The following is a 576716-nucleotide window of genomic DNA, read 5'->3' as shown; positions in this document are numbered from 1 at the left end:
CCTCCAACACTTAAAAAAAGTGTTCTCCACTCTAGCGAGAGCAGGCCTTACCGCCAATCCTACAAAGTATGTCCTAGGGCAAACCCAAATAGCATATCTCGGGTATGTTATTGGTATGGGTGTTTTGCGTCCCCAGAAAGATAAAGTAGACGCCATTAGACGGATACCCCTCCCCAGAACCAAAAAGGAACTTCGTTCTTTTCTGGGGTTGGTGGGCTATTATCGTAGATTCATTCCGCAATATTCCACCATTACTGCCCCCCTCAAGGATTTATTAAAGAAGCAATATCCTGCCACCCTTCCTTCCTTTTCTCCCTCGCAGCTTCAAGGCTTCCAATGTCTCAAGGAGGCTCTCTCAACCGAGCCAGTATTAAGATGTCCTGATTTTTTCAGACCCTTCCACCTTTACACCAATGCTTCCAACGTCGGCCTGGGAGCTGTCCTAGCACAGCCCGACGATCAGGGGCATGACCATCCCATCGTATATATTAGTCGTAAGCTGTTACTGAGAGAAGCTCACTATCCCACTATTGAGAAAGAATGCCTTGCCATAAAATGGGTGATTGAATGTCTCCAATATTACCTTTTGGGTCGGCCTTTTGTCCTTTATACTGATCATGCCCCATTGACCTGGTTAGTCTCCCATAAGGACACTAATTCCAGGGTGTTGCGCTGGTTCCTTGAACTCCAGCCCTTTACTTTTCAGGTCCGTCACATCCCTGGGTCCAGACAGTGCCCCGCTGACTTTCTCTCCCGCTGCCCGGATTCTACGGTCCTATACCAGTCCCGTTCCTGGGATGGGGTGTGTAGGCGTGTGTTATCCACCTCGCCTACCGAAGCACTAGAATGGCGCCGAAAGCGCACCTTCTCCAGCCCCGTTCAGCATCACCAAGGAGACGCGTGGGGGCGGAGCGCCCTGCCGGCACCGGATTTCCGGGTTGCCGCAGGACAGAAGGAGGAGAACGCCGGACGGGAAAAGGTAGCCGAACGCGGTACCGAGGACGCAAAAGCCGAACGCAGTACTGAGGAGGCGAGAGCCGAAGAGGAGGACGCCGAGGAGAGAAACAAAGAGAAGACCAGCGGAACGGGCGACGAGGTGTGGAAGCCCAGCCCAAATAGTGAAGCAGGAGAAAAGGCTCGAGGAGGAGAGGAGCCCTGCCACGACCCAGGAGGGTCGTGGCTGAACAAGGTACAGGCTATATTTAACAAAAACCAACGGAAGGGGAAAAAGGGAGGGGTAGGGGGGAGAAAGAACACCGGGGAGGGCACAGAGGAAACGGGGCAGGTTGTTTTGGACACCGGGGATAGGGGAAGCACGGAGCACTCTCCCACCCTGTCACCAACCTAATTTAGGCACTATAATAATCTGCTCCCTCCTTGATTGCGAGCCTCTGTTAATGCACTGCCTCCTCTAGTTCCTCCCCTCGCCCTCCCACACCTACACTAACACATCACAGAGATATCCAAACTCATCCCACTTACCTGGAGATATCTTCTTATTTTTCTGAGAGCCCACAGGAACCAAGAGGAAGCAGCCCGGGATACGCCGCCTACAAAGAGGAAAAGAAAGAAAGAACAGTAAAGACTGATAAAGCCAATCAAGTTTTCACAAGAAATCCTCAAAAGATAAACTGGGAAGACTTACAGTTACTATAACTATATTACTCCTTACTATAACAAATAAATTGTGCTTACGCCCTTATAGGGCCCCCTGAAACCCGAGCCCGAGTCCTCTGTACCCCCAAGCCCGTCACAGGTTGTTTATTTTGTATTGTAATCCTTCAGATGCTGAATAGAAGTTATAACTCATCTTCCACAGGGGAGTGTATAGCGAGGAAGCTTCACAAAGTTATTCAAATCTTAGGGAGATGTGTTAAGGTTTATATACATATTTTGAGATACTCATTTGTTGTACGTATTTATTCACAATTACAGGTTATCTTGGAACACTTACTGACAAGTTACTTAACCTTTTATCTTGCAGAGATTCAGTATATTCTGCAGCCCTCCTTGACCAACATAAGTGAGGAAGCACAGTGGTGGAGTCCTCTATCTCTTTCTGTTTTCTCTGTTATCCCACCCCTCCTTCTACCACTAGCCCTCCTATTCCCCTGTATGTGGTCACTAAAGGGGGGGTGGTGAAAGTAAGAAAAGATCAGCGCTCTAGTTCATGGTTCTGTAAAGTCGGTTCTGGAGAGTCGGGCCCATGCCAGCTTTTTAGTATATCCACATTTCGAAAAATTTAGATTTCTGAAACATCTTTTTTTGTGGATATGCTAAAAACCTGGCATGGACCCTGCTCTCCAGGACCGACTTTGCAGAACCCTGCTCTAGTTGGAACCTGCACATACTATGTGCAACCTGGAAGTTGACAGATACATATTAGCAAGTCAGAAAGCCAGCAAGTCCCCATATTTTCCTTGTAATTGTGCTGGCATTCTATCTGTCCTGGGGATTTGCATGTGGCCAACTCAAAGAGAGAACCTTTTACTCAAAGATAACTTCCAAGATAACTTCCAGTTCATCTCCTTTCCCAGATATTGCTGTTTATTGACCCTCAGTCTTATCCAATTCTCTTTAGACTTTCTCATAGTCATCATGAAACTCTTGGTTTATCTCTCACTGATTGTATACCAAGTGTTCTCTTCCATTTGAAATGCTCATTCTTGGAACATCCCTATCATTTGATTTTATCAACAAGGCTAACAGACAGTTTCCATTATCACATTCTACACATTTATAAGCCATATATTCATGCAGTTCAGCCATCTCAACTCTATGACTTGAATGCTTCTCCTCTCCTAGTTTAACTATTTTTTTGTGCTTTTCTATTACCAGGCACCTCTTTTTCTAGCCCTTTCACTCTTGTCTAAGGGCTTCCAATTTCTTGATACAGTTATTTCCACATTCTGTTCATGATCCTAGTACAGTAGTCCCTAATAACCAACTTGAAGGATTCTTGTTCTCCAGCATTTATGAACACAATGGTTCACTACAGGCTCATTTAGTGTTACATTAGTAATAGCTGGCTTAATCAGTTATCAAATTTGCAATCAGTGTAATGCAGAAATTAAGCTTAACCACAACCATCAATTTACAGCGGTGCTCCTGCTCCTCACTTTAAATGATCCCCCTCAATTTCCTCAGATGAATGCTAGGAATTATTAACTTTACCACTCCCCAACTCTTTGTGTCAAAAAGCATAGTGGTTGCCAAACACTTGTATACTCTTAGATAAGATGGCACGCAGGTGAGGCACAGAATAGCAGATTATTTTATTTCACCACTCAAGAGGTTCTGAAAATATTTTGATCACAGAGGACTGGTCACTTTTTTGTAGTCCTCTTAGTCAAACCCACACTCTTGTGGTGTTAATTTGTAGGGTCACAAGCTCTCTGGGCTTCCGCCTTTTTCAGTAAGGAGAGCTCCTACATGTGAAATCATGAGATTCACTGGAGCCTCTGCTTTAGACAGGTAGTCCTATATAAAAACGTGAATATGAAGGAATCAAACATGGGGTTGCGTGGTTAAGTGGTTCAATAAAGGATGGGTGATAAAGGGTGAGGTAATGAAAGCAGAAGGAAGTCCCAGAGTTGGCAATCCTGTATGAGACAAAGGAGCCTGGGGTAGTGATCTGTATAGGTAGCCATGTCATTAAAGTCCATTATGTCCCATATACATTGTCACCCAACTGTCAGGCTTCTTAAATCTATTTCCAACTCTTTTACTTAACTATGTTTATCTCTCTTACATCAATGTTTCATTAGACTTCTTAAATCATTTCAACTCATTAGGTTCTTCTGATCTTTCAACAGGCACAGACAGAAGATCTGAAGGGGCTATGGACACAGGCTGATGTTCTCACTTTCCCCTTAAACGATCTCCCACATTGTTAAAATTCATGAAGGGCTCAAAAGCCATTTCTTTAAAATCTTATTAGCGTCAGGATTAAGGGGCCAGGCAGTTATTACCCACACTGACAAAACACCAAATATGACTAGGACTTGAAAGATTAGGAAAAAACGAACAACAGTCTAGTGTTTCTTGAGGTTTTCAGAGCCGTCACTTTTAAGAAGTCCGGCTGAACATATCAGGCAGAAGTGGCAGAGGCGATACGTAGGCTTGAGTAGTATGTGGTAACTTTGCTGAGCAGTAATTTCCTATAGGTACCCACAGCTAAGTTAACTTTGCATCTGGCGTTTTGTGTACTCATCCCAGTTTTGTTATCTTCTTCCTTTGCTGCCTCATAGTAGGCTATATTTTCTCCAATCTTTGTTTAACTTGTCCCTACTGTGTGTCAACTGGCTTACTGAATGGCTGTTGATGACTTCTCTTGGGTTTCTGGACATTGGGCACTGTTAAGGCTCTGGAGATCTTTATCAATCTTTTGGGTGAATTTCCATTCTTGTACTTTATTAGCCCCTGTTGTTTATTACCCTCTTTTCATTCCTTCTTACCCCTCTCTTGTGACATACTGAAACGTCCTTAAGGGAGGTTGTATAGAGTGTTGGTGTCATGACTGTTGAGGCTGGAGACACATCTATTAATCTTATAATAAATCTGAAGATTTACCTCAACTTGGTTCATCTATATTGTTCTACCCCAGGAAAAAACCCATCATCTGTTACGAAACATTAGCATGTTTTCCTTTATCAGCTGATATTTACATGCATACTTATTCAGTGTATTTTCTGTTGTTTAGGTCCCAGCCTACCAGACCTTGCAGCTGTTTAGTTTGCTAGAGACACCCTGGGGACTTTCAGAAAGTTGACCTAGGAATGCATTCCGCTTGTTGGTTACCATTGGCTTGTGGTTTCTAGCTCACACTTTCTGGCTTTCCATTTGCTTGCTGGCTCCCTTAGTTCAGTTTGTCCCTCTGGTTACCTAAACAATGTTTACTGAACACTTCCACAAACTCGCTTTGTGTTAACAGACCTTTAAATCTTGTTCTTATCTTGTCACATTTGCTATTCATTGAAAAACTATGTCAAATGTCAGGTGCTGTCTTCCAAGGGCCCTTGTTTATGTTTCTTTCTCTGACGGCAAAGTGAGAGGATTTATCTGACAATCTTGTTGGATACTGGGGATAGGAAAGGGTTTTCTTCTAGCACATGACAACCTTTAAATGAACTGTGTAATTATTTAGAATATAGCAGAATTATAAATGCACAAATTAAGCACACTTTTTTAGTACTTCTTATGTGTGTTGGTATCAAATACTTTAATATGATCAAAATGAATTATTAAACTAGGTTATGCAATTTTCATACATTTGTGTCTGTGCACAGCATAGTTTTATTAGGAAAACTGTATGTCTGTGCAAATGTAAAGGTCATTTCAATTGACAATGTGTTGTCTGTAATGGCAGTGTGCTACCACACCATGGATACCCCACTCTACTCTGCAACACTCAACTTTACACCACTCCACACCACTGCACTCTGCACCACTCCACTCCACAGCACTTCACTCTACGCCTGTCTGCTCTACCCTGTACCACTCTATGCCAATGTACTCTTTGCCACTCTACTCTACACCGCTGTACTCTTCGCTGATGCACTTTACACCAATCCAGTCTAGGCCACACAAATCTACTTTGCACAACTCCGCTCTGCAACACTGCACTCTGCCAAAAGACTCTACACCAATGCACTTTACTCTGTAACACTCAACCCTACACTCTACGCCAATCCACTGTGGCCACTCTAATCTATTCTGCACCACAGCACACTACACCACTTTACTCTATGGTATTATACTCTATGCCACTCTACACAACTGCACTCTACCCTTTACCACTCCACCACTATGCCACTTCACTCTACTGTGAAACAATCTACTCTATGCAGGGCACTCTACACTACTCTACTCTTAACCTCTGCACTCTGCACCAATGTCTACACACCTGCACTCTATGTCACTGTACTGAACGGCACAGAAGAACGAGTTACTTACCTTCGGTAACGACTTTTCTGGTGGATACATTAGCTACCTGTGGATTCCTCACCTGATGAATACTCCCATGGCGCCAGCATTCGACGGAAATCTTCTTACTAGTCTCTGCACGTCGACGAGGACGTCACTCTAGCCCACGCGACGCCGTCTGACGTCATACAGGCAATAAGAGGTCCTCGCCGACGTGCCGATGACAGTACCAACATTTTTTTACGTGCATGAGAATAATAATAACCCAATGCAATGAAAGAGCAAAGCAACATCTCTTAATATTGTAAATCACACAACATTGCAATAAAATAGCTGTAGATTTAATATAACCTTTTTTTTTTTTTTTTTTTAAACAAATAAATATATTTATACATACGAATCATGTATATACCCAATATATATATAGATTTATATATAAATATACACATATATACAAATATCATACATGCAAAATGTATTGCAACTTTGAAGACCAAAAGGAGCACACTCAAGGATTGCTTGGAGACTAAAAAGGCAACGGGGAGGCGGGTGGGACCGTGAGGAATCCACAGGTAGCTAATGTATCCACCAGAAAAGTCGTTACCGAAGGTAAGTAACCCGTTCTTCTGATGGATACAACTACCTGTGGATTCCTCACCTGATGAATAGAGTCCCAAAGCAGTACCACGCCCGGCGGTGGGTGCCTAAATGGTCAAACCAAGAAATCCTGCAGCACTGACCGTGCAAAATGACCGTCCCTTCTGACCTCAGAGTCCAAACAGTAATGTTTCACAAAAGTGTGAAGGGACGACCAAGTTGCGGCCTTGCAGATGTCGACCACAGGAACACCCCTGGCCAAGGCCGAAGAGGCCGACTTAGCTCTGGTGGAGTGAGCTCTAATGCCCTCAGGCGGATCCTTCTTTGCCAAAGAGTAACAGATTTTAATGCAAAGAACAACCCACCTGGAGAGTGTTCTCTTGTGGACTGCCTTTCCTCTCCTCTTGCCCACGTATCCGACAAACAGCTGATCCTCCAGCCTGATATCCTTCATTCTGTCGATATAGAAGCTCAACGCCCTTTTTGGGTCCAGGCGATGTAGTCTTTCTTCCTCCTTTGAAGGATGAGGCGGAGGATAAAACGTGGACAAAGTGATTGTCTGAGCCAAATGGAAGGGTGAAACAACCTTCGGAAGGAAAGCAGCCTTGGTCCTCAACACCACCTTATCCCCATAAAACGTTATATAAGGGGGTTTAACCGATAAGGCCTGCAACTCACTCACTCTCCTTGCAGATGTTATAGCTACCAGGAATACTGTTTTAATAACCAAATACCTTAAGGGGCAAGAATGCATAGGCTCAAAAGGGGACCCCATAAGGAAAGTCAGGACCAAGGACAAATCCCATTGAGGCATAACGAATGGTTTTGGAGGATATTGATTCAGAAGACCTTTCAAGAATCTGAGAACAATAGGGGATTTAAATAACGATGGTTGGTCTGGAAGACAAATGAAGGCTGACAAGGCCGACAAATAACCCTTAATGGTAGCTACTGCACAACCTTTCTGCGCTAGAGACAGTGCAAAAGACAAAACATGTGACAGATGAGCATGTAAGGGATCAATCTGTCTCTCTCCACACCACATAACAAATTTAGACCACCTATTAGCGTAGATAGATTTAGTGGAGTGTCGCCTGGCCGCTAAGATAACATCCACTACATCAGGCGGGAGAGAGAAGGAACTCAGGTTGCCTCGTTCAATCTCCAAGCATGTAGGTGCAGACTCTGGAGGTTGGGGTGTAAAACCTGCCCCTGCGACTGCGAGAGGAGGTCTGCCCTGAGAGGGAGACGGAGCGGAGGGCACAGTGAGAGTTGGAGAAGGTCGGAGTACCATACCCTCCTTGGCCAATCCGGAGCTATTAAGATGACTTGGGCCCGGTCTTGGCGAATTTTCCTCAACACTCGAGGAATCAAGGGTATGGGGGGAAACGCGTAAAGCAACTGGTCGCACCAGGTTATCTGAAACGCGTCCCCCAACGCTCCCTGCATCGGATACTGGAGGCTGCAGAATAACGGGCAATGCGCGTTCTCCCGAGTGGCAAACAGATCTATCCGAGGAAACCCCCACATCTGGAAGATTAAACAGACTTGATCTGGATGGAGACGCCACTCGTGGTCTGCCGAGAATTGGCGACTGAGACTGTCCGCACGTACATTCAAGACCCCGGCCAGATGATTTGCCACCAAGCAAATCTGATGGTCCTTTGCCCAGGACCATAGCCGAAGAGCTTCTCTGCAGAGAAGGTACGACCCTACTCCTCCCTGTTTGTTTATGTACCACATCGTGGTAGTATTGTCCGTCAGGACCTGTACCGACTGACCACGAAGGGATGGGAGGAAGGCCTTGAGAGCCAAACGTACAGCCCGTAACTCCAACAGATTGATATGAAACACCTGTTCCTCTGGAGACCAAAGCCCTTTGATCTCCAGATCCCCCAGATGAGCTCCCCATCCTAGGGTGGAGGCATCCGTTATTACCGTGGCCACTGGTGGCGACTGCGCGAATGGCTTTCCCTGTGAAAGATTGTTGCCCGCAATCCACCACTTCAATTCCACAGCAGCATCTCTGGAGATCTTGACAGTACCTTCTAAATCTCCCTTGTGTTGAGACCACTGCCTTCGGAGGCACCACTGAAGAGCCCTCATGTGCCAGCGAGCATGCGTGACCAACAGAATGCAGGAGGCGAACAGACCGAGCAGACGAAGGACCTTGAGGACTGGAACTACCGCTCCATTTCGAAACATTGGAACCAATTCCTGAATATCTTGAATCCGCTGAGGCGGAGGAAAGGCTCGACTCAATGTTGTATCCAGTACTGCCCCTATGAACAGGAGGCGCTGAGAGGGCTCCAGGTGAGATTTGGGCACGTTCACCGAAAAGCCCAGGTCGAACAACAACTGGGTTGTTGACAGCAGATGATGCGACACAAGCTCCGGGGACTTGGCTTTGATCAACCAGTCGTCCAAGTAAGGAAATACTGCTATCCCCTTCCTTCTGAGCTCCGCCGCAACCACTGACATCACCTTTGTGAAGACTCGAGGTGCTGAAGTAAGACCAAACGGGAGGACCGCAAACTGATAGTGCTGCGACCCTACCACAAACCGGAGATACTTCCTGTGCGACTTGCGTATCGGGATATGAAAGTAAGCATCCTGCAAGTCGACAGACACCATCCAATCTTCCTTGTTCAACGCCAAAAGCACCTGTGCTAGGGTCAGCATCTTGAACTTTTCCTGTTTGAGGAACCAATTCAAGATCCTCAGATCCAGGATTGGTCTCAACTGACCATCCTTTTTGGGAATCAGGAAGTATCTTGAGTAACAACCTCGACCCTTTTCCTGCTCTGGGACCAACTCTACTGCGCCCTTTGAAAGGAGGACTTGAACCTCCTGTTCTAGCAACAGGAGGTGTTCTTCTGAACAATAAGATGGGCGGGGCGGGATGAGGGGCGGGAACTCCCGAAAGGGAATGGCGTAGCCTTTTCCCACAATGCCGAGAACCCAAGTGTCCGTTGTGATAGACTTCCACTTGTGGAGAAAATGCTGTAATCTTCCCCCTACAGGAGAGGAGTGAGTGGGAAACGGTGGAAGCCTAAGGCTGCTTCCCCTGCTGCACCCCTCCAGAGGACGAGGAAGAGGCAGAGTGCTGTTGAGAGGCTCCTCTGGTACGGACCCCACCCCTCCCCCTCCCTCTAAATGACCTATAGGGGAGGGAAGAGGCGGGTTGCTGGAACCTCCCCCGAAAGGAAGAGGAATAAGAGCCACGCCCAAATCCCCGAAACCTCCTGAAAATTCTAGAAGAGGCAGTGGAAGAAGGAGCTTGCAGTCCTAACGATTTGGCTGTGGCTCTGCTCTCCTTAAATCGTTCCAAGGCTGAATCTGCCTTGGCTCCAAACAGTCTGTCCCCATCAAACGGGAGGTCCAGCAGGGTCGACTGCACATCCGCAGAGAACCCTGAGTTTCGGAGCCAGGCCTGTCTTCTTGCCACCACAGCCGTGCCCATCGCCCTGGCCACCGAGTCGGTCGTGTCCAGCCCAGACTGGATAATCTGGGTCGCGGCAGCCTGGGCGTCCGAGACCACATCCAAGAGACCCTGGGGAAGCTCCGTAAATGAAGACGAAATATCATCCATCAGCGCATGGATGTACCTCCCCAGAATGCACGTTGCGTTGGTGGCCTTCAACGCCAAACTGCATGACGAAAATATTTTCTTGGACTGCGCATCCAGTTTCTTGGAGTCTCTGTCTCCAGGCACCGTCGGGAAGGAACCAGGCGCTGACTTTGAGGAACAGGAGGCTTGCACCACCAAGCTCTCCGGCGTAGGGTGTCTAGAGAGAAAGCCAGGGTCAGATGGTGCAGCTCGATACCTCCTGGCCACAGCCCTATGAACGGCCGAGGAAGACACCGGCTTCTTCCACACCTCCAACACCGGATCCAGCAAAGCCTCATTAAATGGCAAGAGAGGCTCAGCTGCAGCAGAGGCCGGATGCAATACTTCTGTCAGCAAATTCTGCTTTGCCTCTGCCACCGGCAAAGGCAGGTCCAAAAAGCTTGCTGCCTTCCTCACCACAGCATGAAAGGAAGCAGCCTCCTCCGTATATTCCCCTGGAGATGAAAGGTCCCACTCAGGGGAAGTGTCCAGCCCACTGGCTGTATCCAGACCATGCAGTCCGTCTCCAGAGTCCTCAATCTCTCCCTCCTCTAGGACTCGCTGGTACTCTTGCTCTTCTAAAAGACGGAGAGCACGCCTCCTCGAATGAAGTCTCTCCTCGATACGCGGAGTCGACATGGCCTCCGCCGACGTCGAAGAACGGCGCCGATCTCCAGAAGCATCTGACGCCGCGTCCGGCGCCACAGGCAGCTTCGGCGCCGAGGCAGGAGCCGGAGGACGAGGTCTTGGAGCCGATGGACCAACCGGAGTCACAGGGCAAAATCCTGACTTCGACGGAGGGGCAACCTCCGGGGCCGAAACATCCGAAGCCACCGGAGCGGCCACCGACGCCGGCACCGGCGCCGAGCCCACATTCCCAAAAGGGAGAAAGGGCATAAAGGGTGCCGGCCGAAGAGGCGCAGGATCACCCAACGAAAAGGCCAAGGGCCCCGAAGGACCAGCCGGAGCAGCTCCTGGAGCCATCTGCTGAAAGATGGTATACATCGCATTAAGAAACGCGGTACTATCGGCTCCAGGAGTGGGAAAAGCCGGATAATGGGGTGCCTGGATCGAGGGCGACCCCGACGCCGGCCTCGACGTCTGCGACGCCGGAGAAAACACAAGAGGCTGCACCACCTCAATCACTGACGCCTGACCAGGCGAAGTCGGTGACGCCGGAGAGGGCAACGGCGTCGATGGATGCGGCGTGACCGTGGGGCTGACCTCCCAAGTCCTCTGACGCCGAGCCGAAGGTGACCTCGAACGAGACTCCTTGCTGGAGTGACGTCGTGAGTCTCTACGGCGCCGGGAGTCTCGATGACGCCGGTGAGACCTTGGCGAAGAAGACTTCTTATGATGTTTCTCCTTCTTCTTTGACTTTGCCATGAATAACTTGGCCTCACGCTCTTTGAGGGCCTTCGGATTCATGTGTTGACATGAATCGCAAGTCGAGACGTCGTGGTCGGAGCTCAAACACCATAGACAGTCGGAGTGAGGATCTGTAACTGACATCTTGCCCCCACACTCTCGACAGGGCTTGAAACCCGACTTCCTCTGAGACATTGTTACCGCAGAGAAGACTACGCAGCAGACAATACACTGTAACCACGAAGGTAACAGTAGCTCCCTCGAAGATAACCGTTTCGAATGCACGGAAAAAAGGGAACTGTCATCGGCACGTCGGCGAGGACCTCTTATTGCCTGTATGACGTCAGACGGCGTCGCGTGGGCTAGAGTGACGTCCTCGTCGACGTGCAGAGACTAGTAAGAAGATTTCCGTCGAATGCTGGCGCCATGGGAGTATTCATCAGGTGAGGAATCCACAGGTAGTTGTATCCATCAGAACTCTACTTTTCATCACCAAGGCTGGGCTGGCTATAACAGACATTGGGCGTATCCCTAGGATGCTCGAAGGGGTGAAGACCAGCTTTTGTTACTGGGGGGCCGTTTTGTAGCAGTGTAGCAGTTTTAAAAGCACTGCAGAGTTCCTTGTATATCCAACAGTTTTCATGCAATAATAAAAGTGCCAAGATAACTCTGGTGATTAATGTTTCTGCTGGAGAGAGATTCGAGTTTTGTTTAGTGGCATTTTTGACTTATGTAAGGTAGCGCAGAGGGTTAATATGCCTGATGCAAAGACCATGTACTATTCCGATCACATAACAGTATTTTATGTTTAATGTTCAGTGGATTACTGCTTCTGCCACAGAGGTCATTTTGTTACTGTGCAGTTCATAAGTTCCAATTAAAATCCAGCACTGTGAGCTAAGAGCTGCATGCAAACTGCATGGTACAGGTTAGAAAGTTATGTTTTCTCCCAGTCTTTGATTATCCTAATTTTACTAAAAAGGGTTTGTTTGGGTAGAAATAAATTGTTATTAGTAAAGTCAACCCCAACCAATGACCTATACAAAGTAGTGTCAAAATCCAAGGAAATTTCCTCAGCGATGGAATGTGCATTTACTAATGAGAGAAAACAGCTGAAATCGCCCTTATAAGCGCAACTGAATTAGTAGCACTTATATGCAACATTGAAAATTACCTCACATGACTTCACAAATGGCTGCCAAAAACATCACGTGATGACATAAGAAGTCGGACGTATTCCTGGGCGCACTGAACGTCAAACAGGAATCTTGTTCAAGTGAAAGAGCTCTGCATTGTTGCGTCTAGACTGTCACGTAGCACCCAGCACATCTCCAGGAAACTGAGGGCATGCAGGGTTCACAAGATCGGTCGGCGATGAATCTGTTGCTGCAGCACAAGTGGAGAGCAGCTACGTTCCTGTTGTTGCCAAGGGTACCTGCAATCGTTCTACTCCAGGTTGTTAAATTTGTGGAAATGTATTGTAAGGAAGGAAAACACTCTTGAATCCTCCGACACAGCAGGCCAGGTTTAGACAGTCCCCTCAACCACTAAATGAAGATAGGGTATCCGCCAGTATACTCCACAGCGAAAAACTATTCCACAACGGTGTCGGTGAGTCCTGGGTGTGGTGCACTACCCAACTCCTGGTACCAAAATGTAGCCTGGGTTGTCCAGGAAAAATGGCAAGCTAAAAATAGGATCCAAGGCAAATTCGGAGTTGAAGAACAAATCCTTTATTAGGTAAAAGACCCACAACCGCATCAACCACAGACAGGGCCTGAGAGCCACAGGCAACTGACACCAGCCTGAAGTTCCAGAACCAGCTCCGCAGTTAACACCATCACAGTTCCATAACAGAATGTTTATGACATGGCTGGCAAGACCATAACAGAAAGCAGATAAGTAATGTGTAAACTATAATAATACATGTAAAATACCTATACTACATTGACTATTTAATACATTTATCAGTAATTGGATTTAAAGATTGGAATAGAAAATAATACAATATTTTGCAGCTTTGGTTCACGAATAGCACTAGCTAGACCAACACATTCAAAAGAAAGCACGATGCTCCTGTGTTTCCCCAACAAACCAGCAAATCTGTTTGCATTTTGTAAAGACAACAAAAAAAATGAGTTAAACAATTAATTCAGAAAGCCGAGGAGAAAGTTGAAAAAGGCAATAGATCGCCTTATCGCGGAAAAGGATATTGCTAAATTGGTTAACTGGTGTGATCCTTAACATTGCTGCCAAGTACTGTAGATGCCCATATAAGATATCAGGTGACTGAGGGAAGGTAATATAAAAACTCAAGTTTTACGGGTCACATTTTCTACTTTAACACAGAGCTCACACTCTTGCAAGCCATTCAGGCCCTAATTACGACCCTGGCGGTGAGTGATAAAGTGGCCGTAATACCGCCAACTGGCTGGCGGTAACTACCGCTAAATTATGACCTTGGCGGTGATAACTCCCATAGACAGACAATGTACCAGACCAACCCCCAGGGTGGAAACCACACTCACCACGGCGGTAGCCGGCAACAGCCAGGCGGGAGACGAAAGTACTGCTGACCATATTATGACACTGCAAACCGCCATCATTTCCGGAGGGAGTACCAACGCCATCAAAAGCCTGGCAGAAACACATTACTGAAGAGAACTGACTCACCATCGGAGAAACAGGGAAGAAGAACGCCTCCATGGAACCCAAACTGCAGGTTTTCCCGATGATCTTCTACGATATGCTCCACCTGGAACACCAACACCGACGAAGACGATGATGGTGAGAACAGCAGCCTAGCACACAAGGGAGGGGGGGAGTAAAACGAAAGTGACACACCCACACACCATACACACAACCAGCTGCACACGAAAAACAATTTGCACCCGATACACGGCACAATAATGCAAGGACAACAGGAATGCATGAAAGTGAATGTATTCATATCAACAGCTAAAAAAATATTGAATTGTCAATGAAACAGAAATAGACACATGTTCACAAAGGGACACTGCCCAGTCCCATGTTCAAAGGGCCCACATGGCCACAGGGCACAGTCTAAGGCCCAACTCGAATCATGACTTCGTCCGGATAGAACTCTGCAGGGGCATTAGTTTGCAAGTGGGCAGGCACCTCAGGGGAGGGGCACCTCAGCCGGTTTCAGGAACATGCCCACTGGTTCTGGATGGGGCTCCATGCCCATTGCTCTGTCCTGGAGGGTGCAAGGCCACAGTCTCTCAGGTGGGTGACTTGCCCACTGTTTCTGGATGGGGCAACATGCCCATTACTCTGTCCTGGGAAGTGCAAGGCCACAGTCTATCAGGTGGGTGACTTTCCCACTGGTTCTGGAGGGGGCCCCTCATACAGCAGCCCCTGGAGGGTAGCCTACATGGTGTCCACTGGTGGTGATGGCTGCACGTTAGTGGCAGATAGAGGTGACTCCTGGGCAGCCTCTGCAGTTGGTGATGGCTGGAGAGCGGTGGCGGGTGGAGGTGCCTCCTGGGCAGCCTCTGCAGGTGGTGATGGCTGCAGTGTGGTGGCAGATGGAGGTGCCTCATGGGCAGCCTCTGCAGTTGGTGATGGCTGCACTCTGGTGGCAGAAAAAGGTGTCTCCTAGACAGCCTCTGCAGGTGGTGGTGGCTGCACTTCCTCAGCTGGCGGTGGGGGCCCGTGACTGCTGGTGGTGGAGGTGTCACCCTGACAGCCTCCGCTGGAGTAGAGGGCTTCGTCCTCTCCATGACATGGGGTGTGGATTCCTTACCCTTTCTGGCAGGGGTGGATGGCTTCTTCCCCTTCTTGGATGGATGGGCGGGCTCCTTCCCCTTCTTGACTGGAGGTGCAGGCTCCTTCCCCTTCCTGTCTGGAAGTGTAGGCTCCCTTTCCTTCTTGCCTGGAGGTGCAGGCTCCTTCCCCTTCTTGCCTGGTGGTGTGGTATCCTTACCACCACGAGTAGGTGGTGCCACCACTGTCCCAGTAGACTGATTGGCTGAGGTGCTGGGCTGGGTCTTTGGTACCCTGCTGTTATGGGCAGGGTGGTGGGGGAGGGAGGGAAGAGGTCAAGTTGGGCAAGGAAAAGCTTTTTAGAGACGGTGGGCGGGAGGAGGGAGGAGTGATGGGAGTGGAGTTAGAGGGAGTGGTTGTAAGAGGTGTATGTCTGCTGGATTTGGGTGCAAGTGCATGGGCTGCTTGCTGATGTGAGGTGGATGGCTGTTGGGTGTGTGAGTGCTTGCATTTGTGTCCTTTGGGGGGGACAGACAGGGTGGGAGAGGACAGAGGGGACGCGTGCATGGATGTTGTGGAGGTGTCTGCTAGTGAGCTGTGTGTGCTTCTTGGTGTGGTGATGCTGGTGGTGGATGTTGATTTAGTGCATGCAGGTGTGAGTGTAGACGTGACTGGGAGGGAGGTGGTGGAGGAGGAGGGGGAGACAGTGGAGGCAGTGGATGTTGGCGTGTCTGCAACTGTATGGTGTTTGTGTGGGTGCTTGTGGTATGATGTGTGGTGCTTGTGTTTGCCTGTGCCACTCTTGGGTATTGCCTTGGGTGCATGCTCATCTGTATGTGTGCCTGGGGTGGGTTGGGGTTGAGGAGAATGGGACTGGGAAGTGGTAGTTGGAGGGGGGACGGTAGAAACAGGGACAATGGCTGCCATCATAGAAGAGGCCAGACCCTGAATCGATCTCTGTTGGGCCGCCAATCCACCACGAATGCCCTCCAGGAATGCATTGCATTGCTGCATCTGGGATGCCAGCCCCTAGATGGCATTCACAATGGTTGATCGCTCTACAGAGATGGATCTCAGGAGGTCAAAAGCCTCCTCACTCAGGGCAGCAGGGCTCACTGGGGCAGGGCCTGAGGTGCCTTGGGCGAAGGAGATGCCCACCATCCAGGCTGAGCGGGCACGGACAACTCGCTTAGGGGCTACTGGGTGGGCAGGCGGTGCTGGTACGGCGGTGGCAACTGCACCTGCAGCTGGTGTGGTCACAGAGGTGTCCACCACCAGGGAGCTTCCATCGGACGAGGTATCTGAGTCTGTGTTGTCACCTTCTGTCTCCGCCGTGGTTCTCCCCTCGCCCTCCATCCCACTTGTTCCCTCGATGTCAGTGGACTCTGCCTCCTGGGTCCTGTGGGATGCAGCTCCCTCTGTCGCCGGTGCCCCTGCTCCTCCGCCAGATGATGCTAATGCACACAAGGACAGGATGATAGAACAAAAAAGGGGGAGAGAGAGACAAAGGACACACTGGGTCAATGACTGCAGCAACACCACAGTTGGCATACACAGCATCGTCACACACAGGGAACAGGCTTAAGCACTATGTACTGCACTACTAGTGATACAGTTAGATGCTAAGGCAAGATTAGGGCCACACACCGCCAACTACAGCACTCCTGGGACCCACGATGCCCTACCTGAAATGGACTGCTAACAAGCTAGGTTACCTGTATTTGCCATACACCCATTACCCTAGAGATGACCCAAACTGCCTTTAAGGGCACCCACCAGGGGCACCCACTAACACACATCCACCACCCGGATCCCACCCACCTGCAAAAATATGTAATGATACTCACTGTACTCACCCCCTTGTGGCTGCTGTGATTTCCTCAAGCGCCCATCCAGCTCAGGGTAGGCCACCGCCAGTATGCTGGCCATCAGGGGTGACCGTTTCCGATGGGCACCCCTTCCTTGTTGAAAGGCCTTCGTGGTCTTCCGTGCCCAGCATCTGAGGTCCTACTACCGTTTCCGACAGTGGGTGCTCCGTCTGCCATAGACCCCCAGAGTCTTCACGTCCTTGGCGATGGCACGCCATATTCCCTTCTTTTGATGGGTGCTGACCTGCAGGGACAACACAGATAGAAGAACACCATTAAACAAACAGTCCAGCCTGTCACACAAATGGCCAACCATACCTGTTTCCATCACCATTGGCAGACACATCGCCCAACGCACACCATGTACACCGCCATAAGACATTGGCCCCCCCACACGATGCTTGCAAACACATCTCCATGCATCCTTCCCACATGCATTGTGCCCAAAGTTTACTCACCTGGTGGTCTGGAGGCCCATACAGCAGTACGTACTGCGGTAGGACCCGATCCACCAGTCGCTCCAACTCCTCCGAAGTGAAAGCAGGGGCCCTTTCCCCAGTCACACAGGCCATGGCAGGTTCCAGACACAGGTCACAGCAGCACACGCAGTGTAGTTGTTCTCCTGTTGAAGGTCAGGAAACAAGTGAGGAATCAGATAGAAAATGGCAGTTGCGTCCGCGGCGGTGTACACCGTCACCGCCGGTGCAGATTCCCATTGGCCACTGTACTCCATAGAGCCCCATATTGTCCAAGGAGGAATTGCACGGGGTGCACGACCGCCTTCCGCCATGACGCCCAACATCGGCGGAATTACCGCACTTCCACCTGCCCCTACATACAGGCCCGCCGGTCGCCATTTAAGGGGGGGGAACAATCATATCAACATAAACTGCGTCACAGATTAGACTGGCACAAGCCTCGCCATTGACACTGTCCCATTACATAAATGCACCATGTAGACTGCAGTTACGGTTACATTGTTCCTCTTGTGACAGCCTACTCACTCTTGTGTCCCTTAGATACCTACCGCTGTGGATGAACAGGAGGTGGAGACATACCCGTGTACAGACCCCTGGTGGACTTAGCTACACTGGAGCACAGGCACATTATCCTCACCTATAGACTGGACAGGGCCACAATCACAGAGCTGTGTGCCCACTTGGACCCAGACCTGATCTCATCTATCCGTCATCCAAATAGGATCCCCCTCTTGTGCAAGTGCTATCAGTGCTCCATTTCTTGGCAACTGGTTCCTTCCAAGTGACAGAGGGCTTGGTGGCAGGAATGTCACAGCCAGTGTTCTCAATCGTGCTGGCAAGAGTGTTGTCTGCCCTGGTAAAACACATGTGCAGCTTTCTTTCCCCCAGGTGGAAGAACTGGCCACTGTGAAGGCCGGATTCTATGCAATGGGACATATCACCAATATTATTGGGGTGATTGACGGTACACATATTACGTCTGTTCCCCCCTCCCCGCCAGAATAAACAGGTGTTCAGGAATCGTAAGAGTTTCCACTCACTGAATGTGCAGATGGTGTGCATGAAGGACCAGTACATCTCCCACGTCAATGCTAAGTATCCTGGGTCGGTGCATGATGCCTTTGTTCTGAGGAATAGCAGAATCCCAAATGTGGTGGCCCAACTACAGAGGCACAGGGTGTGGCTAATAGGTGAGCCTTGGTCCCCACCCACTGTATGTTAGTGTATGCCTTCTGGTGTTAACCCCATAGGATTGTGTGTGGCTAAATGTACTCAATACTTGTAGGTGACTCTGGCTACCCAAACCTATCGGGGCTGCTAACTCCTGTGAGGAATGCCAGGACAGGGGCTGAGGAACGTTATAATAAGGCACATGGGCAAAACAGGTGGATCATCGAGAGGACCTTCGGCCTCCTGAAGGCCAGGTTAAGGTGCCAGCCATCGGACAGGTGGATCCCTGTACTACTCACCCGAGAAGGTCTGCCAGATAGTAGTGGAATGCTGCATGTTGCATAACCTGGCCCTCAGACGCCATGTACTTTTTCTGCAGGAGGAGGAGACTGGAGATGCCCCTGTGGCAGCGGTAGACCCTGATGACAGTGAGGATGCAATGCTGAGGATGAGGACAACAGAACATCAGTTATCCGTCAGTACTTCGAATGACACACAGGTGAGACAGTGCAACAGCACATTTCTATGACTATTGGTGTATTCTGTGTGGCTGTAGCATGACGACATTAACTTCCTTTTTATCTCAACTTACTATCACCTATGGTTTGTCATTTTACAGATTTTAGTGATATAACAACTGTGTACTGATGTGCTGGCTACAGCCAGCTACAAGTCATTATTTCTATGCTCTCACAGTGTACAGTTCATTTGCAATGGATGTGACTGTTTCCATAAATACACATTTTCAATACATAAAATACTAGTAGTGAAGTTGTGTTCAAGGGTGTTTATTGTAGTGCTAAGAAATTGAGGGGAAAGTGCAATGGAAAGGGGTGATGATGGAGGAAAGTCCAGGTTATTGTTCCAGTCTGTTTGTAGCACAGGTGCAGGGTCCAAGGGGCCATAGGAAGGGGAGCAATGGCAGTTCAAAGTGGACAAGGTGACTGAGTGGGACACAAGGGGGACAATCAGGAGAGTCTCATTTCCTAGCTGGGGTTTTGGCAAGGGTCTCTGGCTTCTGTCTGGGTCGCAGGGAACGATTGCGGGGTGGTTCACCTTCTGCAGGGGGAGGGGTGCTGGTGGCCTGTGGGTCCTCTGGCAGGGCCTCCTGCCCACTAGCTGCAGTATTAATGGCCTGCAAGTCCACCCTGATCCCCTGATACTGTCCCTCCTGCAGCCGCCTGTTCTCCTGCACGTTGTCAAGGATCTGGCCCATCGTGTCCTGGGAATGTTGGTAGGCTCCAAGGATCTCGGAAAGTGCCTCCTGAAGAGTAATTTCCCTGGTCCTGTCCTCCCCCTGGCTCACAGCAGTCCTCCCAGTGTCCCTTATGGCCTGTGCTTCTGTCCCCTGAACGGTGTGCCCACTGACACCAGGTCCCCGATTGTCTTGGGGGCAAGGTGTGACCTGGGGTCCCTGTACAGATGGGCACACTGCTGATTGACGTGTCCTGGGGACAGAGGTGTGGGTACGCTGGGTGGGTGCTGTGGTGTTGGATACTGAAGGGGAAGGCTCTGTGGTGGACAGTGAGTGGGCTTGGGTGACCGGCTGTCCAGTGGTCCCTGATGGGCCAGGTAGGTCATCCAGATCCAGAAGTCCAGAGTTACTGTCATCACTGGGGGCATCTTCTGTTGAGGGACTGGATAGTCGTAGCACCTCCTCTCATTGGCTGGGGTACCTGTGGGGATGTAAGTGATGTATTATGCTTCATGTGTGTGACATATTGTACATCCCTGGCTTCCCCTCTATTGCTGGTGTTGCCCTGCCACCTTTTGTTTGTGTATGGTGATGTATTGTGGGATTGTTAGCCCTATGCTGTGCATGCTTTGGTGATGGGTGTCCATGCAGGGCTGGGAAGGCTGTCCATGCATTGATATAGCAGGCAGGGCTTGGCATTGGGGTTAGTCATCTGCGTTGGTGCAGTATGTGGGATGGAGTGGAGTAATGGAAGTGAGGGTGAGGGTGTGAGATAGAATGCAGGTATGGGAGGCGATAAATGGTAAATGTTGACTTACCAGTTTCTAGTCCTCTGGCAACTCCAGTGAGTCCCCAGGATGCAGTATTGCCAATACTTGCTCCTCCCATGCTGTGAGCTGTGAGGGAGGAGGTGGGTGTCCACCACCAGTCCTCTGTATGGCGAGCTGGTGCCTTGCTGCAATGGAACATATCTTCCCCCGTAGGTTGTTCTACCTCTTCCTGATGTCGTCCCTTGTTCTTGGGTGCTGTCCCACAGCATTCACCCTGTCCACGATTCTTCGCCATAGCTCCATCTTCCTCGTAATGGATATCTGCTGTAACTGTGATCCAAAGAGCTGTGGCTCTACCCTGACAATTTCCTCCACCATGACCCTTAACTCCTCATCAGTGAAATGGGGGTGCCTTTGTGGGGACATGGGTGTTGTGTAGTGTGTGTTGGTAAGACAGTATTGAGTAATGTGGCGTGGTGTGTGATGTGGGGCGGGTGAGGGATGTATGGGTGTAAGTGGTGTATGTGTATTTGTTGCAGTGGTCTTGGTGTCAGTCTGGTGGCAATGATTTGTATTTGTAAAGGGTTGTGGGTCATGTGGGTGTGTTTTATAGAGGTGTGGGTGTGTGGGTGCAGTGTGTGTATGAGTGTCAGGTGTGTGTTTTTCGTATTGGCCAATGTAGCGTTGTTTTGTATGTGGGTGTCCATTCTGAGCGCGGCGGTATGTACCACCAATGGTTTACCACCGTTGAATGTCTGCCGTGGTGATTCGTGGGTCATAATATGATGGGCTTTGTTTTGTTGGCATAACGGTATGGGTGTTCGGACTGCCACTTTTCCACTGACCTTTGGGCTAGTGGATTTGTGTATGTGGCTGTATTCTCTCGGATTGGTGTGTGTGTGTCATAATATGGCGAACAGATATTCGCCACTGCGGCGGTATGTTGGTTGCCATCACCGTGGCAGTAAGCGGCATTTACCGCCAATGTCATAATGAGGGCCTCAGTGCTTTGCAAGGTAATACTCAGAAGAGTATTTGTACTGCCTTTAACCTGCACCATTCTTCTTGAGAACAAGATACATTTGTCAAACCTACAATATAATTCCATATAATGAATTCTGTAAACTTGTCTTTGTGCCCCTGCGGAGTAATAGATAGAGACCTCATTCCAAGGTAATGAGAGTTGGGGGCTCCTCTCATGGACAAGGCATTGGCAGATGAGGTTTAACAAACCCAGCTCTCCTTTAGGTAGGAGGATAGGCCTCTGACATTAGGGTATTAGGGAATATTACATCTTGTATGTCTTTCTTATGCATTGCAAGATGGTGGGGGTCTTTGTAAAAATGACTCTCGTCTTCACAGTTCTGTTTCTTGCATTATTCATTATCCTAATCATTGCAGCCCATGCAACTTATCGCAAATTGCAGTTATGTTAAATAAAAACTATTGAATCTTTACTGCATCTTTGTCATTGCCTGTGTTTGTATCAGACATGGTATATCTGTGAGAAAGGGGTAATCTCCGTTTAACCACAACACTCCCTGAGATGTCTTATTCTCGAGTCCATGCGTAAAGGCTGCTACAAATCACCTTTTACTATTGTGTTTCTGGTGAGGTGCTGCTAGTGAGCCGGTAAGGTTGGGACAACAGTTGCGACTTGTTGTAGGATAGGCATAGTCGCCTACAAACAAAAGTACTGTTGTCCTTTAACCAGCAGTCTTGCCTAGAGGAAGAGTCAAAACTACGACATGGCGCCACCAACTATGGTGTTTAGGCACTAATTTACAGATACCCCGACTATCACTGTCTCACAGACAACAGGTACCCTAAGTACCATTATACGGAGACGGCCGTGGTCTTTGGGAAAATCCTCCTCAGCTGAACAGGTAACACCTGATTAAGCTGTAGGTTGTTCGCGCTCGAACTCATAAAAGGACTTATACTCCCCATTCTGGTGTTCCGTTTTTCTAAACAAAAATGGCTGCTGCCATAGACATTCCTGAAAATGCTAGTCAAGCACTAACACAACATTTATTAATGCATGGCCATACTGATGAGGGCGGGGATGTTACTCTTATAATAGAAGCTAGCGAGGCATACCAAACAGAAACATTTTACTGTTGGGTCACCTTTCCTGAGGTAGACCAAAGAACACATACATTCCACACATATGAAATTGCAAACGTACTTTTACGGTACCGAGCATACCAGTATCATGAAATATCACTCACATACCAACAGTATCAGAACTGGTTTGAAGGCGCCCTACCACATGTACTAAAAAGAGTGAGGTTAGGTCCCTTATTTAATGACGGACCTACGTGGCCTATGTTTGCCGTATACACACCTCACCCAGGCATACAGAATATGCCAATAGCAAATCTGCGAGATTTATATAATGAATTGGTGACATTATATAGACGATTAGTTCAGTTCGTAATGCGAACATTGGATACAACACCAGCGCGTCCAGCACCGTCAGCACCTGGTGGTTATCAATTGGTTACTGGGATTAATCCACAAACAGTGCATAGGTAAAGTGCCTGCGGAACGGGAAAAAATACCATTCTGGATTGCCCAGAAAACTAATCAGCTGGAAGCTGTGTTTCCCCATACGGGACCACAGGAAAAACATAGACTGCTCACTATGTGCTTGCCGTTTGGAATGGTTCCCTCTGTGGATGACTGTGCCACATGGGGTACAGTCTTCGTTGCCATATATATTACCACACATGGTACCCCGACACTAGCCAATTTACCGGAAGTGTTAAAACAAATACTGAAAGAGCACGGGGCTGCACCAGCCTTAGATTTGGGGATGAAGTTAATGCATAACTTTGACGCAGTTTCCTCAATAATACTCAGTAACATTAAAGGGGAAGCGGTAGGACTGGCTATACGCCAGCGTCTCCGAGAAACTCCACAATTGGAACAGCAGAGACAGCTACCGAAAATAATTTCTGACACCTATACTAGTATAGGGCAGGATAGTTTGGGAGCCAAACCAAAGAAGTTGGAATTACAAAGTACCACACTTAAGGAAGGTACAAAGCAGGCACAAGAGGGCTCTAAAAAGCGCTGGGAAAAACAAAAAGAATTTAAGGATAGACGAAATAAGAGAGCTGATTCTCCACACCCGGAGAACTCCGAAAGGAGATACGATCTCAGAAATAGGGAAAATATAAAAACTCCTGACAGATATACTGATTCACGTCCCTCTCGTTGTGTTCAGGTCGCACCGGATAGATGTAGCGAGAGAAGGGGCCGTCCTGATGGACGTCCTGAATACGTGAAACAAAAGAAGGACTTAACACAGCCTACAGCCAAAAAAGAAGAAAAGACTCCTCAGCAAAAGCCACAGTTTAAAAAGAAAAAGGTGGCAGCACTGTCAGCTAAAAATGCCAATACAATTAAGAACATTGTTGAGGAACAAGACGTGTGCAGTGACACTGTTAGACAGCGCAGCAGAGGTCATGATATGTCGCCAGAGTCTGAAAGATCATCTGGATGCAACAGCAACTAGCGATTTTATTGCAGTTGAGACTGCGGATGGCCGCGTTTTCCCACCCGACTGGATTTATGATTTAAAAATTCAGATAGAGGGATACGTGGAGCGCACCAATGGTGTGAATTTCTGGGGTGAACTTACTAGTGATATCCTATTGGCCGAAAGAGATTGGCCACCTGAGCACGTCCGTAAGCTCCCACATGGGGAAGATGTCATTTTGCCTTCTTTCTCTGATCTTGTTCCAGAAGCAGAAAAACAAGCCTATGCTGTTGAATGGACTTTAGCGCAGGCACCTTAATTATACAGCAATCATGTAGGTTGGGACAAGGACTCTCCTTCTCATGTCACTCCTGTTAGGTCTACACCCTAACATCAGCTACAATATCCTGTTAAACATGAAGCAAAACCTCACTCAGCTCGAGTATCAGGGAGTAATTGAGCCCTGTACATCTGCAATGAATAACCTGTTATTCCCTGTTGCAAAGCCAGACCATTGCTACAGAATAGTCATAGATTACAGACATTTGAATAGTCATACACCTACATATGCTATACAAAACTCACATAGCACAGCACTGATAAAAAATATAGGGCCAGATGTAGGAAACACTTTGCGAGTCGCAAACGGCAAAATCAGCCGTTTGCGACTCGCAAATGCGTGTTTCCTATGCAGAAATGCATTTTGCGAGTCGTTACCGACTCGCAAAATGCATTTCCGAATCGCAAATAGGAAGGGGTGTTCCCTTCCTATTTGCGAGTCGCAGTGGTATGCAACTCCATTTGCGACCGCGTACACGGTCGCAAATGGAGTCGCAGTTACCATCCACTTCAAGTGGATGGTAACCCACTCGCAAATTGGAAGGGGTCCCCATGGGACCCCTTCCAGTTTGAGACTGGACCCCAAAACATTTTTTCAGGGCAGGGAGTGGTCCATTTGGACCACTCCCTCCCCTGAAAAAAACGAAACAAAAGGTTTCGGATTTATTTGAAATGCAGCTCGTTTTCCCTTAGGGAAAACGGGCTACATTTAAAAAAAAAAAAACTGCTTTATTTAAAAGCAGGTCGCTAACATGGAGGTCTGCTGACGTCAGCAGGCCTCCATGTTAGCGAGTGCCTATACTCGCAATGGGGCCGCAATTTGCGACCCACCTCATGAATATTCATGAGGTGGGTCATTGCGACCCCATTGCGAGTTGCAGTCGGTGTCTGAGACACCGTACTGCATAGCAATTTGCGACTTGCAAATTGCGAGTCGCAGGGACTCGCAATTTGCAAGTCGCAAATTGCTTTTTTGCTACATCTGGCCCATAGTGCGTAAAAAATATAAAACAATGTTAGATATATCTAATGGGTTTTTCTGCCAGAACTTAGCACATGAAAGTCGGAACCTGAGCGCATTCTCATATAGCTCACAAAAACGCTTTTGTCGTTTACCCCAAGGCTATAAGAATAGCCCATGGCTATTTTCAGCCCATGTAACATCAATATTACATGATATTGATCCTGAGGCGTTATCCTACGTGGATGACATATATCTCACGGCCGACGACCTCAACATTCATCTTGTAAGGGTCGATCGATTCAACTTTAAGAAAAGTAAGATTGCCTTTCTCAATGTATTGTTTCTGGGATACGAGCTATCGAACGAGGGGAAGAGCCTGGCCCACACTTTCTAGAGAAATGTGCACAATTGCACCCTCCCAACACTCTTCAACTTTGGCAGAACATATATTCCAGACTATGCACAGCATATCAAGCCACTTTATGACTTGGTACAGCCAAACTTTTCTAGCAGACACTGGACAGTTGAACATACACGCATCCTTAGGGAATTGCAACAGGATATGCTAGAAGCTAAACACTTGCACACACGTGACGATAAAACTAATTTGGTCATCAGAATAATTGCTGGTGCAATGAGATTTACTTATGTCACCTTCAATGAAGGCGACACAGTGCCCATAGCATATAAATCACATTTATACTCAAGTGCAGAACAACGTTTTGCACCTACAGAAAACATTCTGGTTGCAGTTCAGATGGCTGTCATTAAGGAGAGGCCACTTGCCCAAGGGAAACGCATTATTGTCGTTACCCCGGTTCTGGCCTTAGAGGCTGTCACCAAAGCAAGCGTACCTAGTGCTAAAGCATTACATCCACGTTGGATTCAGTGGGCAACGTCTCTGACCGCCACTGATGTTGACTACATCTTTGATCAAAAACTTCAGACACAAGAGTTTCTCCAATACGAACAGGAGCACCCCGCTCCTCTAAATATATTGCCACTTGGCAGATACCACACTGTAATTTACACTGATGGTTCAGTACAACCAGCTGTGGGTACTAAACATCAATACTCAGCCGCTTGCGCAGCCGTGAGCGGAGTGATGGAGGATGGAGTTTTCCACCCTCACAAAACCTATACGCAGACCCGAGGGGACTGCACGGCTCAGATGGCTGAACTTAAAGCTCTTATATTAGTGCTAGAACACACAGAGCCAGGATGCCTAACTTTAATAGTTCGTGACTCATACTACTGCGTCCAGTCATACAATGATTATCTTAATCATTGGAAGCTAAACGGGTTTAGAGATTCTAAAGGGAACACCATAAAACACAAGACATTGTGGGGGAGGGTGGCTGATCTTAAGGTTAAGCTACTGTGTGTCCATGTAGTACATACATTGGGCCATCAACGTGTAGGAGTACACGTTACAGGCAACACTTTGGCTGATGAAGCAGCCAAATCTGCAGTAGCTACGGCTTCTGTGGCTGCAGTGGCTCGTTCACAGACGAGATTGGATAATGAAATACTGACTGCTGTGAAAGCTTTGGCTGAAGGCAAGCCCCTCCCGAAAGGATACCCTACAAATTATTCTTACCACATCAGTGCACAGAATATTGCCTACGCAGCAATTCCTGAGGTTGGAGATTGAGTGATCCCCAACGAAGACCAGAGATTAGATCTAGTAAAAGTAGCGCATGAGGGTGTCGCTTCTGCACATGCTGGTATTTCGGCCACAATAACAGTCTTACAGAAACGCTTCTGGTGGCCTGGTCTATGAAGTACGTCCTTTGTTGTGACATTTGCCAGCAAATAAAAGGCTTCAATAACAAACGCCCACCACAGACATCCCTCTTAGTGCCCAGCAGGCCACTACAATATGTGTACCTGGACCATTGCGGTCCACTTCAACCTGATGGTGCATACAAATACATCTTAATTGCTGTAGATTCTTGTTCTAGATTCCTGTGGGTATGGCCGGAGCGGTCAGCTGACGCTCGAACTGTTATAAAAGACTTGCTGATCTTTATCTGTACATATGCGGTTGCAGCATTCTATTCGGACCAGGGCCCTGCATTTGCCTTTAAAGCATTCAGGGACACCATGGAGACGATGGGTGTTGAACTCCATTACTCCTCACCATACCATCCCGAGGGAAATTCGGTCGTGGAGAGGCAGAACTGTGATCTAAAGCAGTCCCTAACAACTTGAGTATTAGGTTCAGGCCGCAGTTGGCTTCATCACCGATATGGGGTCCAGAGAGCACTGAATAATCTGCCAAGACAGTCCTTGGGGGGACGCACGCCTTATGAGGTTCTCTTTGGGATACCTATGTATGTCCCAGATCTTGATGGCTCTGGTTTGGTGGCAGTAGAAACACCATTTGACATAAATGAACGTCTCACTGTCTTACAGGAGCTTCAGCAATTTTGCGATGATAAATCATCTACCAGTGCTGCCACCTTAGGAATAAGGGATTTAGCAAAAACTTTGACTGGCTGGATTCCTAAAGTTGGGGATCTGGTTCGTGAGAATATCACTGTGAAGAAGGAATTCGGTCCATCATACAGAGCACCTGTCCCGGTCCTGGGAATTCAAGGTACCACAACTGTCATCTTACCACCACTGCCTGGTTCCAGAACGAACAGATTCATTTCCATTGATGACATCAAACTACACCATGTGGCCGATCCTTCACAGTAGAACAAGAGGTCCCTTGGGTAGTTCCCGATCCCCTCTCACTACCCAACAGGACATACCTCTACATAGTAGAATGAACAACACTAATACGGACTATGCAACAATGTCCAACGCTGTTACAGATACCTCCTCGACCATGGGGAGGGCGGAAAACGACAAGTGATACACCGGCTCCAGAATTTGCAGAGACTGCCTCTGGCTATTTCGTAGACATTGGTGATTTTTCCTCAGACTCATCCACTATTGTGATTGAAAATGTTTCGAAAACACGTAAGCTGTATCAATGGCTTAAAAATAACTATTTAATCTACCCATGGAACTATTTATGGTTCTGTTTGACATTTACTACATTATTTTTTGGGGTTGGTTTTGTGACTGTTTCCTTTTTGCTTATAAATGGTCATTACATTCCTGAACGCTCCTCAGTCGAGCCTGTGGATGAAGTATTAATTCCATATCATTCCTCACATAAAGTCCGAAGAGACTTGTCCCTTGTGAACATTTCAGCAATACCGATTCCTGATGGGACTGTGTAGGACAACGTTCCCTTTGATAGACACGGGCCTACTGAGGTCATTCAAATTCCATATGTGTTCAAAATATCTATGACAGGTGTAATTACACCTGATGTTGTATCTGATGATTGGGATGTCCAAACAGTTGATTCCATGCTAACTGAAATGAAGGACTATTCCGTATTTGAAAGTGAAGATGTATATGAACATACAATGAATTATGGGGAAATGTTCTGTTACAACAATTGGGGACATTACTACTTACACTGTGCCACTAGACACAGGCCAGTATTGAACTACACACAGTGGGAACACTGTTCAACACCACCAGTGGGGAACCCAAAGCACTATTCAGATAAATTTACATATTTTACTGGGCATGATACAAAAAATGTGGAGTCATATTATTTCAAGTTACCTCCATCACGAATTAGGAAAATTTTGCTAACTAACACGAAACTGGTTTATACAGATCCCTTTGTTTCCCGGCTCGCAGTTGAAGGTTACGAATACTGGAAGAGCACTATTGACTTGAAAAGTGTATGGGGAACACAAGATTGGCAAATACAGGGTAGGGAAGCTTTGTTTAGAGCATGCCTAATTCCTTTGCAAATGATCTTTTTAAATGACACGATTCAACAGACATCCTGTCTGGGGTTAGCAAAAATGAAAGACATGAGCACACCCAGCATCCCCACACCGGCGAAGTTTGATGATTGGCAATATTTCCTTAATATCACCGAGGGAACGCTAGATGCAATGGTTCAGGCTGGTACCTATAATTCTTCACTTTCCAGTCCCGGCGGGAGGTTAATATGGCCAACGGACACCAATAGGAGTCAAGCACGTTTTTTTAACTCTTCAAGGGGGTTTACAATTAACAGGCCAGACCCTCGCTTTGTATTGGGTCAACATACAGGTATAATTACAACATACAGTGTGGGTAAACTGTGCCAACAGTGGGTACAGACTAACAAATAAGACAAAACAAAAATTGGTGGTCGATGCTTAATGTTCGCACATCCGCATTCATATGTATGACAAGTAGATTCAAGTTCAATGAAGTTATTGTGGGTGCCAACCTGGTAGAACACTCAACCACCCGGGTGACGATGCACTGATCAAAAACAATTGATCTGTGCTAGAGAAACATCAAAGAATGCCAGGGCACACCATAAGCAGTCCGAAAACCAGTTCCAAAGTGGAAAGAAGAGTCCAAAGTCCAAGCACAATGTAGAGGTTGATGAGATTTTATTCTTCGTCAATAAAGTACATTCTGCAAACAATCGACACGTGTTTCGTCACAAGGACTTTTTCAAGGCAGGATTCTAAATGTGGGCAGTTCTCATGGAGAAAACTAGATAGTTTCCAAGATTCCCAAAAAATTCATGTAGTAAATCTGGTAATGGATGTACCATGTACTGATGTAGTTGTGACAATTAATTTCCGAGCAAGGAGTCTCTACTACTTCTATTCGTACTTTCCTGTCGCGTGGACCGACACATTTGAGCTCATCTTTGGCTTATCACAGCCCTTTTCTCTACTTGATTTAACATCCATGATCTCAGAGACTTCTTGCTCGGAAATTAATTAGTTGGTTTTCGGACTGCTTATGGGGTGCCCTGGCATTCTTTGAAGGTACAGACTAACACGTTAGCCGCAGTTAAAAAACATCTTAACACTCTTTCTGAAGATGTAGACTTGCAGGATTTTCTGCTAGGTCCTAGGAAACAGCGCTCTAAAAGGTTCCTATATGCTATGTTTAATGAGATCTGGAAACTTTCACAGATAGAAGCTGCTGCACGTTTGAGGCAATTAGATAAGGAAAGGCTTTAGCAGTTGTCGACAACGGCATGAACACTCTGTCCAGCAGGATTTATTCACTATCCAACATTGTGTTGTCTACTATTGATATTACTCAGACAGACTTGTCCCCGTTATATCATGGACAAACTCAGCTACATTCCATCATGCAGCTAGTTTGGACATTACAGACACTGAAAAATGGCCGCATTCCATGGAAGTATATTAACGGTGGTGAATTGTTCACTGCGTTTAATCTTTCCATGGAACAGCAGACAATGGCTAAAAGGGAAGCTAGTTTCACCATGCTTCACATTGAAAAGTTAGATATGTTGCCCTTCACAGTAGCAGAGAGTCCTTCAACAATTTGGCTCTTACATGGCATAATTAATTTGCCCATTTTGACCTTTTGTTTCTCGAATTGCTTGAAACATCTTGCAGTGGGCAGGTTCGAGCAACTAGGCGATAGCTATATTAAGGAAGAGTGGGAGCTACCCTTTGACTATAAATGTTTGAACGGCAGAACAGAGGTTTTTCTAAGCGGAAGCAAATGTGAGACTACTGTTAGTCATTCAATGATATGTAAGCAGGTGTCCCTTCACGACCTTTACAATGCGGGGGTCGCGAACTTGGCCTGTTTTCTGAAGGGTACTCCCGTCCCTTTGATTCGACCGGTATTTCATGTACTTTCCAATGCAAGTTATGTGGTACTGAGCGATCTAAGTTGTTGCGGCATTCAACCAGGAATTGCCTATGCAATCTCAGTTTTGAAGGTCGTTACGTGTTGCGGACATGTTTTATTCCCCCCCACGAGAGATAAAAGTATCTGACATGTGACCCCACATAGATACTATTAATGTAAATTATGACAAGCTGAGCAGACTAAAGGCGCTATTGTTTCAAAAACAGGTCGCGTTGACATCAGCTAGAGAGACGTATGAGCTCCAGATAGCGAGATCATCAGCAGAGATACAATCCCTATTAAATACCACCTTCCCCAAGCACTTTGGAGAGCTGGTATCCAGAATTTTCAATGCTTCGAGCACTGCTGGGATTGTCCATTTCTTTAAGGCTGTCGGGTCTGGATTTATGTCCACCTTCAAGACTGTTTTCAGAGTCATCCCATCAGCCATCCATTCACTCTTTTCAAGCGTGTTTTGACAGTTTTCCGATTATTTTGGCATTGATTGGCGGACTACTACTGCTATTTCTTCTGATTCGCAGTGTTTTTTCTTTCCAGCTATGCAGAACAATGGAGCCGCTCCCACCAACTCAACTGTGCCGCGAACGCATGTTTCGGATCTTCGATGCCTCCTTCCTGGTGGAACTGGAGCGTGATTGGTCGTTGTCATTTCAGCCACTTCTCTGGTGCGTACAACCAGTTCTCCGCTGCGTGTGGTGCCTCTTTGAACACCTGCCTATGGTGTGTCTTGCTGTTGCACCGGCATCTACTGTGGACCAAGAACTGCTGATGTCCCCGATGAGGGTTCATTCACGGAAATGCCCCTTGAGACTAAGGCTGCTCCGCGAGGCCACTTATGAGCCTTCAGTTCTAATATCTACTATGGACAATGGCACTGCTGCAGGTGGACCTGCACAAGAGACAGACATGCACTACTGCTCTGTGGATCCGTTTGCCCGCCCGGTGAACGATCTAACATCTGATGATGTGGACTCATTTTCGAGGTCCTTGGTTGGTGACTTTGATGACACTCTTAGAGATCATGACTATAGCAAATAATTTGATGAATTGGCTTGCCATTCCCAATTAAAGATATGCATTCAAATTGCCTTTAATTAGGCCTGCTGTGCTTGTCATTGTTGACATTAAACATTCTCTGTATGTATTTTTAACTGATATTTTTACTATCTTTTAACAAATTTTTTTTTCACGTTTTTAGCTAGTTTTTATGCTTTTAGTTTTTAGTCCAGAGCAATTTTAGCGTTTTGGATTCATTCACCTTCGGTGGAGACCAGTTATGGCGTCATACTTGTTACGGCAATAGTTTGTTTTAATGGGATAACAGGAGTTAGCTTAGCCTTTGGCTTACAGACTCGTGCCCCTGTCACCTAGTGACTTTTAACCTACTTAGCTTGCTCTGTCTTGGCCCATTTAATTATTTAATTCTTCTAAGATGGCTGCCTTGTTTATAGTTAGGCCACTTGTTATGATTTGCATTATCAGTGCCACCGCGTTAAGGCGTCAAGATCAAGTGACAAAGACAAACAAACAGTAGGTGTTCACACTTAGGGGCTTTCCCTCTCCATGCTTTCGAGGGAATTGTTTATCTTAATTGCCGATATACGCCTTGTGGAAAATCCCTAGTGTTATCGGGTTGGGCAAGCCACGCTGCCTCACAAGTGAGACCCTTGTTAAAATCTTCCCTACTCCCACAAGGGCAAGTGTACGAATCATCTATAGGCTTGCCTGAGGGCCGATTTCCATCACTTCTGCTTAACTCCTTGCGTCCTTAGTGTACTTGGGTTTGCCCCCCCACCGCTCTGATCCTGGTGCTCAACACTCCACCCACGCCTTAAATCACATTATATGGCACACACAGTGACAGAACACCGAGATTCTAAGGGTGAGCTCTATAATCCTACAAAGGAGGACAAAAACCTCTGCCTTGCGGTCAACCATGTGGAGGCTTTGGACGCCTCGCCCACGCAATCGTTCCAGAGTGTCCCTGCATCAGCCCAAAAGCCTATTACACGCTGCAGGCAACGGTTTGATCTCAGTTCTTTCCATCCTGTTCTGCTCCCTGACAGTAGTGTGTCCCAGTCAGACCATTTGCCCTCTGGCCACGCACTCCACGCATTCTCTGCAGGTGCCATTTTCCCAGCCAAGCCCTACCAACATGTTACCCTGTGACACGTACGATAAAGACATGATCTACATTGGACGCACATGTACAGCCCACACCAAGACTCAGATGTCCTTTTTCGACATATCCCATCAATGTCTTTTGTTGGACCCGTCCATTTTGGAAGGCAACCAATCGGCCACCCTTGCATGTGAGGCCCCCACTCATCTAATCTAAAAGCAGGGGCTAGTACTCCCATTCCTGGGTCAGACATTACCCCACCAATGCACAAAGAAACATCTGCCACTTCAGGAGAGGTTCCTGACGATTCCAGGACAAATATTACACAGGAGTAATTTTCTAAGGTGTTTTAAGAAATAGGACTCAACATTTACATTCCGACGGGTTGTTCTTCGATTTCAAGTCACGAAGTCCGAATACTGGTGACTGGATATATGGCAGACCTTACCAATGGAGGTTTATTTTCCCTCTCTGAAATCAATGGGAGTATGCCTCAAATCAAGGGATGCCAACTTCTCTGTTATGGAACAGACTCCATCCAAATTCAGAGTACTCAGTCTTGGCCCCTGTTTCCTGGTATTGTATCCTAATAACACAATTCTGTGCAGTCATGACTCAGCCCAGCTCCTTGAGGTCCTGAACATACAGCCTCCATGTCACAAGAATATATTCACTTTTTCTCTAACTGCATGCGGTTCCTTGAGTTTCCGTTTGACACTGTGCTAGCCCAGTCTTTCCCCAGTTTACATGAGCTACGCACTGTCCAGTTGGAAGTTTGTTTCTGCAGTGTACTCATGAATATTGGCCAGTCTGGCATTCGCTCAGGCCATCTTCCTGGCTCTCTTCTTATGGAGTGTTCCAATGTTTCAACGCCTGGAGTTCATTTTATTCAAGAGTGAGCAGTTTCCTCGCGTTGATCGATGCAATGCCAATGTGGCTGGCCACGGCGCACGTAGGCGACTATAGGGTGGACAGCTTCCTAGCGTCGCTCCCCTGCCTGGTAGGAAATGGTCTGGAGGGGCCTCCATACTTGTTGAGGGTGGTCCACCTCTCATTTATGGCACCCAAAGGTGTGAGGAGTGAGGCCAGAAGGCCTCTTAAGTGGTGACCTTACAGGGCTGGGAAGCGGCCACCAAGGGCCACGGCGGGGAACAAACTCAAAGTGGCCAAGAAGGACATAACGGACAGCGTTTTATCCCTCAACCTCGCAGAAGGACATCGGACTGAGGAGAAATAAGAGAGACATGTTGGAACAGGAGGGGGCTGGGTCAAGTGGGGCGCTCCTCACGGCTGGGACTCCGATCGCTGGGGCGAACATGCGAAGGGAGCAGGGGAAAACTGGACAGCCCACAGACAATGGGTCCTGCGCCCCCACCCCAGGACCAGCTGGGCAGGGGTTTCAGGCGGGTCTGGGTAAGATGATGGAGGCGATGCATAGCTTCATGGATTCAGCAAAAGTGCTTGCGGGCGGGAGTGCGGATGAACAGGGTGCGTGTAGCAGACGGGCATGCGCAGGGCAGGTGTGGGGCAAGGGCGAGAGCTATCCTCGGAAGAGTCAGGGCGTGGCCCCTGTGCATGGGGCCGAGGTGCCAGAGGGGCCCGCGACAGACACTCTAGCAGGTGCGAACGACAAAAGGACTGTGGTTAGGCCCTATCCCCCCTTGTTATCTGGGAGGTCATCCCTGGCTTGGAGGGTCCCGTTAGAAGCTAGAGAAAGAATATGGAACAGGGAATTCATTTATATTTTCTCTCTGCTCACATTTGCTAAAGAGGGCGTAGACATAACGGTACCCAGCAAGGAGGTCGAGAAGCATAAATGGAAGAGGAAGGTCAAGCCTGAGGAATCAATGGACAATTGGCTAGAGGCATTCACCATGCTGTCTACAGTGATCATGGAGAAGTTCCCAGAACAGGGACCAGCTCTGTGCAAGTACAATAGGGTCATATACGAGGAATATACCCGTAATGGGGGTACAGGGTGACTGAACTACGACAGAGAATTCAGGCAAAAAATGGAACAGGCACCTGAGATGGCGTGGGACTGCCGCGAAATTGAGCTCTGGGTGCAGTACATGGGCAGTGGCAGCAGACCCGCAACCAGCAACCCCCGTTTCGCTAGACACAAACAAGCAAGGCCTTACTATTTCAAACAACAGCTTAGGTCCTCCTTTCGAGGGAATGCCCCGCAGAGAGGGAGAGGGGGTTATCAGTATAGGTTCAACAATAACTCATGCAGGCTATACAACGCCGGGACATGCTCTTGGGGTCCCGCCTGCAAATTCACTCACAATTGCTCCAAGTGCGCCGGCTGGCACCCTGCAGCCGAGTGCAACAAAGGGAGCAAGACTGATAAGCCAATGGGTACCTATGCTGGTACCAAGCAGCCCTAACTGTCCACAGTCACACCACACTACATTAGCACCTTCGCCCATAGATTTTAACAAATTGGCCCAGATCCTTAAAAGTTACCCTAGAACGGCGGAACGCAAGCTTCTGTTTAGGGGTTTCAGTGAGGGTTTTAGGATCCCGTATTCCGGCCCGTCAGTCTCAAGGGGAGCGAATAACTTACGCTCTGCCATGGAGGCCCAGGGAGTGGTGCAGGAGAAACTGGAGAAGGAGCGTCAATTGGGGAGGGTGGCTGGCCCCTTCACCCAGCCACCCCTTCCAAATTTCATTGTGTCATCGCTGGTGATTGTGCCAAAGGAGGAGCAGGGCAAGTATAGGTTGATCCACCATCTCTCTTTCCCCAAAGGATCATCCGTAAGCGACCACCTCGAGGAGGGCACATGCTCGTTTTGCTATGCTTCATTGACCTGGTTCGCGCGGCGGGGAGAGGTGCCCTCATGGCAAAGGCGGACATTGAGTCCGCTTTTTGCCTCCTCCGGGTCCACCCGAGCAGCTTTCACCTCCTAGGGATGCAGTGGGCTGGGCAATACTTTTACGACAAGTGCATGCCCATGGGTTGCGCGCTGTGTCATGTTCATTGTTTGAGACCTGTGCATGCTTTTTGGAATGGGCCCTGAGGGAGGGCACACCCCTGGGGAGTTCACTGCACTACCTTGACGACTTCCTCTTTATCGGCAGGGCGGGTTCCGGCGAATGCAATGCAACCCTCAGTGCATTTGAGCACCTCAGTCGGACGCTAGGGGTGCCATTGACTCCGGGAAAGACTCAGGGGCCTACAGCGTGCTTGACTTTCCTGGGAATCGAAATTGATTCAACGGAAGGGTTGTGCCGATTGCCGGAGGACAAGGTCACGGCTCTGCAGGCCAACATCCGGCTGGTCCTGAGCAGGGATAAGGCAACGCTGGCCACAATTCAGAGCCTCCTAGGCAGGCTCAACTTTGCAGCGAGGATCATACCATCGGGCAGAATATTCGCCAGGCGGCTAGCAAGGGCGACAGCAAAGGAAAGGAAACCCCGACACATGGTGCGTCTCGGATCTGGTCTGAAGGAAGACCTGCGCACGTGGCTGTCATTTCTGGAGGAATTCAACGGTTCCCTATTGTGGCGCACCGCATGGTGCACCAGTCAGCAGCTCCAGCTCGCCACCGATGCGTCAGGAAGAGAGGGGTTTGGGGTCATACTAGACCGTCAGTGGTGTGCGGCTAAATGGCCCAATGCATGGGCGAGGCATGGACTCACAAAGAACATTACCGTGCTGGAAATGTTCCCAATTGTCCTCTCTCTCTAACTGTGGCCACAGGTGTTAGCCAACAAGAGGATTACATTCTGGTCTGACAACATGGCAGTAGTGCAGGCCATCAATTGCCAGTCCGGGAACTGCCCAGTATTGGTAGGGCTGTTGAGGGAGCTAGTCAGAGGTTGCCTGTTGAGGAATGTGGAATTTCACGCGCGGCATGTGCAGGGGGTGAAGAATGTGGCCGCTGATGCTCTTTCTTGTTTTCAGTGGACGAAATTCAGGGCAGCGTGCCCTCAGTCAATGGCGGAGATGACACTGTTCAAGGCGTAGTGATGGCGCTTGGTACAGTGGAGCAAAGGATAGGGGCGCTAGGAGAGCTATCACTGGCCCCCGCGACCCGAGCCAAGTACAAGGCTTGTTTCAACAGGTTCACGGCAGTAACACAGGCATGGGGAGCCGGGGACCCACCGGCAACAGGGGTGCATCGCTTCGTACTATGGGCAAAGGACAATGGGAAATCGCACGAATTGGTCTCTAGGCACTTGGTGGCTGTGGCAGTGGGTGTGGCGATAATAAGGACTAGGAGGCTCGAGTGTATTAGAATTAGTGAATTTATTTAAAGTTCTTTAACGTTGTGAAAAAGTCTTTAATATTCTATGGGCAGTGGACTCTCCATAATAGAATGTCTCTTCTCTCCTTTCCAGGTCTCCTCTTGACTGGCGAAGATATTCCTCGTGGACTCCCAGACGCACCGGAAATAAGAGGAATGGAGATACGGGGAAGTCGTGATGTTGTATACGTACTGTTAGTATTAATAGTACAAGAAGGAAAGGAGGGAAAGGAGAGAGAGAGAGAAAGAGAGAGCTCCGTCCCTTGGGAATGGTGTCGAATGTGCAAATCAGAGTACAGGAAACGGTCACCTCTTAGTGTCTTCCCAGTGATAGGTTTACAACCCCTTGGTGCTTTTTAATTCCTTCCTTGTAGTGCTCTAAATAATTTCCAAATTTCTACTCTTTCCCCTATGTGGTTCCTGTTTGTCTTGTCCTTCTTTCACTTTATTAACCTCCCTTTCTTCCCCCTCTCCCTCCAAAGTCCCCCTCCCCTCTCCTTGTATTATCTCTTCCCTCCACTCTCCTGATTTCCCTTTCCCCTTTAGCCCGAGGTTGTCCTTTATAAAGGACCGTACCTGGTGCAGCCACGTCCCTCCTGGGACGTGGTGGATTTCTCGTCCTTCGGGTCTTCTCTGGACCTCAAATCGGCCTTGGTCGGTGGCTTCCCGGGTTTCTCCGCTATTCCGTCTTCTTACTGGGTCCTCCGGTCGTTCGTCTCCTCTTCCGGCTTCTCTGTCGGCGTTTTCATTTCTCCTTGCGTCCCTCGCGCGAAGCCGGTTCTCTCTTTCTATTCCTTCGGGAACCCGGATATCCGGGTTCCCAGTGATGTTGCCGGCGTCTCTGTTGCCATAACGCCCGGGCGGGGCGTCGTCTGCAAGGGAGAATCGGGACGCCGTTCCTGATTCAGCGCCGCCAGTAGCCGGAATATCCGACAGCCGGCTACAGCGGCTATCGCCCATTTCTCAAAATTGAGGAGAGAAGGAGACCCGACGGCGGGTTTCCCGTTGAGGTCTGCACTGAAGGGATGGGCTAGACGGGAAGAAAAGACACCCGACCAGAGGGCACCCATCGATCTAGACATGCTCAGGGCGTTGGTGGGGGCACTCACAGCCATTTGTAACATGCAGTACGAGGAGCTGTTATTTGGTGTCACATTTTCCCTAGCCTTCTTCGGAGCATTCAGGACCTCAGAGTTAGTAGCGGGGTCGAGGAGCGACACGTCCAACAGGGCACTAAGATGGGGTGATCTCAACATGGGTCAGGACATGGCTGAACTGAAGGTGCTGCACTCAAAAGCGGACCAGAAAGGGATAGGTGTAGTGGTGCGTTTGAGAGTACTAAGGGACCCCAGATGCTGCCCGATCGAACTCCTCAGGAGGTACATTGCATGCCGCTCCTCACTACCAGGATACCTATTGCTCCACCAAGATGGCCAGCCTTTAACACAGTTCCAATACAGAAGGGTATTGCGGTGGGCAATCGGAAAGGCGGGGTACCAGGGGCATAAATGGTCAACGCATTCCTTTAGAATCGGTGCTGCCACCACGGCCTTTGAGGAGGGTCTGCATGCGGAGGCTATTCAGCAGATCGGAAGGTGGCAGTCCGGTCGATACAAGCTGTACATACGGTCTGGAGGCGTGAAGAGCTGTACACACAAAGCCCCCCCCCGAGGTGCAGTGCGTGTAGCGCACCAGGCCAGAAGGTTGGGGGGGGGGGTCTGGGTTTGAGAGAATGGCGTTGCTAGGGTGCAAGCGCGTTGAATATACTGTAAACGTTGTGGAGCCTAACATATGCGATCAAGGATGTCAATAAATTGTGTGGTAATGCTTACCTTCTTGTCCATCTAGGGGCTAAGACAGTATGGGTGATGGGCCACTCCCTGGTGGACAGAGCAGAACACCGGGCCAGAGAGAGTAGCTGGACGCATGGTTTCAGCAACACCGAACTCGCCTGGATGGGAACCCCGGGAATGAGATGGGCCATGCTGGAACCTAGAGTTCGCCAGCTGGTGGGGAAGAAAGGGCTTAAACCGGACATTCTTGTAATCCACCTGGGCGGGAATGACCTAACTACTTGGGGGAGTGCCCTCTGTTGTAGGCCATGACGGATGGCCTGGCCAGAATTGCCGCCCTGATGGAGGGCGGGGAAATAATTTGGTCTGAGATTATCCCAAGGGAGGTGTGGCAGGGAGCCAGGTCTCCTGCCGCACTTGAAATGTCCAGGTGGAGAATCAACAGGTCGCTACAAAAATTTGCAAAGCGGCACGGATTTGGTTTCATCAGACATACCCTGCTGAGTAGATGCCTGAGCGGTAACTTTGCGGCAAACGGGGTTCACCTGTCTGACGCGGGCACGGATATTTTCTAATTAATATAAGGGACGCTCTTGAGATAGCAGGCTGTAATTAGCAGTAAAGGGTGAGCACAGGTGGGGGGCCTCGGGTATCACGAGATGCCATCCCTGAGGCTTGGCGGAGTTCCAGGGTGATCCTCAAGCTTTAATGTTGATTAAAAAGCCTCCAGATGGTGATTCCTAGAGCCAAAGCTATTCCTCAGGCCACTAGGAGCCTTTACGTCAGGGCCCGGGATGAAGCGATGGCGCTCCTTAATCCAGCAAGGGACAGTTGGAATCCTGAGCAACTGTGGAGACTGGCCGGGGTCTCGCTCTGACTTGTCAGGAGCATGACTAAAATGAATAAAGTGGTAAACCACGATAAAGGAATGAGCTGTAAGATGCTAAAGCACGTTGGTGCAGAGAACACCAGACGGAACAGCTCTAGCTTTCTCAGGATGGGTGTCGGCCAATTTTAATAAACTCATCTAGACACCGGGATCGCCTGTAAGCTAACCCTACCTGTGTAATCAATAAACTTGCGACATATTATACCCACAAATATTGTCCTGGCATTTATTATGTTGCATGCATGATACTGTGATAAACGCCAATTGTACACATGCTAAAGGGCTGGGGGTAGCAGCGCTCTGGCTAGGCCAAACCTCTGCTGGGTACAAAAGTTTTTCGGTTTTCAATCGGCCATCTTTGTCCAATTTCTTGCCAAGGTATGCAAAAGGAATGAGCTATCGCTCATAGGTATGGTCTTCGGTGACTCAAGCTCTCTACTTCAGGGTTCAAATTAGTCCTGTGGCCTGGAAGGCTCAGTGGGTCTTCTTAAGGTCTAAAAATCTCGAGCATTTGAAATGAGGAATGGGAAGTTCTCTTAGAGGACGGTGGGTCTCGCAAAACGACCTCTCAGGCTAAACTGCTCGGAGATGTTCATCTCATGTACAATAAATCACTGGTCTTTATCTCTAAGTGGCAAGTTTGGCGGAAGACTGCCATCATCTGGCTTTAGAGGCGTTCACTTCATATCTCAAAGGTTCCAACAGGGGAAGCTTTTTCATGGTTCTTGAATCTCTTGTGGTAGCTCGAATCAGTGCGAATCAGATGACTGGGCTCCTTCCTGCCCATCCAGGTGAAGGTCTCTTCTTCTGGGAGACAGGGCCAATTAGTACTCTCCTCAAGAGCCTTCCTGCGAATGTGGAAAGTTTTCCTGCATTATATTTTCACACAGTTTCAAGTGTTCCTGTAAATATTAGTGTATACTTTCCATTGCTAACAAAGAACTGTTAAAGTTGCTCCATTAAGGTACATTCACTCGGTTCCCGATGCTTTTTGAGGTCCTACAATGACCCAGTTCACCTCCTCTCGAATCCTTTCAGGTCTGGAAGGTCGCCGTCACCTGTTTCCTGTACGTCCTTTCACATCTCATGGCCTAGCATATCCCAATAAACAAGATATATCTGAAACAAATCCTACTCCAGATAAAAGGGTTCCTACCTCGAGGAATCCATAGGATACTGAGTCTGAGATAATCAAAAGAAACAAAGAGAAAAAGAAAAAGAAAAAGAGAAAGGAAAAAAAGGAAAAACAGAGAACAAAGAACAAAACAGACAAACACCAACACAAAACAAAAGTAAACAAAACAAAAGACAAACATCCAACAAACCAAGCCCGTAGACACCCTCCAATGACCCCTTTGCTGCCAGGCCTTTTCCCCCTACTGTGACGAGCCTTTTTTTGGCTATCTGTGGCAGTTCGCGCTTAGGCCCTCATAACTTTTTGTTCACATAAGCTACCCATGCCAAATTAGCGTCCTTTTTTCCCAACATCCTAGGGATTCTAGAGGTACCCAGACTTTGTGGGTTCCCCTGAAGGAGACCAAGAAACCTGAAGGCAGCTCGTGGTTTTTCCCCTGAAAATGGCACCAACAAAGGGTTTGTGGTGGCAAGATCACCATCTTCCCAGCTTTCAGGAACAGGCAGACTTGAATTGGAAAACCCAATTTTTCAATACAATTTTGACAATTTACTGGGACATACCCCATTTTTACTATTTTTTGTGCTTTCAGCCTCCTTCCAGTTAGTGACCAAAATGGGTGAGAAACCAATGCTGGATCACAGAAAGCTAAACATTTCTGAAAAGTAGACAAAATTCTGAATTCAGCAAGGGGTCATTTGTGTAGATCCTACATGTGTTTCCTACAGAAAATAACGTCTGAAATAAAACAATATAGAAATTGAGGTGAAAAAAACTGCAATTTTTCTCCACATTTTACTCTGTAACTTTTTCCTGCGATGTCAGATTAAATATACCAGCAATATACCATTACGTCAGCTGGACTCTTCTGGTTGCGGGGATATATAGGGCTTGTAGGAACTCTAGGTACCCAGAGCCAATAAATGAGCTGCACCTTGTAATGGGTTTTTATTCTATATCGGGTATACAGCAATTCATTTGCTGAAATATAAAAGGTGAAAAATAAGGTGTTGAGAAGCAGTGGTTATTTGCACATCTCTGAATTCCGGGGTGCCCATACTAGCATGTGAATTACAGGGCATTTCTCAAATAGACGTCTATTTTACATACTGCCTTACATTTGGAAGGAAAAAATGTAGAGAAAGACAAGGGGCAATAACACTTGTTTTGCTATTCTGTGTTACCCCAAGTCTCCCGATAAAAATGGTACCTCACTTGTGTGGGTAGGCCTAGCGCCCACGAAAGGAAATGGCTCAAAACACAACGTGGACACATCAAATTTTTTCACAGAAAACAGAGGTGTTTTTTGCAAAGTGCCTAGCTGTGGATTTTGGCCTCTAGCTCAGTCGGCACCTGGGGAAACCTAGCAAACCAGCGCATTTTTTAAAACTAGACACCTAGGGGAATCCAAGATGGGGTGACCTGTAGGGATCTGAGCAGGTTCTGTTACCCAGAATCCTTTGCAAACCTCAACATTTGAACCACAAAACACCTTTTCCTCTCATTTCGGTGACAGAAAGTTCTGGAATCTGTGAGGAACCACAAATGTCCTTCCACCCAGCGTTCCCCCAAGTCTCCCGATAAAAATGGTACCTCACTTGTGTGGGTAGGCCTAGCGCCCACGAAAGGAAATCGCCCAAAACACAACGTGGACACATCAATTTTTGTTTCACGGAAAACAGCTGTTTTTTACCAAGTGCCTACCTGTGGATTTTGGCCCCTAGCTCAGCCGGCACCTGGCGAAACCTAGCAAACCAGCGCATTTTTTAAAACTGGACACCTAGGGGAATCCAAGATGGGGTGACTTGTGGGGATATGACCAGGTTCTGTTACCCAGAATCCTTTGCAAACCTCAAACTTTGGCCAAAAAAACACTTTTTCCTCTCATTTCGGTGCAGAAAGTTCTGGAATCTGAGAGGAGCCACAAATTTCCTTCCACCCAGCGTTCCCCCAAGTCTCCTGATAAAAATGGTACCTCACTTTTGTGGGTAGGCCTAGCGCCCACGAAAGGAAATGGCCCAAAACACAACGTGGACACATCACATTTTTTCACAGAAAACAGAGGTGTTTTTTGCAAAGTGCCTACCTGTGGATTTTGGCCTCTAGATCAGCTGGCCCCAGGGGGGGAAGAAATGGCCTAAAATAAATTCGAGCCCTCCCCCGGGGAGCGACCCTTGCTTACGGGGTCGCTCCCCTTTCGGGACATTGGCGCAAAAAAAAAAAAAATCCCTGGTGCCTAGTTGTTTCTGCCCCCCTTGGGGGCAGATTGACCTAAAATCCACCGATCTACCCCCAAGGGGGGCAGAAATGGTCTAAATACAATTTGCCCCGCAGGGGAGCGACCCTTGCCTAATGGGTCGCTCCCCATCTCTAAAAAACAAACAAACAAAAAACAAAACCACAATTTTTTTTTTAGCCCTGGCGCCCGGAGGTTTCTGCCCCCCAAGGGGGCAGATCGGCCTAATAACAAGAGGCCGATCTGCCCCCGGGGGGGCAGAAATGGCCTAAAATAAATTTGCCCCCCCACCTTCCCGGGGAGCGACCCTTGCCTACGGGATCGCTCTCCTTGCGTGACGGCGCAAAAAAAAAGATCCCTGGTGCCTAGTGGTTTCTGCCCCCCTTGGGGGCAGATTGACCTAAAATCGGCCAATCTGCCCCCAAAGCGGGCAGAAATGGCCTAAGTACTATTTGCCCCTCCAGGGGAGCGACCATTGTCTAAGGGGTCGCTCCCCATCTGTAAAAAACAACAACAACAAAAATCCCCGGTGCCTAGTGGTTTCTGACCCCCTTGGGGGCAGATCGGCCAAATTAAAATAAGCTGATCTGCCCCCCAAGAGGGCAGAAATGGCCTAAAATAAATTTGCCCCCCAGGGGAACGACCATTGCCTATGGGGTCGCTCCCCTTGTGTGAAATTCACAAAAAAAAAAAAAAAAAAAGAACTCCCTGGTGCCTAGTCGTTTCTTTGCCCTTGGGGGCAGATTGGCCTCATAAAAATAGGCCAATCTGCCCCCCGGGGGGGGGTGCAGAAATGGCCTAAATATAATTTGCCCCCTATGGGAGTGACCCTTGCCTAAGGGGTCGCGCCCCACCTCTAAAATCAAAAACAAAACAAAACAAAATATTATCCCTGGTGCCTAGAGGTTTCTGACCCCCTTGGGGGCCGTTCGGCCTAATAATAAGCCTATCTGTCCCCAGGGGGGCAGAAAAGGCCTTAAAAAAAAATGCCCCCCCTGGGAGCAACCCTTGCCCAAGGGGTCGCTCCCTCATGCCAGTTTCATTTACAAAAAGAAATCCCTGGTGTCTAGTGGGCGTTTCAAAAGCCGGATTGCTTTACAATCTGGCTTTTGAAACGCTGAGAGAGACTTCAAAGGGAAGGAAATTCCTTTCCTTCCCTTTGAAGCCTCTCTTGCCTCCTCCACGTGATCGGAAGAGAAATGCGATCGCGCTGGAAGCTGAGCTTACAGCGTGATGGAGGAGGCCCTCTGTGACAATCAGCGTGCGATCGCGCGCTGATGGCACGGGGGCTGGGGTCGGGGGTGGAAGGGGAAGGTCTTACCCTTCCATCCCTGCCTTGGGTGGGTGGGGGGAAACCCCACAGAGGGAGCGCTAGCATTGTGCCTCAGGACGTAACCATTACGTCCTGAGGCACAGAAGGGGATAATATATAATATATACATTTATATATTTTTATTCTCAAAAAAACAAAAACTGCAATGATATATAAAAATACAATATAGTGAATAGAGTTGATATAACAATAATAAAATATGAATCCTGGGAACAAGACATAAAAATATATATGTCACTCACACTCCACAATCACACATAAAACCACAATAATATTACCCAGACAATGTGATATACAGCAAAGACAAAGGACAAAGAAAATACTAAATGGCCTAAATAACAGATCAAACCCTATGTAAACGTTCTATAGCAATACAAAACAACAATGAGGATCTGGAAAATGATGTCCATATAGTAACCTGATTAATATCTCTAGGCACCAAATTAATTTAATAGTGTCTAGAAAATAAATTCCTTTACTTTTTCCATCAATTAGTTATAATGATCTAAACCTCATTGTATCCGGATGATTGGCTAGAGAAGCCATAATGTCTTAATTGCCAACTTGTCCAAATAAAGTTATGTCGTGGTCCGGGTCGACACATATCCCAATAAACGCTCATTTGCCTTAGACCATCAAGCCTATCTATATTTTCTAGCCACAACATAATCAGACTCTGTTAACAGATGGTACTCCTTACCATGAAAGCAGTGGTTAAGCGGGCATGACACACTAGTTTATAGACCCTCTGGTTCAGGTCACCCATACCCAGGTAAAACTGTTGTACCATCGGACTACGTACCTTTTTTCTGTGATGGCTTATCGGTCAGCAATTTCAATATATCATTCTCTTAAACACAGAGAGAGTGTAATATCTAGTGTAATCCTGATACATGCAGAGCAGTTTGTGTATTTTATAACATATAGTGAGCTTCCAGTTTACATTGTATAGGCATCTATGTGCTATGTGTTTATGGTCAGGATTCTAGATCAGTGGTTCCCAACCTGTGGTCCGCGGACCCCCAGGGGTCCGTGAAACATTCCCTGGGGGTCCGCAAACCTGGGCTGGGAAGAAGGCCCTTCTCCAGCTGGGGCCTCTGACAAACACGTGCGTGCGTGTTTTCATATTTATTACTTCCTTTGTTGAGTAGTTTTAAAGGCACTGCAAAGCTCATGGTACTGCAAAAATAAAAGCGTCAAGCTAACTCAAGGGATTAATGTATCTGCTGGAGAGAGGAGGGAGTTTTGTGCAGTGGCAGTTTTGACTCGAAGGTAGCGCAGACGGTTAATATGCCTTCTGCAAAGAATGTGTATCATGCAAAGAACAGTATTTTATGTGCATGGCACAGTGGGTTACTGCTTTTGTCACAGAGATTCTTTTGTTACTATGCAGGTCATAATCTTAATCTAGCACAGTGAGCTGTGAACTGCCATTAAAGAGGTGCATGCAAACTGCATGGCACAAATTAGAAAGTTGATTTTTTCCTAGTCTTTCATTTTCCTTATGCTGCTAAAAAAGGTTTGCTTCTGTAGGAAATACATTCTTATTGCTAACGCAGTGCTTAATTTGTGCTTGTTGTTTCCGGTGCTGAGCACCAGCATTTATTTTTGAGGGCCTGGGCTTATTCTTCTGCCTGAACCATTTGCTGCGAGCAAAAGACACATATGGGAAAGATGGAGGAAGGGAAAAACGAAAAAGCGTCACAAAGGGAGAAAGTAGAAAGCTGCAAGAGTGAGCTGAAGTGGCAGGGAGTGGCTTTATATGGATTGAAGAGTCCCGAGATTGCTTCAGGATTATGTTGCCTCAGTATTCTGTGTACCCCAATTTAATTGCAGCAGCCACGTGTTTAAGAGGAGGGCTTTGGGCACCGGCACCTTTTTATTTACAAATTAAGCACTGTACTAACATCATCCCTAATCACTGTGCTGTGTTCTGAATCTTAAGTTTGTGCTTCTCCGGACCAAGCACTCTTAGAAAATGCCTACCAGTGTGGATGACATGTGAATCCTACACCTTGTAGTCCCCTGTAAAGTGCCCTGACACCCTACAGTGGTATGAGAGGTGCTATAAAACAAATGAAGTACATGTGACAGAGAGGCTAGGGAGAGATGAGAGGCCCTTATGGTTTACTTCCTTTCCCCTTCAATTATTTATGTGAAAAAGCTTTCTCAGATCTTGCATACCTAAAAAATAAAAACAGAAATCACTCCGGAAATCTAGAATCTGACCTGAGGATTCACCTTTCCTAAATAAAACCAAACATTGAAAAGGTAGTTGCCGAGATGCAGCGCCAACCTTCCCAATAAAATGTTTCGATTTTTTGCATATTTTTTCAATATAAAAGAATTTTATCTTTAGTAATTTGAGTATTTGTTTGGTGTGTAATTGTTATATTTTTTGCGAATTACTGTTTTAATGTTTGAAAATTACATCGTACAAATTGCTGGGGGTCCCCGACTTTCAGTAATGAGTCATTGGGGGTCCTCAGGAGTCAAAAGGTTGGGAATCACTGTTCTAGATACAATGTAGAATCCACTAGGCTCTTTACAACAGGAAAACCAGAAAGGGAGCACCCTGCCTTACACTCCTGCATGCGTTCAGCCCCAATGCATCATGGTAAATGCAGTCAAAGTTTGTTTTATATCCATAAAGTAAACTGTAGTATTTCACTTTAGTAGGTGCAGCAAGTGCTGTGAATCTCTGGACACTTCTTTCTGGGTTCAGCTCTTCATCAGCAGAGAGCAGCTTTGTCTGTGGGGTTGTTGGAAATGCTGTCAAAAGTCCACTCAGGTTTATGTACCACTCACTGACACGCAGGTGCTCAACCAGAGCTCGTCACCTCATTGGCTCAAGGGAGCCTTCTTAAACAGGAAAACCAGAAAGGGAGCACCATGACTCACACTCCAGCATGCAGTCAGATCCAATGCATCATGGTAAGAGCAGTCAAAGTTTGTTTTATACCCATAAAGTAAACTGTAGTTTTTCACCTTAATAGGTGTAGCAAGTGCTGTAAATCTCTGGAAACGTGTTTCTGGGTTCAGCCCTTCATCAGGTTCTTTATAACATTGGGGTCAGAGAAGTTTTTGTCAGTTGGAAACTGTGTCTTGTCTGTAGCCATTTGGGGGTGATTTACAGCATTGGAATTTTACAAAAAAATTACTTTCTTGCATCAACTGGTGTTGCCACTTACTATATGTGGCGACGAACAGGCGGCAATCAACCCACACTTCAATTAAGCATTTTTTTCAAGAAACCAGAGCTTCATGGAAATAAGTGATTTACCTCAAAAGCATCAAAGCAAGTATATGCATCCAGAAAGCTACTGATGTATACTCAATGCTGGTAGGTGGTGAGCATGTATAATGACTGCAAAGCTTTGTAGAAAGCTGAGTGACTCTGCACAGTAGTGTGAACAGGCTGCATAGTTGCGCGCATAAACAAGTCTAACGCCCTCAGAAATGGAAACAAATACCGGTTGACATCTTAGCTCTGTGTGAAAGTTATTGAGACAACATGTGCGCATAAACAACTAGTCCAACACCCCTACAAACAGAAAAAATACATGTGGCCATTTTAGCTCTTTGGGAAAGGTATTGAAACAACGTGCTCAAATACCTCTAGAAACAAGTAAACCGCTGATAGCTATCTGAAGTCTTTGGGATCATAACATTAATAACATTATTTCTCAGGCAATCTTGGCCCTGCAGTGCGCTCCAGACGTCAAAGAAAAGTTTTTTAAAATGCTTTGTAATTATGACATTGGATTTAAAACAATGCAAGTTTTGTAAGCAAAGAAATTTAAGTAATAGAGGAAATTCAAATAAAGTGAGGATTATAAATGTATTAAGAGTAGTGTCTCACTAAGGGTATCCAAGAACTGTAAAGCTTATTTGTCCATGCTACACTGTGACAAGCACACCGCTTCTGGCCTGTACACTCTCCAGGAATTTTAATGATAAGCACACCACTTTTGGCCTGTTCCAAGCTGTACACTGTTCGAATCCGGTTCCAAAGGAGCAGAGTTTGCCTGTTCTGTTTCCATTTTTGGACTACACTGTGACAGACACACCACTTCAGCATTAGTTGTAACCAGAGACATCATTATTCACCAGGTTCTCAACGGTTTCATTTTCATCCTTGTTCCAGTCTGCATTTGTTGAGTGGTGTTTTGCGATGTTATACCACTAAAGTGCTTAGCTTGGTGACTGGCACACCTGCATTCACCTCGGTGTGTAAATTCATCCATAAGGGTATAATATTGATTCTGTATTGCTGAGTTACCCTGTTATCACCTGCTATCTAAACTTGTGTGGTGGTCGTTATGAAGTCAGTAAACCCTCCACCCTTTTTTTTTTTGAAACCGCAGGAGATCCACCAATACCTTGGAAACAGTGGTATGATGCCTTTGAGACATACTTAGGAGCTATTGGTGCCTCTAGATGTAGGCCTGAGAAAATAATGTTTCTGTTACTGCGCTCCTTAGGATTGGAAGGGAGATCTGCATTTAAGCATATGCCTAATGTTCAAATTGTGGCTGAGGAAGAGCTTGATGTTTACCAGAAGGCTATTAAAATATTGGTGTAAAGGTTTGATGTTCCACCTAGCTTTGTGGTGTGGAGTCACAGGTTCTTCAAAAGAGAACAAAAGATGGGTGAAGATGTTGATGCATACATTTCAGCTCTACGTAAGTTTGCTGCATAATGTCAATTTGAACATTTTGGAGAGCAGCTTATTCAAGACCAATTTATTTGTCGCTGTGTAGATAAAACCATCAAACAAAAATTACTATTGTTGGGTAATGGTTCATTGACAGATACCATCAGGATTGCAGAGTACTGAGACATCAATTAAGTCTGCAAAAGAACATGAAGACAATACAGCATACCAAGTAAATGAGTTATGTTCAACGGATGAGAAAGGAAAAATAAACAAAGCCGTGTCTCCTATGATTGTGTCAACTAAACTTGGTCAACAAAGATTATTTTTTTCAAAATCTAATATTTGAAGTGTGGAAATTCAGCACATCAAAAAGGAGAGTCTGTCCAGCAAACAATGTACAATGCAGACTTTGTTCTAAAATGGGGCATTTTATGAAGGTATGCCCGAGAGTGATACGCAAAAGTACCAACGTATCTGCTGTCTGTGATGAAGTGAAAAATCGTGTTTATGACCTGAAGGGTGAAGTCCAAGACATGGTATTAGTAGTAGGTGATGGTAAGGTGGTGAGTGTGGATGCAGAACAGTGTTGGTGATAAGCAAGTACATCTATTAGTTGATTCTGGGGCAAGAATCACTATGATCACTCAGGAACTTCATCAACAGAATTGGGGTGATTGCATATGGTCTCCATCCAATAAGTCACCTGTCTCTTATGAAGGCAGCAAGATTGAACTGTACTGTGTTTTCAGGAAATCATGATGTTTAAAGGAAGATGCATCTTTGGAAAGATTTACATGGCCATTAAGGGGTTGAACATATTGGGATGTTCTACCAGCGATTGTTCGGAATGTTTCTATGCCCAGGTACAAAATAACAAGCAACTGTTATAAGAGACACCAGTGATATTGAATGACTGTTAATGATTTTCCTGCTGTCAGGTGATCCAGAGAAGACTGTTGGATTCAAACATAAGATCAGAACAAAGGAGACTGTCATGCCTGTTAAGCACAAGTTGAGAGGTTTTCCTTTCAGTGTTTGTGACGAATTGAAGAAAGAACTGGAACGGTTTCACATTAAAAGTATCATAGAACCTGTTGAATCCTCGCACTGTGCCTTTCCCCGTTAGTGGTAGCTAGGAAGAAGAATGGAGAACTGAGGGTATGTGTCGATCTGAGGGCTCTCAATAAAGAAATTTAGGTGGACTCACACCCACTCCCTGAAATTAGTGAAATGTCTACCATATCCACAAAAAAGTTTTTAAAAAAATTGACATAGCTGTGCCTTTTCATCAAGTAGAATTAGCACCTGTGGCACAATTTTAAACAGCATTTGTGTCTCTTTAGGGGACGTATCAGTATTATTAAATGCTGTTTGGACTTGAATCGGTGGTGTCGGTGTTTCAGAGGCTGATGACCACCCTACTCAAAGGTATAGAGAATGTTTCTATCTTCCAAGATGATGTGTTCATGCAAGTGACCATAGTGAACGTGACAACGTTCTTAGGCAAGTAGTCAAAGCCTTTGATAAAACTGATGTTGTTGTCCTTAAGAGAGAGAAATGTCAGTTTATAAAGCCTTCAGTGAAATATCTGGGATATATTTCAGAGGAGGGTTTGCATCCCAAATCAGGATTGGCAGATGCAATTTTGGAAGCACCTCCTCCAGGAGATAAAGTAGGAGGTCAACTCTTTCATTGGTCTCTGCAAATTCTACTCAAGGTTTATACCAGAATTTGCTTCAAGAGTCAGACCCATCTCTAACTTGTTGAAGGTCAAAATGAATTCAAGTGGGATTCAGAGTGAGCTGCTGCATTTGCAGATATCAAACAGCAGTTGACCAATGTAAGTGCTACTAAACCTTATGACGTGTTGTTTGACAGTAGATGCAAGCAAATGTGGTGTATGTGCTGCTTTGACACAGGAATCAGGAGTACATAATTGGCTTTGATTTTAAAGTTCGCAGGGAGGCTGAAATTAATTATTCAGTCATTGAACAAGAGCTTCTAGCCTGCTGGAGGCTACTGAAAAGTTATCTCTGGGGCAGACATTTTCTTTTACAAACTGATCATAAACCATTAGTTGTTATCTTAAATAGAACTAATGTCAAAAGCAGTACTCCCAGGATTGCAAGGTCTGCAGCTAGATTTCTCCAATTTGACTTTTCAGCAGGGAAGCATATAAAAGCTGATTATTTGTCAATGGGAAATGATGATCAGGGTGACAATCATGAAGATGAATGTTGTTTAATTGAGACAACTGAAGTAGAAATTCCATGTCCATTCTCTGAAGTAGAGTGGAAAAATTCTACAGCGAATGATGTGGTAGTGTATGCGGTGATGAAATCTGACAGGGAAGGTTTGACGTGTGAGAGAGAGAGAGTTGGTGGGTCTTAATATTCACCCTCTCTTCAAAATTCCAGATAAATTGACCATTGAAGATGGTTTGCTTATGAGAGCTGAAAAATTAATACATCCATTGAACCTTAGACACTTAGGGGGTCATTCCAACTCTGGCGGTCATCGACCGAAAGGGTGGATGACCGCGGAAGCACCGCCAACAGGCTGGCGGTGCTTCCCTGCCCATTCTGACCGCGGCGGTAAAGCTGCGGTCAGAAAAGGGGATCCGGCGGTTTCCCGCCGGATTTACCCTGTCTGGGCTGAATCTCCATGGCGGCGCTGCAAGCAGCGCCGCCATGGAGATTCCGACCCCCTTCCCGCCACCCTGTTTCTGGCGGTTTTTACCGCCAGGAACAGGATGGTGGGAACGGGTGTCGTGCGGCCCCCTAACAGGGCCCCAGCATGATTTTCACTGTCTGCTTAGCAGACAGTGAAAATCGCGACGGGTGCAACTGCACCCGTCGCACCCCTGCAACACCGCCGGTTCCATTCGGAGCCGGCTTCTGGGTTGCAGGGCCTTTCCCGCTGAGCCGGCGGGTGGTCCCTTGGCGGGCGCCCGCCGGCCCAGCGGGAAAGCCAGAATGGCCTCCACGGTCTTTTGACCGCGGAGCGGCCAATTGGCGGTTTCCGCTTGGCGGGCAGCGCCCGCCAATCTCGGAATGACCCCCTTAATTCTAAAACAAAGCTCATGCCTGTCATTTAGGTGCAACATTAACAAAACGCAGAGAACACATATTGGTGGCCAAAAATGGATAGTGAAATTGATCTACTAGTTAGTGTCCACTGTGTGCCACATGTGATAAAACACGTCAAACATCTACATCACCTTTGTTACCAACAGAATGTCCACACAGCCACAGTCAAAGTGTTTCGTCCACAAATGGACTTCATCAGGGCCTTGAGTTCAATGTAAGGTAAGCATACATATTCATGACGCGAACTGAGCATCCAGTGTATTGCACATCACCACCGCTCAACTGTACAATAAATCACTTAGCTGCACACGTGATGACAGCCGGAGATAAGATCAGCATGTCTCTCAGTCAAAGGAACACCGGAATGGAAACAGAACGCAGGAGCACGTCTCTCAGGATCAAAAGCCGCAGCTCTGCGTTGGCTGTGGCTGTGTTTTTTTCTGTGATGTCTGGGCTACTATTAAGAAAAATAAAGAAGAATAAAAAGAAGATCTAAAATGGACTTATATTGGACTCTATTAATTTTGTTGAGGGTGGTGCACTGTCAATAATTGATTTGTACAATTAACATCTAGTTTACTTTGTATGTATATTTGCCCTACAAAGCTAATGTGAATGTTGCTTGATCAGGAGTTTATTCAATCCAAGGGATTAGGACTTCGGCCACAAAAGTTTGGGTTTCATCCCCCTGGTAGAGCAATGAGTTGGTTATTGATTCAGCTGTCAGAATCCTTTACTACACAGTTTTGGTTGGGTTCTCCATTGTGTTACTGCAGTTTTGAACAAGCATAATACGAAGCCTCCAGTCCCGACATAGAATAAAAAAAATTCTATCTAACGCATTATGAATTTTCAGTTCTATCAAGGACTCAGAGGCGAGGATTATCCACCCTCACTTGTTGCATAACAATTGGCTTGTCACACTGTAATTTAAAATTTGTTTTGTTACTCACCCTCGTGTAATATTGTTTTCATATGTAGTGTTCTTTAACGTACAGGACTTGAATATTACTTACATTGGTACTCCTATGTGATGTTTTTACCCCACAAGATATTGGGTATTGCGGTAGTGTTTTTGTCTCTTTCGCCTCAGATTCTGAACAAACGCCTCAATGGACAGGGGAAGTGAAGTTCCGGTTTACAGTTCCACAAGACCCAGTTGGTCTCATGGGTGCCTGAAATTCCTGAAGTTTATTTTGTCGATCGTTATGATATTGGCGCACCAATCATATTCAGTTATCGAAGAATGGTTTTCCGAAGTGCACTCAATCGACGGGGCAAAGAGAGAGGATGTCAATATCAGTGGTGGCTGGTGACATTTGAAAGTGGTAGAGTGTAAAAGTTGGGTATGACATTTATGTAGTGAGTGAAGCAAACAAGCCTTATGGGCAAACGTGGGATCCAGGATAGATCCTCTTCCCCACAAAAAAACTGAAAAACAAATGGACAAATGGTGCATTTGAAAGCAAATGAATTTAGTGAGAAAGCAAGGTTTATAAAGCAGTGCTAATGTATAGCCTTGAAATATTAACACATTAAAAACTCCCAATATCTTACTGCAACAAAAAGTTCAACAGTTATTTTAATGTGCAAAGTGTACAGCGTGACAACTTCAGGCCCTTTAAACTGTGTGCTTTTGCAGTGTCATATACGGCATATGGCATCAACTTTGGGAGAAAATGTTCTAACCAGGCATCGGGAAGCACCCACAGCTGCTAGCTGCAAAAGTCATACAGAAATATGTACAGACAGGTCTTTAAGTGAGATGAAATAAAGTGGGAGCTCTGTAAAAGGGACATGTAAAATACATTTCTGTGATTCCCTTAGTGTGCCACCCAACCTGCATTTTGGTTTCTCTCTGAGATGTTACTGCATCCAAAATATAACACAACAACTGGCATACACCTGAAACTTGTTAGTCCTATTGGCTTTGTCAGTGGTTATCTGTTTAAGATAAATGAATAACAACAAAGATTTTTTTACAAATAATTAACACTGGAAATGTTTCAATTCTGAAATTGGGTTTCTATGAATTAAATATTATTGAGGCAGGTGGAAGGAGTATGCCCTTAAGTTCTGTGTGCTTTATGTTAGAAATGAATGCCCGTTTTCTCTGCACATTTCATCCAGCTGCATGTTTATTTTCAATCTCCTCTCTTTCCTCTTTAGCATCCGCTTTTCACTGTCACCAGAACGCACTTCCTTGCATCTCCCTCACTTTACCATCTCAAACATACACTGCACTCATACACATTTGAGCATTTTCCTTTTGCTTTCTAAATATTTTGACCTCTGCACAACCTTCGCACACATTTACACTGAATTTCAATTGTGGTTGGAATACATGACCATTGTTCTGGGTGCTCTGCAGAGGAGCCAACACACTCTTTGCCTTCAGCCTCAGCACCAAGGCTCTCAATCAAACCCCTCATAGACACCTGGCACAAGTCAAAGTATGCCCAATGCAAGAGTAATAAAATGCACAAAAAGAAATACAGAACCAGCTAACTCTCTTGGCGAATGCAATATTAAATAATATGTGAAAAAAAAGAGAGAAAAAAAATCACTGACGCACATTACCTTTACGTTTTTAACATTCATTGTTCACAAATCAATCCATGTTTTGGCATTAATGTTAAGGGCATGAAGATAGGTCAGATTTAACCCATAGAGCAGATAACTGACTTTCCAGTAAGCACATACTTCTTGCTTTGAGCTTGACTAAGATATATGGATAAACTTTGCAAGGGAAATCAGAACCCTGCTCGTCTTTTGGAACAATTTAGCGGAGGAACAAATACAGCAGCTCCACTTCTGAAGGCGCCAGCGATCTGCAGCCAGGGCCTGGGGTGTCAAAGTGGGATCTGGTGGGAGGGGTTAAGGTGACAAGAGGTCTCAGCACAATATAAATAACCCAAGATTAGCATTATAACACTTACCATTACCACGGACAACACACTAAACCAGACGTGCTTGCATTCACTGCTACTGTGTAACAAATTGGAAAGGGTGAGATCGATGCCTGTGAATGACAGATGCCTGCCCTCATGCAGGGAGTAAGTCTCTAACACCCGAAACCATAACACTAAAAGCATCAGTGGCCTGTAGTGGATACCCTCGTACACCACAATGGAAATGCAGGGCTTTAAAAAGCTAAGCTCTGCATCATGTGTCACACTGCAGAAAAGTAGATTTACTGCCTGTCTTCCGTCTTCTACTTCAAAGCAAGGCAGGGCAGGTAGTCCTGGAGAGACAGCCCAGAGTTAAATACATCGATTTGTTTAGACATACGATCATATCTCTAAACAAATGGATCTATTTAATATTATTTTAATGTTAATGTGCCCGAATTTCAGAGGGGGGCAGCCCCTTAGCCCTAAAGTAGAAACCGATCCTGATCAATATGGCGATATTACATTTTATACGCGCAGAGACAAGGCCATTGGTGCAAGTGATATGATGTCATGCTATGATTAATGGGAAATGCAGTTTATTTTTTAAAAGTATGTTTTGATTGGCTGCTGTTGATGTTGGTATTAATAAACAGCAAATAAGGAGAAGCATAAACCTTTCCTCCGAGTCCTTAACAGAACTGAAAATTCTTGACATTTTTTGTGTGCTGTCACTTCCCTGCACTAAACTCTGCAGCACGGCTGCCCACAACCCTGGTATTGGCACCAGTCACTGATCCTCACCAGGGCAGTCTCATCACGCTTGTGCCACTCTCACCTCCACAGTTAGGCTCTCCCCAGGGGACCTCTATATCTCCAGTATTGTTGCTTACATGTCAACATTTCAGAGCAGGCAAGTGGGATATTTTGAAAATAAAATCGGGTAAATTATTTGTTCTACTGACTGGTGAAACAGAGGCAATTTTAGCCGGAAGAAAGATAAAAAGACCATTTTTTGCCTTAAACATCGTGAGTCTCCCACCTGAATCAGGTCTGTTGGCATGTATGGCGTTGCAGGGTGGCAGCGCCCTGCAGGATTAGTTAGGATGATGGAAGGGCTGATACGGATTGCACCCGTCATGTTGGCTGCCTAGCCACACACCCCAGAACTTGTAATCTTGGTTATCCAATAATAACATCAGAATGGAAAAAAATCCCTTGCACGAAGACATACAATTAGAGGTCTCCTACTCTCCTCTGTGAAACAAGGATGTCATTGTATACTCTTCAGAGAAGAGTCATACACTCAGCGTTCACTCACACTGTACTGAAACAATTTTTAAGGCAGTGACATGCCAAATCAGTGGACACGTACTGTTAGAGCGCTCTACACTGCAGTGTGAGATAGTGGTCTTGGACATGGCACAAGATGGTACACTGCAGCAGGGAAGAGATGACGTCCTCTTTGTTACTTTAGTGCTGGGGAAGGTGCAGATCCTCTGGGATCTGATGGTCAGGAAAGAGGATGGCACTCAGTGGTCCCGTCTCTGCCATTTAGGACAGACCAAAAAACCCAGCCGTTGGGAGGTCGGGCTGTAAGCGGCAAACAGGCAGAAGTGGCAGTGGTGCAGTGTGCACACTTGTCGAGGTCCCCAGCGCGTCTATCGCACAGGTGTGAGCAGAAGGACCTTACAGAGTCAAAGAATGTAAATGTTCTGCAGAAGCAACTTCTGATACCTCTTCGCTAGATCAACATCTGGAGGGAATGGCAGGAGGGTGTACCTACCAGCTCTGAGACAGCCACAAAATGTAACAAAAGACTTTTGGTTGAGAGTGTGGAACAATATCAGGCAACATTGCAAGCTGTAAATGAGAACACAATTTACTCCCTCAGGGCGTCTGCACAAAGCACAGCTTGTGGTATGCAACAATTCAATTCAGATTCACACATCGTATTACCAAAATATTGGGTGTTGGCATCAAATATTTATGCTGGATAGCAACAGACCGAGGGTGGGTTCTGTCTATTCATAACAGCATTGTCAGATCGAGATTTTAGTGAGGCACGGGAGTCTTGCAGAGAGCACTGGTAAGCACCTGGAAATATGAAAGACACAGCTTATGACTGCTAGTAACTTTGTGCATATCTGGCCAGTTTTACCAATCCCAAAAACGACTAGACCAGCTCAGAGACTGCCGGCTTACAACAAACAGGGTCCTGCCAATATCAGAAGAAGCACACAGTGCTTGTGTCCAAACTTTGGTGTTCTGCACCAGGAGCTGAGAATCCCAAGAATCAGTGCTGGAATTGGAAATAACTTTACTCCCAGAACCCATAAATTGGGGGTTAAGGTTTGGCAACAAAAAGGGGGGTGAAGTCACAAGGTGCAGATTTTTGAAAAACAGTCTTACAGTCAAGGTATACATTTATTTTTTTTAAACTCTGCAACATAAAAATGTAATCGAGAAATATGACAGTAAATCTGGTCTGGCTTAATGGTGTGCAAAGGCTGCATTTAAAAATAGCTTGTTTGGTTAAGACACCTTCTGCAGAAAGCTTTTTGTGCTCCGTAAAATCTCCGGGGATAATAATGGTAAGATAACTCTGACAGTTAATGCACTTGCTGGACAGATCTGTGCTGTGTCTAGTCACAGCTTTGACTCATAATTTAGAACAGAGACGTGATGCATATCCAGCAAAGTATAGTGGGTAATATGTAGCTGACAGGTTTTATTTTTATGTAGAGAGGTAAGTGGGTTACTGCTTTTGACACCAAGATCCTTTTATTACTCATGGTTCATAAATTACAATACTACTGATATAGCACAGTGGGCTATGAATTGACTAACAAGCTCTGTGTCTCTAGTTCCCTCCAATGTATTGGTGTCTAGCTGTTAGGCTGTAGATAGCTCCTATAAGGAAGTCCCCTTGTCATCTTCGTGTTGTTGCTCTGAACAAAAGGCATACAACATGGGGGGCCCTGCTGAACTGTGTTGGAAAATTACACCAGGATAAATTTAGCATATTTCACTGGGGTCGGACAGATCCTCGCTTCAGCACAATAATAGTTGTGGAATCCAGAACCCAAGTGGATCCCCTTCTTTCCAGCACCGCCTTAGTGGGGACATGCAGCTACATATGCGCTGCTCTCATCTTCGACACACTCAGGGCAATAATTCTGACAAACACACTGTGTGCCTCCTACTGGGCTCTCAGACCCCAGTGCTAGCAAAATGAGATGGAGTCAACAAATGTGCCACCAATCATTCAAAATGCCAACGTGCACAATCAATCAATCAATCAATCAGTGAATTTATAAAGCGCGCTATGTACCCAACAGGGTTTCGAGGCGCTGGGGGGGGGGGTGCTGCTAGCGTTCGAAGAGCCATGTCTTGAGGAGTCTCCTGAAGGTGAGGAGGTCCTGGGTCTCTGGCGTAGTGAGGTGGGGAGAGAGTTCCAGGTCTTGGCGGCGAGGAAGGAGAAGGATCTGCCGCCAGAGGTCTTGCGCTGGATTCGGGGGACGATGGCGAGGGCGAGGTTGGCAGAGCGGAGTTGACGTGTGGGGACGTAGAAGTTGAGTCTGGTGTTCAGGTAGGTGGGTCCGGTGTTGTGTAGTGCCTTGTGTGCGTGGGTGAGGAGTTTGAAGGTGATCCTTTTATCCACAGGGAGCCAGTGGAGGTCCTTCAGGTGGGGGGAGATGTGACATCGGCGGGGTATGTCGAGGATCAGGCGGGCGGATGCGTTCTGGATGCGTTGGAGTCGTTTGATGTCTTTCGTTGGGATGCCTGTGTAGAGTGCGTTGCCGTAGTCAAGTCTGCTACTGACGAGGGCTTGAGTCACCGTCTTCCTGGTTCCTGTTGGAATCCACTTGAAGATCCTGCGGAGCATGCGGAGGGTGTTGAAACAAGAAGAGGAGACGGCGTTGATCTGTTTGGACATGGTGAGAGCAGAGTCGAGGACGAAGCCGAGGTTTCGTGCGTGGCTGGCTGGGGTGGGTGGGGGTCCGAGGGCGGTGGGCCACCAGGAGTCGTTCCAGGCCGAGGGGGTGCGTCCGAGGATGAGGACTTCCGTCTTGTCGGAGTTGAGCTTCAGGCGGCTGTTGCTCATCCACTCGCCGATGGATTTTAGTCCCTCGTGGAGGTTGGTTTTGGCGGTGAGCGGATCTTTGGTCAGGGAGAGGACGAGCTGGGTGTCGTCGGCTTAGGAGATGATGCTGAGGTTGTGATGACGGGCCAGTTGTGCGAGGGGGGCCATGTAGACGTTGAACAACGTTGGGCTAAGAGAGGAGCCTTGGGGGACGCCGCAGATGAGGTTGGTGGCTTTGGAGCGGAAGGGTGAGAGTCGGACTCTCTGGGTTCTGTCGGAGAGGAAGGATGAGATCCAGTTGAGGGCTTTGTCTTGGATGCCGGCTTCGTGGAGACGGGTTAGCAGGGTGCGGTGGCAGACTGTGTCGAAAGCGGCTGATAGGTCGAGGAGGATGAGGGCTGAGGTTTCGCCGTTGTCTGATGTCATCTGTGGCGGTGAGGAGTGCGGTCTCAGTGCTGTGGTTTGGTCTGAATCCAGATTGTGAGGGGTCTAGGATGGAGTTGTCTTCTAGGAAGTGGGCGAGTTGTGCGTTGACGATCTTCTCGATTACCTTTGCTGGAAAAGGGAGGAGAGAGATCGGTCGGAAGTTTTTGAGATCGTTGGGGTCAGCCTTGGGTTTCTTGAGGAGGGGTTGGATTTCTGCGTGCTTCCAGCTGTCCGGGAAGGTGGCGGTGTTGAAGGAGAGGTTGATGATCTTGCGGAGTTTGGGGGCGATGGTGGCGTCGGCTTTGTTGAATACGTGATGTGGGCACGGGTCCGTGGGAGAGCCTGAGTGGATGGAATTCATGGTTGTTAGGGTTTCGGCGTCGTCTACTTGGGTCCAGGTGGTGAGGCGGCAGGCGTGGGAGGAGTCGTCGGGGGTGGGGTCTGGCGGAGGTGCGGTGTTGAAGCTGTCGTGGATGGCTGCGATTTTCTGGTGGAAGAAGGTGGAGAGATCGTCGCAGAGTTTCTGGGAGGGAGGGACGTCGTTGACGTTGGCGTTAGGGTTGGAGAGTTCCTTCACGATGCAGAAGAGTTCTTTGCAGTCGTGGGCGTTGTTGTTGAGGCGTTCTGTGAAGTGGGCGCGCTTGGCGAGTCGGATCCGTTGGTGGTGTTCACGGTTGGCGTCCTTGAGGGTAGCAAGGTTGTCGGGTGTGCGCTCGAGGATCCATTTCTTCTTGAGTTTCTGGCAGGTGCGTTTGGAGGTGGTCAGTTCGTCTGTGAACCAGGCTGTTTTTTTCTTTTCTTGGTTGGCGGTGGGTTTCTTGAGTGGGGCTAAGGTGTTGGCGCAGTTGAGGATCCATTGATGGAGGTTGATGGCGGCGGTGCTCGGGTCGGTGGGTTCGGGTGGTGGGTATTTGGCGAGTGTGCTGGTTAGTTGGTCTTCGGTGACTTTTCCCCAGCGGCGGTGAGGCGGTAGAGGGATGCGGTGGTGTTCGGTGTTTTTCTTGAAGGTGAAGTGGACGCAGTGATGGTCGGTCCAGTGGAGTTCGGAGGTGTGGCTGAAAGAGATGTGGTTGCTTGAGGTGAAGAGTGGGTCAAGCATGTGTCTGGCGATGTGGGTGGGGGTGTTGACCAGTTGACGGAGTCCGAGGTTGAGGAGGTTGGTGGTCAGTGATGCGGTGTTGGCGTCGTTGTTGTTTTCCAGGTGGAAGTTTAGATCTCCCAGGAGGATGTAGTCTGGAGAGGCGAGGGCGTGGGTGCTTGCGAGGTCGGAGACGGTGTCGCTGAAGGGGGCTCTTGGTCCTGGAGGGCGGTATATGAGGGTTCCTCTGAGGGTAGTGTCGGGGTCCGTGTGAATCTGGAAGTGGAGGTGTTCGCCTGTCTTGAGGGTGTCGTCCGTGTGGGTGTGGATCTTGAGGGTAGATTTGTGGGCGATGGCTATCCCTCCGCCGATTCCGTTGGTGCGGTCTCTTCTGGTGATCTTGTATCCGTCAGGTATGGCAATGGCGATGTCAGGGGCCGAAGAGTCGTTCCACCAGGTTTCGGTCAGGAAGGCCACGTCTGGGGCGGTGGTGTCGAGCAAGTCCCAGAGCTCGATGGCGTGTTTTCGTGCGGAGCGTGTGTTGAGGAGGATGCAGTGCAGGTGGTTTGTGTTGGTTGTTGCTGGCTTCGTTGTTCTGTTGCAGGAGAAGTTGCAGGTGCGGCAGGAAAAAGGTCCTTTGGTGTTCTTCGGGGTGGCCAGGAAGCACTCTGTGGAGGGGCCAGGGTTGAGGGCGAGGAGTTCGCGGGCCGAGTATCGGAGGCAGGAGTTGCGGGGGACGTGAGGACCAGGGGGGACGGGCGCAGACGGGCTTGCCTCTGGCGCGCCCGCTGCGCGGCTGCGCAGCGCCAGCCATTAAGAAGGGAGGGGGGAGGGAGGAGCAGCTGGGAGGCGGGAGGGAGCGGCGAATGGGGGCGCGAGGGGGGCGGGGCCGCAGGGAGGCAGCTGGGTCAGATGTTGGCATCAGCACAATGTGCAGGATGAGACCTGCAGTTCCTACAGTGCTTGTGGTGGAAGTGCGATGTGTGTTTAATACGATTTTAAAAAGTATGTTCCGGTAGAAAGATGAACTAGGGCAAATAATGCTGTGTTACGCTGGCTATATTGTTACTGCCTCAAGCAGCAGGGTGAAGAAGATGAAACTGTCTCTTCAGCAAACAGAATTAAAGCATCATGATCGGTTGGCCACATCAACTGGTTTTAACAGCAGTCATATAAAGTGTGGGGAAACCCTCCATGAGACAAAAGACCCATACAAGCACTCTTTCTCGGAATCTACTTATGCTCACTCAAATGCTGTGCTCACAGCAATCAACATGTGGGTGAAGCCAACGCCCCTGTCTCAGTATTGCTTCCTAGAGTTCTTTTTATGCTGATCCCATAGGATCTAGGACAGATACGCTGTCAAGCCATGCCTAAAATTAAGGATAAGCACAAAACACACGTGGACTTCTTTACAACAGAGCTTCTTAATCTCAAGACTTCTGTGAATCCCCCCTGAATCACTACTGTAAGCCGTGGACTCCTGTCTAAGTCATCTTTACCATTTTAACCTAAAACAAAACAAAAAATATTGAACAAGTATACATTACACAAATTATTAAATATTGTATTGACATCGCAAACAAAATATACAAAAATCTAAATTTCAACTGGAGGGCTGGATCTTTTCAAAATGTTCTATTTCTCAAAGACTAAGTGATATATTGGGCAATAGCACATCACTTTGCTTTTTTTGCTTCTAATGCATGCTCTTTTTTTGTAAACACATCCTAGTTGTTCACTTGTGACCAACAACTCTCCATATTAGATTATGTTCTCTGTACTTGTGATGCTCCCATGTATTAAAATAAGGATGCCAACTTAACTTTTAGCCTCCATTATCAAAGCCCTTCACATTTAGAGAGCATTTTAAATTTTGCAGTTTTCAAGTTTGATTTTCAAAGTATATATGGTTTATATATCTGTTAAATGCATTTAATTTCAAAACGAATCCCCTGAATAGGCGAAGCGTAGCCCCAGGTGTCCAGGGACCCCATGTTAAGAACTGCTGCTTTACACTGACAAGCAATATTGTTTTTCCTCTTTTCCTCTTCTATCCATAATTATTTGTACTTGTTTGAGAGATTTTTATACTCTGACCCAAACCTCGGAGATCATCGTGGTGCCTTTTTCTGCTCTTTTGGTAGTTCTGAGCTACAGAGGAACAATATTCTCATATGGGAGCGTGTTTTGTTGTAAGTGTTTCCTGAGAGGTTTGCCAGCCATCAAGCACCCTTACATTTTGGAATAATAGAATGCCACATTTGTCTACTTTCGATCTGTGGAATGTATGGATGCCCTAGGGAGAAGTGTGGACTTCTGAGAAAGTAAGGCTGACTAGAGAGGGAGGAGAAACATATATACGAAGACAGAATCTAGTCACTGTTAAATTCTAAATTTACATCCCAATAGACGTTGCATTGGTACCCTGCAAACATGGCTACTAGTAAAACGTGATTATGTAACCACAGAGTTTCCGGAGTAAATATAAATTTACCCCACAGGCCACAAAATCCCTCCACTGCTTCATAATATTTCATTTTAACAAACAAAAACACGTTTATCTAGCTTAAACGGATCATTGGTTATTCAAATTGCCGCCTAAAGGGTGATGTTTGACCAGGCACTTGTGCAGATAATATAAACATATCCATTAGATGGGCATGTGAACAGATTTTGTCTACAACGGGAAACAAAAATCATCACTACTTACAAATATGTTGCATACCTTTTTAAGGTCCTATGTCTTAAATAGCGAAGTATCTCTTATGGGGAGACACATACACTATAAACATGAAAACGTAGTACACTGTTCAGCGGAGCTGTCTTATAATGGAAGGAGGTGCGACACAATTTTCCATATCTTGCTGTGTAATTCAATCTGCCACACCATATGATTGCCTTGCCAGGCCAACCATACACTGCATCCCGACCCCCGCTACATAATTCCAGCAGCCCCGTACAGAAAGTTAATTAGCAACTTATTGTCATACAAACCAATTCAAATGTGTATCTTGCATATTAAGCAGTTATTAGTGCTTGTTCCCTCTGAATAATAAAGTCGTTCACGAATCTGGGTGTGGCTCTTGGGCACTGCTGCAGCCGAGGGGACGCTGACTCTCTGCAAGAGCCTCCCCTTGGGTAGCCCAACCTACAAACAGACAAAGAGCCCATATGAAGTGAGCAATAATGCACTTAGCCGTCTCCATAAAACCCCACCTTCGGTGCAACGGTGGGCCAGCCTTCCAAGAAAGAACTGCAAATAAACCGTCAAACGTAGCAGTACGTGCTCGCTAGGTGACTATACCTTCATTCTTCTCTTAGATCATCTCTTCCTACAGGATCAGAACTCTGACACACCTAGAATAATTTGCAATGAAAGTGACTGTTTCTTGTTAGTCCACCATTCATATCCCAGTTGTAATCGAGGCTCCCCAAAGCGGAACAGTACAGCAGCGCCCTGCTTCCTCCAGCCCTCTTTACTTGTTGGAGTTTATCGGGAGCTCGATTTAGTGTGCTTCACAGGGCTGCAACCTGACAGCATTTCAACATTCAACAGACCGTCTGCCACATGTCGACGAGACCGCCTGGACTGTTTGCCACATGTCGACGAGATTGGCTGGCCTGAAAGTCACATTTTAACGACACTTCCCGGTCTGTGTGTCATATTTTGAAGAGACTGCCAGGTCTGTGTGTCATAGTTTGACGAGATTACCAGAACTGTGTGTCATATTTTGACACATAGGTCTATGTGGCACATCCTAAGGTAACGCCCATTCTTTAGGTCTTCTCAGGGTCACATCTTGAAGATAATGCCTAGTCTGCGTGTCCTATGTTGACCACTCTTTGTGTCCCCTCGAGGATGCACAGTCTTGACGGGAACATCTTTTCAGCCTGTTTTGGGGATTTGTGAGGGTCAGTCAAGTCGTTCCTGTGGTTCGCAGGAGTTAGTTACCCGGTTGAATCCCGGGCTGCATACTCGGTGCCTCTGTGACACTGCATTCATTTTGGCTGATGCCTGAAGGACAGCAGACCCCGCAATCCACACGGTGCCACCGCCTGACCCACGATATTGACTCCCCTCTCACCGTGAGGAGCCAATATCACACGGTGGCAGGGAAAACGAGCTGAAAACCATTGTGAACTGTGATTTTAAACTTGTTTTCGGAGGCTTTTAACTGCCGATGTTCATTAATGGGTTTGAAAAACACACAAGGACATAAGGGCATAAGGCAGCAGCCCCAGGAAGCCTTTTTTTTTTTTTTTAAGAGGAGGGGGGTTGGGGGCAAAAGTGGCTTTTAGGTGCTTTTGAGCACAAGGCCAGGCCTCCTTCAAGGCCCCACCCCCCTCCTCACACTGAGATTTTTGGTGAAGTTAGCAGGTCTGGGAAAGTCCCCTCTCTCACTTCAATAAGAAGAGACACACATATGCCTTTTGGATCTTTCACCCTATTTTCAGAGCACCTCAAATCGTCTTGGATCTTTCACCCTTTTTTCAGCGCACCTCAAATTGTATTTTTTGACAATTTGATCTTACTGGTAATTAAACATTATTCTAAGTAGAACATTCAAAGAAACACAGGGGTAAATGTTTCATAGATGTCACTCCTGGTCCTTGCGCGTGCGCATTAAACACACGCGCGCACTTACACACCCAGCGCGCCCACTGGGAACCGCACGCCCATTTAAGCTAGTTTTTCTAAGCACAGCCAACTGTAACCAATTATTATATTTATATACACATGCTAGTACACCTACAACCCAGTAAGCAGTGGGGACATCGTGTTGGACTCAACCGGACCTGCATGTTTATCTGTCACAAATCCAACATAAATCAAAACATCGGTGGACAGTGTAAAGCGCCGACACCCACCATGAAATCTGTACTGCGTGAACACACTTCCTTCCACAATTAATAACCCATACACAGCCACAGTCCTGCCCCGACGTAGCGGCTTTTATTGAAAAATGGGACACTAGTCGAAATACGCCATTTCCCAAATACATTCCTTAAATTACATAGCGGATTTAATTATAATCGAAATGTGGCTCGCATCCGGAGCAAAATGTGCCAAAAATGCCCGAAACAAATAAGCTAGTAGGAAGGTGTCATAAGTATCCTAAAAAAAACGGAAAAGGAGACCAAAGAACCTAAAACAAAACAACAATGTCCCAGATAAATCAGTTCTGAAAATAATGTGGGATTTGACAATAATGTAAACTGGAGAACAATGGAATTCAACATAAAATAGACTGGTGAGTAGGGTCACTGTATAAGCAGTTTTCATTTTGTAAAGAGGGCGTCTCTGTCTGGGGCAACGTTGCTTTTACTTTTCACTTGTAGGTGGAACATTGGTTTACCAACCCAGGCCACGGTGAACTGCTGCCGCTAAAATAAGGACACAAAGTAAAAATAAGTAAATACATCAATTATATGTAACGTATACCTTGAAAATTGCATGATCGTGCGTACTGGGAGAATGTTAGTGTTGTCGCAATTAATACAGGGCATAAAGGGCACGCAGGCGAGATCTCTCTTTATAGCTTAGGTTTCCTTTCCCTGGTCCTATAAGGTGCAGAATAGTAACATGTCGGGACCGAAAAATGGTCTCGGAGATTAGTGCAGTGCCCAGGGAACAGCCCGTGTTGCAGCTGTGGGTTTGCCCTCTGTCACCGTCTTGAAAAAGAAAACAGGCAGGTTGGAAAAGCTTCCCGAGATGTGTCTGGGATGAAAAAGGGGTTGGAATTAAGAGGCGTTCTGACATCAGCACTGCGGCAAAGAGTGCAGAGGCAGCACCTCCCCTCGAGCCCCCACACAGCAGCACAAAAAGCGCTTGCAAGGGCTGGGCAGAGCCGGAGATTGTAGCTGCAGACACCTGGTGGGGAAGAGTGGCTGCGTAACCCGGGCTGGGAAACACTGAGAGCAGAGACCTGACAAGGAAGGTGTGGCCGCAGAGTCCTACCCTGGAGAGAGTGGATGCAGACCTGTCTTGAAGAGACTAATCACAGAGACCTGCCCTGAAAAAGGGTCTGGCTGCAGAGACCTATCATAAAAAGGAGTGACTGCAGAGACCTTCCTAGTAGAGAGTGGTTGTAGACACCTGCCTTGAAGAAGAGAGCTGCATAGACTTGTGTCGAACAGAGTTGCTGCAGATCCCTCTTTGGAGAGACCAGCTTTAGAGATCTGCCTAGAAGAGAGTGGCTGCAGACATCTGACTGTGAAAGAGGAGCTGCCGGTCCATTCCTGGAAGAGACTAGCTGAAGACCCAATCTTGGAAGAGTGGACGCAGTTAAGGAGATTACCGTAGGCACCTAGCATAGAGGGTAGTAACAGGGACCTACCTCGAAGAGAGTGACTGAAGACATTACCTTGGGAGAGTGGCTGCAGATACCTCACCTCGACAAGTGGCTGTAGACATCTCCTGACAGTGTCCTACAGACCCCCGGCTACCCCTCCACTGAATTGACCTACTTATCTCCTCGCCCAGTGTACAAGAGGCAGGTGCAGGCTGCTGTGGCCCCCACTTCTATCTCCACAATGAGTTTCAGCTCCGACCACTACCTCTCCTCCTCCTACAGGAAGGTCTTCGGGGACTCCTCCCGCATCTCAGCCCCACGCTACGGGGGCAGCGCCGTCCGGACCCCCACCATCTCCTCGGGTAGCTTCCGACCCGCCCAGTCTCGCAGCAATGTCTCCTCGCTGGCCTCCTACCGGCGCTCGGGCTCCAGCCGGGGCCTGGGCGGCGGCGCAGACACCGTGGACCTCTCGCAGGCCTCAACGGCCAGCAGCGAGCTCAAGATCATCCGCACCAACGAGAAGGAGCAGCTGCAGGGCCTGAACGACCGCTTCGCCATGTTCATCGAGAAGGTGCACAGCCTGGAGCAGCAGAACCGGCTGCTGGAAGCCGAGCTGGGCGCCCTGCGCCAGCGGCAGGCCGAGCCCTCGCGGCTGGGCCAGCTGTACGCCCAGGAGCTGAAGGAGCTGCGGGCCCAGCTCGAGGAGCTCTCCTCGGACAAGGCCCGCGCGCTGCTGGAGCGCGACAACATGGAGGACGAGCTGCTGCGGCTGCGCGAGAAGTGCGACGACGAGGCCCGCGCGCGCGAGGAGACCGAGCAGGCCCTGAAGGCCCACCGCAAGGACGTGGACGACGCCACCCTGGCCCGCCTGGACCTGGAGAAGAGGGTGGAGTCGCTGCTCGACGAGATCTCCTTCCTGCGGCGGGCGCACGAGGAGGAGGTGGCCGAGCTGCTGGTCGCGCTGCAGGCCGCGCAGGTGTCGGTGGAGATGGAGGTGGCCAAGCCCGACCTGACCTCGGCGCTCAAGGACATCCGCTGCCAGTACGAGTCGCTGGCCGCCAAGAACCTGCAGTCGGCCGAGGAGTGGTACAAGTCCAAGTACGTCAACCTGAGCGAGCAGGCCTCCCGCAGCAGCGAGGCCATCCGCGCCAGCCGCGAGGAGCTCAACGAGTACCGACGCCAGCTGCAGGCCCGCACCATCGAGATCGAGAGCCTGCGGGGCACCAACGAGTCCCTGGAGAGGCAGATGCGGGAGATGGAGGAGCGGCACGGCGCCGACGTGGCCGGGCTGCAGGTACATGGGCCCTGGGAGTCAGGTGTGCCTGTAGTGGGGAATAAGTGTGCCCCCTTTTATGTTTGTTCAACCACTGAAACATTAATCTTTCAGGCCAACCATCCCACTAGTCCCTAGTGTCTTCGGACACAGGGATAGAGTGATATTGGTGGACTGAGTGGTTTAGCCTCATTAACATCATTTGAGTTTTCGTTCCATTGAATCTCTGAGGTAGGGATTCCACTAATGGGTTACAAGTTGATCGGTCCCTTTTATGCTTGCCTGTTCAACTCCTCATGATCCGTCTATCGTATTTCAGTATTTTTGCATAACAACCGATTTTCGGGAGCAAGCAAACAACTGATTATCAGGCAAGTCAGTGACACAGTAAGTGAGAAAGTTCGTATCGGTAGGGGCTATGGTTCCGAGTGGATCATAATTAGGGATGCTGACGGAAAGGTACTAGAACTAGGGGTGTTCTGGTGTGTACAGGGGTGAGTCCCTCCCTAGAGGCATCCCTGGGAAACAGGAGTGGCACAGTGCTAGCGTCCCTGCTTACTGTAAAGTGATTTTTACGCCACTGGTGAACCATGATGCAGTTTAGACAGGCGTGCTACCTTTTTTTTGGTAACCTTCCCTTCCCTTGTTACAATAAATCTGTAGCTTAGTTCTTGTGTATTGTGGAAATCTGCTTGTGCAGCTGTTGTACCAGAGGGGTAAATGTGATTCATACTTTGCACAACTTCATATTATTTTATATGGACCAGTTGGTGGTACCAACAATGTATGTTTTGTCGCTGGCAATGAGGGTGCTCCAAATATGGGTGCTTCAAGTTTTGTATTTGGATAGGTGGGGCCATAGGGATGACTGCAATGAAGAGTATGAAGGTAGTCTATAGTTCAGAATAAGGGTACTAGAGGGACCACTGTTTAGGAGAAGGTGGTGAGTAGTGTTGAGAGTGATAGCGTTAGGGGTTTAGGTGACTATACTCAGTTCTGAGGGCTGCCTTAGAGGTGCTCTTTCCAAGTTGTAGGAACTAGAATGGCTTTTGTGGAGTCGGTAGTTGCAGCAGCTGCTAGCTGAAGAATTGGAACCAGGGCATGTTGATGATCTGTTTCACAGGATTTGAGTATATTCTGTTGGCTGTAGTCCAGCATAATTAAAAATGAGGAATGTGGAGGCTTGAGGGAGCTGACACGCCTCCAATTCCGTTTGAGGTACCCCTGGGCACCCTTTCGTGCTTGAAATGCGTCCTTCCTCCCAAGGGTCTACGCCGTGTTTGGAGAGCGAAGTAGGAGCTAAAACACCAAGTTGTGGCATATACAATACCTTCAGAAGATAAGCCAACCCATCTTTGTTCATTATCCAATCTAACCCACATCTTTTACTTGGAGTTTGATGCTGTCTAAATGACAAAGCCTCTCTTACAATAATATTCATTAATTGTAACACAAACCCGAAGCATTTTACACAGAACATCATAACATATAAGTTACTACGCAACCACACTCAGAGGGATCAAAAACACATCCGAGTCAGTATATCTAAACTATTAAACAGACCCTTACAATTGTGCCCCTAGAGTTTTGGCACTGGCTGAAGGCTGCTGCAGCGGCTTCCCAGCCATACCTGCCTGTGCTGCTGCGGTGTGTATGCGTGTGGTACACCCAGTCTCCTATCTGGTCCGCCCAGTGCCTTTTTTTTAAGCTTCATGTGCCGCTGATTTGCCTGCTGTCATCAGTGTGGATCTATTGCCCCCTTCCCGCCCTCCTTCACACTGCGGCATCACTTATTATTTAAAGGAAGTCAGAACACGCCCTTGGCGACTCTGGTGCCCTCCTGACAAAGGAATGAATACTAATACGAATGGCGAGTTGGCGACGCCACTTTGCGCTGATGCACGGGAGCTCAGTCGCTGTCCAAGGTGCTGAATATCAGCTCGCGACAGAGACGATCTGTCTGAAAATGATGAATTTCCGCGCAGCGGCTGGCGAGGCATAAAATGTAAAAAAAAAAACCACAATTTTAAGCAGTTAGAAATGGTTCATATTATAGGTTCCATGTTTATAGTCTGAAAAGAAGACAGCCCTTTGTCGTAGAGTCAGAGGAAATGGAGTATAGTGGCGGAATTACTGACGTTGGAACCCGGTTTCAGTACTTAACCAAAATAGCGTTTGGTTCTGTGGTAATCACTATATGTCCAAATCCATCAACATTGTAAAATGTGTAAGGTCACAGACATAATTGTGCATACCGCTGCCCCAGTTATATGTCTTTTCCCGTTGTATTCTGTTCTTAGTCTGATCTCAACTAGACCCTTAGACCCCCGACACTCAGGATCAACGCGCTCTCCACAGAGCCTCTGCTCCTCGGTGCCTGGCTCAGGCTCCATCAGAAGAAGTGCAGATTTCGGCACATGACGACCCGATTACAAACCCCGACTCCAGGTGTCATTCTTGCCAGATTACTTTATTTACCTGAACCCGAGTCCCCATAAGTGCTTGTATCGGAAGCACGGTGCGTGCTACGGACGCACTTTCATTCCAGTTATCCATAAGTTGTTTTGTTCTGGAACTAGATTAAGCTTTTACTAATATAAAGAATTTAGGCTTGATCTGTGTAAAAAAGATAAACGCCTGAAATATCCGGATTAAACCCCCCAAACTGATGAACCTAGATCGTGTGCCTGAGCCCCTTCCCTGGGCCAGGAGGCACACACACGGGCCTGCCACCCCGATGCAGAGACGTGACAGCGCCTGATCCCTGTTCAAGAAGACTCGCAGCATTATTATTCCCTGTAATCTTCTTACTCGCCGCCCCAGTAATGCCCTGCAAGGAGAGGCGGTGGCATCCACTAAGGGGTATTTAAGTATTACAGGACCCGCAGATCGACGGGTGCATCATAGGAATTCAAACTCTTCCAGATGTACTCGGGACCGCGTAATCTAACGTGGATTTGTGCTTGTAATATGATTAGCACAGCGCTGATTTAATGCCTGAAATCCACGAGTAAAAAAGCAATCTTCTCACCAGACCTTATCTGAAATCTTCTGTAAAGCCTTGTAGGTGTGTTTCTTACAGATAACCACTCGCAGCTTTCTTTCTGTTCTGTGTGAATCGCGGAAAACCATTATCAATTTATTTTAGTTTGATTTTATCACATACATGTTTTCACGAAATATTACCAAAAATCAGGCTCCAGATACATTGCATAATGTACCTTTCTGGGATCCAACCGAGCCCGGTCTCTGTCCAAAAGCAATTTAAGGTAAGATGTCACTAAACAGAGGTTGTGGTATTTCGTCTGCAGCAACGAGAGTGAACGATATAATAAAGAGACAGTAGGTTGTGTGAGTGAAACGTTTATTTGAGGAGTAAACATGAAATCCCGTTTGATGTTCGTAGAACTTTGTTTATTGGGACAGTGGGTGAGTAAGCACAATTCCTCAGGGGCAGAATACTAAACACATGCAGTATCTCCGGTTTACACCAGCGATTCCCACCTTATTTACAAGGTTTGTCACTGGGTCAGATCGGGAGGCGCAGAGAGCATGGCTCAGACCGAGTCAAGGAATTCTGGAAGACTCTGGAATGATCTGCAGACGCACCAGTGCATGTCTTTTCCAAAACTGTTGGACGTCTGGTGCAAATATTTAAAAAACCCACAGGGATCTCTAAAGGTAAAATGTATGCATCTGTCCCCACCTAGAAAGAGAACAGGTATGTTGGAAGAAATTTGGGGCCATATGTATCCATTTTCCCAATAGCGATTACCTAATTGCGATTTTTTGCTAATCACAATTGGGTAATCGCTATTTGAATGTATGAAACTCCAAGTGTTTCATTTTGCGATTCCCAACAGCTCGCAAATCAACCTACCTCATTAAGGGCCACATGTAAGAAACTCCGAGATTGCGACTCGGAAATTGCGAGTCAGTCCGACTCGCAATTTCCAAGTCGCAATCCCGTCTGCAGAACGGTGTCTCAGACACCGTCTGCGACTCGCTATGGGGTCGCAAAGATATTCATGAGGTGGGTCGCATTTTGCGACCCCATAGCGAGTCCCTGCACTCACAGGGATGGTGGCCTGCTGAAGTCAGCAGACCTCCATGTCTGTGACTGCTTTTTAAATATAGCAGTTTTTTTTTTCATTTTGCAGCCCGTTTTCCTTAAAGGAAAACGAGTTGCAAAATGAAAAAAATACCTAAACCATTTGGTTTCGTTTTTTCAGAGTAGGCAGTGGTCCATAGGACCACTGCCTGCTCTGAAAAAATATTTTTGTCGACATTCACAAAGGGGAAGGGGTCCCCTGGGGACCCCTTCCCTTTTGCGAATGAGTTACCACTAGTGTGACACTGGTGGTAACTGCGAGTTGCTTTGCGACCGCATTCGCGGTCACAAAGCAATTCTGAATTGTGATGCGAGTCGCAAATAGGAAGGGGGCACCCCTTCCTATTTGCGAGTCCCATTCCCAAATTGCGAGTCGGTACCGACTCGCAATTTGGGAATGAGAATCGCGTTAGGCTGTTTGCATGGCGCAAACTGCGATTTTGGGGTGCCCTTGACACGCCCCTTCCTAATACCAAATCGGTATGTAGTCACAATTTGCGATTCGGTAACAAGATACTGAATCGCAAATTGGCATTCATACATACCAAAATGCATTTTTGCAGTTGTAAACGATTGAAAAAAAGCATGCTACATCTGGCCCTTGGAGTGGTTAAGTGGGCTCTTGGTAGAAGCCCACTTCCAAAGACATATGCTTGACACCAATGTTGTACATTATTTATATATTCTTAATAATGATATTGAGGGTGTATATTGATTGTATTTACACTTGCAATCATCTCTTTGTGAGCTCCTTTAGGAAGCTTTCATTCAGTGGGAATCATGGGTTGTGGTCTCATACATGCCATGTTCACCCAAAGCAGAAAATGAAAGAAGCATTTGGTTATATTTGAATACAGTAGCAGAGTTGCAGTAACACGTCTGCCCATCTAGTGGTAGACTTGCATTATGGGTAATCTGGCACTGTCAGAAAGGCTGCTTGAAAGGACCATTGAGTGGTCTTTTTTAGGTCTCATCTACTAGACAGCGCATCACTCTGTTGCAAGATTTGTTAGATTACGGTGAGGTCATAGAGCCTACCCTTTGCTAACCACTGGTTGGTGTTAGTGTCACTCTCGTCTGCTTGCTTATTTGTCAGATTATGTGAGCTTTTCTTTTTCTTTTGTTTGTCCTTCTCTTGGAGCATGGACACATTACTTGGTTCCTTCGACTGCTCGTTTTTCAAGCACTATTTTCTTTTTGTTTAAGCACATCACAAGAGTGCATGTGTTTTCAGCTGTCTGCCTCTTATACTTCTCTTCCCCTTTTCATACACTTCATGTTCCTTTCTCCACGTTGCTCTCTGTCACCCATTTTCTTTTCTCCCACCTGCACACTCCATGTTGCTGCCACCCCCACCCTTGCCCTCCATGTTGCTTTTGCCCCCCGATCTCCCGTTTTGCATCTGTCTGTCATCCCCTGTGCTGCTTTCCCCACCCGATCCCTGTGTTGCTTCCACACCAGTGTTGCTTCTGCCCTCCCAAGTTGTTTCTCCAAACCACTTTAAAAGCACAAAAAAGTTCTAGTGCGTCTTTTTTTTCTTTTTAGTCAAAGATTCAGCTTGGATCGATAACTAAGTAAAAGCGACTGCGTCACTTTCTAGGTGCAGATATGAGTGATACACGCTTCTGCAATATTACACAGGTGGCCGCGTTTTATACTCTTTAGCCATGCTGGGCACCATCGGGGATGCTGTGCAGCTTGGCTATAAACACTGGCAAAGCTAGAGTTTCGAAGGTGAGAACTATAGGCTTTGCCAATGCTTGTTTTTGATGCCACCAGGGCCCACGGAACCAAGAAAGAAAGCCCACGCATTGGTACCTTCAATCTGGCATATGTGGCAGTGCCAGACTGCGTAAAAGGCCCGTCCAACACTATACCCATCAGTCTGCGTGCCTATTTACGGCGTAGTCTCTATGTCTCAGTTTTCATACTACTGCCTGTGTCGGCCTCTCTTTCTGTTTATTGAGCAGTCTGTGTCACATTTTCCATGCCACTGCCTGCCTCTGTCTTTCTGCCGTTCTGTCTATTGAACAATCTTTGTATCTCAGTTTCTATGTCCTTGCCTGTCCCAGGCTCACTTTTTGTTTATTGAGCACACACTGTCTGCCAGTTTCCATGCCACTGTCTTTCTGTCTATTGAGCCGTCTGTATGTCTCCGTTTCCATGCTACTGCCTTTTTTGACCTGTCTATTGATAAGTTCCTCACTCTTGGATTTCACACTGTCTGTCTCAGTCTCTGTCTTTGCCTTAATGTAGTATTTCCTTTTTCATATAACCGGCCTGTTCTTTGAGCAGTTTCGTCTCCATCGCTCCCTATTGCTGTTATTCTCATTCTCTTTTTCAACGCCTCAATGTAACATTAACCAACTTTTTCTATACTGCAATTGTCTGTCAGGACGTATCTATGCCTCGGTCATTTTCATATCGCTGTCCCACAACCCTATATCTTCATTTGGAACCTGTCCGTTCATCAAGCCTCGCTTTCTCAGTTACTCAGCAGATTGCTGTCTGTCTCGGTCTCTCTCTGCCTCAACCTACTACGTACTTGTCTTTTTATATTTTGTTTGTTGATAGCAAGTGTCTATTCCGTTCACGTTTCAGGTATCTCTCTGTCTCTGCCAGTTTATTTTGACTCGATGCAGAATCCAGCCCAGTTTATATCGTCTATTTGTAAATCAACCAATCCACATATTTCTGTCCCGCTATCCGTCTACGTCTCTTTCTGTGCCTTAACGCCTCGCTACCCCCCCCAGCCCCCCCTCCCCACCCTCCTATACGTTTTCCGCGCCTCCAAGCCGTCTATGTTTGGACTCACGGGCTAGTGCTAAAACGGTGCAAATTGCTTTGGCAGGATAAATAACATTAATAGTTGAATGCAAATGGAACTCCCGTTTTCAGCCGGGCCGTCACCGCTGTGTTCTACTTGTCGGAGACTATCCTGGCAAACAAACCCACGTGCAAGAGGTACGTCATGTGCAGAGGGGCACAGATACCACTTGTGTGTGTTATCTCGCATTATTTTTCACCCAGATTTATATCGGGTTCAGACAAAACTGCTATCCAAATGCAGGTGTTATATTCGCACCTAATTGTAAATAATTATCTGCATGCCCGTACTTCGGCCACACCTTCATTTCTCTTTGTAAGGCGGTTTTGCACTTCTGTATGTTTAGCACTTCAGACACTACACAAATGTTGTTCGGAATACGTGGAATAAACTAATACTTCAGCCCCCCCAAACTCCAAGCTGTCTATATACACATAGTAATCGATTGAAGAGGAGAAATCCTGCCAGGCTCGTCAGACGTTTTTATGTGGCCTTGGTCAAGAAAGTCGTGAAGCGGGGGCCAAATGGACACTCTTCGTTCATGCCAAGAGCCACAAGCGTCAGACTTTAAAGATGAAAAAATGTCTTGAGGGAAACGGAAACGGAAGTTGTCAGCTTCCGCACCTGTCTCCATCCAGTAGTACGCCCGCGTTAGCTGCCCCCTCATTAACAGAAGGGGCGGGGGGGAGGGGGGTCTAATCCTATAAATCATTCTGCAGCAAGACTGCAAGCCTTCGGAACAACCCCCTGTTCCTTCACGGTGAAACGCCCCTGGATGTTGCCCCTTGCTCACATCACTTAGCGAGGCACAGGAGAGCTCTTGTGTGCGCCACTCTCCCTCAGTCCATATCGGGAGCAGTGGGGCGTGAAAAACAGCATTGGATAAATTCCAAGGTGTTCCAGCAAAGCAGTCAGTCAAGGCCTCCCTTCTCTCCCCCCATGCACACTGTACACACGGTTGTAATTTCGTGCCTTTGGCGCTTTTCACGGCTGTGAGACAGCCTTATGGAAATCCATCTGTTAGTTTTCTGATGGGTGCTGCAATGTCTTCTAGACTTATCTACTAACAGCCAGGTGGTGTTTAGGACTATGCGTATGCATGTATATTCACAGAAGGGTTTTAATACATGCCAATGTCTATTATTGATATTTTGCACACTGCTGCTCTGGATATTTCCACTTCTAACATACGCCCGCTTTGACAAATATGATGACTCAGAGACGAGATGTCATTTGCGAAGGTTCATACAGTGTGTTCGAGAAGGCAGCTGGAGTGCCCTACTCGACCACAACGAGGATATAACCTGGGAGTTGTGGTTCTGCAGTTGAAAATTCAGCAACTAGACTCCAGCCTTACTCGTCATAAGATTTACTTCCAAAAGTAACATCCAAACTATGAAAGAAAAAGGGACCCTTTTCATAATAGTTATGATATATCCCCCCACACTTGTCACGGCCAGCCTTGACAATTTTCTTGAATTATCTTTACATCTACAAACTGGCAAGATTATACTGGTAATAGGCAAATTCAACATGTGGGTGGAAGGATCCCTACATAAGGCAGTGGATGAATTAGGGGATTACGTCAGTGCTGTATACGTCATGGTCCTGTACATGTAGATGGCTGTACACTAAACCTGATGTACTGTTTATAATCTAACTTGTACTGCTTCGTCTGAGGTTAGACCACTAACTGGGTTATTTAATCTCTGTACGTGAAATGCAATCCAAACAGCAAGCCACCAGTTTTCTGAAAAATCAGACTGCTCAAGGGAGAAGACAAGACAGAGTTTCAAACCTCATGGCAGAAAAAAAACATATAATGTAACACAAATGCGAGGAGAACTTGGATATCCTTTATTGCAAGACATCTATACACTCAACTGTGCTGCTTCTTTTAAGAGAAATGAAGTGAAAGCCTAGAATCCGGGATCTAACAAGTGGTACAACACTCGCAGATCTAATGAGGTTTTAGGAAGGTAGAGCACAATGTTAATTATCAGTGTCTAAGGAAGATTTGGCCTGATGCAAAATACACAGAAAATACAAAGCTGTCAAGAGAGTAAAAAGATTCCACGTTTGGAATATGTGGGTAGGGCTACTAGTCTTGCAAGAGAAGTCTCCAGTATCTTTTTCAAACTGACCAATCTGCAGTACAGTAAGAAGTATGAGGCCAGAGAACTGTGTTTCAGAAATTACAACCTCGTTGACAAAACTAAAAGACTGACCACCAATGTCCGACCTATGGCTTTGCCAATGCTTCTTTATTTTCATGTTTCCCATAATCTTGTTGAAACAGGTTACACTGATTTTCCGTTATTAATATTTTCTGGAAATACTAGCTTGCATCAACACACTGTACTAAATGGTTCTTCAAAGAAATGGTACCTAAAATTTCACAATAGTTTAGCAACGCATTTTTTTCATAATTACATTTTTTGTGAACATTTGATTTTGAAAGCAAAATAAAGCTTCTGCAAATATTTGCATCCAATCAGAAAGCATTCTGGGGGTTTTATACATAGCCTCATATTCTTAAACTTTACAAACATGTGTACACATTTTTTTTTTTACTGGAACCACTGCCAGTAGTGCAGTCCAAGCTTACAACATTTATTTAGAGCGCTCACCCTAGTAATAAAGGCTTTGTGTTAATGAACCATCAATACAAATTGGAAGAGCATTAACATGTAGACACAAATAACATATAGACACAAATAATACCTCAACTGCAGATAGTTCCACTTCTTGCTTCACAATGTGACACAGTAAACTGGCAGCCAAAAGGTTTTTACTATAGCGGATTGGGCCTTCTAGTCCCAAGGACAAAACTAACTTGAAATTTTTTCGTCCTTGACCCCAAACAATATGTCCTGGGCCTCAGGCTATAGGAATTCTACATCCCTGGAAAAAAGAGTGGCCAGGAAGGAGGAAATTGGAGGGGCGGAGCGACACAAGGTTAAGCTACCCTGTAGTGTTTCATCACCCATCCCATTGCCAGCAGCCAGTTCCTGGACATTAAAGTGGTAATGCCTGCCAGAGAGAGCTACAAGCGTAATGGATTAAAATCCACTAAAAAAACAAAACATTAACATTTTTCAATACATCACAATACTGTAACCATTTTGGAGTCATACCAGTGAGTACCCCCTTCACTGCATTTTGCAATATGGGGGACACATTCACATCCTATGAGTGTGATGCTGATACTTCAGCCCTTCCAAGGTTGGGGACCACTATGCCACTTCATACAGACCAGCCTTCAAGGGAGCCCTATACCTGTCCCTGTATTATGCAGACTTTCTGTGTCAGACCTCCAACTTTTTCTACCAATGGTGGCTGGAAGCCATAAGCCCAGTTACGCAAATAGTCCTGGGTCCCAATTGTTGCATCCAGGGACATCTCCATTGTTGTGGATTCAAAGGCATCCAAAAATCTGACTCCATGTTCCTTTCTTCTGCCTATGTTATGGTATCCTTCGCATGGCACAGGAATGGCGCCCATGTTCATGATAATATATAATTATTTATTTCCATTTAGATTTATTACACAAAAAATAAAAGTATGTGGCTGTTTTGGAAACAAAATATGTATTGCCCCTTCTTGCCCCACATTGAATGCCCCTGTTCAGAGCTCTAAAGTTACCCACGCCCATATTTGGGTAGCTCTTCCAGATCAGGAATGTTCGGTGAATGCCGAGACTTGTAGTTCTGGTTTATAATGAGTCTATAAATCCTAGATTGCAGTGGGAAGAAACCTGCACTACACAAGGTACTGAAGTCTGAAACTGGTGATCCTAGAGCTGTACTTATTGTCCATTTGTATACAAACTGTGGCATTGCTAGAGGACAGAAAATAAAGACTGTAATGCCATTCACATAGAATATCCCAAGAGGCCTAGGTGGGTGTTGTAGAGCTGAGAAAAAAATTAGGCATAGACCACTTTAAGCTGAAATATGTTAATATGCGACAAATATATCTTCCACATTATCAGACAACATACAAAGGACGAGCATGCCTGACAATGCTGTAAGTTTTTGGAAAACATATTTATAATTCCATGCTTTACCATCACAAGGGGAAGAGGACAACAAGAGATTGCTAGATAACACAACTTAACAGAACAAATAAACTATTATGTTGCTAATCACCTGTAAGGGTATCCAGGTGCTGAGAACAATGCTGATGTAAGGGGCAAAGTTAAACAGCCAGGTCTTAAGGCCTTTCCTGAATTCAGGAGAGAGAATTCTTCTGTAGTTGAAGGGGGAGGTCGTTTCAGAATTTTGCCTGCATATTGCCTCCTGTGCCTCCTCCCACAATAAACAAAAATAAAAGGTCTGATGTGGCAATTACTGGCTGCGTGTAGTGAAGCAAAGGAGTCAGGAAAACTGTGCACTTCTCTTTATTAAGCAACTTCCCTGGATACCAGCATACAGAAACGTATCACTGTAACTTACAGTGCTATATCTCATTCTGCATCAGAACATTCTATGTGTCACATAAATACTCAGAACACACTATCCTTCCAATTCTACATTCTCTATGACATATACAGATTCTACTTACTAAAAAAATCAGTACACATCTTTCCCCTTTAATAAATAATATAGCTTAAGATAAAATCTTAACCATGAAATAATATATTTGTAAAAACTAAAAGTATATTATTTATATAGTTTATAAAAAGAAAACAATTCTAAAAATAAAAAGTTCAAAAAATTCTAAAAATTAACTGTAATAACTCTAAAATAACAAGAAGCACAAAGCTTTAAAACATCGTGTTCAAAATTAACCTTATGTGTCACATATGTAAACTACTAGAATCTTAGGTTTCTTAATTATTCTTCCAAAAGTCTCTATTATTTTTTCCCTTTATGACATTTGTGGTTTATATTTTCAGTGACATTTTCAATTTCACTTACTTCCCAATATGTGTCTTCATTCATCTCATTACTGTTGTTATGTTGGGAAACTTCCAGGCGTGTCTTTATTCACCACATTCTTCTTCTTGTCATTCAGTGAATCTTCACATGCTATATTTCTTTGCACACAATAATGATTAGCGTGTATCCATCAGTATGTGTTTTTCAAGTCATTTCTGCTATTTGTTATATTATTTCTCTCTTTCTCTACACTGTCATTATCACTTCTTACAATGGCTAAATGGCTCATGTGGCAAATACTACCATCATCCAGTTCTACAGTGTTTTTCATTACTCTTACAATTTTTTTGAATACTGAAATTGCTTTTCCCTTTAGCAACCCTTATAAATGACTTCATACATACCCATTGTCCCACTTTCAGTTTCACTTCTTATACCCCATGCTTGATGTCAAAATAGGTCTTTTTTTATTCTGTGCTGCCAGGAGTAATTTCTTTACTTCTTTTTCGTCCCATATTACTTTCATTCCTCTATTCATCCAACCTGGATTAACCTTAAAGTGAGGTACATATCCTCTCATAAACCCAAATGGGCTCTCACCTACTGAATCATGAATGAACCCCGTATATCCAAACCATTTTTTAAATTCCATAATTAAATCCTCCCTTCCCTGATTAGCCTACTGCAAAATGCCTTTTATTAATCTTTTCGCTCTCTCTACAACACTATTTCCTCTAAGGTGACATACTGCAGTCAATTTATGGGCTATACCTGCACATTTTCTGTAATCCCTAATTTCTTCAGACTTGAATTTAACACCATTGTCTGTAAGTAAAGATGTTGGAAAACCTTCCCTAACAAATATATCATCTAAGAATCTAATTACAGTCTTTGTATCCTCTTTCCATTTGGAAAACAAGTCCATCAATACTAGAATGTATTTATTCAACCCATCACTCCATACAATAGGCCCCATAATGTCCAGAGCCACCTCTTCCCATGGTAAATTTGGACATTGTAAAGAATTTGCAGGGGACTCAATGTTTTTGAGATTTGTCAGCTCTTTTACAGTCTATACTGGACCTCACATATCTTTATGTTTCCACATCTAATTTAGGCCCCCAATACATTATTTTAATATTATGTATAGTGTGTGCAATCCCAGGATGTCCTTTGTGGCAAAGTGATATTTTACTTCTTATGTTGTAGGGCGGTATCACTTTATCACCTCTTACTACAAATATGTTCTTAACACCCAGTTCATCTCTTCCCTTCCAGTACTTTCATTTCCCCAAAAAGTTCTGCTTTCACACACTTTCCCCAGCCACTCGCAACCTTATCTTTCACAGTTTTCAAAATTTCATCTTCTTCGTATGCCTTCAACAACTTTTTTTTGTAAGATTTTGCTTTCATTAATCATGACTATTCCTGCTACAGATACGTCATTCCAGGGTTTGTCATTCCAACTCAATGAGGGGTATTGATAACCGGCTCAAAAATCAGCTGTGGAACATACTGTACCTCATATATGAAACCTTGCAATGCATTCATAATCTCGCAATTTTTGCAGAGGTCCTTGATAATCCTTCATTGGTCAAGAGTTTTGTCAAAGGTTTATGATCAGATCTGATTATAAATTTTCTTCCCCATAAGAACTTATGAAAATGCTCTAATGCCCAAACACACACCAGGGTTTCTCTTTCTATCACAGAGTACTTCTCCTCTGTAGGAGATAAAGATCGAGATGCAAAAGCTGTGACTACTTCATTGCCTAGTTCATTCCTCTGTGTGAGTACACTTCCTAAACCCTTACCACTAGCATCTGTGGTGACATATGTTTCACCTGACGGGTCAAAACCTTGTAAAGTGGGTGCTTTACTAATTGCCTGTTTAATCTAAAAAAATGACCTTTGTCAATCTCATGACCATTCAAATTTGCTTTTGTTTTTTAGCATGGGTTTTTTCAGAAAAATGTCCAACAATTTTAGAATAAAACTCTGCCAATCCCAAAAATCAACAAAGTTCATCCTTGTTTTTAGGAGACAGAGCTCTATTGATAGCCTCTACTAATTTTTCGTAGATTTAATTCCTTTTCACTAATTTAATGTCCCAGATTTGTGACTTTTCTTTCAGCAGACTTACATTTGTTAATTTCAGCGGTTAAACCTTTTTCACTGAGAATGTTCAACACATTTCTCAATAAGTCACCATGTTGTTTTCTGTTTTTTTTCTCATAATTAAAATGTCATCCTGGAAGAATGGCACATTAGTCATCTCTTCAAAGAGTTGTGCCATAAGTCTCTGAAAGCAGCTTCTGCTGACACTAAGCTAAACTGCATTTGTCGGAATTGGTAGCAGCCAAAAGGTGTGCAAAAAGTGGTACGATGTCTACTCTCTGGACGTAAAGCACTTTGGTGGTATGCAGAAGAGAGATCTAATGTAGAAAAACATTTTGCATTCCTGGTCAGTGACAGCATCTCATCAATGTGCGGCAACAGAAATTGGTTCACAATGATGCTGCTACTAAGTCCTCTCAAATCAACACATAATCTCACCTTGCCATTGGCTCATCTGGCTATTACCAGTGGAGAAACCATTCAGATGCCTCAGCTGATTTAATAATAATAATACAAGCCTCTCTACGTTTATCCAATTCCAACTTTACTTCATCCCTGACTATGAAAGGGACATTACATGTCTTATGAATTTTAGGGTTTGTAATATATAATTTAATCTGATTTGATGGGTAAAAGACAGATGTAACTCATTCAAAACCTATTTTCTAGTGTCTTCACTTTCGCAGGCAACCAGATCTTGATTATAAATATTAGGATCTAAAGTTATGTTTAGTTTCCTTTGATCCTTCCAATCCAACACTGATGGCCCACCTTTGGCAATGTGCAAATAACGCATGTCTGTTCTTGAACCTAAAAATCAGTTGCCTGAAACCAATCATATCAATTTGTTTCCTGTATAAATTTCAGGACTAATGTCTGACAATTCCAGATGATCTCCAGTTGCTGCAACAAAATGCTTCACCCATACGCTCTCAGCAGTATTTGTGTAAGGTGAACTCAAGCCAGCTGCTACTTGCAATGATATGCCACCAAACAAAACCTAACAAAGTGGTTTGTTTTCACCCTCATCAGAAATGTTCAACAGTTTTGTTTTGTAAACACATTTAAAACTAACAGCACGCACACTCTCATCTGACAATGTTTCTTCTTCATCACTCTCCTTCACACATGAAACTTTGTTCAAATACTTTTTCTTTTCTTTGCCTTTGCGTACCTTTGGAAAGTGACCCACTAAACCACATTCTAAGCATTTAGCTGATTTAGCTGGACACTTGTCAAATTTTACAGAATGTGCTTCCACACTAGCAATGAGTACATTTTGAGTTGTTAGTAGATGTAGTACGATCATCAGAAATTTTGTTTTATTATCTGTCTTGTCTTCTGCCAAAGCAACTTTGGTGCAATGTTCTAATAACTTATCCTTTTTATGATTACTATGATGTCTTTACGACTAGAATCCCCTTCAATCCATAACCTTATTCTTTGCATACATGAGAACTTAGTCTCTAATCAGTTCATCGTGTAGATTGCAAAATATACAAGTAATAGCCAGTTTCTTTAAGGCTGATATATAATCCTCAAAAGCCTCCTGTTTTTCTTGTTTCTTCTGTGAAAATCTTTGTCTCATTACTGCTACGCAAACTGTGGGTGACAAATGTTCATCTAATCTAAAATGGCCTGTTTAAATACGTCCACATCTCCACTATCTGCACTTCTTTCCTATTTTAGAAGTTGATTGTATATTCGTAAACCTTCTGGACTCAAACAGTACATCAGTATTCTTTTCTTCCTTTCCGGTGAAACAAATTCCACTACAGTCCTCTAAATTAGCTATGTAATTATAAAGTACTCCTTCCACTTACATCATTGCATTGCAGGTTTACCGCTATAGATAAAAATTTATTAGGCAAGCTCAGATGTAATCATGAACTAATAATTGCAGGAGCAGTAGGGGTAGTTTCCATTGTAGACAGTTTTTAAATGCAATAGTGAGAGTTAGAGTTATTCACGTTGTAAATGACAATGTCATTTAGCTATGTGTTTTGGTTTGGAGTGTAGTGGATAAATGGCAGGTGCCAAACCAGGCCTCATAAAATCATGAAAATGTCACTAGTCCTGCAGGTCAAGTAACTTAAATAATCTACACGACCTAACTAATTAACATACTTGACTCGTAAACATGTCTCAAATTGTGCGCTCGTGGAAAAATAATTTACAGAGTCCCCTTTATCTTCATTCTCACATACGATTGCACCTTCAAATATGTGAGCTCAGCATTTCTCCAGTACATAAAAACCACTTGTTTGATTGAGTAGACTAAAGTTTGCTGCATGTATCACAAGAATAGAGCCCACATATAGAGGACACGTGACTTTCTTTTAGTTTACTAACAGCATTGCCATCAGGGCAGGGGTGTTTCTCAGTTTGTTTAAACACTCACTTTTACTAAGTATACTGCTAAACCATGATGTAGTAGCATATTGTCATTTATATGCAGTAAATTTCCAAGAAATGTCAAAAAAACTCCCCACTAGCTTGCAGCTTTACTGATAAAACTATGTAGTGTATTAACAATCTGTGAAAATTGGGTTTCAGAAAACATATCCTTTGCACATCAACACGTAAAGTATTCTGATTTGTTTTCATCCTATTAAAATATTTTTTCCATCACACAGAAATTCAAAAAGTGAGCTTCCACAACTACTGAAATATATTTTGAAATGTTTGTACAGCTGACTTAGTCATTTAAATGTTGTGTGACACCTATATTTATTATCTATTTTACACTCTAAACAGGTCACGTAGTTCACCTTACAAAGTCCTGGAACTCTGCAGTCAGAAGGAAAATGAATTGTAAGACAAACTGACCTTTGACCTCTGTCTGTGAATAGAGAGTGAATTTGACATAAGAACAAGATTTAAAGGCATCTTTTATTGCCCTTCCACTTTCTGACTGAATAGACCACCTGGTCTTTGTCAACTTGACAGAAGGGGCGAGTAATCCTAAAAATAGCTTGACCTGATCAAATATGACTCTCCATAGCGAGTGGTCAAGTAGATTTTTCTAGCCCTGCACAGAAACCCTCCCAGGCCTGTCACTGCAGGAGAGGACACACAAGGCCGCCATCTTGAGAGTGTTTTTGCCTCATTCCTACAGACTTGTTGTGATACCCTAGAGATACAACCCTTTCTAGTGTGTTTACCTAAACTTTTATAGCACCAAACAAGCCACAAAGAGCAGCTTTGTGCATGTAGCCCAGAGAATGAGGGGGTCAAAAGAGTTCGGAGCAAAGAAAAGGGGGCAGCCATATATGTGTCTGTGTTAAACTTTTGAAGGAATTATTCTTATCCATTGGCAATACCAGCCTAACTTCTAAAAACAGTGACAGTATACAAAGAGAATAACAGAAGAGGCAGCTTAACTGAACAGGAAGCCTCAAATGTGTGCAGGTTGGTGAAACAGAGCTTCACTGGTAGATGGGCCGACAGGATAGATTCCAGAGGTGCAACATCTGTGACCTTGGGTCAGTGATTTAAATAGAAATACATAAGGAGGGGTACTATGTATTCATTTGAAGCACTGCCGTGGGTTAATAATCTTATGACAACCCTTGGCTCAGGACTGTTACCTGAATCTCCTGGGCATTGACAGTGCCTTTTCGGTGCATACATTTGTAGACTGGCTGATGGTTTTGAAGTCAGAATTATGTCTGATGGGGTGGCTACTCAAAAGTTGAAGTCTTGGCCTTGCTATCTAGATCACTCAGAGTAGAGTGTGAAGCCTGGGTTTGGACAAGAGAGTGTTTTTTTGCCTAGACCACCAGTGCCCCATAAGGCTCCTTCAGGGCTTGTTCATTGTCATTTTTTCAGGCTATGAAAAGGATTTAAATGTATGTTTTTTGGGGAGATTCCAAGGTAGGCCCAAAACCATGTCAGAGTTTCTTGATACCCACATAAGATAACTTACCTAAAAATAATTTATATGGAACTTATTTACTAAGTGGTTACCCTGCAAGCCTGGCATGGATCCTGCCTGTTTGTTGTCTTATACAAAAAAAGACTTCAGTCACAATGACACATTTGGGTTACATAAGTACAAGCAATGGCTGGTCCTGGTGGCCACAATTTGTGAAACAACAGTTATTCTGTTTAAAACATCTCCTGCCCATGGAGACTTTACTGTTACTGTCCAGGATTGACTTTGAGATGTAGATCTTGGGGTTTGTGTACTCATATAAACAAACAAATGTATATTCCTACAGACACAGGAAGGCGTGGTGAAGCACTGGGGGGAGCCCAAGTAGAAACAGGAGTGAGAAAAGAGCCACTTGATAGAGTCAGAAAGATATTTTCTTGTCATTGATTTTCCATGTAATTGGTAACCACGGCAATCAGAAATAATGCACAGAGTTTACATCAAATTATGCATGGGAACTTACTGGAGTGGTTACATGAAGCCTGGGGTTGGAAGAGAGGAGAGAAGGTTAAACATTGCTAGTCTGTGACAGACGAAGCGTGGATCATTATACACATGAGTCCAGAGGGTGATAGGGAAGCGCTCTGCACCTCTGACAGCGACTGTGGAGGGTATTCGAGGTGGTGCAGTGCTATTTGAGCGCTGTTTTAGACAATGTTTCAGAAAGTCGCATCTGCAAGGTCGCAATACCTGTGAGGGGACTGTCATCAAAGCCATGACACCAGTGAATTCTGAGAGGAGGAAGTGATGGAGTTTGCGCCAATTTTGTGTCCTGTGATACGCTGCTCCTCTCACTGTGGCACCCTTGTGTTAGCTTCTTTGTGCTACGAGCTTAGGAAAATGGCTGCCTCTACTAACTGAACTCTATTTGAAGAGACCCAATTTACATCCAAAACCTAGATGTTTTTTGCTATCAAGCTTGATACCATGAAGTGCTTGGGTCTGGAGTCAAGACTCCTTTTCTACCCATTTTGGAGACTACACCTTTCGCCATATTCTTGCCTAGAACTAACCTATGTGCTTGGTTGGTGGCCCTCCGGAGGTTACCAAGAGCATGTGCTCTTGCCTAGTGTTAAGCTCTACTCAAGTCATTTGGTTGATGCACCCACTGCAGAGGTCTTGACATAACAAGAATGTCACAGTTTACAATCCTGACATAGCTTTTTCACTTCTTCATCTCTGCAAGGTTGATGCAAATTAATTATAGCGATTTTGTTAAGAATGGCACCTCTTTTGCAGCAATATGAAATGGCGGAACCTGTATTACCAAGCGCTATATGAGAAAAATGAGTTATTCGCAGACTGCCCCAACACTCACCAGATAAAGAATCTTAGGGGAGAGGATGTGGCGGAAGGGCCAGAGCTGCCGACTTTCGAGCTGAGGAACACAGTTTGAGTCTCGGCACCGGCTCAGCATCCTATGATTCTGGGCAAATCACTTAATCTTGCCTTGCTACCAAAAATGAATGTGTTCTTGTGTAATGTAACCGGTGCTTACGTAAATCGCTGTAATACCTTTGTATCGAGTTCACGATACATAAAACAGGGAAAAAAATAAAAATAAAAAAGACCCCGCAGACTTCTCAAAGAAACAGCAAGATGCCCGAAAACAAGGTAGAAGAAAAAACATACCATCATGAGCGTGAAGTGGCGAGGCAAAAGAAAGAAAACAAGGGGATACAGAGCAAGTGGCCACTGCGGCACCAGAGTTAACAGGCAACAGTGGGAGGAGGATGATTGAGTGGCGGGTCAAGCAAGAATACGACATTGGGGAGTGCAATTTAAGCACTGTGGATGAAGCAGTAGGGTGCCCTCGAGCTCAGCATTGTAAGCACATTGACTCACAGGAGCAGGAAACCAAGAAAAAAAGTCCTTCGAAGAACAGATAAACACGACAAAGCATAATTATACAATAGTTAGTCCCTGCTACAAAAGAGAAAAAGAGGGGACAAAGAGACATGACTAACCACTAGCAAGCAAGGAATTTTAAATAACACTGTAACAAACACATAACAGGGTTCTAAGCCTACAGAAGTAGGTATACTGAAAGTATACAAGAGGCCGTACGCTTATGCTCAACCTAAAAAGGGCAACAATATGTAATTCAGTGTTCAGGACCCTAGTTTATTATGGTAGTTTATTGGCTGTTTAAGTATGACTAATCTTTAAGAAATATACATGGGTCGAGTGGAAAAAGATGTGTCCGATCAGGGGAGGGAGAGCTGCAAAGGATAACTTCAAACATTTCCATTTTCAATAAAAACCTTTGGACAATTACAGATTTCCTGAACATCTGACACTCCTGGACCCTCCTGGACCCTCCTGGATAAAAATTTACATTTCTGCATAATTTAGTTAACTGTACCTCATCATTTGGTCCTTCTTTGTTGCATAATTCCAGTGACCATAAATATACTCTATTATGTCACTCTAATGCCATCATTAATTCATAAATCCCAATTATCCCTTTCATTACTGGACCATAACCCATTTCACACTTACCTTGCGTGTGTATGTGCCTTTGTGTGATGGTCAGACAACGCAAAAGGTAGTACTGATTTAACCTTAACTCCACCCCAGCTTTGAAGTGTAAATGTTGAGTGTAAATGTCCATAAGAGTGTGCGTCATTACCTGTGTGGTTGAGTGTCTAAATGGATGAGTGAGTCTCTTTATACTACATTAAGTGGTTTTTATGTGACCATGTATGATTTTAGATTTGGTATTGAATGGGTTTGTTCCACTTATTTTTCCTTTTAAAGTGTGAGTCCAGCCATTTGGCAACATTAACATTGTCCTTGCTGGTTTCACTGATGTAATTTGGCAGGTTATCTGTAATAATGTGTAAGGTCATAAGCAGTGCATGGCGGTGATAGGAGTTGTGTTGTTCCTTAAATGGTGAATTTTTATATGATTTTGTTTTTGCCGCTGTCGCTGCAATTGCTACCCTGTTAACTTTACTTAAGTCATATAAAGAGACAGAATTTATGCTGTAGCTTTTTCGCACCTGCTGCAGAAAGCCATGTTTAGCCAGCAAGTCCAATGGTGTACTATAAGAAACACTGAGGTTAATGCACTTGCTAGGTACATGGCTACGTTTCGTCAAAGGTTTGAAGCATCTTAAAGCAAATTGTAGGGTTAATGCCCCTGTTGTGTTAGGTGATTGCTTTGGTGCCTCCCTGGTTTCAATAACTCCCTGGGCTTACCTAATTGCTGGGTGTCCCCACTCCTGCTCCAGTAGACTGCGGTCAACTGCTTCAGTCCTAGTGTCTCTATCAAATTTGTAGAACGAACACTGGGGCCACTGTCAGCTGTCTGCCCAGACTCATAGGGGGTATTTCAGCATCTTGACATTACTGGCAGTGGAAATATTTATATGTCAAAACAGATAGAGGGTAGCATCAGTATTCGGCTCCATGGAATAACCTACAGATTTCAAATCAACAAGTATTGGCAAACCCAATAAGTCTCACCTTTGTGACCTATTGACTTTGCTAATGGTTTTTAGCCATGCTGTACAGCAAAGTAAAAAATACCCTTCGACGTGGCAGTCTGCATCATTTTGTAGGCATGCATACCACACATGAGCAAAACTACAAAGTGACGCAGGTGCCTTTTTCCCTTCTTTAGTTACGGATCTGAGTTGGATCAGTAACTAAAAAACTAAATCATGCAAAAGTTTTTTTTTTTTTTTTTTGTAAGCCAGCAGCCAGGTGTAGCCGAAGCAACAAGGGGGATGGTGGGAAAGAACAGCGAAACAACACAGGGGAGGCTGGAGGTGAAGAGTAAAGCAACATGGAGAGGGGAGGGAGGAATACCGAAGCAACACAGGAGGGGTTGGAAAAGCAAAGGGGAAGGTAGGATAAAAGCATCAGAGTTTGGGGGAAAGCAACAAGGTGGGAAGCAGGGGTGGAGAACCACACAGGTGACCGCAAGAGGGAGAAGCAATCTGGCAACAGAGAGAAACCTGGAGAGCAGGGGAAGAGACAAACAAAAGGGAGACAGCTCTAAAACACACAGGGGGTTATTACAACTTTGGAGGAGGTGTTAATCCGTCCCAAAAGTGACGGTAAAGTGACGGATATACCACCAGCCGTATTACGAGTACATTATATCCTATGAAACTTGTAATACGTCTGGTGGTATATCCCTCACTTTACCGTCACTTTTGGGACGGATTAACACCTCCTCCAAAGTTGTAATAACCCCCACAACAGATTCTAATAGAGAGTTTCACACTAAAGAAAAAAGTAGCTTAGTGGAATCAGCAATGCCAGCCAGTCAGAGAGATTGTAACAAGGCAAAATGCTCAATGGGCGGGACAAATACAAGGTTGAGAACCTGGGTCATGAATAGGAAGCAGGGAAATTAAAGTGGCAAGGAAAACCAGTCAATGGTCAGCAATGGGCGTGCTCCAAGCCCCCTCTGTGTGCTTGGTAAGCTATAATTTGCCTCACAGCAAACAGAACATGCGCTGTCTAGTAAGCTTGTCTTATAAAGTAATTGCTCTGTTTATACTGTGGGAGACGCAATTCACTACCCTGGAGCCGATTAAGTCCTAGACTGCGCAATTTCAGCTCTGGCATACACTTTCCACTAAATAGGGCTTGGCGTACATGTTATTCAATTCACTCATTCGGTCTCGGGGTAAAGGACACTTTCTTCATTAGTTTCCAGAGACCATTCAAAAATGTTTCTTTTAAATTGCAAACCGATTATCCATAATTCTGTTTTTTAAATCGCCATTTAAACTCCACAGCCAGATAAAACGTTGTTACATTTTGTTCTGCCAATTCTCTGTCATTAATTAGGCTGTGGTGACTCTTGTGTTGTGTTGCAGGACACGATCAACCAATTGGACAGTGACCTAAGGACCACAAAGAGTGAAATGGCTCGCCATCTGAGAGAATACCAAGACTTACTCAATGTCAAGATGGCTCTGGATATTGAAATAGCTGCTTACAGGTAATGCTAATGCAACATGCCTTTTCATTGTATAAACAAAATTAGTTTTACATAGTTTGACGCAAACCAGTTAAATGTCATTAGAAAATAATATGGACATATCAGTAGCTCAGGAAATTTTATTCTGCGCAGTGATTTATATTCTGTATAACTGTGTAAATGCAAATTCCGAATTGGTACACTGGTCTGGCCTATAAGAAAACAGGCAGATTGTTGAAGGCGGATCTAATCCTCTGTGAAGATAGTACAGCCAGCTAGAATCCCATCACAACTCGGATGAGCTGGGCACGACTCTATTTTTATAATCCGTTTTACATCCCAGGTGTGAAGTGATATATGTCTAAAACAAGATATATCGGTCTAAATGCCATGTTGGCAGTACAAAATGTTCACCTTCATCCTGCTCTTGCCACAGGTAGCATGTACTGGGTGTAGGTTGAGCGTACACAGTAAGAATATAGGGTCTAGTTTTTAAACACACTTTTAATTTCTTATGCAATTTAATTTTTTTGTCTAAACATGTGTATTCAAAAATAAAGTGTGTGATTTTTCCAAATTTACACCATGAAATGACGATGTTAGAGTTTCATTATAAAACTCAACTTAGAAATGACTTTTTGCCCTTTTTACGGTAAGAGCTGTTACAGTAGTCAAGAAGGGCCATGGCGAGAGCGCTAGTCACGGTGACCCTGTGTTTGGTTTTAAGTAGAGGTAGGATTTTACAGAGCGAGGCAGAGCAGCAGATTTACTCACTGGACCACTATGTTGACTTGGGGAGTTAACATGAGTTTAGAATTGAGGACACCTGGTTTCTTTCAGTGAAGTTAACAGAGGAGTTCCAAAGCCTGGGACACAGTCGAAGGGTAGTGAATTGTTCATTATTCCTCTTATTATCGGAAAGAGGCTCCATTTATGCAGACAAGTCTGTCCTTTGTGGAATTGAACACATGGTCCAAGCAAAAAGTGATGGTAAATTCGTTCTGTGGTCTCTTTTCCATTTGCAAGTGAATTTGGGTATCAACATTATACATTTAAAGATCACCTGACACTGCTGGAAAAGCTATGATTCGTGTATATGTTGAACAGTAGGCAAAAGAGAGAGAGATAATTGCTAAAGTTATTCCACATGACACGAGATGTGTAGATGACTTCAATGTGATTCGGCTGTGCTTGGTGAGAAATTATTGAATTCGAGTTTTCTGTAGCAGAAAGATCAAGGAATGTGAGAGCTGTATTTTGATTTGTCAATGGGAAGCAGGCGCTCTATTCGAAGGAGCTCTTTTCTAATGTTGGTTAAGGCGAATTCCGTGCCCCGTGCAGGCATCCTGGTTGATTATCGTAGAGAAGTGTGTCTAGATCCATATATTTCTGCAACTGCACCACAACCTTACTTTTCTCAATTTTAACAGTTTCTTAAAATTTGGATATTGGTCTGTAGCTGGCCAAGATCATCTGGTCTAGGAATGATTTTTCAAGAGAGGGATAATGATAGATTATTTGAGTGGGCTTGTGATGAGTCCAGATACAATAATATAGCCAGCTCTCTAGAATAGCATAGTGAACAAAGAAACGATGGACTGGAATGCAAACAGAATAATCACCAGTGGCTGAATGTAATTCAAAGATTCCACCCACTGGCTTTTTGTTTCCTTGGTGCTACTGGTGTACCCAAACATCACTGATGATTTATAAATAGACCGAAACAGGTCTAGAGTTGTTTGTGTTCTTATCTTGAGGGGAGAGGGGGTGCTCGCTTTGCAGTTCGGGCTGGGCTGTTCCTTTTGGAGCAGGACCAAGACTGATTTGCATTTGACTGGTCTCTGTGTAGAGTGGCACTGTGGGCAGAGAAACGATGAACTGGGAAGTGGTTTAGAGTAATTACCAGTTGCTGAGTTTAGTTCAAGCATCCCACCATACTCTCTTATTTCCTTTTTGTCTTTATTGAGATACAAGGAAGGCATTTATTATGTTTGTTATATCTGTCGGAAGAGAAGGGAATAATTGTTTCAAACACGCGGCTAAGCAAAAAATCAATGCATCAAGTTTGACGCTTTGTTTTTGAGGCCAGTCTTCGCACTTGTTCAGTCTCCAAGAGTCTGAATATTGAGAAAAGGTATTGTGACAGGTGGAAAGGTGAGAGGATAGTTAAGAGTGATATTTGTTTTGACAAAATATACATCTGAGAGTTCAATACCCTGACAAATTTAGCTTGAACCCTTCAGAGAAGGTAAACATTCATCTGTCGTTCCATGCTTAAGGGCCCTCTCTAGAATCGATTGCAAGAATTGCATTGCTGACAGATGGAATTGTATTGGTGATGGCTTAATTGTCAATAGAATTAGGAGTGTGTTTCAGTAATGGAAGTTTGTTTGCTGCTTCTAATCTAATATCTATTTTTATGTACTTCCAGGAAATTGCTAGAAGGCGAAGAAACCCGATTCAGCACTGGAGGAATTGGCATTTCAACCCAGAATCCATATACAAGTTCCAGTTATTCATTTCAATCTAAGGTGTATGGTTCCCCAGCCTCAAAATTATCTCCCACTGTTGCATCTAGTAAAAAGGAAGAGCGGGACGAGACGTCCAAACTGGTGTCTAAAACGTCTACTCATATAGGGGAAACATTTGAGGAAATTATTGAGGAAACTGTAGTCTCTACCAAGAAAGCTGAAAAGCCAGAGCAGTAAGATATAGACATCCCAATTAGAAATAACAAACCTTAGAGAAAGGTAGTATCAAGCTTTTACAGTACCACTACAGGGGGGTGGGGGCGGGGGGCATACACAAGCCATTTTAACTACATTCTTAAGCTGTCACGTGACTTTGTCACAGGAAGATGTTGATGTCGCTCTAAATGATGACAAAATTACAAATTAATTCGAGCTTCTGCTCACTTCCCTTTCAGTCTGAGTTAAAGGTTCGGCTGTTAGTCAGTGTAAGCATTAGTAGCACAGTTCCAGTTTTCATTTCCGTCCTCAGGGTTTTTGTGGGTGAGCCCAGATATGTAGGGTTCCTTCTTTTATTCTTTTGTGGGCTATTGCCCCATATATTCTCAAAGTTAGTAAGTTAGAAAATGCCATTTCTCATACATTTCATTTCGCACATGAGTTCACAAGGTGTATCCTGAAAGAATACCTCTGCAATCAGGCATGAAGTATAAAACATTATACCAGTTTAAGGTCACTCTACTGTTATCCATAGAACATGTACAAGGAGAGTAATGGCACAGTGAAGTATGAGATCATTTGAAGTAACCATTAGAGCTTAAGGAAACACTTTCAAATGGAACATCAAATGTGAAGGATCAAACCCAAATGGCAGTTCTCCCCCATCTCATCCCAGTGAAATGTTTTGAATGTTTGGGTTTACCAGTGAAAATCATAAAACATTACAACAATTTATTTCCTCTGTAATTTCTTTCTCTCTGACAAGTTCATTATGGTTACATTTCGCAGCAGCTCTTCTTAGAATATTTCACAGATTTATTCACCAGAAAGTATTTTGTGTAATTCATCATAGACGAGGCCACTGGAATTATGTGGCAGAGGAGCACCACATTATGCAGCAAGTTTGAAAAAATTATGCAGCAAGAAAAAGCAAATTATATGGCATAATGTGGCACATTTTGTGATAGTATTGATTCATTATTTTGACATTTACACACCTAGTAACAGTGTCTGGGAAAAGAGTTCACCTTATTAGTATCAATTTAACACCCAAATACAGCAATAAACAACTTGAATATGACTAGTTAACGTTTGGAACAAGCCTTCTAGTGCGCAGGAACTCGAGTCGCCATATTTTTTGTAACTTTTGATCCGTTTGCGCTAGAAAAACATATTTTGTTAAAATCTGCAGATTATGCAGCAACTGATGGATTGTGTGGCAAATAAGGCAAATTCATAATTGTGCGGAAATTGCTGCAGCCGCAATATTGCATAATTCCAGTGGCCCTGATTATAGACTAGTAAGAAGCACATAGATTCAAAATTACGTAGGTGTAGCCGCTCACATGCAATACAAAAGCACAGCATGAGCAATATTGCTCTTATCACACAGGCCTCCATTCTTGTGAGAGATGGACCGGATCAGAATCCCAGTCTGGCAGTCAAAGTCCCTCACTTATGTCCTATGCATGTTTACTCCTGGTCAGATGATCACATCTCGGCAGCAGTGGAGGCCTTTGGGCACCAATGAACGCGTTATTAATGCACATATCCGATGAGGAGCACATGCGGTATTAGGCATTTATTCGTAGCTTTTCTTAACTAGGGGATATTGTGTCCACTGAGCATGTAGAATATAAGGAGTCTTTGAGTGTTTGTGTATGATTTTCACGTAGAGTGTGAATCTTACTGTATTTAAAAGCACACAAGTCTTTCGGTGCATCTGGAAATTTAATGGAAGATAGTGGTGTCACAGTCAAATAATTCACAAGTAAAATATTAATTGCACCTAAATTTACATTTACGTACGAGTAAACAGATAAAAACGAATGTGGCTCTTTTTCCACGAAGAATAGTAATCTGAAAAGCATTGTACAGTGTGACAGTTGTCTTGAAAAGCCAATACTTTCCATGAGAGAGAATAGCATTGACTACATGCCTGGCGCCACCACTTTGAATATGTTGCTAACACCAGGCCGGGACATGGTAAGAACCATAGCACCCCATGTGGATAGTTGCGCCAAGGATACTGAAGAAGTCAGCAAGATGTCAAGTCAGATAAGTTTTTCCTCTAAGTTCTCATGACCATTGGCCATTGCCGATCCCATCCATAAGATTGCTCTGCTGGTCTTATCCTGTGGCTACAGAGCAGGGCTTGGGTTACACTGCAAGGCTTAGGAACTCACTTTCCTTCAGGATCACACTCAGGAGCTTCTTCAAGGCAGCACTCTCAAGCAAGGCTATACATACAATAGGTTTAAGATGCCTTATCGAGAGTGACGGATTTGCAGGATCTGAGAACAGAAGATTGGTGTCTGGTGCATTAAAGTGAGAGCACTGTGCTTTGAGATGATGTTCTCAAGGGATCTTTTGCCTGATTTCACTGTTTACAGTATTAGTCACAAAAGAAAGTCACTGTTTACCTTATCACCCAAAGCACAAATTAATAAAGTGAATAATTCCAAACATCTCTATGTTCCTTCTTTTTTGCTTCGACTCAATTGTTCTCCTGAGTTTGAAAAATGGATGGAAGGCCAATGTGTAACCTATTTGGTGTTTGTATTTTTTCCTACAAATCAAAGAGACTTCAAACACTTCAAATGAAAGTGGACTGGTCCGTCTAGTGTAGAAAAAACATCGTTACCTAGCCCTGTATTGCTAACAATCACCAACAACAGGCATTCTAGACTGTTCCTATGCTTTTAGTGTCTGTGTGGGTTGTGGTACCAGTTCTGACATAATTCACCCAGTGATCTCTCATGTTTCTCAGGAGGGCTGGCCAATGGTGTTCTTATGTATTTGTTTAGTTTTGCATGTAGCACTTGTTCAAGGAGTTCAATCAGTGTGGTACTAGAATATCATTGTCGATATATTGTCTGCCATAAATATGGTGTCCCAACTATAGTCTCCATAACTATCACCCCATCGGAGTTAATATTATAAAATATTAATCCACAGGGATTATATTTATGAAAACTATAGGGCCTAATTTTTATGTCAGGCGTTATGTCTGTATAAGATATCATATGTAGGAATTGTGAGTTATAAAACTGAAAGGGTAAGGAATTTGTGGTGTGAAAGAAAACATCCTTATTGCCACTTCTGGATAAGGCGTAAAATAGATACTAAGGGGGAACAGTTCTCCATTTTGGATTGGAAGAGATGGAATGAAGAACTGAAACCCAGTGCAGCAGCCGGCACTAATGCCCCTATAAAGTACCGTTATACCAAACAATGAATAACAAATCATACTACATTTTGTCAATTTGTCCAACGTCATATTGTTATGTGTGGAGCAAGCATTGGCAAAGCCGGTAGGTCTCGCCTATGCAACGGCTATTGGCTTAGCCAATGTGTTTTAGCCATGTTGTAGACCAGCGTGGCTGCTGTTCAGTATGGCTAAAAGTTAGTGGCATATAGGAGAGTGGCATGGACTATCATAGAGTGGAATGGAGTAGAGTGGAGTGGCAGAGAGTGTTGTGTATTGGAATGGGAGTCGCAAAGAGTGGCATACACTGGAGTGGCATAGAGTAGAGTTGGCTGGTGTAGAGTGCACTGGTGTAGAATGTCGCAGGGTATAGTGGCAAAGAGTGCAGTGACATTGACTTCAGTGGCATATAATGCAGCGTTATAGAGTGCAGTGCAGTAGATTAGGGTAGTGCAAAGTAGAGTGGAGTGATGCATGTTGGAGTAGTGTAGAGTAGCACAATGTTATGACGTAGAGTGGTGCAGTATGGAGTGGCATAGAATTGAGTGTTGGAGATGGCAGTGGTGTACAGTAGAGTCAAGTGGCATAGAGTGCAGAGTAGAATTGAGTGGCATAGAGTGCAATGGCGTAGAGTGGTGCACAGTTGATTAGCATATAGTGGTGCAGAGTAGAGTATAGTACTATAGAGTGCAGTGGCACAGAAAGGGGGAGAGCAGAGAAGAGTGTCTGAGAGTTCAGTGGCAGAAAGCTCAGTGTTTCACAGTAGAGTGTCCGAGTGCAGTGGTGTAGAGTGGTGTTGAGAGCAGTGGCTTAGAATACAGTAATGCAGAGTAGAGTGTGGTGGTTAAGAGTAGAGTGAAGTAGAGTAGATTGTTTCAGAGTAGAGTGAAGTGGTGTAGGGTAGAGTGCAGTTGTGTAGAGTGGAATAGAGTAACAGCGTAAAGTGGTGAAGAGTGCAGTGGGGCAGAATGGATTAGAGTGTCATACAGTGGATTGGCGTAGAGTGTAGGGACAGAGAGTTGACTGTTACAGAGTAAGGTGCATTTGTGCAGTGTGCTGGCATAGAGTGCATAGTGGCATAGAGTAGATTGGTGTGGCCTAGACTGGTGGTGTGGAGTGCAGTAGTGAAAAGTGGTAAAGAGTGCATTGGCATAGAATAGAGTGGTACAGGGTAGAGTAGAGAGGCATGGTGTAGAGTGCAGTGGCATTGGGTGTAGTGGTACAGAGTGCAATGGCATGGAGTGCTGTAAAGTAGAGTGGTGCACATCATAGTGCAGTGGTGTGGAGTGGTGCAGAGAAGAGTGGAGTGGAGTATACATGGTGTGGTATCACACTGCCATTGCAGACAAAAGTTTTCAATTGAGATGACCATTACATTTGCACAGACATACAGTTTTCCTTAAAAAACTATACAGTGCACAGACAAAAATGTGTGGAATTTGCATCACCTAGTATAATGATTTGTTATGATCATATTAAGGTCTTTGTTTCCAACACACTTCAGAAGTAAACAGAAAAGGTGCTTCATTTGTGTTCATAATTCTAATATATTCTGAAATACTTACACAGTTCATTTAAATGTTGTTATGTGCAAGACAAAAATTCTTCCTTCAGTATCCAGCAAGATTGTCACATAAATCCTCTCACTTTTAAGTCGTAGAACAAAAAGTAAACAAGTGCTCTTGGAAGTGAGCGCCTGACATTTGACCTCAGTCTTTGAATGCACAGAAAATGTGATGGGATAAGAACTAGATTTATAGGCCAGTTTACAGAATAGGAGCACTTTGAAGGATTCTGTAAAAAAGGTTTGGGAAAGGGAAGGTTCAGACTCAAGCTGGGTTGCCTAAAACAAATAAAGCCAGCAAATGGAAAGTGAGAAAATGTGAGTTTAAAACCACAAAGCCAATGGCAAGCAATGGGCAAAATGAATTCCTAGGTCAGGTTTCTGAATGTCCACAGGATGTCTTTAGCAAACTAGACAGCTTAGGCTGCCGTCTAAAAAGGAGGATACATTCTACTGCCAGCAAAGTTTTTTTTTTTATAGGGATTGTGCGGGTGCTCATGGGGTGCTGCACAATGTTTATTTTAAAATGGTTATTAAATTGACACAATGTTTTGCATCACCTGGTAACACAAGAGTGCTTACACAAAACCTTAGTAAATAACCCCATGGGTGTCCCAGTCAGGCGCATGCAGTTTTTGGATGACAGCGGCAATGTTGGAGGCATATCACATCAGGATTTTGTGATGTAGTGAGCAGAGGTTATTGTCAGTACAGAGCAGAGCATGATGCTGAACTGGAAACATCTTAATCAGATATCGGTCACTTTGTCCAGCCTAGTTTCAAAACAGTCCGTGCCAGAATCAGAAAAGCTTTATTCCGAGACTAACTCATAATTTGGGGGGTCAAGGTGTGGCAATAAAAAGAGAATTAAGTCACGGGGGTGGAAGAGAGAGTGTCAAAAGCAGTCTGACAGCATATATATATATATATATATATATATATATATACATATGTATAACTCTGCCTTTAAATTAGAAGAAACTGAAAGTAAATCTGTGTTGGCATAATTGGTTTCAAAGGCTACTTTTTAAATAACTTATGGTATTAAAGGCACCTGCTTCAGAGAGTTTCTATTACCTAGTAGATCTTAGTGAATAATAGTAATGGTGAGATAAATCTGGTGGTTAATACACTGTGATCTGTGTTTTGTCTAGTCACAGTTTTGACTCAAAAAGAAACATAGAGGGTCAATGTGTCTCCTGCAAAGCACATGGTTAAAAATGAAAATGATAGATTTTTATTTTAAGTAAATAGGTAATTGGGTTACCTAATAAACTGCAATCCTTCTAATTTAGCACAATGACAAATTAACTGACATAAAGGAGGTTCATGCAAACTGAAAAGCAGGGGTTTAGGACATTATTGTATTTTTCTCGGTCTGTTTTTATTATAAGGCTGCTAAAACGGGTATCTTTCTGAACGAGGTCAGGATGGAAGAAACGAGAGCAGGCCACAAGGGCGGGAGGGACGGGGAGGATTATAGAGGCCTGCAAACTTGCACTCTAATCAAGTGTTAGATTAACATTAAAAACAAGTTTTGGCCTCTGATGAAATCAAGTGTATCCCTGCTTTGGCCGGGGAGACTGGTTGGTGTGTGTTGCAATCTAAACAAGCGCACACCTCTGATGCACTCAAGTGGGGCCCTGCCTTGGCCCTGGGGGGACTGGTAGGTGGTGTTGCAATCTAAACATGTGTCACGCTCTGATGCACTCGAGTGGGTCCCTGCTGAATGTGCCCATGTGTAAGTAACTGAGGCTCATGTTGAGTCTGAGTTTGGGATCACAAGGTCTCCAAAACGGATTGTTGGAAAGTGGATGATTGGTAAGGGCAGGTAAGTACCTACACTTAGCAATAGGCCACTAACCTTCACTTAGGTCTCAATAAATTAAACCCAGCTCACCCCTTGGTAGCCTAGCAACGAGCGACAAGGCTTAACTTAGGAGACAAATGTGTAAAGCATTTAAAAATCACAAAACAGTGAATAAGTAAAACACAAAACACTATAAAAATCCAACACCAATTTATAAAAATTGATTATATCTCTATCTTTAAAATGACACCAAAATGAATAAAATCATAGAAAGGGGAACCAGAGATATGATTTTTTAAAGAATTACTGTTTTCTAGCGCACAGAAATGAAAAGCGCCAATCTGGTCATCTGGTTGCACCTTGGCTTGGGCAAAGTCAAAGTTTAAGGCCGACAGACATGGAGCTCTGCTCGGCTACAGTGAGCGGGAGGCCTCAGTCATAAGTTTACCTTTGGACTTAGTCGTTTTCTTGAAGATTTTCTTCAGCGGGACGAAGTTGGCAGTCCGATCCGACCTCCCTGCAGCCCTTCTTCGGATACAAGTCACAGGAGACCTCGTTAAAGATTTTTACGTTCTGACTTAAACGATTTTTCGAGATGAAAAACCTTCGACCGGGCTGAACCTGAATCTTGATCCGATGTCCATGGAGCTCTCTTTGGATACACTATGCGGGAGATCCCGGTCAACTTTCTGGACTCTGGTTAGCAATATTTCACCTGTAGCAAACAGGGAGTCCCTCCTTGAACCAGTTGAAGCCAGGCAAAGTCCTTCTTGTGGTGAAGCCCAAGTGTGTAGGTGTGGGTGCAGTTCTGCCATATTTATCCTCACTTCTGGGTGAAAAACACGGGGGTCTTGGTTCTCCAATCAGAGGCAGGGTCCTTCCCCATGTGATGACCACTTCCTGGGAAGTGTGGCAAAAATCAATCCCAGGGAGCAACATTCTTCAGAAATCTATCATGGCTGAAAATTATTTTTGGGGGTTAGATGTGGCAGAATCCACCCACTGGTGTAGCAAAAAATCCTAAACACACCCTTCTCCTAATCTTATCTAAGAGGGCATCTAATTGTCTGGGGTTGCAGGATGTGAGGGAGGTGCTAGGTTGCTCCAAATGTCCTTTCCTGCCTTTGAAGACAGGTTTGGGAGCCCTCCCCCTTCCAGCTTTCCTATCAGCTGAGGCAGATCTCCTCCCCCAGGCACATCCTTTGTGTTCAGCCCAGGCCACTTCACATCTCATTAAGGCAGCCTGGCTGCCAGAGGCTGGCCGATCAGAGAAGGGCAATACAGAGCTGAAATTGGCAACTTTCCTGGTAGAGCTTAAAACTCTTTACCTGAACTAGTTATATTAAATCCAACAATTGTAAGTTGTGGGATTTATTATAACAATTATTTGATACCAAACTCGAGGTATCTGACACTGAAGGGGACTTTTCTAATTAAAATAAAGTCTTCCCATTTTAGCCTCTGGAGGCCATTCACTACAGTGAGGGGGAAATACATTTTGCTATTTTAGCTCACCAGGGGTTATAAAACTATTTTTATAAAGTCCCTGCTTATAGTTACATGGCACCCAACTGTAGGCGCTCATAGGACACACCTCAGGAGTGACATATGTAAAAAAAAGGTAGTTTAAGACTTTGGAAGTACTTTTAATTCCAAAGTCGAATTTGCATATAACTTTAGTTTAAAAACAGCCAGCAAGGCAGGCCTGCAATGCAACTGGGCACCTCAGCAGTGCACCTATGGGTGCACTACCTATGCTGGGGTCCCTAAGCCTACATGCCCTACCACATACTAGGAACTTATAGGTAAGTTGACTTCGCCAATTATTATTAGCCTAATTTGCATACTTATTTTTTACAAAGCACAGGCCCTGGGACTGGTTAGCAGTACCCAGGGCACCATCAGAGTCAGAAAAACACCAACAAAAAGTGACAAATGGGGGCAAAAAGTACTCTGCCTTACATCCTCCTGTCATGGCCACTCCCTCTGGGTAGTGAACCCATCTCAACAGTGAAAGGACCCTCTTTAAACTGTAACTTCCATCTAGTGGGGTCTTCCTCCTCTCTCTCTGCCAACTTGGGTAGTGAGGTGCCCACCTCCCCTATCCCTAACTTTGCTAGGGCAACACCTAGCTTACCCAAAGAGGTCACCCAAAGCTTGAGCAACCCCACCATGACCAACAGGATCAGGGGGCCTACTTTGCTTTTGGCCCTGGGGCTGCATCCCAGGCCAAGTACAGTGCTGCCATGAAGGCCAGCACCCAGCAGTGGCTACTGACAGCTGTCAGCACCCAGAACCACACCCTAAGCTCTCCACTTTAGGGGCAACTGTGGGGTCCCAGCACCCCTCTTGCTGTTTAAAGTGGAGGCTACCACCTCCTGTGGTAGAAACCCTCCTTTCACTCTTCCGTCACTGCAGGGGCAGGAACCTGCACCTGGACAGCTGCCTGACTACTGAGGACTTTCTTGGGGTCAGGTGAGGCCTCACCAGTGCTAATTTTGGGCTCCACCCCTACTGGGGCAGACAGCCTTTGGCTCCCTGGAACTCTCTTTAAGAGTGGCCAGCCTTTCCTTTTCTTCTTCCCTTTTCTTGGGGACCCCTGTGTCCTAAATGTAGGGACTAGCTCCCCAGGACTTTGGGTTGGGGGCGCCCTGGGCGACAGCCCATCTGGGACCAGACTCACCAAGTTAGGGGGCCTCTGCAATCAGCCCTGTTTTCTCACACGGATGAAAACAGTACCTGGGCCTCTAGAAACTGATCAGAGAAAGACACAAGGAACAACCGGAAATAGTATGCAACAGCCAATAGACACAGAGAAAAAGTAAGCAGCAAGCACAGAAACCAATGAAATGCAAGGGGCGGGATGTAAGCCCCTTTTAAGATTTATATTGACAATAGATTTCACAAGCACAGCACAAGTTCTGTGCAGGCGAAACCTAAAAAGTATATTCAACTTCTATTTCTCTTTATCCCTCATCTCTCCAAAAATGTCTCTCCAAAGACATGTAAGAGACAGAAGAGAAAGTTGTTTAAGTTTTTTTTATAAAGGGTCATGCCCCTACCATACCAAGAAATGAGACCATCCTGTCCCACAAACGTACAACCTGATCAGTAAGTCACCTTTGAAAGAACACATAGCTACTAAGAGAATGAATATGGAGGAAACAAGCTGCATACGTGCCATTAAAACTTTGTGCCCAGCGGGGCTGACCCAAACCAACGACAACAGTTTTATAAGAGTACTGAGGAACTGCATTACAGAGTTTCAGAGTACCACAATGGTTTCCAACTTTCCAGGCAAACAGATGGTCTGAGTGGGTCATTGCAGAGTACAGTCCAACCACTGAGAACTTGAGAAACTCCTTTAAAGTGGGCTGCTTATGGTTCTCATCACACAAGATAAGTTCTCTTCTTACTAAAAAGGGGCACTTTTGCTGATGTAAACCCACAGATTTGAAAGATGAAACCTCTGGGGTTCGAACAACATCACAACTCGAGCTTTGCTCCCATTTTCTATTTAATGTCATTTCAGAATCCTTCCGTGAAAAATCTCCCCATTGATCACAGTTAACAACTGTTGCTACATCATAAAGAAATTACAGGCTGCTTTCTGAGAGCCTGTCAGAGCAGAGTTGGAAGGAAAGGAAGAGGAAGGGAAGGCACAGAGAGTGGTGGGGATGGGTGACAGTCATATATTTTTTACTTTGGGTGAGGGAGGAGAGGCCATTTTATATTCCACCCCCCTTTACTCCTCTGCCCCTGCATAGCTGTTGTTTTTTTGGGGCCATACATAACATAAAATTATAGATGGGTAAAAAGAGAATTGCTGGGATGTTTTTCACCTCAGGGTTCTGAGTGATATAGCCAACGCAAGCTTCGCACTTGTCTATTTGATGTCATTCAGAACCCCTCCGCGAAAAGCATCCCTGTAATTCACTGTCACCCATTTTATGTATGAATACTGGATTCGAAATCCAATTATTCAATACTACTATATCACAAGAATGTAAAATACTTTGTAGACAGAGATGCTATAGGGAGTGGAGGTTATGAAGCAGCACTATACAAGCAGTCGGGTGAGGAGGCCCTGCCACCTCCCACCTGGACAGTTGTCCGAGTGTGGATGGAGGCAATGAGATACTTGGGTTGGGGGGATTGACTGCCCAGACCCCATTGTGACACAGCGACCGCCTGCGGGAGGTTAGAGCCCTAAGCAAGTTCAAAAATTGGGTGTTGCTTGGCATTGAGCACCTGGGTGCAGTATGGAGAGGAGTGGCATTTGACACCTTGCGCCAAGAATATGAGATGATAGCGACAGAGCTCTACAGATACCTGCAACTAGAGCATGCCATATAGTGGAGAGGGCCCAGCTCTGGGAGGCAGCCTTTCTGGAGGACTGCCTCCTTTCGGCCCCTCTGGAGAGTAAGGCTGTCTCCATGAAATATAGGAATTTGATGAACAATTCCCCTGATTCACTGATAGCTCTGAGAGGCACTGGAGGGAGATGTGGGTGCACTTGAGGATGAAGATTGGACAGAAGCTGTTCAAAGCCCCTGGGAAGTTTCAATACGGACCTGGTTCAGGTTGATCCAGTTACGGATACTCCATAGGGCATACTACTCCAGGGCACTGGATTGGTTGTGGGTACTCGTTGCTCTGTCTGAGGGAATGTGGACTAGTAAGTGCTTTCTTTCACACTTGGTCCTGTCCAGTGATACAGCCCTACTTAGAAGGTGTTTTGCAGATTATGACCAAAATACTTGGACAGACAGTCTCCCTAGATGCCACGGTACTCCTCTTAAATATTTCTGGAGAAGAGATCTGACCGAGATATCAAGGGATTTGGCTGACGACAGCAACGATATTGACTAAGTGCCATATAGCGCCTGTCTGGGGCACGGGCTCTCCTCCCTTGTGTGAAGGATCGGAAGACTGACCTAGATTGTTGTCAGAAGGTAGAACGAGTAGTCTACGAGAGTAGAGGCTGCCCTAAGAAATGGGACAAGGTGTGGGGCGATTGGTGTGCCTATCGTGGGGAATAAATGAGGGGGGATGCAGAGGAGGGCGAGTGACAGGGATGTAACAGTCCGAAACCCAATTGATCGACAAGCGCTCTCTCCAGTAGGAGATGCTTCATGCTTGTTGTGCTAATGACCCTGTTGTTGTCTGCTCCCTTTCAATGAATGCTGTGAAAATAATTGATCGCTGCGCCTTTTGTATACTGAGCCCTGGTTATCTTTCTTGCTTCTCACTAAAAATATATATTTTTTAAATATAAAACATATGTTGTTTTTCACTGTACTGATACCGAAAACTAATCACTTAAGAGGTGGAATGGCAAATTACAGTCCTCTTTTTTAGGTCTATCTATGATCTATGCAGACCCAAAAGAGGTAGGGGTCTGAGGGTTGATCTTTTCATCACTAAATGCTGTTTCTTGTGTAATTTCAGGGGGTCGTAGAAGAGGGTGGCATTATTAGGGCTTCAAAATAGTCTTAGGGCGGTAGAGGTGATTACCAAAGGTAGTGGGAGAATATTTACAAGATAGCAAGAACGTTTTTTTTAATTATCTAGGTGAGGGATGGTGGCAGTACACCAGGTAATTGTATTTTTACCACTTGAGTGTGGAGTGTGTTTTTCAGTGTGTGTTAAATGAGTGTGTCAGAATGTAAGGTATCGTCATTTTTAGGGGTGAGCGCAAAGCGTTCCCTCCCTCTTCTAACCCCTCTTTAAGGGGATTTCAACCATACCCATGTTACGTCAGTCACGTTCATTGGTTCGTGGGCTTGCCTTTTAAAATCTATTTGTTTTCATTTGTGAAAGGCATGCATACGTCATGCCTTTTCTCGTGTTTAGCCCTCTTCGAGAGCACCGGTAAACTACTGTAAACATACGAGGGTCCATGTTTTTCGTATGGTTCCTGGACTACTTTTTATTTCGTTTTACACAGCGCGATCGCGCTCGTTTTTTTTTCTCCATTTAATGTGGCAAGAAAAGTCCAGTTAGGAGTTCTCAACGCTAATAGCTCTAACAAATGCGAGACCCGTTGCATTGCAAATGCTTGTGTAGTTGTTCAGTGAGGGGCTGAGGTGGGTAGGAAAGAGGTGAGAGGAGAGAGCCTGAAGGAAGTGGGCTTGTGGTGAGAAAACATGTTCCTGTGTTGTTTGTTCTTCATGACTCCTTCCTTCTTGCTCCTTAATATTAGTTTGCAAGTGACTCTAACATGGGGGTCAAACCCAACTTAACTTTGTAGATAGGATACTAATCAATAACAAAACGTTTTCCACCTCAGGTTTTCAGAAGCCATCTTCGACAAATAAGCTTTTTCTTGTCTGTTTGATGTCACTTAGAGCTCCTTGGCGGACAACAAAACCATTGTGGATATTCACCCGTCTAAAATTTGCCATCACATACCAGGGGTATAGACAAGATGTTTTGTAAAGCACAAGAAGAAACTAAAATTAAGAAACTGTTGACAAATACGTAATGCAACTATATTCTGTTATCAGAGTAACTATACAGGAACGCCTACAAATTAGGTTGAGTGGCATTTAGGAAAGAGAGAGGCAGCTGCTGTTCCAGAGCATGGTCTGCAGAGAATATTTTCCAGATTATTCTCTCATATTTCCTTTACGGCCCACTATGGACGAAATGTGATTTGTAAGGATACAACGAGTTATTGCTTGCTGAAGCAGTTCGATAATGGCATCTGCGATTTTGTTCGCCGCGGAGAAACGGTTCATCATAACTGCAGTAAAAAAAAAAGAGTTTTCCGTCCAACATATGTTTGCTATGTGCCTCCTATGCTCCAGGATGCTGGTGTTACCTTGCTCCAGTCAGCTATTATTTTTTCACGCGTCGTCTTGTAATGAAGCGGCGGCTTGCCGCAGCTGTTGCCCTGTGCTTTGGGTGGAACGTCGTGATTTGGAATTCCAGTCAGGCAATCCGGGAGGACGGTGCTGTGTCTGGCGGCGGCGGTCTGACACGTTTACAGCTTCTTGTCTAAACCTAAACGGGAAGCTCGACGGTGTCATCAAGTCTGCTCTCCTAGAAGGTAGTCAGGTCTCGTATGTTAGTCACCTTAAGCCGCAAAATATCTCATCAATTTACACTCATATAGTGTTTTAAGAGGGATGGGGGATCGAAAAAGGACGTGACCGAAGAAACATAATTATCATTTGCAAGAAGCGTGTCATGTGCAATGAAGGTCATTGCCGAAAACATGTAAATTAAAATCATGTGCTTTACACACCTGGCCAAAATGTGGGTGCCTCTGTGAGTTTGTTGATATTTCATCGACATGTCACACAACAACTAACACATATACTTAAAGCTAGTCAGACCTACTGGCTTTACCAATGCTTGTTAGAAGTTTTAGGTACATGAGCACCCACAATGATTTTGTTGTGAATAATTAGAACTGAAAATGTTTCACTTCTGAAAATACGAGACTGAATTAAACATTACTAAGGGATGTCTCGGCCACCCTTTCCCACCAATTTCCTCTGCAGTCTCTTACTCTGCACATCACTAAGACAGCATTTTCTCCCCAGTTATTTCCAAAACCCTGAATTATTTTTCATTTGCTTTGAAAGGTGTTTTTTTGGTTGTATCTAGGAGTTTATATATTCTATATGCTGTGGGACAAAGCTTCCGGAATTTATGTAATAGGCAGGGAAATTCAGGGGGTAGTTCTCACCAGAGTGCACATTTGAGTTTGAGGAAGTTGTAGAATTCCATGTCATGTAGTAGTTAAGCACTGTAAAATGTCATGTCATGTAGTTAGATCTTAAAGTCGAGAAGGGTGTGGGATCTTCTTGTGAGCGTAGGTCCTGAATAAGGGTGATGCCTTTTTTGGTCCATTTCCCCAGTAATTAGTGTTGCTATTGGTCTTTAGTTTTTATTATGCCAAATAGGTTAGAACACGACATCTGGATATTCATTTTTTGTCAAGTTGCTTTAGTGCATTAAAAGTACTTAGGATTATGTGCTATGAATGGTCAACTTTGAGATGGGATATGTGATTTATTGATATGGTGGCAAACAAAGGAAGAAGGTACATTAATTGAGATTCTATCTGTAGCCAGAGAGTAGAGTTCTGGCTGTTTTGTGAGAGCCACCATGCTACCTGAGCAGCTAAGATGGCTAGTTGATATCTTTGAAAATCTAGGAGGTGTAGGCCTCCTTTGGATTTATTCATTCCGATTTTTTTCTAAGGCTATCTTTGCTTTTTCACTTTTCCAAATAAATTCTATGATATATTTGTTCACTATTTTGAAAAAGGAGGCAGAGAGGGTGGTGCGGAATGTGCTCACTAGGAAGTTGACTGGAAGCGGTCATCATTATAATGGCCTCTGTTGTACCCTCTGTTTTACCCCATCATGTGATGTATTTGGTGGACCATGTGGTCTGTAGGTCTTTAATTTTTGCTAGCATCTTGCTTCTTTTAAGGTTATGAAATCTTTTAAATCACTTTTGAACCAGATACCTAAGTATTTAAGAGAGTGCTATTGTCACTTCAATCCAGAGCGGCCTAATATTGCAGAGGTACAATGAATATTCAATGAGAATACTTCCATTTTTTCACTGTTCAGGGAATAACCTGACACCGCAGAATACCTATTTGTTTCTTACATAATGATTGGAATAGCCTTGTCCACATCTTTTGTAAAGATTAATACATATTCTGCATAGGCAGCGACCAGATGTTTACTCAACAGGAATATCATCCCTTTGATTTTAGTGATAGAGCTTAATGGAGTAGCAATGGTTCAATGGCCAGTTGAAAGAGAAGTGAGGATGGGGCCACCCTTGTTGTGTGCCCTGCGCCAGTCAAAATGGAAGGGAAAAGTACCTATTGGTTGCATACTTTTTGGAGGACTGCCTGCAAGAAGGTCCCGGAAATTTGATTGAAGGTTTTCTCTGTATCAAATGCCAGGGCTGCTCTGGGGGAGTTAAAGGTTCTTACCTTTTCAATTACATGGCAGAACATCCTGATGTTATCAGCAGCCAGTCTACCTTTTATGAATCCTGTCTAGGTTGAATGGATATTTTTGTGTATGACTTTCTCCTGTCTAAAGAATAGGATCTTCACATATATCTAGCAGTCAGCGTTTATTAGTGAGGTGGGCCAAAAGTTGGTCTTTCCCTTCTTTCAGGATAATAACCATACTTGTAATGGTTGTTGTATGCTGTATACATGCTGTCTCAACAAAGTGATGAAACATTGTTACAATGAGATCCATTAGTGTATCTGTAAATGTTTTGTAGAGTTTCCTGGACAAGCCACCCAGGCTGGGGGCTTATCCTAATTTGATTAATGCTGCAGAAGGTTCTAAATATTTCAATTCTTTCAATTGGTTTATTGAGAAATGAACGGTCTTCTTGGTCTACAGCTGGTAAGAGAATGGAGTCAAAGTGCCTCATGCATTCAGTAGCTGTGTCTGGGATAGTAAAGGTTTGAGTAGAAATCTTGTAGGATTTAAGGATATCTCGTGTGGAGGTAAGTGTGTTGTCTTCTTTATTCCCAATTGCATGAACTGTTGATTTCCCTTTAGTATATTTTAGGTAATTTGTTTGTGATTTGTCAGCACTGTTTCTTTTGCAGGTTTTCTCTACTTTGTTTATATCTATCCATTTCATTCAGGATTTAACTGTTCTCGTATTTGAGTGTTCTCAATTGCACTATGGTTGATGATCCTCTTGTATGGCATAGTTGTATTTCTATTTTTTTATTTCTCATTTTTGTTGACATATTTATTTTTGGCTGCCATAAGTTTTATCAATATGGCTATCATGGTGGCATTAAAAGTGTCCTATCTTGTAACAAGAGAATAGCTAGAAGCGTTAGTTTCTGTTTAGAAAGTGGCTGATTGCCTCAATGAGTTTATACTTGTTGTCTGTGTTTTCTAGATGGGAGTCACTAAGTCTAATTGTTTGGATGGTAGTGTAATATCTTCCATTTTTATCTCCATGGAGATATAGGCATGGTCAGAAACAATAATTGGTTTGATCCTGAGATTTGAGGTTAAGAGAAATCAAGCTTTTATCCATCAGTAGGCAAGTCCTTGAGAAATCTGGATATGAATAAAAGAGTAGTCACTGCCGACTGGATTGTGTAACTGGCAGACACCTATCAAGTTTCGGTTCTTGCAAAGTTTATAAATGTATTCTTATAGATTCTATCCAGGATACTGTTCATGGGCAGTAGGAAGTTCTCTCCCAGTATTATGCCCATTGGGTAAATTTGTCATACTTTTATCTAGGCATTGCCAGCACTCAACAGAATTATTAATGTGTGTATAAATATTTAAAATGTAGAATGTCTAATTGTTTTTCTTACCTTTATCAATAGGCCATCTTTGTGAAAATGTGGTTGTACTTTATGATATAGCTGTGAGGCCTTATTGTGCAGTACACTTACAAATAACATCTTTGGTCTAGTTAGGTTCATTTACTTAACCTTAAGCTCAACCGTGGGTAGCTGTGGCTTCAAGCAGTAAGGCTCGGCAAAGGTACTATATAACAGCACCAAACAAGGAGGTAAGAAAGTCACACAACAAGAAAGAAACACAACACCAATTTATTATTTAAGAATTTTTAGACTTGTTGGTCATCAAACTCCACTAGAGGGTTCCAGAGATATCTTTTTTAAAATATTAAATTCCTTTTTAATTCAGCCACAAACAAGCATTGGTCAACAGAAAGTTTGTAAACATTTTAAAGTTTGAAAGAGTTTGTTTGCCAACTCTGACCCACGTTTGGCAACCAATTCCAACAGGACAGAGGTCTAGGAGGCCAGTAAGGATACAGTTACAAGACATTAGAGCCTTTTTTTAGTCTAGTTCCAGCTTTTAGGAGACAACCACCATAGGCAATGTGGAGGTTTGAGGAGGAAAAGATGCTCAAAGGTCAACAGGGGTAAGTTATGGGTGATCCTTTGGTCCATGGATGAGATGGGGGGACTTTGACCACTGAACTTGGGGTCCCACAAAGTCCTCTTTGCGATGGTAGATGGGCAGCTGCAGCAGACCTTCACTTCTCACAGTACAGCGGTCAGGCTACAATGGTTTGGTGCGAATCCAATAACAGACAATACCCACAGGTCCAGCAGACATGGGTTCTATGTCGAATAAGTCTCTTGAAGTGCCCGGCAGCAGGCAGTGGCAAAATTTCTGCAGTGGCTACCAACTTTGCTAATTTGGCTTTTCTAGCTTTAATGTCCCTGGTTCTCTTCTAGGGGGGCAGCCAACTAAACCATGAAGACACCGCTTCTATCTGGGGCCAGGAATCAACTTTTTTCCTGAGCCAAGAACACAGGACAGGGTACAAACTCTACTAGCCCAAAGGGTAACAGGTGCAGTCATGCTGATGTTGCAGCCTCTCTTTGCATGCTTCCAATAGCTGTAAAATGGTATTCCCTTCGTCCTGTATCCAGATCCATGGTGCACTGAGGGGCAGGGTTCCAGGGGTGCCACATTTATCAATGGGCTAGTACGTCCCCTCCTCTTGGTTGACAAAGATCCTGCCCTGTGTGGCATCTGGCTTTCCCACAGTGCAACATTCATACCATTCCAAGAGGCCAAGATCATTCCTTGGTCAGGAGCTCAGTAGCCCACCCTAGAGTGTAGCTACCTAGGGGCTACACCCCCAAAGGAAAACCATTTCTGGCAATGGTCTTCCCTCTCTATCCCAGACTCCAACTTGCCTACAGGAACCAAAGGCAGCCTGCTCAGGAGTATTATCACCATGTCCCCTTCAAATGCAGCTTCCTCTCTGAAGCTCTCCTTTTGGGCTAACAGCAGGAGTGACCATCCTGTGAGAGGAGGTCACACCTCACTCTGCAGCAACTGCCTTTTTTCCTGAACCTGGGAGCCGTTCACATGTCTCTCCAGGCAGGCAGAAAGCTGTCTGTGTGCTAGGGCCTGTGTGAGGCCACTGGACCAGCTAGGGAACAGAGTAGGTAACTTTCTAAAAGTCGCTTAACTTTAAAGTAACATAAATGTAGACTAGACCATCAGTTTGCATTTAATGCCACAATAAATTTGATACCTTACAGTAACCAATTAGGTAGTCCATTCAGACGTTAGCCAGGCTGGGATGCCAGTCAGTAACTCTGTTTTAGCCAATGGGGCTACTACCTTTCCTCAGCAAAACAACACTTTTTTAGGGTTTTGCTGCTAAGACATGTATGACACTATGGGCAATATTTACAAGAAAGTAGTGCATCATCCCTGATGCGCCACTCTTCTTGTGTCGCCCTGCGCCCCCCTAACATCAACATGGTAGCGCTGTATTTACTATACAGTGCACCATGACACATGTTAGCACAAAAGCGCCATAATTTATAACGCTATTGTGGCACTTAGCTGGATTAGCGACATAAATTATGGTGCTTGCCAGCAAAGCACAGGGAGGCCCATAGGTTATTATGGGAGCATCATTTTCAAACCTGCCTTGAGCAGGCATTAAAAATGATGGGAAAAATGGCACAGTGAAATCTTTAAGTTACAGTGCGCCATTTTTTGGGCCTCCCTGCATGTGAACACCCCCAATGCATACAGTATACCTGGAGCAGGTATAATGTGGTGCAGGGGATTACAAAGTGGCGCAAAGCAAGCATTTCCCCACTTTGTAAATATGGCGCACAGTGGTGGCCTCCTTAAAGCCTCCTTGTTGGAAAACAAATTATGCTAGGGCAGCGCAAGAAGGCGCAAGCGGCTTGTAAATATGCCCCTATATGTCTTGCTTAATAATATACAGCTCATGGCAACAGGGCTTGCTAGGCCTTCCTTAGAGGGGGGGACTTACATACATTAACACAGAACTTGGGGACTCTGTCATTAATGGCAATGGCAAAGTCGAACGTACAGTGTGACACTGCCTTTCCAGTCTGCAGTGGCAGGCTGGGAGCCATGTTTTCACTCTGGCACGCATAGAGGGGCACCGCCAGTACTGCAGCCTTGTGTGTACACTCTGTCTCACATGGCCTGGGTACCATGTACTAGGGACTTATAATTAAGTCAGTACTTAACAACTGGGGACAGCCAATTTAACATAACTTTTGTACAGGAACTGAACGCTGTTACTGAGGCCTGAACAACAGGCTTAAGTGCAGTCTCAGAATGTGTGTATGTGTGTGTTTTTTTTTTAAATATAAGATTTATTACATAATTTCTGTTTTGATGTGCTGGGTAGCTAAGGGATTCTGCAAACCATGTGGCATTGAATTTGATGTTGTCTCACTTTTCAGTCTATTGCAATAGTCAGCAATCTTCCTCCTTCTAATAGGGTGGTTTAGACCTTTAGCTTTTAAACAGAGTAGTTTGAGGGTGCAGTCCTTCATCTGGAAGGTATAGAGAGTATGTTGAATAGGTGTACAGGATTACATTGAGAAATATTTAGATCAGATTGCATCAAACCAGCGATAGATCTTGAGTAGGAATATAAGTATTGAATCGGTATAGTAAATCCCTGTCATGTTTCGATCTGAGCCAGCAGGATGAGAGTGATGTAGTAAGCAATGTTGTTATGTCATTATTGGTAGGCACCCCAGTATGGTGTCTTGATACAGAAAGAGCATTAGCGTCAAGGTGAGATTATGGCCAGCTAGAAAGGAGAGGGTGACAATGGATCAATAGGAAGGGGGTAAAGCAAAGAAATACCAAACAAACAACACGAAATATACCCAGAAACAACCACACCACAACCTCCCACCCTGAGGTGACAAAAGCAGCCACCCCCCAATCTTTCATTCATCTAGAATGTGAAGAGTCATGGACTGCTTCGCAGAAAGACCACTTTCATCCTGAGCTGCCATCTGGTTGTGATACATTGACTTGCACTGCCAGACATGTCCCAATCAGGGACATAAAATAGGCTGAAAGAGCTTAAGGTAACCATAAACATACTAAAATGAGTCACATCAATCTCAAGCAGATAAATAGTAGGTTTAATATAGTATGTATGACCTCAAGCATGTTTAATATAGTATGTATGACCCGAGGTTACAATTTCTAGTAGGCATGAGTGATGAGACACAGACCAGGTAGGCTGAGCCTTCAGTCTGTGGTGCTTGTGAGTTAGTGTATTTGCTATCATTATGATATGAGAATGTATGTAGAAGCATGTTGTACAACGGTTGGTGTGTTAATATTAGCTACTGTTGGTTGCTGGTTACCCAAGTGGGAATTAATAGTGCACTGCTACAGGGCTTGAAAGGGAGCTTGTGACGTTTTTGCTGTATTACCTTTTGGTGTTCCAGCCATATAAGAGGAGGTCCCACATCCCAGCATTGCACGTTGATGAATAACTAATTGATGTGGGATCTGATTTGAATAGGTTGCATATAGACACATGCTCTCTATACTACCATTTTCTATAGAGTGCACGTTTCAGACAAACCATTATGTATGTGGGTTGACAAGGTCATTTTGAGAGATCATATGTAGGATTAATAAAGGACAAATGTAAAGTGTCCATCTCGGTTTGGATTGAGATAGAGATGTAGGTTTGCAGGTCCATTGGCTTGATGAAGAACAGAGTTTTCCTTTTATGAGTTATTCTGAATATTGCAGCTCCAGTAAATGGGAACACTGAGGGCCAAGAAGCATTTCTGTTGGGAAACTGTTTCTCTGGAATAGTCTTGTGCAATACTTATGCTGGCTCCATTACATTGTATTTGTTGAACTTTCTTCATATGCAACTGGATGGCTTCCATGTGACGGGGACATAGGAATCTAAAGATCATTATTCTTGAGTGCCTTACCAAGTTGGTTAAGGTGTTGATCTGTCTGCCATGTGCTATTCTGTGTACTCTTCCGGTTTCATATTCAATTTGAAGGTAATACCCAGAGCTATGGAGATCTATGTTTCAAGGAATTCTGCGCAGGAGTTAACATCTCTTTCTACATCCTCTGGTAGGCCATAAATGCTGTTCGGATCTTCCAATTCAGTAACCTCTTTTGTTAGAGCTGCAAATTTGGTTGACATAGTGCTGGTTTGCTTTTCTGAAGATATGATGCCATCCTCCAATTTACTTATTATAGATTTGGTTTCACAATCTTTTCAGCAAGATTTTTTAAATCTTTCCTGAGAGCATGAATGCAGTTTTGAGCGGGTCGCTATTTTGTGTTGCAGTAAGTCAGTGAATATGTCATGCAAGAGAAGAATAACAACATTCTGCACAGAGGAACAACTGATAAAATAGTGTAAACATCCCCACTAAACGAAGCCTTTGCTAAAATAATAAAATGAGTAAAATGCCATGTATCTAGATGAAAGGGCACAAGCTGCAGGCCTAAGCTAAAAAAAAAAGGCTAAAATAATGTGCTTGTATCCTAACTAAAGCAACCTTACAACAAACTAGGTTTGCATCGAGAGGTGTGAAGACGGATGGTGACTGATTCTCCAGTGGTGAGTTCATACTAGCCTCGGTGCGGTGGTGCTGGAGAGGGCTGATGCCAACACCTTAGATTCATTTTGTTTATCTGTAAACCCCAGAACACGTAAAGAATACTACTCTGAGTTTCTGCAAGCACCTTCTGAATGCCAAGTCCGGACTGTCTTGCTCACTGCGGACTCCTGTCGACATATGGTCACTTGTACATACAAGCCACGGCCCAATCACTACACCGGAAACCAGAGCTGCTTGGGAAATGGATTTAGGTAACACCATTACCTCTAAGAAATGGTCCTACTGTGACATGCAGACTGGTGCTCCAACCCCGAATGACCGTCTGCACTTAATTCATTTTAAGTTCTTCCATCCTGTTTATCACATCCCACTCCAGCTATACATATGGGGACTATGCTTGACCTCGGACTGTATCTGCTGCAGCATCTCAGGGGCTGACTTTATACAGAGTGCTTGGTGCTGCCCCTCAGGGCTGCACACTGGCATCGAGTATTTCAGGCCTTATCCAAAACGATTCATACGTCCCTACCACCATCACCTAAAATGGCCCTACTGGCTTGCACTCAAAACATAACACAAAAAGGGTACAAACATGTGTCTATTGCCTTATTGTTGGCAAAGCAGCGAGTGCCTAGCCACTGGGGAAGGGTGACTCCCCTGGGGCTGGCTGACTGGGTGTTAATATATTGTCAGCTGGATATGTACCCTCTTTTGATCCTTCCTAGGAGCAAACCAAATAATGATATTTGGGACCCCTTTCCCTTGGTGGACAGTCTGAATAAAGAGCAGGCACGGCTATCCCATCCTCCTGCCAAGGACACACAACCCCCACTGCAGCAGCCCTCCCCTCAGATCCTCCCCTCAGACTTTTTCACCCAGCTAAATAACTCTTTTGGTTGTGTGGAATAACATTTGTCTGCTCTCTCAGTTTGCTGCACTCAGAAGTTGAGACACTTGGGACCGGCTGCCTTTAGGTTTGGGTATATTGTGGTGGAGAACACTCGTAAGTGGGAGCACTTAACATTAGGTTCCTTTAGGGTATGTGCTGTTGTACTAGGGTGCACCTGGCGTCGGGTGCCTTTGGAACTGGGTGTACTTCCGGTGGGATATAGGTGGGTTTGTGGGTGTTTGGGGCTGGCTTTACTTGGGTTGTATACTCTTGGTGCTTTGTGCGCTAATGGTTGAGTGGTTTTGAGGCTGGAAGCGCTTGAGTCAGGTGCATTTGGGTTGAGTACAGTTGGGGTTTAAGCAATTTGAACTGAGTGCCATTGGGTTATGCATGTTTGATGATGTACACTTTCCATAGTGTGCAATCCTGGTTGTCTGCTTTTGTGACTGGGGACTTGAGATAGGTGAACTTGGGGTTAGGTGTATTTATATTGGGAAAAGATTGGTTTGTGGGTGTTTGCAACAGGGACGACTTAGAGTTGTATTTTGTTAGCACTTGGAGCAGGTCATGTTGGTGCTACTATACTTTTTAGTCAATTTCAAGTGCTTACTTCTTACTCAATTACTTTCCTTTTTATTGGGTTTTCATCCAAAAGGTCAGTAATGGCACATACAGCATCGAGCACAGTACAGTTTCAACCAGCATGTAATAATCAAACAGCAATACAGTTGATTCTTTGGACTCATAGCTCCAGAGAGTGCTCATGGGATCTGTCCCAGCCAATTTCCTCACACTCGATCATGCTTATGAGGACAGCCCTAGGCCCAATACATTGGCCGCTCCTGCCTCGCACACCAATCCACCCCTATGCGCCATTTAGAGAGGGTGGGAGGTGTAGGAGTTTTCCAGCGTGCTACAAAGTCTGTTTTGGCCACCATGAAGGCCATGCCCAGAAAAGTACGCTCTGCTCGTGTGCCTCCAACAGCATCCAAAACTCCCAGCAGAACCACCAAAGGGGACAATGGGATTTCCCAACCCAGTGTCTCGGTGAGTTCACTCAACACCAGAGAACAAAACCTCTGAACCGGAGGGCATATCCAGATCATATGGTAGAAACCTGCTGGGATGCCCTCACAACAAGGACAACGGGATCTGGGAGGAGCCCCGCCCGGTGCATCCTAGCCAGTGAGAAATATGCTCCATAGAGATAGTACGTTTGTACCAGTCACAAGCGGGAGGATATAGTTATAGTTCTGGGCACCATCAGGGCATCACAACAGTCACCATCCTCGATGGGACCCCTCCCAGTGTTCCCAGCGGCCTCTAAGGTGGTCCAGGTCACTGGGGGCATTTTATATATTAAAGAGATACCCCGTTACTCCGTGCTCCCAAAATGAGCTTGGCTTCAAGGGGACTGACCTCTGGGAGTGAATCTGGGTGAGAGGTGTGAATGAAGGGCATGGTGAAGTTGAAGATATTTGAAAAACTGGGTATGGGAGAGCTGATTTATGGTTAAAAAGAAGTGCATGTGTGATTCTGCCTAGACAGCCCCAAGGTGGGATATACCTATTAGGTCTCATCTGTCAAACCTTTTCAGTGTTGTCACCTCACGTAACCAGGTGCCATGCCAAAGGGGTGTATGTTGGGTAAGGGTGTTGGCCCATAGGGCATGTCGCAAGGCCACTCTCCAGGCCAGAAAAACAATTCTGGTCTCCAAAGCAGTGTTGTTGGGGACCGGGGAGAAATAAAGCAGAGCCAGAACCCAGGGGAAAGTGAGCTGGGCGACCTCAAGCCGTGTCTCACCATCCCCCATTAAACCAACCACAGATGACAAGAAGTTGGGAGGCCAGATAATAAAGGTAGAGATTAGTCATGCCCAGTCCTTCATCATATGGGCCACTCTGGCAAAGCTTGAACGCAGTGGAATGCCGGACTCCATGCCAGAGGAATGACAATGCTGCTCTGTCCCAATCAAGGAGCCAAAATGTGGCAGAAGGAGTGGTATGTTTTGGAAAATGCATTAAAAAAAACATAGTAGGATCATCTTTTGTATAAGGCTATGCGACCCAGAGCATTCAACGGAAGGGTCTGCCACCTTGCCAGGTCAGCATTGGCCTTCTGAGGCAGTGACATGTGATTCAAGGACCAAGCAAGTTCTGGGAAAAGCGACACCCAGATGCCTAAGTATTTAAAGCTCAAGCGACGAATGGGCATCACGTCCTGCCAAGCAAAGTAGTCCAGAGATGGTGCAAGAGGCACCAAAACCAACGTGGAGGGTTCAGTTAGAGGCCAGATGCATCCTCAAAACATCGGAGGAGCTAAAAACAACAGGGGCCATTGGTAGCTGGGTCTGCCATGCAGAAGAGGACATCATCCGCATATAGGGCTAGGTGGTCCTTGTACCCCCGCCCCAACACCACCCACAAAAGAGAGGATCACTTCTGATCAATTGTGCTAGTGGCTCAATTGCCAGAGCAAAAAAGGATGGGGATAGGGGCAGCCCTGACGGTACCCCTGCAAATGGGGAATGCATGCGAGAGACTTCAATTAATTTGGACACAGGCTGTGGGATCAGTATACAAGGCATGGACCAGTCTACAGAAACAGAGTCCCAAACACTGCAAGACAAAATCCAGATACCCCCAGTCAAATGTGACAAACACCTTCTCGAAGTCAATAAAAAAACAATGCTAAGTTGAAAGGCAGTCGATAATGGTGGGCCATGTGAGAACTACGAATACAATGTCTTGTGCCGCAATTCGGCATAAACCTGCACTGTTCCGGGTGAATCAAGGTATGTAGTACTCTCTTCAGGCGAGTTGCTGGCATTGTAGCATAAATCTTCACTTACCCATTAAAGAGAGAGACTGGGTGGTAGGCGGAACCTGATGGAGAAGGGGGGTGGGTTTTTGGAATAACCACTATGGTTGTCATATCTACCTCAGGTGGAAAGGTGCCCAAACGATTGATCTCACTGTAAGGGGCCAGAAGATTCTAAAAGGCCACGTAGTACTAGGTAGGAATGACATCCGGGCCAGGAGTCTTCCTGGAGTCCATTGCGGAAATCACCAAAGCTATTTCCATGGTTGTGAAGGGCTCATCCAGCATCTGTATCTCAGTCCGGGATAGCCGAGGAGGGGGGTATACCATTGAGGAATTGAGTGGAATGAACGGAATCGGCCACAGAGCAGGCCGCATAGAGTGGTACTAGTGAGCGAATGCCCCCGCCACCTCTGAGAGTGTAGTCAACTTAGGCCCTCATTCCGACCTAGGTGGGCGGCGGGCGCCGCCCGCCGGTCGGTAACCGCCGAAAGGCCGCACCGCGGTCATAAGACCGCGGGGGTCATTTTGACTTTCCCACTGGGCCGGCGGGCGACCGCCAGAAGATCGCCCGCCGGCCCAGCGGGAAAGCCCCTGCAACAATGAAGCCGGCTCCGAATGGAGCCGGCGGAGCTGCAGGGGTGCGACGGGTGCAGTAGCACCCGTCGCGATTTTCACTGTCTGCAAAGCAGACAGTGAAAATCTTTGTGGGGCCCTGTTAGGGGGCCCATGCTGCAAGGGCCCCCAGGGGCCCCACGACACCCGTTCCCGCCATCCTGTTCCTGGCGGTAAAAACCGCCAGGAACAGGCTGGCGGGAAGGGGGTCGGAATCCCCAAGGCGGCGCTGCAAGCAGGGCCGCCATGGAGGATTCCCTGGGCCAGGGGAAAACCGGCGGGAAACCGCTGGTTCCCCTTTTCTGACCGCGGCGGTAAGAATAGCCCTGGAAGCACCGCCAGCCTGTTGGCGGTGCTTCCGCTGCCCTCCACCCTGGCGGTCAGAGACCGCCAGGGTTGGAATGAGGGCCTTAGTACTGTCTTCATCAATAATCTCATGTACAATTCTGGAGAGCTGCTGATGCGAAATCAGCCAATAAAATAGTTTCCCATTTTATTGCCCCATCCGTAAACTCTGGCCGTGGAGGCCTGCCATAAGTGTTTAGCCGCTTCCAGAGATTGGAGACGTATTTCCTCCCTTATCAGTGAGGTCGATGGAAACTTCCTCACCCGGGTTCAGGGACAAAGGAACCTTCAAGACGGAGGGCCTTGGCCTTGTGCTGAGTAATGTGTGAGCTCACTCTTGAGACTGTAGATATCCTGTATTAAGACTCAGTATCGTAACTTTACTGGCCGCCCATAGGGCACCCACTGAGGGGACCGAGCCATTGTTAATACCAAAGTAAGCCTGAAGCTCCATCTTTAAGAACTGAATATAAGATTTATCTTGAAGATACCAAGTATTTAGGCACCACATGGTTTCCATACCCAACCCACAGGAGCCAAGGTGAAGGAGAAATGGGCAGTGGTTTGAAATGCCCCTTGGCAGAATCTCAACATAGGTAATCGCACAACAGTCCCAGGCGAGCATGAAGAGAAGATTGATGCAGGACTGCATGAAGTGTGGTGCCAAGGGGTGTGTAAACTGCTGGCACCTTGGGTGCCAAGTAATCACACAACCCCAGGGAGGCAAGCCTTTCAGAGAGGTCATGAGTCTTGGTGTGTCTGGAGGTGGAAGGGGGCCAGGATGTTTCAGTCTCAGGAAAGGGAACCACGTTGAAGTCTCCGTCTATCAGTGTTACACTGTGCAGAAGATCCAATGTGATTTTGGAGATGTCTCCTAGGAAGGTGTGAAGGGCCGCTGGGGGAGCATACACGCTCACTAAGTTATTTGTGCACCCCACAAGCATACCAGTAAAGGCCAAAAAACAACTGTGTTCATCTTTCACTACACGGAAGGCAGTCATAAGAAAGGAGCAGCAGAGGAGTATGGCTACCCCTCTAGACCCTTGGGTAAAACCTGCATGGTAGACTCTATCGTACCCCTTGTGTGCTAGGAAGGGCAACAATCACCCATGAGATGAGTCTCCTGGAGCAGGAAGACCTGTGGAAGATATAGTTGAGCAAAGGTGAGCACCACCATGCATTTCACTCTGTACAGGAGACCATTAACATTCCAGGACAAGGCGTGTATAGATGTTATCATGGGCCCCGATAGGTGCAATCAGGCATTATGAGGAGAGACTGTCCCCCCTCCCCGCCCATCAGTTCAACGTCTGTTTGATGATAATTGTCAAAATATGTGGATAGGAAACAAGGCATGTGTGCCCCATTGAGGGTGTGTATCCATACCTGTAAAAGACGTAAAGAAAAAAGGGAAAACATATATCCAAATCAACAATAGAATAAACTTTAAAAACATACAACATCCCACTCCTCCCCATACTTCCTCCCAAGAAGCATCTGTCACTCTGTGCCAGGCATAGGCCTTGCAAAAGTGTGCATAGGTCCACGTTTCTTAGAGTGGCCACAGCCTATGTCGCACAACCCCCCAACGGAGGGGGTAGGGTCCATAGAAGTGCAAGCCCAGGCCTCCTATCCCTCTGGGCACAGGGCGAGACAGGACACAGACAGGCCTCTGTGAGTCTCAGGACTCGTCAGTCACAACCAGCCACCCGTTATAGGCACACTGCCAAGCCAGCCAAGCGCCCTCCAGGCTGGCTGCAGGCTGCCCTGCTCCCAGCCCACCGGGGTCAAGGAGGCGGAAGGGTGCAAGCAGGCTGTGAGGGGCCAGCCTACCCCCCAGACATAAGCCGTCCCTGTCAGCACGGGCACTTCGGTCTTCCGGGAGGCAGCAGTGGGCCTTCTCCAACATCTCTGGGCCATCATGTTTGTTCATCTCGGGGTGGATGGCTGCGGCCTCCCTGGGCCTCACCAGCCACACAGTCGCAATATTGCAGGTCAGCAGGGCTGCACTGAAAAGCACCATTACCAGGGCATCTTTGACCCTGCAGCCCCAGCAGCCACTCAGATGGGGTCCTAGGCCTGAGACAATGCTTGACAATGCTTCCCTGCACGGAGGGAGTAGCAGCGATGGGCTCGGATTAAGGCATATGACGGAGGGGTCCAGAGCACTCCTAGAGTGTGACCGCCATCTTGAAGCCTCTAGCCACGCCCTCTTTCCTTCCTTTTTTTAAGTCTTGCCAAGTAGACAGCACTTGCGTTGCCTGTTGCGAGAGTGTACTTAGAGCCCGTCTATTGCTTACAGTTGATTGGCGTCATCATCATTTTCATTTCCTTGCTTCTTATGCATTAACTTCTGTGGGCTTTCCTTCCTCTTCTTTTGTTTGCCCATCCCCTGGAGTGTAGACAAATTACTTACTTATGTCTTTCCACTGCTCATTTTCCAGGTGCTATTTTTTCTTTTTGTTTAAGCACTTCATGACATGTGTTTTCCAGCTCTCCCACTATTGTGCTTCTCTTTCCTCCTTTGCACTGTGTTGAGCTCTCTCTTGTCCCTGTGCTTCTAATCTGCCTGCTCCATATTGTTTTTTCACCTGTTTAATTTTCCTCCCCACAAGCCACACATTGCTCTCTCTATCTGACAGTTTGCTTCCCTCCATGCACCCTCTGTGTTGCTTTTCCCACACATGTACACCTGTGTTGCTTTCATGCCGCCCCTCTGTGTTGCTTCCCCCGTCTGACTGTTGCTTTCCCCCACCCTAGTCCTCTTTGATTCCACTTCCATAATGTTTCTGTACCCTGAACTTCACATTGACGCCTCTTGCCTGGCTTTCTCCTTTTGCACACATTCTCTCCTTCATGTTGCTTCACCTCCACGACCAACAGCGAGAAATTCCTAGTCCAGCCTTCAAACACATGCAGACTTGCTATAGAACATGTTGTGTTCACATTCTGCGAAATTCATGCATTATTTATTTGTTTTACTTTAAGGATGTTCTTTGAGAGAATGAACTTAGTGCAGAGCAGGCAGCATGTTGGCAGAGTTCATGCTTAGTATTTTCTTTCTGTTATCCCCGGAATTTGGCTCCCAGAGATGCCGGAGAGACTTGGATCTGCTTCACCAGGGAGCAAATGACCGGCATTACAATTGGATGAACTTTGTCAGGGAACAAATACTGCAGCTCCACTTCTAAAAGGGTGCGGTGGTCCAGGACCTGCAATCACAGTGGAGGAGATCAGGCTCTCTGCTTTCTTTCACTGAAGTGCACGACTCCTCCTTCTGACATGTAACACCAGCTGGGCTCCTGCGCTCCCAGAGACGCTGTAGAGTGGGTGATGCAGAGGAGCAAAGCAGTCAGTCTTTCTTTCTGCTCCACAAGCCTTAGATTTTACTTCAGGAAAATAAGGGTTTTACAACATTGCAATTCCTAGGTCTCACCTAGAAGACAGGTTTTAGCCGTTTGTAGACAGAAAACTATTGTGGACCACAGTGCATTAATCGGAATTAAAAAGGTGAATTGGGGGGTCTGTAAAAGGGGCATGGCCTAAATCATTAAGGGCATGGATTAAAACATGTGAGCTATAATTAGAATTGGTAATTACAAATGGTACATATGTTGACCATACACACTGCAGAGAGGCCAAAGATTGGACGGATGTGTAATCTGAATATTGCTACAGCTCAATGACTCGCACTGCCTTAAACTTCAGTAGCCGAGCTCTCAATCATGCTTCATTGTGAGCATCCTCCCTCAACCAGAACTTGTCTGGATTTCTAAATGTAAATACTTAGTCAAGTCAATTCTTAATACAGTACAAAATTGCTCTAAAGCAAAGAGAGTTTGCAAGAGGTAATATATCCAAAGGCTTTATTTATGTAAAATATTTCACGTATATACTGTAACATATTGCTAACGTTATTGGCAAAGCCAGTAGGTCCCAAAGGCAAGACTTGCTTGTTATGTTTGTTCTTCCCTGGAGCACGGCTTCTTTACCATTAATTTGATTGGACGACTCATATCCTTCCAGTGCTTACATTCAAGGAACTACATTTCCTTTGTTTTCAACACTACATAGAAGTGTATGTGTTTACTTGCTCTCACATTAATGTGTTGCTTCCCTTCTCAAATGCTTAAAACACTGCAGTTCCGTGTTGCTCTTTCCTTTCCCTCCCCGGCTCATCCGTTGCTCCACGCCACTCCCTGCGAGGCTTTATTTTTTATTCCTCACCTGAAGGGCCTCTATTGCTCCTCCCCTTCCCCACTCCCTGTTGCCCCATATGTTTATTTCTCCCCCAACTCGCTCCTCCGTTGTGCATCACATGCTTCTTAAAAAAATAAAATCTTATTTTTCGAGGGTCTAGCACCTGCAGTTTTCTGCTGGGCTGCTCCTTTTAAAAATGATCTTTTGTGCACATTTAAATTGCGTTTTTTATTTACAGCTCCAAAATAGGTATCCGCCATCTTAGTACAATAAGAAACAATAAAATGGTGCATGATTCGTCACGCTGCGCCGCTGTTGTACCATGACACACGCATGTGCATGATGATGCATGCACGCACACATGATTGTGCCTTTTCTTTTAATTTGTTTTGTGTTGATGCAACATCAGCTCAGATCTTTGCGAAAGCAAATAGGTGAAAGGATTAGATAAACCTGCTCCTTGCAGCCGATCTGGTGTGCAAGGTTTACCAGAGCTTCCTCTGCCTTTGCACGCGTGAGCGTGTGTGGTAGCCCCTAAGCACCCAGCATAGACACGGCCAGATAAAGCCCTTTACCAGTTGCGTAAAATCCTTTTTGATCAATTATGCACTTCGCTCCATCGCTTCTTGATTAAATTCGGTGGTGATCGCCTGTCATCTGTCACACGTGAGGGATGCGGCGGTGGGCGAGAGGGGGAAGAAAGAGGCCACGCTGGCAGCTCAGCAATGTAGAAAGCCGCATTTAAGCTCCGATCTGAATAAAGCATGAACGCATTTTGTTCAGGACAACCCTCAAAAGGCTCGTTCCAGCGTTAACATGTAAAAACAAAAGATCCTTATCATCTGCTGCTTGAAGGAAGCCACTTAAACGCGTTTGTAGAGTCCCTGCACTCGCACAGGATTCTGTGGAAGTCAGCGTTAATGAGCACATACTGGAGATGTCTGTCTGCTAATCATGCTCTTTTTTAAAAATAAAAATAAAAAAATAGGCACCCTTAGGTAAGTTAAAGGTAGCTTCGCTATGTTTCAGATAAGAAATGTCCTGGGGTCCTTACTTTTTCCATATTGAAGTACCCAAGATGAGTCTGCAGGCGGTCGTCAATATTTCTGATTGAAATCCATGAAGATGTTGTACACTATTGATCGGAAGATTTATTTCTTCCAGTGCCCCCTCGCGTGTCAGCTCATCATTCTCCCCTCCGCACTGATAGACCAGCATGATGGATAATGCTATTCCGTTGTCTCGGCAAGGCCCAAAGCCTTTAACCATTCACAGCTCTTTTATCTTATCTCTCATTCTGGTTCTCTGTTGGATCCGGGGGTTTAAATATGGATGAGATCTTCCGCCTGAGTTCCTTGTTTCCACTCCCAAAATAGCACCAGCTACAGGGAGAGAGAGGCAGTTCCCATCGCATGTTAGCCTGTGAAAGGAAGACAATGAGCCCGGTTCACAAAGGTTTCCCTTTAAAGCTATTTAGTCAAATCTACGAAGCATCTCTGATCCCTTCCACCTCGCCTTCCATCTCACCAGCTGCCTTAGACCATATTCAAAGGCTTGCACCGGAAGAAGTCCGGAGATGCTTGATGCACCTTTGAGATGCTCAGATGCCAAGGGAAGTCACAATGGTTTGCTAAAGTGCATCTTGAATGTGCTCCAGGCATCTCCGGATTCGCTATAAGTAGCGTAGGATACATGACATGAATCTACATATACAACGAAACTGAATAGATCTGATTGTATAGTTAGAGGTTATCCTAATTCTGGCATGGATCCGGTCTGTAGAGCTCACATGGGCCTCCCCAGTTTTAAGCTGGAAAAATACGGCATAAGAATGGTTGATGTGAATCTAGATGCTCACGTGCATCTCCAGAGGAACCTTTTATGAATAGTGTCTAAGCAGTAATTTTGTTCACAAACAATTTGCTAACCAGACCGCTTATTTTTAATTAAGTACACCATTGCCATAGACAGCTGATGTTAATACTGTGAACCATCGCTGCTCTTTGACTTCCACTGAATATGAAACAATTCTGAACGTTACCATCCACAAACATAAATGCGGCTCCCTTTCTCAAATGCAAACCCATATTGGCCCCAAAGATCCTGGTAGTAGAACTTGCAGCTCCTCTGAATTGCCAATATCGAATGAGACAAACAAGCCATTCATACAGCATGTGCTTGTCTGATTTTATATTTTAAGTCTGAGGACATGACCCTTCACCTTCCATACACACAGGGGTGGCCCCTCCACCAGAGGGGAGGAGTGTGGGCCCACTAAAAGAATGCCCCCAAAAATGCCCCCAGAACTGAAAAATAAAATAGTATTAAAGTTTATTTATAACCGTTTTGTTTTTCAGCACCTTGTCCTGAATCGGGTATCAGGACGAGGCCACTGCTGTTGAGTGACAGCAGGAGGGAGCTGTGCACTTTAAAGTGCGCATGTCCCTTTGGCCAGCCGTCTTGCGACAGCCAGTCTGACATGCGCATTTTAAACTTCTCTAACCCAACTGGCTTGAGACAACTGGGTTACAGAAAGCACAGGCCTTCAGCGCTCCTAAGAGCGCTGACAGAGGCCGCTCCCACCAATCCTGACGCTGATTTCATGCTGGTCACCAGCATGAAAGCAGCGCCAGGATTTGCTCGTGCTGTTTCCTGGTCCCCACGGCTGCGTTGGAGCCACGACGAGAGGTGGACATCATGAGGAAAGAAAGACACGTCACTGTCAGGTAAGTGCCTTTTCTTTAAAAAAAATAATATAATTAGTGCCCCCCCACCCCCCACCGTAAATACAAGCCAGCTGCCACTGCATACACACTAGACACAGAAGGTTTCTAAGTTATGCCAAACACATGCAAAGTCATGAAATATAAGATGAAAACTTTCGACCAATCTAATTTCATTCTTTTTCAAAAATATATTTATTAAAAAAAGGATAGGTAGGGTGTGAGTAGCGTGGCTAATTGGATACTGGATCATAATAAAACAGCATCTGTTCTAGTAAAATAAGAACCAGCTAATTATTCAGATTGTACCTACTTTGTCTTTTATGGAAGGCCACAGAGATGCATAGTTTCCCTGTCCCCACCATCATAGTACCGTCTGATATTTAAACATGAGTGGAAAGTGTGTGTTTGTCAACAAAGCATTGCTGTTGTACTGTACCATACTCTACACCAAGCCAACAAATTACCTGCACCTGGTGTTCTACCAGTCTGTAAGCTGGGTGACAACAGTTCCCAAAGATACAGGATCCAAACCAAAACATTTTATTTGGCATAGGAGATGTAATATGTGGGTGCCGGCTGCACTCCCACCTATAGTAAAACAAAAAATAACTATATCAGGAAGTTTAAGCACACTCCAACATTCCAAAAAATCATTGTGGCGTACACCAACCTCACATGGGACATATAGCATAACCAGTCAGGTGGCACAAGTGGCTATAACACACGAGGCACATGGTGGGAGGGCCAGTATACAACTCTCAAGGATATCCAAACCCTTAGATGCCTAGGGAAAGTGGGCAACAGTATTGTAGGAGAGGTAGTGAAGATTTCTGGAGAAGTGTTTGCCCTTCTCCAGTAAGCAACCTGGAGGTAGTAACCTGCAAATCTAATTTTACAAAGCATTATTGGCATGTGGAGGCTAAAGTATTAAGTATGACTGTTATTTTCATAGTGTTTGCACCGAAGTCAAAGGCATTTCTAGATTCCTTGCTCTCATGCTACATCACTAGATATTAGCTTTTATCAAGTTTCCATTATAAATAAAAGGTAAGCTTACCAAGCACGGGGCTCACTACACTGAAGAACTTGCATTAAGAAAGATCTCATTCGGTTGGAAGATGTACGTGGGATGCCAAGGAAAGATATCCGGAGTCTGAGCACCTCGATCTGGTCCAGTGTGAAGCACCAGTTCATTTAGTAACTGCACCTTCTCAAAATATGAGTTAAAAAACATCCTTGGAGTTGTTGTTTCTTGACACTATTTATACCTTACTCATCGACGCACTCTTGTGGTACATCCTGGGGTGACAAGAGGGAGGCACACACCATCCCCTTTATTTTCCAAGATGATGGGACCATCCACACACCTAACCAAGACAACCGTACACATCATTACCCTTAATATCCAGGCCCATAATACTAAATCTTGAGCAATGACAAATTGGTTATGTCAGAATGAGGTAGATGTTGCACTACTACAAGTGACACTAAGTACCTGTGCTATCTTTGGTATCCTACCCAGTCCAACTCATCTTACACCCGCAAAACTCGGGGAGTGGTAATACTTCTCTCTGACGTGAACTCGTATTTAAACTAGAAAGTGCATATAGAGACCAGAAGGGCCACCAGGTGAGTATAGGGGGCCTGCTGGGGATCACTCCCATAGCTTTTTTTTCCATTTATGAGCCTAATAATGAGAGAGAGGACTTTTACTCTGACCCCTTCCTGAGGATTTCCTTCTTCGCAAGATGAGATATACTCCTCGACGGAGATCTTAACGCCTCTCTTGATCCGGGGTGCAACCGTTCAAATCCCCCGCAAGCTGAATCCCTGGCTCCTCTGGCCTTTCCTTTTGGCGCCACAACCACGAAAGCGAACGGAACTACATATTCTACTCTAACGTTCACAAAATGTATTTGCATATCGATTATTTTCTAGTCTCTCTCGGATTCTCTGCCTATTCAACACCAAGATGGATGTCAAGGTCCTCTTGGATCTTGTCCCATCTGAGGTTGGACATTGGCCCTGCTAAACTCAACCCCCCATTCTGTGAACCTGGATTATGAACGACATAGCATTCCGCGATCTGACTCTCTGAGATAGCATTAAAGATACAATCGAACACTACTTCGTTGAGAATGACACTAGTGATGTGTCCCCAGCGACCGTATGGGACGCAGCAAACACGTTTTTTAGGGGCAACTTCTCTCACATACAGCAGAAATAGAGGGGGTGGCCAAACTCTGCAAACACAAGCTTAAAACCCAGCTACAACAAGCCGAGGCTAGACATAAAGCAAGGGGTTCGCATAAGGCTTTCAGAGATCTTCGTCGCCTCTGGAGTAAACTAGAAAACTTATTAATGAAGGAGGTTGCCAAGAAACTCTTATATGTAGGGTAAACCTACTACAAACATGGAGACATGGCTGACTGGCTCCTGGCCCACAAAATACACATATTCTCAACATGTAACCACATTTAGGAAATTCAGGATGGGGACGGTGGACACCACCAAGAGACAGCAGATATTTTCTCTGTCTTCCATGACAACGGACATCATCAAGATGGTTACCTCCAAGACTATAACCCCCTGATAGGGAGGAGGAGTTAGGCCTGCTAGTAAACCATATCAGCCTGGATGAAGTTAGGGCAGCGATTAGTAATCTCCCTGCCCACAAAACACCAGGTCCTGATGGGTTTACAGACACTTTTTATAAAGCCTACAATTCCCTGCTGGTTGATACCCTAGTGAAGGTGTTAAACTATTTCTTAACGTCAGGAGTAGTTTCCAACACAATGTTATAATCCCATTTTATGTTGCTTTCGAAACCCAACATGCTGTTCCTGTTACCGCCCAATTGTGCTCCTGAATTGCGATGTGAAACTTTTCACGCCCATACTAGTGGCACGGCTTCACCATGTTTGGCCAACTCTTATAGCACCCCAGCAACCAGGCTTTATTTGTAACAGACGGACTACCAACAAGTCCTGCTTAGCTGTGGCACTTATGGAGGCTGCGGAGTGGCACCATCAACGACTGGCCCTCCTCTCACTCAACGCTGACAGGGTAGATTGGGAAAACCTGTCGAAGGTCTTGGACAAAACCTGTTTAGGCTACAAGACAAAAACTTCTTACAAGCCAGTTTTAAAAAGCTTGCTACCAATCTGAAGATCAACAGCTTTTTTGCAAACTATAACCCTTACCAGGGGGACATGCCAGGGATGCCCCTCCCACCCTGATTTTTGTTTTATCCATGGAGCCCTTGGCAGCAAAAGTCCAGCTCAACCTTGTGATTCATGGTATGTTGATCGATGGAAGAGAGCATAAATTTGCTCTATTCGCAGACAGTATGAGGGAACTCGATCTGTTTGCACAGGCATCCAGATTCAAGATGAACTTTTCTAAATCATGAGGTATGGGGGTGGCAGGCCCGCAGAATAGCTCCAGGAGCTCATTGGGGGGGTTCCAATGAGCTATATCAGAGATTACATATCTCAGGGACCGGCTCCAGCCACATATGAATGCTCTGCAGGACTGTAATATCCGTCCTTTGCTCACTGCTCTTTTCAAGGGCTGGCTCAACGTCTAAAAATTAACTTCATGCCCCGGATGCTCTATGTCCTCCAGACCCTTCCCCTTACCATCCCTAGATTGACACAAACACAGATAAGCAACAGGATGCTTAGTTTTGTCGGGGAGGAAAGTCACCACGGGTGCCATAGGTGACTGTTCCAGCCCAGAGCAGAAGGTGGACTGGGATTCCCAGATGTTACTGCTTGCATCCTGGCTGTGCAGCTGCGTCCCTCACTAGATTCGAGCCATGATCCCGAGAGTAAACTCTGGGTACAGGTTGAACAAGCCTTTTCTTGTCCCCTCCAGATGCCCTCTTGTGGCTCCCTATGTCAGCTTGGGCTCATGACCTCCCCCCCCACACTTCTCTCACTGACATCCCCACTTCTAACTTACTGACGGGAAGTCCATGGGTGATGTAAGTTTCCATTTTATCCCTTCCCTCTTTCCCCTGTAGCTCAGGATCCAGACTTTCGTCCAGACACCGTCCACCCCGGGTTCTTTGACTAGACTGGAGGTTTATAAGATTGGGAAAGCATTGCACTGGGACAGACAACCCCCTGCCTGTTTCGCCATTCCAAGGGAGGAGACACCCATAGAATCTTCGTACATTAATAATGTTAGGAATATTGTGGCTATACCGCTACACACTCAGCCTCACCCCACCAAAGAAGCATGCCTACGTGAACAATGGGAAAGGGAAGTAACCACATATATCGCAGTCAAAACTTGGGGAGCAATATAGCAGAGGGCTTCTAAGTCCTCTATCTGTCTCTACTACAAAGAGAACTCTTACAAACTTCTCGTGCTGGGGTATTTGACACCAGTGACATTGCGTAAAATGTCTGGAAGCTTGGAGCTATGGTGGCAGGGATGTGGGGAACAGAACACTTTCTTACACACATGCTGGGCATGGCAGAGTGTGCAATCATTTTGGGATGAGGAGCTACGTATGGTACCCTCCATCACTAGCGTTTCATTGCCTCGCACCCCACTGTTGGGCCTCCTGCGCAATCCTGGGGCAGATGGGCTTTTCCTCATGTTGACTCCGCAACGGTACCTTTTTCCCCGCCTATTCTTAGCAACCTGACTGTGCAGAGCACAGATGTGGAAGCAGCTTCAAGCATCCTCACTAAATATGTGGTGGGGAAAAGTATTAAATCTCTACATTATGGGAAAGCTCACAGCCATCATTAGGCACAGAGTGGACAAATTTGATACACTGTGGCATCCGTTTACTACTTACATAGGACGACAACATAGAACGGGAGGATTACACCTAACGATGTCTAAAACACTGAAGGCTTCAGACCTGTCGTGATGTCCCCCTCAGACACAGAGGGTAACCCACCCAGACAATTACAAAACCTATCATCAAGACACATTCTTGCTCCATTGGTGTTTTCTATTGCTATACATTTTCGCACGATATGTAATGTTTCAATCAGGATGGGTGGGGGACATGGCAGATACCGTAAGTTGAGGAACAGTGTTGGACTTTACTTGATCCACACTTTTGTACAAGGCAGTGGTATGGATGTGTGCCAAATTCCTGCAGATGCTTGTCTTCACCGATACTTATGACTCTGAAATGCGTGTTATGTTTCTTATATCAAAATGCTAAAAAAAAAGATATTAGCCTCCATTTACATTTGCTTTCAGAAGCCAAGGGTCTGATGCAATGACATCTTTGTCACGAGGCACAAAAGACAAGGTGTGCCACTTTGGGACTGGTGATTTCCTCCACTCTAGTAATGCAGTGGCATACACAAAATCTGCCACTGCAATGAACTGGCTTCGGATAGGTTATGAGATGACAGGAGCCCTTCAATTACCTCGCCTATGAAAACAGCATATGCCACAATAGCATAGCACAGCTAAACTCTATGCATTATGGGTGACACTTCTGTACCTCTCCATAGCAAAACATATGATTCTACAATGTAAAAACAAGTCCTTTGTCTTGTATCTTCAAAACAGGCTGCATGGATGCTGCGAATATAATTTATTATGTCACAACTAAATGATGTACAGCAACCCAGGCCTACAGATAACTTCTCTCTGTAGTCAATAAAAACAGCAAGAGTGAACATTTGGGATCCAAGGAAATGAACTGTTAACAATCTCTTTCCTTTCTCAAAGCCTTCCTACCCACCACTCATTAATTCAGCGTTTGTGTCAATCAGACACTAATTGCATAGACATAATTAGACACAGGTCATTAATGTTTAATAACCATTCCTCCCATCATGACACATCCTCATCTTTAACTCAGCATGCTTGTGACTCGGTGCGCGGAAGGTTATCCTAAATTAATGAACATTCTAGAGTTTATCAACAAATTAATGTACCTCTGAAATCTGCAGAGATGAATTATACAGGGTGGCATCGGGTGGATCCCTGTATGTAAAGGAGGTGTAAACCTGGAGATACTTCGGAGTAATCAAGAGAAAAGAAGCTTAAACCATAGGGGTGAGGATGAAGGCAGCGTGGGAACAGCCAGGGGCGTAACAAAGGCTCTCGCAGCCAGTGAGGGTGGAGTGGGGTGGGGGGGTCGCTGAGCTTGGGGGGGGGGGCGGGAGGCCTCAGCACAGCACCTGCCCTGAGTCCAGAGGTGGGGGGGGGCTTCCCGTTCTTTGCAGGGCCCCCTTCAGTTTTGTTACGCCACTGACAGCGGCATGCACCATTTAAACGAATGAGCAAATATTTTCTGCCGGCGATAAGGTCTTATAGGTCATAGAATGTGAAACCCAGATTTTGCTTGGACATAAAGGGAGCTTGTTTAATATCCCCCTAGATAAATGAATATGACGGAGGGGGGGGGGGGGGGGGGGGGGATAGAGCGAACGGGTCTTGCAATGATATGCGGGGCATAATATAGGGTGAAATAAAAAGAGGTGTATAAAAGATACGCTTATAAATCACCAATTTGCAGGAAATAAGGCCATATTTCGCATCCGAGCTGCTCGCACTTACTGCAGCGCTCCGGCTCCTCTGCCTGCCTGTGACCAATTAAAGATGGCTCCCTCCAGAGACTGGCGCTCTTCATGAATTATTCCTTGCTCGACTGCTCGCTAGACTGTGAAGTAATTGTTCTTCGGCCTCTGGAGACATCGGAGCACGGGCTGATAAAAACTCGCAGTGTACAAACACGAACCGAAAGGTGACTTACTGGGGCAGTGGCAAAAGACAGTGTAATCACATCATCGGAGCCAGTCAGTAGCGCGAAGTCACCTTCACGTGACCTCTGCAAGGCGCCCTGTGTGCCAAATTAGGCAAGCAATGCCCAAGATTGAATACTCATTTCATCCTGTGAAGTCGAGCGCTATTGCACTGTAGTGTTGTGATTTCAATGTAGATCAGCACCTTAAAGAAGAGGACAGACGAGTAGTATTGTTACACCGGCTTCCCGTGATGTCAGTTTGCTGCACCAGCCATAGCCATATCTTGGTTGCTGGAGATTCTTTTCCACAGCCTCACACCTCCTTAGTTCGTGCACACGTTCCTTCCCTGGCGCGCTGCTCAGCATTACAAGGCAGGGTCCATAGTGATTGTCTGCAGGCCACAGGTGCCTGTATCATGCTGTCCCACCCAGGCGGATCATACACCCTGCTGTCATGACTTGACATGGAGAAGGTGCTGCACGTGCGCAGCTCACGTCACAAAATAACTGAACATTCCCTTTCGACATCAACAACAGGTGCTTCTCTCTGAGGAGGGCGAGCCATTTTGTGGGACTACAGAATGAACAGTTCATTTATTTTGTGACAGATGACTGTATCAATCTACCATTGCTCATAATTTTGTAACCTACTTGAAAATGAATGGCCAGTCTGATGATCAATTTGGCAAGGATCATGTTTTATACAGCACTTCTCGACAAGCTCTTGTAATAGCCAAATGAGGCCTCACCTACAACAGCACATGCACTGTCAGTTGTGAGACATGTTGTTTACATACAGAAGGCTTAAAGGCCGCCCATTGCATACCAAAGGTTGGATACATTGTTACTTTTATTTGCTTGTTTTTCATAAATTGGCGTGTGCAGCATTCATTTCCACTTCTTGTGTTTGTCCCAACCCTGGAGCATGGCCCAAGTACTTGTGTCCTCCCACTGCCCCCTTTTTTTCTTTTCGTCTACGCACTCAACTAGAGTATGTCTTTTCCAGCAGTCCCCTGTGTATTCGTCCACTGTTGCTTTAGGCTGCCACCTCCGCACTCCATGTTACTCGCCCTCCACTGTATTGTTGCTCGTCAGCCTTCCGCTGGCTGTGTTGTTGCTTGCCTCCGCGCTACCGTGTTGTTGTTTGCCAACCGCTGCTGTCCGTGTTGTTGTTCTCCTTCCCCCTCGACCTCTCTTTGTTGCCTCACACCCCACAATAAACAAAAACAAGTCTTTGTCAATATTTTAGGCATGTTATACCACAGCGCTGTGCAGCAAGACTAGAGTACAATTTAAAAAAAAGCACTGTGACCAGCGCTGGCTAACTCATAACGTTTTATTGTATTACTTTCAGCCCAGCTGCATACCAGCCGCACAGCTGTACATGGCTAAACACTGACAACGCTAATAGCTCTCTTGTAGGCCAGATCTATGGGCTTTGCCAATACTTTTTTTCAAAATGCACTGCAGCGTGGGAAGGACAAGTGAATGAGTTAGTAATGCTTCCAGCCTGAGGCAAACACAAAGTTTCAGTTAACGCTCCTTAGACCTTTCAGAAAATGAGGCAATTGTTAGGGTGGTGTTCTCCTTGCTTGGTGGCTTTTTTAGCACTGTTTTAGTCTCTGATATGGGGTAGCATCTCAGTAGCTTGCTACATAAATGAGAAAGGTTCTAGACTTTATATAAAACAGAAACACCAAAGTCGGGATCTGGAAACTGCAACATTGTCATGCCTAAATCAGGGATATCAGTTACTCTCAACAATAAGAGGAGCAGTAATGAGCTTACATACATGTGGCTCACAAACATCACAGGTTTTAAAATCGAGTAACCTCTGACAATTAACACATAAGTCTTATACAAGTTATATCACTGAACCAAAAAAAAGACAATAAGTGAAACATTTAAAAAAGACCAAAAAAGTTACTGACTCCGAAGAAAGTCTCTTTTAGGTAATCCATCTATTGATTAGGGTTCTGGTGTCAGGAATCCTGGAGTTTGTGATCTCTGGGGATCATGTCCAGTATTACTGGGATCTGTTTACATTTCTCGGATTCCTTGATGCAAGCTTGCCAAGGGCTGGCCTTGGAAACAATGGTAAACCGCTCAGTGGTGGTGAAGGAAGGTGAAGTCACATGGTAACACAGGTCAGTATTTCTGGGACAAGCTGGAAAGAGCCAGAACATTCCGCAATAGTTGGATCATACCAGAAAAGCTGGAACATTCTGGAAGGAGCTAGAAGGTTCCTGATCTTTCTGAGTCAGTAAGGGCTGGGAAGGTTTAAGCACCTATCACAGCATTACACTTTGCCTAAAAACAGCAGTTGATGGGTTCTCAACTTGGTTGCATGGTTTGCACAGTTCCCTACAGTTTTGATTTCACTTCCTTTGGTTCCTTCAGGTGATTACGGCAGCTAATGTTAACCCTGCCTTCCACAAATACTTATCGCTGCTTGCCGCCAGTCCGGAATTCATGCTCCAATGTCAAACACCCCAAAACATCCTGGTATCTCTGTTATTGGAAGCAGACCTTTGTATTTGGTTCATGGACTATATCCCGGTTGTCTGGGGTCTAGTTACGACCTCTCCAACTCTATACCCTGGTAAGCTGTTCTAATGATACTCATAAGACACTCTATCCTGTTGTACACAAGCATATGTTGATTAATGATATATTGTTTTATAGAATTACTTGGGTTACCAGTCATTCCATTGCAGAACGAGGGTCCTTGCTGTATTCTTTCCACCAGCCTGTGCTCCTGAGGCCAGCTGTCTGGGACGCTTACGGAGTTTTTTGTGTTCTCTGTATTGACCTTCCCTTCCTCCCCCGTGCAGTAATTTCAGATTCTGGAGTTCATTACAGAACAGTTGCAGCTCCTCCATGAGGGCAGAGGACCGTTGTCCCCCCCCGAGAAGCAGCCACTGCAAAACCTTTAACAAACAAAACAATAATAAACCATGTTTATTATCATTTCGTTTGTTAAAAGAGGCGGGCATAGCGGATGACAAGATGAAGGGATTGCCCTGTGCACTCCCCTCACTGCACATGTATGTTTGGACGGCCATCTCGGGCTGGCCAAACATACATGCGTAGTAGGCTCTCTTCAGCCCAGCAGCACAGTTGCGGGGCTGCAGAGAGCATGCACAGGCTCCCAGTCTGCCTGGGAGCGCCCTGGCTGGGCGCTCCCAGCCAATCCTGGCCACAGGGCAGCCTGGGAGTCTCTGCCTCCCTGCAGCGATGGGAGAGGATGGCGCAGCAGCGGCGAAGCAGGTAAGTGATTTTTTAATTAATTTGTTCCCCGGACCCCTTGCCCCGCCCTGCCCCAACAAAGCCCCGCATGCCGTTCCTGTTACAGAACCTATTTGACTGAAAGGGGAAGGAATGGGGTAGGAGTGCAATACTGACGTGGCACATTGTGCCACGGGCTCTAATTTAAAAAATGGGGAAAACCCTGCACTTCCTGTGGAACTTAGGTAAAATAAATTCACTAGGGGTTTCAGGGCTACCGTTAATTATAAGATGATTTTCATTTATTTTGGGGTGGTGCAACTGGGATACAATTGTGGGATCACATAAAAGTTAATAGTACAAATATAGCTTGAGTAGTTTACAGAAAAAAAAATATTCGTTTTTTTAAAGGTTCAAAGAGCAGACTTAGCAACGTGCACATGCAATCCAGTGCAAGAGCAGAAAAGGGAATTAAAAAAACTACCTGCAGGGAACAGATAAGCACATGAACAACTGTTTTTTTTGTTGAGCAGTATATATTATAGTTCTGCATTCAACAGCAGTATTCTATCTGTAGGCAGTCAGAAAATGTATTGCTGTTCAATGCAGGTGGTTTCAAGCGAAATGTTAACTCGTGGAAATCCTTCTTCAGGACAATATTATATGATACTCTTCCTATATCTTAGGGTTGTTAAATTTGCTAGTATTAAAGAATGTAAACATATACAAAGAAAACATTATTTTTGCACAACAATCACAGTACATCAACAGATTGGGCATAAAACATTGTGTACTTGATAATCACACTGCGATTATGGGATGAGTCAAATCTCAAACTGATCAATTGACAATCAGGAAAGATCGCACTAGCACCGTGCCCTTGCCCAGGCATGCTGGGTTTAGAATCTCATTAAAATGCAGAAGAGGTCAAGCTCGGCGAGAGTGGAGGATGGAAACATGGAACCTAGGCAAGTCCTCACTTCTGGGACTGTGGGCGGGGCGTACAGGGCCTTGTGGCTCAGTGACCATACAAGGCCAACGCAGGCACTGGCTCGGCGCGTGGCAGTGTCTTTTAGTTACGTTGGCTGACTTTGCTTTCCGCAGTTTGTCACTCGTCATTTGTGATCCCTCATTGTTTGATATAGTTACCCCTCAATCTTCCCCACCCTTGCTGGTGTTCGGAACCCCTAGTTTCCTGTTCTGTTTACCTTTTAGTGCCTGCCAGGTCGTGTTCTCCTTACCCCGTGTGCTGGTTACCCCGAAGAGTAGTACTGATCCCCATCTCTGCACCATTGGTTTCAGCTCCTGCAGCAACCTGTGCAATCCTCCTGCTGCGCCTGCACGCTTCCCCGCTCCAGCCCCAGCTCTTCTCCTGGGCATTTGCCTTCACGCCTGATTCCAAGCAGGGCTGGGTTATGTGTTCGTCACCAAGAGAGAGGTAAGCTATACATTACAACTGGGCAAAATGCTTTAGGCCGGCATAGCTAGCATACTTTCTGGAATTGTGTATTATGTTTGCTGTGTGAAATTCTCAAAATGATGCAATTTAATGTAGTTGTGCGCCACTTGTAGTAAAAATATAAGTAAAAATATACTGCAAATGCACAGGAGTGACAGAATGAGAGTGGTTCATAGCTTTTGTTTTTTGCACTCGTTTTTTAGCACGAAATGCGTCCTCCTGTCAAAAACTGACGAGGAAGCATTTTGCTCTAAATTATAGATCAAAATGACTGATTTGCATTTGCGTAACTTGCATACGTTTGCTATATTCTTTTCGAGGAATAATACTATCGTCCCTTAATTCAGGCAACGTTCACACTATCTAGAAATTCATTGAGCAGCAGTGCAAGTGAGTCTGTGGGGTGTCGCACTATTTCTGCGTCATAGCGAAGGCAGGTGCCTCAGTTATCACCATTAACAGCTATCTGCCCGACAGTCCTCGCTCGGCAGGAGTGCCCTGAGCGGACACCAGAGGTCCCTTGAACGCGAGGCAGGAGGAGGGAGTAAGGCCTCATTTACTGTTATGTTGTCACAAAAAATCAGGTCTTGCACCCACTTCCATGCCGTCTGCAATGGGCCCCTCCCTCAGAACATCACCGTGCTACTACTCTTTGCTACGACAAATGAAAGAACACGGAATTTACCCTTCGCTGCTGGAATATCCCGCGCACGTCCCAGCAGTTCCAGCAGCAAGGAAAAGTTCCGTCCGTGCCTACCCGAGCCCCTCCAGGCACTATCACTCCCATGTGGGAAGCATCAAGTCGGCCTCCGGGTCACGACATTGTGCTCAGGATGTATCCGCAGCTGCATTAAACTGCCTACCACCCATGCACGTATAGTTACATCCATGGGTGTGTTTAAAGGACCGGTCTCCCAGTGCTCACATTTCAAAAGCGAATTCAGCAACAAAGTATTAAGAAGAAAAGGAATTTCCGTCGTCTTACCAGGAGTCGCAGAGATCTTTTAAAGCACAGCAAAGGTGGGCAAGCTGCCAGGCCCGCCCACCCCTAGTAAAACGAGTGGGTACTCAGCCACAAGACTCTCTCTGCCTCAGCCTTACCCCACCTCTGGAACTGTCCCCCCTTTCATCTCCTTAGCTCCACCTCTGCCTCACTCTACTGATTCCTACTTATCGTACTCATCACTCTCTACCTTTCGACCAACCTCTTGTACTAACCCACACTTGTCTCTTGCTTTATCATCACTCTCTCTCCCCACAAAACTCCGCCTCTTTGCTTCTCTACTTCTCACGTTACCAGTCTGTAAGTTACACTTACCTCTTGCTCTCTTCTGTGCCTCTCTCTACCTCCCCTCTTTACATTTCAGCTTTCCCTACTTATCTCTATATGGTTCAATCTCATCTCGCTCTACTGCACTAATCATTAAATCCCCACCTTTCTCACTACCTCTCTTTACAGCAACTCTCTCAAACTCACCAATCATATGGATTGAATGAGCTGAAATGAATAATACATTTAATTATATAGGGCCAAGACGTTTTCCTGAGGGCCACACCATCTACAAAACCCCTTCTGGCTAGTCGGATCCTCTAACCAACAGCTAGGATGCCAGCGGCCGATCCTCAGGAATAAAACTTGTGAGCTAACATGTTAAAGACAGATTCATATAAACTTTAGTAATCTCTGAGCCTGCATCTGCTACTCAAAAACCAATCATGCACAAATCAGACAATAGTCCCTCCTCAAGGTCAAGCAACTTCTGCAGGACAAATATCTACAGTTTGCTACAGTGTTTGTCATCATTTTCCAAAATTGATATTCCGTTTCGGCTGATATCTGACAACTCAGCTCACTGATCTGCCAGTGATAGTTTTTTTCCCTTGATTCGTTCTCTATCTTTTAGTAACTTCTCTTTGCTCAGGTATATTACTTTCTTGGAATTTTTTAAAAATTACTCCCTGGGGAGGAAAGATCTGGTACTTAACATTTGATGTTCTACTGCAAAGAGCCCAACAGGCATTTACAGCTACCATAAGCCAAAAGACCCCTTCCTGCAGTCGGGGTTCATTTCACAGCTACCCTGCTTTCTTTCACCAAGGTCACTGCGGGGTCTAGAAGTGGCAACCACTGACTTCCATGGCCAAGCAGGGTCTAACAAGTTCGAGAACTACAAAAGGCATGTTCACACGGCTGACAGGGTCCTCTCTAAGCTGCAGCTGTTGCTCCTCTGCCAAATTCCCTCTGAATCTACTGAGGTGCAAGGTGAATTGTTAAAGGTTGCCACCAGCTTCCTCAACTTTGCCATGGCCCAGAGTCTGCCTACATCCCTCCAGAGGCAACAGTGCTCAGGGAGTAGGGTGGGCGTCGAGACCAGAACCAGTGTCCCCCAGTGACTACTGCAGTCTAATCACACTCTAGCAGCACTATTATTTCAGTATAGCAGGTCAAGGTCGACCTTTTAGCCACCCCTGAGAAGTAGTATTCAAGGAGTTGGGTTTTTTTATCACACATTTTACTTAGCTGCCACCATGGGCAAAAACATACCCCCTGAATCTGGCTTTGCATTAAGCTATCAGCTGTGACATGATTATTATAAAGAAAGATGTTTTCTGTTGGAGGAAGAAGGTTGGACATTTAGTTCAGTTTTGGCACGAGCAATGTGTGCAACTACATATACTAGCTGGTGGGGGCTACTAAATGAAAAATAGTCTGTGACTCCCCCCACACCTCCATGGCTGTCTTTTTCCCGGTTGCTCACAGATCCATCCTTTTTATATCTGTAGCAAAGTTTGTCATTTTGAAAGACGTTTGTCTTGGCAATACTCTCACGGGGGAGGGATTTTCATGGAGTTAAAATGAACTGAGACTGATGCACAGTTTAGCACACAAAACGTTTAGGGTTAAAAAAATCTAACATATATAAAATAGCCATATAAAACCACAAACCATACTTGAAATGCTGCAAATTTGCAAAAAAGAAATATGAATGAAATAAATGAGTGAATGTCCACAGTCCTAGAATTTGAATGTGTAAGATTTAAAAATAAGTACACTAGAAACAAGCGTTTGCAAAGCCAATAGGCCTTGTCTATACAAGCACTATTAGCTTTGCATATGGATTTTAGCCATGTTGTACACCAATGTGACTGCTGTTTAGCTTAGCTAAAAGTTAGTGACGTAGAGGAGATTTATGTGGAGTGGAGTAGTGTGGTAGATTGGAGGGTTTTTGAGTGTTGGGAGTGGTAGGAAGTGCCACAGTGTCGTAGAGGGACAGTGTCAGTGTCGTGCAATGACAGAGCGTCATGGAATGGTGTAGAGTGGAGTGTCAGAGTGGTGTGGAATATCAGAGTGGTGTAGAGTGTCATGGAGGGATTAGAGTGGAAGGGCATAAAGCGGAAGGGCGTAGAGTGGAGTAAAGTGCCGTACAGTAGAGTGTCAGAGTGGAGTATTGTGTTGTAGAGTGGGTTGGCATAGAGTCGTGGAGTGGCGTAGATTGGAGTGGCGTAGAGAGAGTTGCAATAAGTGGAGTAGAGTGTCTTGGCGTAGAGAGTAGTAGATTGTCCTAAAGTGGAGTGGCATACAGTGGAGTCGAGTGTCATAGAATGGAGAGCCATAGAGTGTCATAGAGTGGCGTAGAGTAGAGTGGAGTTTTGTTGAGAGGTGAATAGTGGGTTGTGGAGTGGCGTAGAGTGGAGTGTTATGGAATGTCATGGAGAGAGTGGAGGAGAGTGGAAGCGTGTACAGTGGTGTAGTGTAGAGTGTAGAAGAGTGTTATGGAGTGCCATAGAGTGTCGTAGAGTGGAGTGGCAGAGTGTCATAGAGTGGAGTGTCGTGGAGGGAGCAGAGGGCTACAGAGTGAAGTGGAATGTTGTGGAAAGGCATAGAATGTCAGAGTGGAGTGTTGTAGAGTTGAGTAGTCTTGTAGAGTGGAGTGGAGTGGAGTAAAGTGGTGTTGAGTGGCATGGGGGAGTTGCATAGAGTGGAGTAGAGTGTTGTACAGTGCCATAGATTATCGTAGATTGGAGTGCCATAGTGTGTCGTAAAGTGCAGTGGCAGGGAATGGAGGGTTGTAGAATGGAGTGTCGTAGATTTGAGTGTCAGAGAGGAGTGGCATCGAGTAGTTGTTAGTAGTGTTGCAAACTCTAGTCTCAGAGTAGACAGAAGTGGCGTACAGTGGAGTAGAGTGAAGTGGCATAGAGTAGAGTGTCAGAGTGGAGTGGCATAGAATGTCATGGAGTGATGTAGAGTAGAGTGGTGTAGTGGAGTGGAGTACTGTGTCAAAGTGGAGTGGTGTGGGGTGGCATAGAGGAAGTTGCATAGAGTGTCAGAGTGGAGTGGCGTACAGTGGAATAGAGTGGAGTAAATTGTCAGAATGGAGTGACAAAGTGGAGTGTCGTAGAGGGTTAGAGTGCTGTGTCAGAGTTTTGTGGCATAGAGTGGAAGTGCGTACAGTGGAGGGGCGTGTCAGAGTGGCACAAAGTGGTTGGCATGGAGTGGCATAGAGTGGACTGACAGAGTTTCATGTCGTAGAGTATCAGAGTGGAGGGGAGTGCTGTAGAGTGGAGTAGCATGTCAAAGAGTAGAATGGGATGTCAGAGTGGAGTGGAGTGGCGTGTCAGAGTGAAGTGACGTATTGTGGAGTGGTGTAGAAGATAGTAGCGTACAGTGGAGTGAAATGGAGAGGCACAGAGTGGAGTCAAGTGTTGTAGAGTAGAGTGGTGTGGAGTGGAATGACATTTACATTTTGTTGTGTGCTAGAAAAAAAGCTGTTTCTTTCACACCCAGATTGTCACATAAATCCTCTCATTTTGAAGTCAGAGAAAGATAAGTAAACACCAAGCTTCCCGTGAAGACAGAGCCTGCCATTTGACCTCTGTTTTAAATGCATGGCAAATGTGACAAGATAAGAACAAGATTTGAAGGCCTATTTACAGAAAGGGAGCACATGTGAAGGAATACAATAAATAGGCTACGCTCCACTGGAGTGGCAAACTCAAGCTGGACAGCCTAAAACAAATAAAGCCAGAAAATAGAAAGCAAGCAAACGTGAGTTACAAAACATAAAGCCAATGGTAAGCAATGGTTCAATGCACTCCCAGGAAAGCTTTGAGAATTTCCCCCAGATGTCATTAGCACACCAGACAGCTGTGCTGTCTGGTAGGCTTTGACCTAAAATGAATTAAAGGTATCTGCGGATGATAGGTTTTGTAACTACAGGAGAACCAAAATTAAGCTTTAGGTTACAGAAAAGAGATCTTTAGTCTCAGGCAGAAAGCTGCCTGTATTTGGTGCCGCATGTCGCCCTGCCTGTTGGCACGTTCCCTTAAATTCATTTTTCCATACCGCAGCCGCAGGAATTCCTTTGTTTGGGCATCAGTATTATATTTACAATATCTGAAGACAGGCAACACTAAGAACAGATGTTGCACAAATTAACTGCATATATTCAAAGAAACAACTTCGCTTTAAACCCTATCAAATTATCAAAGCTGGAGAGGCTGAGCAAGCGCTGACTCCCGAGGCCACCGATCAATACTGCATTTAATTTCGGAATAGATTATCATTAATCTTTCAACAATCGTAATGGCTTCAAAGGCAGGCCCAATCTGGAGGGGATGGCAGCCTGCGGTTAAAAAACAGCTGCTTCTGTTTGCTAAACTCTCGGCAGGGAATAGGCTTTTAAATCTAATCATTTCTGTAAATAAGTGAGAAATTCAACTATTTTTCGGATTTTGGCTTTTTAGGAGCCTGCTAAAGATTTGCTCAAAGAAGCAATTACGGTCAGTAAAAGCTCGTAATGAGAGATCTGTGAGATAAACACAGGACACAAAATAACACGGGGGGCCTAATATTGCCCTTTATGCAAAAAAGGACTTACAAAATCGATTAAATTGAGTCTGAAAGCAAATTGTCATTTCATTCTTGGCTGCACATCTTGGTACCTTTTATTCAAGCCGACTCTACTGTGCCGAACTGAGCTTTCCCTGCACACGAACGAAAGCGAGGCTTCTAGGAGACATTTATTTCCTCTTACCAAAGAGATCATCAAAAGCCAAACTGTTCAGCTCAGACTAGAAGTAGCTAGGGAATGTGACTCGTAGAATTTCAGTTGCAGCGGAAGTGACATCATAGACTCTTTGCTCCTCCAAGTGACATCACAGAGTTTAACTCTTGTCTCAGGATACCATCCTGGGTGACAGTGCACTCTACAAATCTGTATAACATAACACCTTCAGAAAATCAATAACCTCCTAAATGGTACTAAGTGGCCGGAGAAGGGCAAGGAGGGCAAACCACACACAGTAAAAACGACCTGTTCCTGACAAAGCCATGATGACCCCTCAGATCAGGGTAGCAAGGACGCTGGCAGAGTTTTAATAGTTAAATCGTCTCTAGCAGTTGCTACCCCTGATTGCCTCCAAGTGACATGCATGGTGCCAAGCTTAACCAGCACCAGTATATGTCAAGGCCCGGCTGGGGACGGGGGGAGATCATGCTTTAGACAGATCACCGTTCTTAGTGTACACCAACACCAACATCTAGAAGACATATTAGACACAACTGCATGTCTGTGGCAAAACTATCTGAAAACATTACCAAACTGCAATTAGTCCAGAAAACTAGGAATTAAATAGGATTCACAAAAATCAAGCAACAAAAATCCATAGCAGTTCTTACATAGTGGTATAAACTAAAAACGACCTGCCTGGCACAGAGCATTAACATTATTGTCTCAATCATAGTTAGGATCTACAGTCAATGGGAGTGATGCATGTTTCCACACATCCAACGATGTACACGATAAGCTGGTTCAGTTTCCCCAGGGAAAAGAGGAGAACACAGACACTGGACTTCATTACTCTGACTTAACATACATCTGGGCGTTGCCCTCAACTGGATGGGTGCCAATATTTTCAGAATGTCTCTGCATCCAACTCTAAGGTTCGATGGAACCCTGAGTTTTCCTAAAACGTCTTTTATGAGAACATGCTGCCCGATTTGATAATACAGTTAGCATTTTAATAAAAATATAGAGTATGTGTATCAAGGAAAACAAATACTTCTTTAAAGTGAGGAGGATCCTTCCGTTCCCCCACACTTATTAACAAAGGGTGCAAAAATATGAGTTTAGAATCCTTAAATGATAGTCCTAAAACAACATTAGCTAAATAGTTTATCTCCACCAACGCAAATGGATTCCTAAGATTATTTCTCTGTATTCATTTCAGATTTCTGTCAATTCCAAAGATGATCACAGTTTCCAAGGTTTTCCTCAATTCTTGCAGCACTGACCTAGCTGCAGCAACAATGTACTTTGTTTGTCTAGAAAGTATGCGCTAGATGACAAGGTAGTTATACTCTGTGATGACAAAATGGTTGCTGCTACCTGCAAACCTCATGAGAGTCCTGTGGCTTCATGGGGCATGGACTTTTATTGACTGTACTCATGTGTCTTATGCAATGTGTCCTGCAAAGACGCAAAGCCTGTTGTTCAAGCTGTGAAAGGTGTGCGAGTCCCCAAATACCCCAGTCAGTTGATAGTCTCTCAGGCCTAGATACAAGGACTAGAGGTGCAGTTGGCTGTGAGAAGACCATATATTGGAGACCGATGGTACAGGAAGCACTTGAAATCGTGGGGCAGGATAAAGGAGGAGCACGGAGGAGGAGCCGCTGCCACTAGAGAACAAGAAGATAAGAGACAGAAGGAAACTGAAGGGCAAGCAAAAGTAGGGAAGGTAAGCAGGGAGCAGAAAACAGTACAAGGCTGAAAAGAGGAAAATCTGAAAGGAAGACATGGAAGTAGATGGAAGAGCGTAGGTTTGAACAAGAGAGTGAAACAGCATAAGTGAATATTATTAGGTGTTGAGTGGAGAGTTTGGACCCTGAGGAGGCTCAGAATTCAGAAGTCTCCATCCCACAATGGGTAGGTAACCAAAGACCAAATGCCAAGGAGGGAAGGGGCCAAATGGGTGGAGCTATGGAGGTGAAAAAACGGACATTAACAAGCTGAAGGCTGGAGAGAGTGTATAGTCAAATAAAACAAGATATATAGTCAACAAACAACTAACATGGAAAAGAGACTCTGCAGCTATAGAGTAGCAAACCTGTTAATTTTTTCTTTCATCAGAGGACACTAGCACTGTTAGGTGTCACCAACCATGTTAAGGGACAAAAAAGCAAGCCACCCCCACAATTTGATACAAGAGAACACAGAATCTAGGGTCACAAAGGGCTGATAGAAAAAATGTGATGTTTTTGCTAAATCCTTAGAGTAACAGATGACAAAATATAATAATATACTTACACAATCTGGCGGCTGACAGAAACTATTAGGAAACTACTGAAAGAAAAAACAAAAACATATTAGAAATCAAAACAAGGCTTCAGTGAAAATTTGACCCACCCGCATAAAAGGATTATCAGTGATACAAATTTAACAAAGATGTTAAGAAAAAGGTGACTGCACAAAGAAATTTGGTGCATGTCTTGAAAAAACACTGCAAATATAACAATCTTAGTGATGAAGAGGCAATGTAACTCCATATCATAGATGGAGGCCTGTTTGGATCATTCAGAAAGAGAATGCTAAAATAGATACACAACCTGGATGAAATTGCCTGATCTGAAGAAAGAGCAGAACAACACCAGGGAGAAGCAGGACGACTGCTGTAGTTGAACATGTCATAGCCAAGCAAAATCACAGAACGCAGAGAAGACAAAAGGTGGAGTAATTGAAAGGAAGCACGTGAGATAAAACCCAACAGACATTCCGCGACTGTGGACTAGAATACCCTCACAAAGGCAAGTGTCCAGCGCTAGGACAAGCTTGCAATGACTGTGGTGTGCCCCTTATAGTCACACTAACTCCAAAGGATGCAACGGGTGGTTTCACCTAAGATCCGTGTTCCAGCCATTCGTCTTTGCACCCCCCCTCCGTTATGTTCCAGACCAGAGGCTAATCGCCTTCTCTCACAGGGCCTCCTATAAAAGTATCCAGGTAGGCCTCCCTTACAATATTATTTGAGCACTTACCCCCCTTGCTCCTATCTATGTAGGGAACCCGACCCTGACAAATGCCCCAGACCTCCCAGCTCATAGCGTGGGCAGAAACATGTTGGTCCCTTATTATTATTTTTAGACCCCTTGAGTCATTATCCTCAATGGAGTCCTAAACTTTGCTTTTATCCTTGCCTGCAAATACCTTTATTAAAATACAGTCAAACCGAACAGGTGATTTGCAAGGCAATTTTATTATTATTTACTCACTGGATCCCTTGTAATATCCAGCTAGATTCAATTTCAGCACTCCCTCTGCAGTTCTTATAACAACGAGGTTGAGTCCGCCCAGGTAGTATCATCTTACCTTGGTGGGGCTAGGTGGTCATATAATGAAGCATGACACTATAATGTGTGTGAGACCACCTAGTCCATAAAAGGAACTCCCTCTAAGGCACAGCCACTTCTTACACTTTCATCCCAGTTGGAGATTATGCGCCAATGTAGCACTACCTGAACAGGGCCAAATAGTCCAGTTCCATTGATTAGTTCCCCACACCGTTTGTGTATGCACATTTATAGAAGTCATGCGTGCAGATGAGATGGCGAAAATTAAGTGCTATCCTGCATTATCTGCCTCAAAATACCACATAAATGACTGTTGTTCGTGGAACAGCTGAAATGAAAAGCACAATTCTCAGAGTGTCTGACCATACATAGGAAGAAGGTGAAAACAAACATACACGTTCTCTAAGGCGAGGTACCCACACCCTGCATGCTCCTTTTCAAAGCTACCATGGGGCTAAGGCAAGTCACCATACAATACTACCCAGCCAAGATATACCACCTAAGTCGCTGCCCACATAAGTCAGGAAATGTCCCAGTCTCATTCTACTGGTCAATTATGAGAAGGCGAAGTTTGTTCTAGGCAGTGGTGCCTCCATAAAAGTCATGTGGATGGAAGAATTCAAGAAGAGGAGTGACAGCGCACTCTTCAAAAAACTTAAGTACTGGTCTATACCTGGGAAACCGCAAAACCTCTAAATGTCTAGGCAGGTTTGAAGAAATTCTAAAATAAAAATCAGACTTCACTAAAGCAACCACCTATGAGCTGAGAAGAAAGACATCCGCTGCCTGTCTTCTAAGTTTCACCAGTGAAGACATCTGCGAGGTGATTTAGCATGTTGTGAATGCTTTCAACTTCAGTGATGACATCCTAGTGTTGGGCATCCATGCAGGTTCATGACAAAGCTCTGAAGCAAGTATACCGATCCCTGTTAAAAACAAACCTCACACCCAGACCGACAAATTTTCATTTTTTTTTTACCCATTTTCCTGGACAAGGTATGTAACATGAGCCCAGTAAGGTGCAATCATTGACTAGCACACCACCACCAAAAGAAATGGGTGCCATCTGGTGAGTCCTAGAAATAGCCAGTTGCTGTGTGCAAGTTTTAGAAAACTATGGAGCCCTAAGTGCCCTTCTCAAAGACCTCAAGGAGCAGGAAGCACAATACACACGGTCTGACAAGTGTAGGGAAACATTTTTAAAAAAAATCAAGAAAATCAAGAGCAACGCAACATTCCACAGCCTACTCTGAACGACACACTGAAGTAAACGTGGATGGCCAGGTGTAGGTTTTGGAATCCACCATGGTACGACACGAAGGAGGGGGAGATTCCACTAGTCAGGTGGTGGCATATGCCAGTCGGAGTTACATAAGCATTAAAAAAGCCTACTCTCAGCAAGAAAAAGAAAGCCTGACAGTGTAGTGGGCCTGTGAACATTATCACATATGTTCCTCTATAGCAAAATATTCATGCTTGGCATTGATTACCAGGCTTTGCTGGCTATTTTTATAAATCCAAAAGCAAAGATGCTGCATCAAAGAGAAAGATGGGGAATAAGACTGCAGGAATACAAACACACAATTGTGCACTGACCAGGCAAAAATCAAAGCCTGGTTGATTACTTATTTCGATTCCAATTCCTCCATTGAAGAACAGTACATCAACTTTCTAGTAGAAAATAGCATTCCACAGGCCATGTCACTCCAACAAGTCATTGACACAATTAACAAGTCAATAATTAAACAGCTGCTGTGGTGACAAAAGTAAAAACAGTGGAAGAAAGTCTAATGCAAACGAATGGAGTTGAACTTACAGTGTTTCACAAAGTTCTGGAGGAAACTGTCACTAACAGCTGAAAGAGTGATACCCAGAGGGTCCGGGTGAGTCCTGTCCAAAGGACTAATGAAATAGCCTGTGGCCTAGCACGCGAGGAATATAGGAGAACAGAGGCAATGGAAATGAAAACCCTACAAGAAAGACTAAGTTTTCCGCTGCTAGGCACAATGGTGGAGGAAACCCTTTGTGAGCACCATCTATGCCAGTGCAACACAGAGTCCAATAAGCCAGCAACCTTCAGTATATTAAAACTCCCTGACCAAGTATGGAGTTTGGTCACAGTTGACTTTGCATCAAAAACAATAACAGTGCTGGATGACATACTTGGAACGTGGAGTCTTCTCCAGATTGTTAAGTTAGACAACAGACCTTCATTCACCAGTCATGATGTTCATGACTTTCTCAACCACTTGGCCATTCAAGACCAGAAGATAAAACCATTGTGGCCACAACCCAGTGAAATGGTTGAAAGATTCATGGTCACATTGCCGAGAATGATGAGGCGAGCAGAGGAACACTCCTTGGCACAGCACTGTGCCTGGTGCTAATAGCACATCACAACCCGCCACATTGCACCACTCCCTGCCTCTCTAATGTTTGGACGTCCCACTTATTAACAATCTACCACCCTCTAAGCCAAGACTCGAACCTGAGAGACTTAGGTACCAAGCAAAAGAGGATGATTAATTCCTAAGCTAACCGTTGCAGACGCCCAAAAAAGCAGCATAAATGAGAGTGTTTGCGTTCTCGTTCAACAATATCAGAAGAAAAAGGATGACACCCATACCAATAGGAAACATTGGTAATTACTGAGAGAAAAGACAACATGATCACTGCATCTGTACCAGGGAGAACCGCCACCATGAAAATCTCTACTTCAGCCCAATATTGCAGCCCTACTCCAAGCAAAAACCAACAGAATAGGACAGTGAGGAGTCCAGGTTCCCCCAAAGGGCAGCACAGCAAGAAACCCCCTATGAAAGTAGTAGTGAGGCATCCATGGCCACAGTGTTGCCACAACTATGGCTCTAGGAATAGGTCATCAGATGTCCCTCGCTACTTGTTGAGGAATGCAATAAAGGTAATCTATTTCTAAAAGAAGCAAAGAGGTGTAGAGTAGGGAGCTAGGACCATAATGGAGTCTCAGAGTCCAGAGGTACCAGCCAACAACTGCCAGGTGATCAGTGATTGAGAACGAAGAAGGAATGGGGTCGGATGGGTAGAGCTAAGGGATCACACACTGCTTGCAAGTTAAGCCAGATAAATAAAGAATACATTAACAGATACCCACCTAAATTCTCTTCTTTGCTGTGTGCGCCAGGGGAAAACTACAGGAATACAACATTAAAATGAGCAAGAAAACAAACAATGTTATAACAAGCATTGGCAAAGGCAATAGGTCTTGCCTATGCAAAAGCTATAGGCTTTGCCAATGTCTTTTAGCCATGTTGTACAGCAGCATAGCTAAAAGTGAATTTAGAAAAAATGAGTTATGATGTGGCCAGCACTGGTGGCATCATTGCACTTTTTTAGGGTTGAGCGCGCAAAGCACTATGTCCCTGGTGTAATCTCTCCATGGGCTTTTAACCACGCCCATCAGTTTGGTTGGTTTGTGGACTTGCCTTTTACAATTTGCTTGATTTCATTAGTAAAAGGTATGCACACGTCATGCCTTTTCTGGTGTTTAGCCCTCTTTGAGTGCACCGGCCAACCACTGAAAAGATATGAGGCTTGATGTTTTCGATATGGTTTCTGGACGACTCTGTCTTTTTATTTTGCAGGCAGCGCAATGTTGCTGGGAAGTAATCGAGCCCTTTACATGACATTGACCATGTTACATGAATATTTGCACTTTTGCTGGTTACATGGATAATTGCACTTTTGGCAATAAGTTTCAATGCAAGCGAACTTCTGTTTCCTTTTGTGTGTCTGCTTTGTGCTCATTGCGGCCGTCGGCTCGCTTATGTGAAACTGTTTTACTTTTGCTTTTCAGTTTATGTGGCAAGAAAAGTCCGGTAACTTATGTGAAACTGTTTTACTTTTCATTTTCAGTTTATGTGGCAGGAAAAGTCTGGTTAGGAGTTTACAAAGGTAATAGCTTCAACTCGAGCAAATGAGAGACCCGTTGCATTGCAAATGTTTGCTTCTTATGGACAGTTGGCAGCACGGACAACTGAAGGGAGAGTGGGAACGGTAAAAAAAAAAAAGTGCAGTCACAGCCAATGCTGGCCACGTCATACACTGTTTTTTTCATTTGGCAGGTAGGAGGGGCAACACAGACAACGAGATAGTGGGAGGTAAGGATCAACATGGACAACGGGAGGATGAGGCTTGAAGGAAAGAAGCAACATAGACATGAGTGTGAGGGTAATAACCAACATGAACAAGGGAAGAAGCAATACACACAAAAGGTGGGGGTGGGAGGGAAGAAGCAACAGGGGGTGGGAGTAAAAGAAACAATACAGATGCATAAAAAAAAATTGTACCTGAATCATAGCGAGTAGTGAGTGAGCAGCAGAAGGCCACTGATCAAAGTAAATCAATCAGTACTTGGTCCATGCTCCGAACTAAAGATCAGGAAGTGAAATGGTCAAGTGCTCGACAATTAGAAGGCAGCAATAAGAGTGACAATGACGCAAGACATACATCTCACAGTGACATTGTGTGCACGGTCAGCAGGCGAAACCAAAAAGGGGAAGAGTACAACAGAGAGAGAAAAGGGAAGAAGCACTAGAGTAAACGTGTGGTATACTGTTATACAAAGGAAAGAACGGGAAAAGTAAAACAGAACAGAGATGTGCTAAAACAAAAAATGAAAATCAACACTGCCAGCTCAGTGGAAGGCCTGGAACTGACTAGTCATGGAGTCTTAATTTCCCCTCCAGCCTCCAAAGCAGATTTGATGCACAGAGGCTCAGCATAAGGAGCAGAAACTGGCAGCATCTTTAAGTATGCCCCAACAGCATTGTGAAAACCTAGGAAAGAAAGCACCCAAGAGTTTGTCCTGAGAAAAAGAAGAATCAGTATTTTGAGTGCAGAGTTCAATATTCCCTCCAGAGTGCCTAGGTACTTTGCAGAGTTGATAACAGAACTACTATTGAATAATAGGCTCTGTACCGTGTTTAGTAAGCTTGTGAAGGATAACACACCAAGTCAGCCAAACTGGGATTCACACCTGTGAAATACAGAGCATTCGCTGAAATCAGCAGAAGAAACAGAACGTACACCGACTTATCTCACAGAGTATGGACGGAAAGAATATGCATTTTCCTTGCACTTTTAAGTTTTAGCATCTAGGATCGCAGTCTGTAGGTGGTGATGTTATCTGTATTTTTTTAAAAGGACCGTGCTCGCCCCCTTTTCATACGGCGCTTGTTTGATTCTCTACAGATTCAACTGCCCCCTCCCTCCCCCCGCTGCGCCTTCTCCCTCCCTTTCCATCCTTATCCTAGTAGCCCCCCTCCCCCGGCAACCCTCGAATCGATTACGTCGCTTTCTGACCTTTGCACATCGACCTTCATGTCGGTGTCTCTTGTTATCGCTACGTTACCTCTCTCCACACAGCTACTGCCCTCGGCTCCCACCTCGGTGCTGCCCTCCCAGCCCGTGACCCTCCCTGACTCATTTGTCTCCATCACCTTTCTCTCCCCCACCCCCAACTGCTCGTGCTGCTTTCCGCCCCTGGCCCTCCTGCCATCATGTCCCCTTCTTCATATAACCCTTCCCCGCCTCCCCTCAAACTCGCATCCCCTCAATCACAACACTTGTTCTAAGTCTGGTTGTGTTGTTGGCGATCGCCCTCTACTCATACCCAATACCCCGCAGCTCATGCTGGCCACAGCCCTTGCCTCCCAGCTGGGCACTGGTCGCAGAGGCCCCCTTGTCCTTGCTGAAGAACCGGAGTCTCACCGACCGACAGATCCCAGTGAACAGTGCAGTAGCGCCGCCTGCTTTCTCACCTACACAACCCCAGCTGCCTTTGTGCTCCCTCTAGCCTGATACTGTAGTTAATCATCCACCCACCTTTTCTCCCTCGCTTAATGTGCTGTCTCATCCTTCTGTTTATAAGCATACTCCTTGTCATTCCATTCATGAGCAAATCCACTAACACCCCATCTATCCATCTAGGCGTTTGGCACCCAGTCACTATTGATTTCCCAACCATTCACCACTGAGTGATCTCCCATTCACCAACTATTCAAACCCCTCCAGAATTGGACACGTAGGAAAGAGGTGGCCTCTAGAATTGGACACATAGGAAAGAGGTTGTAAGAAACGCTTGTTTTTGGCATGGTTACCCCCACTTTTTGCCTGCTATCAGTGTGCTTAGACTGTTTTCACTGGGATACTGCTAACCAGGACCCCAGTGATTGTGCTCTCCCCCTCCAAATGTGGTTGCCTAGGACTTTTTTAAACTCCACAATTGACATGCTAGTGTCCTCTTACAAGTCCCCTGGTATATGGTACTTAGGGTACCCAGGGCATTGGGACATCAGTGGTCTCCTCTAGGCTGCAGCATGTATTATTTCACAGATGGGAGCCAATGCAAGATTTGTCCGGAGGGGTGCCATTGCAGCCTGCGTGAAAAGGTGCAGGCACCCTTTCACCACAGGTCACTACACCAGGTCACTGTAAGTCACCCCTATAGTAGGACCTCCTATCCCAAAGGACAGGGTGCAGACCCTGTGTGTGAGGGCACCCCTATATGAAGAGTGATGCACCTACAGACTCCAATCCCATTTCACTGGACTTCGTAAGTGCAGGAAAGCCATTTTACCCTTGTACTGGACACAGGTCACCAGCTACATAATGGTAACTCCGAACCTGGGCATGTTTGGTATCAAACATGTCAAAAGCGTGCCCCAATGCTGTTGCCAGTATTGGTTACATGATTCCATTCACTTTGGGGGCTTCTTAGAGGACACCCGTGTATTGCTCCTACCTGTCTTCTATGGTTTACCAGGCAGCCCGTCCTGCTGCCACCCCTCAGACAGGTTTCTACCCTCCTGCTACTTGGCCAGCTCAGGCAAGGGAAGGCAGAACAAAGGATTTCCTGTGGGAGAGGGAGGCAACACCATTTCCCTTGGAAATAGGTGTTACAAGGCTTGGGAGGGGTAGCCTTCCCAGGCCACCGGTTTGCTTTGAAGGGCATATTTGGTGCCCTCCTTGCATAAACCAGTTTGCACCAGTCCATGGACCCCTGGTCCCTGCTCTGGCACAAAAATGGACAGAGAAAAGGGAGTGACTCCCCCTGTCCATAACTACCCCAGGGGTAGTGCCCAGAGCTCCTCCACATAGCCACTTGACTGTGCCATCTTGAAACCAAGATGTGCAGAGGCCCCTGGGAGCATCTGAGTGGCCAGGTCAGGCAGGTGCAACATTGTTTCCCCGGCTCCTTCCAGCAGCTGCAACATTTCCATGGCTGTGCATCCTCTGGGTTCGGCGAGACTTCAGCTGCACTAGGAAATCAGGAGTAATCTCCTTTGGAGTGAAGGAGTCACTCCCCTGCATCTGCAGGCACCTACAGCAACGACGTCCAGCTGCGTGGATCTGCACTCCTCTGGACCTGCGTGGATCCTGCATCACAGATGTTGCTCCGGAGTGGTCGCCTTGGTCCTCTCTGCTTACTGTCCAACTGGGGAGATGGTGAGTGCACTTGCAGCAACCAAGGCTTGATGTCTCCTGCTCCAAGGGATCTTCAGGCCCGAGTAGCCTTGGCCCACAGCACTTCATCCTTGCAAGGAGCCTCTGCTCTGCTGCTCCAGCGATGTGGGACTCCTCTCCAAGTTTGCTGATTGGGCCTTACTGCAACTTACTGTGCCTGCTGCCAGTGGGTTGACTGTGGGGGCTACAACTGTTTCTGCTGACTCTCCCGACTGTTGAGGGTCAGCACAGACCTTGCTGGTCCTCTTCAGACTTGCAACTCTTTTTTGCCTCTTCTTGCATTTGCCAAGGCTTGTTTGTGGTTCTCCTAACCACTGACCATCTGCGACCCGACGACCAACGTGGGATATCATCTGCACTGCTCCAAGGGCTCCTCTGCAGCTACTGGACTCCGCAGTCTCCTTCATCAACACAGATCTTCACCCACAGAGGGGTGGGCAATGGCTCCTGCCCCGAACGGACACACCACTGTGGACTGGACTCTGTCCCCTTCTTTGGCAGGTTCTCTTCTTCCAGAATCCACCTTTGTTTTCTTCTAGCCTGGTCCGGTTCTTGCACAATCCATTTTCTAAGTCCTCCTGTTAGTCCTTGGGAAGACCAGGTACTTACCTCTGCTCTCCTAGTCACTGGGGGGTCACTAAGGTACTTACCACTTGGGGTCCCCAGTTCTCCCAGCTCCCCTCTAACTACTCCATACCCCCGGGTGGGGGACTTCACTTCACATCCCACTATTTTAGTATACGGTTTGCTCTTCCCCTAGGGCCCGAACTATTTTCTACAGTTTTGCCAATGCTTGTGGTTTTCTATGCTAATCTCTGATTGCTATTGTGTATATATGTGTGTGTGTGTGTGTGTGTGTGTGTGTGTGTATATATATATATGTATATGTATATGTATATATATATATATATATATATATATATATATATATATAGTTTGTACTTACCTCCAGTTGGGGCATTGCCTATAAGTAATTTAGTGTGGTGTTATTATAATAAAGTACCTTTATTTTTGTAACACTGTGTGGTTTGTTTCATGTGTGATAAGTTATTGTGTGACTATTGTGGTATTGCATAAGCTTTGCATATCTCCTAGATAAGTCTTGGCTGTTCATCCACAGCTACACCTCTAGAGAGCCTGGCTTCTAGACCCTGCCTACATTCACTAGTATGGGTAGTCTGGACCTGGTATGAGGTGCAAACACCATAGGTGTCCACCACACACCAGGCGAGCTTCCTTTAGAGGTGGCCTCCAGAATTGGGCACAATCTGTAACAGGCAGCCTTGAGACTTGGACACCACTCTAGATAAGGTGCGGCACAGCTGCATATGTAATATAGAGTTCATTCATGGACGTTCTATACCATGTAAATCTTGCGTTTGGACCGTCATGAGATCGGTTGCACCTGGCTCAGCAGAGATGTATATGGGGCACTAATATATTTCCATCTTTTCTTAAATTTATGTCAGTCTGTTGTCCGCATATGGTGACAGAAACCGGGATCACCCAGCGATCCAGCACAAGCAAATATTTAACTAACAGAGCAGGTGGAAAAGACACTTGTTTTCATTTGGGTAGTAAGTTGAACATTACAGGGTTGAGTGTTGCTACTTACTCTCTGCTTTTTTAAAAACATTCTTTTTATTGAGGTTTTATGCAGAGGGAAAGGAGAAGGGTGGGGGGGATGGGAAACAGGATACAGTTACATATGTCTGCCACAGGAATAGTGCGAGTGTCTGAAGAAAGTAGGTAGTACATCACTTGTGACAGAATCAGGTAAGTCACACTTATTACAGATGGGCTGCTAAACATATAGTAGGTAAATACAGATCTTAAACATTGACAATAACAACTGAGTAAACAGGGAGGGTCAGGGATAACATGGCGGGCTCAGAAAATGTAGCAGGTTTTCATGGTATAGCGAGGAGGAGAGAGGGGCGTGCAAAGTGTACCTAGGCATTGACGGGATAGTGTGTGCTACTTACCCTCTGCTTTCAAGAGTTAGACAGCACTAACTTCAACTTTCATAGTATAATTAATGCCATGGCTTTAGCAACCTTATAGGCTCAATGGCTGCATACAATCAACGGTTAAGCAACCTCAACTTCCATAGTAAATGTAAAGCTGTTATTTTATTATCAGCCTTTGTAGCTGAATGGTGGTGTAACCCACCTGATGACATTGTGCCTGCACCCACTCCTCTCTGTTTGTGGCTGGGTTCGAGTGGTTTGATCGGAAAAAGCTTGAATTAGAATTACTGAGAAACTGAACACTGGCGTCAGGTGCTTACAACCCAGAAGAAAGATAGTAAATCCTAGAGCTTGCAAATCACCTATGAGAACAATAAAGTCAATGCAAGAAAGTGTGGAGATAAGAGAGACTAGTGGATTAAGTCTTTGTATCAGGCAACAGGAGAACAATGTGTTTCCGCAGTGAGACATAATGTGATATTGATTGTGCCAACAAACAAGAGGAAGCAGCATACTCCAATATGAATGGAGCAATAGGCTCAACGCAGTCAAGACACTCCGAGACATGTTGCAGACCCCTGACAGAATTGGCTGCTTTAAAAGCACATCTTCATAGCTTATTTCTCTTGTGAGATGTTCTGTGAACACAATATTTAGTGAGCAAAATGGGAAAAAATAGTTTTTTGCCATCAGCTCAAGGTATAGGAGTATTGTTTTAGTAGTGAAAGAACCCCATATGTTGTATAGTACTGAGCGATATGTTCTCAAGGTGGCCAGAGACCTCCTGTGTCAATAAGATCAACAACAAACGTATAATCAGGTTTTCAAATGATATTGTTGAGGAAGACAATCTCCCAAATTGTTTACTGAATGACAATGGAGTTCATTTAACAAGGGAGATGATTAGGGGAAGTGAAATGACAGATTTTCTGGCTAAAATAGGTGTTATATATAAAACATTTATCTTAGATTGCGAGACGTATTAAAATGACACACACACTCATGGAAAGCATAGGAGAGATGCAGCACATGAAAGATTGGTTTCCAATAGGTTGTCGGAATGTGTACCAGTTGGTAAAGTCCCATCTGAATTATCCAAAGGAATTAAACATAAAACCAGAGTATGCCAGGTGTGGATGGATTATAAAGAAAATTGGGAGAAGAAGATAAAAAAAAGTCACAAAAAGTGCATATAGGTGTTTGATATGAGAAAAGTGACGACATTTTACTAGGGTTAGTGTGTCAGTTGGTTGAGAGAAAACTGCCTGGTGGGATACAAATTTACAAAAAAAGGGGAATGCAGAATCGGTAATGTGAGTAACGTCACTACTTGTAGGATAGTACCAGAAAATGTTTTGTAGGAAGATAATGCAGAGAGTTCTCAGAAAACCAAATTAGAAGAGGCATCTTCAGAACTGTACTTACAAAATAATTTTTGGAGAATAGCGTGGAGAGTGAATTGCAAACCTTAGTATCTTAACAGTTACCTTGTGAAATAGTTTTACTTTAGTTTATTTTATCCTCCAAGCTAGTAATATTCCGGATGTCAGCATAACATTATTTTCACTTGCGTATACTCAATCTTCAGTTTGCCTTCTAAATGAGTGAAAATATGTTCTGCATATCTATGCCACATGGAGTGTTCTTCACAGAACTTTCTACCCTATGTAATAGCTGGGTTTAGAATCACAAGATTACTCGCAGTTGGCTAGGCACTGCTGTTGAATGTTAATACACTAACCTTTCTTCACATATTGTCACTTGTCAGTCTGCTTTCAATATTTAGTAATAGACGCAACACGCCAGGGACGGCTTCTAAATGTAGATGCACTACTCCAGGTGAGGCACTGACAATGGAACACAACTCTATAGATGGGGCTCCAGGTACTTGATGCAATACCCCAGAGGAACTCACAAGAACTGGTCATGACACTCCAAACAGGGCATTCAGACTGATGCATATACCATACAACTGTAACACAACCTGACGTTCTTGGCTGGTCCTACTTCCACCTGCACCTCAACAGTCCTTTTGCAGTTCACACAGCCTTGTTATGTTGTTCATCTGCTCCAATGTCACCCAATATGACACTCAATGATTGCTAGGAATAGTGGATACTTACAACTGCTGACTTTTCTATAACACCTGGGTGTGGAAGGAGGGGGTCTTGGGAAGACTGCTGCCTGTGGCTTTATGTGTATGTGAAGTATGTTAAACTATTTTCACACATGCAGCACAACTTCAGTTCAATCAAATCAAATTCTTGATTGTACAAGAATGGCCTTGGCCAAGAGGCACATAATGCGAGGAATTTTAAAAGGTTCAGATTTTTTTTATCTGCGTCACAAGTTTAAGTTTCATACCAAGCGCTGGGTGATATGTTATGCACAATGAGTTCTATATGGGACGGTGCATGAAGTAACACAATCTCTCTCAAAGAATGCTTGGTGCAGAAGACAGGTTATATTTGTATGTGCTTACTATCTTTTAACACACATTATTTGTTTTTAGATCCTAACGGGTGAGCACTTAGATGGAGTGCAACATAGACATGAAGTTCTAAACATTAAGTAAGGACAACATAGATTCTACAGCAAGTCCTTTCTGGACGTCTACTGTTACAGGACTTAATGGGTGTATTTATTTGATAACGAGGCAAACATGTATCCTAATATTTGATATTGGAGGCAAAGAAAATTGATGAGTAATGATTCAGTTATTTTTTGTAATGCAACAAGGGTAGGGAAGACATAACCAGGCATTTTATTTATATTCTATGTACAGTCAATTAACTATCATTTACTGGGATGCTTGTTAAATTCTATCCTTGCAAGTCATTGTGAGTATACACCATGTGACAGCTTGATGAAACAGAGACCTGGGCATAGCTTGTTCTCAGATAGAAGTGTAGCTCGTCTGGTTTGCAATCTACAAACAATGCAGGTCCTGGCGTCTCCACCTCAATGCATGCATCACAGCCATACAGAAAGTTTTTTAATCCGTCAGTGTTTGGACAAATCATTTTTAGTGATGGTGATATCACCGTTTATGACAACTGTACAAACAATGTCCTTAACTATAAAGTAAAGAGTCTGCCCATAAAGAAATAGCATGCACAACTTAGGTGAGGGAGTCATTCTAGTGATGGCATTAATGCACAAAAGTTCTTAATCTGAGGTTAAAAATCCAAAAGAACAATAGTTTTTTAAATTACAAATGGCATAGCCTCCTGTTGAGCCGAACTTTCAGTATTATCAAAAATTCTAAATACTAGTTCATAGCTTCCACAGATTCATGGGATACACAGAATGGATCAAACCTGGGGCAAAAGACTTCCTACAACAGGAATTTCTGGAAGTTGGAAACAAATTACAGAGTATTGTCAATGGTGCCTCTAAACACAAGGCTTTGAATGCTGGCCGTACAAAGTGAATAGAGGCAGCTTAGAAGGGAAAAGGATTTCCAATGATTTACTATTCGAAAAAAATCGAAATAAGATAAAATAGTTTATTGTGACCAAAATATACCAAGGTATATTATATTCAAATTCAAGGCGGCAGTTGTAATAAACATATTAACATAAAATGGAAAGTCCTTTTCATATTGAAATTACATTAACCAGTTATTTCAGTAGAAACGTTGTACTTTGAGTGTAAACATAGCATGTCTTAGTATTGAACAAATTATTAAATTAACAAGAACATACACACACATACACAAATGCCTTTAAACATTCCAATGTTAACAAGAGTTCTAACAGAAGTTCATGAAATCTTTCTGAAGCCTAAGAACAGTGTAAGATCTAAACAACATTTTATCACAATGTATAAAGAATTAGAGTTTTGTTCTATTAAGGCAGCTATGATAGAGATTGTTTCACTTCCTTTTAAGCGATTTACTTAAAACTTTGAAAAACACAAATACATACTCATGGCTAGTGCTGGCACAGGATACAAAAATATTCCTACCGATAGGAAAAATATACAAGATTGCAGATGAGTAAACAATATTAATCTGAAGTGTATTTTCCCGAAATTCGTTAACCATGAGGGAGAATGTGAAGTTTGTAGACAAACACCAAGAATGAGTGTATTCACCTGTTCTTTGGTACCTACATTTTAACTCGACCAACTTGGGATGCCCTGTTTGATGCGTTTTATAGCAGAGAAACGCAAATCTCTAAAACAGTAAACTTACTAAACTTTGACCTGCAGTTTCTCAACTCCTGACTTTTAATGCATTTGTGAAACAGGAGCTATTTCATCAATCGAGTGGAACCAGAACCTTCTGAAGACATTCAGGGGGGTAATCCAAGGTGTGGTAAGTGACTTGTTGCAACCACAAAGCTAGACCTTGAGCCTGTGCCTTTTGGGCTTGTGGGAAAGCAGTTTTTAAACCCTGGCCTCAATGCCTCAGCCCCCCTCCTAAATGTGGCTTTTTACCCAACTCAATCTAATAACCAAAATTAGATTATTTTGAAATCATAAAAGAAAAAGAGTAACATAAGAACAAAATAGAAGCCCCAGCACTAGGAAGCTGTCAAGTCTTGCGTCTGGTAATGGAGCATAGTTGATCAGAGACCCGAAAAGGAATGGGAGTAGGGTCTTACAGGCTTACAATTTCTGGTGGCTATAATAAACATACACTTATGAGCGACCAGAACTATACACTATTTTTAAAGTGTCTTCAAATAGATAGCCTGCCTCCAAACTCTGTGCAAGCCCACATGATGAAGGTTAGACATAAGAGAAGATACAGAACTAATCAATGCCTGCCGATTGTGAGCTCAAGCTCCAAAACTCACTTTACAGCATATATAAACTTGAGCTCCAACAACAGGTCACATCTCAAAATCATATTATAAACATAATATACCAAACAATTTATCAAAAGGAATATAGTTTATATCTTTAGAATAGCACATTTCATTGGTGGACCTATCTAATATCACTTGCTTATGCAGTCATTAATGCTGTCACCAAGTTCAGATTTTAAGAAACAATATATCTTTTTGTATGTCTGCTTCCCTGAGACAATTACTATTAAACTCCCTCTTTTCACGAAACCATCTCAGACAAACACCAGTAATGAATGACTGTTTGCAGCTCCCCAGAAGCTGGGTGGAATATTTGCGATCTGCGAAGAGTAAGACATGTTCTGTGGTGTTCCTTGGCAAGGTCCGATGTGATGTTCTGCTGTGGCTTTTTCCACTTTCTGACACCGAATCACTTCATGTCAATGATAATGGTGATAAAACGAGGCCATAGTGAAGGACAAGCAGCCCATCCTGAAAAAGCACAACAATAAAATTAATATGTATATGGTATGCTCAGTTACTTTATCAGGGTACTGAGAGCTTACATACAAGAAGAAGATCCTACTGAGAATCTGTTTCCAAACATTGTCTCCTGGTGGATTCGTACTTTACAAAAAACCTTTCTGAATGCAAAGACCAACAAACAGGTTCTACACGTTTACGCAAACAAGGTAAAACAAATGACTAAACCTATACTCTTTCAAGAACACGCTGAATCATCCTGTTCCACCTGGAGGGCACTGGATGGCATCTAGCCTAACGTGTTATTAGGGAGACCTTACTACAGTGGTCAGAAGCAATGGAAAAAATGTGGAAATCATGATGGTTCTTATGAGGGGTGGGGGCAGGATTAGGCATAGAGTCAACCAGTTTGCACCAGAGCAGCACAGCCAGACACTGGGACCACATACCAGCATTTATCTTAAGCTTGGTAATATGTTTTCAGAAAACCAGCCTTAACCCAGAGTGGAGGCAAACACAACCCTCTTCCCCCCCAACCCCACTCCCCCCTGAAACTTCCCCTTTGAGCTAACCCTCACAGCAAACCCGAGGCCCCAACGACGTACCACACAAAGCTTCGGCACAGTATCAGACCTGAGCCAGGGGAATCGGGTCACATATTCTTTTCAGCAGAGGTTTCTAAAGCACATTAGAAACAAGTCTGTCTTCTGATCGCTCTTTTCTTAGGTTAGTTTTACTCAGCCAGCTTTCTGCACCACACCCCTCACCCACCACCGACCTACACACACACATAACCAGCTTATCTTACCAACGACAAGCACAATGCTCTTGGGCAGCAGGGTCCTAGAGCGCCCAGATCTCTGCACTCCCGCAAACTACCCGCTCCTGTCTCAACACATGTGCTTTATACCGTGGGCTGAGCAGCATCTTACACCACACTCCCTCAGACCTGCACTTGCTTGCCACAGTCTTGACCCAGAGCCTGTTTACCCCGAAGAATGGGAAGTGAACGGGCATCGGACGAGTAACTACAGCAAGGCGGAAATGCTACTGGGAGCAGAAACTGCCGGTAACACATGGCACAGTTCACTGGGCGATCCACTGCAGCCAGGTCTTCAGCAACCCGATGCCCGTGGGAGAAGTTAAGAACCCCGGCCATACCACAAGTCACTATAACTTTGCCACTGCAGCATGCAAAGAAGCTCCAAACCTACAAATACACGCGCGACCGTTCATGTTTAATGGCACTATGGTTAGGACATTCATGAAGCAGACCTCCACCCGGGCTCAGGAGAACAAAAGTGAGGGCCACGAAGTTGAATGAACGAAGCTCAGCAACAGGAAATGTACAGCCACCCGCTCTGCCTGAATAGTAAAGGGTGAAAGAAGTACAACTACTGGAATTGTATAGCCACCTGGTACACTTGATGGATTGAGAGTTAATAAAGCATGGACACTTGAAATGTACGGCCACCGGGTATACCTGACCAAGTGAAAGCCACCATTTGTAGAGGGGCCATGGTGGGTATGGATCAAATGTATGAGGAATAAGTGCATGTTAAGGTCACCAGCAAAGGGGGTATAAAACAGCTAGTGATGAGCATTTACTGGCATAAAGGTTTAAAGGTCTCACTATGAATGTAGAGCACCACGTGACTTAACAGACGTAGCTTAAAAATTAATGCACCTAATAAACTGCGTCTTTACTCTTTCAAACAAATTGGATCCAGGTGGGTAACTGCTTTGGAGTAGGACTGCCAAACCTCTGGCCTGACCCCTCCAAGAAGAAATATGTTGGTCAGGACCGTGGCGGGGTGTGACCACGGGACACCACCTTCAGCCTTTTAAAAGAGATTTTAAAAAGTGGCTTCTTCTAGGGTAGGGAGAAACCCATATACCTCTTTCTGGCCTGAACAAGGACAGCCTCCCTCAATCCGGACATAAATGGTCTGCTAGTTAAACCTGGATGCGCTCTGGGGAGTCCTCGTTTCTGTGAAAATGGTGAAGGAGTTTTTATGCATTATTAGAACATTGTAATGTTGGGGGCTCCATTGCAGACAATGGAGTGCTCTGGGCTTTTACTGGCTGGTAAAAGCCCGGAGTGTCACCATTCCAATGTTCTCTTTGTTCACAGCAACAGCTGTGAACAAAGCTTCACGGAGTCTGATGGGATTTTAATCCCCTCGAGCGTCATAAGGAATTTGTTTTGTTTGATAGAACATTCTGCCCTTGAGTGTTAAAGGCCCGAGCCGAACGCGCGAGTGCACCTTTAATGGCCGTATAGCCCGCTATGGAGGGTTCTAAGGCCATAATATTGTTTGTGCATTAGTAATCATGTACAGAATATGGGTCTAGATTCGAATTTACATGTGTAAACTTATCTGATGCTTTTGCCTTTCAAACAATTTCACTATGTGCTGTTAAAGTATTTGACCTGTCTTATGCTAACTTGGTCTCAACGCCATCTTTTTCAAAATGAATGTCTCACCCTGCACGTTCACTGTTTATTGTCAAGAAAAGTTCTATTTATTTCTCAATGACATTGTTCTTTCAGAAGATTTTCTAACATGGGCTCAGTATTTTATCGTTCTCAAGGTTTCCTCTGTATGCGTGTTGTATTACATTTATTAACAATAGCTCACTGTTGTTTTATAACTAGTTTGTTCTGCCATCTCCAGATGACATTAGCATAGGATCGGCAGAATCAATATTCCTGTAATGGGACAGTACTTAGGTTGGAAGGCAGCATGACACCCTCATTTACTGTGTTCTGTTTGCCTATATTGTATTTTTCCTATATAAACCCTCAAATTTTGGGGTGAGAGGGAGACCTTTCCAATGCCATTAGGGTTTCTGTACAATTTCTTACTGGTGTTGCTGCTCATTGGCATTTAGAGTATTTTTGATTATGCTCACTGTATTACCCTAATGCTGAGTGCCTCCATGGCAATTACTTTATGCATCTACACTTCAAAATGTCTGTATTGCACCTTTGGATTTTGTAATAGATCTTTCTAAAATGTATAATTCTGCCACAGAACCCACTTATTGAGTCTGTCCTTACTTAATTGACTATAGGGTTGATATGCTGTGCAGTACCTTATATTGATACACGCTGCCTCATGAAAATGAGGTTTAACACCATACCTGAGCCATCCACCCATGGGAGTATGGCTGACATGTCTTTTCGGGGTGTAAGATATTAGGGGTTCCCCACTCACATAGTGACAACATGTGTCCTTTCCCACCAGGAGTAATTAAATTAAAACAGAACTTACATGATTTCAAATAAAGAACATAACATGCTATCAATCTGTTTTAGTAATAGCAGCTTACAAGATCTACTGCAGCCAGTTGGCTTTGCCGCAAGACCAGGAGGAATGTGCAGCAGCTAATAGCCCCACCCATATGACAAGTCACAAAGCTTCAATCGTAGGCAGAACCAAAAGCATTTGAAAGTCAGCAAAATGGCGAGGATGTCGACCTGTAAGGGCATTATAGCTATGAAATTCCAGAAGTGGACTGACTCCGAGAAGTAAAAATGGGTGGGAGACCGAGCTGGGTACCATTGTTAAGGGCCCTAGTCCTCTAGTTACAAGACCTGAACTCAAATTATATCATAAAATCTGGTGGGCTGTCCCCTTAATATGGCAGACTACATGAATGATGTTAACTCCTGGGATCCCTGGCCTCGGGGGTGGAAGGGGGGTTGGGGAGGAGGGCGGATAGAGAGGACCCAATAACCCGATTTTCGGTCTCAACTAGGACAGGATCCCTTAACCAGGACAGAATTGGCCTGCTATTTAAATCGCGAAGCTCTACAGGAACTCAGTGTGACGATGGCATCATATGTCTCTCCTACTCTGACGAAAAAATATTAAAATAGAACTTACAAGAATGCAAAGAACATAACCTATTAATAATAGGTTTTACTCAAGGCAGCTGCAACTTACAAGGTGATCCATTGTAGTCAGATGATTTGCCACAAGACCAGGAGGTAAGTGCAGCAGATAATAACCTCACCCATGTCACAAGTCACACAGCTTTGATCGCAGGCATAACCTGAAAAAGCACTTGATCGTCAGCAGTTTGGTGGAGAATATTGACCTGTAGGGGCATTACAGCTATGCAATTGCAAAAGTGGAGAGCGACTCTGAAGTAAAAAGAACAGGAGTGCATTGGAAGTGGACGGCCACTCGGAAGAAAGAACAAAGCACAGCTCTCCGAAGTATGCAGCCACGCGTGAAGCTCGAAGGGGAACCCCAGAGGTAACAACTGAATGTATGAGGGATGGGTGTATGGTGAAAGGTACTGAAATCACTCGATAAAAAAAAAAGAGTATGAGACAGGTAGGTAAGAATGCTCACTGGGGTAAAGTTATTCAAGAATAACTGAATGTCGAGCACAAAGTGAATTAGTAAGTGTCACCTGCAGGTTGAAGCAGCCGATAAACTGAGGCCTTTACTATTCCATACTGGTATTGTCTCAGTTATTGGGATGAGAGTAGGAGACTAAATTGGATACCACCGCTAAGAGTCTAGGAACAGGACCTAAAATCCAAATAACTTCCAACATTTCGGTGGTGCATTCATTCCCTTTAATATGCAGACTACTTGCAGGACGCTAGCTCCTAGAGGAGAGTATTGCAGGAAAAACAACCAGAGGATAAACACAAATAGAACTAAGATAGAGATGTGGCCATATGGTAATCAAAAAAGGTCCCTTGAGTCTGGTAGGAACGACCCTGGATAGAATAAACAGCTACAAATATCTTGGTGTTCGGAAAGCGCATAGGTCATACAAACCATCAAGTGACAATAAAGAATACTTCGCTGGCCCTCAACAATACCTTCATCCGCCCATTTAATAAGATGCAAGGGCCAAACCCAGGAGCAAGGTTGCGAGTTGTCACCAGCAAAAAATGTCCACTCTCAGCTACAGACTGGTGTCTTTTGTTGGGAAGCTCTTTAAATTGTTGGAGTCAACACAATGCTGAGCACCCAGACTACTATTCCTTCCACCAGATAGCAAGTACATCGCAGGCTCAGTCGCGACTGGAATTTAATTTAACAAATCATATGCAATGCAATCCACATTTGTGTCCTACTTACTGTGCGAAGACTAGAAACGCACCAGAAACTCTTCAAAAGCAATATTGTGGCAATCCGTAACCAACGAAACTACCCTTTGGAGTACTTAACTGCGTGTAATGAAGAACTGCATGTAATTTAAAGAGAGGTGGAAAAAGGGTTTCCCAGCTCCCAGACAGGAACATTGAAAGAAAAAAAACAAGCAAAACTACTATTATGTTACGATGACAAGCTAAATGTTAATGAGGGGAGGCACATCACGTTTTCCAGAAAATACAGCAATATCTGGATTTAAGACTACACATAAAACAAAAAGGTCACTAACTTCCATTTCGCATAATTCCACCACGAGGCCATTGCTAAGGTAGACATTACGAAGAGACTGACTGCCGCTTTTGTGGCATGGCAAATGGATCGCATACGTATAATCCACACGTGTGAAGCCCTGATCACTTTAAAAAGAATCTGCCTTAGACCGATCTTCATAAAACTGAACATCAGATGATGTTCAGATGCAACCAGGGCCAGAATAAATGGAATAAACACAATATTGACTGGTCGCTTTCTTAAACACCTCGTTTGTTTTTAAAAACGTTTTTGATTGCTAACGAGGGTATTGTGTTTTATTTTTGTAATAATTTTTATTAATCGTACAATACATGTATTCGTGCACTCATCCGTTCACTCCTAGAAGGGATGCTTTTTATCACAGTCTCGAACTCACCCGAGTTTTCACAACCTTCTCGATTCCATGTCAGGACCTCCAATTATGCTTCTCTTTCTTTCCTATAACTTTCACAGCAGCCAATCAGATTTAACATGAACGAAAAACTGCAACCTCCATGAACCCAAGTTTGTATATCACATGGTCCAATCACCAATAACACAGCCCCTCAAGAGACACTTCCATCATCTTGGCATCCTCTTTCTTTGCTGCTCGGCAGCCAGTTAACTCACATATTATTTTCTCTCATATGTGTTATTGTAAGATTGATCTGTTTGGTGAGATTATAATTTGATTGACTGTAGAGGACGTCCGCTACTTGCGCAAGCCATCTGTATACTCTCTATCAGCGGAAAAGGCACACCTTTGGAGCGCCTATCTTGCTCTTCTGTAGCGAACTGCTTTTATTGTTTGTTTGAAGGGGAGCGTTTTGGCCTCCGAGGCTACGACTGCTTAGTCGTGTGCCTCCGTTCTGTGGAACAGGAGTGAGAGCAGGGAGGGGCCGCCATCTTGGGTCGGCCGAGATTCCCCTTTCTAGTCCTTCAGGACTCAAAGCACACACATGCATGATGCCGTGTGTCTTTTGAACACAGCGAAGAAGATTTGACAGTGTCAACAGTGCACTCCACTGTTTATGGGCATATTTTTCTATTGAAATAGAGCTCCAGTGTGTGCTATTTGGCTCCCCATGCCCTGAGGCATCAGAGTGTGCCCAGGGTTGTATAATGATTGCATAGGCTCTGCCTAGAGTATTTGCAGGCGTCTCCCTCCACTCTCTAACCGACCGTTTGACCTGCTGGGGTCACACTCCCCCTTCTGCACAGTTGCCAGGATGTTTACCTCTGCGAGTGTGTGCCCGCACTCCCTAACATCATTATGGCTCATTACGACCCTATGAAAAGGAGGCTGGTGAATTCCAGGAGCTACCCCCCTCCTTTGAGGAGAATCTTGTGGAGGCATTAGACAACAACATCCAGCTCTCCATGATTAAGGCTCTGGGCAAAGCCCTTTGCCCCCTGACTTCCCACCACAAGGGTTTTGCCCGCCAGCAAGGCTGCTTCCCTCCTATTGCTCCCTCTACAGAGCATTCATCCAAGCCGCCTAAGCTTTCCAGGGGAAAATCAAAGGCAAATAAGTGGGCACATTCTGAAGCTTTTGTGCAATTATCAGCGCCAGTCCTGGAGGAGCATAGGTATAGCAACTCACGCTCTCAAACACACTCTTCGGATGACTCTCCCCGTTACTCCGAAATAGCGGTTTACGATTCCTCTCTGGATCCTTTGGATAGTGACCAAGACGAGATGCCTGTACCCAGCAAAAGAAGGCGTCCAGCACTTAAGGTGTTGACATTTGACCGAACTGAAATTGTGCATCCCCTGTCCACTAATTAGAACCCCCTCCCTGAGGTGGCTAGGTATGTCCAATATCATCTCAGACAGGGTTTCGATAAGGAAGTGAGGAAGAGGCTCAGGTCTAAGTGCCCCAGACCAGACATAGAAGGCAAAGTATCTGAGACGCCAGAGATGGACCCCACCATGGTGAATTTCATAAAGAAATGGGCCAAAGATCCTAAAAAAGTACTGGACACGGCCAGGCACTCCTGTCAGGACAGATTGCTGGACATTTCAGGTCCCATAACAAAAATATTAGAACTAGGGTTTGAGTCCAAGGAATCCAGAGTGGCAGTAGATCCGGATGTACTGACTGGATGGGCCCAGCGTGCCATCTGCCAATGGGGCAATGCCAAAGTGGCAATTTCTACAGAGCGGCGGCACTCTATTCTGATGTGCACAGATCCTAAGCTTAAAAACCTTGCATCCTCGGAGGCGGGCCCTGTGGCGCAGGGACTACTCTTCGGTGGGCCCTTTGTAAAAGACCTAGCCAAGTTTGCTACGGCCTACAACACCTTGGACAAGACACACCTCTCACAGAAAAAGGTCTTTCGAACCAACCTTTTTGGCAGGGTGGGACAATGCAGGGCCCGTTCGTCAGGCCGAGGTCTGTAGTAGGGCTTCCAGCTAGACAACTTTAACCGTTCCGGTGGAGGTTGGCAGGACCAGTATGTGTACCAGACCTTCTACCCCACCAGAGCTCACGGGGTCACCAATGCTTCCACAGAGGCTACGGCAGGGGTCAGTAGAGGCAACTCAGAGGCCGGATACTCAGGTGAGACTTCTACCATTCTCAGAGGTGATTTTGGGGCAGCATTCGGTTTATCATCCACAATTGGAAGTCCCTGACTCAGGACTCGTGGGCCCTCGAGTCTGTTATGGGGTACAAAATGGAGTTCTACCACTCCCCGGTACAGACATTCCTGCCTCAAGAGCTGTATTTGTCCCTACAAGATCGGGAACTTATTTCAAAGGAAATTTCTTCTCTCCTTCAAAAAGATGCCATATGTTTTCCGCTCAACACATCCTGGGGGATACATCAGCACCATTTTCTTGGTCAGCAAAAAAGGAGGTGGGGCAGTCTGGTACTCAATCTAAAGGAGTTCAGTTCTTGGATTGTATACAGGCATTTCATGATGGAGGGTATTCACCTTCTTCAGGATCTGCTGCAAGAAGGCGACTGGATGGTCCGTTTGGACCTAAAAGACGCGTATCTCTGGGTTCAAATCTTTGCACCCCACAGACGTTTTCTTCAATTCTGTTGGCTCAGTCAATGTTACGAGTACAAGGTCCTTCCACTCTGCCTCTCTTTGGCTCCACAATGTTTCACCAAGCCGATGAGGCCAGTGGCAGAAGCTCATTGTGCCCAAAGCGTCAGGTTAATCATTTACCTCAATGACATCATCATCATGGCCCAAGATCCCCAGACAGTAACCCTGCATTTGTCTTGGACAATTCAGCTTGTGCAGGATTTGGGGTTCATCATCAATCAACATAAGTCGTGTCTGGTCCCCTCCCAAAGGATGACATTTTGGGGATTTCAGATAGATTCGGTTTTGTCCCAATTGATCCTTCCGTCACAGAAGATCGAGTCGATAAAAGAAGGAACTTAGATCTACATTGCAAAGCCAGACAATAGCGTTGAGGTCGGTAGCTTAGATTGTGGGCTTATTGGCCTCTTCCATTCAGGCCATATTTCAGGGTCACCTTCCTGACGGGGCCCTTCAGAGCCTCAAGATACAACACCTTCCGAAGGGATTGAACTATTCGGAATAGATCCGGCTCTCGTTGGAAGCCCGGCTGGAGACGAACTGGTGCTTGTCCCACATGGAGGCCTGGAATGGCAGAGCAATCTTTGGCAGCGCCCCTTACATAATCCTGGAATCGGACGCCAGCAGGTGGGGCTGGGGAGCCAGATGCTGTTCCCTTTCCATGGTAGGGCGTTGGTTGGAGCAGAAACTTCAGCTCCACATCAATTGCCTGGAACTTCTAGCGGGTTCTTTTGCTCAAGAGCTTATCACCGTACCGAACAGACTGGTGCATTTTATTGCAGATGAACAATATCTCTGCAGTCAGGTATGTCAACAGATTGGGAGGTGCGAAATCCAGGTTGTTGGTGGAGATTGCCAAGGAGTTTTGGCATTTTTGCCTGCAACATCAAATTTCGATCACAGCAGAGTATCTGCCGGGGTCAAAGAATTTGGTGGAGGATTGGTACTCTCGTCACCTTTGAGATTTCAGCAATTGGAGGTTGCATCCAAGCTTTTTCTCCCACCTCAATCGCAGATGGGGCCCCTGCTTGGTGGACCTCTTTGCCTCCCGACTCAACTGCCATCTACCATTGTTTTTCAGTTGGCGCCCCGATGCAGAGGCTCTGGCGACTGATGTGTTCCTGCAGGACTGGTCTCCTCACCTGGGTTATGCCTTTCCCACGTCCAGCATGATTCTCAGAGTGCTAGCTCAGGCGCATTGTCAGAAAGCCAAGCTTATCCTGGTAACTCCACTCTGGAGAGCTCAGCCTTGGTTTTCCATGGCAATGGAGATGTCTTGCAACATTCCCCTACCGATACCGTTGAGACAGAATCTTCTGTTGGACCCAGCGGACCTTCCACATCCCTTGATTATGTCAGAGCAGTTGAGGTTAGTAGTTTGGAGGGTTTCAGGAAAAGATGGAAATTGCCAGGCATTCTCTTCACAGGCTTCGGCCTATATCGACCAGGCCTGGGCATCTAGTACCCACAAACGATACGCTTCCACTTGGCAAAGAGGGGTATCTTGGTGAAACGAAAGGGGTGCAGATCCCCCTCGGGCACATGTCTGCCTTATAATCAATTTTCTATCCTCCTTGGTGGAATCTGTTTTGGCTTACAGGTCGGTAAATAACTACAGATCCGCCATTTCAGCAGGTCATGTCCAAGTTAATGGTAAACCTGTTGATGAAGATCCTATGGTGTGTAAACTGATGAGGGATTCATTTTTGTAAACCTCTAAGGCTAGATATTCAGCCTTGTGGGACGTAAGCCTTGGCATTGTTTTTTTTAATTCATGGCCTGATAATAAATATTTATGCCGTAAGCAATTATCGGCTAAATAAACTATGCTGTTATGCCTGATTTCTTGCCAAAAGGGTCTCATATGTCCGAGCCCTGGATACCAGGGGCAGAAATATTTTTCCGGAGGGGGTACGTTTTTCCATATCCCGCAGGAAAAAAAAAACATTGTCAATTTCTTATCCAACTTTCCCTACTGACAGAAATCTCTGTGTTGTGCAATGTATCAAGGCCTATGAAGCGGCTACCAGTGAGTTTCGAGTAGATCCGGATGGTGAGTTACTCATCGCTCTGTGAAAGCCTTTTGGGCCATTATCATCAGTCAGCTTGGCTAGATGGATGCGATGGTTGCTCTCAGAAGCAGACATTGATATTTCTGTGTTTGGGGCTTATTCGGCAAGGGGTGCTATGGCGTTGAAATCCTTTGCAATGGGATCTCGATTAGAGGACATCATGAAAGCAGCAGACTCGTCCTCGGAATCTACTTTTAAGTCATTCTATTACAGGCTGATTGTGGACATAGCGTCAGTGGTGGTGGCACAGCTTTGAACATGCATAATCGGAGCGTCCGGTGAAGACATAGAATTTAAAAAAAATTCTAGCTGACGCAATAAGAATTTTCAATTATATTAAGGACAGGGAGGCGAGGATTATCACGCCCTGTATAAGGTATAAGTATATTGTTTCTGATACTTACAAAATCTGAACTGTTCATTCTCACCTGTTTTGAATACACTTAAACATGCTTTGAGTACAAGTTTTATGACTCTGGTTCCTCTCCTAGGTCATGAGCAGAGGCAACCTTGAAGCTGCGCTTCGGGACCAAATGGTTTGGCAGTTTCAAACATCTTCTTCCGGAGGACATTGTGCTACGCTGAGTTCGAAGGTTTTTGCAGAGTTCCGAATTCCTATTCCCTGACCAGTAGAGACTTTGTTTCTAATTTTTCCTTCATATTGTGTTTTATGGAGTTTGACTTTTTACTTCAGCCATTGCAAAGAAAGAGGATGCCAAGATGGTGGAAGTGTCTCTTGAGGGGCTGTGTTATTGGTGAGTGGACCATTTGATATACGAACTGGGTTCATGGGGGTTGTAGTTTTTTGTTCATGTTAAATCGGATTGGCTGCTGTGAACGTTATAGTAAAGAAGAAGCATAATCCTTGCCTCCGTGTCCTTAATAGAAATGAAAATTCTTATTGCGTCAGCTCGATTTTTTTTTTTTAATTTAGCTGCTCGGTTTTATGCAAATGGCAATACTCCATTGAGCACCCTGCCAGTTTTCCCCCGAAGCAAGGGATCCATTTTGAGTGCTGAAATGTCAGCAGCTCAGCTACGTGTGGACAGCTGACATCGACGTGTTTGCATAGTTAGGAAGGAGAGAGGTTGTAGTTCTCTTGCATCTTACCTACACACAGGCGATTTGCTCCGGACCTTGCAGCAGGCAACGCATGTTCTCTCTATTTTAATCTTACATACAATATTCCAGTCACCCAAGGCTGCTATGAATGCAACTTTGCCTCTGCAAAATGAAGGCAGTGGGATGTAAATTATCAGTGCACAATGCATATTTGTTCTGCCGTGATGTGCTGACGGGATGGGATTCTGTAATCTATTGCAGGTTAGCTTTCATGCTCATGTTTGCTTTAAGATTCTAGCATGCTAAGTCTTTAGCTTTCCAGAATTAATAATCCTTTGTGGGTCACTGAGTTCTGTCGGCAGGTCATATGACTTGTACAGCAAACATCAAATGGTGTGATGAAAGATTCGTCGTTTAAGTTAAGCATTTCAGTTTGTGCGACGACGCACTATTTCTCTGGGCATGTCTTTCAATTTGACGAACACTACACTCATGTGGATTGTGGTCTGCGCACCTGTCCAGGTCACTGTTTTGCTACTAGGTAGGCATTTTAATTTGGATGAATTGCCACTTTTGCAACGGTATCTTTTAGAGTATTCATTTCTATCTCCAAGTAGAGGTTTTGTCAGTTGTAGGGCGTTGAATGCGTTGGGCTCGAAGCTTGTTTGAACAAATTGCTCTCAGCAGAGGTTTACATCCCACATGTTACCCTTATCAGGTATACGGATACATGCAGTTTGCACCTGCTTTTCCGAGAGGGCATCAGATGCATGTTTTATCAGTGATCTTGGTGTGTCTCTCAGATTTTAGAACACATTAGGCCGAGAGAGTGAAGAATTTTTGTCCGAGGGGCATAATTTCCGGAAAGCTGTTTTACTATTCACCTATTGCTTCCTTTGCATGTTAGGGCCAGGCTCCAGGCAAATACAATGGTGTACATGTCTTTAGCATCCTCTGCTTGGTACCCGTGCAGGTCACTGCTAGGGTGATACTCTGGCGCACTGCAGAGGACTTCTGTTCCGTAGGGGCAGTGTTTAGGATCATATGTCTGACTGCACAGCGGCTGAGGTGGGACTGGTGCAATTCCTACAGGATGTTTAAATGGCATTACCTTTACAGCAATGTTCTGCACTCATACATGTAGCTGGTGTGTTATAGCACGATTACTGCCAGATGTGCTGATGGAACTCTAGTCCTTCAGTGCCCTGGTATGGAGGATTACCAAGCAGCACTTGTTTTTACGTTTCTCTCCACCATTCACTTGGGTATTGACAGGATGGCTCAGGGGCGAGTAGCCTGACATGGTACAATACAGGCCTACCCAGCATGCACTGGCCAGACCACAGTCCTGAAATGGGATGCTCCTAGTGGTGCTGCAGGGAACGCGGTGAGAATTATGCGTTACAAGAGGTGTGTACAGCCGCTTCAACAATCTGGTAGATGCAAGCAGAGCATCGCTGATGAAGTGGGGTTGTCGCTTACCAAGCCGCTTTACCAATGTCCAGTCAAAGATGCTCGCTCCATGGACATTATGAATATGCTGTGTTTTCTGGTAATTGTTTGTATCATGGAATGTATGCTTCCAAGAGTCAATATGTACATTTTGTGTGGTTTCATACATTCCCAATATTTATCTCGACACGCGGTTTGTAAATAAAGGTGACAATGACCTTTATCCCCTCTGCATCAGTCTTTGTTCAAGGTCACATGGTCCGACGCTCCAACCCCCCAGACTACAGACTCGTAACCCCACCGCTCCTCCTGCAGCCCAATGCTCTGCTCCTTTCACCGCAGGCAAGAGCAGGGCAAATGAAAGCGCTCATACAAAATGCAGGCGAGGCATGGCAGGCTGCCCGGCAGTGCACTAAAACTTCCCTTGAGAAATGAAGAGCATCCCGCTCATGTTAGTACAGTGCTTTTAATGGGACAGGCGCGAGCGCCGAAAACCACAAGCCGTTTGATTAGGAGGTGACAGACCCGTTCCTTTCCTGCAACTGAAGAGGCAAAAGTCAGTGGAGATAATCGGCTCAGCCGTGAGCAGTGCTTCAAGCTCCATATTTTTGTCACTGAAGATCTGCAGTATGTGTGCAGGTGGCAGAGCATACAGGACAACAGGCATGAAGGTATCAGTACACACAGATGCCACTCTCCCCCTACATGCACAAGCGGAAGCCCACGCACATTCACGTGACACAGGCGCAAATGCAGTCACTGACAGCAACGCCCAGGAAGAAACACACAGGCGAAAGCCAGATTGCAAGTCTAATGGGTGGGTGCTGGAGAGAAGGCATGCGGCCAGATGTATCATTATTCCCAATAGCGATTACCAAATTGCAATTTTTTGTGAATCGCAATTAAGTAATCGCTATTGTAATGTCTAAAACTCCAGGAGTTTCATATAGCGATTTGCAAGGGCTCGCAAATGGACCTACCACATTAATATTCATGAGGTAAGTCACAATTTACGACCCACTGCGAATGGCTACACAGGGATGGTGGCCTGCTGGGCTCAGCAGACCACCATGTCGGTCATTGCTTTTAAAAAAAGCTATTTTTTTTTTTTTTTTTTTATAAATGCTGCCCGTTTTCCTTAATGGAAAACGGGATGCGTTTAAAAAAGGAAAATGAAAGGTTTTCTTTTCATTTTTTAGGTGCAGGCAGTGGTCCGCGAGACCACTGCTTACTCTTAAAATATCTTTTTACATGCGTTCATGAAATTGGTAGTAATTGTGCTTGTTTTGCAACTCCATATGCAGTCACAAAACAATCATATATACCTCTGCGATTCGGCATTAGGAAGGGACGCTCCTAACATGCCCATTCCTAATTCTGAATCAATATGTAGTCGCAAATACAAATGGCGATTCGATAACAAGTTACTGAGTCGCCAATTGGATTTGATACATACCAAAAAACATTTTTGCCAGTTGGGCCGTTTGCAATAGTAAAAATGATTTATACATCTGGCCCATGGTTCCTAATTGGTGCTAAGGTGATTCAACTTTAATATTTAGTCGCTCTACAGGTAAAAAAAATCCATGCAGGGGAAGAATTGGAGGGTCACTTCTTGGAAGAAGTATTTTATGCTGGGTGATGGGATGCCTATGTATTTATGCCCACCGAGTCCTTGCCGTCTAGTGATTAGAAAGTAACACCAGCCCTTGCCATTTGGGCGACATGTGCTAACGCATCAGCTATGCCTCAAACCAAATCAAGGGGATTTTCAGTATCTACCAGGAGAGAGCTAACCCAGTCACCCTAAAACCACCTTCTGGTCAACACACTGGCAAGGCTAGGACCTCCTCATGTTTTCTGAAAGTACAATAAAACAAACATTGGCAAATTCAAAAGGTCTTGCATCTGCGAGAGCTGTTGGCTTTGTCAATGTGGTTTAGCCACGTTGTCCAGCAGCATTGCTGAAAGTTGGCCATGTGATAGCTCTATTTTTAACTTTACATTCAGCCATGCTGTACAGCAGCCACGCTGCTATACAACATGCAGTGCTTAATTTGTAAATTAATAAGTGCCAGGGCTCAAACCTTTTCTCAGAAGCTGACATTGGCCCTGCAGAAGGTTGTGGTATCCAATACCAAGGCTGCGTAGTCCTGATTGCGACTCGTGCATCTTTAATCCATCACCAGACACTCCCAGCTCCCTAAACTAACTTCTACGCTCTCTTTTTAGTCCCTACTTTCTCCCTTTGCCACAGTTTTTTCGTCTTTCATCTTCTCTTTCTTTCCCCTTCTGTGTTTTTCTCTCTCATGTTCTGGGTCAAATCTGCTCAGGAAAAATAATTGCTGGTGCCCAAAAATTAGTGCCAGAGGGCCCACCTGCAACCACCGGCTGAAATTAAGCACTGACACATGGCTAAAACACAATGACAAAGCTAGTATTTCTCGCAGGGGAGTCACCTAATGGTTTTGCCAATGCTTGTTTCCTTGAGTGGCGGCACGTAAATACAGCTTCCCCCTACGAGCTCCACTCATGCACACAGAACAGCTCAGCAGGCCGCCTGCCTGTCACTACATACCTCAGTCCCCCTAGGTCTAGGGGCACCTTGCATACCGCAGGAGGGCTTTCTGTGGCTGAAGATCCCTCTGCCCTCAATCTGCAGGGACCTGACTTTCATCTGGAGCAGGGGCATGCTAGTGTTTTCACTTCTTAAGAAATGAAGAGGTTTGGCATGTGCAGATTTTGTATTTGCCTATATATACATAAGTGCCTTGAGAAATCCTAATGCTTACCATAAAAGCAAAGCATTATGCTTGGTTCGATTTTCTGTGCAGTAAATGGATGGTTTGGAAGTGTGCTTGATTTGTGCTTTGGTAATGTTAACTGGGAAGATAAAACCAAGACAGTCAAAGGACAAAATAAATATGACAGATCCTTGTGTGACTCTGCCATAGTGTCTGTCAAGAGGGTGGGAGAGGAGGCACCACAAGGCATGCGAATGAATATTTTTCTCCATACCAATAACACTGAGTTAAAGTTCCGTCCACTGTGTATTAGACACTATCTCAGTCGACCACATGCGCACCACATGGTGTCGCTCCACCCTGCATACAGGCATTTCACCTCAAAATGTAGACTCAGAGCCTTATTGCCACAGCTCGCTCAAGAACGGTCACCAGGTCAAACTGAAAGACAGTAGCTACACATTTGGCAAAAACCGAAGTTGGAACGAAAGAAATACAGACGCTGAGCTGGATGGTAAATGCCAAACAAATGCAAACACGCACAACCTTCAGGGACCCATCACCTAATCCATTTCAGTGTTATGTTATACCTGTAGCTGGGCTGTAGCGCAAGGGGTGTAATTTGTGTTTACACAATATCTAGGGAAAGCGCTTTCGAGTATCTGAAGAGGATGTCTGCGGACAATTATATATTGTTCATTGGTTTGAGCCCCTCACAGCAATGATGTAATTTTAAATGTTGTAGCGATCTTAACAATGATGTTGTAGAACATGTCATAAGTGATGTAATATGTGGGTTAATTAGCAGTTCATGGCGAGGGCACGAGGTTGCAGTCACTTGAGTTAACTATAACAAATGAATTTCAGTTGTTTTGTTAGTGTAAAATGCAAGGTTGTAACTGATATTTTTACCTACTCGTGCCCTAAATATAATTCACACCCTCACCATACAATGCTAATTACTCCACATATTACATCACTCATGACATCTTCTATGACATAGTTGATAATATCACTGTAACATCTGCAATACAATTACTTATGAGAAAACTGCATGGCGGGCGCAAGTTATAGTTACCTTAGGGCACGAGTTATAGTTATCTCAAGAAACTAAAACGGCTGAATTTCTATGGTTTTGTGTGTGTAAAATCTGAACCTAGCTATAACATCCCTGTAACTTTTGTTTTTTTCACCGGTATAAGTGGGAGGGTTCTGGAGAGGTGGTATTGGAACCTCCTCTGTAGTTGTGCTTGCCTCTACCAGAAAAAGTCTGCAAGTCTCCCATGGCCTTTGCAGTCTGTGTCCTTTTTTATTTTCTCAAACATTGTGTCCACCTGCGGTACATAGAAGTGCTCTCTATCGAACCGCAAGTTAACAGGTGCTCCAGCTCCTCTGGCTTGATACCGGATACTCAAGAGCCAGGAATGGCACCATAAGATAATACAAATGTTTACTCCCCTTGCAGCATTATCTGCCGCATCCAAGGCACATCTAATGCTGGTGTTAGATATGGTCTTACCTTCCCCAACTAGCTCCCCCCTTCTTCCGATTCTGGTCTTGGAGATACTGGAACCCCGTCTATTCCCTCCCACTGGGCCATGCCATACCTAGATATGAAGCCCACTAAGTTAGTGATGCACCAGTGTGTTGCTGTGCATACTGCTGCTCATTTTCCTGCAGCATCTGTTTGTTTAATTTCCTTATCAGGAGGTTGCATATCCCCAATAGCCTGGGCTGCAGCCTACTTCCTAGCAGTGGTGACCACTAGAGAATCTGAGGGGACATGGCCCCTGGATGTAGTGGGTCTGAGGTAGCTGGCTTATATTGCTTCTCAATAGGTGGCGTAACCACACAATAGTTTACTGGCTCTTGTCTCTAAAAATATTAGGAACTTACTTAACCATCCCTTTAAGCATGGGATGATACTGGGTAGATCACTTAGTCCTGGAAAGAAATCCTGTTCCTCTGCAGTAGTGTACAAACTCACTTTGTGGTAGGTGGCGACACAGTGAATGACGCAATGGTATTTCGACTACGGGTGGACAGAACACCCTGACTGCGATATGTTCTAGTTCTAAGTTTGGGTCTGTTGGAGGGTTCTCATCATAATCCTCCCAAGGGTCACCAGACACTCCATGGTACAAAGGTGGAGGTCTTCCACTGGTGAATAAGGGCTTGGGCTGCCTGTGTCTCAATAGGACCATGGGAACCTATGTGGCAAGGGCATGGGAGATGGAGGAAGAGGTGAAGGAGGAGGTAGAGGTGAAGATGAATGAGGTGTTCTTGTGGTAGGGTGGAGGAGAAAGGGTCGGAGAACGAGGAGGAGGAATGTCTCTGGGCCTTTTTTTGGGGGGCGGGGGGGGCATGAACATCCTGTGGTGAAGTGTCCTCAGAATGTGGTTTACACCTTTGGGGTAGCATTTTCTGAGGCTGCAATCTTCCCTGTGCACGGGTGGATGAAAAGTTTGCGTTGTCTTACATCCAGCTCATCCTGGAGCCCTTCAAGGTTGGGTCATTCTTCGACGTCTAGAGTACGAGACCTCAATGTCAAAGATGGTTCACGATGGATCAATCACGGCTATCATAAATCATGTCAACAATCAATGTCACAAGGTCAAAAATCAATTGTGATTGACCAGCTTTTAACCATCATACACTGTTACATTTATTTCCAGTCCTGGCCTCTGCTTGTCCTGTTTTCTGGAAATTTCTTTGCTAGGCAATCCTACATGCCGCTTTAAAGGGGATTCGCTTAGACTCAAACTTTCTACCTTGTGTGCCCTGCCAAGTGTCTTGCGGGTCTGGGCTGTGAGTGCTGTGCTCCACTTATTCCCCTTGCAGGCCCCTTTCACCCTGCCGTAAGGCATCCCCAGGTGAGTCGCCTTTCCTTAGCACACCACCTTAGTAGGTGTGCTTGCCTTACAAAAATGGTTAAACCCCTTCTTCTGTCCAAGCAACTCACCCCATTTGTTAATGCTGCGTGTTCTTGGTCATGAGCAGCCAGCATGGACCAAGGCTGCCCACAAATTTGCCCAGAAAACTTCCATCCCCTCCCTGGAAAGGTGTACTCCATCCAGGAAATGCAGCTCTGGGCATCTCAGTTGGATCAGCCCGTGGCGAATGCTGTCTAGCCCATTCGCTTTGCAGTATTTGCTGACTACAATGTTCAGTTTCCTCCTGGAATTATCCACCGCCATCTGACGTGGCCCCATGTCATGTAAGCCTCGGAATAATTTCTGACCAGATGATATTGGTGCTGCCAAAAGCTCTTGTTGCTAAACCCAGCCGAATATCGTTCAGGAGGTCCCTCCGCCCCAGTTGAGCCAAGTCGTTGCCCTCCCCGGTGTATGATCAGAATTTCTGTTTGATTCAGGGCCTTTGTTTACAAGTTGTGTAGTGTCGCTGAGAGCTGCCCCCATATCATGCCTGGGTATCTGCATGTAGCCTTCGGGCCACCTCTTCTTTTGCTGCAGATGTGGTTCCACTATGATTGCATTCTACGAATAAATGGATGGCCAACCACCCACACCGTTCTGGGCTGAGATCCTGCCAAAAGCAACCAAGAAAACTGTTGTCAATTGCCAAAGTAGCTGGATGAGTCCTGCTCATAGCAAATGTGGCCTTATATAGCTTTTGTAAGCGTTGGAGCGCCAACTGCCTACTGCTTAGATGGCGTCCTCCTGCAACCCATGCTTTGCCGCTGCCTCTATCCTAAATGAAAGTCCTCATGACTCAAAGATTTGCGCATGACCACAGAGAATTGGTACTTGCTCAGCAATTCTCCATTACTGTGAATGATGAGAGAGCCAGGCCTTTTAGGACACACTGTCATGTAATCCTTCAAACAGCATACTGGGGAGTAGCTTGTGTCCTCTATGCAATTGAGTTGAACCCCTGTGCCCTTGCCTCGCTGGTCTGTCTTAGATCTCCTAAGAAACAGCTGAACGCCTGCACCATCAGCTGGATGTCTGCTGCTTGTAAGCAAGCTGTCCCCGCCTCTCACTTCGCTGGTGCCACCAGTTCGCTTAATCTAAAAGCCCCCAAAAATGCCATTATGAAGGCTGCCCTGAATAGCGAGTACTCGTATGAGTTGTCCGCTATCTCTTTTATGGCATTAATTACCCGTACCAACATTTCGAAGTCTATGGGGCGCCTTGTGTCCTGTCTCTTCCCCGCAAGATACTTCCATCCTTTAATGTCAGCTCTGATGTAGTGAGAGGCTGTGGGGTCCTCGCCTTTCTGTGTCTTTGAGAAATGCACCACCGCTGCCAGGTGGGCCTGTGCAAGGACTTTGTTTTCTTCTGCTGATAAGCCCATTTGAAGAAGCGTTCTACCTCAAACTTCCTGTCTGCCACATTAACTTGACGTATTTGCTGTAGCGCTTCTCTGGTGTGAGTGCATTATCTACTAATAATGACAGGTCCGCTCCACCAGCTCCCAAAGCTCTTTTGGAAAGGGTGTCATTGTCCTCTGTGCCTTCGGGGCTAGCCTCTTGAATTTGTCCATCTGGGAACGAAAGAGTGCATCTGCCAGTGAGTTCTTTATGCCTTGGATGTGTTGTGCCCTAACGTCAAGGTTTCCCTGAAGCTGCAGGCCAAGCAAGCACCTCATGAGTCTCAATGTGTCCAGGCACATTGCTGTTCCTCTGTTAATGGCCATAACTACCCCCTGATTATCAGAACAGAGCGTGATTTTCATGTCACATAGCCTTTTGCTCCACACCGTCAGGGCAACTACTATGGGTAATATCTCAAGAAATGTGGCATTGCATATAATCCCCAACTCATGCCACCTGTCTGTCCATCTACCGGAGCACCATTCCTTGCCCCAGTATCGCTCCAAACCTGCAGCTGCCTGACGCTTCTGTTAATATGGCTAGCTCTTTTGCCGTGACCCATCCTTCTCTCCAGATAGGACCATTGAAATGTGCCACAAAAGCATCCCGTATAGCTAGGTCCTTCTTGACCCCAGCCCCTAGCCTGATGGTGTTTCTCATGTATGCCTGCTGTTAGTCTGCTCAAACGCCTTGCGAATACCCTTCCAGCTGGTATTATCCTTGCTGCAAAATTTTGTTTGCCAATCATAGTCTGCCGCTCTCTAAGGGTTGCCTTGTTTTTGCTGCATAGGGCCCCGATTTCTTCCCAGAGTTCTGAGACCTTGCCTTACAGTAATCTTGATGTCCTTGCTATTTAGTCTAATTCAATGCCCAGGAACACTAGGGCTGTTGCCGGACCTAACGTCTTTTCTTCTGCTAAAGGGACCCCCAGGTCCTTTGCTAGATCTTGAAAAGCCCACAGGGTGCTTGCACATTCCCCTGTCTCTGCTTTACCTACGAATAAGAAATTGTCCAAGTAGTGAATATTCACCCCCGAGGCTGTTGCCTGTGCAGTGCCCATTCCAAGAACGTGCTGAAACGTGTAAAAAAAAAAAAAAAAATGCACTAGATATCGAACAGCCCATTGGCATGCCCTTGTCAAAGTATACTTCCCTCCTGTGTTGAAAACCAAGCAGGTGGAAGCTCCCTGGATGCACCTGTAGGAAGCGAAAAGCCGACATAATGTTTGCTTTAGCCATCAACGCTCCCCTACATGTTGCCTTTACCATGTAAATGGCGTCCTCTACCGTGACATACCCTGAGGAACATGATTCCAGAGGAAGGCTGCCATTAACTAAGGCCCCTCCTGGGAAAGATAGATGGTGTATAAGTCTGTATTGGCCAGCCTCTTTTTTTTAGGGACTACGCCTAAGGGAGAGATGATTAAGTCATTAGCGGGAGTAATGGAAGTGGACCCTCTATGCGTCCCAGGTTTCTTTCTTTCTCTATTTTTTGCTGAACCACCCCTGGGTGTTCCTCTGCAGACTTAAGGTTCCTGCCTCCCCACCAAGCGCATGCCCTGTAAATGGTATCACTAAATCTTCAAAACATCCAACCAGTAACTTTGCATTCTCCTTGTTGTTGTAACTGTTGGCTAACCTCCTGGGCATTTGAGTATTAATGGGGGATTTGGCTAGCTGAAAACTTTACCACTTCTTGTGCTCCCCCCTGTGGTTTTTCTTTGTCTCCTTCATATCTGATTGGTGCTTCCTCCTTTTGCAACTAGCAGCTGGATGATCTCCACCACAGGTGGAGCAGATGTGCTTAAACTTGCATCCTGCATGCCAAGCGCATTCATCCATGTCGTATTTCCAGCATATTGCCGGCGGGCCCCTGTCTGCAGGACCTTTCCCGCTATGCCCCATTTTGGACCTGTGGGGTGTCTTAAACTTCTCCTGCTTTCCCCTACAGTATGCATTCTGAAAGGGCTGCTCACCATTTCCAGGCCACGATCTGACCTCTTTGGCTACTAATATCTTGTGCATATAACTAGACACATCTTCCTCATTCCAATCCATCTTGGGGTGAGCTTGCATTTTTAACCTGAAACGTTTGTCATATTGCAACCGAGCATCTCCAGCGGGGGCATTTTTCTACTATGACACATGCCATAATCCTAAATGCATTGAGCCAATTGTTGAAATTCCTCTCCTTCCAAGCTCTCTTCCTTTCCCGTCTGTCCTCTTCCTTTTTATTGCACGCGGTGAGATCTAACACCTCCAACTGTATTTCTAGGAGAGTGAATATGCCTATGAACTTTTTCCTCCATATTCTCTCCTTCACTGCTAGTGGAAGTGCGTAAGCCAAACACGCCGCCTTTGTAGTAATTGCTGGGGGTCCCAATGAGGGTCTTGGGTATTCCTCAAGTGCCTGCCCCCTCGTCGTTGCGCTTTTCCCCAGGGGCCCTTTATCCCCTAGCCCTTGACCCCATGCAATCATGGGAGACCCAGTGCTCTTCTGCCCCCCATTTCTGCCCTTCTGCTTCTCTAACACAACTGCATTTCCCATCCTCTACTTGCCCCTCATTTGTGCTCCTGGCCTAGCGCTGCTTCTACTGAATAGCAATGGGAGAAAGACTTCAGACACTCTAACTATCGCGCTGATATGCTCACCCTCTGATGACTTTTCTAGGTTACTGCTGCTGGGTCCCAGCGTTGTAGTGGCGGCTGCTGGTGGGGGGTTCTCTCCTCACCCTTTCTTGGTAGCCTTCTTTGAAGGCCTGCTATCGAGCCTCTGCCACTTCTGTGGTTTCTGCATCAACTCCTGTTCAGCGCCTAGAAACATGGCCTCCTCTTGTGCGACTGCGCCTTCGCCCACCTAACGGTTGATGTGTCCTTCTTCTCTTCACTCTGCTAGTTTCTGGCAGAGCCAGTCCTTTCCTCGTCTTGCTGCCTCCATTCTCATTTTTGCCAGCATCTTCTCTACTTCACCATGCTGCTTGCTACACACCTGGTCTCACATATTACGTCCTATTGGTGACTGTTGCTGTTGAAAACACTTCAAACACTGGCCCCTGTTGCGCTGCCACACCACTTAAGCCCAGCGTGCGTTCTCAAAATCAGTATGTCGCTTTTAAAAGAAAATACAAGAGGTGTATTATTGAGTTGTTGCACAAGTCAAACTCTTTGTCCTTTTAACATCGAGTGAGGAGGAGGAGCCACAGATAGAATGAAATCCCTAAGCACTACGCTCAACTCTCCTTCGCCGTGATCCCAAACAGAAATTTGTTTAACCTTTGGGCGAATTAAATCTTGTGCTACTGTGAAAAACAAGCACTCGCTGCTGTACTGTCCGCGCTCGTATGCATATATTTTTATTCTTTTTTTTTTTTTTTTGTAATTGTCGGGAAATGCTTTGCGCTCCAAATCTGTACTTTCCCTTTTAAGAGAGGCTCTTCCTGCCTCTGTTACCGGCCAGCCACGCGTCTCCCTCTAAGCAACTTCAGCTGAGCGCTCCGAAAAAGGTACAAAGGGGTTGGGGTGCAACTTCAATCACGCTAGGCCCATATAAAACAAAGCAGCACCAAGTCCCCAGCATACTATGCGATACAGGCTCACCTTCCAGCCAGAGCTACAAAAAACCGCTCCGCTATTGATCCTCCCAGGCTGCTCTCACTTTGCAGAGTCACGTCGCCCGGCAAGAAGGTCCTCTGCTGCCACGCCGATTATAAAGGATGGCAGCGCGAAAACACCAAACGCCAGCAAGCTGTGTGTAAGAGGGCTGTCGTTACCCTCTGCAAGGTTGCGTTGCTGGCCAGGCCAGCGGTTGCCTGCAACTCAGTGTTGGCCCTCTGCTGGACACCGCCTCCGGTTCTCATTCCGGGGGAAGGAGTTGTGTCGCTGCTACAATGCATCTGTACTCCAGACCCCCCCAGAAAATCACGACGTGACTCCACTGGTAAACGCGGACTTCTACCGCCTAGGATCGTCGCTGCTGACTGCAGATGTCCTTCCAGGTATGTTGCTGTCCTACCTGCATCACACACGCTGTCCCCGTTCGAAGTAATGCCAATTTTAAGGGGACAGTGTTCTTTATAACCCCATGTTTAGACCCCACTTGCTGCGAACCCCCCCGTTAGCGTTGATGTGGCCGCCATCCGGCCACCAACCAGTCAGACTAGTCCTTATGGGTCCAAGGCTGCTGTTTTTGCACCGGTCCTCTATGCCCCCTTTGGGGTGGCCTTTGCAACACAAGGTGCATACTGCCTCAAGATCTGTGAAGCTATATTAAGTATGGCACTGGGGGCATCCCTTAAAAGGCATCCGTTCCACCACCTCAAGGAGTTCGTCATCCTCTAAATGGAGGCTGGAGCATGCAGTAGTTTAAAGATCCTGAGGGCCAGCGGCCCGGACGCTCTCATTGAGCGAAACGGGCCATTGGAACAGACGTACCAGTAGACAGTCATGCGTTGATGACTACTCGAGACAGGGTGGACGTTTGCGCACTTGAGGCCACAACAGGAACCAACAAAGTCAACAAGACTGGGAGCTCACAGGATCGGGCTTAAACCTGATGGAAAGGAAAAACAATCTAACAATGGAGTTGATGATCATGCTCAACAACACCCAGAGGAGGAGATAATGGGAACTTGTGACTCAAAATACTTCTTGGAAGAAAAACAACTTGCAACATCTGAGTGCAACACTAGATGGCAGGAGTAAGCCCAGCATTTTTACCTACAGCCACACATGCTACAAAAACATATTTTTAATCCATCCAGTGTCATGTCAAACAGCCATTCTTTGATTTAAGATTGTCTACTGCAGTTTGTGTGAAGAATAAATTCAGTTGTGATTGGGTTCAGTTTATTTAGGCTTGAATGGAACTAATGTTTTCAGCAACAAATTGGTTGGATGGAAAACTTGAAGGTATTGATGCAATCTTTAGCAGTACAAACATTACTATAAAGGAAAAGTGAACTGAATAGTAGTTGGAGGGGATACAAAAAGAATAATTCAAAGGGATGGCAGCAACCTGAGGGCACAAAGAACATAAGTGTTGGAAAGAGAGACCAATTAGATGAGAAAAGCAGAAGCAGGGGTGGATAGGAATTTCATTTCTAGAACTGATCAATAGTGGGAGTTTCTGCAGTGATGAAGTGTTGCTTGAAGAGTAGTGCCTTTCATTCTTCCTAAATGAGGAGAGATGGCATTTGTTGGATTCAGACACGCATAGAATTCCACACTTTTTTTTTCATTTCAAAATCATTTTTATTGAAAATGTTATATGACAAGAAATATAGACATAGTACAGGATAGAAATGAACCATCGTTTAGGGTGGTATTAAAGTTGAAATGGGGTACATCACCATTTACTATGCAGAGGTAGCATCATGGAGTGGAAGTGACATAATACAGTGATTTAACACAATAGTATTAATTCCTAGTATCTTAAGGTTACTATGCAAGAAATGAGAGAGATATGAAGATAGGATATAGTAGGGAACAGTTAGAATTGGCCAGAGTAGTATTGAGGAGTGGACTTGAAATGAGGAAGAGAGGTGAGAGGATAGACAGAAGGATAGAGAGGGAGCAAAGAAGAAATAGGGGATGAAGTAGTGGGGGGTGAGGTGACGGGACAGGGAGAGGTGTAAAGCAGGGAGTGGGGTGTGGCTGGCATCTAAGGTGGTGTTGAACTGGTGATCGATGTGTCCAGATTAGACCAGATTTTTTGATTTTTCATCGATGGTGTTTTTAGGTTTGTGTTTAGAGAATTATCTGCTCTCCTATGTGCATGAAACGGTCTGTCAACTTTTTTTGTCTTTCTACATTTTCTGGCCCTTGGTCCTATGATGTTTCTACTGAGCGTCTTTCATAGCTTTCTGGACATCTTAATCTTGGATACCAGATAAGGTGGGATGCCATGTATTTTTATGTTATGTGCAGTTTTTGAAGGTGATAACAGAAGAGTTCTCTGAGGGTTAGGGTTATCCTGTCAAATTTGATAAGTCATTCCGCTTTATGAAGAATGCATTTCAGAAGATAGAGGTGGGGTGCTCCTAGCCAGGAGAGTGGTGTGTCTGTCATGGTGAGGCAACCACAGCACCTGGACAGCTGGTCTGAAGCAGTAATCTGGGAGGAATGCTTTGACTGAACCTGGAACAATGCTATTCAGCTCACATGTGTTATTGTGGACACGGATCACAAAGACGCTACACGTGTGACATTAGGCTCACCATGGCAAAAAACATGAGCCACTGCCAATTAAATCATGGAAAGGAGGAATTATTTTATAATGTTTAGAACACTGCATTATTTGTTATCTAACTACTGCATAGGCCTGAGGAGGGTAGAGGGAATTCAAGCAATGCCCATCTGAGGACATACACCATTTCATTGACAGCTTTGCTGATCCTGTCACTGACTCTTCAGCCAGCCGGGAGGATTGCCAGCAGACAACAGGCAGACCCTTGCCTGTCTTTCAGGTATAGGGCTGGGGCTCCATCCATAGACTGGGATAGGCAGAGGGGTGTAGGTAGGAATAATTAGGTTTTATAATCATACCAGGTTAGTGGGATAGCATTTTCTTCACACTAATGGTAACTATAATCACAAACTATAATCACTGTATTAGCCTAATTATCACAGCTCATGCTTGTTATAATAAAATGCAATCACTTCAATAAATATATTGAAACCTATTTTCCATCTCCTCGTTTGCCTTGGTGCGTATGAGACTTTGTGTCACAGAGACAGGGTATGATCTGTTCACCACGAAATTCCTGCAAAGTCAGAGTGTCATGTTTTTAGGCTGCCACAAATCACCTTTACTTTCTATGTTTGGGTGAGGGGCTGCGAGCAAGCTGACAAAGTCAGACTGACACCTTCAAGGCAGTGTGGGACTGACACCCACACTCTGTGGTGCGGCAGCCCTAAATTACGCAGTCTTACCCCCAAGGTCCTACGACAGTTCAGTTTTAAATTTCATTGAAATTATGTGAAACAAAATAATGTTAAGACCATTATTACCTGTATTGCAGTATCTCCAATGGCAATGAGGATTTCCCTCAAAGTCTGGTAATGCTCCAACAAATGGTCTCCACATATTATGTCCACCTGAAAATAAACAGGATAATGTAATAATAGGTGAACCTGTAGTTTAAAGCAGCAGAAATCAAGTATTACACTATTTACTGAGTCCTAATTTCATACGATTCCATCACGGTGCAGTTCACTAATTTTACCTACCTCATTTCATTTCTTTAGATGCTGCACTATTTAAGTAGAAGGACACATACCTCGGTCCTCACATAGCTTTCATATTTAGAAATATCCTTTTCAGTGGGCATTCTATGTTTATGATTTATTGATATGGACACTCTTGTTAACAAAGATCAGTAGCAAACCTAAATCCACAACTGTTTCCCTGCACTCGCATATCTGTGGCAGAATTTGACATACTAGTATTTCAGATATTCCTTATAAAAAAGGTATAAACACATCAATATATTTAGAAAGGGGGAGGTGGAAAAGACCATGAGCAAGGGTTTGAATTTGTGTCTGTCACAGTCATAAGAAAGGCTAAGGCAGTTTCTAAAGCTTAGAAGGAAAAACACTTTAGTTCATAAAATGGTAGTCAGGGGGTCAGAAACCTATAGACTAGGCATCTTTTCAGAATTTCGTGGTAAAGGGTTTTTTCAGGACAGGTAAAAGGGCTCTATATTAATCACACACATTCATCACGCCCTTCTCCTGTTTACCAAGAGCCAGGATAGTAATGTGAATAGTTTAGAGCAGCGCTTCACACATTTCTTAAAACCTCGACCCAATTTTTAGAAAGACAAACTTTTGTGATACACCTAACCTACAATGGACCTGAGGCGGGCGATTTTCAAATGTAACTAAAGCATCATGTGATAGCGCACTGTGATTTAGACAGCATATTTTCCACTGAAATGCCTGCTAAATCTGAACAGAAATAGTTTTATCTGACAGAACTATATAACACACAAATGATAATGTGTGGAAATCGGGTTTCTGTCAATATTTATTGTTTGTGCATCACCAAATAAGGAGTCTAGAGTTGTGCTGATTCTATTTAAATCTCTGTTTCAATTCAGAATTTTAAAAAATGTGCTTGGTTTCTGCTTTTCTAACTGCTGAATGCACACGTTTAATTTACAGGTATTTTCATTTTGTTGTGTGTTGCAAAAAAATGAAAAGCTCCAGTCTTTTCTTTCACATTGCATATCCATCAGCAAGATTGTCACAATTTACTTTTCCCACTTTGCAGTCAGAAAAAAGAAAAGTAAATACCAATCCCCATGTTAAAAGAACAAGCAGCAATTTATTGGAAGAGACAGACTGACATTTGACTTCTGTCTTTGAAGTACCAGCAATGTGACAAGATAAACACAGAATTCATAGGCATCTTTATTTATTGCTCGGACTTCCAAATCCACAAATAATCGGCCCACGGCGACTCACAGTTTGTGAAACACTAATGTAGAGCTACTTCGTATGGTACCAGAGTATTGTAGTCTGAATATTGTTTACCAAAAATATCACACAAACGAAGTTGATATTAGAAACACCACACCCAATGAGACAATATTTATTCAATCAATTTTTTTTTTTTGATAACCAACTTTTATTTGGTATTTGAACAACAATGTCACTTACGGGAAGACATGCCCCAAATTCTCTCTTACACATTCTATTACGAAGGTACAAGTAAACAGATCCAGAACAATCCACAAGTGAGTACTGATTGCAGTCACACAAGTCCCAGCCATCTACCCCATATCTTATGGCACTTGCCCTCACAGCCCCTTGCCTGATAAATGGGTCTCTCCATTTGGGCACACCAGTCCACTCCCCTCTTCTACATTTGTGCTGATGGAAGAGTCCTAGAGGACCATAGTCTAGCATTGTCTCTCTTTGCAATCAGTAGTGCTGTGCCCCGTGATGTTCTGATCGCACTGGAGTTTCCGATCCCCACTATCACATCCAGCAGTGCCATCTTGGGCGAGGAGGCCAGTGAAATGTCTAACAGTGTGGAGAATTCGTTTAGGATTTGTGCCCAATATTTTTGGATCAAAGGGCAGGACCACACCATGTGAAAGAAGTCAGCTGGTGAGGTTGCTCACCGGTTACAGCAAGGGTCTGGTTTGATCCCAGCTTGGAAAAGCCTACCAGGGGTCAGGTTGGCACAGTGTAGGTAGTACATCTGCACCAAGCGCAGCCTAGTTGAGATTGCAATGACTCGCTGTGCCATCAGTGCATCCCGCCAGTCATCGTCCTCCAGGGGACCAATCCAGGATTCCCAGCGAGCCAATAGGGGCTGGAGGGACGGCAAAGTATTTAACACGAGTGTGCAGTAGATTCAAGAAATTCCCCCAGCTCCCAGGGTCCCCATCATCATCTTAGCCTCAAGCGGGCTAAATTCGGGTAGGAGAGTGCCATTGCTGATATTGGTTCTCAACGTTTGCCGGAGCTGCAGGAATTTATGGAACTGTGTCTGGGCCAGAGCATATGTTTCTTGAAGTTGCTGGAAGGACATCATGTGCATGCTTTGCCAGATATCTCTTACCATTGTTATGCCTATGCTATCCCACACTGAGAACCCTTCTAAGTTGGCAACCTCTCGTAGCCACTGTCTGTGCCATAGGGGAGTTAGTTGTGTGATTTGGCCCCACCACCCCGTCAGTTTCAGGGTGACCCTCCAACCATGGAAGATCTAGCTAGTGATTTCGGGGATGGTCGTATGGATGGGGCTTCCATATAATATATTCATAAGGCTTGGCCACCCCATTGTGGATAGTTTAAGACAATAGGTTGGGTCATCCCACCCCCCAGATAGCTATTCATTAATGAGGAGCAGGCAGGCAGCTAACTAGTATCAATATAGGTTGGACATGGATAAGCCTCCCTCATAGACATCGCGCTGGCATGTGTCCCATAATAAATGCCGCCGGCCCTCTTGCCACACAAAGAGGCGAGCCATGATATCCATCTGTTGGAACCATTGGTGAGGGAGCCAGAGGGGGATGTTTTGGAGAATATAGAGGAATCGGGGTAAAGTGAGCATTTTGTAGAGGGCAATGTGACCTATCACATTGAGCGGCAGCATCTGCCAGCGCCCCAACTTCGCCTTCACTTTCCGGGTAAGGGGGGAGAGGTTAAGGGAACATGTTAAGTTCAGTTTGAGCCCCACTTTTAAGCCTAAGTACGTGAAGCTTAAGCGACGGAGGGGGAAGGTCTGCTGCCAATCAATTTGATCACAGGGCCCAGAGAACGGGACCAGGAGGGACTTCCCGAAGTTTCTTAAGGCCCGAGGCCTCCCCAAAGATGGGCAACAACTGAAGGTATTGGGCTCTGCTCAATTCCGGCTGTGACAAATAGAGCTGCATATCATCTGTATATAACGCAATGTGGTCCTCACTCCCCACCCCCCCAAGCCACCCCTCTATGAAAGGGTCTCTACGGATCATCTGTGAGGGCAAAGAGGAGAGGGGACAGAGGAAAGCCCTGCCTCGTGCCCCTCTCAATGTGGAACACCTCAGAAAGCATCCCGTTCACAGAGACATGGGCAGATGGTGCCCGTTACAAGAGGCGGACCATGGGTCGAAACCGGCATCTCAGACCCACCCTACGAAGGACACCATCTAGGTAATCCCAATCCACATTATCAAACGCCTTCTCGAAATCAATAAGGAGGGCCCGTGGAGAGCAGAGCTCGTACCTGTTCGTCAAGACCACATGCAGCCTCCGTAAACATTGTCTAGTGCTGCGGGTGGGGATAAGGCTGCATTGGTCAGGATGGATCAAGTGTCATATGACTGTCTTTAGGCGGGCAGCCAGTATGTGGGCGAAGATCTTAATTTTGTTATTTATAAATAATATCGGTCGATAATCTGCACATGATGTGGGGGGGGTTGGGACTTGAGCAGCACCACTACCATGGCATGGTCCAAGTTGGGAGGGAAGGACCCTCTCTTCAACACCTCTGTATACAGGCCATGCAGATGAGGCAGCAAAAAGACTCGGAAGTTTGTATAATATTCTGCCGGGTACCTGTCCGGTCCCGGGGTCTTCCTGGGTCTCAGGCTTGTCATAGCCTTCTCAATTTCCTCTACAGTTATGGGATCGTCCAATCCCCGGCTGACCAAAGCCGGAAGGGTAAGCTTGTCTACTTCATTTATCAGCGGCATTTGCTGCTCCACCTTGGGTCTGGGCACTGCCGTGTAGAGGGCAGCATAGTACTGGGCAAACCTGTTCGCTAGGTCCTGCGGGCCGTACAGAGAGACCCCCGGTCATCCAATATTTCCACGATCACGTGCCACATCCGTAGTCTAGTCACCAGCCAGGGGGGAAACTTACTGTTTTTGTCCCCCCAGCCATAAATCTGGGTCTGGGAGGCCCGCCAGATCTGCTTTGGCTCTTCCAAGGAGTGAGTTCTGAGTTCTTGGCGTATCATCTCTAGAGCCTGCTCGGATTCTCCCCCACCCCGGTCCTAAGCAGCTCAGGCTCTAGCTGAAGTGCCCGGGTCTCCAGGCCGCGACATGGGCCTGCCTCCCTCTCTCCCGCCGTCTCAGTAGGCCCTTAGCATGGCCACGAATTGCGGCCTTGCCCGCGGACCAAAGTGTAATGTATGATTGGACAAAGTCCTCATTGTCTTGGAAATAATGATTGATCTCACTGTGGAGATCCGTGCAATATGTCTCATCCTCCAAAAACTAGGCATTGAGCAGCCATAGGGGCCTTAGGCCAAGGTCGGAGCGGCCAATGGTCAGGAAGACGGGAGCGTGATCAGAAAGGCCCCGGGCCAGTATCTGGACCTGGGTGACCATGGACAAATTTGGTGCCAGGGCCAAGATCAGGTCAATACGGAGCTGGGTGTGGTGCGCTGCTGAGCTATGAGTGTACTGCCGGTGGTGAGGGTGCCAAGTCTGCCACGCGTCGCAAAGACCGATACTGGTCATCCACCTGGCAAGGGACAAGGAGCGTCTCCTGCGTACATCAGATATGGGGCCTATAGTGTCTAGGGACGGGTCCAGGACCGCATTCATATCCTCGCCAATGAAAGTGAGGCCCAGAGACATTTGAGTCAGTAGTGTGGTAATGGTGTGAAAAAATGTACCTAGTTCTGTCGCGGCGTATAGACTGAGCAGGTAAATGTTGTGGCCATCTACCTTGCCAGCCAGTGCTACAAACCTTCCCTGTGGGTCCGACCACTCCTGTTGCAACACCAGGGGATAGTTAGGGTGTAAGAGTATCCCTCCCCCCCCCGGCTCCCCTAGTGTATCCTGAGTGGTATACCCGGTCAAAACAATATTGGGCCAGAAACGGGCAGGTAGCTCTCATTAACTGTGTCCTGGAGGAGTAGGAATGAGGGACAGAAGCGTGGCGCCTGGCGTAGAACAGCTGTTCGTTCAATTTTATCCAGGAGACCATTGACGTTCCATTAGATTATATTAGTGGGAGCCATGTGGCATTAAGGAAAGAGAGGACCCCCACACCCGTTCATGTCATGGGTGCCCGGGGGACCTATATAGCCAGGAATTGTGCATGTACCTAGTGCTTTAGGTGTCGGAGGGCACCCTCCTGCTCATGACTTCAAGGGATAGAAAACAATGAACAAACAGAAATGTAGCAATGCAACCATATAACCGTATAGCCCTCCCAACTCCCTCCTCCCTATACTTCCCCTCCCAACTTGAAAAAGCATCTGTCGCCCAAAAATCCCCAGAGGAACCAGAAGAAAGAAGACGAAAAAGAAAGACGTGTCTGTTGGCATGGAGTGGTGTACCCCTCCCACAGTGCCCAGTGGTCTCATGTCAGATAGGTGCGGTTTGGCTCAATCTCTCCAATTCCCGGAGGCTGCTGCCCTGCTTCCCCTTCGTCTTAAGGTCGCAGTAGAAACATGCGTTTCTGCTTCTGTAAGTCGCGCTGATGCATTCTTAAGGTCTTGCCTCAGCAGGGACATATCAACCCTTACCTCCTCTATTTTACTCTCAATCACGGCCTGGGATGACTGTATGGCCTAGAGGATCTTATCAGTATCGCCGTTGCTGCTCTCTGACTGGGCAGCACCTCCAGAAGCACCTCTCCTGGGACCCCACTTCCAACAGCAAGCGCCGTGATGCCGCCTCAACTAAAGGCATGGCCGGGAACACTGCTCTGCCCCCGCCCCTTCCAACAGGCCGAGCGGGCCCCAAAAGCAGCGCGGGTCCAGCGCCACACCGTTGCCGCCCAGTCTACCGGCCGCGGGCAGGGGCGGCCCGCGCAATGCGGCCTCCTCAGCCGCTGCCCCTCTTCTCTGCTGTCAGGGTGGGCCCACTGCAGCCAGCAGGGCCCAACCCCTTAAGGTTTGCTGTTCCTGATCCAGCTCCGGATCACTCCCTGATCACGCAGGGGGAGCCGCGCCTCACTGCAGGTGCCCCAGGATCGCACTGCCGAGTCCCCGGCCAAGATGAGGCCGGGGGCGAGCCCCAGCACAGGCACTGCCTTCCCTCTCGGTCGGCGGAGAGGGCCACAGCACCTCCTCCCCCCACCCTCCCCTTCCGCCCCCAAGACCACCGAGGCACCCCCAATCGCGTGCCTCCGGGCACCACCGCCTCACCAGCTCTCCATGGAATCGGCCGTCCCACCCAGCGTTTTTCAAGCCCCAGGGGCGGCCGCCATTTTCCCTGCGCCCGCAGTCCAGGTCTCGTCGCCTCTCCTCACCACAGCTCGACGGCAGCCAGGGAGATGCCATCTCTCGGCTCGCCGCCTGTCCCGTGTCTGGGAAGGACGGCCTGTCCCAATCTTGCAGGCCCTGTGCAGCATGGAGGGTGGCCGATGACAGAGGGGTTCGGAGCACTCTCAGAGTGCGACTGCCACCTTGACATCCCTATTCAATCATTTTTTAAAGCACAAAACTGATGTGACAGTATTTCTGCATAAGATTTTGTGACACACAACCCTCTAATCACCAAAAACCTCTAACTTTGCACTTGGTGATATTGTAAGGTTAAAGTCGAGACGTTTCTTAGGTTGAGAGGCTCCACATTTTAGAGAAAGCGGACAGCTGTTTTGGTTTCAGTTCAGAATGCATCAACGTTCGTGAGATGTGAAAGCTTTTGGAACTATACAGATCTCAATGTCAAAGAAGGTTCTCTAATTGCACAGAAACCCTAGTATATTCAACGTGGTCCTCCCCTGGGTAGGAACCATTTTTATCAAATCATATTCCCCAGAAGGAAATGCGTTTTGCTATTTTTGAGAGCTGAACAACACTATAAGGTCTCTTTCCTAAAACTATCTGGAGTGGCCGATTCCACATAGAATGCACAAAGCTGGAACCTCATAAGGAAGTAATCTTCGCCCATCAAGCCTCTGCTGCAAATAAAGCAATGGTTTCTTTATGCCTTGGAGTTTCTGGTATGACCACATTATAGTACTGGAACTTAAAAGCTGCAAGGTCTTGGTTAAGCTTTTCAGGCACTTGTCAGGTCCATAAATTGACATCGTTTTCCTTCCACAGGCATGTCCCTGCTTGGAAATCAGCTTTTCCAAAGCTTAACGCTAGAGCAAACTGAGATAAATAGTAACTATCAAGACAAAGACAAGTTGTAAGGAAATCTAAAACAAACAAAAGAAATCACTGCCCCCAGTCTAAATGAGTGAGCACCAACACAAATGTTGCAGAAAGAAAATAACACGTCAAAGTGACTCACCAGTGAAATATTATTTTTGTCTGTAGCTGTCTGATCCGTAACGACCTCTACGAACCCCTGCCATTTCTGACGCTTATCTGTGCCGAGTAGGAAACTCCAGTTTTCAGAAACTCTAATATATTGCCGTCATCTAATGTAGGGGGACGCAGACTGCTTAGGTTGGTGTGGCCTGCCTGTGTCAGAACATCTGCGCTCAAAGAGTCAAAATGTAAAACATGTGTAACTGCTGTATGACACAGAAGTTTTATTTTACTTATAAATCTCCCATTTAAAATGGCCAGGATTAGGTATACTCTTTAGTGATATTCAGAACCCCCTGAACTAAGCAGGGCAAGATCCTGTGACGGAGAGGAAATATATTTCCCCTGGGCATAGGTCATGATATAAAGAAACATATAATTTGTGTCTACCCTTTTCTGTTCATGGACCTAAAGCCTTTTTCCCTTCATTTGCTCATATTGTAATGGACTTGAAGAGAAGAGTCTATTAATTAACCATTATTATAATTAATACAGAAATACAATTCGATAAATCAGTGAAATAAGGCGAACACCTGGTTTAGTGGTGCGACTAAGTGTCCAACAAAAAGGACGTTTACAGGGAGTGCAGAATTATTAGGCAAATGAGTATTTTGACCACATCATCCTCTTTATGCATGTTGTCTTACTCCAAGCTGTATAGGCTCGAAAGCCTACTACCAATTAAGCATATTAGGTGATGTGCATCTCTGTAATGAGAAGGGGTGTGGTCTAATGACATCAACACCCTATATCAGGTGTGCATAATTATTAGGCAACTTCCTTTCCTTTGGCAAAATGGGTCAAAAGGACTTGACAGGCTCAGAAAAGTCAAAAATAGTGAGATATCTTGCAGAGGGATGCAGCACTCTTAAAATTGCAAAGCTTCTGAAGCGTGATCATCGAACAATCAAGCGTTTCATTCAAAATAGTCAACAGGGTCGCAAGAAGCGTGTGGAAAAACCAGGGCGCAAAATAACTGCCCATGAACTGAGAAAAGTCAAGCGTGCAGCTGCCACGATGCCACTTGCCACCAGTTTGGCCATATTTCAGAGCTGCAACATCACTGGAGTGCCCAAAAGCACAAGGTGTGCAATACTCAGAGACATGGCCAAGGTAAGAAAGGCTGAAAGACGACCACCACTGAACAAGACACACAAGCTGAAACGTCAAGACTGGGCCAAGAAATATCTCAAGACTGATTTTTCTAAGGTTTTATGGACTGATGAAATGAGAGTGAGTCTTGATGGGCCAGATGGATGGGCCCGTGGCTGGATTGGTAAAGGGCAGAGAGCTCCAGTCCGACTCAGACGCCAGCAAGGTGGAGGTGGAGTACTGGTTTGGGCTGGTATCATCAAAGATGAGCTTGTGGGGCCTTTTCGGGTTGAGGATGGAGTCAAGCTCAACTCCCAGTCCTACTGCCAGTTCCTGGAAGACACCTTCTTCAAGCAGTGGTACAGGAAGAAGTCTGCATCCTTCAAGAAAAACATGATTTTCATGCAGGACAATGCTCCATCACACGCGTCCAAGTACTCCACAGCGTGGCTGGCAAGAAAGGGTATAAAAGAAGGAAATCTAATGACATGGCCTCCTTGTTCACCTGATCTGAACCCCATTGAGAACCTGTGGTCCATCATCAAATGTGAGATTTACAAGGAGGGAAAACAGTACACCTCTCTGAACAGTGTCTGGGAGGCTGTGGTTGCTGCTGCACGCAATGTTGATGGTGAACAGATCAAAACACTGACAGAATCCATGGATGGCAGGCTTTTGAGTGTCCTTGCAAAGAAAGGTGGCTATATTGGTCACTGATTTTTTTTTGTTTTGTTTTTGAATGTCAGAAATGTATATTTGTGAATGTTGAGATGTTATATTGGTTTCACTGGTAATAATAAATAATTGAAATGGGTATATATTTTTTTTTGTTGAGTTGCCTAATAATTATGCACAGTAATAGTCACCTGCACACACAGATATCCCCCTAACATAGCTAAAACTAAAAACAAACTAAAAACTACTTCCAAAAATATTCAGCTTTGATATTAATGAGTTTTTTGGGTTCATTGAGAACATGGTTGTTGTTCAATAATAAAATTAATCCTCAAAAATACAACTTGCCTAATAATTCTGCACTCCCTGTATAAAGCAGCTCTTACTGTAGGATTCCGTCAGTCACCCATCCATTCGATTCCCTCAGATCGGACACCTCCCTTACCAGACAACTGAACATAAATAAATTATTTTTATATGGCCCTTCATACTGCACTTTTGCCGATTTTAAGAGCTGTAAATAATCCCCAATTTATCGGTCGCCGACCTAGGATGGATGGCAGACCACGTCTGCCTTGTCGGGATTCCAAATCGTGTCTTCCTATCACTGCATGTGGGCACAAAGATCATTAACAAACACAGAGACATCTTGTTGATCTAGATCCGCATTCCCTCTACTAGAACAAACACTTCCGTCTGGGGTTGTTTCCCCAAGTAGTGCACTATTTATATCAGAAAACTTTATAATCTTGCCTCTTTTACAATAGCGTATAACTGATATGGAGGTGTTCGGCTCTCTCCTAAATCATTCTGTTTTGCTGTTGCCCTATATTGAGAGATGTATCTAACTTTGCTTGGGCTCATATAGAATGGCTTCATCTCATTCCCTTGTCGATACTACTGCTGGCTGACAGAAGTGGACCACGTGTTTGGTTTGGCCCGACAGTCATGGTCAGTTTTCCTGTCTGCGATGGGGCAGAGCAGGAATGAAGTAGTCTGTTATATAATCCTCTTGGATCACCCCCCACCACCGCTTCCCGAAAGGGTAGGGATCTGGCTGAACCGTGGGCTTTGGTGGAGGGCACTCCCAGGGAGCAGAGCTCAGACTGGGCAGGGGTGATAGGAAGGAGGGAGTTATTCAAGTAGTTCCTGGGCAGTGAAGTGAGATAATTGGTCAATCCCAGTCTAAAATTTACCTAGATAAATTTAGCTTAGGGGATTCATCAACAGAAGCTGCCAGTAAGGCATGGAAGCACTTACAATGTGAAACGCTTGCCCTGAATGAAATTAATAGTTACACTGGAAATGAATGGTCACCCGGCAGACTGGAAGCAGACGCATGCCCAGTAAGGAAAAGGTATGGTTATGCCAGAAGTGAAAGTTGACCAGGATTGGCTAGAAGTAGACGCTTGCCCGGAAGCAAAAGAGGTGGTTCCACCAGAAGTGAAAGATCATCCGGTTGGACTGAAGAAAAACACTTGCCCAAAGGAAAAGATGTGGATAAGCCAAAAGTGAACGGCCATCCGGCTGGGCTGCAAGTGGACGCTTGCCCGAAATGTAGGGGAATGATTTCATCCAAGGGGACAGGTCACAAAGGCAGACTGTCCAGAACTGAATGTTGGTGTAACGAACTGCCTCCTTGGCATGGTTACCCCCTGACTTTTTGCCTTTGCTGATGCTAAGTTATGATTTGAAAGTGTGCTGGGACCCTGCTAACCAGGCCCCAGTACCAGTGTTCTTTCCCTAAACTGTACCTTTGTCTCCACAATTGGCAAACCCTGGCACTCGGGTAAGTCCCTTGTAACTGGTACCTCTGGTACCAAGGGCCCTGATGCCTGGGGAAGGTCTCTAAGGGCTGCAGCATGTCTTATGCCACCCTGCGGACCCCTCACCCAGCACATGCACATTGCCTCCCAGCTTGTGTGTGCTGGTGGGGAGAAAATGACTAAGTCGACATGGCATTCCCCTCAGAGTGCCATGCCAACCTCACACTGCCTGTGGCATAGGTAAGTCACCCCTCTAGCAGGCCTTACAGCCCTAAGGCAGGGTGCACTATACCACAGGTGAGGGCATATGTGCATGAGCACTATGCCCCTACAGTGTCTAAGCAAAACCTTAGACATTGTAAGTGCAGGGTAGCCATAAGAGTATATGGTCTGGGAGTTTGTCAAACACGAACTCCACAGTTCCATATTGGCTACACTGAAAACTGGGAAGTTTGGTATCAAACTTCTCAGCACAATAAATGCACACTGATGCCAGTGTGCAATTTATTGTAACATAAACCCAGAGGGCACCTTAGAGGTGCCCACTGAATACCAACCCGACTTCCAGTGTAGGCTGACTAGTTTCTGCCAGCCCGCCACACACCAGACATGTTGCTGGCCACATGGGGAGAGTGCCTTTGTCACTCTGTGGCCAGGAACAAAGCCTGTACTGGGTGGAGGTGCTTCTCACCCCCCCCTGCAGGAACTGTAACACCTGGCGGTGAGCCTCACCCCTTTTGTTACAGAACCACAGGGCATCCCAGCTAGTGGAGATGCCCACCCCTCCGGCCACTGTCCCCACTTTTGGCAGCAAGGCTGGAGGAGATAATTAGAAAAACATGGAGGAGCCACCCCCCAGTCAGGACAGTCCCTAAGGTGTCCTGAGCTGAGGTGACTCCTGCTTTTAGAAATCCTCCATCTTGAGAGTGGAGGAGTCCCCCAATAGGATTAGAGATGTGCCCCCCTCCCCACAGGTAGGAGGCACAAAGAGGGTGTAGACACCCTCCAGGACAGTAGCCACTGGCTACTGCCCTCCCAGGCCTAAACACCCCCCTAAATTCAGTATTTAGGGGCTCCCCAGAACCTAGGAAACTAGATTCCTGCAACCTTAACAAGAAGGACTGCTGACCTGAAGCCCTGCAGAGAAGACGGATACGACAACTGCCTTGGCCCCAGCCCTACCGGCCTGTCACCCAACTTCGAAGAAAACTGCAACAGTGACGCATCCAACAGCGACCTCTGAAGCCTCAGAGGACTGCCCTGCACCCAAGGACCAAGAAACTCCCGTGAACAGCGGCCTTGTTACAAAACCTACAACTTCCTTGCAATAAAGAAACAACTTTAAAGACTTCACATTTCCCGCCGGAAGCGTGAGACTTTCCACTCTGCGCCCAACGCCCCGGCTCGACCTGCGGAAAACAAACACCTCAGGGAGGACTCCCCGGTGACTGCGAGCCCGTGAGTAACCGGAGAAGACCCCCCCCAGCGATGCCTGCAGAGAGAATCCAGAGGCTCCCCCTGCCCGCGACTGCCTGTAACAAGGGAGCCGACGCCTGGAACCAACACTGCACCCGCAGCCCCCAGGACCTGAAGGAACCGAACTCCAGTGCAAGAGCGACCCCCAGGCGACCCTCTGCCTAGCTGAGGTGGTGGCTACCCGAGGAGCCCCCCCCCGTGCCTGCCTGCATTGTTGAAGTGACCCCCTGGTCCCTCCATTACTTCCTATACAAAAGCCGACGCCTGTTTGCACACTGCAGCCGGCCACCCCTGTGCCGCTGAGGGTGTACTTTCTTGTCCCCCCCCCGCCCTACAAAACACCCCTGGTCTGCCCCCCCCGAGGACGCAGGTACTTACACGCTGGCAGACTGGAACCGGGGCACCCGTGTTCTCCATAGAAGCCTATGTGTTTTGGGCACCTCTTTGACCTCTGTACCTGACCGGCCCTGAGCTGCTGGTGTGGTAACTTTGGGGTTTCCTTGAACCCCCAATGGTGGGCTACCTATGCCCCAATTTTGAGACTTGTAAGTGTTTTACTTGCCTTCAAAACTAACTTTTACTTACCTCCCCCAGGAACTGTTGATTTTTGCACTGTGTCCACTTTTGAAATAGCTTATTGCCATTTTTACAAAGACTGTACATGATATTGTGTTCATTCAAAGTTCCTAAAGTATCTAAGTGAAGTACCTTACATTTAAAGTATTAATTGTAAATCTTGAACCTGTGGTTCTTAAAATAAACTAAGAAAATATATTTTTCAATATAAAAACCAATTGGCCTGTAGTAAGTCTTTGAGTGCGTGTTCCTCATTTATTGCCTGTGTGTGTACAACAAATGCTTAGCACTACCCTCTGATAAGCTTACTGCTCGACCACACTACCACAAAATAGAGCATTAGAATTATCTACTTTTGCCACTATCTTACCTCTAAGGGGAACCCTTGGACTCTGTGCACACTATTTCTCACTTTGAAATAGTAAATACAGAGCCAACTTCCTACAGTAGGGCACAGTGCTTGTGGCTATAGTAAGGGGGGAACAGGCTTGTTGAATAATGAAAGAAATGGTGGTTAAAATATTGCTTTTAAGTTGGACATTGCCTATTAAACTGCAGTCTCAATTCTTTCATAAAGGTGAATTTGCTGTGGTCTGAATTTGAGGGATCCGGGAGGGTGACCAACTGGGGGTGATGCCAGGGTGCAACATGAGCCCCTGTGACATAGGGGGCCCCTCAACCCTTCATGAGTCCTCCATTCAGCACAAGAACAATGGATATGTGAGATAAAGGATACTTAGGAGCCCCTAATCACATTCTGCAGCGGGAGATAATTTTGTGTTATGCCACTGCTGAGGGCTTCCTTTTCTGCTGCTTGTGTCAGTAAAAGAAATAGAGATAATCCAAGATGCGATTGCAGGCAGCTTCCACCCAACACAGATGTCGCTAAAGGTCCACATTTTCGCAGTCCAAGTTACTTAGGCAGTTGTTCTAAGAACTCTAAAGAGGACACCCTGACGCAATTGCTTAACCCTTCCAACAAAAGGAGCAAGGGTTGCACATCATCTTTCACAACTCCTACTTTTGATCGTGAGAATTCTACACCGGATGATTCCAAATGGTATCATTTTCATTCAGAAAATCTGGGGTTTCTTGTATAGATGGAGATCTGGAGCACAAAAGATGGCCTTTTACATCAGTTCCATAAATGCCAGAGTCCGCATTCATCAGCTGTCAAGGGTTCTTAAACAAAGGGAACAGAAGCAACTATACAAGATGACTACATGGATACCACATCTTTCTGGCACATCTGCAGCCTTATAGTGAAACCCATAGCCATAGAATACAGGTGCATTCATTACTAAAGAAGCCCAAAACATGAATTGATCTAGTGATGAAAGGCATAAGCTTATCCACATATACTTCCCAGAGTTTGGACAATAAATATTCTGAATCTCATTCTGGATATTCTGAAAGGGTGGTACTTTGGCAGGCAGGGGCGCGTGTAGGAAATCAAACACTCTACAAACTCCTTAATCCCCGACCTAAAGTCACGCAGGAGGAAATGCTGTTGCAGGTTCAGGAGCCTATGCACATTAATGTGGTGATTTCAGTATAGAAAGAACAGAGATATTTATGCAGTTTTTGCAACTGTGATTTCGAACCACTAGAGAGGTGGGGAATTTGGATAATAACAAAGGCTTAACCTCCGTATTTTCACCCTACCATCCACTTTAAAACTTCTGTGGCATTCAGAGGGTCTATTTGCACATTAACATTCATGAAGTGGACCAACGATGTAGGTTTTGCAGGTGTGAACCAAAAAACTTATTTGTGGCATTTTGTGGCGACCCCTGTGGAATCTTGAACTTCCTTCAAGATTTACAGTAACATGACAAGGTTACTGTAACAGCTTCCTTTTTTCCTTCTCAACTCTAAGCTATGCATACAGCCAGCACAGTTACTTCAACCACGGAATAAGTAAATACTCCTCTTCCAGGCCCAGTCTATTCTTCCTTTGACTCGGAGAAGCATTCATCCTTGACAAAATAAAGTTAGCATTCTGAGTACCATGTTCAGGGAAATGGGACCTGGAATAAATGGGGATGTTTGTCTCTCTTAGCGGAATCCTTTGTGTGGGCTGGCATCGTCAGCTCCAGGGTAGACTAGGCATAAAATGCTAAATATAAGATGTGAAGATTGGTAGGCCAGGCGGGTGTCTAGCAAAACAGTATAGCTATCAATGTTACAGAAAACCTTGAACTTGCAGCATATTTTATTGTGCCAATATTCTAATGTGCAAATTGTACACAGAAGGAGTAACTGCAGACCTGAAAGAGAGTGTGGTTGCCATAGATCAAAAGACAAACATGAGAGGGTGACCTGTTTATCAACAGAGTGGCAAGGGAGTCTCAGCAAGATGCTTCCTCCTGTATTGATTCTCTTACAAGTACACTAAAGAAACATACAAAAAGGAAGTCAGTGCTAGTAGAGATATCAAGAGGCAAAGCCAAGCTTGTCTATGCAAGAGATATTAGCTTTGCCAATGTGTTTTAGCCATTTTGTACACCAGCGTAGCTGCTGTTCAGCATGGCTAAACGTTAGGGGCGTAGAGGAAAGTGGCGTGGACTGGAGTGTGGTAGAGAGGAATGGAAAAGAGTGTCAGAGTGGAGTGTCACAGAGGGTCTTAGAGTGGAGCAGAGTGAGTGAAATGGCACTGAATGTTGTAGACTGGAGTGGCATACAGTGGAGTAGAATAGAGTGGAGTAGAATGCCTTAAATGGCGTGGCACAGAGTGTCAGAGTAAAGTGGCATTGAGTGTCGCAGAGGGAAATGCATAGAGTGGAGTAGCAGGGATTCCTTAGCGTGATGTACGGTGTTGTGGAGTGGCGACGAGTGGAGTAGAGCGTTGTAGAGTGGCATAGATTGGAGTGGAGTGTCAAAGTGGCATTAAGTGCAATAAAGTGTCAGAGTGGCACAGAATGGAGGGGTGTAGAGTGGCGTGGAGGAGAGTGTCGAGGAGTGTCGTAAAGAAGAGTGGTGTGCAGTGGAAGGTTGTGAAGTGCAGAGTAGAGTGGAGTGTTGTAAAGTGGAGTGGCATAAAGTGGAGTAAAATAGCCCAGAGTGAAGTGGTATAGAGTGGCATGGAGAATCGGAAAGTAGAGGGTCGTGGAGTGTCATAGAAAGGAGCTGAGTGGAGTAAAGTGGTGTGATGTGGCGTAGAGGGAATTGAGTAGAGTGGAGTAGAATGGCGTAAAGTGGAGAGGCATAGTGTTGTAAATAGGCATAGAGTGGAGTACAATAGCATGGAGTAGAGTGTCCCAGAGCGGCATTGAGTGGAGTGTGGTAAAGTGGCACAGAGTGGAGTAGAATGACAGAATGCAGTAGAGTGTCGTAAAGTGGTATGAAGTGGAGGGTCATAGAGTGGAGGGTCAGAGTGGCGCAGAGTGGCATGTCAAAGTGGAGTGCGCAGAGTAGAATGGAGTGTTGTAAAGTGAAGTGGAGTTAAGTAGTGAGGGGTAGAAGAAAGTTTGTAGACTGGAGCGTTGTGAAGTGAGAGAGTGGAGTGGAGGGTCATAAAGAGTCATACAGTGGAACAGAGTGGCCTAGAGTAAAGTGGCATACAGTGGCCTACAGTGGAGGGGCACAGCGTGGAGTAGATCCTTGGGGAGTGGAGTATAGTGTCAGAGTGGAGTGATAGAGTGGAGTAGTAGAACAGAGTGTTGTAGAATGGAGTGGCATAGAGTGGAGTAGAGTGGATACAAGTGTCGTAGAGTGGAGTATCAGAGCAAAGTGGATTGCAGAGTGGAAAGGCGCAGAGTAGTGTTGTAGAGTGGAGTGGAAGGAGGTAGAGTGGCCTAGAATGGAGTGGCATAGAATGGCGTAGAGTGGAATGTCAGAGTGGAGAATCGTCTTGCACAGTGGAATAGAGTGTAGTGCATGGAGTGTAGTACGGTGGAGTGTCAGAGTGGAGTATTATAGACTGGAGTGGCGTTGCGTGGGGTATGCATAGAGTGGTAGAGCACTGCCATTACATACAACACATTTTCAATTGGAATGATCATTACATTTGCACACTTACATGTACTGATAAAATTATATAGCCCACAAACGATAACGTGGAAATGGCATCACCTAGTGTATTGATTTGTTTGGATCGTATTAAAATATTTGCTTCCACCACACTTCAGAATTACAAAAAATGTGGTTCATAAGTATTTTCCTAATTCTGATATATATTCTAAAACATTTGCAAAGATAATTTAGTGACATTTACATTTTGTTGTGCTATGAACGAACATCCATTTCCCACCCCGTACCCAGCAAGATTGTCACATAAATCCTTACTTTGATGTTGGAGAAAGAAAAGTAGACACCAGGCTCCCTCAAAAGACCGAACCTGACATTTGACCTATGTCTCTGAATGCATTCGAAATGTGACAAAATAAGAAAATTTAAAGGCCAGGTTACAGAAAGCGAGCACATGTGGAATAATAGAAGGAGCAAGTCAGAGATGTGGTAAACAGGCTATGATCCACAGAGGGACAATGACATGCTTGAGAGCTTAAGACAAATAAAACCTGCAAATAGAAAGCAAGCAAATGTGAGTTACAAACCACAAAGGCAATGGTAAGTTAATGGGCGGATGCACTCCCAGAGAAGCTTTCAGAATGTCCTCAAGAAGTCTTTTCTCTGTACTGTCAGGTAGGCTTCCACCAAAAAAAAGAATAACTGCCTCAGATATACAGGCCAGAAACAGCAGAGGACAGAAAAAAACGTACATGCCTTCCACCACAAAAAAGACCATTCGACTCTTAAAGGATGAGTGACATGCTAAGAAGGATGTGAGCTCTGGCACGGGATTGACATAAAAACGCATTTACCGTGGCATTTCAAAAAGGCTGTTTATCAACGAATCAGCAGGACTGGCAAGTGGACTGACACTGAACAACGTTAGTTCATTTAGGAAATTAGCATTCCATCTTTCTGCACCAAACGGTTCCATTCCGAAGGGAACTTAGTAGTCAATAATCTTCGCGCTCATTTTGTAAGGGCTGGTAAACGACTCATAGGGGCCTACAATATCAAATAAACCGTTTAAACATGGCAGGCATTGGTTTCTGCAGAGGCGCCATCCCAGGGCCTCATAGAAAGCAGAGGCAGTGTGAACCTTATCACACAGGAAACATCAGCGCCCTCGAATCCACCATAAACGCCCGGAGCACGAAATGATATTCATTGTCGTCGGAGCTGGAGTTTCGCGGCACAATTACCCGACACTCGCATCGCGTCTACTTTTTGTTTACCAGGAGAAAGGTAAAGGCTGATGAAGGCAGAGTTAAAGCGGGCATGCTATTATAACCCCAGTGGGGCATTAGCAACGAATGGCCAAGTGGCAAACCTTTTCAAATCTTTCCGCCTGTCAGTGCGTGGGCGCTTTTTCTAACACGTCAAGGGAACTGTTCGGAGAATAAAGATGAGGCAATTACGCTTCTGGTTTACATCTCCCGCAGCGCCAACGGTTAAAAGAAATTAAATGCAAAGCACATACTGCAAGATGAGGGGTGATGGGTGAGCAGTTCTTGACAACGGTAAGTCTTCAGCAAAACCATTGCAGACGTATTACTCAAGAGCGTCCCTGCAAATAATTCCACCCGCCAAAATCCTGGAGCGAAAAACCAGCTGCGTAAAGTAATTTCAATTCAAACAAAGCTGATGCCACCAAAGGCCGAAAGACAACATGTCGCCAAAGGTAAACAGAGGCAGGTACCTGCGAGTGATGCAAGCCCCCCATTAACTGCGATCCAACTGCTCGAATAGAGTAGATACTGGCATCCTTTAAAAATGCACCAAAGCACCTTAAAATTATTTCCTCAGAAAATGAGGCAAATCCCACAGCAACATCAACACCACCACAGTGGCTTGTCACCACATCTGTCACCCTTCCCTTTATGAACAACCGAAAAAGAGCTTTAGGAAGCCCTACTGAGAGGAGCTTTGGCACCACCAAACGCTTATTTATTTGGGTACAGATTTGATCGGGCAGAAATTGTGTGCATCTGGTGAAAAACAGTTCCTGTACTGCACTTTTGTCCTTGTGGGAAAGCTTATCAGTACAACAGAGCAGAGTTGGTTACGGTGACCTGCCACTGATCAAGGCTATAGGCCTGTACTTTTTATGATGTCATGTTATAGCAAAGTATGACGTTTATTAGGAAAAGCATATATAAAAGCGAATTATCATTTAAGGGTGGATTCTAAGCACACTGTGCTAAAGCTTGCAGAGAGGTGTTTGTATTTTGTTAAAGGATGTCACAGAGCACCAGAGTAGGCAATGATTTTGTTTTTTGTTACTCCCATAATAAATCCTCTGGTTAGAAAACATTCATTTTGCTGCCATTTTAGGAAGGTCTGTACATTGTGTTGCCAAATTTCATTTTGTACAAATTTATAATTTTATGATCATATACAGACAATTGTCTTGTAAGAAAGCTTGGGAAGAACGCAGTAGTCCTGAACTGGTTATGGTAACACGCGAGTAAGAAAGACTATAGACTTGATTGGTTCAGTGGAAAAAGTTATGTTTAATGAACATTTATGACAAACACAGTAAGCCTGCCTTATTTATTGTGGAAATCATATGTTAAAATGTATACTGTTTTGCTAAATGTAATTTTGTATGAAACTGTAATTTTGTAACTATGCCTGATATTTAGCAGCTTATGTGCAATACATGAGGGTTCAGTTGCTCATGGGGATAAGCCAAAAATGAAGGCTATGGCCTTTAGTGTTTCATTGAGAAAAGCAGTCAGATGCTAGAGCTCTGATCTGTTTATTATTAAAAGTTATGACAAAGGTAGCCTACGTATTTTTAAACAATAAGAGGTGTTTTGGGTGTTTTGCATGTTGCATCAAAAGCTGTAGACTGTTATTTTGTTACACAGAATCTTATAGATTAACTTCGTAAACCAGGATTTTGGTGTAGGCTACCTTCTTGGATAAACCCTTGAGGTATTGACAGGTATTTTGTTACATGGAATCTCAGCGACTACTCATTATTTGCTGGTTACTCCAGGAACAAACTATGTGGGTAGGTTTGTCCACTGAGAATCCTTGTTAAGCTTTTTTAGGAGGGACTACCTTTTTGCCATATTGTTTTGAGAATACTTGTTCAGCTCTCTAGGAAGGGGTTGTATGCTGTTTTTCCAACTCTAACATTTTTCTAATTTAGTTACATGATGGTTAACTTATAGAAAAGTGTATGCTAAATATAATAGGTCTCAGCTACTTATGGTAAAGAGCCAGTGATAAAGGGTATAGGCCAGAATGTTTCATTATGGAATGGTATACAAATGCCATAGGTCACATCTGCTTAATATAACAAAATTACAACAAAGGCAGTAGCCCTAATTTATATTGTGAAAATGATATGTTAAAGCCAACAGGCCTTTAAGGATGTATTGCTAGACTGTGGTAATACAGGCATTTTGTTGCATGAATCTCACAGATTACTACAGTAAGCAGTTATTCTTACTTCCTTGGAGAAACTCTGACCGAAGGAGATCTGCACTGTGATAGTCCTTGCTAGACCCCCTTTATGAAAGCCTGGTAGGTGTAGCTGTCTGCCAGGCCTTGTAATAAATTTAAAAGAAATACATACGCTCAATCTACAAAGTGGGTTTTTGAGTCAACCTTCTGTCTGAGTGTCGTTCACAATCTGCTTCTCCCTACGAAAACATATTGCAAGTGGCAATGGGTTAGCCCATTCTTGCCATAAGCTCTACTGCCCTGTAGGGATCAGCATTTTGCCTGATCACATGTTCACATCAGCACAAAAATGAGTGTGCTTCAGTGTCTGGACTGCTGGCCAATCCTTAAGGGTTCCATTGTTTCCTGTTATAGGAGCCACAATTTCTAAACTTGATGGCCATGTTGGAATGGTATTGTCGATTTAATGGAATAGAAAATTCCATGGGATTCTGAAGCGTAGCTCTAGTTGCTATGAATCTCTGCTAACTGATAGATCTCGGCTAGTGATGACTGGTTGTAGCTGCCCCTCCACTTTTAACATGTGCTGCGTTTCTCCTCAAGGCTCCATCCTAGCACCTACTTTATTTAATCTCATTATGGAACCACAAAACATGGTCCTTCAGAACTTCAGTGTTGCCCGTCGCCAGTATGCGGATGACTCTCAGCCTTATCTAAAATCGGAGAGGGCGTTAACGGCAACAGCGGTTCTCTTTTATGGCAGAAGAGCATCGCCCTGCCAACTGCTGCGAGTGCAGCAGCAGTAAACCAATGTAAATATAATAAAATGGTGCATTTTATTATGATGTGCAGAATGCGAGGGCGGGGTGATTACTGACTGATTACTAGAGCAGGGATAATACAGTGAAGAGCAGAGTGCGCATGTAGGATTGGCCTGGTGTCTTTCAATGGCCAACCTGACATGCGCACTTCTGTCTGCACCTATATCGAGAAGCTGTGTTAAAAAGCCGGGGGATTGCACAGGCCCCAGTCTCAAAAGGAGCCCTGGGTTAGCCTGCTCCCTCTAATCCTGTAGCTTCTCTCATGCTGAAAACAGCATGACAGTAGCTGCTGGATGGGTTAGGTTCATGTTGGCATGACCCTGAAGTTTGATTCTGACCTCAACCAGAACATGCATGTCGTAGGTGTACTCTAAAACACGGCTGAAGTGAGCTAACAAGGCCAATATTTTATCACTTATTAACTGGCTGCCCTAATCAATTACTTAGATGCATAATAAGAGCGTCCATTTTTCAGACAATTATAACTGATATATGACAGGCCAACAATAATGAATTTGTCAACTTGCAAATTGAATGTTATCTATATCTCTATCTCACTCCTTCTTCATCACCCTATTTGCTCTGATAAAGTTTACTCAATGATCTGTGTTGCAATTGCAAAGGTTTTAAAACTTGCCACGGTTGTCAAGGAGCAGCCAGCCTAGACCCTTGATTCCCAATGGCACCAGCCGATCAAGGTGTTAGTTATTAGATTGGGAAACAGACAACGCTCACTTACATAGTGTCATTCTTCAGCATATCTCGCTGCGCCATATCCACTCGCCATCAATTTAGATCATTTCAAGGATGATCTGAGAATAACGGTGATCCAGGGACAAATGTGCTTCTGCTTGTATAGATATTTGTGCTGCCCCATCAGTGTTCATTTCTGTTTTTTTAAGATGTAATTTTAGCCTCTCAGATAATTATAATCTGCAGTGTGTTTGTCACGTATAAAAGACTTCTCAGGTGTCCTTGGGCCCAGGCGTGGCTGACTCACTCTGATGTTTTGCTGTGCATTTTGGGGCTTATAGTCAAGTTTATCTTACTGTAGAATTCTCTTTGAAGTAACTAGAATAATCGTGGTGATATGCGTAAGGCAGAAATCGCAGAGCAGGCTGTCTGCATTTTGCCTTGTGCTTGGAGATCTTGAGCTATCCACGTTAAGGATTACCAGTTTATCTAGTCTTTTTCTGGGATTTGCACACTTGCATGTGTAATTCATTGTGCCTTTGCTGTAGAATCCGGACCGAATGAAGGAGCTACACATAGCAGCACATGGTCGTGGAAGGTACTTACCCGTGTATATGCGCAGATATACAGAGCACATTTTTCCCTGTCCTAATATCTGTTGCACAGCATGAGTGACAGCGCCCACCTGACCCTGCAGATGATCACCATCCTTGTGGCTTTTGCAGGGTAGCGCAGCTTCCTGGTCACGGAGCCGCTCCAGAGTGCTTCACATGGAGGCCCAGTCACAGCGTACATTACAGCGAGCCAACGCTCCAGCGTGCGTCCCTTAGCACGGTCACCCCGGCCCGGGAGCTGTGACACCTGCCAGTGACCTGCCCGGGGTCTTGTAAATTGACAAGTCTGCACTTGGGGAGTGAGGAGAGGAAGTGGCTTCCTATTTTTATGGGGTGTTCCTGGTGAGACAACTCCCTGCGGAATGTTGTTCACCAATGGCTTACAAGGAGAGCTCAGGGATGGCCTCAGTCTGCCTGGTCTATTTACCCACGTTCACGCGGAACAGTGCTCATTAACAGTTGCTTGATAGAGTATGAAGAAACCACACTATGTTCCCTTGGTCACACATGTTGTGAGCACTCAGTGCCACTGGATGGGGAATAGTGTGTTTTCGTAATGCTCGGTGTCCATGCTCCTCTGCTCTATGGCCGCGTGTAACCTCTCAGAAGCCCGTGGAGAGCACTGCATACCAAATGACGCCTTAGCAAACCGAAGGTCAGGTGGGAGCGCCACCATTCACAATCCCCTTGAAAGAACTGGGCTTGGTTGCTCGCTGCGATACATGTTGGTTCTCTCTTCCCCACCACTTTCAAGATTCACCAGCCGCCCCTAATTAGCGGACATCTCCTACTCAGAACCGCCTCCCTCGACTTGTCAGGAATACATCAGAACATATGCTTAACCCAAACAAAGCGGAATTTAGCCTCTTCTCAAACTTCACCAAAACAGAACCTACCCCAAGCTCCCCGAGTCTCTGAATTCGGAATGCTCCGAGCCTACACCAGCCTTATCAGTCAAATTATTTGGCTTCATACTCGACCCGGCCGCCAATTTTAGCCGTTTTAGCAGCAAGAGGGCAAAAGCTGCAAACTCATCTCTGTACACTAAAAAAAATGCTTGCGTATCCATTCCAATCTGCCGAACCTTTGGCCATGTACTGGCCATTGCATAAGGATTTTGGGAATCCTCTACAGGATGGTGTTCCTTTATCATAACTGTCCACGCTCAAAGCGGTGCTCCACTCCGAGCTGAGGTTTAACCACTCTGCTTGTAATTTTGATCCCATTTCCACTTTACTTTGCAAGCTAAATTGACTGCCTCCTTCAGCCAGAATTAAATTCAAAATCTGCTGTGTTGTTCTCCATCCATGGCAACACTCAGTCTGCGGATCTGCTGAAGATTACTCGCAGGGATCAGTCTCTAAGACGTGACAGAGCTCTCCTTCTCTACTGCTCAACGTCGTTCTTTTTCCCTGGTGTGGCCCCATCAACCACAAACTCTTCCTCCAACCCTCAGTGACACCACTCACCATCTTCTGGAAACATTGAAAGGTCCAGTTGTTCAAACAATACTTAGTCAGGTTCCTTTATATTTATGATTTCTTTCTCATGCTTGTCTCCAATGTTCTTTACGTGTTAACCAATAGGATATCCTACCTTCGCCTTGATTTAACCCTGCTAATTTAGAACGTAGTACTGTAAGTGTGTGTGTGTATATGTATATGTGTATATTTATATATATATATATATATATATATATATATATATATATATATATATATATATAAAATTGCAAGCAATGCCTGACAAGCGGTAACACTTTTTTTGTGCCACTTTTATTATCCTAATTTATCTTCCACATGCAACTTGGAATTTGTGTGGCTATTTGCTTGTGGACGGGGAAGTGGGGAAATAAAGAACGAGCCAGTGGGAGCATGAATGAGGTATACAAGTACAATGGTGAGGGACAGAGTGCATGTATGATAACCTAAGCTCATCAGTGATTCAAGAGCCACGTTCAGTTATACGCCAGACCTATTGCCATAGTCAATGCTTAAGACTTATGAAGAAAAGAAAGGGAGATGTGATGCTGCTGTTTATCCCATCAATCTGTCAGTCTTTAAAAGGTTTATCTGTGTTACAAGTGCAAATGCACATTTCCACAGACACACCAGGATTGTGAAGTCTCTGGATCATTCGTCACAGACTAATTTAAGCCATTCAAATGCAAGAGGTTCTACTGCCACGTTCTTGCTTCTAATCCTTTCCTGCTACTAGGTGATTTATTTTATGAAGAGGACTGTTCAAACAAGGGCGCAGCTCTAGTCACTGCTGATTTAATTACATTGGCTCTTTTGCAGAGGGGTATAGCCCCTACTCACCTTGTAGGTCACACGTTAGCCTTAATATTTGCAAATTTCACCCACTTGAACTGCAGTACCCCTCAACCTCCACGTTGGACTGACCACTCCTTAATTAGGTTCCAAATTGTTCTACCCAATGGGCCGGCGGCACGTACAGAGAGGGCTATTACAAATACAACTAGACATTGGTGGAAAATCATACCGGATTCCTTTTCTATAGAATTTCAATTCACTAAACGGACATTGATAAAACCCTCTCTAGCACTCAGCTTTAATCACAGCTTTTGATAAGAACGTCCATCTGAAGCCTTGCGCTAATTTTAATCATAAAACCTGTGATCCCTGGTATACTCCAGCTCAGTGTAAATAAAAAGTGGAAATCGAAAAGTGGCATGGACAAAGAGGCATATAAATGAGCTTTAACACGATATCACCACAAAAAAAAACTTGTAAGGCACATATAATATTAACAATTAATCAAGCAAGTTTTGAACACTTTTGTAAAACCCCAAATCTGCTTATTTGAGACTATGCCATCTCAAGCACTCTGTGACTCCATAGCGAATCATTTTGAGAGCAAAACAGATATTATTTATCAGAACTTTCCTAAAACCTCGGAGTCTGACAGTCATAGGGTTAATATTGGTTTGCAGTCTCTGAATTCTGACCCATTTTTCAGCAATTTTAATATATTCTCGCCTATGGCTATTCAATAAGCACTAGCTTTTGATAAACCAGGTTCTCCTTCAGACCCTTGCCCTCACCGTACTGTGGCGGATCTGTCCTTTCAACTTGCGGCCGCCATTTGCTCTTTATTCAACTTCTCCATTACATAAGGGACTTTTCCTATCGCCTGAAAAGCTGCACAGCTGATCCCTCTCAAGAAAAAGCCTAATTTATCTCCTACGGATCTATTGGCCCATTTCGCTCCTCCCTCTATTAGGTAAAATTCTGGAAAGGCAAATAAACTCCCAAGTTATAGATTACCTGGAAATGCATAATTTGTGGGATCCATCCCAATCAGGCTTTAGGGCGATGCATAGTACGGAGACCGCCTTAGTTGCAGTGACTGACTATATCCGTTGCTCCCTAGACAAAAATATTCCTTCACTGCTGGTATTGCTGGATCTATCCGCAGGATCTGATACCGTTTCACATTCCAAGATGCTGCAAAGATTCCAAGAGACAGGAATACATGGCTCAGCTTTGGCTTGGTTCAGAGATTTGTTATCTAATCATACCCAGACTATTAACTTGGGTGCTTTTAAATCGCGAACCTTGAAACTGGACAAGGGGGTGCCTCAAGGCTCATGTCTTAGACCCACACTTTTTAACATCTATGTGTCCCTGCCTGCTAAGGTTGTAAAAAACTTTGGCTTCATACCACTTTCACATGCAACTGACACCTAGCTGATTTTTACTATGGATAAGGATCTCAGAGGCTAAAGCTCGCTTTTCGGCTGGCATGACAGCTATTGCAGCATAGATGACTGATAACTGTCTACAGATAAATGCTAGTGAAACAGAAATTATGCTGTTTGGCAAGGACCAACAGCTTTGGACTCCCAACTGGTGGCATTTAGACCTTGGCCCAGCCCCTAGTCCCAAGGAAGTCACGAAAAACTTGTCTGTCCGTCTCGATCAGTCTCTCTCGATGACTGAGCAGGTCGGGACCACGGTTGGCAACTGTTTCCATATGCTCTGTCTTTTACAGAAAGTTTTTCCTCTAAATCCTCACTCGGCTAGGGAGATTTTGGTCCAAGCTTTGGTGGTTAACTGCTTAGACTACAGCAATGCTTTATTAGGCCCCCCTAACAAGTCAGTATTAAGCAAACTTCAAGTGGTTCAGAATACAGCGGCACATCTCATTTATAATCTACCATCTAGATCGGCATCTCCCCTTTACATGCTCTCCATTGGCTACCTATATACAAGAGAATTGTTTTTAAAGTGTGCTGTTTGACTCATAAAGCTCTGAATGGAAAAGGCCCGCTCTATATAGCTAACAAGCTTGTTCAGTACCACCATAACAGATCTTTACATTCCTTGGGTCAAGCTCTGCTTTTAGACCCAAGGATTAGGAAAGCAAGATCACCCCTACTCATATCTGGCTCCTCAGTTCTGGAATGAACTTCCATACCAAATACGGCAATGCAAGGACCATCTTAAATTCAGGAAGCTCTTGAAAACTGAGCTGTTTGTGGCATAACCGTTTGTGTTCCCGGGGTGAGCCGAGCTCAAAACAAGTTATAGTAACATAATATAACATAAAGAGGGGCGCAGTTTGCCCGACCAAGATGGCGGCTGCCTAATATCGGAGCTCCGGGCGGCCCGCCAACAATCCTGTTTATTACCCGATGAAGGGAAGCCCCAATTATACAAAAGAGAGGCAGGGGGCCAGCCTGAGCATGATCCTGCAAACGGAGGAGTCTGGAGGCACCAGACGACGCTAGTGACTTAATCGGGCCGAGGACTGTCCTGACCGGGCGGGAAGGTGAGGCCTGTCCCCACCTGCTGCACGGCCCGTCAGAAATATGAGCTGCTGCTGCACGGGAGGCGCGAGATCGGGGGCCCAGGTGAAAGCGGTTTGACCGGGAGGAGAGCCGCGGTGTGCTGGGCCCACTGCACAATCGGCAGATGATGGCCCGTGCTGGGAGATGAAGTGTGGCCCAGCCTGGAGGACAGCGGGAATGGGCGGAGGCCTGGCCCGCACCACTCCTTTGAGTAACAGAGTTGGGGACGACCATACAGGGAACGATCCACCTGGGCTGGGGGAGAAGGCCAGGGAGACCAACGGCACAGCCCACAGTGAGGAGCACGGGGAGACGGACTGCCCCCCTTAACCTCCCGTGAGGGCTTCCTTTGGGGACTTGCCTGGGACTCCTGCAGGGGATAGCCCTTGTGAGAGAGCCGGCACTGAAGAGCAGCTGGTGGGTTGCGCCCCTTCCCCATCGTGCTATGCAGACAGTGAAAAGCTCCATGGGGCAGTGGCAGGGGGCCCCTTTCCGCCAGCCTTTTCATGGCGGTTCCCTGGGGGAATTACAACCGCCAGGACCAACGTGGCGGTAAACCGCCGGTCCCAGTGGTGCAACCGCAGCTGTCGTAATTAGCAAGATTGCACCGCCAGCCTGTTGATGGTGCAATCGTCAGAACAGCCCTGGCGGTCTTTTACCGCCAGGGTTGTAATGAGGGCCTATGTATCTTAAGGTACTGCTTAAAACAGTCAAAAATTACACGTCTTAAAAGAACCCCTCTGAGTTATTATTTTAAAAAAAAGTCAATACTTCAAAAAAGGAATACGTCCCATAGTGTTTCTACTCAAACTATATTCAAGTGTGAAATGGGTGAAAGGGTTATCAGTGTAGGGTAAAAGGTATAGGGAATAGGGGTTAAGGGTAAGTGAGTGCTTGAGGGTACAGAGTTAAGAATTTGGGGTTTAGGATTGTGGAAGCAGCATTTAGGGGATGAGATTAAGGGTATGGGGTTAACGGCTAGACTACAGGACATATGGATTAGTGGTATAACATTAAAAACATAATGCCAATGTGTAGGAAAATGCCACTGTTGGCATGGTTACCCCCCTAACTTTTTGCCTTTTGTTGATGCCAGCTTTTACTGAAAGTGTGCTGGGACCCCGCTAACCAGGCCCCAGCACCAGTGTTCTTTCCCTGAAACTGTACCTTTGTCTCAACAATTGGCACAGCCCTGGCACACAGGTTAGTCCCTTGTAAAAGGTACCCCTGGTACCAAGGGCCCTGTGGCCAGGGAAGGCCTCTAAGGGCTGCAGCATGTATTATGCCACCCTGGGGACCTCTCACTCAGCACATGCACCCTGCCTCACAGCTTGTGTGTGCTGGTGGGGAGAAAAAAAGACTAAGTCGACATGGCACTCCCCTCAGGGTGCCATGCCCACAACCCGCTGCCTGTGGCATAGGTAAGTCACCCCTCTAGCAGCCCTTACAGCCCTAACGCAGGGTTACTATACCACAGGTGAGGGCATAGCTGCATGAGCACTATGCCCCTACAGTGTCTAAGCCAATTCTTAGACATTGTAAGTGCAGGGTAGCCATAAAGAGTATATGGTCTGAAAGTGTGTCAAACACGGACTCCACAGTTCCATAATGGCTACACTGAATACTGGGAAGTTTGGTATCAAACTTCTCAGCACAATAAATCCACACTCGTGCCAGTGTGGGATTTATCTTGGAGATCCCCCCTGCATGCCAGCCCAACTGCTAGTACTAGGCTGACCGGTCGTTGCCAGCCTGCCACTTCCAGACTAGTTTCTGGCCACATGGGGTGAGTGCCTTTGTGTACTTTGTGACCAGGAACAAAGCCTGTCCTAGGTGGAGGTGCTTCACACCTCCCCCTGCAGGAATTGTAACACATGGCGGTGAGCCTCAAAGGCTCAAGCCCAGTGTTACAACCCACCCCCCCAGGGCACTCCAGCTAGTGGAGATGCCCTCCCCCACCGGACACAGCCCCCACTTTTGGCAGCAAGTCCAGGAAGATAATGAGAAAAACAAGGAGTCGTCAACCCCTCAGCCAGGTCCACCCCCAAGGTGACCAGAGCTGATGTGACTGCCTCCTTAGAAAATCCTCTATCTTGCTTTGGAGGATTTATCCCAATAGGATTAGGGATGCGCTCCCCTCCCCAAAGGGAGGAGGCACAAGGAGGTTGAAGCCACCCTCAGGGACAGTAGCCATTGGCTACTGCCCTCCAGCCCTAAACACACCCCTAAATTCTAGATTTAGGGGCAGCCCTGACCCTGAATCCAGGAAATCAGATTCCTTATGACTTAGCAAGAAGAAGGACTGCTGACCTGAAAACCCCGCAGACAAGAAGGAAGACGACAACTGCTTTGGCCAAGCTCTACCGGCCTGTCTCCTGATTCAAAGAACCTGCACCAGTGACGCATCCTGCGGGCCCAGCGACCTCTGCTGACACAGAGGACAGCCCTGAAACTCCAAAGGACCAAGAAACTCCAGTATAAAAGGCCCTGTCTAAAGCAACAAGAAGAAACCATCTTTAAAGGGACTCTCACCTCACTCCGGAAGCATGAGTCCCCCCACTCTGCACTCGACGCCACTGGCCCATGTCCAGAGAAACTAATGCCACAGAGAGGACCCCCAGGCGACTCCCAATGACGTGTCCACCCTGAGCCGACCTCTCTGCACCCCCACCACGATGACACCTGCAGAGGGAATCCAGAGGACCCCCCGACCGCCTCTGCCCGGTAAAGAAACCAACGCCTGGAAGAAGCACTGCACCCGCAGCCCCCAGGCTCGTGAAGAACCAGCCACCGGTGCAGTAGTGACCAGCAGGCGGCCCTCACCCTTTCCCAGTCAGTGGCTGGCCTGAGAAGCTCCCCTGTGCCCTGCATGCATCGTCAGAGAGACCCACGGGTCCCTCCATTGATTTTTATACAAAACCCAATGCCTTGTTTGCGCACTGCACCCGGCCGCCCCTGTGCCGCTGAGGGTGTATTTTGTCTGCCTGTTTGGGACCCCCCCCCAGTGCTCTACAACCCCCCCTGGTCTGCTCCCCGAGGACACAGGTACTTACCTGCTAGCAAACTGGAATCAGAACACCCCTAGTCTCCTTAGGGGCCTATGTTATTTGGGACCCTCTTTGACCTCTGCACCTGACCGGTCCTGTGTTGCTGGTGCTGCATGTTTGGGGTTGATTTGAACCCCCAACGGCGGGCTGCCTATGCCCCGGAGACTGAACTTGTAAGTGCTTTACTTACCTCAAAATCTAACCTGTACTTACCTCCCCCAGTAACTGTTGAATTTTGCAGTGTCCACTTTTAAAATAGCTTATTGCCATTTTATGCCAAATTGTGTGCATTTCTGTTTTAATTCAAAGTTCTATCTTTACCCATGCAAAGTACCTTACACTTAATGTACTTAACTGCAATCTGAATCTCGTGGTTCTAAAATAAATTAAGAAAATAATATTTTCTATATAAAAACCTATTGGCCTGAAGTTAAGTCATTTAGTGTGTACAACAAAAGCTTAACACTACCCGCTGATAAGCTTAACTGCTCGACCACATTACCACAAGTAGAGCATTAGTATTATCTAATATTGCCTCTGTCAAGCATCTTGGGGAACCCCTGGACTCGGTGCACACTATCTCTCACTTTGAGATATTCTATACAGAGCCAGCTTCCTACACAATGAGTTGGGGTTAGTGATTTAGATAGTTAGGGTGTTGAAGTACAGGTGGTATTATTAGCACCTTCGCTACCAGGCCTTTCCCCCCACCCCCAGGTGCCAAGCCTCTTTTTTTGGCTATTTGGGGCAGTTTGGTTTAGGCCCTCATCCTTTTGTCCACAAAAGCTACCCATGCCAAATTTGAGCCCTCCCCCCCGCCCAAAATCCTAGGGATTCTAAAGGTACACAGGGTTTATGGGTTCCACTGGAGAAGACCAAGAAAATAGCTGAAATACAACAAAAATGTCGTTTAAAAAAAAAGAAAATGGGAAAAAAGGGCTGTAGAGGAAGGCTTTTGTTCTTCCCCTGAAATTGGCATCAGCAAAGGGTGGGCGGTGCTAAAATCTCCATCTTTCCAGAACAGGTAGTCTTGAATCAGAAAAGCTCATTTTTCAACATAATTTTGACATTTTACTGGGACATACCCTATTTTTACTATTTTTGTGCTTTTTGCCTCCTTCCAGTTAGTGACAGAAATGGGTGTGAAACCAATGCTGGATACCGGACAGCTAAATATTTCTGAAAAGTAGACAAAATTCTGAATTCAGCAAGGGGTCATTTGTATAGATCCTACAAGGCTGCCCTACAGAAAATAACAGCAGAAATAAATAAAATATTGAAATTGAGGTGAAAGTAAAAAAACAGCCATGCCTCTCCTCATTTTACTCTCTAACTTGTTCCTGCGATGTCAGATTTTTAAAAGCAATATACCATTACGTCTACTGGACTCTTCTAGTTGCGGGGATATATAGGGCTTGTAGGTTCATTAAGAACCCTAGGCACCCAGAGCCAATAAAGGAGCTGCACCTTGCAATGGGTTTTAATTGTATACCAGGTATACAGCAATTAATTTGCTGAAATATAAAGAGTGAAAAATAGGTATCAAGGAAACCTTTGTATTTCCAAAATGGGAAGAAGATAAGGTGTTATTTGCACATCTCTGAATTCCGGGTCCCCATACTGGCATGTGAATTACAGGGCATTTCTCAAATACTTGTCTTTTTTACATACTGCCTTACATTTGGAAGGAAAAAACATAGAGAAAGACAAAGGGCAATAACACGTGTTCTTCTATTCTGTGTTCCCCCAAGTCTCCCAATAAAAATTGTACCTCACTTGCTTGGGTAGGCCTAATGCTGGCGACTGGAAATGCAACATAGACACATCACAATTAAACTTTGAAATCTGACGTGTTTTTTGGAAAGTGCCTAGCTGTGGATTTTGGCCTTTAGCTCAGCCGGCACCTAGGGAAACCTACCAAACCTGTGCATTTTTTAAAACTAGACACCTAGGGAAATGCAGGATGGGGTGGCTTGTGGGGCTCTCACCAGGTTCTGTTACCCAGAATCCTTTGCAAACATCAAAATTTGACAACAAAAACTACCTTTTCCTCACATTTAGGTGACAGAAAGTTCTGGAATCCGAGAGGAGCCACACATTCCCTTCCACCCAGCCTTTACTCAAGTCTCCCGATAAAAATGGTACCTTACTTGTGTGGGTAGGCCTAGTGCCTGTGGCAGGAAATGCCCCAAAACACAACATGGATACATCACATTTTCCCCAAAGAAAACTGACCTGTTTTTTTTGCAAAGTGCCCAGCTCTGGATTTTGCCCGCTAGCGCAGCCGGCACCTAGATAAACCTACCAGACCCAGATGTGTCTAGGTCTCCTAGATTTTTTTACATGGCAGCGTCCCAAAGTCCAAAAAGTGCAGCTCTCACCATTCCAAGTGGCATGATTTTTAGAGTTAGACAAGGTCTCATGGCCCAAATGTAAAACTAAAACCCAAATTAATCAAATGTCCTCGTGCTTGCTGTTGGGATAAGATTGTTTAGTGTGCGGGAGGAGAACTGAAAGACTGTTACCTCCTTCAGTTGGGCTGGGGGCATAACCATGCCCATACTGGTTGGTAGGCACCATCCCACTGAATGCCCTGGCATCTAGTAGGTGTTCTGCCACCCCTGGGAGTGGAATGGGGTAACTGCCCATCTGCCCACTTTGTCCCCATTTATTTGGGGTGGGGGTATAGCAAAAAATTCTTCCCTGGTGTCTGGTGGGCTATCTGCCCCTCTTGAGGGCTGATGGGCTTTACAAAAATAGCCCGACCTGCCCCCAAGGAGGGCAGAAATGGCCAACAGTAATGTGCCCCCATGGGGAGCGACCGTGGCAGAAGGGGCTGCCCCACCAAACAAAACAAACACACACACATAATTGTGCCCCCCAGAGGAACGACCCTTGCCTAAGGGGTCGCTCCCCTCTTGTGAAACAAAGGGGGAAGGGGGGGCAGAAATGGCCCAATAAATAATTGCCCCAGGGGAGCGACCCTTGCTCAAGGGGTCGCTCCCCTTCATTGTTTTTGTGTAAAAAAACAAAACAAATATATATATATATATATATATATATATATATATATATATCTCCTTGGTGTCTAGTGGCTTCTACCCCCCTGGGGGCAGAACGGCCTAATTAAAATAGTCTGATTTGCCCCCACGGGGGGCAGAAATGGCCTAATAAATAATTGCCCCCCAGGTGAGCGACCTATGCCCAAGGAGTTGCTCCCCTTCATCGTTTTTGTGAAAAACAAAACATAAAACTCCCTGGTGTCTAGTGGGTTCTGCCCCCCCACCCAGGGGCAGATCAGCCTAATTAAAATAGGGCGATATGCCCCCAGAGAAGGGGGAGTGGTGGGGAGGGGGGCAGAAAAGGCCTAATTTAAAAATGTCCCTGGGGCCGCTCCCCTTCATTGAAAACAAAACAAAACACAAAGGGCCTGATTCTAACTTTGGAGGACAGTGTTAAACCGTCCCAAAAGTGGCGGATATACCACCTACCATATTACGAGTTCCATAGGATATAATGGACTCGTAATACGGTAGGTGGTATATCCGCCACTTTTGGGACGGTTTAACACCGTCCTCCAAAGTTAGAATCAGGCCCAAAATCCCTAGTGTCATCAGATGTCACTGTGGCGGGGGTGGAGGTTGGAGGTAGAAGGGGAAGCGATTAGTCAAAGAGTCAGTCATTGGCAATGCCTTTGTTCTGGATATCCGCACACCATGGGTTGCAGTGTGCTCAGAAGCAGGATCGCCCCGCATCACAGAGTCATCCAGGGTTGACAGATAGTCTTTCAAAGGCTGCCAGATATCCTTTGGTGTGCGAGGGCGGAGGTTGCAGAGAGGGGTATATCTCACTGGTTGTGTTACAGCATATGAGGCTCAGGAGCCATGCTCGCACCATAGACACCGCCCTAGAACCCCAATTCTCCCGTTCTGCCAAGAGAAGAGCTATGGCTGTGAAGCGTCAGAGAGGTTTAGCAGTGCTCTCAACATATCCCATCAGTGCCATCAGGGGCGACAACAGTACCCACCATCAACGACAATAAATAAATAAACATTTCTCCAATAATCCGCCAGATATCCATGTTCGATGAGCAAAGTATGCATTTTCTGTTTTACACTTCAGGCAAGCCTAGGATCGGGAGGGTCTATTTTTGCCAAAGAAGTAGGGATCAGATAGATTCTACAAAGAAATGTATGATGTACAAGTTTATGTCTATGATTTAAAGACAGAAAGCAACAGTCATATGCCATATCTTATCGGACATCTGATGCCTCGGGTCCACTTCCCAGGCCTCCTGCATCCTCCAGTCCTGAGCAGGGAGAAACTCAAGAGATGCACGGAACAGCTTGTAAATCAAGCCGGCACTACAGTCTGCTGTTATAATTAATGTGAGAGGTGAGAAATCAGAGGGTGCCACCGGGTAAGTAGGTAAAAGCCCCCGTAATGTGCTCTGCAAGCATCGGAGGACAAAGTGACCCATGTATGTGGTAGTTTCAAAGCAACTGTCCTCAGTTCATTAGAATATATGATCTTGCGGGAAAAGGTCGCGCATAGTGGTAAGCAGAAATGAGTCAAGCGTTTGTTGTACCACTTCCCTTCGATATGAGGGGGAGTCATGGATTGTTGCCTAGGGGGAGCGCCGCTGAGTTTAGCAAGTTTCAGGACAGAAGTTGAGCCAATCGGCGCCATGCCCAGTAAGCTATGGCCAACGACTGGACGTCGGCAGGGTCCAATAGATAGCCAAGCGGCAACAGCAATTGTAGTCGAGTAGGGAACACAGAGTCCTGTTCTGATATTGTATATGGTAGTCGAGCATCCGAGTGGTACCAATAGTACCCGTAGTGGCATTGGGCAACTAAATAGTATAAGTGAAAATGGGGGATCCCAAACACCCCTGCAAATCACACAGAAGTGTCAGTATCTCCCAACACACACGGGGGTGCCTCCCAACCCAGATCAACCACGTCAGTGAGGTCTGTACTGTAGTGAATAATGTGTTGTTGAGGGAACTGGTATGTTAATAAAGAGATAAAGTACCACCATTTTAATTAATACAATGCAGCCAACCATTGACAAGGGGAAGCGGATCCAGCAGTCTATCTGCATGTTTAACCTTTCCACTGCCAATCCTTCTCCCAATGTATATGGATACCCAAATATTTAACGTGGTCCTCGCGCCAGGAGAGAGGAAACTCACAGTGCACTGGGGTAGTCACCACTGTGAAGGGAGACAACTTGGATTTATGCCAGTTGATCTGCGAGCCGGAGAAATCACCAAACCCAGCTATCTCCGCCATCACCGGGCTCCAATTAGTAACGGGTAGTGGAGAAACAAGAGGATATCATCCGCATATAAGGAGACCAACAAGGGCAAGGTCTTGAATTGCAATCCTCAATGTAGGTGTTTTTCCTGGAGGTGACGTACCAAAGGGTACATCGCAATTATGAAAACTCCTGCCGAGTTCCCCTGGTGATGGGGAAGGCCTGTGAAAGTGTACCGTTTACCCGGATACGGGCAGTAGAAGAGTAATACAGTAGCATTATCAATGAAACGAAGCCCCAGGGCATACCGAGCTTTCAGAGAGTGGCCTCTCGAAAGGGCCACTCTTAAGAATCAAAAGCCTTCTCTGCGTCCAACAGGGCAACTGCAGCTGGTATCTTTGGGAAAACTCTATGAAGGGAGGCAAACACTGTACGCAAGATCAGCGACGTGGACCTGTGTGGAACGAATACCAACTGAGCTGGTGAGATTATCTGGTCCAACAATAGGGACAGCCAGTTAGCCATCATCTTTGACAACGGGTGGTATGAGCCACAGAGGGTGGGGTTCTTGTTCAGTTTTAACAGCAAAGTGACCACGGCCTCCCGTTGCATGGGCGGGAGTACTCCCTCCTCCATGGTCTCCTGGTACATGTCCAGAAGATAGGGGACCAGGATGTGCTTGTATGCCTTATAAAAGACACCTGTAAATCCGTCTGTGCCCAGAACCTAGAGCCATTCAATGAGTCAATTGCCAGCATTACCTCCTCTGACGTTAAGGATTCGCTTATATACTGCTGTTGTGGTGAGCTCAGCCACACCATGGCCACCTCCTCCAGATACGCTGCATCTCGGGGAAGTGATTCTGTACGCAGGTGGTGTAAAGTTGCTTATAGTAATCAAATATTAGTATCTGTACCTCAGAAGGGACCAAGGTTTTTGTGCCACATGGCCCCTGCAACTCAAGTATACAAGAGAGCGACCTAGGGGGTGCAGAAGGTGCGACCGGGCCTCTCGCCCTACCGACGCGCCCTACCATATTTCCCCAAGAAGTTGGCCTCGCATTCTGCCAATTCCAGAAATGTGTTCAGTAATTTCGCTCGGGTGGGCAGATCAGCCTCCATGCTTCACGAAGCTGCCCCACTATCCGAGTATTCTATAATGGCAGTACGGAGATTAGACTGGAACACCTCATCTAATACGTGGTCTGGGTCTCTGATACGGCATCGGTCGTGCCAAGAGAGAGATCAGTGTGCCCGCTCTACCGTTAACGTGGGGGTGAAGCTAGCACGATCTATGAGCAGTCGTTCAACAAAGAAGTCCATGCACCCTGCTGTGGTAATTTCTGCTACCCACAAGATGCGAAGATTATTGCGTCTGCCCTGCATCGCCAAATCCTCATTTTGTATGGCGACTGTTATTGGACGGGTCGCCAGCACATCCAATCTCTTGACCATTTTGGAGGTGGCGTCCTCCGTTTTGCCATTCGCATGTCGTGCCGGTCAAGATGCTCCCATATCCGATCCAATCGGCTGGCTATGGCATAAAACCTTGCGTTGGTGGTCCTAGGCAGTGTGGGGAATATACATCTAACTTAACAGACCCTTCAAGGTTCTGGTCCTGTATTTCCCTACTTCCCAGCATATGAAGTTCAGGCAATTCTGTCAGTTCCCAACAGCCTCACTTGTCACTCTTCCCTCGATGGCAGAAGACAATCCAATTTTGCTTACAGAACCAACAGAAATCCATTCCAACTACCTGCCTCTGCCCTTTTATAGCATGTATGGAATCTATCTCTGCCAATGTCTACTTACGGCTATCCCTGAGCCATGTCTTGGTCTCACAGGCAGAGTGCGCCTTCCATCTCAAAGTTATGGTAAAACTGCAATGTTCACGAAGTTTGTCTGCATTTGCATTCTGACTCTAGAAACCTAAAGATATGCGGATACAAACAAATGACGGGGGATCTCCATTCGATGTAAAAATAGACAACATACAAAAAATGTAAAAGCTGAATTAATAAAGATCATTCTTAATCTTTTGCCCTGTGATATACTCAAAACATTTCTGTGGAAAAATGGCCATATTAACTATCACCTTATTAACTTGATATATGAAAGTCAGAACGTACCACATTGGACTCTTCCTTGGTCCTACACAGATGTCTTTCTCTACACAGCACCCAAGGAAGATCGTGGTTTACATATAGGCCCTCATTACGACTCTGGCGGGCGGCGGAGGCCGCCCGCCAGAATTCCCCCCCTCCGAAATACCGCGCCGCGGTCAAAAGACCGCGGCGGGTATTACAAGTTTTCCCCTGGGCTGGCGGGCGGTTGCTGAAAAACCGCCCGCCAGCCCAGGGGAAAACGACCTTCCCACGAGGATGCCGGCTCGTAATCGAGCCGGCGGAGTGGGAAGGTGCGACGGGTGCAGTGGCACCCGTCGCGTATTTCAGTGTCTGCAAGGCAGACACTGAAATACTTTGCGGGGCCCTCTTACGGGGGCCCCTGCCGTGCCCATGCCATTGGCATGGGCACGGCAGGGGCCCCCAGGGGCCCCGTGACCCCCCCACCGCCATCCTGTTCATGGCGGCTTTCCCGCCATGAACAGGATGGCGGTAGGGGGGGTCAGAATCCTCATGGCTGCGGAGCGCGCTCCGCAGCCATGGAGGATTCACACGAGCTGCGGAAAGTCGGCGGGAGACCGCTGACTTTCCGCTTCTGACCGCGGCTGAACCGCCGCGGTCAGAATGCTCGTTGGAGCACCGCCAGCCTGTTGGCGGTGCTCCCGTGGTCGGTGGCCCTGGCGGCCACCGGCCGCCAGGGTCAGAATGACCCTCATAGTCTTTACAGCTCCTGGGGACCCTTTCATGGATTTAGAAATTCAAATCAGAATTCAGCCACACCGTATTCTTTCCTCATTACAACCGAGTAGGATAACAGGTTGTTTGGAGTCCAGCTACAAGGCTTAGAGAAGGATAACTTGAAGCCACATGGCAGACAGAGAGCACGCATTAATGGCCAACCATCATGCTAATGTCACCCACAACTAAAATGATTAAATAATTAACTTGAGTACCAGTGGATATTTAACTAGAGTCTTAGCAATACATTTGGCAATTAGGTGAGGTCACAGGAAATGTCACTGAGGACACAAAAAAGATCTAGCAACATTACACACATACAATAATATATGCCATTAAAATTCATAAAGTAGCTACAAGTTGTCTGTTCCGATGACACTCACTTGACAAGCAGGAGCAAGTTGCATTTTTCTTCGAAGAAATTTCTCAACATGTCCAATTGTTGCTTCTCCTGAAACCCGAACAAATTTCTTCTCAAGGGCCTGGTAAAAAGAAGGCACACTTAAGTTTTAATAAACATACTATTGAGGATATAGTGCAGAGTTTGGTACTGAAGTACATCAAGATCTCAATAAAATACCTGTTCGACACACACAGAAAATTAGAAAAGCTAACAAATAACCAATAACAAATAACAAATGTTCACAGAGGGTGGAGCTAAAATTGCCATAGTGTGGGGACGGAAGTCAAATAAACATTCAAATTCAATGCATTGACTTAATGGAGCACAAAATATAAATCAAGATACAACAAAAGGCTACATTCAATAATTACCTAATGAATGATTAAAATAGTGAAATTAATATCATAACAAGTCAATCCTTTAATCCTAAGTGTGGGATGTCTAGCTACTGCATGGTACTCCAATATGCACAAAGCATTTTAAGAAACAAGCTTGAGCACAGCTGTCACTGCCTATACCCATCCCTCAATCCCTGACAGCAATTTGGTCATCCTGCGTGCATTCATTTTGTTTGCTCTTATCGGCCTGTTGGTAGTAGATTATTATTGCTGGAGGAGGAAATTCTAAGGGCATAAGGAATGGGTCCCATGACTAAATGGGCTGACGTGGGAAACACTTTTTGCTCACAGTGCCCATTACCCTATAAATGAGTACAATCCCAAACACCATATCTAATGGGAAGAGGCAAGCATAACATCCACACCTTTATCACTTAACACTTTTATTCCCACTCCCTATGTGTCATCCTCTTCTCTGACAAATGGATTAACTGAAAGACCACGAACATTAATTGATTCACCAGTAGTAACACACTAATGAGCAGGTATATTTTCCTAACCAAATTTCTCGTGGTCACATGCCTCTACCAATGACGAAGGAACCTAAAACACATGCCCTGAGTGTCCTCATCCTCTTCAAGTTCCACCTGGTGATAACTTACCACCCTAGAAGAAGCAGCCTCCTTTTAGAAAGTCAACTTCATCTTAGATATCAAACCCTTAATAGTACTTGGAGACTAAAATCCTGACCTGACAAAATGCAGGGCCCCTTGCAAAATGAATTACCCTATTCACTACTAATGTAAAGCCATGGTTCTAAGAATTGTTCTCCCTAAGCCACAATCCCTCCTTCACAAACATCAAATATTCCCCACTCTTTGCCTCAATTAGCTTTTTGTCAAAATCCCCATAAATAAACTACCTCAACAGTCCTTCAACCATTAGCCTTGGAGCACACACTATTATCATCAAGAGAAAGCAAATACTCATCTATCTAGGCAAACATTGTAAACTATGTACCTCATGAATTCACAAACCTACATAAGAGCAACTTGAACACTGACAAAAGCAAGTGACTCATGGAAATCTGAGTAAAACACTATTCTCATCTCTTCTTACTTACTTCACCCCCAACTGCACTCCATAACCTCGCTCGCCTCCTCCACACTATCACTGGTTTAACCAGCCACATGGATAATGACTGCAACACAGTCCTCCTGTATGATTACGACCAAGAGAATCACCCTTAACACATTATTCACCGCTACACTATTCTGCCCAACACTGTTCAACCAAAGTCCTTTAATGACAGTTTTCCTACTGAACTAAAACATACCTACTGGTCAGCTATCCCCCAGTTCAATTTAGAGTGCAAATTAAACCATGTGCCCCTCCCCTGCCACAGTTAATTGCTTCTAATTGTTATTTGTTGGACCTGACAGCCTTAGGATGGTCATCCACCAACTTTTTGCCTACCTCCCTCCATTTTTCGCACACTGTTTTTTCTGGTTTTAGGACTGTGCACTTTACCACTGCTGTCCAGTGCTAAAGCCTTTATGCTCTCTCCCCTAAACATGATAACATTGGTTCCTACCCAATTGGCATATTTAATTTACCTGTAAGTCTCTAGTAAAGTGCACTACATGTGCCCAGAGCCTATAGATTAAATGCTACTGGTGGGCCTGAAGCACTGATTGTGCCACCCAAATAAGTAGCCTCTTAACCATGTCTCAGGAACGCCATTGAAAGGCCTGTGTATGCAGTTTCACTGCCACTTCGAATTGGAATAAAACTACTTGCCAAGCCTTAAACTCCCCTTTTTCTACATGTACGTCACCCCTAAGGTAGGCCCTAGGTAACCCACAGGGCAGGATGCTATGTAGTTAAAAGGCAGGACATGTACTAATGTGTTTTACATGTCCTGGTAGTGAAAAACTCATAAATTTGTTTTCCACTTCTGTGAGACCTGCTCCTCTCCTAGACTAACATATTAGAACTGCCCTAATATACTCTTAAGTGGTAGATTCTGATCCAGAAGGAGTAGCCATGTCTTGCTTAGTATTGCCAGAAAGGTAACAGAAAATCCTGCTTACTGGTGAAGTTGGATTTAATATTACTATTTTAGAAATGCCATTTTTAGAAAGTGGGCATTTCTCTGCACTTAGTGCCATCTGTGCCTTACAGCCTGTCTCCAATCCATGTCTGGTCCGTGGTGTCTGACAGCTCCCCTTGTGCATTCTACCCAGACAACCATAAACACAGGACACTCAGTCACATCTGCATTCATCTGCATACTAAATGCGTCTTCCTGGGCAGGAAGGGTGGAAGGGCCCTGCCCTCACACAAAGGACTGATAACTCCCCACAGGGATCATAGCAGACAGGGCTGGGTTGAAAGGGAAACTTGTGCACTTCAAAACCACTCTTTGAAGTTTCCCCCACTACAAAGGCATTTCTGGGTATATAAACTGGGTCTCTGACCCCACCAAATCAGACACTCCTGGACCTACACCTGCACTCTGTCAAAGGAACTGCCTGGCTGCCCAAAGGAATCATCTGGACTGCTTTGCTGAGGACTGCTACCCTGCTTGTTGCCCTGCTGCACTCTAACTCTGCTGGACGGACTCTGCCTTTCTTCTGAAGCGCTTTCTAAGGGTTTGGATTGAGTTTGCCTCCTATTTCTGAAGTCTCAGGGCCAACAAAGACTTAACTTCTCAAGAAAATACTCATGCATCGAAAATCGACGCAATGCCTGAAGAAATCGCCAGAAAGCCTGCCTCCGGGTTGGGACATCTCGACACCGCCGACTGGAACAACACAGCACCGACTTCCCGATGGAAAGTTTGACACAGCGCTTGCCTTGCGACAGAAAATTAGATCCATCGCCTACCGGACCGATGCAGTGCCTGCTCCTTCTACCAGCGCGTCAAGGATTTTCAACGCATCGTCCCTGGGCGTCAAATTATCCCTGCATCACAGTGAGGAACCAAGACTGTGTGCCTGAAACCTGACGCAACCCCTTGCAGAGTGGAAAGAAATGACATATCATCCCTATTTGGACAAGGGTGTATGCCTCTGCCAACTAGAGAACCCATTTCTAACATCATTCCACGGATCTCTATTTTATGGCTATTATTAGGATTATATAAAATCCATAGCTGTCACAGCTCTCAAATGTTTTGAATATTTCCTTTCTACCCACCTATTTTACCATTCCATGGCATCCCCTCATTGAAATCCCAACCGTTGGCTCCTTTTAAGTTGATGATACTACATTATTTCCTCCTTTCTCTTTTCCTACCTTAAACCTGGACCTCAAAAAATTATTGTACTGAGTTACAGCAATGACATACTGGAAGCCCTTTTGGGTCTTAAATATTCATCTAATTCAAGATTGGGAAAGCCTAGTTTTCACTCTCGACTGTTCTGACAACACCATCGTCTTTAATCTTGTCTCAACCACTCCTTCATCCTGACAACATCATATCCACCCTAAGGAAAGTAATATGGGTTTTAAGTTTATTCCTCCATAAAACTTCAGCTCTTTATCACCATCACTGCCAGAAATCCCAGGCTACAGTTGCTTAACGTCATAAATGATCTCAAGCTCCTCACCTTCTGGACCACCAAATAGCTAACTGATATTCTAGTCAAGGCGGTAAGAGTAAACAGAACCACTGACACATTTATTTAAGTGTCTCCAGCGCACTCACCGTCCTCAATTATAAAATGTATAATTTCACCCATCAGAACACTGTGCCATCTCTAAAAATGTGTTACTAACTAGTTCTATTAAAAAAAGGTGGATTGCTCCAAGTCAAGCTAATGCTTACTATTAACGTCTCACAAAATATCTTAAAACTAGCCACAGCAAATCAACCTAATACCTCTTAACAAATAACGTCACATTTAAACGTATACACTCATCTTTGAAAATCTGAACCTGCCACAAGACATCTTGTGCACCCTTCAGGTTTTTGCTCCTTTAAACTCCTTGTATTCTTTTGATGGAATGCTAGTTCTACGAAAACCACTCCTCCATGTCAGAGTTTAAACCAGTCTTTAAATCACTACTCCAGCTTTTTGGAACAGTAGCCCGATAAGAGTTCTGCCTGACATCGACAACAAACATATGTAAATATGTTCACTGCAAACTTCAAATAAGCTCTCAATGTATTTTATTGTCTTTACAGAATACAAGCATTTTAGTCACTTATTTGTATATTTACAAGCCACTGGTGATATTTGTATGCATTGCTATGTACAGAAAGTGTGTTGAAAGGACTTTCAAATAAACAAATAGAGAAAGGTCTAGCCAAATGTTTGAGCACAAAACACTAGAGCAGCCCAGGTGTAACATTCAACACACTGTATTCAAGGAGAACGTTTAATGAGATAAGGGGTCAGCCTTGCAAGTGTCATTAATGGAGTCATGCAGCTGAAAGAAAAACTTATGCAACCTTGACTCTAACTGCATATGTGCAACTCTGCAGTGCAGGGGATAAAGTTCTCACATTCTGATGAAGGGTTCATTAAATAGAAATTGTCAGAACACACATTTCTAGGTTTTGATTTACAGTTGAAACAGCTTTTAATAAAAAAAGGAAACGCTGACGGAGCGGATTTACAAGCCCTACCTCAAGTACCATCTTTGCTACAACAACCTACTCTTATGCAGAGGTGCCCTACGTCATCACTACTACCTCAACTAGCTCCACAAACATCTTTGGAGGCTGCAGTCTCTCGAATGGATGCACGCACCAAGACAGAAAAATGCTCTCTCAAACCTGCTGGCCATAGCTAACATCACTCAGCTTGTTGCGCTATCTACCCACACTAAATGAGACATCCTGGATCTTGTATGAACCTCTATGTCTAAGCCACAACAAAATGTACACTGAAATGACCATACGGCCATTGTTTGTTTTACACAAAAACATATTCTCTTGGGTAAGTCAAAGGTATCAAGTTTTATGACTAAGTACTTCAAGTACCTCACAATAGAAGCTGTTTAAATTTTATTTACAACACACATGTCCTCAAAAAGAGACACCCTGGTGCTTCTGAAACAGAGCTGATGAGACCCAAAGAAAATTGACATAAGGAACAAAATGAAAAATGTCCTGATGTCTCTACATTGAACTGATAGATCGTTAGCATTTTTTTAAACTTTGCAAACTGTACTTGAGCTCTCAGATGTAATGGCATAAAGTTCCAAGCCTATGGAGCAATTGCAGAGAGCATCCACACTCCAGCTGTAGATTTCCTTTCAAATCTAGGGATAGAGAGAAGATGTTTTGAGGCACATCTTAAAGTTCTAGTTGGGGTGTATCTAGGTAAGAGTGAAAGTCATGTTGTTGCCTTTTCTCAGGCTATGAATCGCTTTCAGGCATAAGGCTTTAATAAAAGGCATCTGTTGCAAACCGGGAGCCAATGTAATTTGTATAAGAGGTCAACAACTGATACTCTCTAGCTCAAACCAAGAACCATCCTGGCTGCACCATTCTGGACTACTTGCAGCTTTTGAGTAGTATGTTTTGGCAGACCTGGAAATAAAGTGTTACTGAAGTCCAAACATGACAGAATCAATGCCCTGTTAATGGTAACATTTGAAGGAAGGAAGGAAGGAGAGGTAACATTTTCAGTGTAATCTTCATTAATCGCATACAGGTACCTATTTGCGTGTGGAATGAAGGACAGAGTGGAGTCAAAAACAACCCCATGATTTCTTGTAGAGGAAACTGGATTAGGAAGAGGGCCCAATTCACAAGACAACCAATGTTTGGCCAATAGAGATTGATATCCAAATATCACTATCTCCTTTAGTGTAAGGGCATTAACTCTCACCCAATCTGACAATTCTCTCAAACACAATGAAAAACAAATAGGGTCTCCATTCAATCTAGGAATAAGTTGCCTATCGTCCACCTAAGCAATTAGTTCTCGGGCAACTTCACGAAAGGGGTGGCATACAAGTGAAACAGAGTAGGGTGCCAAAAGCATGCTTTATATATTTTTTTTTTTACTATTTATCATCCAAAACAAAATTAATTAATTTTACTATTTGTCATCATACAAAACAAAAGAAACTAAATGTAAACCAAAACTGAACAATGATTTGTTTTGACAGCACAGATGGTGATTCAGACAAATTTTAGTCAAACAGCCCATCTCACCATAACTTTCTGAATCAGAGTTTGCACAATGATGTAACCAGTCTTATTGTCCATGGAATCCACCAGTGTGTAACTAACTAATGCTGTGGCCTGACTGTATGTGTCTCAGAGTGTGGCTGGCACAGGAAAAGCCAGGCTCAAACCTTGTATATTCCTCATGTCTGCTCTCCCTTTATGTACAGATATTTGGGGGGTTTGGAGGGGGAAGATGTCTACACAGCTCCCATTTATTATGCTGCTTGTGCCCAAATACCATGCCCCCCCCCCAACCCGTTGCCACTAGTTATCTAGTCAGGCTAGAGGGGTAGCAATGCAGCTAGCAACTGTTACATCTACTGCAGTGTTCAATCTCCAAAATGATGGTCTTCCTCTGATCTATCTGTAGCACTCGCTTCAGTGACAAGATATGACTGTAGTGGCTGCCAGATGTCTTTAGGCAATGTCTTGGGGCGTTAAATGGCAGCATATTTTTCAGAGCTATTGTTACACATTATTATGTTTTTAATCCATTCCTGAAGACATGGTTCTGGGCCTCCACGTTTCACAAGGAGTACAACCAACGCAACAAATCTTCTCACTGATTTGGATATAGGGTTACCATACCCAAGCATAACAAACAGACTTACTTATCCAGTGTACAATCTACAATATTTGTTAGCTCCTCAAATACCTGTCCCAGTATCTGCTAACCTGTGGTGTAAAAGCCATGCCATATGAAGTGCACTGCAACACATCGTAAACAGAAAGGATTTATATTAAGATCCATTTTATTTAGTTTGCCCAATGCATGTTAAATCCAGAGTAGGCAATTAAAATGTAGTATTCATGCCTGTGAATCAATGAAACCAAAGCTTTTTGTCTACAGCATGCACACCAGTGTTTATCATCTACCGGCTCAAAAGATTGTTTCCAAGCCAGCACTTGTCTTGTTTACTGCATTAGGTCTATCTTTGTGTGCTAAGTTACATAGCCTGACTACCAACCTGTATGTTTCTGTGGACAGTATTATTTGGGTCAAGGATTGACATTTTGGAGGCTCATTGGGAAATCAGGCAGACACTCTCACAATGTGCACTTCAAGTGGTAATAAATGAATCTATCCAGCGGTGTAGTCACATGGTCTGATTTATAATTATCAAGAGGGAGGACCTTCCCATTCTTGTACGTGTCCACTTTGTAACATCCCAACCTTCACCAGTAAGGCTTCTACAGATCTTTCTTACGTTAGAGGTAAAATTGTGATCTGAATTAATTTCATCTGCCTTGAGTATGTTATATTAAAACTTGCATTGCTACTCATTCTATACAAAGTCCAGCAAGTCGTGGTTGCTGTAAGCACTTCTTTTCCAGGTCTTGAAATTCCTAACAGCAGCTACATTTGTAGGATCCCTATATCTATTGGCTCCATTTCTAGTAGCAGATGTAAGACTTGGGGAACGTGTTGGAACCAGTTTTGTAAAGAGCGACCCACCCTGAGCCACCAGGTATGGCTCAGGTCCGGGACATCAAGTCCGCCTTCCACATATTACTTGGTAAGTGTTCCCCAGCTGACACTGTCTTTTTTACCACTCTAGATTTGTTTAGTTAATAACTTCCTAAGTGTACTAAAGTGTTTGGTGAGTAGGATTGGAATAGTCATAAAGAAATATAACAGCTTACAGAGTATTATCATATTTATTAAGGATGTCCTACCTTCCATGGGTAGCTCCCTAATCTATATAGTTTTACTATTCTACAGCTTATCCAGAACTAGTCCATACCTGGCTTCGAAAATGGTCTCATAATCCCAAAGTAAGATCCGTTTCACCATATCCAGTGTTATTGGGAAGAGCTAAAATTCGTCCCAATTAAGGAATATTCCAGAACGTCTACTAAATCAAATTATTTCTTGTATGGTCAGGGATATGTTTTCTACTGGGTTTTTTACAAAGAACAGGAGGTCATCTGCATACATTCCTATGAGAAGACGGCCCCCCCTGAAGATCAGACCCTTCGAAATAAATATTTTTTTCTCTTAACCAGCAGGCCAGTGTCACTACAGCTATGATGTATAGCATAGGGGGTTCCCCCACCAATGTGAAACGCATCTGAGGTGAGGCCATTTATACTAGCCCTGGCCAAAGGGCCAGAGTGAAATAAGGAGAATAATCTGAACATGTACGCTACTAAGTCCAGTCCTCAGAGCATTATATGAACAAACAGCCATTCTAGAGAAAAAAAGGCTTTTCAGCATCTAAAAGGGCTGCTGTTGCCATCCATTTAGGATCTAGATGAGGCAGAACTACGAATAAAGGGCCAGATGTATCAAAGGGGTTTACCCATTCTGTGCCTATGGGAAAAAGTTTTTATACATATGGCCCAACGAGTGTAAATTATTAGATGTGGAACTGCCCTGCACAAACCCTACCTGGTCTCGGCAGATGATACCATTCACTGGTGTCAACTTGGCAGTTATTGTTTTAGCTACAATTTTGTTGTCTAGGTTCACTAAGGACAATGGTCTATATGACGAACATTGCATAGAGAATTGCACCAAAAGGTGTGGTGCAAGCCGGTTCTTCTGTGCTTTATAAAATTTGACAACTAGGCCATCTGTGTCTGGGGCTTTCCCACCCATCAACTCCTAAATGGCTGCCAGTATTGCATCAGACGTTAGTGTGGCACATATGATGGCTCTCAAGCCACGCCATGGTTATACCATCTAGACATTGTTCTATATGGTCATTATTCACAGTCAGGCATATTTCGTACTCTGGTGTAGTCTTCTACATACTCCCAAAGAGCCCATTAAACAGAGGCATTACAGACTTCAGCAATGCTGTTAATAAGGAGGTCTGTCTCTGTTTAATCTGTTTAACTGCCATGCCAGTGTCCTACCAGGCCTTTCCCCATCACCATATTTCCTAGCCAGGTGATGATTTCCTAGCAGCAAAATCTCTCTGTCTTCAGTTTCTCAGAACTCTGCAACCTTCTGATTAAGTGTTGCCAGCCCTTTTTTTCCCTATTAATTGTGTGAGGTTTTTCAGTCGCTGGTAGTTCATGTTAAAGATATGCAAATCGATTTTATATACCTTTAAGAATACTAGATAGCTTAGATATGATTATTCCATGGCTATCTACTTTGAAAGCCTCCTATAGTGTTGCATGGGTAGACAATGACCCTGTATTTATTTCAAAGTAATGCAAAAAAGCAATACGGATCTCGGTGTAGAAAAATGCATCTAAACTGTGCTTCTGTCAAAAATCTCCAATTAGAGCTACTTGCTGTAGCAGCAGATATCTTAAGACTAAATAAAACTGGGGAGTAGCTTGAAAGCGTGAATTGCAAGTATGTGTGTAATTTACCCAGGGGAGGGTTTATGATGTAGTTATCGAGTAATCAATACAGAACAAGAGTCAAGCACTGAGGAGTAGTATAAGTAATGCCTCTCTTCTCACTGCCCATTTCTCACTAGAAATATTTCACGTTGATTATGTACAAGGTCTGTCAGCCAAGTGGACACCTGGAAAAATTGAGTTATCCCTGGACTCGTCCTATCTAACCCAGCATTTAAAGTTAAATTCAGGTCTCTCCCCTCTTTTCCCCACCATAGTATAGTTTTGGTTTTGTAATTTCTACAGATGTCCATTATCTGATCAAAGAATTCTAGTGTGCCTGTGGTAAAGCTATCTGTGCCTGTCAGTGCATCGACAGCACACTGCGCCAACCATGCTGACCATTTTTCGGTAGAATCTCCAGAGAGACTCTGAACGAATTTCTACAGTTTTTGAACACAGCATATGCCATGTACTTAGACTAGGGTTCTACAGGTGATGAGCAGGCCAGCTCATCAGCAGAGACTACTTTGGAGTTGGGACATGCTATGTATCGTATGACCTACAGGGAGATCAATCGCAGAGTAGTGAGAAGGCTGCTGGGCATACTGCTATAGCACCAGGGAATGTCCAACTGGTCATCTGGGAGTCAAGGAAGGTCTACAGTGTGCCATTATTAAAGCATGTTCCATGGTTTGTCACACTATAGAAATCTATGAACTCCTGTCCAGGGGCTTCTAAATGCCTCATTTATCATGGAGATCTGGTTATCAGATACTAGTAGTCCTGATATATAGCACTGTGTCACTCAGGTTTTACTTTAACTGATAGTCAAGACCTAATCACCAGAAGTGGAATTGCAGTAATTATTAGGGGTAAATATTCAACAAAAAACCCTTGATATACCTGATTCATCCCATGGTGAAATTTTGGTCATTGATCCTCTCTTTGGTCCAAAACTGCCATTTACCTTGGAGCATGTCAATTTTGTATCAGTTAGGGACTGATATGGGTGAATTTGCCTTTAAGTCCGTCAGATTTATCAATATTTTGGCAGCTTTCGATTTAACCCTAGCAGTTCAGGGCCCTACTCATGGCAAAAGCTATACATCAGATTTGGTATTTGGGCCTGTAGAATTAATACACTGCAAGGACAGTACTCCCTTAGCTTGGACAAACCATTTTCTTGTCCCATTCACTGTCAAGTAAGGTACTAAATTGGTGCTTAAGAGCAGACCACTAATAAATCCACAAAAGACACATCCCTGGTCTAAACATTCCATATCAGACTTTTTTTTAGTCTTAGGGAATCGAACCCTAGAAGAAGAATTGTTTCTACTACAGTGAGCTATACAAGCTATGTGGAGTTGGTGGAGACCGCTTTAGACGCAGTCATCTCTTATAAAGCATTTAAGCCCAAACGGGCTACACCCTAGCCCCTGTGGTACACAACCATACTCAAGGAAGGTAAGTTGAGATGCAAAAAGCTGGAAAGGCTTTTGTGAAGTTACTATCCGTTGCCTGTAAGAGAAGAGTAGAGGAAGGTGTTTAGAGATTACAAAAAACGGATCATTGCATCGAAGAAGGATTTCTATGCCAATACATTTCTGAAGGTCAACAATTATGCTAAGGAAATATTCCTAATTGTCTAAGACTTTTCTTCTCCTAAATATGCACCCATGAACTTGGCGGACAAGTTATCTATTTTTTTTTTTTTACAGTACGATCGCTGCAATCCTTAATTTTCTGGTGCCAGATGAGAATACTTCCTCATCTGAGTTTATTTTGGAGGTTTGGATCAGCAATGCTGGTATTCAGTCTTGGAAGGCATCTCAGGTGCTGGGTGGAGTTTCTTCCACGCCTGAGCCTGTTACTTAAGTCTGGATCAGCACTGCTGGTTTCCAGGCTAAGAAGGCCCTATTTGATTGATCTGTTTAATCAAAGCCCTATCTAGGTCATAGAGAGACTATTTTGTTGGAGCATTTAATTTCTATTACAATCTCTGGCTCCCCTTTGGATGCTCTGCTGTCCCCTCAGTGGAAGGCACAACTAGAATTCATTCCATGACCATTAATGGATGTTTGTAATAGTTCCTAGAAGAGGAAGAGTGGATTCTGCCCCTGCTTAAGAAACATAATGCTGATCCTTCCATATTCTCAAATGCCCAAGCAATATATTTTCTGTATTTTGCTGCCAAGATAATGAAAAATATTTCAATCAACTCTGGTCAGCTTTTCTGGACCAGGGTCACATTTTGGACTCTGTGCTATGCAATGGATGGAAACCAGATTAAACAGACATTATGCTGCCTACAAATGCTGGTGGACAGGGCTTAGCTGTTGGCTCTTGTGTTTTTGGACCTGGCCACAGCATTTGATATGGTTTTCTCATGCAACTCTGTTAACCCGGCTGCACAAGATTGGCATGGGGGGCCGGCATAGAGTTTGGGGTGCATGGGGGAAAGAAGGCATTTCAGTGATGCAGATCCTACCTGGAAGGTAGGTTACAGTAAGTCTATCTCCCTCTGTTTGTATCATCGTAGAAGTCTTGCACCTAGTCAGCAGTTCTGAGGACGCTACACTTCATCATCATCAACATCATCATCATAGTAGTCATTTAGGAAAGCAAGTGCCATATAATAAAAATAAGTATTAAACTAATTCAAGATAGTCCTGTCAAATTCAAACATACATAGGGTCACAGAAAAAAAAAAATACACATACCAAAGATGTCATTAATCACCCATAAATAGCACAATTAGCTGACTAAAATTACTCTTTTCCTAAGAGACTGCTTAAACACCCCCTCAATTCGCAAACAGATACATTCAGTGGTTAGCATCAGCAAAAAGGTAAGTCTGCCTCCCTTGAGTAAAATGTATGCCTTTCAAAAGTGATTTGATAAATTTATGGCATGTGCCCATATAAAACTCACAAAACATGATTAAGTGGAGGGTATCTTGATCAGAGAACATGTCACACCTACATGTTTCAAGATCTTTAGCCTGGGGCCATCCTTGAGGGACAGCCAACAAGCAATGTACTAGGCTAAGCTTGGTTCTAGTTAACAGAAAAGGATGATAATTATTACTAATCAAAATCAAATAGGGCTCAATGTACAAAGTTCTTTTGACTAGGGCATGAGCATGAACATTAAAGTTTTGTAATTCATTAGACTCCCTGACAGACTTTTCTGAAGCACAAACATTATTTTTGGTCCTCAAGAAACCAGCTGTTTTTTAGATGGCATCTCGGGCTGAAAACAAATCCAAGCTGCCTAAAGCCACACAACCAGCTCACTCATAGCTTAACCAAGAGATCCCGTCAGCATAGTCAAGAGATAAATATTACCTTAAAAATGACCTGTTCCAAATATGGATTAATCCAGACTGAGACCTCTTTGAACCATGGGCAAAAGTCAAGCATATCACTAATATACATCAAGCTTAATTCTTCTTGAGCGATGTATGATGAGGAACAACGTGAAAGAGCAAGTAAACATCTTAAGACATAGTTCTCCACTGTTTGAAGGGGCGTGCTGCCCCCATAACCCCAAAACTCATTACCATTCAAGACTGCAGTAACACATTTGGCAGCATAGATCTTTAGCAAAGTTTGAATCGGTTTGCTACTAATTCTGGCAGCAAAATCAAAGACTGCAACAAACGCCCTCCTAAAGGAGTTTTTTTTTTTTTAATGGCAGAAAAGGGGACCAAGAACTTCGAACAGCACAACCAAATAGGGGAAGGATGATACCCTTGAGATTTTGCTTCCCTGAATAAGATGTCTTCTGGACTAGGTATTTCTGAAGGAAAATAACCATAATGAATAAGTTACTTACCTGATAGTATGGGCTTTGAGTATTTTTTTAGTGATTACAAGCATTTTAACTTTTTTGAGGAGTCTGAAAGACAACTCAAAAGGCTAACATTCAGACGAAAAACAATGCCCTCTTTCCCACATGAAAAAGGTATGCTACTTGACTACTGAAGTGGTGTTGCTTGTAGTCAACAAAGATCAACATTCGGGGTACCAGGAATAGACCTAGACAAACTTGAAAGAAGATATCTTTCTTTCAAGGATTGACTGGCAGAAGGTTAGTTAAATGCTTCTGTACTGCATGTTGGCTTTCAGCTTTAGCCGAGGGGTTCTGAGAACATTTTTCCTTAGGATTCTTATCTGGATTTACTTCTCAGCTCAAATAATCTCATGCCCTTTTTTTAATAGGTACTGTAAGGCATCTTAGGGCGGGATTGCAACAGTTTACCGCTGTACAAAACCAAGAGGAAGACCTACCCTTAAGCACAAATTGCAACAGGAAGTTTCCTTGCCCCATAGCACATAAAATGATCTTCACCTAATTAGGTGGTTCCATCCAAAAAAGATGAAATAATTACTTTTCTATCATACATGATGCCTTCTGTTTTTGTATTATCTTCCAATCTGTCAGGAATGTCACATCACTTCTATGCACATCATCCTATGCACAGTTTTAGACAGTGCCTTTTAAGTATCATGGTCATGATGAAAGCCTTAGACCGCTAGAAGGCTGCCAGTGCTGGATTATCATCCTTATTTTGTAATCTTACCACCTGGCCACCAAAATAAAAGTTGTAGGTCAACCATTAATTAACAAGTAATTGTAGTGTTTTTCTTTGGTTGCACACGCATTCCCATAACAGGGAAATTTTCATTTGCCAGTATTTTTACTTCCATAAAACAAGGATATCATTACCACAAGAACGCACCCACTCATCCACAAGTCTGTGACATGAGTGAGCCCTATGATGAAGCATGCCACTCGTAGGTGGATGAGTGTGCAGCATTCTTTTAATGGAGGAACTAATAACATCGAATCATACTGACCCCTTTCAGGAGGAACTAGGATACCTTCACCCTGGAAGTCGTTTTTCTATATGTTGGTATGTTAATAGTTCCATTACCATTACCCTAGAATACGGTTTTGTATCTGGTTATGCTTTTGAAATGCAGGATAGGCACTTGATTGTCTTTTGTTCCCATATAGCGACCTTACTTGAGTACCTTTCAAAAGAGGTACTATAAACAGAAAGGAGACAAACATTTCTAATTTCTTGACTGAATCCTCTCCAAAAAAATGTCCTAAATGAATGTGAGCAAGAAAAAAGCCAGAGTAGTAAAACTGCACAAACCATTCCACTGTAATGTATCTATGTATAATTAGTAAACAAATGCCAGGGGGGCAGCTGCTAGTTGCTAACATACATCACATGGTAAACATACCTCAATAATAAAACAAAGAGAAACAGTAGTGTTCAGTGGTACACCAGGTCTTAGTTAGAAAATAAACTAAGCACATTATACAGAGAAATCTACACATGGAGAGACAGAAAACAGGGATTCCAAGAGATGCTTAGAGCAGTGGTTCCCAACCTTTTGACTTCTGAGGAGCCCCACTTTACCATTACTGGAACCTGGGGACCCCCTACTGAATCATTACTGGAATCCGGGGACCCCCCACCCTACCCACCCCAGTGAGTCATTACTGAAAGCTGGGGACCTAATCTGTTAATATCTTTTTAATTTTCGAAGGAGTCGCAGACCCCCTGAGAAAGCTTTGCGGACCGTCAGGGGTCTCAGGACCACAAGTTGGGAACCAATGGCTTAGAATAGGAGTAGTTAAGGTTATCATGAACTTTGTGTCAGCAGATTAAGCAGGAGTTATTTTCATTTCTGATTAAAGCAGGTGAAATGGCTGTTGAGTCATGTCTTTGGGAAGATTGTCATATCACACACACCAAGGGGACAGGTACCACTAACCAGTAATTTGTAAAAAAAAAAAAAAAACGTTAGGGTAAATGTGTAAACCAGCTTAATATCTCAGACAATCAAACCTGTCACCATCCACTACACTCGAAACCACGTATTCACCATAAACTGGTAGCATCAAAAGATTGTGAAAAATACACTATTTTAATAATACATAAATAAATGAACAATTTAAAATATACATCTTCTTTCCTGATTATGTTCAATACTAGAATCCCATAACATAGATTAAACATCATATATGCCACAGAAGCGAAAATAATACCCAAAGACCCCTACCCCACTTATGAAACAAAAATACAAGGGAGAATAATTAACACACATCAGTTTGTCTATTCAACATCTTCAGGTCTACTATTGGTATCAACAGGGATTCATGATACTAACAATTCCTCTAGTAAGGTTTCCCAGTAAACAGCAGATTCTGCATATGCATACGTCTTTGGGAAGATTGTTCCACATATTCTGACTGCCACTTTTAATGATCTACCACCAAATTTGTGTGTGCCATGTAGAGATGAACCACATGCGATAGGAGCAGTGATATAGGGGTTTGCTAGTTTGGTACTAATGGAATAGGTCTTTCATTCCAAAACATTATAGCAGATACCAACCAAGCCTAAAGATTCGAAAGGGAAGAAAAGGACATCAGGGGAGGAAACTACTTGGAAATAGAAAGTGTTTTGAGATCTTATCATGAAGAAATGAAAAGAGAAATGGCTCAGCTTGTGCAAGAGAAATACGGGTTCTTCACTGGTAATCAGCCACAAAAATGCAAACTCAGAAAGTCCTCTACAGCGTCTGCCTGTATATATTTTTTTAATAAGCACATCCAACATTTTCAACTTTTTTTTTAAGAACTCTTTTTATTATGAGGGTTATTACAACTTTGGAGGAGGTGTTAATCCGTCCCAAATGTGACAGATATACCACCAGCCGTATTACGAGTTCCATAGGATATAATGGACTCGTAATACGGCTGGTGGTAAATCCGTCACTTTTGGGACGGATTAACACCTCCTCCAAAGTTGGAATAACCCCCTAAATGTTCGCTCTTTATACAGCAGGTATATTATAAGATTGCATGATCCAAGTTTACAGTCAAAGCAACGATAAAGAACAGCTGTGGAGAGATTCACCCTCTTGTCTGCGTGGTGCTTTTACAGCCCAGTACAGTACATAGGACAATCACCATTTCCCTTTCCTCAAGAACACTTCAGGGCAGACACCTCCCTGTCCAGATCTATCTCTCGACCAGAGCCCCTATATTCTAGCCATGGTCCCCACACCTTTTCCCATTTCCTGGGGCAGCCCCTATTCCTATAGACTACGTCCTCTGCCCTCTGACACCAGTCAGGTCCGATTCCCACTTCACAATGCTGGGTGTGGTTTCTCTACCCCATGCCCTGGGTATATTCTATGTGGCCACTCCTGCGGCCAACTGCAGCCACAACGCCTGACATTTGGGCCAAGTTGTTTCGCCAGAGATCCCCAGGAGTAGCCTCCTCATTTTCAAAAATTTTTCATATAATGTTTTTAAAGTCACCTGGGATTTGCTAGATCACAACATTTTTGTCTTTCTCTGAAGGAAAATCAGGAAATAAAAAAATTACCTTATACTTAGTTGTAAACGAAATAATCGAAAGTTCTAATGAAAGGCGCAATTCTTAAAAGAGGATCACACGCCGTTTTTTGTTTTAATAGAAACGTTTCTTTTTAACCAACTTCCCTGGTCATTTGGTTGGGGTGCTCACTTATTTAGCGCACTACTGTGGTCCACGGTCACACAGTGAAAGAAAGTGTCATGGATGGAAGCACCTTGACCTAAGCACTCTCAAGGCGTCGTCTGACTTCTCCAACTCTAAAACAAAGACTATTCCTCTGTGAGGGTGGGCAGATAGACATTTGTTAGTTTAGAAAATAGCTGTGATGCCCTTTACAGAAAGGGAATATAAGAGTTGCACAATATCACATTATTTCAGGATTTAGGTACCAGTCACACATTATTTTTAAATGTACCAGGGCATTTAAAAAAGAATTTAACAATTTAAGGTTTAAGAGTACCACAGCGTCAATGTCTAGTGAACGTTTTGTAAAAATGTATTTCTTCTTGAAATATTACTAGACATGTTGTATGGATGCATGATAAATATTTCAAATTTCAGGATTTACAAATGTTTGTTACAATCTACCTTGAACTTGCCGGTTCCTTCTTCAGCTCTGAAAAATAAATGAAACCAGAGAATTTGAAGCTATTTGTGTTTGCAGTATCACACAGCAACTAAGTCACCACAAATCAATAATCATAAATATTTCATCTCAAATGCTTTGTTGCTCGAAAAACAAGCCATTCAGTCCATCCACAAAGCATAACGTTTAAATTAATCTTCCAGCTTCACTGGGAGATGCACAGCACTTAAGTGTATAACAATTAATTTTCAAACATGATACTTCATGAAGCAACACAAATCTATTAAATGTTTCCAATATTGCTATCCTTGCGCTTCACCATAACCAAACAAGCTTTAGGCAGACCTTTAGTAAGAGAATGATTAGTAGTTGGAATGCAGAATACCATATGCGGTAGATATGACAATGAAAAGGAAGCATTCTTCCAAAGATGCAAGTTCAACACCACCGCTTACTTGTGACCATGGTATTGTGTCTATTTGTGGCTACAGCTTTATTTCACTACCTGCCACAGATCCCTCTCCCGTGGCTGGGGGTACCTCTTCTTTTCTGCAGACATTACCAGAAGCCGCAGCCTCGAAACAGAAATGCAGAAGGCATGTTGTCAGGAACAGAAGGATAGGAGGGGGAACAGCAAGACAGAAAAGTGGGAGAAATGTCTTAGGGGAATGTGGAGCGAGGTGAAGGATAAGAGGAGTGAGTGCAACGATGAGGTCATTTCGACATCTGAGGAGTGCTTAGATGGGACGGTATTGAGTAGACAAAAGGGAGGATGTGGAAAAGGACAGACAAATACAGATGCTTGAGTGTGCGGTCACATTTAAGGTCAATGATTTTTGGAGTTCTGTTTTTGAAAGTATGTTTAAACAACATTAAAAAAATACCAATGTATTTTGTTCATTGGTTGCTTAACCAATATACCACTATTTTCGCCTAGCTCCTACTGGTCAAACGCGGCCATTGCTCCGTTGAAGAAACTGAACAATTTTGAGACCAAAACTTTTCCTATAGAGACATTCCTCGTGCACAGACCGAAATTTGTCAGACCACCGATGTGAGGTGCATCAATAGGATGCTAATTATACTGGGAGGTGAACAATAATGCTTATTAGAGGTTTGAAAAGCCAGCTATCTCTGCTTGTCCTGTGTTCCTTCAAGATGGGTTCTTTGCCTCTATTCTTCATGAGAGACATGAACATTTTGTTTCAGCCTGAAAATTCGCTCAGTGCTCTCAAGGAAGTGTTAGGAGGACAAAGGTCTGCATGTTAGTGACATAGGGTGAGCTCGCTAAACTAAGTTCCCTATTTACCTGGTTATTTACCCATGGAAAATTATTTTGCCCAACAGCTGGACGAAAGTGTAGCCGATAAAGATGTGAAATTCTTGGATCAGTGGACTGTTCCTCCCAGTGACATGGGATGAGAGTGTAGAAGTTTATTTGAATGGTGGATGGGATATTGGGGCGATGACAATATGACATCACACTTCAAAACCATGTTGAAGAAGTGTATTCAAATCCATGCATAGATCCAAACTTGGTAGCTCTACTTAATTTCCTGAGCGTGGATCTCAGCAGCCTACGACATATTGGGACTTGTGAGTACTTGAGCAATGGTAATTCAGCAACTGGAAGTCAGACTTTCATAATCAAATCAAAAAAGTGAAGGGTGCTCTAAGTAGCCAGAGTAATGTTCCACCAGTTGTCCCCCCAAGTCATAGGCTTGCACAGCATTCTAACCTTGGTGACCCAGAGGTGTCCAGGGCACTTATATTAACATTTCCCTCGGCTAGTACCATCTGTGAAACAATGAGATGAAGTCAGCTCTGGAATGGTAAGCTTGCGTTGCGTTCACTCTACCAAGCCCATTTCGAGAACAAACTAGTCTGATTCTACTATTTTCTTAGTCCTCAGGTGAACTCTTGCAAGCTTTAATGTAACCCAAGCCACATTTGGTTCCCAGATACTGTACAACATCAAGTCTCTAGGTAAGTTCCTTTTTAGATATTTAGGTTGCCTCAAACATTCTGAAGGATTGACATTAGGTAGCAAAAGCCACTAATACAGAGAGCATGTGCACTCAGGAAGCAGCATAGAGTCCCCAATTGGCTATGTCTTTGTGATGTAATAAAGGAATATTGTAGTGTTTATATATGTGGGTCTGCGCACATGTGAAAATTGAGACCTGTTTATTGGAGAGGAAATCTGAGGCTGACAGTTAGATCAGTAGAGCTGAGACATGATCATGTGAAATCCATCTGTCAAAACAGACAAGTGCATAAACAAACACAGGGGAAATAAAATACGTTAGAGCTGTCCCGAGGTCCTCCCTCAATAATATGGGCATGGGATCCTGGCACAATAATTTCAGCAAAGTGGGAGTTACCCTTCGACAATCTCAAAGACAGATGAAAGTTAGACTCTGGGGTAACAGTATCCAAGTTAAGTCTCAGATGACATGGACAAGACTAACTCATAACCAAAACAGTTGGGAGTTGATGATTTTCACTAAGGGGTGTCTGTGTCCACTAATTAATGCAAGTTATTCCAGAGTATTCTAAAGCAGGGAAGTAGTGAATATCCCTCACATTACAGACAGATCTTCTTAATGATTTCCCCAAACAACTTAGAAATTTGATGTGAGGCAGTTTCTGCCTGGAAGGATTTAGATTATCTTTTATCGCAACAGAATTCAGCGTACGGGTGTTTTACATAAGAGAGGAGAGGATGTGATTTGGAGTAATGGCTTATGTTGCGCAGAGTGTATAAAACTCCAGTATTCCTCTGGGACGTGGTTTCTGCTCAATAACACTGGAGTATAATCCCTCACACGTTTTGCTAGGGGTGAAGCATTGCTGTCTGGTTTTATGTGAAGTTCACAAACAAGGATATTTCTGACCCTGGGTCACAGAGTGTTGTCGCAGCAAAAGAGGCATTGACATTTATTGGAGGGAATTGGCCATTACACTTTGTGGGGGTCAAGATACATTCTGATAGGGAAGACCACATACATGCTTCCAAAGCTCTAATTGTTAAGGTATGAAATATTCAATCCTGCCCATGGGTTGCTTAGAAGGTTGCATTAGCACAGTGAAGACAATATTCCAAAAGGAATTGAGTTCTGAATTACCACACGAAAACATCTGCAGGAGAGTGGGATTTCAGGATAAGTTCTAGTTTTATGAGCAGTCTTCCTACCAACGTTTGGTCCCGGTGAAAATCAATTTGGGAGTAGAACATTTTAAATCCACTTTTTTCTGTTTCTGAAGAATGATTGAATTCAGATTTCCTAAAGATGTGAATACATAAACATCTAGTCTAACGGGCTGCTATTCAACAAACACAAAGGTTTGTTTTTGCTAGAAGATTATCCTTCTATCTAAAAGGACAAGGCATTGCATCTCAATTAAGTTTGGGCCTGCAATATCCTCAAGTTTAGCGCTACCTTTTTCGCGGTTTGCTGTCTCTAGGACTGTGTAGGAGGGAACATATCAACTTTTGACTAATGTTACAGTATCTTAATCACTGAATTTGAAATGGTTAGGGTGCCGCATTACAAGTCAAACCCCCCAACATCAGTGCAGTTTCTGTTGTTGAGAAAATATCATTATTTGGTCAACAGCAGAAATTCTACCAATCTCATCTTGATTTTATTTTTTCAGGGCTATGCTAAGCAAAACTGATGAGGTTTTCTAGTGTAAAGAAACAGTCAAAAACTGGAGAAGCAGGGCAGCAACTTTCAACAGCATGATAATCGATGGTTTAATCCCCTGGAAGTGTAGTCTGAAGGAGCATTCTGGGAAACGTCACTAAACAATACAACATCTGAAATACTGTGTTAAAATAGGAAAAGAGGTATGCATGAACCAGGAACAGAGTGGCCTTTCTACACACTGTGGAAGATCCAATAGTTGTAGTTAAGATTGGAGGAGACGATACAGTATTATCGCGACTCATTTCTGTAAGGAAATACTATTGACTGGCCTTCTGTAGCGGTCCATGCCTTTCTGCTGAGTGTTCCCGGTGTCCTCGCTCAACCATCAGCTCTTCTCTGAAAGGACCACTGACAGTATTAGCCGTGAGGGACAGAGCAGTAATGCACCCTACTCATGTACAGTGGTTAATTTGTGATGAATCTAACTTTTATGCAAGTGGTCAACATAAACAAATAAAGAAGGCTCCTGTTGTACAGCAAGAGCTCATTGTTGTTCCTGTGCATTTTTTTTTTTTTAAGACGTTACAGTAACAAATGCTTTTGTGCAGGAGCAATGTGACATGAAACGGAGACCTTCTAAAAGAACTCGGATTTTTCCGTCACAGCATTTGTGTTTGTCTGCAGCATATCAGTCCTCTATGAGAAGTAATCGCTGAGACTGCGGGGTGATAACAGCTGTGACTGGATGGCCAGACAGCGGCTGCAAGACGCAATAAACACACAGATAAAGGTTTGAAGTAAAAAATATTTATTTGCATTTGAGAACACGGAGCACCAAGAAAAGATGTTGAAATTTCATCATCCATTGGCAACAACAATGATGTACCGTTCCACTCAAAGAAACTCCTCTCATGAAGCATCCTCTTTAGAAACCTGAAGCGACAATCTGTTTGTGTCACACAGTCACAGAATCAGGTGGGTTGACAGAAGGTATACAGTACAAGTGAGCCAGCTCCCTCGATCCCCCATTATCCCAGATATTTTGTGGCAGCAGTCTCTCGCTCTCTAACATATGAAGGACTCCTTTGCAATTTCTTACTTCCACTAGGCCTTGAGACAGGAAGGAATGGTGTCCTCTGCCTAGATCGGCCCTTCAAGTGGACTATTACTGTTGGACCAGAACTCCACAGGTCCCCTCCTGGAGAATCTGGCCATAGAGGGCCTCCTCTGAGTGTTGCTTCTTCGGTAATTAGCAACATTAGTAATTAATTATTGACCCATTTGCTCCGTGGATAAGCGTGCAACATCTGGAAAATTCCAATCTTTTTTAGTGTCACTTGAGTACCTGTGGCCCTGGTCGCCATGAAATTCAGTAGTAATTAGTTATCTCTTCTCTAGCTGTGGAAATCGACATTGGAAATGTAGATACACTCCCTATGACGTCGGCACTCAAGGAAGCATCACTAAAGTACCTGTGGTTCTTGAAAGGTTATTTTCTCCAATATCCTTTTTGTATTTTTTGGCTTTTGAGGAGGGAGGTACCACTCTTACCACACAAAAGGGAACGCCGGATTTTTTCATAACCTAGATTGCGGATCATCCTACTCACATCAGTGCATCGATTAAATAAACACCACTCCGTGTTAATGTGTGCGCCCGGTTGTTTAACAAGTATAATATAAACAACTCTGAAGTCCTTCACATTTAGAAGATTAAAGCGGGCACACTGCTTTTGTACTATTGAAACTGCTTTCTGTCATGTCAAGCTTAGACTAAAGAGCTTCATATTGATGACAAAGTGCACATTTTCACTTGAACAGAGAGAAGAGGAAATAAGAATTCACACTTGGTCATGTCTACTGAACAAAGATGAAAGAAGTGGTGTAAAGTAATGGTGGGCGTAACAATAAAGAGATGCAGGCTCTCCACATATAGGGGCGCCAAACATCAAAAAAGGGAATATTCATGTACAAGTAGTACAAACAGAGCAGACTATACCCGCTTTGTACTTTTACTAATAGGTGAGATAGACACTCTGTGGGAGTATTACTGTAGTACCAACAACTCACATATTCATGCATATCTTTGTGAATTGTCCCATAGCTTTTGACATTAGTCAGACCATTACCATTGCAAGTCCTATTTTCTCATCCATTTATTGCACATGTGTACTCACAAAGTATCTATAACTTCCCATTCACAATGTGGGAATAAGTCCAGCCAAACAGCATGATGGAGAAGGTGTTTCACACATTCAGACGGCTGCTAAAATATGAAACTTGAAAAAGGACTTAATCTGCCAAAGGAAGACGACTGAAGACACCTCCAGGTATGTTAAAGCCATCTGAATTTCTAATATGTTAGGAGCAAACTGTAAATCTTTTGAATTAGGGTCCTAAAAACCTGGTGGTTGGAAGGAAATAAGTTCCCGGCCTAGGAATGTACAAAAATGTATCAATAGGGGAGATCAGAGAACAAATATTCTGCATAATCATTTACACCAGCAGATCTCGCCACAGAATTGAGGTGCAAAGTGAAAGTGAGGGAATAGTCAGAGACTAAATCCCACTTTGGCCATCATTTGTCCAGAGAAAAAGGTCTGCATAGTGTAATCAGCAGAAGACTCTGCTAGTTTACACATGACATCATCAGCCAAGACTAAAATCTCCAATACATTCAAAAATAGACGTTCACAGTTAGGTATAGCATACATCTTCAATGTAGTGTGCAGCAAGGAAGGCAAAGACTCCGCGAGCATCTGCCAACCAAATAAAAATAGACAAAAGCAGCCTGCCCCACCCACACCAAGGGCATTATTAGGACTTTTTATCTGAATATCTCGGCATTAGAAATTCACGTGGCCACGCAAACATTCACTTTCTACCAAGATAATGAAAATACTAAATACTCAAAGGGAAGGCGTGCAGAAACCGTGCGAGGGATAAATACAGAACCCCTGTGTAGAAGCCGGGACTATCACTGCCCGACAAAGAACAAGCACTTCGGGGGTGGGAGCTGGTGAACAGAGTTCGAAGAGAGAGGAAAGAACTGTACTGAATTCAGTGCCAGAGAAAGGCCTCGATGTTTGAGAGCCAGGGTGGGGCAGGTGGGCTGAGGAGTGGAACAAGGCTAGGGCGCGCAAAGGAACAATAGAAAAACAACTTCCAAGAATAGAGCGACCCAAATACCAAAGAACCACAGGCAAAGGTAAACATTCAATCTTGAGGTGTACGAGGCAGCATCCATACAAAGACAAGCCATGTGAGTGTGTCAATTTAAATCTGTCTTTAGCGCCTCCAGTTCTAATGCTAGCTAAGAGCAAACGTTTACTGCATTTAACTTCTACATAAAGACAACGAATAACACTAACACTTTGAATCATATAGCGAAACATTTCTATAAATCAAGGGAGTGATGTAAACGATGCATTAACAGGGAGAAGCAGGGATGAAGGAGTTAAAGCAACAATGACAAAGGGGGTTGCAATGTGGGTCTCATCATACAGAGAGTGACACAGGCCCTCCCAAATCTGATGCACGGGAAGCACTTACCACTGTGTGCGCCGCCACAAAAAGATTACCTCTTGAGTCTGTGAGGTATGAAAGGTGATATAAGGGAAAAGAACGCAGCTAAACACTAACCTGAACGTAAACGTCATCTCATATTAAATCGTAGTATATCTATATCCATACATGAAATGTAAGATTTCAACGAAACAAGTGACTTGATAAAGAAAAAGCATAACTATATGCTGGACAAAATACAATTTATGCTCCCAGAACAGAGTAAAAGTCGCCGTGAGAACTGCAGTGGGAGGGGGGGATACGTGCTGGAAATACATAAAATCAATTTAGGAACTACAAAAGCCTGCACTCGACTGTGCAAAGTAGGCAAATATTGAAAAAGTAAACCAAACGCAGCATGTCAATGTAAATATAGTAGTTGCCATTAATGTCTTTAAATGCATCTTTTCTATAGCTTTCTGCATTTGCAGGCTATTAAAGTAAATAAGGATTTTCAAGTGCACACCTGGGCCAATTGGCGCTCAGATGGCACAAAGGGCCAAAAACATAGACGTGTCATTAATTTAAGCAAAAATATACATTTTCCAAATACAGGGTCACAAACATTGAGATAATAATGACACTGGGAGAAATGTAAGGAGGTGGCATCTCTGATTTGGAAAATAGATTGGGAGTATGTAAAGTACATTTAGCAGACACTTGAAGTAACCATCAAACCAATGGATCACTGCATAAGCCAACGCTTCAATAATGGTCCTTGCTGCCACCTACTGGTACAATATGGTTATAGCTAATTATTTTGCTTTGACGCTGGTTCTTGAAATACAGCTGAGCCCCATACCGATCTCCAATCGAGACTTAGATTTTCTAAATGGTGCTATTTACTGCAATTAGGCCACAGCAATGAAAAGCAAAACGTGTTTTCCACTGCTGTTACGTATCAATGGTCACTATCTATTCTCGCCACTGTGCTGATTTGCACGGTATCCCAAAAAACATCCTCTCACTGTGTTCCCAAACCCTGTATGCAAAACGGACCTGGACTTAAAACTAGTTCATTTTCCTTTCCGTTAAACTACCCCCTCATTATCTTTCATCATCTGCATGCTTCTTCTCTTTGAGGAGCACAGCCTACTTGCTTGGTGGTCTTCATTCCTATTATTGTACTTCTGCAGATTACCCGCCCCTACCACCCCCCGCCCTCGTCATGAATCCATGTCCTGGAACCCGGAGATAGCTGATATTCAAATCTAATTCACATGAATGTAATCTTCCACAAACAAACTAGAATAAAGGCATAGGATGCTTCCCTATAAAAATACCAATAACTAACAATAACTCACAACACTAACTACTAACAATGAGCTCTGGATTAGTATGCTACCTGCCATAAAGCGCTTCAGAGATAGTAAGCGCTATTGTAATTATTGTTGTAATATGTGGTATTACAACTCTAACATTTGCATTGGCCGAGTATGGGGCCATATACAGCAAACTTATAGATAGGTAATTTTGAATAACAGTAATGTTTTTCACCTTAGAGTTCTGAGTGACATTAAGGACAAATCGAGCGTTTCCGCTTATTGTCTGTCATCTCACTCAGATCTCCTTTGTGAAAAACATCAGCTTTTCACAGCTATCCCAACATATAGAAATAATTGGGTAAAACAAATCCCTTTTATTTAGAAGAATTTATAGTCTTGAAAAATCAAGTAACTCCTTTCTTCTAAGGTTGTTATGGCCTGTTAGTAAAACAGCATCTTGTCGGGTATTCAGACATACTTGCAAACCACAAAAATCACCCATCCCAGCACAGCCACCTTCTCTCGTCTCAGCGCCTCTCCGAGCGGGAGGACGGCTGCATTTGTGTATCGCACCGCCTTGCCTTCCCAAAGGCCTACAGCGCCCTGGATTCACATGCTCACAGCTGCCCTGTAGTACTCGTGGTTATTTCCGTGAGTACATTTCTATCATTTTATCCCTCAGACATCGGGTGCTCTCGCGTAGGTCATTTCTGTTTACTTTATTCCCCAAGCAAATTCGGCTGTCCCTTCATGATTGAATCCATTCGTTTTCCTAGTCCTGTTTGAACAGGCCAAGGTATGAGACCTGGGTGATAAAACCCAGGTATCCCCGAACGGGTCGAAACGCCGTTGACCGTTCAAAAGACAGACCATTGAATTGCTCATCTCACACAGGGACTTGCCTGTGTGCACAACTGTATTGTCACAAACTGTGGCCGTCTGTTATGTTGTATCAATACACCAACTTTTGTCACAATGATAGAATTCTCTTATCTTGGTTTTAGTGCGTTTTCTCTTGGGGTGCACTCTTTCACTACTTTGTTTGGCCACCAATGAAAACCACCTTTTGTTGCTTTTTGAAACACATCGTAGGAAGATGTCCTGGTGTGTGGTGAGCACCTATGGTGTTATCACCTTATACTAGGTACCGGTATCCCTTATTGGTGAAGTGTACTCAACATCTAGGAAGCCAGGGCTCTCTAGAGGTAGCTGTGGACGAGCAGCCATGACTTATCTAGGAGACATGCAAAGGTTATGCAGTACCACTACTGTCACACAGCACTTACACACACATGAAAGAACCACAAAGTGTAACAAAAATAAAGGCACTTTATTATAGAAACACAAATATTAAAATATTGCATAGCCAATACTCCAACTGGAGGTAAGTAAACACACATTTACATACACATTAGCAGTCAAAAATAGCATAAAAAGCAGTAGGCATTGGTAAAAGCAATAGCAAATAGTGAGGGCCCTAGGGGAAGGCCAAACCATATACTAATAAGTGGTATGTGAAAGGCAGTCCCCCATCCAAGGAAGAGGAATCAGTAGAGTTGAGCTGGAGGAACTAGGAATCCCAAGGGGTGAGTACCAGAGTGACCGACAGCGACCCGGAGAGCAGAGGTAAGCACCTGTTTTCCCCAAAACCAACATGGGGACTTTGGAAGAGGATTGTGTAAGACCCAGACAAGACTGGAAGAACCCAAAGCTGGATCCTGACAGAAGAGGACGTGCAAAGGAAGGGGACCAAGTCCAGTTCATGATAGAGTGTCCGGTTGTGGCAGGAGCCACTACCTGTGCTTCTGTGGATGCAGGACAAGGTCGACAGTGGATGAAGAAGGCCAGCAACGCAGCACAGGAGAAGAAGAGGAGTTCCAGGAGTGATGCAAGTGATGTCCCACGTCGGCAGTCATGATGCAGTTGGTCAGTGGTTCTGAAATAGCACCAACAAGCCTGGGAAAATGCAACAGTCAGAGAAGAAGGTTTTACAAGGCTGAAGAGGACCAGCAAGGTCCAGGGGACTCGAACCAAGAAGAGGAGTTGGGGGTGACCCACAGCAGCTGGGAGAGTCACAAGAAGAGGAGGCCGCCCCCCACAGGTGACCCACGGACAGCAGACACAAGAGTTGCAGTGAGGCCCGCCCAGCAAAGAAGCATCCCACATCGCTGGAGCAGCAGGCAGGGAACTGTGCGTTGCAGGACGAAGTGCTGGGGACTGGGGATACACGGAGCCTGAAGATCCCTTGGATGAGGAACAAACAAACCTGGGAAGCTGCAAGAGTCACATTGCACAGGGGTAATGTCCTGCAAGGAGAGGCAAGTGCTTACCATCTCCCAAGTTGGACAGCTAGTAGAGAGGATCAAGGGGAACCCTCCAGTCCACCACCTATGAGGCAGGATCTACGCAGCTCTGGAGAACGGAAGATCCACGCAGCCTGTTGTCATTGCAGTTGGTACCTGTGGATGGAGGGGAGTGACTCCTTCACTCCAAGAGAGATTCCTTCTTATTTCTTCTGCAGGCTGAAGACTCTTCGCCCTCAGAGGATGCACAGCTGGGGAAATGTTGCAGTTGCTGGAAGGAGCCGGAGACACAAAGTTGGAGAGTGGAGTCGTCGCTGTAGTTGCAGATTGTCAGTTCCTGAAGGGTCATGTTGCAGTCCCAGTGGCCAGAAGATGAAGTAAACAATGCAAAGGAGTCCTGCTGGAATCTTGCATGTCGAATCTGAGGACCCACCCAGGAGGGAGACCCTAAATAGCCCATGAAGGGACTGGTCACCTAGCAGGGTGACCACCTTTCAGGAGGGGGCTGTGACATCACCTACTTGACCTGGCCTCCAGGGGCCTCTGCCCACCTTGGATTCAAGATGGAAGAATCAAGTGGCCACCTGGAGGAGTTCTGGGCACCATCCCTAGGGTGGCGATGGACAGGTGAGTGGTCACTCTTCTTTCCATTGTGCAGTTTCGCGCCAGAGCAGGGACTGGGGGGGATCCCTGGACTGGCGCAATCTGGTTTTTGCAAGGAGGGCTCCAAATGTGCCCTTTAAAGCATACCGGTGGCTTGGGGAGGCTACCCTTCCCAAGCAATTTGACAACTATTTCCAAGGGAGAGGGTGTTACCTCCACCTCCCACAGGAAATCCTTTGTTCTGCCTTCCTCTGCCTGAGCTGGTCAAGCAGGAGGAGGGTAGAAACCTGTCTGAGGGGTGGCAGGAGCGCGGGCTGCCTGGAAAATCCCAGAAGACTGGTAGGAGCAATGCTGGGAGTCCTTTAAGGATCCTCCAGAGTGCATGGAATCATACAACCAATACGGGCAACAGTATTGGGGCATGATTCCCACATGTTTAATACCAAACATGCCCAGGTTCAGAGTTACCATTAAGTAGCTGGACACAGGTAATGACCTGTGTCCAGTAAAGTGGTAAAATGGCACTTACGAAGTCCAGTGTAATGGAGCTGGAGTACGAGGGGCACCTCTGCTCATGCAGGGGCACCCTCACACACAGGTACCTACACCCTTCCCTCTGGGCTAGAAGGGCCTACCATAGGGGTGACTTATAGTGACCTGGTGCAGAGACCTGTAGTGAAAGGGTGCATGTACCTTTTCACGCAGGCTGCAATGGCAGGCCTGCACACCCATTTTGCATGGGCTCCCATGGGTGACATAATACACGCTGCAGCCAATATGGAACCCCTGGTGACCCAATGCCCTAGGTACCTAAGTACCATATACTAGGGACTTTTATGGCAGCACCAGTATGCCAAATGTGGGTGTGCAAATTCCTAAGCAACCAAATTTAGAGGGAGAGAGCACAGTCACTGGGGTCCTGGTTAGCAGGTTCCCAGTGAATACAGTCAAACCACACTGACAGCAGGCAAAAAGTGGGGGTAACCATGCCAAAAAGAAGGTACTTTCCTACACATATATAATAAAATAACCTGTTAAATATATATGACAAGTTTGGCACTGGTTGCATTGTGGATTATGGACTCAAGCCTGACAGAATGTAGACTGTCTCAATGAAGATATTTTTTGCTAGATCGACTTGATGATGATTTCCCACTTTATGATATGTACATTATAAACGAGTTTCACATAAGCAGTTGTTCCATGTCAAAGTACCTGTGTTCCAGAGTCATTTGTTTTATATACTTTCCTGGACCCTACACATTTTTAAGCGCTAGTTAACACTTCAACACGTAAGCTCCGCTATATCCAAGAAGCTGGAAACCTCTAGTTATCGGCCAGTTGTACTGGCAATTGAAATCTACTGGGCAAAGGGTACTGAAGCAGTGTGATACGGTGCTGCGATATAGGGTCAGAATAATGTAGGACCTGACTTGACTTTGGTCTAAAAAACATAGTGGATGTGGCTGCATTTAGACCTTTAGCTTATTGGATCAGAAAATGGACTAACAACTCACCACTCCCTCTGAGACAATCATTTCTTGAAGCAATTGCACTTGACCCCAAAGGGGTGCATACCTTGGCTTAAATATGTCAAGAAGTGGTTTATCAGATCGGGGTTGAGTGAACTATGCTCCAATTCCGAATGCCTGCAGACAAATACCTTAATGTGCCTTAAAAAGAAATATTGGAACTATATTAATAGTCTATGGTTAAGCCATAGCTCTGTTGGGGCGCTAACTGGGAGGTTCCTGGATTTTAAAGACAACATGAATGTGAGAAATTTCTAAAGCAAACCGAAAATCTACAGGCTAAAACATTGTACTTGGAATTTAGGTATGGCATCCTACCAGTAAATGGGTGCTATAGCAGATGGCCCGGCTGTAATACCTCCTCAATTTGTCCCTCATGTTTGGTTAGCCCTGAATGAGTGGAACATCTAATTTTTTCTGTCATACGGACACTGACATTAGAAGGACTTGGTTACTTCCTATCTGCCACACTCTAGCCACGAGACAGCTGAAGGACCTTATCAGAACCCTCAAAATTGATAGTATGTTGTGGTTAGTCTTCACATTGTTAAGGCACCTCTTTTATGCCTTGAGGTTGAGATGTAAGAATTGGAAATACTCTACAAGGCTATGTAAGTGAACACCGAGTTTCCAAGGAATTGTGATTTTTTTTTTTCAAGCTGCTCTTGTCTAAGATAGAGTTATGTTAAAAATTAAAGCATCAGCTCCTTAGCAATAATGTACTACCAGTATCTTACATTTTAACGGTTTTTATATGGAATGCATGAAGGTAAAGAGGTGATTCTTCTTACATTTTTAAAGGATGCTGCATCTAAGCTAAGAGTGCTACCAAATAATTTTTGTATATGCCCTATAGGAACTAGAATATAAATGACATGTTATTGACCATGTGTTTTGTAAGGCTGTGTAAGGCAAAGACAGAGTGCTGTTACAAATCTTTTATGCACTAGCATTCTAGGAAATGTAATGCATAATGAGCATTTTATAGTAGCGTTATCTAAGATTTTTTAATGAGTAAATTAATTTATTGCCTGTTCAAAAATGTAAAAATATCAATATCCAATATATAATGAATGGATACTTAGGTACGCATCCGAGGCTAGAGGATGTAATTGTTTATTATTATATATATATATATATATATATATATATATATATATATATATATATATATATATATATATATATATATATATATATATTTTACAAAATTGAAAAAAGAATATACTACTACTACTACTACTTAGTCCTGATCAGTGCATTGCTCTGCCTCCTGTGGGTCCACCCTCTAAGTAGAGCCCTTTCACTGGCTCCTCTGAACTCCTGACCCCAGTCAGGAGTTCGAGGCCCTCCTCCACCCGCAGGCTTCTGCCTGTGCCTCATCCCTGTGTCTAGTGGGAGAGCTCTGCTTTCCTACTAGGCTACCTTCTACCTCTCTCCTCTTTTGCTTTGCTTTGCTTGGCTCTCTGCTCCACTACTGTCCCTTAGTGATCCTTTTCCCTGTTTCTCTCTCACTCCGCTCTCTCACTTTCGCTCTCCCACTCTTCCTTTCCCCCGCTGCTGCGTCCCGCTGCTGCGTCCCGCCCCTTTTTTTGGCTACGCCCCCTTTTTCATGCCATTTTTCATCCCCCTCCCGCCTCCCAGTTGTCCTCTCCTCCCCCACCTCCCTACTTAAAGGCGGCCGCTGCGTGGCTGTGCAGCAGATGCGCCGCTGGCGCTCCGAAGGCATCCGTGCCTGGACCGCACCCAGCGCCAGAACCCGTGGCTTCCGGCTCCCCACAGCCACCACGCACGTCATCACTACGATGACGCCACCCTCTGTGCAAGATTGCAGACATCCACGACAGCTTCAGCACCCAGACTCCCCCTCCGCAACCACCAACACCACAGATTCACCTTTGACCAACCTCCTGCTGGAACCCTGGCAACACCACCACCACAATCGAAATCATGAACACCATCCACTTTGGCTCTCCATCTGACCCCTGCCCTCAACACATCCTCAACAAAGCAAGCTCCATCATCACACCCCTACTACGGAAGATCTTCAATAGGTCCTTCAAGTCCGACACCTTCCCTGAGAGCTGGAAACATGCAGAGATCAACGCCCTCCTCAAAAAAATCCAAGGCGGACCCAAAGGACCTCAAGAACTTCCGGCCTATCTCCTTGCTCCTTTTCCCGGCAAAAGTCATTGAGAAGGCTGTCAACAGACAACTAACCCACTTCCTAGACTAGGACCGCACCCTGGACCCTTCCCAATCTGGATTCCACAGCACCAAAACCGCCCTCATCGTCGTCACCGACGACATAAGAGCCATACTGCACAGCGGCAAAACCGCGGCCCTCATCTTCCTGGACCTCTCGGCCGCATTCAACACCGTCTGCCACCACACCCTACGCTCACGCCTCAGCAGTGCTGGAATCTGCGACAGAGCCCTGGACTGGGTCACCTCCTTTCTCACCGGCAGAACCCAGAGAGTCTGCCTCCCCCCATTCTGCTCGGAGGCCACCGAAATCATTTGCCACGTACCCAAGGGTTCGTCCCTCAGCCCGACCCTCTTCAACGTCTACATAGCCCTGCTTGCTAACATCGCCCGATCCCACAACCTCAACTTCATCTAATATGCCGACGACACCCAGCTGATCCTCTCCCTCACCAAGGACTCTGCCAAAACCTACCCCCACGAAGGAATGAAGACCATCGCCGAATGGATGAAGAGCAGCTGCCTCAAACTCAATTCCGACAAGATGGAAGTCCTCATCTTCGGCTCCACCCCCTCCACATGGAATGACTTCTAGCGGCCTGCCACTCTCAGAACCGCTCCGACTCACACCGACCACGCATGCAACCTAGGATTCATCTTGGACCCCTCACTATCCATGACCCTGCAAGTCAACGCCATCTCCTCCTTCTGCTTCAAAACCCTCCGCATGCTCCGAAAGATCTACAAATGGATACCCACCGAAACCAGAAGAACAGTCACCCCAGCCCTTGTAAGCAGCAAGCTGGACTACGGCAATGTCCTCTACACAGGAACCACAGCCAAACTCCAGAAGAGCTTCAACGCATCAAGAACGTCTCCACATGCCTCATCCTGGACATCCCTCGCCACTGCCACATCACAGACCACCTGTAAAACCTGCACTGGCTCCCGGTCAACAAGAGAATCACCTTCAAACTCCTCACCGATGCTCACAAGGCACTGCACAACACCGGACCAGAATACCTCAACAGACGACACTCCTTCTATACCCCGACCCAGCATCACCACTCCGCCGACTTCGCCCTCGCAACCGTCCCACGCGTCCGCAGAACTACAACCGGCAGTAGATCATTCTCACACCTCGTCACCAAAACGTGGAACACTCTTCCCACCCACCTGTGCCAGACCAAAGACCTCCTTACCTTCAGCAAACTTCTCAAGACCTGGCTGTTCGAGCAGTAACAGCACCTCCATCCCCCACATTTCCCCCCCTCCCCTCCTCAGCGCCTTGAGACCCTCACAGGTGAGTAGTGCGCTTTACAAATCCCCGATTGATTGACTGAGATGACAATCTGATAATACACCAATCTAGTCACTCTAATGCATATCTAGGTTTTCCTGCTAACTTCGAAACGTTGTCCAGCTCTTCAACCGTGGTCACAGACTTTTTGGGGTTCACAGTGGACAAGGCTGACTGTACTCTGAAGCTTCTCATCAAGAAGATTTTGCACATCAAGTAGGAGCTGAATTACATTTTTGCCGCTCAACTCCTTTTCTCCGAGATCCCTTGCACACATGATCAGCCTGTTAACAGCCTTGATTCAAGCTAGATTTCTGTCTCCTCCTCATTAATCAGCCCTACAACACTGAAAACCCACCTCCATCATTAGGGCTGCCACTACTAACATCTCATTCCATTCATTCAGACCAGTTTTGTGCAGAGCTTTAGTGATGGCTCCTTAATATGGAAGACTTGGAATGGCAGGCCCACCTTCTGCGCCTCTCCAGATGAGATTGTTAATTAGATGGCAAGTAGATTTGGCTGGTGTGACAGCTCCACCAATTGTTTGTGGTCTCTATCTGAGAATAATTTGCATATTAACACCCTGGAACTCTGGAAAGCACCTTTGCCCTCAAAAGTTTCATTAAGCACAAGTCTCATTGATGAATCCTGCTAAGAATGGTCGATCCATCATCTGCAGCCCAGTATGTCACCAAGTTTGGGGATGGAAGATTCAAACCTACGGCAGATATCTACAAGTACCTTCAGGGACAGTGCCTTCACAACAATCTCTCTGTGGTGAAGAAGTACCTTCCAGAACTCTCCAACATCTCAGCAGATCGGTTTTCCAGGCACTTCTGGGATTCCAGTGAGTGGACGCTGGATTGGATATTTTTCTTCACATCTCTCTCCTCTGGGGTCCTCTGGACTTGGAGTTTTTTGCTACCTTGTTTAATGGCCAACTTCCCTTTTTTGTGAGCTGGGTTCTGAATCTGGACACCTTTCTCATGGATTGGTCTCCTTTCTGGTCATCCTCCTCCTTGCAAGATGTGATCTTGGTAAGTCCACACTGGCCTTCTCAGGCTTGGATATCATTTATGCTGAAACTAACTACAGATGTTCCTGACCTTCTCCCCAGTTTCAGCTCTCTTCTTATAGATCCAGAGGGCCGAACCCACAACCTTATGGCCCAGGGCCATCTACATCTCCTAGTGTGGGACATTTGGGGGATCCTCAAGATGGCCAAATCTTTCAGCAGTTGCTGTTGAACTAGTCAATGAGTTCTGGGCTCCGGGCACTTGGCAAACCTACAATTGTGCCTGGAAGGTCTGGATTTCTTGGGGCCTGGGATGGAATTTGGATTCTCCTACGTAGTCTTCTTCCTCACTGGTCAATTACCTCTCATCTCTTTTCCTTAAGGGCCTCTCCTATAGGACAATCTACATGTACAGCTCTGCGATTGTGGCCCATTTTCCCCTCTTCAATGTTATTACCCTAGGAAAAGATCCTTGGTCTGTTGCCTCATGAAAAGTATTGGTCTAAGAAGGTGCCTTTTTGATACACTGCTCTACCTTTTCTTCACTGTTTTGTTCTGTCACCTGGATGTCTGAATTCTGCTCTTTCCTTCTAAGTTTGCTTTTGTCGGTCATATCTTTTATGAGAGCTTGGGATGTCTGTCCCTTTCCGACTTCCATTGTTCTCAGAGTTTCCTGTTGACACTGGATGCAGTACTGTCCTCACAGTTGGCAATGAGAGAGAGTGTATGCTTCTGGAGTGTTTACTTTATAGGCCTTGTGTAATTCAAAGAAATTATGTCATCGCATACGTCTGCTGCTGTAAGGAACAGTCAACAAAGGAATATAATATGTGCTTCATAGAATTTAATAAAGTTTAGATTTCCTATTTGTGAAAGCAAAATAAAATTAACATGAGAAACTGGACCATTGTCCAAGCATTTGGCAATTGCATTTAGGATATTGTTTAAAGGCTGCTTTCTTTAAACACGCATACATTCCTCTGTATGACCTCTTGAGCTAAAAGTCTTCTGTTTTTTAATTATAAATGCAGATGTGGTGTAGGGACAGTGTTATCTCAGCTTTGAGCAGTCGCAAATCACTAAATCTTTGAAGCTTTGAGATAGAATTGATTGTAAATGGAATTTCTTTAGGATGTTTGAGAAAATAAAAGGGACATGTGTTACAGAATTATAGCTTCTTACTCTACGAAGCTGGAATGTGACTTTTAGAGGGGTTAGGATTCTACACATGAAATACAATGTGCCCTAGACAGGGACTTTGAAATTGAGACAAGGAGGCTCTTTTGGAGGCGTCATATCCTAAATTACTATTACTGATAAGCTTGTTTTCCCTTAAAGAATAATTACTTTTACTGTCAATTGTATGTCTTGCAGCTTTTCGTAGCTTGTGAAATAGTGCTTGTAATGTAAACTAACGAGCGTTAAACTTTATAAAAAGCATCTGATGATTCGATGTTTTTGAAGAGGTCCACAGTGTGTTACTGTGAGAAGTCTTCCGCCTATAGGTTCTAGCAAATAAACTTTGCTATGATTTTCATACCATGACTGTGTATTGACTGTTATTTTTCTACCGGACAAAATTTGCTTTGACATCTTCTATGAAGATGGGAAAACCTCTTCCGTCACAAATCTTCATATAGTGACACAATAATAATCTTTACTAACTACATTCAACAGGATTATTGTTTTGTACATTTTAATTTCAATCACATGTATAAAAAGCTATCCAAAGTATGTCTTTATAAATTAAAACAAATTAAACTGTTTGGATGCATCCACCTTGACACAACAAATGTGCTACATCAAAAAAAGTACATGGATATACCCAGTTTTCAAAACAGCTCGGCTGCCACACACCCTGCTGGTGCAATGTTAAGGCCTTTTGCTGAGCAAGGCATTGTAAGGCAGTTATGGTCAGCAATTTTGCTAGGCTAAAGTTGCACAACATACACTTGCAATCAACTTAAACAAAGGTATATTGCAATAAGATCATACAGAAATTAGAGGTAGCCCATAAAGACCCACCCATACTCAAAAGGAATTGTTTTTAAATTAGCTCTGTATTTATTTTTTTCAATAACTTTTCACAGGTGGCCTATCCATATGGCAGAAAAATAAATAAATCCTCAAACTGCGATATAAAAGGTAAGGGAAGATACAAAATGTTAAGTGATAGTAATAAAAAAGCATGAATGTGAAAAATTGAGCTTTCTTGTGTCATATTTTCATGGGGGATACTTTCTTGTTAGGCACAGAGTTTGTTTTTCACCTGTGAATTCACTTCCAGCAAAGTAGAAAACAATGAATCAACGTGATTGGGAGCCAGCACGTTTTTGGGGTAGCTAGCATGTCCATGACAATTTTGTAATTAATTTTTTAGACTAATTTATATGGATATTAAGAATTGTTTGTTATTCTCATTTCCACATCCGACTACGGCATACTCACTCCATATTGAAGGCTTCACTTGTGCTTTATAGGTGGTCCAAGACATACATTTTTATCAAATCTTGGGGTGGCTATCAGGTCAGATGAGTTTAATTCACAGTAGCAAACAGAATCGGTCGAGCATTAGTGGCAGGTATGTACCTATCGGGTTGACGAGAAGTGTGAATGTTCATTTTCATACGTGGGGCTTTGAAGTTTGTTAATAGATCAACAATCCCTATTTTACATGCATTTTGATGATGGTCCACACCTGTACGTCACTCGGGTTGATGGTGAGAGGGACGATGGTGGCTTTCTTGGTGCTACTGGTGTGATGACTGATTCTGTATATTTTCTGGGCGAAAAATTAAGAGGAGTTGAACTTGTTAATTGAGTGGGAATAATGTAAAGTCCCTAAGGTGCAACTCCATCTTATATAGGCATTGACTCCATCTTGACTAACGGAGGCTGCATTCTTACCTCTCTCAAACTGCAGAAGTCAGCATCTTTCCCAATATGTGCAGAATCAATGTCATGTTTACTATTAGATGTTGCCTGACCTTATATTTCTAAGAACTGTGAAAGTGTCAAGCCCTTCTATCGATAACACAGATACAACCATCAATGCGACATTTGTCTGGGTCAAAAGTCTACTTTCCAGCATGTCAAGATTGATTAAGAACACATACAGATATATAACCAAAATAGTATAGTCTGATTTGACGCCCTTTTACTTTGTATATTCATAACAAAACGTCTAGGACACATACCTTGGTGCATGTAATCTAGGTCAGACATTCTTAAACATATGTCAGGAATTCCAATCTCTGATAACATATAGTATACAAGGAGGACCACTTGGCCAGTAGTCAGGAGAGGTCCTTAGTCCAGAGTATCGCCTGAGATTATGCACAGATGGTCTCACCTATTACCAGCACACTTCAGAGATGCTACATCTTGCCTGAAGCTGACAACGCTGAGTCCCCAAGGAAGACTGAGTGACTGCTACCACAGCGTATGTTTGCCTTTTGCGGGGAACATGGACTTCACGCCTCCGCTGATAAAGAGAGCTTATTCTGTCAGCAAGGTATGCAACATATCTCTTCTCACTAAGAAATTCTAGACTGCAAGTTGCTCTGCCTTCCATGTTCTCTTAAAATAGCACACAGAAGCAGATATTAGGGTGCCGGGTTCTAGATGACATTTTTAATGACATTTTAACAATATCAGAAATGTGCATTCTATTCTCGTTTTGCTGTTTTAACATTATTCTGTGTAGTGGTTTTAGGTTTACTGAGAAAAGATTGTTCTGTAGTAATAAATACTTTTAACTTCAAATTGCTCATTCTTCTTAGTAGAGTGTGTGTGATATAGTGAATAACGAACTAAAGTTTGTAGCTGTTTCCACTGTGCCACTGATCCTTTTTCATGAGGTTGTTAGTAACCCAACAGGAATGCTTCTATGTCAGTTACACATTGAGCAGTGTTATGAGGGGCTACAATAATCTGTCTTTCACACAATTTGCTGGTGCACTGAACAGAGTTCATCCATGGGTGGGAAAGCACACTTTGTAGAGTTACACCGAAGTCATAACTTACGCAACAGGAATTTGTGATACAAGGATTATACTGATGCACTGCTTGAAACCTTTGAAGTGGTGGTGCTGTCTGCAATGTTTAATGTGTAATAGGTGACTACGGTCATGAAATGTTTGCGCAGCCCTACCAAATACCATGCATCGGGGTGAGACTAACACATTTTAGTGTGGTGGTACGCATCACCATACTAAAATTCAAAGTCATTTAATTATGCTTCCTCCTTGACACCACCAGTTCTGAGGTAGACAGACAAAGCAGGACAGGAGTGCTGCCCAAGTACTCATGATTGAGCAAACAGCATGGACACCGCACTGCGCTGGAGTGTGTGAATGCACTACTGAACAGTCACACTCTGCAGAAATGTAAATTTTTATCACAAATGTCTGGTTAGGAGTGTTGGCCGCAGCGGCCTGGGGGCTCAGTTGCAGAATTCCATATCACAGCTTTGTTGCTGAGGCTCAGCCCAGGTCAGCTGGGGTAGCATTTACGTAACATGGTGCCACATGACTGCAACTGTCAGTGTTGTGTCTATTTGTTGACAAGTGAAGTCGACGGAGTGCAGCTTAGCAAGCGACACTTAAGTTTCTTTAGTTACTACCGCTGCCTGCCATGCCACAGTAACATAGTGCCTCACCATGCGCAATGGCATTCGTTGGCCGGCCACAGTAACATGGTGCCTCACCATGCGCAACGGCATTCCTTGGCCGGTGACAGATTGCACAATCATCGCAGAGCCAGGATCAAGAGATATAACTGCCTCTGGTGCATGCTGCAAGACTTGTCGCCGCGGCCCACTCAGGTCTGTGTGAATCATGATTTTCAAATTCACTAATGATATTGTTGAGTATTTAATTTACAGCCCGAGCCTGTAGCTCATGGCCCACCTCAGGCAGGTGCCACTGGGTGTTGGGCTCAGCTGACTTGGACTGTCAGTGTTATATTGATTAATTAGCAGCTGAGAGTTTCGCCACTGGTACCTCACAGCCTGGTCGGTCAAGTCGATCTTCTCAGAGTTTCCCATTGCTCAAATGGGTGACTTTCTGATATTTATGTGTTTCCCTGGAATTCACTGATTGATTGTGCTTGCAAGAAAGTGTCACTTTTAAGTGTCACACATTAGTCGCTGGATGGCACTCCTAAGTGCACTGAAAGTATGAAAATCTCACACATAAGCAATCTGAAACCTTGGCAGCTATGTCTGCATGAATAGTGCAGCGTCTTCAAGTCATCCAGAAGTTTGATCACAGCATCTCTTTATTTGCTTAAAAAAGGATAGGTTGGTGTATGACAACACAAAGTATTTTGCTTTTGCAGATCGTAGTTCTTGTGTGGCTAACAATGGTGCCTTTCAGTGGGAGGATGAGAAAGTGGACACCAGTTGTAGTCTGCTGTGGTTGCCAGGAAGAAGAGGGTGTGCTTGAGAAAGCTGTTGGGGAAAATGTTTAAAGAGCAGTAATGTTTGTAAGGTTTAGGCTTACCATATTTTATCCAGAATTTTCAGAAAGTATACTTCACCAAGGTGATGGTAGGATCAGCCACTGGCAATCGTTCAGGCTGTATTCCAGGCCATTGTTTTTCACCCACTGTACCATTAAAGTCCTTGAACTGCCTTATGCATATCTGTCTTGATCGTGCTCCAATAGGAACATACAAGACTAGGTCCCCTCATGATGTGAATAAAGGGAACTCCACACTGGTTTTGACCTACTTAAACCTCATCTGTGAGAACAGCTCTAGTCCTGTTTGCCTTCAAAACAGCTGCGACTTGAGGGGATACTTGTCCACACGAGACCTCTGGATACTTTGAATACGGCACAGACAACCCTATGGTCACTCCCAAAAACCACAGCACACTTCCCTTACGGCCACTCTGACGTGTGTTGGTTCAACAAACATAACTCACAATTTGACCTTGACCATAACCCATCATGAACACTACAACAGAACACAAACTGTCATTGTGAGGGGGTAACATACTTTATCACCTGTCCTTGTGGTTTATGTTATATTGGAATGCCCACAAGCAAAGTCAAACTTCGCAACATGGAGAATAGAAGTATAATCAGATGAAAATGTTCAACAACCAAGACGACTGCTCATTTTCGGCAACTGAATCAAAATGAAATTGGCATTAGATGGACCTTCACTGAGAAATCTAGACCAGCTTTTCACACTCATTATCAGAGCAACTGCTTCCTGCTCAAAGAACAATGCTGAGTCTTCACACTAGGTACTCATACGAAAGGACTAAATGACAATATTCTATGGGTGTCATTATGATATATCTAAGACCCCAACTTTAACCCCTCTTACCCTTTGAATATACGGGCAAACATTAAGTTGATTTGACCTGGGAGATACTGCCATAATACTCCTGGGCTTGTACCCATTACTCCTACACCCATTTTTCACATTGATGTTGTTGACACACTTGTGCGGACCTTAATTAGTCCTACACTTCGGCAGTCTCTTGATGGCGTTTGGATTTTATTAGAATTTTTCTCATACTCATTTCACAAATAGGATGTTTCATGCCACACACACGTCTCATCCCAACCTTGGGATACAATTTCGCTGGATTTGATAGGATCTCTAGCTAACCTCATATCTATCAGCACATACTAGCTCTTGCAATGAGATTGTGACCCAGTTTCATTAATCTCATCCACTGCTGTCTCACCTCTTTTCATTGTTACCGTGGGAATATTTTTCTTTTTACAATTCTGCATTCTTTAGACAAGGTATTAATCCTTGCACCAGAGTACATATTATGATCGCGGAAACTACTACTTCCATTAGCCTCTGGGAGCTATCCACCTTTTATAATTGAGCAGGCCTCAATAAATAACACCACCTTGAAGGCTCAAGAATTCCCTCTGGTCTTGTTGCAGACCACTGACCCTGCAACATCCATGAGCCTCTTTTGTTTGGCTAACACATGGGTGACGTTAATCCAAAATTGTGCGCCTTTTCTTTTAGAAGCAGGTCTAGACTAGACAACCTATCTCCTCAGCCAGACGCGGCTATTTTGGTAGTGGTTATCAAAACGGGTAGCTCCGGCACCCCAGTGTGCTTTGCTACACTCAAAGATAACACCAATAACCTTTCGCTGATTGTTATGGGTACCATTTAGCGAAATCCAACAATTAAGATGTATGACTGTTTTCCTATTATTTTTAAATTGAGGATTCTATATTTTCATCAATACTGCCTACAAATTAGGCACAGATCCTATTTCTCTACTGTTCCTGGCCATAGTTTTGCCTTTGTCTCATCCAGAATAATTTAAATTTATTAACAGTGTTTTCATCCCACATGCAAAGCAAGACTGCCTTTCACGAAGAACACCTCATAAAATACATATAAAAATCACGGAAAAACCATATAAATAAATTCACCACCTTATAAGAATTTTAATAAAGAGATCAAAATTCATATATTTAAAAAGGTAGGAAAGATAAACAATAAAAAAATAAAAAGTTCTTTCTTGGGACCACACACAATCTTGCAGTCTTCATCAGAATATATCTATCCATGGACTTGAATAGTATATGTTTCAGGACCGGGGGTGGTGGGGCTGGCCCAGTTTTGTCTCATAAACATCCCAGTCAGGTCACTTAGGAGGAAAAAGATTTGTTCCTCCAGCTCGTCTGTTTTGTTTTGGAGCAACATGCTAATATTACTCGTCTTATTGTGCAGCAAATGGGGCAGTACTGTAAGAAATGTCTCAAGTCTTCTATAGCACCAAAAAGGCATATAGAGGAGATTGCAGCATTTCTCATGTTTAGGATTTAGTTTAGCAGAACACACCCTCCCCTCGCCAGGACAAACAGCCTCCTCCCTCTCTCTCATTTGCCTGTAGTATTAAATACTGTTGTGCACATGGTGAAGGATTAAATACCCTCCTGTGTTGGGCATGGGACAGACTATCAAGTGCACCAGTCCTCCGCTCTTTTGCTAGGTGCATGCATTGTTTGGTCACCATTAAGTTTATTTGCCTCTTTGAACACATTGAGACAATGGCAAGTTAAATCTATCTTTCTTAGAGCCAGAGTACTGTGAAAGTGGACTTCCTATTCAACTTAAAATGTTTGTTCCATGGCCCAGTCGACCAGATTATTTTAACATTATTTAAATCTTTTCAGGTCATATTTCATTGGGGGCATCAGGCATTTATTTTCGATTGAGGCGTTGCCCCCTCCAGATTACAAAATGGCAGTGGGAAATCCTTTAGGGAGGTTTAAGATCGACTTCCAGAATTTCCTCTCAAAGTGACTGAAAAGGCAAGTACTCTTATTTAGTCCCCAGAGTCCTGCACCACAGACGATTTGACTTCCAACCTTTGCTAAGAAAACCTTATCAATGTGGTTAGAAAATCAATGTCCATGTTTCCTGACCAGTCTCGCAATAGCATTTTCCAAAGACTCTGCTTTTTCAAGGGTAGTTTGAATATGTGTTGTACAGTTACGTTTTCTACTGAATTCTACATCCCGATATTTAAATGATTCCATGTCTTCTCCAGAAGAGCTGAGCTGAGGCCTGAGACCCTACACTGACTGGGAAAGCTTTGCTTTTTGTGTGCTTCAATTATTCTTTCACCTCTTTAAGTGTGTAAGCAGTGTTCACTGTTACACAAACACAAAGTGTCACAACATATATGATTCTTTCAATCCCAGCAAGTTGCCACTTTTGATTTGCCTTGAGGGATGCTAGTTACATTGACTATTATTTAATTTCATAGTCTTTTCTACTAAAGGTCCAGCTTCCAGTGAATAAGTACTACCAATATCATTAATTATGTTAGCAGAATTAATTTTGCATGGTCCTGACGAATTTCTTTACACTGCTTTAGGATTTTTACAGGCGGAAACATGCTGAACTCCTACAAATTGAGTTAAACTATACACCTCTTCTTTAACCTCTATTCTTTTGGGACAAGAATAAAACTTTTGCTTAGGTCCACCAAGATGTAGTTTTATCCCACAACCCTCTCTATCTTCTGCAAACCAAATCAACTCCTATGATTTAATAGGACAGCCTCCTGATGAAATCATCTGCTCCCCCGTTTCAGAGAGGGTTGTAGCCCACTTGACCACATTTCCTGATAGCAGTGAAAGGAGGGCCCCTATGATGGTGATGCAGCATGCCACCTCAGGGAGGATGAGGACTTTCATTCTTTTCGCAGAACACCTTGTTATAGGCATACGCCAAATTATGTATACATTTCCAATCTGTACCCGGCTAAAAATAACAAAGTTGTAGGTACTGAATAGAGCTGTCTGATGAAATGGCAGGATATAAAAATAAATGTTTGCTTATACTATCCAGATGACTAAGAGCTGGAACAAATGCTCCAGTCACTTGGTTCCCGCAGGGAGAAATTTTGGGGCCCCAGGAAAAGAGATGTTTCAAGTCACTCTTTAGCTTCAAAGAGAGGCTGAGTTAATGCAGAAGCCTGCCCTTCGCTCCAGTGCCATAAATGCTGCATTCTGTGCCATGGCCTGAGCTTTCATGCAACATGTTTTAGACAGGAGATGAAAGAAAACCAACACTTTAAAGTCAGCATCTTAGTACCACCACGGAAAAAAATACCTGTTCCTGTGCTACTAAGGTCCGGCTGGGAGGGTTACAGTGAAATACAAAGAGGGTAGTGGGTGAGGATGCAAGGTGCAAGCAGCATATGGGGAGAGAGCAAGAACCTACATGCGGCCACATGGAGTGCTCAAAAAAAAAAATGATAAAAAGTGGTTCCCTTATATGAGACATGGACGTCTTCCAAGACAATCATTGCCAAAGCCAATAGGTTCCGCCTATGCAACACCTATCAGCATTGTCAATGTTTTTTTCAAAGATGATTCACAGCAGCGCAAGCATGACTGAAAGCTAATAAAAACAAAGCACTATTGCATTGACAGTGTCATAGAGCTTTTTTTGTTTACTCTAAACAACATCTTTAAAAAACATTAACAAAGCGGAACAGCTCTGCGCAAGCTATTTAGCTTTGTTGATGTTTTTTAAGGGGGATGTGGTGTTACAGCCAGAACTGGACAACCAGATTTGAGATTCTGCATCGAATCAACATTCAGATTCAGGGCAAATCTAGTTATCTCCCTGTGCCTAAAAAATGTGAAGGAATGAGTCCTTGTGTAAAGTAAATATTGTTTGTGCAAAGCGCTCAAATACCTTCAGGTCGAGAGTGTGCTATATAAACCTTCTGAAAAAAAGAAAAAAAAAGCAGCAAGAGGGAGATAGGTGGAAAAAAATTGTGGCAAGGACAGCGGGTTGAAAAGAACAATGCAGAACTCCAATACCTTTGGGGTGAGTTTGTGCTATATTGAAAAAACTGTAAAAAAAAACAAACAAAAAAAACTAAATAGGCAATTACAAAGCGTGGAGGGTGTGTATAGAGGGTCTGCAAACACATGCATTCCTAAGGAGTGCCAGGTTTAAAAAATAAAAATAAAATAACTTCTACAAGTGGTGACCAATATAAGGACAATAGCTGTAAAGAAAGGAAACTGAACTTTGTACATGCTCTAGGGACGGCCAAAGAGGAAGAAGAGAAAGTATAAGCAGCAGGAGGCCCTAACTAACGAGAAGCAAGGAATTGACAGCAATGTTGGCGCCAAGCAATGGTAAGTAATGTTACGTATGAGGTGGGCTTTAAGCCCTTCTTTAATCTTTTTTTTTGTCACAATAGCTTTTGTTGACAATAGCTTTTGCTTAAGCACACTGTAGGCAAAACCCAAAGAAGGACAGTAAAGAAGCTGTGCACCAAGGGAGGGGCAAACACAACAGGAAGTAAAGCCATCAAATAAAAAGCAAGCATGTGTGATTGACTAGAAATCCAACAAATGATGACCCAACCCCATTCTAAGTACTGGTACTGTACCCAATAGATCTTCAACGACATACAGTTAAAACTGGAACTGGTCTGTAGGCAAGACCTAAACAGTAAAAAGCTTTGTCTGAAGCCACAACCTCCATTTGAAATTTTTAGCCAATTGTAGCCATACATTTGTCATACAATATGTACAGCAATTGCTATAGTGTACATTCATATAGAACTGAACCTCAGATTATGTGGTACAGTGAATTAATTAATGCGTCAACATTACTAAAATGTGCAAATAATCAAAGAAAATATCCACACATCTCTTTGGAAGTCTAATTTAACTTTTTCAAAGAGGCTATAGTAAAATCTCCTGTGAGCCAGAAGCACTCAGATTAAAGCTAAGATGAATGTCAGTATTCAAGCTCCCTATTAGCCAGAGGATATGTGCTTCACCTACCCAATAAACTCTAGTAGAAGCGATACATCAAGTTCTGGTGGAAGTTGGAAAACAGCACTCAAGGTTTTTCTGGCCTTTTTTCTGCGCACTGAGATGGGTTGTGTTGCTTCTGTAGAGAAAAAATGATAGTTTATGGTGGCATTTATCTTTGCTGCATCAGAGTGACATCTGGCATGATTATTAATACTATATCATACATAACTATTTGAAGCCAAGTCAATCTTGTTTTACTTCTCAAATGGAATATATAGCTGAAAAGCACATGCCAGTGATTTAACAGGGGACAATGCACCTTGTGAAATATATTTTACTTTTACTAAAAGTCCATAAGCTTTCAACAACAGTTATGGAAATGTGTTCAAACAGGAAGCCACAAAAGTTACATATAGAATTATAAATAAATGAGTAACAGTGAATTATGGGGATATTTTTCACCAAGGGGTTTTGAGTGACATTAAAAAGACAACAAGAGTGAAGTTCGAGTCATCTATGATGTCATTCAGAACCCTGAGGTAAAAAACATCCCCGTAATTCATATTTTACCCATCTATCGTTTTATGTTTTGTTTGGCTCCCGAAATCATTTTTCACAGCTTTCAACTGTTACGTAGGGCAGAGGAGTAATGGGGGAGCCATATGTAACATGGCATATCATCCCTGACCCAAAAGTGAAAGACAAAAACCTTACGTGCCATCCTTAACCAACCCTCACCACATTTCCTGCTTTCCTTCTACCTCCTGCAGCTGTGATTTCTGCTTTCAGTCACAACAGAGAAGCAGTGCTGTGCTGACGTGCTCTGTCAGCATGGCCTAGAAGGACCTTATGACAGCAACACTAGGCATTAAGTTTGGGTATCAACTGTTGCTACATCACAACAGTAAGTAACCAGATTTAGAATCAGACGTAAAAATATAGATCCTCTCTATGACAGTCATACATATAATAGGCAAAAAAAAAAATGATCATGATCTACAACATCAACTTTTACACTTTCTACAGTTCGTATGCCAAAAATATAAAAGCTACACGCCTTTTTTAAAGGTTTAAGTTGTTAAGGATCTCTCTTCTTTGCTAATTCCTTTGAGTATCTGGTAGGATGACAGTTCTCTGGTGACCAGAACTGAGAGACAAACATGTATACTGGCACCTTACGAAATACAATGTTCTCGCTAAGATTCCTGGAATTTATATGAAGTACTGTTTTGGTGCATTCCAGTTTATGTAGTCATACAAACGGGGTCAGATTTATTCCCATATTTTTATACACAGCTTTTCTCGTTCAGAGGAGAATATTTCCGTGAGGGGGATAACCTTGATAACAGTCTTAGCTCACCATCCAAAGAAGGAACTAATAATAGCCCCTCCATCTTGCCTATATCCATTACCTTAAGAACAACAAGATGAAACATCTTACAAGTGAAACTTTTACATGTATTTATGTGCAGACCTCGCTGTCTGGTGAGAGGCAACATATGCCAGCATCATGGCCAGCAGTAATTTCCATTTACCTTCCAACTTTACAGGATGCAGAAGGCCCCTATATGATGAATATAGAGTACGAAGGAATAATCTGTAAACTCCTCAACAATCAGAAATCACAAAACCACCATCAGAAGTTGATGAGTTTCTAATGGGTAAAGACTTAAGGCATGAACAGTCAAACTGGCACCATAAAGAATACCACTGCCATTTAAACAACACACAGCAACTACACAGTACAAATAGGTCTGCACAAAATAGTTTTCTGTAAATTTCCCTACAGAAATTAATGGAAAAATGTAGTAGTCCTCTGTAACCATTTCTGTCACCAGAAATAGGAAAGGAAATCTGATGGTAGAGGGGGAAGAGTGAATAATGTTTGGGAATATGGTCTTATATCTCAATATTTAGAAACAAGATCTCAGTGGCTAAGAGGAGCTACAGGGATGTTGACAGTTTACGGTGATACCGGATTCTTACCGAAGATAGAAGCAGGGTCCACATAGAACAAAAAACTTATAAAAATGTAAAAGGCTGACAATGAATGAGAAGAGGTTTTTAGAAATTTGAGGTGTAAGAGAAGGGGAAGGTGGTAATTCACAGCCGTTATATTGTTAGATGCAACCTTTGTTCAGTTTGATCACTAGTTATGTAAAATAAATATGCGTTTCAGCTTAGCATACTTCATGTGTAAGCTTTGAGAAATGGATACTTCAGATATGAAGAATCACCTTTCATTAGGGTTGAATACGGTGTGATATAATTACCTTGATACCATTGTGATTAGATAGTGCGTGAGGTAATTTTTACAATTCCTATGAGTTAGGTGAATTGACAACATAGGGAAATGCAGATCGATTCTAAATATACACGATACATAATTTTTTCTTTCACATAAAATGAATGTTTGTAGTATTACTGTGTGCCATCCTTCCACAATGACACACACTGATCCATTTACCAGGCTTTGGCACTTCTAGTCCTCTCTCTTTATAGAACGCATGAATTAGATTTTTCTCTTCTGAAATAAACGAAAATGAAAATTGTTTATCAACTATGTCATTTCCAATATAGAGTACATAATGTTTCACAAAGTCAAAACACTTCAGTAACATACAGATAACATGCATGCTAGAAAGGACTGTCGCACAGAAAGTGCAAACAGAACTTACTAAATGGTAATTTATCAAAGAAAGCTCGTTCTGCTTTTTCAATAAATTGTATAAAGGCCTTACAATTTGTTTTGCATCACCCCAATGAAAAAAATTATACCCTACATCTACACAACACTGTATACCCTATGTCTACTTTTTTGGCCACCTTCAGGAACTTTTAAGAGCAAACTTATGTATTTGAGTATTTGTTTATTTTTTGCAGAATGCTCAGAACGCAATTTGAAAATACTGGTAGTGGCAGTCAGCCACCAGGAAAAACAAGAAGACAAAATTATTTGCTGAGGGATTCATAAGAGTGACCAGAGTGGCAGCGTCAAGCATAGCATTAAAGACCATGAAGCTGATCCATAAACATAATCTTGGTTTGTAATGCTCCCTACCAAACATGGGGCTCATTGAGGACGAAAAATCTGCATTATTGATACATTTCTCTGTCAAAAATGCTACACTGTTCATATCATGCAATGAATAAAATTAATTCAAAATTCTACAGATGCATAGTGTAGGAAGTTGGCTCTGTTTATACTATTTCAAAGGAAGAAATAGTATGCACAGAGTCCAAGGGTTCCCCTTAGAGCTAAGATAGGGGCAAAAGTAGATAATTCTAATGCTCTATTTTGTGGTAGTGTGGTCGAGCAGTAGGCTTATCAGAGGGTAGTGTTAAGCATTTGTTGTACACACACAGGCAATAAATGAAGAACACACACTCAAAGGCTTACTCCAGGCCAATAGGTTTTTATATTGAAAAATATATTTTCTTAGTTTATTTTAAGAACCACAGGTTCAAGATTTACATAAAAAACTTTAAATGTAGGGCACTTCACTTAGATACGTCGGGAACTTTGAATGAAAACACTATCATGTACAGTCTTTGTAAAAATGGCAACAAGCTATTTTCAAAGTGGAAACAGTGCAAAAATCAACAGTTCCTGGGGGCTGGGTAAGTAAAGGTTAGATTAGGAGGTAAGTAAAACATAGGCAGCCCACCGTTGGGGGTTCAAGGCAACCCCAAAGATACCACACCAGCAGCTAAGGGCCGGTCAGGTGCAGAGGTCAAAGAGGTGCCCAAAACACTTAGGCGCCTATGGAGAACAGGGGTGCTCCGGTTCCAGTCTGCCAGCAGGTAAGTACCTGCGTCCTCGGGGGGCAGACCAGGGGGCGTTTTGTAGAGCACTGGGGGGGGAGGGGGCACAAGTAGGCACACAAAACACACCCTCAGCGGCACAGGGGCTGCCGGGTGCAGTGTGCAAAGCAGGCGTCAGGTTACAGGTCGGAAACAATGGAGGGACCCGGGGGTCACTCTAGCGGTGCAGGCAGGCACAGGGGGGGCTTCTCGGGACAGCCACCACCTGGGCAAGGCAGAGGGTTGCCTGGGGGTCACTCCTGCGCTGAGGTTCGGTTCCTTCAGGTCCTGGGGGATGCGGGTGCAGTGTTGGTTCCAGGTGTCGGCTCCCTGGTTACAGACAGTCGCGGTCAGGGGGAGCCTCTGTATTCTCTCTGCAGGCGATGCTGTGGGGGCTCAGGGGGGGACGTCTCTGGTTACTCACGGGCTCGCAGTCGCTGGGGAGTCCTCCCTGAGGTGTTTGTTCTCTGGATCTCGAGCCGGGGGCGTCGGGTGCAGAGTGTGAAGTCTCATGCTTCTGGTGGGAAACGTGCAGTCTTGAAAAGTTGCTTCTTTGTTGCAAAGAAGTAGCTGGTTTTGAACAGGGCCGCTGTTCACAGGGGTTTCTTGGTCCTTTAGTCCAGGGCAGTCCTCTGAGGCTTCAGAGGTCGCTGGTCCCTGTTGGATGCGTCGCTGGAGCAGGTTTTCGAAGTTGAAGACAGGCCGGTAGGGCTGGGGCCAAAGCAGTTGTCGTCTTCCTCCTTCTCTGCAGGCTTGTAGGTCAGCACTCCTTGTGGTTTCTTCAGGTTGCAGGAATCTGATTTCCTGGGATCTGGGGAGCCCCTAAATAGTGAATTTAGGGGTGTGTTTAGGTCTGGCAGGGCAGTAGCCAATAGCTACTGTCCTTGACGGTGGCTACACCCTCTTTGTGCCTCCTCCCTGTGGGGAGGGGGCACATCCCTAATCCTATTGGGGGAATCCTCCAAACTCAAGATGGAGGATTTCTCAAGGCAGGGGTCACCTCAGCTAAAGGACACCTTAGGGGCTGTCTTGACTGGTGGGAGACTCCTCCTTGTTTTTCTCATTATCTCCTCCAGCCTTGCCGCCAAAAGTGGGGGCAGAGGCCAGAGGGGCGGGCATCTCCACTAGCTGGGATGCCCTGGGGCGCTGTAACAAAAGGGGTGAGCCTTTCAGGTGTTACAGTTCGTGCAGGGGAGGTGAGAAACACCTCCACCCAGTACAGGCTTTGGTCCTGGCCACAGAGTGACAAAGGCACTCTCCCCATGTGGCCAGCAACATGTCTGGTGTGTGGCAGGCTGGCAGAAACTGGTCAGCCTGTACTAGAGGTCAGGTAGGTATTCAGGGGACAACTCTAAGATGCCCTCTGGGTGTATGTTACAATAAATTGCACACTGGCATCAGTGTGCATTTATTGTGCTGAGAAGTTAGATACCAAACTTCCCAGTTTTCAGTGTAGCCATTATGGAACTGTGGAGTTCGTGTTTGACAAACTCCCAGACCATATACTCTTATGGCTACCCTGCACTTACAATGTCTAAGGTTTTGCTTAGACACTGTAGGGGCATAGTGCTCTTGCACATATGCCCTCACCTGTGGTATCGTGCATCCTGCCTTAAGGCTGTAAGGCCTGCTAGAGGGTTGACCTACCTATGCCGCAGGCAGTGTGAGGTTGGAATGGCACTCTGAGGGGAGTGCCATATCGACTTAGTCATTTTCTTCCCACCAGCACACACAAGCTGTGAGGCAGTGTGCATGTGCCTGGTCAGGGGTCCCCAGGGTGGCATAAGACACACTGCAGCCCTTAGAGACCTTCCCTGGCATCAGGGCCCTTGGTACCAGGGGTACCAGTTACAAGGGACTTACCTGAGTGTCAGGGTTGTGCCAATTGTGGAGACAAAGGTACAGTTTAGGGAAAAATCACTGGTGCTGGGGCCTGGTTAGCAGGGTCCCAGCACACTTTCAAATCATAACTTAGCATCAGCAAAGGCAAAAAGTTAGGGGGTAACCATGCCAAGGAGGCATTTCCTTACACATAGTCTATAACGAATATTGAATATAGTGTATACAAAGAATGTGGCACATACAGAATTAACAATTATTACACACAGTTTAAAAGAGAAAGTAACCATTAGTAATGGTTCTTCCTGGGATACATGAAACATGATTATTGAAGTCTAGGAGAATCACAGATGCATTTTATAGCTACATTCAAAACACGAACCCACTCTCTCTTTGGTATCCCTTGGTAAAGGACACAATTCTTTTCTTTTTTTTTTTTATATTTTAATTTTACTTTTTATACAAGCAGAAAAGGCACACAAACTTGCACAGATAAACATTAGCAATTTGGAACAGAAGAGCAGAAACACAATGTCATCATTTACAACTTTCACAGATTTTAACTGAGGTGCAGTCATGTATGCAACAAGTGTTCATACAAGTACAACAAGGTGCAAAAATCAAAACACTGTGTGGCTTGGAGAGGTCACATTGCCATTGTCCACTGATTTCAGGTTATAGTATTTCATCCAATCTATGTGGTCACCGTCTGCTTTAATAAGTAACCTTTTCAGTCTCCATGTATAGGTCTATTCCTGCCCTTCACTCCTTTAGTACCTCAGGGTTTTGCTATGTCCCTCTTTGCCACCACCAGGCCCAAGTTACTAAAAAGGAGCTTGGCGCGTGGGATGTCTATGTATGTGGGTATGTCAAGAAGGACACACTTTGGCTCAAGTGGGAGGCACACCCCTACAATTATAGCCAGTTCCGCCAGTATTGTTTGCCAATATATTTGTAGGGTAGGGCACTTCCAAATGGTATGAAAGAAAAACCCTCTATCATTTCTACATCGCAGGCAGTCAGGCCCTCCCAATCTTGTGTAATCGGACATGACTGATATAGTAATCCCGGTGTAAAATTTTGAACTGAATAAGTCGCAGCCTCAATTTAATTGCCACCTCCCTAGAATGCATTAACGCTGACTCCCAATCCTTGTCATCCAATTCCCCCACTTCACTTTCCCATTTTCGCCTCAGTTTCTTCAGGGAGTCAGGGATGTTAATATTGATTGTTTTTCCCTCTGTCTCTCCCATGAGCAGCCTACCATCCAGTTGCGCATATTCAGGTATGTTAGAAACTTCCAGACCTTCTGCACTCCACGCGTGACTGAGTTGCATATATTTGAAAAAAAAATGTTGCTTTGTAATTGGTAGTCACATTGAAGGGAGCTGAAAGGTGTTAAACCGCTGTCTTCTGGGAAATCGCCAATTTTAGATATACCTATTAAATATCAGGTTCAAAATCCCCTCAGCTTCCCAATTTCCTTAAATCTCTCTCCTATCCAGAGTGGGGTCTCTCAGGTGATTCTATTCGCCCATCTGATACACCTGCTAGCCCTGATCCGTGTCTCTATCATGACCTGAGTTGCTGGCAGTAGTTGTCCTGGGCCCTTTCCCTCCACATACGTAATGCAAATAGGATCGGGACTGAAGCTGTGTTCTTTCTAATGCATATGTGTGTCATGGGCTACTCGTAGTTTATGTCTTTGGCCCACTGGAACTGCAGAGAGGTCTTGATTTTTGCAGGTTCTGCCTTTCTGGTAGTCACGGTGCTGCTGACGGAAGAACGCCAAAAGCAGTCCGTGCCTTCCTGAAGGAGTCCCAGAGGAAAAAACCCAAAAGGGAAAAACCTCTAGGCAGGAACTCCCTGGAACAAAACAGAAGTAAAAAGGTAAGTCTTCCAACAGGAAGAATAATACTGAAAGAAGCTGGAACAGGCGAGAAAAAATATAACTGGCAAAAAGTAGCAGGAGCGAAGATCACCACCAAAGGAAGTGTTGCAGCGCAAGGAGAACAAGAATCACTCACCTTATATACCCAAGAACAGGAAATGACCAACACGAAGTAGATAGTCACCATATTGGCTTGGGAACGAAACATAGGAACATATAGAGAAAAGCCACCATGTTGAAAAAGGTTCCTAACGCATGCAGGGAAAAAGAAGGCATGCTGGGAAGAAGAAAGAACTAAGGAAGAAAAAGAAAAGAAGGAAGGAAAAAGGGATAGCTGACCAGGTAAGTGAGGGGTGTGGGGGAAGGTGCCCAAGGAAATAGTGAGGGCGCGTTGCACCCAAAACTCGCAAAGGCCCCATGCCCAATTTGGGGACTCGAGTGAGAAAATAGAGTACAGCAGGGGGCGCAGCACACCCGACCACCACAGATCGCGGCCGCGCCCCAAGCCGAATGCTCGGCTCATGCCGCAACAGTAAGTTCACCCCCGGAGCCCCAGGTTTGTGCGGATATAGAAAAAAAAAAACGAAGGATAAAAGTGGGGCGTGAACAGAAGAAGTAAATTCCCAAGAACATTCACTAAGAGGATAGCCTTTCCAATAAATGAGATATTGGAGTTGGTTCTGGAATATGCAAGAGTCACATATTTCTTGCACTTCATATTTACGTTAGAGAGCCTTTGGTTACGAAATAGAGCAATTTTAAACCAGGTTGGAAGCAAAAATTATTTGATGGATCATGCTCTAAATTCTGCTCTGTTTTACATTTAGACGCATCCTTTAATAAAAAGGAAGGTTGTGCCTCTGAGAAAATCCTTTAAGAACACTTGCTACAGGGAAAGCAACAATTAGGGAAAATGTCTCAGAAGAACTTCTGGCACTGAGGATGAGCATCATTTCCGGCAGATAATAAATGGGCAGTTTTTGATACTGGCAAAGAGGCATGTCGAGATCATTTTGTTTCTGTGGATACGTGGGTTGTCCACTTCAAGGTTATCTGCGGCTCTGTAATAGGTGAAGACATGGTGGGGACATCTAGAGTTAGGGTTAGACTAGTTGTGAGTGTAGCTGAGGCCACTAAGTCAGTTACAGACAGCCCTTCAGATAAAGCATCAGTGGTGATTAGGTACCTATCGATCTTTTTAGGCATGACTGTGGCCCAACATCTGTGGGTTCTAGTTGTTAGTAGAGTGTTAAACACAGGCAGTCAGTTACACTTATCCAGGACATGGTCCCACACCATAATTTTACCAGTATATAAGAAATGTGACAAGAGTAATCCATGCTGTTATAGCCCAGTATCTCTTGTAGGCTCTATAGTGAAAATGGTTGGTAGATTCATTATAGAGCGATTATAGACTTGGACCCGCAATAGTAACATTCTCATGGACACAAGTATGGATTTAGGATGGGTTTGGGCACACTACTACAGTGCTTAAGTCTGAATCTCTCGATTTGTACATAGACAGTGGCACCTGATGGTTTCTCTACATTTGATCTGTATGGACCTCATCTCTGCCTTTAACTCAGTTATCGGAACCAAGTTTTGGCACATTTTAACTGGTTGGGAGTTGAAGCAGACATTGCATTTTGAGCATTATCGTCATTTAAACTTAAAAGCTATGGTACAGCGTGGCCTAAATGGGGAATACTCAGATGGGTTTTCTTTTTCCACAGGAGTTTGACAAGGATGTTTTAATGCTCCTTGTTAGGCCTGTCACCCCTAACTTTTTGCCTGCCTCCCTCCACTTTTTGAACACTGTTTTTGCTGGTTTTAAGACTCTGCGCACTTTACCACTGCTAACCAGTGCTAAAGTGAATATGCTATCTCCCTCTAAACATGGTAACATTGGATCATACCCAATTGGACTATTTAATTTAACTATAAGTTCCTAGTAATGTGCACTGTATGTGCCCATGGCCTGTAGATTGAATACTACTAGTGGGCCTGCAGCACTGGTTGTGCCACCCACTTAAGTAGCCCCTTAACCTTGTCTCAGGCCTGCCTTTGCAAGGCCTGTGTGTGCAGTTTCACTGCCACTTCGACTTGGCATTTAAAAGTACTTGCCAAGCCTAAAACTCCCATTTTTCTACATATGTCACCCCTAAGGTGTGCCCTAAGTAACCCCTAGAGCAGGGTGCTGTGTGGGTAAAAGGCAGGACATGTACCTGTGTAGTTTACATGTCCTGGTAGTGATAAACTCCCGAATTAGTTTTAGCTCCCTTCATAGGCTAACATTGGGGCTGCACTCATACATTATTGAAGTGGTAGCTGCTGATCTGAAAGGAGTAGTGTAGGAAGTTGGCTCTGTATGTGCTATTTCAAAGTAAGGAATAGCATGCACAGAGTCCAAGGGTTCCCCTTAGAGGTAAAATAGTGGTAAAAATAGATAATACTAATGCTCTATTTTGTGGTAGTGTGGTCGAGCAGTAGGCTTATCCAAGGAGTAGTGTTAAGCATTTGTTGTACATACACATAGACAATAAATGAGGTACACACACTCAGAGACAAATCCAGCCAATAGGTTTTTTATATAGAAAAATATCTTTTCTTAGTTTATTTTAAGAACCACAGGTTCAAATTCTACATGTAATATCTCATTCGAAAGGTATTGCAGGTAAGTACTTTAGGAACTTCAAATCATCAAAATTGCATGTATCCTTTTCAAGTTATTCACAAATAGCTGTTTTAAAAGTGGACACTTAGTGCAATTTTCACAGTTCCTAGGGGAGGTAAGTATTTGTTAGGTTAACCAGGTAAGTAAGACACTTACAGGGCTTAGTTCTTGGTCCAAGGTAGCCCACCGTTGGGGGTTCAGAGCAACCCCAAAGTCACCACACCAGCAGCTCAGGGCCGGTCAGGTGCAGAGTTCAAAGTGGTGCCCAAAACACATAGGCTAGAATGGAGAGAAGGGGGTGCCCCGGTTCCGGTCTGCTTGCAGGTAAGTACCCGCGTCTTCGGAGGGCAGACCAGGGGGGTTTTGTAGGGCACCGGGGGGGACACAAGCCCACACAGAAATTTCACCCTCAGCAGCGCGGGGCGGCCGGGTGCAGTGTAGCAACAAGCGTCGGGTTCGTAATGGAAGTCAATGGGAGATCTAGGGATCTCTTCAGCGCTGCAGGCAGGCAAGGGGGGGGTTCCTCGGGGAAACCTCCACTTGATCAAGGGAGAGGGACTCCTGGGGGTCACTCCTCCAGTGAAAGTCCGGTCCTTCAGGTCCTGGGGGCTGCGGGTGCAGGGTCTCTCCCAGGCGTCGGGACTTTAGGTTCAAAGAGTCGCGGTCAGGGGAAGCCTCGGGATTCCCTCTGCAGGCGGCGCTGTGGGGGCTCAGGGGGGACAGGTTTTGGTACTCACAGTATCAGAGTAGTCCTGGGGTCCCTCCTGAGGTGTTGGATCGCCACCAGCCGAGTCGGGGTCGCCGGGTGCAGTGTTGCAAGTCTCACGCTTCTTGCGGGGAGCTTGCAGGGTTCTTTAAAGTTGCTGGAAACAAAGTTGCAGCTTTTCTTGGAGCAGGTCCGCTGTCCTCGGGAGTTTCTTGTCTTTTCGAAGCAGGGGCAGTCCTCAGAGGATGTCGAGGTCGCTGGTCCCTTTGGAAGGCGTCGCTGGAGCAGGATCTTTGGAAGGCAGGAGACAGGCCGGTGAGTTTCTGGAGCCAAGGCAGTTGTCGTCTTCTGGTCTTCCTCTGCAGGGGTTTTCAGCTAGGCAGTCCTTCTTCTTGTAGTTGCAGGAATCTAATTTTCTAGGGTTCAGGGTAGCCCTTAAATACTAAATTTAAGGGCGTGTTTAGGTCTGGGGGGTTAGTAGCCAATGGCTACTAGCCCTGAGGGTGGGTACACCCTCTTTGTGCCTCCTCCCAAGGGGAGGGGGTCACAGTCCTAACCCTATTGGGGGAATCCTCCATCTGCAAGATGGAGGATTTCTAAAAGTTGGAGTCACTTCAGCTCAGGACACCTTAGGGGCTGTCCTGACTGGCCAGTGACTCCTCCTTGTTGCTTTCTTTGTTCCCTCCAGCCTTGCCGCCAAAAGTGGGGGCCGTGGCCGGAGGGGGCGGGCAACTCCACTAAGCTGCAGTGCCCTGCTGGGCTGTGACAAAGGGGTGAGCCTTTGAGGCTCACCGCCAGGTGTTACAGCTCCTGCCTGGGGGAGGTGTTCGCATCTCCACCCAGTGCAGGCTTTGTTACTGGCCTCAGAGTGACAAAGGCACTCTCCCCATGGGGCCAGCAACATGTCTCTGGTGTGGCAGGCTGCTGGAACTAGTCAGCCTACACAGACAGTCGGTTAAGTTTCAGGGGGCACCTCTAAGGTGCCCTCTGGGGTGTGTTTTGCAATAAAATGTACACTGGCATCAGTGTGCATTTATTGTGCTGAGAAGTTTGATACCAAACTTCCCAGTTTTCAGTGTAGCCATTATGGTGCTGTGGAGTTCGTGTTTGACAGACTCCCAGACCATATACTCTTATGGCTACCCTGCACTTACAATGTCTAAGGTTTTGTTTAGACACTGTAGGGGCACAGTGCTCATGCACTGGTACCCTCACCTATGGTATAGTGCACCCTGCCTTAGGGCTGTAAGGCCTGCTAGAGGGGTGTCTTACCTATACTGCATAGGCAGTGAGAGGCTGGCATGGCACCCTGAGGGGAGTGCCATGTCGACTTACTCATTTTGTTCTCACTAGCACACACAGGCTTGTAAGCAGTGTGTCTGTGCTGAGTGAGGGGTCTCTAGGGTGGCATAAGACATGCTGCAGCCCTTAGAGACCTTCCTTGGCATCAGGGCCCTTGGTACTAGAAGTACCAGTTACAAGGGACTTATCTGAATGCCAGGGTGTGCCAATTGTGGATACAATGGTACATTTTAGGTGAAGGAACACTGGTGCTGGGGCCTGGTTAGCAGGGTCCCAGCACTCTTCTCAGTCAAGTCAGCATCAGTATCAGGCAAAAAGTGGGGGGTAACTGCAACAGGGAGCCATTTCTTTACACAAGCCCCCCCCAGCCCACAGGCCAGGAGACTCAGCCCAAGCTGGGAGAGTCTTCCTAGTCTGTCAGGCGAGGAAGAGTAGGAGAAATAGGCTGGTTAGTTGCAGGGCCTACTCTGCCTTACATCCTTCTGTTCAGGTCATTCCCTTTGGGGAACTGACCTACTTCCACAGTGATAGGACCTAGTCTGAATTGCCTCTTGTCTGCCTCTTCAATGTCTCCACCCATTCTTTCTATTTTGGTCTTAGAGGTATCCACCTCTGCTAACCTTATCTTGGCCAGGGTTACCCCTAGCTTACCCAGAGAGGTTACCCAGAGCTGGAGTAACCCCACCATGACTAATAGGGTCAGGGGGCCTAACTTGCTATTTGGCATGGGGTCAGACCACCATGCTAAGGATAGTGCAGCCATAAAGGCTAACACCCAGCAGAGGCCACTGACAGCTGTCAGTGCCCAGAACCACACCTTTAGCTCTTCACCTAAAAGGGAAGGGGCTAAGTTACAGGCCTCTTTGGGTTCAGGTTGCCTGTCTGCTGTATTAGAGTGGGGGGTTACCACATCTTGTAGTAAACACCCTTCTTCCACTCTTTCTTCTGTTAGCTGAGGAGCCACCCACTCAGGTTTAACAGTTGCCTGACTAGCCAGGACTTCTTGCGGGTCAGGTTGGACTTTATCAGGGCCATTTTTGGAGTTCTCCCCTACTGGAGCAGAATCTCCTTGGCTTGCTGTAACCTTGGCTAAAGGTTGTCCACCCTTCCTACTCTGTTTTCTTTTCTTCTTCTTCTGGGGCCTGCTTGCATTTACTGCAGAGGCAGGACTTCCAGAATCCTTGGGAGAGGACTGGCACTGGACCAGTTCCCCTCTTGGGCTCTGACTAACCTCTGGGTAGTCATTTCCAAGGAGACAATCAAGGGGGAGGTCTGTACTGACTACTACCCTTCTCCAGCTAAGAGTGCCACCCACTTCTATGGGCACTAAAGCCACAGGCCTCTTAGTGACCCTGTCTAGGCTAACTCTTACCCTGGCAGTCTCACCTGGGATGTACTGGTTTGAGAGCACCAGCCTGTCATGCACAATAGTGTGACTGGCACAAGTGTCTCTCAGGGCAGTGGTTGGGATTCCATTCACCAGTAGGTGGTGGAAGTGTCTGCTTCCCTCTGGAATCTCCAACTCACCTGTTGGGCCCTGTTTCCAGTTGAAGGCTAGGAAGACCTCCTCATCTGAGGAGTCATCTCCCATGGCTACACTGGTTACCCCTGGAATCTTGTTCTGGGGTTTGTTTTTGGGACAAGAAGTGTCCTTGGTGTGGTGCCCAGACTGTTTACAGTTGTGGCACCATGCCTTAGTGGCATCCCAGTTCTTACCCTGGTACCCACCTTTGTTTTGGGTTGTGTCTTGGGGCCCACCCACCTGTTCTGGTTTTTGGGGGCCTACAGAGGACTCTTTTTCTTTGTTTCTAGTGTCACCCACTTTCTCCTGGGGAGTTTTTGTAACCCCTTTCTTTTGGTCACCCCCAGTGGAAGTTTTGGTTACCCTAGTCTTGACCCAGTGGTCTGCCTTCTTTCCCAATTCTTGGGGAGAAATTGGACCTAGGTCTACCAGATACTGATGCAACTTTTCATTGAAGCAGTTACTTAAAATGTGTTCTTTCATAAACAAATTATAAAGCCCAACATAGTCACACACTTCATTTCCAGTTAACCAACCATCTAGTGTTTTTACTGAGTAGTCTACAAAATCAACCCAGGTCTGGCTCGAGGATTTTTGAGCCCCCCTGAATCTAATTCTATACTCCTCAGTGGAGAATCCAAAGCCCTCAATCAGGGTACCCTTCATGAGGTCATAAGATTCTGCATCTTTTCCAGAGAGTGTGAGGAGTCTATCCCTACACTTTCCAGTGAACATTTCCCAAAGGAGAGCACCCCAGTGAGATCTGTTTACTTTTCTGGTTACACAAGCCCTCTCAAAAGCTGTGAACCATTTGGTGATGTCATCACCATCTTCATATTTTGTTACAATCCCTTTGGGGATTTTTAGGATGTCAGGAGAATCTCTGACCCTATTTAAGTTGCTGCCACCATTGATGGGACCTAGGCCCATCTCTTTTCTTTCCCTTTCTATGGCTAGGAGCTGCTTTTCCAAAGCCAATCTTTTGACCATCCTGGCTAACAGGGGGTCATCCTCACTGAGAGCATCCTCAGTGATTTCAGAAATGCTGGACCCTCCTGTGAGGGAAGCAACATTTCTGACTATCATTTTTGGAGACAGGGCTTGGGAGGCCCTGGTCTCCCTATTTAGGACTGGAAGGGGGGAATTGCCCTCCAAGTCACTAATTTCTTCCTCTGTGAAGTCATCCTCAGAGGGGTTGGCTTTTTCAAACTCTGCCAACAGCTCCTGGAGCTGAATTTTGGTAGGTCTGGAGCCAATGGTTATTTTCTTTATATTACAGAGAGACCTTAGCTCCCTCATCTTAAGATGGAGGTAAGGTGTGGTGTCGAGTTCCACCACATTCATCTCTGTATCAGACATTATTTTGCTAAAAGTTGGAAGACTTTTTAAAGAATCTAAAACTGTTTCTAGAATCTAATTTCAAACCTTTAACAAACTTTTAAACTCTAAAAGACAATGCTAAACAGGGACTTAACACACAAGGCCCTAGCAGGACTTTTAAGAATTTAGAAAAATTTCAAATTGCAAAAATGAATTTCTAATGACAATTTTGGAATTTGTCGTGTGATCAGGTATTGGCTGAGTAGTCCAGCAAATGCAAAGTCTTGTACCCCACCGCTGATCCACCAATGTAGGAAGTTGGCTCTGTATGTGCTATTTCAAAGTAAGGAATAGCATGCACAGAGTCCAAGGGTTCCCCTTAGAGGTAAAATAGTGGTAAAAATAGATAATACTAATGCTCTATTTTGTGGTAGTGTGGTCGAGCAGTAGGCTTATCCAAGGAGTAGTGTTAAGCATTTGTTGTACATACACATAGACAATAAATGAGGTACACACACTCAGAGACAAATCCAGCCAATAGGTTTTTTATATAGAAAAATATCTTTTCTTAGTTTATTTTAAGAACCACAGGTTCAAATTCTACATGTAATATCTCATTCGAAAGGTATTGCAGGTAAGTACTTTAGGAACTTCAAATCATCAAAATTGCATGTATCCTTTTCAAGTTATTCACAAATAGCTGTTTTAAAAGTGGACACTTAGTGCAATTTTCACAGTTCCTAGGGGAGGTAAGTATTTGTTAGGTTAACCAGGTAAGTAAGACACTTACAGGGCTTAGTTCTTGGTCCAAGGTAGCCCACCGTTGGGGGTTCAGAGCAACCCCAAAGTCACCACACCAGCAGCTCAGGGCCGGTCAGGTGCAGAGTGCCCAAAACACATAGGCTAGAATGGAGAGAAGGGGGTGCCCCGGTTCCGGTCTGCTTGCAGGTAAGTACCCGCGTCTTCGGAGGGCAGACCAGGGGGGTTTTGTAGGGCACCGGGGGGGACACAAGCCCACACAGAAATTTCACCCTCAGCAGCGCGGGGGCGGCCGGGTGCAGTGTAGCAACAAGCGTCGGGTTTGTAATGGAAGTCAATGGGAGATCTAGGGATCTCTTCAGCGCTGCAGGCAGGCAAGGGGGGGGTTCCTCGGGGAAACCTCCACTTGATCAAGGGAGAGGGACTCCTGGGGGTCACTCCTCCAGTGAAAGTCCGGTCCTTCAGGTCCTGGGGGCTGCGGGTGCAGGGTCTCTCCCAGGCGTCGGGACTTTAGGTTCAAAGAGTCGCGGTCAGGGGAAGCCTCGGGATTCCCTCTGCAGGCGGCGCTGTGGGGGCTCAGGGGGGACAGGTTTTGGTACTCACAGTATCAGAGTAGTCCTGGGGTCCCTCCTGAGGTGTTGGATCGCCACCAGCCGAGTCGGGGTCGCCGGGTGCAGTGTTGCAAGTCTCACGCTTCTTGCGGGGAGCTTGCAGGGTTCTTTAAAGTTGCTGGAAACAAAGTTGCAGCTTTTCTTGGAGCAGGTCCGCTGTCCTCGGGAGTTTCTTGTCTTTTCGAAGCAGGGGCAGTCCTCAGAGGATGTCGAGGTCGCTGGTCCCTTTGGAAGGCGTCGCTGGAGCAGGATCTTTGGAAGGCAGGAGACAGGCCGGTGAGTTTCTGGAGCCAAGGCAGTTGTCGTCTTCTGGTCTTCCTCTGCAGGGGTTTTCAGCTAGGCAGTCCTTCTTCTTGTAGTTGCAGGAATCTAATTTTCTAGGGTTCAGGGTAGCCCTTAAATACTAAATTTAAGGGCGTGTTTAGGTCTGGGGGGTTAGTAGCCAATGGCTACTAGCCCTGAGGGTGGGTACACCCTCTTTGTGCCTCCTCCCAAGGGGAGGGGGTCACAGTCCTAACCCTATTGGGGGAATCCTCCATCTGCAAGATGGAGGATTTCTAAAAGTTGGAGTGACTTCAGCTCAGGACACCTTAGGGGCTGTCCTGACTGGCCAGTGACTCCTCCTTGTTGCTTTCTTTGTTCCCTCCAGCCTTGCCGCCAAAAGTGGGGGCCGTGGCCGGAGGGGGCGGGCAACTCCACTAAGCTGCAGTGCCCTGCTGGGCTGTGACAAAGGGGTGAGCCTTTGAGGCTCACCGCCAGGTGTTACAGCTCCTGCCTGGGGGAGGTGTTCGCATCTCCACCCAGTGCAGGCTTTGTTACTGGCCTCAGAGTGACAAAGGCACTCTCCCCATGGGGCCAGCAACATGTCTCTGGTGTGGCAGGCTGCTGGAACTAGTCAGCCTACACAGACAGTCGGTTAAGTTTCAGGGGGCACCTCTAAGGTGCCCTCTGGGGTGTGTTTTACAATAAAATGTACACTGGCATCAGTGTGCATTTATTGTGCTGAGAAGTTTGATACCAAACTTCCCAGTTTTCAGTGTAGCCATTATGGTGCTGTGGAGTTCGTGTTTGACAGACTCCCAGACCATATACTCTTATGGCTACCCTGCACTTACAATGTCTAAGGTTTTGTTTAGACACTGTAGGGGCACAGTGCTCATGCACTGGTACCCTCACCTATGGTATAGTGCACCCTGCCTTAGGGCTGTAAGGCCTGCTAGAGGGGTGTCTTACCTATACTGCATAGGCAGTGAGAGGCTGGCATGGCACCCTGAGGGGAGTGCCATGTCGACTTACTCATTTTGTTCTCACTAGCACACACAGGCTTGTAAGCAGTGTGTCTGTGCTGAGTGAGGGGTCTCTAGGGTGGCATAAGACATGCTGCAGCCCTTAGAGACCTTCCTTGGCATCAGGGCCCTTGGTACTAGAAGTACCAGTTACAAGGGACTTATCTGAATGCCAGGGTGTGCCAATTGTGGATACAATGGTACATTTTAGGTGAAGGAACACTGGTGCTGGGGCCTGGTTAGCAGGGTCCCAGCACTCTTCTCAGTGAAGTCAGCATCAGTATCAGGCAAAAAGTGGGGGGTAACTGCAACAGGGAGCCATTTCTTTACAAGTAGGAAGGTCATATTTAGTATGGCCAGAATGGTAATACAAAATCCTGCTGACTGGTGAAGTTGGATTTTATATTACTATTTTAGAAATGCCACTTTTAGAAAGTGAGCATTTCTCTGCACTTTAATCTTTCTGTGCCTTACAATCCGCGTCTGGCTGGGTTTAGTTGACAGCTCTTTGTGCATTCACTCAGACACACCCCAAACGCAGGGTACTCAGCCTCACTTGCATACATCTGCATTTTGAATGGGTCTTCCTGGTCTGGGAGGGTGGAGGGCCTGCTCTCACACAAAGGACTGCCACACCCCCCTACTGGGACCCTGGCAGACAGGATTGAACTGAAAGGGGACATGGTGCACTTCTAAGCCACTCTTTGAAGTCTCCCCCACTTCAAAGGCACATTTGGGTATAAAACAGGGCCTCTGCCCTACCACCTCAGACACTTCTTGGAGAAGAAACTTGTAACCAGAACCTGCATCCTGCCAAGAAGAACTGCCTCGCTGCCCAAAGGACTCACCTGACTGCTTTCTGTGAAGGACTGCTGCCTTGCTGTTGCCCTGCTGCCTTGCTGCTCCCTGGCTGTGGTGAAGAAGTGCTCTCCAAGGGCTTGGATAGAGCTTGCCTTCTGTTCCCTGAAGTCTCAGGACCAAAAAGACTTCTCTCTTGCAACTGGACTCCTTGTGCAGCGAAAATTTGACGCACAGCTTGCTAAAAACGATGCACAGCCTGTTCCGCAGTGAAAAATTCACCCCACGCTGAACCGGGACACCGCCGCTCGACTTCGCAAGGAAAAGATCGATGCGACGCCAGCGGTGCGACCGGAACTTCGACGCACGGCCCACCAGATCGACATACAGCCGACCTGGGACGACTCCGCCCGACTTCCAGAGGGGAAATCGACGCCGTGCCTGCCGTGAGGGACAAATTTCCCTGCACTGCCCACCGGAACGACGTAGAGCATGTCAACAAGCCCAGGATTCCACGCACAGACCCCGGGGCATCTGAAAACCCCGCAACCCGAAGAGGATCCATGACCGAGCGCCGGAGATCGACGCCCAGCTGTCTATGCATAGAAACTGAATGACGCATCGACCGTGTGCGGCCTGAGAAATCAACGCACACCCCTTTGTTTCCACACTTCTCCTCCTCTGCGTACCTTTGCAGAGATTTTATCACTCAAACCAGGTACTTTGGGCTTGAAAGAGACTTTGTTTGCTTTTAAAAGACTTAAGACACTTTATATCACTTTTCACTTATATCCTTACATTTTCTTATTGCATCTTTGATCGTTTTTGACCTGCAAATATCCTGATAAATATTATACATTTTCCTAAACACTGTGTGGTGTATTTTTGTGGTGCTATATGGTGTTATTGTATGATTTATTGCACAAATACTTTACACATTGCCTTCTATGTTAAGCCTGACTGCTCAGTGCCAAGCTACAAGAGGGTGTGTGACTTACCCTGACTAGAGTGAGGGTCCTTGCTTGGACAGGGGGTAACCTGACTGCCACACAAAGACCCCATTTCTAACACTGGTGATCAGCGGTGAGGATAGGACTTGTATTTGTGCAGTGACATAAAGTATTTCACTACCTACCCACAGTTGAAGGTCAACTTGATTTTTATATTCTTTCTGCAATTTCGTTTTTCCTGTCAATTTTTTGACCAAAATCCTCACTCAACATGCCTCAGGCTGGGTCTCAAACAGGAGATTGTGACCTAGCCCTGCTGGAGACATACACTGTCAAACAGCTGAAAGGATTCTGCAGGGATATGGGAGTACCAACCGAAGGTGCCTCCAGAAAGGAGGAATTTCAAAAGGCCCTGAGGGCCTGGGCAGAAGCCCATTCAGAGGAGGGTGCTGAGGAGGAGGAGCCAGAAGATGGCTCCCCAGAGGATTTTTTGCCACCAGTGGATGTTACCACTGCAACTGTGCCCCCTGCAAAACCAGGGAGCAGTGTCTCTGATCAAAGCCTGACCGCAGAGGAAAGGAGAGAGGAGAGAGAGTTTCAGTTGCAAATGGCAAGGCTAAAAATTGAGGCTCAACAGGAGGAAAGGAGGGCAGAGAGAGAAGCCAAGCAAGCTGAGGCTGAAAGAGCAGCCAAACAGATTGAAGCTGCAGCTGAGAGAGCCTTGGCTGAGAAGAAACTATTATTGGCTCATGAACGGAGTATCAAGGAGCTGGAGATCAAGGCGAGACAGTCTGAGTCCAGCAGTAATGGTGGCAGCATACAAACAGGACCTGCTGGAGAAAAGAAGGTTCATATACCCAAAAATTTGGTGCCCAGTTTTGTGGTGGGAGATGACATAGATAAATGGCTAGCTGCTTATGAAGTTGCACTAAGGGCTCATGAGGTTCCTGAAGGGCAATGGGGTACAGCTTTGTGGAGTTATGTGCCAGCACTGGGAAGGGACACACTTCTCACACTGGATACAAAGGATCAAAATACATACCCACTTCAGAAAGCCATTTTACTTGCCAAGTTTGGGCTGACCCCTGAGGGATACAGTCAGAGGTTCAGGGCCAGCACCAAACAGTCCACACAAACATGGGTAGATTTCTTTGACTTTTCCAGTGAGGCACTGAATGGATGGGTGCGGGGCAGCAAAGTAGATGATTACAAGGGGTTATATGACTGGATTCTGAGAGAGCATATGCTGAGTATTTCTTTTACAGAGTTGCGCCAGCACTTGTTAGATAGTAAGCTGACTGACCCCAGGAAGCTTGCTGAGGAGGCAGACCTCTGTGTGAGCACCAGAATGTCCAGAAAGGCATCTGGGGGGGACTCCCACAAAGGTGGTCAGGGTTCTCAACAGAAGAAAGAGGGGGAGAAAAACTTAAAGATAAGGAGTTCTCAAAAAGCCCCCCAAAAGAATTCCCAAGGGGGGGGTGGATACCATTCCTCTTTTAGGTTTGTAAAGAAGCCAGGGTATTTTGTTAAAGCATTAGGGAAGTTCATCCCCAAATGTTTAGAGTGCTACCAGTCTGGACACTCTAAGGGTGACTCTCAGTGCCACAAGAGGGCACAGTCCATCACTGGACGTGAGTCACTTTCCTACCCAGAATCCACTAAACCTAAGTGTTTCCAAGATAGCAGAACCATTCCTTGGCTGCACTGACCCGTAGCCGATCCTAAAGGTGTTGCTTACCTTTTGGCAGTGTACGCCTCCTGCATAGCTAATTTTACCGTCTGCTCAGGCTGGACAGGGCAGAAAGAGCTTTGTCCTCCAATAGGGCTCAAGTAATTACATTTCAAGAACTGGTGAAGCCTTTTAGGCTCACCGCCTTGGTTACCTTTTCGCACGAACCAGCCGGGAGAGAGGAGGTGTGACCTCCTGTCTGCTCAGGCCCTTTGTCTCATTCCTGTGAAAGTGCTAGCACAATCAACAGGAAGGCAGACTGCGTAGCAGAGGATCGAGAGAGCCAAAACAGCAGAGAGCTTGGTAGATTGCTGGGCACCCTCTAAACGTGCCACCTGGGCACATGCTAGTTAATCTGAGCATAGGCATCATGCTCAGGTTTAAAAAGCAAAAAGAAATGGTATATAGGTTTTTATTGGCATTTCGAATTATAGTGAGATTAAAAAACATGGTATCCACGTGTTGCATTTAAAGTTACGCCTTAAGCTGCATTCAGAATACAGTTCTGGCAAGGATAATAGCAGTACATAGGAGATACATATCAGAGCACAGAAGGGGATCCCTCTGCCCACTTTCCCCACACCCACAAAAAGCAAGATGTTTGATACCAAACACAGGTGGGGGAGGGATCGGCTGGGCCATAACGGAGCTGCACAGCTGGGATCAGCCCAGGTGCCAGTCCATGTTATTCTATGGAACGCTGGTTACTAGTGGTAACCATGGCCCTCATTACAACCCGCTGTTTTGACGGATGCACTGCCAACAGGCTAGTGGTGCAATCCATGGAATTACGACCACGGCGGAAGCGCCGTGGTCGCACCGCCGGGACCGGCGGTTTACCGCCACGTTGGTCCCGGCAGTTGTAACGAGTCCCCCTTCCGCCAGCCTTTGCGGAAAAGGGAGTCGCAGGGCCCCCAGCCACGGCCCTATGGAGCTTTTCAGACAGTGAAAAGCGCGACGGTGCAACTGCACCCGTTGGGCCGCCGCAACACCGCCGGCTCCATTTGGAGACGGCTCCCGTGTTGCGGACGACATCACCGCTGGGCCGGCGGGAGGAAACTATGTTGAAATGGCCACTGCGGAAGTGCGGCCGCGCGGCGGTTACAACTTGGCAGGCGGCAAAGTTGTAATGAGGGCCATTATGTTTTAATTGCTATCACAGGGTAATATATGCTCATGCTTATAAGTCCTCACTCATAGTACTGTGAATCCTGCCTCCTGGGCTATAGGAGACCTGCCTTAGGGGTGACTGACCTGTATTATAGGTAATAAAGAGACAACCTGCATCTGGTGTGGGCAGAGTCGCACTCAAGCAGAAGGCTGCTCGTGCAGACACAATCAGTGCTGGAGCCCGAGTGACTCCTTTACCACTCTTGCCCTGGGTACCACTGGTACCAATTATTAGGGACTTACAATGGTGGCAAAGTGCTTGCCAATTGGCCTATGCAAATCGACACACAGTTTAAGGGAAAGAGCATAATTTCTGAGATCTGATTATGTGGCCTCAGTATACTAAAAGGTCAAAATCAACAGCATAAAGTAGCAAAAGGTGGGGGGGAGGTGGAGACCATCCAAAAATGGCACTTTACAACAGTAGCCAGTGGGCTACTTATTCTTGGGGTCACTAGATCCCCTGGATGACCACTTCCTTAGGGGAGTGTGCATCACCCGTAAAAGAATTCCTAATTCCACCACACAAAAAATGGCATAATTCCTAAGGCTGTGTTCACTTCAGACTGGCCACCCTAGAGGAATGAGTAGCCTGGAAATGCAACACACCTCCTGCACAGCTAATTTTCCTGCCTGTCCAGGTGTCAGATGGGCCCCGGGACAGGGGAGTTGGCGACTCCCTCTGAGGAAGGCCAGTTCTGCCTCCTGCCTTGGAATGCAGATTTGTAGGTCATCCTATTGGGAGGAGGTGTGTAACACCCCTGACAGAGAAGTCTTTTTAACTGACCTCCAGAGAGCAAAGGCTCTTACCCTTGGGGGTCAGAACCTTGTCTGTTGGTGGCAGGCTGGCTAGATCTAGTCAGTTTGACCACCAGGTGCATGTATTAATAAATCCATCAACGGAATCAGTGAGGGTTTACCAATACGAGACGTTTGATACCAAACATTCCTATTTTCAGTGAAGTCATCATGTAGCTGGGGATCTTGTATTGACCAGTGTCCGGCACATGTGTTTAGGTTGGCTTCCCTGTTCACTTACTATGTCTAAGAATCGACAAAGACATGGCAGGAGCAAATCTGCTCTTGCAGCTATGTCCACACATGTAATATGATACACTCTGCCTTAGGAATGTAAGACCTGCTGTAGAGGTGACTTACAAAAACTACATGCAGTGTTTAGGGGTAATGGCACACAGGCTGCGTGCCATGTTTGCCATTGTTTTTTCACTTTTAGGGAGCACCTTGTCACGCAACCTGCGATGGCAGTCTGAATGAGGATGGTGCTGGGTCCCTTAGAGTGGGACAAGTTATGCTAACTCTTAGGGAACCTCTTCAGTACCCAGGCCCTAAGTACATATGCCCTAAGTACCAGAGGTACCATTTACTAGGGACTTGCCGCGGTGGTAACGGACCTGGCCATTTAGGGATCAATTGACCAGGTGTCTTGTTTTGGGGATGGAACTCTGGCACTGGGCACCCGGTTAGCAGGAACCCAGTGCACGTCAGTCAAAGTTGCATAAAAAAACAGGCAAAAAGTAGAGGGGCACTGCAACCAGAACCCAGCTTCCTACAGGTCTCCTTTAGAAATTCGGTTAGGCATTTTACAAGCCAAAGAGTTGCTAACTACCCTTCGCAAACAATACCTTTTGGTAGAGGGTAATGGTGATGGGTTGGCCTTCAGACTTTGTCATCCAATGTGAGGGCCAGTCTTTTGACTTTCCTAGATTAAATTTTCAGTTGGCTGATTGCAGACAGGTGCAGAACCTCACACCATATTGTGCATTTTTTTGTCAAGCCTTCAGACTGGAGACTAACCTGCTGTGAGAAGAATCACTACACACAAAGGCTGTGTAGAGAAAGTAGCTTGGAAAGAACACTTGAAAAGAAACACCTCAAACTGATTCTGAAAACGTAGACAGTTGATACACATTTCTTTTCTGGTTTGGCTGAACAAAAGTGTGATCACACAATTCCAGCTGTTTTTCCAGTTCCAATTCCTCCATAACCAAATAAGGAGGTGGTCAGCAGAGTATTCAAGGACAGCTGTGCAACTAGGGATTGTGTCTGCCCGACAGCCACCTTTCCAGGTGTGAGGGCACATCATCCGAGTCTGACCTCTTGATGGAGGAGCTGTAAACCAGTCCTTAGGTGCCCAAAAGCATACCAGTCTGGTGATAGAGTGACGAAGCCAGCCAGTATTGCAGGAGGAGTGACTGTCCAGGCGGGGTGAGGTGCAGCACGTGTCTGTGGGACACTGACAACAAAAAGACTGAAGACAGCAATGTGCAGGCCTTGGTGTGTGGCAGGCCTGCAGTCTTCCTGCAGCAGTTTCAGGTAGGAACAGCAAAGATTTAGACTGTGCCTGCTGAGGCCTTTTCAGGCTAGTGATTGCCATTCAAAATTGTAAACCAGTGTGTGGCCATATCACCTTCTGAGTATCAGCCTCTGTGTAGCCTATGTGTGGTTGCATCATCAGAAGCATAATTGCCTGTACATGACTGCATCTGCACCAAATACTTGGTCGGTGCGTGGTGGCATCATAACCAGAACAACTAGCGTGTGCAGAACTCTAATAGCAGTCCCAGATGATGCAACAAATCAGGAGTGTCGACACCACGCCTGCCGGCAAGCCACTCAGTAGCCATCAAGGAGCACATCAACGCAAGTACAGACTGGTGCGCCCTCTCTTCGAAGAGTGGGAGCTGGCATGCTGAGGAAGAAGCCAGGTGGCTGACCTGAGGACTGATTCCTCCTGTGTGACAAGAAATTCAAGACTGAACCAGAAAGACAGCGTGCAAGCCAGTCAAATAGCTAGAACTGGACCGGAGCCCTCATCATACTAATACCACTTACCCTGAGGGTAGGGACCACCTCTGGAAGGAACAGGATGGGTGCGGGGGAGGGGCTGTATTTAGCCCAGCTTGAGGAGGCATAGTAGGATGGACCCAGGCCATCAGACGAAAATTACCTCAGCCCCCATGGTTGAGGTCCAGTGAACCCTTCCACCTCCCCAAATCCCATGTGAGTCTGACAAACATTTTAACTTGATCAATGTAAAAAACTGTTGGGTCATGAAATGCAACTAACACTGTGCCTTGAATGACACAAAATATTTCTCATAGGGTTGAACTATTATTAACTAACAGACACAGGGATTCATGTTACAAGTGTGGAGCCCCACTTGGCCCTGCATGAGGAACTTGATCAAGGCAAATTTGTATAGCATTTATGTGCTCCAATAAAATCATGTTTAGTTGGTGATGAGCCTACATTTCAGCCATCATGTTAGTAAAATGTCTGCTTAATTGCTCTATAGCGGTCTCAATCAATCTGAGTACTACAGACAAAAAAAGGTCATAGCAATTCGCAAGGTGACATAGGAACTGATAGCAAATATCTCAGCCACGAACACTAAATCTCAAATAAGGGTAGTGCACAGGGATTAGTGTTCAATCCTGGAGCACAGTATTGATAGATTGGGATGGGACCAGATGAATGACAGTCGGTATGCTGTGGATTTCAAGAAAGAGGAGGTGATCAGACTGAGAAGGGTGCCATGGACTGTAAGAGAATAAGGAATAAAAATAATTGCCCTGCTATGGTTGTTCCAGGCACCCAGAACTATTCTTAGAGCCCAGTGCACCTGTCATGAGCCTGGTCCAGGTAGCAGACAACGGACAAGAAAAAATATCCAATTAGGACGAGTCCATAGGTACACACAGCCACAGAAATGGTATGTAAACAGAGAAAGCAAGCCAGAGAGACAACAGTATCCAAAGGCATAATATTTCACCTCGAGGGATATTGCAAAACAAAGGCTCACTACAATTAGCCATCAGTATTAGTCTTGTACACAGATAAAATAAAGTTCAGTAGTGAGAGTAAAAAAATATCTGCTTTCTCCTTAAAGATGACTGCCACAGCCAGCAAGGACACAAGGCATATGGAAGCTGGATGGTTGTCAAGGTAAAGACAGTCTTGTGCCGTCTTTGAAGCCAGGGATGAGCAAGTGCTATACATCCACGGTTCCCAAGCAAATATTGAACCAGATCAGGAGGACAGATGTTCTCAAGCATCACTCCTAAAGTGCTGAATGGACTCTCACTCTACAGCGCAGGCCCTCCTCTCATCTTGAATTCTGCAAGATGCTGAAGACCAGGTTTTCAATTAAGCAACATACCACAGAAAGGGCTAGGCACACATTTGCTCAGCTGCAGAATATCCTTGCAGGTGACAGTTTGCTTTACAAATACACATAAGAAACATGCACCAGGTTGTGGCCACTACGAGTTGCCCACCGTCAGGCACCACATTGCATTCCGCAAAGCACCACCGATAGCCATCATGAGGTATCCACGTTTCAGAAGAGGTTGCAGACGAATGATAATCAAAATTGACATTTTTATTTTCACAACAGGGAATTCGTAAAACTTTAGTCACTGGGAATTCACCCGGGCAATGATGTGTGAATTTCTTCTCAAGAATACATTAATCATGAAAAGAAAGCTTGTAGAAACCGCAGCCCAACAGTTCTGTTCAAATAGCAAATCATATGGCGATACAAAATGTCTAGTTAGCACTGTTGAATGACTTGCCCTGGAAGGAAGAAAAGCCTTTGTGACTGGATAGGAGTTCAGAGAACTACTCATCATAGTGTTAGTAGTGTCACAGCATTGGTTTCATTGAAATGAACAGAATTAGAAATTAAACAATGCAGACAGAATAAGCAAGAGGTGCATAAATGACAGTGACTGTTGAAATGGTGTAAAGAAGTATACTTTTTGAAAATCGGAGATTGGATAGGGCGTGTGAGGAACTAAGCAAGAGGCTGACAGACGTGCTGTAGATCAGAAACCACGAATTAGTAGAATGGACAGGAAAAGTTATGAAATTAGAATATGGTCGAATAAGGAGCTTTGAGAGTGAGCGTAATATATGAGAAAGAAGGGTGTGTTTCTCTACCGGAACCACAGTTCTGCTTTATGCTTATTTTGGAGTTTATGAAAGGGTACCTATGAATATTGGATTGTTTATGCTTGGAGGAGAGACATTGTGACTGAGCGTGAGAGAAACACATGGATTAAGAGCGAGAGAAACTGCTAGAGCATACACAGTTTTCCAGTGTAACTTCATGGATATTTTCTCGTAGAATCACTGCACAACAGTCCTTCCAGAAGCCACTGAGGAAAACATTCAGGGAGGAGGAGTTCAGATTTGTTTGTACACAGTTTCATGTCTGAGCGAGTTTATGTGCTTTAATTCCTTTAAGTGTTTTGGAGACTGAATATGCATTTGACCCACAAAAAGCATTCCAGTGACTACAAATGTAACAGGAAGTATTAATATTGTTATATGCCATTGATATCTAAATAATTGAGATGAACAAACAAATAAAAACATAATATATGTTTCACAGAAATGAGAGTCTCCTGATTTTAAGAACCTCAATGTGGTTAGCTCTGCAGGCGCGTGCTGTCACTCTCTTTTGTGTTTATACCTATATGGTTATGTTAAGTCACAACAATTTGAACAAGAAATTAGAACTTACTCTCTTCCAAGTTAACAACTAATTTGTACACAATGTCTTGTAACTGATGATCCAACCTATATAAGAATAAAATGAAGGAAAACTATTCAACAAAACATTTTAAGTTCTCTCTCTCACACACACACAAAAGTTATGACACTAAAGTTTGCATGTAAAAGCTAGCCATGCAGAAGTGGTAATGTTACAAATGGCTACAGAAACAAGCACTGATAAAGTTAATAGGTGTGACCTGTGCACATGGAATGCACACAGAGACACAGTATACAGAAACCAATACTTGCCAAGGCCAATTCCCAACTACAGAAGAATCTATAAATTTACTGGAATGTGATCACAGATGACTATGTTTTAAAGTAACAACGGATAAGATGATACATTAAAGAGCACATGACAATTACTAAGTACAAAAATGATTGCCTAATGTATTGTGCAAGACATTAATTGAATAGACTTTAAAGAAGTACATGACTATTATCCATTAATTAGGAGAATTGGTGTCAACAACATTATTTAACATGTATTGGTAACTCGAATGTGGAGAGCAACAGAGCTCAGCCAAGGAAGTACAGATGTTTGGCAATAACACATAACTGGGAGTTGAAAAGGATACAATGAATAGTTATAGAAAACAGACTTCAGGAGCTACATTCTGAAACCTATTTGCACACTTAAGCTGAAATTCTGTGTTAAAAAAAAATCAACTTCCAGTGTAAACTCCTACATCATGATTCACATAATGAGGATCATTTGAAAGTGGTGAGAAATGAGGCACTACAAGTCGGATCATTCAAAATGCAGAAACTTTGCACAAACCCTCAACAAGTTTAACAAGTGCTCTTGTGGTGAGGTGTTGCAGGGAGTGGGGTGGGGGAGGGGGGACAAAAGGCCAATAAAAAAAGGAGTGTAATAGAGGCTGATCTAGAACATTTGCTAGGTGGCAATTCAGCATCTGCAATTATATGAATCAATGGTTCATTAATTTCAGAACAATCGATAATCTATTTTTAGGGAATGTGCACTGCTGACAGACGTTTGATAAATTACGTTTGATAAATGAGTCATCAATTGAATCTGCAGTATAGTTTCACTCATGTTTTTCACTGGCTTTAGGGGGCAGGTGGAAAGTAAAATCTGAACCCCTGGTTTAAAGAACATCATATCAGGTGTTTTTTAACCTGGGAAATGCTGATAGCCAATGCCAGTGGAACAACTGTTTTGTGATAAATATTCTTCTGGTTATCTAAGAGTTCCATATCTGTGTTTCATATTAATTATAGAGAGTTTGTTATGCTTTGCAGCATGTTTCAACCATGCATATCTGGAGTTGCTGACGTTCTTGAGCATCTTATTCAGTATTAACTTAGCAAGGTCAGGGATCATTTATGGGTTCTGTTGAGGACCTTCACTGTTACCAAGGCATGTATTCTGTAGGTGATATTGGTGGTTTTACCTTTGCTGAGTGTTCCTGTTGGAGTAATGATGTACCAAAAGGCTTAGTCTGCAAACTGTATAATTCATTTAAAACCTCCAATGTTTTTTTTAAATTTAGAACTTCACTGGATTCTTGGTCCGTGCTAAAAAAAATAATTTTATTGTGGGATTTAGAAAATATAGTTGGGGGGAGATGCTGGAATTATGAGAAGGGGTCAAGTAGCCAGCAGAAGTCTAAAACAGTATCAGGTCTGCTAAACTACGATTGAAAACGTGGAGAACATTGTTTACCAATTTTATTTTGATCACATTGATCAGACTCAATTGTGTCCATGGCCATTTATGAGTCTCATAAAATGGATAATTGTGTTATTGAGGTAGGCCATATATTTATGACTTCCTCGGATGGAAAAGTCTGTCTGCTGAAGTCCCAACAGGCAGGTTGCCGCCAGTGCGGCCGCCCCCGTGAGCCCCATTACGAGTTTTCCGCTGGGTCAGCCACTGGCCAAGTGGGAAACGGCTTACAGCATTGTCTCCGGCTCATAATAGAGAAGGCGGCAATGCTGTAGTGTATAGGGTGCACTAGCACCCGTCGCGATAATCACTATCTGCAAAGCAGGCAGTGAACATCACAACCGGTCTGGCCAGGGGGCCCCTGCACTGCCCATGTCAACTGCATGGGAGGTGCAGGGGCCCCCTGCACTCCGTCTGCGCCAGCCGTTTCAGGGCAGTGCTACTGCCAGGAAACCGCTGGCGTAGAGGGGAGTCGTAATCCCCAGGGCAGTGCTGCCCTGGCGGATTAGACCACTAGCACCGCCAGTCCGTCCTGTGGTGGAAGAGTGGCGGTGTTGGCATTCCGACCACAGTGCTACTGCCGCGGTTGTAATGTGGCTATTGGATCGTCACATTGGCGGCGGTCTGACAGCCACCGCGACGTAATCAGGGCCTTAGTCAGTGTATTGAAGCAATCTCATAAAAGTTTCTGAAGTTCAAAGCAAGACCCCAAACTGAGTAATGAAGGGTTTCATTAACAGATCCTATCTCCTAGTTAGGATAGAAGGTTCTACCCACATAGCAACAAATGGTAAGAATAGGAGATGTGAATACCACATATGGTGTGGCTAGAACAGGGCTTAAAGAATCAATCTGGAGAACGGAGGGATTGGAAGACAGCTATAGATAACGTTCCTTGTACACAAATCAAAAGTATTAGCCAAAGGCTATGGTTACTGGAATTGTGCTATGAAGCTGGCCATTTTTCAATCTCTATTTTTGCAAATAAGTTTGTTAAACTCCCTGATACAGGAAAGATGTCTTTGAGAACTTCTGAGCGAAAGGCCCTTTCCCACAGTTCCCCATCTGATGAATCTCTATGTTTTGTACTCTGCTAGGTAAGCTGTTGTAAGCCAGTCATATCTCTAATCTCCATGACACAAGGGTTGAAATCTTCTTGGTAAGTGCTCTTACCCCTATGAAAGAAACAAGATGTTTCTGTTATCAGTGAAAGAAAGATTTTGTGGCAAATCGGACAGATCTGGGGTTAATTTTGTTATTAGTCTACTGCATGAATAATAATCTACCAAAATGATCATGGGTTATCAGTAGGCAAGACTTAAAGGGTCACTGGTTATTCATCCAATGTAGTGACAGGTTGCAAAGTCTCCCAATCAAATTAAATCTAAGCACCACAGCAGAGCTTGATGAATCTTGCCTAGTAATCAATAGTTGGGTTGGCAACTCATACAGGTTTCTCAGTTCATTGGAAACAGGTAGTTAGTTAGGTATGGATTGGCTCTATGGAAAGATTTTTTTTCTGAATGTCAGCTCTTTGCCTACGAGAGCACAAAATGCTATGGTATGTCTGGTCTCTGAAAGAGTCTCAAACAGTGTTCCCAATGGTTGCAGAAAAGAAAGAGGTTTAGAGGGATGTCTCTGAGTGTTCAACAATGACTGCTGACCCATGTACTGGTGCCAAACGAATCAAAGTAAAGCATTTAACAACATCAGGCAGAATCTAAAAATTAAGCCATTGAGTCGATGTGGACCTCTGCATAACTGAGTGCGAGCAGGGGTATGACAAACGGAACCACCTCAGAGGGAGTCAAGATGATGTACGGTGATAAACTTCAGAAGCGGATACTAGGCCTTCCTTAAGACTTTTTTTGGTAGAGGCATATTCGTGTCCCACTGCAATTAAAGTCCTCAGCAGGAGGGTCTCAAAAAGGCCAATCAAGAGTGGTTCTATATGCAAACGTTTTACTTAGCAGACTGGGTATAAATTGGAGCAGCCTAATGTCTTTAACTCTCAAGGTCCTACATGACATAGGTTTGTAATGCCTGGCTTCGACAATAGTCAGGTGACAGGGGGCACAGTATGTAATCATCGCCCATAATAATTTGCCACTCACCCCAATTTTACCAACACACTTAAATTAAGCCTTAAACAGAGGGGTGGAGGTTAGGAGACCATGCAGCATTTTGAAAGGTGTTCAGAGATCTCTAGAAGGGAGGTAATTGAGAAAGAAATGGAAACATATGTTTTCTGTTAGCTATTATAAGAGCCCTTCTAGTCGACCAGAAAATGGCTGGGCTACTTTATGGAACTATGGGTGCTTTCTAGATGGCAGCCTTTTAAGTGAGAGAGCATCTAATTCTCAATGTAGGTTCTAGTTAGATATTTAAAAATATTTATTTAGATAATAGATATATTTGTTATAAATTAATATTATAATGTTAAGTCCTCCAGGATTCCTCACACTTACGAATCATCCTAGTTCAGTGATACAGCAGTACATTCAGTAGGAGTGACAATATTGTGGGAGCACATTGGCTATAGCAGTGCTCTTTTTACTAAGATTAGCATCAGTAATATTGGTAGTTTGGCAGTATTACCATCAGAATGAGTCTATTAGCGCTAATAGGAACAGGCGATAAGATAAATACTAGAGATACATGTCTAGGGAAGGTTGATTGCCCAACTCCTTTGTAAGGGAGTGGAGGATTGGAATATAAACTACTTAAGCCTGCAATTTGGGACAAGGGTTGAGTATCATTGAGGAACAGAAAATAACTGTTGAGACATTTGAAACAAAATAGCACAGGTTTTGGATGGACTTGGTTTTAAAAAAAGTTACCTGATATTATAGAGAGGCTGTGTCTGATGAACAACAATGTTGCACTTGGGGCATCTGTTACTGTACCAGAAATGTTTCACAATGCAGCTTTTACAAACTGAAAAAGAAAAACATATTGTAGTTCGATATACTGTAAACATTAATAGTTTAAAGAAAATAGGAAACTATTACATATGACTAAGGAGTCGTTTCATGATTTTTCATGCAAACCATCTTCTTCTGTTTGGTACGGGTCAGAGAGGACATTTCCAAGTAGAATGAGAGGGGGCGACAATCTAGTCTGCAGACAGCACATATGTTCTTTGCTACATTCTCTGAAGAATCATTATTTAATGGAACAGCAGCTTTCTAAGGCAGTGGTTCCCAACCTGTGGGCCGGGGACCCAGGGGGTCCGCGAAGCCTCCTCAGGGGGTCCGCGGCTGCTTAAAAAATTTAATAATATTAGGTCCCAGCTATCAGTAATCACTCCTTGGGGGTCACCGTGTTCCAATAATGATTCAGTGGGGGTCCCCGGGCTCCAGTATTGATAAAATGGGGGTCCACAGAAGTCAAAAGGTTGGGAACCACTGTTCTAAGGAATCAAGGCTCAATTTCATATTCCAATTATGGTCTGAAATCGTGCAATGTTGATTTCTCTACAATATCAAATTGCCCTTCTCAACAAGAGAATGGCTTTTTTCATTGAGAGACTGATACTGTGTTCTTGTTTTTTAGATGTACTAGTGTAAGAAGTTGTGAGAAACGCCCCAGACACCCTTTTAAATCTCAGGTTCCCAGATAAGTTGTTCAGTTAAACAAATAGCTAGTCATACAGAAATGTAAAGAAAATAATTTTTCACTTCGCAATTCCATTGTTCCACTGAGAACAATTTAGCAGGGAAACATGATTTTATTGTTTATTTCTTCTTCAGTAATTAGCTGTATTTTTAAGGGAGCCAGAAAGAGAAAAGTAAAAACCTCAAGAAGGAAATTTTCATAGGAAAGGTGAATGACACCTGGTACAGGGAAGAGGACTGTTAAATGACTATTGTATTAAAGGGCACATTAAAATGTGGGAGGGCCATTCAGTGGGGGAAGAGGGCCAGAGTTTGGAGCCCCATGACAGAACAAGCATTTCCAATGCAATGGGTCTCGCATGCGCTCGAGTTAGAGCTATTAGTGTTGTAAACTCCTAACCGGACTTTTCTTGCCACATAAATTTAAAATTTAAAGTAATCAGTTTCACATAAGAGAGCTGATTCGCAGTGCCACGTTCGCCATAAGCATTAGCGTGAAGAGACACACAGGAGGAAAAAGAAGTTCGCTCGCAGTCAAACTTAGTGGCAAAAGTGCAATTAGGTGTTTAATAGGGGCGATAGCCAAAGCGGTAACAAAACCTACCCAAGGACGGACAAATGTAACCCGTTTACCAATGTCATCAAAGGATTTCTGAAGGTCAAGCCAACGAACGAGTTGTAGTGATGGGCGTAAAGTGGGCGTTGTTAAAAGCCCAGATACATACCAACACATCGGAAAAGCAGCGCTTGAGCGCTGCTATTCTCGACCTAAAAAGGTGTTTTTCATGTTGTAAGCCAAGTATTGGCATGGAAGTTTGTCAAGCAGTGATATTTTCTTCTGACATGACATCTGTACTGAAGAGGATACAGTGATGGTGGTGGCTCAGTTTTCATAGAGGTAAGATCACTGCAGCATTAATATAGGCAAGATTAGTTCCTGCATGGAAGGAAAGCGTGAAGGACAGAGATAATAAGCAAATCCAGCGAGGTGGCCCAATTGTTTCAACGCCCTTCAATTTTTAAAATAATCATAGTCTGTCTGGCTTTTGTCTCAAAAATACAAAATAAGCAAAATAATGTAATTTTCTTACTTCACTTGTCACCTATCACATAATCGTCCTTTACCAAAATTAACAAAAATGACAGGGCTTTAAGTACCCCTCATTTTTTTCCTGGCACCCGTTGTGAATTGCAATCCTTTAAATCTATTTCTTTTCACATTCTGCATTGCCAATTACACCTTTACTCTACTAACCAAACTTGCATTAAAAGGCCTTCACTGCACTAATTAACGATTGGCTTATCCTGCAAAAACAGACTTTTCAAGCTGTTGGATGTCATCAGTGATGTGCAGCCTGAGTCCTATGGCACAGTAACCCATGGGACCCCTTCCTGGTCACACGCTTCTCACTTAGGGAGTCTGACTGAGGAACTGCTTAAGTTCCCAAGAACAAGGGATGTGGCCTAGCAATTCGGGATGGGCCCTTTAAGGGCAGGGTTAAAGTTGGCTTGAATATGCTTGGTGCCTTTTTCCTGCATTAGAATAAAAAAAAGAATAATGGGCTTGAATGCCACAGACATTAAGTAAAGCATTTCACCTATTACATTTTTGTTTTTCATCTTGAACTTCAAAGGAGTCTGAGAGAGGATAGGTGTCACTAGCCACATTGGGTTAAAAAAGTGTATGTTTGTGTGCGAGGGGGCTGTGGCAATTTCCAACTTATTAAGCTTAATGTTATCTATCAATAGGATTATTTTCCCCGTTTAGCAATCTTTGCTTAGCTCCCTGGCACTTCAAACCCTAACTAGACCCCTAGAGAAGAATTAGTGTGTGCTGCTCGGACAGCTCCACTGCCTGCTTGGGGACCTAGGGCATTTCTTCTGCTTCATGACATTAATGTTGGTGTCCAAAACCATATTAAAGAACTGGGGAAGACAATTTCATTAACTGGCATGCAGGACCTTTTTGAACCCTTTTCTGCTTTTCTGGGTGGAACCTGTGCCAAGCAGTTGCATGTGGGATCTGTGGGCTGGGAAGCTACAAATTTTCTGGGGCGAAAGGACGGAGCTGACCAAAAAAAAAAAAAAACACCTTAAAAAAGCGGACTGCTTGCTAAAAATAAAGTCATGAAGATCTGCAGTTTTGGATTTGAAGATCCTATGGGGTCAACAGCTGCCTTGCTTTACTTTTTGGATATTTTATCTTAACCCCATAATTTTAAGAAATAGAATAATATTTTTAATGTGAATTGGTTTGGGCCTTAATGCTTTTGATTTTGTTCTTTTGCTAGGCTGTGCTGTGACACAAAAGACTTCACTGTTTTTCTGTGTGAACCACCTTGTTGCTCTGGCCTCGCTACCTAAACTCACTCAGAGAACAGCTGCATTACACATCTGTGGACCGGACTGCATGAGCTTCTCACACAGCAAACAGTACAGAAGAGATCTTCAGTAACATCTCACAGCATTTCTAAGTTTTCAGTCATCAAAATCTGAGAATCGCCAGAAATGGGCAGTGGGGAGGTTTGAAAGAATAGATATCCAATTCATTGAAAGGTTCAATAGAGAAAAGTCCATTAAGGCAGGTTGGAGCCTCAAGGTTTGTGCTAACATTCTCAAAAGTGTCTTAGATGACATTTTTCATGTACATCTCTAACTGCGCAACTGTCACATGTCACTGTAGAAACAATTACACTACAAGAGCTTAATGCTCAATAGTCTAGCATATGAACCAACACAAATCTCCATGGACATAATAATTCTAAATGTAGGCAACACCAATAGCACATAGCAGAGAACTGTACACAAATTATAAATATCAGCAATCAACAATTTCTTGTTAAGAATATTTTTTGTGATCTTAGAAGAAAAAAGAATGAACAGGTAAAGAATACAAAGAGTCACAATCACTGTCAATAGTTTGTGTGATTAATCAAAATCTTTACAAAGGGAAATCATCCCCAATAAAAGAAAATTCACAATAGTCCATAAATTTCTGATAGACTAAAAACAAACCAAAAAATAAAAACAATAACGAAAATTATGAATATAAAACGAAGAGGATAAAACCACCAGCAGAGAATGACAATATAAAGCATCAGCTTTTGATTATGATCTAGTAAAAGAAAGAGCACATACAAACAGTGCAGATCAGATGTGCAAAACAAATGCATTAGAGAGACCTGGGCGTAACCTCTATTCTAGCCACTGCTCTACAATCAACTAACTGTTCCTGAAAGACCACCCTATGAATGAAAGCAAATTATAAAAGGGAAACCTGTCAAGTTACCCATCAGTTTTTAGAAAGTGGGAAATCTATCTACTCTTAATGCTTTTATTCAGCAGCTTTTGTAATTGATGGGTAAGCTTACCAAATTTGTCCAGGTCAGATGTTTTTTCCAGAGTAAAGACCAAGTTCCTGGCCTCGTTGCAAGTTCTTGCACCACAGCGTAGAAAAAGCAGTTTTAGCAAAGTGCGGTGTGCATTCCTTAGTGCCAGGCAGCAGCACAACAAAGCCTGCAGTTAACGATCATGGAAAAGAAATGTGCCATTTTGTGTTCACCTCTTTAATCTTGAGGGCCGTCAACCTTACAGACAGGGTTTGTGACAAGCAGGCTTTCTCAATCACACACTTTAGATATGGCTGCACAGACACTGGCATTTATCATAAGACAATGCCATCGGCACTACCACAGGTGTACTGTTCAATTTTGGCGGGTCGGTTGCCATCGAGAGGGATCTTATCTGCTTTTTTCAAAACTGTTTTAAGAACAGTATGTCAAAGCACCAAATTAAGTGCTGTCTGATCAATTTGAAGGGACTCAAGCGTTTTGGTTAAGAAATGCGACCAAGGATTCATTTTTAAATTAAAAATAGGACTGATAGCTCATTTTAGTTTATTGGGGGTGTTTTGACAACCCTGTAATAATATTTTTAAAATAGCACCTATATTGGCCCACTTCTGGCCTTTCAGGCCAAGTCTTAATCTTATCAGATAGCCTCCTAAATATTGGTTTAACTTTAACACACACTTGTAGACTTTGACTTGGAATTTTTCCACAATTTTAAAAAGCTGCCTTCCTGGCCATAATTTTGTGCCGGCAGGAGAGTAGCCCTAAGCACTCGTTGGATGGGAACTGAGGAGGTGCTTTCTATCAGATTTTTAAGCTGGCATTCTCTTGTGATTATCAGTTCGGCCTGGGCATTGAGATGGCACAGATTAATTTTGGCATTTCCATCCGCTGTTAGCCACACTCCCAAATAGCTATACGATTTGGCCCCAGTAATCTTTAGAGGTCGCGTGTTCCAATATTGAGTCAGGTTTTTTTGTTTTTTAGAAACTTCCCAAAAATGACTACTTTAGTCTCTATACATTGACTTTTATTTTATTTGTAACTATGAAGAGCAGATAATGCTTTTTGGAGTCTTATTCTAGAATGGTGTAACAAGACAATATCATCAGCATACTGAAGCAGCCAATTTTGAGGTTCCCTATTTTTGGAGGAATCAAATTGGCACTTTTTAAGGCTAAAGACATATCTGCTGTGTACAAGATAAATAGAAGTGGAACAACGATGTTGCCTTGCTTCAGGCCTTTGTAAGTGGAAATCTAACTACTTATTGTAGAAGGTGAAGCTTAATCCTTAGCCAAGTTGCTGTATAGAGTGAGACTATAGCCCTCAGCAAATTGCTTGGAATGCCTCAAACTTGTGGTTTCTTCCATAGATGATTTCTATCCACAAAGTCAAATCCAGTGCATTAGTACACAAAACAAGCATATTGGGGTGGTGGGCATCTTCTTAATAGATAAGAGAGGGCCACTATATTATCTGTGGTAGTGAAATTTGCCCTGACACCCGTTTGGCAAAATGTGATAATCCTGTTCGTTTTCAACAAGTTTTCCAGCTCTTTTAACAGAACTGAATAAAAATCTTAGCTTCAATGTTGAGGAGGGCGATGAGGCGGTAGTTAGCCAGATCCTGTCTGTCCCCTTCTTTATGTATTGGTTGTACACTAGAGCCCCTCCAGCTATTGGGGACCACTTGTGTCACCAGGCATCTGCTATACAATGTCAAGAGTGTTGCTGACCACAGCTCAATGTCGTCCTTGTAAACTTCTGCTGGGATGCCATTATGGCCGGGAGCACCTATCGCCTAATATTACAAAGAGTCAATCCAGACTCTGCATCAAATCAGCTGTCTTACAACAGTACAACCAACACTACACAGACACGCAATTGACCTTGGCAGTGGTGTTAATCCTTATATCCTCGATAGAGATGGCAATGAGGCACCAGGCAACTGCAAACTAGCAGACAAGTAAAAGTGATTCAGGAATCTAACGTTGTAGTAGGTCACCACCCCCAGCACTGTTCCCACAAGGAGGGAGCCAATTACTTGTTATGTGCCCCTAACAGTGCCCGGCGAGTATTACAGCTTGGAGACATAAAAGAAGACTGTGAGAATTCCAATTAATTTGCTAATCAAAAACACTTTGCGTTTTAGAAAGAGATGACAATTGTGACAATAAGGCATACAGCAGCATCTTTTAGACAAAAGTTGCTAGGATTTAAGGTTGATATTTCTACTATGTATTCTAGAGGTCACATCGACTTCCTATCATAAGAGATCTTCATGTTAAAAATTCTGTAAAATTTTAGATAGGTTTCTATATTCATAGGATCACAAAATATACTGAAAGTCTTTAAAGAGTACAAATGGCCGGTAAAGCAAGCAAGGTCACAGTTTATTGAAAACCTTGAAGTTCTGCTAAGAACAGGCAGCTAAGTGCGCTGAAAGAAATGTCAATACTTGGTATATAGGGGCACATCAAACAGGCTAAAGGCTCATGATGAGTAAGGGCCACTACTATATTGCAGCATCTTGCTCTACTGAGAAAGGAACTCATGCAGGTCTGTATCTAGCATTATAAAATGGTGTACAATAAGCTTCTTTACCATTCTGTGTGTCTGGCTCAGGAGAAATAATTTATGGGTATAACATCCACCTGTTGGTGAAATTTCCAACAAGGAGTTTACAACCGCCTGCTTCTAAAAGAAAGGCAGTTGTACTGCACTGAAGCTCTTTCATTGCTAACCAAGCAAATCCTGTAGGTTTGCGCTTGTCATCAGAGAATGACTATGGACCAAGATGCTCCTGAAACATTCTTACCAAACTGTGTTTAGATAACCGTCACTTAATCGTGTCATTTCTAACTCAATTAAGTATGCCAAAAGAGAAGCTCAGATATGCAAAACAACTTTGAACATAAATCAATCCAGACAATATGGGAGCAGCTCTATGGTAGTGCTGGTGTAATGAAACAAACTGAAGCAAATGCATCACTCTGTACTTACATGTATGAAGACATTCTGTGATAGTTGTGGCATCAATGAAGTAGCCCTCGCAGATTGAGCACAAGATGTATGGCTTCAAATCTGCTAAGTTAATCATGTCCTGGAAACATAAGCAACACATAAAATGATACATATTTTATCCTCTGTGTTCCTCTGAACAATGCACAATATACTCTAGGCTCCCTTTTAAAGCAACAAATGATTACTTTTTGAGATAATGGTCAAAATGCACTTATGTTGCCTTGTTGCAACCTACCTCCAAAATATTATATATTAATAATGAAAACAAAAATCAGCAAGAATAATTAATAGAAATGGTACTTAGAATTTCAAATTTTAGGGCTACTGGTAGATGTATCTCTTCTTTACTGTATAATGATTAACTACATCAAAATCCACTAAGCTTTTATATGACAGTATGAAGAGAAAGGGGCTCATTGACAGCATGAGTGAGATACTTCAGACACAAGAAAAGTGAGAGGAGCTAGCAAGGAGATAATGCAAGACGCTTTAGATACATTACCTGTGGAGAGATTGGTAGCAAAACAGCAATATTAGTAATAAACACAAATACAGCTCTCTTTACAAACATAATATTCTGAGTGTTTATCTTTTTAAACTACTGAAGATGAGGATGTGATTATAGAATACCTCGTGGATATCATATTGAAGCTGAATGCTTTGTTTTTATAAACCACTGCAATACGGTTTTCATTTAATTTAGTTGCACTGGATGCAACCATGTCCATAATAAACTGCGCAGAATTCAAGAATGCATAAGAACTACTCTTTACCTCGCACTGACATTCTGGAAGGGGCAGTACACATGGGGACATGTATTGAATATATGTGTCCACTACTGAATTGAAATACGAAGTTAACGTCTGTTAATCTACTGGAATAGATATAATAATACATTTATTATACATAATTATTAAAAACCGTAGCATACATTAACCCATTTTAAATCCAATACAGCAAAATTTAAAAAAAAACAAAGTTACAAAACATAAATAGTAAAATTCTAAATATTACAGTTACAGCAATTGTCTGCGGCTTGGATTAAAAGGGAGTTCAGTAAGGTGTCTAAAAGCTTAAAGTGACATGACCTCACAATTTTTCCGTTTTTTTTGCAGCAAGCTTTAAAAATGTTGCTAAATGGCAGTTTAAAATGATACTGGGACAGATGGATTAATGGACATAGATGCTGTTTTACTGTAACCTTTGCTAAAGATTAGGTTGTTGGGGCTTTAAAATGGTGGCCTTGATGATGCCTTTGGTCTCAGAGTCAACTCAGCTGACATTTCCTGAACACTGCGTGAGGAGTCAAACAGACGTTTTCCTCACCAGTCATCTCCCTTCAATTCTTTATGATGCGCTGAGTGGCTATGAGTGGGAATATAAAAGGCTCTCATTCCTGCTCTTGAATGTGTTTAATACAACATTAATAACTATGTAAACAAAATATTACAGATTATGACAGTGACTATTTGGTTATGGTGAAGGCGAACATTACTTAGGAAATGCAATTTTGTTTCTGCTAACCTCTTACGTGCTGTTTGATCAATCTGCTTCAAATTTGGCAGGTGCTGGCAGCACACATTTTTTCTAACAAAATTTGCAGAGTTGCCACAGGAGGCCAAAGTTATGTGGGCCAGTCCAAACGCAGTATTTCATATTTAAAGCCCCACAGATATTTTTACGCAACAAAAACTAGCCCAAAACTTGGCATGGACATAGAACTTCACTCACACTAGGCATTTATACAAAGAGGAGCTTTGCCCAGCTCTCTTCACCAACAGGTCTATTTAAACACCATTCACTATTTGTTCCTGCCCAATACAGCACAGAGCTATTGGTCAGCATGGTTTATCAAATAACTATCTTGCACTGTGAGTGATGATATTTTACCTGATCCTAAGTACATAACCACCTGAAAAAGGATGCACTTAGTTGGCAGGGCTAGTGCACCGTCATGTATTTTTGTATATATTAGCCTTCTTTTCCATATTGCCTATGGCTTACAAACACAAATATTGCTTTATTGCTAAAGCCAGGTGTACTCGTTCTGCCAATATTAATTTCCCTCTTGTGCAACTAAGTTCAGTACTTTTTGAGATATGTGTGGTCCAAACAAATTGTGTGATATTCCTTAAAGGTGTTAAATGAAGTAGATGTGTGTCATTGCCAGTAAAAGTTATTTACTCAGATCGGAAAATCACATATTATAAAACCATTATAATAGCAAGCACATATCCCTGTCTTTCACTTTGAGTTCTGAATAAAACATTATACAAATGTGCAGCAGTGACAATGTTATAACAAAAATACTGTTTTTCTGAATATGATGCATCTATGAGCTAAAGAACTCAACGTAAGATGTTTCAGTGTACTTTTGGGATGTGAAATAGTTCCACCTTCATTGCAATACAGGTGTTCCATTGTAGGCCGAATGGTATACCAAATATCCAATTGCACGAGGTGAGACAATAATACTCCACTTCAAAGAGCCAGAGGTCACTCTTTGTGTATTGTAAACTAGTTAAACATTGAACTATTTGTAACAATACAGCATACAGACAGCTGTACTGTCAAGCAACATCCAAACAAGAAGTTCCAGTAAAAACACTTCAATTAAAAGGTCTTTATGTCACTGTAAGAAATGGTCATCGTTTGTGTAATGTCCCTGTTATTTTTGCCATATCTGTTTTGCTGGCTTTAGGACCCTGTGCACTCTTCCCCTACTAACTAGCAGTAAAGTGCCTGTACTCGAACCTTAAACATGGTTGAATTGACCTATTCCTAAGAGGCATACTTAACTTGCCTAGAGGTTCCTAGTATATGGTGTGCAAAGGGTACCCAAGGCCTGGAAGTTACGTTCCACAAGTAGACTGCAGCACCTAACATGCCATCTATTACAGGGGCAAAGATTATATGTATTTGCGCCTACTGTGTGAAGACTGCCTGCTGCAGTGCAACATGCTAAAATAACCCTTTTTGACAGTAAAAAACATCCTTTTAAATGATAGTAATTAACCCCTTTGTTAGCCTTGTAGCCCACAAGCTAGTGGGCATGGTATTTAAAAGTGAGGCATGTAGAAAATGAATATTACTGTGTCCCTACAGTGATAAGTCCCTAAACCCTGTTTCACTACCTGGCATAGATTTTCCTATGTAGGAAGCTAGAGGAAAGATAAAAATACTAATACCGTGTCTCTGGAGTGGGACAGCTAGCAAATAATTAAGCTGCTATTTTTTTAATACTTGATAATAACTATTATGAAAAGTAACTTTTGGAAAATCATCCTTTACATGTCGTAACAATCAGGCTAATTATCATAGTCCACTGCGGGCTCTCAGCCTGTGCTTAGCTTAAATAGGAGTGAAATGCCGCCCAAGATCACACAATAGGCTGACCTGAATGGTCGGAGATGACTACTCCGAACTCAAAAGAATATGCAAGGGGGGCTGTGGGCCTCCTTTTTATAGCACAGAGTTCATCCACATGCAACACTTGGGGTGCACATGAAAGGAAGAGAACGGGATGCCAGGACAATTATGATGGATTCCCAGTCTGGTTGATGAAGGACCCTGCTTTTGTTTTACCAGATGCCTGGCTCTTGGTTTATTGGAGTTAAAGTGTTGCTTAAAATTGGATTTTGTTGTTAAATGTGGGAAGGCACCAGGATTACCATAATACACTCACACACTCACCCCAAACCCTCAGAGCCCAAGTTTAGTGTGGCTGAATACTTTTGCCATCTTGCAAATTGACTGATACATCACATTTGGGCCTGTTTGGAGTAAGGCAAACAGGAAGTATTGCCAAGGTAGGTAGGTTAGAGCCTGGGAACTTTTACCTCATTAGCTAGGAAGGGGCCAGGAGTCATCCCCACACTTTAGCCAGTGTCAGGTATAAATGAGGAATCCCAAGGCACCCTCTTCAGAACACTTTATGGACATGCAGAAGATCAGAATAGAACCTGACCTGCTGTGTGTGACCCGACAGGCGTCCTGAAGGACTAGACTAGCTCCCTCTTGCACCCAAGACAAAGAATTTAACTCAAAGAGCCAGTTGTGGCTACAGGGAGACAACAAGCTGCCTTTTCCTGGAAGTACCAAGCTGACGAGTGGCAAATGGACCTGGACTGGACCCTGCTGTTGGCCTCTGCCTGACACTTTATGAATCTTTAAGTGCCACCCTTGAGGTCCTTGGGCCCCTCAAAATGTATTCCTTTGGTGGACTGGCACTTAAACGACTAAGTCAGAAGGTGAAATTTTTGACCAGAATACACCTGTATGATGTATCTGACCTGTGCTCCATCAATATCAACCACAAATTGCACTAAGGTCCCGGTCTACCACAACTACAGACTATCAGTGACATCTAGTCCAGTGGTTCCGAACCTGTGGTCTGGGGACATTTGGTGGTCTGCAAAGCCTCCTCGGGGGCTTTGGGGGATCTGTGACTGCTTAGAAAATTAAATAATATTAACAGATATGCAAGTGTATATAAATAAAGTGGCCAAATGTACAATTGAACATTTTAAAACGCACTGTAAATGTAAAGGAATTTAAAATTGGAGCCTGAAATAAAAGTAGTATCCTCCTATTGATTTGTGGGAGCAGTGCGAGTGCATCAAACAGACTATAGTATGGATGATGTGTGGCTTCAACTGAATTTGGAAAAGCTCCAACTTTCGTATTAAAATGTTTCTTTTTATTTATTTTTGTTTGCAAATTAACTAAAAGGTTTTTTCATTTGTGTATGTGTTTGATGAATGCCCGTTTCTGTATATTTTTGAGTATTGTTTTGCGGTTCAAATCATCAACAATGTCCAGTAATGGCCAAGTGGGGGGCTGGATTCCAATAAAGATTTACTGTGGGTCCGTGGGTTCCAGTAATGATAAAGTGGGGGAGCCACAGAAGTCAAAAGGTTAAGAACCACTGACCTACGGCTTTTAGGCACTATTCATACTTAAATTTATATATATATTTTTAAATCATATCTCTGGTTCTCCTTACTGAATTTTTATCAGTTTATTTAATAAATTGCACTTCGTTTTTTAATTTGGCTTTTTATTGTTTTGTATTTTGACTCTGTTACCGTTTTGGTATTGCATAAATTCTTACCACGTAGCCCAGCTTTGTGCCCTACCTACTAGGGTGTTCCCCTCAGGTTAATTTAGTGACTTGGAGGGTTTGCCCTGACAAGGTATACAATTATTCTTAAAAAAGGGTAGTTGCATACCCCAAATAATAATCCAATTACTTTTCTGATATTTGTAAATTATGGTGAGGTGCACACGTCAGCTTCCTCACCCCGTGCATTGCTCAGGACCTCATTCATGATTTTAGGGATCACAAATGACATCTTGAGATGTATGACGCGAATACCTAAATTTTGTTGAGCTCACAGGCTTTTAACTTGCTACTGTATTTATTAGTACTTCAGCTTTTATGCTCAAGTGACAGTCAAACAGCTGTGAATTTACTAATACATGAGCATAATTTCCAGGGTACTAACTCCCATACTGTGTTATTATACACAGTGTCGGCTACAATATAAACCAACTATTTCAAGGTTCATGGCATAAAAATTGTACTTATTATGCTGTACAAAAATGACAGGGTCAGGTGCCAATGTTTGTTATTACACATAAAACTTTAAATATGAAAAGCTGACCTTTTATGAAAAGCTGAGAGAAGAACGGATGTTAATAAATGCATGACCAGAGCATTTCTTGACAATTAAATACGACAATGAATGGAGCATTATTTGCAGAAAACACTTAGTAAAAACTCCGTTAACCGGTACTTTGAGTACTGCCAGTTCTACCAAGTGTCATGAATCTTCTGGCATTTCAGAACAAGGTGGCTTTTCCCCAACGGGTTAAATCGTGAAGACTTTATATTTCCAGGACAGACTCCTTTGGTGGCGCTTGTGTCAGTTATGAAATGTGCTGGGAGCAATCAGACGGTAGTGTATTTTTATAGCCTGAAAAGATTCCTAAACCCTCCATTCTTCTAATATTAAGTTAGGTGTACTTGTGTCATCCAAATATATAACTATTTACATGGGCTGCAAATAAAAACTAAATAAAAGCGATTTTTTGGAATACGTTTCCAAAAGTTCTCTGTTGCAATATACAAGAATGTTGTAACTATTTCTTTGAGAGAGAGAGAGAGAGAGAGAGAGAGCTTTACTGGAAAGATTAATGGTAAGTATACATTTATTAAGCACAAATCTTAATTAAGAGCTAGAGAATACGCCTTTTCTGAGAAACAATGCAGTGTATTTTTATGAAATATTAGCTGTCAAAATACTTTACCACTTTGGTTATTAAAGTAAGAACATGAACATTATCATCATAAGAACAGTGACATGTTAATTCAATTATATCACTGACTTCATTAAAATGTTAATAGCTGAACGGAAAAATATGTTGGATTATCTCTGATAGTGTATGTGTGTTACATAAACCCGACAACTGTTGCTTCACAAAACTTTCCAGAAAAATACATTTTTTCCTTTTCTCACATTTTCCCTGTATGAACTTAATAGCATCAATAAAGTCGGCGAAGAAGATGTCATTTTCCCACTAAGAGTGAATTTAAACTTGGTGGGATTAAGCATTGGATGTTTCAACTCTGCACACTGCAACAGACGTTTAGCTTCATGGAAAGATCTCCTACCTTCCTGTAGCACTGCGGAGAAGTCCGGGAACAATAACAGTTTTTGCCCTCGGCATAATATTTCACCTTTCTCCCTTGCGAGCCTTACAGCTGTATCACGTTCTCGGTTTTAGGAGCTTTGCTGTTATATACCTTGCAGTGACCCCAGGTGGAGACTTCTGGGTGAAGGCTAGTTTCACAAAGTCCTGCATGCGACCCAGTACATCAGTTTCCAGGAGTCCAATAATCCCTGTGTTGTTTCTCAAAGTCCTGGGTCATTCTTTGTTTTTATATTTAAGAGTACTTTTTCCACACACAACAAGATTTGCTCGAGGTGTTAGTGACACCTTACAGATTTGAGATTCTTTCTTAATAAGTATTGATTTTGATGGCATCTCTGTCTAGCCTAGTTCTCATTTGATCCTGTCTTATGTCAATTTGTCTATTTTGAAACCTGTTGTTGGAGGCTGCTTTTCATATTTAGTACTAGGCTTTCCACATCACTATTTCCTGATTCTTGGTAATTTCCAGAGTTCGTTGGTATACTGGCAAGGAGTATGCCAACATCAACTGTGTTTTTTTTTTATCCTCAAAAGTCAATTGTCTTGGTTTCTTTTCAGACTTTCCTATAATGGTTATCGGTGTCAGGAGATGTGGGGCGGGGAGAGGTACAATGGCGCTAATCAACATCGACCCAATATGTGTGCGTATTTATCCACAACAATGGTTCAGTTTCAGTTATGGTCTCTGGTAGGCTCAGAGGGCCAAACATGTAATGGTCACCTCGCCCGTTAGTACCAGATGAAACTGCGTCTTTACATCCAAACCCCCCTCATCTGAAAGTAGGTCTGTGCCGTAATGTATATGCCTTGATGCATATTTAGTCAACTGGTTGTAATGCATTTTAAAATGTAAGGCTTGCAAAATAAATAACAGAGAAGCCTGATCAATATATGGACTAATATGAAGTAAGATGGTGTTTCAGTCGGTACCTTGATTTTTCAACGTAATGGGCTGGGACTGTGTCTATGTGGAGCCACAGCATTCCTTCACCTGCTAACGGAGATTTTATTTGTGGTGCCAGCTAGTCATCTCTGTAAATCAGTCAAATAACCCGAAGGTGCCACATTATGTCTCTCAGTAACCAATTAGACCTATGTATTATCGTCAATGCCACCTTGTTCTTGCAAACTGTACAGATTTCCTTTGTCTAAGCACACTTCCAAGTTTCACCGGCTATCTCCGACGTCCAGATGTATCTTGCGCTACAGCTACAATTTGAATCTCAAGCTGTCATGCCACCCTGAGGCACCACCACAACAGGCCCGGTTTCATTATGGTGGCTGGGCGATTCCCAGAGAAAGATCCACTCACCTCATGCTCTCACACAGATTTACACTGCTGCCTCATATTTCATCACAGGCCTCCAAGTCAAGTAGATGGGTCCTGCTGGGTCATGCAGGCAAAGTCAGGTTCCGCTCCTTCACCGCCAGGATCCACAAATCTGTACATCACACAGGGAGAAAGCTCCAGCCCAAGCTTTATTCGTCTTTGTAGATGAGATCGTTCCATTCCCAAAGGAATAGTGTGCCAGACTTTTTAGCACATCTGTTTTAGAGTGAGCTCCACTAAAAACTTCTTTATATCGATACATGTGGACGGACTGTGGGTGCAGGAATGGGACAGCTTGGTTAGGATGTCATCTAGGTTGCCGGTTCAGCCACCCTCCCATCCAAAAAAAGAAGGTTAACAAACAGACAGAAACCTGCATTAACGAGAACTCTTGTTGTCCTGCATCTTCTATAAACAGGGCATCTTATTTTTCTATTTTTATTTTCGCACTGATGACTCACATTTTTAAATGTAAAAGTAAAGCCTTGCCATCCAAATATAAGGGAAACATGCACTTGCAAAACCAAGAGATCAGGTTTTCCCTGCCTAGAATATTTCTCGAGCAATGGTTATTTAAATCAAAAGACACTACGAGAAAACCATGAATGTAGCCTCTATTAAGCACAGAATGAAGTAGCAAAAACATATACAACAACAGAACAAAGAGAACACGTCGCTTATGGCATAAAATATGTTATTTGCGGCACTTAGAAACAGCACGTAATGAAGTGTTACATCAAACAATAGTTTGTATTCTTTTGCTATATGGATTACGTTTTTATTACATAATTGAAGCACAAAAAATAGCCAATCCGCCCGTTTATTCGATCCGCAATCAAGCTTTATACAATGTTAAAGGATAAATGCTGCACACAATTTCACTTGCCTTCCTTACCGAAACGACTTGCACAATAAGTTCTTTCCAAATTAACCACAATAAAGGATGAAGAAAAAAAGAAGTCCATCACTGCAAACTCAACAGAAATAAAAGTGTAATTACTAAATGCTTGCACAGTGGACTGACCCAAGACTGACACTCTAAAAAGCCAATAGTTACAGGGCTGATCCATTACCACACTGCATGTCAGCCCAACATTTTATTAGCACTGCAACTAACCAATATCTAAAGAAAGCTGACCCAAAGCGTCTTTCTATAGAAATTATTATTATTATTATGAGATATTTCTTTTGAAATTACATTAGTCTGCCAATGCATCTAAAGCAGTCTCTAGGCCAGACCAACAAAAACAGGCGTAAGTGAGCTTTTCACACCTCCTAAAAAGCAAGTTGAGCCTTTAATAAAGGAGGGTCGTAGCAAATCTCAGACATGGCACGATTAAAAAGGGACACTGAGTGAGTCCCTTTTGGGGTCTTTATTCTAGCCCTTAACTTTACAGGCAAAAGCATGGATTGGTTTCCCAGCGATTATTTTAAAACCCTTAAGGCAATTAAGGTCAGCAACGCAGTCCCTGATTACATACCTTTATTTCATCATGCGTTCGCTAGGAGTATTTGCTTTTTATATATTTTTTAGTTCCCACACCACTGCCCCCTCCCCCCCCCCCCCCCACCCGCCCACACACATCAAGGAGTCCGAGTGATTGTTCAGGTTGTGTGTGGGTGTGAATGACGTGGCATTTTTTAGACTTCTGAAACAGAGGCTCGTGACAATACGAGATGCTCATAGTGCATGACAGCGAGTCGAACATATGTTTACACTGCACGCTCATTCATTTGTAGGCCTTTCGGCAGCGTGCAGAGGTGTTGTGAAAGTGTGTGAAGGAGGTACACTGCTGTCGAAATGCTGACAGCATAAAGGAAAAGAAAATGCGATGCTTACAGGTGGAGAATGAGTAAGGGATGAACAGAGAGGAAGGGCATGGTGAAGAGGAGGTGATGTAAGGAAGTACATGGAGAAAGAGAGTAAAACTGATGAGGTGAAAAGAGATGGGGTATAAGAAATGCAGATTGAGAATTTCATAAAGAGGTGAGGAAAAAAGGGGTCTAAGTGACTAAAAGAGTCAGAGACTGCAGAGGAACTTGCTATGAAGTGGAAAAGAGAGCGATGCAGGAAACTGTAAAGGTCACTACCCCTGCCACAGGTTGTAGTGATATTTAATTTGCAGTCTCATATTTTCAGAGCTGAAACATTTTCAATTCAAATTATTCACAAGAAAATCGTTGTTATTCGTTTATCTGATACCACTAAATGATTTTTGCAAAGCCAAAAAGTGTGGCTTGTTTTACTAGTTTGTTGTTGTGCAATGTATCTGGATGCATTGACAAAATAAAACTCACAGACAGCCAAATACTTGTCAGGTGGCACCCAAAGAGTGAATAAATAAAGAAAAGCAGGAATAAAGCAGGGAGAGAAGATCAGCAGTTAAATAAAGAAGGGTAATTAAGTCTAGATGTGAAAAAGGGTGAAAGAAACAAAACAATGAGAAGACAGGAGTCTGGTAACAAATGGGAAATGGAGCTAAGGTAAGAGTGCAAATAGAGGATGTAGGCTTAAGGGGGGTGACGGGAAGGAGGACAGAATAATGCCTGCTCTGTTAGGACTGAAGGGAAGACAAAATGCTGTGAAGGAGGAGCATGATAGGAGGGTAGCCAAAATGAGGGAAAGAATGGACAGCCTGATGGGGGTGGTTAAAGTGAAGGAGGGAAATTTTAGCAACTGCTCAGCTCAAACAAAATGAAAGAAAGAAGGTCTGCCGGTGAAGAAGAGAGAGGCGAAGTGGAGTTAAATATGATAGTGGAACTGAGGTCATAATATCTGACTCAGAAAGAGAGAGATATTGTATTCTGTTCTCTACCCCACTTGGAAGGAACTTTAACCAGGACTGCTAATCATTGTAAAATTGGTTGTCTGGTGCCAGGACTTAGCCCTTTAATTGTTTGAATGAACCATGCTCAAAAGTATAGTCAGAGCAGTGAATGGCTGATACATGGGGGATGGAGCGGAGGGAGTAGTGTGCAGTATTCTCGCTTACCTCATGTTGGTTGTGTTTGTAAACCTCTATTTAAATGCCAATAAACTTTATGTGTTCTTACTGGTGAGCTTTATAAAACCCATAATGATTGAACAGCACATGTAAAACCCTTCAAACATCCTATGTTAGATTGTAAACATCATTAGTAAAAGTATGCTACTAAAAAAAATTAAATGACGTGTTTAAAATGTGTAATTCTGAAAATATGTGTTTTAGAAAAACGTGCCCTTTAGAAAACAGCAGCACTCTGGTGTCAGCCATAAATCTAGTTTGACATATATAATAAATAACTGTCTAAAGAAATGTATCTTTGTTGGTTTATTATTAAATGCACAAAAAGTATTAATCGTTTGAAAATTATGTAATGTATTGCTGCAATGTTTTAGAATTCATTTAAAAAAAAGGCTTCATGTTAGAAAAACAGCTGCAAATGTTTAAACTTTTAATGTTGTGAAATGTTTTTCTAAGCATCTTCTGACACGTTCTTTGCTCAAAGTTGGAAAGTTATGTTCTTATGTTGCAACATTTGTCTGGTTTCCTGATGATAAAATGTACTCGTGAAACAAAGGCTTGCTGAATTTCTGGCTTTATGCGTAATCTGCAACATTTGTATTTTACTGCAGAAACTGGGACTGCATGGAGAAAGGATGAACTAATGGTGAATTGCAAAGAATTAGAAGGTGACAGTGGAGAACGTGGAGTGAATTCAATTGGCTTTTGACCCAAACCACACCATAGACTGACCAAAAGAGTTTTAGCTAGTTGCTTTCTAGGAGTTTAATATAACAGAATTAGGTGATGTTGCTCTTCAGAGTTTTGCTGCTCCTGTCAGGGGAAATGTCATCTGTTCCTGTGTGCCTTGCAGCTATCGGCTGTTTTGCAGATGTGCTTTTATTATTGCAAGTGTAATAATGTGCGAGGTGTTAGTTTTCTGCCACTGACAGTTCAGATGCATTAAGGTCAAGCATTACTGAACTGTTTTGTATATTGTCACTGACCAATGAAGATGACCAGAAGATGCTCCACTGATGAAGTCATTGCTGCCTGCTGATTCATTTAGGAGAGGTATAACCAAATTGCACTTTTGTCTTTCTAGTTGATTTTTTATCTTTTATCTTTTAGAAACCCAACCATCTTTTTTGGTTAGTGCCATAGTTGGATGTTTTCCAAATTAATATTTGTCTTCTTTTCTTTTTGCATGAAGCACAAACATGCTTATCTGATTAGAGTAATAGTAAGGGATGCCACATTATAAATTTGACTGTTGTATATAAATTGATTGTAAACAGTTAATCTGCAATACCTAAATGTATTCTGTATCAATCATTTATTTGCTGTTGTTGTTATTGCGCATGGTAGTTCTTGAATGCATAATGATAAATATTTTGACTAGACTGAGATTATTTCAAAGGTTTGGTCAGCCTGTATTATTCATGTACTTTTATCATTTGCTCCTGCGTTTGGTTCAAGTAATCTTAGCTTTTTTAGTCTAAAGGGCAAGAAATGTTTGAACTTTACTAAACTGGTGTGGCGATTCATAGCCACATGGGTCACGGTGAGTATAAGTTACTGACTCCAATATGACAGGTGATGTTTATTGATTTGATTTTATTGTTGTGAACCATCTCATCCCTATCTGAGTCCAAACGTCCGTGTCGACCTCTAAGGGTAATTGATGCTTACTCTATATATGTCACCTTATAAATAAATTAGCAAAAGAAATGTAAGGCTAGAGAAGCCCACACCTGCCGAGACTATTGAAAGCACAGCCATCCCATGAGAGTCCAAAATTCCAGCCAAACTTCCAACCAGAAAGCCAATGCATAAGAGAAAGCATTCTGAGCAAGTCAACAATCCCACAGATTTCAGAAGCCATTCACTTGTGGTGCACCAGCAAGAGAAGACATACATGGAAAGGAAACTTACTGTAAGAAATCATTTACGCTTTGACATAGAATTTACCACTTAAGTATCCAACTTTGCCTTTGAGGGAGAATCCTTCAATTTCCACTCCTATTGTAAAGGTGTCAATAAATCATAGTCATAATGTTGTAATAAAATGAGGGTGCTGTTCTGCTTTTCAAACGTTTATTCACACAGAGCCGTAGTGTTCTCTGGAGGCCTATTCAGCAACAACTGCGTCCAAAGTAATCTTAAATTAGGCCAGATTACAAACAGTCTCTTGCAGAAAGTGTCTATTAACCTAAAGTTAGAACAACTAGGAAGGTCAGCACTACATTTCTGGACACTATGTATTAATATACACATTTTGAAAGCATTCCTTTGGATGAGACCCCTTTGCCCTGCAGGTGCCTAAATTGAACAACTTTACTAAAATGTCTTATCATGTAATAGCCCAAAACCCTCCATAAATTCACCTTTAAGCCTTATCAGTTTAAACCAGTACAACTGACCAGATGTTTTAAAATGAGTCTCCTGTTAAAAAACATCCATACACTTTTGGGGCTATAAACCTCTGCCTCACGTTGATAGTCCGCAACACTGCACAGGTGCCATCCTCGTTTTGGTATTGAAATGTTAACAGGAATGCTAGGCTTACCTCATCTTCGGGTGCATCAAGCTGACGGACTTCCCCCTGCACCTCGACTTCTGCCTCCTCCTCGCTGGACTCTAAGCCCTCGAACTGGAAAACGGTATCCATGACCTCGGGGGACCCCAAATCCTCCTCTTCCTCTTCTTCCCCAAGAGAGCCCGAGAGCACGGAATCCGCTTCTAACGACTCCATTTCAATTCATACGTGCGTGTCACCCACCAAAATAATGCAAAACAAGGCTTCAGACTCGCCAAAAAACTGCACCCGAGCTGTAGTTATCGCACTCGCTCTATAAAGAATGCATTAAAACAAGTAGAAAGGTAACTATCACGTGGGAAAGGACAAGCCGTAGTAAAAGGTTCCACTTAGTAAAACATACTGCACGTTCTTCGTTGTCCCTTTTTGCTTTCTGATGGAAACAGTCCTTTTTCGGTTTCTTGTACCCCTCCTAGGCCAACGGGCGCAGTGTTTTCGGACTATGACTCAAGCCTAAATTCCTTTTCCCATTGGATGCCCAAGCCTATACCCACACCTAAGATGGTGACCTTAAAAAAAAAAAAAAAAAAAAAAAGCTACACATCTGTGGTGCGCAGTTTAGTGTTTTGAAACGCGCGGCATGCCGGTAGAGTGGACCATGGCGGCACTGCCGGATGAGCAGCAGGAGGTTGTGGCGGCTGCAGCCGCTGCTGCTGCAGCCGGGGCTGCGGGGCCGCCACCACCACCTCCCCCCTCCCCCGGGCCAGTGAGTGCTGTGTTTGAGCCAGAGGTGAAGTCAGAGGTCATAGGTGGCGAAGATACCGGGCCCGAAGGAGGCGCAGAGGTAACTGGAGCGGGCGACAAGCTGTCTCCCGACAACGCACCCCCTGCGCCGGAACCCCCGGACCCTGAAACCCTGCGCACTGTTCTAGAGTTTCTCAAGAAAAGCAACCTGCGAGAGGCCGAGAGGACTCTTCTTCGCGAGCTGAACCTTCCGGAGGGCTCACCCAGCTCTAGTTTGGGTGGAGAGGCGGGTGGGGCACCTGAGCCAACACCCCCACCCCCTGTCAAAGGTGAGCATGTTATCACTGCTGCACAGAGCATGAGTCTCCTTTCCTCTAGAGTTCTCTTTCACGTCCAATATCAGTCAGCCTTCCCAAATGCATTATAAACTTTGTTTCGTTGTCATAGCACCCTAAAGTGGTTGGTTAGAATTTTCACAACTCTTAGAGCCGTTGTCCTACCAAACCGGTGCAGATGATCTGCTAGGTACCTTGTTGAATGCATAACCGCTGGAAGTAGTTGTGCGGGAGCTGCTGAAGCACTCCGAGTTCAGAAGGTGAATGAGCAATAATGAACCCTTTACATTTTGTTCTATCTTGTACAGAGGTTAAATGTCATACTGCCTTCTGACAAATTGCTGACGATTCTTTCAGCATGGAGGTTGATGTATATTTTTATTTCTCTGACTACTAAGTGAGCTTATTTTGAATTGTGAGCTATATGGCAACCTCACTGGGAAACAAAGAATTTGAGAGGAAGCGCTGTAGGATGTAATGTTAACAACTAAACTTAAATACTGTAAATTAATTGTACAAATTATTAAACTTATATCAGTAGCTAGGAAAGTGCAAATGAAGCACTATTTTGTAATCCTGAAATGTGATGGAAACAAAAACATTACTCATTAGGATCAAAAGATAGTATCCATGCTACTATCTCAAACCTACCTAGGGCTAACTTTAAATTCTTTAACACACTTGTGTTTCAGAATGCTTTAATCACACCTTTGTTTTCTAGTATACAAACAATGTTTTATGTAAATCGCATTAACACTTATGGGTCCTGGTTGCACCATAGAAGTATGTAAAATAAATTAAAGTAGCTTAAGTACAAAATCAACCCACGGGCAATTTAACATCTAAACATTGGCTAAAAGGTGTTCAAAGAAGAAAGAAAGCTGAATCAGAAGGAAAGGCCCACCACCCTGCCAGTGCAGTGTTTATCGGGTGATTGGTGAGACGGGAGTTTATCCTTCTCGGTGTGAGAGTGCTTTTTATGTTGAATGATTTAGTGAAAAACATATTCAGCATGTAGTTGCTTGGAAAATATACACACTTTTATAAATATCAAAAATTACCTCTTTTATAGCTTGGAGTAAGCATTCCACGTCACTCATCTTCAGAACGTATACACTTAAGATAGTTGTGTAGGTTCTTTATCCAAATGTTCCACATAGTGGACATGATTCTATGTTTGGGAGAAGTCATGCTAATCATAGTGTGATCACTGCCCTGTAAGATCGTGGCTGAACTAAAACTAAGATTTAGTTGTCAGGCTATTCATGTTTCTTAAAGGGTGGGGGTAGTATCGGAGGATGATTCCAAAGTTTTTTCGAGAAATAATTGTGTTAAATATACTCTGAAGGTCTTTAGTGTCTGTTCACAGGGACAATCTTGTTCCAGGTTATGTGTGCTGAACTCGAGACTGCTTGTTTTTTAACTTCATAATTTGTAGTGTAATGTTCACTTTGCTTCTTGATTCCCTTTGTCTATCCAGAATGTTAACTTTTTGTGCAAAGGATTCCTAAGTATTATGGTATATCAATTTAGTAGTTATGCAGGCTGTTACCAAAATCCGGCACCTGTCTATAAAGAGCAAGTTTAAGTACTCTAGGATCGGAGATATGTGATTGTATTTTTTGGTGTTAGGGAATAGTCAAGTTGCTGGGTTTAATGCTACATAGAAAGAGTTAAACTAATCATACAAAGAGCAACGAATACATGCATTATCCTAGTCAGTCCCTATTAAGAGAGAGAGGAGAGGCGCTGAACATCTGACTTTGTGACATATGTTTAACATTTAATGCTTGAAGCCAGTTTCTGTCTCCCTTCAGTAGAAGGGATCGACAGTAGGATGGATGTAATGCCCAGCTGTCTGCAGTGGCCAAGCAATAAGATGCTGCTTAGGAATAGATTTCCAGGGAAGGACTTGAGCCTAGAGTGTGCCATTCACTTTTGGACAATGACAGTGTGTCCTGGAGGATAGCAGCAGCCTAGGCTTCTGTCCATGGTCCTGACAAAGGGTCGCTGCACCACATCTAAAAACCGGGATGCAGAGAGGATGTTAGGGAGAGCCATAAAATACTGCAAAATCTCCCCTCTTCCAAGCTAAAAAATAAAATTAAATGATGGTATTGTACTGCAGTGAAAACTACACCCCTCTCAGTTTGCTTTCATGCACAAGTAGATGCTGCAGCTCCATCAAGAGAAAGATAGGCAGGAATTGTGCCTCAGTTGGCTTGACATTTTCACTTGTGGGTCTTTAAGAGACGAAAAAAAGGTTTTGTAAAAGAGATGTAAATCCCCCTGAGTCCTTATTGTTGGAAAAGGAGGTCATCGAATCAACTCAGAAATATATACTTCCATTGTTTCCCTTTTTTAGGTTGAGCATAGCTGCGCACAAGCACTGCGCTTCTCGACATGTTGTAATCTATTCTGTGGGCTTTAAGCACGCCCATAACTTTTATTTGTTCCTGGGCCTACCTTTCAAAATTCCATAGATTTTTCTAGGTAAATGCTTTACGTTTGTCCCGCCTTGAGGCCGCTTTGTTACGCCTTGCATACTGACCCTGTTACATGGATTATCGCATGGTCTCCCATATGCATTTGTGTGTGCGTACTACTTTTTAGGTCGAGCTTAGCTCCGCGCAAGCACTGCTTTTCCGGCTTGTTGTAGTCTATTTGTGGTTTTTAGCCACACCCTTCACTTTCACTCGTTCATGGGCTTGCCTTTAAAAAATCCCTTGATATCGTTGGTAAATGCTCTGCGTTTGTCCGGCTTTAATGCGGTTTTGTACCGCCTTGTAGACTGCCCCTGTTCCATGGATGATTACACGATCGGCCATAAAGTTTACTTTTTGCGTACTCCTTTTTTAGTTAAATTAAATAAAATAATACATTGTTGATATAATTAAGATTTTGAGATGTTATATATTGTTAGAGATTTAAATCATGGTATCCATTTAGCCCAAGACCGAACATTTAGGTGTTCAATCTTCATGTCTTAATGTGTGTGTGTATATATATATATATATATTGTTGAAGACATACATAATCATTTGTATTGATATATACTGTATTGTTGTTTTTGAGGAATATCCTTTTAGTAGTATTTAATAGTAGCTCATAACTTTGGTTTACTTTATAGTTCATATTTCCCTGGTTGAGCTACTGTAACCAGGTCAGGGAACCCCATTGGTCTTTTACTTGAGTGTCAGTGAGGCCAGTCGTGACTGAGTCGCACTGGTGCAATAGGGAAGCTGCTCTCTGCTCGAACGGCACGATAGCAGGAGGCCGCAGTATTCATCTGGCAACCGCTGGGATCGGCTCACTTTCGGCACCATGTTTGCAGGGCTCCCAGTGCAACAGCAGAGTACAGGCGCAGCCATGTGGGAAATAGTGCACATTCAGGCCGCCCAGTGCGGCAAACAGATTGGAACAAAGGTAAGGAGTGGTCTGTCAAGAAGGTACTCTGTGCTAAAAGGCGCCAGAAAATAGAGAGATACTTTTTTTTTCTCTAGTGTATGTTGGGCTTGGTGCCCTCCCCTGACTCTTTTTTTGGCGAAAGGCTCCTTTCCAGGGTTGTGGTCATCTCATGTCTTACTACCTGAACTTTCCCGCTAACTGTTTACCACCAGGATACAGCTCTGTGCCCAAGCCCTCAGACTCTTCCCTGATGGCAGCCAATTGGAAGCCTTCTCTAAGCATGTAGTCCCTGGGACCCATGACTGCACCATGTTCGCTGCAGCTTCGAGGCTCTAACTTCTAGTTTGTTTTCATTGGTTTCCCGTAGGGGACTCCGGTGCCTTACGAAGACCAGAAAGCCATAGACATATAGAACAGTATTTGTTTTTCTATGTGAACATACTATTGTGATCTTTTACTGGGAAGGCACATGAATGGTTGTATGTGTAGAGTTGTATGATTTACATATGATTTACAGAATATTTTTTTAGCTGATTAAAAGATGCAGGATGCTGTGGATTCTCATTCATTTATTAAGTATGAAAGCAACATTTTGTGAATTATTTGTTCGAAGAATAGCTCTAGGGGCGATACACGGAATGTCCATCTGTAAGGAAATGCCTCCTTGGCATGGTTAGCCCCTGACTTTTTGCCTTTGCTGATGCCAAGTTATGATTTAATAGTGTACTGGTACCCTGCTAACCAGGCCCCAGCACCAGTGTTCTTTCCCTAAACTGTACCTTTGTCTCCACAATTTTCACAACCCTGGCACCCAGGTAAGTCCCTTGTAACTGGTACCCCTGGTACCAAGGGCCCTGATGCCAGGGAAGGTCTCTAAGGGCTGCAGCATGTCTTATGCCACCCTAGAGACCCCTCACTCAGCACATACACACTGCTTCAGAGATTGTGTGTGCTGGTGGGGAGAAAATGACTAAGTCGACATGGCACTCCCCTCAGGGTGCCATGCCAACCTCACACTGCCTATGGCATAGGTAAGTCACCCCTCTAGCAGGCCTTACAGCCCTAAGGCAGGGTGCACTATACCACAGGTGAGGGGATATGTGCATGAGCACTATGCCCCTACAGTGTCTAAGCAAAACCTTAGACATTATAAGTGCAGGGTAGCCATAAGAGTATATGGTCTGGGAGTTTGTCAAACACGAACTCCACAGTTCCATAATGGCTACACTGAAAACTGGGAAGTTTGGGTATCAAACTTCTCAGCACAATAAATGCACACTGATGCCAGTGTGCAATTTATTGTAAAATACACCCAGAGGGCATCTTAGAGATGCCCCCTGAAATCATACCCGACTTCCAGTGTAGGCTGACTAGTTTTTACCAGCCTGCCACACACCAGACATGTTGCTGGCCACATGGGTAGAGTGCCTTTGTCACTCTGTGGCCAGGGACAAAGCCTGTACTGGGTGGAGGTGCTTCTCACCTCCCCCTGCAGGAACTGTAACACCTGGTGGTGAGCCTCAAAGGCTCAACCCCTTTGTTACAGTGCCACAGGGCATCCCAGCTAGTGGAGATGCCCACCCCTCCGGCCACTGCCCCCACTTTTGGCAGCAAGGCTGGAGGAGATAATTAGGAAAACAAGGAGGAGTCACCCCCCAGTCAGGACAGCCCCTAAGGTGTCCTGAGCTGAGGTGACCCTTACTTTTAGAAATCCTTCATCTTGTGGATGGAGGATTCCCCCAATAGGATTAGGGATGTGCCCCCCTCCCCACCGGGAGGGGGCACAAAGAGGGTGTAGCCACCCTCAAGGACAGTAGCCATTGGCTACTGTCCTCCCAGACCTAAACACACCCCTAAATCGAGTATTTAGGGCCCCCCAGAACCTAGGACACTAGATTCCTGCAACCTTAACAAGAAGGACTGCTGACCTGAAGCCCTGTAGTGAAGACGGAGACAACAACTGCTTTGGCCCCAGCCCTACCGGCCTGTCTCTAACCTTTGAAGAAAACTGCAACAGCGACGCATCCAACAGGGACCAGCGACCTCTGAAGCCTCAGATGACTGCCCTGCAACCAAGGACCAAGAAACTCCCGTGAACAGCGGCCCTGTTCAACAATCTGCAACTTTCTTGCAGCAAAGAAACAACTTTGAAGACTTCACGTTTCTCGCCGGAAGCGTGAGACTTTCCACTCTGCACCCAACGCTCCCGGCTTGACCTGCGGAAAACCAACACTACAGGGAGGACTCCCCGGCGACTGCGAGCCCGTGAGTAGCCAGAGACGCCCCTCTGAGCCCCCACAGCGATGCCTGCAGAGGAAATCCAGAGGCTCTCCTGACCGCGACTGCCTGTAACAAGGGACACCACGCCTAGAACCAATACTGCACCCGCAGCCCCCAGGACCTGAAGGAACCGAGCTCCAGTGCAGAAGCGACCCTCTGCCTAGTCCAGGTGGTGGCTACCCCAAGGAGCCCCCCCCCTGTGCCTGTCTGCATCATTGAAGAGACCCCCGGGTCTCCCCATTGCTTTCTATACAAAACCTGACACCTGTTTGCACTCTGCACCCGGCCGCGCCCCTGTGCCGCTGAGGGTGTACTTTCTGTGCCTGCTTGTTGCCCCCCCCCCCCGAATACGTGGGTACTTACCTGCTGGCAGACTGGAACCGGGGCACCCCTGTTCTCCGTTGAAGCCTATGTGTTTTGGGCACCTCTTTGACCTCTGCACCTGACCGGCCCTGAGCTGGTGTGGTAACTTTGGGGTTGCCTTGAACCCCCCAACAGTGGGCTACCTTGGACCCAACTTTGAATCCTGTAAGTGTTTTACTTACCTGTGAACTTAACAATTACTTACCTCCCCCAGGAACTGTTGATTTTTGCAGTGTCCACTTTTAAAATATCTTATTGCCATTTTTGTCAAAACTGTACATGATATTGTGAGTATTCAAAGTCCCTAGAATACCTGAGTGAAATACCTTTCATTTGAACTATTACTTGTAAATCTTGAACCTGTGGTTCTTAAAATAAACTAAGAAAATATATTTTTCTATACAAAAATCTATTTGCCTGGAATTGTCTTTTAGTGTGTGTTCCTCATTTATTGCCTGTGTGTGTACAACAAATGCTTAACACTACCCTCTGTTAAGCCTACTGCTCGACCACACTACCACAAAATAGAGCATTAGAATTATCTCTTTTTGCCACTATCTTATCTCTAAGGGGAACCCTTGGACTCTGTGCACACTATTTCTTACTTTGAAATAGTATATACTGAGCCAACTTCCTACACCATCATATTCCAATTTTTTTTTTTTAAATATATGCTCCTTCGTTTTTGTACTATTTGTACAGTATATCAATGGTTCTTTGAGCCCGAGTCATTGAGGCCTTTACAAATAAAATATCTGAGAGTTAAGCAGTCATTCATTTAGATAAACAAAGACCATTTTTGCAGAGCTCCTGTGCTAGTAAACTGATTTGCCTACTGTCTCCTTTTTTTCATTGACATCAAAACAATTATGTATATTTAATTTGTAAAATAGCATTCCAGTGAACCTGTTCGGTAGGTCTCGTCTAGTTATTTTGAAGGATTTGACGCTGGTAAGCAAAGATGTGCCATTTGAGTCCCCGTATCTGCTTCCTGCATTTTATTTCTGTCAGCATGATGATTTTTTTTGTTTCATGAAGATTAGTGCAATTAATTAATAATAAAGGACCACTTGCCTTCAACGTCATAAAAACAAATATGTTTACATGTGATGCAGTGCAGCTTGTTCTTCCGTTAGGCGCCTTTGCAGCTGCCAGACTAAAGGACGCCTAGTTGAAAAAAAGTTTAGTTATATGCAGGGCCACTGGAATTATGTGGCTGATAGGACCAAAATATGTGGCAGGGTTGACCAATTAATTTTGCAAAAAAAGGCCAATTATGCATTTACAATGCAATAGCTCCAACTCAAATAAATGCAAGATCTATTGTATTGCAAATGCTTGTTTCTTTTGTCTCTCCCCGTCGCACTCCATGGAGGCAATGGTGCCTTGAAGTTTCACATAGCCCAAACTAGATCAGAGGTATTACAGCGCTTTGCATGAGTGTCAGTTGCGTCACACGAATACCGAGTTGGAGTTATTTACATTTTTCTTTCATCTCTCCTCTTCGCACTCCATGGCGGCCATGGAAGTTTGAAGCATGAACTCGATCAGAGGTATTGAAGCACTTTGTATAGGAACCAGTTACATCACATTGTTACTGAATCTGAGTCATTTAAATTTGCAACCCCTTAACTAAATTCTTCCTAGGTTTAGATGTTGAAATATATACAAACTAAAGCTGTTTCAACAAAAAAAACACAGAACTCCACAACGCGGCTTTCCTGGCACAGCGGGAGAGCTGATACTGCAATATTCACTGCGCTCGAGAAACTCAGCCCTTAATGCTTTGCAGGGCATTCCTTTTACAAAATCTTTTGCCTGTACCTCAGCCTCTGTTGGTCCTAGGCAGTGAGACTGCATCCAAACCGTTCAGCACAACACAGTCTTTCTGTCTAGGTCATCTCTGGGTCCCACACTGGGTAGTTGGGGACCCAAAAATAATGACCCCTCCCGCCATTCAGTGTCTTCTTAAGCTCCCTCGTGGGTGGAACTTTTGTTTTACAGCTGGGTGTAGTTTGTGTTTTAAAGACCTTGTTTGTAATAATATTCTAGTAGGCCTGAAAATGTGTACTGCCCTATACCCTCTAAGGGCTACATGTATCGTTACACTGCATTACTTTCTGCCATTCTGTTATCATGTGTTTATTCCCTCTAGGGACTGACTGTATGGTTACATGACCATGTTTCTTCCAAATGCTATTTTTGTTGTGGTGCCCTCTAGAGGCTGTTTTGGGCATTACGGTCTAATGTCAAAAGTTTGTTTCTGATAAAGGTTTTTATTGGATTTACATGATTGTATATTTTTTATTAATCTCTCCTTATTGTTGCAGTTATGGCCATGATTCAGGCCATCAGAACATCCTTATTACACTATGACTGTTTGGCCACTCTTGATATGTTTCGCTGACCCTTCTATTTTATATCTCTCATTACTCCTCAGTGGCTCGCTTGTCTTTTTTTTTTTTCTTTCAGGGGGGTAGGATTGTGTTAGCCAGTCAGCAACTCTGATGGTGGTGTGGTGAAAGTGGTATTCTATTGGAATTAGCATGGCAGATTTAAATTAGGATGCTAAATGACAACATTTTAATTGTTTGCTGCAGATAGAGGAAGAAGGTAAATGGAAGTGCTTTAGTTATCTCATAAATCTGTTTATTGTATTTTACTTTGTCATGACAACTAAACACAAATTACTTGTTTGCGGAGAAGTAATATTATGTAATTACAATGCCCTTAAATTGCCAATCAGAGTGAAACAAACAAGAAAAAGATTCAGGCTACGTGACAAACCGCTACTTAGTCTCTAGCTGCTCCATTAGTCCTTGTATAGACTGAGTTCCATCAGAGTATTATGGTCAAGAGAGCCACTTTGATACAAATGAGTGCTTACACGTATGTCCTCAAATAGGGGGCATCAGTGATAAAGTATTGAACAAAGGCGTTACATAACAAGACAGATCGTTGTACGATGTTATCTCCATTCACACTGCAGCATAAGTGTGGTTGGCTGGCAGACTAATGTTGTAAATAGGTAACAAACAAACAATACCAAATGCTGGGTACTACACATATGTGCGATAAACTGCCATGTGAGCACTTCCTGAACGGGTTGGGCGCTAATCTACCTCAATCCGGTGTGTTGGCGAAGGGGGAGAGTCTATCCATCAATTCCTGTCTACCTCACCCCACCGAACTCCTGCATCTCATCATATCCCACCAATGAGCGCACACAGCGTCCCGGCCCAGCACACCACATACCGAGCGAACTATCATCCATGCTCGACCAAACTCTCCGCCTCCGGAGACCCACTCATGCTCCGCAGTCACAACATTAACTCCTCCCAACTAGCTGATAATGGAAAATGACGCAGCCCCAACACCTCTTCCCTCCTCAGCGCCGCTCCCTCGGCCCAGCCCACACCTCAAAGGAGCATCTCCAAGCCTGCATCGGTGGGGGGTCCGATGATTTCCACCTATGGGTCACCAACCTCTTTGCTGTAATTAGCCCCAGATCCATGAAACGTACCGCAGCCTTATGCTCCTTTCTTCTGGGAAACAATCCCAGCATGCACGCCTCCCAAGTGAAAGGAACCCACGAGCCCTACACTCCGACAGACAGGTAACCACTGCCTTCCAGTAGGAGCACAAAGAAGGGCAAGACCACAACATGTGTAGCAAATCCGCACCCACCGCACAACAGCGGGGACAAGCTGCATCCTGGCAAGCAAAATATTTATTCATTCGAGCCGGGGTGAGATAGGCTCTGTGGACAATGTAGAACTGAATTAAACGAAATCTGGAGTTACGGGGTATATCACAGTGACTAGAAAGGGCTGATCTCCACTGTGTTTCCAAGATTGAACTGCCCGTATCCTCCTCCCAGGCCATGCGCAGCGTATCACTCTCCAGGACAGTGTGTGCTTGCAATGCATCTGCAAACCAGCTAATCAAGCACCTACCCTGACCCATCACATGTAAGTATTGAATCAGCAAGTGGGCGGGGGGAGCCGTCGACACATCTCCTCATTTGCTTCTCAGGGCTCCCAGCAGAGAGTTGTAGAGGAGGAACTGCTCAGGCGGCAGCCCCAGCTCCTGAAGCCGAGTGAACAAAAGCAGTTGGTCATCTTCATAGAGATCGCCCACTGTGCACAGTTCCACTTCATGCCACGCGCGTAGCTCCGAGCTACCTGCAACCTGCGAGAGGCCGAGAGGACTCTTCTTCGCGAGCTGAACCTTCCGGAGGGCTCACCCAGCTCTAGTTTGGGTGGAGAGGCGGGTGGGGCACCTGAGCCAACACCCCCACCCCCTGTCAAAGGTGAGCATGTTATCACTGCTGCACAGAGCATGAGTCTCCTTTCCTCTAGAGTTCTCTTTCACGTCCAATATCAGTCAGCCTTCCCAAATGCATTATAAACTTTGTTTCGTTGTCATAGCACCCTAAAGTGGTTGGTTAGAATTTTCACAACTCTTAGAGCCGTTGTCCTACCAAACCGGTGCAGATGATCTGCTAGGTACCTTGTTGAATGCATAACCGCTGGAAGTAGTTGTGCGGGAGCTGCTGAAGCACTCCGAGTTCAGAAGGTGAATGAGCAATAATGAACCCTTTACATTTTGTTCTATCTTGTACAGAGGTTAAATGTCATACTGCCTTCTGACAAATTGCTGACGATTCTTTCAGCATGGAGGTTGATGTATATTTTTATTTCTCTGACTACTAAGTGAGCTTATTTTGAATTGTGAGCTATATGGCAACCTCACTGGGAAACAGAGAATTTGAGAGGAAGCGCTGTAGGATGTAATGTTAACAACTAAACTTAAATACTGTAAATTAATTGTACAAATTATTAAACTTATATCAGTAGCTAGGAAAGTGCAAATGAAGCACTATTTTGTAATCCTGAAATGTGATGGAAACAAAAACATTACTCATTAGGATCAAAAGATAGTATCCATGCTACTATCTCAAACCTACCTAGGGCTAACTTTAAATTCTTTAACACACTTGTGTTTCAGAATGCTTTAATCACACCTTTGTTTTCTAGTATACAAACAATGTTTTATGTAAATCGCATTAACACTTACGGGTCCTGGTTGCACCATAGAAGTATGTAAAATAAATTAAAGTAGCTTAAGTACAAAATCAACCCACGGGCAATTTAACATCTAAACATTGGCTAAAAGGTGTTCAAAGAAGAAAGAAAGCTGAATCAGAAGGAAAGGCCCACCACCCTGCCAGTGCAGTGTTTATCGGGTGATTGGTGAGACGGGAGTTTATCCTTCTCGGTGTGAGAGTGCTTTTTATGTTGAATGATTTAGTGAAAAACATATTCAGTATGTAGTTGCTTGGAAAATATACACACTTTTATAAATATCAAAAATTACCTCTTTTATAGCTTGGAGTAAGCATTCCACGTCACTCATCTTCAGAACGTATACACTTAAGATAGTTGTGTAGGTTCTTTATCCAAATGTTCCACATAGTGGACATGATTCTATGTTTGGGAGAAGTCATGCTAATCACAGTGTGATCACTGCCCTGTAAGATCGTGGCTGAACTAAAACTAAGATTTAGTTGTCAGGCTATTCATGTTTCTTAAAGGGTGGGGGTAGTATCGGAGGATGATTCCAAAGTTTTTTCGAGAAATAATTGTGTTAAATATACTCTGAAGGTCTTTAGTGTCTGTTCACAGGGACAATCTTGTTCCAGGTTATGTGTGCTGAACTCGAGACTGCTTGTTTTTTAACTTCATAATTTGTAGTGTAATGTTCACTTTGCTTCTTGATTCCCTTTGTCTATCCAGAATGTTAACTTTTTGTGCAAAGGATTCCTAAGTATTATGGTATATCAATTTAGTAGTTATGCAGGCTGTTACCAAAATCCGGCACCTGTCTATAAAGAGCAAGTTTAAGTACTCTAGGATCGGAGATATGTGATTGTATTTTTTGGTGTTAGGGAATAGTCAAGTTGCTGGGTTTAATGCTACATAGAAAGAGTTAAACTAATCATACAAAGAGCAACGAATACATGCATTATCCTAGTCAGTCCCTATTAAGAGAGAGAGGAGAGGCGCTGAACATCTGACTTTGTGACATATGTTTAACATTTAATGCTTGAAGCCAGTTTCTGTCTCCCTTCAGTAGAAGGGATCGACAGTAGGATGGATGTAATGCCCAGCTGTCTGCAGTGGCCAAGCAATAAGATGCTGCTTAGGAATAGATTTCCAGGGAAGGACTTGAGCCTAGAGTGTGCCATTCACTTTTGGACAATGACAGTGTGTCCTGGAGGATAGCAGCAGCCTAGGCTTCTGTCCATGGTCCTGACAAAGGGTCGCTGCACCACATCTAAAAACCGGGATGCAGAGAGGATGTTAGGGAGAGCCATAAAATACTGCAAAATCTCCCCTCTTCCAAGCTAAAAAATAAAATTAAATGATGGTATTGTACTGCAGTGAAAACTACACCCCTCTCAGTTTGCTTTCATGCACAAGTAGATGCTGCAGCTCCATCAAGAGAAAGATAGGCAGGAATTGTGCCTCAGTTGGCTTGACATTTTCACTTGTGGGTCTTTAAGAGACGAAAAAAAGGTTTTGTAAAAGAGATGTAAATCCCCCTGAGTCCTTATTGTTGGAAAAGGAGGTCATCGAATCAACTCAGAAATATATACTTCCATTGTTTCCCTTTTTTAGGTTGAGCATAGCTGCGCACAAGCACTGCGCTTCTCGACATGTTGTAATCTATTCTGTGGGCTTTAAGCACGCCCATAACTTTTATTTGTTCCTGGGCCTACCTTTCAAAATTCCATAGATTTTTCTAGGTAAATGCTTTACGTTTGTCCCGCCTTGAGGCCGCTTTGTTACGCCTTGCATACTGACCCTGTTACATGGATTATCGCATGGTCTCCCATATGCATTTGTGTGTGCGTACTACTTTTTAGGTCGAGCTTAGCTCCGCGCAAGCACTGCTTTTCCGGCTTGTTGTAGTCTATTTGTGGTTTTTAGCCACACCCTTCACTTTCACTCGTTCATGGGCTTGCCTTTAAAAAATCCCTTGATATCGTTGGTAAATGCTCTGCGTTTGTCCGGCTTTAATGCGGTTTTGTACCGCCTTGTAGACTGCCCCTGTTCCATGGATGATTACACGATCGGCCATAAAGTTTACTTTTTGCGTACTCCTTTTTTAGTTAAATTAAATAAAATAATACATTGTTGATATAATTAAGATTTTGAGATGTTATATATTGTTAGAGATTTAAATCATGGTATCCATTTAGCCCAAGACCGAACATTTAGGTGTTCAATCTTCATGTCTTAATGTGTGTGTATATATATATATATTGTTGAAGACATACATAATCATTTGTATTGATATATACTGTATTGTTGTTTTTGAGGAATATCCTTTTAGTAGTATTTAATAGTAGCTCATAACTTTGGTTTACTTTATAGTTCATATTTCCCTGGTTGAGCTACTGTAACCAGGTCAGGGAACCCCATTGGTCTTTTACTTGAGTGTCAGTGAGGCCAGTCGTGACTGAGTCGCACTGGTGCAATAGGGAAGCTGCTCTCTGCTCGAACGGCACGATAGCAGGAGGCCGCAGTATTCATCTGGCAACCGCTGGGATCGGCTCACTTTCGGCACCATGTTTGCAGGGCTCCCAGTGCAACAGCAGAGTACAGGCGCAGCCATGTGGGAAATAGTGCACATTCAGGCCGCCCAGTGCGGCAAACAGATTGGAACAAAGGTAAGGAGTGGTCTGTCAAGAAGGTACTCTGTGCTAAAAGGCGCCAGAAAATAGAGAGATACTTTTTTTTTCTCTAGTGTATGTTGGGCTTGGTGCCCTCCCCTGACTCTTTTTTTGGCGAAAGGCTCCTTTCCAGGGTTGTGGTCATCTCATGTCTTACTACCTGAACTTTCCCGCTAACTGTTTACCACCAGGATACAGCTCTGTGCCCAAGCCCTCGGACTCTTCCCTGATGGCAGCCAATTGGAAGCCTTCTCTAAGCATGTAGTCCCTGGGACCCATGACTGCACCATGTTCGCTGCAGCTTCGAGGCTCTAACTTCTAGTTTGTTTTCATTGGTTTCCCGTAGGGGACTCCGGTGCCTTACGAAGACCAGAAAGCCATAGACCTATAGAACAGTATTTGTTTTTCTATGTGAACATACTATTGTGATCTTTTACTGGGAAGGCACATGAATGGTTGTATGTGTAGAGTTGTATGATTTACATATGATTTACAGAATATTTTTTTAGCTGATTAAAAGATGCAGGATGCTGTGGATTCTCATTCATTTATTAAGTATGAAAGCAACATTTTGTGAATTATTTGTTCGAAGAATAGCTCTAGGGGCGATACACGGAATGTCCATCTGTAAGGAAATGCCTCCTTGGCATGGTTAGCCCCTGACTTTTTGCCTTTGCTGATGCCAAGTTATGATTTAATAGTGTACTGGTACCCTGCTAACCAGGCCCCAGCACCAGTGTTCTTTCCCTAAACTGTACCTTTGTCTCCACAATTTTCACAACCCTGGCACCCAGGTAAGTCCCTTGTAACTGCTACCCCTGGTACCAAGGGCCATGATGCCAGGGAAGGTCTCTAAGGGCTGCAGCATGTCTTATGCCACCCTAGAGACCCCTCACTCAGCACATACACACTGCTTCAGAGATTGTGTGTGCTGGTGGGGAGAAAATGACTAAGTCGACATGGCACTCCCCTCAGGGTGCCATGCCAACCTCACACTGCCTATGGCATAGGTAAGTCACCCCTCTAGCAGGCCTTACAGCCCTAAGGCAGGGTGCACTATACCACAGGTGAGGGGATATGTGCATGAGCACTATGCCCCTACAGTGTCTAAGCAAAACCTTAGACATTATAAGTGCAGGGTAGCCATAAGAGTATATGGTCTGGGAGTTTGTCAAACACGAACTCCACAGTTCCATAATGGCTACACTGAAAACTGGGAAGTTTGGGTATCAAACTTCTCAGCACAATAAATGCACACTGATGCCAGTGTGCAATTTATTGTAAAATACACCCAGAGGGCATCTTAGAGATGCCCCCTGAAATCATACCCGACTTCCAGTGTAGGCTGACTAGTTTTTACCAGCCTGCCACACACCAGACATGTTGCTGGCCACATGGGTAGAGTGCCTTTGTCACTCTGTGGCCAGGGACAAAGCCTGTACTGGGTGGAGGTGCTTCTCACCTCCCCCTGCAGGAACTGTAACACCTGGTGGTGAGCCTCAAAGGCTCAACCCCTTTGTTACAGTGCCACAGGGCATCCCAGCTAGTGGAGATGCCCACCCCTCCGGCCACTGCCCCCACTTTTGGCAGCAAGGCTGGAGGAGATAATTAGGAAAACAAGGAGGAGTCACCCCCCAGTCAGGACAGCCCCTAAGGTGTCCTGAGCTGAGGTGACCCTTACTTTTAGAAATCCTTCATCTTGTGGATGGAGGATTCCCCCAATAGGATTAGGGATGTGCCCCCCTCCCCACCGGGAGGGGGCACAAAGAGGGTGTAGCCACCCTCAAGGACAGTAGCCATTGGCTACTGTCCTCCCAGACCTAAACACACCCCTAAATCGAGTATTTAGGGCCCCCCAGAACCTAGGACACTAGATTCCTGCAACCTTAACAAGAAGGACTGCTGACCTGAAGCCCTGTAGTGAAGACGGAGACAACAACTGCTTTGGCCCCAGCCCTACCGGCCTGTCTCTAACCTTTGAAGAAAACTGCAACAGCGACGCATCCAACAGGGACCAGCGACCTCTGAAGCCTCAGATGACTGCCCTGCAACCAAGGACCAAGAAACTCCCGTGAACAGCGGCCCTGTTCAACAATCTGCAACTTTCTTGCAGCAAAGAAACAACTTTGAAGACTTCACGTTTCTCGCCGGAAGCGTGAGACTTTCCACTCTGCACCCAACGCTCCCGGCTTGACCTGCGGAAAACCAACACTACAGGGAGGACTCCCCGGCGACTGCGAGCCCGTGAGTAGCCAGAGACGCCCCTCTGAGCCCCCACAGCGATGCCTGCAGAGGAAATCCAGAGGCTCTCCTGACCGCGACTGCCTGTAACAAGGGACACCACGCCTAGAACCAATACTGCACCCGCAGCCCCCAGGACCTGAAGGAACCGAGCTCCAGTGCAGAAGCGACCCTCTGCCTAGTCCAGGTGGTGGCTACCCCAAGGAGCCCCCCCCCTGTGCCTGTCTGCATCATTGAAGAGACCCCCGGGTCTCCCCATTGCTTTCTATACAAAACCTGACACCTGTTTGCACTCTGCACCCGGCCGCGCCCCTGTGCCGCTGAGGGTGTACTTTCTGTGCCTGCTTGTTGCCCCCCCCCCCCCCCCCCCCGAATACGTGGGTACTTACCTGCTGGCAGACTGGAACCGGGGCACCCCTGTTCTCCGTTGAAGCCTATGTGTTTTGGGCACCTCTTTGACCTCTGCACCTGACCGGCCCTGAGCTGGTGTGGTAACTTTGGGGTTGCCTTGAACCCCCCAACAGTGGGCTACCTTGGACCCAACTTTGAATCCTGTAAGTGTTTTACTTACCTGTGAACTTAACAATTACTTACCTCCCCCAGGAACTGTTGATTTTTGCAGTGTCCACTTTTAAAATATCTTATTGCCATTTTTGTCAAAACTGTACATGATATTGTGAGTATTCAAAGTCCCTAGAATACCTGAGTGAAATACCTTTCATTTGAACTATTACTTGTAAATCTTGAACCTGTGGTTCTTAAAATAAACTAAGAAAATATATTTTTCTATACAAAAATCTATTTGCCTGGAATTGTCTTTTAGTGTGTGTTCCTCATTTATTGCCTGTGTGTGTACAACAAATGCTTAACACTACCCTCTGTTAAGCCTACTGCTCGACCACACTACCACAAAATAGAGCATTAGAATTATCTCTTTTTGCCACTATCTTATCTCTAAGGGGAACCCTTGGACTCTGTGCACACTATTTCTTACTTTGAAATAGTATATACTGAGCCAACTTCCTACACCATCATATTCCAAATTTTTTTTTTTTAAATATATGCTCCTTCGTTTTTGTACTATTTGTACAGTATATCAATGGTTCTTTGAGCCCGAGTCATTGAGGCCTTTACAAATAAAATATCTGAGAGTTAAGCAGTCATTCATTTAGATAAACAAAGACCATTTTTGCAGAGCTCCTGTGCTAGTAAACTGATTTGCCTACTGTCTCCTTTTTTTCATTGACATCAAAACAATTATGTATATTTAATTTGTAAAATAGCATTCCAGTGAACCTGTTCGGTAGGTCTCGTCTAGTTATTTTGAAGGATTTGACGCTGGTAAGCAAAGATGTGCCATTTGAGTCCCCGTATCTGCTTCCTGCATTTTATTTCTGTCAGCATGATGATTTTTTTTGTTTCATGAAGATTAGTGCAATTAATTAATAATAAAGGACCACTTGCCTTCAACGTCATAAAAACAAATATGTTTACATGTGATGCAGTGCAGCTTGTTCTTCCGTTAGGCGCCTTTGCAGCTGCCAGACTAAAGGACGCCTAGTTGAAAAAAAGTTTAGTTATATGCAGGGCCACTGGAATTATGTGGCTGATAGGACCAAAATATGTGGCAGGGTTGACCAATTAATTTTGCAAAAAAAGGCCAATTATGCATTTACAATGCAATAGCTCCAACTCAAATAAATGCAAGATCTATTGTATTGCAAATGCTTGTTTCTTTTGTCTCTCCCCGTCGCACTCCATGGAGGCAATGGTGCCTTGAAGTTTCACATAGCCCAAACTAGATCAGAGGTATTACAGCGCTTTGCATGAGTGTCAGTTGCGTCACACGAATACCGAGTTGGAGTTATTTACATTTTTCTTTCATCTCTCCTCTTCGCACTCCATGGCGGCCATGGCAGTTTGAAGCATGAACTCGATCAGAGGTATTGAAGCACTTTGTATAGGAACCAGTTACATCACATTGTTACTGAATCTGAGTCATTTAAATTTGCAACCCCTTAACTAAATTCTTCCTAGGTTTAGATGTTGAAATATATACAAACTAAAGCTGTTTCAACAAAAAAAACACAGAACTCCACAACGCGGCTTTCCTGGCACAGCGGGAGAGCTGATACTGCAATATTCACTGCGCTCGAGAAACTCAGCCCTTAATGCTTTGCAGGGCATTCCTTTTACAAAATCTTTTGCCTGTACCTCAGCCTCTGTTGGTCCTAGGCAGTGAGACTGCATCCAAACCGTTCAGCACAACACAGTCTTTCTGTCTAGGTCATCTCTGGGTCCCACACTGGGTAGTTGGGGACCCAAAAATAATGACCCCTCCCGCCATTCAGTGTCTTCTTAAGCTCCCTCGTGGGTGGAACTTTTGTTTTACAGCTGGGCGTAGTTTGTGTTTTAAAGACCTTGTTTGTAATAATATTCTAGTAGGCCTGAAAATGTGTACTGCCCTATACCCTCTAAGGGCTACATGTATCGTTACACTGCATTACTTTCTGCCATTCTGTTATCATGTGTTTATGCCCTCTAGGGACTGACTGTATGGTTACATGACCATGTTTCTTCCAAATGCTATTTTTGTTGTGGTGCCCTCTAGAGGCTGTTTTGGGCATTACGGTCTAATGTCAAAAGTTTGTTTCTGATAAAGGTTTTTATTGGATTTACATGATTGTATATTTTTTATTAATCTCTCCTTATTGTTGCAGTTATGGCCATGATTCAGGCCATCAGAACATCCTTATTACACTATGACTGTTTGGCCACTCTTGATATGTTTCGCTGACCCTTCTATTTTATATCTCTCATTACTCCTCAGTGGCTCGCTTGTCTTTTTTTTTTTTCTTTCAGGGGGGTAGGATTGTGTTAGCCAGTCAGCAACTCTGATGGTGGTGTGGTGAAAGTGGTATTCTATTGGAATTAGCATGGCAGATTTAAATTAGGATGCTAAATGACAACATTTTAATTGTTTGCTGCAGATAGAGGAAGAAGGTAAATGGAAGTGCTTTAGTTATCTCATAAATCTGTTTATTGTATTTTACTTTGTCATGACAACTAAACACAAATTACTTGTTTGCGGAGAAGTAATATTATGTAATTACAATGCCCTTAAATTGCCAATCAGAGTGAAACAAACAAGAAAAAGATTCAGGCTACGTGACAAACCGCTACTTAGTCTCTAGCTGCTCCATTAGTCCTTGTATAGACTGAGTTCCATCAGAGTATTATGGTCAAGAGAGCCACTTTGATACAAATGAGTGCTTACACGTATGTCCTCAAATAGGGGGCATCAGTGATAAAGTATTGAACAAAGGCGTTACATAACAAGACAGATCGTTGTACTATGTTATCTCCATTCACACTGCAGCATAAGTGTGGTTGGCTGGCAGACTAATGTTGTAAATAGGTAACAAACAAACAATACCAAATGCTGGGTACTACACATATGTGCGATAAACTGCCATGTGAGCACTTCCTGAACGGGTTGGGCGCTAATCTACCTCAATCCGGTGTGTTGGCGAAGGGGGAGAGTCTATCCATCAATTCCTGTCTACCTCACCCCACCGAACTCCTGCATCTCATCATATCCCACCAATGAGCGCACACAGCGTCCCGGCCCAGCACACCACATACCGAGCGAACTATCATCCATGCTCGACCAAACTCTCCGCCTCCGGAGACCCACTCATGCTCCGCAGTCACGACATTAACTCCTCCCAACTAGCTGATAATGGAAAATGACGCAGCCCCAACACCTCTTCCCTCCTCAGCGCCGCTCCCTCGGCCCAGCCCACACCTCAAAGGAGCATCTCCAAGCCTGCATCGGTGGGGGGTCCGATGATTTCCACCTATGGGTCACCAACCTCTTTGCTGTAATTAGCCCCAGATCCATGAAACGTACCGCAGCCTTATGCTCCTTTCTTCTGGGAAACAATCCCAGCATGCACGCCTCCCAAGTGAAAGGAACCCACGAGCCCTACACTCCGACAGACAGGTAACCACTGCCTTCCAGTAGGAGCACAAAGAAGGGCAAGACCACAACATGTGTAGCAAATCCGCACCCACCGCACAACAGCGGGGACAAGCTGCATCCTGGCAAGCAAAATATTTATTCATTCGAGCCGGGGTGAGATAGGCTCTGTGGACAATGTAGAACTGAATTAAACGAAATCTGGAGTTACGGGGTATATCACAGTGACTAGAAAGGGCTGATCTCCACTGTGTTTCCAAGATTGAACTGCCCGTATCCTCCTCCCAGGCCATGCGCAGCGTATCACTCTCCAGGACAGTGTGTGCTTGCAATGCATCTGCAAACCAGCTAATCAAGCACCTACCCTGACCCATCACATGTAAGTATTGAATCAGCAAGTGGGCGGGGGGAGCCGTCGACACATCTCCTCATTTGCTTCTCAGGGCTCCCAGCAGAGAGTTGTAGAGGAGGAACTGCTCAGGCGGCAGCCCCAGCTCCTGAAGCCGAGTGAACAAAAGCAGTTGGTCATCTTCATAGAGATCGCCCACTGTGCACAGTTCCACTTCATGCCACGCGCGTAGCTCCGAGCCCGGCGTAATCCTTGGACCCTGTGGCGTGCCCAGCAACGCTATGGCAGGCGCAAACGGGGCCACCCGCCAGCTAAGGCGAAGGATTCATTGAAAACATCTGTGTGCCACCCTGAGGAACACCTGGCGCAGGGCCGGCACCCGCGTAAGCGGATGAAATAAGTGCAGAATCTGCTGCGGCATCCAGGGGCCGTGCTCAGAGGTCGTATCAGTGAGCTGGATGCCCGCCAGCCACATGGACACCCACTGAAGTTGAGCGGCCAAATAATAGTGCTCTAGGTTAGTGACCGCCAACCCGCCCCTTTCGGGCGGCATATGCCGTTTCCTCAGAGCAACCCTGCAATGGCCTCCATTCCAAATAAAATTCCGCAGCTCTGACTCCAGGTCTCTAAAGAAGCCGGGGGAGATATAATTCGGCAGGTTTGAAAAAAAATACAATAGGCGAGACAGGACCACCATCTTCAAAAGTGTTATTCTACCAGCCACCGATAGCGGCAGCATCCTTCAAAAGGACATCTGGGACCTAATCGAAGTCACCGCTCTTGTGAGGTTGCCATCAATCAGGTCCCCCTCACGATGGTAAACACGGATACCCACGTATCGGATCATACATGGCTGCTACAGAACAGGACTCCCAGCCAATATGAGTCCCGGATCTTTGAGCTCAGGGTCAAAGGGGAAAAGACTCGATTTGGACCAGTTCACCCTGAGGCTGGATATCAACGCAAAGCGCTGTAACAGCGTACCCACCCTCGGGGGAATCTGCGTGATGTCTCGAAAGAACAGGAGGAGGTCGTCAGCATACAACGATACTATGTGCACACCGTCCCCTAGGGTAATACCCCAGTCGGTCCCCTCACCGCGCAGAGTCGCAGCCAGGGGCTCAATGGCGAGAGAGGGCAGCCCTGTCTCGTGCCTCTGCACACATTGATCGTATCCGATATGACGCCTCCTAGTTTTACCCGAACCTGCGGCCGAGTATATAACAGCTTAACTAGCCGGACAAAAGAGGGTCCTGTGCCAAACTGCTGCAACACCCTGAACAGGTAAGGAAACTCCAGGGAGTCAAAAGCCTTCTCCAAATCCAGGACGAGACAGCCCGCTTTCGGACAGTCCCGCCTCGCATACTGCCTGACGCGAAACAGCTGTCTAATATTGTGCGAGGTTTCTCTGGCCGGCACAAACCCGTTCTGGTCAGGTTGGACCAGGTCCGGCACCCTCGGGACAAGACGCACTGCCAACACCTTAGCCAGAATTTTGTAGTTAGTGTTCAGCATCGCCAGGGGCCGGTACGATTCCCATCTCCGCTGGGTCCCTCCTGGGCTTAGGAAGAGACCCCAATAGTGCCTCCCTCTGAGAGGCCGACAAGCAACCCCTCTGCACAGCTTCTTCGTGCATTTGGAGCAACCGGAGCGCCAGCTGGGGCGCAAAAGCCTTATAAAAGTCAACCGGTAAACCATCCGGACCTGGGGTTCTTCCGGACGCCAGCTCACCAATATTGGACTTTATTTCCTCAAGGTCAAGAGGCACCTCGAGTGCTTCCATTTGCTCCTCCTCCAAACATGGATGCTCTACATCTGCGAGGAAGTTGTTACAAAGACTCTCCGCAGGAGGCGTACCCGAAGCATACAGTGCCCCATAGTGCCTCGTGAACTCAGCATGCATTTCCTGGGGCGTATGCACCATCGCCTCCGCCCGTGAACGAATCTCCACAATTGGTCCCCTGTTGCAGTCACGTCGAATCAGCCAAGCCAGCAGCTTGCCTGCTTTATCGGCAGAGGCATGTGTTCTCGCAGAGTGCGCGGCATAATTCATACAGCGCAGGCGCTCAAGTAACGACCGGTGTTCAGTACGAGCCGCAGACAACTTCCGGGCTTCCGTCAAACTACCAGCTGCCTCGCCCACTCGGCGCAACACAGTATGCTCCACTCTGGTCAGGTAGCGTTCAACGGAGCGGCGCAGGCTACACGGGGACCTGAAGCAATGCCCATGGATAAAAACTTTAAACGCATCCCATTCCAACAATCCGATGAGGCAGTGCCCTCATTGTGCTCAAAGTACTCCGGGATCGCAGCGCCCAGCAACGCTCTAAAGGCAGCATCTTCCAATAATTCCGGTCTCAAACTCCAGGTGGGAACAGCCGGAGGATAGGAGTCCCAACGCAGGCTCACTAGCAACAGATCGTGGTCTGAATGCGTACGCCCACAATCACTGGGGCCAGATTCTGAGTGCAGAACATCCTGTCTAAACGCACATGCAGGGAGTGCGGAGCAGAGTAAAATGAGTAGACCCTATCCCCGGCATGTCGCTGTCGCCAAATATCAACCAACTGCGAATGCTGGGCCCAAGACACGAGGCCGCGCGCAGCTGTCACAACAGGAGACGTGGGCAACGGAGGGAAGGAGCGATCAAAGTCAACATCAAGCACACTATTAAAGTTCCCCCCCTCCCCCCCCAATAACCATGGGAACTCACTCCAACCCGCCAATTGCTGGGATAATCCGCACAGGAAAGACGTCTGGTCTACATTCGGAGCGTAGATGGAGCCCAGTACCACAGCATGGCCCGCCAGTCTGCTGCGAATCAGAACAAATCTGCCCTGTGGGTCCGTGATCTGCTCTTCTACCGCAAAAGGAACTCCCGCTCTGATCCAGATCAGAGCGCCCCTAGCATACGCTGCATGACCTGTTGCATAGAGCTGCCCTCTACAGCGTTGTTGCAATCGAGGGATCTCTGAACCCATCACGTGTGTCTCCTGCAGAAACGCCAACTGGATTGAGTGCCTTCTAAGATAGGAGTATATAGCATATATGAGCTTTGGGGTGTGTATGCCCCTCACATTCCAGGTGATCGCAGTGTACGAAGAAATATCACAATAGCCAACTACCCCCACCCTTAGACACCCCGCCTCACTGCTTAGCGCTGTATCCGTATTAACAGTAGCCCAACCTCCGATCGAGTGCTCTATGTATGTCTCCCAGTATAACCAAAACAGAACCAATACCATCAGGGCAGATAGACAACAGGTCACCGCCCAAACCAAACAACGCGAACAGCAGCGTGCAACAACACAACCACTCATTATGTGTCTCCACTAGTAGGAGTATAGGGTAGGCCAGTCTTGCAGAGAGACGATCCCTATATGAACCGTGCTATCTGGCTATAGTAGATAATAGGGAGGGGGACAGAGAAGGAAGATCAGAAGGAGATAGACCACTTACGTCAACCATAATAGTGAGCAGGGGAGGAAGACAATCACAGACCCAGCAACCACTCGCACACGGCCCGGGGCAAAGGGTCCACATTCAACAACCAGACCCTCCATCTAATCACAACATCAGACACGCTGAGTGGATTCAAGCACATCTAACAGGCCAGGTGCAATCCCAGCAGTGTGTATGTTTCCAACACATTTCAGGCAGCTTTAAAAAAAGTTAATCTGCCGTGGCTGGTGTTACAGATGGGCCCACAACAAAGCCCAACTCGGAAGATCGATCAGGCGTGATGGGTCGATCAGTGGGCGGATGCGAAATTTCAGTTTCCGATTCTGACACCAGTGGGCAGGCACTGATCGCCGCAGCCGAGTGAATCGCCTCTCTCCTCTCCTGTATGAGCTGCTCCAATCTGGTGCATGTGTCCCAGGTCCTGCATTGATTTCGCGTCTCTTCCGGGCACGTCTGGCCCGGCTGCGCTTATTTCGCAACATCGGCACAGATTGCTCCGTCGCACGACCCGTTGATTCGAGCCATTCCCACGCCACCTCAGGTGTAGAAAAGAATTGCAACTTATTCTCAGCCACAATGCGCAGCTTGGCAGGAAATAACAAGGAGTAGTTTAGGCCGAGAGACCGAAGTGTGCGTTTCAAAGGCAGGTAGGATGCCCGATCTCTCTGCACCACTAGGGTGTAGGCCGGGAACAGCAGAATCTGTGCATCATCCACCTGAGGGGCCGGAGAGGCCCGCACAGTACGGAGTATACCATGTCCCTCCACATAATGGAGGAGGCGGATAATGAATGGCCGAGGACTGCTCCCCGGCAGCCTGAACCGCGTGGGAATCCGATGCGCCCTCTCCACATAGAAAAAGGGGGTGAGCTTGTCTGCCGGCACCAGTCCCCGTAGCCAGCTCTCCGAATAGGCCACCGCATCCTGGCCCTCAGTGCCCTCTGGCAGGCCAACCACCCGAATATTGTTCCTCCTGGAGCGGCCCTCTGCATCCTCCACTCGACGCTTCAACTCCGCCATACGGGACAGCACATCCTCCATTTCCGACTTCAAACGAGAGGTCGTTAGCGTCAAGTCATCTACCCGTGCCTCAATCTTGCTAGTTTTGTCCACCAGCTTACGGTGATCGGCGTGCAGTAGGACTAGGTCGCTGGTCACCTTGTCTATTTTGGCTTCTAATGACGTGCGGGCGCGCTCCAACGAGTCTCCAATACGCTCCACCGCAGCAACAACTGCGTCTAGCTTCTGATTGTCCTGCACCTGCATGTCCTTTGTCCTCCCAGCTCCGATAGCAGAACGCAGGCGTCACGTCCCCGCCATGTTCTAAGCCTCTGATAGGCTCCGCTTGCTCTCAAGGCAAATCTCGCGGTCTCATCACCAGCTGCACCTATACCGTAACTGCAACTGACCCCGACCAGCGCGGAGGTCCCTATACAAGAGCTTGCCACCAATAGTACAGTTGTCCGCCACCAAATGAATCAGCCGATGTCCACCTCCAGCTCCACTAGTGCCGGGTGACAACTGAGTCCACAGAAGTAAGTACTAGGAATGAGCCTCTACGTGGCACTCCTGTCACTGTTAAAAGGTGGTGCACCCCACAGGGCCCCACAGCTTCTCCACTCCTACAGCCGCTCAATTTGATGGGCCCCTGGTCCGGCTGGGCCCGCTTGCCGGGGCTACCAGGATGCCGTCACACGGCAGCACGAGCAGCCCGGCCCTCAGGTATTATGTCTCAGAGGTTTCAACAACTTCTCCAGCCCCCACGGGCTCCACCGCCAGTCTCCGGGCCTGCAGTGGGCCAGCCAGGTCCAGGGCGGGCGCAGGCCCAGCTCGGTGGTCTCCGCTAGACCCGACACGGCCCGAGCACATCCCGTTCACAAGCAGCATGACTGTGCCTCAAAGGGGGCGCCGGCTCTGCAGGGCTTCCTCCCACTGCCGGCTCTCTCAGGTAGGCCCGGCCCAGGTACCACTGTGTCTCCGTCAGGCCTTGAAGGAGGCCGCACAGGCCCGGCCCAGGTCCCCGACCAGCTCCTGGGGGGTAGCTCACCTGCAGCCCTCCCGTTCCTCTCACCTCTCCACCTCCGGGTCTTCTCCGCCTTCACCCAGGCAGCAGCGGTCATGCAGGAGCCCCGTCGCGGGGGCGCCCCAGCACGCGGCCTCCTCCAGCACCACGTGCGTCGCTCCACGCATCGCGGCCACCCAGCCGCTCAGTGTGGCCCAGCAGGCCCGGTCCGCACGGCTCCAGCCCAAATCACCCACGGTCCGGCCCAGGAAATCGGACCGCTGGCCAGAAGCGCCCCGCCTCGTCCGGGTCCTAGCCTGGACACCCGCGGGATCTCCCAGGTCCTCTGCCCCCAGAGATGGTGTTGGATAAGCTGGGCGCGGCGTGGAGCTCTTTCAGCTCGCGTCCGCCATGTTTCACGGCTCGGCCACGCCCCCATGGAAGTGCTTTAGTTATATGCAGGGCCAGCAGAATTATGTGGCAGGAAAAGACCAAATATGAGGCAGGGTTGACCAATTTATGTGGCAAAAGGGAAAGTCCAATTTTGCATTTTAATAGCTCTAACTCGAGCAATTGCAAAAGCTATTGCATTGGAAGTGCTTGTTTCTCTTGAAAACATGGTCAAGGCTATAGAATCTGGTTAAATATGGTGGTGAGGAGTATCAACGAATCAATCTTTGTAAAGAGAAGAAAAATATTTAGTTCATATCCTTGCTTCACTTGCTTTGTCATATGCAGAATGTTACCTCAATCGTAGTTACTTCTGACAAAATATCTCTTACCATTTGGAAGGATTCCTGCCCAGTTATGTTCAGTGTTTGGATTAGTTGATAAGTTAAGATTCTCTCAGGAGTGGATTGTTAAGTACATATCATTAGGCTTCAAAGTAAATGAAGCATTAAGTAGGGAAGCAGAGCGTTGTAATTTTAAAAGTAAAAGGGAATGGTCGGACAGTAGTTTCACCTCCATGTCACAGAACAGTACATCGTTCTTAAATTCGCAACCCAGAACCAGTAAAAATCCTATATAGAATAATCCTTTGCAAAGTACAATTAAAATCTGAATCCCTTTTTTTCTGTAGGAGTTCTCACTAAACATTTCGTTCTACTTTTTTAGTACCATGCATTAATTACAGAGCATCTTGTTAAGGCTTGTGACATTATGGTAGACCTGTCTAGGCTCATATTGAGTAGTGCACTGAATTGAACTTTTCCCCTCAGTGGGATTTGAGCCTACAAATGTATAGATTCTAGGCAATAAGTTGGTAAATAGTTTATCTTTGTTTTCAGTGGAAGTGTACATTGAAAATAAAGTAGCATCTCGACCTGGTAGCCTTCACTTCATTCCACAAGTTCTACATTCTGTGCAAGCATTATCTTGTCTCTGCAAAAATCCACCAGAAGATTCACAAGGTTGATTACACAGGAAGAAAAACAACATAAGATTGAAATCGAAGCTGCTAGATGCTTATTTACCTTTGAAAATGATTGATTCTGCATGCTTGTAAAATTCTCACTCTTTATTCTGTCATTATAGAATAGATCATAAACGGCAATACATACAGAAGACAGCTTAATTTTATACAATAAATAGTGCCAATAAGTAATCTCAGTTTAAAAAGACAATTAAATAAACATAGAACAATATAAGCATGAAATCACATATATATTGAAAAACAGATTACGATCTGCACTGGTAATAAAAGCAGGTTAAAACAAGGAGGCCCTCCTTACGGTCAGAGCACCTCTTTAAAAAAAAAAAAAAAAAAAAAAAAAAAAACACCAATGGCAAAACAGGTTTCTGGGTCTTGCAGTTGCTAAAGAAAAAGCAGAGCAGCTCTACACTTAGTTATTTTAAGTTTGCCCAGTAATGGTACCAGGAAACGGCTTGTATAAAAACAATAAAACTTGCAGAATAATACAAAATGCAATAAGGTCTGGGATGAATGCTTATCCCATGGGCAAAGGCATACGTTGTTTAAAGAAAATTGCCCCTGTAGGAAATCCAACATCAGCCAGATGGAGGCAAGTCTAAAACAGGTCAATAGCATTCTTTTGTAAATATTCTGCACATAAATTAAATATGGCGCAACCCCAGGAACCATCAGTACTAATCAAAACTCTCTTATGGTAGGCTTCTTTTGTTCTGCTGCCTCCCTTGCAGCCTGCCTCTGTTTGATAAAACAATCCTCAACCCAGGCATTATCATTTTTAGTGATAGTTTTTGGCTTGTCAAACAAACGCAACCCAGAGCTGAGGTGGTGTCCCCGATGTACTTTAACCATGGGATACTTAGCCCATGAGCATAAGAAATACAATCCCTAATAATTATCACAATTAGGATCTTATTCAGTATTAGCCCAAACTGAACACAGTGTGCCATGGGGACAGCATGTATGATATCATGGAAATAGCCTAATCTTAATTGCAGGTGGGAGAAATAGTGAGGTGTAGAGGGAAGAACCACAAAACAGACAACAACAAAACCTATTCTCTTCCCTCTGTATGGTATCTCTTTCTCTATAGACCTCTACTCCTGTACCATAGAAGATGACCAGTAGGCATTTCCTTTCTTATTTCAATAAGAAGCACAATTTTCTTTTTCTTTTTTTTTTTTCCTAATGCTAGTGGCAAGCAACAATGTGGCTCCTACCGCCCTCGTAAAGCATGACATTCTGCTTTTAACACAAATGGACCAATTAAAGGCATCCTCAAAGTCCAAGCCAAGGTATTGAAAGGCGCTCACCCTGCCTGGCTTGCGTCCCCTGTGTTTAAGGTACAAGATTTGGCTATAAAAGTCATAGTGAAATTTGTCTCCAATTCCACCCCTTTCATAAAATCCACAAAACTGGTAACCATCAACTTTAGCCTACTTGCCTTTCTGGCCAACAAAACTGCGTTGTCTGCATAAAGCAGGAATGGGATGGCTCTTTTATCAATACATGGCACATCTGCTCCAGCCGACACTAAGTCTTCTAAGAAAATAACTTGGTGTCGGCTGGAGCAGATGTGCCATGTATTGATAAGAGTCATCCCAGCCCTGCATAAATGTAGAGTAAGAATAAAATGGGAACATGGACGCCCCTCTGACCGACACAATGATTGATTTAAGAGAAGTACACTCCCCACTGATCCCATACATCCTAAGTCATCAACATAGAGTAAGAATAAAATAGGAGCAAGGATTCTGAGTTAAATCCATGATCGATAAACTGCTAAATACTTATTTTCTTCCTTTACAGTTGCTTTTCACTCTGAACATTTATTGTGACATTTGTTCAAAGTTAAATGTACAATAGTTATTTTTTGTTGTTAGTGCTAGAATGCTAAGTTAAATGCCTGTCTTGATTGTTGTATTCTTTAGATTCAAGCCTGTTTTATTCTAGAACTGGTATGTTTTGAGTGGAGAGAATGTTTTCTGGGCAATTGTTGTTGGGAGCCTGCCCTGGCTGGTCACTACTTTTATGCGATTGAAACCAAGCAATAAAGCAACGTTATAATTATCCTGGTGTATGGTGTTTCATCTTGTATCCTGACAGTGGCAAAGAACTTTGGCAAATCTTTGTGGAATTAATCCTGATACTAGCATGGCAGCCCTTCGATCTAACACTCTCCAGCAATTAATGGTATAACTTTGCATTTTCCTTGGAGTCTGTGACTTTTGTTGGGGGTGTGGTTAATAGTCCACATGGTATATTTGCTCATACAGTGCTGTATATTTAGGCACTAGCATGAAGTCCATATCTCCTCCCCCCACATTTCTTGTCACTCCAAGTGATCCTATCATGCCTCGGAAAGGCCAGCATGAGGCATTTGAGACATATTTAGAAGCTATTGATGGAGATGCATGTGTGGCAAAAAGAACATTGGCTTTACGTAGACACGGTTTTAGGGGTGGAAGATTGGAAAGTGCTTAAAAGATTGCTATTGTGCAATAACCAGTCTGGAAATGGTAATGCAACTCAGATATGGACAAAGAGATAGATAAGTATTTAATAGCAATGAAAATATTAGAAGAAAACTTTGGAAGGAAATTGAGTGTAGTAGTAGAAAGACACATTTTTTTCTGTAGAGCACAGTTAGTTGGTGAATTGAGAACATTAGCGGAAACTTGCAAATGTAAAGATCTGCAAGAGGAAATTATAAAGGATCAACTAACCAAACTTCAAATCTGAAGATTCAGAAGAATTGCTGAGTATGAAGGAGCCAGTATTAGAGAAATCCATAACCATAGCAAAATGTATCAAATACGTCCCGTTATGTTGAAGAACTGAAAGGTAAAGAAGGGGTATACAGACTCAACAGCACAAAACAAAAAGAATTGGACCAGTCTAGAACAAGGGACAAAATTAAGCCTCAACTTCCGTCCATCATGGAAAAAAAACATATTTTAGGTGTGGGAGTATCAAGTACATGGCTACTTCCAACAGCTGTCGAGCTGTTATGGTAAAATGTTTTAAATGCAAAAAAATTGAGCACTTTTCTGAAGTGTGTAAAATACTTTTTTTTTAAAGTGTGACTGTGGTAAAGGAACATGGCGCGTCATATAATGACAAAAGGGAGGAATTGAACTCCATTGACGAGGTGGAAGTGTTAGATGTGTGTGACATGGAAGAAGCACACAGCACTAATGTAAATTAAGTGTTTGCATGGGTTGCTCATGTGAACCTGATGGTGGAACCATACCACTCCCCCAAATGCAATGTGGAAATGTATGGTAAACATGTCGCAATGTGGACTGATTCATGTTTGCCTTAAGTACTTATTTATATTTATAAGGACACCTGGACGAGGCAGTGTGAGAAGAGTTTGTGAGAAACCAAAGTGGCACCTGAAAGGCATTGTGGGGCAAAATTACTGGTAATAGGATGTTTCCTTGCAGAGCTGCCTTTCATAGGGTGGGCAGCAAGAGAACGTATTTATTATGTCCACATATTGTCGAGCATTTTCTGATATCGGAGCATGCTGAGTTTCCCAACCTATTTAAGAAGTGTCTAGAGTGTCTCAAGAAGTTTGCTCACAGGATCATCCTAAAGGAAACTGCAGTACCAGTAATGGACAAAGTATGGAGTATGCCATTAGTTTTAAGAAATTTGTTAAAGGAAGAACTGGAAATATTGCAAGAAAGTAATGTAATTGAGCCGAACGAGTCGTCAGAATGGTCGAGTCCCATAGTTATAGCCCGTAAGTCCAACGGTAAGATCAGGATGTGCATAGATGTTAGAGATCTGAACAAGAACATCTGGGTAGGTCGCCATCCACTGGCCAACATAAATGAAATGTGGACGAGTGTAAAGCATGAACAGTATTATTTCACCATGGATTTGTCCAACCCGTATCATCAGATTTTGCTATATCCTCAATCCAGACACCTGACCTCATTTGTGACCCTGTAGGGACTCTTCATGTTAATGCACATGCCATTCGAGTTGGATTCAGCCTCTGAACAACATGTTATGCCACGGCTGCGGGGAGGTTTGTGTAATCTGATGTGCTTTTAAGACGATGTTTTGGTATGGTGAGTGAATAATGAGCATCACGATAGATGTTTGTGCGAGTTGTTGGAAATTTTGTAAAAGGCGAGACTCACGGCAGGGAAGTAAAAATGCAAGTTTTCGTTGAAAGAAGTGGAGTACTTAGGGCACACAATTTCTGGTGTGGATATTAGACCAAAGCTGAAGTTGTTGGAGGCATTTGAGAAGGCACAATGCCCACAGGACAAGGACGAATTTAGGTCCTTTCTGGGCTTGGTGGAATATTATTCAAAGTTTATGGATCATTTTGCCAATATGGTGCAACCCATGAAGAAGTTAATGAAGAAAGGTGAGACATATGATTGGACACCCGAATCTCAAAATACATTTGATGACATTAAAATTTGTATTGTGCAAGCTATGGTGCTAAACCTTTGGACTCAAGAAACCACAGTCTTGTATGCGCTGATGCCAATATGTATAGACTAGGTGCTGTGCTGATGCAGGTAGAAAAGGGTCAGGAAATAATTGTGGCATTTGCATCCCGAATGCTTGGAGACGGAGAAAGAATTAAACCACCATTGAGAAAGAAGCACTAGCTTTTTGATGGGGGGGGGGGGGGGCACCTTCAACATTCTCAGAATTATGTGTGTGGCATGAGTTCTGGACAGTCGATAAGCCATTGGTGGGTTTATTTACCACAAAGGGTGCTGTAGTGCCATGCCTCAGATTGCTAAGTGGATGTGTAGATTGCAGGAATTGGTAGTCAATGTTTATTATGTTCCAGACTGAAAAATGTAAATGCTGACAGTCTGTCCCATTTTGCCAATACCTGCGGAGGAGGAGGATGATTGAGTGGTGGCTGATGTGGACAGGTCTAGTCAGAAGGCTGAGGAAGAATGGAAACGAGCTGTAGAGGGCGATTAGGCAATGCAGGGGATTGTAACTCTTTTACCACAACGTAGAGCTTGGAAGCAGGATCTTAATTCTGGACTGTTCAGCTGCAGACTAGTCTGGTCGAAGCTGCCGTTCTTAGATGGCATTGTCAGACGTGGCAACAAGTTGCTGGTACCTAGGGCCTTGAAGCAAAAACTGATGGCGACATTACATGAGGGGCATGGGGATGTGTCCTCCATGAAAAGAAAGGTGAGACCGAGTTCTTTGTATGGTCGGGGGTAGATCATGGCGAGGAAAGGTTTGTGAGAGGGTGTTTAGTGTGTGCGTGCAGTGACAAGTCATGTTTCGTGGAAAACCCTTGTAATTCATATAGAACTTCTGAGAGGACATGGCAGAATGTAGCGATAGACATTTGTGGTCCAGTTTGACGTGTGTGAACATGAAAGAAAGAGTGCCATTGTGGTGATGGATTACTTTTCAAAATGGCCAGAGGTGGCTTTGGTGGGTGAATTGAAATCTAAAGGCATTGTGGAATTATGTGTGGAAGTATTTCATAGGAAGGGTACCCAGAGCAAGCCATTACTGAAAATTGCCTGCAGTGTGTGTCTGGGGAATATGTGGAATACATCAAGATTAATGGAGTGAAACACAGGAAGACTGTAATAGTGCATCCCCTGGAAAACGGTCTTGTAGAAAGGTTCAATAGGGTGTTGGGGGAAAATCTGCAGTAGCAGAACAGAATGGTCTCAATTTAAAGAGTGAAACAAAGAAATTTAACTTGGAGCTACAGAACCACACCAAATTCCACTACAGAGATAGCACCCTTTGTGTTGCTGAGGGGCCGCATGCCATGCTCCAAAGTAGTTCCCAATTGGATGTGCAAGGAGAGAGTGCAGGTTGATGTAGCTGAAATGCAACATTGTTAAAGAAAAACAGAAGAGGTCTGGAGATAACATATGTGGCAGAAAGACATTGGAATTGAATGCTGATGATTAGGTGTGTGTCAGATTGCACCCACAGCAAGATTAGCTTAAGGGGATCAAGGACTGTGCAAGACCTTCTTACAGCTGCAAAATGCCAGCCCAAAATTAACGCAAAATTTCTTCTTCTTAAGGACCTGGCTTCAGCTATCTATGCTGCAAATTCAAGTACTCCAGGTTTACCATCCCCTTTGGAACCAATTGTTATCAGCCAAGTAGCAGCTCTTGGTTTAGCTCCAAACTCGGTGTGCACCCACAAAAATTTCAAAACTATGGAGTATCCATCTATTCCACCAGTCTCCCTGCCTCCGGGGTCATCCTCCTTGCAAATGAGGGCTAAACCCTTTACAGAGGTTCAGGTCCATTCACATGGCACCGGATTGGAGTCTCCATCCACAGATAAAATTGTCAACTTTAACAGCTACATAGATAAACTCAACTCAGTGGGCTTCAATCACCTTTCCCCCACCTCTCTGCTGGCATCGCCACCAAGGCAGTTATTCCAGTTTACTGGCTTAGTTCAGTCATGCCCCTTGGACTCATCAGGCTTAAGCCCGAACCATCTACCAAAAGCCTGCTCCTGCGACAGTCTCCCAAACGCAGTAGAAGCAGACCCAAAATTGGGCCAAGGCTCGTTAAAGCGTCCAAAGCACCCAATGGATGGACCCTGCCTCAATCTACCCGTCGGCAGCTCTGCACCCCTCGGCTGCTCAGCTTCCCAGGATAAATCCGCAAGCTGCTTGCAGCAGAATCCGTCATCACTTAACTCTTTGGAATGGGAAGCAGTGGTGGCAGTATATGGTGACAGATGGGGTAGGTGCCTTTGGGGCAGAGCCTGTCTTGCTCTACCCCGTGCTCAACTGCAGCGACTTGCTTTAAGACTAGGCCCCAGTTGGGGGTCAACATACCTTCTGAGCTTGCCATTGCCCCAGATATGCCAACAGTTTTGAATATCACAGAGAGTACCCTACAGCTTACTACTGAAGCCCTAAACCTCCAGTCCACCAAAATGGACACTCAAATTAAATGGCTAAATACACTAGCAGTTTTTACTTCAAGAATTGACTCAAAAATTGCAGATCTCAATAACTTGATAGTCAAAGCTCAGCCCTCTGCAGATTCCTGGTTACCTGCCTGTCCACGTACCTGCTTTTCAATCTTGGTTAAACTAAGCTCTGTACCAGGAGCTTTAAGCAGCATCTTTGAGGGCTTGAAAAGAACACTGGCATAAAACAAGGCGGTTCCTCTCGGACTCGTCTCCAACCCCATGACCGACAACCATCTGCAGCCCTCAACGTGTCTGCAGGACACATCCTTGGAACCTTCCAAGCCCTATTTACAGGAACCTACGGATGGCCACCTACCGCTAGCGAACAATCAAGCAGCACAGTTCCCTGGAACCTTCTTGCAGATCTCACTCGCCGAGCAGCTCAGGTCCCCTCCCAGCCTTGAGGCTCCTTTTCCTCATGCCACAATTGACACCTTCAGCTAAAAAACATTTGCCACCCCCACTCCGGGCGAAATGCCAACGAAAAGGGAGGAAAAACAGGCTAAGAACATCCAATAAGATGAACATCATTTCCTTCTTCAGTAACCAGGTAGGGGGTCCAAAAAAAATCATCCTACTCTCCTTCAGGGCTTCAGACTCAAGTTCACACATCCTCATCGGAAACTAAGGGTGAGTCATCTAGCGCGCTCAAACTGATGCCCCGTTCCATTTCCACCTCTTCACTGAGCCAATCGTGAGAAGGCACCTCCGTTGGGGATTCCAGTAGTAACATTATTGCCAAAGGAGGCATGTCCCGGACCCCTTCTCCGGGAACCGTCAAATCCCCTAACAAATGTACTTAATCAAATATGCCCTTTATTGTTACAGCAAATTTTGATAAGATCTCGCCTGGTCCAACTGTCCCAGAACTTAGTAAGTCAAGAAAAGCTCAGGGAGAGGATGCAGGAGGGCGACTTTACATCGACAGCGGCAACAACTTTCAAGGCTACCAGACTTCAAAACAGGACCAGCCATATGATGCTCAAGCTGCAAGTAGCCCCCACGAGCTCTCCGTTGGTCCTGCGCAACAAGGACCCAAGCTCCACAATAACCTTGCTGCATCCTGAATATAGATCAAGAGGCGCATTTGACCTGCTGAACCGTGGGAACATTCTATGGTTGTAGGGACAGCTCCCGGAAACCGCAAATCTCACCTCGGTGGGCATGGTCTCAGTGGCGTTTATCCCTCACTTGGCACTCCAGACGAATGAAGTAACCAAAGTTACCTGGACCACAGTAGAGGTAGCAGAATAAGTGCTTGGAGTAGGCACTACACTCAGGAGCTGGGGGATACATATAATACCAGCAATACACCCTGCTTATCCACAACCTCTAATAAATTGGCAGGGTGGTCAAGGGGCTCCACGATCACCCAGTGCTTCCAACAAGGCCTCAAGGAATTCGCATGGCATGGCCCAGTTCACCATTTCTGTCCTGCTCTGGGGCACCATCCTTCTCTAACGACTGGAGCTGGTTACCCAGCGCACTGAGCACAGGATCAAGGCAATCATGATGGGATGGGCTAAACATCAGAAACATGAACCTGCTGGGATCTGAACCTTCTGACAAAGCCACTATGGCGCAGAACTTTTTTGGCAGATACCGGACCGAGCTCCACCTGGGACTTGCAAGGGGGGGCAAGCTAGGGAAACAACTCATTAAAGATCTTGAAGCGATGGGACTTCGATCTAACAACGGCCGCTACTGCACGGATCAACCCCCCTCATTTAAATTTTTTTTAACCAAAAAGCACGATCAATAATAGACTGTACAATTTTATCCCTACCCCTGTTTGGCCGAATTTTAAAATTTCAGGTAACAAGCAGAGGTAAGAGACCACTTGCCTCAAGAGCTGCATTTTACTCGCAATCCTCCAAGACCACTCCTGCACTGGCAGAGACAGCCAAGCGAATATGGTCCCTTAAATTCAACCTCGCAGACCCTGAGCAAGCATCACAAACAACCTGGTATGAGTTTGTAGTAGAGCTTTTGGCAGCCTACCATCAGCAGCTTCAAGGAACAAAACCCCACAGCTTACAAAGCCCCTCATCAAGAAGGTATACAAAGACACTTAAACGGAACTTAAATTACGCCCTCCGCAGCCTTCAGAAAGAACCTAGGAATGAAGCCTTGAGAGTGCTGGTATCTACCTCCAGACAGGCCTACAGAGGCCACCTATGGACACATTGAAGAGACAAGGTAGCTGCGCTAGCAGCAAAACTCTTGCACGCATCAAAGACAGATCGGCATGCGCAGTTTTGGAGGCTAATAAACAGCCTAAGCTCTGCAACTCACTCCCCCCCACCATGATTAATATCTCTAAGCCCACCTGGTATCTGTATCTCTCACACCGTTTTGGCCTTTTGACTAAACACCCTGTAGGCGAGGCAAAAGCATCAACCTGTACCTCCACCGGCTCTCCAAAACAACAATACAGCTGCTTTTTGGTTCCCTAAGAAACAGCGAGGATGAAAATTATTAAGTGCCGGAATGTTGGAGCACCGGGACCCAATGGTATTCCTGCCTCCCTGTACAAAGAGGACCCAGATTTTTGGGCAAAACATCTATTGACACTCTACAATTGCATTCTTGCTACCAACATAATCCCGCAAGCATGGAGACGCTCAACTATCACCCCCATCTATAAAGGGGGTGCGACTAACGACTCAGCACATTACCAATTAATAGCACTCCTAGATGTTGAATAAAAAATCTTTGCAGGAATTCTCTTAGAAGAGCTCGAAACCTGGGCTAATATCAACAACCTAATCCAGTTTAACCAAACTTGATTCTCAAAAGGGGTGGGCACGACTGCCAACCTCATGGCTGTCGCACTACTATTTGTCCAATGCCAACGTGCCAAGAAGTCCCTCTTTCTTTCATTTATAGACAATAAAGCTGCATCTGATTGAGTAGAAAGGGGGAAACTCTGGTTTAAACTCGCAAGTTGGGGCAGTCCCTCCCAGTTGTTGAAAGCAATAGTCCTCCACACAGATACCTTGGTGGGGGATAAACTGGGTGGTGGGACGCACCGTTCCAGGAAAATTCCCACTCTTCAGGGTCTGCGTCAGGGATGTGTACTTGCACCTTTTGCTTTTCAGTTTATTTATGGCTGACCTACCGGCAGAACTGGACAAGGTTAAGTCACATTCACCAAGGCTGGGGCAAACTGCCATGTCAAGCTTGATGTACGCCGACGAACTCACCCTGTTCAGCCACACTAGAATAGGCTTGCTGAGGCTACTTAGCGCAACAACTGAATTCTCTGGAAAAAATGCTCTTCTTATTAATTTGAATAAATAAAAAATCATGCCTTTTTAAGACTAATGAGCGGCTGCGACATCAGTGGTACTTGGGTAACAATAAGGTTGAAACAGTGCGTGAATATAAATATCTAGGGGTTCTTCTTGACAGCAATGGTTCCTTCAAACACCATCTGGAGTCCCTCAGTCGGAAATCCACCTCGCTTGCATTCGCGTTCAACAGTGTTAAAAAAGCAATGGGTTCTTCAACCTATCTGCTGCTATTAAAGGTTATCCAAGCCAAATTAATACCAACAGTCACATATGACAGCGAAGTTCTAAGAGGCTGTGGCCACGACCACTTGGACAAAATGATTACTAAGCTCTTGAAGAGGTTGTTCAGATTACCAAATTATGTTTCACCGGCCAAAGTTTGCCTAGCGCTTGGCTTGGCTTGGTAAGGCAGTCTCTAGCAAGGAAAGGGGCATTTATCAACCTAAGCCATAAGCTCAAGGTAGCAAACGAAGGCCCACTAAGCTCTCTTATTTGGGTGGAAATGACTTGGGATCCAACCTCCGCCTTCCATCTCTACCTCGAGTCCTCCTTGACAACATTGGGTCTGGAAGATCAACTATTCCAACTCAGCTCACATCAGCTTGTCAAACGTGCAACGAAATTAAGCATAAAGTCTCTCTCACGTCTTCAGGACAAAGTGGCTTTATCGAAACAAAGCCATGCCTGGTTGGTTTTATCATCATACTGCTCTCTAATCCCACAACTATATCTGGGAGAAGCAGTTAATCCACGGATTAAAGCATCCTTTATGAAATATCGAATGGGCTGCCTTCTAACATATGCCCACCTTCCCAGGTGGACGAGAGTCAGCATGGCTGACACCTGCCGATTATGTGGGCTGGCTCCAGAAACGCTAATCCATCAGATATGCCTATGCAAAAGCATCACAGCATATCGTAACAGGCTCCTACGACCAGTTTGGCTTCAAAGGGGGCTGCGCAGATGCAGACCAGCGATATTGGCAGGCTTTAAAGGGGACGACCTACAGCACAGCAGCAGACTGGCTAAAGTCTTGGACAAATTAGGGCGCATACTTCAAGAGACTGAACAAGCGAGACAATCGTGCGCACAATCAGCCTGCAAGCAACATCATAGCACTCCGTAATTTAGCTGAAACATTTGAACTCAAATCGATTTTATCACTGTATTTACGACTCCTTGGCTTTTTGTTGTTTTTCCTTTTCTTTTTCTTCTTTTCCTCTTTTCTTTTTCTCTCTTTTCTTCGTGTAATAGTTTTTAATTGACCAAGCACATGTTTAAATAAAATATAAATAAATACAGTGGTAACTGGATCTGGACCCTGCTGTTGGTCTCTGCCTGACACCCTGTGAGTTCCTCCTCTGAGGTCCTGGTAGTCTTTTAAGTCCCAATCCTTCACAGGAGTATACTTCTAAAGACTAAGTCAGAAAGTAGAATCTTAGATCAGGACAAGCCTGGCCCGATCAGCCTCAAATTGCGCCTAGGTCCCGATCTAGAGCGACCTTTTACTGTCATTGGCTCTTTGTGCTTTTTGGTGCTGTTTCTACTTAAAACTATTAAAAGTTCATTTCTCCAATTCCCCTTACTAGATATGTCATGTTGGAGTACATTTGTTAATGAAATTGTATGCAATGTTTCTAATTCAATTTGGTATTTTTATTGTTTTGCATGTTAACTTTACTACTGTTTTAGTACTGCACAAATACTTTACACAGAGCCCAAAGTTAAGCATGTGTACTCTGTTTCATAGCCACCAGGGAGTTGAGCTCAGGGTGATTTAGTGAATTTGAACATTCACTCTGACAAGGGTTGTTAATACTGCTTGAGGTGTCACTAGCCTCAATCAATCATTTAATTTCTTTCACAAATTCCATACAGATTCTGAGAAATACAAAAGAAAGGGGCTTTGTACAGAGCTGATGTCACACCGTCATATTATATTGTATTTTACACTCCTGTGCACAAGAAAGTGAGGACCAGAAGAGAATACTTTCAATGATAATTTCTATATCCTTAAGACTGCAGAGATGATTTTTGTTAGTCTTGGAGTACTTAGTTTACCTTGTACCACCAAAGCCGGAGATCCTGTATTTGTGGTATGTATTTACCACTACTAAGTTGGAACGAGACTCGGGATGTCATGCAGCTATTGATTTCTACAGTATAGAAACTTATTATTTGAACAGCACACCAAGAAGCTACCCTTGCAGGCTGGAGACTGACATGCTGCTCTTATTGTGTGCTGGTTTTTGCACTGGCATGGATTTTTTTTATACACTGTCACATAATTAGGAAAGTCCACCACATGGTGGCACTGTGTTTATATTCCATCAAAGTTTGTTCTTTGTAGCAGTTAAGTATTAAACTTTAAAGATAAAAAGGTAAAACTGTTGTTTCCAGGCTATCTCTGCAGTTATAGGTGACTTGGAGTAATCCAAAAACATCACACTTGTTTGAGTGTTATTGTTAGTAGGTAATCCTGCCACTGGTATTTGGCAGCAATGGCGGGAGGAGTGGTGCCAACTGTAGTGCACTGTAACATACGTTGGGCCCTGGCATTTCATGTTTTATAAATTAAGCACTGCTGAAATGTCTTTGCTATGGCTCATCAACAATGTGAGCCCCTGCACATGGTGCATTGAAGTGCCTTGTCCCAGTGAAAGCTGTGTAGATATGAGTTCAACTTATAGGAATTTGTCTCTGCACTTGGAGTTGGTGGCCTGCCACTGCTGTGATCTGCTGCCCCTGCAGTGATAAGCTCCCCCAAGCCACTTCACCCACAGATATGAGCTCTGTATGTATGACCTTGCCCTGGCCCTGTGAATTGGTGGCTGTCCACAAGCTACGCCTCTGACTGGCTCAAAATCTTCAGTGATCAAAGCAACCTACACGTTTGGAGCACAAGTATGGACATGGGTATATGTGGCTACTGAGAAGAGACAATTTCCTGCCCATCTTGTGGGACCTAGGAGGGGTGCATGAATGAAATATTTCTGTATCTCTTGGCCTGCACTGCACAAAGTGGCAGGCCCTATGTTGGAACACAGCAAATCGATTGTGTCAATTACGTTGAGCTGCAATCATATTTGCAACCCTTAATTCACACATCCTGAGTCTTTGTGAATCGATTTGGAGGCTGCAGAGAGGCGCCCCCTTCCTTGCAAAAGCCAAGAAAATTAGTCATTGCTTTGTGACTTTGCTTGCAGTTGTGAAGCTTTGAATGTTTATTGACACCCTGTTTTTTGTCTCCACCCATATGCAAAGTGGAGATTGTGAGGGGCTGATCCCCTTGTGTGTTGTAGCAGCTGTGGGCAACGGGATTAAGAAATGGGTAGCTATCATATAAACCGCTGCATGGTCTCTTGATGTCTTTTTTTGCAGTCTAATGTTTTGGGTATTGTGGCCCCGATGGAACTAGGTGAATGGAGGAATGGCAGAGACTTGCTGTCCTCCATTTCTGTATTCATAAGGATTTGTCATTCACAAGAATGTGCATAATGAATCATGCTTCATGGATGTTTATAAGGCAAGATTTGTGTAAGCACTTGTGAGCCTTTCATATGCACTGGATTGTCACATCTAGCACTGTGCCTAGAATTGCCTGCTATGCATTGCAGATGATGGGAAAATACAGGACATGCAAAACTACCAAGCTAATGATCGAAATGATCGAAGAACACCTTCTCCGTTTCCCACTCTGCATTGTCCCTGAACCTTTTCTTCATAATTGCAGTTGTATAATGGCATGAAGTAGAAATCGACCATAAAGTGGTGATTCTTTCTTATGGACACAGTGTGCATCTCAGTACCTGCCATACCTGTGTAATTCTAATAAATTTTTCTGTGCACAGCAGCTAACCTTCTAACAGTGTGTAGTGCTGACAATCAAACTTCTTGGAGGAGAGGACAAATTTGAATAAATATGGAGTCAAAATTACCTTTTTTACTTATATTGATAGTAGATGTGGTCTAAAGTATTCCTCAAACACAGGCCAGTGGTAGCATCCTGAACACAAAAGGTGCAGGCTTGCCTGACAATTCGCTCTCACTCTTTCCTTTTACCACTCTTTCACAACTTCTGTTTAAAGTTTTGACAGTCCTGAACAGAAGTTTGGGTACTGCCATATTTACAAGACTGTGCTTCTCTTTGGGACCACAGTATTTTGAGACATGCAGAAAAAGTACTGCAGGTGCTCCAGGAAAAGTGGTGCATTACTGAAGAAAGGTGCTACTATAATTCCTCACACTGCGATGTGGTCCTGGATGTCCTATTGCCGCTGTCTCAGTACACCTTAATTCCAGGACATGTTACTTGTGTCTTGTCACATCTGTTTTAAGCCCTTCATTCCTATAGAGACATGGTGGGATTTTACAAGTGTAGTGAGAGTTTGCAGTTTTTGTGGGTAATCAGGCACAGACAAGAGTCTCTGCCTCAGTACCTAACTGAGGGATAGGATTCTGAGTTTGGGAGAAAGGAATCAGAAGAATGGTTCCTCCAGGGGAAGATTGTTTAGGACTCTCCCTACCATGGTATCAGATGTGTAAAGAATGTATGCTTTACTGCCAAAGATAGTGGCTAGATAGATTGGGTAGCAAGTGACAAATCAGTCGGCCAAGATCTGAAATCGAGGACAATTCCTAACACAATACATTCATACCTGTGGAACGAAGCTACAGAAAAAGACTGTGCCAGTCCAAATAGAAAAATAATATGTAGAACAAAGAAACTTTATTTATTGTAAATACCGGTGGAGAGGCAAAGGTTAGTAGGGCAATCAATAAACAGTATAAAATCTTAGTTGGGTCCTTTTTGCAGAAAAATAGTTTCTTAGAGGTTTGTGGTGGTGGGTGACCAATAGCACTAACTTAGTCCATGGAAGGCAGTACATAATAATTAAACTTAAGTCCACTAGAACAGCGGTTCCCAACCTGTCGTCCGAGGACCCCTGGGGTCCGTGAAGCCTTCTCAGGGGGGCAGTGACTGCTTGCAAAATTAACTAGTATCAACAGATTAATAAAGTGTATATAAATAAAGTGGCTTAGCGTACAATTGAAAATTTGAAAACGTACTATAAATGGACTGTCTCTTAAATATTCAAAATCGAGAGTAAGAAGTATGCTGAGACGAGTTAATGCAACAACACACCAAGTGGATAACCAGAGCACCACATGATCAGACATCTCAGTAAAGTCTGATTTTGTCATGGTCACCCCCTACTGGCACTTAAGTTTTTCAGTTGTTGTGCACTGGGTCCCTACTAACCATGCCCCAGTGCCAATGCTCTATCCTTAAAAACAAGGTAAAATGGTCTAATTGTAACCCAATTGACACACACTTTAGCACCCCTTGAAATCCCTAGTAAATGGGGTGCCTGGTATCTAGAGAATGGGTACTAGAAGGTCTGTAAGGGCTGCAGCATGTATCATGCCACCCTAAGGGACTCTATACAAATTGCACACAGTCTGCCATTGCAGACTGCGTGTTATGGTGCAAACCTTGAGAGAAAACTCAACATGGCACACACTTTGTGCGCCATACCAAAGTCACTGCATACTTGTATGTCACCCCTGCAGCAGGCCTCAAAGCCCTAAGGCAGAGTGCATTGTATTTTATGTGAGGATATGTCTGCATGAACAGATATGCCCCTCTGATGTCCAGTTCCATTACTAGATATTTCAAGTGACTGGGCAGGCAGTTTAAGGACATGTACGGGGTACTGGTCTTCATGATTTACCCCAGCTACATGATGGCTGCATGGAAAATAATGGCATTTGGTATCATATACCTTGTCTTAATAAATCCACACTGATGCCAGTATTGAATTTATTATATCATGCACCCAGATCATGCTTTAGAGGTGCCCCCTGAAAACATAGTAGTCCTCTAGTGTGTTGGCTGACTGATATCGACTAGCCTGCCACCACAGATGAGTTTCTGACCCCTTGGAGGTGAGAGCCCACATTCTCTGAGGCCAGATAAAATGCCTGCTCCGAAGGAGGGTACTCACATCTCCTATAGCAGGATGGCTAGAGAATCTGCATACCAAGGCCAGGGACTTCAAAGTCCCAGCCACCTTCGATATGTGACCTGCTTCCCCCATACCTGGGAGATGCCACCCCCTGCCCTGAGGCCCATTTGGAACTAGGACAAGTGGGAAATTAGCTAAGAAAGTAGGCAGGCTTCACCAACAGGCTAGTCACACCCCTAAGCTGGGCTGCCTGATGGGCTCCACAAAGAAAGGGTTCCACCATCTTGATTCTGGTGGAAATAGGAATTTTGGATCAGGGTTATGTGCACTCCCCACAGGAAGTGTTCATATAAGGGGTGTAGTCACCTCAGTGGTAAGTAGTCCATTGGCTACTATTCTGTTCTCCCCTAAACTACACCATATTGAGTATTTAGGTGGCCACTTGACATGAGGAATGTAGATTCGACTGACCAAAGAAGGAGGAAGACAAAGAAGAGCCGACCAGTGCAAGAACTGTGGACTAGCTGTGGACTTTGCTGCCAAACTCTACCTATTTGCTCCTGCCCTGACGACAATTGCAAGGATCTGACTCATCCAGCAGCTCTGCATCCTCCAAGAGCTTCGGGGGCCTTCCAGTACTTTGCCACCCAACCAACATCTCCCTTGGAGTGAAGGAGCCATTTCTCTGCATCAGCAGACAACAACCACGACTGTCCACTCAGTGAGCAACTCACCAGGAAGATGATTCAGAGGTGCAAGGAATGCAGTCCGATTGACCCATCCAGTCTTTAAGCCGCTGAGCCTGCTGGGAGCCTCCCTGCACCAATACCCAGGATACCACCACCAGTTGCTAGCACCAAGGCTTGTTTGTTTCCAGCCCAGACACCAACACCCCCAAGACAGACCTACCGACATGGGACATCAGCATCACCATGGCCATTGTCGAGAGTGGCCCTGTTGTCCTGTTTTGACCCCTGTCTCCAGGTCGACCTAAAGAGTAAGAGTCTCCAATGCATGTGACCTGCCGGACAAAACACCTCTGCACCCGAGCCCCACAGCCCGAGGTTATCGACAGTGCTCCAGAAACACTCAAGTGCTGATTCCCCCGTTTGGGCTGAGCCAGACTGGTCATCCATACTTTACTTGTAACCTCTTTTGCTACAGGTTTTCCCTTTACCTTGAGCGGGTGCGCTAAAGGCTACCCTTACAACCACCACCTCTGAAACATACACAGCAGGGCAGGTAACCTGAAACAGCTAGTGGTTCGAAGGACCTTGATGTCTACGTATCTTAGGTCTATAAGATCAAACCTGTTTGTCATTGGCAAGTGGCCCTGTGCAGTGTATGTTTTCCTCATAGGATAATATTCCGTGTTAGAGATTCCTGCCTCAAATCTGACAACTGTATTTTTTAAGTTTTGAAATACCGCTAACTCAAAGTACTTACCTGATCTTGTAGATCTTGGTGTCTAAATTAATAAAAAAATCTGTTTCTTCTTAAGTGTGTGTCTTATTCATTGACTGTGTGTTTTAAACAAAGGCCTAACACTGCCCTCGATAAGCCTAAACCGCTCGTCTACACTGCTACAAAAAGAGCATTTGGGATTATTAGTTTAAGCTCTGTAAGCCAATAAGTGTCAACTTGATTATCTGTATGGTGTAGCCATACATTGGCACACTACATAGATGGCCAGTTTACTACAGAATGTTTTTGAGTAGATTTTTCTTTTTAAACCCCCTCTTTCATGGCCTTTAGGTTGGTTATTTTAATTCGGGGGTGTGGAATTTATTAAAATATCTACTTGTCCATGGGGCAGGTTACTTCTCAAATCTACTTGTCCGGTAGAAAAATCTACTTGTCCCTTTGGTGCCATATAGTGCGGCTATAAATTATGGCAGCAATCTCATTATGGAAGAGCTCTGATAATAGCCTCTCTGATTATGTCAGGGCTTCTACAATAGTAGGGCTTAAAAACTTGCAATTTCAATCCCTACTATAGCAGTTTCCTTATTTTGCCACCTTCCCGCAGAACTACATACTGGGGCTGGAGGATGCAGTAAGCAATAGTTCCAGAGCTGGAATGCCTTTGAGTCTGCAAACCTACTAACTTGCATGTTTAAGGATTTGCAACAGCTCTTCACTAATCTTTTCCCATAATGAGAAAAGTTGGAAATGTACTCCGGACAAGGGCAGAAGTAGAAGTTCTTCCAGGTTTGGAGGAAAAAAAATAAGTTGGAGGGAAAGTGAACTTGTTAACGCTCAATAGATTTTCACATGAACAAATCAACACATGCATATTTGCTCGTGCTACAATACAGTTCACATATTTTCTAGGAGTTCGATTTCCTAGTCTACTTCTGTAAGTTCTTGTGAATTCAAGAAAGCCACTAATTCAAAGACATAGACCATGGGTGTACTTTAGTGACATCCTTTAAGAATTGGGTCTCTAATTAGGTCTGGCATTAACAAAGACATTTTGTCCCAGATTCAAGAAAAGTGGTGCTTCACATAGTAAAACACCACTTTTCTTGCGCCCCCTTAATGCTACTATTTAAGATTAGGCACACCATGGCGGTATTAGGTACAATAGTGTCAAACTTTTTATGCTATTGAACTTCTGATGCTAGTGGAGCAAATTGCAAGGATGCCTATTGATTCCAAAGGGTGCATCCTTTTAACGCCTGCTTTAAGCAGGCATTAACAATTACACCAAAAATGGCACACTTACATTTTGTAGACTTCATTGTGCCATTTTTGCGGGCCTCCTTGTGCCAGAACACCTCTTTGCATACGTTATGCATGGCGCATGCATAATGTGGCACAAATGGGCACAAAGTGGCGCAGTGCATGCATTGTGACACGTTGTAGATATGGTGCAGCGTTTTTGGCAAGCTAATGCCACATTAACGTCAGAAAAATGACGCTGATGTGATGTTAGATGGCCTAAGGCCATCCTTAAATTTGGGCCTTTGTTTTTAATAAACATCTAGTTCTTTATCTATTGGCTGGCTTTACCGTGAGTGATTGCATTCTGCTCTTCCACAAGGAGCATATTGGCACACAAAGTAGTTTTGTTCAGTGCCAGGAACCACTGTGGCAATCAGTGTCGTAATGAAACTGGAGGTGGGGCCCCTGCAAAGAATATGGAGTGCCCCTCCCTCCAGACTAACTCAGGGCAGGTGCTGGATGGGGGCTGCGGGGCCTTTGTTACGACTCTAGTGGCAATGTGTGCTTTTTGAGACCAACATTTTTTTCTTTTTGCCAGTGTTTTTTACAATTGTATGGGCCTGGTAGCTTCCACAACAATAAAGTGTTACAAAAGCCATGTCAAAACAAGGCACGCATTGACACGCACACCAAAATGTCAGATCAGTTGGCTTTGCCAGTGCTTGTTTATTTTTATGTTTCTTATAATCTTGTTGAAAATGTTTACACTGACTTTCCTTTTGGAATATTTTTTGGAAATACTGGCATGCATCAATACATTTTACTATATGATGCTTCAAAGAAATAGCATCTTTCATAGAAGCGAAACGTTTTTTTTCCTACTTGCATTTTTTTCAGAACATTGACTTTTGAAAGCAAAACATTGCTCTTGCTTACAAGCTGCTGCAAACATTTGCATCTAATCAGAGAGCATTTTGGGAGCATTATACTTCGTTTCATACTGTTAAACTTTTCAAACAAGTGTGTACACTTTTTTTTTGTTTGTTTTTTAGCCACTGCCAGTATTGCAGTGTGACCTTAAAACGTTTGTTTACAGCACTCACCCTAATATTGAAGGCTTTTAAAAAATGAACCATAAATAGTTCGAACAACATTAACTTTTGGACATACATATTACCTCAATTGCAGACAATTCCCTTCTCTGTAAACTGGCAGCCAAAGGGTTTGTGCTGCAGGGGGTTGAGCCTACGTGTTCCAAGAACAAAATAAACATGAGAACTTATTGCCCTTTACCCCAAACAATATGTCTCTGGTGTCGGGCGATAGGAATTCCACATCCCTGTAATTAATAGCTTTTTTTATTCTGTAAGGGATGGATTGGTCTCATGTTGTAGATGTCCTCGTGGTAAATCCATCCCTCTTCGCTCTTACCATTGCACACATTCTTTTTATTTTTTATTTGTTTTCTTTTTTTGCACTCCTTCCCTTGCTTCCAAAATTGCAATTTATAAAGGTGGTGTAGAGGAAGACCGTAGTCTTTGAGGTAATAAAGTGTTATAGCTGCATGCAGCAACTAGATGTACTTAGTAATTTCAGGTACTGAGACTTAGTTTTAATGCTTGTTTTTATGTTGTGGGGGGATCATGAGTTATTTTCTTAAATATATTCAGATATGAAGATCATGTGCTTGGCCTTCCATATCTTGTTAGGATTGTGATGGGTTTTTAGTCAGAGCTGTTGGAAGTAAATGCAATATTTTATGTTTCCAGCTTCTAGTGTGAATGCAGAGAACCAGCCAGACGTGAGTGCAGTGCTGTCTGCGTACACTCAGCAAGGCGATCCTTCCAAATATGAAACATACTACAGTGGGCTGAAGCGTTTCATCGAATCTGTCCTGGATTGTCATCGTGCTGAGCTCTCTCAACTCTTCTACCCTCTCTTTGTGCACATGTATTTGGAGTTGGTGTATAACCAGCATGAAATTGAAGCAAAAACATTTTTTGACAAGTAAACCAATTTGTGTTTTTATCTCAGATTTGGATTTTGTACTATGCAAGTTATATTTTTTTTGAGGCACTTACATTTTATTGGATTTAACCTGTGTAACTTTCAAGGGAAACACCAGTCTGGCAACGTGCCTTGCAAGTATAGGCCATGCCCCCAGTTATGTCTAGAGCAAGAAATGCTAAATATTGCTCAATTGTCTTAGCCTCTATTTGTCTAAATAATCTTTTGGAGTGCTTTCATTGTATCACTTAACTTATTTCTTTAAACAAAATGCAATTTTCAAAACTTAGTTGTGGACTGTCAGTTTGTAGTAACATAATGGCAGCAAAATATTTTTGAAATGAATACGTTTGTACAGTGAAGCGTAAAAAAATTATTTATGGCAAATTAGTTCAATTTCTAAATCAATTGGTGACAAAACTGAGATCATCATTGCAAATTGCGAGTCCTGGTATTTCTAAATTCGCCTAGAAGATATTTCCTTTAGATGAAGTGTCTACCATGACAGTTGATCCAACCTGGAAACTCAGATTTCTTTTTTTTTTTTTTTTTAATAAGAAGCCCTTTCACCATAGCACATGGAAAGTGCCAGCCTGGATAAGAAGTGTTTTTCGCCTTTGTAATTCTTTAGAATAGAGTATTTATCTATATTGTCAGTGATCTGAAACCACTTCACTAAGCATTCAGTCAGTATAAATACTAGATTCTATAGCAGGACTGGAGGCTCGGATCATGCTTCTCCTTCTTTGCTGTTTATTATTATAAAAAATCACAGCAGCCAATCAAAACACTTTATAAAAAAAAAAACTACAACTCTCATGAACCCAACATATTTCATCACTACCAGTAGGCGGCCATGTTGCTACATAACTGTCCTAGCTACCATATTTCTTCCTCTTTCTTTGCTGCTCGACCATTCAGATCAGTCACGTTGTTTTTTCCTCTGCATGCGCTATATTATTTAGTGTGTAAAATTGTGTTTTGACAATAGCAGGGACTGGCGTCTCCCACGCGCAGCATATATGCTGCTTGCCTGTCCTGTTCAGTTTGCGACCAGCCGTATTTGGATGTTTGCACCTGTCTGGGTGCTAGGAGTCGGGGGAACGTGCGCTATTAGCGCGAGGACTTTAGTCCTTTCTCTGGCTCGCTGCGCGCGCTCCTTGCAGCACAGGCTTTTTCGTCAGTTTCTAGATACTGACAACAAGCCCACACTACGATCCAGCGGTCTTGGGATCGGCTTCCGAGGGATTTCCTGGTTGAGCAAGAGCGTTCCCCACACGCCCACTACAATATATATATATATATATATATTGTCAGCACTACTTATTGCGATCTGTATTCCTCCTACCGGAGGTATAGAAGCTTTTGCTACTTCTTCTCTTGCCTCCTAAATGGCTTGGTAATGCTTGGGGTCCCCCCACCCGTTGTACTCTAACAGGAGCACCTTCACAGTATCCAGGTACTACGATGCCATGAGCGAACGGCAAACTGCAGAAGAATGAGTCCTCCTTAATGATCAAGAGGACTTTCTCCTGGCTGACGATATCGTCCATGCCCTGGACGCCTCAGTGGTGCAGTCTGTGGACCGGGCTCTGGCTGTTGCGCTGCAGCCTATTGCTAAACAGCTCATACGCTACGCCTTGACTTTTAACCCCCCCCCCCCCCCCCCCCCCCCCTGACTTGGCAATCCCATGTCCCTTTCCTCCACTAATCCAGAGACAGTCCCACCAACACCAGGACCTGAATGGCCCCAGTCTGCACTCATGGCCCGCCTCTCTCAGTCCCAGTCCCCTTCCGACCATCAGTATACGGCGCAGCCATCTACCAGCGCACAAGCCCTCCTATATCCATCCCTAGACAAGGTTTCTGATGTCTTTGTCCCAGTCGGATTCCGACAGTGAGGCACGTCCCCACAAGCGTAGCAGACGCTCCTTTGACGGCCAACGTGGTCCCACCCCTTTTGAAGCCTCCAACCCGTCTTCTGCCCTCAAATTTAACCCGGGCGATATTATTCACCCCAGCTCCTCGGACTGGGCCCCCCTTCCAGCAGTGACTGATTATGCCAATACCCGCATCAGGAAACCCATGGATAAAGACATTTGCAAATGCCTCCGATCCAAATGTCCTCGTCATGACATCCCGAAAAGGTGGCGCTGACTCCAGAATTAGACCCCCAACTTGGCGACTTTCTTGAAGCGCTTGGCAAAGGACCACAAAAGAAGGTCTGGATAGATCCTGGAGGACCTGCCAGGATAAGGTCCTGGACCTTTCTGGTCCACTGTGTAAGATCTTGGACCTGGCGGTGGCGGCGAAAGAGTCTGGTTCTCAAGTGGATCCCGACATTCTGGCCGAGTGGGCGCAGCACGCACTCGGTCTTTTAGGAAATGCCAATTGTGCCATATCTATTGAACGGAGGAAATCAATCCTACTTCGAATCGATCCGAAGTTGGCTGATCTCGCCAGTGCAGAAACGGGACCCTTGGCCGATGGTTTTTTATATGGCAATAAATTTGTTAAAGACCTGGGTAAGTTTGTGCACACTTTTGCTGCGCTGGATAAGGCTCAAACCTCGATGAACAAGGTGTTCCATAATCAAGTTTTTGCCAGGGCTGGCAGACTTCGAGGGTGTCTGTCTGACCGCGTCGCTTCCAATAACTCTCAGCCCTCCTACAATGCGGCAGGCAAGGGATTCTCGACTACCCGGGACACATTCTACCTGGCCAGAGCCCGAGTGGGTTGTGCCCACTTTAACAGAGGCGGCTTCAAGCCCACCTACAGCTCCGGCCCCACCGCTCAAGGTAAGCCTGATCTCACATACTGAGGTAACTCTAATGGGGAGGACCAGGTTGTTCCTAAACAACTGGGCGACATTGACATCGTACCAATGGGTTCTGGAGACTGGCAGGTTTCCACCTAGAGATTTTTTGGGTACCCCGGCAACGGTCCTTGCTACTCAAGGACGCAATTACTCAGTGCCAACCAGATCTTCAGGCTACTGCAGCAATATATTTACGGTAAACAAGAGAGGTGGGAGGGGTCATGCCTTGTGATCAACTTGAAGGAATTCAATTCCTGGGTTCTCTATCGGCATTTCAAGATGGAGGGGATACACCTGCTCAGAGACATTCTGAGGGAAGACGACTGGACGGTACGCTTCGACCTCAAGGATGCTTACCTTACAATTCTGATCTTGCCACCTCACAGGAAATACCTACAATTCCAGTGGAACAACCAATGGTTCCACTTCAAGGTTCTCCCATTCGGCCATTCTTCAGTGTCCTGGTGTTTCACCAAGGTTATGGGTCCTGTGGTAGAGAGTCTTAGGGCCACAGGAGTCTGTTTGATTGTCTATCTCAACGATATGCTAATAATGGCGCAGGATGCTCTTCTCCTCACACAGCTTTTGAATTGGACCATCCAGGTGCTTCATGAGCTGGGATTTCTGATAAATGTGAAGAAATCCACTCTGACACCAGCCTGCCAGATGGAGTTTCTAGGTTTCCAGATAGACTCTATTTCTTCTCTCCTATCTCTTTCGGCCCCGAAATTAGTCAATTTGGAAAGAGATAAGGTCCACGATCCAGAAAGACAAGATATCCCTGTGAGTTCTAGCCAGGATAGTGGGGCTTTTAGCGTAATCGATACAGGCCATTTTTCCGGCGCCCCTACATTACAGGGTGCCACAGCGGCTAAGAATTCGTCACCTCCAGAAGGGCCTTGCATATACAGAACTCATCTCTCTCACTGGAGAGAAACGCTGGAAGCTTCAATGGTGGCTCGACCACATGGCGGCGTGGAATGGCAAAGCCATTTTCGGGACTTGTCCAGATATCATTCTGGAATCTGACGCCAGCAGGTGGGGATGGGGAGCCAGATGAGATTCCGTCTTGACCTGGGGCGTTGGTCGCATGAAGAACCACAGCTACATATAAATTGCTTAGAGCTTTTGGCAGGCCATAAAAACTCTGGCTCCTTGTTCCAATTGTCACGTTCTACTGGGTATGGACAATGCCTCAGCATTACGATACGTCAACAAGCTAGGTGGGATGAGGTCGCAGGTCCTAGCAGAGATTGCAAAGGCGTTTTGGCAGTACTGCCTACAGGATCACATCTCAGTGATAGCAGAGAATCTGCTAGCTCGGTGCAATTTGACAGGGGACTGGAACTCAAGGTTCTTCAGGGACTCCAGCGAGTGGAAACTCCTTCCCTCAGAGTTTCAAGCCCTCAAGCCAGATGGGATCGATGTCACACAGATCTTTTTGCATCTCCCATCAACTACAGCGGTTCTACTCACGGAGACCAGATCCTCTGGCAATAGCCACGGATGCCTTTCTCCAGCAGTGGACAGATCCTTTCCTCTACGCTGTTTCCCCCTTTCATGATGATACCCGGGGTGGTGTCTCAGGCGCTTAAGCAGAGGGCAGAATTGATTCTGATTACCCCCTTTTAGCGAGCTCAGCCGTGGTTCCCTGTTCTTCTAGAGATGTCCAAGGAGTGTTCGGTTCAAATTCCCCGAGTCCCGGAATTATTGCTGGATCCAGCTGGCCAGACCCATCCTCTTTTGACCCAGGGCAAATTGCATCTTATGGCTTGGTGAATTTCAGGCAACGCTGGAGTTTGCCAGGCTTTTCGGAACAGTCTTTTTCTTTCATATCAGCATCCTGGTCAGACTCCACCCATAGATGGTATGCCTCTGCATGGCGCCGATGGGTGTGTAGGTGCAACTCTCGGAATCTTAATCCCTTGGGGGCACCGTTTGTTACTGTAGTCAATTTTGTGGCGGAAGTGGTGTCAGAAGGCATACGTTTTTGCACAGTACACAACTATAGATCAGCTGTCTCAGCAGGAGATGTATTCCTTGATGGAAAGCCGGTAGGGGAGCATCCTCTTGTGTCTTGGGTCGTGAAGGGTATTCATTTAACTAATCCCCCTCAACCGAAGTACACACATCTGGGGGATGTAAATGTCATCCTCCTCTTCTTACGACACTGGCCTTGCAATGCAGACTTATCCCGTAAACAGTTACCAGCCAAACTGACTATCTTGCTGTGTTTGGTATCATGCAGACGGGTGTCTGATGTGCGAGCTTTGGATATTTCGGGCTGTGTATTCCACCCATATGGAGTAACCTTTTCGATTTATCAGAAGGACGAAGACTGGTTCAAGGGAAGTAACCTATCCTAGTTATCCAGATGATTCTAAGCAATGTGTTGTGCAGTGTTTAAAGGACTATGAAGACTGCACCAGCGAGTTTTGTCTACCTCCTGGGGGTCAATTACTATTTGCACTTCAGAAACCCTTTCATCCAGTATCTTCTGCAATCCTAGCACGTTTGGTGAGATGGATTCTGTCTGAGGCAGGAATAGATACCTCTGTTTTTGGAGCCCATTCAGTGAGGGGCGTGAATGCATCCAAATCCTTGTCGCTCGGTTCTCAATTACAGGAGATAATGAAGGCCGCTGACTGGTCTTCCGATTCTACATTCAAGATGTTTATCATAAACCAGTTTTGGATGTGGCCTTGGTTGTTTTTCAGCAGCTTTGAACAAGCACAATCCGAGCCTCCGGTCCTGTTATAGAATGAAATTTTTTCGAGCATACGCAATAAGAATTTTCAATTCTGTTAAAGCCACGGAGGCGAGGATTATCCCACCCAATGGATGTATTCTACCCTCCTAAGACTAGTCTACCAGTCTCATGCTCTACATGGGTTTGTGTGATTCATTGCCATTGTACTTATTGTTATCTTTGATGCAACGCGAAAATTTCTTGCTTTGATATTGCATGGTTTATTCAAGTATCCACGTAATTATGCAACTGTGTATTACGTACCTGTTTTCTGTCTTCTATTCCAGCTTCTGATCAGAAGTCCTCGTGATGCGATTTAGGAAGAATCCTCTTTCTTCTGCGTTGGTGCCCGTCCTTTTGGAGAAACCACCGTTTCCTGGTTGGATTCAAGGCGAAGTTTGTTTTGTTAGGACTGTCTTGTTATCATTAGAGACTTTTACTTTTTTCTCACTGCAAAGAAAGAGGAAGAAATATGGCAGCTAGGACAGTTCTATAGCAACACAGCTGCCCATTGGTAGTGAGGAAATATATTGGGTTCATGAGAGTTGTAGTTTTTTTATTTTTTTATAGTGTTTTGATTGGCTGATGTTTTGTAATAATAAACAGCAAAGAAGGAGAAGCATAATCTGTGTCCTTAATAGAATTGAAAATTCTTGACATGTATGCTCGAAAATATTTCAGTGTGCCTTGATGTCCCACATATTTCAAAAGTGAGGCAGCATATACAATATTGTTCCATCGCTTAAATATCATCAACTTTGTTTTAACCAGGTTGAACAAGTAGAGCTATTTATACTTCTCACAAGTGCTCTAACTTGCAAGGTGACACTTAAATGTTAAGTCAGCATTCCTTATCCCACTCAAACTTACATCTGCTCTGAATGGTGAAATCTGTTCATTTTGCTATAAAGTGACATTTCTCCCCAGAGGGAACACATAAGGAAGGTCTTTGGATAAAATATTACTTTACATAATTGATATGGAAACCCTGATAGTATTCCTACCAATATAGTATAGCTGATTGACACATTTCTAAGCTTGTCCTGATGCAAGACTAACAGATTAAAGAAAGAATTGTTTCTATTTAATGTCTCGGACAAGAACCATGAAAATACTGAGATACACCATACTCCTGAAATTCTGCAGATGAAAACACTCACGCCTTGATACAGAAAATAAAAGCCATCTATGAGAATGAAGTAAGATTGTTGTCCCACTGGTGGGGAAAATAACTCTTATTAATTTTCTCAGGAGAGCATCCTGTTGTCCATACCGTGAGGTTATGGCAAAAGATTTCACCAAATCAGTGGGTGTTTGAAGGTGGGGGAAGGCGAGGATTCTGCCTTAATTTGAATAAGTTTGCTTTAGCCTGACACATGTTCAGGAGTTGAAAGTTGTGGGTGGATTTTGCTGCCTAATCAAAGCATTCTTTTGGGCTTTTCTTGTTGCTCAGCTATCCAAATGAGAGAGCACTGATAAAAGCAGCTATGCTTAGGCATTTTGGAAGAGTAGCTCATTCCTTGTACAGCACTTGTGTGGTTAAGAGGAACCGGACAGTGACACAGACGAAGGTCCCATGTTGTGAACTCATGGCGATGCAGGGTGGACATGAGCTCTTACAAATGATTCATTCTCCAATTTGGCAGAACCCTTGACATAAACAGTAAAGGGGAGGTGTGTCCTATTTGGTACAACAGGTGGTTTTAGAAAGGGGTACATACGTTTTATCATTTGCAAAGAGGATTTGATCTATTTTAAATCATCTAGCTATTGATAGACGGGCATCCCTTCTAGAGACATTGGTGGTTGAAATCATAGGATTACCTCATAAAAAGATTAGTAAAGCCTTGTGTGGTGGAAAAGGCAGTGGCCAAGATTTAGGCAGTCTTGGACAGTGCATGATGTTCTGGAAATCCCATGCTGCAGTAAATTAGGGAAAGAGTTGAATGAACCTTTTATAAAGCCAGTCTGCCATGTGTCTTGAAAAATAGGGATTAGTTACCAGTTCATGCCGCTTTTCATGTAACCATTATAACCAAACATTTTGGACACTAATGAGGCCAAATAAGGTCTCCGCTAGCACCTACATCTCTCTTGGAGAGGAGGAGGGCAGAGTGGTGCATTTTTGCACATGACAGCAGAAAGTGAACAAGTGAAGCAGAAGCAAATATTATGCTGACTTGCTCGCTAGCTGATCTGGATAAAGGTGGGTAGATATCTTTCATTAACCCTCTAAACCCAGCTCATTGGTTTTAAATAAGGGTAGTAAGGAGCCTGTTTGTCTCTGTAAACTGGCTCATTGACACTAAAAGCAGTAAAAGGAAATGGTTCACATTGAATACACTTTATAATTTGTTGTTCAGTCTCTTCTCATTTCTTGCTGTGTAAATGTTAGACCTACTTTTCAGTCTCCACCTATTCCTAAAAAGGAGAACATTAACAAATTGATTTTTCTTCAACAGGTTTCATGGCGATCAAGAGTGTTACTATGAAGATGACCTGCGTGTCCTTGCCAGCCTTACAAAAAAAGAACATATGAAGGGCAATGAGACCATGCTTGATTTCCGGACTAGCAAATTTGTTTTAAGGATTTCACGGGACTCTTATCAGCTCCTAAAGAGGCATCTCCAGGAGCGTCAAAACAATCAGATCTGGAGCATTGTGCAGGAGCATCTCTACATCGACATCTTCGATGGAATGCCTCGCAGCAAACAGCAGATTGATGCCATGGTGGGGAGCTTGGCTGGAGAGGCGAAGCGTGAAGCTAATAAAGCCAAGGTATTGGTGGTACTTGGTTTAACTGATTCACAATCTTTTTTTACATGCTTCCTATAGTTTGTACACTTTCCAATTATCTAAGTATAACAATGTTTTTTTGTTTTGTTTATTGCACTATATATTTCTATATTTCCTGTTGATTTCAGTATTTAAAGAGCCTGTGTAGTGTTTCACAGCCTCCTCCAGGTAAAGTAGTGTAGTTATTCACTGTGATGCAAATGATGCTGAATCAAAATGATAGGGACAAAAGTACCATGCTTTATTGTCATGTATGATGCTAACATATATGATACGTCAACATGCCCAGCATGTTCAGCCTCTTAAGGATATAATCCCTATGGTTAAGTTGAATATGAGTTGTCTGTATTCCTGTCATGTAGACCATGATACAGTTTACAGTAGTTAAACAATCTTGGGTATTGTGGCCTACCACTTGTCTGTAAATGTTTTGTTACCCTTGCAAGGGAATTACGTATCCAGTATTTTATGGGCAAGACTAAATCACAGATGGTAATTGCAGTCTTATATATGGTTCCATGAATGCTGCGTACTAAGACGGCAGACTAGTTAGAAAGCAATAAAATTATTCTAGAAATGGTTGAGATAATTTTAACTAAGAGCTATTTTTTGCCTAATGGTCGCTGGTATCACCAAAAACAAGGGACTATATAGGTTCCAAGTTTGCTTCCTCGTACACATGCCTCTTTATGGGGTGGTGGGAGAGGGAGCATGCCTGGAGCAAAGGTGCTTCTGGGTGGATGAATCATATTGTCTTTTGGGGACGATATATCAATGATATTATGGTGCTTTGGAGGGGACAACTGACAAATTGATAGAATATGTGAATCTAAAGAGTTCACCAATCTAGGTATTAACTATTCTAATTGTAGATCCTACACAAAGTAAGATAGTAAGATTTGAACGTGTTCTACAAAGTTGCTCATCCTGCTTATGAAACCCCTGACTACACTAGTATCTGAATGCGTATTGATGACATTATGAATTGTGGCCACATTGCTGGACCTGAGCTTAATGGGTTTGCTTTGACATGATAGCTCGTTGATAGCTCCCTGTAATCATTGCTTAGAATGTCAAGGCACATCAGTTCTGGAGGGTGACCTTGTTTGGCCTGGACAGGCCTTTTATTTAAAAGGCACTTCCCTGGAGTGCTGGAGCCCTTGAAGGCTTGTTTTGAAAGCCCAGGTCTGCTTCTGGTACTTTTGTCACTTTGCCCAGCTCCCCAAGGTTAATTGCAGAAGGTACCACAAGGCTTCAAGAGAGAGAAGGAGTGGAAGGGATGGGTAAGGAGAAGCGAAGAAAGGAATGCAGAAGCGGAAAGAATGGTTGGAAAGAGATAGTACAAGGATATGGGCGTGTTTGAGTATTTTTGCCAGGGCTGCTTTTGGTTCACAGTCTGGCTCTGGACCTTGCCAGTCTTCCACTCAAGTGAGGGGGGGGGTGTTTGTGGCATTCAGACTTTGGTTTTTACTTTAGCTTTGGTAACTCACAGCCATGCAAGCAATGTATTTATGACAGTAAGGCTTGCATTTATTTGACTGTATACTCCCCCGCTCAACAGGATTGGCAACCAAATTTTCAACCACATGTTAGAACATGCTGTTTTCAATCAACACTGCACAGATATGCCTCATAGTCTAGTAAGATGCTCTGAACACCATGAAATAACACACAGTCCCCTCACTTCCAACATAGGGCACTATTACATCTTTGATTCATCCAGCACGATTTTGATACACCACTGATAGGGAATCTTTCAGCTTCACCATCCAACAGCGCCTCTCATTAGGTTCTATCCTGATACATTTGTGCTTCACTCCTACATCAGTAGACCATATTAGACACTTCCACTGGCACCATTTTGGGTAAAACAAGGTGTCAAGATCATATTTAGGTATGTGTTGCCACCTCAACAGGACATCCACATACTCCCATATCTGAGCCACACGTGTTGCCACATCAATCACATATCCAGACACTCACATATCTGACCCACACAGCAACAGGTAGCCTAAAGATAACATACCCCTTATATGCAGCATTGCTTCAAATCTGAGGTAATTGTAAAATATTACCCCGCAGAAGAATAATCTTGTCTGACCGAGTAAGGGCAGTGATCCGCCTCATGGAATTTAATAGCAAAGTCCTTCAGCATGCATATCTAGACACACAATACTCTTTATTGATTCAGTCGACATCATCCAGCTCACCAACCCAGTGTATCCACATCTGTCGCAGGTGCTCAAACCCATCAGGGGCGTTTTATAAATAGGGACTTGTAAATTTGGGAAACTGCTTTCTTCTCCAAATTCCCTCAAGCTGGTTATATTCAGGAAGTTGGTTGTCTAAGGGAATGTGGGTCCCCAGAATGTGGTGCAGCTGCAAAATAGCGAAAGAACTGTCTTGTGCAGCTTGTATTGTTCCTTCAAAGCCTGAAATGACAGAAGGCTAACCCCCGTGTACACGTTCCCCCCGGTAGGAGAACCCTGTGGAGTTCCAGCGCCGAAACCCCTTAAGTGTGGTAAGATGGTGCAGCCATTCTCCATGCCACAGTGGGGTCATTTGAGTAAAGCGCTGGTCCCATTTTATTAATCTGAGGGCTGCCCTCCAGCCACCCAAAGCCACTTTGGTGCATGAAGCTGTCTGGACCGGAATCCTACCTCCATAGAGCATACCCAATAGGCCGCCAAAGCCGACCTCGTGGATCTCAAGCCGGCACGCCAGGTTGTCCCATCCTCCCGCAAACCAGTCATTTATAGGTACCACCTGAGCAGCTAAGTAATAGATATAAAGGTCCGGGATCCCCAGCCTTCCCTCACATGGTAACTTCCGAGCAGTATTAAACCCCAATTTGTGTCGCCCTCCATTCCATATGAAGTTAGTAAATTTTGACGTGAGTGCGCAGTATCACGCTCTTGGTAACAGATAGGGGTAGATCGTGAGGGCATACAAGTATCGGGGGCGCCATATAATTTTGAAGAGTGCACTACGTCCAGTGGGGTTTAAGGGAAAGTCTGCCTAGTGTTGCAGGTAACTCACCAGGTGTGTTGAGAGGCCCTTAAAGTTTAACACCCACGCTAATTCAGGCAGAAGAGATATGTGGATCCCTAGGTACTTAAACGCATTCCTTCGCGCTGAAAATTGGGGGAACCTCTGTCGACCCTCTGCATCCCCCCCTTACCCCTACCATTGAAGACTTTTTAGTGTTGACTAGCAGCCCTATACCATCCCAAACCTCATCAGTAGTTCTACACATCTAGGGCCAGAGGAAGATGGATCTCCCAGAAACACAAGGACATCATCAGCATACAGTGCCACTCTATCCTTTTCGCCATCTCCCGCCCCGCATCAGAGGGTCACTCTGCAACAGGCATGCCCAGGGGCTCAATAGCCAAAGCAAACAGTGGGGACAGGGTGCACCATGACGCGTTCCCCCGCCGTATAGGAAATGTGGGGGAGAGTATTCCGTTCACCCGGACCTGGGCTATGTGGTGTTGGCATAGGATGCAGATCATGCAGCAAATCACCTGTCCCAGCCCTATGCGTAGTAGGATTACCTACATATACTCCCATCAGATTGTGTCAGATGCCTTGCAAAAATCAATAAGAAGCAGGGCCAGAGGTCTAGTGGACTACGGGCCAATAGATAAGGCCACCTGAGCTCGGCGGATGCAGTGCCACATACTCCTGCCTGGCATGAAGCCACACTGATATGGGCGAATGAGCTAGGACAGCGTATGGGTGACACGTGTTGCCAATATTTCGGCCTATAATTTTATGTCAGCATCGATAAGAGAAATTGGCTGATATGATGCGCACTGGTCAGTGGGGGGAGCCCCTCCTTTAACAAGACCACAATTGTAGCGCAATCTAATTCAGGGGGGAAAGCTCCCTTTTGACAGAACTTCTGTCTAAAAGTTCAAAGATGAGACACCAGCAGTGATTGGAACCTTCTGTAATACTCTATTGGTTACCCATCCGGCCCCATCATCTTCCCCTTCGTTGAGCTCAGATATTGCAGCGTCTATTTCTTCTGCTGTAAACGTCTAGGTCCTGGACAAGGTTAGACAGGATAGTCTGTACTGGAAGGTCCCACACTAGAGGCCTCCTCCACCAGTCGCACCAGGGGGTCCCTAGTGTATAAGTCTTGATAGTAAGATCCAAAGGCCTGAGCAATCGCTTCCAATTCCACGTGGGTGGTTCCCTCCCTGTCGCACACGACTGGCACGACTCTGGCTAAACAGCTCCACTCGAAGCCAACCAATAAAGTAATTTTCCTGACTTATCCCACATCTTGTACACCCTGCTGGTCGATGCCTGCCAACATTGCTTGGCCTCTTCAAGGGATATCTGGCATAGTTCAGACCTTGCCAGGGCCAGTTGGCGCTGCACCACCTGTGTATCTAAGTGCCTGGTCTGGCCCTCAAACTCTTGTATCTTAGCCTCAGCCGGAGTGCCATTTGCCCTCTGGTGCCGCCCCTGTCCCCAGATATAGCTCTTCAAAATACTGCATTTTTGGCTTACATGCCGCCCACTGCGTCTCCTTCGAATCAACCAAGCCCTCATTGCAACGGAAGAAGGCCTCAAGTTCCTTCTCGACCTCAAATACCAAGCATTGAGTCTCCAGAACTGCTGCAGTGCCTGGTGCCCAGCACCCCAGTTAGGCAACAATGGTGCGTGGTCGGATATACCCCTGGGGAGGATCTGAACCAACCTCAAGTTCATCACATCCATTGCTGGAACCCACATGAGGTCAATCCGGGCCTCCGTTTGATGGGCAGCAGACCGATGGATATAAACACACTTGTGCGGGTGCCAGACGCTCCAGGCATCGCAAAGGCCCCATGACTCCACCCAAGCCTTAAGGCACGCAGATCGGAGGCGTTGGGCGGAACTGGGTTCTGCAGAGACATCCCCAAGGGGGTACGGTACTGCATTGAAATCTCTCCCTCCCGGACATGACAACCCGGAGGGTGCGGCGGACCATAGTGCTGGAAGCTTTCTAAACCAACTCTTAGTCTACGTTGGTATCCCAGAACCTGTGCATGGAGAGCATCTGTGATACTTGTGGTCTTCATTTGAATTAGAAGACGGCAATCAATGATAACTGCTATACTAAAAGAAACAAGTACACTCGTCCCCCCGTCCCCCCCCCCCCCCACTCCTCATTCCACACTTCCTCCCTAGAAGCATCTGTTGCCCCTATAAACATTTGAAAACTATGGTTACTCGTGGAGGTGTATGGCAAACTGCAACTAGGTACCTCCCGCCCATGTACGGATGCTCCGCCTGACAGCTACATTCACATTAGCAAGAAATCCGTTAGGGGAGGGGCAACACCCGACACCACAAATCACAACCTTAACGACCGCCCCTCTGCTCCCTCAGGCCCTCCCAGGATGGGAACGGCCCACAAACACAATTAAGACACCTCAGCCATGTATCAGTGCATAGTACTTGTACAATTCCAGTAGCACGAGTCAAAGTCTCTCCAGAGCATCAATCAAGGAGGACCCCCATCAGAATTAAAGATGGTCGGTGTGTCCGATAGAGAGTAGTCTTGTGTCTCCACCTGTGACCGATCCACATCCGAAATCTGACTCGCTGAGGCCTCTCCTCCACCCTCCTACCGAGGGCGCCTCCTCTTGGACTTTCGACGAAGCCCACGGGCCTCTCTTGCCGGTCTCAGCGGCAGCGCAGCAGAACCATCCACAAGGCCCCCTGCAGATCCACTCCATTCCCAAGCCTGCTGTGGTGTTTCAAAGAAAAGGGTTGATGTAGACCGGAAAGAGGAGCATGTAGCGCACTTTCATTGCACGCAGTTTCTGCTTGACTTCCTCATACGATCTTCAGTGTTATTGAACAGCTCGAGTGTAGTCCGGGAAGAGCAGAATCTTTGTATTGAAGTACCATACCTCCGCTGGGATTGAGCCTCCCGCAGGATAACATCCTGGTCCCTGTAACTGAGGAGCTGGACCACAACCGGCCCGGGGGGGGGGGGTGGGGGGGGGGCAGTCAGGGGTCTTTTGGCTAGCACTCCATTCGCTCGCTCGCTCCACCACAAAGCACTGCGATAGCTCCTCCATTTCACCTCCTGCTATCTCCTCAGGCAGTCTCACCAGGCGAAGATTGTTTCTGCAAGAGCAGGTCTCAGCATCCTCTGCCCTTTCCTCCAGAATGGCCACCTTAGAGGTGAGCTGAGAGACCCTTGTCTGGAGGGAGGACAGCATATCCTCTTCTGTGGAAATTCTAGTCTCCGTCACTCTCTCAACCTGAGGTCCTAACGCTGCAGGGAGAGGTCTATGCAGACTCCATCCACCTTGTACTCCACAGCCTCCCTGGAATCCTGAATCGCCTTTAGAATCGTCTCAATATCCGGTGGGTTGGGGTTGCCTCCACTGCCTCCTTCAATGCACCTTGTGCTGAGCCTGGGCCCGTGTCTCGGGGCGCTGTGTTGGACCATTTTTGCGCCACCTTAGTATGAGGCGGCTTGTCGCGGCCTATGTCTCCTGGTGCGTCCAACTGAGCAGCCGGCCCCCACAGGGAGATTGGGTCATCAAGGAGTAAATAACAGTACTACCAGGACCGCTGACCTCGTCATCACATAACCAGGCTGCAGCACAACACTCCCGGTCAGAGGGTCCCCCTGGCCGTCACCTCCGAGCATATCAGTTAACATACGCTTGGTGTTGGTAGGGGAATTGGCTGTAGAGCCACCCGAAATGCGCCAAAGTCGTATTCGCCCAGGCTCGGGCCTCCAAGGCCATCCCTGGTCACAATGTGCCTCCAAGAACTAGTCCGGCCATCTGCAAGTAGGACATCACTGCTCAAGAGCAGGCAAGCAGGGTCCCCTCTGCTCTACCTATGCGCCGCTGATGCGTCTGCAGTCAGTATAGTAGCCCCAGCACACCGAATCTGCTGCCTGACCCCATCAGCAGTCCTTAGTCGGGGGGTAGGATTAGGAAGACCAAGAGCCCTCTTCTCAGGGCACCCTGGGCCTCAAGTGTTAGGCTGACTCCTGCCCCACTCGCTACGACCCCCAAATTCACTCAGTCTCTCCCCGCAGGGGGTACCACCAAATCCCCAGGGCGGCCACGCGGCTCTCACTCACCTCAAACCCGAGTCAGCCTCTATGGACAAGGTCCCTTGCGGTCACTGTCTGGGCCGCGCTCCCAACTCCAGTGTTGCCGCCAACAACTGGACCGCTACTGCTATGGGCCCACCTCGTGGCCTCAACCCTACTCAGGCCGGTCACACCTGGTCCCTGGCACACAGACATCACCAGGGATGCTGAAGCCCCCTTTGTCGCAGCTCCACCGTCACTCGGTACTCCAGAGAGGCACCCAGTGTGCTCTGAGCCAGCGCCCTCCTCGGGGCCCCAGCCGTTCCTGTGCGTTAAATGTCAAGCCCTGGAGGGCCAATTTAGGTCTTGCGTCATCCGCTCTCCGCAGACGGACCTCCCATGCCCCTCTGATGGCCGCAGTGGGTTCTCCCCATCACCAGGTGTCTTCCCCACCGGTGTTGGTGGGGACAGTCTGCTGTCGAGCAGGATCAAATATTGGATCGGAGGAGCAGGAGCTCCTTAAAAATGCAGCCGTCATGATGGCTCGCTTGGCCACAGCCCCCTGCATTGCTTTTTTTAAGAGTTCTGGATTGCAAAGCTAGCCATTACTGGTGCATTTCATGTTTTTCATTTTTATTCCGTAAGCAGAATTGTACTTTAACTGTGTTTCTTATATTAAATTGGCTGGGCTTTTTAAAGTATATGTTAATGTGGTATAAGCAATTCTAACCATCACTTCACTCGAAATGTGTTTTTTTTTTTTTTTTTTTTTTTTTTTTTTTTTTTTTATATTTACTTGCTATGACTCGGAAGTTAAGGAACCACCTTAGGCAAATCATTCTTGCCCCTCATCTCCCCCACAATGGTCAGTCCAGGCCACACTGCTAGGGCCTGTCCACTGTTCATGGGAACACGAGCTCCCTCTGAGGTGTTTTCACCAAAGGTTAGTGCACCACAAGACTCAAGCGGCACATTATCCACAAAGCGCAGCAAGACTGAAACATGTATGTTACCTTAGTAGAAGCATGTATCCTTGATTGTAAGTTGCTTTTCTTGTTTTAACAAAGGTCCTCATTGGACGAAGGATCACCGATTGTGGATACTCTTAATGACACAGCACAGGTTTGATCTTAACTCTAGGATTAGCATTAAGATAAGTTCCAAGGATATGATTAAGTCGATGTTTTGCTCTGGGCTCAGATTTAGGATGAGCGTTGGTTTTCAGCACAGGCCACAAGATGCTAGTTTTAAGATTATCTTTGGGTTTAGAGCAATGGCTGGGGTTAGGCTTAAGTTTAGCATTTGCTTGGATTCAGTTGTCAAAAAATGAGCATTAGTGTTAGGTTTAGAGTTGTTCCATTACATTCAGAAGAAAGAGTTAGAAGTAGGCATCACAGAGCACAGCTGAAGGTCCTGCTGTGGGCATAGAACAGAACTAAAAACAATGCAGAGCTGAAACTGTGAGCAGAAGAACAGGATAAAGAGTGTGACCAACGTGCAGACGTTCTGATGTGGTCATGGTCAGTAAGCAGTGGGAAAGGGGTACTGGGCAGACCTCATCGCTCTGTACTCACAGGGCACTATGATGTGATGCCATCAATAGTGAAACTCTAGGCCGCACACTTTTCTTGCTGGCCATAGCCACATATTGTGCCAGGTGAGGCCTGAAAAGGTGTGAAATGAATGTGACTGAAAACTGTGCCCTCTGGTGACTGGGCTTGGCCTCACTACAGGTAGTTGCCAAATTGTGCCCTTTGTGGCACTGGCCATGGACTATGGAACACAAGGATACAGGGAAGTAGCCAAAGGCTGTAGCTGAAGGCCACACCCTGTGTGACTTGGGCAGAGCAGGGCCTGCTCAAGGTACACTAGAAGCATAACATTAGGCACAGGGAGTGGCTACAGGCTATGTCTGATAGGCAGGAAGCAATGCTGGCAACTTGGGTAGCATCAAATGGTATATCATTAAAAGCGCCAAGAGACAATAGGAAATTGTCATTAAGGAAAGCAAGCTCAAAACACATCATCTCTGGACCTGAAAATCAGAGTGGGGTGCTTCCAGCGGTTAGAAAAACAGGATGAATAGGATCACCCAGTAGAACAGTACCAATTTGTCCCAATCTGACTGGAAGTAGGGAGATGTGACGGTACAGAAGTCGACATTGATGTGAAAGAGCAGGCTCATTACCAGACAGTCTTTTCTTGGTCCAAGCATGGCCTCGGCTGTCAGATGAAGCACACCTGTGGCCAGCTTGCTGTTGATGTTTGTGATGCCAGGGCAGGCTTGGTTTCTCAAGTTATCCACCATGCTTATTGTCTGTGTTTTGTGTTTAGTTATTTTATTTTTTAATTGATTATAAAATATTTTTATAAGTGTTAATTTCTTAATCAAATATTTATGTAATTGTTTAATAGATCATTTGAATGTATGATGTTTTTTGTATTTACTTTTTAATTGGTTATTTGGATGATGGTGCTAATTGAGTTTAATTGTTTTAATATTTTGGATGTTATTTATATTATGCTTGTTTTTTTGTTTAATAAATACTTGTATAGTTTCATTTGTTTTTGTCCTTCGATTTTAGTACTTTAATGTATTTTTACATTTATTACATTTTTTATTTATTTAGGTGTACATGTGCCTCGTTAGGGGAAGTAAGTGCTGTATAAATGCAGTTCAAATATATATCTAGGCCTCTTCTTCCCAGGGCCCTCCGGCTACTGTCAGTGGTGGTTTGCATGTGGGAGGGAGAATTCACTATAGTCTGTTTTCCTTCACACCGTTCCATTAAAAAAAAAAAAACAATAAAAAACGTAAAAACCAGTGGCTCGTGAGCATTGGTTTCATTTTTTGGCAGCATAATATCTGACGCGCTTTGGTGAAAGGGTCACTTTGGTCATGGGTTGAAGAATGGTGCCATCAGTAGATCACAAATATTGTACACAACGTGCTCAGGCATAAACGCATGGGGAGGCGGTAGACTATGTATAAATGAGTTCCATTTTGGAACCATGCATCATTCTGAAGAGTGCGCAGTATAACATAATGTTATGCTATGAGTGCAATATACAAATATGCCAAGTTCCAAAATAAAAAATCACATTTGATATACCCAGAGCAGCCCATCTTCCAGTGAGCGGTTCCAACATCCAAATGAGGAAAATCAAACATAATGTTCTTTATAGGGGGAGCCAGGTCGCTGTACCGAGGCAAACCAAAATTAACAAGTTATTGAGCGATTAGGCATTTATAAATTACACAAATTAAACAAGAACAGTTGGGTGGCTTGCATTGAGCCCAAGTGGGCCAAACCAAAATGCGGGTACAAAAATCTTAATCAGGAATAGGAAATGTGTTAATGGGAGCCATCGGTTTTGACAATACTGTAAAGCCGAAGTGGGCTTTCAACTGATTAACAGCTCAGGGTCAAAATAGCATGCCTGACCAATTGCAAATCAAAATATCATGTTAATGCGCATACAACGTAAATCAAAGCCAGTCCCTAACAAAAATGACATTACTAGCTACTGAAACAACTTCAGGTCTATAAACAGAATCTTAGCTCAGACCCAAGTGCCCAGTGCTAGAAGCTTTCTACATGCATGTGTATATAAAAGATAACACGAGTTAAAATTCAAAGTGGTTACCACTTCTCATACTGCAAGGGTATCGAACCTGTCATAGAACCAATGGGCCAGACATCCCAGCTTGTGTAAACAATAAATGGGTTAATTGGTTATTGAGCTCCTCATAAAGCCAAACTGGTTTTGGCAAGTCAGTTTGTACTGCACAGACAGTGCTTGCAGTTTTCAAATTGGATCCCTTCTGCCGTTCCAAACAGGCTTTAAGGCTTTGCAAGGGGAAGCAGAGTAAGGAATGTTGCATTACAGAAGCAACACACAGGGTAACCTTCATCTTGTGTTTCTATTGTGCCTCTTCATACAGGGCAACAAGCATAATATACACCACAGACCAGCCACGTGTTGCAGTTTGACACAGATATGCATGGGTAGGTGATAGACTTAATATATGTGAAATCAAATGAATTGTACATTAATAGGGTCAGTATATTCTCCAGAAATAAAGGTGAAAAGTCCTTTACTCTTCTGAATATTCTTTTCTGCCCCAACCATCAGTCAACTAGGGAAGAAATGCGTGGTTAGTAACAAGGTTGAACAAAAAAATGGTAGGAGGGCATAGTAGTCTGCAAGGTGCAAGATTTTTTGTCCTTTCAAGTATCTAACTTTATATATTTTTTTAAGAATTAAAAATGTTATGCTGCCTGTCCAAAATTCACTCCTAACTTAATTTTCAAAGATGTTAACATTTAATTAGGCTCTAAAATTTTTTACTGGATAACATCCAGACCTAGAGTACTAGATGGTTTAGTTACCCTGGTCGATATTAATATTGTTTTTCGAGAATGTCTGAGCGAATGAACTGTGAGCGTGTTCAGGACAAATGTAACTTGTACTGAGATTACGAGATAATAGTAGGACATTGTTAGTCCCCTTTTAGGAAGTTGTGATGGTCAACTAAAGTTGTTTTGCACACTGATTTTTCTTTTTCCTAATTCATTTTGTGTAAGATCTTGTATTTTGATTTTACTTGCCATTTTTTTTTTTTTTTCAAAGATGCTGATAATAATGAATTTGGGCCTGATTACGAGCTAATGCATTATCGCCCATGTTAAGTGAATATGCCACGGGGTACGTTTATTAGGTGTGATATAGAACACTTAATACAAGTTCATGGGGAATAACATGTGAATTTTGGTGTTTAAGACACCAAAATCTGCATGACACAAAAAATAACATATAATTTCCCCTGTTAAATTTCGGCAGGTTTGACCTGCCAAAATTTAATGAAGGTTGTGTTATTTACTGCAATCATTAACAATCAGATGCATTAAATACCATCAGACTCTTAATTCCATCCTGTGCATAAAACAGAGTTTGCACCTGGGTCAGAATATTATGAGGAACTTGCCATTTGTGTTAATGAGTAAAGTTAGCACTTGGCATACAAATCATACTTTCTGATTTTGCTATGGCCCTTTATGTCTTCACTCTGTTACCCCTTAAAAAAATAGCATTCTTTTTCGCAGTAATTTTCTTTCTGATTAAACATCAGTAGTGTACATGCACACAATCAAGCCTAACATACTTCTCAGAGCCTAGTTTTAAGAATTGCCTTAATCACATTTTAATTCCAAAAATGATCTCCACTCCAGCCTTGGAATCTAGTATAGGAGGTTGAATATTGTTCATTATTTTATTCACACCTTCTTAAGTCAAACACCATTCAACTCCCACTTATCTCGTACATGATGTCGTATAAAATACTACTTCAGGTCAATAAGCAACTTGAAAAGAACCTCCTGACAACCCCAGTTTATGTTGAGCTTTGTGATGATATGTTGTCTGGGCAGAAATAGTCTGTCTTCCTCTTCCAGGCATCCAGACATTTCCGTGTTTCTATTGTGATTGTGTGAAAACTCTTCACTTCAATGTTTTACCCAACTGGGTGTCTTGCTAGATGTTGCTTTGGCTTACCACATGTCTTCTGTTCTCCTAAATAGGACTGATGTACAGTAATGTACTGTAGGCCTGATCTTACGGTTCATGCATTTCCTACAGTTGTATGTGGAGACTGTGTAAAATGAGAGATCATTCTTGAGTAACCTCTAAAGTATTTTAGGTAGACTGTCTTCTACCTGCTTCACTGCTCCATGTAGCCGAGCTTCACCACAAAGAGGCCACTACACATTTGCTTTAGGAAAAGGCAGTTTATTTTGGTCCCTATAGTCCATTGTGACAGACGAGTAACCAAAAGGAGATGTTAAGATGGAGATCTAAGCTCCGTATGTTCTGGTTTTGAATGAAGCCATAATAGGAGGCCTCCTTTTGCTTCCTTTTGCAATACTCCTGGCTCCCCACTGCACCTCATGAGCGAAACCTAAGATGTTTAACCAAGTCTGTAATACATTTTTTATATTTTCTATTATCTTTAATCTTCCAAAGTTGTCTTTTTTTTCAATATTGTAAAATATGAATTAAAAAAATAGAAAACACTTCTTGGGGTTTCACTGACTGCCTGAAAAATATTCCAGTCATTCAGGGGGGAGAAGGGGGCATGGATTGTAACTACTGCATACAATTTTGTTTTATAGAGCAGACCTAGCTGCAAGGGGAGCAGAGCACAGTACAGAGAACGTTAGAGATACAAATAGCAGGATAACTTGGATTTGGGGCAGGAAATGAAAGATTAGACCCAAAAAATTCTTGTTAAGTAATGAGTCTTGAGGTCTTATTAAAACAAAAAGAGATTTGACTTCATTCTGAGGGCATCCAAGATGGTGTTCTAAAATCAGGAGACCTTGCAAAAGAAAGCTTGCATGTCTGTTTTACTTTTCTTTGATTCTGTTATTTTGAGATTGAGCTTCTTTTTTGCTAATGTTGATATTTCGCTGACACTTGTGTGGAGTTTTTTGAGGTAAGAGAGTAGACCAGCATTAACGGCCTTGTGGGTAATAAGGGCGATTTTGATGATATTGTGACGTTCTGGAGGCAACCAGTGTTGTTATTTAAGGCTAGGGTTGATATGATCTGTATTTTTACATTGGTTATGGGTTGGGATGCCACATGTAGGGTTGCTTTGAGAGGTGCAGTTGTTGATTTAGGTAGTCTGTCAATCCAGGAAAGCATGCATAAAAGGACAAGGGTTTGAACAGTCCTGGAATCTGCTTATAGATTATGGGTTTTGAATTTCCCTAGAGCGAGTAGTTGGTATGTTGTATATTTGGTTAGCCCATTGAAGGGAGTCAGGTCATTTTTGGACTGGTGGAAGGGAGTTACTTCTCCAATATTGGGGTATCTTTCATAGATTCACATGCTTGAATCATTCCCCGTCGTCGAAGTGGGAGTCCCACGGTACATAGAAAGCAATAAATAGATAAAAAAAAAAATATATATTTCTCTTTTCTTTTTTTTTTAATTGTCAATAGGAAAAAACACATTCAGTTTTGTAGCTATCAGCCTCATTAGAAAAAGCCCAGACTTCAGCCAATCAGGCGAGACCACCCCTTTAGAATCCTCAGCACAGAGGCTCAGTCTCTCAGATTTTCTACCGCACGTCGTGTGTAAGGGAGTCTCCCTGAGCTCTGCTCAGTTTACTTTTTCTTCAAGAGATATTCTTCAGCTTTCACTTTTGCTTTTGCTGTAGTACTTCTTCCATCATGTCTACAGCAAGAAAAGGTTTGTTTAGACCTTGTGGTACCTGTGGAAAGTTAAGGCTTCATTGTGAGGACCCTCACAAGGAATGCATATACTGTCTCCATCAAGAGCACAAGGTCAAAGACTGTAAAATCTGCAGGACTTTTCCTAACAAGACCCTCAGAGACAGAGAAGCCAGGCTCCTACTTTGGCTCCAGAAACGAAAAGCCAGAGAAGCTTTTTCTGAGGAGGAGGACAGCAACACATCAGTGGCCTCAAAGAAGAGGAAAAGGTCTGTGGAGAGCTTCTCCCCCAAGAGCAGTAAGTCAGCCAAGAAGCTGCATGCATTTAAGGACAGACCTGAGGAACAGGCTTCAACATCCAGGGAACTTGGTGGTAAGGTTCGTTCAGAGCCATCTACGCCTGCTACCACCTCAAAGAAGCTCAAAAGATCTTCAAGTTCCCTACCACCGTCGTCGTCCAGGATGTCCACACCGTCGACGAGCGCATCGTCGACGGCAGGTCTTCCTTCATCGACAACAGCTACGGCCACGTTTACGGCTCCGTCGTCACCAATGATTGTTACCTCATCTCCGCTGTCATCTACGACTAACGTCGGTGAGCTTAAAATACGGTCCATCATCTGCTCACACCTTGAAGATCGGAAAGAAACCGTCGACGGGTAAGAAGATGAAGTCTCTATCGTCAACGCATTCGACGGGTAAGCTCTGGAGTTTTTCGCCGACGATCCCACTGACGGATACAGCGACGGCGCGGAAATCGAGTTTGCCCTCAGAGACGACTACTCCATCGACGACACACCTGTCGACGGCACCTCTGTCGACGGCAGCCCCGGCGATGGCAACTTCAGAGACATTGGCACCGTCGACGGTAACTCCGTCGACGCTCGCATCACCGATGACTGCTCAGTCGACGCCTACACCATCGACGAGAACACCATCGATGAACGTACCGTCGTCGAGGACTCTGTCGACGGCTCAATTTCCTGATCCTATACCCAGGCATTTTGGAGCATCTCCTTACCTACCTCAGAGGATTCTACCAATAAAAAGCAAGTCTTCTCTTCTACTACCATCCCATACATCACCTAGTAAAGTCACACCAGTACCTCTGCAGCATCTCTTTGCTGAGGAGGAGGAGGAAAATGATGTATATTCGGATGATGGGTTTTTCCCGGTGGCACGTAGCCCCCTCAGAACTGCGTATTAAATGTCAGGAGGAGGATGAAGAGGAAAGTGACCAGCTCTGTTTAGATCAGCAGAGGCAGAGTCACCTGCAACCTCAAGAGCAGCAGGAGCAGACAGTTCAGATGCCTGTTTCTTTGATAGCTAATCTACAGCAAATAATGCAGGACTATTATTCTAGAGTTCCTCCACCTGGCTCCTCTACCCCGGTACAACCTCCGCATACGCCAATATCCACCCCTGTTCGGCCATCGGATTCTACGGAACCTATCCCAGGTCCTTCATCTGGACAGGATGTTGATCCACCTTCGTCAGAGGATGAGCAGGAAGAAGGTGAAATTCAGGACACTGACTCGATCATTCCAGAATGGGATGAATATCAGATTCAAACACAATCTCCTTCTACACCTCCACCAGTGGATTCTCCACCGCAGGACATTGGTGGTTTTCATACTGTGATGGAAAGAGCTGCAAAAAGATTTGAACTGCCAATAATATCAAAGCAGTCAGACTGTTTCCTATATGACTTCAAAGAGGATACTAGGAAGTCAGTAAGAGCTATACCCATTGTTGACTTCATTTGGGAAGAGGGGCTTAAGGTCATGCAGACTCCATCTTCTACACCAGCAGTATTACCGAGACTTGAAAAGAAATATAAAGCACCGGACAATTCTCCAGCATGTTTGGTTAGTCACCCTAAACCAGACTCGGTCATATCACAGGCAGCTCAGAGAAGGTCCAGAAATCCATCTTCATCTTTGACTGCCCCCCCAGATAAGGAGGGACGACGGTTGGATTCGATTGGGGAAAAAGTTCTCAACGATGGCGGCCACTACAGTCAGAGCAGCAAATTCCCTAGCAATCCTGGGAAGGTACGACCGTCAGATGTGGTCCGATATGTCGCAGTTTATAGATCTATTACCGGAAGATCGTAGAGCAGAAGCGCGCAAGATTTTACAGGATGGTGAGAAGATCTCGGCTGAGATTATAGACTGCGCCATAGACGTCTCGTCTACAGGTTTCCGCCAGTTAGCCGGAGCAGCCGTACTCGGGCGTCAGGGGTGGCTGAAAGCTACATCGTTTAGAGCAGAGGTACAATTGAAGATACTAGACATGCCTTATGATGGTGAGCTCTTGTTCGGCAAGTATGTAGATGATGCTTTGCAATCTATTAAAACAGACACCGAGACAGCCAGATCTCTGGGAGCATTACAATACAGAAGACAGCCCTTTCGGGGAGCGAGAGGGAGCGGAAGCTTTTCTTATAGAGGCGGCGCACATCAATACCGTCAATACTCTTCTTACCAGGGACAGTTTCGTTCCACCTTTGGCCAGCAACAGCCACATACCTTTCAACAGCAGTCATCCACACATTTCAGACAGCAGGCGAGAGGAAAGTCGACTTATAAAGCCAAAGAGGCAGCAAGGAAACGCTGACCTTCATCAGTTGCCTGCATCCAACCCCTATACCAACACTCTAATAGGGGGCAGAATTTCCAAGTTCCTCCACCAGTGGTCCCAGATTACTTCAGACAAATGGGTGCTCGATATTGTCAACCGAGGACACACACTAGAATTCAATCAGCCTCCCCCTCATGTACCACCAAGAGGTCCCCCGCCGGCCCATCTCAACGAACTTCTAGCGCAGATTGCTATCTTAATGGAGAAGGGAGCAATAGAGATCGTACCGAAGTACCAGAGGGGAACAGGTTTTTACTCCTGCTTCTTCCTTATACGGAAAAAGACAGGAGACTGGAGACCTATTTTAGATCTTCGTTCTCTCACCAAATACCTCAAGAAGCAATCATTTTGCATGATCTCCCTTCAAGATGTCCTACGCCTACTCAGCCGGGGGGATTTTATGACAGCCTTAGATCTCCAGGACGCATATTTCCACATTCCCATTCACCCCAGTCATCGGAAATTCTTACGATTCAGGGTTGCAGGCACTCATTACCAGTTCAGAGTGTTGCCCTTTGGCCTCAGATCGGCCCCAAGAGTGTTCACCAAGGTTTTGGCACCAGTTGCAGCCTACATCAGGCAACTAGGGATTCAGGTGTTCCCGTACTTAGACGACTGGCTAATAAAAGCACGAACAACGACAAAAGCTGCCAGGGACACAAAGACATGTTTATCTCTCTTCGGGACACTAGGCTTAACAGTCAATTACCCCAAGTCTCATCTAGATCCTTCCCAGAACATTACCTTTTTAGGAGCCATCTTGGACACAGTCCAAGCAAGAGCCTTTGCTTCGCACGACAGACGGAAGAGACTTCAAGATGTAGCAACACGTCTCAGCAGAAGAAGGTCCGCTTCTGTTCGGACTTACAAGTTTTTTCTGGGGATGCTTTCGTCTTGCAATCCATTGATAGAAAACTGTTGTCTGCACATGAGAACACTTCAATAGCAATTAGACAATCAATGGAAACAAATAGAAGGATCTTTCGGCGATGTAGTTCGAATAATCCCATCAGCAAAACAGGCTCTCAAATGGTGGAAGGATACCCCCCCTCATCTCGGAAGGTCTCTCATTCCTGAAAGACAAGCCAGTGCATATTATATCAACAGATGCATCCTTAGAGGGATGGGGCGCACATTTACAAGATCTATCAGTGAGAGGGAAATGGTCCACTCAGGAGTCGACTCTTCACATAAACGTATTGGAGTTAAGAGCAGTTTTCTTGGCGCTCAAGTCCTTCTTCACCAACATCAGAGGTTCCTCAGTCTTGATAAGAACAGACAACACCACAGTCATGCATTACCTCAACAAACAGGGGGGTACAAGATCGCAGGCATTGTCGCTAGAAGCACAGAAACTGTGTGGCATTGGGTGATTCAGCATCAGATATCCATCAGAGCAGAACATCTCCCGGGGATCTCCAACACCTGGGCAGATTCCTTAAGCAGGACTCGAACCAGCTGCCACGAATGGGAACTCAATCAGACAATTCTCGACCGCCTCTTTCGTCGTTGGGGCAAGCCCAGTCTGAATCTGTTTGCGACCAGAGACAACAAAAATTGCCAACACTTCGCAAGCTGGCGACCGCAAAAAGGATCAAAGGGGAATGCGTTTTTGATCAAATGGTCAGGGATTTATGCATACGCTTTTCCCCTGCTTCCACTCATCCCGAGACTTCTACAGAAAATGAAGAGGGAACCATGCCGGCTTCTATTGATTGATCCCAAATGGCCATGCCAGTTTTGGTTCACAGAACTTCTATTACTCTCGGAGCAGCCTCACATACGGCTGAGGACAATACCGGACTTGTTAACAACGAATCAGGGGCAGGTCCGTCATCCCAACCCGACATCTCTTCGATTATCAGCCAGGCTCCTGAATTCTAGGAATTTGACGGCCTAGATATCCCTTCAGACTGCAGGGAGGTACTTGCCTGTGCCAGAGCTCAATCTACAAACAGGACGTATAAATTCAAGTGGAAGAGGTTCTGCATATGGTGTTCAACTTCCAAAGTTCATCCTCTGAAGTCCTTTCCTGAACAGATCCTCCCATATCTGTTGCATTTAGCGAAATCAGGCCTTTCCCATTCGTCTATCAAGGTCCACCTTGCTGCTATATCCCGTTTCCGACGAACATCACACTCACCATCTTTATGGTCATCCAGGATAATAAAACAATTTCTAAAAGGCTTGTTCAGGATGTTCCCGCCGATTCACCATCCTCCACCTCCATGGCATTTAAATATTGTGCTCTCCCAATTAATGAAGCATCCGTTTGAGCTTATTCATAAGGCAGACCTGAAATATATTGTTTTGAAAACAGCCCTCCTTCTGGCCCTCACTTCCGCGAAGAGGGTTAGTGATATCCAGGCTTTCACAGTCTCACCACCTTTTCTTCAATTCAAATCAGAGGTGGTCATTCTAAGAACTAATCCAAAATTTATCCCCAAGGTTCCATCGACTTTTCATTTAAATGAGCCAGTGGTTTTGAGAACATTTTTTCCAAATCTGCGAACTCCAGCGGAGCGGGCATTACATTCTCTAGACATTAAACGATGTTTAAAATTCTATATACAAAGGACTAGCAGTTTCCGTAAATCTGAGCAACTGTTTATTAGTTATGGGCGGATCAATAAAGGCAAGGCCGTTACCAAGCAGACCATAGCACGCTGGATCTCTTCTACCATACAACTCTGCCACCAGTTACCAGGGAAGCCGTTATCGTCCAATGTCAGAGCACACTCCACTAGAGCGGTATCCACTTCAGCAGCTCTATTCGCAGGAGTCCCTCTGAACCAGATCTGCAGAGCGGCAACAAGGACACGTGCCCACACCTTCACCCAGCACTACTGCCTGAAAGCTACTGACAGGATGGATACCGTGGTAGGACAAGCAGTGTTACGTAACTTTATTTGCATAAGGTGAGCCAATAATCTCTTTACCCTCCATCCTCTATGTATTACCAGGCTAATATTTTTCATGTAGATATATCTATGTGTATATGTATATATTCATGTATATAATATTTTAGAAGGTTGATTAGCATATTTTAACTACCTATATGAGTCCATATAGGAGGAATTGTGAGCAGGCATGCTACTGGTGTTTCAGAACTCAACCATTTTTCTTACTGCTGACTACTCTGATTCAAGCATGTGAATCTATGAAAGATACCCCAATACTGGAGAAGAAAATAAGTTACTTACCTGTAACTGTGGTTCTCCAGTATTGGTATCTTTCATAGATTCACATGCGACCCCCCCCCCCCTCCTCCCCATAGGGGCTCACCTCTTTTATTTTCTTGTAATCACTAGTGCGGAGAAATCTGAGAGACTGAGCCTCTGTGCTGAGGATTCTAAAGGGGTGGTCTTGCCTGATTGGCTGAAGTTTGGGCTTTTTCTAATGAGGCTGATAGTTACAAAACTGAATGTGTTTTTTCATATTGACTACAATAAAAAAAAAAAAGAGAGAAAAGGTTTTTTTTTTATCTATTTATTGCTTTCTATGTACCGTGGGACTCCCACTTCGACGACTGGGAATGATTCAAGCATGTGAATCTATGAAAGATACCAATACGGGAGAACCACAGTTACAGGTAAGTAATTTATTTTGTTGGATGGAGTAGAAAGAGCATAATTGTTAGGGGGTTCTGTTTTAGAGACCTCAATTTAATTAGATTTTCCAGAAAGACCGTACGATATGCGACTTAAGGGCTGGAAATGTTGGGGTACAGGGCATATTGTGTACAGGTATTTTAGTATCATGTACCATTATGCTAGACAGCTTCATCTAGAGGTTAAAGAGATGTGGTAAAAGGATTGAGCCTTGAGGTAATCCATGTTTAACTGGGTAGGGAGATGATCAGGTAAAGTTGTTAGGTGGAAATTGCGTTCTTGTTAATGGGAACGATTCAAACGAGTTCAGTACTTTGACTTTTATCCCCATTTTAGATGGACATAGAAGGCAGTATGTTATGGTTGATGGTGACAAGCTCTGCAGAAGATCTAAAAGTATCAGCAGGCTTACATTTCCATCATGTAGTGTTTTCAGAATATCATCTACAATTTGTAGAGAGGCAGTCTGTGTTCATCTGGGCCTGAAGCAAGATTGGAATTTGAGGTGGTTGTTGTTTAATATGTGGTTCACCAGTTAGCTTGCACTATTTTCATTATTTTTCCTAAAAAGGTAGCATGGGAATAGGTCTAAAATTGCCATGGTATTTTGGGTCAGAGTTTGATTTTATGAGAAGGGTAGATATTTGGCCAGATGTGTGTGCTTCTGGTAAGGTGTCATCCTAGAAAGGAGTTGATTTATCTTGCGGGGACAGTATTCACAGTAATCATTTTGATTTGAGATTTTGTTAAATGACTTCTGAATTGAGAGTTCACTGAGGAGATGATCTTGGTGAGTGAGTAAGGTTGTAGAGGAAAGAACTGTTGTGTAGCCATTTTAGCAATAGTTTTACACACGTTATTTTAGCAAACTAGGCCTGCATTGTGCACTTTAACCTAGATATGTTGTTATTCTAGCTTCGTTATATTATTTAAATAACAGCCACATTTGCAGTCTTGTTTTATTTTCTTTATCTAGTTGCTCCTCGCCCAAGTCAGCACTGCATTCTTAAATAAAAACATTTCTTTCACTCTGCTTTCTCAAGGCTGCAGAGAGATAGGTTGCCGGCAAAAGTGATACGCTTTGGCTCCACTGTTCAAAGAAACATACACAGTCTTTGTGGGGATCCTTTCCTGGAGCATCAGCTGTTTTATTATAAAAACACTACTTTGACCCATGTACATTAGAGGGAGACTCCGGCCAGATGACCACGACTGTATGCGATTGCTTAGATGCATCTGCTTATGTAGACTACGGGCCTCTTGCTCAGGTATGAGGGATGATGTCTTCCCAGGGGGAACCCGAAGGGCAAAACTAGAGCTTAACATGCTTTGCTCTAACATGGCCTGGGTAGAAACTATCTAGACAAACCCTAGTGACAATATGATAGTTATTCTTGTTTTTTTACTCTCCTTGTCACTTCTTTAACCCTGTTGTGCTTGATCGTCATAGTTATTACAATACATGCTTTATTATCTAAGATGCAGGTACTTCAATAAAACCGTATTGAACTTTATTCTGTCTCTGATTGTCCTTGCATATGTGAAAATAATGTAACTGAGAGAAATGGATGAGATCTGAGTGACCACGATTCCCCTGAGGAGTCCTTTATGTCATGCACCCAGTTACCCAAATCATCCCTGCTCTTGGGTGGAGATAAGGCACTGCTAGCGTCACCTGGAGCAGGTTCAGACTCAGTCCCCTCCAGTCCAGGCAATTCTTCCACCCAAATCTGGTAGTCTCATTAGGATAAAGAGAACCTACGCGACAGAACTACTAGCAGTAATTCATCTGTTCGGAATAGGGAAGATTGTAGTATTTGCAACAGTTTAGTATTATAGATTTTGTCTTTTTTTTTTTTTTTTCTTTTCTTTTTTCTATAAAATGTTGCTACTCTGTTTTTATGGTTTGAAAGAATTTTTGGTCAGCTGTTTGCTTTGTTGATGTGATTTTTTTGTAGCAATTAGATTTAATTTTTACAAGGTTTTTTGTGCTTTGCTTTGTTTTCTAAGGCTGAAGATGGCTTCTGGAGCCTTGTATTGGTTCCAATATTTTCCAATTTTTCTTGTATGTCTCTTGCTTATGTTTATTTCATTGGAATAATCAGAGGATTGAGGTTTGTTAGTGACAGATTTTAGTCTAACTGGTGGTAGCATGTTTATAATTTCCTTGGTTGAGTCTGTATAGTATTTGATAATGGAGTCAGCAGACTGAGTAGTAGGGTTGGTTGAGTGTAGCCTGAGCTACTTGGAGAATTCAACTCTAGGGAGAGTTTTCATGGGTCTTATCCAGATTGAAGTGCGCTTGACTGTCCTCTTTTTATGAGAGAGTGGTTGACAAGCAGATATTGAATGGAATGTTGATTTAGAGTCCGGTTATCTTGCTGGGTGACATAGTTGTGCTTAACTATATTTTGGTTTATTGTGCTGCCCTTTTGAGTGAGTAGTTGTGGGGATCATTTAAGTGAGATTTTGTAGTTTGTTGTTGTTGCCAGGGATATTAAGGTCCCCTGGGATATTAAGGTCTCCTAGGAATATGTTTGTGGTGTAGTGTAGCTGGAGGAGTGATGTGACTTTTTGGGTGATAACACTACCTTCAGATTATGTGGTCCGTTTGTGGTGGCTGGAAAAGCCTGTGGGATAAGTATGAGTCGAGTTTCCCTGATGAGTAGTACACACAAGTCATATGTGGTAATGAAACCAATATAAGTCTTGTCCTGGTGCTTGGAGTATGAAGTTCACTAGACCTTATTTGGAATGTTGTCTAGGCAGACTAAAACATCCTAATCTAGAACGTAGTGTAAGGATAGCAGATTCTTGTTTGGGGTTTAGACAGTTTTTCCTTCATTTCATAAATTAGAATGTGTTTCACATGAGCGAGTTCTCATCAATTTTTGGAAAAGTAGTCATTTATTTTTCTTCCTGATGGACTTCATATTTTCATATGAAAAACTTTATCAACAGATATACATAGTTATCTCATTGCTGTATTTGTCATGGCAGGGTTACTTTGTGAGTCCAAGTTTCACAGGTCTGGATGAGGAATAGTAAGCACTTTCAAATTAACCAAATGAAAAAAACAAATAGTAAGGCCTCAAGAGTTTTCCATTTCTGCCATGCCTCCCTTTACCTTCTCTGCATTCACTTCAGGATTCTGAGCAAGTCTGCCTGCGCGGTAAGTTTGCACATTTTTTTTTTTTTTTTTTAGCTTACATGTTTGAATACTGGCAGGAACCTTTCTGACCTTTCATCCTTCTGAGCTTGATAAATCAAGTACCAGTACATTTGTTAATAGGAAAGTCTTGTATTTAAAACTATGCCAGTCTGCGCTATCTAAAATAGTATTTATTTTTTTATCATTGCAGTTTCATGTCCAGATAGCTAATGAATTGCCTATTGGTAACCAAGGCTGTTATTTATATTTTTGTTCATGGAAGGGGTGGTAAAACTGTTTGTCCATATGGTTTATTTAATAGAAGCATTTGTTTACCCAATGTGTTGAAATCTTGACATTTCAACTTGTAGGTTTTCTTTGGGTTATTGAAAGAGCCAGAGATTGAGGTGCCTCTGGATGATGAAGACGAAGAAGGTGAAAATGAAGAAGGCAAACCAAAGAAGAAAAAGCCAAAAAAAGATAGTTTGGGATCAAAAAGCAAGAAGCAAGACCCTAATGCTCCTCTTCAAACAAGGTGAGTGCTAAGTTTCAGATGGAGAAAACATGTGGTTTACCAACTTTGTCTCACCTTTCAAATATGTATCATTTGCTTGAAAGCAAAACTTTGCTTTGTTTATCTGCATTGCTAAATAAACACACTTCTTGATAGTTTTACATTAAAATGTTGGGTTCTGAGGATTTATTTTATACTACAGTAGCAAACTTTGTTTCAACATCCTCTAAAACTTTCTGTCCTCTGCCTTTAAATGATTTGGAACTGAGAAAGGAAAACTTGTAATTAAAGCAAAGTTGAATGTTGGTTTCAGGTTTTATGTGCATTGGCTTCAGAGAAATGTTCTAGTAGCTTAGAGCAGTACATATCAAACATGCCTCAGTTGAGACCTCAGACCTTTAGAACGTATTGTTTTTTTAACTAAAAGTGCAAAATGAAAGATTTCCTAACTATTGTAACAGTAAGTTTCATTTCTGTTAAGAACACAGCGGTCCAGATTATGCTTTAGTCTTTTGCTTCACTATTGAACATTTTCATTAGTAGCCATTTTAACATCAGCTAAGGTAAAACTAATGTTCCCAGAAAGCTTTGGTATAACAAACAACAACAATATCCAATCTGATTCACACAGTTTCAAGATAGTCCCTTGTTGATATCTGTGCTGCCTCTTTTCTTACCATAGTCACGCCACTGCCTGAAAAGTAGCTATGAGATATTCCCGCAAGTCGGCTACGTCCTCCTCACCACCACTGTCCTCACTTGACATTTCAGGAGTCTCACCCGGTAGCAGTGCAGCTCCCCTCATCCTCTGGGATGTACGGAATATTGCTTCCCAGGGCGATGTTGGGGAGGATGCAGCATGCCACAGTGATCGACTTTTCCGGGTGAGTAGAGGAGGGCTCCACCAGTCCTGCCCAGACACCCAAATCTGGCTTCAGGAGCGCAAAAGCCCGCTCCACTACCTGCCGTGTTCTTCCATGGGCCTTCCCCTTGCATAGTTAGATTCCGTAGTAGTGTCAACAACCAAAGACGGTTTGGATATGCGGAGTCTCCTTTTAAGGAATGGGACATATGTGCAACAATGAGTCACTGAGTTCATGACTGTAGCCCCTGACATTGCAGACACATAATCAGGACAGATGTGACTTACCAACCAGCCAGGCCGTCTGTGGGTACATTTATGACATCAGCTGGGGTATGGTGCTATTCTGTATTATAAAGGAATCATAGGCTGAACACAAATAACGGGCACAGACATGTGAAATGTAGAGATGTGCCAAACGGACAACTTGCACGTTGATGAAATGGAACTTCTTTCTATTACTATAAACTTTTTGGCTTGGTCCCACCACAGGCCAATGAATATGTGTGCCATCAGTGGCCCCCACCACATGTCTGAGGCGGGCAAAACCATAAAAGTCAGACTTCACGTGGGCTAAATCCTTACGTCAGGGAAACCAGATGTAGCTGTCAAGGTGTTTCAGCACTGCTGAGAGGACATCCTTCAATACAAGAGTAAACATAGGATGGGCCATGCCAGCAGACAGGGCCACTGTATGTTGGAAGGAACCTGTAGCTAGGAAGTTCAATACTGACATAATTTGTATAATGGCTGGTATGCTGGTTGGATAACTAATAGCTGGCATCATATCTGGCGCCAACTGATGACATAATCCACTATTGTTTGCCTATCCAGGTGGTAGCACACAATAATGTGCCGTTGCTCCATGGTCTGAAGGTCTGGCAGTGGACGGTAGACTGGAGGTTGTTGCATCCTCCCTCTCCCAGGGAACCTATATGTGACACAACATGATTTCTAACATTAGTCAGTGTCCGCAGCCACATACATGATGCATGTCAATGATATCCTGTGACAAAGCATGTCTAACTGTATTGACATGGCACCCAGTACACACCACTGCTGGCAACTACACAAGGCTCACATGTGACCCCAATGGTTTTCAACACGTGTCTACAACATGGATTTGGACCACTCTCAGATAAGCAACACAATTGCCCCTCGAAATGTGACTGTGAATTCGGCCACCAAAATGACTGTTGGCAGTGGTGGACTGTGCCCCACTGATAAATGCCATCTGTGCCCTGCAACATATTACAATGGTGGTTGAGTAGAAGGACTGACATGACAAGACAGGATAAGGATGTTTGCGAGGTTAAAAAAAAAAAAAACATGTTTCTGAAGTGTGACTCAGTTTATATATAAAGCCCAATACAGCATTTCAGGCCGCCAAAATGGCAGATGCCTGGCCTACTCTACTGGACATTAGGAACCACCTGCGACCAACGGCAGAAGTTATCATGGCAGTAGGTGGTTGTAACTGCAACTGCGATGGACACAGCCATAGGCTAACGTGGTTGCCAGTGGCAGTCGCGGACCAATGACTGTGTCCTCCCCAGCGTTGACGTCCGCTAAAGTGGCGTATGTGACCGCCATGTTCTGCAGATTCACTCACTTGACTCCTGACACTGCTGCCAGCAACACCTCCATGACCTCACCTGCTGCGTGCCGCCTCTGGGAACAAGCATGCCATGTCCAGCCGGTGATGGGACCCCTGCCTTCTCTCCAGAGGACCTGGAGAGGCTTGTTACTAAGGTCCTAGCCCTGTATGGACAGCTCTGCGGCTCACTTGAGGATCAGGTAAGTACCTCATGTGCACAATTTTGTATGTACTTCACCATTCTTTTCCTCCTTGCATGCTACGATGTGCCCCTGTGTGCCTGTTAGACTTCTTGTGTGCCTGTTGTTGCTGTCTGTGTGGCATCAATGGAATGAACAATGTGCAGGTATTGGTGGCCTGTACCATATTTTAAGTTCAGTCACATTGTGTTTTGTGAGGTTTTTGGGGCCCTAGATCATCCTTGTGTTGGATGCACATAATAGGTAAGGAGACATTACTGCCATCCAGTGACATCTTTCTCCATGATTGTTGTAAATGTTGGCCAACATTTATGTACATGACAGGAAGGGCTGTGTATGCATCTTGTATGAGTCATTCGAGAATCATGTGAGCAATGTGTACAGTGCCACAGATCTTTCAAACCATATCTGGCCTTGCAAAACTGTTGTGTGGAAGGCATATCATAATTCACTCTGCCACACACACCACATGCCAAATTGCTGATAGCAAAACGATGTACAGTCATGCATGGAAGTAATGGGAATAGAGTGTCATGTAGGTTCTGTCTGCTCAACCTGCATTGACCATGGCCTGTCATGTGTGTCTCCCAGTATGGGACCTAGTCCAGGCTGTTGGAGAGTCACTATGGCTATGCAACTGTGGCAGTATGCTCACTCCCTGTACCTTAGAAGATCCTGGCATGTGGCCAATATGATGCTCTAGTGGCAAAATCTGCCCTGAATGCCTCACTCCTTTGACTTGATTAGGAATGGGTACAGAGGTAATTCATTAAAGTAGTCCATATGTGCATTTTGCATCATTGTCAATGTGTGTCTTTGACTCATGATAGGTCCCTTACTCCCACAGCTCTGTTGTCACCTTCACACAGGTCATTTTTGTCCTACACAGGCTTATTGCACAAATCACAGTCCCACAGTGCAGACAGTGTGTTGATTCCTGGGAGGCCATGATATGTGACCCAGTAGCTTGGTCACATAGTAGAAACTGTACAATGCATGCCTTTGTATGTTAGATGTCATCTCTCTAGGATAGACGCATATCTCCAAAGCACTCTTTAGTAATACAGGGATATGACAGAACCCACTCCCTGAAGTGGCATGAGTCTGCATTTATTAGTCCACATGTCTACACATGGACAAGTAAGACAATTTCTATGTCCACTATGCGAGCCCCTTGATTGTTACTCAAGTGTAATGTGAAGTTTGTACTATGGCAGTTGCCTGTAGGGACTTTATGCAGTGAATCAATCTCACAGAGTGCAAATGTGTTGGTCCATTCAGGCCTAAGGAGTTTATCCGTCAGAAGTCGCATAGGTGTATAGTGTTTCATTGTGGCTCACATCACAGTATATGTTTGCTGGAGCAGGGACTACCTGATGTCAGTCAGCTCGCTTAGTCATTGTAGGCCATGACCAGGGTAGGAGGTTAGTCTGCAGATGGAAATATATATGTCTGTTGTCATGTCCCTGTACCCATGGGCTTGTGTGTCTCACATTTGTGGGGTGTTAACAAATTGAAAGGTTCTAGCTTGGTGTTTCTGACATGTATGTGACTCAACCATTTGTGATGAAACTTGTGATTATAATCTCTTGATTTTGTCTTTTGCATCCATGCAGGTCAGGGTTCATCATAAGAAAGAGCTATGGAGAGCCATCACCCGGAAGGTGCAGTCCCTGGAGGTCCACCGCTGGCGGAGTACCCACTGTCGGAAGAGGTGGGAGGACCTGAGATGCTGTGCCAGGAAGATAGTGGAGGTCCAGCTGGGGATGTCCTCATGGGGGGGTGCCAGTCGGACCTTGACCCTCCTTATGGCCCTCATTCTGGCAGTGGCATACCTAGACCTTGATGGGCGTTTGAGGGCAGCACAGCATCCACAAGGGGGTGAGTACAGGGATATTCCTGCCTGTCACATTGCCAAGTGAATATATTAAATTCTGACCGCTCCACCTGACAGGGATAAGCCACAGTAGATGAGTGATTATTTGTGTAGACATGTCATGAGTGGCATACTGATGTGCCTTACCTATTGGCCCAGGATCCTAGGACACAACTGTGTACAATCCACAAACCATTTGCTCTCCAGGAATAACATATGACTGTGTACAGTCATCAAACAAGTACTGTTAGTTGTTGTAGTGAGTGTAATTTGTATGCGATAGATGACTACTCCTCAGTGTTACAGGCCAAAAGAAAAGCAGTCATGGATTACTGTCTTTAGCCATATGCCTGGTAAAAGGAGTATATTGGCCTATGCCACCCAGAGGATACTTGTCTTCAGCGTATGATGTGTGCTGGTGCCTCACTACTGTCAGTAATGTGAAGATGGCCATCGTACATGTGACAGTGCATTGATTTTTTTTTTTTTTTTGGGTGCGGCTATAGCTCAATACTTCCTCTTGGTAATGGGGCAATGTCCATTGATATGATTTATATGCGATCGCTGTTGCCAACAGTCCTTGTGCCTACATGTCAGCATGTGTCCCTTTCTCGTTAGAAAAAACATTTGTAAGCTGCTGTTTCATGCTTGGTCTATCTGTGTTGAGGGTATCATTTCTGTATTCCCTCACATATATGTGCATGCCAACCTGTGTATGGAATAGGACATTTACAGTGGGGGGTACACTTCATGTTGTGCCACATACAGGAGTGTGTCACCGTTGATTATGGGCTGACACCCCCAGAAGTCATAGCATGTTATTTGGCATGTACAACTTCAGTGGTAATGAGACATGACGTGTAGGCCTAGATTGATGTAGAATCATGTAGCAAAGTGTTTTGCACATGTGAAATGGGGAAGGTTTGCAACCTGACTGTTGGCATGCATCATGGAGTGACTTGCAGTTAGGTTGGAATCACATGTGTTTGGGTACACGCATTAATCTACAGATATCTGGGTTTTCATGACCAAAATGGAGATAATGAAGTAGCTTCCAAGTGGGTAACATGTCGAGGGCCTTCTACAAGTACTTGCAAGCCTCTGGGCCTCTCCAACATTAATCCACAGACATCTGGGTTTTCATTACCAAAAAAGAGACAGTGAAGTAGCTTCCAATTAGGTAACCTGTTGGAGGGCCTTCTACAAGTACCTTCAAACCTCTGGGCCTCTCCAACATGCAAAGGACTAATGGAGTCTACTGATGCACTCAGAGTATGTCATTGTAAGGGATGCCAGGCATTGGTGGTGATTTCCAAGGGGTTTGCTGATTCATTGCGTTGTGGAGTTTAGAGGCATATCTCCCTGACATTTTGCACATTTTGTCTGCAGTGTACATTTCCATGCCAAATGTGTGGCATATCTGAGCAACATTAGTACTACCTCCATGACTCCACTGGGAACTGTTTCCAGTGTGACATGAGTATTTCCATGCCACCTTCTCCAGGCTATTCTACTGTTGGCAGCAATTTGGCATGTTTTGAGAGCAGAAATAATTATTGTTGTGTTATTGTGTAAGTGACAAATAGATGTCTGCATGACCTTGTATGGGATCTGTGGGAATGCAGTTGGCATTGGCATACTATTGAATGGCAACAGGTAAGTGATGTATGCTCCATGAGGCAAAGCATTGAAGGTGGTGTGGTCACCTACCTATTCAATGGTTACTGTGATTGCACAACTTCAGCCATGCAATTGTAGTTTTCTGAGATCCAGATTTTCCTGTGGGTAAATGTTGACTTCATATGGCATGCATGCATATGGTATGGTACTTGTAGGGGCCATTTAGGTGTAGTTTGTTGCTGAGGCCTACTTGACATCATGATAATGTTTGCTAATCACTGTTGTTCAAGTATGATCATGGACATTTGATGACCCTACTTCTGTTTGTGTTTGCAGCATCATCCCAGGGAAGTGAAAGAGACGGCAGAGCCGAGTAGTGAAGCATCTGGCCATGGGACCTTGGGTCAAGACTCCACCGACACAGAGGGACTCAGTGGCCCAGCGGGTGAGGGGAGGTTCATGGGGAGACCGGATCTACATCCTCTGATTCTTCCTCCTTTGGCCACTTCCTAGTGTTGGCGGACCCAACGCAACATACTCCTGTACCATTTTTGTCTGCCACTCCCAGTTCTTTCTGCATCCACCCAGTTGGCCGTGCCCGCTCACCCAAGAGGGTGGGCATCTCCTTTGCTGCAGGCACCTCCGCCCCAGGCGGTGTAATCCCTGCTGCCCTCAGTGAGGAGGCTATTGACCTCCTGAGGAGTATCTCTGTGGGTCACACAGCCATTATGACCTAAAGCAGACAAATGCATTCCTGGAAGGCATTCATAGTGTCATGTCTGGCCTACGGAGAACTTTTCAGGCTCTGGCCTCCTCACTGACTGCAGCAAGTAACCACCCACCTTCCTCCCCCCCCCCCCCCTTCTCTGCCCAAATCTCCAATTCCCCTGCCTGTCCCAAGCACACAGCCTGATCCGCACGCACCTATCTCAGCACACAAGAGCAGCACACATAAATAAAAACACCACAAAACACTTGGAGGCATGCACTCGGACACCCACACACATCAGCCACCACTTTTCCCCAGGCACCCACACCACACCACCCCACCCCACCGTACCGCACACCACACCAACAGACACACACACACACACCCACCACTACAAACATACCCACAGACACCACCCCAACAGACAGACACATCCACCACCCCACCCCACATCACCCAGCACCTCCACCTCCCCCAAAGCACTCAAACGCCCCCCACACACACGCAACAGACACCACCCCAACATAAGTGTACCTCACATATTCCTTAATGCTGAGGAATTTCCTGTAAATAAACAGTTGGTTTTTTTTGGGTACACATTGTGGTAAGTATTTCATCTTGTGTTGTCAACTGTGAGCATGTATAGTGTTAAACCTATCCCCCTGATATGGATTATAGATTCATCTAATGTGTGCAGCTTGAGTTTTGTTTGTGCAGACATGGAGTGTGTTCAGTTGTGCCACCTTAGTTTGCATTTGACTATGTGCGTGTCCATTTTGTCGTGTGTACCTTGCAGCTACGTCGATATATGTCCAATGCAAGTGGAGTTGTATTTGCTTTGTTGACTTGCACTTCGACATTGTGCAGAGTGGCATGTCACTGGACTTTAGTATTTGTCCCTGAGATACATGTAGGGCCAGCTCCTGTGCAAATGTTTAAGGGGCATATGCAAAGTGTAATGTGTTCAACTGCAGCCTCCTTCCCTGAGTGTTCTTAATGTCTGCATCCCCATAGTGCAGGTATTATTTGCATAGTGAGCTTTTGTCTGTTGTGCATCCCATTATCCTTTCATTGTGTTGCAATGTGGGTGATGTGTGTCCATTTCAGGGCAGTTTAATAGGAGTGCTGTTTGTGCTCCATGTCACATCCACATGTGTGTTGAATGTGATGACAGTCCATGGCATGCGTGCAATGAGTGTGTGTGAGTTCTATTTGTAGAGGTGATGTTGGTGTTGTGTACACTTCACTGTCCCTGTGCCTCAGATGAGAAGACGTGTGTTTTTGTGATGCAGTGTGAGTGACCTGCCCAAAGGGAGCGTTTTGTGACTGTGAATATGTACTTCTTTGTGTACGATTCCGACCCGGGACACAAAAACACTTGTACTTGGTGCCTGTAGTGTGACCCCCATATGATGTGGCTGAGGCCGTGATGATCTGTTGTTGAGCGTAATGACACTGGTAGGTGTGTGTACCTATAGGTGATTGTTTCCATGGCGATGTGGATTTTGTGCACTTTCAAAGATCAGCAGCAGGACGTGTGTGATGGGCTCCATGGCAGCACCAGATGTCTAAGGCTGCCTGCAGGTGAGTGTCTCCCTTTATACTGTCCGTTTCTGCCTGCTAAGACATAGTGGTTGGACCACTATGGCCACATTGGCGGTGTGCAACCTCATCATGTGTCCAATGGAAACTCTGTTTCCACTGGCCTGTTTGTGATGTCTCGTGACCGAGCGGTCTGTGCTGCCTGTCCGTGCCGTGGAACCGTGGCCATCTTTGCTCCATAGGCTGTCAAAGCAGCCCACAGCCATTGGTATGCAGATCTGGCTTCCTTGAGAAGGCAGATGCAACCCCCCCCAAATCCCAACCCCAACCCCACCCTCACCAGTGCCCATTTGGCACCTAAACTGGTGGGGAAAATAGTAGTCAGAGATGGAAGGACTAGGAACTCTGGGACAGGGTTATGCTCACTTTCCACCAGAAGTGGTCATATAGGGGGCGTAATGACCCCGGGGGTAGGTAGCCTACATTTCCCTTAATCACCTAAATTCAGTATTTAGGGGAGCCCCTGTCACCAGGAAATCAGATTCCTGCTGACCGAGGAAGAAGGACACCCAAGAACCGCGAAAGCAAAGATTGAGGAAAATGCAACCGAATTAGCACTAGCCCTGCTGTCCTGTCTTCTGTTATTTGGAGAAGTGGAGCAGCTTCCCTGCATCCTACAGACATCCCCCTTCCTCCCAGAGACCTGAGAGGACTTAAGACCACCGAAACCAGACAGCAGAAAGCACCACTGCACCTGTGCTGCCTAGTCCGAGCTGAAGTGGGCCAACGGTGCCAGGGTGGTACCCCAGTCCTCCAGAGACAAGGCCCACCTTGGACTTCCCCACTGTGGACCCATCTACGCTGCCTGCAGCCTCTGTACGCAAGCCCCCCTCAACCACTAGTTCTCCCTGTGATCAAAATCTGACTCAAGACACCTCTTCACTTGTCTCCCAGGGCTCATGGAGAAGAGGACCTAAGGTGTCCCCATGTCCTCAAGCTGAGCCCCCTTTTTTGTTCTCCCCGACTGGCTTTCCGGTCCAAACCTGCAGCCTCTTTTGTAATTGGACTGATCGCCATTGACTGATATTGGGCACCCAACGCTGTATTGCACCTCTGCACCCGGCCACCCCAGTGGCGCCTTGTGTGACATGGTGTGGCCTTGGACCTAGCCTCATACTTATCTTAAGTCCAGGAGCTTGGTCCCATAAGTCGCTGTAAAGTGCCTAAATGCACTACATGTTTTTCCTCCTATAGGATAACATTGGGCACCTGAAGCTGAAAATTTCCTCTGAACCCGGCCACCCCAGTGTCACCCGAGGTGACCTCTTAGTGCTGCCGTGGACCTCACCCCATACTTACCTTAAGTCCAGGAGATTGGTCCTGTAAATCACTGTATTATACTTGTATGCAATATTTGTTTTTCCTCCATAAGATAAAATTGCCGCCTCTGAAAAAGGCACTGTCAACTTTTACAACCTGAAAATATTTATTTTGCCGAACGTATTGATCGTATTGATAAAAATATGTGAAGATGTGTGTTATTTTTACAAATTGGTGTGGATCACCTTATTGAGTTGCGTGCATCAATTATTCACTCTGTGTATTTGCAGATGTCTAACACCCCTACTTTAAGACTGTCTGCTCTGTGCCATAGCCACCAGGAGGTTGAGCTCAGGTTTATTCAGCGACTTCAGTGGTTCACCCAGACAAGAATTGTAATTATTATGTGAGGTGGGTACTTAACCCCTTCGCTGCCAGGCCTTTTCCCCCTCCTGTGCCAGGCCTTTTTTTGCCTATTTGGGGCAGTTTGCGCTTAGGCCCCCATAACTTTGTGTCCACATAAGCTAACCAAGCCAAATTTGCATCCTTGTTTTCCAACATCCTAGGGATTCTAGAGGTACCCAGACTCTGTGGGTTCCCCTGTAGGAGGCCAAGAAATTAGCCAAAATACAGTGACAATTTCGTTTTTTTTTTTTTTTTTTTAAAAGGGAAAAAGTGGCTGCAGAAGAAGGCTTGTGGTTTTTCTCCTGAAAATGGCATCAACAAAGGGTTTGCGGTGCTAAACTCACCAGCTTCCCAGCTTTTAGGAACAGGCAGACTTGAATCAGAAAACCCAATTTTTCAACACAAATTTGGCATTTTACTGGGACATACTCCATTTTTACAATTTGTTGTGCTTTCAGCCTCCTTCCAGTCAGTGACAGAAATGGGTATGAAACCAATGAAACCTAAACATTTCTGAAAAGTAGACAAAATTCTGAATTCAGCAAGGGGTCATTTGTGTAGATCCTACAAGGGTTTCCTACAGAAAATAACAACTGAAAAAGAAAAATATTGAAATTGAGGTGAAAAAAACATCAATTTGTCTCTACGTTTTACTCTGTAACTTTTTCCTGCAATGTCAGATTATCAAAATCAATATACCGTTACGTCTGCTGGACTCCTCTGGTTGCGGGGATATATAGGGCTTGTAGGTTCATCAAGAACCCTAGGTACCCAGAGCCAATAAATGAGCTGCACCCTGCAGTGCGTTTTCATTCTATACCGGGTATACAGCAATTCATTTGCTGAAATATAAAGAGTAAAAAATAGCTATCAAGAAAACCTTTGTATTTCCAAAAAGGGCACAAGATAAGGTGTTGAGGAGCAGTGGTTATTTGCACATCTCTGAATTCCGGGGTGACCATACTAGCATGTGAATTACAGGGCATTTCTCAAATAGATGTCTTTTTTACACACTCTCTTATATTTGGAAGGAAAAAATGTAGAGAAAGACAAGGGGCAATAACACTTGTTTTGCTAATCTATGTTCCCCCAAGTCTCCCGATAAAAATGATACCTCACTTGTGTGGGTAGGCCTAGCGCCCGCAACAGGAAATGCCCCAAAACGCAACGTGCACACATCAATTTTTTTTAAAGAAAACAGAAGCGTTCTTTGCAAAGTGCCTACCTGTGGATTTTGGCCTCTAGCTCAGCCGGCACCTGGGGAAACCTAGCAAACCAGCGCATTTTTGAAAACTAGAAACCCAGAGGAATCCAAGATATGGTTGACTTGCGGGGCTCTGACCAGAAATGGCCTAAAATAAATTTGCCCCCTAACCCCCACACCCCCCGGGAGCGACCCTTGTCTACGGGGTCGCTCCCCCTGCGTGACATTGGCGCCAAAAAACAAATCCCCAGTGCCTAGTGGTTTCTGCCCCCTTGGGGGCCGATTGACCTAAAATCGGCCAATCTGCCCCCAAGGGGGGCAGACATGGTCTAAATACAATTTGCCCCCCAGGGGAGCGACCCTTGCCTAATGGGTCGCTCCCCACCTCTAAAAAAAACAAACAAAAAAACACAAAAAACAAATTGCCCTGCCGCCTACAGGTTTCTGCCCCCCCTGGCAGATCGGCCTAATAATAATTCTCCCCCCCCCCCCCCAGGGAGCGACATTGCCTACAGGGTCGCTCCCCCCGCGTGAAATTCACGCAAAGAAAAAAAACTCCCTGGTTTCTAGTGGTTTCTGCCCCCCTTGGGGGCAGATTGGCCTCATCAAAATAGGCCAATCTGCCCCCAAGGGGAGCAGAAATGGCCTAAATATAATTTGCCCCCTAGGGGAGCGACCCTTGCCTAAATACATTTCCTTCCCTTTGAAGCCCCTCCGGGCCTTCCCCACATGATTGAAAGAGAAATGCTTTGCTTTCAATCGCGCTGGAAGCTCTGGGGAGGCCCCTGTGACAAATCAGCACACGCGGACGTCACAGGGGGTGGGAGGGGTCGGGGGTGGAAGGGGAAGGTCTTCCTCTTCCATCCCCGCCTTGGGGGGGGGGGGGGGGGGGGAAGAAGGGTGCACGGGGGGCGCGCTAGCGCTCCCCCAAGTTCCCGTGCTTTGGACGAGGTGACCTCGTCCAAGGCACACGGGAACTGTAGCCTTGGACGAGGTCACCTCGTCCAAGGCACAGAACCGGTTAACTGTCAATTAAAATTTCTTATAATTTTCAGCATGTTATTGACAGACCTATCACCCCAAAAAGATATACAGTGTATTCCTTTATAAGAATTGAATGAATGACATGCTTAGGCTTATTTAAAGCTCTTCTTGGCGTCTACTTCTGGCTAAGACACAATATAAACATAACATTATGCAATCCATTACACAATGGCTCCTGACCATTCCTTTTTCTTTCACTAAATCGCAGCGTTATTTTTAAAAATGCATCTCCTGTATGCATTCAGAAGAAACAGATTTCTATTTTTTGCCAGAGTCTCATGACCCTGTGGGCCCTCATCACCATAATCACTTCCTCCCACATGAAGAAGTTCAACAACATCTTGATTTATTTCTTTTTGGTCCTGCCACTAAAAGGGAGGGAGGCCATATGATGATTATTCGTGGGAAAGAGCCTGTGGACGAGTAGTGACTGTTACCACACAAGTGTGACCCTTACAAAGAAATATTCTCCAGCATTAAACAGTGTGATCCTAAAGTAAAGTTGAAAAATGTGATGTTCAAATATACATTTTGATAATAACAAAAGTAAAAATTATTAACGTTTTCTATACATTAAGTTATATTGCAGTCACCCTGTGTAAAACCACCCATTGCAATACTCCCCATATTTCCAGTTGTGCACTCCACTCCATCTCTGACAAAAAAATTGACAAGCAGAATACCAAATGAATGCCATAGGTTGTGTGTTTCTGAAGGAATTTGGTTATTCCTCGTCCCCACCCAAGAGAACTAGCTGCTTTACCCTTCTGTTAACTCACTTAATGGCATAATTTCTACCAGGGCCCTTCATTCTGTTTTTTGTCCTCACTACCATTTAGTTAGATAGGATTCCTTTAGGTCAAAATGTGCAAATGTACTTAATGTGGTGGACTCTAGTCACGAATCCAAGGGTGTTGCATGCCATTCCAACCAAGTGTCTTGGAATAAACTTTCATATGTGGGCCACTAAACCGTTCCATGTACACACTGAATTTTCATCTACACAACTCTCAATTCTGTAGGCTATCAGATGAGAAGCCTTCTATCCCACTTGATGTCTGTGGCTGAGTCTTCTCAAACTACCAATGCACCATCTTGAAAATTCAAGAACAGTGCAGTAAAGTAAGAGAATATTACTTGATCCCTGGGAAACAATACTCAAGTCCCCTTTCAGTTCTTCAAGTGTTCCATGCTCTACTGTGGCCATAGTGCTCCTGGGATGGGCAGTGCCACAGCATTTCACTAGTATATCCTAGAGTTTAAGGCACCTAAGAACATGTCTACTCCATCAAACCCCTTGTTCATCCCACCCAGGCCTTAAATATTTTGGAATAAATATCATAACACTTAGTTTGCACTTAAGTAACCTATCAATTTCTTTAGATTTCTACTTTTAGTTTATGAAACGTGAATGGTTGTTGAATTATTAATTTTTGAATTTTAGGATTCCTCTTCCAGAGCTGAAGGATTCAGATAAACTAGACAAAATAATGAACATGAAAGAAGCCACCAAGCGTGTACGCCTGGGTCCTGACTGCCTGCCATCCATCTGTTTCTACACATTTCTCAACGCGTATCAGGTGAGCTTTTTTTTTTTTTTTTTTTTTTTTTTTTAAATACACAACTTCTTATTGGATCTCTTATTAGCAGTGGTGAAATTTGCTTGCTGTAAGTCTTCTGCAGATTCTGTCTTGAAGGTTATTTACAACTGATGTACCATTATATTGATAAGAGAGCTGGGATGCATTGGCTAGATTTGTAGGCAGTCCAAGTGCGGAGACATGAGAGCAAGCCTTATTACCGGAGAAAGTAGCAACCCTACCTATTATGAAGGGAGATCATATAGTATTGGTTATTTACAGAAAACCATGGAAACATATTGCCATTTATTAATATCCATTCATGTTTAAATGTGTATTTTAAAGGTGACACATACCCCAATAGAGTTTCTGAGTACCCCTGTGGGGTGGGTGACTGTGCCGTTAGTAGTGATTAATATTTTTATAGAAGGTATCTGGATGTAAAAGGATGTAGCATAGTAGTCTGTCCAGAGAGGTTTGTAAGGCTGATGACCACGTAATCCTTAACGAGGAGGAGATCATATACAGTGTGTTTGTGGCTCCATCTGCTTGTTTTCAACATGTAGTGATGGCGATCACAGATGCAACAGAGAGGTGGATCAGATTTGTGACACTAAAGTCTTGAAATCCTCAAGTAAGAAGTGGCAGAGGGTGTCAAGTGAGGTAGTTTTGACACAGACCTCAGTAGACTGGAAGAAAAATAAATGACAGATTGTGAAAAGAAAGTCAGTCTTAAAAGGAGATTCACATTCCAGGATGCAAAATGAAGGTGGGGGTTAGTTACTGAGTGTGGACTACAACAAGCCCTCCAACCTTGTTGCTCATTTGATTCTCAAAGGTGATTTAATAGCAGCAAACTGTTGCTTCATAAACAGTGTTGGCAGAATCATCCCCCAGCAACATTTTTGTATTGAAGAGTAGTTCAAGTTTGTGATCAATGAAAAGAGCCTGGAATGTGGTAAGGATTGCAACAATTGGTTCTCATGTTTTTACATTAACAAGCCGGGGAAAAGCTTGCTAGAATTTACATTTGTTGGCTGGGGCTAAGGTTAGTTGGTGTAGAAATGTAGGTGTGTTGGGGCTGGGATGGGGCAGAGGAGCTATAAAGGCAAGATTGAAGGAGGAGTTACAGCTCAAGGAAGCGTGGTAGGATTTGATTGGGTCATGGGAAGCTAGGTAAAAGGCTGCAGAGTTGCTGTCTGTGTTTATGTATGTGTGAGTTGTTTTATGGATGAGAAGACTGTAGACTGGCGAAGGTCATCCTGGGACAGTAATTGAGATGAAAGGTTAGGCAGGTCAGAGTGAGTGTATCAGGATCTTCGGTGAACAAGGATTTGAAAAAGTTAGGGGATGGATTGGGGCCAGCATGTAGTGATACAGTGCAATGGGGATGGAATGATTAAGGGGATGGGTATTGTGTGGAGGCGGGGTGTAGAAATATAGCACGAATGGAAAGAGATTTGCAGATTTGTCCAGGACCTGGCATCCTTGGCATGGGTCTCCCCTAAGTTTTTGCCTTCAACCCTCCTGTTTTTCTGACTTTGGTTTTGTTGACTTTAGGACTCTTCACACTTTACCACTACTAACCAGTGCTAGAGTGCCTGTGTTCTCTCTTTACACATGGTATAATTGGCTTACACCCAGTTATCATATTCAGTGTTCTTTTGAGTCCCTAGTAAGGTGGTGTACTACATGTGCTCATGGCCTGTAAATTAAATGCTGCTGCTAATGGGCCTGTGTCCAGCACATGTACTTAAAATGGCTTCCCTGTTCACTCACTATGTCTGAGAATCGAGAACAAGACATAGCAAGGGCATATCTGATCTTTCAGATATCTCCTAACGTAATATAATGCATCCTGCCTTAGGGCTTTAGGGCCTTCTGTAGGGGTGATTTACATATATTGCATGCAATGTTGGGGACATGGCACACAAGCTGCGTGCCTTGCTGTGTTTTTTCTTTTGTCTGCACCAAGACAGTCTGCAGTGGCAATCTGCCTGTGCTAGGTGAAGGGTCCTTGAGGGTGGCACAATACATGCTGCAGCTCTTGGGGACCCTCTTTGGTGCCCGTGCCCTGGGTCGCTGGGGGTACCATTTACTAGAGAATTACAGGAGTGCCAAAGGTATGGCCAGTTGGGGAACAATTGCACAGTTGTAAGGAAAGAGATATAGCACTGGGGACCTGGTTAGCAAGATCCCACTGCACTTTCAGTCAAAATTGCATCAAATACCAGACAAAAAGTGGGGGTGACCTTGTCAAAAAGGGGCACTTTTCCTACATTGGGCCATCCACTTAAGTAGCCCTTTACACATGTACAGCCTGCCATTGATCCTGTGTATGCAGTTTTTATACTGCCATTTCAGTCTGTCAAAATAAACCTTTTGCCAGGCCCAACCGTCCTTTATAATAAATATAAGCCACCCCAGGATAGGCCCTGATTAGCCCATAGGGTAGGGTGCAGTGTGAAAAGTCAGACATGTACGTTTAAGATTTAAAAAGACGGCATGTCCCATAAGATAACGAGTTATCATATTACGCTCAGTAAGCTGTAATTCCAATTGGGAGCAGGTAGACAAGTTGAATTTGGTGTCTAGAGAATTGCCATGAAATCCCTCTTTAACGGTAATGTCTGATTTTTAGTCACAATTCAGAAAATAACACTTTTTTAAAGTTGGCATTACCTTGCCCTAACATGTGGTTCCTGCAGCCTGTTCCTGGGTGACATGACTAGGTGTAGCTGGCAGTTGGTCCTCGTCTATTGTTCACAGATAGTGTGAGAGGGGCAAAGTAGTTGTTGGCAGGATGGGCCACTCTGAGCTAACAAAGGGGGGAAGTTGTCACCTACCACACTTGTGCATCACAAAGGCCTGCGCAATCTCACAAAGGATTTGACACTGGTCTTTTGTGACCCTAGACAAACTGAGGCCAGGAGAGGGAGTAAGGGGGATGCCTCACACCTCGGGTGGTAGGGGGTGAAAACCTCTAGAAGCTTGCTCTACTTCAATGTGCAGGTATAAATATTGGACCCTTAGTGTGAAATCTTCAGTACACTTCTGGACCTTTGGACTCTGCCATGAATAAGGACCACTGTGCTTCTGAACGGATTGGCACTCTGCTGTGCTGACCACCAGCTGCTCTGCTGCTCTCTTGCCTGGGTGAGAAGGTCTGGACCCACATCCTTAAACCCAGGATCGCAGAGTAACTCCAAAGGCTTTTTGCTGGCCTCTGACCAGAATCCTCTGGGACAGAACAGGCTTGCAGCAACCTTTAATCTAGAATGTGAACTCTACCATCTGTGAGTCCTGCTATCCTGAGTCATGTCACCAACGTTTTGGACCCTTGGAAGTGGACCTGAAGGTGCTCTGCCAGCACAATTGTGGATTCAGCAGAACTGGCAAATCTCCTCAGCAGCGCATCTCCTGCAGAAGCAGTGCATCGCCTCTGCTGCGTGGACTTCCCCAGCACAAGGACTTCGCATCACAGCCCTTTGGAACCGTACATCACCTCACCCAACACAGTCCATGGGAACCGCCACTGTGTGCCGCATCTCTACACAAGTACATCACATCTTCTAGCTTAGCTTCCCAGAACCGCAACTGTGCTAAGCATCATCGCCCAGATCTCACAGTTCCTATGTTGCACAACTCATCCTCAATACGAGACTTATCATCTCCTTGCAAGTAGGATTAAAGCACTGTGTTCAGTGGGCCTAAGTGGGTCCCTGTAGCCGAGCTGTGCTCCATCATGGTCCGCCTGTAACTTTGAGTTTGTCTTGATCTAGTGTGACCAGATAACTACAGTTGGCTCTTTGTGCATTTTGGTGTATTTTTCACTGGTTTCTTGAAACTTGCATATTTTTGGTTCTACCAATTGGATTTTTGTTTTGGTTCTATTTTGTTTTTTATTTATTCTGTTTTCCTAATTTACAGTGGGATTCTTCCTGTATTGTGTTTTCACGTTAATACTGTTTGAAGTGCTGTATAAATACTTTACTCATTGCCTTTAAGTTGAGCCTGACTGCTCTTTGCCAAGATATCTGATGGTCGAGCACAAGTTAATTTGGGTTCACTTGTGACTTCACCCTGACTAGGATTGTGATTGCTACTTAAGTAGGGTTTCCCCCTCCCTCACCCCCCCCCCAACCAATTTCTCACAAGTCTCATAGTGTGTGTGTGTGTGTGTGTGTGTGTGTGTGTGTGTGTGTGTGTGTGTGTGTGTGTGTGTGTGTGTGTGTGTGTGTGTGTGTGTGTGTGTGTGTGTGTGTGTGTGTGTGTGTGTGTGTAGTGGGGCATTAAAGTGGAGAGGTAGGGCAGGTTAGGCTAAGGCACAATGTTCTGGATGTGGAATGGAAGAGGGGAGCAAAGGATTAATCGGGTGGGGGTGCAGGAAACATTGTACCAATAGTTCAAGGACTTTCTTATTCATTCTGTCCAAACTGGACTTGTTTGCTTCTCAGTTGGGAACTAGTCTTTAGTTCCAGCGAGCACATCTTGGCTAAACTAAGCTGAGAAATGAGCTCCCACATGAATTGAGACTAATCAGCTGAGAAGCCTTGTTCAAAAAGAAAAGACCTTCCTCTTTAGTGAAATATAGGCTGATGACTATTAGCCTGCTGGTTGGTGCTTGGATGATTTCCTGAAAGAAGCTGTTTGCACTTTACAAATGGTAGTTCTTTCATTTATTCAGTCTTCAATCAGCATACTGTTACAGTGGAAAACCTCAAACCATGGGATGGTTGGACCATTATTTGGCCTAAAGTCTTCCAGTTATGTCTATCAGACCCATTTCCAGTGCATCTCTGTAATTTTTTAAAACAAATCTTTACCTGCTAATCCTGGTCAAGATTAGAATATTTATTGAGACACCCTTAGCCCATAGTTCTTACATCTTGAGCAACATTGCCTTTGACACCTTTTCACATCAGAAACAAGTATCCATGTCCACAAAATTTATACTATTGAGTGGTTTAACCGCATTGATTCCTATCGATCCCCCAATTGATCACAAGAGAATTTACTAGCATAAATTAGAAAGCTCAAGGGGAAAGTGAATTCCTTTAAAGGAAAAACTCCAAATCTTTACTTAATTGTTACTGTTGCTCTTAGATTGCTGTTACACCAATTTCTGCTTCACATAGAGAATCTTTGTTTCAGTGCACTAAACAGATGTTAAATAATGTAATTATGTTAATTCCTCCTGGTCACTGCTCCTGTCTGAGTCATCCCTTTCCTGAGCTTCTGCTGAAGTTTCATCTATCCAGTAAACAATTTCCCATGCCAGCTTTTCTAACCCCCCACAACTCACTCCTCTCTAGCCTCAACCTTTGACACTGGCCCTGGTGGACATTTTTGCTCTGTTGCCTTGGCCTGTGTTTCTCCTCTTTCCCCAAAGGATGATCAAACTGCTTCCAGCTTGTCTTATGTCCTGTAATACTGCTGGAACCCTTAGTTGGTTTGTTTTTGACTCTCTGCCTTTTAGTTTCAGCAGCATTTTTAAGCTCTCTCAAGTGAGCTTCTGTCCTTTTCAAGTAACTCATTTGGTAGTGATACTTGTAAGATGTATGTGAAAAACTGTATGTAGGAAGTTGGCTCTGTATGTGCTATTTCAAAGTAAGGAATAGCATGCACAGAGTCCAAGGGTTCCCCTTAGAGGTAAAATAGTGGTAAAAATAGGTAATACTAATGCTCTATTTTGTGGTAGTGTGGTCGAGCAGTAGGCTTATCCAAGGAGTAGTGTTAAGCATTTGTTGTACATACACATAGACAATAAATGAGGTACACACACTCAGAGACAAATCCAGCCAATAGGTTTTTGTATAGAAAAATATCTTTTCTTAGTTTATTTTAAGAACCACAGGTTCAAATTCTACATGTAATATCTCGATCGAAAGGTATTGCAGGTAAGTACTTTAGGAACTTTAAATCATAAACATTGCATGTATACTTTTCAAGTTATTGACAAATAGCTGTTTTAAAAGTGGACACAGTGCAATTTTCACAGCTCCTAGGGGAGGTAAGTATTTGTTAGTTTTACCAGGTAAGTAAGACACTTACAGGGTTCAGTTCTTGGTCCAGGGTAGCCCACCGTTGGGGGTTCAGAGCAACCCCAAAGTCACCACACCAGCAGCTCAGGGCCGGTCAGGTGCAGAGTTCAAAGTGGTGCCCAAAACACATAGGCTAGAATGGAGAGAAGGGGGTGCCCCGGTTCCGGTCTGCTTGCAGGTAAGCACCCGCGTCTTCGGAGGGCAGACCAGGGGGGTTTTGTAGGGCACCGGGGGGGACACAAGCCCACACAGAAATTTCACCCTCAGCAGCGCGGGGGCGGCCGGGTGCCGTGTAGAAGCAAGCGTCGGGTTCGCAATGTTAGTCTATGAGAGATCTCGGGATCTCTTCAGCGCTGCAGGCAGGCAAGGGGGGGGTTCCTCGGGGAAACCTCCACTTGGGCAAGGGAGAGGGACTCCTGGGGGTCACTTCTCCAGTGAAAGTCCGGTCCTTCAGGTCCTGGGGGCTGCGGGTGCAGGGTCTCTCCCAGGCGTCGGGATTTTGGATTCAAAGAGTCGCGGTCAGGGGAAGCCTCGGGATTCCCTCTGCAGGCGGCGCTGTGGGAGCTCAGGGGGGACAGGTTTTGGTACTCACAGTATCAGAGTAGTCCTGGGGTCCCTCCTGAGGTGTTGGATCTCCACCAGCCGAGTCGGGGTCGCCGGGTGCAGTGTTGCAAGTCTCACGCTTCTTGCGGGGAGCTTGCAGGGTTCTTTCAAGGCTGCTGGAAACAAAGTTGCAGCCTTTCTTGGAGCAGGTCCGCTGTCCTCGGGAGTTTCTTGTCTTTTCGAAGCAGGGGCAGTCCTCAGAGGATGTCGAGGTCGCTGGTCCCTTTGGAAGGCGTCGCTGGAGCAGGATCTTTGGAAGGCAGGAGACAGGCCGGTGAGTTTCTGGAGCCAAGGCAGTTGTCGTCTTCTGGTTTTCCTCTGCAGGGGTTTTCAGCTAGGCAGTCCTTCTTCTTGTAATTGCAGGAATCTAATTTTCTAGGGTTCAGGGTAGCCCTTAAATACTAAATTTAAGGGCGTGTTTAGGTCTGGGGGGTTAGTAGCCAATGGCTACTAGCCCTGAGGGTGGGTACACCCTCTTTGTGCCTCCTCCCAAGGGGAGGGGGTCACAATCCTAACCCTATTGGGGGAATCCTCCATCTGCAAGATGGAGGATTTCTAAAAGTCAGAGTCACCTCAGCTCAGGACACCTTAGGGGTTGTCCTGCCTGGCCAGTGACTCCTCCTTGTTGCTTTCTTTGTTCCCTCCAGCCTTGCCGCCAAAAGTGGGGGCCGTGGCCGGAGGGGGCGGGCAACTCCACTAAGCTGGAGTGCCCTGCTGGGCTGTGACAAAGGGGTGAGCCTTTGAGGCTCACCGCCAGGTGTCACAGCTCCTGCCTGGGGGAGGTGTTAGCATCTCCACCCAGTGCAGGCTTTGTTACTGGCCTCAGAGTGACAAAGGCACTCTCCCCATGGGGCCAGCAACATGTCTCTGGTGTGGCAGGCTGCTGGAACTAGTCAGCCTACACAGACAGTCGGTTAAGTTTCAGGGGGCACCTCTAAGGTGCCCTCTGTGGTGTATTTTACAATAAAATGTACACTGGCATCAGTGTGCATTTATTGTGCTGAGAAGTTTGATACCAAACTTCCCAGTTTTCAGTGTAGCCATTATGGTGCTGTGGAGTTCGTGTTTGACAGACTCCCAGACCATATACTCTTATGGCTACCCTGCACTTACAATGTCTAAGGTTTTGTTTAGACACTGTAGGGGTACCATGCTCATGCACTGGTACCCTCACCTATGGTGTAGTGCACCCTGCCTTAGGGCTGTAAGGCCTGCTAGAGGGGTGTCTTACCTATACTGCATAGGCAGTGAGAGGCTGGCATGGCACCCTGAGGGGAGTGCCATGTCGACTTACTCGTTTTGTCCTCACTAGCACACACAAGCTGGCAAGCAGTGTGTCTGTGCTGAGTGAGAGGTCTCCAGGGTGGCATAAGACATGCTGCAGCCCTTAGAGACCTTCCTTGGCATCAGGGCCCTTGGTACTAGAAGTACCAGTTACAAGGGACTTATCTGGATGCCAGGGTCTGCCAATTGTGGATACAAAAGTACAGGTTAGGGAAAGAACACTGGTGCTGTTGGCTGGTTAGCAGGCCTCAGCACACTTTCAATTGTAAACATAGCATCAGCAAAGGCAAAAAGTCAGGGGGCAACCATGCCAAGGAGGCATTTCCTTACACAACCCCCCCCCAAACGAAAGAGGATGAGACTAACCTTTCCCAAGAGAGTCTTCATTTTCTAAGTGGAAGAACCTGGAAAGGCCATCTGCATTGGCATGGGCAGTCCCAGGTCTGTGTTCCACTATAAAGTCCATTCCCTGTAGGGAGATGGACCACCTCAACAGTTTAGGATTTTCACCTTTCATTTGCATCAGCCATTTGAGAGGTCTGTGGTCAGTTTGAACTAGGAAGTGAGTCCCAAAGAGGTATGGTCTCAGCTTCTTCAGGGACCAAACCACAGCAAAGGCCTCCCTCTCAATGGCACTCCAACGCTGCTCCCTGGGGAGTAACCTCCTGCTAATGAAAGCAACAGGCTGGTCAAGGCCATCATCATTTGTTTGGGACAAAACTGCCCCTATCCCATGTTCAGAGGCATCAGTCTGCACAATGAACTGCTTAGAATAATCTGGAGCTTTTAGAACTGGTGCTGAGCACATTGCCTGTTTCAGGGTGTCAAAGGCCTGTTGGCATTCCACAGTCCAGTTCACTTTCTTGGGCATTTTCTTGGAGGTGAGTTCAGTGAGGGCTGTCACAATGGATCCATATCCCTTCACAAACCTCCTGTAATACCCAGTCAAGCCAAGGAATGCCCTGACTTGAGTCTGGGTTTTTGGAGCTACCCAGTCCAGAATAGTCTGGATCTTGGGTTGGAGTGGCTGAACTTGGCCTCCACCTACAAGGTGGCCCAAGTAAACCACAGTTCCCTGCCCTATCTGGCATTTGGATGCCTTGATAGAGAGGCCTGCAGATTGCAGAGCCTTCAAAACATTCTTCAGGTGGACCAGGTGATCCGGCCAGGTGGAGCTAAAGACAGCAATATCATCAAGATAAGCTGTGCTAAAGGACTCCAAGCCAGCAAGGACTTGATTCACCAACCTTTGGAAGGTGGCAGGGGCATTCTTTAAACCAAAGGGCATAACAGTAAACTGATAATGCCCATCAGGTGTGGAGAATGCTGTTTTCTCTCTTGCTCCAGGTGCCATTTTTATTTGCCAGTACCCTGCTGTCAAGTCAAAGGTACTTAAGAATTTGGCAACACCTAATTTATCTATGAGCTCATCAGCTCTTGGAATTGGATGAGCATCTGTCTTGGTGACAGAATTGAGCCCTCTGTAGTCCACACAAAACCTCATCTCTTTCTTTCCATCTTTGGTGTGAGGTTTGGGGACTAAGACCACTGGGCTAGCCCAGGGGCTGTCAGAGCGCTCAATTACTCCCAATTCCAGCATCTTGTGGACTTCCACCTTGATGCTTTCCTTAACATGGTCAGATTGTCTAAAGATTTTGTTCTTGACAGGCATGCTGTCTCCTGTGTCCACATCATGGGTACACAGGTGTGTCTGACCAGAGGTTAAGGAGAAGAGTTCAGGAAACTGTTGTAGGACTCTCCTACAATCAGCTTGCTGTTGGCCAGAGAGGGTGTCTGAGTAGATCACTCCATCTACTGTGCCATCTTTTGGGTCTGATGACAGAAGATCAGGGAGAGGTTCACTCTCTGCCTCCTGATCCTCATCTGTTACCATCAACAGATTCACATCAGCCCTGTCATGGAAGAGCTTAAGGCGGTTCACATGGATCACCCTCTTGGGGCTCCTGCTTGTGCCCAGGTCCACCAGGTAGGTGACCTGACTCTTCCTTTCTAGTACTGGGTAAGGGCCACTCCATTTGTCCTGGAGTGCCCTGGGAGCCACAGGCTCCAGAACCCAGACTTTCTGCCCTGGTTGGAACTCAACCAGTGCAGCCTTTTGGTCATACCAAAACTTCTGGAGCTGTTGGCTGGCCTCAAGGTTTTTGGTTGCCTTTTCCATGTACTCTGCCATTCTAGAGCGAAGGCCAAGTACATAGTCCACTATGTCTTGTTTAGGCTCATGGAGAGGTCTCTCCCAGCCTTCTTTAACAAGAGCAAGTGGTCCCCTTACAGGATGACCAAACAGAAGTTCAAAGGGTGAGAATCCTACTCCCTTCTGTGGCACCTCTCTGTAAGCGAAAAGCAGACATGGCAAGAGGACATCCCATCTCCTTTTGAGTTTTTCTGGGAGCCCCATGATCATGCCCTTTAATGTCTTGTTGAATCTCTCAACTAAGCCATTAGTTTGTGGATGGTAAGGTGTAGTGAATTTATAAGTCACTCCACACTCATTCCACATGTGTTTCAGGTATGCTGACATGAAGTTGGTACCTCTGTCAGACACCACCTCCTTAGGGAAACCCACTCTGGTAAAGATACCAAGGAGGGCCTTGGCTACTGCAGGGGCAGTAGTCGACCTAAGGGGAATAGCTTCAGGATACCTGGTAGCATGATCCACTACTACCAGGATATACATATTTCCTGAGGCTGTGGGAGGTTCCAGTGGACCAACTATGTCCACACCCACTCTTTCAAAGGGGACCCCCACCACTGGAAGTGGAATGAGGGGGGCCTTTGGGTGCCCACCTGTCTTACCACTGGCTTGACAGGTGGGGCAGGAGAGGCAAAACTCCTTAACCATGTTGGACATATTGGGCCAGTAGAAGTGGTTGACTAACCTCTCCCACGTCTTGGTTTGTCCCAAATGTCCAGCAAGGGGAATGTCATGGGCCAATGTTAGGATGAACTCTCTGAACAGCTGAGGCACTACCACTCTCCTAGTGGCACCAGGTTTGGGGTCTCTGGCCTCAGTGTACAGGAGTCCATCTTCCCAATAGACCCTATGTGTTCCATTTTTCTTGCCCTTGGACTCTTCAGCAGCTTGCTGCCTAAGGCCTTCAAGAGAGGGACAGGTCTCTTGTCCCTTACACAGCTCCTCCCTTGAGGGTCCCCCTGGGCCTAAGAGCTCAACCTGATAAGGTTCAAGCCCCAAAGGCTCAGTTCCCTCAGAGGGCAGAACTTCTTCCTGAGAAGAGAGGTTCCCTTTCTTTTGCTGTGTTGCAGTTGGTTTCCCAACTGACTTTCCTGGTCTCTTGGTAGGCTGGGCCATTTTTCCAGACTCCAGCTCTACTTTTTCACCCTGTGCCTTGCACTGTGCTCTCGTTTTCACACACACCAGTTCAGGGATACCCAGCATTGCTGCATGGGTTTTTAGTTCTACCTCAGCCCATGCTGAGGACTCCAGGTCATTTCCAAGCAGACAGTCCACTGGGATATTTGAGGAGACCACCACCTGTTTCAGGCCATTGACCCCTCCCCATTCTAAAGTAACCATTGCCATGGGATGTACTTTTCTCTGATTGTCAGCGTTGGTGACTGTGTAAGTTTTTCCAGTCAGGTATTGGCCAGGGGAAACCAGTTTCTCTGTCACCATGGTGACACTGGCACCTGTATCCCTCAGGCCCTCTATTCTAGTCCCATTAATTAAGAGTTGCTGTCTGTATTTTTGCATGTTAGGCGGCCAGACAGCTAGTGTGGCTAAATCCACCCCACCCTCAGAAACTAGAGTAGCTTCAGTGTGGACCCTGATTTGCTCTGGGCACACTGTTGATCCCACTTGGAGACTAGCCATACCAGTGTTACCTGGATGGGAGTTTGGAGTGGAACCTTTCTTGGGACAGGCCTTGTCTCCAGTTTGGTGTCCATGCTGTTTACAGCTATGACACCAGGCCTTTTTGGGATCAAAGTTTTTACCCTTGTACCCATTGTTTTGTGAAGAGGCTCTGGGCCCACCCTCCTGTGCAGGTTTTTGGGGGCCTGTAGAAGACTCTTTACTATTTTTAGTTTTGGTTGTCTCATCACCCTTCCCCTGGGGAGTCTTTGTGACCCCTTTCTTTTGGTCACCCCCTGTTGAAGTCTTGGACACCCTTGTCTTGACCCAATGGTCCGCCTTCTTTCCCAATTCTTGGGGAGAAATTGGTCCTAGGTCTACCAGATGCTGATGCAGTTTATCATTGAAACAATTACTTAACAGGTGTTCTTTCACAAATAGATTGTACAGCCCATCATAATTACTTACACCACTGCCTTGAATCCAACCATCTAGTGTTTTCACTGAGTAGTCTACAAAGTCAACCCAGGTCTGGCTCGAGGATTTTTGAGCCCCCCTGAATCTAATCCTATACTCCTCAGTGGAGAATCCAAAGCCCTCAATCAGGGTACCCTTCATGAGGTCATAAGATTCTGCATCTTGTCCAGAGAGTGTGAGGAGTCTATCCCTACACTTTCCTGTGAACATTTCCCAAAGGAGAGCACCCCAGTGAGATCTGTTCACTTTTCTGGTTACACAAGCCCTCTCAAAAGCTGTGAACCATTTGGTGATGTCATCACCATCTTCATATTTAGTTACAATCCCTTTAGGGATTTTCAACATGTCAGGAGAATCTCTGACCCTATTTATGTTGCTGCCACCATTGATGGGTCCTAGGCCCATCTCTTGTCTTTCCCTCTCTATGGCTAGGATCTGTCTTTCCAAAGCCAATCTTTTGGCCATCCTGGCTAACTGGATGTCCTCTTCACTGGGGTTATCCTCAGTGATTTCAGAGGTGTTGGTCTCTCCTGTGAGGGAACCAGCATCTCTGACTATTATTTTTGGAGTCAGGGTTTGAGGGACCCTGTTCTCCCTAGATAGGACTGGTAGGGGGGAATTGTCCTCCAAGTCACTATCCTCTTCCTCTGAGTTGCCACCCTCAGAGGGGTTGGCCTTTTCAAACTCTGCCAAAAGCTCCTGGAGCTGTATTTTGGTAGGTTTGGGGCCCATTGTTATTTTCTTTATTTTACAGAGGGCCCTTAGCTCCCTCATCTTAAGATGGAGGTAAGGTGTGGTGTCGAGTTCCACCACAGTCACATCTGTGCTAGACATTTTGCTTCTAAAAGTTGGAATACTTTTTAAGACTCTACAACTGGTTCTAGAATCTAATTCAAACTTTTACAAACTTTTAAACTCTAAAAGAAATGCTAAACAGGATCTAACACAAGGCCCTAGCAGGTCTTTTAAGAATTTAGAAAACTTTTCAAATTGCAAAAATCAATTTCTAATGACAATTTTGGAATTTGTCGTGTGATCAGGTATTGGCTGAGTAGTCCAGCAAATGCAAAGTCTTGTACCCCACCGCTGATCCACCAATGTAGGAAGTTGGCTCTGTATGTGCTATTTCAAAGTAAGGAATAGCATGCACAGAGTCCAAGGGTTCCCCTTAGAGGTAAAATAGTGGTAAAAATAGGTAATACTAATGCTCTATTTTGTGGTAGTGTGGTCGAGCAGTAGGCTTATCCAAGGAGTAGTGTTAAGTATTTGTTGTACATACACATAGACAATAAATGAGGTACACACACTCAGAGACAAATCCAGCCAATAGGTTTTTGTATAGAAAAATATCTTTTCTTAGTTTATTTTAAGAACCACAGGTTCAAATTCTACATGTAATATCTCATTCGAAAGGTATTGCAGGTAAGTACTTTAGGAACTTTAAATCATAAAAATTGCATGTATACTTTTCAAGTTATTGACAAATAGCTGTTTTAAAAGTGGACACTTAGTGCAATTTTCACAGTTCCTAGGGGAGGTAAGTATTTGTTAGTTTTACCAGGTAAGTAAGACACTTACAGGGTTCAGTTCTTGGTCCAAGGTAGCCCACCGTTGGGGGTTCAGAGCAACCCCAAAGTCACCACACCAGCAGCTCAGGGCCGGTCAGGTGCAGAGTTCAAAGTGGTGCCCAAAACACATAGGCTAGAATGGAGAGAAGGGGGTGCCCCGGTTCCGGTCTGCTTGCAGGTAAGCACCCGCGTCTTCGGAGGGCAGACCAGGGGGGTTTTGTAGGGCACCGGGGGGGACACAAGCCCACACAGAAATTTCACCCTCAGCAGCGCGGGGGCGGCCGGGTGCCGTGTAGAAGCAAGCGTCGGGTTCGCAATGTTAGTCTATGAGAGATCTCGGGATCTCTTCAGCGCTGCAGGCAGGCAAGGGGGGGGTTCCTCGGGGAAACCTCCACTTGGGCAAGGGAGAGGGACTCCTGGGGGTCACTTCTCCAGTGAAAGTCCGGTCCTTCAGGTCCTGGGGGCTGCGGGTGCAGGGTCTCTCCCAGGCGTCGGGATTTTGGATTCAAAGAGTCGCGGTCAGGGGAAGCCTCGGGATTCCCTCTGCAGGCGGCGCTGTGGAGGCTCAGGGGGGACAGGTTTTGGTACTCACAGTATCAGAGTAGTCCTGGGGTCCCTCCTGAGGTGTTGGATCTCCACCAGCCGAGTCGGGGTCGCCGGGTGCAGTGTTGCAAGTCTCACGCTTCTTGCGGGGAGCTTGCAGGGTTCTTTCAAGGCTGCTGGAAACAAAGTTGCAGCCTTTCTTGGAGCAGGTCCGCTGTCCTCGGGAGTTTCTTGTCTTTTCGAAGCAGGGGCAGTCCTCAGAGGATGTCGAGGTCGCTGGTCCCTTTGGAAGGCGTCGCTGGAGCAGGATCTTTGGAAGGCAGGAGACAGGCCGGTGAGTTTCTGGAGCCAAGGCAGTTGTCGTCTTCTGGTTTTCCTCTGCAGGGGTTTTCAGCTAGGCAGTCCTTCTTCTTGTAGTTGCAGGAATCTAATTTTCTAGGGTTCAGGGTAGCCCTTAAATACTAAATTTAAGGGCGTGTTTAGGTCTGGGGGGTTAGTAGCCAATGGCTACTAGCCCTGAGGGTGGGTACACCCTCTTTGTGCCTCCTCCCAAGGGGAGGGGGTCACAATCCTAACCCTATTGGGGGAATCCTCCATCTGCAAGATGGAGGATTTCTAAAAGTCAGAGTCGCCTCAGCTCAGGACACCTTAGGGGTTGTCCTGCCTGGCCAGTGACTCCTCCTTGTTGCTTTCTTTGTTCCCTCCAGCCTTGCCGCCAAAAGTGGGGGCCGTGGCCGGAGGGGGCGGGCAACTCCACTAAGCTGGAGTGCCCTGCTGGGCTGTGACAAAGGGGTGAGCCTTTGAGGCTCACCGCCAGGTGTCACAGCTCCTGCCTGGGGGAGGTGTTAGCATCTCCACCCAGTGCAGGCTTTGTTACTGGCCTCAGAGTGACAAAGGCACTCTCCCCATGGGGCCAGCAACATGTCTCTGGTGTGGCAGGCTGCTGGAACTAGTCAGCCTACACAGACAGTCGGTTAAGTTTCAGGGGGCACCTCTAAGGTGCCCTCTGTGGTGTATTTTACAATAAAATGTACACTGGCATCAGTGTGCATTTATTGTGCTGAGAAGTTTGATACCAAACTTCCCAGTTTTCAGTGTAGCCATTATGGTGCTGTGGAGTTCGTGTTTGACAGACTCCCAGACCATATACTCTTATGGCTACCCTGCACTTACAATGTCTAAGGTTTTGTTTAGACACTGTAGGGGTACCATGCTCATGCACTGGTACCCTCACCTATGGTGTAGTGCACCCTGCCTTAGGGCTGTAAGGCCTGCTAGAGGGGTGTCTTACCTATACTGCATAGGCAGTGAGAGGCTGGCATGGCACCCTGAGGGGAGTGCCATGTCGACTTACTCGTTTTGTCCTCACTAGCACACACAAGCTGGCAAGCAGTGTGTCTGTGCTGAGTGAGAGGTCTCCATGGTGGCATAAGACATGCTGCAGCCCTTAGAGACCTTCCTTGGCATCAGGGCCCTTGGTACTAGAAGTACCAGTTACAAGGGACTTATCTGGATGCCAGGGTCTGCCAGTTGTGGATACAAAAGTACAGGTTAGGGAAAGAACACTGGTGCTGGGGCCTGGTTAGCAGGCCTCAGCACACTTTCAATTGTAAACATAGCATCAGCAAAGGCAAAAAGTCAGGGGGCAACCATGCCAAGGAGGCATTTCCTTACACTGTACATTGATTAATAGCTCCTTTGATGACTGGCTAGATTCATTCAAGCAAAATTAGAAGACATCCTTCTATCCTCGCCTCTCTGCTTTTAAGAAGTCCTTGACAATGTTTGTCATCAGTGGCAGAATGTCTATCTCACTTTGCAGGCACTTTGTTGGCACCTAGAATCCGAATTGATCAAATTAAAGACCCTGTGGGATGTACACAGCCTAGCTTTTCGTGCCCCCTTCACTTGCTAGACTTGTACTAGACTTTTAACCTCTATACCTTTAGTAGACACCCTTCCAAATGAACAACATAGGTGGGGGAGATCTATATCTTGTGTGTGGGCGCAACAACAAACTTAAGTTAGGTAATACACCTGTCTCTTTCTCCAGTAACCCACACCATATCCACCCACCTATGTTTTGAGTTTAACTATGCTTGTTTGCCTTTCAGTGCTGACAGATGTGAAAAACATTTTATCATGACTTACGCGTCGCTGTTCCAACTTCCAATACCTTGTTCAAAGAGTTCTCTTTTGAAGACCCTTTCCACCAAACCACAAAGCAATGTTTTTGGAGCAGTGCAGCTTCTGCCAGGCTTGCTGTGTCCACTCCATGGCTGGGCAGAGAGCATTGGCATTGTGAAAAATTAGTTGCATAGGATGCCAAAGTTTAAAGGTTCTTTGTACAGCATAATGAGTAACCGTAGCTTAATAGAGATGCTGTAGGTTATATTCTTCACCTTTCTGTGCTTAAATGTTCTTACATATAGAGTAGGTGTCCACCAGTGTTCGATAGCTGCTGCTCAGTTCTGATTGCCCAACATTCTCCACTTAAATGTTATTACATACAAATGTTTCACAGTATATTTAACATTCCACATTCTCTATTATTGCAAGCCATAATAAAAAGTACATATTAACACTGCTGCAGTAATATCAGCACCAGTTGATCAAAACACTTGCACCTTCTAGTTTTTTGGAAGCTTGGCATGATTTACTTTATTTTCAAACCTGTTATACCAGCGAACGTTTTCTATAATTTTCTAGCTGGCCATAAAATAATAATGCATTTAATCTGTTTGCTCTTTCTCCCTCTCTTTTTCTCTCTTTGCACATCTGTATCTCTCTGTCTCTGCAGGGTCTAACTGCTGTGGACATCACCGATGACTCCAGCCTAATGGCCGGAGGCTTTGCTGACTCAACTGTTCGTGTGTGGTCTGTGACCCCAAAGAAGCTACGCAGTGTAAAAAATGCACAAGGTAAAGTTAGGTGATTCTAACAAACCAGTTTCTTGGAGGCCGTTTTAAAGTGGTAATTATTAAGAGTACGTTATGCCAACCAGAAATGTATGAAAAGTAACTTCAGGCTTTCTATTGTTTTCGGAACTATGACTAACATTTTGAGAAGAGCACTGATATTTGAGCAACTATAACTTGATGATATGTGATGTGAAATGGTGTTATAATAGATATGAAGTAGGTGTACTACAAATGCAAATTAGGATGTATGCTTGAAACTGCAGCATTTTTATGGCTAAAGTTTCACTCAACCTTTTTTTTTATTTCTTTTTTAATTTATTTATGTATTTTTATTAATAATACTATAAAGTCAGAATGTCATTTAATGTTCTCCAGAGAAGCATCTGGTGGTTTAGCAGCTCTCTTTAGTTGTTTCTTGATGTGCAAGCTCTAAATTTGGAGGATTGGTGTTTTACAGATCTCAGCCTTATAGACAAAGAATCAGATGATGTATTAGAGAGAATAATGGATGAGAGGACAGCAAGTGAGTTGAAGATTTTACACGGCCACAGTGGTCCTGTTTATGGCACCAGCTTCAGTCCTGATAGGTAATTCTTAACTGGTAAATCAAATCTTTGTGCATAAGAATGAAATGCTTCTGACATCTGTGAAACTTTTATATCAAACATCACTAATGCTTTCCATAGTTACTTACTCGATGTGTATTTGAAGCTGACACTTACTCATACAAACTGGCTAGATTTATGTGCTGCTTTTAAAACATTTGTAGATTGGGTGATCATGTTTTATGGTATGCGTTTTAGCAGGCTGTGGATACTGCATTACTAAATGTGCTTCAAGTGGTTTGCATGATAGAATAAGGTTTGTGCAGTTTCAAACTACTTCACGCTGTTCTTGAAATAGTCTCAAAAGAAGAACTTTGAATCCTTTCAGTTGTACTGGAAGGTTTTGAATCAAGTTTGTTAGTAACAGTTTCTGAGGTATTAAGACAATGAAGATGGAGGAGCATAAAGGCGAGTGAGTTTACTGGACTTTCTTGAGTAAATGTGGGTTCAGCTTAATATTGTTTGTGCCTCCACATTGCAGTTGAATATTCAGACAGTCTTTGCACAGCACCTTCAGGGATATCATTTAAACATATGTAAACAAGCTAGAGGCTTGCAATGAGTGTGTACCTATAATCAAGGCATGTAGAAAAAGGGACTCGGCCCCTCACATCAAAAGAGCAAAATTATGTTAAGGCACTTAGAGAAAACACATTAAAATTAGAGGTTTTTAGGATACAAAACTTCCAAAATTAGCAACATTGTACAGTGGCTTTCTTTTAAGTTTCCATGCACAAGACAGAAACGCTCATTTATTATCATGCAAAATAATTTATTGCACTAAGCTAAAGATTTCAGTATGTTCATCTGCCATCTCAGATGGCATATGTAATAATAGCGCCTTGCTGAAACAGATAATGCACTAACTTGCTATATTTATTTGTGTGATAAGAGCCAACTGACGGCCTGCATTGCCATTCAGATAACTTGGATCAATGACAGAATATTGTTGGAACCAAAAATATTGTGTGGACAGAATATTGTGTCAAAAATATTGAGGCCCAAAATACCGAGAAGTTAAATCCAAAAAGGCAAGTGTAGATTTACAATTCTTATTTCCACATCTTTGTATCTTGAATATATTTATTTATTTAAGGTAGATACAGTTGAAGTTATTTATAGTAAAACTTTGCTTACCTTTAGAAACTTAATTTCACAATATTTTTGTCCTTGATATTCTAGACACAACATTTTTTCTTGTGATATTTTTGGTTCCAATAGCCTGTCTTAACACCAAATAACTATAAAGTAACACAAGCCATCATGTCATCAACACGGGGACAGCCAGCTCATCAGGCAGATTAATACTGTAGTTGCATACCAGTAAAGACGTATTTCATCACTTATGCCACCAATTACGTAGCTAGATCTCTGAGAAACTGCCTGCCACAAAGAGATTGGGGTCCCACTGAACAATCTTGAATATTGCAATGAGGGAATTTTGTGGCTTACTCCGAGCCAGCATCAGCACAAATATTTAACTAATTAGAAAGTTTGCAGACTCTAGAATGTCAGTTCCCCACTCTCTTCCCTGCTCAATTTGTTCTGCTCAAATAGTATGGATAGTCATAGGTTTACCAATCACTTCACATTGTGTGTGTCTCTCCTCATCCAGATACATAAAAAAATTCTAAGGCTGACCCCAGCTCTGTTCTTGTCATTTTTCATTCTGCAGCAACATGATTGTCTAAACATCATTCATGCATTTGTATCCAAGCCTCCACTGGTTTCCACATTTATTAATAACATTCAGGAAATTAAGTGACACCTAAAAAGTGATCTGCTTTTGAGGTCTGGGGTTTCCATTATTTGGACTCAATTGCTACAGACAACCTTCAAGTCATCCTTGGATTGACAAACACATACCTTAGAAAGGTTACAGAGTACTTCAGAACATTGACCAAACCCCGTGCTCCGATCTGCCAGCTCCACAAGTTTGAGGAAAATGACAAGCAATAGAACACGTATGAAGAGATCACCAAATGTACCCTTACAAGGACAGCTAGCAAACTGGGTCTCTTCTGCTTCTTAGTGAAAATATAGAAACTTGATAGCCATAACTTAGACAACTGGTTCCCGGCTATCTCTAAACCACAGTTCATCCTCCTTGGTGCTGGCTCAAACAATTCCAGCTTCTAGAAGCAGAGACCAATTCAGAGTAGGGATTGTTGATAAAGACATTATCAGGCAGTCTCTTCTGTCCTAAAGAGTTGCAGTATTTTCTCAGTTAGTCGCCTGTGCTTTGTGAACATTATTATTTTGGGCCCCTCTAGAGTTGATGGTTTAATGTATACGCTTATAAAAGGCTCAAATCTTGGGGAACTATGAGCATATTGAATTTCTGTGCATGAGATGATAAGGGCGTTTGTCAAACTGTTTTGCCTTTTGGTGTTTCGGGGGGCAGAAAAGGAATAAACAAAAGTTCCAAGTCAAAAGATTCTTCAGGTCCTAACTTCTTGAGTGGTGGACTTGGGGGTTTCTAGACCTTTGGCCAGTCAGACAGGTAGTAAGACTGGTTCAGTTTCACCCATTGGAAGGATATCAATTTTGGCTCAGTTCACTCATTGGAAGATCTTGTTGTTCCAGTGGAGTATATAGTGCAAGCACGAGATGACGTTTGTGGGATTCCTTGCTCTGCTGTTTAGCAAGCCTTACAAGAATGTGCATGTCATCTTCATGTATTTGCAAGGTCACCTGTTACTCTTTGATTAAATGTGGCAATATATATTTGTAGATATTAAACCACAAATAGGAGAGGGCTGATCCTTGAGGAACTCTGTAGGACACTGGAAGTGTGGATGATTTGGCTGCCTCAGTCTTATTTTGCTGCTGGATTAATGACAGATGAGGTCCAGAATTGGCCAGTCCAATGCTCCCGCCTTTCTGTCAGTGTTCTGTTGAGCTGCCCAGCGGTTGAGGCGTGCACTGGCTGTTTTCTTTGTCTGCATCCATCGAAAGCAGGAATTTCTCTTTCATATGGGCTGTGGCTTGTCCTGTATCCCATAGGATCTAAGTTCAGACTCACGATCGTGTCAGAGGTGACTTAGTTCAGTGTCTGTTCCATATGCCTGTTAGGAAAAAGAGTAGTTTGGGGAATAATTGAGTTTGATGCAGTCTGAGGATCTTAAGCTGTCTTCTTTTTTTAGGAGGGCTGGTGGTGCATTCCTGTAGAGGGCCCAGGCTGACGCTCTTCTGTTGCTCTCGCAGCATTTCCTACAGATGGAATCACAAGGTTATGCAGGGATCGGCTTCCAGGTGAAATGCCTGGAAAATAAATTCCAGTAAAGAACAGGAGCTGGCAAAGGTTATGATGGACTGAGGGAGGTAGGGCACAAGAAAGCATTGGTTGAGTGAGCAGCCAGCAGCAGGTACAAGAGTAGACCTCACAGCTGCTATCTTGCTTTAGTTAGCAAGATTCCTGAACGAAAGCTCCCAGCGGCATGTGTGCTAACTTCACACTTCTGCAACAGTTCCTGTTACACAGTGACATTATTGCTGTTTACTAATTCTATCATCAAGCAATTCCTAAGAATGTTTATTATTCTGTTCCCTCCAGTGCATTGACCAATGCCTATGATGGATGTCAATATTCTATGAAGACTGAGGACTGCAACTTTCTAACCCATGTAGCATTCAGTATTTACCTTGGAAAACCGCCTCGCTGTTGACCATAACAAATCAATGAAATTTTAATCTTTCTTTAGGGACAATGTGGCGTTACAAGTGCATCTTAAGTTTGTAACAAATGTGTATCAGACTTAATGTTAACCAGACATTTTTCTTTCAAATGTCATTCAGCTCAAATTGAAAATGTTTGCGTGGGAGGAGAGCTCTTTATTATGCCTTGGTTCTTTCGGAAATTTGTTAGCCTGCCCAGTTTTATATCATAAATATGACAGCCCTCATCTCCTCTCATATATGTCTGAAGCTAGTCTTGCACAGGCAGGAATAACCACAGGAGAGCCCCTTTGGGAACAGAGCCTCAAAAAGAGCTCTGTGCGCCAACAGTACACCCCCAAGAAGTCTGCCTTCATTGTGGAGCGCTTGCAGTACCAGAAACACCACTGACGAGAAGCAGATGACGGAGTATGGATGCTATTCGGCAGATGTTTAGTTGTAGATGCAGAAACTACAGCACACCCAAAACGCTTCTGCCAGACTTATCCTGGACATTCACTGTCGCAAGCACATCACGAATCACTTAAGAGACCTCCACTGGCTTGCTATCGAGAAAAGAATTAACTTCAGACTTCTTGTCCACGCATACAAGGCCCCCCCACAACCTAGGACCCACCTACCTCAACCACTGCATCACCTTCTACTCCCCCACCAGACCTCTGTGCTCCACTCAACAAGCACTAGCCACCGTACTCCACATACGTAAGTCTTCTGCTGGAGGAAGATTCTTCGCCTACCTCGTGGCAAAGATCTGGAACACCCTACCCTTGGACCTCAGGCAGTCACCATTGTTACCTCAATTTAAGAAGGACCTTAAAACCTGGCTCTTCAACTGAGGCACAGAGGATAAACCCCCTAAGCGCCTTGAACGCTTATGGGTGAGTATTTGCGCTGTATAAATCTCCATTTGACTTGAGTTGTATATGGTATATAAAACACTAGCCTGTCCTTCAGGTACAACTGATTTGATCCTCTTTGCAAGTTATACAGACCAATAAAAGATAAAATACAGGCGAAGGAAAAGTCACTTGCATTTAGTGACTGTTATCCATCATCTTATCTTTCATAGATTTACATGCAGTTAAACCCTTAAGCATACCAGGGATCACTTTCCATGCTGTAGGAATAGAACATTCTCTCTAGTGGGATGTATGACAGGTAAAGGGACCAAATCAAAAACAGGCTTATCTTTGTGATATTATTGTGTTAAATGTAATATGTTGTTAAGATAGGCTGTGAGTATTTCAGTAGCATCTGTCTGAAAGATTTCAGCACTGTAGAACAGTAGTTGCAGGTAAGTAGCATTTACATTGTTTTCTCCAGTTTCATGGAAGGGTGGGTACATTTAACACATACGATTTCCAAATTCCTCCAGTACTCTAGCACAGAATATTTGAACCCATAGAATGTTGAGAAAGTGGATTTAGCATGAAGAGGATACTTAATGTGTTGCTTCATCACTGATGAAAATTGTAACTTAAGTGCTTGAAAGTCTTTTCTGTAAAGCAAAGTGTGTTGAAACTTAGACATGTTCTTTTAAAGTACATGATGCTTTCTCCTAGAATACTTTGCTCATTATGATCTTCGTGCAACTGTTCATAAATGCCTGCACGGTCTTTATTGAAATGTGGAGCTGTAGGTGTATGCTATCCTGCTTGTGTGGTGTTTCTTATAACATTTATGATCACTTTTTCCCTTTTTTATCTTATTAGAAATTACTTGTTGTCGAGTTCAGAAGATGGTACAATCCGATTGTGGAGCCTGCAGACTTTCACCTGCTTGGTGGGCTACAAAGGTCACAATTACCCGGTGTGGGATACACAGTTCTCTCCCTTTGGCTACTACTTCATATCTGGAGGCCATGACCGGGTTGCTCGGTGAGAGCCATATTAGATCCTTGTATTTCTGACATAGTCTAGTACTTGTCTTGCGCTCCAGTGTACAATGTAACTTTATTAAGCTTTGATTACATTGATTTTTCGTAGTGTAATTCCATTTAATTTCTGCTCTTTTGAACAAACCCTGCCACAAACGTGTTTTTTAACCATAGCACAGTTTGTTTATTGACTACAATGTAACGTGGTATTGTTCTGAGGAGTCTGTGTGCAGGGATCACTTTCAATGAATAGGGGCTAGAGAACTGATGTAGCAGTTTTCACTAATTTGCATTTATTCTTTAGATGTACGAATAGCTCAGTTGCACAAAGGTATAATGTTTTTCTGCAAATTTGAATGAGATAGCTGAGAGGGGCTTATTACATTGAATGTTTGCATAATTTAAATCGTAATACAATGAAAACAAAATTAAATTGGCCTGGTGTCTTACAAGTTGTTTTTCTTCGAAGAAGTCTTTTCAAGTCACGGGACTGAGTGACTCCTCCCTTTCGGCTCCATTGCGCATGGGTGTCGACTCCATCATAGATTGTTTTCTTTCCGCCATCGGGTTCGGACGTCTTCCTCTGCGCTCCGTATTTCGAATTGGGAAAGTTAGAAAAGAATCGAAAATTTGTCTGTATTGTTCTCGTTCGGTACCGGTTTAGTTTTAGCGTATCTGCACCGACATCAAGACCGCTTCGGCGGCCCTTCAGGGCTTCTGCTCTTCATCAAGGCCTGGTCGGCCCGACCACACCCGTCGTCCAAGACTAATGGACCGGACCCCCTTCCGTTTCTGTCCTAAGTGTCACGCCAAGTATCCTTCTACAGACCAGCACCCAGTCTGTAACCCGTGTTTGTCGCCCGAACACAGAGAGGATACTTGTGAAGCTTGCCGAGCATTTCGATCCAAGAAGACCTTAAGGGATCGACACGCAAGACGACTACAAATGGCGTCGAAGCCGAAACAACATCTCGATATCCAGGAGGAGGAAGAAAGAATCTCCATCCAAGAAACTGACTCGGATAAATCAGACGGTGATCGACCCTCGACGGCGCAGCAAACAGTGAGTACACCTGCCCCGTCCCACACCCCGGGTGTAAGGAAATGCCTCCTTGGCATGGTTACCCCCTGACTTTTTGCCTTTGCTGATGCCAAGTTATGATTTGAAAGTGTGCTGAGGCCTGCTAATCAGGCCCCAGCACCAGTGTTGTTTCCCTAACCTGTACCTTTGTTTCCACAATTGTCACACCCTGACATCCAGGTAAGTCCCTTGTAACTGGTATCCCTGGTACCAAGGGCCCTGATGCCAGGGAAGGTCTCTAAGGACTGCAGCATGTCTTATGCCACCCTGGGGAAACCATACAGACTTCCAGTGTGGGCTGACTAGTTCTAGCAGCCTGCCACACACCAGACATGTCACTGGCCACATGGGGAGAGTGCCTTTGTCACTCTGTGGTTAGTAACTAAGCCTGTACTGGGTGGAGGTGCTTCTCACCTCCCCCTGCAGGAACTGTAACACCTGGCGGTGAGCCTCAAAGGCTCACCCCCTTTGTTACAGCACCCCAGGGCACTCCAGCTAGTGGAGTTGCCCGCCCCCTTCGGCCACGGCCCCACTTTTGGCGGCAAGGCCGGAGAAGATAATGAGAAAAACAAGGAGGAGTCACTGGCCAGTCAGGACAGCCCCTAAGGTGTCCTGAGCTGAGGTGACTCTGACTTTTAGAAATCCTCCATCTTGCAGATGGAGGATTCCCCCAATAGGATTAGGGAAGTGCCCCCCTCCCCTCAGGGAGGAGGCACAAACAAGGTGTAGCCCCCCTCGGGGCTAGTAGCCATTGGCTACTAACCCCCCAGACCTAAACACACCCCTAAATTGAGTATTTAGGGGCTCCAAGAACACAGCAAGATAGATTCCTGCAACCTAAGACAAAAGAAGGACTGCTGAGCTGAAAAACCTGCAGAGAAGATGGAGACACCAACTGCTTTGGCCCTAGCTCTACCGGCCTGTCTCCCCACTTCAAAAGAACTGCTCCAGGGACGCGTTCCCCAGGGTCCAGCGACCTCTGAAGCCTCAGAGGATTACCCGGCATCTAAAAGGACCAAGATGTCCCAAGGACAGTGGCTCTGCTCCAAGGAAGAAGCATCTTTGCAACAAAGAAGCAACTTTGAAAGAACACCTGTTTCCCGCCGGAAGCGTGAGACTTTGCACTCTGCACCGACGCCCCCGGCTCGACTTGTGGAGAACCAACGCTACAGCGAGGACTCCCCGGCGACTGCGAGCCCGTGAGTAGCCAGAGTTGACCCCCTGAGCCCCCACAGCGACGCCTGCAGAGGGAATCCAGAGGCTCCCCCTGACCGCGACTGCCTGCTTCAAAGAACCCGACGCCTGGTAAGGACACTGCACCCGCAGCCCCCAGGGCCTGAAGGATCCGACCTCCAGTGCAGGAGTGACCCCCAGCTGGCCCTTTCCCTTGCCTAGGTGGTGGCTACCCCGAGGAGCCCCCCCTTGCCTGCCTGCATCACTGAAGAGACCCCTTGGTCTCCCATTGAATTCCATTGCAAACCCGACACCTGTTTACACACTGCACCCGGCTGCCCCCGTGGAGCTGAGGGTGTACTTTTTGTGCTGACTTGTGTCCCCCCCTGTGCCCTACAAAACCCCCCTGGTCTGCCCTCCGAAGACGCGGGTACTTAACTGCTGGCAGACTGGAACCAGGGCACCCCTTCTCCATTGAAACCTATGCGTTTTGGGCACCACTTTGACCTCTGCAACTGACCGGCCCTGAGCTGCTGGGGTGGTAACTTTGGGGTTGCTCTAAACCCCCAACGGTGGGCTACCTTGGACCCAACTTTGAACCCTGTAGGTGGTTTACTTGCCTGCAAAACTAACAAACACTTACCTCCCCCAGGAACTGTTGAAAATTGCACTGTCTAGTTTTAAAATAGCTTATAGCCATTTGTGTGAAAACTGTATATGCTATTTTGCTAATTCAAAGTTCCTCGTTCCTAAGTGAAATACCTTTCATTTAAAGTATTTTGTAAATCTTGAACCTGTGGTTCTTAAAATAAACTAAGAAAAGATATTGTTCTATATAAAAACCTATTGGCCTGGAATTGTCTTTGAGTGTGTGTTCCCCATTTATTGCCTGTGTGTGTACAACAAATGCTTAACACTACCCTCTGATAAGCCTGCTGCTCGGCCACACTACCACAAAATAGAGCATTAGAAATTTTCTATTTTTGCCACTGTGCATGCTATTTCTTACTTTGAAATATTACATACAGAGCCAACTTCCTCCACCGGGTCACACCAAAAAACTCAAGGCCACGGGGACACCACCACCAGCAGGCCATGGCTCAACCTGCAGAAAAGAAGGTGACCAAATAACATCGGCACTGAAAAAGGGCAAATATTTGCCGAAGACTTTCGACTCCGGTCGAGAATCCGGCACCAAAAAAAGTCGGCATTGAGTTATCGAGTCGGGCAAGCCTCGAAAAAGCTCATCGGAACCGAAAAAAACACTATTGTTGGGAATTTCAGTACCGAAAAAAACGGCTTCAGTGCCGAAACTCTCTTCCTACACGGAAGAGCAAGGTCTTGCTATGCAGCTTAAAGAAAAGCACAGATTTGAGCAAGATCTCGATTTAGAAGAACATGACCAGAGACGACAAAGGTTAGAAATCCAGAAGGACACAGGAAAGATACAGACCATCCCTCCACTCAAATCAAAAAGAAAACTACCTTTTCAAGAGACTAAGTTGCAACCCAAAGCCAAAGTAGTTAGAGACAAGTCACCACCACATTTCTCACCACAACCATCCCCACTGCAATCACCACACTTGTCACCTGTGGGTACACCGATGGCGCAGTCACCCACACATACTGGGATGACTCAAGATGATGCGGATCCCTGGGATTTATACGACCCACCTATATCGGACAACAGCCCAGAGTGTTACCCGACCAAGCCTTCACCACCAGAAGACAGTACACCATATACGCAAGTACTAGCCAGGGCAGCTACGTTCCACAACGTAACAATGCACTCTGAACTGGTGGAGGATGACTTCCTGTTCAACACTCTGGCATCCACTCACGCATCCTACCAAAGCCTGCCAATGCTACCGGGCATGCTCAAACATGCTCAACAGGTCTTCCAAGAGCCTGTAAAAGGGAGGGCCATCACGCCAAGGGTCGAAACGAAATATAAAACGCCCCCGTCAGACCCAGTGTTTATAACTTAACAGCTCCCTCCGGACTCAGTGGTTGTGGGGGCTGCAAGAAAAAGGGCGAATTCACAATCATCAGGGGATGCCCCAACACCTGATAAAGAGAGTCGAAAGTTCGACGCAGCGGGGAAAAGAGTGGCATCACAAGCAGCCAATCAATGGCGAATTTCAAACTCGCAAGCCCTACTTGCACGCTACGACAGGGCACACTGGGACGAAATGCAAGACATCATCCAGCATTTGCCCAAGGAACACCAAAAACGGGCCCAACAAGTAGTTGAAGAGGGACAGGCCATATCGAACAATCAAATACGGTCTGCCCTAGGCTCTGCAGATACAGCAGCACGGACTGTCAACACAGCTGTAACGATTCGAAGACATGCATGGCTGCGAAGTTCTGGATTTAAATCAGAAATACAACAGGCGGTACTAAACATGCCGTTAAATCAACATCAGTTGTTTGGGCCAGAGGTGGATACCGCGATCGAGAAGATGAAAAAAGACACGGACACGGCCAAAGCCATGGGTGCGCTCTACTCCTTACAGTACAGAGGCACATTTAAGAAACCATAGTTTAGGGGGGGTTTCGACAACAGACATCTGAACCATCCACCTCCCAAACAAAACCCACCTACCAGTCGCAATACCAAAGAGTGGGGTTTCGTGGTTCCTACAGAGGACAATTCCCAAGAGGAAGAGGGAAATTCCAGCCCGCCAAACCAAGCCCTAGCAATCAGTGACTTCATGTCACACTACCCCAACACTTGTCACCAGTGGGGGGAAGGCTAACCAAATACTTCCACAATTGGACACACATTACCACAGACACGTGGGTCCTATCAATGATCCAACATGGTTATTGCATAGAATTCACAACATTCCCTCCAGATGTTCCACCAAAACCGCACAGATTGTCTCCACAACACTTAGACCTATTACATATAGAGGTCCAAGCACTGCTACAAAAACAAGCCATTGAGTTGTACCTTATCAACAGAAAGGAACAGGTGTTTACTCCCTGTATTTCCTTGTTCCAAAAAAGGACAAAACATTAAGGCCTATCTTAGATCTCAGAACACTGAATCTCTTCATCAAATCAGATCATTTCCACACGGTAACACTTCAGGACGTAGTTCCCTTACTAAAAAAAGGGGAATACATGACAACACTGGATCTCAAGGATGCGTATTTTCATATACCCATCCATCCATCTCACAGGAAATACCTCAGGTTTGTAATACAAGGCAAACATTATCAATTCAAAGTGCTACCGTTCGGAATAACAACAGCCCCCAGAGTATTTACAAAATGCCTAGCCGTAGTAGCAGCTTATATAAGGAGACCGCACATGCACGTATTCCCATATTTAGATGATTGGTTAATAAAAGCCAACACTCAGCAACAATGTAAATTTCAAACGCAATAAGTCATAGATACTCAACACAAACTAGGGTTTTCTATAAATTACCAAAAATCACATCTACAACCATCCCAAATACAACAGTACTTGGGAGCAACACTCAACACACCAAAAGCAATTGCCACTACAAGTCCACAAAGTTCAGTTGTTCCAAAATGTAAAATCAAGCATCCAACCAAACCAACAATACATGGTAAGGTTTGTGATGAAACTACTAGGCATGATGTCCTCATGCATAGCTATTGTCCCAAACGCAAGACTACACATGCGGCCCTTACAGCAGTGCCTAACAAAACAATGGACGCAGGCACAGGGTCAACTCTAAGATCTAGTGTTGATAGACCACCAAATACACTCTTCGCTTCATTGGTGGAATCCTGTAAATTTAAACAAAGGGCGGCCTTTTCAAGATCCAGTGCCTCACGTCATTATCGCAACAGACGCTTCCATGATTGGGTGGGGAGCACACCTCAACAATCACAGCATACAAGGTCAATGGGACAATCAACAAAAACTACTTCACATAAATCACTTGGAACTGCTAGCGCTATTTCTTGCATTAAAAGCGTTTCAGCCACTTCTAGCCCGCAAACACATTCTTGTCAAGACAGACAATATGACAACAATGTATTATCTACACAAACGGGGGACACACTCGTCACAGCTGTGTCTCTTAGCACAAAAAAATTGCCATTGGGCAATTCACAACAACATTCACCTGATAGCACAATACATACCGGGCATTCAAAATCAGTTGGCCGACAATCTTGGTCGAGATCAACAGCAAACTCACGAATGGGAAATACATCCCCAGATACTACAAGATCACTTCTACCGCTGGGGGACACCAAACATAGACCTATTTGCAACAAAAGAATACGCAAAATGCCAAAACTTCGCGTCCAGGTACCCACACCCTCAGTCCAAGGGCAATGCTCTATGGATCAGCTGGTCAGGGATATTTGCTTACTCTTTTCCCCCTCTCCCGCTCATTCCTTATCTGGTCAACAAACTGAGTCAAAACAAACTCAAACTAACACTTATAGCACCAACGTGGGCTCGCCAACCGTGGTACACCACACTTTTTGGACCTATCTGTGGTACCCCACATCAAACTACCAAACAGACAAGATCTGTTAACACAACACACAACACACAAACCACAGATCAGACACCTGAATCCAGCATCGCTCAACCTAGCAATCTGGCTCCTGAAGTCTTAGAATTTAGATATCTAAACCTTTCTAAAGAATGGATGGAGGTCATTAAACAAGCAAGAAAACCCACAACCAGACATTGTTACGCTAACAAATGGAAAAGATTTGTTTGTTACTGCCAGGCTAATCAGATTACGCCACTAGACGCCTCCACACAAGACATTGTAACTTACTTATTACATTTACAAAAGTCTAATCTAGCCTTCTCTTCCATTAAAATACATCTCACTGCAATATCTGCAGATTAAACATACAAAATCGCTTTTTAGAATCCCAGTTTATTAAAGCCTTTATGGAAGGACTAAAAAGAATCATACCCCCAAGGACACCACCAGTGCCTTCGTGGAATCTCAATATTGTGTTAACACGACTCATGGGCCCACCATTTGAACCCATGCATTCTTGTCAAATCCACTTTTTAACTTGGAAAGTAGCCTTTCTAATAGCCATCACTTCACTTAGAAGAGTTAGCGAAATACAGGCGTTTACTATTCAAGAACCCTTTATACAAATACATAAACATAAGGTGGTTCTCCGTACAAATCCACCATTCTTACCAAAAGTCATATCACCATTTCATCTAAATCAAACGGTAGAACTCCCAGTCTTCTTCCCACAGCCAGACTCAGTAGCAGAAAGGGCATTACATACGTTAGACATAAAGAGAGCGCTAATGTATTACATTGACAGAACAAAACAATTTCGAAAAACAAAACAATTGTTCGTAGCTTTCCAAAAACCACATGCAGGTAACCCCATATCCAAACAGGGCATTGCCAGATGGATCGTCAAATGCATACAAACCTGTTACCTTTAAGCTAAAAGAGAATTACCCATTACTCCAAGGGCACACTCCACTAGAAAGAAGGGCACCACAATGGCTTTTCTTGGTAATATACCAATGACAGAAATTTGTAAGGCAGCCACTTGGTCTACGCCTCATAACTTTTCTAAGCATTACTGTGTAGAAATGTTAGCAGCACAACAAGCCACAGTAGGACAGGCTGTACTAAGAACATTATTTCAGACAACTTCAACTCCCACATGCTAATCACCGCTTTTGGGGAGATTACTGCTTTGTTGTCTATGCACAGCATGTGTATCTGCAGCTACACATGCCATTGAACGGAAAATGTCACTTACCCAGTGTACATCTGTTCGTGGCATGTTGAGCTGCAGATTCACATGCGCCCTCCCACCTCCCAGGGAGCCTGTAGCCATTTTAGTTGCATTAAAAGTGTATATGTAAATAATTTTGACTTTAATACTCTATGTATATACACATTTACTCCATTGCATGGGCACCTCTAGTATCCTTACTTTAACAACTCCTACCTCACCCTCTGCGGGGAAAACAATCTAAGATGGAGTCGACGCCCATGCGCAATGGAGCCGAAAGGGAGGAGTCACTCGGTCCCGTTACTCAAAAAGACTTCTTCTAAGAAAAACAACTTGTAACACTCCGAGCCCAACACTAGACGGCAGGAACAGTGCACAGCATGTGAATCTGCAGTGTAACATGCCACGAACAGATGTGCACTGGGTAAGTGACATTTTCCATATATATATATATATATATATAGCAAAGTTTGTTGGTTTTTCATGTGGTAGCATATATGTCATAAATAAAAGTAATTAATTGTAGCATACATTTTAGATTTCAAGGTGAGCAAACAGCATCTTCAGTACAGAAGGTGATAGAAATAATGTTGCACACATGAGAGATGCTAACATACACTGGATATAATCATATACTATGTCACCTCCTCGCCAAGGTCCAGTGTCTGGAGATCTGTCTCTTAACTAGTAGGAGCACTAAGTCTATGAAGCGTGACAGGGTTTTTGAATTCTTCAGGATGTGGGAAGAGACACAGTAGGCAGTGCACTATAGTGTTCCAGTGGGGGACGTCAGCCAAGTTCACCAGTGCAGTGTGGACTTCAGTCCCGTAAGACTGCAACAAGGGGCACAACCACAGTATGTGCAACCGATCTGGTCGGTATGGCATCGGGCAATTTTGAAGGAATATTTCATTTAGAGCAGTGAAAATTGGATATGTTTGAACGGGGGTTACAGGATATTTTAGTACAGTATGTAAGGAGGAAGCGCCATTCTTTGTCATGTAGGGCCCACCATAGTTCTTCCTCCCATCAAGCACGGAGGGGTGCTGAAAAAGAAATGTGTAAGTGTGCACGTAGACTCATTTAAAGTCATTTTAGTAGGCATATACTTTTACCCATTTCGCATATCGCCTGAATAAGTGTGTGTGTGTCTCGGGCTGTGTCCCGGTTGGCGCCCAGTGCATTTACATATATCTGTGAATGCTGCCATGTGTTAGGAAGAGGGAGTGTCGTAATCCATAAGTTTGGATACATTTCTGGTGTGGTTTAAGCTCTCCATTTACAAACATGTAATCCCCATAGTGGTATATTAGAAGCATAGTGGGGCACAGTTGCTGCATATTTTAAGGCTTGTTTTCAGTATGTAAGCGTGTTACTTAGTAGTAGTGGTAATCGGAGAGGACGTGCTGCACATGCTAGTAGCACTGTGTGTAGTTTACCCATTCCTAGCATACGTGTGATGTAATCTATTTAATTTAGATAGTGACCTGCAAACCAGTAAGATAACCATTGTAGTTCGCCTGCGTAACAATATGCAGTAAAGTTTGGGGCACCCATACAACCCTTGTCCGGCGTTATCTGTAATTGTTCCCTGTATCTGTTCCCCAGATCAAATCAAGAAGCAGGGTATTGAGCTGTGCGAGTTTGCTACTCAAGTTTCACTGCATTTCTCTGGAAATGCGGTGAACCTTGAGTAGCAAACTTGCACATGATTACTGGGCTTATCATGGCAATTGCATCAAAACTCTGGATACACTCCTCTCTTTCTCTGATGGCAAAATATTATAATTAAATGGTCTGACTCTTTTTCGCGGAAATTACCTATTCTAAACGTATATTGATGCATAGCGGAGCGACACTTTGGATTTGATCATTTAATAATAGGTATTTTGGAAAAATGACGATTAGAGATTTGGATCAACACCTTTTCTCTGCATCTATCACGGGTGTCGGTTACATTAAACCTCGATAAAGTCATTTTTTACGAAACGCGTGTTGGCTATTGAATGTGAATAAATTGAACACGAAGAATGATATTGGAATAAGAAACGGCTTGACATTTCACAATAAAATGATTTTGGAGCACGATACGTACTGGTCTGACATACATATGACCTTATGATTGTTGGATGCCAACTGAGTGCTGTGGTTGTATTGTTCATATTTATCATGTATTTGTGAATAAATGTTTCTGCCTTTGGGTAGTGAGGTAGCCGACCACATAGCACCATTGGTAGACATACCAGAATAAGTTCATTGTACCCCATACTGCTGGACACTTATGGGATGTGCATTTTGTGTTATCATTGCTACCCTTTATTGAAAGTCATTTGCACAGTGCGGATGACATGTCCTACACCTTGTAGTCCTTGGAAAATGCTCCGACACCCCCACACTGGTATGAGAGGTGCTATAAAACAAATGAGTTACATGTGACAGGGAAGTTATGGAGAGGAGAGAGGCCCTTATGGTTTCACTTCCTTTCCCCACTACATATTTATGTGAAAAGGTTTTCTCATATCTTATATACCTTAAAAATAAAAACAGAAATCACTTGGGAAATGAAGAATCTGACCTGAGGATTCAGCTTTACTAAATAAAACAGAACATTGAAAAGATAGTCACCGAGATGCAGCAGCAACGTTCCCTTTAAAATTTTTCGATTTTTGCATACTTTGTCAATCTAAAATAATCATATCTTTAGTAATTCAAGTATTTGTTTAGTGTGTATTTTTTGCAAATTAAATTGATGTTTGAAATTTAAATCGTACAAATTGCTTGTGGGTCCAATAATGGTGCAGTGGGTGTATCTGGAGCTAAAATTTTGACAACCACTGCATTAGGGCTTAGAACAGGGCCTCTGCTGGACAGGCCCTCTGCACTTAGTAGTTTTTCGACAGCGAGGAATGAGAATCATTTGTTGATCTGCTAGGGTGTAATCATGGGACACATGGTGTGGTGAACAATAATCGCAGTGTTTTCACAGGATTTCTATACTACAGTGGCGAGGTCTCTGAAGTTCAGTATGCGTGCCACGATGGGTCAAGGAGGTGTCCCCATTCGTGGGCCGCATATAGGTACACTGTGTGCCCATTCCATAGTGAATGTGGCCGAAAGTCCTTGTGGGGCCACACTAGTTTTCAAGCAATTTTCAATAAAGAGTGTAGCATTGGGTCCCTGTTTTCCCTTCGGCATTCCAGTAATTTGCATGTTGTTGCGGCGTGCCCTACCTTTTGCATCCTCAGCTCTGTTGTGCTATAGATGTATTTGTTAGCGTAAGTCCTCCAACTCAGTTGAAACATTTCATTATCATTATAGACCACCAATTGATGCTAACTAGTTTAGTAAATCTGATAGCCAATATGCCCCCTCACATTGAGAGATGGTGGATGCGACTGCAAGAGTACCACTATGAAATTGTACACAAAACGGGTAAGGATCAGACTACTGCTGATTACTTCACATGAGTACCACTACAGTGTCACAGTGGACATCGAAAATGGCTAAGGAGTGCACTAACCTTATTGTGAGGTACACCAGCAGCTTTATCAATTGAACAGATTATTGCTGCTACTAATGCAGTTAAAAACGTTACTCCTCAAAGACATCCTTTCAATTCAATGGTGGGAGAGGAACACTCAACCTTTTGCTATAGAATTTCGAAAATTCAAAAATGTACACGATGAACCATCTAACCAAGGAAAGTGTTTTATTTAGAGGCTTGTGAAACGTCAGACCTGAAAGCCTCTGACAGCAAGACATTGAACTAGCTCATGAATTACATTGTGGCATTGTTGCCACCAAACAAACCCTAAGAGACTGAGTGTGGTTCCTGCGCTTAGACGAGCGAGTTGAGAAGGAATTAAAAGAGTGTGATCTTTGCAACTGCCTTTCCCCAAAACTGATGTAGCACCCACTGACATGGTCTGACCTTTCCTTCACAAGTTTGGGAAAGAATTGCAACTGATGTCTTAGCCATTAGGGAACAGACATCTCATGGTAGTCATTGATAATTATTCACGCTCTCCTTTAGTAGAGGCGCTATCATCAGCAACCCATGGCAAGGTCATCGAGTGGCTAGACAACATCTTTGCAGCATGGGGTATCCCTGCTATTCTCAAATTTGACAACGATCCACCATTCAGTTGCAAAGACGTCAAGGGGTTTCTAGTCAGACTAGAAATCAAGCATCAAAAGAGTAGACCTCTGTGGCCACAAACCAGTAGTGTTGTTGAATGATTCATGAGTACCCTCAAAAGGGTTATTCAATGAGTGTCGATGGAGGGAATCAAGTCGATCCAGGCCTTGTGTCAAGCCCTCCGTGCTTATCGTTCTGCTCTTCATTCCACCACTGGTGAGAGCCCTGTCACCTTGCGATTTGGGAGAGCCGTCAGTATGAAACTGCTCAGTTTACCAACCTTTGAATGCTGACATGGTTCGTGTCACAGACACTTTTTGAAAGTGCAAGACCAAAACATATGCCAACCAGCGTCGACGAGCTCAGGAAATGGCTTTCGATGAAGGTGATTGGGTCCTGGTCAAACAGAATAGAAAGTGGAAAACAGGCACCTGATAAGCTGTCGATCCTCTGAGGGTGGTGATGTGCCAAGGACACATGGTCATTGCACATAGTCCTGTACAGACCTTCACATGGGACTCATCACATTTTAAACACCTACCCCTGTGTTCATCAGCTCTTGCAATCATGAATGAGGCGATCCTGCCGAACAGTCCAGATCAAGCATCAGAACCAGTGCCATTGGTGCCCAACCGGAGTGCTTCTCAACTACCTCAATATCACTTGATCTTACTGACCAGTGCGAGTGCCTCAACGACTTATTGAACAAATATAATGTAACTGTTGTTTATACTTTTTATTTAACAAGAGGGGGTGTAGTGTCATGAGACTATGGCCCTCATTACAACTTTGACGGGCGGCGGAGGCCGCCCGCCAAAGTTGCGCCGCAGGAATACCGCACCGCGGTCTGAAGACCGCGGCCGGCATTCCAAGTTTTCCCCTGGGCTGGCGGGCGGCCGCCGAAAGGCCGCCCGCCAGCCCAGGGGAAAACGACCTTCCCACCATGAAGCCGGCTCGTAATCGAGCCGGCGGAGTGGGAAGGTGCGACGGGTGCTACTGCACCCGTCGCGTATTTCACTGTCTGCTATGCAGACAGTGAAATACAAGCGGGGCCCTCTTATGGGGGCCCCTGCAGTGCCCATGCCATTGGCATGGGCACTGCAGGGGCCCCCAGGGGCCCCGCGACTCCCCCTCCCGCCATCCGGTTCCCGGCGGGAGAACCGCCAGGAACTGGATGGCGGGAGGGGGAGTCGGAATCCCCAAGCCGGCGCAGCAAGCTGCGCCGGCTTGGAGGATTCCTTGGGGGCAGCGGGAAACCAGCGGGAGACCGCCGGTTTCCCTTCTCTGACCGCGGCTAAGCCGCCGCGGTCAGAATGCCCCGCGGGGCACCGCCGGCCTGTCGGCGGTGCCACCGCGTCCCGCGGCCCTGGCGGTTACAAACCGCCAGGGTCGTAATGAGGGCCTATGTGTCCTAGGACTTTCGGGATTTGGGCAGACTCAACAGAGGAATTGATTAGCTTGTTGGGAGGTTCTAGGATGTGGTTATTAACCACACTTTGACGTGATCCGAGGAGAAGTGTGTTCGTATGCTGTGGGATAAAGATGTCTATTATAGAGTTCAGTGCATGGCTGGAGCTAAAAGGTTGGGAACCACTGCATTAGGGCATAGGACAGGCCCTCTGCTCCTAGACTGGGAAGGGTGCTACAGTGAATAGTAAAAAGTATGCCTGGTCACAAATTTAGTGTTGCTAGGTGACTGTCTGCCTGACAAACTGCTGGAATATCAGTGTAGGAGGTTAATAAATAAAACATAAAACAGCAGATAAATGGAGCCACTAAAATGTTGGTTTCGTTCAGATTACATGGCAGTGAACTGTTTGAAAGTTGGAAACTGTGCAGTAGGCACTTTTTGAGTATGGAAAGCCATTTCATTAACCAGTAAAATAGACCTCGAAAATAATTTTTGGCATATTAGATAGCTTCACATTCTGAATTTTAAGTTTACAAGCTTATGAGAAAAGCCAAGCAATGGTGAAGCGCTCTCTAACCTGATATTCCAGTAATTGTTGACAGTATTAAGGAAAATCTACCCAAGGCCTTACCATTTGACATTAGCACGGTTCATCTTATGGAATTGGAGTTTCTGCTCATAAGATAATGAAAAATAAGGTAGTGGTAGAGTTCCCAAATTTATAGAAAATGCATTGAAAACCAACCCAGCAGTCCCCCTAGGCTAGTAATATAATGAAGTGCAGAAGAATGTGTAATAAGTTGTGTGTGTACAGTTGTTTGCTTTTATTTAAGAAACCTGTATGGGTAAAGATTTTTCAGTAGGGTTCTTACCTTGAATGCCAGGAGGATAGTGACCCTTGTCTCACTGGTTGATTCCTGGGAAGGTCAAATCTTTATTGTTTTCTCAAACTGTAGGTGATTCATCCTACAGGGGGTGAATCAAGTTGTATATTAGTAGCAGTATTTTGGAGTCCTCCTTAACCAATTACTATTTTATTTAATTTGATAAACTCGGAGTTCCTTAATTTGGCTTTCAGCTACTATCAAGCCCTGCGGTTGTGGTAGCATAATAATTCACTTTTGGTATCTGTTAGAGACTTCTAGTTGCAGATTCTTTACCTTTGAATTCCCCCAGGCATCAGTCTAGATCCGGAGGTTTTTCTTCGAGCAGTACCTCTGCATGCCGCCAGGTGGTGTCAGTCGACTCCGCGGGTGTCTGCATCGTGATCGCCGTGATGACATCGTAGTTGTATATAGGTGCCACGCTGACGTCAGTTCTTTTCTTTCTGCGCCAGCCTATGCGCAAATCCGGAGAGAGCTACCTCAGTTACTTTTTTACTACAACGTCATTTTTGTTTAATTATTTTTGACAAGGTCGTGGATGCATCGAGAGATGTCCCGCAAGACCGGTTTTAAGCCATGCGAGTCCTGCCACCGAATGATATCGTTGACGGATCCACACCTCGTGTGTCTTTGGCGCATGGAGCGCGATCGCAACCCGAAGTCGTGCTCCCAGTGTTGGGCCATGAACCCGAAAGCTTTGAGGGAGTGGTCCCTAAAGCTCATGGCGGCCCAACACTTGACTCCGCTGCACTCACGGTCTCGTTCGAGAGGAAGGTCTTGAGACTGGCCGCGGATTCACCACCACCACTCTTGGTCCTCAAGTCATCACGACATTCGAGTCATAAGAAAAAGAAGTCGAAGAAGGACAATCGTTCTTCGACTTCGCCCTGTCGCTCGGATGATGCGGCGCGGGAAGAGCATCGACGCTCAAGCCCTCCATCCTAGGAGCCTTCGTCTGGGTCTGACTCCACTTCACTTACTTCCCGGGAGCCGGAGCCACCCCTGCCCAGCTCAAAGAGTTTTATGAGGCTCATTTTTGGGCAGACAGACCCACCTTGGGCACAGGTGAGTTGGTGGGGGCCCCCTCTGGTTCCAAGGCTTTACCCACCGCTCAGGAGGGCTCCTCTGGATCCAGTCTCGGATCTGTCCCGACGCTGGTCGTGCCACAATGACCCTTCACTGGCATCGGGTCAGACGTCTATGCTCCTGACGTCGGTTGGGCCCACAATCTACATCAATCCCATTCTCATAACCGACGACCCGGAGCCGGAACGATTCCATTATCTATGGGCTCTCCTGGGCCCAGGGTTGATCCAGACCATTATGCATATGGGTATGGATACAGGGAGAGTTTGGGGGGACGCTGGACCCTTTAGAATACCAGTTTGACCCCCAAATGGAGTGGGTGCAGAATTTGGGTGATGCCAGTGGTCTAGACACCTCTGCTGACACTGGTATGCTCTCTCCTTCCGTGGCTATGGAGGAAGGTGCCTCATACTCCACGGTGGTGCGAAGGGCAGCTGATGTCTTGGACCTTGAGTTACCTTCTCTGGAGGTTAGACCTAATATCCTCAGAGACGTGCATCAGCCGGGGTCTGCCACGTCCCTTTACTGAGGCACTGACGGATGTCCTTTTGGGTTCTTGGTCCAGACCCAGCACAGGGGCTCCTGTGAATAGGACAATTTCCTGCCGCTTTCAGCCTGCGCCGACAGACCCAAAATTCCTCACCCAACACCCCACTCCTGAGAGCCTTGTCATCCAGGCTTCCTCTTCATCGGGTGCATTCCCTGCAGCACCCCCGGATAGGGAATCAAAAGGACTGGACAACTTGGGAAGAAGTTGTTTTCTTCCAACAGTCTAGCGCTGCGGTTTGTGAACGCATGCCTTTTGGGCCACTATTCCCATACTCTCTGGGATACGGACGTGCAAGTGCTGCCTATAGTTCCGGAGGATGCCTGGAATGTCCTTTCTCAAGCCATGACAGATGGGAGGGATGCAGAAAAGTTCATGATTCGTTGTAGACTGTGTAGGAAGTTGGCTCTGTATATACTATTTCAAAGTAGAAAATAGTGTGCACAGAGTCCAAGGGTTTCCCTTAGAGGTAAGATAGTGGCAAAATTAGATAATTCTAATGCTCTATTTTGTGGTAGTGTGGTCGAGCAGTAGGCTTATCAGAGGGTAGTGTTAAGCATTTGTTGTACACACACATCCAATAAATGAGGAACACACACTCAAAGACTTACTCCAGGCCAATAGGTTTTTATATTGAAAAATATATTTTCTTAGTTTAAGAACCACTGGTTCAAGATTTAAAGTAAACACTTTAAATTTAAGGTACTACAGTTAGATACTTTAGGAACTTTGAATGAAAGCAATATCATATACAGTCTTTGTAAAAATGTCAATAAGCTATTTTCAAATTGGACACTGCAAAAAATCAACAGTTCCTGGGTGAGGTAAGTAAAGCTTAGTTTAGGAGGTAAGTGTCCAATTTAAGTTAAAGTAAGTAAGTCTCAGTTCTGGGGCATAGGCAGCCCACCGTTGGGGGTTCAAGGCAACCCCAAAGTTACCACACCAGCAGCTCCGGGCCGGTCAGGTGCAAAGGTCAAAGAGGTGCCCAAAACACATAGGCGTCTATGGAGAACAGGGGTGCTCCGGTTGCAGTCTGCCAGCAGGTAAGTACCTGCATCCTCGGGGGCAGACCAGGGGGGTTTTGTAGAGAACTGGGGGCGATACACAAGTAGGCACACAAAACACACCCTCAGCGGCACAGGGGCAGCCGGGTGCAGTGTGCAAAGCAGACGTTGGGTTTCAGGTAGAAAACAATTGAGGGACCCAGTGGTCACTCTAGCGGTGCAGGCAGGCACAGGGGGTGCATCTCGGGACAGCCACCACCTGGTCTAGGCAGAGGGTCACCTGGGGGTCACTCCTGCGCTGATGTTCGGTTCCTTCAGGTCCTGGGGGCTGCAGGTGCAGTGTTGGTTCCAACCGTTCGGTCCCTTGTTACAGGCAGTCGCGGTCAGGGTGAGTCTGGATTCTCTCTGCAGGCGTCGCTGTGGGGACTCAGGGGGGGGGTCGTCTCTGGTTACTCACGGGCTCACAGTCGCCGGGGAATCCTCCCTGAGGGATTTGCTCTCTGGATCTCGAGCCGGGGGCGTTGAGTGCAGAGTGTGAAGTCTCACGCTTCCGGCAGGAAACGTGCAGTCTTTGAAAGTTGCTTCTTTGTTGCAAAGAAGTAGCTGGTTTTGAACAGGGCCGCTGTTCACTGGAGTTTCTTGGTCCTTTAGTCCAGGGCAGTCCTCTGAAGCTTCAGAGGTCTCTGGTCCCTGTCGGATGCATCGCTTGTGGAGATTTTCGAAGTTCGAGACAGGCCGGTAGGAAGATTTCTAAAGGCAGGGGTCGCCTCAGCTCAGGACACCTTAGGGGCTGTCCTGACTGGTGGGTGACTCCTCCTCGTTTTTCTCCTGATCTCCTCTGGACTTGCCGCCAAAAGTGGGGGCTGTGTCCAGGGGCGGTCATCTCCACTAATTGGAGTACCCTGGGGCACTGTAACATGAGCCTTTGAAGCTCACTGCTAGGTGTTACAGTTCCTGCAGGGGGGAGGTGTGAAGCTCCTCCACCCAGAGCAGGCTTTGTTTCTGGCCTCAGAGGGCACAAAGGCCCTCACCCCAGGGGGACAGACCAGTCAGTCCTGTACTGAAGGATTGGGTAAAATACAGGGGGCATCTATAAGATGCCCTCTGTGTGCATTTTCTAAAAATAAATCAAACAGTGCCATCAGTGTGGGTTTATTATTCTGAGAAGTTTGATATCAAACTTCCCAGTATTCAGTGTAGCCATTATGGAGCTGTGGAGTTCGTTTTGACAAATTCCCAGACCATATACTTACTATGGCCACTCTGTACTTACAATGTCTAAGAATAGACCTGGACACTGTAGGGGCATATTGCTCATGCATCTATGCCCTCAACGGTGGTATAGTGCACCATGCCTTAGGGCTGTAAGGCCTGCTAGAGGGGTGGCTTAGCAATGCCACAGGCAGTATTTTGTGTGCCTGAGGGGGATGTTATGTCGACTTTGCCTTTTTCTCCCCACCAACACAGACAATCTGCAATGGCAGTGTGCATGTGTTAGGTGAGGGGTCCTTTAGGCTGGCACAACACATGCTGCAGCCCGTAGGGACCTTCCCTGGTCACAGGGCCCTTGGTACCATTGGTACCTTTTACAAGGGACTTATCTGTGTGCCAGGGGTGTGGCAGTTGTGGAAACAATGGTACATTTTTAGTGAAAGGACACTGGTGCTGGGGCCTGCTTAGAAGGGTCCCAGCACACTCTGTCAAGTCAGCATCAATATCAGGCAAAAAGTGGGGAGGGGGGGGGGGGGTGAACTCCAACAAGAAGCCATTTTCCTACACTCTGTGGTTCAGCGCTTCAAGGATTCTTGTGCTGAGGCCAGGTCATTCGGTTTTGCGGCAGCCCCTCATCCCCCTCAGTCTGCCTTTCGCTTCTTTCGTGGCTACAGAAGGGGCCTTCAAGTGCATCCATTCCAGCCTGTCACCGTGCTGCCCATGCTGCTCAGCCTCTGGGTGGCCAAGGGCACGGGATCCACCAACCTCATGCATCAGGGAAGAAGCAGTCAGGCCAGTCTGCCACTGCCTCCCTCGCCCCAACCTCTAATCCTTCCTTGTATGTCTCCCCATCAGGGGCCAGTTTGAGGCTGGATCTGCCATCGCCTGCTCTGCTGGCAATCCATCTTGTCAGATAGGTGGGTTTTGCCGATAGTCTGAACGGGCTACTCCCTCCCCTTCGAGAGTACCTCTCCATCCATGCCACCATCTTAGGATTGGATGACAGAGGATCACGTTTCCCTTCTCCTTGAGGAAGTTATGTCTCTCTTCGCTAAGGGAGCCATTGAGAGGGTTCCTGTGCCAGAAGTAGGTTGTGGTTGCTATTCCTGGTACCTAAAAAGGACAAGAGTCTCCACCCTATCCTAGACCTTTGATCTCTCAATCTCTTCCTCAAGAACTAGAAGTTTAAGACTCTGGCTCAGGTTTTATTTGCACTGGACCTAGGAGACTGTATGTTATCTTTGGACTTGCAGGATGCTTATTTCCAAATTCCTGTCCTCCCTACCTACAGACGTTACTTACGGTTCACAGCAGGCCACAAGTGCTTTCAGTTCACCATGCTTCCCTTTGGCTTTACCAGCACCCCTCGGGTGTTCACCAAGGTGGTGGCAGTGGTCGCAGCTCGTCTGCATAAATCAGGTGTTTCAGTCTTCCCCCATCTCGACGACTGGCTATTGAAGGCAGGCGCGCCCGAGGCTGTCATCTCCCAGCTCCAGATTACTGGGGTCCTCCTGCATTTGCGGAGGTTCACTATAAATGTGGCGAAGTCACACCTAACTCTCTCTGACGATCACTTTCATTGGAGCTATTTAGAACACAATGCAGCTTTGGTCTCATCCTCCTGAGAGGTGAGTCCAGGATATTCAGGCTATGATTCAGTTATTTCAGCCTCTATCCTGGATTTCAGTGAGAATGACTCTGAGGCTGCTAGTGACACAAGCTAGATGGCATATGCGGGCTCTGTAGTGGGACCTGAAGTTCCAGTGAGCACAGCTTCAGGGGAATATCTCCAAGTCGGTCCAAATCTCGGAGGGGACTGCACAAGATGTGCAGTGGTAGTTAATGAACCACGATTTGGTCAGAGCCAGATCTCTCTCTCCCTTCGCCAACCAGATCTGATAATGGTGACAGATGCATCACTCCTGGGAGGGGGTGGCCATGTGGGAGAGGTGGACATCAGAGGCATCCGGTCTCCAGTGGATTCCGGACTCCACATCGACCTGTTGCAGCTCTGTGAGATCCGGCTAGCATGGAAGGCATTTCTTCACTCTGTCAAGGTGAAGATGGTGCGCCCCCTGCCAAGTGGTACCCCAGCAAGAGGGTGGGGTGGGGTCAGGGGCCCTTTAAGAGGCTCTGCGCCTCTGGATGTCACTGGAACAACAGGGCATGTCCCTGGTGGTTCAACATCTGGCAGGCTCTCTGAACACCAGAGCAGACAAACTCAGCCGAAAATGTCTATTGGATCGAGAGTGTCGTCTCTGGAGGTGGCGCAAGGTCTCTTTCAGCAGTGGAGAGAGCCCTGGTTAAATCTGTTTGCTTCCGCAGATAACGTGCATAGCCAGTAGTTTTGAGCATTGGGGTTTCTAAGGTGAGAGTCTTTTTGTCTGGAGTGGAACCCAGGCCTCCTGTTTGACTTTGTTTCCCATACCACTTCTGCCCAGAGTTGTCAAGAACGACCGGGTGCAAGTCACCCTTGTGGCTTCAAACTGGGCAAGGAGAGTCTGATATCTCAAGCTGTTGAGCATATCCATCGATCCTCCGATCAGATTGCCCCTTCGGGAAGATCTTCTGTCGCAGCAACAGGGGAGGGTTCTGCAACCAAACCGATCCACTCTCGGCGTTCTTGCATGGAGATTGAGAGGAGACAGTTGACAGCTTTTGACCTTCTGCCCAAAGTCTGCATCGTAATCTTGGTAGCCAGACGTCCCTCCACCAAAACTGTTTACGCCAGTCATTGGAAAAAATGTTGGCATGGTGCACAGAAAAACCTGTTGATCCCCTTTCTGACCCTATCTCTGAGGTCCTTTCTGATGTGCGCTCCTTTTGAGCCTCTCCACAATTGTCCTCTCAGGCTTCTCACTTTGAAAACAGCTTTCCTTGTGGCCATTACATCTGCCCACAGGGTGAGCGAGCTGCAGGCATTGTCATCTAAGCCACCCTACCTTTCCATCTATCCTGACAAAGTGGTACTTCACACTAGGGGCTCTTTTCTACCAAACGTGGTTACACCCTTTCATGTAGATGAGTCCATCAACTTGCCTACCTTTTAAGTACCCCCACATACTTCTGAGGAAGGGGAGAGATTCCACCTCCTGACCCCAAAAGACTATTACAATTCTACCTTGATCGTACAAAAGAGTTCCTGGTGGATGATCAATTCTTTGTCGGTTATGTGGGTGCGAAGAAAGGTCGGGCAGTTCAGAAGCAGATCCTCTCCAGATGAGTCATACTCTGCATTAAGACCTGCTTCGCACTGACCAAAAAGCAAGTCCCTGAGGGCTTGCATGCTCATTCTGCTCCAGCGACAGCTGCGTTAGCATGCGGTGTTCCAGTCCTTGATATCTATCAGGCAGCAACCTGGGCATCCTTGCACATGTTTACCAAACACTACTGCCTAGGCAGTAAGGTCCGTAGCTATGGGTACTTTGCCTGTTCGGTCCTGCAGGACTTCTTAGTATTATCATGGTTCACAACCTACCGCCGTGATGGTATTGTTTGGGTATCTATTCACAGGTAATGAATCTGCAACTAGAAGTCACTATCAGATGAACAGGTTACTTACCTTCAGTAACGCCTTATCCTGTATAGACATATTCTAGTTGCAGATTCCTTACCGACCCACTCATCCTCTCTGCTTTGCAAACTGATTTCTAGGGACAGGCCCCCACTCCCTTCCTTAAGGGCCTTAGTTTTGACGCACCAGCAGTCTGTGTTTTTATGGTTCTGCGCTTCTGGCACAGTAAGTCTTGAAATGAAACTGACTTCAGCGTGCTGTGGTGGCACCCTAAAAAGTACCTGCAGTGTCATATTTGGGGTGGACTCAGACAGCCGCAGAGCCCGTCAACGCCACCTAATGACGAGCAGGGGTACTGCTCAGGAAATTCTCCGGATCCAGCCTGACTACTAGGTGAAATTCGCAGGTACGGAATCTGCAACTCAAATATGTCTCTACCACATAAGGTGTTACCGAAGGTAAGTAACTTGTTCAGTAATGTAAATCCTAACATTTGCCTTTTTATTTTTCATTGAGAGATTTATTCTGTAATATTCTGCTGATTCCCTAACAAATTATTCAACGGTTGCTCAGCATGCTGTATTACATTTCATTTTAATAACATTTACCAGCATTTTGGTAAAGCTAGTACAACCTAAAATCCTTTCACATTTGAAAGTGGCAATTTCCTTATTTATGTTTTCCCCTCTCTTGTATCTTGAGTCACTAACTACTATCATTTTGCTTTTCCAAAGCTTATGGGCCACAGACCACTATCAGCCTTTAAGGATATTTGCTGGCCATCTTGCAGATGTCACTTGCACTCGGTTTCATCCAAACTGTAATTATGTGGCAACAGGCTCAACTGACAGGACTGTCAGGCTTTGGGATGTTTTGAATGGAAACTGTGTAAGGATTTTCACTGGCCACAAGGTAAATATATTGTTTGCATGTGCCAATTGGATTCTCAGTTTTTGTATACCAATAAATGTCAAAAGGATTGATGTGATAAATCACAGTGTATCTTTCAGGTAATATGGCTTTCTTGAATGACGATTTCTTGAGAGTGTGACCCTGTTAGGAGAGAAGTTGGGAGTTTAACCCTTGTGATTGACTACCCATGTGGCTTATATGTCTAGCATTCTTGTACAAAACGTAGTCCATTAAGATTATTTTTTTGTTTTTAACGTTTTTAATGTCCTAGTCCTGAGCACACACGCACTTGTCTACAAGCTTGTGGCTAGATGAGGACAGCTGTCAGTAAAAGGTTTTTTTTTTTTTTTTTTTAAAGGAACAAATGCTCTTCTAGAGCCCTCCTTTCTTCTGCCTATTGCCCCAAACGCCCCTAAATCATCTGCGCCCCCTCCCCCGAAATCCATCTACACTTCCACATCTAGTACTGGGCACCAGCATTCTCCATATCAGTCTTGTGACAGGAAAAGTGCTTCATTTATTAGCAATAGTCTATCGTTCACAGGGTAAGGTGGGCAGTTCACTTAATTCAAGAGATAAACTACTGCCAACCTCCAGTATCTTGGGCATTAGGGCTCATGGAAATTCTTCAGTCTGTTTCACAACATACGTTTGTATTCTTTAAGAAACACCCTTGGTCTAGTTGATTTTGCCGCAGTTGGGCTCTCCATGTCTAACAGATTCCACATCTTATGCAGCGATTCCTTTATTGTTGGAACCTCTTCCCTCTGCTGTTTAGCTGCTGTCTTCTGTTTAGCTATATAGACGGGTTGTGCTCCCTGCTATCCTGTTGCGACATGTCAGTGAGAAATCTGGGAGCTTAGACAGCCAAAAATGTTTAATTCAGGGCTTCTGGGTATAGTTATATATTATATCTGGTCAGTGCATATAGAAGGTTTGAGTTAGCATTGTGCATGACCACAAAAAAATACGTTGAAGGGTTCCATCTCCCTCGCAGCTTGCTAGCACATATCCAATTCTCAGTGTCATCTTTATGTAAGTTGGATGAGCTATAATACCATTGCAGCATTAAGTTAATCCTTACCTGCCACATATATGGCTGTTGTAGCCAATCTAATCCAACCTCTATCATTGTTCCTCGGTCACGGCAGTAGAGAGTTCCTTTTTCCAAGCTATTCAAATGTGGCTTTTTGGGTAGTGGTAGTGGAACATACCTGGTTGTACAGGGAGTGCAGAATTATTAGGCAAATGAGTATTTTAACCACATCATCCTCTTTATGCATGTTGTCTTACTCCAAGCTGTATAGGCTCGAAAGCCTACTACCAATTAAGCACATTAGGTGATGTGCATCTCTGTAATGAGAAGGGGTGTGGTCTAATGACATCAACACCCTATATCAGGTGTGCATAATTATTAGGCAACTTCCTTTCCTTTGGCAAAATGGGTCAAAAGAAGGACTTGACAGGCTCAGAAAAGTCCAAAATAGTGAGATATCTTGCAGAGGGATGCAGCACTCTTAAAATTGCAAAGCTTCTGAAGCGTGATCATCGAACAATCAAGCGTTTCATTCAAAATAGTCAACAGGGTCGCAAGAAGCGTGTGGAAAAACCAAGGCGCAAAATAACTGCCCATGAACTGAGAAAAGTCAAGCGTGCAGCTGCCACGATGCCACTTGCCACCAGTTTGGCCATATTTCAGAGCTGCAACATCACTGGAGTGCCCAAAAGCACAAGGTGTGCAATACTCAGAGACATGGCCAAGGTAAGAAAGGCTGAAAGACGACCACCACTGAACAAGACACACAAGCTGAAACGTCAAGACTGGGCCAAGAAATATCTCAAGACTGATTTTTCTAAGGTTTTATGGACTGATGAAATGAGAGTGAGTCTTGATGGGCCAGATGGATGGGCCCGTGGCTGGATTGGTAAAGGGCAGAGAGCTCCAGTCCGACTCAGACGCCAGCAAGGTGGAGTACTGGTTTGGGCTGGTATCATCAAAGATGAGCTTGTGGGGCCTTTTCAGGTTGAGGATGGAGTCAAGCTCAACTCCCAGTCCTACTGCCAGTTCCTGGAAGACACCTTCTTCAAGCAGTGGTACAGGAAGAAGTCTGCATCCTTCAAGAAAAACATGATTTTCATGCAGGACAATGCTCCATCACACGCGTCCAAGTACTCCACAGCGTGGCTGGCAAGAAAGGGTATAAAAGAAGGAAATCTAATGACATGGCCTCCTTGTTCACCTGATCTGAACCCCATTGAGAACCTGTGGTCCATCATCAAATGTGAGATTTACAAGGAGGGAAAACAGTACACCTCTCTGAACAGTGTCTGGGAGGCTGTGGTTGCTGCTGCACGCAATGTTGATGGTGAACAGATCAAAACACTGACAGAATCCATGGATGGCAGGCTTTTGAGTGTCCTTGCAAAGAAAGGTGGCTATATTGGTCACTGATTTGTTTTTGTTTTGTTTTTGAATGTCAGAAATGTATATTTGTGAATGTTGAGATGTTATATTGGTTTCACTGGTAATAATAAATAATTGAAATGGGTATATATATTTTTTTTGTTAAGCTGCCTAATAATTATGCACAGTAATAGTCACCTGCACATACAGATATCCCCCTAACATAGCTAAAACTAAAAACAAACTAAAAACTACTTCCAAAAATATTCAGCTTTGATATTAATTAGTTTTTTGGGTTCATTGAGAACATGGTTGTTGTTCAATAATAAAATTAATCCTCAAAAATACAACTTGCCTAATAATTCTGCACTCCCTGTATATGTCGGAGGTTACCTGCTTCTCACATTCTTTCAACTGCAGCCACTTCACAGTAAGTGACCTTGTTTCCATATTCTTGGTGGATGTAGGCATCCCGTGCTGAAGCTGGCTGTATTTGAACTGTTCATTTTTAAGTGTCCCATGGTCTTTCCTTCATCCAGGCAGATTACTAATTTGTCTCATCCTTACAAAGATATCCTGCTTTCAAAAATTTGTAACCCTCAATTTGTCAAGACCTCTGTTCATTAAGGTTGGGTTAAAGTCAGAGTTACCGCTCAGAGGTGTTCTTGGAAGTAGCATATCATCTCCGGGGACCCCAATTCTTCCTGCCTGGAATATGGTACTAACTCCTGTCTGGGGTGTAGTACTGACAGCTGGCTAGCAATTCTCCTAGGTTTCCGTTCCATATAAAATCATTGATTAATGATTGTAGTGATGCAGTATGGAAATATTGTCGTGGGCAGAGCTTGGAATAAGTAAAGAAGCTTCATAAGTAAAGTCATTTTAACTGTAATGTAACTGTAATGTAAAGCAAAATGTCTTATAAAAGAGGATGCTCTCATCTCCCATTTCTGTAGCATTTCCAATATAAATGTGTTTTTAGAGGGGGAAACATTTGTGTTGAGTGTGGAGTCCAACCAAATGCAGAAATGTGTGATTGCATGCAAAGTTTTAGGGGGAATCTAGCAAGCTCCAGTTCCACCTCTTTGTTGGTAATGACTTAAGAGTTTTGCAGGTTTATTTTGAAACCTACCATTTCATTGTACCTAGCTTCAATATAAAGGTAGGAGTACTAAAAAGCCTCAAAGTGGCAGCAACATATTGTCTGTGCACATCTGAAGTTTGAATACATCATTCCAATGGGAACTCACTTAGTCTCTTTCTATTGCTCCAAAAATGTGCCACAAGTGGTTCCATGATAATGGCGAATGATAAGGAAGGGAGCAGCCCTGCCAGGTATCCTTTCTGATCATCAGTGTGTTCTTGGTAGGTGCTGTTAACATGAACCCTCACAGTGGAAGGGGGTTCAAACATTGGGACCCAGGATGTTCATAGAGAAGTTCAACCTGTCAAACAACAATCCATGCAAATAAAAAAAAAATCAGTCACGTGTTATAAGGGGTGCTTTGATGTGTGATCGCTCCACCTTCTCCACAAAATGTAGAATTATCTTAGTCTTATTGCTCCCTTGTCAAGATTTAATAAATTCAGCTGTTCTTGGTGAATGATCTGGGGCATCACCTCCTCCAGCCTTGAGTCCACAAATCTGTAAACCCTGCCTCAGGGTTGAGAAGGGAGATCAGGTGGTAAGATCCAGAGTTTACAAGCTATAATCGTGTAAGCACTTCTCCCACTAGAGCCACTCTTCCCATTTGAACCCCTTTCCTAGTACTCAACTGGATCATGACAACTTTAGAAACATAAGTAGGCACCTCACTTACACTTTCCTGCATATCATTATCTCTCCACCCAAAACCCCTTAGATTCTTTGTCTCTCAGTTTCTTCCAGTCAGTAAGTAAATCATGCCCAGTAGGTTCAGTATCGCTTTATTTACCCCATGTGCCAGCCCGGCATGACATACAAAAAACTCTGTAACCTCTCTTTCCCTCTTGTTCTACTCTGGTCAGCCCTGAACCCTTTCAACCAAACCTCATGTGTTGGTAATCAAATGTATTGCTTCTCCTCAGTGGGGTCTTGCAACTTATTTCAAATATCACACCCTCCCTTTTAAGTCATACCTTGTACCTTAACAATACCCAATCTTCTTAGCTTATCTATTAATACTGCCAACCAATGCACGAAATTCACATATCTCCGTCTCCCATTGAAGAACACACCTAATTCCTATTAATATAATCTACCACATAGATCTGGAGTAAATAGCATGAAATGGTTTGTATAGAGCTCAAGACTAATCCCAACAAGAACTACCAAAAAACTCACACCCTGGGATCTACAGCAGCATGCTGTCCAGTGTAAAAATAAAAGAATGCTCCCCCAGAGGGTAGTAAATGGTATATAAAGCAGTTATAAAACAACATATAACCCCCACTAAAAATAATACCATTAAGGCTCAGCGGTAAGACACTCTAATGTAGTTCATACAGGCTGCTTATTAATTCCCTTTTCAAGCTTGACACTCTTAGACTCCCATAAGACAAAGCTGCCAAGGGTCATAGCCATCACCCGGCACTCTATCACTCCACAGCATTAAACCACCAATAGCTAACTGAACAGACACAGAAGAGATCTGCCACATATGGCTGGCTAATGGAGGACTTACATTTAGTACCTCGGGTACTAACCATCAACATACAGCCACGTTGTGGCTTTTTACAGTGGCAATCAGATTTGGGACAAAGTGAAAGCAGCAATGCCCTGCAAGGCTGCCTTCAGTTCCACTGGTCTGCAACCTGTCCACTGATCTCTTCCACAGTCTCCCCTCCAGTTTCGGCAAGCTCACTGTTCTCAAGGGGGACTCTGACATCGTTTACTGTGCTCTGACTTCCCGCTCAGACCTCTCAAAGCATGGACTAATTGGGGAACTTCCCAGAGCCCCGAGCTTATAGGCCCTCCTCCAACCTAGTAGCCAGTCACAAAACTCTCTGCCTGTCTTTCTCCATCTCTTGCTTGCTTCCTCCTCATTTTGGTCTATCTTCACCTCTCTTTGCTACCTCTACCTCTTTAGTTATCTCTTACCCACCACACGCAACCTTTCTAGCTCACCACTTTCTATACCTCACTTATCTCTTGCTCTACGACCTTTCTTCCTACATTTCTTGCACCCTTTATCTTTCTCTAATTCTCTGGCTACATCTCTGTTTCCGGATGGAGAAAAGGATGGGTCTGTCTGGAAAACTATGCATAGGAGAAGAGCAGGGAAGGAACTGGCTGGGATACGTTTTGCCGGGGATGGTCTATCGATAGGGGGAAGTCAGAGGATGTGTTTTTACAGGGGGTGGAAGGTTGGGGGGCTGTGGGGGTGGGTGTCACAATATGAGGGTAGGTGTTTCAGAATGCCCTCCATTTCCACAGGAAAAACGTCAGGTTTACTGTGCAGCAGGTTTTGTGTTTCACTATGGTCTGCATCGAATGCCCCAATTACCCACATTCAATTTGTTTCCGACCATCTAAAAGTATCTCTGAGGTAATAGTATCTGGTATTATACACGTAAGAAGTTTAAACACAGTTTTCCTGACGTTTTGAAGCTGTAACTGTTCGTTGATTACTTTCTCTTTTACAGGGACCTGTTCACTCATTGGCCTTTTCTCCAAATGGTAAATTTCTGGCCAGCGGTGCGTCAGATGGGAGAGTGCTTCTGTGGGACATTGGACATGGCCTGATGATTTCCGAGCTAAAGGGGCACACAGACACAGTCTATGCATTGAAATTCAGTAAAGATGGAGAAATTTTAGCATCAGGTAAGTTGGTTTACTTTGCAGTTAACTTTGAAATGGAAAATATGCTTCAGTTTTCTATATTACACACAAATATGCACACACACACCCAGGACAAGGAAAATGCCTATAAGCTGCACTGTGTCCGGCAGACGCCACTACCATTCTGTTAAGCACAAGAAAAATGGTTAGAGAACATGTTTGGTTTTGAGTATCAGATTTAAAATTGAACTAAAAGCTACAATCGTTAATACAATCTCTGCGTGTTTCAGAACACATTCAGTTGCCCAGTCAGCAGCAGCACACTAAAACAGATAAATTTACCAAGATAGCACCTAGTGTCCTAACGGTTGAGACACAGCGGGCCGCTAGGGGACCTCCCAAGGCCAGACAATCTCGGCACAAATTAAACAGGCCATTTGTGACATCCGGAAATCACTGAAGATGCAAATAGGAGGCGGAACTCCTGCACTACAGTCGCTGGGGAAAAAGCAGACAGGGACACTCACGGAAACTCTTGTATCAACCACGGAGGACACAGTATGCACACTGTGAACTGAAATAGCTTAACTTTAGTGGGGTTGAGCCAGCTGAGGATGCAGAGGGTAGGTCGATAAAAAAACAGACTCTGTTTTGTAGGAGTACCCAAGGGATCAGAGAGAGCACAACCCAAAACCTTCCTGGTTGCTTGGCTCAGTCCCACCAGACACATTATCTGCATGTTTTAAAAGAGAATGGGCACACCGGGTGCCAGGTCTAGGGCCCTGATCACCAGATTCCTCAACTACGTCGACAGGATGCAAACCCCTGTAACTCCTCGTCCCAGCAGGACCGCTGCCTGGAGGTGGCCCAAGTCAGTATATATCCAGACTTTTTACTACATGTGCAGCAACTGCAACGATCTCTCAGATAAGTTAAGCATTAACATAGGGTGATGCAGCTGGCATACATGCTCTTAATCCCTGCAAAACTAAACGTCCTACATGCCAACAAATCGCACATCTTTGAGGCACCCTAAGAAGTCTGGGTCTGCCTGGAGAGATGGACACCGGACAGTGGTGGTGCAATGCAAGACGATTTGCTAGTCCTCCATGAACAAAGGAGCAACTACTGAATTGCCTGACGTGGGCCACAACAGGGCTCACAGAGATAAGGACTGCGGGACGCTGCATGGCGGAGCTAAAGGACACCCCTCCAGGCCACGACAGAGGGGACACAAAGGACAGCAACGATTGACCAAAGGTGCCAGCATCTGTCTACCTGGAGAACAGTTGAAATTCCCCACATTCTGATTGAACTATGTCTACCGTTTTTGATGCAATCACCAATGCAACAACACCACCCTGGTTTGGGTATCTCCTGGGCTGCAATGCATGCTGCCTAAACTATCTATAAAGGTAGAAATAGCACTAGTGTGTATTAAATCAATGTAAGTTAAGAGTTTGCAGTCACTTTCTGAGCACTCCTATTGAGACCATATCCTCCTGTCATGTTGCAAATGGTGAAGAAGGGTGACAGATGCTTTAACTTCAGAAGTGCTGAGTGGCGGGGTGTTTGGGTATTTGTTTAAATTGGCTCCTTCAGGTTCTTATTTGCTCATACATTGTTTTAAGCCTCACATTAACAGCATTCTAGCTGCACAATACAGCGAAGACACCCAGCATGACCAGTTCTGACACTTTCAGCCATATGTGGTCAACGGCCTGGACAATAAAGTTAAAACGGGGTGTCAACTTTCAATACATCAGAAGGTTCACGCTGTGAGTGGTATTTACACAGGAAACCCACATGTTAGGCAGTAGGGGCCCACTCCTAGTGCAAAGCAACTACACAAGGGTATACCACTCAGGAGATTCGACAATCTCATGAGGCACTGTAGTGCTACTGCGTAAGCAGTTTCCGATGCAAGTCTCAAAAGTTATGTTATGGTAAGGTTTACAATAGTGGAGGTACTAATAGGAGATGCACAGCGGGTATTAGCCCTTTTATACGCACCACCGACCCCCAGTCAGTGCTACTCTAAAGGTACTCATAACGCACATACTGTACAAGCTGGCAGGTATAACCATCCTTGGAGGCAACATTAACTTGGTCATAGATGTAAACAGAGACACAAGTGGAGAAACAAAAGTGTGCAGGACACCTTTCTTATCAAAATAGTCACAATCACTAGCCTGCAAGACACCTGGTGTACCACTCATCCTGAGCATGCCCAGTTCATACTCCACTCATGTACACAAGTCGTCCGCAAGACTAGATTGTGTTTTTATCCCCTCTACCGATATGGGGTGTTTGGCAAAGGAGACTGAGTGCCTTGTGGTTCCAGTAAGAGGATTTTGCAGTCTACATTAGGGGCCAAATCGTAATTTACTTTGTACTAAATGCGGGCACGGGTTCTTGCCCCAACACTTTGAGGGGTGTTTAAGTCAGTCCTTCGTGGGCATTGAACCTCATATCACACGGCTGCTGAACAGCACACAATTCGAGAGGTGCTGGAACTTGAAACGTAGATCAGGGACATGGAAGCCAAATTGGCTGATAAATATGAAGTCCATTTGCAGACCTGTCTGTAGTTAATGCACCTCTCCTGGAAATAAAAATTACTTGGCTCCGCTGCTTAAACATGGTCACCACCCAATTTTGTATATATAAAGTGGATGATGATGATGCCGGAAACATCCTACACTGGCTGGTCAGTAGAGACAAAGATCTCAATTTATCCTTTGCTTGAAAACTCCAGAGGGAGTATTACCAACTCCTTAGGCATTGCCCAAGAATTTGCACAGTATTTTGGATCCCTGTACACAGTGCTGGTTCCACCTGATACAGAATGCAGAAGTCCTATCATAGAAGCCTTACCCATTCAGATCCTTTCTGTCTGTGGATAGTGAACAACTGGACAAATCAATAGGTGAGGATTAAATAAAGAGGAGCCCTTGTGGTCCTATTGTATGAGAATTCTCCTGAGCCCAGCGGTCTACCCTTACAGATGTTTTGGAGAGATGCTTCATGCCTCACTCCTCACCTCGTGGTTATCTTGGAGGAGACACAAAAGACCAGGATACTATCACAGGACTTGCTGGGGTCGCCCATATCTGTTATAGTGAAACAAGGCAAACATCCCAATGATGAAGATCATATTGCTGTATCTCATTAATTAACCTGGAGGCCTAGATAATTTCCAAAGTACTAGCCAACAGGTTATTGATGGTAATGTGCGGTTTGGTGAAATATGATCAAAATGACTTCCTACCTAATCACAGCTCAAGAAACTGCCTAAGGGGACTAAATACAATCCTGGCCAGCTCACAAGACTGCAAGGAGTAGCGAGCACTCGTCTCAATAGACTCTGAGAAGGACTTGCCCTTTATGTTTTGCTTCCTGGAGAGGAGGAACTTGAGCCCAGGTTTCTGCCCATTAATATAACACTGTACATGAAACCTAGGGCCTGCATAAGGGCTGATGGCATGATGTCTGAGCCCTTTCCAATTAGAAGGGACATCTGACAAGGATGACCCTTACCTCCCTTCTTTTCTCTTTAACAAGAGAACTCCTGGCTGAGTGGATCTACTGTGATGCACTATTGTGCAGGTTTGTATGGACATCCTTGAGGGAACATCGCTATCATTTAATATGCAAGTTTCATGCTTAACTACAAATTAAAGAAGACTATACACTTTCCAGTGTCCGGTGACCACACATCTACAGACCTGAGTTGGGGCCCAAGACCACTTTACATACCTAGGCATGTAAGTAACTCTTGATAAACAACGAGCATGGGATCCCAACATTACACTTTTGCTTACTTGTATCAAGCAAGATGCGAAATTCTGAAGCCTCCAGCCGAACAATGTGGCAGGTAGAGGGGGCTTGATTTTAAAATAACTCTTCAGAACTACCTGTACAAAACTGCTGCAGTCCTTTTTCCTAACACTACATGCGGTGGTGCTTCTTTTCTGTGAGTCCAAAGAAACCTTGAATATCATACAGGAAACGTCTTGTCACCATACAAGGGCGGCCTGGAATTAGAAGATATCCAGTTATACTATTGGGCGAGCCAAATTCTCCCCATGAATGACTGACTCTTATCCAACCTGAAGACTCGGTGGCAGTGAAGCTAGGGTGCATAGCTTCCACACCTACTGTATGGAAATGTGCACAATTAGACCTCCCGCCTACTACCAAAAGGACACTGGTCTATGAGTGTAGGAAAGTAGCCTCTTTCTAGCTTGGTTACTCCCACTTTTGGCCTGTTTGTCAGTGTGTTAAAATTGAGTTGTTGGTTATCACTGTATTTCACCCACAATTGTCACACTGGTGCCCCATTTTAAGTCCCTAGTATGTGGTACCTAGGTAGCCAGGGCATTGGGCTTCAAGGGTATCCCTATGGGCTGCATCATATACTTTGCCACCCATAGGGAGCCCAAGCAAGGGTTCTACAGGACTGCCATTGTAGCCTGCTTGAAAAGATGCAAGCACCCTTTCACTGACACTTTTCATTGCACTGGGTCACTTATAAGCCACCCCTATGGCAGACATTCCAGCCCAGAGGGCAGGGTGCAAAGTACCTGTGTGTGAGGGCACACCTGCACTAACAGAGGTGTCCCCCACGAACTCCAGGCCCATTCTCCCTAACTTCATGAGTGCGGGGACGCCATATTACGCGTGTACGGGACTTAGGTCACTACCTATGTCTAGCTACATAATGGTAACTCCGAACATAGGCATGTTTGGTATCAAACATGTTGGAATCATACCCCAAGGCTTTTGCAAGCATTGATTGTATGATTCCATGCTATTGCCATTACAGCCTTCTGAGGGTTTTCAGACAGCCCAAGCTGCTGCCACCTCCCAGACAGGTTTCTGCCCTCCTGTTGCGTGAGAAGCTCGAGTCCAGGAAGGCAGAACAAAGGTTTTCCTTTGGGAGAGGGGTGTTATACCCTCTCCCTCTGGAAATAGGTGTTACAGGCTTGGAAGGGGTAGCCTCCCCAAGATACTGGAAATGCTTTGAAGGGCACGTTTGGTGCCCTCCTTGCATAAACCAGTCTACACTGGTTCAGGGACCATCAGTCCCTGCTCTGGCACGAAACTGGACAAAGGAAAAGAGAGTGACTACTCCCCTGTCCATCACCAACCCAGGGGTGGTGCTCAGACCTCCTCCAGAGGGTCCCTGGGTTTGTCCATCTTGGATTCAAGGTTGGCAGGGAACTCTGGGAGTATCTGAGTGGCCAGTGCCGGCAGGTGACATCAGAGCCGCCCCCTCATGATATGTGGTCACTCAGTTAGGTGACCAGTCCCCCTTTCAGGGCTATTTAGGGTCTCTCCTTTGGGTGGCTCCTTTGATTAGGCTTGCAAGATTCCAGCAGGACACCTCTGCAACCTTTACTTCGACTTCTGCCCTCTGGAACTGCGACTGGAACCTCCAGGACCCGACAAGCTACTTCCAAGAAGAAAGGAATCTTCAGCAACATTGTTTCCAGGGCTCCTGCCAGACTTACAACAATTTCCTCACCATGCATCCTCAGAAGACTGCAACTCTTCAGCCTGCACCAGAAGAAGGAATCTCCCTTGGAGTGAAGGGGTGACTTCCCTGCAACCTCTGTCACCTACAAAAAGCGCCCTCCGGCTGCATGAAGCCGCTCTCCTGCTGAGCTGCGTGGAGCCTGCATCACGGGTGGTGGTCCGGAGTAGTCCTCTTAGTCATTTCTGCCAGCTGTCTAACTTTGGTGGAGGTAAGCCTTTGCCTTCCCAAGCAGGACAGTCTCCCGTTCACCGAGTCTCCTGCAGCTGCCATGGCTTGTTTGCATCTCCTCCAAGTGATCTTCAGGCGACGTGTAGCCGCAGCCCCAGCACTCCATCCTGCAAAGCTCAGCCTCCCGTGTGGTTCTCCTGCGGCGTGGGGTCCACTTCTGTAGTGCTGTGTGGGCTCCTTCTGCGACTCCTGTGTCCCCGTCCTGTGGGACTCCTGTGAGTGCTGCCTCTGCTCCTGTGGACTATATGCAACACCGAGGGTCCCCTGTGACTCCCACCTCCTGGGTTGAGTCCTCCTGGCGTTGCTGGTCCCCGGCAGCACCTCTTTTCCACTAACCACGAGTTTACCTTTGCTAAGGCTTGTTGGTGGAAATTCTGCACTGACACCCGTTTGCAATCTTCCTTCCGGCGTGGGACAACTTCTGCATCCATCTGGGTGGGTAGTACCTCCTACTCCTCCTGAACTCCACTGTGACTCTTATACTTGGCCTCCTCTCTCCACAAGTCTTTCTTCAGGAATCCACCGCTGGTTTTCTTGCAGTCTTCTCTGGCTGTCTTCTTTTCCTTCTTTTCCTCCCTTTAGGTTTGGGGAAAATCCAGTGTTTTACTCCTGCATTCCTGGTCACTGGGGGTACTGTGTTAACTTTGTGGTTCTCTAGTACTCCCAGCTCTCCTCTACACTTTTTACTTACGTAGGTGGGGGTACCTTGTTCGCATTCTATTTTTTTAATACATGGTTTGTGCTCCCCCAAGGGCCACTATTGGTATTTACTGTTTGCACTGTTTTCTAACCTTTTCTATGCCCATTTCTGATTGCTAGTGTATATATTTAGTGTATTACTTACCTTCCAAGGGTGGGTCACCTGTCTAGTGAGTTGTTCCAAAAAATAAAGTACCTTTATTTTTTGTACAACTGGGTGTTTTCTTTCATGTGTGTAAGTGCAGTGTGACTAGAGTGGTATTGCATGAGCTTTGCATGTCTCCTAGATAAGCCTTGGCTGCTCATCCACAGCTACCTCTAGAGAGCCTGGCTTCTAGACACTGCCTACACTTCACTAAGAGGGGATACCTGGACCTGGTATAAGGTGTAAGTACCATGGGGCCCACCACACACCAGGCCAGATTCCTACAGTGGGCACTAAGCCTCTGATCGATCAAGTGGGACAGAGGACCGACGGTGGAAACCCCGCTGTGAAAGGGCTCCTGGTTGAAACACAGTTAAATTATTTAGCTTTAGAACATTGGACATCATTGGCATCTCCAGGCTGGGATACATTTGGGAGGGAAGCTCCATCCGACCTTTCTCATTCCTAATGGGAACCTGTAACACGCATCACATACAATTCCACATATATCTGCATCTGTGACATGCATTGGAAGCACACAGAGGCATTCTTCAAAAAAACTCCCTGCCCATAACCAAAGGCTCAAGTAACAAATCGCTACATGGAGTAAAGGCTTCTCTAGACTCTACTGCGTGCTGGTCGTCATTACACCCATCCTCTGGTCATATTCTGTGGTAGGTAGGCGCAGGGTGTTGGCAGTATATGATGCTGACTGGGTGGAGGCAAGAATGGCTTCGGGGATACTGGCAGTCTCTATAAGACTATGCCGTATTCAGCTGAAGTTCCTTCACAGGGTCTATTGTAGCACCTCAAGGCGTAGTAAAATGAAGCAGGGCCTTGATCATGACTGTCTCTGGTGCAGAACTAAGCTGGGTACTTTTTACCACACAGTGTGCACATGTCCTATAATAGAGAGATACTGGTCTTGCATACCCTTCATCTTCACACAGGTGGTGGGAAGAACAGTTACATCCAACCCCAAAAATAGCATTTTTGGGACTGATGGATACCAGCAAGAAATCCCTTTTAAAATGACTGAGCCTGTGCAACTACACAACTTCGTGACCAAATAATATGTGAATAAGTATATAAAGACATGTCTTCTAGATGTCTTGGAACATGGCTTGAAAGTATATGCAGAACTGAAGCAGGAGCGATTTTGTAGTGAGAGAGAAAAAGCTGTTTGATATAATCACTAGAGCCAAACGTCCACGCTTTAATTGCCATAGTAAGAGTTTTGTCCAAACAGCCACTACAAAACAGGTTAGAAAATAACGTCTTTCCCAAGCCCAGAGAAAGATGGATGCAGCAAACGAAAGGGGTGAATTTATCAAGGACCTTCTGTCACTTGATCTTCTTCCAGCAAACGCATTATTTGATGCAGAGGCTGCAACCAAACAAGTGAAGCCATTCTAGGCTATCAAAGGCCTTTCTATGTCCACCGCTAGAACCGTAGCTGCCTCTCTATCAAAGGTATTGGCCCTCAGTAATGTGCAGAGGCGCCGAGTATTATGGGCTGTGCCTCTCCCTGGAATGAATCCCACTTGATCTGCGTGGACCAGGAGAGGCATGTGTGGCAACAATTGTGTTGCTAGGACCCTGCTTAGTATTTTATAGTCTGTGTTTAACATTGATAACGGCCAATAAGCGCTTTTATCGCGGGCAATTTGCCTGGTTTCAGCAAGGGAACAATCACGGCATCCCAAGAAGATTGTGGCAGTGGGCCTAGGCCCTTAGCTGTATTAAAAATTTCAGCCAGCATAGGGGCCAGGGGTTCTGCCATAAAGCTCCATGGGGATCCCATCTGTACCCAGCATCTTATTCCGGGCCATGATTTTAATTGCTGCCCTAATTTCTGGTACTGAGATTTCAGCCCCCAGCGCCTCTGCTTGCTCTGGTGACATTTGTGGTAGTCGTAGAGTAGCCCAAAAAAAATCTCCTATCGCTGTCTGTGGAAGGTCCGCCTGCGTCCTGTAAAGCTGTGCATTGTTCTCATAGAATACCGTATCTATATCTTTCTGTTGGTACTTTTTCGATCCATCCTCGGCCTCAATCTCTACTGTAATTGATCCTCGTTTGGTAGGGTTTGTCAACAACGCCAGTAGCGGGCCCGTATGGTCTCTCAGCACGGTCCCGTATCATGTAGTTTCGGTGATCAAAACGACGTAACCTTTTAACTTTACATGCCACTGACTCTTTTGCAGTTAGGAGCTCCTGTTGCAGATCCGGTTGGCCAGGGCTTCGCTTCGCCCTCTCACGGACTAGATCCTCGACCACTAGGAGACCACTGTTTTAAATGCATCCCATTCTGAAAATAGGCATTCTGCTGTTCCCGTGTTGCCTACAAAGTATTGGGTAATGGCAGAGCCAATTGCGTCCCAGAATACCAGATCTTCTAGGGGCTCCGGCCGCAACCGCCACGTCAGTATGTTGGGACGTTCATAACCTCATTTAAGGTACAGCAATAGAGGATTATGATCCGATATAGTACGGGACAGATATTCTTTTGTAGATATCTGAGCATGTCCATCAGGGGAACATAGAATAGTATCTAATCTCACATGCAGATCATATATATGCATTTGATCCGTATATACTACCCAGTACTATATCCGGGTTATCCAGTTGGCCCGTCACCACCGCAATTCGACACTATGGATTTATCCCATGGCCCAAACGTTGAAAAGGTACACCCGCCCAAATCCAGATCAACACTCCCCGCACGTACGTGGAGTATGTAGTGTAGTATAGTTTGCCTCGCCATCTGTGCTGCAATGCTAACCCTTCCTTGGCTGTCAGGTGCGTTTCCTGCAGGAGGGCAATCTGTACCCCTCTTCATTGAAAAGAAGAGTGGACCTTCTGTCTCTTAGCCGTGGTATGCATCCGCTTGATATTCCAGGTAACTATCTTATTTGCTGTTTTGTCTGCCATGTGTAGTTTTATCCCTCCCTATCCCCTTCTTATTGAGTTGTGCCTAGCTCAATTCAGGGTATTTGCTTCTCTCTATTACTGTGAATTCAGTAACGTAACCTAGGACAACCATCTTTCCAAAACTCCCTGAGAACTAACCCCATAACTCCCCCCCTCCCCAGGACAAGTAGGTCTGCCCCCCTCATCCAAACAATAACACTTACTTTAATATTGCTAGGCGTGTCCACCAGCTAACTTCGGAGGGTGGTCAAAAACAGCAAGTCGTGACCTGTCTGACCCCCCCCACCCCCCCAACTGCTGTGCCTCCCCACCCCCTCCCACCCCAAAATCCATTGGCATTAGTACCGTATAGTGGCTCTCCAGTCCCGCTCCATGATCCACATTCAATTTAGTTAATCCATACAAAGCTTATAGCTCATCAGCTGGTCAGTGCAAAGCATAAACCACAAGCCATACCAGGCTGCTGAGCAGCCGGGGTTTTTGTGATATCCCCCCCTCAGGTTAATAGATAGTGGGGACTTCTAAAAAAAAAAAAAAAAAAAAAAAACTGCTAAACATACTACCCCCATCACTTTCTCTGCTGTTCTCAAAATAATTTGTCATCTGTTCTGGGGGTGACTTTAGTTCATTTGTCCTATGAGTGGGCTGAGGAACTAGCCCCGCTAGATAGGGTGGTCTCGCTAGCTGCCTTCATCACCGTTGGGCAGGTTTCCTCTTCCCTTCTCGTACTCCTCGCTGCTACTGTCTCCACCGCCCTCTGCCGACTCTTCCGGGCCTCTGTCTAAGTTGGTGTGCTTCCTCTAGGACTCTGCTCCTTTCTCTTGTCTTTCTTCTGCTCGCTCGCTTTCCGAGGAGGTTCACAGCTAGATCGATCTTGCACATGTAGATCCAGCCAGTCCCAGACCTCCCAGGGTGTCTGAAAAAAGTATGTCCCTTCAGCCGTGGAGATCCAAAGGTGGGCAGGAAACATCATAGCATATTTCATATTCAGCTGCTGCAGCCTCGCATTTGCCTCAGTGAACGATGCCCTCTGCTTTTGTATGGCTCTAATAAAGTCTGGAAAGATCATCCCCATATGATTGTTCGCTGTTATTTCATTCTTTGCTCAGGTCCTTGCCAATATATGATCACGGTCGTGGAAGTGTAAGAGACTCTTAAAATAGGCTTCGGGGTCATCCAAGGCTGTGGCGGCTTAGCAGGGTCCCTTGGCCCGCTCCAAAACGAAGAAGGGAGAGAGTCCCTCTGATGTTATCTCCTTGTAGCTATCTCTCATGTAAGATATCACATTTCAGGCATGCCTACGACGTGGATCTTGTTCCTTCTGGACCTATCCTCGCTGCCTTTTGCACAAAGTTCCAGGATGCGCACACCTTCGCCTTCATCGTAGTTGATCTGGCCTGCAATGATGTTACATCGGGTGGAACTCCGTCTCTGTCCTTTCTGTTGTGGTGACTCTCTCGGCCAGCTGCCGATGATCATCCTTAAGAATACTGAGGTCTGCGCCCAGCGCATCAATTTTAGTTTTGACCACCTCCCTAGTGGTCATGATAGCTTGAAGGGTATCCTTCAGCATGGGGTCCTGCTGGGGTTCTCCCGCCAGGTGCGTCATCCTTTCTGAGTTCACCTTGTCACTCTCAGTGGCTCCAGCTGCTCCATCCTTTTTCCTCAACACTTCCCCATATTGGCAGGGGCGTCTCGATGAAGAGCAGGTAACTTACTAGGGGCTATACAAATCTCTCTGTGTGCATCCAGCTGGTCAGCACTGCTCCTATGGCCTGCTTGTGATCTGCCAGCCTCATTGAGGTCCCCAACTCCTCCTCCGCCTCCTTTCAAGGTGAGGGAACCTTGGCTAATTCCACGGAGTTCTGCAGGTGCCCATCCCGGCTATTGTCGTGTCCGCTCGGCCAGCGGTATATATTATTAACCTGTCTGGGACAGTCTTTCCCAATGACTTCTGCTATTATACAGTTTTAGTGGCAGCTAGGAGGTCCAAACTCCAATTTACCCCACCTCGGGCACAGCTATGCTCAGGTGGGGAACTGGCAGATCGCGCTCGCTTAAACCTTCCTTCATGTGCACGGCAGGTGATTCAGCTTCATGAGCCCTTTTGTGTGCGCAGCAGCTCTCACCAATCTCTGTATAGGAATCCTCTTCTGCTAGACAGCACCTCAGTATTCTTCCCTGTCTTGGATCCTCCAGTGCACCGATGTGCTCTTAGTCTGGGTCACGAAGGCTTGCTTCATTGCTCAGCGTGCGGGCCTCCTTCAATGCTCCTCACGTATTGGACTGTGCCCGCCTCAAGTCTGTGCTGTTTCTCAATATGCCAACTCTGTACTCCCCTGGTGCTACGGGGCCAGTCGTCCTTACAGCTCCAGAACTGCTCCAGTGTCTGCAGATATGTCCCCTAGTGCTCTTTCCCTCCGTCAGTCACCAGGTCGTCGCTGTCTTGGTGGGCGAGGATCCCTCTCCTTGTCCAGATCGCTCTAAGCGCCATTGCAGCACTGCCCGGGTCATCACGAGACACTGCAGATCTCCCCCTCACAATAGGGGAATCGCAGGTCTGCCTCCTCAACTTTGCCAACCATTGCTGCCGGGGCTCTTCAGTAACGCGGCTTCCCAGTTGGGCCTTGGGATACTCTGCAGCTCCTCCCACGCGGGTCATGGATTTTGTGAGCTCTGGGTGGGCGATCAAGTGACCAGGGCTGTTCTAATCATGCAGTCCAGAGCACCTTGGTCGCTCCCTCCGGCCTGCAGGTCCCTGTCCACATCTCGGATCCGTCAGGGTTTCTTGCTCACTGGGTGCCGCCATCTTGTGTCGGTTCAGGGCTCCACCACTAGGCCTCTCGCAATACAGGAGGCAACAGCCCAAATTCCCCCACCTGCACTGTCTCCGGGGGCTCCAGCAGGGGCTCAAACTAATCAGGAGGGGGAAAACAGTAAGCTAGGTGCTGGCAGGGCTTCGGTTACATCAGGATTGCAGGGATGCGGGATCACTGGGTGGGAACCCGGAGAGACACGCTGGCCACGCCTCCCACCCAACAACTGCACATTCTCTTTGACAGTTATCTTGAACTATTTATCAAAGGATGAGAGAGAATCAGACAAATCTCTACAAGTGGAACAATTGACCTTGCCTGCATCAAAAATTTGACACCTGTGCAACTTGATTAATTCCGGTCATCAACATCGAACGAGATGAACTTAAAAATGTTAACTCTCCAAAACATTGCTGATGCTTCAGTGAACACTAAATTTCCAATTATTGCAAGTGGAATGATTTTCAATGAGGTGTTGGTGCCTGCCAAGAGATATTCAAAAGGTATGGGCCATATTGTTCAAGAACGTAACAGCAAATCAGAGGAAGCTGACCTTTGTCCTGTGCCAATTGTTGAGTGGGCTGTTGAAAATGGTTCCAATCGAGTCATTGTACTGTTAAATGACTCCGATGTTTTTATTGTGCTACTTAAATTTGTTGCAATGTTCACAAGTCAAGGATTGTCAGAGTTATGAATACGTTATGGAACAAGCAAGAAAAGACACTTAATACTGCATCATATTCTGTACAAGAAACGTAATCCAGAGATGCCTAGTGTTCTTATGAAGGCACATATTCTTACGAGTTTTGACACTGTGAGCAAAATTGGAGCAAAGCTTTGATCTTTAACTGCTGAACTTGAAAAGTTTCCAAAAGGATGTCCTGTAACAGAAGAAGAATGTGACTTTTAGGACATAGAAAAATACCTTGTGCATGTGTGGAAAATAAGTTCTGACTGCAACACATTTGACGATCTTTCGTAGAGTGAGTTCAAGAGATCAGTCCCACTAACTGACCTTCCATCGGCATCATATTCTGTGTGTGAACTTAATCAGAAGATGTGTAAATGTTTTGGACCATGCATATGTAGACAAAGATCTGTGTGAATTTGGGTGGGAAGACATTGATGGGGTGCTAAAACCTATGAAATTTGTAAAGCCTCTACCCACAGAACTTACACGTAGATGTACTTGCAAAACCTGTGCTGCAAAAAGATGTCCCTTTCGAGATGCTGTTTTCAAATGTTCAACGTTCTGCAAATGTATCATGAGCAATTGCCGAAACCAATAAAGTGAACTATTGAAATGTGTCTAAACAGGAGTGAGAAACATTATTTGTTTTCATAATCCGGGCATGAACATTTTGTGGTGTATACATAAAAGGATTAAAAACTGTTATTTGTATATATCTTTTTTCTTCCTCTTTTATAGCCACCAGTTTGGTTGATGGCAGAGGAGTTGCTCTGAGGAGTTATTCTGTCTCTGTAAGACTACTTGACCCCTTAAGACTTATGTTTTGACACCAAAATGAAGTATATAGGTCTCAAGTTTCCTGAAATATTACCTAATCACTGTAACACAGCCGCCATTTTTAAAATTGTTATCCAGAAAAATTAATCCCGTATCAGCAATGTCTAACCAAGCTAAATTACTTTTCTAATGATCCAAAAACACAAATCAAAAATGAAAATCTCTGTACACCAATTTTTTATGGAGGTATATCAGGGGACCTAGATTATGTCTAGCAGCACAGCAGTCTCAGGCAGAGGGTCTATGGGAAGATCTAGTGTTGATTTGGGTCTGTATTCATAGCTCTTTGCAGTGGTGGAATGCCAGCAACTTGTTACAGGGATGGCACTTTTCTAGGCTCAGTTCTGCAAGAAACCATCACCACGAACGCCGTCAGCTCACTAGATGGGGATCCCATTTCCAAGATCACACAACCCAGGGCTTGTGGACACCTGCACAGCAGGACCTCGACATCAACCACCTAAAATTTAGTTATTCAACATGTTTGTCGAGCATTTCTTCCTTTCATTCACAACAAGGCTATTTTAATCTGCATAAACACCACCACAAATATGTTTTATCTACAAAGGCAAGGAGGCATGCACTCGCCCCATCTGTCTACTTTAGCGCAGGACATCTGAAAGTAGGCAATTCATCACAAAGTGTCAGACAGTACATTCCAGGTCTGGACAATCACTATAGATTAAGTGATCAGGGATATTTGCCTACACTTTTCTGCCTCTCCCACTCCTACTGTTTGTACTTCACGAGCTGAGGCAGACATCCCTCTCTGTCATCCTCGTAACCCCCACGTGGGCATGCCAGCCCTGGTACTCAACTCTTTTAGAACTTTCCTTGATTCCTCACAAGACACATCCCAAGGCCAGACCTTCTCATTCAAAACCACAGAGCACTCCAGCATCCCATTCCTCAGCAGCTCAATCTTGCGATTGTTTTTTTTTTTTTTTTTTTTTTTTCTCCTGAGGCCATAGATTGGTTGTCTCAAACTATTGGAAGAATGTACGTCCCTTTTTCTCGAAGCATGCAGACCTACTATCAAGGCCTGATTAACAGCCAAATGGAAACATTTTGTTCACTACTGCCTTCCAAAACGCATTAAACCTTTCATGCCTTCAGTACAAAACATTGTCTGTTTCCTCTATCTTGATCAGGCCTTGCCTACACCTTCATTCAGTTATATTTGGCTGCTGACCAACAAAATAGGTAGCACAGTTTCCTTTTTGTTATGCCAGTCATTAAGGCCTTAAGCGGGTGATCCCTCCTTGAATGCCCCCTGCTTCGGTATGGGATCTTAACATTGGGTCTTGGCGGTCTTGTAGCAATTACTTCCCTTAGGCGAGTCAGTGAGATACACGCTCTCACCTTAGAGGAGCCTTTCTTCCAATTTCATCTGGATAGGGTGGTCATCCGAATCAATCCCAAATTTTTCCCTAAGGTGGTTCCCACTTTTTGTCTCAATCAAACCATTGAGTTGCCAGTTTTCTTTCAACAGTCAGAGTCTGTGGCGGAACACATCTTGCATAACTTAGATTTGAAAGGGCATTCATGTATTATGTGGATAGAACAAAACAGTTTAATAGGACACAACTTTACGTGGCCTACTCTGAGCCACACAAGGCGCATGCAATTTCCATAGCAGGAATTGCTCATTTGCTTATCAACTGTATTCACACTTTTCATGCCAAAGCTAAAAGGCCCCCACCTTCAAGACCTCATTCCACTCAAAAAAAGGTGTTTAACTGGCTTGCTTAGGGAATATATCAATAGTTGACATATGTAAGGTAGCTACTTGTTCCACTCCTCATTTTTGTTTTTACACTAAACATTACAGTGTGAATGTCCTGGCTGGCTTACACACAGTGTTTGAATTTTCTACAACATCCTCAGATTAAGCCATTGATTTTTGGGGAGGACTGCATACAGTCTGTGCATAGCAAGTGTATCTACAGCTACACATGCCACAAACATAAAATGTTTCTTATCCTGTAAGCATCTGTTTATGGCATGTAGTGCTGTACATTCATATGGTCCCACCCTCATTTCTGGTCGACGGGGGTCAGTTTCAAATACTCAGTTTTTTATTTTATATGCTCAACTCTTGTATCTATATGCTCCATCTACATCCTCCTGGAAGAACAATCCGACTATGTAATGGATGCCCGTGCGCATTGTCTACAATAGGTAGTCACCGCACCTCGTGACTAGAAGACTTCTTCGAGCAAAAACAAGTTGCATACATCTGAACACTAGATAGCAGGAGTATGCACGGCATGTGGATCTACTGCACTATGTGCCACGAACGGATGCTTACATGGGTCAGTAACATTTTCCTTATAGAACCAATTCAGTCAGTGGCCGTTACAGTAGATGCCTCTTGCTCGGGTTGGGTGGCATGCATGTAATGAGTTAGAGCTGAAAACATTATACTTGACATTAAATTGGTTTCACTTGCTGACAATAGATTGTGGTCCCAATTCTTACAGACAAGGTAACAGTGATGTTTTACCGAACTTAATGGAAAGAGAAAGTTGTATCAGTTCTAGAAACCTGTTCACAAAATTAGGAAATTGGCAACTCAACAATTTATTCTCGTTCTGGTTTACCACTTACCAGTAAAAGAAAGTTCTTCTGTGTTAAATGGAGCAATGGGAACATCTCACTAGTGGAAATACTTCAGTGACTCATCAGAGATACTTGCAAGATGGGAAGGGGGGACTTTAACTCTAGCTTTGGTTGAAGTTAGTGCAAACGAAAAAAAATCCAAAGCTTCACATCCAAATGACACTCATGCACTGTCCACTCTGATTAAATTGGTAAAGAATCTTAACATGTGCTTACCTCATTCCCACAAGTCATTGAATGCTCGAGGTTAGATGTGGATCCCAGGACTAAAAGGCCCCACTTATAAACAAGTCCAAGGTGCAGCATTAGAAAATGCCTCCAGTTGCACATTTACCAACAATGCAGGAAGGGAAGAAAGCAAGACAAGTTGAACTCAGCAGTATGGCTCATGACATAGTAGACTTTCGACATCTGAACTTGCCTACAAAATTTCCTGACACAACTACCTCATTGAACATAGAATAACCAAAACACTGGTAAATTATATGTCTAAAAAAAGAAAAGTGTGTGTGTGTATATATATGTATAGGTGGGGGGGCAATCCTTTCCAGTTGCACTCTGGAAAGGAAGTTACTTGTGTGTTTTCTAATAAAGTACGTCTGTGTCCATTCCTAAGTTGTCTAGAGGCTACAGTTTATAAATACCTACAAGCTTCCGAGACTGTTGGTGGACATCATATTTTGCATGGCCACCATGCCCAACAATTCCCTGTCGCTACCCTTGTTCCCTAGGATCAGTAATCTTTGAACAAGAGTAGTATGTCCAAGGACACACATTGGTCATTTCTGGAAATTAAATAAAATCTCCAAGTTAAAAATCAGGCAGTTAAGCCACCATATCACATTGCTTGCCTTTCCTCATTGTCCCTTACTCCAGGAATTCCTAAACTTAACTATTTTCATTTGTCTCCCCTTCTTGCATTCCTTCAGGATGTCTGTTTCCTCATCTTCTTCCTGGTGGCCCTTTCGTTACACAACTACAGTTCCTCTCTTCCTTTCCAGAGGACTATTAGCCAGACACCAAAAGGGTGTTTCCTCTTTAGAAAACATGCTAGATAGTGGAATTATTCCCTGTTTATGTGGCAGTTGGAGTAATTTGCTTGCACATGTTATAATACTTGGAGGTGAAAGAGCTCAGTTGTATGCACAGGGGTATTAGGCTCCTTTTTTATTTATTTATTTATATATATATATATATATATTTGTTCGATGGCATGTGTAGCTGCAGATACACATGCTGTGAATTATCCTGCCATCTAGTGTTGGGCTCGGAGTGTTACAAGTTGTTTTTCTTCAAAGAAGTCTTTTCGAGTCACGAGACCGAGGGACTCCTCCCTTTCGTCTCCATTGCGCATGGGCGTCGACTCCATGTTAGATTGTTTCTTTCTGCCATCGGGTTCGGACGTGTTCTTCTTCGCTCCGTATTTCGGTCCGGAAAAGTTAGTTAACTATCGGAAAATTTGACGGTATTGTTTGCGCTCGGTACCGGGTTAGTGCTAGCACATCCACACCGAAGAAAGAAGCGCTCCAGCGGCCCTTCGGGGCTTCCACTCTTCGGCGGGGCCTGGTCGGCCTGACCGCGTCCATCTTCAAACATCATGGACCAGAGCCCCTTCCGCTTCTGCCCCAACTGCCACGCAAAGTATCCTTATACAGACCAACACTTAGTCTGTAATCTGTGTTTGTCTCCCGAACACAAAGAGGATACTTGCGAGGCCTGTCGGGCATTTCGATCCAAGAAGACACTGCGAGATCGAAGAGCTCGAAGACTCCAGATGGCGTTAACACTGACTGGACACATCTATGTCGAAGAGGAGGAGAGATTCTCCATTCGAGATTCGGACTCGGACGAGTCCGAGAGTGAGCAGCCGAAGACGCAGCAAACCGTGAGTAAACCAGCCCTGGCAAAAACTCACTCCAAAATAATGAAGGCCAAGGGGACGCCACCGCCAACAGGCCATGGCTTAACCCGAAAATACAGTGACCAAACATCGGCACCGAAAAAGGCCTCCCAGCAGCAGAAGACATCCAACTCCGGTCGAGATACCGGCTCCGAACAACTCGACACAGAGAGTTCGGCACCCCGAAAGTCAAGAAGGTCTCCTCGTAGCCGAAAAAGACTGTCGAGGAAAACTTCGGTTCCGAAACGTGCAGCCTCGGAGCCGAAAACAGGCTCCTACACAGAAGAGCAAGGCCTTTTATCTCAATTACAATGGCACAGATTTGGACAGCACTGCATACATGCAGGTGGTTTCAAGGGCAGCTACATTCCATAATGTAACATTGCATGCAGAGCCCATAGAGGACGACTTTTTATTCAACACCCTGTCATCTACTCACAGCCAATACCAAAGCTTGCCAATGCTGCCAGGCATGTTAAAACATGCCTAACAAGTGTTTCAAGACCCGGTAAAAGGCAGAGCCAGTATGCCTAGGGTGGAGAAGAAATATAAACCTCCCCCTACTGACCCTGTATATATCACACAACAATTAACTCCTGATTCGGTGGTAGTGGGAGCAGCCCGGAAAAGGGCAAACTCTCAAACCTCAGGAGACGCACCACCACCCGACAAGGAAAATCGGAAATTCGATGCAGCAGGCAAGAGGGTGGCCGCACAGGCAGCTAATCAATGGCGAATTGCCAATTCGCAAGCTCTACTGGCTCGATATGACAGGGCACATTGGGATGAAATGCAACACCTTCCCAAAGAGTTCCAGAAACGTGCCCAACAGGTTGTTGAGGAGGGCCAAACTATCTCTAACAACCAGATAAGGTCGGCTATGGACTCAGCAGACACGGCGGCAAGGACAGTAAACACGGCAGTAACTATTCGTAGACACCCATGGTTACGGACCTCTGAATTTAAGCCAGAAATCCGGCAGGCTGTGCTGAATATGCCTTTCAACGAACAGCGTCTCGTGCCACAAACAGATGTACACTGGGTAAGTGACATTTTCCATACATACATATATATATATATATATATATATATATATATATATATATATACATACACACACATACACATAAAAATAAAAAAAACCTCAGGATTAACAGTCACAGAACAGGCAAGAAAGCCACAGCTTTCCATATTGGTAATGGCTTTCGAAGATACACTACCTGTTTCACTTATGTATTATAAAAATGAGTAGATCAACTATAGTGACATGGCTCTTGGAGCAAATCAGACAACAGTGGTGGTTGTGCAAAAATTGCCCATTCTGCACTTTGACCTGAGGAATCTGCAGTAGGAAAGTTGTATCCCTTAAATGACTATTACCCAAGGTGAGTACCTTACTGAGCGGAGAAGATTCAGGAGGGATGTTTATGCTATTTGTAACTGGTTGAATGAATAAATAAACGAGCATTCTTGTTGAACAGTGTGTCGTCCCAGGAATTACTATTTTACCCTTGATGGTGTGCTGAGTAATAAGCATTTGACTTTCATTTCAAAACCTTCACATACACCTTAGATAGTCGCCCACAACATCTCTAAGCACTTTTTCAAGGTGTGGGTCATATAATGTTCGAAAATGAAGGATATTGCCTTTAATCCTCGGGCATGCTCCGGCACTAATAGGGGGGGATTTAAAAAGGAGCAGCGTCTTCAGTATGAAGCATTAGAGAAAAATCTCTAAATTAGAATCATACTCATTAAAAGGAGGCACGTCCGATCTGCGCCAATGTGATAGACTTCTACTCAAGCAACAAAGTTAAAAGACTCGGTGGACAATAAGGCAGAAGTCCACATAACGGCTCAAGAAAGGTGTATATATGTAGTGGTGGACAAAGTGACCAAATTGTTTGCCTGGCTAGAAAAAAGGGATAGGAGTAGGAACTTGGTTGCAGAGATATGTGATGAGGTAGGAACGTGGCACACTGTGTGCGATGCTATAGCGGAGGCCTTTGCCAACTAATATGAACATATAATCCTCTCTAACAGCCCATACCGATTGCATTGAACTCCTGAGGAACTACCTAGTGCAGACAGGGAGGTATTGGACCCTGACTTGATGGTGGAGGAAGTGCAAAAGGCCATTAGTGAAATTCCATTTGGGAAAGCAATGGACCCTAGTGGCCTGCCCGTAGAACTCTTCAAGTGCATATCAGTCTCCACACGTTGGCAATGTTTCAGACAGCTAGACCTGGGGGGTATCCTTCCAGTGGACCAACAAATGGCAACCGTTGTTGTCTTGCAGAAAGAAGGCAAGCCCCACACATCCTGCAGCTCATACCGCCCCAGACCACTGTTGAACTTTGATGTTAAGGGACTAGCAAAATATTTTAGTGAATAGACTGCAGCCTGTTATGGCCACTCTGATCCATCCAGACGAGATTCATGCCCCATAGGAATATTAGACTTAATTTGAGGCGGCTTTAATGGATTTTGTATGCATCTGGGATCCCTGATGTAGAGGAAGCGGCATTACTCTCAATAGACAGTTCTGTGCCTGGGTCAAACTACTGTATTGTTTCCCCACAGGTGGGAGTTGGTCAATGGTGTGATGTCTTGTTCCATTTTGCTCCACAGGGGCACTAGACAGGGTTGTCTATTGTTGCCATGGTTGTTCGCCCTGGCTCCGTTTGCCACTTGGGTGCGCCAAGACCCCCTCATATGGGGTATACCTGAAGGATAATGGTGGGAGGCCCGGATATCCCTATATGCTGACGACGTCCTCTTTTGTGTCACAAAACCATGTCACTCGATATGCAGCAGTCTATCTTCCACCTCTTTGGGGCCTATTCTTGATATCAAATAAATTGGGAGAAGTCTTGATCCTTCCTTCTGACAAGCAACGAACCATCCCTGGTGTCAAGGTTTGTGGCTCCACTGGCTACTGATGGATTCCCTTACCTGGGAATTTGTGTGACTAGGAACTCTGCAGAGTTTCTCAGAAATAACCTCTATTTGCAACTATATTGCCTTTGTGAAGATGTCACACACTGGAGGAAGCTTCCGCTTTCATTGATGGGCTGAGCAGCCTTTTTTTTTTTTTTTCTTTTTGATATAACCCTCCTCTGTCTACTATATGCACTACAGAATACCCCATTCAAGGTGCCACTGGATTTCTTCACAAACATCAGTGGTGAGATACGTAAGCTCCTGTGGGACAGAGACAGCCGCCGCATATCCCTTAGTAAGCTACAAAGGGGAGTATTTGAAGGTGGAATAGCAGTCCCTGATATACAGCTATACTATTGGGTGACTCAACTAACCTCTGTAATCGACTGTGTATTTGCAGATATGGATGAACCACCCTATAGGGTTGACAGAGAGGCAGTGGGGGATGGAGGATACCCTTCGGTGTTACATGCTAGGAAACTGGAAGACCAGCTTCCGTTCCATACACTAGCAACTGTGAGAGCATGGAGAGAGACCACCAAATTCTTGGGATGGGGGGGTCAGAGGGGAGCAACAAAATTAACGACTATGACTCCACTTTTGTCCTGTGACCAGCTAAAAGAACTTTCAAATCTTCAGGGCTTTCATAGATGGGGATTACTTGGTATAGACTACTTGGGGGACATCAGGTGGGGTGATGATTTCTCTAGAGAACTTCCAGAGGGAATATGGGGTGGGGGCCCTCAGCAAGCTTAAAGTACATCAAGTTGGGCCACGGGCTCAGTGGGTACCTACACGAAGGTGACCAGCTTCCCAGATCGACCCCCATTAGAGGCCCAGCTGCTCCTTGAGCCCCATTCCCGAAAAGTGAATTTCCCTAGCCCATTGAAAACTAAAAAATAACTCCCCTGATCCCTGGTGTTCTCTCTGTGAGACATGGGAGGGTGATGCAGGTATGATAGATGACGACTGGCAGGAAGCCCTCTAAATCCCTAGGGAGATGGCAACTCGTGCTAGATTTCGCCTAATACAACTTAGACTCCTTAATCATATTATTCCAGATCCCTTCTGCAGTGCATGAGCCACAGCGAGTCTGACCTGTGTAGAAGAGGGTGAGGTAATTTATTTCATATCCCAAGAGGTTGTCCTGCAATCCAGCAGTCCTGGGAAAAGGTGGTTCAAATCAGGGCACAAGTCACGGTCCCACTGGTGGCCCGATGGTTGGTGTTACACACATCTGGGGAGGAGACGTGGCCAAGGTAGCAGAAGTGGTTGATGGTGGCAGTGGCCAAAAGAGACCTAGGAAAAGCATGGGGAGCTACTAGGCCCCCGGACGTTCACTTCTGGGAGGATAACATGGATTGGTGCCAACATGCAGAACAAAATCTTTATCAGAGTCCGGGGTGTCTCTGAAAGTTTGACAAAATATGGTCTTACTGAAGAGCATCAGGGGCTTGTGAATGGACATCCCGGGAAGGGCAAGGGGACTGGATTAGGTCACGCAAGAGGCTAAGGGACAGGTAATGTCACACAGGTTGATATTCTGTTGGGGATTTCATCTTCCAGATTTTATTATCCTACAGTGGTGATGTATTGACACTATATATTCTCTTTCTTTTGGCCAAGATTCCTACTCCGTGATTGAAATTGTTTCAAACGTATTATGTTGAGTAACTATTTAATAAAATGACTTACAAAAAAAAAAAGATATTTATGTAGAGAATAGTAGTTACAAAAACACACTAGCAAATATGTTGTTAGATTTTTAGGTGCCACGTGCTGCCAGAGCACTTACAAAATAACGATTAGCCTAAAAAAAAAAAAAGCAAAAAAAACTTGGGAGTGGAAAACTGTTTACATTTGTCAATGGTTTATCTGTTATTATAATAATAATAATAATAATTGCGAGGGCAGCAGTTATAATTATTCGAAGTGGAACTTTCCCCAGATGCATAGTTAAGCACATTTGGAGGGGTTTAGCTCCTATTACATAAGCTAGAAAAATGGGATATCCGTATACGAGTTGGTTTACATTAAATTTCTTTTAAGGAAATCCACGATTATTGACACACAGAACGAGAATAGAGATGCCCTTTTCTTCCATGCTGTAATTGCATGTCATGTTTATAAAAAAAAAAACTGCGGAAATACATATACTTAGTCACACAAGCAGGAAGAGCGATTTCTTCTTATTGCATATAAAAGCTACCTGGAGTTTCTTGGCCTTGAAATGTCATGGGGATCGTGCCCTGCTGGGTTCGTAACCTACTGGATGTACATAACTGAACTGGGTTCTAAAGGAGGACAGGTTTACTCGAGTCACACAATGGCAGGACTGCAAAATGCCCTCAGACATTAGCTTATTGGAGTACCACGGGTCTTTGTATGTACTTCCCTTTGGCATCAAGAAAACTTTTGGCAGGAGGGAAGGTTACCTGACCGAAAGGATGTTCAGAGTCTAATGTAATATACAGCATACAGAAAAAGTGAATAGGAGAAGGCACAATAATGCAGCGAATACATTTTCCCACAGAATAAGGGGCAGATATAACATGTGATAAGAGCAGAATCATGGTGTGCTAGCTAGAGATTCGAACAACAGAAAGTGAGCTATGCAGGTTAAGGTGTGCACTTTTCTCTAATCAAATAAAGGTGCACACTCTTATTCAAATATGATCTACTCTTTTGGCATGATGGACCGAAGACATTAGTATTGCTCTGAATTTTAGTGCCTGTTTGACCTGTACAAGTTCATACTGGATTTTTTTTTAATGCGTTTCATATTGAGGTAATAACGTGAATAAACCGTGGTGCGTTAAAAGTGTTAAGTTGAATGTTGTTTTTGTTGCCAGGTTCAATGGATAATACAGTACGCCTATGGGACTCGACAAAAGCATTCGAAGATTTGGAAACTGATGATTTTACCACTTCAACAGGACACATAAACCTACTTGACAATTCGCATGAGTTGTTGCTGGGTGCATACATGACCAAATCAACGCCTGTAATACATCTCCACTTCACCCGTAGAAACTTACTCCTCGCTGCTGGAGCATATAGTCCACAGTGATCACTAACGTTGAAGCCTGGCGTTTTTATGCTTCGTTCACTCGGCAAGTGGAAGAAATGAGAGATTACCTCACTGAGGATAACAGACGTTACAAGAAAAAAAGTGGCTTCCGCTGCTTTTGGACAGCTTAGTGAAAACCCACAACTTGTCAAAATAGTGTAGGACTGGTACTGCCATGTCTTCTGTAGCAGTGTTTTGAGATATGTTCAATCGTGCGATGTACGTGCCTACAGAAGTGAGTTTCTTGTCATGTTTCAATTGCGCACGCATCGTTTGTTTAAATACCAAGTCTCTTTATGGTTGAAATGATTGCTGTGGTGAGGCCATTAAAGTCAATTTCTTTTGCAGCCAGTGCTCGATTTGGGCATTATCACTGTGACGCAGATTATGCGACTAGAAAAAAGTGCAGCACATTTGGAGATTTTGTTTAAGCGACTTTTTCAACAAAATTGTCAAATACAGTATCTTGTCCATTCCAGTGTTCTATTGCTTCAGTCATCGTTGTGATCTTTTCATTAAAGGCATTCCTGGGAAATATAAACTACAGCTAAATGAAGTACTCATTACTGTGGTCTAACTAATTTTAACTAACTGCGTTACAAGATGGTCACATAATTCAGGTCGGGAAAGCAAAAATAAGCTTCAGAATAGGATGTTCAAAGCAGTATTAAGGAAAGTGACATGTGATCTGTACTTTAACCTTATGCTTTTTCTGTGTGAATGAGGATTTGTTGGAGTTCTGTGATTTAAAGGTCAGTGCACCGACCTTCATGATATTCCAGTTCATAAGTTGAATTATTGTTCTTTCTTAGATTTACTAGGATATATATTTTGTTTTGCAATATGCAAAGCAAAATAGTGCAGTGCTAAAATAAAAAGTAGCCAAAACTCTGTTGTAAAGACTGCTTCGGTGCTTTTCAGATGGGCATTTCCTAGGCGAAAGATACTATTTTTTCTCATTTTATTGTGTTCCTTTTCATAATTCCATTTTTGTTAATTATGAGCATGTAATCTAAGCACAATTATGTTATCGGCACTTGCTGGAAAACAAAATGTGAACATCCTCCTGCCCACAACAATTAAACCACTTACAATTGCAGATACTATTACTAGTTGTTCACCAAAGAAGGGGTACATATAATCTGCCTCGACGATGATCAATCAGGCTTTCCACATTTGATTTCGGATGGCAAGGGCCAAGGAAATGATTCGAGTAACGAACCCTAAACTGTAAGATGTTAAGCTAGTAGTTTGTCAAACATCGAATTTTAACATAATAAAACTGGTCAACTACTAAGATGATATAATCATTCAATCGATAGCAACATCAAATGTTAGTTTACTTTATCTGTATAAATACAATATTTAGTACTGTTTATCCAGTTAGGACAGTCACTGTATTTTACGAAGCTGCACATCAGTCGCCCTGAGGTGTTAAGATGGCCCATTATCTTTTACCGGTTGTAGTTCAAGTATGATGGACCATTCAGAAGCACATTTTGACCTACTTCTGGCACAGCTTCCCATTCCGTTGCCCCAAAGTAAATTGGTCATAAGATAGACTACCATAACGTGTTTTGAAGTCTGATTGTGGCTATGCTGTTGAAAAGATCTAACAATGATTCATTCTTTACTGCTTAACTATTCATTAGCAGTCTTTTCAACCAGCTGTGGTACAAGTGAAAAATATAGCCTTAGAACCCGCCGTAGCGGGCTCTACCGGCTATTAAAGGCCCGCTCCCCACGTTAAATGCCTGAGCCGAAGGCGAGGCATTTAACAAGGGAGAGGGACTTTAATAGCCGGTAGAGCCCGCTACAGCGGGTTCTAAGGCTATTAGAACATTCTGCCACTCAGGGCAGAATGATCTATTTAAAAAAAAAATAATAATAATTTTCACGGAGCCCGAGGGGATTAAAATCCCCTCGGGCTCCCTGAGGCTTTGTTCACAGCTGTTGCTGTGAACAAAGCGAACATTGGAATGTTGGCGTTGCGGGCTTTTACCGGCCAGTAAAAGCCCCCAGCACTCCATTGTTTTCAATGGAGCCCCCAGCATTCCAATGTTCTAATGTAGGGTTCATCTCTGTCCTCTTCACATCAACGAGAAAAGTGTTCATGGGATTCCTCAGCCCTGAGATTTTACACTTAGGAGCATAGCCCTTCAAAGAAGGCTCTCAAACGTTTAAAAATTAAAATGGGTGAGTAAATAAAACATTTGGGCTGAATAATGAGGTGGCAATTTGATTGCATCCTACATAATTATTGGTAATGCAAGGTATGACATTTAAAATGAAACGTGAATTCCATAGAACTACACAAGGATGAGACTGCAAACATATTGTATATAACATTTATTAACTCCTCGGAAAATAATCTTGAAAGTTGGTGACTAACAAAATCACTGCCATTTTGTACAGCGTTTATAGTGATATTTTGTAAATAAAGATAAGAACAAAAGTTATTGTCACTGTTTATTATCCTTGACAATGAGATGTTGCTTTTTTCATTGGAATCCACTGTTCATGAAGCTGCAAACCTGATGGGACAAGATTTAAAAGGAAAAAAAAAAACATTATTTTTTTTCAGTTTCATATCCAGTTTGTTCTACACAAAGCAGATTCCACATTTGCCTGCACTGAGAATTCCATTCTTGTACAAGTGGCTTCATTAACACTTTGCAACAACATCCTCTGACTCAACAACGCTACTACTAATGTATAGCTGTAAATTACAAGCTAGTAATACTTCTGGAACTATATCCAATCTATGCCCTAGATTTTTTTTTAAATTTAATGCAAGGATCTGGAGTTGTTGCTAAGATTGACACACCTTCAGAAGACAACATTAAAAGTAAGTGAGAGAAATGGGAGGGTCTTGTAGTCCAACCACATATTTGGGAATCCGTAATATTGGGACAAATTCAAAATACTGCTTAATATTTGCCCGGGTGAGGCAGAAATGAGTAACTGACTGACATTTAGAAAAAAAAATACAAGTTCTACTTGTACAAGTACTGGTGGCAAAAGTATTGGTTTGCCCTCGAACAACTTCCAGTCAATGCTGTTGCTAACCACATTCTGTCTTGCTTTCTTAACGCCCGATAATACAATTTATGATTCAAACTCCTAAAGAATTTGGAATACACGCTATGGAGTGTTTACCAGAGAAACAGCTATTTTTATGTTGAGCCTAGGCAAGCGCGGTCTCAAGACAAGTTGTAATCTACATTTGTGAGCTTTAACCACGGCCATCACTTTCATTTGTTCCTTGGCCTGCCTTTCAAAATTCCCTTGATTTTTGCAGATAAGTGCTGCATGTTTGTCCCCCTTTGAGGCTGCTTTGTTACCGCTTTTCAGACTGACCCTATTACATGGATGATTGCACGATCAGCCATTTAGCTTAGTGTGGCAGACGGTTTTCTTTTGCCTTGCCGCTTCGCACTATGTTGTTTCTGCCTCTTCCTTGTTTTAGCCATGTCGTTTCTTTGTGGTGTCTGAGCACTTTACACAAGGACATGTAGTTTCATATAGCGCAAACTTGATCAGAAGAGCACTTTACAATCAGTACATGAATCTACCTATAGCTCAACCTCATACTTATTATTATTTCTAAACAGCATATTACTCATCTACCCTACCTCAAACTGAATGCGCAATGTGAAACTTCTGAAAATGGGCACCACACTTCTTTTTTCATCACTGTGCCTTGAAGTCTTTGGGGATGTGTTTAACATTGCACAGTTGCAGTACCTTATAAACTGCCAAGGGACACCGCCCTTTCCCTGCTTCATGCTTATTGGAACAGTAAATATTGCAGGTTTTTTTCAGCCAGCACATTATGTGTAAAAGCACATTTTTTGGGATCCATGCTATCCAAATCGTTCCCACTGCAATTAGCACTCTGTCAACACATGTCTCAAATGTGGGGTAGCACCATATCAGCATTGGTTCACCTTCCTGTGATTTCATCTCCCCGTGCCCCAAAAAAATCAATCTGCACTTGTGTAATATAACTGGTGCTCCTGTAAAGCGCTTTGATGCCTGCTGGTCAAGTTCGTACTACATACAACTGCAAAAAAAAAAAAAAAAAAAAAAAAGCAGTGATTTTAGAGAAGATTAAGCCATAAGTCGTCCAGCACCAAGAATTCACAAGGATGCTGAGCTTGAAGTCGCTTTGAAACGTATACCCTGTCATTCTTTGTGGCATGGAAAGGTACTTTCAGTCGGGGATGGTGCAGTGTCTGCTGGTTTTTACCAGGAATTTTTACATAGCCAAAAGAATGCTTTTCAGGAGAAAAAAACATCTTCATAAGATACAGTCTACCAGCTACTGACTGCAGCCTAATCCACTTCCCTACTTGTGCAGCCACATTTGGCATACTTTTGCCATAGTTCTCCCCTGGGGCATCCTAAGAATTTTGGGGACCCTGGGCCAAACGTATATTTTGGGGGAGCCCTGTTTGTAACAGATTTGAATTTCTGATCCAGTTCCAGCTCTCTCACCCTCTTTGGCCAGGTCCTTGACAATGCACAGGCACACCCTTCTAAATTCTTAAAGTGTTTACATTTAATATTTAGGGTGGTGGGTGTTTTCAATACTTGTACACAACAGCAGCAGCTCACTATTATAATCTCTGTGACACCCTCCATTTCTCATATGTGAGGTCCTGGTTTGGTCCTAAAGAACCCTTTTTAATGGATGCTGCATGGGACAAACACAAAATGTCTCTGGAAATGTCAGTAACAGTCCCTCAGACATAACCCACATTAAAAATAAATTAAAAGAAAACTGCACTAAAATAATCTAAGAAATGTTCATGGTCATCAGGGCAAGACTCGCTCTAGTAAACGGAAGTGCTTTAGTTTTAGACCGAGCCACTGGAATTGTGGCAGGGAGGAACAAATTATGCAGCATGGTTGACTAATTTATGTGGTAAGAAAAGTCCAGTTATGCATTTACATAGCCAATAGCTGTAACTCAAGCAAATGTAAGACCTATTGCATTGCAAATGCTTGTTACTTTCTTCAATCAAGCAATCAATCAGCATTTATGAAGCGCGGCTCATCACCCATGGGGTCTCATGGCGCTAGCTGGGGGACATGGGTCAGTTGAAGAGCCAGGTCTTGAGGTCCTTCCTGAGCTAGCGATGGGGACTGCCTGAGGTGGAGCAGCATCGTGTCCCAGATCTGCGCAGGGGGGTAGGAGAAGGGTCTTCCTCCAGCTGTGTTCTTCCAGATCCTGAGGATGGTGGCAAGGGCCCGTTGTACTGGGCAGAGTGCCAAGAGAGGGTGTAGAAGGAGAGGCAGTGGTTGAGGTAGGCAGGTCCGACGTTGTGGAGGGCCTTGCAAGTGTGGATTAGGAGTTTGAAGGTGATGCGTTTGTTGACAGGAAGCTAGTGTAGGTCTCAGGTGGGCGGAGATGTGGCTGTGGAGGGTGATGTCCAGGATAAGTATGGCCACGGCATTCTGTATTCTCTGGAGTTTTGCTAGGAGTATTTTGTTGATTCCGGCATAGAGTGCATTGCCGTAGTCGAGTGCCTGGGTGACCTTTCTCCTTGTGTCCATGGGTATCCACTTGAGTCTTCCCGAGCAGGCAAAGGGTGTGGAAGCAAGACGAGGAGACCGAGTTGACTTGGCAGGCAATGGACAGTGGTGAGTCGAGATTGATGCTGTGGTCGGTCGGAGGTGGGGCAGTTCAGAGGCTACTGGGCCACCAAGGGTCATCCTAGGCAGAAGTGACTGGTGCTAGGATGAGGCACCGTCTTGTCTGAGTTGAGTTTGAGGCAGCTGTCCCTCATCCAGTCAGCGACTGCCTTCATTCAGTTTTGAAAGCTTGTTTTGGCAGTAGATGGTTTGCTGGTAAGGGAGAGAATGAGATTTAGGTTGTCAGCATATGAGACTATGTTGAGCCTGTGGTGTCTGACATCTTGGCAAGTGGGGTCGTGTAGATGTTGAAAAGGGTGGTCCTCAGGGAGGAGCCCTGGGGAACTCCACATCTGGTTTCTATCAGCTTCGTGTTGAAAGGTAGAAGCCTGACTGAGTTCAGCCGGTGAGGAAGGAGTGGATCCATTCCAGGGCTTTAGAGCGGATGCTGCACATTCTTCACTTTTAAATAAATCTTACATGTGTGTCACAGCTGAGCTCCTCTTCCTTTAAGTTGAATGAAGAGATGGCAAGTGGAGGATTCATGGGACACCCCCCTGCCCGATGGACCAAATGGGAGGGGAGGGAGGTATGCTGTGGAAAAGCCATCCACATTTGTTGGGCCAGTGACTGTCGTAGAGCACCCGAGCTTTGATTAACTAGTGTGAGCACAAGGAGGCAAAAAAGGGTGTAAACTGTGCTGGTGATATTAGGGAAACCAAAGGATTGGTCCCTGTTCCTCCTTGCTGAACTAGTGGTCTTGCTGAAAAAGCTCCATCAATACATAAAAAGAGAACCTAAGCCACACAGGGTAACTGATGACGGCAGTAATGTTTATGTAAATTTATGTAAGTTATTGAAGTAATAAAACTACTGACCGTAGCCGATGCCACAAAGGGCACCAAGAGTCACTATCTACTTTTTAGTGAAATATAATTCTAGTAGCAGCTGGCATCATAACTGTGCTTATTCTGTTGATCTATAACCATTAGTTTGGCATCTGCTTTGTAATTTACAAATGGAAGCACAAGGCAACGCACTGCTGTTGTCTGGACTGGTAGTCCAGGACATGACTGAAGTTGCCTCAGACTTGGGAGTAGTGTATAGTAAGCGTATCTTTTTATTTATTTTTTTCTTAACTAAAACATGGCCTAGGAGCTTAACTATCAGTGGCAGTAGGTGCAGTGACACCCATATTTCTAAGTTTGGGTGCCATTTTAAAATTGTGGGAGGGGGACTATTTTCAGTGTTACACTGATGAAGTGGTCTACGTCCTTTGTTTTGCCTCCGGGAGCCAGAGATCATTCACCTTTCATCCTGTGCAGATTCCAGCAGCAACAAATTTGCTGGGGTGGGCGGGCATACTGACTAACAACACTTTTTGGTGAATACATTTACCTCCGGATTCCTCACCTTTTGAATACTCCTATGCACTAGCATTCCACAGAAAGTTTCTTGAAAGCTCTCCCACGTCGACAATGGCTTTGGAATCTTCACGACTGCACGCAACTTCACCTGAATTCACTGGAGACATTAGATGCCCTCATCAGCATGCTGACATCAGTTCCCTTATTTCTGCCAGTTTGAAACATAATGGTTTTCTGTTAGGCTCTCCTTTGGGGAACTGTAGAAGTCTTTCAGTATTTTTTCCAGAGTAGCAACACTGTTTTGGAGGAAAATGTCTCCACCTAGAAGTTAGGATTCAAGCCTTGGAAAGAGTACGAGAGTCAGATGGCCGACCCTCGTGATATTTATCTTTGGTGCTTGAGTTCAGCCCACGACATTTAGGCTTGGTCATGTCAGAAGATGAACCCCAAAGCACTGAGAGAAAGACAAAGCTATTCATGGCCAAGGCTAGACATAAGAAGAGTGCATCGGAAGTCTTGTGCTCGTTCAAAGTCACTGTCTCCTCATTCATTGAAGTCAGAGATGAGAAACTTCTTAAAGAGATGTAGTATATGTTTGGTGAAAAAAAGGTCTCCAGACGGTAAAAGGGAGAGATTGTGTCTCTGGTTCCAAGATTTAGCAGAGGTAAGTGGTTTAGACATCCTCAGAATGGGAGTTATTGTCACCAAAAGGCATTTCTCCACCGGAAGCTACATCTTATGTCATTAGAAATGCTGCTGACATGTTGGATTTGCCTCTTCTATCTACCGAGTTTAAATCTCACTTGCTCATTGAGGGGTTCCATTCCACTTCCTCTGTTGCCTTTTAATGAACGGTTGACTGAGCCAATTTTAGAAATTTGGCAGAAACTTGTCATTTTCTGCAGTTTCTAGGCAATATAAGACCGCTCCGGGAGACCCACTCTTGTCCTCTCATCCTTCACTTCAGACTTTGGTGGTACAAGCTTCCTATTCCTCAAAACTCACACCTGGGTCTTTTCCTTCATCCCCAGTGGATAAGGAGTCATCAAAAAAGGTGGAGCAGTAGGCAAAGAAAGTGTTTTTGTCTGGCAACATGGCATTGAAGTCCACAAACACAACCTGCCTGTTGAGATGTTACATTCACGCTTTATTGGACTCTGCTAAAGCTGTGGTTCCAAAGCTACCAGAGGATGTTTAGGAACACACTTCCGAATGGACAGGCTGCACCCATCAGGTCATCCAGTCTGGCCTAGACACTGCTGATTCCGTGGCTAGAGTAATGTCTTTGTAGGGTCTCCCTCTTCACAACCATCCACTCCATTACCAGGGGAAAAAAAAGAGCATCACCGCTCTCCTTCATCTGAACCATCAAGGTCTATAATTCCTCTTAGAACTCAGTAAACGACACCACGTCTATGTCCGCGACCATAGCTACGGTCACTACCATCTCATCATAGTCAGTACCATAGTCAATGACAACTATTATTGTGCCCATCTAGTACATGAAGATCACAGTTGACAGTGGATTTGACATCACCGCCGTCACAGAAGACAACGTCGACGAAGCTGATGTCAAAAGTACCATCAACAACATCTGCACTACGGCTGACAGCCCAACCATCGTTGAGAGCGCCGTCAACAGGAGGAACTTTGCCTACATCATCTTATTACACTACTGTATCACCTACCACGTCATTGACCAATACCACTACTACTATTAACATCACCAAAATATGGAAGACTGCCTTGCGCCCTGAGGTGACTTCTTCAAGCAAATCTTTGCTTCCAAACATTGTGTTAGACTAGGCAGTCTGAAGAACAGGGACCTTTTGGGGATGTTCACAGTCCCTCTGAACTTCATGTGAAATATCAAGAGGGCAACGAGGAGGTAGGTGAAGACAACCAACAAGGCGCTGAGTCTTATTTGCCCTACTATGAACAATATGACTATCCCCAGTCCAGATGAGATTTGGTACAGATGCCCATATCACTGGTTCACGATCTGAACGCCACATTTCAAGATTACAGAAGGAAGTTTCCCGACTCTAAACAGGAACAACAGTCGCTGCAACCCCAGGCTTTTTCTCCTGCCACAACAAAAAACATTCCTCCTACCTCAACACCGCCCTCAAACACTGTTACACCTCATAGGGAGGATGATACTTCTTCAGAAGGGAGGAAGAGGGAGAAATCATTGCTCCATAACAGCTGCAGGACGAATGGGATGATTACTTGGGACCTACTCTTCTCCTCCGCCTCCTCATCCCTCAGACTCTCTCCCTGAGGACATTGGGGGTTTAGACAACCTAATGGACCCGGCTGCAGCACGTTTCCATCTACCAACCTCCATTGCGCAGTCAAATTGTTTTCTTCATGACTTTAAAGAGCAGGCCAGAAAGTATCTGAGTCATTCCCATCAAAGATTACAACTGGTGAGAGGGTCTTACAATTATGAAAAATCCAGCTACGGTCCCTCCTGTCCCACCTTGCCCGGATAAGAAATGTAAGACCACGAAGGACCGACCCCCCCCCCCCCCAACCCCAACCCCCCCCCCCCCCACACACACACACACACACACACACACACACACACACACACACACACACACACACACACACACTTGTCTTACTGGCCATCCCATGCCTGATACTGTTGTGACTCAGGCTGCTCAAATATGTTACAAAAACCCTTCCATTGACATATCTGGGCTCCCAAGAGAGGCTGATTGCCCTCAGATTTTTTTAGCACAAGTGGGCATAACATGCTTAGTTATAAGGGGAGCCTCCCGGGGTAGGATGGTAGGTCACATGCGAATCACTGAAAGATACCAATACTGGATAACTGCAGTTACATGTAAGTATCTCATTTTTTAAGGCTGGAAGATGGTTGAGATTTGTTGAGTGGGGTGGTGATAATTCTATAGATGTCAGATGTCTTATGTGTTGCGCTCTCTTTGGCACAGCAAGACTGTGCAGTTGCCATGGTTAAAGGCTATTTGTCTGCCCGTTCAGCATTTTTTTTTTTTTTTTTTTTTAACCAGCTCAGCCTTCTTTAAGTTTCCTACAGTGTTAAAATGTATTAGGGGACTAGGCTCCTTCCCACTCTGTTCATTATGCCTCAGTGGGATCTTAATTTAGTTCTTACTTATTTAAGGTGTTCCAAATTTGATCTTTTGCATAATTGTCCTTTGAGCCTTCTTTCTTTTAAGGCAGTTCTTCTTGTGGCCACAATTCCTGCAAGACAGGTTAATGAGCTACAGGCCTCGAGTGTTTAACCTCCATTCACAACTTTCTTTCCTGAGAAGGGGGTTCTGAGAGCCAGGGCTGTCTTCCTGAAAAAAATGGGTTTCTTTGTCAAGATGGAGCCTCCTTTCCATCAGGATCTGCTACCCATGGCACACAATGAACATCCAGAAGGTATTCATGCTCATTCTACTAGAGCTAAATTTACCACCTCTGCTTTAGTTAGAGGCGTCCATGTGGCAGATATATGTAATGCAGCAACCTGGCCCTCCCTTCACAGTTTTGCAAAGCACTGTTTAGACTCGGACGTGAGGATGGATTGCCACTGCACGCACTCGATTTTGCAAGATTTTTTGTTACAGGCAGACATGCACCCATCTCTAAAATGTGCGACTGCTTGAATACTCTATTCAGAAGGCAGAGGAATCTGCAGGTAGATACTGCATCCACTAGAAAAAGCATTACTAAAGGTAAATGACCTGTTCTTCTGATGGATACATCTACTAACCTTTGGTAATGCTTTTCTGGTGGATACAGTATCTATCTGCGGATTGCTTCCCAGCATATACGAAAAAGAGAATTGTGTTTGTTATTCTATGCGTATGAGTTTTTATATGTAAATCTTTGGCACGGAAAAAGAATAGGTGGAAACGGACACCAGCAGGCCGACAAGGGCTTCTTATGGCTCCAGTGAGGTTGTGTGCGGCGTCATGAAGATTCCAAAGCCCTTGTTGATGTGGGAGGGCTTTCAAGAAAGTTTCAGTGGAATGCTGGCCCATGGGAGTATTCAAAACGTGAGGAATGTGCAGATATATACTGTATCTACCAGAAAAGGTGTTACCAAAGGTAAGTAACTTGTTTTTTAGTCACAAAGAGCGTTCTTGTTTTCTTAATGTCTCTCAGAAGGATGTAGTGTAAAATCCTTCACACACATGTTTTCTCACTGCAGGCCGAGAAGATACAGAATACAAACCAAGCTGTCACCAATTTAAAAACTTGACAAATGAGGTGACAACAAGCAATGCCCTGCAATATCCATCACCTTAAATGGAGTCTAAGGAGGGACGAGCGCTCCACTATTGGGGCCCTTAACACCACATTATCAAAATTAATCCAAGAGCGCTGACTTCAGTCCACCTTACACACACACACACACACACACACTCAGTGAGCAGTGTCCTCCTAAGCGAAAGTCTGAAGTACTCACTGATATTGCTGACCTTGTATAATAGTCCCACCCACAGAAATAATTCTAAGTGAAGGACATAAATTCTTAGTGAGAATCATGTGAACTTAACACTCACCTAGTGCATTCCCCACACATAAACCTATGCACGGTGGTCTTTACATCAGATATTGACACCCACTGCGCCCTTTTATTGGTGTGTGTACACACACACACACAAGAGTGCCATCCTCTAAAACATACACCCACTGGAGAAGCTCCCCTGAAACATACATTGAGAAATAGAGTTTGGCCAAGCCAATAGGTCTAGCCGATCAGAGCTATTTGCTTTGGCAATGTTTTGTAGATATACTAATAATAATAATGGGGGGTGGAGGGGCTGGGATAAACAAGTTTAATGGAGGGTGTGAGGTAAGGCAAGCACACAGACAACTGAGGATGGGCAGGAGCTTGTGGAGACAAAAACAGAGTGGGCAGGAGGGGCTAAGGCATCTATATTGACAACAGGAGTGGCCAGTGCTCATTGGCTGCACATGGTCGAATCTAAAACGGGATTCAAAAAATAAGCAGTGCCTGGCTAGCCCTGCAATCTTTTCTGCTCATGGGTGTTGGAGCTTGGAGAATCAGAGCTCAGGGCCAGATACAACATTAGTGCGTGGCTCAATAGACCTAAAGAATCATGGGCCAAGTCAGAGCTGGAATCAGGCCTTCACAGCCCACCTGCTCAACTATTAGATATATGACCACGATAACCTGTTTTAATGGTAGTGTCATCAATGAAGACTGCGCCTTTGGGTTTCAGAAACCACTGACCACTTGACCCAAAAGGTAAGTAGTAAAGGCAGGGTAACATTGTTAAGGTAGTTCAGTCGGACAGGCTTCATTCTGTAGAGCAAAACTATTCCATTTAACAGTGTCCTGCCATACTCCCTTCTAGGGGCCACTAAGGGTCTACAATTCTCTTCAAGACTTTTCTGCTCCAAAGTGAACTACTACTAATAAAGTGCAAAACAAAAAGCAAGAAAACCACAATTCAATTTGGGGACAGAAAAAAAACCTAGACAAAGGCACCCATGCCTCTGTTTCAAAGTGTTTAGCATCCCTATTATTTTCTTAAATTAACGATCTCTTACCATAAATTTATGGAGGCGTCACAGCTTTGGGTTGCTTCTTAGGCTTCAGCTTGAAAAAAAGAATGAGTGCAGCAATACTTCCATATGTTGCCAGAACACACTAAGGAAAACAAAAGAAAACAGTTTAAACTTCAACAATTAGACAGAAAAGCCTAACTGTGGTAAAGGTAAACATACCAGACTTATACATATTTTTTTTTTTTAACCTGGATAGTGAATCTGATTTTGTAATGTGCCCAAACTTACATTTAGTACCCTGAAAATCGGTGGATTCAGTGGGGTGTCTCAGCCAACTGGTGGACCCCTTTGTGACAACTACTCGTTTCTACTTTTAAGTATTTTAGTTGATATTTTATGCAACACAGGGGGAAAAAGCACGTTGTGATGCACTTCATCGATCAGTGCAGCGGTTAGGATGTTGACCATTTGCTTTTCGGTTGTATCTTATGTTATTTGGAACTAGGCAATTATGTTACACAGATTTTTGTCCCCTCAACAATTGCATTGTTTTTCTTCATACAGAACGTATCATCGCTATTGACCTACTTAGGAGTCAGGATATTCAGTGCATATCCACAATGACATCAACATATGAAATATTCTGTGTGTTGTCAATCAGAAGTACAAAACTCCCCACCCTCAAAACCCTTTGATATAACCACCCCGTCCCATTGACCCCCCCCCCCCCCCGAGCTACACCAGAAGGAAATCTGAGACAAATGGTTGCTGGTGTATCTATTTGTTAACCTGGATGAAAGTTTCGGATACTAGTACATTGTGAGAGGATTTCCTGATTATGGTGACGTAGCCCGTTAGTGGCAGCAGTTCATTCGTGCTGGACATTTGAGTGGAGGGGCTAATTAACCGACATTACCCTGGTCCTATTTGTTTGTATATGGGTACTGGGTGCTCTGGATATAAGTAGTTGGGATCTATAAAGTCACGGATCTCAAACTGTGTGTTCAGAGAGGTCCATGTCACCATTCTGAGTTGTTTAGACTGCAGGTCAAAGCTTCCCAGTTGTCTGAGGTTGACTTTCTATGCAGGACCTGGCGCTCTCACCTCAGTAGTGCTCTTGCTTTAATTTTGACCCAGTGGAGGACATCTTTCTCCAAGCCTGTACCATGGGGGATAGCTTAAAAACTCAATTTTTTAGTAATGTTCCTTTTCGCTAGATCCACGTGGCCACTTTAGTGTTTGACTTTGGCCTAGCCATACCTAGCATCACAATCTTAATCGTACCCACTTTATATCTGCTCACCGTGTAATCTACAGCTGTCCAAACTGCCTGCCAGTACACAGAAAGGCAAAGGCAGTCCTACATCATGTGGATGATGTTTGGCTTGTTACTCCCACATCTAGGGCACAGAGCTCAGGCTGTGGGAAATATCGTACTCAACTTGGTATGGGAGACGGAATTTTTATGCAAGATATAGAATTGGATCTACCGGAATCCTGCGATGTGTGCAGTTTGTTCGGGGTTACTCCAGGGCTCTTTGCCATTAAACACTCGACCCACTGTGTCCTCCTATTTGTCTTCTAGTGGCTGCAGTAACATCACAGTACATTCCAGGTATGCCTTATGAAGCTCTCCCACGGTGTACAGTGCCTGAATAAGTGCATGTCGGAGCTGTGCGTCCTCCACAATTTGTTATACAGATTTCTATAATAATACCAAATATATGGTCTCCAGCACTCCGAGTTCAGATACCATCATGTCTTGATCCCAGGAATTCGTCAGACTGGAGTTTTTTCTACAACAGGTGCTTTTGTGTATTTATTTGATTGCATGTGTGTGTGCGCTGTAACAGTTAATGTTCTTAGGTGCGTGGCTAGCCGGAGCATCAATTTCAGTACATGCCGTCTGAAAATACTAGTATGTGCAAATATCCATGAGCTTGAGGTAACTGAGATGACAGCACCTATTATAGTCCACAGTATCCTTTTAACCAGACTAGTTGTGGTGTGTGGGTTTTATATGCTATGGGCTGACCAGGATTTGTGTATTGATTTATTAAGGGCGCCGTGCTGTGGTGAGATCCACTATATGGTGTCTGGTAGCTATGTTTTTTTTTGGGGGGGGGGGGGGGGTTGTTCGAACTACCTTAGAAGGAAAGTTCCAGGCCTTTTAATCATAGCTTGGGTATTCTTGTTAAATCTATTAACAATATATATCTTGGGTCATGCTAAACATGAGCCTGTTAATCCAAGTGAGAGGCTGACGGGATATTGGGGGAGGAGGCAGGGTGCAAAAGACTGAGCATGGTTGAGCAGCACCAAGAGTTTCCGTGGTAGGAACAGTCCAAGCAGCTTGGCATGTGATATGCTGCCAATGCCCTGTGGGAAGACTCAACATGCACAGGGACCACAATCTCTGCTCTAGGGAGAGCATGTTTCTGGCCAGAGACCTCAGGCTTCTACTGTTTGTGCTGGGAGAATTGCTGGAACTCCGATCAGGCCCACTGCAGTGTCTGCCTGCCAGGGGGCTTAAATACTTAAGCCACTGAAGTGGAAGTCAGTGCCTGTAAGCACTGTTGACTTTTTCTCCTGGTAAAGCATGCCACAAGAGTGCTCGTGTTTTCCAGCTGTTTCCCTCGTGTATTGCTCTACCCCTGCCACAATCCGTGGTCCACATCAACAATTTCAAGTGTACAAAAAGAAACACCAAAAGGTTCTTTAGACAAGGGCTGTCGAGTCCACAAATCTGCGCACAGCAAATCACATCAGGAACATGTCTTCAGGTTGCCGTTGGCAGGTGCTGTGAATCTCATTGAAATGTACCTTTTGTGTTTAGAACATTAAACCCTAACCTTGTATCACTGAAAGCACATGCTATCCAAAAATATGTCAGTGCTATCACTTTTATAAATGCAGCAAGTAGCAGTTACATTCCCTTGGTGCTACCCCGACTGGTGATCTGGGACCTCTACGGATGGCTGCAAAGGTGTAAGGCAGGCATTGGGTGGCCCTGTGGAATTGCTTTTGCCTAGGGAGGCCTGGGATCCAGCAGCACCAGACTACAAGCTATGCTACATGGCCGGATAATTCCAATGGCCCATGACATGGATTGCTCTGAGGCGCAGCACCTTAGGCTTAAACTGACCTGCTCGCTGGTATACAGCTAGGTCTTAAGGATGGCTGAGAACAGCTACCATTTCTGCTCAGAGTGGTTAGATATCGTTGGTACTGATATCTCTGCTGTAAGCGCAGAAGGGTGGAGTACACACCATATCTCCTACTTTGGTGTTTTCCCAACTTCACAAAGTTTGCGAAGATGGCTCATCGATCTCGGTGGAGACACACTTCTATTGTGACCCTGGGGCAAAAGTTAACAAAGGAAGTCATCATCACATTTGTGGAGATCTGCAAGGGGTATGCTATCCTGTTGGATAAGTTTCCTGGCACATGTGGCGCTTCAGGGTAAGAGAGGCGTGTGGGGGTGATTTAGGAGTGGAACCCGCCACTGACTCTGTCCCGCAGACACTGCTGATGCGGAGTTCCAGGAAGTTCAGGATTACAAACGTGCACAGGGCACTGGGACAGACTGAGAGGCCGGTGCTACCCACACTATGGCGCTTCTGGAGTCAGGATTTAGAGATTGACCACCACATATACTTGACCCTCCTTGCAACTGCACAGGATGTTTGGCACTGCAGCACACAAATGCCCCCAGTGTGACTGATCATACAGATTTTTACCACATGACGTGGCAGTGCACGCCATTGCAAGCATTTTGGACTGAAGACTGCGACAACGACATACCAAACAGGCAGGCACCATATCAACACTCCGAAAACACTCCTGCGGGGCTCAAGCGCCAATGCAAAGGCAGACAAAGCTGAGAGTGAATTCATTGACTGACCCTAGTCCTAGCAGAGCAGATCGTGATGCAAGGGAGAGCCGGACCGGGCACACAAATTACAGGTTGTGGCATCTTACTTACTACGCTAGTGATGAAATGCGCTTTGCAGTCCATAGGGGGGGGGGGGGGGAGGGGGGTGGAGGTCTGTTAGTGCTGTTGCTGGTGGGCGATGGGTTTGGGCATGTTGACGATGGTGGGTGTCTTGACACAGGGATCGGCACCCCCGTCATGGAATGCAAAGCGCATTTCATCACTAGCGCAAATAAAGCTGTGCTCTGCAATTTGCCACTTTTTTCTAAACTGTTTATTTGTGACTATTTTGATATGTCCCCTGTTGACACTGCCCGACATGGTTATGGTACAAAACTAAGTTGCAAGAAGCACTACATTTGGAAATTTACATGATCATAATTGGCGTCTTCCACGGTATACAAACTTTCTATAACGTGCAATTAGAAAACAAAAAAGAACTGCCTGTGAATAACAATAGATACATACGTTCCTTCTGCCTATTATTGTGTACGAATTGAAATATCTCTGGATTCCAGTGAACTGGTGGTGTGTTCCAGCATCATGGCCTCCCATGATTACAGATTCTGAAAACAAAAAGAACAAATACATTAAGTGTTGTAAATTATTAAGCAACCATACTAAATAGTGTAAGCGTAATTTACATTTTAATTATGCAGTATCAATTATCACTGCCCGGGCTGAATATTGCAGCAAGACTAAGGGTGGGCATCACTCACGGAAACAGAATCTGCAGAGTGACAAAACTCTGCGAGTTTCTACGAAGTTCCGCAAGTGGGCAGAAATGGGCATGTTGCACTGCTCGCAATGTGTTTGGCACTGGGAGAGTATTCCGCGCCAAAAAAAAAAAAAAATCAGCGCAAACTGCACCAAGCAGCACACCAAAGGGTACAGCTACAGAAGCTGATTTTGCTGCCAATTGAGTCAATTTTCAACTTGAGCGGCCACCTTATGATCACAATCTCACCAGGTGCCCTCCTAGCTACCGGAAGTTGCGCTAGAGGATGCCAAATCTTGCTCACCAACTTACCGTTCCACCATGCACCGATTTGCCCGATAACATCAAGTCCCCAAAATTCTGCCAATTCCTCAGGCAGAATTGAATATTTCTGCCCACCGCTAATAAAAACATGTATTTTGTGAGCACCTGATGTATGCAACTGAAGCTGGCTTAAACTACCTGCTCAATCCATCACCGTACAGCTGGATAACCAGTTTGCAGTGATTAGGTAAGGGATCTGTGCTGCTCAATCTAGGGATACAAGATGAGCCAGAACCGCACTCTTGCTTATTAGCAAGGCACTGCCAATTAAGCCCTTCTCTCTTTAAAGTGACATGGTTTGTGATAGTGATGTCATCAGGGGTAAGGGAAAATTACGCTTCATCATTGGTAATTAGGCAGAGCCCAGCAGACTGTTAAGGACAACTTCGAATTATTATATAGCTACCTAATGCAAATTTGCTTGCTTTCAAATGTGCCAATAGTTTCAAATAAACAATGTTTCCGATTGCAGTTTTGTACCAGGGAACAAAAGTTGAAGAGTCCAACCTACCAACTTTCTGCTTTGCTCTTGTTGAGCAACTAAAGAATGCACCATGCTGTGAATATGAGAACCACTTTCAGAAGGGTCCTAGATTAAGTGCCTCTGAGCTCAAAGAGCCTAATTAGTTGATTGATAATTCATTCTCATTGTAATGTTCCAATTGATTCTCTCTGATATGTATTTGTATGACGTTTGGTTAAACATATTGTAATAACAATCTCTATTAACGCTTTGATTTGTGTTTTTTTTTTTTTATTTCTTATGGTGACCATTTGTCGTCCCGAAATGCTGCAATATTACCTATTTAATAATACTCATTTTACTTACTTGGGTGGGGGTGAGATTATGATGTCCTTGTTGGTATTTCACCTCTGGACCTGCAATTCACAGCAGGTGTCAGCAGCAACCTTTACTGAAACTGAGCCATCCGACTGGCTTTATTAAAGTATCACGTTGCAAGAGAAATTAACCAGAGCTAAAACGTCTTCCCTGTAAACACTCGCAGACCCTTTCCTATACACAAACTAGGCACTTAACTTTCCAATGAAACAGCAGTTTTTGCTATTTCAATTATAACAATGTATCTGTCTTATTTTTGTCTGATTCTTGACACCTGGTAACCAGTATTTTTTTTTTTGCAAAACCCTGCTTGACTCATTAACACCCAAGCCCTTTAAGGATACAGGGGCTTAAGTGGGATTGCAGTCTGTTCATGAGTAAGGAGAAATTGTCAGAAGCAGAACAACGTTTTGCTCTCAGAGAGATGAGTAGGGAGTGTTTTGGGAATTCCTTCCAATGGGATCGCAGCTTCATCTTTCTCGATAGCTCCATCTACTTTGTACAGTTCTTTCAAACCGGGAAGCAGCTTTCGAGGCTTTGCTCAGATATTGCATCACCCACTGAGTCAGTGTTAGCTCCAGAGAGTCTTTAAAGAAGTCCAACAACAATAAGGGATCATCAGCATCTAATGACTTTGCTCAAGGAATCTGCTGCCAAGAGGTACGTACCATCTGCCACCTTGAGCATTTCCGACATCAAGATTTATCCATTCATCAGGGACTACCCCTTATGACTGTAGCCTCAAAAATGTCGACTACAGATACAGCCCACTGGACTTTTATTTATTTTTGTTCCATCCTGAATATTAAAGTTTGATGGTGAAATGTATGATCATCTTCAACCCGCAATTTACTCTAACAACATTTATTTGGTCAGCCTTATCCGAGAGGGTAACTTATGTTTTTGGTTTTGGGCTCACCGCCATCTAGGGAAATCTATCTAGCCCAGACATTTTTTTAAACTAGACACTCGGCGGAGTCCACGAAGGTGTTTTGCTTGCATAGATCCTCCAATGTTTTCTTACCTAAAATCCAGTGCAAACCTCAAATTTAGCTAAACAAATCATATTTTCCTCACAATTTTGTGTGGGATCACTGAGCTGGCACAAATTTCTTACCACCCAGTGTATCCCCCCCCAACCCTCCACCCACAGTCTCTAGATAAAAATGAAACCTCACTTGTGTGGGTGGCCCAAGTGTCCTCGATAGGGACGGGCCAAAAGCGTGTAGAGATTGAGGGGTTGCCAAAGCGTGTTTATAAGTGCAGTTATTTCTAATATGTTTTTATGCTGACTCTGCTTTGGGCACCCACACAAGTGAGAGATATAATTTTTATCAGGAAGCTGAGGGGAACGCTGGGTTGTAGGAAATGTGTGCCAACGCAGTAATCCCACACAGAATTGTGGTTTTTGTGTGCTAAAATGGAGGTTTGCAGGGGATTCTGCTTTGATCTCCCAATGTTTTCTTACCCAGAATCCCTTGCAAACTTCAAATTTAGCTAAAAAAGTCACACTTTCCTCACATTTCTGTGTGGAAAAGGTGTAGTATCACAGCGGAGGCCCAAATTTCCTACCACCCAGCACTCCCTTCAGTCTCCTGCTACGATACCTCTCGTGTATGTGCCTAAAGCACAGTCAGCCTAAAACCATATGAAATGAAAAACTGAGTGGGAACCAAAGCGAGTCCAAAATGGCAATCTACATGTTTTGTCCCTTCCCTGTTGCAGATGCTTGACCTACCCACACAAGCAAAATGCCAGAACACATATTGCCAGCCACATGCCAGTACAAGCAGACCATCAGCGGAACTCCAAATGACACATACACAGAAACTATCTCTAGTATTTGATGGTTTTCTGCCCCCCAGGACAGGAGGGACAGAAAGACTGTGCCCATTTATTTGGGGATTGGGGGGGGGGGGGGGGGGGAGAGATATTTTGGGAGGGGAAAATCAGCATACCCATTCTGGACAGCCCCCCCACCACTACACAAAGAAAATAAAAAATAGTCCCTGGTGCCTAGTGGGCTCTCTGCCTGCTGACCGCACCCCCCCCCCCCCCCCGAAAAACTGCTGATTTTTTTTTTCGCCCCACAATTCCCATTCTGGGCAGCCCCTATCCCTAAATGAATGAAAGGAAAAATAAATCCCTGGTGCCTAGTGGGCTTTCTGCCTGCTACTGGGGTGGGAGGTCTGGGGCTATTGCTCCTCAAAGAGACTGTCTTGAGGGCATTACAATGCTCATTTAGGGCAGACCCCCGCCCCTTAATGCCCCCCCCACCCCTCCACATATATAAACAAAAAATAAATCCTTGGTTTCTAGGGAGCTTTCTGCGGGGGTGGGGGTAGCAGAAAGACTGAAAGTGTCCAGAAACACTTGCCCAAGAGGCCCCTGCCCTACCCCCTCCCACTCACTGGTGCTGTGCTCAGAGGGCTGAGATAGGACCCCTGGATCCCAAGGCAGTGAAAGTGATTGGCTCATTTCACTTTCAATGAAATGATGTCAGCACGATGTTCATCATTTCACTGAAACAAAAGAAACGGCCTTTGGAGATGGGGAAGCACCCACCCCCCAATCTACTGAGGCTGTTTCTTTCTAAAAATAAATCTCTCTGGTGCGGGCTAAAAGAAATCCCTCTGATGCCTGCACCAGTTTGATTTCAAGTGGCATGTCACTGGAAGGTTGGGAGCAGTCCGACGCCTACGAGCACTGTAGCACCGGGCGGCTTCCGCCTGTCCCACACATTTAAGTTGGTAAGTCCACTAGGGAACAAGGTGATATTCCATTTAGCCTAGAGATCGGGAGACATAATCCACTAGCAAAATAACCATCTTGGAACCTAAAGACATAGATTCTAATCCCAACTTCGCTATTTGAACAAAAACTTAAGGGAATTCTGGACAATGCTCCCCCACTTAAAAGTATAATTATGTAATGTAGCATAAATACGAAAACTTCCAGTGCTGCCCCAATTATACCATCTCACTGCATCTGTTTACTTGAAGTTCCTCTGCCGCAAAACACTGTTCCACGACCAGCACATGATGCTTGAATTTTTGTTTCTGCCACAAGAATAAACATACAGCTTAAATTGATCCACTCTGGATGACACAGGTCCAAGTTTCAGCTTCCATTGCAACACAGAGAGCCTAACTAAGTGACAATCGTTGTGGTTCAATAAATTAAAATAAGAGGTTATAAACATTCTGAATATAGCTCAAAAGATGATTTGAGTGTTGTTGTGTATGGAAGTTTTTCTGTTTGAAATTGCTCGTTAATGCACCTAGTCCAAAACTAATTTCTGTAGTGATGTATGTAGAAAAGCAAAGTAGTATAGAATGTTAATAAATTAGAATGTGCCCATTGGAAAGCATGATTTGATTCATCTAAATCAACGGACATGGTAGAATTGAGAGGGAGCTGTCTTCTAAGTTGAGGTATTCTAGCACACTAAACAATGAAAATCATTTCTGGTCATAAAAATTAATAATCTAATTAAAATAATTTAAAAAAAATCGAGGTTAAGACGTGTCCTTAAAAAGCGGAGTTTTATATGGTAAATCGGCGTACTGCTACTTCCTGGGAGAGGAGTAAGTATTTTAGAATACTGTTGAAGAAAGCCACGAGATCGATGTCAGTGAACATGTTTTTCATTGCTAAGAGGGGAAAAAATAAGTGGATAACTATAAGGCACAGGGTAGTTTGATGTTGACTGGGCCCTGATGGAACAGAGTGAACTGAGACACTGGCAACTATATGAGTGCTATGTCGTGTACCATGTCGAAGACTAACTTAAAGTACGTTTGCTGCAAATACGAGAATAAACACGAATGTTGAAAATCATTCATATGGAAAAATTAATTATAGCAAGAATCATTAATTACAGCAAGCAGTCTAAATACTCGCTGTCCATAAAAGCCAAGATTGTTCAACCCTAAACTACAGAGCAGGTGCTTTGTTGAATGGGAGATTAAGCGGAACCTCTCTGATGTTAAGCAGGAAGTCGGGCTACAGCGACAAGATAAGGCACGTGTAACTGCACACAAAAAAGTGTAGATGCTCTGGAGAGGGTAAAATCGGAACAGCTCAGGGAGATGAGGACAAAAGAAAATAAAAAATCTTCGGTTTTGAGCCATTTAGCACAAAGCAACATGGCGATACTGGAACTAAAGATGTTATATTATGGTTACTTGTACACCACTTTCCATACCACGTACGAGGTCTATGACACTAATTAACAAGTTATCCTCGTGCTACAGGAAGGGCGAAAGAAGTCATGAGAATAAGTATTTTGACAATAAACTAACGTGTGAATAGAAAGGCGGATCCGGTGTTGAGGTAGTACTACGCAGCCCCTTAAAGTGAAAAGTAAATTAACCTCCTTCCCTAGGTTTTTTTCAGCCACGTGACTATGCTTTACCTATTCTTACAAACATATGTCTACGTTACATGCAATCCCCGCAAGACCTGAAAGTACCTGTAAGCTGATAATAATTGGGTATCAACAAGAAAGCACTCGAGAAGAGACAACCACTTCGCATAATACAAAGTGCACCACATGTCTCAATTTCCAAAATCCACACCTCATATGTATCTCACTTTCACCCAAAAAAGTATATTTGTCCAGAGTCGCAAAAAAATGAGAGCTGCAGCAAAGATGGGGCAATGTTGCTTTCTCACTGACTTACATTTGGATGCTAGGAGAATAAGGTAAAGTAAACATAAAGTAAAATCTATGTTGAAAGAGTCTGCTCCTCATTAATTTAACACCGGTCCCTCTGAAACGTATAAACGAAACACCATCAAAGCCAAAGGGTTCGACCCCTGGACATCTTTGAGCAAGCAGGACTACTAACAACAGCAAGAAGAGTTCGGGCGCTTTAGCGGACTCGATGCACCCCACCTTCTATCAGACACCCCTGCGACTCTCACCTTCGTTCAAAGACAGCCGGCTCGATGCCCTTCACAAGCAGGAGAAGCAGAGACCGCCTCCCAGAACGGAACTACTGGTGAAAACCCCGCCCATCTCCGCAGCAGGGTTCAGGCAGCGAGCGCTGCGGTGATTGGTCGAGAGAGCTGTCAATAAAACAAAAAAAAAAAACCCAATAATTGCAGTCAAACCCTACACTGATTCGTTTCAACAATATAGTATTTTACGAGAGCACGTAAAATACGACGCGATGTCTTGTGCGTCGTTTGTTTTTAAATTCGTCTAGCCATTAATGCGGGCTTGAAATTTCATTTTTGAGAACGTCACATCCTAAAAGCGTTTAAGTGTTCACAAAGGGAAATATTTATCGCATTTCATTTTCTTTAAAGCACTTACCTTGTGCCCTGGCGAAAAGTAACCTTTTTGATCAAAGGAAACTGCACTAATCCAAGGTGGCGCATAATCGTTACCACAGTTCTAATTCAGTTCTCTACGTACTAGTCTTTTGAATCTTACAGGAAATAGTTCTAGTGACCTGTGAAATGCCCACCAAGTGTTTCCGGGTTAGCGTGCATGTGGATGTTTTTGGTTGTCCTGATGCAAGTTTTATTAACAGTCCCAACAGCTCGTCCCTGAGGAACAACCAGAGCAAAAACAGAAAGTAAGTCTACTTTTGTCGCTCTCTTCACTCGATCAACTCCTTAATCTATGAAGTAAAGAAGACCTTAAAGTGAGACTTTTTCAAGTGGTGTTTGGCTTATGGCAGAAGTCTTCAGGCATTTTTGTTCTGAAACCCTCTAAACATTTTTTTTTAATTTGCCCCCTCTTCAAAACTTGTGGAGGCTGGAGTGACAGGACTAGTGGAGTGATGAGTCTTTTCAGATCATTTCAGGGGGTTTTGTCCTGGAGCGCATAATGCATACTATTTATGAGACCTATAAATGAGAAAATGCATCAGATAAAAACCTAAATTGACCAAAATCCACTGCTCCTATGTTTGGGGCCTTATGAGCCCCACACACGAGTACCGATAATAGCTGCAACCCTGGTTGTCAGCCTATCTCTTTTATCCCTTAACTATCATGCTTGGCCATCACTCCAATCTTGAAATAGCCAGCCCTCTCTTCCAGAAATAACATTTGCTTGAAACATGTTGCTCTAAGCTTTGCAGGGTGCCCTCTGTTTTAAAAAAGAAAATGAGCACCCATGCACCTTTTGTAAAATAGAACAGCCATAATTGTGATGTAGTGGTTCCCTCACATCCCCGAGCTCCAGCGGCAATGCATCTGGCGTCCAAATGATAGCTACTTCCTCAGAGGGGGGGTGTCTTTTCTGCCATTTGTTAAAATCATAAATACCCATCTTGCCCTACCCCTTCTCACCATCTAAGGGCTCAAACTAAGATGTCTCTTCTGCTTCAATTTTCTCTTTTCCGGGGCTTTGCTCCCAGCCCAAAGCTATGCTCCCTCAGCAATGGTGAGCAGGGCCTTAATGCATGCAAGGAAGGATAGTAATAAGCCATCCTTGGGTTTTTGTCTGTCCCTCATAACCTGGGTCCTGGTGCCTCTACACTTTCAGCATCTGTTTTCTCTGCTCACTACTATGGGACATCACTCCTTGGCCTGATGTCCAAAGCAGCTTTCATGCCCCTTTTTGTAGGAAAAAAAGCCCCACATCTTACTCCCTGTTGCCTGGGTTCTGTTCCTTGCAGTGAACCCTGCCTTGATAATGCTAACAAGGAAAATGGCCTCCTGCTCCCCATTTGTGGTACTAAGACAGCCATATTTGGGGTGCATTGGACCCCTCACACCAGTGGCTCAGGGCCACTACATTTGCTGCACTAATGGTAGTGACGGTTGTGTTGGCCTTAAAAAAACAAAAAAAAAACGAAATAAAATTGAGCCACAAATCTCACCCCCTCTCTGGGGCATCTCTCTGAAGAAGCTGTCTCTGTTCATTTACAAACAAAAACATACCTGCTCTCGTCTGTGCTTTCTCTTTGACACTATCTATTAATCTCACTTCTTTCCTCTTTCTCCTGGGCCATTGCTCTGAGGCTCCAGGATTCGGATGATCAGGGCTCTTCATCTGAATTCCACTTTGCTGACCTCTTCCCTGCCACCACTCTCCCCTGTGCCAGCCCCTCTACTCACCCGAAAGGACATCTGCATATAAACAATAGTCAACGTGGGCAGGATCTCTGGGGAAGAGCCTTTGTATGCTTTTTGTACTTTACAGGAACAGTTCCTGTACTTTTTGGAAAAAAAAAAAAAAAAAAGTTCTGCCGAACCAGTTAATGCTTACCTTAAAGTGCTTCTGGCTTAAACTCAAGGGACAGGCGGGCTCCTGGCTGCAACCCTAAAGGAGGGACAGAGCAGTAAAGAAGAGATGGTCCTTCTCACCAGGGTGCCTGATAACTGAAAGGAAAGTTAATGTGTGCAGTTGGTTAATCCACAGACTTAAAGGCTGTTTTTGAGCCAGTATATGCTTGAATTAATGTCACTTGGAGTTTCATGGTGTCAAAGATTTATTGTTTTTGAGAGGTGATGTGTGTGTGCTACTAGCTGAGTTCCGGAGTGCATTTTTTTAAAGGGCATCCCCCGAAAAATAAATCTCATAGGATATAATGTAATTTATATTTCGGTGGTCGGGATATCCATCACCTTTGTGACGGAGTAACCCCTCCTTCAAACTCTAAATAAGTCCCTAAATCATCTTGCTAGCGCCTTATCTTATATTGTGCATAATATAATGTTAAAATAAAGACTTGCATATCAACAATGCTGCAGGCTGAGACTGTGTAACACTGTGAATAAATAACTCACTATTTTCCACAGCGCCAACCAGATTTCAATTCTTTTAACACACTCGGACATCTGCAGTGATTGTGTTAACCAATTGAAGTTTTGCAAGATGAGTGCATTTCCCACAGATTAATTTAACATGCATTTATTTTTAAGTTCAGTAATCTACATTAACAAAATAGTTAAATAACATTATATTCTTTTTAGCCCTATGTTTGATCCAGTCACCACACTTGCTGACCTAGCTCCCATAGCACTCAGGATCACAGCTCCATTACTTTTTTTAGATTACTTCAGCCGTGCAGGTAAATGAAGTTAGCCTGGAAATGTGCTAAATAAAGAAGCTCACGGTTCCAGGCCATCTTTATTTACAAATGTTGCTGAGGCATTTGCATCCCCCTGGGAATACATCCACGGACCCCAATGGAGCGTGCGCCACAGTTTGAAGACCTATGCTTTATGGGAATGTGAAGACATGCATGCCAATATTTGACTTTTGGTAAGAGATAGAAATGCACATGACCAAGTTTAAAGCAATCTGGACCAGGAAACAATTATGTATTTTAAAGCCATCTCCTAAGGTAAAAAGTGTGCTGCAGATCAATACATATCATGCCCGTCATGAACGGATTTTCTTGTGCACTGCGATGGGACTGAAGGAAAAAGAGACAAGAGTTTTTAAAGGCTTTTTCTTGCTGGTTTGCTCAAGGCGATCCTGCTGCGGACTTTCTGAAATACTCTGCATTTAATCGTAGTGGGTGGCAAGAACAAAGCAAAGGAGGCAGTAACTTAAGCAAAAGTAATACTTTTACTAGTTTAGAAGGAAGGGAGATGGAGTAAAAGGCCTGAAGAAATGACAAGAATATTGTTACAATTATTAGAAGAAAACGAAGTGATGGCATTATTATTCAGGGGGTGAGGTTAGTTTCAGGGAGTCATGGGCACAATGTTGTTGAAGGAGATAGGAGAGTTATTTTTCTATCATGCTACCAGAATATAACATTCCCTTCATCTGTTCAAAGCGATCACCGTTAAGCAAATATATTTTGTTTACTGGAAAGGCTTTTCATTAAACTGCTAAATTGTCATTGCATTTCTATAGTGTGTTGCTGCCACCACTGTTGCACCATAGGTTTGTTGTTTTATCTTCGTATCAGGGATACCTAGAACATGTTGTTTGGGGTTAAGGACAACACATTTTCATGTTTATTTTGTCCATGGGACATGTAGGCCCAACCCCCTGCAGCATAAACCTGTTGGCTGCCAGTTTACAAGGAAGGGAACTGTCAGCAGTTGAGGTAATACTAGTGTCCATATGTTAATGCTGTTTTAATTTGTATTCATGGTTCATTAATGCAAAGCCTTGATTATTAGGGTGAGCACTCTAAATAAATGTTGTAAGCTCACACTGCACTACTGTCAGTGGTTTTAGTAAAAAAAAAAAAAAAAGGGGTACACGCACACTTTCGAAAAGTTTAACAATATGAGGCTACATATAATGCTCCCAGGATGCTCTCTGATTAGATGCATATGTTTGCAGAAGCTTATAAGAAAGATTGATGACTCTTTGACTACAAAATAAGATGTTCAGTAAAATTTGCTAGTAGGAAAAACACGTTTTGCTAAATTTCTGACGTAGGTACTATTTCTTACAAGCATCATTTAGTAACATGTGTTGGTGCATGTTAGTAGTGTAAAAAATACTCATAATGGAAAATCAGTGTAACCAGTTTCAACAAGATTATGGGAAACACGAACAAAACCAAGCATTGTCAAAGCTAACCGATCCCACATAGGTTGCCAATCTTTTGGTTTTGTCGTTGCGGGTCCTGTTTTGGCATGGATTTTGTAAAACTTTATTGTTGTGGGAGCTGCCAGACCCTCACCATTGTAATAAACATAATTTTTCATCTAAAAAAAGTATACATTTCCACAGTAGTTCCTGGCACTGAACAGAACTACTTTGTGTGCCAATATGCTCCTTGTGGAAGAGAAGAATGCTATCACTCACAGTAAAGCCAGCCAAAAGATGGATTAAGAGATACATTGTTTTTTTTTCTAAAAACAGACTCTCTTGGTTAACAGCAGACCTAATTAGGGAACTCAATTCTTAAAGTCACAAAAGTGCACCCATTGTACTTCTCTTTGCTTTAGGTCATAATTATGGCTTTCATTAATTCACAAGAATTTACAGAGGTAGACCAAGAAATCGTTCTACTAGAAAATATTTGTGAAGTGTATTTTAGCACAAGCAAATAAGCATGTGTAGATTTGCTCATGTGAAAATGTATTGAGCATTTACAAGTTCACTTTCTCACCAACCATTTTTTCCCAACCCTGCTAGAACTTCCACTTCTGCCCTTGTCAGAAGTACATTTCCAACCTTTCTCAGTATGCGAAAAGATTGGAGAAGAGCTGGTGCATATCCTTAAAACATGCGGGTTAATAGACTCAAAGGCATTCCAACCATGGAGCTATTGCTAACTGCTTCCTCCAACCCCAGTATGTAAATCTGTGGAAAGGTGGCTAAAAAAGGAAATTGTTATTATTCAAACCCTACTATAGTATTACCCCATAGTGAATATTATTAGAGCTCATACGTGATGAGATAGCTGCCATAATTTGTTGCCGCAGTAGATGGTACCAAAGGGACAGGTAGATTTTCATTACAGGACAAATAGATTTATGAAGCAATATTTTCCATGGACAAGCAGATATTTTATTAAATTCCACACCCCTGCGAATGCATGCAGGCATAAATGAGAATTGTGTTGGGTGTTCCAAACTATCTGTAAAAAGGCATGTTGTTAGGAGAATACTATAGGGTTGAATATGTTGTATTACTAAGGAGTGTTAAATCATATTTAACCATTGCATATGGTAGAGGTTGTTTGGGGAGTGTTCAAGAGGTTGGTGATGTATGTGTGCTTGATTGATTGGGTAAGAGGGTGTGTGCAGGTTTACTGGAATTATGTGGCATTGAAGAGCGAAATTATGCTGCATGTTGACCAAATTCTGTAGCACGTTGACCAAATTATGTATCAAGAAAAAGCAAGTTCTGCAACATGGTGCTGCAGAATCTGTAGGACTGTTAATTTGTCTCCTCGTGGTATTTTCTTCGTAGGACTGCACCTCAATAGTACTGTTTAACTTCTGAATACAGCAATTAACAACTGTAAAGTGACCAACTAACTCTCGCAAAGTTTCTGCAACTTCAAGAATCACATATGGCACTTTTTGTTTAGTAATATGTAACGTCTTTGAGCTAGATACATATTTTTGGTGGAATGTAGAAATGATGCAGCACATGCTGAATTATGTGGTAAATCAGTAATTATAAGGTAACTCCCGCAGCCGCAGAATTGTGAAATTGCTTTGACTCTGACTATAGGTGGGTGTAGGTGATGGACATGGATAAGAGTTCTAGGTGTAAATGTAGCAGGATCCTTTTGTTTGTTACTCCATAGTTGCTTGTCTGATCATTTTCAACAAGTGCTGGGGTTACCTAACATGAGGTGCAATTTTGCCAGTAGCTTCACATAGGAATGGTCGTGCCAGTAAAACAGGGTTATTGCTTGGTTCATATGTATGGAAACGGCCCGGTTGTAAGTGTTTTACTGGAGGTCAGGTTTAAAATAATGAAAGCTCCTATATAATCAAAAGGCAAACTGTAACGTTTTGCCGTCTGGTCAGAGAAGGTTGACCCTTTAACTCATGGTTAGCAGTACGTTGATATTTCAATTCAGAGGTATGTCTTTGAAGAGAGATTTTTTGTGGTGCGAAATTTATGACGTTTTCTCGTGTAAAATATGATGGGCAACGCAGATAGACTTAAAGGAGACTTTTTTCAGCTGGTAGCCATTGCAGGACGTCTATGGATGTAAGTTTGTGTTTTTAAATGTTTGAGTAGTCTTCGAGCTGTGTGTTTTTTTTTATTTTTATTTGTTATTTGTATTCATGAACATTAAGGTTGAATGCATTGGCATTCTCCAGATGTGATAACACAAGGGTGAGGACAGCCTAAGCCATTTGACGAAAGTGCAGGTTTGGAAAAATCCATGGGTGAGTCACAGTAGATTGAATTGAGGAAACCATATTTTGAAAGCTGTTCTAATATTATGTAAGCTGATGTTCCATGTTTAAGTTTTTGAAAGCCACATTGATGTTTACCTCAGCTATCACAAAACAACTCTCTGACATTTAACAGTCCGTATGTTTTAGAGCTGTTTTTTGTGCATTACACTTATGAAGAACAAAAGAAAACAGCATTGGCAAAGCAAAAAAGTGTCGCCTTGTTGCCCGATGCTTTTTACCAATACTGTGCAGAATCTACAAAAATAGAGAAAAAAGAAAAGGCGTAAAGATGCGGTCACTGCATGCGGCCACATCATTCTGTATGCATGCAAGATAACATGCACTGGCATGTGTCACCATGCATGTGCGAACATACAGAACGACATAGGTGCTAATTATACTATATTATATTATATCATATTACTGATCCAGGAAGGCAGACACCACTTGTGTGAAAACATTTTTGGGCAATGTGGAGATGCTTAATGAAAAAGAAGAAAGTAGTTTCCTTAACTGTGACAAGTGGAAGTATACAAGTCACACAATCACAATTATGGTAAAGGGGTTCTGCTCCAGACGAGGGACAAACCCACGAAGAGGAAGACAAACCATTTGTAGGAAGTTGGCTCTGTATGTGCTATTTCAAAGTAAGGAATAGCATGCACAGAGTCCAAGGGTTTCCCTTAGAGGTAAAATAGTGGTAAAAAGAGATAATACTAATGCTCTATTTTGTGGTAGTGTGGTCGAGCAGTAGGCTTATCCAAGGAGTAGTGTTAAGCATTTGTTGTACATACACACAGGCAATAAATGAGGTACACACACTCAGAGACAAATCCAGCCAATAGGTTTTGTTATAGAAAAATATATTTTCTTAGTTTATTTTAAGAACCACAGGTTCAAATTTTACATGTAATATCTCATTTGAAAGGTATTGCAGGTAAGTACTCTAGGAACTTTGAATCATTACTTTAGCATGTATACTTTTTACATAAAACACAATAAGCTGTTTTAAAAGTGGACACAGTGCAATTTTCACAGTTCCTGGGGGAGGTAAGTTATTGTTAGTTTTAACAGGTAAGTAAGTCACTTACAGGTTTCAGTTTTTGGTCCAAGGTAGCCCACCGTTGGGGGTTCAGAGCAACCCCAAAGTTATCACACCAGCAGCTCAGGGCCGGTCAGGTGCAAAGGTCAAAGAGGTGCCCAAAACACATAGGCTTCAATGGAGAGAAGGGGGTGCCCCGGTTCCAGCCTGCCAGCAGGTAAGTACCCGCGTCTTCGGAGGGCAGACCAGGGGGGTTTTGTAGGGCACCGGGGGGGACACAAGTCAGCACAAAAAGTACACCCTCAGCAGTGCGGGGGCGGCCGGGTGCAGTGTGCAAACACGCGTCGGGTTTTCAATGGAAGTCAATGAGAGATCAAGGGATCTCTTCAGCGTTGCAGGCAGGCAAGGGGGGGGCTCCTCGGGGTAGCCACCACCTGGGCAAGGGAGAGGGCCTCCTGGGGGTCACTCCTGCACAGAAGTTCCGTTTCTTTAGGGGCTGGGGGCTGCGGGTGCAGGGTCTTTTCCAACCGTCGGGAAATGGAGTTCAGACAGTCGCGGTCAGGGGGAGCCTGGGGATTCCCTCTGCAGGCGTCGCTGTGGGGGCTCAGGGGGGACAACTTTGGTTACTCACAGTCGTAGAGTCGCCGGAGGGTCCTCCCTGAGTTGGTTGTTCTCCACCAGTCGAGTCGGGGTCGCCGGGTGCAGTGTTGCAAGTCTCACGCTTCTTGCGGGGAGTTGCAGGGGTCTTTAAATCTGCTCCTTGTAACAAAGTTGCAGTTCTTTTGGAGCAGTGCCGCTGTCCTCGGGAGTTTCTTGTCTTCTTCGAAGTTGGGCAGTCCTCATAGGATTCAGAGGTCGCTGGTCCCTTGGAAAGCGTCGCTGGAGCAGGGTTCTTTGGAAGGCAGGAGACAGGCCGGTGAGTCTGGGGCCAAGGCAGTTGGTGTCTTCTGTTCTTCCTCTGCAGGGGTTTTTCAGCTCAGCAGTCCTTCTTCTTGTAGTTGCAGGAATCTAAATTCTTAGGTTCAGGGAAGCCCTTAAATACTAAATTTAAGGGCGTGTTTAGGTCTGGGGGGTTAGTAGCCAATGGCTACTAGCCCTGAGGGTGGGTACACCCTCTTTGTGCCTCCTCCCAAGGGGAGGGGGTCACATCCCTAATCCTATTGGGGGAATCCTCCATCTGCAAGATGGAGGATTTCTAAAAGTTAGAGTCACTTCAGCTCAGGACACCCTAGGGGCTGTCCTGACTGGCCAGTGACTCCTCCTTGTTGCTTTCTTTGTTTCCTCCAGCCTTGCCGCCAAAAGTGGGGGCCGTGGACGGAGGGGGCGGGCAACTCCACTAAGCTGGAGTGCCCTGCTGTGCTGTGACAAAGGGGTGAGCCTTTGAGGCTCACCGCCAGGTGTTACAGCTCCTGCCTGGGGGAGGTGTTAGCATCTCCATCCAGTGCAGGCTTTGTTACTGGCCTCAGAGTGACAAAGGCACTCTCCCCATGGGGCCAGCAACATGTCTCTAGTGTGGCAGGCTGCTGGAACCAGTCAGCCTACACAGATAGTCGGTTAAGTTTCAGGGGGCACCTCTAAGGTGCCCTCTGTGGTGTATTTTACAATAAAATGTACACTGGTATCAGTGTGCATTTATTGTGCTGAGAAGTTTGATACCAAACTTCCCAGTTTTCAGTGTAGCCATTATGGTGCTGTGGAGTTCGTGTAAAACAGACTCCCAGACCATATACTCTTATGGCTACCCTGCACTTACAATGTCTAAGGTTTTGCTTAGACACTGTAGGGGTACAGTGCTCATGCACTGGTACCCTCACCTATGGTATAGTGCACCCTGCCTTAGGGCTGTAAGGCCTGCTAGAGGGGTGTCTTACCTATGCTGCATAGGCAGTGAGAGGCTGGCATGGCACCCTGAGGGGAGTGCCATGTCGACTTACTCATTTTGATCTCACTAGCACACACAAGCTGGTAAGCAGTGTGTCTGTGCTGAGTGAGGGGTCTCCAGGGTGGCATAATACATGCTGCAGCCCTTAGAGACCTTCCCTGGCATCAGGGCCCTTGGTACCAGAGGTACCAGTTACAAGGGACTTATCTGGATGCCAGGGTGTGCCAATTGTGGAATCAAAAAGTACAGGTTAGGGAAAGAACACTGGTGCTGGGGCCTGGTTAGCAGGCCTCAGCACACTTTCAATTCAAAACATAGCATCAGCAAAGGCAAAAAGTCAGGGGGTTACCATGCCAAGGAGGCATTTCCTTACACCATTGAACAAGAAGCAAGCAAATGAGTGACAATGAAGCAAAGCAGTGGGACAATGTACATTTTTGATTATTCCTGTCCCACCACGTCCCCTCCCCCCATTTTCGCCTCCCCGTATCAAATCTGCATTAACCTTGGTGTGCCGAAATATAGCTACTTGTGCTAATAGGTTTGCCAAGCAGCACCCAAATTATTAGCAAAGCAAAAACACATTTTCAATGGAAAAGAAGACTTAACAATTACTACACATTCACTGTTGTGAATTGAGGAATAAGTAGTGCATGTACAGATGCCCCGAGTGTAATATGTTATTTGTTCCAATTGTTGAGGTTGGGAAGGGACCATGACTTGCGAGAGGCAAAGCCTTGAGTGAGTCATGATACCGCTTCCATCCTTCAAAAATGGTAATATATAACATATTGTGCTCTGCATACATGGTTTATGAATGGCATTTTTAAGGGTGTATTTGTTTTAACAAAAGGTATTTAACCAGTACAAGAGTTTGTGGAGTTAAATGTGCGCAATAACACGAGTGGTCTTTCCTTATTGCACAGTTAAATGTGTGTAATAAGGCACTGAAGGGGTCTCCCAAATACTAGAAGAGAGTAACCTTGTGTACATTATTTGCAATCTGTGAGACAGCATTTAGTGTTTTCTAGTGTCCATATCACTGTACTGTGGTAATAAACTGAAATTTGAACTTTTCACTGTAGTCAAAAATGTTGCTTTATATAACCTGCTATTGGCTCACATTTATTTTCACTGCCAAGATGGTTTAACAGTACTGGAAAGGTCCAAGTAGTTGGCCACAGAATCAGGAGAACATATTGAAGACTCCATTACAGGATGTGGGGACTCGATCCCTGTGTCCCGAAACAGAAAACGTAAGGACACATAAGGAGGCAAGGTGAGCACAACCAAACCCCCGGCCCACGTTCCAGAGTCCTAAGGGGATGCCCACTGTGGTCAGATAAAAAAAAAAAAAAGAAACTTAGTTTTTGTGTGATTCACAGATCCTCTGTGGTTGCCAGCATGACCCCTCTCTGGGTACCATGGAACCAGTGTCGTTTTTGCTGGACTTGCAAGCTTCCCATATCTAGTGCAGTGGAACCAGTGAAAACTTCAGACTTATGTTAGCCTATTGGGGATCCTTGGACCAGATTATTGAACTGCGGATCCCATATGGGTCCTTGAAGCTAGCTAGAGGCTTTGGCAATTGTGGCTAATTCTCTCATCTAAGCAGAGTAAATGTATAGTGCATTTAACAAGCATTGGCAAATCCAGTGGGTCACACCTATGAGAGTTCTTGGCTCTGTCAGTGTTTTGTAGCTATACTGTACAGTATTGTCCATGCTCCTGGGAAGGGGCAAACACACAAAGAGGATGAACGCCTATGGAAGCTGACGAAGAGAAGCAAGCAAATCAGAGTGGCAATGCAGCTAACCAATTGTACACAATGGGAAGCCTCTAAGCTCATGTAAAATAATGAGAATTCTCGCAAGAGACATCACATGGCGCTGTCTTAAGTGAAATCTCAAAAAGGGTTGCACAAAGAATATCAAAGAAGTACGAACTATTGTTGGAAAAAGTATTTTTAAATGCCTTTACTGAAAGTTAAAACAACTGAGCAAAGACTGTTTCCTGCATCAAAGAATGTATTGCCCTTTGTGCAGTTTCAGGTATTTCCTGGGCTCCTTACCATTAATCTGATTACTCTGAGCCTTTCTCTTCTTTATCACAGTGTAGGAAGTTGGCTCTGTATGTGCTATTTCAAAGTAAGGAATAGCCTGCACAGAGTCCAAGGGTTCCCCTTAGAGGTAAGATAGTGGCAAAAAGAGATAATACTAATGCTCTATTTTGTGGTAGTGTGGTCGAGCAGTAGGCTTATCAAAGGAGTAGTGTTAAGCATTTGTTGTACATACACACAGGCAATAAATGAGGAACACACACTCGGAGACAATTCCAAGCCAATAGGTTTTTGTATAGAAAAATATATTTTCTTAGTTTATTTTAAGAACCACAGGTTCAAATTCTACATGTAATATCTAATTTGAAAGGTATTGCAGGTAAGTACTCTAGGAACTTTGAATAATCACAATAGCATATATACTTTTTACATAAAACACGTTTAGCTGTTTTTAAAGTGGACACTGCAATTTTCACAGTTCCTGGGGGAGGTAAAGTAATGTTAGTTCTTGCAGGTAAGTAAACCACCTACGGGGTTCAAATTGGGGTCGAAGGTAGCCCACCGTTGGGTGTTCAGAGCAACCCCAAAGTCACCACACCAGCAGCTCAGGGCCGGATAGGTGCAGAGGTCAAAGAGGTGCCCAAAACACATAGGCTTCAATGGAGGTAAGGGGGTGCCCCGGTTCCAGTCTGCCAGCAGGTAAGTACCCGCGACTTCGGAGGGCAGACCAGGGGGGTTTTGTAGGGCACCGGGGGGGACACAAGTCAGCACAAAAAGTACACCCTCAGCAGCGCGGGGGCGGCCGGGTGCGGTGTGCAAACACGCGTCGGGTTTTCAATTGTTTTCAATGAGAGACCAAGGGGTCTCTTCAGCGGTGCAGGCAGGCAAGGGGGGGGGGGGCTCCTCGGGGTAGCCACCACCTGGGCAAGGGAGAGGGCCTCCTGGGGGTCACTCCTGCACTGGAGTTCCGATCCTTCAGGTCCTGGGGGCTGCAGGTGCAGGATCTTTTCCAGGCGTCGGGATTTTAGAGTCAGGCAGTCGCGGTCAGGGGGAGCCTCGGGATTCCCTCTGCAGGCGTCGCTGTGGGGGTTCAGGGGGGGCAACTTTGGTTACTCACAGTCTTGGAGTCGCCGGAGGGTCCTCCCTGTAGCGTTGTTTCTTCACCAGTCGAGTCGAGGTCGCCGGGTACAGTTTTGCAAGTCTCACGCTTCTTGCGGGGATTGCAGGGGTCTTTAAATCTGCTCCTCTGGATACAAAGTTGCAGTCTTTGTTGAACAGGGCCGCTGTTCTCTGGAGTTTCTTGGTCTCTTAGAAGCAGGGCAGTCCTCTGAGGATTCACGGGTCCTGGGGAAAGCGTCGCTGGAGCAGTTTTCTTCTGAAGGCAGGAGACAGGCCGGTAGGACTGGGGCCAAAGCAGTTGGTGTCTTTTTTCTTCTTCTGCAGGGGTTTTTCAGCTCAGCAGTCCTCTTCTTCTGTAAGTTGCAGGAATCTAAATTCTTAGGTTCAGGGAAGCCCTTAAATACTAAATTTAAGGGCGTGTTTAGGTCTGGGGGGTTAGTAGCCAATGGCTACTAGCCCTGAGGGTGGGTACACCCTCTTTGTGCCTCCTCCCAAGGGGAGGGGGTCACATTCCTATCCCTATTGGGGGAATCCTCCATCTGCAAGATGGAGGATTTCTAAAAGTTAGAGTCACTTCAGCTCAGGACATCTTAGGGGCTGTCCTGACTGGCCAGTGACTCCTCCTTGTTATTCTCATTATTCCCTCCGGCCTTGCTGCCAAAAGTGGGGCCGTGACCGGAGGGGGCGGGCAACTCCACTAGCTGGAGTGCCCTGTGGTGCTGGAACAAAGGGGGTGAGCCTTTGAGGCTCACCGCCAGGTGTTACAGCTCCTGCCTGGGGGAGGTGTTAGCATCTCCACCCAGTGCAGGCTTTGTTACTGGCCTCAGAGTGACAAAGGCACTCTCCCCATGAGGCCAGCAACATGTCTCGAGTGTGGCAGGCTGCTAGAACCAGTCAGCCTACACAGGTAGTTGGTTAAGGTTTCAGGGGGCACCTCTAAGGTGCCCTCTGGGGTGTATTTTACAATAAAATGTACACTGGCATCAGTGTGCATTTATTGTGCTGAGAAGTTTGATACCAAACTTCCCAGTTTTCAGTGTAGCCATTATGGTGCTGTGGAGTTCGTGTTTGACAGACTCCCAGACCATATACTCTTATGGCTACCCTGTACTTACAATGTCTAAGGTTTGGCTTAGACACTGTAGGGGCACAGTGCTCATGCACTGGTGCCCTCACCTATGGTATAGTGCACCCTGCCTTAGGGCTGTAAGGCCTGCTAGAGGGGTGACTTATCTATACTGCATAGGCAGTGTGAGGTTGGCATGGCACCCTGAGGGGAGTGCCATGTCGACTTACTCGTTTTGTCCTCACCAGCACACACAAGCTGGCAAGCAGTGTGTCTGTGCTGAGTGAGGGGTCCCCAGGGTGGCATAAGATATGCTGCAGCCCTTAGAGACCTTCCCTGGCATCAGGGCCCTTGGTACCAGGGGTACCAGTTACAAGGGACTTACCTGGATGCCAGGGTGTGCCAATTGTGGATACAAAAGTACAGGTTAGGGAAAGAACACTGGTGCTGGGGCCTGGTTAGCAGGCCTCAGCACACTTTCAATTCAAAACATAGCATCAGCAAAGGCAAAAAGTCAGGGGGTAACCATGCCAAGGAGGCATTTCCTTACACACAGTATCTATCACTAACATTTATATTTCGCATTGACAGTCAAGCAGAAGTTCGAAATGGATAGAAATCCTGCTTTAGTTAAAGAACCAGCCTATAAAAGGACAAATTACCTCACATCCTCATAAAACATGGGCGTCTGTCCCCGAACCTAAAGTTAGGCGGGCTCCATGATTATGACGAGGAAGAGCAGAACTCAGTAATGATTATTACATATACTTGTTAGTCCCTCTTCCCTGTTACTGACCTTATCTTGAAGAATATAGCAAGTGAAACAGAGTTTACCCATTCTGAAATATACAGAGACAAGGTGTGCAGGGTACACCCAAAAATAATGTGGTAACTTCCAATAAAAACAACAGTCCAAACAAATAAGAAAATCAAGGAAGAGGAGGAGAAAGAAGCAGCCACAGTCACAACACAACGACAACAGAAGCCTGTAGCATGTAATGGGAGCCAAAAGTGTCAACATTTGTGTTGATACAAAAAATGATGGCAGCAATTAGGTTTGCAGATGTAATCTATGTCCCATGCTATAAGAAGCATGATAAGCAAGAATCAACCAATGTGATGTCAACAGACATTGTTGACTCCTTTGCTATAGATGAACTTCCCCCACAGCTAATTTCCCCTTTACCCCAGCTTTGGTGGATGTACGCTGTTTGACTCTGAGAAACTGCTGTGCACCTCTCAAACTAGGCATCTTTTTATGCTGAGTAACTCTGTTGTATTTCTATTCTACAGGGTGACCTCACTTACAGCCACAAGTTCCCATTTCTGCTCCTATGTGTCCTAACTATTTTCACACTGAAGCTATTAAATAGTGCCATCAACACATTCTAATGCTCTTTAAGCGCATGGATTTTTCAGTCTCATTTGTTCCTCAACCCACTCTTTGTTTATTTCTGTTTAGGCCCAATTACGTAAACTTCCCTGGACTTCATCTGCTCATGGTGGTCTAGTGTCTAGGGGATCTAAAATTGCTCGAACCATCCCGGTTCGTTCAGGTCTTCGGTAAATTTATTGTCTCTTCTAAGATGTTTCATTTGTCTTTTATCATCTAGTGCCCACACTGTCATACCTTTCACCTAGGTTTCCAGCTGCGGTCTGCTAAATCTAATTCGGTGTATTGCAATACAGTTTGTGACCAAGACCATTCTAAGCATCACAGCGTTTTAATCTTACTTAACCCCAATTATGCCTAGTAATTGCTTAGGATTCTAGACAAGGATCCCTCCCTTTATGGGATGTAGCTTGGATAGAAGCTCCCTCTAGAAGCCTTGTATAGAGGAGCAATAGCGAGTCGTGCCAAAATCCAACATCACCCTCCGAGCAGGGTAAACAACTTGATGAGTGATCTAGGCAATTTGTATAATATAACTGGCGTTAGATATATCCTCTGCAAATAATTAAACTGGACTAGTTTTAAGCCTTGCTTTACTGAACATCTCTTTTACACAAAAACAAGTCCCTCCCATTCATTGTCAGTTATAGGCTTGGGACAGTTTTTTTCCATCTGAGCTTTATTTATTATTAATCCTTCCTCCTCCTTTCATAGAGCTGCACATTTAATGGCATCCAGTCTGGCCGCAAAGTCAAGCAAAATGATATCAGCAAAGTGTCGGATATCGCAGATGCTTCTGAAAATCCCATCCAAAGCTCCATAGCTTTATGCACCCATTTTGCATATTGCAGATTTGTCCTTGCCCTATCTCAAATACTGCTTGGACCTTGTCAAAACTTATAAGCGTACCCCCAACATACAGGTCACCTGATTAAAGGTAACCTCCCTCAATCCACTGTTACTCACCTATCTGTACTGATTTTCTTAAAGGACGCTAGGGATCAAATTGGCAGGACGTGTGCAAACGGGGCATATTTTAGCACTTTTTTTTTTTTTTTAAACAACCATTTGTAAAACTGTGTCTACCTGTCTTCTCATATGTGAATACTTTTGAGGTATACGCTCCCCCCATCGTCAGCAGGTCTTGTAAGTTTGTTTAACCATGTGTACTCTTAAGAAACTTTGTCTCTGAACTGCACTAATCACCCACCCAGTGAACCATGTGCTGGAGCTGCGAAGTGGTGTACTATAATTTTGGGTCATGGGGACCCTGATTCTCCCGTTTGAGGGAAGCTTGATGATGTCTAGTCTAACCCCACTGTGCTTTGCTACCCATACAGATTGGGTAAATACCTAAATCACTTCTTTGAACAATAATGTTGTGGGAAGGTACATTGCTTCTTGCAGCAGTACAGGCAGTGTGGTAAGAGGGTCATTTTGGCACCGACCACTCTTCCCATAACAAGAAATAGTAAGGTATCGCAGGACTTTGCTTCTTTCATGCCTACTCAAGATCTGCAAGAGAATTAGCTTGGACTTTGCCCTGCTTACCTGCAACTCTGATATTTTCCCCAAAAAGGCTAGCACAACTACATGTGGTGTCCGACACCTGCATACCTACATTTCCCTTTTCAACCTTAAAATGTGTCCTAGCAGTTCCATCAATAAGGCTGACAGAAGTAGTGATAGCTGGCAACCCTGGTGAGCCATTTTGCTTATTACCACGCCAGGCTTCACTGTGATCGGGATCAAGTAACTTAATTTAGCATTTAGCTTAACCTGGGGCCGAATCCCTTTTATTCCAGAATGTGCATCATGTAGTCCCAGCTAAGAATATCAAGGACCTCTGTATATCTGGAAGAGCCTGTGTTCAAGGATCTTTAAAGATCTTCCTCTCACTCTAAGCTATGCATAACATTGGTGACCCCGCTGAAGTTTAACTATATACTACTGTATGCCACAAAGCTTAAATCATCTGAATATGTTGGTGCATCCACAACTCTAAGACATTTTCTGGACATTATCTTGCCTAACAGTTTGATTGGTATTTCGCTTTAATAAGAGCCTCTTGTGCGTCTTGCTCTTGTTTTGGTATATTTGCTATGATTGACTTGATCCTACAGAACAGTAATTTCCTTATGGTCAGTGCCTGGTCGACTTCCTCTGTGCCAGAATTCGATCTAGGCTGCTGTATGTCTTGTATGTGGTGAGGGACAGGAATATTATCTGCAAGTAGCATGATCTTGCTAATTGTCCAAAGCCCATGTCCTTTATTGTTGATTTCAGTGTCTGTCTCATTCAGATTGACGTTCAGTTTGCGGGGTGCCTGTTCTGGCTCAAGTCTAATGCACAATTCATGTCACCTGCCAAAAACATATATCCAAAAGAGGAGAAGCTGCCCGAAGTTGAGTAGCTCAGATTGTCCACATTTCAAACACTCACATTAACTATACACATCTCCCATTTAGCAGCCCACTGGCAACACATACTTCCCTTTTTTACACATTGCCTTTTGCCGCAGCTGGAAAGGCACCCCTGGAGCCATGCATACCATGATGCCTCTTGGGTATGTTAACTAAACAAAGGTATACGCATGTCCCCTCTGAAACACTGTAGGATATAACGTCCCTCAGTGCCACTCCCACCCCACTCTTCCTTAAGTAGGAATGAATGTGTGGTATTTCCTTGAATAGATTTTGAGCTTCTGTATATTCCACAATAGAAACCTAATAATGTATTGTTATGTTTGGGTAGTCACTCCTTTTTTTGCTGGTGTTCCTCTGTGTTCTCATGTCTTATTGTTTAGTGTCCTCATGCCTGTTACACTCGAATGCCTGTCACTATAGCCCCTCACGTAGATGCTCTTAGTTTGTGCATCATCATCATCCTCAGGCCCTCCCGTTGATCTCCCTGGACATTAGCCAAGGCAACCTAAATAGTCCAGTGTCTGTCCATTTTGCTGCCCCCTCACATGCCCTTTCTCCTCTTTATTTAATCAAAGAAAAGTGACAAAGGTATCTTTTTATTACCTGATCTTGTGTACAGATGTAAGAGTTGGTTCTCCATAAGCACTATCAACCCATCCAGGTAAATAGCAGTTCAGTCAGTTAGCTCCCATTGTGTAAACTTTCCAGGAAGCTACTTAATTACCCAGTGCAACCACAAGCATCCCCTACTCGCTTCCAGCAGCTGGATCAGACTAAATCCTCAGAGCAAGAGAGGGGCAACACAACTCCTACCCCAGATACTCCTACATCCCCACAGCCCCCTCTGTGTAAAGCAACATTGAGGACAGCTTTGGTAGCTCGTAAGGTATGCCAGTGAGCTAGCATTTCTTCAGATGTTTATATATCCCTGCCTCCCCTCCACTTTATGGAGCTCTGTCTGTTTGTTCTTCCATTGCCAAGTCTTCTGAGATCCTTTCATTGTGCTCTGCTTTCGTACTTCCTCAGGCAGTCTATGAACCATTGTCTGTAAATGTTTCAACTGCTTGCACCCCTGTTGTGCAGGGCCCTATCAGATGCTAACATGTCGTGTACTGCTTGTACCCTCCAGGGCTCTCCTCGTTCTAGTGTGTAGCCAAACGTTCCACCATTCATCTCCCAGGCCCACATTAGTGATATCTTGTCCCATTGCTTCAGCTACTTCAAATTGAATTCCAGTTCCATGAAAAATGAGATTCTCTTTTGTGCAAAATCTTGAGTTTGACCTGGTTTATAAACATGTGTTATAAACCTAATGAAGCAAATTTTGCTAGACTGCTTCTAAGGATTTGAGGCACTGCTTAAGATGTTGTACATACTCTAAGATAAGACAAGATTCTTATTATTTACTTAGTGAGGGACGCCATTTTTAAGGATATGCTATAGCACTGCATCCCGATCCTTGTAATTAAAGAAGCATATTATTATTGCCTTCAGTGCCACCACAGGTAGTGCCAGGACCCTGTGGGCTTGCGGCACTCGGGGGGGGGGGGGGGGGGGAACATGCCGACAGGCCTAGTGCCTGTAGTATCCAGTCATCTAGAAAGAGCTCAGTGGATGGGCCTGCCGCATTACCCACCCCAAAAAAGCACAGATTGTTCTGCCGCCTTTTCCTTTGGTGTTTTCTACTTTGTCCGCCAGAGTGTAAGTAAAAACTGAGGGTGTTTTGACTTTGCTTTGAGGTATCAGAACTCTACGAGTCTTACCTGAACCTCACGGAATGAGCCTGCAGCAACGATATGGGCAACCTCGACCTTCCTTTAGCTTCCACCTGTGTATGTGTACCAACTAAAACAAGGAAGACCGCTGGGGCCGGGAGATGCGATCCTAAGTGACGTGGGTGTGTGTTCTTCTGCAGTTCCGTCTTTGAACCAAAAGGACAGGGTCAGAACAACTGTAATATAGCCTGAACACATGTAACTTTTCCCCAACCTTGGTGACTGATATCTACCTGAAAAGAATTATCAGTAGGTGGAAGGGTAAAGAGAAGATTGGAAAAAACTGCAGGAAGAGACCTGGAAAACCACCTACGACAATGGAACCCTTGGAGTGTAATAGTTGTCACGGTTCAATAGTTCCTCAATGGGAATACCCAGTTGAGGAGTCGCTGAGTAACAATAGCCAAAGAAAGCACTTCCCTTCAAGAGGGACAAAGGTTGATACACTGCGCATCCAGCACAGAAATGAAACATAAAGACTTTGCTCCATGTGCGTTTGTAAGGTTGGTAATAACAAGCGCTCCAAGTGCAGTAAGGCAAAATCAGCAGTAAGCGCTCCAGGCGTGGGGAACTAAAACCAGCAACAAGTGTTCAAAGCACAGAAAACCAAAATCAGTAACAAGAGCTCCAAGCGCGGAAAACCAAAATCGGCACTAAGTACTCCAAGCACTGTGAGGCAAAATCAGCAACAAGCACTGCAAGTGCAGAAACAAAATCAGCAATATGCACTTCCAGCGTGAGTCAGGTGCAAGCTTGTAGCGCTTCCAGCGTGTGAGTCAGGTGCAAGCTTGTAGCGCTTCCAGCGTGTGAGTCAGGTGCAAGCTTGTTGCACTTCCAGCGTGTGAGTCAGGTGCAAGCTTGTTGCACTTCCAGCGTGTGAGTCCGGTGCAAGCTTGTTGCACTTCCAGCGTGTGAGTCAGGTGCAAGCACTTCCAGTGCGTGTCAAACCCTACAATGCTTCTGTGCACCAGCACAAGTACATGCAAGACTACATGGGGCACAGTTGCACATGCAGGACCAAAGACCGATTTTACTAGTAGGAAGGTCGGTAGCGATCACAGCATGCAGGTTACCTCATGCTGCTGCCAAAAGACAGGAACACACAAGCAGAAATGCCAGTTTAGGAAAGGACTCTCACTACGAAGCAGCGGCGGGATGGACGATACAGGTTTAAATGCAGAGTAACCCAGAAGTTCAACCCATGCTTGTAGCTGTTTGCATGTACAAGTTTAATTGAGTGCTAGAGAGCTACCCTCACAGCTGGTAGCTGTGGACTGGCTCATCAACCCCTGACAAAGCAGAAATATTCACTAACAAGCATGCATGCTTCCTCTACCCCTAGGGGTTTGGTAGCTCGTAAACAAGGTTTATTGGCCAGATCCATGACATGAAGTTCATCCCATATAAATTATTAGACCACTTCTTCCATTTCTTTGGCACGATTTGTGACCTTCCCTTGGGCAGCTAATAGCATTTACATCCATTGAGATAACATCTGTCCTCCAGGATCATAGCTTGACAGTGCCCTTTTTGCCGCCACCTGATTTAACTGGGTCTTTTGCTTTTGCAGACTTCTGCCTGCCTATCTCTGAGGTGCTTTTGTCGATCTTTGTAGTTTTAAGATGAATTGCTTGTCTCGTCCTCCTCATTTTTCTGATGCTGCCAGATCAATCCCAGATGTGTACTACTCTGACACCGTCCTGTACCTGCTGCAGACCCTGCCAGTGCTTCATTCCCATTGTACACACATGCAGCAGACACTCCTGAGTAGCCACTCATTTGTCCACAGTCAAGGTTCAAGATTGCTTTGTTTTTTCTCACGCCAGTTCCTATAGATCAGTTATAAATAATCAACAATTGGTCATCTGTCAATCTCGACCCCCTACAGGTAGTTGTTCTCCAATTCAGAAGGGACCCACAAGGTCTCTCTCTACATAGCTTATCTAACACATGAAGAATTGTACCTCCAAAAGCTGAGCCAGTTTCCTTAGTCTATTTGCGGCATTGCCACAGCAGCTGTTAGTACACATGTGCAGGAGGGTCCACTCCACTCAGCACAGTCACCTTCAAATGTTCCTTCCCTATAGACGGTCCACACTCCACCCCACCCTGATAACTGTAGTGCCTCTGGCTCAAAATGCCAATCTTGGTCTCCTCATTGTTCTTGGCAGCTACCTCCTCCAATAACCTCCAGGCCGCTACTTCTCATTCCATTCGCAAGGATGCCACTCAGGATGCTCTAAGCCACCGTTATGTCTCCCTGGGCCTGCTTTTTCTTTTCCACCCTCCTTGCAATAAGCAGGGTTTGTCTTCCGCCAGAGTTGTTCCCAGATCGGACGCTGCTGACCAGGCACACTCCTATATAGCTGCTGATTAGAGCCTGGAACCTTTAGGGACATTATCAGTATTACTCCTCCGAACAATGACTGCATGGCTAGTGTAATCTCCAGCATTTGCACTCACCAGAGGGGTGCTGACTTCACAGGAAGGTCTGGCGCCTGCTGTCACTTCTCCTTCTAATGCCGCAGGCCATGCTTTGCCCTTCCTTTAGTCTCTTGCACTCCTACATACAGGGAGTGCAGAATTATTAGGCAAATGAGTATTTTGACCACATCATCCTCTTTATGCATGTTGTCTTACTTCAAGTTGTATAGGCTCGAAAGCCTACTACCAATTAAGCATATTAGGTGATGTGCATCTCTGTAATGAGAAGGGGTGTGGTCTAATGACATCAACACCCTATATCAGGTGTGCATAATTATTAGGCAACTTCCTTTCCTTTGGCAAAATGGGTCAAAAGAAGGACTTGACAGGCTCAGAAAAGTAAAAAATAGTGAGATATCTTGCAGAGGGATGCAGCACTCTTAAAATTGCAAAGCTTCTGAAGCGTGATCATCGAACAATCAAGCGTTTCATTCAAAATAGTCAACAGGGTCGCAAGAAGCGTGTGGAAAAACCAAGGCGCAAAATAACTGCCCATGAACTGAGAAAAGTCAAGCGTGCAGCTGCCACGATGCCACTTGCCACCAGTTTGGCCATATTTCAGAGCTGCAACATCACTGGAGTGCCCAAAAGCACAAGGTGTGCAATACTCAGAGACATGGCCAAGGTAAGAAAGGCTGAAAGACGACCACCACTGAACAAGACACACAAGCTGAAACGTCAAGACTGGGCCAAGAAATATCTCAAGACTGATTTTTCTAAGGTTTTATGGACTGATGAAATGAGAGTGAGTCTTGATGGGCCAGATGGATGGGCCCGTGGCTGGATTGGTAAAGGGCAGAGAGCTCCAGTCCGACTCAGACGCCAGCAAGGTGGAGGTGGAGTACTGGTTTGGGCTGGTATCATCAAAGATGAGCTTCTGGGGCCTTTTTGGGTTGAGGATGGAGTCAAGCTCAACTCCCAGTCCTACTTCCAGTTCCTGGAAGACACCTTCTTCAAGCAGTGGTACAGGAAGAAGTCTGCATCCTTCCATGCAGGACAATGCTCCATCACACGCGTCCAAGTACTCCACAGCGTGGCTGGCAAGAAAGGGTATAAAAGAAGGAAATCTAATGACATGGCCTCCTTGTTCACCTGATCTGAACCCCATTGAGAACCTGTGGTCCATCATCAAATGTGAGATTTACAAGGAGGGAAAACAGTACACCTCTCTGAACAGTGTCTGGGAGGCTGTGGTTGCTGCTGCACGCAATGTTGATGGTGAACAGATCAAAACACTGACAGAATCCATGGATGGCAGGCTTTTGAGTGTCCTTGCAAAGAAAGGTGGCTATATTGGTCACTGATTTGTTTTTGTTTTGTTTTTGAATGTCAGAAATGTATATTTGTGAATGTTGAGATGTTATATTGGTTTCACTGGTAATAATAAATAATTGAAATGGGTATATATTTGTTTTTTGTTAAGTTGCCTAATAATTATGCACAGTAATAGTCACCTGCACACACAGATATCCCCCTAACATAGCTAAAACTAAAAACAAACTAAAAACTACTTCCAAAAATATTCAGCTTTGATATTAATGAGTTTTTTGGGTTCATTGAGAACATGGTTGTTGTTCAATAATAAAATTAATCCTCAAAAATACAACTTGCCTAATAATTCTGCACTCCCTGTATGCTGGTCATTCCTTCAAAGGTGTGGCGCACATACTTTCCCCAACTGTTCCAGTATTGCTTAATTTTAGTAGCGCTGGTTGACCGTGTTATTTTTTAGTTGGCCGTACTGCTTAGATAGGCCTAAAAAAATCATAAAGATGTTACCAGATCTAATTACTTGAATAATCTACTCAACTTGACTGTAATGTGCTTGACCCACTAATGTCTAAAATTGTGTGATCCTAGGCAAATATTATATTTTATCAAGCTGCCTTTTCTTCATTTTCAAATATGAAACCATCTTCAAAAATGGGAGTCTGCTGTTAAAAAAACCTCTTATGTTTGATTTATTAGACTAAATGTTTGCTCCGTGTATAATAAAAAGTCTGCCCCACATACAAGGTGCTCAAGACCCCTGACTTGCCTCTTGGTTCATCAAGAGCATTGTCTTCAGGGTGGGGAATATAATGTTTCTCAGTTGATGTTTAAAAACTCTCACTTTCAATAGATATTGTAAAACATGGTGTGGTAGTGCACTGTCATTTGCACAAACTTTCCCACTGACGTTTTACTGATAAAAGTACATAGCGTATGGAAGATAATGTGGAAATTGAGCTTCAGCAAATATTTACCATTTGCACTTCACCACGTAAGGTGTTCTGATTTGTTTTAATCCTATCAATTTTTTTCCTTCTATCACACTTCATTATTGTTTTTTAAAAGCATTTTCCTGACTACTGAAATATATTTTGAAGTATTTGTACAGTTAATTTGCAAACTTTTTAAACGTTAGAAAAAAAATGATATCCTATAGCCTTTCATTTTACACAGCATGATTGTCAGACAGTTCAGGTTATTTTCTTTTTCTGACTCCAAAGTTAGAAGATTTTGTAAACAAGATCTCTAGGATAAAATAAGGAGCCGTTTGTAAGGAAACGTAAGCTGACATCTCACCTTGATCTTTGAAAACTTGGCAGATGTAACCAGATTTAAAGGCATCTTTATTGCTCATTCTCTTTCTGACTAAAAAGAACACCTGTTCTAAGTCAGCTGGAGTCTCTCACCAGACCGGGCCTGTAGTCCCTAAAAATAGTTCGCCCTGATAAAATCTGACTCACCACACTGAGAGGGCGAGTAGATTTCTTGAACCCTCGTAGGTGAAGCAAGGCAGGATTACTAAGTATTATGCAGTTAGGTGGATTGATAAGCCCCCTCTTATTGCTGCTTTGGCCATTTTACTTGGCCATGACCCCTCTTGGCAAGGTCAGATTTGGGAACCAAAACCAGCCATGGCAAAAATGCTCAAACCAGCCTGCTTACTTTGTCTCCTCACACAATCTCTCTCTTTCCATCCATCCATGCTGTCTCCCTCCCTTCCCCATGGTTCCATCTATTGCTCTCTCTTGAAGCCTCCCTGTGCCTGTTGCAAATAACCCAGGGGAGCTGGAAAAAGTAAATAGGCCTCCAGGCCTACAGGGAAATGCCAGGTGGAATAAAAGGCTTGTTCACTAGTGTATCTATTTTTGGAAATAAATTATTACCAGAACATTTTTCTGTTTGTACAGATATTGGGCTGGTGTAATGGAGGATAGAACATTTTACAAAATGGATCTTTTCAGAATTAGTTTTCACAGAAATATCTCAGAATGTGTCTACAAAAAATAGTGTAGTCAAAGTTAAGGATTTATTTTTAAATAATGCAGTAATATGTTATTTTGCATTTGCTCAGCATTCAACCACTACTGAGGCACAGCAGAGCTCAAACTTTACCAGTCCACCTAAAATGTTAATTAAATGATGTTTTCTAATTGTCAGTGCTAATTTTAATGTTTACCCTGGATATATTTTTGCATTCTCACCAGCTTTTGGAGCATGGAATTGTTTGAGGAAAGCTTTCCCCGAGGAGGCGCACAGAAGAAGCCCAAGGAAACAGAAACAAACAAAAGGCCTGTAGATCGTGATAACTTGTTTAATGTGAGTAACCTGACACTATCTGACTCAGAATAGTTATTCAGGTACAGATGTTTGTTAAACTGGTATCTTGTATGACTGCAGGAAAAATAAAATTGAGGGGTTTGAACTGGCAGATAACTGGCAGATATTCAAATGTGACTTGCTCTGTTCATGCACTAGTGTTACAATTGAATTGCATATGTTCGACGGCATGTGTGACTGTAGATACACATGCTCTGTATACTCCCGTCATCTAGTATTGGGTCCGGAGTGGTGCAAGTTGTTTCTCTTCAACGAAGTGTTCCAAGTCACAAGATCGAGTGACTCCTTCTCTCAATGATATTGCACATGGGCATCAACTGCTTTGTTACATAGGTTTCGCTCCACCATCTGGTTTGAATGTGTGACTGTAGATACACATGCTCTGTATACTCCCGTCATCTAGTATTGGGTCCGGAGTGGTGCAAGTTGTTTTTCTTCAACGAAGTGTTCCAAGTCAAAAGATCGAGTGACTCCTTCTCTCAATGATATTGCACATGGGCATCAACTGCTTTGTTACATAGGTTTCGCTCCACCATCTGGTTTGAATGTGTGTGCCTCCACTCTGTCTATCTACTCTCTCCTGTCAGCACTTTCCAATATCTTTCTGTCCTGAATCACTGGTATTGTTTTGTTTGTGCCCCCTTCTATCTTAGCGCTCTTGTCGATTTGTTGGTTCGGGCTCCGTTCGACCGCCCTTCAGGGCCCCAGCACCCACTTGGGCTTCCCTTCCATGTGGCTCCAGCACTGATGGTAATGGTTCGCTTATGGAATGGACTTCATTCCATTTCTGTCCTCTGTGTCACACCAAGTTCCCGCACACAGACCAATACCTGGTGTGCTACCTTTGTCTCTCTTTGGACCAGCACAAGGCCGACTGCTACACTTGCAAGTTGTTACGCTCAAAAAAGATGCTTCAGGACCGACATGCTAGTAGGCTAGAAATGGTCCAGAAGAGGCCAGGCGACACCTCGGACATCTTCGGTGAGGAGTATTCTCAAGAGGAAAATGAGTAGGAAGAAGGAGGCTCTTTACATCCAGGACAGTTCGGAGTCAGACGTCAAATTCGACAACGAAAAGCACAAGGTGACCTCTACTCAGCATGTCAGTACTGTGGCCCCTGCTGTCCCAAATAAGGTCCCCAAAAAGACATTCCGGCCAGTCCTTGAGGTCTCCGGTCCGCCAATGCCATACGGCCGTGGTCTGCACCGTAAATCTACTTTGATCTCCTCGTCTACCGGCTTGGTGCCGAAAGTGGCCCGAAGGCCAAAGTTGGCTGGTCGACCTCTCCAACTTTATACTGCAAGATAGTTTTGGTATCGATCCAGACCTCGGGACAGATCTGCAAGCCTCTTCTTCGGTACCGACTAAGCTACCAAGGTTCCTACAGGGGCTCTCCCCATAAAAGAAGAGGGGAAAACCACTGCTCCACATGGTGCCTCCTCCACTGCCAAGCAGAGACTACCTCCATCTTCCCCCGATCACCTAGCACCTATGAAGGGAAGATTTCAACAGTTTTATTCCATCTGGGACACCATTACCACGGGCCAGTGGGTCCTCTCCATTATCCAACACGGTTATTGTCTGGAGCTCATCAACACTCCTCCCAATATTTCCTCCTCGCACTCCCAGACTATCTCAGGAACATTTAACCCTTCTCAGGCAGGATTCCAGGCCCTCTTTCACAAAGGAGCCATAAAGCCCGTTCCACCAGAACATCGTGGTTCTTGGGTATATTCTCTATATATAGTGATTCTCAGAAGGGACCGCTTACTCAGACCAATCCTAGACCTCAGACCTCTCAACCTGTAAATCTTTTCAGAGCGCTTCCAAATGGTCACCCTTCAGGATGTCATCTCTCTTTTACAGCAAGGTGACTTTATGATGGCTTTAGATCTAAAGGATGCCTATTTGCACATACCAATTTACCCTACACTCCGAAAGTAGTTAAGGTTGTCATTGCAGGCAAACATTACCAGTTTACGGTCCTTCCCTTCGGAGTCACTATCGCTCCCAGGGTATTCACAAAGTGCTTGATAGTTGTTGCAGAATATATGAGAAGGCAGAATGTTCACGTTTTTCCCTGTCTGGATGGCTGGCTCATAAAACCACCACATTGCAACTGTAAAGCCAGTTAACAGTGGACCTCCTTTACAGTCTGGGTTTCACTCTCAACATTCCCAAATCCCAACTTCAACCCATGCAGGTTCAACCTTACTTAGGGGCTATTCTCAACGCAGAGTTAGGGTTGGCGTATCCGAACCCCGCTCGCGTCCAGAATTTGCAATCCATTGTTCCTCAGTTCCAGGAAAATCATTCCTTTGCAGTCAGGAACATTATCCGTCTGTTGGGAGATAATGGCCTCTTGCATAGCCATAGTTCCCAATGCCAGACTTCACATGTGTCCCCTACAGAAATGCTTGTCTCGCAAGTGGTCTCAGTCACAGGCTCACCTGGAAGATCTGGCGGTGTTAGACTGCCACACTCACCCTTCTCTGCAATAGTGGAACACCAACAACCTTTTGAAAGGGCAGCTTATTCTAGACCCTATGCCTCAGGTCACACTGACCATCACGGATGGGTTGGGATGCTCCCCTTCAAGATCTGGCAGTCCAGGGCCTCTGGGATACCAAACACCAGTCCGTACACATCCGCTACCTGGAACTTCAGATGGAATTCCTAACACTGAAAGCCTTCCTTTAACACCTGTCCCAGAAGACTGTCATAATCTGTACCAACTAAATGATAGCCATGCATTACATACACAATAAACGGAGGGGGGAGGGACTTCACAAACAAGTCCTTCAGTCATACTTTGCAAAGTGGGGAACTCCTCACCTAAACCTTTTCGCCACAGCAGAAAACACTAAATGCCCAAGCTTCATCTCCAGGTTTCCATACCCTCTATCTGAGGGCAACACTCTATGGATGAATTCATCAGGGATATTTGCCTACGTTTTTCCACCTTTCCCTTTCATTCCATTTCTAATTTGGAGGTTCAAGCAAACATCTCTCACCATGATCCTAGTGGCTCCCATTTGGACTGTGAGCCTTGGTTCATCACACTCCTGGATCTCTCAGTAGTTTCCCAATGAGAAGCTTCCAAAAGGCCCGATCTTATCACTCAACAAGGACAAATCAGACCCCAAGTCACTCAACCTTTTGATATGGCTCTGGAGGTCATAGTTTGGCTACCTAGGCTTGCCTGCAGAATGTATGAACATTCTCAAGGAAGCCTGTAGACCTACTGCTAGATCCTGTTATGCTGCAAATTGGAAACATTTTGTATGCTGCTGCCAACTTAAATGTACTGATCTCTTGAAAGCTAGAGTTCAAGAGATTGTTTGTTTTATTTACAGAAAGCATATCTAGCCTACTCTTCCATTCGACTACATCTTGCAGCTGTAGCAGCGTATCTACTGAACAGACAACCTGTTTCCTTGTTCAGAATCCCAATGATTAAGGCATTCATGGAAGGTCTTAAACGAATAATTCTGCATAGAGTACCCCTGCACCATTGTGGAACCTTAACGGTGTGCTCACCAGAATCTTGGGTCCCCCTTTTGAACCACTCCATTCATATGCACTTCAGTTCCTTTCCTGGAAAGTGGCTTTCTTAGTCGCCATCACCTGCTTCAGGCGTGGCAGTAAGCTCCAGGCATTGACCTTGGAAGAGCCTTTCTTACAGATCCATAGGGATAAAGTAGTCCTTCGCGTCACCCCTACGTTTCTACCTAAAGTGGTTTCTCAGTTTCACATAAACCAAACCATTGAACTATCTGTCTTTTTTCCGCAACCTGGCTTTGTTGTGGAAAGAGCCCTTCATAAATCAGATGTTAAAAGAGCACTCATGTTTTACAGTCACAGATCTAAAGACTTCAGAAAAACTAAGCATCTCTTTATGGCTTTTTCTCCACCACACAAAGGCAACCCTATATACAAATCGGGCTTAGCTGGATGGATAGTCAAATGCATACAGACTTGCTATTTTAAAGCCAAGAGACATTTGCCTGTTTCTCCCAGAGCTCACTATACTAGAATAAGGGTGCTCCTATAGCTTTCCTGGCTAACATTCCCATAAGGCAGCTACTTGGTCTACACCATGCACATTCAGAAAACGCTACTATGTGGATGTCCTAGCACGTAAGCAAGCTAACGTAGGTCAGGCAGTGCTATGTACACTTTTCAACTGCAACTCCTACAGGCTAGCCACCACTTTATGGAGGGACTGCTTTACAGTGTATGCAGAGCATTTGTATCTACAACCACACATGCCATCTAATGGATTATGTTACTTACCCTGTGAGCATCTGTTTGTGGCAGGTAGTACTGAAGTTTCACATGCTCCCTCCCTGGACGCCTGTGGCCGTTGCACATACATTGTACTTGTATATATTTGTTCATATGTATTTATACATTGCATGGGCACCTTTTTCCCTACACTTTCCATCCTTCCACTCCTTTCTCACCTGTCTGTGGGAAAACAGTTTAACAAAGGAGTTGATGCCCATGCTCAATATGACGGAGAGGAGGAGTCACTCAATCTTGTGACTCTCAACACTTCTTTGAAGAAAAACAACTTGAACCACTCTGGACCTAACACTAGATGGCAGGAGTATGCAGAGCATCTAACTCTACAGCACTATATGTCTTGAACATGCTTACAGGGTAACATAATCCTTTTTTTTTTCATTCACTTCTTTTGTTTGCATTTGGTGCACTAATATGTAAAATATGTTCCATAGTGACATGTTAAGCATGACACTTTTCATGGCAACTGATGCTTATTGTTATGTTGAATGTTGTAAGGAAATGCCTCCTTGGCATGTTTACCCCCTGACTTTTTGCCTTTGCTGATGCTATGTTTTGAATTGAAAGTGTGCTGAGGCCTGCTAACCAGGCCCCAGCACCAGTGTTCTTTCCCTAACCTGTACTTTTGTATCCACAATTGGCACACCCTGGCATCCAGGTAAGTCCCTTGTAACTGGTACCTCTGGTACCAAGGACCCTGATGCCAGGGAAGGTCTCTAAGGGCTGCAGCATGTCTTATGCCACCCTGGGGACCCCTCACTCAGCACAGACACACTGCTTGCCAGCTTGTGTGTGCTGGTGAGAACAAAATGAGTAAGTCGACATGGCACTCCCCTCAGGGTGCCATGCCAGCCTCTCACTGCCTATGCAAGTATAGATAAGTCACCCCTCTAGCAGGCCTTACAGCCCTAAGGCAGGGTGCACTATACCATAGGTGAGGGCACCAGTGCAAGGGCACTGTGCCCCTACAGTGTCTAAGCCAAACCTTAGACATTGTAAGTGCAGGGTAGCCATAAGAGTATATGGTCTGGGAGTTTGTCAAACACGAACTCCACAGCACCATAATGGCTACACTGAAAACTGGGAAGTTTGGTATCAAACTTCTCAGCACAATAAATGCACACTGATGCCAGTGTACATTTTATTGTGAAACACACCCCAGAGGGCACCTTAGAGGTGCACCCTGAAACTGTATCCAACTATCTGTGTAGGCTGACTTGTTCCAGCAGCCGGCCACACTAGAGACATGTTGCTGGCCCCATGGGGAGAGTGCCTTTGTCACTCTGAGGCCAGTAACAAAGCCTGCACTGGGTGGAGAGGCTAACACCTCCCCCAGGCAGGAGCTGTAACACCTGGCGGTGAGCCTCAAAGGCTCACCCCTTTGTTCCAGCACCGCAGGACACTCCAGCTAGTGGAGTTGCCCGCCCCCTCCGGCCACGGCCCCCACTTTTGGCGGCAAGGCCGGGGGAAATAATGAGAACAACAAGGAGGAGTCACTGGCCAGTCAAGACAGCCCCTAAGGTGTCCTGAGCTGATGTGACTCTAACTTTTAGAAATCCTCCATCTTGCAGATGGAGGATTCCCCCAATAGGATTAGGGATGTGACCCCCTCCCCTTGGGAGGAGGCACAAAAAGGGGTGTACCCACCCTCAGGGCTAGTAGCCATTGGCTACTAACCTCCCAGACCTAAACACGCCCTTAAATTTAGTATTTAAGGGCTTCCCTGAACCTAAAGATTTAGATTCCTGCAACTTACCGAAGAAGAGGACTGCTGAGCTGAAAAACCCCTGCAGAAGAAGAAAGAAGACACCAACTGCTTTGGCCCCAGTCCTACCGGCCTGTCTCCTGCCTTAAAAAAAAAAAACTGCTCCAGCGACGCTTTCCCTGGGACCAGCGACCTCTGAATCCTCAGAGGACTGCCCTGCTTCCAAGAGACCAAGAAACTCCAGAGAACAGCAGCTCTGTTCAACAAAGACTGCAACTTTGTATCCAGAGGAGCAGATTTAAAGACCCCTGCAATCCCCGCAAGAAGCGTGAGACTTGCAACACTGCACCCGGTGACCCCGACTCGACTGGTGGAGAACCAACACCTCAGGGAGGACCCTCCAGCGACTCCAGAGACCGTGAGTAAACAAAATTGTCCCCCCTGAGCCCCCACAGCGACGCCTGCAGAGGGAATCCCGAGGCTCCCCCTGACCGCGACTGCCTGACTCTAAAATCCAGACGGCTGGAAAAGACCCTGCACCCGCAGCCCCCAGCACCTGAAGGATCGGAACTCCAGTGCAGGAGTGACCCCCAGGAGGCCCTCTCCCTTGCCCAGGTGGTGGCTACCCCGAGGAGCCCCCCCTTGCCTGCCTGCACCGCTGAAGAGACCCCTTGGTCTCCCATTGACTCCCATTGGAAACCCGACGCTAGTTTGCACACTGCACCCGGCCGCCCCCGCGCTGCTGAGGGTGTACTTTTTGTGTGGACTTGTGTCCCCCCCGGTGCCCTACAAAACCCCCCTGGTCTGCCCTCCGAAGACGCGGGTACTTACCTGCTGGCAGACTGGAACCGGGCACCCCCTTCTCTCCATTGAAGCCTATGCGTTTTGGGCACCACTTTGACCTCTGCACCTGACCGGCCCTGAGCTGCTGGTGTGGTAACTTTGGGGTTGCTCTGAACCCCCAACGGTGGGCTACCTTGGACCCCAATCTGAACCCCGTAGGTGGTTTACTTACCTGCAAAAACTAACATTAATTTACCTCCCCCAGGAACTGTGAAAATTGCACAGTGTCCACTTTTAAAACAGCTAAATGTGTTTTATGTAAAAAGTATAAATGCTATTGTGATTATTCAAAGTTCCTAAAGTATTTACCTGCAATACCTTTCAAATGAGATATTACATGTAGAATTTGAACCTGTGGTTCTTAAAATAAACTAAGAAAATATATTTTTCTATAACAAAAACCTATTGGCCTGGAATTGTTTCTGAGTGTGTGTTCCTCGTGTATTGCCTGTGTGTATGTACAACAAATGCTTAACACTACTCCTTTGATAAGCCTACTGCTCGACCACACTACCACAAAATAGAGCATTAGTATTATCTCTTTTTGCCACTATCTTACCTCTAAGGGGAACCCTTGGACTCTGTGCATGCTATTCCTTACTTTGAAATAGCACATATAGAGCCAACTTCCTACACAGGGTATGAGTGTAATTGAGGACTTATCACAGATTGGTCCTCTCTAGTTCCTGGTGACACATCAGCATGGCCAATATAAACCAATTAATATTAATGAGGTGGGTCTTTGCGACCCCATTGAGAGTTGCAGAAGGTGTATGAGACAACTTTCTGCATAGCAAATTGCGACTTGCAATTTGCGAGTCGCACGGTCTATTTGCTCTATTTTGTGGTAGTGTGGTCGAGCAGTAGGCTTATCAAAGGAGTAGTGTTAAGCATTTGTTGTACATACACAAGCAATAAATGAGGAACACACACTCAAAGACAATTCCAGGCCAATAGGTTTTTGTATAGAAAAATATATTTTCCTAGTTTATTTTAAGAACCACAGGTTCAAATTTTACATGTAATACTTCAAAAGAAAGGTATTTTAGGAACTTTGAATAATCAAAATAGCATACATAGTTTTCAAGTAAATCACATATAGCTATTTTAAAACTAGACAGTGCAATTTTCACAGTTCCTAGGGGGAGTAAGAGTTTGTTAGTTTTTGCTGGTAAGTAAACCACCTATGAAGTTCAAGTTTGGGTCCAAGGTAGCCCACCGTTGGGGGTTCAGAGCAACCCCAAAGTTACCACACCAGCAGCTCAGGGCCGGTCAGGTGCAGAGGTCAAAGGGGTGCCCAAAACGCATAGGCTTCAATGGAGAAGGGGGTGCCCCGGTTCCAGTCTGCCAGCATGTAAGTACCCGCGTCTTCGGAGGGCAGACCAGGGGGGGTTTTGTAGGGCACCGGGGGGGACACAAGTCAGCACAGGAAGTACACCCTCAGCAGCACGGGGGCGGCCGGGTGCAGTGTGCAAACACGCGTCGGGTTTTCAATAGGTTTCAAGGGGAGACCAAGGGGTCTCTTCAGCGATGCAGGCAAGGGGGGGGGGCTCCTCGGGGTAGCCACCACCTGGGCAAGGGAGAGGGCCTCCTGGGGGTCACTCCTGCACTGGAGTTCGGATCCTTCAGGTCCTGGGGGCTGCGGGTGCAGAGTCTTTTCCAGGCGTCGGGATCTGAGGAACAGGCAGTCGCGGTCAGGGGGAGCCTCGGGAATCCCTCTGCAGGCGTCTCTGTGGAGGGGCAGGGGGGGCAACTCTGGCTGCTCACGGTCTGGCAGTCGCCGGGGAGTCCTCCCTGAAGTGATTGTTCTCCACAAGTCGAGCTGGGGGTGTCGGGTTCAGAGTAGCAAGTCTCACGCTTCCGGCGGGAAACGCAAGTTGTTTTAAAGTTGCTCCTTTGTAACAAAGTTGCGGTCTTGGGTGAACGGAGCCCCTGTCCTCGGGAGTTCTTGGTCCTTCTAGAGCAGGGCAGTCCTCTGAGGATTCAGGGGTCGCTGGTCCCTGGGGAAAGCGTCGCTGGAGCAGTGTCTTTAGAAGTGGGGAGACACGCCGGTAGAGCTGGGGGCAAAGCAGTTGGTGTCTCCGTCTTCTCTGCAGGGTTTTTCAGCTTAGCAGTCCTCTTCTTCTTAGGTTGTAGGAATCTATCTTGCTGTGTTCTGGGAGCCCCTAAATACTCAATTTAGGGGTGTGTTTAGGTCTGGGGAGTTAGTAGCCAATGGCTACTAGCCCTGAGTGTGGCTACACCCTCTTTGTGCCTCCTCCCTGAGGGGAGGGGGCACATCCCTAATCCTATTGGGGGAATCCTCCATCTGCAAGATGGAGGATTTCTAAAAGTCAGAGTCACCTCAGCTAAGGACACCTTAGGGGCTGTCCTGACTGGCAAGTGACTCCGCCTTGTTTTTCTCATTATCTCTCCTGGACTTGCCGCCAAAAGTGGGGACTGTGTCCAGGGGGCGGGCATCTCCACTAGCTGGAGTGCCCTGGGGCATTGTAACACGAAGCCTGAGCCTTTGAGGCTCACTGCTAGGTGTTACAGTTCCTGCAGGGGGGAGGTGTGAAGCATCTCCACCCAGAGCAGGCTTTTGTTTCTGTCCCCAGAGAGCACAAAGGCCCTCACCACATGGGTTCAGAAACTCGTCTCTCAGCAGCAGGCTGGCACAGACCAGTCAGTCCTGCACTGAAGAATTGGGTAAAATACAGGGGTTATCTCTAAGATGCCCTCTGTGTGCATCTTTTAATACATCCAACACTGGCATCAGTGTGGTTTTATTATACTGAGAAGTTTGATACCAAACTTCCCAGTATTCAGTGTAGCCATTATGGAGCTGTGGAGTTTGTTTTTGACAGACTCCCAGACCATATACTCTTATGGCTACCCTGCACTTACAATGTCTAAGGTTTTGCTTAGACACTGTAGGGGCATAGTGCTCATGCACCTATGCCCTCACCTGTGGTATAGTGCACCCTGCCTTAGGGCTGTAAGGCCTGCTAGAGGGGTGACTTACCTATCCCACAGGCAGTGTTAGGTTGGCATGGCACCCTGAGGGGAGTGCCATGTCGACTTAGTCATTTTCTCCCCACCAGCACACACAAGCTGGCAAGCAGTGTATCTGTGCTGAGTGAGGGGTCCCTAGGGTGGCACTTACCTGGGTGACAGGGTTGTGCCAATTGTGGCGACAATGGTACATTTTAGGTGAAAGAACACTGGTGCTGGGGCATGGTTAGCAGGGTCCCAGCACACTTCTCAGTCAAGTCAGCATCAATACCAGGCAAAAAGTGGGGGGTAACTGCAACGGGGAGCCATTTCCTTACAAGATGTATATTTGCCATTGCTGTCTGAATGTAGAGAGACTCTCTTAAACTCAGCAGGGACAAAATCAAGGTTCTCCTTTTTGGAGTTGCCTTAGTTTTTGGGTTGATGGCCTGTGGCCCGGCTCCTATTCCAATGTGTGTTCAAAAACTTAGGGGTAAAAATGGTGATTACACCTTGTTTGATCAGTCAAATTAACTTAATAATGTCTGCTTGTTTTAACTGTAGGGTCTACTGCTTAAGGAACTCCTTCTACTTCTGCAGTCTGTGCCATCATTGTCGCCTGCATAAACTATTGTAATGAGCTCTAGCTTGGCGTCCCGAAACAATCAATCTTACTTCAGTGGATTCAGAATCTCACTGCAGGAGTTTCCCCCCCCCTAAGACTGTCCAACTTCTTCGAATCTCCTCTCCCTGCATTGGCTATCTTTAAAATTATGCATCCAGTTCAAAGTACTTTGTCATCAAGCCTTTTACCAAACGAGCCCAATGTTTTTTCCAATCTGAGCTCACTTGTTAAGTTGTATTTCTGTCTCTCAGTTCTTCTGATACATTGCTTATGGCTGAGTGGCACAGTGGTTTCTTTTCTGGGTCCCACTTGTGGAACTCGCTGCCACTGGATTTAATAAATGAAACATATCATCCCTCCTTCCATAAAAGGCTTATAACCTGGCTTTATGCTGTGCAGTAATTCTCTGCACAAATCAGTCCTTCTCCTAGTTCTTTCATTTCCTAGCTCTAAGATGCCCCGGGAGTAGCTGCATGCTCTAGACATTAATTTGGTTCATTCATTTAATTCATTCTGTCCCATTCTAAACCTATTCTGTGTTCTGAGCATGTGGCCAGTTGCTGCATATTGAAGCTAAACCATGTTATGGGAGCCTTTTTCATAGGCCTTAACGTATAGCACAATCAAATGCCAAATTATTGATCCAACCCATGTAATTAGGAGGGGCCTCTCCCCTCTTGCCTAGTGCCAAACTACAAGTTTGGCTGCAAAGGTGAAAGTTAGGGTTTCTGAGTGAGTAATACCAGCATTCTGCCATGCACAAATAAAGGTGCCATATTTTGGTGACATTGTTGCAATGTTTCTTCAGACATCGCCACAATATGTTTCACAGTGGAGCTTTCACAGCACTCTTTATTTGATGCTCAACAGTTAACAGATTTTCTTGTGTACAGTTTGATCAAGTGTCTAACTAGAAATATACAGAAATACATTTTGATTGGGTGGGTTGCACAAAGTATAATTTGTTGCACAGCTTTGCAAAAAACAAAATTAACGTAATAAAAAGTAATGTACTACGTATGTAGTCCATTTTATTCACTTGCCAGTCCTGTAAGATTTACTTGCAATAGAAACATTCGATTTCATCAATACATGGGTTATTTTGATGAAATATATTACCGCTCCACTCTAGGGTGTAGTCAGTCTTTACATTTTAAAATGAATGGGGTCAGAAGCCATCCTGCACCACGTCTTTCAACGGGAACCATAAAGTCTTACTGTTCACCTCGGGGACAGACGGGAAAATTGTGAGTGGGGGAGCGAAAATGCCCTACAAATGCCAAAACTGTAGCTCACAATAAAACCCTAAATTATTATTTATTTTCCATGGGGAGATTATTGCAGTATATCAACTCATTGTTGGCACCTAGGAAACTCTATTAAAAATTGACATTTCTGAAAATCAGGGAGTCGGTAGAATCCAGGATAGTGTAGCTTTCTTCTCCTCTGAATATCCTACAGCCGCCAAGGTAGGGGTGCAGAATGTTAATTTTTTCTCATTTATGTGACATAAAGCTGTAACTTCCAGCCACTGGCAATAGTACTTTCTCTTTTTTCAATGATTAGTTAATTTGGGAAAACATTGACTGCTCTGTACAAGTAATCTCTTACTGAATTCAGAATTTTGGTCTAGTTTTCAGAAATGTATAGCTTTCTCTGTTCACCCCTGTGTTTGACTCTTTTGCCAAGATATAGACACTGAAAGGAGTCAAAAAGATTCTCTGGAATGCACTTCTTAATCTGAAGAAGATATTTATTATAGCTTTTTGCAAGGTTCATGAAGTAAGGTTTGAATAGTAAAAAGTATACTTTCAAAATGTGCAAGAACAACGTAAGACCATGTATAAAGAATCTTCAATCTATAAACAGCAAATATATACATTCAAGGATACACTTATATCGATATATAGATATATATTCATATGCAATGCAAAGCAAATAATTCATAAAAATGAATCACTGTAGGGCCTGTCAGATGCTTCATCTTTCTCATGCCAGCAAGAAGATGACCCCGTTCAACTTCGAGAAAGAGATCCTCACCCTCACGGGACAAATGTCAGGCATTTGATGTCCAGTCGTGACCAAGGTCTCGGAATTCATCGCTACTGAGCAAGACCACCTTTTTATACCTTAAACAACCATGGAAAGGGCCTTCTAGAAGAACCCCTCCTCTCAGAAGGAAATATTAAAAAATGCTAGCTAGTTTCGGTAAACTTTGATAGGAATGCGTTGGGAGTTGGCCACCATCCCAAGGCACCCTTCCCAAAGTCAAACTGTTCCCTTGCCTATGATAAACACCAGCCTGGTACGTTATTTTCGTACTGAATGCTTACCTCCTACATATTATGTACCAGTCCTAGCTCTTCGGTGAGAAGGAAAACACACAGAAGTAGAAAACACGTTGCATAACATGTTTGCACAGAAAAATATTTTAATGTGGCGGTGAAGCTAAGATGAACACAAAATGGAGTCTAGGCTGAATACAAAATGGAGTCTATAACCAGTGACCACTAAAGTGACGGTAGGCAGCTAAGCCAGGTGCAGAGTGGTGCGACACGACATCAGTGGTCAACACCCAAATACCACTACATTAACATCGAAAATAATTATAAAAAAATGTGTGTCCCCTCTCTTTCTACTTCTGGGCAAAGGCAAATTGTAGCACAACAAGCCTTTCTTCCTTGCCTTCTTAAACAAACGTTTGTTATATTTTGGCTAATTTCTCATTGCCTTGCAGAGTAAATCAACGAAGCAGGGTAACTTTACTTTGCCCAAAATGTGTAGGAGGGCCTTGGTAGAAGATTATAGTTTTGACCTTGAATCGTTCGTAGAAAATAAGGTTTTTAAGTCATTAAATGTGACTGCCCCAAAATGGCAATACAGGTCATAGAATTGTTGGAGGGGAGGGGGAGTAGAGTCTGGGCAGCAAAGTGGTTAAGCACTCCGTGGGTCAAGAATCTTTAAACTCCTGCAGCATCTCTGGTAATAGCGATGTTTGGCCCAATTCACAGGTTGCATTTTTTTAGTATGTAAAGTAGCACTACAGTAGTTTCCCTTACTAGAAAGGGCTATTCAAAAACCCATGGGTACAAATCTGCACCTCCACCTCTCCTGTCTTTCTTTTCTGGGGAGATCTCAGCCCTTGTATGTTTACTACTGAGTACTGCAAATAGGAGAGGCCGGGTGGAGTGGTGGGAAATTGGGGAATGTTTACTGAAAATGGGAGCGGTTTTAGAGTAGCACCGAGGGCTCTAGGGAGGTGCATGCAAATACAAAAACCCACCCACAATAGAGTAAGCCCTCTGCAAGTCACTAACAACATGTCTAAAGATATTACAGCCCAAAATACACTTTAATTTAATTGAATGTTAAAAAAAAAACATACAAATAAATATTATTTATTGTTATGCATGGCTTCCATAGGAAGCCACTATCATTTGCACCAGATTCTAAATCTGGTAACTACTGTTATGATGTAACAACATTTGATCAAATCAAGCTACAGGAGGGCGAAGGAAGGCAGGGAAGGTAGTGGTGGTTGGTTAGGGATGGCAGACAAAGTATTATTTTCACATTTGGGTCAGAAGGAGGAGCCTTGTTATTCAGGGCTTCTCTGTCACTCCTCTACAACAGTTTAGCCATTAAAAGCAGAGGAAGATGACTTTGGGGGCCGTACATAACATTAAACTGTATATGGGTTAAATAGTGATTAGCGGTGATGTTTTTCACCGGAGGGTTTTTAGTGAAATCATAGACAACTCGGGTTTCGCTCTTTCACTGTTATCCATCCATAATTCTATAGATAAAATATTTTAATAACCTTTTTTAATTTTAAAATAAATGTACCTTTAATCTATTACAAAAGAACTAGCTTTTATAGATAACTTTTAGTGTTTTAGTCATTTTTAATAATATGGTAAATAGCATGTTCTACTAAGGGGAAAAGTACATTTAAACATGCATATTTACCTTTGCGTATAGACCCCTTTATTTCTATGTTGCCCTTTTTACATGTACGCAGATATAGCGTCAATGAATGTTTTAAATCTGAATATATTGCATCTAGTTTTTGCTGCTACAAGGCACACCTGCAGATGGCATAAAGTCAGATTTATCATTTAAATGTTTCTACACTGGGGTCTGGCTCATGGTGTGCCATGGCTGATTTTCAGACCATGGATTTGAATTTTATTTCACTAATCGAAGGCAACGTATTTGACTTTGAGAAATGAATGGTGGTGCTTTGAATGATTTTTGGGAGAGGTGCCTTGTTGAGCGTGTACTCGAGAAATGGTGCCTGAAAAATCACAGAGGCCACTGATTGAAGGCTGCTTAGTGGAGTATCTGAAAACCCAGAAGAGACCCAATAGGACCACCTTGCAAGGACAAACATACTATTGAACTTATCCTTGTTGCTGTAAGACGAAAAAGCAAACCCATACTCTTCACACTGTATGTTTCTTTGAAAAGCGGGAAGAACATTGAAAGGTTTGTAGGTTGCTGCTCTCAAGATATTTAAAGGTCACACTGCAGAACACACTTTGTTTCTGCATGTGGAGGAGGCCCTGGAGCCACTGATGCTGTCAAAAGAAAATGGAGATGGCATTTCAAGATAAATATGTCCTAGTCTGCAATTAATCATATTTAGCTTAAAATACAGAAACTTCTTTGCCACCAAATCAACATGCTGAGGTAAAGAAGAGCAATATGTAACTGTCATTCATATACTGTCCTTAACCATTGAATAAGCATGAATCAGTATCTATTAAAAATCATTTGAGTTAGACTAAGAGGTGTTCTTTGCATATAACTTAAATTGAGTAATCCTCAAGAAAACAACCAGTGAACCAACTGCTCATTGATAGTAGGTAATACTCACCGTGCATCCCCTCTTTAGTTAACTGCTTATCTGGTAAGCTAAGCAGCCACATTACATTCGGTCTACCTTTCTACAATGTGAAGAGTTCTTTTAGGAAAAAGCTGTCCCTAACTAGAGGGATAATGGACAGACCTGAGAGTGGGGCACTTCTATGTAGAGCAAGTGCGTCTCTGCAATCATCTGTAAATGTGAGAATTCTCTGGAATTACAAACCCTCAAAACGAGCTTGAAGATATGGAAATGTAAATGAAAAATATAGTTTCTACCTGCAGTATGTACAACTAACTTACTTATATACCCCTATCACACAAACACTTTGCTCACAGTTCATTTAGAGATTTTTCTGCAACTCTTGCACTTCGTAATTTACTTTCTTTTTTTACATTTTCATTATAACTTTTTATAGAATTTTCAACCTGTGCATACCACATCCAAAGAATGTATAAAGAACACACTGTACTTTGGCACCGGAGTTAAAGGAAAAGAGCAACAATAAACCCCTCCATACCTCCTAAACCCCCCACAGACACTCAGACTTATCCTTAAACAGGTCTATATTTGGCTTAATTTCTCCATCAAATGAGTCCTAGTCCCGCCACCCCATAGCTGTCCATAATTTACAGTCCACATCGAACTCCAGTGGATCCACAGTCCATACACCCATATATAGGCAATGAATGTTATGCCTTCCTTCGCCCCAGACCCTTCCAAACGTTTGTGGACAGCCTCCGTGTATCTTACCTTTTCTGCCATCATGAATCCATCCGTCCCTCTCCTCCATGTGTCTACCATGGGGCCGAGCTCTGCTCCCCAAAAACGGGTGACATCCCTCTTAGCCACCACCAACCCAAGATTGCAGAATATGAGCTTGGCCCGGCTCACACCAATATCATTGGGGATTCCTAGTAGAATGAACTTGGGGTCAAGCGGGAGCCTCTCCAAAACCACCCTCTACAGCTCCCCCACGATCTTCAACCAGTATTCCTGCATAACAGGGCAGCCCCAAATGGTATATAAAAAGGTGCCAATCTGCCCCTGACATCTTATACAATTCGGGTGTTGCGGCCGCCCCATAGTATGCAGAAACTGTCTATTGTAGTAAACCCTATGAAGGATCTTGAACTGGATTAGTCGCATCCTTGACCTGATGGCTACTTCTTGGGAAGACATCAACGCTGCTTCCCAGTCTATATCTTCCATTTCCCCTAATTCAGCCTCCCACCGACTACGTAGTCTGCAAAGGGTATCAGGCATATTATTGTTGATGGTCCTGTACACCATAGAGACAGATTTAATATTTAACTGTTCTGTCAACAGTCTACCTTCCAGTGGAACATGTTTTGGTATTCCCTCCCCCAGGAGGCCCTCCGAGCATGTCTTAATCGATTATAGTAGAAGAACTGCGTCTTGTTGAGCCCAAATGCGGCCCGTAGTGATTCAAAGGGCATGAGATCCCCCCCCCCCCCCCCCCTTCAAACAAATCTCCTAGTTTGGAAATTCCAATGCGATCCCACACCTCAAATCCGGTCAATTTACCAATTTCCGGCAGCGAGCCTCATTCCCATAGGGGGGTCATCTTGGTGGGTCCGTGCATCCATCCCAGCACCCTGGTGACCCTGGATCAAGCCCCAAGAGCCGCCCAGGTAGTGGGTAGGAGCTGCCTCACTACCCCACCTCCATATAAGTAATGAAGATACGATTTCCCTTTCCACTGCAATCTCTCCAACCTAAAGGTGGGATGGTCTTCTGGGGGACATACATCCAATCGTTAACATTGATCAGATGCGCCGCCCAATAGTATGCCTCTACATCTGGCAATCTGGCAGGGGCAGACCCCCACTATATTGATTACGATGCTGGGTTTTAAGCGCAATTCGCGGGTGCTTCTTCTCCCACAGAAAAATCTGTACATCCTGCTCCAGGGCCTGGAAAAACCCTGGTGGGATCCGGTAATATATATTTGTAAGACATACAGTAACTTCGGTAGGGGGGATCGTCTTAAACATGGCCACCCGACCCATCAGAGTAAGTGGGAGATGCCCCCGCAGCGCTCCATATCAGCTCAGCACATTCCAGTCACCCTCCCCAAATTACAGGCATGACAGAGGTCCGCCTTATGTGTCATGAATATACCAAGGTACTTGAATCCCTCACTCAAATATTTTAATTGACATGGAAGGGAGTGGAGAACCTTGTCCTCCTGTGGGGCACACAACACCAACTTAACCCAGTTAATCTGGTACCCAGAATAGCTCCCTTACTCTGCAAATACCTGAAAGAGTCTCGGCAAAGTGTCTAGGGATTTTGCCACATATAAAAGTATATCATCAGCATATAAGGAGATGCATTCCACCTCCTCTCTTCCTCTTTCATCCTGAACCCATACAACTCAGGGTAGACAGGGATCCTACATGCCAGGGATTCCATTGTGAGGGCGAATAGCAAGGGGGGCAAGGGACATCCCTGTCTGGTGCCTCTTGCAATAGGAAACTCGGATAAAAGGGTCCCGTTAACCCTAACTGCCGCCACCGGATTACAGTAGAGCAGCTGCAACCATTCCCGATATCTAGGGTCCACCCCGAATCTCTCCAAGGTACACTCTAGGAAGGACCAATGCAGTGCATTGGATGCTTTTTCAGCATCCGGAGCCAGAAATATGTGTGGATCCGGGCCTTGCAGGATGGTATGTACCAATTAAGTGTGCGCCTCACATTATATCTCGTGGACCGCCCTGGTGTGAAGCCGGATTGATCCCTGTGAACTAAAGGGGTAATAACTCCTTGGAGACGTGTCGCTAGTAAGTGGCCAACACTTTCACCTCTACATTAAGGAGTGAAATCCGGCTATATAATGCACAGTACGCTCTAGGCTGACTCTCCTTATGAATGACCACTATTTCCACTGCCCTCAGGTACAGGGGAAGTGTGCCCTTGCTTCTTGCCTTCAGGAACATAGCAAGAAGATGGGGGGGCTAAAAGATCGCTCAGCCTCTTGAAATGCTCAGTTAGGAACCCGTTAGGGCCTGGGGCTTTCCCCGAGCGCAACCCGGTCATAGCTGTTTTAACCTCCTCTAAGGTGATGTCCGCTTCTAAAGTCGTCCGGGTCTCAGCATCTAAGACTGGGACCACTATGCCTTGTAAGTATTCCCTAATTCAGTGTGAATCCTGTAACTGGCGGGCCTGGTATAAAGCCCAATAGTAACCGTCTAAGGCATCTGCAATTTCTGTATTCAAGGAAACCCGAACCCCCTCCTGGGTCTCAACCTCGTCTACCCACCTCGCTTCCATTTCCTTCCTACCCTGCCAACCCAGAAGTTTCCCTGCTTTATCACCTGTTTCATGTAGTCTGTGTTGGGCGACACGCAACCGAGTTCTACTCTCCCACTTTGCCGTTTTCCTGTACTCCACCTGATCTGGCTCCAATTGACGAAGGACGGGAGGGGCTAGAACCTGTGCCAGGGCCTCCTGTAACTCTAGGAGTTACAGCTCGTATTTTTCCAGCGTTTCAGATGCTTTCTTTCTCTTCCATGCCACTAAGTTCTGAGCACTATCCCGGATCACTGTCTTGAATGCCTCCCAGAACACCACCGGGGATTCAACCGACCCCAAATTTTCCTGGAAATATAGTTCAGTGTCTGCTCGGAGCCCATGTGCCACCTCGTGGTCCTCAGGTCCCAAGCCCCCAGCTCCCAATTCTGGGATCCCCCCATCTTGTTTCCCAATCCGTACCATCAGAGAAACAAACTTCCACCCCTTCTCCCTCCCCCCCTCCTATGGGCCCCTGTGAGTATTAACCCTCATACAACAACTCATCAGGAGTCAAGAGGTCTGTAGCCGCCCCTCCCCCACCCCACCTCTTCAACGCAGAACTACAACTCACAGGTTGCCTCCAGGAAGAGGAAGACTCCCAGACTCAAACCTCAAAACAAGCAAAGTTACATTGTGTCTAGAGAGCATTCCAGCACCACCTTCTTCTTCTCCTTACACGGGGTGGTACAAGCGCAGTCTGGACACCCCCCTTCGCCTGAGGACAGTTTCCTCAATTTCTAGTTGATTAATGGACTCCACCAATGAATGAGGAGACCCAGGTATCATCCCAGAGTCTGCTCCCGGGGCCGTCCCTTCTGCCCAGAGCTGCGCTTTCCCTTCTGTCTCTCTTTCGGATAACCGAGGCTCGACTTCTTCCAGCCCCTTCTCCTGGGGCGCGACCGGTTCAGCAGTCCCGGAGCCCGGGAGTCCCCCGGCCTTCTGCCAGTCTCCTGGCTACCCCTCCCAGACAATTGAGGGCACTCTTCCAGCCACTCCCTGGACTCCTCTGGGGATGGGAAGAAAAACGTTTTCCCCTGAAACATGACTTTTTTAGTTTGGTTGGGAAGAGGAGCATATATTGCAGTTGGAGGCTACGGAGCTTAGCCTTTACAGAGTCAAACATGCGTCGCTGTCTCTGAGCCTCCCTGGTGTAGTTGGGAAAAAATTGGATTGTTGAATTCTCATGACAAACTTCTCCCTGCTTACGAACTTCCGTCAAAATCATATCTCTAATTTGAAAGTTTAAGAAACGGGCACTCCGGGGGAGTGCACCCCCTAAAGCCCAGTGGGCGTGTTCAATCACAAAACAGGTCGAAAACTTCTCTAGCGGCAAGACTTGTTGCCATGCTTCCAAAAACCGGCTCACGTTGGCCCCCTCGGTTCCTTTCGGGAAACCCACAAATCTCAGATTGTTCCTGCGGGCCCGGTTTTCTGCATCTTCCAACTGCCACATAATATACTTTTTAAGGACCCTAGTCTCTGCCATTTCCTTATGAAGGTCCTGGACCGTATCCTCCAGGTCCCATATTCGTGTCTCTGCGGAGGTGACCCGTTTTGCCACATTCCGGAGGTCTAGGAGCAGGGGGCAGATCTCCTTCCCCTTCCATGCATCCCTCCAGTGCCTCCCTAGAGGGCTGAATTGCTGACAGAAGGGCACCACCTTCTTGTAGCTGTCCACAAACCCCTGTCTAGGTGGCTTGGGTTCCTTGTTTCTTTGTCTCTCGCCATCATGTTACTTATGGCCCACCATCTCCTTTTAAGACACTGAGGTTCATCCACACAGACCTGTTCCGAGACCCACCAGCGAATTCAGTAGGTCACCAGTTGCTCAAGTCTCAAGCACTTCCAACAGGGTTACTGAGTGGTTCATGAGCAGGACGCGGCCAGGGCCTCCCCCCAATATTTCAGTCTCTCTGGGCTGCAAGTTTGGTCCGGGATGGGCGCCACAGTTTCTGACCGGTACAACCATTGCCGGAGTCAGTCGCCAGCCACGCTTGGCCTCCTCTGGTCTGCTGCTCCTCGTCTGACTAGACCCGGATCACAGGTCCCAGAGCCGCTGCAGCGCCCAGCCCGTCAGCGCCAGGCTGCACCCCAATGTCCCTTCACTTCAGCAGGGGAGGAGGGCGTGGGGAGTCCAAGTCCCCACCGGGGCAGCAGAGAGTAGGAACGGTGGTGTTTCTCTCCTACCCAGTATCACCATAGACCCCGCCGGCCCTCACCAGGAGCATCTGTCTCCCTCTGCATACTTCATCTGGTTGGGGGTGGGGTATGGGGGAGTCCCACAGCAGCGTGGTCTGACCAGAGACCTCTCCTCCCCCCCTCACTGACCCCCCCCCCCCATGCGATCCCGCTAGCGAGCTTGGGGCCGCGTCCCCCCACTCACCATGCTTCTCATCACGGCGCAGCCTTCATCGCGGACATCTGTCCCTCCTGGTCTTTACCTGTCCTGCTCCGCCTCATCTGCTCGTTTCTGGGCGGGTGGTGGGGAGAGAAGAGGGGGCCGAGGAGAAAGAAAGAGAGGCGCACTCGGGCTTTCACAGCCTGGAGCCCCTTCTGGCATCTTCTGGTCCTCATCTGGCGTCCATTGTCTGGGGCCGCGTTAGGGGCGGCTCAAGCCAGGGAACCACCAGGCCACCTGGCCGGGACAGCTGACTCTCGACGTATCAGGAGGCCCGGCTGCTCCCGTCTTCACCAACTCCTCAGTGGATCCGTGGCGCCTCCGTGTAATCTCAGGGGCCAGGCTGGGAGGCAAGCGGATATTTTTTTAGGATTTTGCTGGGACTGGGACGGAGCTTGATCGATGCACGTCCATTCTCTGCGCTGTCTTGGCTCTGCCCCCCCCATAATTTACTTTCTGACTAGGACCATACAACTTCTGTTTTTTTAAATCCATGCATCAGAGTTTTGGAAAAAAACATGCTCCAGCTTTGGGCCAAAATCCAGTATGCCTTTTGCTCCAAAATTGTTGCAGCGTGTAAGAAACTAACAAATGCAGGTGTAAGATTAACACCAGGGTATTTTTCACACCTATCATTAGGGCTTTCACTTCGATGAAGTGGTCTGTGTTTCTCTCGTTGGTGATCTGTTTAGATTTTATAATGTAGGCATTCTTGGTGAACTGATTTTTATTCAGCCTATCCACTGCATTTGACTCAGTTAATTTTGTTTACCGTGTGAATGAACCTAGTCGGGTAGACAGCAATAGTTTAAAATTATGATCAGCAATCTGATGTATTACACACTGTTGCCTATTGGCCACATCTCCTTGGAACACTTTTTAACCAGCATCATTTTACCTGCCCTGTTTTGTGATTTCTCATTTCCATTATAAGTACGTAGCTAAAAGTTTCAAGAGTGACCTGCATTTGGTTTAAAAGCAAGCACGGTATAAAGCTATCTCCAATTATCAGGTATAAATACCTGATTAAATAAGCACCTGTCAAAAAATGTAAGTAAGCTGGATGTTACACTCTTCTGATTCACAAATAAAAACAATGTGGGAGGATGATTTATAAAGATTGAGTAATGCAAAAAGGGGAGAAGAAGAGAGAGAAGACATATTTATGGTTTGCCATTACAGTAGATTGTGAAGGGGTAGTTGGTATATGGTGGTAGCACTGCACTTGTGGTTTTGTTTGTCATGTGGCTTAATTCATTAATTGTTTTGGATGCTGGAGTGTCCTGTGCAGTTGTCTGCAAGATCTAAAGCCTTAAACTAGTGCTCTGAATGACATGGAACTAGTGGGCAACTGTGTGTGGTATTTTTTTTAGATTCATTAGTATGCAAGTAAATATTTATGCCTCATTTTGTTCACTCTCCATAAGACGGACATTTTTAGGTCTTCTCTAGATGGCTCATGCTCGGTCTCTTCAAGACCTTTTGTTTTCTGTCTAGTAGTGGGGATAGCACCACCCGTTGCTTACTGTTGGATGGATTTCTTGTCACTTTCATTTGCTTCCTATTGGTTACTTGCTGTAATTTCCTTTCTCTCTCTCAGTAATTGTCCCTCCCCTGGAGCATGGACGCATTTCTTGTGTATTTCCTTGCTCTTCTTTTTTAGGTGCACATTTTTTGTTTGTGTTTAAGCACTTTACCAGACTTAGTCTTTATCAGCTGGCTGCCTCATGTACTTATCCCCTGTGACAGATCGAACAATATACAAATGACGACGAGATGTGCGTTTTAGTTTATGGTGGAATTTATTCTAAGATTAAGGTGGAATAAAGACAAAAACTAGAAGTATGTAATCAAGTGGGCGGGGTTTCCTTAGGGTTTTCGGTGTTGCAGTTCAGTTCCTGTAGTGTTGATTTAGTTTCAATGTTTCTTTTCCCGGGAGACGTCTGGCGGATCCCCTCAGGTGGATTCCCGGGTACCGGAAAACAAAGGAAAACAACACCCGGGTAAGTATGGGGTTTTACCAAAAAGGATTATTTCACTCTTTCTCTGTAGTCTTGTCTGGGTAGGAACGATAAGGAGGGGTGTCTGTGAGGAGTTGGGGGGGGGGGGAGGAAAGTGCTCTCACTCTCTAATTATAGATTTTGTGGGGTGCCCATATGTGTTCGTTATCATGCCCCTTTCGGTTCCCTCCCTTTCCACTTCTATATTCCCCCCCCCCCCCTTAGTCTGAAATGGCCTTTGTTTTGGTCCACAAGGACCGTACCTTGGTGAGCCACGACCCTCCTGGGTCGTGGCTGGCGTTGTGTCGTTCCTCTGCTGCGGTCTCTTCTCCTGCCGTCTTTTGTTTGGTCTCCCTCTCCTGGGCTCTCCTCTCCTGCTCCTCCGGTCTCCTCTCCTGGGCTCTCCTCTCCTGCGCCTCCGGTCTCCTCTCCTGGGCTCTCCTCTCCTGCTCCTTCTCCTGGGCTCTCCTCTCCTGCTCCGTCTCTTGGGCTCTCCTCTCCTGCTCCTTCTCCTGGGCTCTCCTCTCCTGCTCCTTCTCCTGGGCTCTCCTTTCCTGCTCCTACTCCTCGGCTCTCCTCTCCTCCTCCGTCTCCTGTCTCTCCTCCTCGGCTCTCCTCTCCTGCTCCTCTCCTCCTCTTCCGGTGCCGTCCTCCCTTTTGTTTATGCCGCGCCGGGAAACCCATCCGGTTTCCCGGGCAACGGCCTTCCCCCTGCCTCGGTCGGATCGCGTCGCCCCGGCAACGGGGAGATGCGGACATGACGCATCGGCCTGCTCCGATGCGTCATGACGAGCCGCAGCTGCCGGGGACGCCCGGTTACACACCCCTTCCCAAGAACGGTCCTGATCGAGGACCGAGGTAGAGTCCGGGTATCTGGAGAGATAATCAGCCGGGGCCTGTTGGGGACCAGGGATGTGACGGACCTGAAACGAAAAGGGTTGGAGTTCAAGGAACCACCTCAAGATCCGTGAATTCGTATCTTTATGAGCCGACAACCAAGTGAGGGAAGCATGATCTGTATAGAGAATAAAAGGGCGACCCAAAAGGTAATACTGCAAGGTGTCTACCGCCCATTTGATGGCCAAACATTCCTTTTCAATCGTGGGGTAATGGCGTTCCCGAGGAAACAGTTTCCTGCTAATATACACTATCGGGTGATCCCTACCGTCCCCATCGGGCTGGGTCAGTACCCCTCCTAGCCCGACATCAGAGGCGTCTGTATAGAGGTTGTAGGAAGTTGGCTCTGTATGTGCTATTTCAAAGTAAGGAATAGCATGCACAGAGTCCAAGGGTTCCCCTTAGAGGTAAAATAGTGGTAAAAAGAGATAATACTAATGCTCTATTTTGTGGTAGTGTGGTCGAGCAGTAGGCTTATCCAAGGAGTAGTGTTAAGCATTTGTTGTACATACACATAGACAATAAATGAGGTACACACACTCAGAGACAAATCCAGCCAATAGGTTTTGTTATAGAAAAATATCTTTTCTTAGTTTATTTTAAGAACCACAGGTTCAAATTTAACATGTAATATCTTGTTTGAAAGGTATTGCAGGTAAGTACATTAGGAACTTTGAATCATTTCAATTGCATGTATACTTTTCAAGTTATTCACAAATAGCTATTTTAAAAGTGGACACTTAGTGCAATTTTCACAGTTCCTGGGGGAGGTAAGTTTTTGTTAGTTTTACCAGGTAAGTACGACACTTACAGGGTTCAGTTCTTGGTCCAAGGTAGCCCACCGTTGGGGGTTCAGAGCAACCCCAAAGTTACCACACCAGCAGCTCAGGGCCGGTCAGGTGCAGAGTTCAAAGTGGTGCCCAAAACGCATAGGCTTCAATGGAGAGAAGGGGGTGCCCCGGTTCCAGTCTGCCAGCAGGTAAGTACCCGCGTCTTCGGAGGGCAGACCAGGAGGGTTTTGTAGGGCACCGGGGGGGACACAAGCCCACACAGAAATTTCACCCTCAGCGGCGCGGGGGCGGCCGGGTGCAGTGTTAGAACAAGCGTCGGGTTCGCAATGGAAGTCAATGAGAGATCAAGGGATCTCTTCAGCGCTGCAGGCAGGCAAGGGGGGGGCTTCCTCGGGGAAACCTCCACTTGGGCAAGGGAGAGAGACTCCTGGGGGTCACTTCTGCAGTGAAAGTCCGGTCCTTCAGGTCCTGGGGGCTGCGGGTGCAGGGTCTTTTCCAGGCGTCGGGACTTAGGATTCAGAGAGTCGCGGTCAGGGGAAGCCTCGGGATTCCCTCTGCAGGCGGCGCTGTGGGGACTCGGGGGGGACAGGTTTTGGTACTCACAGTCATAGAGTAGTCCGGGGGTCCTCCCTGAGGTGTTGGTTCTTGTAAGGAAATGCCTCCTTGGCATGGTTGCCCCCTGACTTTTTGCCTTTGCTGATGCTATGTTTACAATTGAAAGTGTGCTGAGGCCTGCTAACCAGGCCCCAGCACCAGTGTTCTTTCCCTAACCTGTACTTTTGTACCCACAATTGGCAGACCCTGGCATCCAGATAAGTCCCTTGTAACTGGTACTTCTAGTACCAAGGGCCCTGATGCCAAGGAAGGTCTCTAAGGGCTGCAGCATGTCTTATGCCACCCTGGAGACCTCTCACTCAGCACAGACACACTGCTTACCAGCTTGTGTGTGCTA

General features: G+C 44.9%; 4 protein-coding genes across 5 annotated transcripts in view; 3 read left to right on the top strand and 1 right to left on the bottom strand.

The window, feature by feature from the left end:
* The first annotated feature begins 64521 nt into the window (after positions 1-64521).
* INA (internexin neuronal intermediate filament protein alpha) lies at positions 64522-96753 on the top strand. Its single transcript, XM_069239482.1, has 3 exons — positions 64522-68804; positions 91497-91621; positions 94032-96753. Exons 1-3 carry the CDS (start codon positions 67752-67754, stop codon positions 94306-94308), a joined length of 1455 nt encoding a protein of 484 aa, XP_069095583.1. The 5' UTR covers positions 64522-67751; the 3' UTR covers positions 94309-96753.
* Positions 96754-161612: 64859 nt separating this feature from the next.
* Positions 161613-329976, bottom strand: PCGF6 (polycomb group ring finger 6). Of its 2 annotated transcripts, none has more exons than XM_069239480.1 (10): positions 329572-329976; positions 315951-316050; positions 308819-308915; positions 304254-304309; positions 278812-278871; positions 276372-276480; positions 247614-247641; positions 229767-229865; positions 190547-190633; positions 161613-163406 (listed from the first exon to the last, which is right to left on the bottom strand). In XM_069239480.1, the coding sequence occupies exons 1-10, from the start codon at positions 329755-329757 to the stop codon at positions 163350-163352; spliced, it is 879 nt and encodes a 292-aa protein (XP_069095581.1). In that variant the 5' UTR covers positions 329758-329976; the 3' UTR covers positions 161613-163349. The 2 variants fall into 2 exon arrangements, with proteins under 2 accessions (XP_069095581.1, XP_069095582.1); XM_069239481.1 differs by lacking the exon at positions 161613-163406 and adding an exon at positions 188573-188709 and having other exon boundaries at positions 329572-329904.
* Positions 329977-330158: 182 nt separating this feature from the next.
* Positions 330159-503330, top strand: TAF5 (TATA-box binding protein associated factor 5). The gene is made up of 13 exons (XM_069242226.1): positions 330159-330614; positions 333955-334046; positions 340845-340983; positions 378547-378784; positions 386814-387129; positions 411225-411388; positions 425191-425326; positions 442475-442595; positions 443053-443182; positions 448591-448755; positions 471268-471445; positions 477474-477651; positions 501816-503330. The coding sequence occupies exons 1-13, from the start codon at positions 330182-330184 to the stop codon at positions 502031-502033; spliced, it is 2508 nt and encodes an 835-aa protein (XP_069098327.1). The 5' UTR covers positions 330159-330181; the 3' UTR covers positions 502034-503330.
* Positions 503331-525831: 22501 nt separating this feature from the next.
* Positions 525832-576716, top strand: part of PDCD11 (programmed cell death 11) — a 345954-nt gene continuing 295069 nt past the window's right edge. Inside the window, exons 1-2 of the mRNA XM_069242225.1 lie at positions 525832-525965; positions 550905-551016. Of these exons, the coding sequence (XP_069098326.1) occupies positions 525847-525965; positions 550905-551016 (231 nt within the window). The 5' untranslated portion in view covers positions 525832-525846. The remainder of the gene's footprint in view (positions 525966-550904; positions 551017-576716) is intronic.

The sequence above is a fragment of the Pleurodeles waltl genome, chromosome 6, assembly GCF_031143425.1.
Source record: "Pleurodeles waltl isolate 20211129_DDA chromosome 6, aPleWal1.hap1.20221129, whole genome shotgun sequence".
NCBI lineage: Eukaryota > Metazoa > Chordata > Amphibia > Caudata > Salamandridae > Pleurodeles > Pleurodeles waltl.
The sequence above is the reverse complement of the archived record's forward strand: the minus strand, read 5'-3'. Positions and strand labels throughout refer to the sequence as shown.

Excerpts from the sequence above, each read along its gene's own strand:
- INA (XM_069239482.1), top strand. The coding sequence starts at position 67,752 with ATGAGTTTCAGCTCCGACCACTACCTCTCCTCCTCCTACAGGAAGGTC. Across the intron at positions 68,805-91,496 it reads CCGACGTGGCCGGGCTGCAG|GACACGATCAACCAATTGGA; the intron begins GTACATGGGCCC and ends GTTGTGTTGCAG. Across the intron at positions 91,622-94,031 it reads ATTGAAATAGCTGCTTACAG|GAAATTGCTAGAAGGCGAAG; the intron begins GTAATGCTAATG and ends ATGTACTTCCAG.
- PCGF6 (XM_069239480.1), bottom strand. The coding sequence starts at position 329,757 with ATGGAGTCGTTAGAAGCGGATTCCGTGCTCTCGGGCTCTCTTGGGGAA. Across the intron at positions 308,916-315,950 it reads CACAGAATGTCTTCATACAT|TTTGTAAAAGCTGCATTGTG; the intron begins GTAAGTACAGAG and ends TTTCTTTTTCAG. Across the intron at positions 229,866-247,613 it reads AAGGAACCGGCAAGTTCAAG|GCCCTTGAGAAGAAATTTGT; the intron begins GTAGATTGTAAC and ends TCTTTTTACCAG.
- TAF5 (XM_069242226.1), top strand. The coding sequence starts at position 330,182 with ATGCCGGTAGAGTGGACCATGGCGGCACTGCCGGATGAGCAGCAGGAG. Across the intron at positions 378,785-386,813 it reads GCAAAAACATTTTTTGACAA|GTTTCATGGCGATCAAGAGT; the intron begins GTAAACCAATTT and ends TTTCTTCAACAG. Across the intron at positions 471,446-477,473 it reads GGATTTTCACTGGCCACAAG|GGACCTGTTCACTCATTGGC; the intron begins GTAAATATATTG and ends TCTCTTTTACAG.